Source organism: Strigops habroptila, chromosome 1 (assembly GCF_004027225.2).
Source record: "Strigops habroptila isolate Jane chromosome 1, bStrHab1.2.pri, whole genome shotgun sequence".
In the NCBI taxonomy this organism is placed as follows: domain Eukaryota; kingdom Metazoa; phylum Chordata; class Aves; order Psittaciformes; family Psittacidae; genus Strigops; species Strigops habroptila.
In genome coordinates, this window is record NC_044277.2 from 93472792 (window position 1) to 94049507 (window position 576716).

Genomic DNA, 576716 nt, shown 5'->3' on the forward strand with positions numbered 1-576716 from the left:
TTCAGCTACATATTATCATCTGTGACTATCTTCTGTATGTTTATATTGAATATAATCAGGTCATGGTTATGGGACCTTATGCAAACGATGGCTTCTGGTCCAATGATTAGTTCATCTTTATCACTTATAATTAAGTAATAAGATAGAAGATCCGGCAAAAAAAACCTGTATATGTGTTAGCAGAAGAGTGCATTTTGGTTGGCCATCAATGTGTGTTACTAAAAGAGTGCGTGCAAAAAGCAGAGAAAATAAGGATGCAAGCAAAGAAAGGGCTATGGTGCAGTCAACATTTGTCTTCCCCCTGTGAAACCGGAGGTTTAAGAAGAAAAGTGAGGAAGAGGGAAAAGCAAGATGGATAAAATAACCATGGAAATAGCATAGATGGAGAGAATAAAGATCTAGGATCAGTCAGAAACAGAGGGAAAGGAGAAAGAGTCTGCTACATTGCAGCAGAACATAGGATGGCAACATTTGAGAGCAATGTATAGCACATGCAGTGCTGGAAAAGCTGGGGGCAATTCCTTTGGGGCAGGAGGATTAAAAGATTGGTCCGGGGTAGGGAGTTGCAAAATGTTGCGAGGAACAAGACTTTGAGGCTGACAGCATTGAGTAGCAGGGACTGGTCTGAATGAGCCTCAAAATCACTGAAGGTGGGCAAGTAGGAAAGGAGCTGAAAGGAGGACAAGTGGGGCTGCTAGCGTGAAACTAGCATGAACTGAAGGGAAATAGGAAGGAACACAGGTAAGCAGGGGCTGTAGGAGGTGTCAACAGGACACCAAAGACTAAATGCTGTGCCCTTCGCATCCTGTTTTTCCTTCTTCTAAAAAAGTCACATCTGAAGATGATCCTCTGGTTTCTGACTTTGGAAAACTAGCTAGCTCTATCATATTGGGTATGGGCTGCTATTAATTACCTATTCCTGGTAACTTCTTCAAGGTTTCTTTTTCTTTTTTTCTTTCTCTCTCTCTTTTTTCTTTTTTTTTTCTCTCTTTTTTTTTTTTTTTTTTTTTTTTTGATAAAATACCCCACAAAAACCCAAAACAAAACCAAACCCCCAAAAAGCAAGCTGCAACTGGGGCATCGTTCAGGCCTGGTCAGCCTGCTCCAGCGCTGCCTGATGGCTGGGGCTCAGGGGCGGGGGGACACGCACACGACTCAGAGCTGCCCCGAGCCTGTGCCAGCGCAGCCACCGTGCACACACACACATACGCACGTGCAGACAAAGGGCGGCAGATCCATGCTTCCCCCCTTCCCCCGTCGGCACCCCCCGTCAGTGCTCCCGCCCTGCCGGCAGCCCCAGCTCCGCCGCCCCGACGTGCGGGTCCTGCTCCGGGCGGCCGGCCCCCTTCCCCCTGCCCTTCCCCGCGCGCGGGGCCGGGACGCCGGGGTGCAGGACGGGCACCACAAAGTTAGGCACCGGGGGGCGGAGGGGCCGCTCCCCCGCGCCTTTGTTCTGCGCCGGGAAAGGGACCCTCGGCGGGGCCGAGCCGGGCCGGGCGCCTGATGGCAGCATGAGCCGGTCCCGCGGCCCCGCCGTCGCCACAGGGCCGGGTATGGGGAGGAGGAGGAGGAGGATTGAGGCGGAAGGTGTTTCTCCAGTCTCCCTCCCTTCAAGGTGAGTTGCAGCTCTGCTCCGCTCTTCTTTTGTCTCGGTGCGAGGCCGCCGCGCACCTCCGCCCCGCCCCGCCAAACTTTCGGCGGGGACCTCGGCGCCCCGACGGCCGCCCGCGGGCCGGGGCCGCGCAGGGGTACGGGGGCAGGCGCGGTTTCCGCCCGGGGCCGCGCCGTGGCTGCCGCAGCGCCCGCGGCGGGTGTCCCCGTGGGGGCGGCCGGAGGGCAGGTGAAGGGCCGGGGGGAATCGGGCGGCCCCCTCCTTCCCTTCTGGTTTCTTTGGGACGGATGCTGTCGGCCCCGTCTTCGCGCTGTGCGCAACAGGTAGGGATGCCAGAAGCTGGTGGTGGCACGGAGCCGTGGCCAGGAGCTTTCGGGGGGCTTTTTTGTTACGGTCTCTGGAAAAGTGCGAAGGGAAGGGGGAGGAGAAGCAACAATCTTCCCAAATTCCCCTTCAGTTGTTTATTTATGCACTTCCCGTGTCCATGCAAAAAGAGTTCGTTTCGCAACTCCGGAGGTTTTCCTTTTTTTCTTTTTCTTCTTCAATTTTTTTTTTATTTTTTTACCCCTCTTTTAAACTTATTTTTCTTTATGCCCTGCGTTTGCCCGTCTCGTTCCGGGAGATCAAACTGACCGAAACCAGATACCCAGAGGCTTGTCCTCACTGACAAGTCGGGGGAATCCAAACAAAGAGGTGCATCTACCGGAAATAATGATTTGAGAGATGTTTCTCTCCCTTTCCACCCCCCATTCCCCCCCCCCCCCCCCCGCCTTGAATTAATTTTTTCTTCTTCTTTTTTTTTTTTTGTTTTTCTGGGAGGTTCAGTTCGAGGGAAGTTTTGCGCCGGAGACGGGGTCGGGGCTGAGGAGGAGGGATGGAGAAGGCGGAAAGTTGCGGGAGGGGGGATTTGGGGGGGGTGTGCGGGACCCCGGCTGCGCCCGGGCGCGGAGGGGGGGGGCCGGGCCGCGGGGGACCTGCCGCCGCTGCCGGCTCTTTGTCTGCTCGGGCAACTTGAACAAAAGGAGAAACTCGGATGAACTCTCCATCTCTCCCTCTCCTCCTCTCCCGGGTTATCTCATTTTCGCCAACTTTATCCAGAGAGATTTACTCAACTTTCTCCGAGCTCTCCCGCCGCTTAAAAGAGAGCGGCCCCGCCGCAGGCTCTTGAGGAAATCTCGTTTCAGAGTTTAAAGAAAGGCGAAGGTACGTTCGGACTTCGGGGTTATTGTTCTTTCTCGGCTCCCTCGTCGCCCCCCCTCCTCCCTCCCCGCAAGCTGCTCTCTGGGCTGGGAGGGTGTGTTGGGGGGGGACTACGAGCCAGCGAGCCTTTTCTTTGTACTTCTCGGAGCACATGCAGGTATTTTGGGGACGGTAAGGCAGTCCTTCCTCCCTAGCTGCGGTAATGCAGGCTGGGGGGCACTGCTCAGGGTGGGGTCTTGCCTCCTCCTTGTGCTTGCTTTGTATTTTGTTTTAGTGGTTTAATTTATTTCTTTTTTTGGGGGGATGAGGAAAGTGGGCTCAAAGAGCTTTCTGCATCGGGCGGTGTTTTTGAGAGTTGGGGTGGAGGAAAGCTGAAGGCAGTGAAAACTTCTTGGGATTGTAGGGGGTCCTGGGGGCCAAGGAGTGGGTGCTGCTGGACTGGGCAGGGGAGGACACAGCAAGGGCGAGAGGGAGGCTCTACTGGGTGCCTGCCTGGGCCGGGGGACTGGGGACACCCCACAGAGGATCACACATAGCTGCTGTGGGACCATCCCAGGGGAGCAAGGTGTGCAGAAGTGCGGAGGGACAATTTTAGGAAGGGAGGGGCTAGAGGGAGGACATCGTTCTTCCAAACATATTAATCATAGCAGAGCAAGAGAGTGGGAAGGCTTAGTCCAGGCTTGGCCTCCCCTGCACAGTGCGGTCTGCTTCATCCCTTTGAAGGAGCAGTAGTCGCCTTGGGTTTTGTTCCATTCTTCTTGGTATTCCCGCTTTCTAGAGTGAGCATCACAACTTCAGAAAACTTACTTAAGTGCTCTTTGGTACTTTGCTTAATTATCTTGATTAATTTAGTGTCTTATTATTTCTCCTTCCATTTTTCTATGCTATATAACAACCACCACTTTTCTTCTTTTTTCATCCTAGTCCACTACTTTCCTTTTCCTGTTTAATTTTCTTGTCCTAATTTGCCAACTGTCCCTCTCCCAACTTAGATCTGTTTCAGAATTTCTGAAGTCTCTACTTTTCCACTTTCCATTGTCACTCATTCTCGTCTTTCATGGTCCCTTTCCACCTATTCTTCTACCTGTATGCTTGATTGCATTTCCCATGAAAAACTCTTTTGCCGGCGTCTTTCTTTTCATGCATGTGTAGATACGCTCAGGTTTCTCCTGATGTGAAGCAAACATAAAAGCTTCTTCTCGTTCCGTCTTCTAAAATTTTTCTTCTGTGGTCTACCCCACATGCATGTTACTCAATCATGCAGACAGAGCTTCTAGCAAAAATTCTTGTGCATCCACCAATATTAACCTTTCTTCTTGTCTTCACCTCTGTGCACATGTATCTTCCAGTCCCTAAAAGCTTCTTTTAGTTCCTCTCCCTCATCTTTGGTGTGGAAGTTTGTTCTTTTCCCTTTCCCCCACTCCAGCTTGGTAGACCCGATGCTACTCTTCACATTGCTATCTCCTCCAGTGCAGAATACTTTAACTTTTCTTTCCCTTCCTCATATTCCCCTTCCCAACCTAAGCAAAAATTTACTGTTGGAACTTCTGAAGGAATGGCACAGCAGGAGTACCAAAGTACACAGGCACGGGTTTAGCTGCTTTGGCTTGCTCCTTGCTGGGCCAAGTGTCAACAATGATGCTCATTGCTGAAGTCTTGGCTGTAGTAGCACATCTGCTGGTAGAGATGCCTTGGGGGGATGCTGAGCCAGGGCTAAAGGGGGAAGAAAAGATCACTGTTAAGTTCTCTTCTCTGCCATCCTGATATGTTTCCTTCAAAAGGGTTGAAGAGTTTTATTTTTACTACCTGGGGCTTTTTTATCAGCTTATTCTTTCATGAGTTTTGAAATACCTGCCAGGGCAGTTGAAGAGCCTTTATATTACTTTCCTTTCCTGTCACTTCAGTGCTTTCTGTAATGTAAGACTGTAAAATGTGTAGAGAAATATGAAAACCTTTTTCTTAGAGCATCTTCTGTTACACTCCAGGCTGGTGATGTTTTTAAAGTGAAATGCTGTCACCAGGCTTTGAGTTAAGGATGTGTCTAAATCCGTGAAGAAATATGTGTTTGGAATTATTCAGAAGAATGTAACTTTATATTTGTATGTTAGTCCCTGAGTGGTGCGGCAGAGTTACTGTGCCGAACTAACACTTTTTCCTTTTATTTGAACAGGTCAAAACATGGTCGTCAGGGAAAATGGGATGGTTGCCAAAATATCAGTGTGTGATGGGTGCCATATTGCATTATCCTCAGAGTGGTGGAATACAGCTTGGGATTCTTCAGGGGTGGTTAACACAGTACAAACTGTACCATACAGCTGCTGAATGTCTTAACCATTTGGATTCATACATAACTGAATTGGCTTCTGGAAGAAGCGGAAGAGCCTCTTGCCAAACTTGAAGATATTGTGGAAATGCTGCTGAGACCCATTTGGATTATATTGCCTTGGACATCAAGGTTCTACAGCTAATGAAAGGTATGCAAAAATACTGTGTCTCGTACATCCAAGTACTAAGCACATCATCTTCATTTTAAACAAATTTGCTCTGTAACTTTCTATCTGTTTTGTCTTTGCCTTGCTGCTGAAGCCTACCAACAGTTTTGAGTGGTGTAATTTGGCAGAAATGCTTTACTAATGGTTTGGCAATGTTTATATCTTAAAAAAAGAAGGAAAAAGTGAACATTTTTGTTTTCAGAGTTAAGAGATATTTTCAAGGTAATTACTTCATTTGGTCTAGGAGTGCTTAGCAGCTCTAGAAAATCAGACTAGTTAACTTCAAGAAAAATAAGTTAAAATCAATTTCAGCAAAACATTTTCCACAATTGTGATTTTCCAAATACCTGTCTTTGTTTAAAGATATGTTGCTATTCTGAGTTGAACTCAGGAAAACAGCCTTCTACTATTTAACCTCTCTTTTTCTGAATAGCAACAAAACTCTTCTGGATGGCTACTATGGAGGAGAGAGCGTATAGAAGTATTTAACTTGAAAATTCAAGGAATGCTTTTGTTTCACATGTTTTTAAAAGTTTTGATTTAACGCTTCTTGCAGAGCATGTTTGCCTCCTGAATGTCCTAGTACTGTGAAAGTCTATTGAATGTAGACAGCACCGAGTTTTCTTGTTATTGTATGAAATAACCAATTACAAAAATGAAATGAAAACTACTGGAGAAAACAAGCTGTTAAAGAGTTATTAGTGAATAACAAATTATTCTTGAATCTAGATTAAGTGTTAATCCAATCGTGAGGAAATCATTGGGCCCCTTATTGAACTATGAAGATTTGAAAGCAAAATTTATATTTCAAATCCAATCCTTTTATACCTGTCTTGTGCAGTTCTTATTCATTACTGGAAATGAATGACAACATGAAAATAGTTGGTTTTCTTGTATATTTCAGCTCATCTGATTGGTTCTAGCCTATACCATATGTAGGGCAGACAAGTATTCATAATCTTAAGACAAGTGCTGAGCTGGCTGGCCTACTTTAGAGCAAAATAGAAATCTGAAAAAATAATCACTTGTTATGCTTTCCAGTTGTAAATGGTGATAGAAGAGGCAATACATTCCTAATTTCCTGGTCCTGACCGTGATTTAGTAAATCCATACTCTTAATTTTCTTGATTATTGAGGAAAAGATTTTTGTTACATACTGATTGCAATTAATGTACATTTAGATTTCCATTCTTAATATTCTGCGTTTATACTATTTTTGAACTTTGCATAAATTAAGTTAGCCATATGAAAGTCTTTTTTTTGAAGTCTCTAAAAAGGAAAGTCTTAGGCTGTTTGTAGGAAGGGGGGGGGGGAAGGGAATAATAAATGGATTGTGCTGGATAAAAATATTTAGAGCTGCTATCTAGTGTCTGCTTGGAAAAGAAGCCCAGTCATTATGTTTCTGTATTTAAAGGAAACCAAAACTTCGATCCATTTTACTTTGTGCAGATTTTCTGCTTGTTTAGTTTCTTCTCAGGCACAGGCACTTGCCACTCTTTAGGAAAACTAAACTGGACAGGAAAGGCACACTTCATTTATCTGCATGAAAGTCATTAATTTTCATCAACTCTAAATACTGAAGTTTTACTTACAGTTAATGTAAGTTGAGAAAACATCTTATTTTGGCTTAACATGAGAGTTTATGTAGGTTGAATTTCATCATTGCCATAGGATTCAGGATATATTATGTAAATTATTAGATACATTTTTGTTTGTACCTGAAATATTTCAAAATGGTAATAACTTGGTGACAAAACTGTTATGATTTAAAGAGGGAGAATACAATTTAGCTGTCTTCAAATTTGTTTGGACTATTTCCAATTAAATGAAAAAATGTATTCTCCTATTCAGAGATAAGATCTGCAGTAAGAGGAAAAGTAAGGCCAGTTAGGAAATGGTTAGTGGTTCTCAGATGGAAGGTGTGCTGCATTGGTGGGAGGTGAGACCCTTGTGGGATATGCACAGAGACAGGGAAAATGCATTTTACAGGCTTTAGCTATAACGTCTTGTAACTTTCCTCCGGGAGTAGTGCCAGCAAAAGAGGCAGCAACAGCAGGTGAGATAGGGGACGGATGAAGCCTGAGCGCTGTGGGGAAGGAGCAGCACATAGGCCCTGAGTGGGGTGATGTGAATCACCTGTCTTAACTGGGACAGGAACCTGCCCTGTTAATTTTAGTGGGGGGCTGGCTGTGAGCAGATTGGGAGTTGTTGTTTGAGGGGAATGTTTCAGGTATGTGGCCTTTAATACTTTAGCTCTGAAGGGTTGGTCCTGTGGTTTGTCTCTGGGTACAATTGCTTGTTTTGCTTGTGGCTGTCCTGGAAGGGGATGGAATTCCTTGCAGGTGTCCTGGATAGTATTGGCTTGGCAGCAAGCTCTGAACTGCCCCTCACAAGCCTACCCTGGGATGTGTGGTCATTAAGCTGCTAGCACAACTTATACCTAACCTAAATTAAGCCACATCAAACCAAATTTGGATAGCCTAAGCAGCAGTTCCTCCTTTGAACTGTGCTTTCAGTTGAGAAGGTCTTCTAGTCAATGCATGTTGTTGCATGAGAAAGTGCCTTGTTCTATGTAACTGTGGTGAGAATAACCATGGCCATGGTCTTGGGCTAGCAGAGCATAAATGCAGAAGAAGTTTATCGGGCTGCAAGAAGTACTTTGATAGTGTGTTGTGGATGGGTGAGTGGCAGTGTTGGAGTTGTGTGTTGTGAGGAATGGGCAGAGGAGAAAAGAGCAGATTTTGTAACTACTGGGTTTTTAGGTTGTAGATGAAAGAGGTGGCACATGTAATAACTTCCTATCGATGAAGATATAGGAAGGTAGAAAGGAAAATGTGATAAGGATGTAATTTTTAGCTTCATAGAGTAGAAATCATAATTGCAAATATGATTTTTTCTTTTTTTTTTTTTTTTTTAAATTTCTCTGCTTTCATTTTTTTGTCACCTTATCAGGCAACTTGAGGTACAATGCTCTTGGAGAATCAATAAGCATTGCAGTATGGTTTGTTGTTTTTTGCCTTGTGTGAGCAATTTTGTGTAGTGCCATTTGAAATATGTGGGCTGGGGCACTACACTCCCCCATTCTATTACAGTTATGATTGAGAAATACTTGCATGAGAATTTATAACGAAAAGGAAGCTTCTGATATGTGAATTGCCTTCTGTGAGATGCTATTGGTTATGTTGGGACACAGGCATATGGTGTCTGCAATAGTTTTCTTTCTCTTGATTGGATTTATTTTATGTAGCAAGAGGCTTTCCAACTCACCAATGGATGCAATCTTGATTCTTTTTTTTAACTTGCATTGTCATAATATGAAAATTGTCACAAACTATTTGTGAAGCCTGATGTAGGATGCTATTGTGCCTGATACCTTGACCTTTTCTTAATTAAAAGGCATTGATGTGTTTGGGTTTGGTAGGGGAAAACAGATAAGCTAGGGCGATTTAGAATATTTTAACACAAAATTAATTGTAGTCTTTGTGTGAGGACAGAGACAGTGCTTTTCCTGAAAGGTTATGAAGCTACTGCAAGTGTGGATTCTGTTTTCATATCTATGAATGTTGTAGATTAGTGAAAGCATGTTGTGTTTAATTCTAATTCCCACAAAGAAGAAGAAAAATCAGGTACCTAATCTAACTGTGCAAGCTCCTGATAAAAATAGCAAAATGGTTACATTGTTTATACTTTAAAAAGAACCTATGCTTCTATTTAGCAACAATGTTGCCATCTTACAAACTTCATTTTGATACATCTTGAATGTTCCTGTATCGATTTTCAGGGCCTGTAAGCTTTCCCGTGTGTGGGTACTTCTTTATTTATTTTTAAGCTGTTCCTAAAGCATTTCGTACATGAAATGAGTTGCCTTAAGCCCTGCATGGGGAGATGAGTGTGGTGTTGCTCTGGATGTTGGCATTACTTTCCCTTCGGAGATAAGGAAACACAGTGAATTAGAACCATGAATATTTGCATGGGATTCCTTGCAGGCATGGAGGCAGGTTGGTGTGGAGGGAGGAGGAAGGCACGTGGTTGTCATAAAAATTAATGAGTAGACAATGGGAGGGGGTATTCTGGGCTGATAAGGATGGAGTCTGATGTAGTTGTGAGCTAGTGATGATGAGTGAGGAAAGGAAGTGGTGAGGCATCTTGAAAATGAAGACTGGTGATTAATGTGATGGAGAAAGAGAGGTGGATTTTTGTAGGAATGGGTGAGAAGCTGTTTGTCATAATTTGTCTGGAGGCCTGTGCCATCAGAGCTTTTCTAATAGAAAAATCTAGTGAGATCTTTAAATGGCCATAGCATACGTTAGAAGTATCTTTGGGATCAGTATATTGGCTTCTTTTTTGGTGTATGATAAAATTGTTTCTACATAATGATGTACAAGAAAGCCAAGTTAGCTTTAGCTTTGCATATTTTGAGCTAAATCTTCTCCCCAAATAGCTGCAGTCTTCAGCTGAGGATACAAATTAGCTTCTTCTATTTGGCTTCACAATACTGTGCAAGGCAAAAATGCATTTAGGTAAGTGGTTCAGGAGTCGCATATGTTGTTTTGAGATTATTTCAGAGGTGAGACTTTGTGTGACTGCTCGTTTAGTTATCTTTCAGAATTTGTATATGGGTTTTTGGTTGCTATCAATGTTGCTCTGTGCATGTGCTCTGAAAATAATATAAGTTGTGATGGCTCCAGAATACCTAAGGAGGTATGCTAGATTATGCAGCAAACACTGAGGTGTATCTAAGCAACTTTCTGCTTTTGTGCAGGCTATTGTAGTGCCACACAGGGTATTAATTTAGGCCTGCAAGCTGCTTTAGCTGTTTAATGGTGGTAGACTTGATCTGTTAATTGTTGCTTCTCTGCTGAGATTGCATACGATGTCACTTCAGTTCTGCTGGTGCTGGAGCAGACCTGAGCTGGTTGTAGCTTGGGGGTTCTTCCCTGGGCAACCTTGTGGGGTGTGAACATAGACTCAGTTGTGCTTTGTAGAGAGGCCGTTGTTTAAAGGGTTTGGGTTTCAAGTGTTGGAAGAGACACTCTTTCCCTTACAGAAAATGTGTAGCCCTATGGGTGAAATCCAGAAGACATGATAGATGATGAAAGGTGCGCTATCTGTGGGGCTTATGTTTGCTATTTTCGAAGTTATATGATGCATTATATAGGCAGTAGCTTTATGCATTCAGCCTCCTGGACTGGACCTGTGGAGCACATTTAGGCATGAGTCCTTACTGAAAAACAACCAGTGGAAGGAAGGGTGGCTCTGGTGCACAACTTCATGCTTTCCATATATTTTTTTTTTTCTTTTCTTTCTTTCTTTTCTTTTTTTATTTTTTTTCTTTTCTTTCTTTTATTGAAATTCATTATACTTGCAAAAGAAGAAATGAAAGAAATGTAATTCTAGCCCCAATTCTTGTTCTTTGTCATGTAGGTACCTTTCAGGTTCAGGATTTGTATACATTATTTTTGTAGTCTTAAGTGTATGCAATTATGTGGCTTTATCAGTGTAAAGCTTTCCTTTTTTGTATGGTTAAAATCTGTGTCCTAGATTGTGGCTTGGTTTATCAGATTTGGATTAACTGCCATTTCTTCTTTTCAAATAACTTCTTTTCCATGGTATCAACACCTGGCATGAGTATTATCATCCATCTTCAGGAGACTTTGATGTATGAGCATTTCTAGCCTAGTTTAGTTGACTATTTGAATACATTGTGAAAAACTTTGTTTAACTTGAGAGAAAAGTTGAGTGATTATTGCTTTTAAAGAACAAATGAGAGGACAGCTTGCAAGAACAAATTAGCTGTCCCTGTAAAAATCCATATTGTCAACTTAGTTACTGTCTATACATCAGCTATGGGAGTTAGTTATGGAGGGTTTGATCTGTATCTCCTGCAGGAATTCCAGCACTTGAGGAAGGGGACTGTAACCTGGTATATGTTCATGACAACAGTTCAGCTAATAATAGTACTTTACATTTGCAAATGCAAAGAAATCCATCTACTGCTTTGACATTGGATTGTGTGTTGCGGTTGAAATAGGTTGTGTTGGTTTCTTTTTTTTTGTTTTTCTCCCCTGATTGAAAAGGAAGTTTTAAAGGCAACAGTAAGGGAAAGTTGTTCCGTGTCCCCAGAGAAATGAATGGACAATTTGCTTAATGTCCATTGAGATTGGTTTTGGACCACACAATGCATCTAGACACAAGATCAATTAGATGCTAGTTTATTTAAAATGTCTTATTTAAACTCATAATTAGCACCTTCCTTGTATGTATTTTAGTGTATAGTAGCTTAAAACTAATGCCTGAAGTATTTTCATCAGCCAATTTGAGTTAACCAGTGCACTTTTTTTCTCTTTAGCCACCAGCATTTGAGCTGCTGTGTCTGAATCCAGCCATCTAGGTCGATTTTTCAGCAGAGCCAAATAATAGTAGCTAGTGACTTCTGTGGTGATAAGGACCACTGGGATTTTTGGAAAAGCAAACCAGACACCAGAGCCCCTGTGTGTGTGTATACACATACATTACACGCTTGTATTTTAGACATAAATATATATATATCTACACACAGACATGTACACTTTCACACCATGCAGTCCAAAAACAAAGGTGTGGTGCCTGAGGCAGCCTTATGTGGGAGACAGATAGTTTTTTCCCCTCTGTTGGAAGCAGCATCTAGTGCATTCCCAAACCTTTCTTTTGCTGTCTTTTGTCGGTGGTCTTTTTTGCTGTGTTCCCTTTCTGTTTTGGTTTTTAGGCTACTTGAAATAAAATACATGCCCTGTTCCAATTTAATTCCAATTTATTCACTAGTTTGTATCTTAAAGCACATCCTGTGTGTAAATTCTGGTCAGTCAAAAAACATATAATGGAAAAGTGTCTATAGAATTAATAGTGATCAGGCATATACTGAAAGAATTCACTGTAATCAGTACTAAAACACTTTATCTCAACCTTATGCTCACTGTTTGCTCCTTCTCTTCCCCCCACAAAAGACACCACTGAGAAGCAGCAAGGCATATCTGAAGCGGAGCTGTGACAAGCACTAAATAATTAGTTTTTTCAACTGGTAATCAGTTTGACTTAACTTTATGTATGTATGTGTATGTACACACCTATACATGTTGGTTGGATGTAATTCATTGCTTTAAATTGTGCACAGTGTAGTACTCAGCGTGGCTAGAGGATATTTTTATATTTTCTATCTAGTTTTAACATCTTCAGTAAGAATTGTTGTGTCATCAAAGCTATGTGTGGAACGTTACATGTTGTGGACTTTAAGCAGAATAGATGTATTAGTGGCTCTCTGAAACAAGCAAAAGGATGTTTGCAAAGGAAGATCAGAACCATTCTCAGACTGATTTCTTTACATTTGCAAATGCAAAGAAACCAATCTACTTTTTTGACCTTGGATTGCGTGTTGCAGTTGAAATAGATTTTTGTCCTGAACACTGTTGCAGAAGGCAGTAAGTTAAGACATGGCAGATCTGAGTGAGAGTAGGGCAGAAAACAGGCAAAATAAGAATCCTATTGCAGACTTTTGTGTTTGAGATTATTACGTAGGGTTATGCATCTTGAGCCTTTTCTTATAATGTTGGCACAGTCCTGTGAAGCATAATTGGGCTGTCCAATAACTGTGTAGGAGAGCATATTCTAGATATTGAAAAAAGTCTATAGCAGTATTAAAAATAAGGATTTATCAGAAACAGTGTATCCAAGCAGTGGTTGCTGAATTAAAGCAGTGTATGTTTAAGGCTTCTGTTTGCTTAGGGTGAATACTGATGTGCAAACACTCTAGGAAATGCCAGGAGCCATTATTGCGTACAACATTTTCTCTTGCAGTTTTCTACCATGGTAGTGGTAGCAGTTTGAGAGGAGTAGGTTCAGAATAAAAAAAAATTATTCTTATTTTTTTATTCTGAATGCTTCTAGGCTGAAAAGAACTGAAGTAGACCTTGTTATTTCAGGTCAGTGCCTGGATTAACTTCTTGGCAAAAACTTGTTATGGATCATATACTGCCATCACTGCAAAACACAATAAGTGAAATAGGGTGTCTCTAGTTCTGCTTAGGTAAGATCAATTCCTTCTATGGAAAAACAAATAAGAGAATCTCTGTGGAGAGGCACGGGTTGAATGTAGTATAATAACCACTTGCCAGAAAAATTCCTGATAGTAGTTAGCTTTTGAGGGAGACACAGCCACTTAGGTGTGTCTCTAAAGAGAACCCAGGAAGAATATTGGCATATCTGTTGGGTAACAAATGCTGTTGTATGTATTTTTAGTGAATTTTGACTTAATCTGCCTCTTGGCAGTCAAAGTCAAGAAATACATACTCAAGAATATTGCTGTAAATAGTTGATGTGTGCATTTGGGTGTAGGGCCATCCTTGCTTTATAGCAGAGCTGGCAAAATCTGTAGGCATTACTGGCTGTCTTATTTTTGTTTTCCCGAGTGGGAAGGGGAACTAAAATTAGGCATAATAGAATATTTAATTTGTCTTATACTTTTTGTGTAGTTTTTGTCCTGTATTGGTTCTTCAATTCTTGGATTTAGAATTGTTATGTTAGCTTCACACGCTGTATTTTATGTTGAGATTCAAATAAGTAGACAATGTATTTGAAAAAAATTCTGCATAAGAATTCTTCATTAGTTAACAGTAATTTTAAAATGAAATCTTATACTTCAAGGGTCAAAGTCTTTTGTTTGGGGAAAATTATCCGTATAGAAGCTCTCTAACAGAAATGTTCTCTAATTTATGCTTGATTCTTTTGCTAGGTTAATGTTAATTAGTTTAACATATCACTCATAAAAGATGTCATAGTTGAGTCATTGTGTAGGTAACAAATCTTGCACTGGCTAGCAATGAAAAAATATTACCTCTATTAAAACCCACACTTAAACTGTGGAGTCAGTAAGGACTCATGACATTTTGCAGTCATCCAGCTTAATGCATTTTAATGTGTTCAGTGGTGTGAGGTTTTTTCTTGAAGGGCTGTGTGGGGGATAAGCAAGTGAGGCAGACCTTTCAGATTATGCTGTTCAGCATATTATGTAGCCTGTGCCAAGAGAGAAACGTAGAAATGTTGTCTCAGGCTGAGGTTAGGGCTGCATACTGTAACACTTATTTAGTCTGAAAACGATCTGTCCAGTGTTGCGTTACCCAAAGAAAGCATACATAAACAGTGGAAAAAAGATAAAATTGACTTATATTCAGAAACCAAGTAATTTGATATTAATAACACAGCTAAACAAGTATGCATGCTTGTAATTAGCTAAGTAGTTTCATCCTTCTCTGCCCTGAGAGAAGCATTAGAACCAGGTCTATAGTGGAAGGTAAATTTCAGTTGTAATTGTGGCGTGGTTAGTGTGACTCTATAATTCCTTTTTCCACTTTTTTTTTTTTTTTTTTTTTTGATGATTCTTCTGAATTCTTTCCCCTCTCCTCAATAGTCCCCCAGCCTCTCAGAGGAGGTGGTGGTATGGTGCTGCCAACACAACTGTGAACCTGTGTTGAGTCCTGGCATCCTGCTTGGCTGTTACAGGTATTCCAGAAGATGGGACAGGCAAGACAAGTTAGGCTGATCAGACCTCTAACCAAAAGATGCTGCCTACATTTATTTATTTATTGTAAGCATCAGCATTCGAATGGCAATGAGCAATTGAATAGGTGTTTGAGAGTGCTATTGCTTTCTTTGCCTGAGTGGAAAGTGTGGGGTCTCAAAGGTCAGTGACGTTTCATTTGAGCAGCACAGACAGGCATGGTCAAGAGATAGGGACATTGCATTGGAAATATTAATTTGAAAATGCTTAAACCTTTTCCGTTGCTAAAGGCCATAAGCACTTACATGGCACAGGAGCAAGACAGTCCCTCCAGTATGTGGCAGAGAACGTCTGAAACTTTGGAGGGCACCTACCAGTGCATCTTAGAAATCATAAACTAACCAAACAAATTTGTTTGCTTGCAAATTGTGTGTTTATTTCCCTGTGGAGCAGATTACTGTAGCTTTGTGGCCAGGTAAACCTAAGGAGGTTGATCCGAGAAAAGAAGGGTTACCACCTTGTAATAAAATACAAGTAAACAGCCAACATGTTCTGTCATCTTTCAGTCTGAACATTGGAAGAAACTAGGTTACCTCTTTAACCTTTTTAAGTATCCTGGTAAATTCGATGTTTCAGATCCGAGAAATGTCAGCTTGGCAGCAGGTGGAGCTGGCGGAAGAACGGGAGTGTTCTTTTGACTCCTTCCAAATTGAGTCAGCATTTAAGATCCTTTGGACTATTTGTATTTCTGTACCCCAGTAGCTGGTGATTACTTGTTTTAGTGTGAAGATTTAATGAAATTTTGTTCATAAAAATATACCATTCTTTGACACCCTGCTTTACTGTTCATAGCACTGGTGTATTTTTGAATGTCTCAGCATAGTTAGATGTAACATAAAACAGCTATCGCTGTGTCTCAGCATAGTTAGTTGAAGACATAGGACAACTATCCCTTCTGAAGTGGCTAAAATCTTCAGTATGTCACATTGACCTTCTGATGAGATACTCACTCTGAACATTAGGTTTTCTTTTAACTGAAGGAGACCTCTTTCTATGAACAGGTTGCTCTTAAGGTGCTGTTTTCCTGAGCTGGTTTTACTTTCAGCTTTCTTAGCCACTTGCTTGTTCATTCATTTGTAATTATAAATTCTGGTTACCACAGGAGTTGAAAAATTGTAGCAAACGAGCGACTTCTTTTTGAATTTGCTTCTCACCTTGAATTTGCATCAGGCTTTCAGAATTCCTTTAATTTTAACCACGAAAAATGAATATATTACAGTAATTTTATGAACATCAAAAGGCTTCAAATTGTTCACGTGTAGCTCTTAAAACTTATAAAGCAGCAGTTTAAGACTTTGAAATTCTTAACAGATGCTCAGCTATGTTCTTAGTATTTGAGCTTAAAGCAGAAAGAATTTAACTCAATTATAAAAATGTAAACCTTCTCCTTTTGCTATGCATAATTAAATATTTTCATTTACATAGCACTGAAGTTTAACATTCCTAACAGGGTAGATAAGCAGAAGGAAAAAGCAGACAAAGATGCATCTTTGCATGCAGAGTAGTAATGCACTTGCTGGTAATCGCCCTGTGATTATTAACAACTTTAACTAGAAATTCATATGCAAATTCCTGTGAATATGGATTGTATTTAGAGGGTGATTGTGTGGTTTTTTCGTTTGTTTGGTTTGTTGGTTTTTGGGGTGGGTTTTTTTTTTTTTGGTGTTTTGTTTTTTTTTTCTTTTTTTAATTGGGTGCATCTCCTGTAATAGTCATTACCCAGTAATGTACAGTACATTAAAATCGGGACAGGAGTGCAGTAACCTTGATGCCTTCTTTTACTACATGTTTTAATGTATTAATTAGTGGAATGGGTCTGGGGAAAATTAAAGTTTCCTTTATTTGTCAGGCCGATTTATGTGGATACAGGAGATGGCTTGAATGTGCCTGTGTGGAAGTCTGTGATCCCGTATGTCTCTGATTTAAAACTGGTGTAGGAAAAGCTATGCTAGAGGCAGTTATTACTATTGCTTTGAGTAATGCTATGTATCAGATTCAGCAGCCTGCTGTCAGAGTGCTATAATGGGAAGCATCAGGTGTTTTGAGGGCTACAGAATAGACCTAAGATTTGCAAATAAATAGCTGCACTTCTTTAAACTACTGCTGTTTGTCATGTCCATATCAGCAAAATCTATCGGACTGAAACATTTCTGAAGAAATGTAGTGCAACTTGTGTTGGCTGGTTTAATGTTGCGCTCGAATCTTTTTGGAAGTGGGAGGATGAGTGACATTCCCTGATAGTAAAAATAAAGCACTTCTGCCTTTTTTCTTCTCGGATTCTTAAATTATGTAATATATTACTGATTATGTCAAACATGTGATTAAATATGGGAGTGTAAAATAAGAGAAAATTTAATTTCTTGTAGTGCCTTTTTGTTTGCTTACCTAGTGAATTTTAAGGGTATGCGGCTTGGTTTGGTTGAATGTCATACACCAAAGCAATTTGGAGGTATTTTTAACATTTGATTACATGCTTCAAATTTCAAAATTAAGTGCAATACATTGGATAGATACAAAAATTGCATAAATTAGAATTAAGAGAGGATAGATTTCTGGAGAAAGCTTCGAGTACATTAAAGGCTATTTTCAGCAGGTAGATTTTATGGCACATGTCAAAACACAAAATAAAGTGGAAATACAAGCAAAAGGGAGAGCATCTCTGCATGTATGTGCATGCATGCGTTCCAAGTGGTGGAGGGGAGCAGGGGACCTTAAAGGAACTTGTGTTTATCTTTGACCTTTTATTAGCATTTCATGCAGGGATCCTTAGCTGATGAGCTTTGGGAAACTGTTTTAGTGGTACTTACCTTTCTGGGGTTCTCAGTCAATTGTCTGGGCTTCTTTCATTTGTAAATAGATTTTTTTTGCCTTTCTTTGTGAGGGTGAAGATAAGAGAGAAGGATGTAGGTAAAAAAGAACGAGAATTTAATTTCTATTGTAGCAAAATTCCACGTACTGAAGCTTCTTCTGCTAGCCATCCTTTTAATATAAATCAGAGTGGCTGTTTGCTAAATCCAAATCCAAGGGTGTAGGTTACTTGCTTAAAGAACAAGTGAAGCTACAAGGATCTCATTCACTTTGATTTTTTGTATAATCCCAGAAGTTTGTAACAATACATGTGCTCTTGTTTTCTTTTCTCTTGCCTCTAACATTGATTGGAGAATGCTTACGTGTTCCAAAAAAAGTCTTTGAGACCACTGAGCACTTTAATTTTACTGGTAGAAATGCAGCTAGAGACCGAACATGGTATTCTCTTAAATTTTCATTGTTCTTTTTGCTTTAGCTGTTCGGTATTTTATCAGTTCTCTGTTACCTTCTTGCTTCATTAGACTTGTACTGCATTTCTGAAGGGTCATGAGAAGTTTACATTATGAAGTAGTTGCTTAGCTGAGGAAACTAATATTTTCTAGATTTTTGAGATGTTTTGATGCTTAAGAGAAGAATGGGTTTGTTTCAGTTTATATTAAATGTAATGAATGTATTGGAGAAGTGTCAGTATTGTAGTCAGATTACAAAAACAATGTATCTATATAAGAAGTAAACATGATTCCGTGTTTTTTGGTTTCTAGCTGGATGTTTTAGGTGTGTTGCCCTCCAGCTGGTTTACTGTGTTAACATATTCTGACTCTGTTTCTGTTCATTTACAATTGGATTTTACTATACTGAGGCCTCTGTTTGAGGTGAGATAGGGAATTGTTTCAGTATATGAAATCAGGCATTTATCTAACTGTTTATGTGTATGAGGTAGGATCTGGTTTCTTTAGGTAGTAAAAATCCAGTGCAGAGAGCTGTGTAGAAGATGAGGAAATAACTTTCTTGCTTACTGGATTTAGTTCACAATTAGCTTATGCTATTGTGGCTTAATTTATTACGAAAGTAGTGTGTTGCTGCTTTACTAAGCCTTTCTCTCTCTCTTTTTCTATTTTTGACCTTGTCAAAGACTCTTAAAGTAATTGGGTGCCTGTTTCTCATTTAAAAACTAAACCCCCCCCCCATTACCTGATATTCTGAAAATAGTATTAAAATATTAGGCCTGTGAGTCCCTGGAGTACAACCATTTGTTTGTGTGGTATGTGCACTTTTTCTCAGGTTTGTTTTTGTCCTGAAGTTTAGGGAGTGTCTATGTACTTTCTGCTTCCAAAATCATTAGTGATTTGTGGATGATTGGGTCCCAGTTTAACTATTTACTTGTAATCTCTGGAGATTAGAATTCCCAGATATTTTAATACCAGGGACTGCTGTTTTGAAACTGCAGTGAGTATTCAAGTCCTGATTTATGTGTATTTAATCCCCCTGCCTGGGACTTGTTCCAGTAAACTCACACATCTGGGTTAGTGCCCAAGCTTTTCAGTGAGTTCTTATAATTTGGGTATTGACTTTAGAGGGTTGGAGAGTAGAATCAGGGTATCATCCACATAAAACATAATTCTATCTATTTTGGTATTTGTTAGTATGTCTCAGACCATAGCTCTGGTTATGTTGAAGAGAGGCAGGGTGAGCAGACCAGACACTCGCTCTGATCTTGGTTGTGAGGAGTAAGTTTTGCTTTTGTTTTTTTTTCTTTTGAACGCAGTTTGAAAAAAAGACTGCTCCACAGCAGTTTAATCCAATTGACATTGTGCCAGTGTATCTCATTTTCCTAAGGACTCTGATGGGATAATCCCAGGTAACCCCATCATAAGCTCTTTTCAGCATCTGGCAATACCACTGATAAGTGCTGTGATACTGCAGGTGACTTGATTAGCTGCTTGAGGTTGCTTGGTCCAGGCCTGGGTGCAATAAATATATCTTGATATTGTTTAGTACTTTTGAGTGCAAACTTATTCAACTTTAAAAGGAGGGGTGGGTAGTGAAGCTTTGGCATGGAATCTCTCTGTGGTGAGACTTTGGCTGCATGCTGAAGGAGTGAAGTATTACTGCTGTAGAGGAAGACCATGTTAGTAAACAGTTAAACTGGACATACCAGTCCATAGGGCTGCCATCATCATGATAATTAAAGTTGCAGTTTGAAATGTGCTCAACTGATGGCACCTGTCCCTGGCTGGGCTATAGTAGACATAGTTGTGTTTTTTTTCATGGCTGTATGAAACAGGCATCCTTTCCCTGAGCACATAGTGGTGCTGGTAAGAACTATAGAATCATAGAATAGTTAGGATTGGAAAGGACCTTAAGATCATCTAGCTCCACACCCCTGCCATGGGCAGGGATACCTCACACTAGACCACATTACCCAAGATTCCATCCAACCTGGCCTTGAACACTGCCAGGGATGATGCATTTACCACTTCTTTGGGCAACCTGTTCCAGTGCCTCACCACCCTCACAGTAAAGAACTTCCTTTGCTTTCAGCACTGCCTAGGCTTTCCTCTGTTGCTTCTGTAGTTGAATCCTTTTTTCCTCTGGACTAACAGGCGTTTTTGAAACGTAGGGCAATGAAGTCCCAGGAAGGACCCAGCACCCCTTCCTCTGTACCAGTTTTGTCAGTTGGTATGGGAATGTCATTGGGGGATCTGTCTTATAGAGTATCTGGCCAGAGCGTGTTACATTCCTCTTTGAGGTTTTTCTTTCCTGCCTCTCTGGTGGGAATTTGATTTCCTCCTTCAGTTCTGATTGTTTTGCTCTAAGAAGTAATAGGCAGTCCTTTCCTGTGTATCATTTCTCTGTGGGAGCTGTTTAATCATTATACCAGGATTTTTAGTTTCAGATTGGGTACTTTGACGGGGTCTAGATCTCAACTGTGAGCTCTACAATCAGGATTTCTGGGTGTTATGTGTGGTGGTTTTATTTGTTTGCTTTTTGTTTTGTGGTGTTTGTTGTGTGTGTGTGTGTGTTTTGTAACATCATTGCTGGAACTGAAATCCTTGAAGGTCTCTGGTTTGCTGCTAATGAAATCCACAAAGTCAATGCCTGGGAAAAGCAAGGTATCAGTTCTCCCTACCTTTCCCTATCTGTTGGGAGGGAAACTTTAAGTGAACATCTGTATTAGCTGGGGATTACATTGTTTACTCCATGATAATCTTTATATGGTTATTTGTATCTATGACTGCTCTGATAGTGTGAATATGAAAATTATCTTACCTACCTATAAGAGGAAGTATTTACAGTATTGGTAAGGAGGGGGAAGAGCTCGGGGACAGGAATGGTGGTACTTGGTCAAACTTAGGTTTTGTCTTTCTTGTGGGGAATGAATAAAAAAAAGCATTAGATTTTTTTTTTTTTTTTGGTGGCATATTTGAATGCAACAGTATGCACAAAGTCAATGACAATGTAATCAGTAGCTCAGAATCTTTACTGTAGGGGCTATAAATGGTTTGATTAAAGGTTGATATGCTCAAGATCATCACTGAGCTGTTATGGGTGCTTTAGGAAGAGTGTGATAACAGGGTAGGTTTGTATTATGCTTTCACAGTTTCCGGTGATTTATGACTTACGAGCCTTGGACTTGACTGAGTGAAAGTGTCTGTGTAGTTAATAATCATCTGAGGATTTTTATTCCTAACACTTTTTGAACCTGTGGGAACTGGTAGTATTCACTGCACCCAGCGACACTGAATTCCACAATGAAGAAATCTACTCTTTGATTTGAACCTGCTATGAGCTGGGTTCCTCCAATGTCCCTCTGCTATTGTAGCATGAAAGGTAATTGTTTCTTGCTTGCCTTTCCCTGCCAGCTAGGATCTTGCAGAACTCTGCATTGTCTGCCCTCAGTAGTCTATTTAAAAGAGATTGAGGCTGAAAGAGCCACACTTAGGATCCATCTCTTGCCTTTGATTATTTTGCCCTTTGTTCTGTGTTTTCTAGTTCTGTTGTATTCTGTTGAGAGAAGAAAACAGGTTTATGTAGTGATACAGTTTTTTTGTTTTCTTCTGTATGCATTCCATGATAATAATAATTGACAGTATTCTGTTTCCTTTTTATTTTCAGACTGCTACAGAGAATTAAACTATCTATTAAAATAATCTATTGTTGCCCCCAAAATTTGTTCTTTAATGGTATGACTCATGGCTGCCTATGTAAAGGGAATACTGGGTGTTCTCTGTCATCCTCCCACTCCGCGTATGTGTCTTATTATTTTTTATTCAATTTCACCTAAAGATCAAATGCTATAGCCACCGAAGATGCTGAAAACTCTTTTTAGAGGTTTGAAGGTTAAAGAGATACTCATTGGAATAAAGGCGAAAAGCTGTAGCTCTTCCAGAGCTGTCTCAGTTGACAGTGCAGGCCAAAGAAGAGCTAGAAGGGCTGATTTCACTGGCAGTCAGATAATGAGTACAAGAATTAAGAGAGTACCAATAGTCTGTCTTCATTGTACGCTAAAAATACACAAACTGTTTTTTATTTTTGTATCTAGTAAACTAAATAAAGAATATGACTTACTACTTAATTACAGGTGTTGGTGGAACAGGATTTTTAGCAAATCTTCTGACTATTGAATCGTTAGCATTTTGACAAGTATTTGTAGCAGAAACGCAGCGTGTGGCTTTTTATTTCCTGTTAAATTGTTATTTCAAAAAGTTATTTCTCTGGCAGCCATAGATATACTTTTGGTTCCTGATAGTTTCACAGAAAAAATGCAAAATAGCTCTCATGGTGCAACCAACAGAAATCTTTCATATAGATTATATATCCTGAGGACAAGGAGGAAAGAGAACAACTGGATGCTTAAAGTGCATTTGAAAAAAGCTGTGCTATAACTGTTCCAAAGTCAATGAAAATACTTTATTTCTTCTCTGTTAACTGAGGAATATGTAGAGGTACAGCACAGTAAGATGGAGGCTGCTGTCACCATGCTTGGATACAGACATGAAGGAGTCTGGAGATTAATGGGAAATGCAATGTAATGACTGAGAGGAAAGGCATTTGGAACAGGGAGCATTGCCTTGTGTGTTGCAGGTATTGGAAGTATTTTGATTGTCAGCTTTCAGTGTATGATTTTCCTACAGACTCAGACATTGCAGATGTATGTTCTATAATTCATGTCTGATTGGTTTGGTTTACTTTTTTTGTCAAGTTATATGTTCTACATTGTTTAAAAGAAAAGCTAAAAATACTCCTACAGTTTGGTTAAATGTGGACTTTAATCACTAGAGCTACTTCAGAGAGTTATAGAGAGGACAGCCAGACAATGTATTCCTATCCTGTATTACCAATTTAACTGTTTCTGTTCTAGACAGGATTTTGATTAAAGGCTTTTGAGATGTGATTCTTAAGATATTAAAATTTTTGAAGAAGGGGTATGACAGTCACTTAAGATCAAAAGGTAAGAGGAAGATCAGGGCTCTTCTAAATTGGTCCCAGAAGAATGGGGTGGCTGAAGAAACTATTAATTCTTCTTGTGTATCCCAGAACTAAAATACAAATCATGCCAAAGAGCCCATCCCTAGAAAAACTGAGTCCTTTGAGCAGAGTAGGCATAAATTAATTAAATTGGTTGCTAAAAATGTTTCTCCCCTGTAGAGATGATATTGCTGATAGCATGTACAAACAGTCTTACAAGTTCAGTGAACCTGAGTTTCAGGCTTAGTGGATTTAAATATGCAATGACGATCCTTCGGTAGCCACATCTAATGGGTTGGTGCATCTGTGTCAAAAATAGAAAGTACCTATTAAAAAGGATGTGGAATCAGATTGATCTCTATTAGCCATGCTAAATTATTGAGCAGCATCAACAGTGTATGGTTTGTCACCAGCTGACACTCTTTTCAAGAATAAGTTTGCAGAAGAAACTGTCTGCACTGTTAGAAACTGATGTCAGTCACCAGGGGCTTGCAGATGTGTAAAGAGAAAAGTAAGGTAAACCAAAAATACAGCTCTTGAGTGTTTCCACTGCGGGATGAAAATGATACTTTGCTTGGCTATAAATGGAAACTTTGCTTTTGAAGATGCAAGATGGGGGGGTCTTTCAACACAGTTTTGTTAGACATGTGTATCAATTTAGGAAAATAAGCATCACCTCTCCAAATCCTAAAACAGCAGGAGAGAAAGAGTGCTTACCTGATTGAGCTATTTTGCCAAGAAGGCCTTGGGGAATAATTGTAATAAACTGGGAAGGGAAAAAGAGAGAACTAGTGGACTTCTGTTGTGTAGTACCAGTGATGCTGATCTCCTGTAGGAGATAAAGGGCTCTATTTATTGCACAGGGCACCTCAAAACTAAACACTGGTTACCTAGTCAGAAGTACTGGAAGTTGTCTGTCAGTGGTGATGGTTGAGTATTTGTGTTCAGCTTGAGAAGACTGATGCATGGAACTATACTGACTTTGGCAGAAACTTCTCAGAATTTATGTTTTGCAGTACTAATAGAGTAGTTTTCCCTACCTAGAGTGCTAACATAATTAGTTATGTTTTGCAGTGCTTGCATTTCTTTTCTGTCAAGCACATTCTTGAATGGCAAGTCCTTTGTCCTCTGTAGGACACCCTTTAGTCCGAGCGAGTAAGGTTGCAATGCCCCGCAGGCACCATCCTCTGGCATCGGCTTTGCAAATTCCATATGAACATTTATTTGGCGCGAGCTGCAAAACTGGGCTTATTCGTAAAGAATTGTATTGAGTATCAGGAATCATTCACACAGGTGTTTTAGTTTCTACATTTTCTGGTCACTATTCTGTAGCCAGTACCCTCAAATAAAAGGGTGCAGAACTCAGCAAAGGGAACAAAATCTCTCTGGCTCATGTTACACTGGGGTTTGGGTTATTAGAAAATGCCTCAATTTTCAGTTGATGGCTTTGGAAGCACAGCTTACCTATGCTTGTTGTGCTGTTTTTTCTTCCTGCCTCCCCCCACCCAATGATGTCAAAGTGGAAGAGCAAGTCAAGAGCATGTGGCTCTTTTGCCATAGTGCCTGGCTCTGAGTGTAAACAGCATACTCCAGGCTATCTATCTGTGTTGGGAGTCTGCCTGAAAGAAGTGCCTGCATTCAAAATTCTCATTAAGGAAAGTGATGGATGGCCTTGCTGCAAGCTGCCCTTTCCCCTTCAGAGTCAGCCTGGGAAGGAGAGGGCTTCTGGGAAGTTGTCAGCACTTGGTAGCTGTACAGAAACCTCTGTGTGTTGGATCATTGGAGCAATGCTGAAAAGAGAAAAATTAGAATAATCCGGAGCCCTGCCTGTTCAAACAGTACCTGCTAAACTTGCTGAAATGCAGGTGGTACCAAATATGTCTGATGAATTGAGTCTTGTCCATAGTATCAGATGGGAGTTGAATAGTGCATAAAGATCACATTTAACAAAAGCTCTTGTTCAGTGAATATTAAAGAATGAATATTAAAGAATGATTTCTCTCATGTTGAATAAAGGATAATCCATTGATAATGGTCTTATTGAATTCAAAGGTATCAGGACTGCATTTTGAAAGGTGGTGTTTCCTAAGAAAAAGATACCTTGAGAAAATAATATTTTTTTCCTAATTTCTCTTCAGTGAAGAAATGGAGAGTTATCAGTTGAGGATTTTTAAAAAAGATATTTCTTGAGAGAGTCATAGTTCATTTCTCTATCCAGTTAAAAGTAGCTAGCGGAGATTGATTTAGGTGTTTCTTTTTATGTTTTTATTTTTTAGTACTTTTTAAAGGAGTCCAAATGAGAAATTTATTTTTTGATAGTCAAGACACACTGGCTGGCTGGTGTGTTCTGGTCCAGTACTTTAACACATGCATCACTGTGCTGTAAGTGATCATACTTTCACCACTAGCTCTATCTTTTTTTATCCATACAATGCTTAATTTCTCAATTTTGCAGTTAATGCTTAAATAATTTAGTAGGGTGTTTCTACTTGTCATTCCTTTCCCTTGTCCAAGAAGAACAATACACTTTGCAAGCAAGCCCATTTAAATTGAAATGAAGTCTGCCCTCTGTTTCCAGCACTAGTCTGTACCTAGGTGGAGCCTTTGCATATTGGCAAGTGTCTGAGATTAGAAATTATGACATGATGTTAGGTTTACACCTCTACAGTTAGATTTGACACTTAAAGCTGAGATTTTGCTTCTTTGCTATGTATGAAGAATAAAACAGATTCTCTGGTACATAATAACTCTTGGGAGAAAAAATGCATTTCTGGAGAACTTAGAAATGTATTAATTGAGCTAAAAATAATGTAATTGTAAATAGGGGTCATTTAAGCTATTTAGAAGATGAGTTAGACTGCTTGTTCCAAGTGCTGTCTAATAAAATTACCTTGCTTGAACTGAGAAACTTTCTAAATTTCGAGGGTTTTATTTTGTGGTGTTCTTGCATGTTGGGAAAAAAATCCTCAGAAGGTGAAGAAATGCTTTGGATCAGAGTTTGAAGGAGGAGTTTCTACTTTTCTTAAAAATAGCTGTCCTCTCATGTGGTTTCCACATGGCACAGTAATCCTGCTGTCACCTACTGCTCTGCAATAAAAGGAGAAGGTTTATTTTTTCTAAATAACAGTGTGATGATTTCAGTCTTGGTGCAACTAGATGATCTCCTAACTGTATTTTAACCAGGCTAGGTGTTTAAATCTGAACTGAAAGAGCTGGTGATGGCTGGGCTGGTGGAGGAGAGGAGGTGCTGGGCTGTGTGGTGCAGATAGGGGCTGCCCTTCTGGGGAGCGCAGGAGCCTTTATTGCTGGTGCTACCCCCAGAGTTGGCCCATGCCAGGCTCTCCTCTGCTTCATGGTGGGAGTGGGGCTAGAATGTCAGCATGAGTTATCAGTATTTCCTATGCTATTTAATCTGTCCCGAAAGGCTCTAGTGCTGCTCTGCTCACCTTTTGAGCCCCATTACTGCACTATGTTGTTCTGCAAGGTATGTTACAAGCTTAGTGAGAGGCTGATCTCAGGAGATTAAAGATGGGTGACTGCCTGAGCATGCACTGGCTGGAGAAGAACAGGCCCCAATTCCACATCATCTATTTCCTCACTGAAATATGAGCTGTAGGACCCAGAAAACAAATGCACTTCTCATTCTATTTGGTGATTTTTATTTGTGCAGACCTTGAAATGGAAATCTTGCAGAGCAGCCCGTGTAGCCTTTCCTTGTTCCCTTCCAGGCTTTTGTCTGCAGGCCTTTGTGTTTTGGGATTTTTTTGTGTGCCTTCTTCCTCCTTTTTTTTTTTTTTTTTTTTTTGTGTGTGTGTGTGTTTTATTGGCATTGGTGTTTGTTTGTGTGTTTTTTTTTTTTTAAATCATTACTGATGGAGTAATTGAAAACCTAGTTTTACTCTACCTGCAGACAAACCAGGATACGTACAAGATATACAATGTCTGTAATGGAAATAGTTCCAATGGAGGATTTCAGTATTAGGAGTGAAGTCAAGATATTAAACGTGTTTGTGCTGTTATGGAGGTATGGGTAGGATGGCACTATCTATTCTGGGTTCACCTTTTGTAGTATGTAAATACACCTACTCTGCTTTTTTTGTTGCTTCCACTAGTTTTGTGTTTTGCTGGGGTTTTTTTGCCAGTAGAAAAACCAGTGAAATAGCAGTTTTGTTTCATGTGTTGTTCATTTCAGAAAATATTTTTGCATTAAAAAAAGGCTAAATTGGTGAGGAGTAGGAAGAAATATGCATAGAGAAACAGGACGAGGAATTGTTGGTAATTTGGTTCAAAGGTTTGGGTGTGTTTTGTACAAAATGGTTGGGTAGGATTCATTTCCTGTTTCTTTTCAACATCCAAATGATCTAATAAAATCATAACAGCTGATTGTACGAACAGGGAGAGAAAAACTGTAAAATATATACTTACCATTTTATTTAGAGATAAAAGAGAAATCTATTAATTAGAAAGACCCCTTTCTGAAAGACTCAGTTGATGAAATATGTTTTTGTTTTGAAAACACATGTAATAGTTCAATATTTTATTGATATAATATTGAGTTTAAAGCTGACTGAAGGGTGAGGCATGAGCTTATTTAGGATTGAGGAAATTACAGTAAGTTTAAAAAAAAATAGTAGATTTACTGTTGACCTTATAGAGAAAAATCAGGTTGCTGAATGGTGGGAGGCTGCTGGATTTATGCCTGATATGTGAGCATTTGATAAAAGCAGTCTGCTCATACAGAGGGAATATTTTCTTTCCATTTACTTCAGTATAGTAGCTATTCCATTCAAAATTAAGAGCAAATTGGAAGAGAAGACAGGCAAGCTTGTTTTTCATCTTCTGGCATAAAACAGCAGCGGGTGTAGTAGGTGAAGATCTACTAATTCTAAACTCTGCAGGGCATGGTCACCTGCAGAGTCTATCACATTCACTAAATATAAACAGAATTTCTGGTAATGTGCTGGAGTTATTGTGAGGATAATTAATTTCAAATAAAGATGTTTTGAAGGTCACTAATATGAGATTTATTCTTTTTAAGGATAATAATGCATAAATAGAAAGCAAACTCGATTTTTTTTTTTAAATTTTTTTTTTTTCCCCCTTTTTTTATGTTGGTGCAAATGATGATTAAAACTGTTCAAATCCTTTGAGTTAAATTATCTTAATGTGATCAAGGTAAGAGTTTATGAAGGGCTTTTCCTTTTTGTTTTTTGTTTCCCTTCTTCCCCCCCAATATTTATGAAAATAAAAATACATAAGGCTATAGATAAGCACTATTTCATTGTCTTTAGCTGCCTTTTTGTCATCCTCTCCTTGAAGTTAGGGACCTGTTTAAATGGGTCCAGAGATGAACAAAATGTGTATCTTCAAGTCTGTATTTCGTAATTGCTTGCGGAAGCTTGTGAACTTAGTGACATTAATAATAGGGTAGGAGTTAAGGATCTGTACAAATATTTGAAGCATACTAACATTATTTCTTTCTCTTTGCTTAGAAAGAAATTTTACTGTTGGGCTACAGTAGTGAATCTGGTGTCTAAGTAATTATCTGAGGAATGAATGCTTTCTATGTGTGGAGGTTTATTCCTTCACTTACAGTTAATAAAGAACTTTCTTTTGGTTTAACAGCATTTTATCCATGATTTTCAAATAATGGGATGTTTTCTTTTGAATAGTTGTTTAGTTTTCTATAGTTCAAGAACAGAAACAGTAAAGAGAATTTGTTTTCTTATAAATTTTTCTTTAAAAATGGAGGATTAAAAACTGGATTCTCCCAACAAAACCCCTAGATAGTCTTTTTTTCTGTCCTCTACTTTGCTCTCTTTTCTTTCCCTTAACAACCCAAAAGTTCAAACAAAATTAAACTCCCCTCCAAACAAGAAGAGAAAACCTATACATCTTAATTTCTCAATTTGTTTCTGCGCTGCATGCTGGTAGACCTGTCCATGCAGTGGGGATAAGTGTTAAGACATTAGTTTTAGTACAGTATTTAAATGTGTGGTTACAATCATTCCTACTAGGGCCAATACTGAGGCCTTAATAGGAACTGATTTTGTTCTGAATAAAAAGCACTTCCCTGGATTGGAGTAAGGCATGCGAAGTGTCTGGCATTAGTCATAGCTGGTAGGTGAATGTGTACTCTGTCCACAGATTTTACTTCTGATAGTCTACTGATTGCAAATGTGATTTTTGATGGCTAGATGTACATTTAGGTATTCTGTACACTTCAAAAAAGAGAGCAAGGTAGTCATTTGAAAGAAAAAGTACTGAAAATAATATTTACTTAACAGAGACAGCAGTAAGTTTGAAAGCTGGTAAACTTCATGTTGTTAGTAAATAGGCATATTCTTATGTGTGAGTCTAGATACTGTTAAAATATTTTAATGCTGTTGAAATATTAAAAATAGTTGTTGCTGAAGAGTTAAACTGAAAATATCAAGTTGCTTTTTAGGTGTTAAATTATTTCTGAGTAGGTTTTACTTTATCATCAGAACTAGAATCAGATTAGGTTTAGTGAAGCACATGATAATCAACCATGATCCTGCTTCTTGCATCTCTATTGTATGGGTATGGCGTGTGGTGAGAATGGATTCAAAATGTGGTGCAGTGTCATATCCAGGCATTCCCAGTGTTCTTCCTGTGTGGAAGTGTTTTCTCTCTGTACTAGCAAGGAAGATGACTATATTTCATAGTTACTAGTTGTTGCTTTGGGTTCTTGGCAAAGTATCAGGTTGGGTGATGTTTGGATGTGTTTCTTTTGCAAGAAAATATTTTGGCACCGTGTTGTATGTGGTTTGGTCCAGTGGAAGAGCATGTGGGATGTGTAGTCTTGAAATGGAAATGCTGTAGGAGTATTTATTTTAATCAGTTTTTAAACATGCATCATAGCATGGCTAAAAATACCTGCCTACTTCAGTAAAGTGAAGAAAAGTGCTGTAAATATAAATGTAGGTGGTATGAATGGCTGAGAACTGGGTAGTGTTTGCTGAAGGCTTCCAGGGGCTGGTTTTTGAGAAAGAATAAAAGTTGCATGTGAACAGCAGGCCATAGAACGTATTTTTTTATATGTTTATAAACAGCTGGGTTTAGAATGTAAAAAGATAATGAACCAACATTGTGTTTTATTCATTTACTTGGATAAGGTCACAAGCATTAACCGCACTGTTCAGATCTGACTCATTCTGTTTGGCTGCATTGAATATGATGAAACTACAAAGACAGTTTTAAAACGTGTGCCTACAAATAACTTGTCAGTGTTTGGTGATGCAGAGTCCACATAAATCTCTATGTCTGGAATGTGTGAACCCATGAGCATCTCCTGTTAATTATGCTGTTTGACATTTCCAAAGCTAAATAAGAATGATGGTTAGTTATGGATCCTATCTTGCCATGCTGAAATGCCAAGCTTCATTTTATTGCGACAGAGATTAAGGCCAGCAGAGTGGTAGCTATTCTCAGCATTGAAATTTTTGCTACTGTCAAACTGCTGATGCAGCATTTGTTTAATATAAATGAACCTTTGCACCTTTATAAAGTGCTTTAAATCTAGAAAAATTTATGCCTTATCAAAAGGTTAATCCTGACAAATTATTACAAATTATCTCCTGTCTGTGCAGTGCAGGTGCAGTGAAACGAATTCTCTGCCATACAGTCCAGTGCCTCTTTCAGGAGATTAGAGAGCATTGTTAAAGTTGCTGGTGGCACTGGGGTGGTTGGCAGGAACAGCTGGAGGTTGATCTCTCAGAACTCTTAATGGGTCAAGTCTTTGAGTACCAGTTATGCGTGAGGGTAACAAGCCTCATTTCTGTTCAGCATTTTGGATGGATTGTGTACCAGGTTTGTTTCAGCGAAGTATGAAAAATTTATGCTTAAATAATATCAGACTTCATTTGTGTGGAAATGCTTCAATGAATCAGGGCCTCAGGTTGTGTGTGGTATTGGTTGTTTATTATTGTGTGGTTGTTTTTTTTTTTTTTTTTTGGTGTGTGTGGGGCGTGGTTTTTTTTGGTTTTTTTTTGTTTTTTTTTAAGATTAGGATAGCATCCACTTTTTGTCTAGACTACTGCATTTAGTCTCACTGTTAAAGCAGTGTCAGGAGGACAGACTTACTGAAGCAGTAAGTGATGGGTAACCTTCAACCACCACAAAAAAATTCCAGTTTCAGACATTTGAACACCGTGTGCTTAACCTACCTCACAGCTCAGATTTAAAGAAGTTCCTAAACCCTCCGGGACCTGTCAGTTCCTTTTATTTCTGTTTTGGCTGAGAAATATGAAGAAGTCTAACTGAAAACTAGGTTGTTAATCACAGCATAAAGTTACACAAAGGTGCAGGCTTCTAGCTGTATAATTACTGCACCTGCATTAACATTTTGTAATTTCTATTAGAACACATAGATTAGAGTATTTGTGTAAGTGCATGATGAGGAACATCACATGAAGTAAACTTGTGAAAATTGTTGGGTTTATGGTAGCTTTAATGTAGCTATAGCGGTGTGCAAGCCTTCTGTGCAGGGTGCTGTGCTTCCTCCCTGTCACATAAGCAGCTGCCGAGCTCCTGGGCAATGAAATGGTTTAACAAGCGAAGTACCTTCCACCTGGGCATTGTCCTGCATCTGATGTTGATAAGCATTAAATAACCCTTAAACAAGGATAACCACTCAAGAGCATTGCAACACAGGCTTTTTTGGTGGTGTTTGTTAGTAACACCTTTTAAAAGTGTGTGCCCTGCTTGTTGCATAGCTCAAATGCAGGTATTCACTGTCTGAGAACTACTTTTCTCTTTTTTTTTTTTTGTATTTTTAAGGCAAGAAAGATGCATGTAAGAGGCAAGTATGGTATGTTTTGACAAAAGCTTTGTTTTAACACCTTGCAGTTGATAGGACCCAGAGTGAGTCTGCAATTCTGGATCACGTAAACTGAACCGTAGACTGTTTTCCTCTAAAACTGGCCTTTTTGAAGTGAGTGCTGGGTTCAGTGCTCTCTTTCACTGCAGAAACAGTCAAGCCTCCATTTCCCACCTTCCCAAAGAGGGCCTTACACTCCCATTCACACAGTTTGTATTCAGAGTGGTGGTGTCATTTTGCTGAGGTGGTGTCAGCCCAAAGAAAGAAAAGCAAAAGGGAGCCCCTGCCATGGTGCAGGCCAAGGTTATTGCGAATTCCTCCTCTCCTTAGTCCAGTAACTGTTTATGTATTTTTATCAAACAACTGTTTCAGCTCTTTGCTGCCTGCCGGTCTAGCTGATGATATGTCCCTTCTCTTTTGCAGTACCTTGTGGTTTTTTTCCCTCCCTTCCTCTTGATTGAAGTCCTCTCTTTAACATCCTATTGTATCTACCCAATTCCATAAATTCTTTTTCTCAACTCCTATTCCTTCCCCACAAAAAGCTCCTTATTCTCAGAGGGGAGTGCGTTTTTTGCCTGGCCTCTGGACAGCTGTTCTATTCAAAACCTCTCCCCCAGAGTAAGAGGCACCCCAGAATTCATTGCTTTTTTTTCTTTACCATGGTAAAAGCTAAAAGAATGTTTAACAAAGGCCTACAATTTGTGAGGGGGGTGGGAAATGCAAGTATAACTTAATAGTTTCAGAAATCTGCTGAATAATACAACCCTTTAAAGAACCTTTTTGGAAGCTTTATCCCTGTTCTTAAACATCTGAAAAAGCAATAAACTTGCAGAATTTGATACAAACATCTTGTCTGGACCTCAGCAGTGAGTCATGTATTTTAATTATTTAATATTTCAAAGGATTTTTTTTTTTTTAATTTGCCAGTGCAAGGTGGCAAGAAATTAAAGTGCATATTACATATTGAGGGTTGATAATACGTAGGCAATTAATGGATTGTGTTGTGTTTTGAAGATTTTGGAGTCAGTGTTATGGAAATGCAAATTGAAGGCAACACATTTGTAAAAGGTTGTGCTTTTTTTTTAGTTGAGTTTATCCCTTAGAGCCATTACTTTTCCTTTTAAGAATTTGCACATGTTTGATAAACACTATTTTGAGCATAGGGAGCATTTGTGGTATGGATTTAGATCATAATCTGAACAAGTTTGTTACAGAACAGTGTGCTGAAATTGGTGTTTTAAAGGAATGCAATCAAGTCAAAATTACGGTTTTGCCTCTCTTTACATAACAAAACATTTTAACCTCCTATCACTTGCAGCGTTGCTGTTATCCCAAAGCAAGATGAGGAATAAAATAGTTTAAATTTTTTGCTGGTTTAACCGGCACCTTTGACAGCCTTTTCCACACGTTGGGTCCTGCTGTGTTCTCACACTTGCTTTGTTTTTTGTCTGAGAGGCCACTTTTCAGCATCTGGGAGCCGAGTGAGAAAGCTCCTGGTTTTGCATGTATTTAATTTCAAATATTTATTTTCAAGTGCCAACTTGCCTTATTGCTGCTGTCCTGGTCAAATAGTGCGGGGGATGAGACTGCCATTTTGAAATGTGTTTCTCAGCTCACAGTGGCTGCGTTTCCATCCCTGTGTCATGGCACACGGGTTCACAAATGCACTTTAATTGACGTGAAGATCCTGGAGCTCCCTGCCTTTCACATCTGAAGAGCCTGATCCCTGTTTTATGAAGTATCTTCTTCCCTCGCACATGTATCCAACGTATTGGGGTCCTGTACAGATGCCTGGCCTAAACCCTGTGGATGGGCTTTAATAAGAGCCACTGCGCTGCGTTGCTTCAACCCTCTGCTTGCAGAGGGATGAGCCAGTGGACAAAAGGACCCCCCAGCCAGCTGAGGGCTGGGCTGGCCCCAGCAGCACGACATCCCCCTCCCCCCCCCCCACCGTGTAAGCAGGACCTTATGCATAAGAAAGGGTCCTTACATATGCATTTGCACTAACCATTACTCTATTGTCACAAATTCATGTAATGAAGAGTCCCTAGGTATTCATTAACGTGCACGGTTTCATAAACACTTCTTGTGCAGAATTGTTAACCATTGCTATTTCCGTGGAAAAAGTGGTACACCGAGAATAATAATTTTTTAATTTAACAACCAGTTAATGCATAGAAAATCTTTAAGTCAGAGTGGGCAGAATCATGCAAAATATTCAATGCAAAGTTATGTATAACTAAAACTGTCCTCTGGTATTGTGGCAGTGATTATTTTTTCATTGGTGATAAAGCAAGCATTTAAACGAAAGACTCTTCTGGTCATGAGTCCTGGAGTCCTGTTTGCTTTGCTGATCTCTAGTGTATTTGCAGGCACATGGCTCATACAGCATAATTTCTTTGGGTAAGCTTGTTCAGCAATTTTGCAAATCCAGTCCAAGGTATCTTGTTTTCTTATTGTAAGGTAGTATGAGAAACCATGTTTTAACTGTTGCTAGGGTTTTAAGTGTGTTAGAGCTCCATTCTGCAATGTTTACAAGGAGGCTGGCATTGTGTCGGTTGTAGCTTGAGAAGCCACACCAGTGGCATCTGCCTGAGACTGAGAAGGAGCTTTGAAAGATGACATTTGGCTACCAGATGCATTCAAAACCAGGGCTGCTGAGCATTACCCCATCTGCTTTGAGTAGAGCAGCAGGGGGTTTTAATGCCTGTGTGTTCATTATACAGAGGGAGTGGCTATGTGTTTAATACAGGTCCTCATTAATTTTGTGTAGTCCACTAGAGTTCTCTAGTGTAAGTATGAAGAAATAAAACTCATAATGATCTTTTCTGTTCCCTCAGCTTGCTTCTGTTCCACAGGATCCTCACCAGGATTTTCTGTTGCCTTTTTTTCTTAGGCTGCAATAGGAAGCCGCCTGGAATCACATGAATGTTACTGTACCTATGTAACAAGGACCTGGACGTCAGGCAAGGGACTAGAGGCAGGAGGCAACTCAGTGGAATTGTATTCTTGCTGTGCTTCTTGTGAATGCATGGCCAGCTGGTGCCAGGTGGCCTGCTGCTGGAGTAGCAGGGGATATGAAAAATAAGGCCTTGCTTGCTATGGCAAGTATCTATCCTCCTGGGCTTGCAGTCTGCAGGGCAGCTGTCTCCTCTCCAGTGGGTGCCAGATTTCCATGGTTTGAAGGAGTAGCCAGCAATAAGTTCCTAGTACTCATAGAGGGATTTAGAAAAGTGTGTGAACAGCCCCCAGAGACTCGATAGCAGCCTCTGACATGCAAATGCAATTCTCACCACCTCATTTTCTGAGCAGTGCCAAAGTCTTTCAGGTCCCGGCATGTAGGCACTGGTCATGCTGTAGTGTGGCATTTGCATGCTTATGGTGTTAGTCACATTTAGAGTCCCTGGAATGAAAGAAACAGCCACAGAGCCTGATGTAAGAAGAGATGTGCTGTGAATTTTCTAACATATGGCAAATAGTAGTAAGAGTTTGAAATGTAGCCAGAGATACTTTTCCATCTTTGCCTATCTTTAAAAGTTGGGTCTTTTTCTTTTTTTTTTTTTTTCCATTTTGATTCAGAACTCCATGATGTATATCCCAAATATTGATTTTAAAGTCCTAAATAATTTGTATGATAGCTGAAGATCTTGTAGCCATTTATCACAGCACTTTTTGTTTCTCATTGCTCAGTGTCTGTGGAGATTGCTGTCATTGAAGCAGCAAAATCATTTCTGCTGTGAAAGAGCTGGAGTTTGAAGCCAGATGCCAGAGTCAGGTTGTGAATTCTTGTTTAATCTTCATTCCTGACCTCTAATAGCAGCCAAAGAGGAGGGGTGTGCTGGCTCCCAGAGCTCACAGGACCAAGACCCATTCAATGTTTCCCTATAAGATGCTGACCTACTCCCATTTTGTGCATCTCCTAGCTTGAATGTATGATACCAATGTTGCAAAACCTAGGTGGTGAAAAATTTACGTCTTTTCACCTCCCACTTTGGATAGTACCTGAATAAGAAAGACTGTTTCTCAGTAGCATGCCTACTGGTATGTTCTCATTTATAAGTGCAGATTGGCATGGCAAACAAACCCTGTAGATTGCCAGATTTTAAAGTGAGATACAAAACTCTCCTTGTTTTTCATGTGCTGTTACATTAAAAATGACATTGCCAGTCGTTGTTTTCTATAAGGTGAATCAATATAAAATCCAGGCAATCATTATCCATCTTAGGACTTAACATTTTGGTGTCCTCATTGCTGGTGTAAATTCATGTGCTGAGGATGAACTGTGGCGAGGGTGGCAAGGACACACATTTCTTTTCTGCTCCCTCAGCTACACAGATGGCAGTCCTTGGGCAGGAGTGGGATGGGAGAGGACGGTGTCCTGCCCTCTGGCAGAAAACTGCTGCAGCTTGCTTGTCAGAGGCCTCATTTACTACTATAAACCTCTTCTTCTCCTCTCGTTTATACGGAGAGACAAGCTTTCAGGCTTTGTCTGCTGAATGATTCAACTGATTTTTTTAGTAAGACAACTTATGTGAGTAGTGCTGCTTGTATGCAGATGTCACAAAATATATGATGAAAGAGAGGAAAACCCCTAGGGAAATAGCATAGAGTTGAAGTCATTTTACACACAAGCAGTGTACAAAGGTGTTAAAGAAAACTGCACCAAAGCAACTGTAAAGAGCTAGCAAATGGCGCAGACTGTGATCTTTACCAGCCCTTGTCAGGGGCTAACCTAGAAATCAGGCATAGTATAAGCTCACCTCGAGGTGAGCCTTTTGATTTCTGTGCATACTGTGGAATGGGTATTTATGTTTCATCATTCCCCTGTTATTTCTTTGTTTACATTTACATTCCCTTGTTTTATGAATATAGATCACAATCATAAGCTATTTTGCACTGCTTTTAATTGTGAAAAAATCATGATAAACCTGGAGAAGAATGTCTCCCTGTGTAGTGAGTAAAAAGTAATAAGTAAATGGTAATAAGTAAAAATACTTCTCCCTGCAGAAAAGGCATTGAAATTATCCCTCTATACCGGGAGGAAAATAGAGAATTAGATGAACTTTATACAATCTTTATCATGTCTAATGTCTTTAAATCTATGATGCTGGTTGGCTGGAGTGCAAGTCAGTCCGTTAAAGAAATGTCAAGTGTAATTTTGGAAGAAATATGTTTTACAACAATACATGCATAAAAAAATAACAATAAGGAATTTGCCTCTGGGCTGCTGTGAGGGTAACACATTAATTGTCACAGATGAAGAGGTAGACCCCCCTTGGAGCTCATGATTTCACTGTTCATGATTTATTAGTCTTGCCATTCATTAGAGGGGGACACATGTGCTATTCTCATAACATTTAAAAGATGGTCTGTCTTCTCTAAATATTTTAGCAATGAAATTGTAGATTTGTAAGATGTGCTGGTGCCTTCACATTACTTCCCCCCAAATGTGCTTTCATTTTCAAGTGCAGCTTGGTTTTTTGTTCTATTTTTTTTATTAAAGAACTGTTGCTTTATGATATTGACATTTTTTTTTCTCTTCGTCAGGATGTACTGAAATGCAGACAGTTAAACCAGTGGTTCTTGTGTAGTACATAATAAATCATATCTTGTCTATTTTTTCCTTTATACTTCCTGTTCAGTTTATTCAATTCAGCTCTGTAGTGAGATCAGCTAGATGATGCTGTTGCAGCAGAAGCAAGATGATAATGCTGTGGCAATAATTCCCCTCCCCCACAAGTGTTTATTGCAGCTCAGTTGGTTTCCCTGCCACTGTTCATGTTGGTCTGCACGCTTTTTTCTCTTGCACACAAGCATGCTTTGCTTTTTAGCTGAGAAATTTCGCTCTTGTCCTGTTGATGATGACACTCACCTGTGAGTTTAAATACAAGAACAACAAGTGATGTTGTACAAGGAACAGAAATGAAGGTCTTTCTTATGGCCCTTCTCTCCAAGCCTCGAAAATGACTGCCTGGAGATACTTCCCTGCCTTCTGTAGGCATTTCTGTCCCAGTTCTACCATTATAGTAGAATGCATTGAGTTTTAGACCTGTAGGGCACTGAGAAAGCACAGCAGAAGAACATAAGCATAAGAATCTGTTACCCAGGCATGGCTTTAGTCAGTCTTGCTTTCAAAACAAAGCTAACTCAGTTTTTCTTGTTGTAATAAGATGTTCTTGTTTGGAAATGTGCTGAATAGGGATGTCACATACTTTTTTTTTTTTCCTCCTAAGATCAGCTGGATTGAAATGCTTGTATTAACTCTCTATGTGAATTCTTTTCCCTATATGATCAGACTTGGAGTCCATCAAGATTGTGACAGTTTTTCTGGAATTACTGGTTACTGAAAAACATGTCATACTATTTTCCTTCTGAAGGAACTGAAGTGCATCTGAAATATCCTTCTATATCATATATTGATTTTTATATGTACTGAATGACAATACAATTCATCAGCTTCAAAAGCAGAGCCTACATCATAAAATTTTTATATATATAAAAAAAAGTAATGTTATGGATTGTAAATACCATCATCTGTTTTTTAGTGGTGGTGTCATGCCACTATGAAAGTGTGAGCATCTCTGGGCTTGTATGTTTGCACGTGCGAAATACCTCATGAACATCTTGCCCAGTTGAATTGTAAACAGCAATGCAGAAGATAATTGAGGGTTCTGCCTGCACCACTGTTGCTCTGCCCTGGGCCTGGGTAAAGCTTGTGAACATCTGCAGGGGAGGGGGAAGGCCTGACTAGGGGATGCAGCAAAGCCAAAGTGAAGAAGGCTGAAATGAGATGATCTTCTGCTATTGGGGTAGCGAGAATGGGGAGAATGATTTCCCTGTCCTGGCGAAAGATGTTCCCAGAGAGCGCTTCCTAGAAGTGGCACCTCCTTTTTATGCCTGTAGGTACTTGTGTATGCTGTTTCATGAAAAGTTATCATTCTTGCCTTTGAAGGGGGCTCATGGGCTGTAGTGTGGCCACAACAGGTGGAAGAGCAGGTCTATGCCAGAAGAAACTTGCCCACTCTTATATCTTGACATGGGTACACTCTACATCTGTCAGTCCCCCCAGAAAGGAGAGGGAAAGATGCTACAGGCTGAGTATTCATCTTGGGGCTTGAGCTTGCCCCAGCAAACTCTGTCTTCTCTCTTAGTGAATGATTCCTTTCTTGGGTAGCCTTAATGTTGTGTGGGTGTTTGTAGGGGTGTGTGCATGTTTAATGTCTCACCTTTGTAAACTTCTGACCTCTTTGCCAGAGTCTAAAAAGGAATGGTGCAACTTTTTAATCAGTAATGCATTCAAACAGCCAATATGAAAGCCACCAGGATGAGAACTGAAGAGTATTTCATGTTTTTCAGACAGTACCTGGAGATTGAAACTTACCTTGTGTTAGAAATTTCTTGCAAAACTGCATTTTTGTTTTGCCTGTTAGTCTTCTGAAAGAGGAAGCCCACAACAATGATTTTGTGCCTGGATGGGTGGAGGGTGGCAAACAATGTAATCATGAGTTTTCCTGATGGTGCAGCTTCCCAAGAAGGTGCCAAGTCTGACACAGGCACATTGCTTGTGATTGGCTAAGTGATAAATTTTAATTAATTTTGAATGATTTTTAAGCAAGGGTTTGTGGCTTCATCCTTCTTCTATTTTTTTTTTTCCTTCTCATGGATTATGGTCATTCATATCACATTATTCCAGCCACTTTAATTATTTTAGTGTAGTATTTCTCGGAAATTATGACATTCTGTTTCTTCAGATACATAAACTTAGCTTTATTTACCTCAGATCTGTAATGTGGTTCCACTTTATTTCTGCTTGCGTATGTCTTATATTTTGTCTAATTTTAATTTTAATCAGATAAAACATAAATGAGTTTGGTTTGTAAAACCTTACTGCAAAAGGCTGGTATATTCCAGGAGCTTTCAAAAAATACTGTAAGGTGATACTACTGTTCTCCATTGCTAAAGCTGAAACTTTTTCCTTCTTGCAGTCAATAGAGTGGAGGATGGACTTGGTGGCATGTGAGTTTCGCTATTTGAACTGGTTTCCTTTCTTCTCTCTCTCAAGGATTTTATTTATTTATTTATTTTTCAGACTACTTTGAACAAGATTACTGTTACTTGCTGTAAATGAATCAGAAATGTTTCAGTGTCACAAACGCTGCCATAACCTAAGAATAGGAAGCTAACTGTAGAAAACACCAAAACCCATTTTGAACATAGTAAGTGTAACTGATTAGCATTCACTTAATGACGTAAGAAAACTTGCTTTTTCTAAAGCTGATCTAAAATCCACACTGTTAGTCTGTTAAACCAGTCTGGATCATTTTGGCAGCTTAGAGAAGACTTTTCATCAACTGTCAGAAAAATAAAAACAACCCACAAAGACTTTTGAAGACTGTGAAGGTGCTTCCAGTGTACAGAAAATGGAGAGGTACTTGCAAAATTGCTTAAAAACATGAAACTGAATAAAAACATGAAATAAAATCTAGGCAATTACAGGAAAGATTTAATAGCCAGAAAAGCCAAACTGTCTTCAGAAGTGTATGAAATACATGAGGTAACTAACTCTGTGTCTAGCTAATGCTCTTGTCACAATTGCATACCAGGATGATACTAACCACTTCTGTTTACCTTGATTTCTAAGACAACATCACAAAATACAGCTCTTGATGATATGTGAGTGTTTATGCTTTTATTAAGTCTTGCTTATATTGTCCATTAGGAGTTAAATTGACTAAAACTGATTCTCTGTTACAAAATCTTTTCCAATCTAAATAAAACTCCTCAGTTAATGCCACATTTAGCATAACGTGTTTTCTAAGTTTTTAGAACAAACTAAAGTACTTGTTTATGCATAGAGCATAGCGTATGTATAGAAAGCATGCCTTAGTAGTATTGCAGCCTCCTTTTGACCTTGGATTAACTGCAAGATATAGTTTTCATTGTAAGTGGCAAAAGGTGATGACCCATAACAGTGGCAGAACTCTAGGCTTGTTTCTGTGTTTTATGCCAGGTTAATGTAGTGATAACTGAACTATTCAAGAAATCTGCTCTGGCCAGAATGAGTAGGACCCTGATCTTCACTTATACGCTTAATTTTAACGCTACATGTGTTTGGTTTTACTGCTATGGAGATGTTCCTTTAGTGAACTGAAATCTTTAAATAGGTAAACCGGAACTTGTTTGTAAACTTGGGTATTGCTATTTTTGGGCATTGGGAGTCTTTTCGTGGGCAGTGGTGTGGTTTTGCTAGAACTTTACAAACGTTAAAGGTAACTCTTGCCCCACAAAGTTTACAGTGTAGATATTGTTGCTGTGTTTGCAACTGTTTGGGACCTTGCCAGGAAGGGGTTATTTTGTGTTTATTCAGAGAGGCTTCTTGGAGAGCGTAGCTTTCTGCAAATACCATACTCCACTCACAAGTGCTTCTACGCAAGTCAGCGTTACTGTACCATTGCCCACTTCCCCCCTTCTTCCCTGAGTTTCCCAGTTTGCAGCAGGGCAGCTGTACTGCCCAGGCAGCTTTTCCTGCAGCGCTTATTTCTTAGCCATTCACAGAGCTTTCTCTGGCTTGGAACAGCTGTGGGAATTGTGGTCCCTCATCCTTTTGAGATTCCAGTCCTGCTCTCTTTTTCTGCAGCTTCAGGAAGAGAGCTCTCTTAGGGAGAGTTGGCAGAAGTTTGCAGGGTGGCAGCAGCACAGGTTTTGTCTGTCAAAATTGCTGCCATGAGACAAGCGTGTGGTGGGTATTTGTGACACTGTAAAACTTCTGCATTAAGCTAGAAATAGACCAAAATACTAGTTTTATATCTAAAGGTACATGTAACTCATCTGTTCTGCTTCTGGTCATCCTGGGGTAATGGCTGGACTTGATGATCTTAAAGATCTTTTCCAACCTAGTTGATTCTATGATTCTAAGTGGGGGACTAAGTCTTCAGTTTTATTTCTTTTTCTCTGAGTTCAGTAAGACTCATATAAAAACTATTTTAAAACTTTATTTCTCACTTTGGATCATATGGGGTTTATATGCATTAAGCATGTTTTAAAAGGGCTCTCCCACAGATGTGGAGGTGAGAGCTGAGGAGAGAGTGTAGCTGTGCCTGCCCGAGCACATGATGTTTCCATAGCGGTTTTGCAACACTTGCTGCAGGCTTGAATCTGAACCTTTTTACCTGGAGAGAGGAAATTATATAGTTTGCATTTGGTTTTGCTTTGAGACGTGGCTGTACTTTATTCAGCTTTTTTCCTAGCTCTGCTCTCGACTTCTGGAGCAAGCACAGCACCAGTGTTAATCAGTCTGAATTCTTACATATTCTGTCCCCACTATGATTTCTGCCTTTCAAATCCCTTTGCTTCCTTTGTAAATTCAATCAGTGCAAAGCTATTTGTATTGAAAAATAGAAACCATGCGCAACAGATAATATGGATTCACACTCCTGTGGTAGGCTACCACTCCTGTGGTAGGCCTTCGAGATGACAAATATATATATATATATATAGATATATTTTTTTCTCCTCCAAACATGCTTTTGTTTTCCTATTATTTTACCAGTTGATACTCTAGTTTCAATGTAGTATAACATGTCTTTAATTTTCAAATATTTGACAGTGTTTCCATATCTCAACTGTATGTACTGCAGCCTTTCACATTGACAGCTCACTGTTTTGTATAAATTAATGGGGGGAACCTACATACTTTGGTGCTCAGAAAAAGGTAAATCGTGTTTTGACAGTTGTGAAGACTTTGAAATATACTTCAGAGCATGGCGAATTTTAATGACTGAGATGGCTAAGCATACTTCAGCTGATTGCTTCAGACTCTGTATCTGCAGCCCTAGGAATAAAACTTCATTGGTTTGCAGTTACGTGTTACTTCAAAGTAACTGAGACTCAGAGTACAATGTACAAACTAAGATTTTTCTGCCTGGGAAAGTAGAAATCAGCAGATGTCAAACACCCTAAAATTAAATGAGTAACTTGTTGTGTGATTTTCATGGTCTTTCATGATTGTGAGTCTGTATGCAAGTCGTGTGTGTGTAATTGGAAGTATCAGAGTTGTGGTCTTGTGTCTTTTCAGATATTGAGCTGTGCTGTGGAAATTTTTGTATTGCTAATTTTAAAATCAGTATTTTGAGGTTTTCTTGTATTCAAGAAAAGATGGCTGACATAAGGAAGTAATTCGTCTAGTGAGAACTTAGTGTATGGCCATCCTGCTTTTAACATAGTCTGCTATTTTTATGCCTTCCATATCTTACTGCTTGAAAAAGACACTAATTTATTACTTGCTTGGTTTTATTTTTTTTTTCCCCCATCAGTATGATAAAGGAGCATTTCCATTTTTCATGGTCTAGTTAATGAAGGAAACACATTCTTTCCCACTAAAATAATTGCTAACTATCCCCAGTGTCCTGATATCAGGTCAGGATGCTTAGTTGACTATGAGAGTAGGGGAGAACTTGGCACTTCTATTTGAGCTTCAGCAATCATCTTTGTGGAGGTCTCAAAAGAAGCTGCTAAACTCTGTTTGTTAAACTTTTCTTTAGCTGTATTACACAGTGAGAAGTACTTATGATTTCTTAAAAATAAATATGCAAGACTATAATATATGTGATTTCTAGATAAGGAGAAAAAACCCCCCGCATATTCTAAGCCTGCAAGCATAAAGTATTGCGTAGGCTGATGCTCCTGAATGTGGAAAATAAAGGCAGAGTGAAAATTAGACCAGCTCCCAACAGTTTGCTCATGCTTTTACCAACCTTTTTTAACATCTTTAAGTCTTTAAGTGTGAACATATTTTATTTAACAATGTGTGACAGAAGGCATAGGCTTTTCTTTCCATTTTCTAGCAACCCACACTTTTCATATGCTAGTGGATATTAGTATGAAGAGTGTTTTCCACCATAGAAAAATAATTCGCAGCAGTGCTTTAAGGAGAGGAGGGAAGAAAGGATCCAGGTTTACATATTCCATTTTATTTGGGATACTGAGTATGTAGTTCTCCTTTTTGTGTTTGGCAAAAAATGAGTGTCTTTTCAATTCATCAAAGTATCTTTGATTTATCCCAAAATGATATGTAGTGGATGCAGTGCTTTGTGGTTGAAGTTGCAAGGTACAGTCAGCCATTGCCATGTTAACATTGTAGTTTGGCTCAGGAGCTCAGTTTTGCAGTGCAGTCAGGGCAGTGGGCATCAGGGCTGCTCATACCTGTGTTGGTCCATGTTGTGGGGCAATCCTGAGAGCACAAGTTGGATTAATTTCAGGTGACGGCAAGCCAGCAGATTCACACCCAGAGTGTACTTGCAACACCTCACCTCCCAGTCCCCTCTCCACCATGTGGACATTTCTGAGCCGATCTAAAATAAAAATCCTGAAACATGCATTTTGTTAAATGCCAAGTCCTTAATGCCAACTGTGTTGCTCTACTCATCTGTTTCTAGTGGGCAGCCTGACATGATAATGTAGGTGTAGCCAGAAGGCCACCTGAGTGGCCTAGAAACAGAGTAAGAGGAGCAGAATAGATTGGGATTTCTTCTCTAACTGGGATGAATTTTCTGGGAAAGTTTTTGTTTTGTGGTTTCTCTCCTCACTGTTCATATCATTTGGTGTGTGTGACATTCATTTCCCTGCCCCCAACTTTATGGAGATTTTTGCCAAGTTGTATCAGTGCCTCACCTGGAATACTCCTTTGGTTTTAAGTAACAATATTAAACCACACATTTATTTGAAATCACTAGATTGTGGGGTTTCTGGAGCTCCTTTCAGTGAATTTTGGTAGTTGCCAGCTGGTTTCTATTTTGGGATAGCGGATATAATGTGTCTTACTTCTGACTTGTCTGAAGTTCGTTACTAAATTAGGTAGTTTAAAATTTAACACCATAGCTGCTGCAGTAATGCAGATAAAGCACAAAATATTAATTATTAATAACCACTTAAGCATAGTTAGCATTTCTCTTGCTTTGGTATCAGGTAAGACTGTCATGAAAAGCCTGCCTTGAATACTTTCTTCCATCAGCTCTTTCAAAGCCTTTTGGTTATGAGCTTTGCTTTTTTGTTGGTCTTGTGACTTCAGATACCATTATAAACAAGTGTAGTTCTGTTGGGCTCATGACCCCAGTCATAACTGCTGTGACCCTACTGGGAGGTCATGACCTCTTGTTTGGGACTTGCTGCATTAGAACAATAGGAAAGAATTGCCTTATGCTAATGCATTAGGAGGCAAATGCAAGTAACTGTCAAGGAAGCAGTGAAACAGATTAATCATGCAAAGGGCTCTTGTCTTGCAAAGCAAAACTGGAAAAAAAAATAGCTTCTACATGTTCAGTGTCTTAGGAATAACTTCTGTTCTATTCCTCACTGACTATGTCCTCTCATTTAAAAATAAAATACCAAGAACCCAGCCATCTTTAACATATTTATGAAAATCAACCAGCATTTAATTTCATGCAAATGCTTGTATTTTCTTTGAAAAGTAAAATAAAGGCTTTAAAGTGAACATCACATGACAAAACCATTCCCCTCACTCTTACTCAAGTCCATTAACCTTTCAAAGATAGAGATGCTATCTCACATTGAACTTGTGCCAAAGTTCAGCCTGAAAAGACTTGCTTATATTTCCTAGACCAGTGGTTTGTAATGAAGATAGAGATGACATTGCCTTTTTAATGTCACAAGTGTAATTCTTCTATCTTTTTGAAGGAAGAAACTAGATTATGTTGTTCTAACCTCAAATTTCCTTCATAATTTTCATACCACAGTTGGCATTCACTAAGTCCAGCTCTCATGGTCTGTGGGTGCAGTTTACCCCTTTTCTGGATTAATTTATACCATACATACTCAGCTGTGTTGTTTATTGGTATCGTTTTTGGGTTATGCGGTTTTTTGCTTATTGCTGTTGTGGGTGTGGTTTGTGTGGTGGTTTTTTTTTTTTTTTTTTTTTAAATTCATAAAGCTTTGTTACTTGAGAAAGGTGACTGTCTAGGGGAAAAGTGTTCTTCCATTTCAGGAGAATTGTCACTGATTCAGGTTGGTGATGCTGCCTGTGTTATTTCATCTCTCCAGTCTTAAAAGTGGTTTGAGACTTCTAACTAGTGAAACCTAGAAGTTCAGAATCACAAGCTAACTTTGAAAATACAAAGGGCCTTTTTAGCTCTTCATAACTCTAAGCACCTGACTGTGATAGTAGCAGTCTTAAGAAGTCAAAGAACCCATATCTATCTCCTACTTGACTATAAAGTATTCACAAGCAGCCTAGGGTGGTGTCCTTTGTCTTTACCAATAGCAGCCCTTGTGATCTATGGACGAGCAGAATTCACACCATTCAAACATGACTTGGTTCATAGGAATTGCAGCTGAATCCCAGTCAACAGCAGTGTCCTCTGCAGAGACAGTTTCCAGGCCCTTGGTATGGCAAACAAAATGTGGGCTGGAGGTCTGCAGTTCTATGAACATTTCTGAGCCTCCTGGGTTATGTGCCAGTCTGTGCTAGGGACAGTGCTGGGCAAGCTTTGCCTTAGGTCTTACAGATGTGGACTCATCCTTCCTTTTCCAGAGGTGCAGGCAACTGTGTTCAGTCAGCAATCAGGCACACAGAGAACAGGACCCAAGCCACATGGGAGCTGAATGTACTGTTTCGTAAGTGACCGTCATTTGAGTTCAGAATTGAGAAATTTCATTTTAACAGTTTGAAATACATCAGGTTTATAGGACTCTGGAGTAGTTAAAATGTCTGCTAAGAAAAATATTAACACTTCAGGGCTTGCAGTCTCAAGCACTACGAAGCAGTGTCTGTGGTGCAGTGCATGAGAGGTGTAGGGTGCTATTTACTGAATGTCTTCACGATTATCGAATGCTTGTCTTGGTGCTTGCTTGTTCTGTCACTGTCTGATTTTTAACATGTTCTAATTTAAATTTGAATTTGTTTGTTAGATTGCCTTTGTAAATCTCCAATCATTTTCAGTGTTACTTATAATTAGGGGACAATTGTAGCTGTGTGGGGAAAAAAAGGCACATTATTGTGGCTGCTTATCTCATGATGTAATCCTACTAATATGTTAACTTTAGTGAAAGTAAAATAAGTACTTTAGCTGTTGAATGCAGCTAACCATTGTTAGAAGAGAGGAAACAAGCCTGCTGAGATGCAACATTGGCTTTACTGGTTTGCCTTGGCTTTACTGCAAAATGTTACTCTAAGAAGTGTATTTCTTGTTTTCTGCTTGATAAAAGAAGAGAAATAATTTGTCAAATATACTTTTCTGCCTTGACAAGTGTTTTATCATAGCCTCAGATTTCTGTGCTTGGAGGCAAATAGCCTCCATTCTGATATAGACCTGCTAAAGAGGCAAGAAGCTTCCTTGTGGAAGTCTCATAAGTACTTTGCTATGTAACTGTACTTGCTTCTAGTGGGAGGTGTGCTCAGTAGAAGTTAAAAAGAAACTGTAGTAAATCAGTACATTGTGCTAATAAGAAATTAATGACATTAGTTTCTTCCATGTCTGGAAGACTGCAAACATTACATCTTTGACACGCTGAAATACAATGCCAGTGTGGTGACAGGGAACAATGTAATTAGCATTTTGAATAGCTAATGAATGAACACTTGATTTTTACAGGCTGTGGATAAGTTGACCTTTTGTGTTTGTTTCCTAACTTATTTTCCATGCACTCTCTAAAATTGTAAAAACTAGTATTTTCCCATTTCATTTAATTAAATGTCTTGATTAAATTAAATAAAAGTCTTACTATTCTGAATTTGAGAAGAAATGGCATTTTTTCTATACTACCTACATGACTGGAGGCAGTAATTTTCATTGTGCACTAAGCTTCTGAGTAGACTTTTGGGGATCTAAAGATTGCAACGTTCTGTGAAGATATTTAAGAAACACTTTGCTTAGTCCAAGCTAGTTTGATCTTCTAATAGGTATTCATAGTTGTTAGGCCTACAAAGCAATTTAAACAGGTAGCCCTACTTTTAAAATTTTAAGACTTCTATTGGTCCTCTGGCATTCATATAGGTCTCCTGGAAAGGAGAAATAACAGTTTAATGGCTTTGTAGATTCTGGCAAGTGATCTGTGTAGCCAGTTATCAAGAAAGGTGCTGCTAATAGCCTAATGAAATACTGGTAACATTTATTTTCATTCACAAGGAAGATCAGAGTGTTTATCAAAATGAATTTTATCTGAGGCTGTAATGAGAACTTGGTCCACTAACTGAAATTGTCTAAGGTGATGGTATATATTGTTTACACAGCCTGCACATGGATAGGAGATTGCTTTTCTTTATTAAAAACCAACAGCAGAAACAAAATAATGGTATGCATTATGTTTATAAACACTGTAGAATCATAGAAGGGTTAGGGTTGGAAGGGACCTTAGAGATCATCTAGTTCCAACCCCTCTGCTATGGGCAGGGACACTTTGCACTAGACCACATTGCCCAAAGCCCCATCTAGCCTGGCCTTGAACACTTTGAGGTATGGGACAGTTGCACCTTCTCTGGGCAACCTATGTCAGTGTCTCACCAATCTCATGGTGAAGATTTTTTACTAAATCTAATCTAAATCTACTCTCAAAATATGCCAGTTAAATATAATATTGACTGTAGCATCTGCTGATATTTCTTCCATCAGCCTCTGTAAGCCTTTCCTGGCAGAGTATTAAGAGGATGAAAAAATTGCTCTGTGGACCTAAAGTTCATATTCTATCTTCTGAGAGCAATTAACTTCTTAATAGTGAGAAATGAAGCATATGGCACTTAATTCTGATAAACGCACATTCTTGTTTTAAGTAATTTTATTGGTGGTTATTTGAAGTAGACCTGATATATAACTTGAGATAGAGATAGGCAGAAAACTTCCTTCATTCTGCCATCAGTTGTCTTGACAAAATCAAATCCTGTAAAGGTACTAAAATAATTAAAAATGGAGCTAGACTTTTTTTGCTTGTACTTTCAGAAAAGCTAGAAATGCAAATAATAAACGTTTGTGAGCATTTTTTTCCCTTCACTTTGAGAATATGTTAGGCTGTAAGACATAGGATAGTCTGTGCCCAGTCAAGGCATTTGCATCTGTGTGGTGTTACGCAAAAAAGTAATGCCTTCCCCGAATCTGAAAATTAAATATAACAGATAAGAGGCTCTGAGAACAGTCCATTGCAAAGCTTGTGTTTTCCAGTCCTAGTTTTGTTTCTCTTTTTGTATGTTGCTTCAGGGAGCATGAAGTACTTGTTTGTTGACTATCATTACCTTCGGTGGTGATAGCTGCAATTTGCCAAGAGTACCTATGTGGCCCATGAAGGGAGGGAGATTTTGGTGTATTTAGAGCCAAACCTCTGTAAATCCCTGAAGGCTGAGACTGGATCATAGAGCTAGTCTGGGAGCCAATGGAGCGTATACTGCACCTACTGCTCTTTGTGGGGCTTCCTACTTGGTGTGTATTCACACATAAGCCAGAGCTCCTGCTGCTTTTGCAGCCCCAGTGGCAACTCATTTCCTGGCAAGCTGGAAGCAGGGGAAACCTACCATTGTTCCTAGGACATCATTAGTGTTGCCAGGAACCCTAATTAAACAGGATTCAAGGTTTCATACTCATGTGACAAATCCCGTACATGTGGCTTAGATTGAGGGGGAAGGTTGATTTTTGGGCTTGGTTCTCCAAATGTTTCCTCTGTTCTTATCAGTGTGGCTTCTCTTGTGCCAGCTTATTTCCACGTGAACACAGATCTCTTGCTGTTCTTCTGACATTTTCATGATGGCTTGGGTGTGCTCGCTAACAAGGGGAGATATAGCTGGGTGGTGTGTGTTAATATATTGCTACCAGATGTGACATCCAGTAGCTGCACAACAGCACCCAGAAATGTGAGGGTGGAGCACAGTATCAGAGATTTCACCTTCCCTCTGCTTTTCCTCTGCAAATCAGCAATTGGTGGTGTTTGGGGTTGTGTGCATACAGCATTTTTCTTTTTGTCTTTTTCCTTCCATTCTGCGACGTTAAGTCTCTGTAAACACCTTCTCTTGACTTCCTGATCAGCACCTGGCTAACAGGCATTAATTTAATCCCTCAACTTCAGCTTGCCTTTATTTATGTTTTTATTTTTAATTCTACCTATTTATTCTGGTATGTGCGGTGGTTGGCAGCTATTCTGTGTTCCTTATTATTTCTCAGACTAGCTTGTTGAAGGTTGTGGTGTGTAGGGGGTTTTGGTTTGGTGGTTCCCCCCCCCCCCCTATTTGAGTTAGCTGAGGTGTTGGGGTCAGAATAGGCAGGTGCTCAGGACCATAGGCATGAAAAAATCATGGAACAAAAAGCACAGAACAATTAATGTGCCTCTAGCTCCAAGCTGTCATGTAAATTAAAGCACCAGATACCCTTATTGCTAAGTGATGGAGATCTGAAAGTATAACCCACAGCAATCTGTGCAAGCGACACTTTCTTAGGAACTCTTAAAACTTCACAAAATCTTTGTCATCCTTATAGCAGCAGACATCCTGAGTTTCTTTCACTTTCCTTAGAAGGGCATGGATATTGCCTGGCTGGCCAAATTTAATCACAGTCCTGGAATCAGCTTGTGGGTGTTGATGTTGTTTATGATGTAAACTTACAGCAGATGATTAAGACAGTTTTGTTTGAGGCTTTTAGACTGCAGAAGTCAGTGGTTGGTCCATTTCTGTTAATAGCAAATCAGTTTTCTGTGGATCATCTGGATTTTAATACAAACCATATTGCAGTGTTAGCTAAGGAATAACTATGCTTTTCATACAAAAGTTATGATGTTAGGTAAGGAAAAAAGTTTACTCTTTTGTTATAGTTGATTTGAGTACTGTTGAATAATTAGTGTCATTAATAGAGGGGCACACAGGGCCTTCTATGATAAGATGGAAAAAAACAATGCAAATTTGAAATGCCCTTATTGCACAGCATGTGCAACATGCGGTGTGGTGTCAAATCGAGAGTCTTAACTGTTAGAGTTATGCCATTGCAATGAAAAACAAAGTGATAGTCGTTTTGCTAGCCATAGGAAAGTGTCAGTCTGTTCAGTGATATGTATTCAAAACTAGTTTATCCACCTGGGTTTCTGTGTATTAACTTAATGTAGTGTTTTGTTTTGGAATTTATGCCTAAGATTGTTTTAAGATAAATATCAATTGTTAAAAGCAACCATACAACAATCCCTTCTCCTAGTCAAAATTTTAACTCAGAAAATTGGGTAGCAAGTCTGTACTTCTGAGGAAATGTAGACAAGTTTAGGTTAAAACCCCCCACAAAACTCTGAAAAAGAAAAGCTTCTGTGCTACAGGAACTCACGAGAACTTAACGCTGCCCTTCAGTGACATCAGACAGTGATCAATATGGGATGAATGCATTTCAGGATTTGTGTTACTTGGCTAAGGATTTTTTCCTAACAAGTAGTTATATGTATTTAGTTGCTGTAGGAGAGTGAATGGTGGTTTGGTGCATTCCAGTCTTAAACTGAAATAGTAAAAAGTGATTTTTTTTTTTTTTTTCTATTTTTTTTTTTTTTCCTTTGGTATACTCCAGACTTTGGGAGGTACTGAAAGGACATGTTTTAGATGTGCTTAACAAGGTGGCAGTGTCAAAACACACTCCTTAAATGGGAAATGTATTGTGGAGTTGATTTTTATTTTATTTATCTTTTTTTTCCTTTCTCCCTAATTTACTAAAGGAAGGAACTTCCTAAGTGGTTGTTGATTGTATGCACTAAGAGTTGTGAAAAGAATCAACAGCTAAGCACCACATTTTGCTGTGTTTCTCTTCAATGAATTTGAGTTGAAGAAAATGTTGCCACATTCTTCCTGCACCAACTGAAGGCAGTGTCTTTGATATCACACCTGGAAATGTCAGCCAACTAATACAGATTTAGAAGCTGCTTTACCAGAGTCACTGCAGAGAGACCAGGGCTTGTGAATGCATCTGAACTGCTTCAGTCAAATATCCAGTGTCTTTAGCTTGAACAACAGCTGGTGGTGATGAAGCACACATGCAGCTGCTTCCAGGGCTTGGCTTGCTGGTCTGGCAAATGATAACAAGCAAGAAAGGAAGATGAGGGTGGGAGAGGTATTAAAGCCTTAAACCACCACAGCTGTTTAAGTGGGTGCATGTCAAAAGCTCTTAGAATTAAAAACACAGGCCACTGAAGTGGGTGATGTGACTATGAGTGGGTAGCTCGTCTTCCTTACGTGCTGTGGGCTTTCCCCACGTTGAATAGCCTCTTGCTGTATGGTGATTGGTAACAGCATTCCCTGCATGGAGCCAAAGCTGGAGGCCTTAAGTATATGATGTGCAATGTGGCCACTCTACACTTCTTTGCCACCCAACAAAGACCACGGCCAGATGTGGGCTTAATGTTAAAGGGGATAACCAGAGGGTGCTAAAGCAGGCAGAGCAAAGCTCATTTAGAAAGTGGGATTGTAAATGCGCCTCAGCCCACTCAAAACCACCATGTGTGGTCACAAATTGTTAGACAGTTATGTCACAGGGAGAAAGAACTCTTTTGTATTGGGTTTGTGTGGCAAGGTTTTGGTAGCAGGGGGGCTACAGGGGTGGCTTCTGTGAGAAGCTGCTAGAAGTTTCCCCCATGTCAGACAGAGATAGTGCCAGCTGGCTCTAAGATGGACCCATCGCTGGCCAAGGCTGAGCCCATCAGCGATGGTGATAGTGCCTCTGGGATAGCCTATATAAGAAAGGGAAAAAGTTACTCTGCAGGAACAATTGTAGCTGGAGAGAGCAGTGAGAATATGTGAGATAAATGGTTCTGCAGACACCAAGATCAGTGCAGGAAGAGGGGAGGAGGTGCTCCAGGTGCTGGAGTAGAGACTCCTGTGCAGCCCGTGGTACAGACCTTGGTGAGGCAGGCTGTCCCCCTGCAGTCCATGGAGGTCTATAATGGAGCAGATATCCACCTGCAGCCCATGGAGGACCCCATGCTAGAGCAGGAGGATGCCCAAAGGAGGCTGTGACCCCATGGGAAACCCACCCTGGAGCAGGTTTGCTGGCAGGACTTGTAACCTCACGGGGGACCCATGCTGGAACAGTCTGTTCCTGAAGGGCTACACCCATGGAAGGGACCCACACTGGAGCAATTAGTGAAGAACTGCAGTCCATGGGAAGGACTTGTGTTGGAGAAGTGTCTCCCATGGGAGGGACCTCTTGCTGGAGCAGGGGAAGTGTGATGAGTCCTCCCCCTGAGGGGAAAGGAGCAGCACAGGCAACATGTGACAAATTGACCACAATGCCCATTCCCCATCCCCTTGCAGTACTGCAGGGGAAGGAGGTAGAGAAATTGGGAGTAAAGTCAAGCCTGGGAAGAAGGCAAGGGTTGGGGAAAGATGTTTTAAGATTTGGTTTTAGTTCTTGTCATCCTACTCTGATTTGATTGGTAATATATTAAACTAATTTCCCCAACTTGTGTCTGTTTTGCCCATGACAGTAATTGGTGAGTGATCTCTTCCTGTCCTTATCTTGACTCAAGAGCCTTTCATCATTTTCTCTCTCTGGCTGCCCAGTTAAGGAGTGTTAGAGCAGCTTTGATGGGTGCCTGGTGTCCAGCCAAGGTCAACCCACCACAGGTTAAGGCACTGGTTGGTGTCAGGAGATCTGGTTTCACCACTATAAACTTCCTGTTTGTCTCTATCTCCCCTGCTTCTGTTTTCCGTTACAGAGCAAAGTAATCATGCTTCTTGCCTGTTCTGTCAGCTCTCTGACACAGGGAGTGTTTGTTGCCGTTTTTAGTACAACAGGGTTAGTGTTGTATTCCCACCTGACAACATGAGGCAAGAACATACTGTCCAACAGACTGGTAAGCCTGGTAAGAAGACTGTTCATGTAAGAAAGGGAAGTATCACCACCAGTGCGTGTATGGAAACACATGCAGTCTGCGAAACAGTCAGGAGCTAGCACTGAATGTGCAGTAACAGCTGTAACTGCTGGAGGAACAGCAACGTGGTGGGACAGCATGCATGACTGCCATCTCCACCCTTCGTGGTCTTCAAGACCAGCTGGATAAAGACCTGAACAAACTGATCCCACGGCTAGCTCTGCTTTGAGCAGGAGGCTGAACCTGAACTCTGAAGGTATCTTCCAGCCTGAACAGGTCTGTGGTTCTTTATGTAGTTAGAAGGCTTGTCTTGCAACCATTTGTCTCGCCTCTTAATTTTGCGGTATGTGGTGTAACTCTGTATGTAAGGGATAAATTGCCTTGGCTGTCTGTATAGGAGGAAGATAATTTCATACAGTGTTTGGCCTTCTCTTACAGCGGCTGTGTCATAGTGCATGAAGTGAAGCGTAGTTGGAGTAATCTGTCCTTTAGAGGGGTGTGTACCCTGGTCTCCTGAGTGTTATCTTTGCTCCAGTAGGAGGCTGCTACATGCAGCCACCAGTGACTCTAAAACCCATTATGATGCTGAGGTGGGCTCCATGTGGAGCCTGTCCGCTTGTGTTTATGACCAGTTATCAACAAAAGATTGCTTGAAGCTGCCAGCTGTTAGTCTGGCCAAATCTTCTTGTCTGCTAGAGTCAGTTCCAGCATAAGGAGGTGACTGCTGCCCCCCCCCCCCCGTCTCTCCTTTAAGACTTACCTGTGTGATGCTGTAGTAATCTCACTTCTTTTCCTGAATTTATGAGCTGTTCCCCTGTGTGGCTGAGAAGCTTCTGACGCTTGCTGCAAAGGACTGTTTCAGTGATGAATGGGGTCTGTGCTGACAGTTTGCTTATAAAATGCTTTGGGAGTCTTCCCAGTGAGAGGCTCTGTATCAGGATGTGAGAAGCTGAAGTGTGAATCACCACTCTGCCTCTTCTTGCCAAGCTGAGGCTGCAGGGCTTAAATTCCAAATTGTTCCAGTTTTTATCAATGGGCTTGTGAAGAACTGCGGCTATTTTATGTGTGAGTAGCTGTGAGGCAGTTTTGAGCATCAGGCTCTAGCTAAGACTCTGTCCTGATTTCAGGATAGTTTGAGAAAGCTATTTTTAAACTGCAAGTCCTTTAAAGACCTTTTGTAGGATTGTGTGATAATGAGAAGCTCTCCCTTCCCCCCAAAGGAAGGATGGAAAAGGGAGAATGGGTCTCTCTTGGGATGACAGCATTCCTGCCTGTATGTAATCTGCAACAGAAAACTTAATTGGAAGTACTTTTTCCTGGTGCCCCCATTCTCCATGTTCTGAACTTTACTTTTTTTTTTTTTTTTATGCTGTTCCACTATCTGTGGTGTTACTTCTACCAGTGTTTCCTGATACATTTGAAGTCATTGTAACTGTTAATGTATTTTTAAATGTTTCTTTCCTCATATGTGTGATTATAGTCTTGGGAATTTTCTTCCAGTGTTCTGCCAATGTCTTTAACATTTGTTTTACTCTTAAAAAAGAAAAAAATTAACAACGGATGTATTTCCTGGTTTTAAACCCTGTAATAGGAAAAAGGAACCACAGTTTTCCCATCTCAGTGAAGCAGAATGTGTAGCATACAGGCATACCACACACTTTCACCAGAAGCAGGAAACTAATGGGCTATAGAGTAGGGAAAGTTTACCAGAAGTCATTCCTCTTCATTTATATTTAAGCAAAGCTTTGACTCTCTAGGCAAAAGGACAAATTACATAATAAATTGAGTTTCCCTGCATATTATAGTGTTTAGATACCTGTGTTGACTGCAATTGTGGAGAGATTATGCAGCCTCATATATTAACAGTATTGTCATTGAGCTCTGTCTCTTCTCCTTCCCCCTTTATTTACTTATTTATTTTTTTAAGAAAGGATGTTTTAGTGTTATTAAATGAAGTACTGATATATGTTTCCATGGCCAGATTGCGCTCTTTTCCAAGTGGTGTGTGGTGGGAGTGTACATAATTTATCCCGATATGTCCTGTCAGCTTTTTGGTCCTTATTCCTTCCAGTGCCTGGAAAAGTGAGATAAAGCAGCTTATCTTCTTTCAGACTTGTGCAGCATTCAAAGCTGCTTCATAAAAGAAAAGGAACCTTGAACAATTTTTTTAAAGTTAATATAGACTAATAGGTAAAAAACATGGTCAGAAGTGTTACTGTTAATGAGGCTTGAAATATACTTTATTCTGAAGAATTTGCAGACCAGCAGAGGGAGGGAAAAGGTGTAACCTGTAGAATAGCCTAGTACTTTGGAAAAAACAAGTGTGTGTGGTTTTTTTGTTTGTATTTTTTTTTTTTTTTTTTTAAGTGAAGTTCAGTTGCAACATTTCTTTTCCACAGCTTGCTGATTCTGTGGCACTGAGTGCCTATTGGCAATGCACTGAAATTTGTATGGATGAAAAAAGTCTTGTTCAGCTGCTATTTTCATTAGAGAATGCAGTAGGAGTGAGTCTTCTTCACTGCTCTTCTCCCCCTTGAACCTCCTTGAAGTTTATTGTTGAACTTACAGTAGCTTTTCAGTGTAGTAATGCTTACTATAAGAGTGACATGTTTTGATTTTGCTTTAATGTCTTTTGTTTTATAGTCTGTAGCACAGAATTTGTCCTTGGGATGCTACAGCTAGAGACAATTAGCTTAGCTTCGTGATATCTTTCCCTATTGCACTAAATGCAAGGAAGAGCTCTTCAAAAGTAGGATATTTGTATTCTAAAAATTGTTTTTGACCATTTCCTGCTGCATTTTACCACTGCTGCTTATTCTAATTTCATTTAGTGTATGTTTTATGAGGCCTTCATACCTTTTTTTGCAACTTTTTGTGTCTTCATTTCTTGTTTGTAAAATGGTACTAACATTTCCTATTCCTTCTGTGGTATCTTTCCTCCTTGTTTTTGCCATGCTACCTACTTTTGTACAGAAGACCCAGTGTTGACCCCAGATTAACATTTGCGTTACTTATTAACTAAGAATACAGAAGGTGCTCTCTTGACAGGTTGTATTTAAATGATGGTTGAATATTAATTTCAATATTTTTCTAGAAGTGGCAGAATTCTGACAAAGTTATGTGAAGGAGGGGTTTGCAGTGAGAATAGCTCAGGAAACTATTCTCAGTTCCATTTAGCAAGTCTGTCTATGGTTTTTCTCAGGTCGGCTGTATATCTGGGATTGGGTGACACTTCATGGCAATAGACATTTTTGTATACATCAATATTTTGAAATATTTCAACTGTGGGACTCCAGCTATTCTTTCCAGCAATTCTAAATAACAATAAATTAATGGTGTATAGATCTTGATATGTATATGGTTTACTAAAATTTTGTGATGTCCTGTTAGTAATATTAGGGAAAATTCATATTACTAATGACATATGATCTGTAGAAACATGTGTATGTAGAAAAAATGAAATAATGGAGATCTTATTCAAGATGAGTGAAAATATTTATAGCAGTAGGAATTCCTGTTTGAGAGTCTTGGCTTGTTTGCCCTGCGTTTAGCATATACAAGCAAAAAGGAGGTTGGCTTTTTGAGTTTGTGTTCTTTCTCTGCTGTGTAATATCAAGCATACATGATACACTTCTGCCATCTCCATGGGAAATTCTGGAGAGCAGCTGGGAATGCCCTGAGGAAGCCAGCTGATGCTGCTATTGATTTATTTCCCAATATCTTCCTCCTTTAAAAGTGAAGTGCATCTGATGAACGTGAGAGACAATTCATTCGTGTAGCCATATTGTCAGCTGAAAAGAACTGTTAGAAGAGTAAAATTTCAGCAAATCTCTCATGTACAGATCTTGGCCTGTCAAAGCTTATAAATGAGACGAACTGGGAAAACTGTTGCCAAATTCACATTTGAATGCTTTTGGTCTGGGGAGTTGCAACTGATGTTTACCATTGTCTCAACCAGAGTTGTAGGCGGTTTTGGTCTTGGTTTTGTGACTACTTTTTGTGGTGGTGGTGGTTGTGGTGTATGATTACAGTAAAATTATGCAGTCAAAATGATTGTACTCTTACTAACAGATGCAACAAGAGTTGTTAATGAAAAAATGAATTTTTAATAGAAGTATGTGAACATATATATAAATACATTAAAAAAATTGATATATGTGTTTAAATAAAAGAATCAAGAACAGGATGTTACTTTTCATTGACTTCTAATCTTTGCTGTCTTATGGGCACCTGTGTGGAACAAGTAATACTGAGTAATGTCACACTAATGCACGGCTTCATCTTTAACTCTTCTAACTTCCTGTGGCCTGACATAAGGAGAAGATTTCCTGTGAAACTTGTTTCCTACCGAATATGGGTTGGCTGTCATGGTGGTTGATTTTGAAGTGGATGTAAAGCTGCTAGAGTGCCACTTCTACATTTAGCCCAGACATGCAGTGAAGAAGTGCTTGTCCCAAGGGCTTTGTTACTTCCATCAGGTTAGTTTCTATATTTTTACATTTAACCACCACTGGATTAAAATCCATTAGCAGTTTAATAGTGGAAACCATGTTGTCTTCCTCCTAGGGAGTGTCCTGACCTGATAAACCAGAGTGGTTTTCTCTGATAGAGTTAATCCTGGGTGCTATTTCATAAAATGGACCAATATCAAAAAGTTCTGCTGTTACATATTTTTGTGAGTCTAATGTGCCTTGATGAAGGGAGGACTGTGGGGTTGAGAGGCTTATGGGGCATCTGTGAACCACATTTAGCCCACGGCGAACACCCAGCCTTTTCTCCCTGTTGGTGGGACTGCTTGTGTAGATTTTTTTGTGGGTTTGTTTTGGTTTTGGGGTTGTTTTTAGTGAAAATGATTCAAGGTGCTGCTGTATTTTCCCTGAAGCTCCAGGTATGGCTCAACAGCACATGTTGAACAGTTTTACAGCTTGCTGTTGACAAGGAGTTTCCATTTTCCCCCTTCCTGCTCCCGGCTATAGTCTCCCACAGCTTCCTTTTTTCTAGTTCTCCTCAAGCACTCTTCTATTTGCCTTGCAGTGTGAAATGTGCAGAAGGAAAAATAGCTCAGTGTTTCTTTTGTTGCTTTAGCGAGTTGATGCCTTGAGGAGCAGCTGGGTAGCATGAGGACAAGAGGAGCCTGTGGTGAGAGATGGGGGATGTGAGGGGGCTGGCAGAACAGGGATCACAGTTTGCCAGTTTAGGGGCGAGGAGGGAAAAGAGAAGGGGCCTTTCTCCTCCCAGGAGCAGGCAGCAATGGGTCTGTGGCCATACTGGTTGTCAGTCCTTCTGCCTTCTTGGAGAGTGGAAGTAAATGGTGGAAGCACCTTGTGGGCTTCCAGGCACGGTGGGCTTTGGGTGGGAGGTATGTAGGACACGCATCAGGCCTTTGAATTCTGCCTAACCAGAATTCAAAGTGCACGAGCCCATCATTTGTGGGTTTCCGAAGTGTTTTTCCAGTGCTTTGGCTTAAGAGGCTTGTACAAAGCATTCGAGAAAACCTGTGGGCGGGACAAAATTTAACTGTAGGTTTTCCTGAGTCCTGGAGGTGAATAACCAACAGCTAGACCATCTTGAAATGTTTCTCTTTAGATAAGAGCATGAGCTCAGCTTGGCAGAGATGCCAAACAGATGCAAAGGCAGTTTGTAGTGGGACGGCTGTGAAATGAGGAAGTGTGACTGGAAAGGATGCAAATACGCAAGTGGCAGAGGTCGAACACTGACACATACTGCACTCTCTTTGTTTTATGGTCATAACATGTAGCTGTGACTGGCTGTTTTCAGGCCATGCTTTATTTTTTTTTTTAGTTCCCCTGAGTCATCTCACAATTTCTGGAATAGCAAGAATGGGTGACTTTTGGTATTAGTGCATGCTGCCACCATTTCCCACAAATTTTTGCAGTGGGATGTGGTCAATGGCTGTGCTCTCTGCCATAATGTTCCCCAGAACTCAGTGTTGGGGTCAGTTCTGTTTAATATCTTTATCAATTATCTGGACAAGGGGATCAAAGGCACCCTCAGGAAGTTTGTGGACATTACCAAGTTGGGTGGAAGTGTTGATCTGCTTGAGGCTGAGAAGGCTCTAAAGGGGGATCTGGACAAGGTGGATCACTGAGCCGAGGCCAATGGTATAAGGTTTAACAAGGCTCAGTGCTGGGTCCTGCATTTGGGTCACGACAACCCAATGCAATGCTCCAGGCTTGGGGAAGAGTGGCTGGAAAGCTGCCTGGTGGAAAAGGACCTGGGGGAGTTGGTCAACAGCCAGCCAATATGGGCCAGCTTGTGCCCAGGTGGCCAAGGTGGCCAGTGGCATCCTGGCCTGTATCAGAAATAGTGTGGCCAGCAGGAGTAGCAAAGGCATTGTCCCCCTGTACTTGGCACTGGTGAGGCCACACCTTGAACCCTGAGCTCAGTTTTGGGCCGCTCGCTACAAGAAAGACACTGAAGTGCTGGAGCAGGCCCAGAGAAGGGTCATGAACCTCATGGAGGGTCTAGAGCATAAGTCTTATGAGGTGCAGCTGAGGGAACTGGGATTGTTTAGAGTGGAGAAATGGAGAAAAAGAGGCAAAGCGAAGATCTTATTGCTTTCTACAAGTATCTGAAATGAGGTTGTAATGAAGTGGGTGTTCTTGTTTCCAAGTTTCAAGTGAGGGATAAAGAGGAAAGAGCCTCAAGTTGCACCAGGGGAGGTTTTGGTTGAATGTTAGGAAAAATTTCTTCACTGAAAAGGTCGTCAAGCTTTGGACCAGGCTGCCCGAGGAAGTGGTTGAGTTGCCAACCTTGGAGGGTATTTAAAAGATATGTAGATGTGGCATTAGGGACATAGTTTAGTGGTGGACTTGGCAGTGTTATGTTAATAGCTGGACCCAATGGTCTTTTGCAATCTGAATGATTCTATAGAGTTTTGGAGTTCAGACTAAGGGAAGAAAGCAGTATGTCCGATCCAACCAAGAAAATACTGCATTTTCTTCATGGTGTTAAAGGAAAAGCAGGCAAATCTTGCAACCTTCAGGTTTCTTTGTAACTGTTACATGAAGAGCTGCCTCTTTTTAAGTCTCCTAGAGTCTAGCAGATGTGTTTGCCTCTTTTCATCTCTGTCAACATAGTGGCTTGTGAACACAAATGGTATCAGGCTTTAGAGGTACAGGAGACATGGTAGCATTAATGTAATGTTGTTGTATTCACCAAGAGTGCTTCTCTATGTCTTTTTTTAATGTTGAATATGTCTTGCTCTAGAATAGCTGTTCAGGTCACCTGTGTGAGTTTTGACACAGCTGGGCTCAGCTGAAGAAATACATTTTCTTTTAACAGCATAGGCTTTTTAAAGCCTAAAATACCAGCAGAATAAAGAAGTAAATAATGAAGAAAGCAAACAAACAAACAAAAAAACCCGTGAAAGATGCAAGCCAGGAAGAAAGCATGTTAAAAGGATAGGTAGGAGGGGAAAACTAAAACAGTTCACATGGCTCCTCTGATTTGATACATTTTTTTTTTTTCCCTCTTCCCAGTATGGTGTGCCTTTTGTCCTTCAACATTAACCTTCAGCCTGTGTCATGTATTGCTGCTCCATGAGTCTTGCTCCTGCCCTTGCTCCTCTGCTGTGCCCCTGCCGAGCTCAGGACTAGCAGCTGAGGGCAATTTGGAGTGATTTGGAACTGTGAAGTGCTGTATCAGCTCATGGGGGATTAAGGTTTTTAGTATATTTTTCCCTTACTTGGCAAGGGAATTAGTGAGCTCCCAAATTCACTGGATTTATTGGAAATCTGTGCCCGCTGAATGTGTTTATTCCCTGTGTTGTTAGCTGTACTCTTGGCAGGTGCTGAGAGGAGATTTATAGAAAAAGAAAATATTTGCTTGAGCGGCTGAAATATCTGAGGATTATTTAGATGTGACTGTTTATCATAATCTCTCAGTTCTAGTTCAATAATTTAAATGCATAGGCTTGAGTCTTTGGAAATTTTTAATCTACTTCTCTGTTGGATTTTAAACAGGTTTCAAGACTAAATCCTACTACCAATGGACTAGTACAGGTCTGATACATAGACTTTGAGAGTAAGGTTTTTCTGGTTTTTAATTTTGATTAAGTAAAATTATGGGGAAAGCAGAACACGACTACAGATGTATTCTGCTCATCACAGCAGAAAAACTTCAGTTGTACTCAGCTGACTCAAACTAATCCTGAAAAAATTCCTCAAGAAGAATTTTCTGTGTTAGTTCTTCTGTCATCATTTCTGCATGACATCTTTTTGCAGAACTTTCTTCTTTTTTTTTTAATATGCTTTGGAAGATAAATTCTACATCACTAGCTTTTAGAGGAGGTACAAGAGGATGAGAAAACAAGAAAACACTTAAATAACTCACTCTGGATGTACAGATGAATAATTCTAGAAGGAAACAACAATAAAAGCAAACCATTAACCTTCCCTCAGGTTTCCAGCAAAATACGTAGGAATCATTGTCAGCTTTGCAGTTATTTGAGAGATTAACAAATACATGCTCTGATGCACCAAGCCTGGAAGAGAGGTCTAGAACTGGTGCTCTGTATGGAAAAGTCTGTTCCGATGTCACCTCCATGGTTGTGCTCATCTGTTGGCAAGCTCTTCAGCCTTTATCACTGTTCCTGACCCTATTTTTTGTCGTTTAGGGAAGAAGGTGATTTCTTAGGTAGCAAAGTCCGGAACTGGGAAAACCTTTGTAATTTGCCAGTTGTACTCAGCAGAAAGCCAAGGCTGCTGGGACTCTATGCCACCTGTCCTGTGTTTCTTAGCACAGGAACAGCTGTTTTTGCAGCTGTTTGGTCTTTCTTGCAGCCTGAGCAGAGCTAGAGTTTGTCAGAATCAAGTAGCTGAACTTCATCTGGTTAAGATGATTATGATACTGGCTGATTTATAGAAAATTAGGCAGAAAAATGGCAACTTCCTTCATATTTCTGATTGTTGTGCATCTTCTCTTCCTGCCCCACAGAGTTTTCCATCTACAGTTGCACTGCTTGGAACATTTTACTGTCATATGTTTCAATAATAGGGCCTATTACAGTGTTTTTCTAGTCCTTCCTTTGTGAAGAGGCTGAGCTGATTTTGCTTCTTTAGAGGCCTTGATGCAGTTGTCAGCTCCTGACATTTGATATTGCATTAATGCACTCTGGGGTTACTTGCCATGATTTCCACAGGAGCTGATGCTATGGTGAAATGTGTGTCTATTTACAAGTGTATGTTTATTTACAAGGGTGATGGTATCGTGTGTGGTGTTTTTTTTTTTTTTTTGGTTTTTTTTTTTTTTTTGACTGTTTACTTGTGAAATCTACCTTGAATGGAACTCACAATTGTTGCATGTTTTCTCTACCTCTCTCACTACAAATTGGTTATATTTAGTTTCAGTGTCTGAGAGCCAATTTCAGCTGCTGGTAGCATGATTTTGGTGTGGCTGTCATCTTCTTGAATTTACTTTTTTCTTAGGCTTGGGAAGAGCATAAATTTATTGACCTTTATTGCCAGTTGCAAAGCCCATTTCCTGGAAGGTGTAGAGTGTGCCTGCGACTTTGTCTCTTGGAACACCAGTTGCATTGGTTCAGTTGATGCATGGATGTGTTTTTGCAGTAATTATTATACATATACCTTGGTCATGGCAGGCATACTCTTACACCCCGAAGGAATGAAGTTCTGTAAATGAATGTTTTTCAAAATGTTTTTAATTATCATCGACTTGTTCTAGGAAAATCTGAGAATATCAAATTGGATCTGAAATTAATAAAATGAGATTCTGTTTGACCAGAAAGTCAACTGGAAAGTTGACTTACACCCACAGCAACATTGGACTTTATTTGCAGTTTTGTATTCACATGAAAACATTCAAATGCATTAAAGAAATTACATGCATTTTTTTCTTGAATAAGGATATTGCAATTCTCTTAGGTCTTCAAGTTCACCTACAGCTTCCATTTTAATCCTCGAAGCTTGAGTAGCCATACATAGTGAGTATGCAAATGTATCTCTTTATTTTGGGCCTTGTTGCCCTGCTCAAACTAGCACTGGCAAAAGTACTCTCTTTTTAGGCAAAAAAGGATATTCCATATTAGCTTCTGCCAGCTAGCAGTTGTACTTTTATTGTGCTCTTGTCAGGTATTAGCGGGTAAGGATTACTTGGTTAGTGACAAGGAACTAGTCCTAACTGTAATTCTCAAAAACTGAATCAAAACTGTTTAATTTTAAATTTCAATAATTTTAATTTCTTGTACTTGTGTGTTTTCTTAACATCATTAGAAACTAAAAAAAAAAAATAATCCCTCCTATCTGCAAACTTATCTAACTACTAGCTTTAGTCTCATGTTTTTTTAATACAAAAAAAAAAAACCAAAACCAAACCCCACAAACAAAAAACAAACCAAAACAAAAAACCCCACCAAAACAAACAAAAAAATCCCACCCAAAAAACAACCAATCAACCAAAAAACCCCCAAGCACAAAAAAACCCAAACCTAAAAAAAAATCTGTCTGACCGCTCCACCCCCCAGTATATGTACACATTTAGATAGCCTGGTAAAAGAGAAATTTCTGTGGAATATAGTTCTGTATGTATATGGATAGGTAGAGGATGAAATGACCATGTTTCTATATTTAGATTTGTCTAACAAACTATTGAGTTCTGGTTATGGAATGAAAGTGTAGGGGTAAAATATTATGGGTACTGCAGCTATAATAAAATAGAGAGGATAGCAGAGAAAGCTGTTGCTCCAGAGGTTACTAGTACATTTTTGCTTTCCTTGTTTCATAGTACTCTGTGAAGAAGAGATGCTATAATTTACTTTTATGGAAAAATCTATCTGGAGTAACTTTCCCTGGGCCCTGCGGCCCCATGCTTGGCAGGAAATGCGTGGGAGAAGATGTGGCAGATTGTTTTGTTCAGAGGAGTAGGCAGAGCCCACTGCGAGCATCAGAAATACCCTGGCAGTCGCCATGCTGAGCCTGTGACCTGCTGAGGCTTTCAGCTTGACTGCCTCGGCCTGCATCATTTGTGTGATGATAGAAATGAGTAGGCAGTGGTTGTCTTTCACCTTTCCACTTCTAAAATAGTCTGTGTCATTTACAGCACTTCAGCCTGCTTGTCTGCTTACCAGTGTGTGAAATGCTTCAGTCCAGCTAACTGGACTTCCCTCCCCTTTTTTTACTTAATGGTAAGAAAATACCTCTAGAGTAATTGCTTTGGTTGAATTAGTAGGCTGTGTAGATATAAATCTAAATTATTGTGGGCTGGGAGCTGCTAGGGAGGGGGTGTCTCCCCCTGGTTGTGCTGACCTTGTGCCTGGCTGCCTGCACTCCCAAGCCAAAGTGAAGTTCCAGAAGTCATACTTGTACACGTGGCAAACTCGGTTTTGGTTGCCTGGGCCGTGTTCCCTTTGGCTGAGCTTCTGTCCTCTTTTACAGTTTCAACACTTCTTACCCCTGAGACATGGTCTTCTTTCCTAATTAATCTTTTCATTCTCTGTAGAATCTGGACTTCCTCTCAATATCCTGTTTAAAGTGCTTATTCATTCAAGCAAATCTCCAATCTTTCCTTACCATTTTTTTTTCTCCTCCCGCTTGGAATGGGAGTGTGAATAGCATTTGTATTTTTCAAATGAGATATTTCTGTGTTTAAGATAAAATGTTTGAGCACAAATTTCCTTGGTTTCTCAAAATTTGCCATTCTGAAATCCTGAAGTCCCCATTGCATTTACATTTGTCTATTTGATTCTTCTCATTAATAGGTGACATATGCAGTAACTTTTGACAGTCAGCTCTTCTATCGAGTCTTCACTTCTCACTACAGCAATGGCTAGAATAAATTGATGTCTTTTGTTGTTGTTTATAAGAGTAATCTCCTAAATAATAGGGGGGGGAAAAAGGCTTCCAAACTTTTTTTTTGAGCAACATTTAGCAAAGAAGGTGAAAGAAGCAACATACTGTAATGTCAGAAAGGGAAAAAAGTAGAATTTGTCCCATGCAGATGTAATTGCTCCGTGAATTTCCGACTTGTATGTATCCACCTTACCAGCTGCAGCAGGGCTGAACTCACTCAATATTAAAAGAGACTACAGGTTAGCCTAAACCTCTGTGCAACTTTAGATGCATTATAGGGATCTCCGAAACAGTTTCCATCAGGCTTTTGCATTTGAAGTTGCTAGCCTGCCTGAGAACTAGAGTATACTCTTGCCAATTCCTAGGCTGAAGAGTTGAAGAGAGAAATGGTATCATAGAGGAGATATATGCTATGGAATAATTTTTTTCTTTCTTAGCGAGTACCACCCTTTCTCATGTGGACAAAATCCATACCTTAAATGCATTATTTCTCAGGAAAGCCAATATCCTGAATTTATTTGAACCAAGTAATTTGAGGGCTAAGCTTAATACACTGACAGCTTTGGAAATAGAATGTGTGTGGCTTGCATCTGGGACACAATGGCTTATTAAAAAAACTGTGACCATAAACTTTTTCCCAATGTTCGTTTTCATTATCACTGTGTATACACTGAAACCTGAGCACATATTTCCTTGCTGAAGATGTTTCTTACGTGCCAAGCATGTAGACTCATCAAAGGATAATAAAAGAGAACAATAAAGGCAGTATGTAAAATCAGTAAGAGTAATACTGTTAAGTGTATATAGTTGGTAAAGCTTTTTGCTTTTTGGTTGAAAAATTTAGAAATTTGGCCCATGACATGCATCAGAAGTGTCTTTGTGTGGGTTTTCTCCCCTTTCTTTCCTTGGAGATGTAAATGCTTGTGTGGAAAACCTCCTTTTACTCACATTTCATTTCTTTCCATTACTGAAAGAAATCCAAGTTCTCATAGTTCACATAAAATGGATTCAGTCCAGGGAGATTGTTGCCCTGTTCTCATTATTAATCTAGAAGGCTTCATACTTGCAGCATGTCGCTGTGCTGTGAAGAATATAGAGAGGGCAGGCAGAGGCATCTGCCTGGGGGATGGGGGAAGAGGCGTTATGCCTTCCCCCAGTACTGAGGAGCCTTTTCAGTGGTGATTTCATGCTGATTTGAGCATGAGCTATCGTGAAGCCAGGCCAGCCCAAACTGTTCTCACGGGCTGAGGGAGTGATGTGGGAAGGAGAGGCGCTGGCTGCGGCCCTGGCACTGGGCTGCCTCCGCCATGGGACCCTCTGCCAAGCTCGGCCATTCTTATTGCTGATCCCTGACCTGGCTGCCAGCAGGGAATTCCTGTCAGACCTATCCAAAACTGAGTCACCCTGTATTTAAATTAAAATAAATATTTAGTGTGTGTTTTTCTTTAGGACCCTCTTGTGTGTGAGACTTATTAAATGTCAGAGTTTAACTGGAGTGCAAACATAGCTTTAATTAGAAAGGATGTTTTTGCTTAAAGCTGTATGCTATCACTGGCTGGGGTCTGTAACTCCTTTAGTAATGGCTTTTCCTAATGACCTGGTCTGGAGGTTCCCAAACCACAATCCCATAGATCACTCAGGTCTGTGGGGAGCTGACACACTGTGGCAGCTGCTGTTAGGCTTCTCGCCAGAGATCAAATCATGCAAAAAGCAGCCAGAGACACACTGAATGCTTTTTTCTCTTTTTTTAATTTTTTGCTTTTTTTTCTTCCAAGTAAGCAAGTGCTGTCTCCTACACTCCTACTACTTGTTTGTGAGTGGGAGAGAGAATTCCCAAGGACATCAAGGTTGTGAAGAAGTGGTCCCTGGTAGCTCTTTTAGGAGGAGTCATTGGCAGTTCTTTCCCTGTGCCACTTTTTTTTTTTTTTTTCCTCTCCTCCCCCCCCCCCCCCCCCCCCCCCCCCCGATGATTTATGTGTTTTGGTGTTGGATTAATACCTACCCCTGGCCTCCAGTATTAATAGGTAGGTGATTTCTGCTGTAGAAATGAAAGCTTCTGGTGGTCAGAATACATGAAATGTTCCATATATGGTCTCTTTTTAAATCCTACATGGGGTTACAGAAGATGGATGGTTTTACTTTACAAGGAAGTTTACTGTTTTGTGACTCTCAAGTATGACAGTTTATATATTTATATATATATATTTATTTATTTTTTCCTTTCAATATCATAATGTGAAGTACTCCAGAGGACAAGTTCTGGTCAACTCCTATTTCAATAAGGTTTTTGGAAATACCAGAGACATAGCACTATGTTTTGGTGGGTTTTTTTCTCTTTTTAATTTAATCCATATGAACTTTGTTGGTGTCTTATAAATTTTTCTTATGACTATCTTAGTCTCTAAGAGCAGAGAATGCTTTCTTGCAAATAAAAGGTAAATTCTTTTTCTGTGACTGAGGAAAGGAGTAGACTCTTTCAAATTATGAGAGTATTTATTTTTATCATATCGATGAGTATGTTGGGATGAAACAAATGCTTTTTTTAAAGACAGCAGCTGGTTCCAGCCTCCAGGTTTGAAGTATTTTCAGTCTCATCTGCTTACAAGCAGCTGGAAGCAACCCTATATGGGTTGCTTATTTAAGAAATTGATGTACTTTTCTATGGGGAATGCAGAACTGGATCTCACAGAAAGGAATATATTAATGTTGTCAGTGATGAGTTTTAATACATTGAGCTTGCACCAAGGGCCTTTGAAAGTGCTTTACTCTGAAAGTCCTTTTGATCTTTTGCAAATAAAAATACCAAATGTTTGACCAGGGCCAGATTGCATTTGTAAATGGTAGTTTAGCTGTTTTAGATTTGTTGGTTGATTGATTCATTTTGGATGAATTTGAAACAAATATCCCAATAAAAGAAAATTTTCAGGGGAGGAGGATTACTTTTACATTCCAGTTACTGGTAAGGGAAGGAATGCCTTTGAATAGCCAAAACCTCACATAAGGGCTGCTTTATTCCTGGGGTAGATATGGTAATTTTTCCTATGCCATGCAAGTGGTATCTAGCACCATATACGTCAGTAGCAGAAAAAAGATGCAGTTTGAAAGATGGCCATCAAATATCTTCATTGAAATGCTGTGTGTTGTTCAGCTGATGTATTGCTTTACAGAGAACATGTAGTGAATAAGGAGAGATTATTTTCACTTGAACTGTTTGCATGATGGAGGGAAGACAAGGCAGCAGCAAAATGGGTCAGGCTGAATCTCCCATTCTTTGTGCAGAGTTAAAAAAATGGAGATTTAGCAAGAAACAGACAAGTTTAGCCCCTTCTTTCCATGCTGTGTGCACATTCTGTGTTTTCTGGTTTTAATAAAACTGGTAATTCTGCTGGGCATCATTCTTAAATTCTCAGCAGTTAACATGTATTCAAGATGTTTCCTTCAGGAAAATTTTTCTCTTTCCATATGAGCTGTTAGCAGCACTGCCTGGCGCCATGAGAATGGCAGTCATGCACAGTGTAGGGGGAAAAAAGACGACAGTAGTGTTTTCCTAATACCGTGTCTGCTCACACAGTGAGTTACTTAGTGTATGTTATAATGACTTGTGTTTACAAAAAAATATTAATAAACCCCCCCAAGCATAATGAAATAAATTTAAGATATATTTATGCTTAAAATGTATACAAGTCTTAGTCATTTTTCTAATAATTATTTGAATATTAGTGTTCAAGGCCAGGTTGGACAGAATCTTGGGCAGCATGGTTTAGTGTGAGGCATTCCTGCCCATTGGGACTAGATGATCTTAAGCTCCTTTCCAACCTTAAGCATTCTATGATTCCATGTGTGAATAAGTTCTATCAAGTGATATGATAGTACCACTGATTGATAGTAGCTGATGATATAAAATGTTGTAACAGTTTGCCTTGTACCCTGTTGCAAACCTAGTTGCACCGTGCAGAGATCTGTTCCTCTAGATGGAGTTTTGAGTTTAGCATGTGCAAGTGGTCCCAGATTTATTTTGCATATGCATGCTTTCCTGCTGTCAGTGGACTCTGGATCCTGATGTTGGTATTTGAGTCAGGACATTGCAGTACATGCAAAGTACTTCCTATACGCAATTTCCTACCTTTGGCTTCTTACATGAAATACCATTATTGTTGTTCTTGTTGTTTTGGTTGTGTTTGGTGTTTTTTTTGTTTGTGTTTTTTTTTTTTTTTTTTTTAAGGTAATGTTAGAAACATGCTTTGCAACTTTGATATGAATGTAAAGAAAAGGTATAGCTGCCACTATGGCTGATATATATCCATATGCCTGGATCAGTGTTTCTTACTGTTTATTTTATGAGAGGACTTCAGCTTCAGCATGATTTCAGTATCTGTGTTTGCAGTTACTGACCGTAATTAATATTAAGCTGTTGTTGTTATGATCTATCATAGTAGTATACTTCTGAGGGTTCTTTTAAAGATGATTTTGAAATACAGCCGTAGGGTGATAAATATAAATGTTGATAAATTACTGGAACTGCACATGAGAGTTTGAAATACTGGCAAGTTAGGGGTTGTTTTTAATAAGAAAAACCATGAAAGTATAATTTTTGTGTTTGAAGGATTTCCTAGGGTTGCATGATTTTGTACTAAAGAGAAATTAGGTCGGAATTATGGACAGGTTTTCTCTCAAAATAATCTATACTGCACTTTAGTATCTTTCTGAATGAAATCTTCCTGGCAAACTAGAAATTAAAATGCTCACAGAAATGTCAATGAAGGGGAGATAAAAAGGGTCTGTGAAGTTGTATATCATGATCATGTGAGATAAATAGGAGCCCGTCACCCTACTGGGTCATGATAAGATAATGTCTTTTTAGCTGTACTGCTAAATCCATGCCTGATTTAGAGTGAAGACGTTTCAAGTTGTGGGAAGCATACTCTATTACAGGATGGAAGCATCTTCCTGGCACTGAACTGTGCCACCTGTACAATGGGACTTGCTGTACTGTTCCACTTGCAGCAGAAAAGGTGGCTGGGGTGAGAAGAACTTCCCAAAACATGTTTCTGGGATTCCGGAAACTTCGGACAGCCATTTCTTGGTGCTTGGTCCTACTTCTCTGGGGTTTCAACACCCTGGCACTGTATATAGCATGCTCTTGGTAACAGTACTTGATTGCTCTTAAAAAGAGTGTCGCAGGTTCATATGTCTCCAGGGAATGCCCTTTTAGGAGAGGTGTCAAAATTAGGATAGTACTGCCTGCTTATCTGAAAGATTTTTAGAATCCTTGTCTAAACACTGAAAAAGATTTTCTGCTTATTTTGGTTTCACTCTGCTAAATTAATGAATATTGCCCGTTCTTCAAAGTTGATTAATCAAGATCTTATCATATGGTTTAGATTAAAGCAACTTTATATTTCATTAGGAAAATATTATGTAATGATTATATTTGGACCACATCTATTTCTTTTCCCCTGTTAGTATTATTCTATGTTGGCCTTCAAACAAGGGATCCTGTTAGATTCTCACTGGGTGGCCAAAAGTCAGAAGATTGCAAGTGTTATGAAGATTCATGTTTGTTTTGGGTGGAGGCTTCAAAGGCTCACGGGCTTCCTTACACAAGGATGCAGTCAGGAAATGGGAAGGCAGGCAAAAAAAAATCTGAATCTGTTTTATATAAAAAAGGGATCATGGAGCCACTATCCTTGCTTAACTTCAATGGGAAGGCAGTATAGTCATGGATTTCTTTGCACTACATGTCTTTGATGTTTGCATTAGTTGCTGTCAATAAAACTTTGTTTTTTTTTTTTTTACATGTACACTTTAATAACGTAAAATACAGCTATGGATTCATAAGGCAAATTGTAAATAGTGTGTTCAAGCTTAGCAACTTAATGTGTATAGTTTGAGGTGCTGGATGATGGGGTGTGTTCCAGTCCATATGTTCTGCAGATTCCAATTAGTAAGACCATCCTGCTGCTGCGTGGGATAAAGTGTGAGTTAGGATTTAATGCTGTATGTTTTCTTGGTAAGTTATTGAAGGAATTACCTCATCAGTTCCTTCCAGTATTAAACATAACTCACTCATGTGGCTTGCCCAGGCTGGTCTGTATCTGGAGGGATTGTGATTTTGTTGTATATCACCCATGTTAGTAATTTTATTAGATGATGTTAAGATATGGCTGTAAATCAGATTTCTAACAAAATATTATGGGTTTCTGCAGGAACACAGGTCTTTACATACACTGTGTCAGACTACTGGCACTTAAAGAACTGTGCAATGATATGTACTACAGATGGGTGAAAATAAAAGGAGAAATTATTTCTTGTTGGATTCAATCAATTGAATCCTTGCATGAAGAAAGGAAGGAAATGTTTAATATTAATGTGCATAGCTTACATATGCTGTTAGTGGTGTTATCTCTTACAGTTGAAACATCTGGTGGTTTTGGTCAAGAAAAAATTAGTCTTATCTGTGTGATCTGTATAATTTCTACCTGTAATTTTCTTTCTCTCTCTTTTTCCTCCTTTTTTTTTTTTTTTTTTTTTTAAGATTCCCCTCCATGTTTTTCTTTTAGGAGGCTTCTATTTAACGAAATTGCACACAGGAAGTGATTCAAATTGTAGAATGGACACAGACAGCATACATATACATAAGGCAATGCTGTGGGATAGTAAAAACTTCCTTTTAAAGTCTCCACAGAGTGGAAATCCCTTAGAGGAATGACTCAGGAGGACTCAGTCTAATTGAGTCACTTTGAAATTGTTACCATTTGTCACTATTTGTCTTCACAGGCATTATTACTTGTGTTCCTTATGTTCATTCATAGGTTGAACTTTACATGACTTTTGAGATGAAGGAGCTTTTTAATTGGTGAACTGAAGCTACAGGACATCCAAGCAGTGTCTCATATTGCCATCAGGGGCATGCTGCAGAGCATCCTAGTCTCCTAACCCAGTTAGTGATGTTTTTAAGCTCCATCTGAGTCTGTGGAAACCAGGATGTATGGAAAAGACAAGTGTCTTGTCCTGTCCTGATGTTGGGATGTAGCTAGGGGATCCTCTAGGTGAGGAGATGATGTGAAGCTGAGCTCGGTAATGAGAAGTAGCTTAAAGCTGACTTGCTAAAGATGCCTGGGCAGCCAGGATGCAGACAGCTGAGATCTCGCCCATGCTGCTGCTGGTTGGCCAAATGACTGTGACAGAAGCTGACCAGTCTAGGAAAATTCCTTCAAATAGCAACTTGCAGTCACTCACCCCCTGATTTTATGAAACTGAAACTGAGGAATGGCAACAGAGATTGCAGTGTTACAGATGGGTCAGAGCCCAAGTTGGTTAACTGAACATTAAACAGCACTACATGGGAAAAATCAAGCCAGCTTAGTTTTCTTGGCAATAGTTAACCTTGTTTTCCATTTCAGGAGGACCTATGGCTCTGTGAAATATAACTACAGATAGTCATTGCAAGTCCTACTCAAGTCAGCTTCCCAAGACCTCTTATGCTCAGCACTGACTCTTAAGTCAGCTCCAAAAATGCTGTAGATTACTAAAAATAGTGCAATCTTTGATTGCTGCAAGATTAATGCCATGGACTCTGTGAATGTAAATTACAGTTCCATTTGGGAAGTTTTGCTTATCTAAATGCTACATAAATACCTTCAAGCAAATATTAGAAGACAGAGGGAAATTTTGTTTGGTTTACATTTTTATTAGAGTTCCAAGAATTGACTTCAATTGTACTACAGTGGCAGAAAATGAAACATGCTATAATTTCCACTAAGGGATGAGAAGATCAAACCAGTTTTGGAAACCAAACCTAAGAACTACCGAATTTGCCAGTCTAAAGACCTTTCATTAATTCAGTGAGCATCCTTGCCCACAATACAGTCAACGATGAGAAGTCTTAGAAATAGAACCTGTGATGGCCATTACACTACCAAAAATCAGTTTAGTCTCTGGAGTGACAGGTGTTTAATCAGCCTTTCTGTTCTGCTGCCCTGGCTGAGAGTTGCTGTTGTAAAACCAAGAAAGCCCTGATTATTATTTATGCTTAGACATCCTTATGTTGTTGTGGTGGTACCAAGAGACACTTATCTGATGGTGCTTGCTACAGTATAAACTATGGCAATATGATAATGTTGTTTCTAGTTCTTCACTGAAGTAACTGATTTTATCGGGGATTAGAATACTATCTTTAAAAAAAAAAAGGCAATAATTCTCCTTTCTGAATTTGCTATCAACATAATTTAATTAAGTATATATATTCTTAGCATTAATATGACTGAAAGATTATGTTCTAGAAATACATCTAAACTTTTTAGAGAAGGTGGTTAAAAGTGAGTGACTGTCTAAGGATACATGGACAATAAATAATAATAATTACTGTTTGGCATCTTATTAACCATTTCTTGTGGTGTCCTTTTAGGAACTTGAATATAATGGGTTTTTTTTCCTATATGTTGTGTGCTTTTCGATTTGTTTCTGTATGAAGATAATAGGCTTATTTAAAAAAACCAAAACAAAAAAAACAAAAACCAAAACAAACAAACAAACAAACAAAACCAACAACAAACACCCCCCCCCAAAAAAAAAACCAACCAAAAAATGAAAAAAAGAAACAAAACCAAAAAACCAAAAAAAAAAAAACCCCAGAATAAAAATGAAGTTATAACTCCCGTGTTGCTCATGGTCATAGGAATTTTTTCAAGTCTAAGCTCTTCAATTATTTTGTGGTGAATGTTGCAACATCATTGAATAGTTACAGTTATTCACAGGAATTGTAACCCATAGGAGAAAAAAGACAATGTTTTCATTGCTACAATTTTTTGGAAAAAATATTCTTGGCAGTGTAAAATATGTATATGTATTAAACTCTGGAACTTAAATGTAGTGAGAAGGATAGAAGAGGAAAATGCCTGCATTTTTCATGAGCGTGACTCATAAGGAATATGTTTGCTATGGTTAATATCCAGTGATTTTTGCCTGCCTGAAATATAATGTTCCATGTCTGTGCACAAAACTCCTTCACTGGGCAGATCTCTGGCCTTGACTTGTTTTTGGTTGATTTTGGTTGATCTCCACTGTCTTTAGTCAGAGACAGCTGCATTTTCCTAGTATGCCAGAGGTAAATGCTGCTTCAGTGCACTCGGGCTAGATTCCCTTGCTGTTCTATGTCTGTAGTGCACCATGCCATGTGGAAATGGATACTCACAAGGTTTCTGCTCTGCCTCCCAGCACTAGGTTGACTTCAGCTTCAGAGGAGAAGGTGATGTGAAGATGGTGGACTGTCAGCAAAATGGAAAGTTAGCATGCCTTTGGAGAGTCAAATGAATGTGAAAGATACCTGTCATCTTAAGTGGCTTTGCTATCTTAGTGGAAAAATGCAGTACTTGCATGTCTCTATTCTGCCTGTATCTGAGGTATTGGTGCTGGTACTGGTATAATTTCTGTTCTGTGTCATCGCAGACATTTTCTAATATGCAAATGTCACTACTTACTGAAGACTAAAAGCAAGTTAAGTATAGAACTAAAGCCATCTGGTAGTTCAGACAGAAAAGTTAGATAATTAGCTGTTCTTGTCAAGGGACTATGATTAAAATAGGCCATCTTCATAATAGTGACTAGTTTGCAGGGACTTCCTGAAAGCCACCTGGGATAATGATAATGAAAAGAACAAAATTAAAAAGGAGGGGGAGATGGTGCCATTAGAGCTTATGATGACTTTTGTCAGTGAATTAAGTCACCTTTTAATTTGAGGACTGTTATTTTGGTACTTTGGAAAGAAACATAGGTTGAGTTTTCTGGCTTTGTTTGGCAATGTGATGATAGTAGGTCAGCTGGATTACTGCTGGGGTTCCTTAATACTTCTGTGTAAAGTTCTGGTTTCATTGCTCACATCCTTACTAACTTGTGAGTGCTGCTGGCATAGCTCATCTTCAAAGACCACCCTAATCTGTGTATAACCTGCTAGGTCCTGCTCGGGGAATTATTCCTTTTGTGGAATTATCACAGTTAAGAAAAACCTAGATGAGAAAAAGCATCTGAACATCATTATTGCATCATTCTTGATCAGGTGATAATCGCAATAGGCATAACAATGTTAGTTCAATATGAATTTATATTGACCTACCTTTTAAGTAAAAAGCTGGTTAGCAAGTAGTACTTAAAAGTAATCTAATTGTATAGTGGAAGGAAGGATCTGTGTGACTTTGGCAAGCTCCAGACCCCTCTCCAGCACTACTGTGGAAAGGCTTTGTACTCCCTTTGGTCTTTCCTACTGAAATCTTGTCCGCCTCATCCAAAAAAATAGCAGCAGGGAAATCTCTAAAGACTGAACAGCGCTTGCTCTTTCCTACATATGGATTCCTTGGTGGATGCCCTATGCCAGTGTGATAAAGAAATTTTAATCAGTGAAGTCTGACCTGAATCATCTTCTAAATTGTGTCTCTGGGAACACAGTTTTAAAGGCAGTTATGCTAAATGGACTAGTAGGGTAAAATAAACATTGGTAAGAATTAATTTTTTTTTAATTTTTTTTTTTAAAGTTGCTACTTATTTAACAGTTCTAGCAAAAAGCTGCTTATCATCTGTTTCAGATAGAGGTTTGCAAGAGTTCCAGTGTGGCTGTAATATTTTCTCCCATATAATATGCTGCAAATGTCTTTTGAAAATTTGAAGCAAGTTGAATACTGAAAATGTGGGCAAGAATTAAAAGTACTCTGGCTTTTCTGTGCTAAAACTCTTTGCGAAAAAAACCCCAACCCTGCTTCTAAATTTTTTTCATTAAATGAAGCTTTTATGTCCCTTTATTCCTTGATTAGGAACACAATGATTTGAAAAATTCGAGATATTGAGGTCTCAGAAGTGTCAGGGATGGTCAGCTTTTAAAAAACATAAGTAAACATTTCAGTGCAATACATCCAAAAGAAATTGCAGTGTGAATGATTGTGGATATGCAAATATTTCTAATAAATTTAATGGGCCAAACTTTCATGTAATTAAAAGGTGAAAAATGTACGCATGCATGATCAAGGTAATATAAGTCTCTAAATGCATTCTGTGTAAAACAGCTATGTGATGCATCTAGGGAGCACTTTTCTAAAGCTTGTTGTAAGAAGCATTGAATCGGAATGCTACCTTAGGAGTTTTCTTTTTGAATATTGAGAAAATTGTTACAACCTGCTTCTAAAGTATTTTCTTGAAAACCATCAAAAGTGGAAGGTCCAGATTTTAGCTTCCAAGCGCAGGTTGTCACTCTCGCTTTAAGTTCTGTCTGCTCATGAGTTGTTTCAATATCTGTTCACACTTGGTGACCTGATGGCTTGGTTCTGCTTTGCATTTTTGTTTTTTTTGTTTGTGGCAAGCTTTTACATTATGCCCTCTGCATTATGCAGAGTCATACGGCCTTTGACTTCCCAGCATTCTTCACATTTTTATTGCCATTTACTTACATGGGAGAAAACAGACTGAGAAGCTGATAACCAAGCTGAAGCAAGAACAGGCTTTTCACTTGGTGCTGTTATAACTGGCTTTAGGTAAATCTTGCAAGGGAGCAAGTGACTGTCAAAGCTATTAGGTAACAGGAAAAACTGGGTGGCTAAGGTTGCGCCTAGTTAAGTCTGAGGGCTCTATGTCTCTCTTAGTGTCAGTTCATTGGAGTTGAAGTTAATCTGGTTTTAAAATTCTGGGGTTTTTTTAAAAACTAAAGCTTGGTTTTTGGTACAACAGACCTTTAGATTCCCTCCTCCCAAGTTATATTTTCTGATGTGCCAGCTTTTTTTACATCTGCTTTTTGATGAGGTGTCTGATTACATGTTTTTGTTTCATCCTGCTCTTTGTACAAGTTGGTGAAATTCAGATTTTCTTGTAGATAAGCCTTTGGCCTTTCAGTTGCTTCTGCCTTGCAAAGAAATTAATTCCTTCAAGCCAGCAAGTCTGCAGCTCCAGCTGTGACTGTAGATGAATGTTCTTGCAGGGTCATGTACTGTAGCTCTGAACCTAAATAAAAGGATTAACAAGGGTTCACTTGGAGGAAAAATGCTTAATTTCACCATAATAACTATGAGAACCCATAGGGAAAACCAATAAAGCTTTACTATTAAAATTGTTAAGAAATGATTATTCCACCCTAACCCCCCTTCCTGCTGTTACTGTACTTTGGCTTGTACAAAGGATGGGATTGACCTAGTTCATGGTAGTACTTTAGTCCCTGGCCTACAAATTATCTTTTTCTTTAAAAATAATTCCTAGTCTAGTTCTGTTAGGAGGCAATGATAGTATTTATGAAGGAAGTGATATTTTCTGATGCATTTTACGCAATCTTCTTCCCCAGAACTTTGCTTGGTGTGAAGGAAGAAGGGGTATCATGTTAGGAGGTAGTTAATGCTGGGACTAAGCCTGACAGCCAGTAATATCCAGATGATACATCTCATTGCTCTGGAAGAGCCATGTACATTTTCCACAACCAACACATACTGCTATTAATGATTCCTGGCAGAAAGAGAGGATTTCCAGGATGACTCTCTTTAGCTGCATGCATAAACCTCATTGTCTTGTCTTTATTGGCAAGACTGCCCAGCAATAGGGAAGAGCAGAGGGGCTAGCAGGGGCTTCCTCACTCAGTATTATCTCTGTTGGCTGCTGATGGCTGCGGATACGGCCTCTTTCCACTCAAGCAAGCAGTGGAAGGGTTGAGATGCTATTCAGGGCAATACTCTGATACTTGAGGGCTCTACTGCCTTTAATGGAGAGTGTGAGGAGAGGATAGAAGTTTGATCATAGTAATCTTGACTCTTTCCCCTCATTTTAGGGCTGCCTGCCTTAGGCAGCACTATTATCTGGGTAGTCAATGTGATACTTGTATCAATTCCCTTGGGAAAGAAAACAAGTAATTAAAATTGACTAATGTAGCTGCCCTCCTTGGTTTAAGAAATCAAACAGGGAAAAGAAAAATAATAATCTAATTTTAAGATTAAAGCTCTATATTAGCTTTGTCTTTTGCTTCATTTGGGCTTTGGAGGTGGCCAGTGAGTCCTGGTTGGTAGGTTGGTGACCCTCTTGAACTCCTGGCTGGAAAATGCCAACCTATCTGGATTGTTTGCCAGAAGCTCCTGCTATTGAAACCAAGGCATGAAGGCTGGTACATGAACAAATCTTCTCAATAATGGTCAAAGGTGCTGCTTGAGCATGCACTTAGTGTCAAGAACAGGGAAGCATTTTTGGTTGTCATGTGCTTTTCTGTTCCTTATTTTTACTTCAAAGATTTTACCCATTTGAGAAATGTTTGTATCTAGTATATAACTTATTTATTTAAAAATATTATTTAAAAATATTTATATATTTTTTAATAATTTGTAAAATTATTCCTCAATCTTTCTTTCATCAGAGCACTACCTTTTTTAGACAAAGCAAAACAAAAGTCTATGGACAGCATTGTGCTGTGTTTCAACAATGTTTTTCATTTGTGACCAGATGAGCATCATACTGAACTTTGAATATTGACCCACTTTTTTTAATTCCCTCCTGTTGTTTTCTTGTTTGCATTCTCAGGAATGTGGTTTCAACTTTTCCTCTTCATGATTATTTTATGGACCACCTTCTGAAACTGTAGAGACCACCAGCAGTCCATAGGGGTGGCTGAGGACCCGCAGTCTGCACAAAATTCCACATGAACTTTTTTTATTTACTATACTCCTGCTCCAACACTCTGACTCAAATGTTTCTGGTGGTCTCTTGTGTACCACCTAATGTGGCTTTAATTAGTCACAAGTGGCAAGTATCTTCTAAAGGCAGAAACTAATTGCAGTCAAATAAATTAGGCATGCTCCTTTATCAACTTCATTTTATTGTTGGTTGGTTTGATTTTTGTGGCTGCCTGTTCAGGTAAGCAGCCTGTGCTTTAGAAATATTCTCTGTTTTTCCTACATTTTTCAATGATCTTAAGAAAAAGATCACCTTGCAGAAATCACAGAGACTCTGGTTATTCTATGAGTCTCTAACTCTATTGGAAGAAACTTGAGGTTTAAAAGCATGTTTTGCAGAAACAGTTGGCATGGTATTCCTGAGTGGCCTGGTTTTGGTTTAATCTGACTGGATTTCCAGAAAGTTAGTGTTGTAAGGTGAAAATTTTAGACCAAAGCTACTGCATATAATAGTACAACTATCAGGTCTTCTCAATTTATGTATGTTATATATGAGTAAGGTAATATTATAATGTGTATAGGGGAGAAAATGTGGTATATGTGTAATTCACAACAAATACGACATCCTTTATAAAGGCACAACTGTTGGCATACTCTTAAGAACTTTTCCTGTGTCCTTGAAAGCACATTTTACCCATGAAGTTTATGGTGATATGCTTGCAGACATGGAAGTTAACTGCACTACAAAATCTGAAAGGTTAATTTGCTAGCTTACTAATAGTTACTCTCTTAATCAAGCAGATGCATGCAACATTTGCAGTACACATTTTTGCCATTTTAGTATTTGATTTAGAAAGAGAAGACTTTGCAGAGATACAGTATACCTACTGTAAGTTGAAGGGCCTTTTAATGTACTCATGTTGTGGCTACAAAGTCAAAATGCAGCTCTGAAAAATGTTGTGTCCAGAATTTTTAGAGTATCCTTTGTACTTGGACACCTAAGGAATATAGAGCTTTCCAACTGCAACTGAAAATAAAATGTTAAGAAAAGACACATTTCACATTTAGCATAAGTCATTCTTTCTGTAAAATACAACCATAATTTGGAAATGCGATTTCTTTTCATGTGAGAACTGAAAAACTTCTCTGTATATACAGTGTGAATTAATATCAACAAGTCAATATGTGGATATAGCATAGTTACCAAATCATTAAACCAACTTGGGATGACTGCTTCTTTTTTAATGCTTCTATTTTTAAATATCATGTTGATTTTTCATCTATAATTAGTCTTGTTAATAATTGTGTTTCTTGCAATTCTAGTCATGCCACAGATGAATGTACCACAGCTTCATTTGAATGCACGGAGAAAAAGTCTAAATAAAAAATTAGATTAAAAAAAGAATTGTCGGAACAACAACAAAAATCCTTGCAAGTGCAGCATAAGGCTGAATTCTGAAGTATTGTTGTTGTAGTTGTTGTGAATTTGATGACTTTTATATTGTGTAACATATTTATATTTCTTTTTAAACATTTAGGAATTCACCAGATCTTTTCGTTATGTGATTGCTGAAGCATTATCCTGGGACAGCAGTAATGGTTGACGAACACCCTTTAGGTAAGAAATCAAATGTATGCTGTTTCGTATGGTTGTGCATTAACTTTCCTCACATTGTTCTGGTTAAGCTTCAATAGTAGCATCAAAATTCACTGAATATAAAATACAAATCTCTTGTCTACATGAATGTTTATATATGTCTCTCTGTAAATCATTGTGAGCAGGTTTTTGGTTTTTCTCCCAGATTTGGTAATTCTGACAACAGATGACATTGCATGTTAAATTGTGTTTTAATAATCAAAAGATTATTGCAAAATACTGTCTGTCATTTCTAATTCTTCCATCAACCCACCTGCTCCTGCAGGAATTAGTTCCATCTAGTTTAAGTTATACCAGATTGGCGAATCTATTCCATCAGGCTTTACACCTCTAAGCCGCACTTGGCTTGCTAAAAAATTTTTGAGGTTTACCCCTTAATAAACTTTTTACTAGTTAGTCTGCTAATACTTTGGTAAAGTACCTCCATGAAGAGGAAAACAAAAGGTGTGTGTTTGTGCATTTGTAGTGAATTCCAGCTCTGGCTCTCCAGTGTATTCTGCTCTTCTGCCTCTTGTGATCCATTTTCATTCACTCAAATTTTGCACTTAGATCTGTAGTGGTCATGACTAATCTGATGCAGGTTTTGCTGCATCTCCGTATGTCTTGGTTTGTTAAACAGGGACTTCATAAGATTCATTTTTCTCAATAAATCCACTTTTAGCAAACATATGAATGTGACGGAAGTACAATAAGAAGAAAATGTATACCAGTGCATGGGTGTTTCTTTGCACAAAGCAGCAAACTCCCATCCTCAGTCATCTTGCCTGATGTTGATAAACTGTAAGATTATTAGTATTACGTAGTTGTCCTATGTAATCGATTAGAATGGTGGGAACAAACAAGCTGCTGCTATTGTAGTCTTTACTCTTGGCACTGTATGAAAGCATTTCCTTAACTTATTTTTGAATTTCATTTCACATTAGCTGTTGCAACTGTAGGCCTGAATATATGGACAATTTCATCATTTCTTGAATGGTTTAAGTAACTTGTTCTTTGAGGCTGTGCCAAATCACAATATAGTTGTCAAGTTGTTGATACCTTTGGAAGTTAATTCAAGCTTGTTAAAGCCTACACAAATGCAAGCAAAGGTTGGTCTTGATTCAATTCTTGCTCTGTTACAAGCTTCCTGGGAAACTATGAACAAATTCTTTAGTCCCCATATCAGTGGGATGTAAGTGCCTACATTCCTATGTGCTTGAATTTCTGGTAGGGAAGATAGTGTGTCCAGAGTACTTTTTTTGGACAACTTTGATATGCCCTGGGCTACATCGAGCTTTCGGTGAACATATCACCTTGTGCTGGTAATGTAAAGCTGTTAGACCGCCAGTGCTCAGAAGTGAAATGGTTATTGCTTGTGCGGCTCTCCCACTGCTGATTTCTTTGTAATGTGTAGGTTTAAGGCAGCTGCTCAGACCTGTCTTGCTTTTCTTTTTGAGCTCATTTCCCCTTTTTTAGTAATAATTTGGGGGTTGTGTGGCCTTTATGTTCTGTATCTCCTTGAGTTCTACAAACCAACAGAGAAGATGCTCTGCGTCCTGAGCTGTGAGGCAGTCATCCTGGCCATTTTTTTTTCCTGACAGAATTCGAGATTGTGTGGAAGAAACCATCATAAATTTCAACTATCCTGGGGGCACACACTCAATGGACTGAGCCTCCCAGCAATACATTAAAGTTTAGGACCATTAATCAGAATTGAACTTTATTTTTTCTTGTTGCTTTTCTTTTGTACATTTAAAACATTGTTTTCATGTTCACAGAAATTTTAGATAGGTTAAAGAGAAAAAACAGAATTACCCAATAGTGCCTTTGCAGCTGAAACATTTCACTGAGGACCTGAGTGCACACATCCCAGCTAATGTGTCAAGGCTATGGAAGGAAGTGCAAATATTGCATAAATCTCCCTGTCAGTCTCAGGTGGAGTCACAGAAATACACTATACAGTATATATGATGTTAACTATTGTGGTAGGATTGCCAAACTGGAAAAAGCTGTGGCTTTGCTGAAGGTGAGCCCCTTTGAAAAGATTAAAATCTGATACTGATACTGTGAATATGCTAAGTACAGAATACAGGGTATTACACTTTTTAAGCATAAAGGCTTTTAAAATTCTGTGAAAGCAAGTAGAACCAAAACCAGCTCTCATCTAAACTCTTAGAGTACTAGAAGGAGAATAATTTCATTATACTGGTTCTCTTTCTTGGCAGAGAATGAGAATACTAATAATGGCAGCTAGGTAAGTCTGGTTTATTTTTGCTCTCCACCTTTGTTTTTCTCCAAAAGACAGTGGAGATCTTGGACTTAATATCTGCTCCTGATTACAGAACCAGCTTAATGTTGTACACTTCTTTCCATCCCATCTGCCCTCATTTTCCCTTCTGCATCTGTATTTTGAGCAGAAGGTGATAAAGCAGCTCTTTAGAAAAGATTGCCTTGATATACAAGGCCTTCAGCTGAATACTTATGAGATAAAAGGCAAGTTGCACAACTATAAAAGCATATTATTTAAGACCTTTTCAGTTGAAGATGACTCCACTATGTTTGTTCTGATGGCTCATGATAAAGCATGCAAAAGACTGCCAAGTCAGCTTTCTCACTAGAGGAAACTGTTGAGTACCTTTTTCGTTAAGTTCCCAGGAAATAGGCACAGTCTTTTCCCCAAATCCTTTCTGTGAGGTTGCTGGACACTGAACTTGCCTGTGGTACAAAATGTCCAGCTATTTAATGGAGAAGCAAGATGAGGAACCTCAAATGAAATAGCTTGCAATAGTAGAACTGTGGTCGAATTGTTTGCTCACTGTTTTAAGCCTTCAAAAAGGGGTGGTGGTGGGGAGAAGAGAAAACCTGCTGCTTTGCTTGCTTGTGCAGGAAAGAGCACAAAAAAATACTGCTTCCCTGCTTGTGCAGGAAAGGCTGAGAAAAATGTGTTGTGAGTGTTTGAAAATGAGTTCTCCTGTTTGATTAGACTAAAGAGAATAAGATTTATCCACGGATCATCTGGATGCATGTGACTATATGGAGGTGGATTGCTTCTTGCCGGAAAGTTGTATAAAACTGAAAAAACAGAGAAGGCTTTTTTTTTTTTTTTTTTCTTTTTTTCTTCTGTAGCAGGATATAACTAGATTGTAAACTTTGGCAGGACTCTTAACATCTGAATGCATCTTGAAATTCTGGCAGTGTTTTTGTAAAACTGATTCTGAAACTGGAATAAATGAGAGAGTTTTCTGTATTCTTCCTCATGTTTAATTAGGTGAAACAGTAAGTTTTATATTTGTCCAGAAAGAGGTCAAAACTAACAAGTAATGGAGAATGGGGCAGCCAAACAAGGATAAGTAAAGAGCCAATTTCTCAAACCGGCAACGACATACCAAGAGTTTGGAAAAAGTATGCTTGCAGGCTTCCTTTATTATTATAACCTCTTGAACAGAATAACCCAGTCCAAAGAGCTATAAACGCTTTCCAATAGAGAAGTTTATGACCTAGTTTCTGACTGAAACACAGTATCACAGTGTGTGGAAAGAACTTAAATGAAGATACTGGTGGCAGTGCCTCTGGTGTGTTGTATTAGAAAACTCGGAGTAGTCAGGCATTCTTGCCCTTTGCAAATACTTGCTAATTGGAGTCAAGTGGACCGAACTTGGAACACCGGGGATTTTTTGCAGGAGACGTAGGCATTTAAATGCCTGGGTTGGCATGGAGAATTTTCATAGGATGTTGAGTTTTTTTAACAGAGCACTGTTTGGAAAAATTATTGTTCTATGATTATTTTAACAGGAATTCAGCAATTATAGAATGCCTTTCTAGATCCTGTGCTCCTTTAGAGCAGTGAAAGGAAGAAAAAAAGTGCATTTAGTCTGTTCACAATTATAAATCTCTTTTGGAGAGAGGCAGGGAAAAGTTTGATTGGGCTTCATTTGATCCATGGCCTTCCTGTGAGGGAGCAGCACAAAGAGTTGAGGGAGAATGTGCTGGGAAGGGGCTACCACAAAAATGCTGACCTTGTGATTTAAACAGCAAATTCTCTTAAATTGGACAAAAGTTTCTCTTTGCTTCTGTAAACCCTTGCAGAAGGCATCAGAACAGGCCACGTTTCAATTAGCTGCCCTGGTGAGAGGCTGGCTGGCATGATGCTTCTGTGATGGGGAGGTAGCAACACAGAAGTAAACTAGGTAGCTTTTACAAGTTGGTGGATTTCAGTTTTGCTCCCTTTTCCTGCTTTTGCTGTAATTCACTGATGCTGGTGAAAGCAAGGCAGCTGTGCTGATATCTGTCATCCATGGCTGTGATCAATACCATCTATCCCTTTCTTCTCCATCTTCTAGGAGGTTGGGATTGATTTTTTGAAAGCACAGACCGTTAATGTCTCAGACAAGGAGAGTTTCTGAATACTGTTGAAATACATTAAATAAAACTTGGTTAGCATAGTGAGAGCTATAGTTAAAATTCTTGCAGTGTTTCAGTTATAATTACTTTATTATTCCAGTTGCTTATAACTTCCTGAAACATTCATGTCTCAAGTTGAAATTTTCCAGACTTGATCTTGGCCTGACAGTGACCTTTCTTCCCTTTTTTGTTTCTCTTTTCTCTGTGGTATTAAGTGAATATGGCTTGGGCGTTTCATTTATAATGAGAAGAAAATAGTAGAAAAATACACTTCAGCTATTACTTTAAAACTCTGAGACTGAATAGCTCAAGTGGCACAGCTGTTAGAGAAATGGTGGTGAAAATCATCAGAAGAGCTTCTTGAATCTTACCAGAATATGTGACAGGGGGCACTCAAAGGGCCATCAACTTTAGGTCTTAAATTTTAACGTTCTCTCCATCATGCACATACATTACACTCTTTCATAATTATCACATGCAGTTATTTTGGCCTTATCATTGATCAGCTGAATTGAAACAGTAATCTTTGGTGAAAGAGCAGATCTGTTTTTTGCTGTTTGACATGACCCTGGCATGACACTGCTCATAATTCAGGAACAGAGTAGCACAGCTGGCAAGTACTGTGCTGGGATGTGCAATGGGAGTCCTCTGGGGCACTCTCGTCCCACAGTTCAGGTTGAAAATGCTGAAGTTTTCAGAAACTCTTCTCCCAAGAAAACTTTTAAACAAAATGTAAATTTTAAATAAATTTTCTGACCAGCTCTATTCAAGCTGTACTCTACAGCAGTTTATACCAGAACCCAGTTGTCTTAGGAGATGGGATTTATTCCTGGATGGAAAAGGTAGAAATAAGTTGTCAGGTGCTTTCATTTAGATTAATGTTGTTATCATGTCAACTTATGTAAAGACTATTGATGATGGTGGTGATGTTGCTAAAGAGCAGATTGTGGGGTTTTACTTCTTGACTCATAAGATCTATTTCAAGAAAGTTAGTCGTGCTTGCCTGTTGGCTTGCACACAGGCATGCCTTGCCTTAAAGACTGTGGTTTTTGCCAAGAACAATCAGTGTGAGTGTTTCTATAAAGCATTGTGAGAAATTTAGTTTCTAGAATTGTTTTCTCCTGGGCTCTTCTGTTCCATGGGAAATACCAATTCATGTGCATTCATGAATCATCTTTGTTTCTGTTATTAAATGGATGTGTCTTCTCAGTGATGAAGACAAGTGTCTGACTGAAAGCTGCAGGGCAGCAGCAAACAGAACTGCCAGCAGATCTGACAGAGGTTCCCATTGTGTTTCCATTGTGTTCTACTGCCCTTTAACAAGTTTTAAGTGAATTCCCAAACTTTGAACATCCTGTGTAACATCACAACTCTCCTATCTTCTAGAGGACTGTAGAAACTTTCTTCATTGCCTGTCATAACTTGCTATGGTCATCTGCAAGATCGTCCCTTGCAGGAGCTCCTTAGTGCTGTTCAGATACTGTCTCAGCAGTGCTGATGATGGGTAAAAGGTGCCTGTAGCATAAGCCCAGCTTTTCATATTGCTGGAAAATGCTCATTTCTTGTTGGTGAATAGTACTATATATATAGTTTTCTTAAGATTTAAGAGTCTTAGGATTTCAGATTTATTCAATAAGTACAGAAGTCCCATTGCAACTACTTTCACCTCTAAAAATTAACCAGGTTGTATCTGCTGGTTGCACCACAGAGTGGAACAACTATCTTAAAATTGCATTGATCTGTCATAAAAAGCAGAGTCAAATACTAGGACTTTAAAGAAAATTGTTCTGTATTGCCAGTTTATGCCTTCAGAACAAGAGGGACTGTTTTCTTTAAATCAGCCACCAGATTCCAGTCTGACTTGCTGTTTTCTCAATGGGCATCTTGTCAAGTATGGCATCCTTCTGACCTGTCCCTGAGTGAGTCATAAACTTTATAATAGTGACAAGGACATCTTTTGATGAGATTTTGGGGCCTGTTTTCTAGAGAACCCCTGGATTTTGAATTCTTTCAGGCTTCCTTCTACATGGTAAGTTACTAAAATGGAATTGCTTGGAACAGGTACAGTAAACTTCAGATTCAGAAATTAAAATACAGCCTCATCCTTATAGCTAACCTTGTCCATCCTGTTGGAATGAGCAATGCACACTTTGGTACTGGCAGCAGGAGTAGTAAGTACCACTGGAAATATTGTGGGTACATGACAGTCAAAGTGCAAGAAGTTTTTAGTGAAATGAACTAATCAAAATGTCCTTGAAAACGACAAACTTCTTTTTCTGTGATGCTTTCCTTGTCATTTCAGTCTGTCATTGAAGCTAATGGTTTTGGTTGGCTCTCTTCCATACTGTCTTTTGGCTTATACTTTCAGTTAAATTTTAAAATGTCAAATATTTGAACGATAAGCATCTATTTCCATCACAGATATTTAAATGAAGGCTCAGTTGTTGGAGTATCCAGGAATTTGTTGTTCTGAGACTTGTGGCCCAGCCTGCCTAAACTCTACACTTGGATGAGTGTGTCTTTGCAGGGTTACAGCTAGGTGTTGGTGGTTCTGTCAGACGTTTAGAGTGGATTTCTAATAGGAGCATGGAACTAATTTTATATTATCGATTTTATGCTCAGTGCTTTCTGGATTGGTTTTTCATTGTTTTTCATTGAAAGCGTAATCTACGCTTTCATTACAGACGTAATTATTCTGCTATCCAGAGTGGGCTCTGGTGTTAAAAACTTTAGACACAAAAGTCTTTCTGGGGTATTTAAAAACTGACTGGTCATCCTTTAACCTGTTGAAACAAGTTTAATGTGGAGTGATACTTTTTGTTGGTGGTCGCTTTTCTGTTTTTTGTGTGTGTTTTTTTTTTTTATTTTTGTTTCTTTGTTTTTCCCAGTTATTTTATTATTAGTCTATGGTGATGAGTACTTTGGAAGAATTCAGTTTTACTCCTGAAATGCCAATCAGCTAATCACCCTTGCTTTGTCATTTCCCCAGCCCCCATGTGCTGCCTCTTATATATGTGCTCTGTAAGTTACTAAAATACACCAGACACCTATCCCAGTACAGGCAGAAAAAGCTCCCTGAGATTGCTGAAGGAACCGCCATGCAGTAAATTCACAGCTTGTTGAAGGCTGCGGCTGTTCTGCTGAAGGAGGGATCAGAATAACACTTTCTTGGAGCCTGGATAATTGTGTGAATGCGCCCCGGGTATCTCACCTCCCTCCCCCACCTTCCCAGGGCCCTCCAAAGTAACTATAATCCTCCTGGCTCCTGTTTCCTCTGCCAGAAAAACACATCAGCTCTTAGCCTGGAAAATATCCTGCTTTGCAGATGTGCTCTGTCCCAGGGAGGATAGCCTTCTCCCAGGCTGAGTGCTCCTTGGGTCAGCTAAGAGGTGGTGTCTCTTCTCAGCACTCTTAGAAATGATTAATTATGGTTATGTTGCTGCTCTGTATACTGTTGGGGTGGTCTCTTTTCTTATTTTGGGGTTCAGTGCAGGAGGGCCGTGTAGCATTGGTTTTGGACATTGGGTACGTATAGTTTCATTGGTTCATTCATTGGTTTAGTTTATACGTAAACTGAAAATTCAACTTAAAAGTTTAAACTTGCTTTGGGACACTTACAACTCAAAAAGTTTTTAAATAATTTTTTTTTGGGTGTCACAATTAGCATGAAGACTCTCTTGCAGCAGGAGGCTAAGCTGATGTGGAAATAGTTGTATTTTGCAAGGCAACAAAGAGTATGGTGGCTTATTTCTGCAGTGCAGATAACTGAGAATCTGTTGGAGGAGGAGAACGGGGTATATTCTTATGTACCACTGCCCTGAGTGGGCCGATTAGAAAAGCTGAGCCTCTGCTGTGTGCCCCAGTGCTGACAAGAGTTGTATTTAGCTGATGTGGGAGTGAATTAGAAAATATTCAGTGTCTCTATAAAAAGTAGTAGTCTGTCTGTGACCTGGGAAAAGCAGTACAGGGCTGTCCATTCAGGAAATCTTCAGGCATGGAGCATCAGTTAGATGGCTGACCTGGGGAAACTGGCAGTCTGGAAACTAAGAAGTAGGAGTTTTGCCATGATCAAAGCAGGACTGAGCAGGAAGATTGCTTTGTTAGTAGGTTTGAGTTGCTGTTGTGTGATGTAGATGGTGCCTGCTTGGCTCATGCTGGCACCCAGCCTAGCCAGCCTTGCTGTACTTTTCCCAGGACAGAAGTATTGGTGTGAGAGATTTCTGCATTGCAATTCTATTGCTCGGGCTGGACCACCCTTGAGTAGGCAGATTACAGTCAGTCGAAGCTGTGTTGGTGGCAGCGCTGCATCTCTGTCATCTGTAGGTTCAGATATGCTGGAGATTAGGCCTGTTTCAAGCTGTCTCTTTCATGGTCATACCCTTCGTCTGATCTCAATCATTAAGAGATTAGGTTGCTTCAAATATCAGCATTTGTCGGCCTCCGGGCTGGAGCAAACCACTTAGCCTACAGATGCTGGAAGGCTTGAATAGGTTTTCAGTGTGAAAGAAATGATGAATTCCTAAGATGTATAATTTATACAGAAGAATAGTCTTTCACCTGCAGAGTGTTGGTAAATGCCATTTTTTGAACTGTAGTCAAGGGCGTGTGCTGATAAGCTGGTGGAAAAAGGAATGCAGTGACAGTAGATGTTCCTTCTAGGGAATGAATTCAATAAAAACAGGAATATGCATCGGAGTTGGAGTGCAGACTTCTTAGAGTTTCCTGAATACACATTGGTTTAAAACTTGCTTCTTATTTTTTTGGGGACTGTGTTGCAGGTTTTGAGCCCTCTATTTTTCAAAATAGAGTGTTTGTCAGGAGAAAAAGTTGAGTACTCACTACTCTGAGATCTATTAAAAAATCCCTAAATGGCAGGTGAAGTGGGGAGTTTTTGATTCACATGCTGCATTTTCTGAGGAAGAGTCTGAAAACAAGCAAAAACTTTGGTTTTTGATGCTTTGGCAATCAAGGATTTGGCCACATCTTTGGGGAAGGAGTACAAAGCATAGTGCACATGCTTTCATTTTTTTGGAGGGGACCGCTGCCCAGCTTGACTGCTGTGTATTGGCAAACACTGAATTTCAGTAGATAAACACAGTAATGTTTTGCTACCGTAAAGAAAAAAGGCCAAGCTCTGGGTCCTATACCTGAAGCTAGTTTCCAGACTTGTGAGCGCCAGTCCTTCCTGCAGTGCTGGTCTGATTTTACAGACCAAGCCGAGACCTAGATCTAGATGTGTCTGAATCTGTACAGCAAAGTTGCAAGCATTCATGGTAAAGCTTAGTGTGGGCTGAACATGTGTGTGACATGTTTATTAGGGAAATGTCTGATAATTTCAGACTTGCATTGAATAGCTGACGCAATCTGGTTAACCCTTTGTTTATCCTGTTCTGCCAGTTCTTACTGAAAAATCCCCCCAAAATGGCATAAAATATATATATTTTTTTTAATAGAAACAGTTTGTAAGGAACACTCTAATATGTACTCTGAGCACAATGACGCATTCTTCTGTTTATTCACAGATTCATAGAATGGTTTTGGTTGCAATACACCTTTAAAGATCATCTAGTCCAAGCTCCCTGCCATGGGCAGAGTCATCTTTCACTAGATCAGGTTGCCCAAAGCCCTGTCCGACTTGAACACTTCCATAGGACAAAAAGTAGGCTGGATTAGGTCCTTTGGATATTCTCTGCCTTAAGGTAATAATAAAGTAATTTGTGTTATTGCATACAGTTCTTCTGAGTATTATTGAAATGAAGATAGTATTTCCCATGTAAATGATGGTAGAATGGATGTGAAGATTTTTTTAATGTATAGGTTTCACCAGTTAACATGCAAAAGATCATTTTTCTGTTAGAAGAGTTTTTAGTCACCCTGTACTCTTTCACATCCACAGAGGTGCAACAAACAGTTCTGCTGATTTCTCTGCAATGAGTTCAAATTTCTGCTTATACAACTGAGAGGAGACTGATCTTTATTTTCAATATCTCAAACTTTCAATACTCGAAAATTACTATTTTAAATACATGTCATTTTTTTTATCTGCAAATTTTCCCACATAAATTACCTTTAAGTTTTAAGACAGCTGTGATTGCCTTTTCCTGCTTGCAGCTGTTCCCTTTCTTGAAATTCAGACTGACTGAAGCAGTTAGTCTAGACATTGTTGATTTAATTCAAGGGGATCTTGCTCACTGATCTTTCTATGTTAACCATAGACAATGTGTATATACACACATACCTATAGTGTGTGATACATACGTTTAGAAATGACTTAATTGTGTGGTTTGGTCTACAAAGGCAAGGAGGAGAACCAGGCTGTTTTTTCAGGAAGATCTCACCAAATGCAATTATCTAAAACTCTAGTTTCACTAACAGCTTGCATCTGGCTGCCTTGGGACATAACTCAGCAGTTAAGCCAAGCAAAGCAGGGATGGGATTGCAGCAGTTTACATTTTTTTTTGCACTTGAAATTCCACCTGTTTAACTTTACAAGTGGACTGGAAACTTAAAACTTGCTCTAGAAGGGGTAATCTCCAAACCTTATTGACTGACATGGATTCTTAAACTTAAAGAATAACTGTTACCAAAGTCTCTGAAATTCAACCGGTAAATTAGGGGATGCTGGTATGGGACTATGCTGTATGAATTAGGCTCTTGGAGGGGTTGCTTTTTGTGCATTTGCACAGAAGGGATGGAGATGCAAGGAATTTAACCCCCAACAAATCATTCTTTTTCAGAAGAATATGTTTGTCGAAGTTGGCTTTAACATAGATGGCATAGCAGGAGAAGTGCGGTGATATTTAAGCACAACATTGGCTTGAATGAGATATTGTGTAGCTTGTTTTCAGTTTGTAAGGTTGTTCTGGGTGTGCTTTGTATTGCTGCAGCTAAGATCAGATGCAGGTCATGGGATGTGTGTGTGTATAGACTATCGAGAGCAGTATATAGCAGAAGCAGCCGCGAGGTATAGAGCTTTGCCCCTAACACATTATGATTTGAAACACCACTAGGCTTAAAAAAAGTGCACACTTTCTCATAGCATTGGCTGTTCAAGTGTGTAATGGATATTCTTAACTGCAGCAGGAAAGCATATACAGTAATTAAAACAGAGCAGAAGAATTAGTCAAATTTGGCACAAATCACTGAGAAAGTATCTGCTTCAGCTGTAGATATAAATGAAGCACTAGCCAAAATACTTTCAAAGGCTTTAATTACATCTGTTTTAATTTAGGGTGTAAAATGAAGGATATTATTTTTTAATATGAATTTAATTCATGTTTAATCTGCAGATTGCAATATTGTTCCAGCAGGAATGATGTACTTGGGAGTGGGATAATTGAAAACCTCCCTTTTGAGCTGTTTGTTAGTCTGTTGCAGGGCACGCTGTCCAGAACTGCTTTTTCTCTGTGTGCATGCAACTGGTAGGGATGTACCATTTAACAAAAATACCGCCCACAACATTCTTGATTTTAATGGAAGTGCATTATTTTACAATAAGATGTTCATACTGCAGATATGTAAGCCAGTCATCAAAACATAATATCTTTTCTATAGTACTTTTTTTCTTTTTTCCTAGATGTGCACATCTAGGGACTGGAGAGTAGTACTGCTCAAAGTATTCTAAAGCTGACTGCTTGTAAATGACGAAAAATAACATGCTTGAGCTAGTCAATGTTTTTTTTTCTCTAATTAACCTATCCCAAATAAGAAAGGGACCTTGTGTGTGCATGCATGTGTTAGTTCACATGTTCGATGGCTGTGGGAGTCACGCGCCAATAAAGAGTGAGTTCAAAATGCTCCCAGTGAGAATGCAAGATACGGGTAAAGGAGGGACTGATAGTCTTGCACACCTGGCTGCTCACAGAAAGGATTTTGAGAGCCATTTGAAAGATGAGAGCTGCTGTATAAATCAGCAGTCTCAAATGACCTAGATCTGAAGGATTTGGGAAGATTATCTGAATGAATTTTCAAATGCTAGAGGCCACTGTATTGAATAAACTGTGAAACAAGTAGTGAGTTGGGCAAGAGAAGCAAGAAGAAAAGGTCATCTCCTATCTTCCCACTCAAATGGACAGAGGAAGGGCAACCAGGAACTGCTGCTCAGTGGGCCTCGGTTTTAGTCCTCATGTAAACACATACACCAGTGAATAAAGTAATAGATTTAAAAATAGAAAATGTGTATATAACAGAAATATGAGTTAGAAACTATGATCTGAGTAACAATCACGGGTCTTATATAGCTTAGTTACATAAATGTGGAAATCGGGCCTGACAAACTGGAAAGCCTTTTTTTGTTGAAATTATACTATTGGTAGTAGTAGGAGACTGCAGTTCATATAGTGTGACTTCTTTTTTGTGGGAGTAACATGGAATGTTTTCTTGTGAAAACTTACTTAGTACCATTTTAATTGACTAGTCTGTGAAAGTTGGCACATTGACTAAAACTGAAAACTGGAAAAAAGAAGAAAACCCTTCTCAAATCTAGAAACAGATGGCAGTAACAATATACAAGGTTAGGGAGTGTTATCAAGTGGGCATTGTAATGATTTTTCTATCTTATTTTAATATCTCTTATTGTAGGGATGTGGCATGTGGATGCATGATGACAAACTGTGAACTCTCTTTTGCTTTGTTGTATTTTCTCCTCCACACAGGGAGAATCAGCTGTTCACAAATGGATTATCCTTTTGCTGTGAGCAGGATCTGAGGCTGTATGTTTTTAGCAGAGTGTTGATTTTTGTCAGAGGAGTTGCTATGCCATTGGTTTCAGGAGCATGTCTTTGAGAATCTGGTCCATTTTGTACGTGTGCATGTTAGGAGTATTACTTCTTAAATACTTTCAGTAAAATTTTGATCTCTTGGTAATGTGGTCCAGGAGATCTTTATTGTAAGAACTCTCCTCCACAAATAAGAGCTTTGGGAACACTGTTTCTCATGTAATTACTTCATGTAATTGCTGAGCTAGGATTTATTCTCCAGACTTCGTTAAACTGTGAAACCAAGGAACTACTGGGTGCACGCTTCAATTTTTCTCTTGTATCTTGGGAGCTCTGGGTTCACTTTTATTAGCTGATGGAGATTTAGAAACCTGGAAGCCTCTACTGCTTGGGAAGATGCCATTTGGGAAAGATACAGTGATGGTAAAAAATCAAGTTGGAATAAATCTGGCTGTCAAATGCATCTTTAATTTAAAACTAGTTGCTAAGTCTAATAGCAATGAAAGAGCAAAAGCCACCTCTCTTTCCTTATTCTAATGCCTAAATCCTTAATAGACTGCCTTAGTCCAGTCCCTGGAAACTGAAAGCCATTGTAATACTACTACATCCTCAGGCAGGACACTCAGCAAGGCATAGCTTGGAGAAGAGAATATACTTCAACCATTGTTTTAAAGGCAGTGCTCTCCAAAAGCTGACAAACAAAACCTGTGTTGTATTTGAAAGTAACTAGAAAATAATTGTTGCTATAGAAGACTCAAAGGAATATAGACAAAGAGCATTTTAAAACAAATAAACACTCCTCCCAGATGAACAGATAAATGCAATGCAGTTGGTGTCCCCTCTCCCCCCAGAAGGGAAGTTACCAAGAGATTTAAAGTAATAGGGGATGCAGAAAAAGTAATCTGACTAGAAATTTTGACCTCTGCCAATAAACTTGTAAGTACTCTCTGCTGCCTGGTGTGCAGAGAATATCCCTGCTGAAATGGGAATAAGGGGGCTATGGCCTGTGCCGTGCACGATGTTTATGGCACTGGCATTCTGTTGTGTACGATGGGCTCTTCACAGCAGACCAGGGATGGATTTTGGTTATGGCCCTAGTGCGTTTTCCTGTGGGCACCTAGATGGTGTGCACTGGTGCACGTGGCCTCAGAGTTTCCTGTTCCGGACAGATGTTTGCTTCTCCCTCAATCTCTACCTCTCACTCCATACACCTCCTTCTAGAACAACACAGGAAGTATTTGAATGTACTCCATTGGTGTGCCTCTTGTCTACAAGGAAATCAGTTTTGTGGCAGAGGAAGGGAATGGGATGTCGCAAGACTTGACAGCTTTTGAACAAGCAGCACGCAGTTAAACCCATTTAAATAGGCAAAAAGCTTATTAAAAATATCATGCCTACTCAGACACTGTTTTATTCTTACTGCAGTAGTCTGCATATGTGCAAACTGGAAATCAGGGTCGCTTTTGTTGTATACTGTGTATGAAGTACAACCACAGACCTCAGCCAAAGGAGCCTAAACTTTCAGTTGCCAAATATAGTAAGTCACTGGGTGATCTACTAAACTTTTTGTTTTTCTATATTAGCATGTACTATGAATTTCCTGCATCTTTTTCATTTAAGAAGCCTTACAACTTAAAAAGCCCTCACAAAATAAAACTAAATGTCAAGACCAATCCCCTTCCTTCTTCCTCTTTGCCCTATTGCCTTGAAAGGGTGATCTGTCATTGTTGTAAACTATGATGAGAAATACAGGGTAATCTGTTGCAATATTGAAATACTTAATATTAAATGAAACTCAAAGGTCCTGAAACTGAAAGGTTTCATTGTGGTGATGTTATTGTCTTTACCTTGTTTTATGTATTGTTGCATTATCACCTGCTGTACATCTCTCTCTCCCTCCCTCCTTCCGTCCCCCAAATATGAGGCTTTTTTAGTAAAAGCAAGTAACTTTGCAATGATTATCAGCTGTGTCTTATGTTCATATTTATGTTTATTTTTTATATATATATATATATAAAAAATTACAATCTCTTATTATAGTGAGAATGTTAAGGAAGGATGTATTAGAATACTTCCTGAGCACCCAAGAACTGCTGAAGCAATCTTGGTCTTCTGGATCTGAATGTCCCCAAAATTGTGGGAAGATGTTAATTGTGTGGAGCAATGTTCAGTTGTAGTCATCTCCAACTGCTGCTTTTCTACATTTATCTTGTTGAATAAATAATTAGGTGAGATAACGGTTGGCATAACTCCTATTGCCTATGCGTTGCCTTCCGCATGCTGTTGTCATTACAGTAAGCTCTGCGTTTGCTGTGTCCCTCATGTCTATTCAGGATCACAGCAGAGTTAAACTCAGGTGACTGAAATGGTTAACTCCTGGTGTTGTTAGCCTTCCTTTCCCCCAGGGAAGTCTTCCTTTTCAGCTGAAACCCCCACTGTGAAACTTCTCCTTCATCACAGTAGCTCACAGATCAGCACAACAAACCCAAACCAATGTTTTTATGTTCAGAGAAGCCTTATATTCAGGCTAACCCAGCCTGTTGCTGGGTGGACAGCCGCTGGGAGTGAGGATGAGCTGTGTCAAGGGAATAACCAAGGCAGTCTTCTGCATGGGTATTCACATTCAGCTGTGACTGCCTTCAACACCTCCTCACAGGAATACAGTATTTTGAAACTTCTTAGTTGTCCTGAAAGAAGAAAACACAAACAAACCACAGCTGCACTGACTGTTTTGAAAGTCATGGAAATGCCAGGACTTTAAAAGTACAGTATGGGGTTTTTTTGCGTGCCACTTTAAATGCTTTTTGCAAAGAACCATAGAATATACTGATTTGGGGATAAACAAACAGGTTTGGCTGAAGTAAGAAGCAATCCATGTTTTTTTCACATTTTTTGAACTCTCTGTGAGATTTATGATTTGGGGATTTGTTGTCTTTTGTTGGGAAGAGGCAGGAATTGAAATCTTATTCTTTCTGAAATACTTCAGTATTACCCTTGTGTTACTTATTCTTAATAAAAAGTCTTGAGCTTGGTAGTTGGCCTCAATTTTCTAGCGTAGACAGAACTGAGGAATGGATCATAAACACACAACATCCAGCATTTAATCCTGTTTAATCCTGTGCTGCCTTTTTTTTTTTTTTTAAACTATTTTCTTTCGCATGTCTTATAGAAGAGAGAATGTATGTTATAATAATTTGATAGGTTGCATTAGTAATCTAAAGTAATTTCAAGTGCTGTCATGTCAAAAGTATTGTTTAAGGATCGAAAAGAAGAGAAAAAGAGGATTTCCTCCCCTTATAGTATTCATTAGGTTGGTTTTGTTTTTTCCTTGTAGTTTGGTAATCACTTTCTTTCTCTCTCTCTCAGAAACCTGTTTAATTGGTGGAATGAAGCATAAGTTTTATAGAACTATTCTGCCTGTCTGTAAAGTTCTCGCTTTGTTTCATTTATGTTTTCTCATCTGTTGAGTCTGCTGAGCAGAGACAAATACAGGCAGCCTTTACTTGCAGTAACTCTGCCAGTGCAGGTTGCTTGCTTATTCCATATTTATCTGTTCATTTCTCTTAGAGCTCATTAATCTGTCAGCATGACACAATCCTTCCAATGAGATTGTGCCAAATGTTACAGTAGCACACCAGCAGAAACCTGTGTGACATTTGTTTTTCCAGAGATTAAATAAGATCATTTTCCTGTCATCTAATATTTATGCCCAGTGCAGTCCAAATTCACCAGTGTTTTGTTTAAGAGGAAATAGCATAGCCATTCAACAGTATTGCCTGAAAACTTAGTTCAGGCTTTACATACCCACTGCCTGACCCACTACCCTGCAACACTTTGCTTCAAAGCAGAAGGATCATGGTGGAGAGAGCGTAGAATAAACCTGACTATGAGGGAGACCTCAACCCACAGGACTCCAGTGGTATTTAAGACTGAGCTTTAGAGCTGCTCAAGAATTACTGCTGCTTAGACTGTTAGGCCTGGCAGACTGTCAGAGCTGTTAACTTCAGAATAACATATCCATACAGAGAATGCAGTGGCTGGGGAAGGAAAGAAGGGAAGGAGCTTTTTTCTTTTTCCTGAAATAATGCTTCATTAACCTATGGAAAGAGAAAATGCTTCTGACTGAAGTATGAGGCTTCCACAGTTCTGGGTGGTGTACAAAAATAGCTGGGAGTGTGGAGCATCCAGGAGAACCTCAGGATCCAGTTTTGGCTTCTTGAAGCTTGCAAAGCATCACAATTCAGCACGTGGAGCTTGCTTTGTGCTGGCCTTTGCAGCACAGACACATTTGAATTCCTACAGATCATTTATAGGTGTCCCCCCCACCCCAGTGTATCTGTTGTTTATTTGTTCATATGCTGTTTGTTAAAAACAACAACAAAAAACAAACCTCTTCCTGCACTGCTTAAAATATTATGCTTACCTGGAGCTGGAGCTTCAGTTTCATCTGCTGTTTTTTGAGCATATGTTCAGAAAATGACTCATGCGGAGTATTTTGATTATTTGTGAACCTTTCCATCTTGCTTTGAAAGCACCTTGAAAGCACCTTAGCATTATTTAAATGGTAATTTTGGATGGTGGTAGCATTTATTAGCAGAGTCTGAAATACAAGCAACATTTTCTTGCAATTAAGAAAAGCAGATTAAAAAAGTCCTTTAGTAATTTCACTTACTCCCAAACAAGCAGCTGCTTGACTTCAGCTGAAAGTGTGAAATGTTTTGGTCACCCTTTCCTAGCATTCACAGAATTTTTGGACTTCTGCCAGAGAAACAGAGCAAAATTGAATGTATGAAGAAGGGTACAGTAAAAAAACAACCCAGCAAAACAAACACCACTAATGGGCTTTTATGAGTCTGATTCTTTGCTCTTTATGCTGCCTGTACTCTCCTTTTTGTCTAAGCAATGAGTCTGTGCTAGTTTTGTATTAAAAGTACTTCCTTCTCTTTTCCAGTTTTTTGGTTTTGTCTCTTCTTTCTTCTGTGTTCTCATTCTCTTGTGCACTTTTTCTGTTCTTTCATTAACATAGATTTTTCTCTTCCACCTCCTGCTCACAACTACAATTGCTTTCTCTCATAAAAAATATTTTGCTTTTCCATGTTTCTCTTCTATTTCTTACATTCTTCAAGCTCTATATTCACTCTTTTCTCCTTCTATTTCTTACATTCTTCAGGCTCTATATTCACTCTTTTCTCCTTCCTTGGTTAGGTCCTCCCCTGTACTTTTGCAAAAGAAACAGTGTGTTAAAAAAACCCAAACCAAAATAAAACAACCCCAACAAACCCAAAGCAACACCCAAACCTGTGGCATCCTACTGATCAGGTGCTTCTCACACCCATGACAAAGTAGGAATGGCAGTACGTATGTAAAACCTTTGACTTCCAACCTGAGTGAATACAATTACAGAAAACCTTTTTGTCAGGCTTCTAAATGCACAAAATCTTCAGCTCCTAGGAATAGGTTAACAGGGGAGAATCAATATATTAGTGTCACCTGTGCTGCTAGCTATAGCTGTTACTGTGTCAGCATTTCCATTATAAATTTTTGCTTTCAAGGGTTTATAACTCTGCCATGAAAATTCGCTGCAGACTGAAACTTGGCATACAAGGACTAAGCCTGGAGGAAACTCCCCCCCATCTCTCCCCCTTAACTTTTTAAGCTAAAGGAATGCAATGAAAACTATTAGTCTAATGGTTAGAAAGGTAGCGTTATTGCAATCAAAAACCTAATTAATTTACTTTATATATTAGTCTTCAGTGTGGACATATACTTCAGGTATTTTGGAACAGGAGATTGAGTGGACTAGTAAAAAAATTAAGATAGGAAAACAAAACTTCTCCTTGATAACACTTTCATGATATTTCTTGGAATGTATTTCAGTAGGCCGTTTATTGCACAGCCCTACTGCTTCAAAACAAATGCCTTAAAAAAATTTTTACTCATTAAGCCAAGTGAATGTAGATCATTATACGCCTTAAGAAAAATAAAATTGTATAGAAGTTAGGAGGCTGAATATTCCAGGCTCTTGGGTGCAGGATGCTGACTGCTTCAAGCCTACTCCAGTTAGACCAAGCAGACTAGGCCATCCCTAGGTGAGCTGCAGGCAGAAGGTTCTGCCTGCTGTCCCCGAAGAGGTGCTTTCAGCTAGTGACCTGCACCAGACAGACTGCCTAGCTCATCTGCCATTGCTGGAGAGATGCCTCATTTCTGGGCAGATGAGGTTGAGACAAGCAGGATCCTGTTCTTAATGAGGTAATTTAGGTCACCCAGCAATCACCTGATGTGGGGCAAATTTCTCCTCTCTAATTGCCCGTGGGCGAGTATCTATCCACACAGCCTGCTGCCAAAGCACTTGGTGTTAATTGGCACCTTTTCTCGTCATCCTTGCAGGGAAGTCTTAATGGGAAGATAACCCTTTCTTCCTCCTGAAAGTAGATGGCAGGATTTAGTGTTTGGGAGTTAACTGTGCGACTGTTCTTGAGTAAGCCTGTATCTGTGCAGCTCATCTTGCACATCTCACCAACTCTGATGTCACATGTGAAGTAAAAGATGAAAACAAAAAAGACGCTAAGAAAGAAAGAGATTTTTCTTTTTTTCTTATTTTGCTTTTAAAGAAAGTATTTAGTTACCAAAGCAGGTGTTTTAATCAGTCACAGTAATCTGCTTTTTAAGATGTGCTAGGTAATGTTCAATCTTGGAAGTCAAAGGGTCAAATATTTGACACCCAACATATGTAACTGTTTATAGTAACAAAACATTTATTTGAATGGGAACAGAGAGATAAACTGACCAGCAGAATTGCCGGTGTGTCCTCTTATACGACTGAATTCTAGCAACTAACATATAACAGCAAATTTATATTTTGAGTTTGTTTTGGCTTATAAGCCAAGACATTGACTTATGAGAATGAACTGTGTCAGAGGTGTCTCTGTAAATGGTTTGTCACTTGACTTTTTTGGGAATGGGAGGTGGGTGGTAGAAAGGGGCTTGTAGGATGAAAAGTTAGTCCTTTTTCTATGAGAAGCCAGCTGTGTGGCTGCTGGTCACAGCAAACCAGCCAGGCCAGCCACTGAGTCCCTTATTCCACTGTGTCCAGGCTGAAGGCAAGGCAAGCAAGTGGGCTGGTGGTGGCTCAGCCGGGAGGCAGGGAGTGACGGAAGGTCCTGTCGGTCTGAACCCAGAGAGAACTGTTGGAGGCTTCCTCCTTCCTCTGGAGCATCTGCCAAAGTCACGCTGTTGCTTTTTGAGTGCCTTATCCAGCTGTGGTGCAGTCAGCCTGGTGAGAAACCATGTGAGGAGTGAGTGCGTCACTGTTTTCTGCAGAGTAGTGCCAGTCCATGCATGTGCTACTGAACTTTTGGCATGGTGGTGAGGTTTTGGCTACTGGTGTGCCTCAAGGAGGGCTTGAAAGTGCTTGTCAAGTAGCTGACCTCCTGGGAGCGTTTATGGATAAACAGCTGGATAAATTGCTTTCTTTTTTCCCCCCCTGTATCTGAATGCTGATAACTGTAACACATGCCCTCAAATTGGCCTAGCTAATATTAGAAAATGATTGGGTAAAAGGATGATAAGATTTATTAATGCTTTTAAATTTCCTCAGATGAATTTTTGTAAGAATGGGAATAGCCTTCCTACCCTTCATATTGCTTTCTGTTTTAGAGTGTTGATGATATAACCCAGAACTTCTCTCATCCAGTCTTGCCCTTCTTTCTTGAACACAGCAAGCATTTGAAGCTATGATCACTCCCTTCCTGATGTGTTGGTGTGTCTGGGGGCTGTGTGTGTGAGAGAGGGGGAGAAAACAGGCTTGCCAGCAGAATCTTATTTTGTCCCGTGATTTAAATCCAAGGCGTTTTCAATAAAAGTTTATAGGAGCTGGTTCAAATAATTATAAATAAAGAAACTGAGATTCTGCTCTGGTAGTATAAACTAAAATAATAATGACTGTGATTCTTAATTCTTTCCAGTGTCAGAGAAACTGCCCGGCCTTATGACCAGGCTTCCTGTCTCTTCTGAAGGCTTGTTCAGGAAATGGCAAAATGCACAAAAAGGGTCTTTGTCATTGAAAAAGTTTGTTACTGTGCAGTTGAAGTACAGCTGTTACATATTTCCTTACTTAAATTTGGACCCTTCCTGAGGTTTCAGTCCTCTAATTTTTCTGCCCAGGTCACTGGTCTATAGTGTCTATATTTAGCATATTACAAAAGCTTTTCTGGTCATTCAAAGACTAAAGAGTCTTTCTGTAAACTCTGCCCCACCAATATTAACTAGTGATTTTCTTTTGGAATAAATAATACGAAATGTGGAAACTGGAGGGTTTTACAGAGAAGTTCGAATGCATAAGCTACATCACTATTTCCATGTTTTGAAGGTTTCTGCAGGTTCTGAGAACTGTGGAGCTTTCACGTGAGAGTGTATGCTCTCATAAAGAACCAAAATGCTTGCCTCCGTAAGTCAGGAAAACCATGTCCTCTTTATAGGGGTTGTCTTGTCAAATGGCTGTAGTGACTATATTAGCCCGAAGTTGTGTGTTTCAGCTAATGAATTTTATTTCACCCTTAAATAAAGGTAGTCCAGATGTTCTAGCCTTAATTTACTGGATGTATTTGTGATTTGTGGATGTTTCAACAGTTCTGTAAGAGATGTAAGGGATGAGCGCATGACTGTGTCTTTCTGGCAGAAGTTGTGCTGATCAGTAAGGCAGTGAATAAGTATGTTTGTTTATTTTTCCTTGTTCAAGGGTCTTACCTTTCCGTTCCTTTCTAAGAGCTATAACAACATTCTTTCTAGTCAGCTTTTGGACAATGGTGTTCATAGATCACTTAACCAAAAGAAAATTCTGGACCAGGACATAATGATACATACTATGTGAGGAATATTGTGACATTTTATGTACCAACATTTATAAGGTATTATAAAATACGAGGAATTATAAAACACTGAGTTAAAGGGCATTTACCTTGGGTTTTAAACTGTTTTTAGCCATAAGTGTGTACTGAGCACATTTCTGATCACTGAAAATATCTTTTTCTATTGTGAAAAAACCACAAAAGCTGGATAATTGTTGGCCAGTAGTGGTCAGTGTCAATGAAAACAGTCTTTTTTTGTTGTTGTTCTTTTGTGGGGTGTTTTTTTGTTTGTTTTGGTTTTTTTTTTTTTGGTTTTTTTTTCACTGTTTAGTTTTAGATTTTTACATGCTGAGAACATGAATGGACAGAGTAGCACTCTGAGTATGGTAAAAATAGTATCTCTGGATGATGTGCTCTAATTGATCTTGTGCATCATCTTGATTGTTCGGATTTAGCTCTCCTTGTACAAGTGGACTTTGTTGCTAATGTATCCTCCTGAAGATGAGCTGGTGACTTCTGAGAAAGTAGCTGTATCCTTTGGAAGTAGACCCCATGATAGAAAGCAGGCTTATACTGTATTTCAGTGTGCCTTTAGAAATAAATTCCCTTTTTCCATCAAATTTCCATGCTGCGTCAGACACTTAAGATTCCCTCATGGAATTTAGACTGTAACTGTAAGCCTGCCACCTGACATGCGTTTCAACCCCCACCAGCTTCTTTTGCAAAAGTATTTGTATTTATTCTGCAATACTCTCTATATGGTGCTGAGTGGCTATCTGAGTTACACAGTTAGGTACAGTTTCTGTACCGCTATACCTGAATAGTTCCTACAAAAAGTGTATAGAGAAAGCCTGGCAAGAGGCTGGAATTTTCCTTCCTGCAGCAATAAAGCTATCTTGATGGGCTATAGTGCAGGCTCCTGGACTAGCAGAGAAAACTCCAAGACTAGAATCTTGGAGGAAAGAAGGCAGATACATCTTTGGCACTAATATATAATTATAACGTGATGCTATGCAGTTGTATTTGGTTATGATGTAGTGCTATTTACGTGTAATGAATACATTTATTATCATAGCTGGGGAATAGAAGTAGCTGAACAAAAAGTAGTTAAAAAACAGAGCCAGCTCACCAGGCTTTAGCTCTGAGCAATATAGCACAAGTAAAATGAGCTGGGTTTGATTAAGTGGCACCGGGATACATTACTGGCCAATAAACCTCTGTTTTTGCATTATATGTTCTGCCTTTTAAGTCAGCTCATTAGCTTTATATTTATATTTTGCCCTCTGCTGCTTTGAGACATGTGAATTGTAAGGTGGTGCATAACATAATCAGAATACTTACACATGGATTTTGCATGAGGAGAGTAGTAGTATGTTTCAAAGTACATGGAGGAGATATATTTGAAGGCAGCCTTGGCCATTTAATTTTCTTTTGAAGATTTGCTAAGTCTGTTAGTGAGAATGGGACATCGGTGTAAGAGGTTCTTGTTCACCTCAAAGTCAGTGTGCTGAACTCAGCCTTGTGTTTGCTTCCAGCCAAGGCTGCTGCATCCGAAATACTGTTGTTGCAGTGAAGGTTTGAAAGGTGAAAAAGGAGTCTGTTACTAGGCTTGTGTATATCTGGAAAGTGTGTGGTTGCATGTCGATGCACGTCTTCATACACACACATGCCTTAGGCCAGTCATGGGTTAAACCGTGTTTAGAGGAAAGGATGGTGGCAGGTTAGTTTTGGTTTTGCTTGGCACTATGAGAAGCTTCCCAGATGTTTCTTCTGGAAAGAATACTGCTGCTGATCAGTGAGGAAAAACCTCTGCATCACCCCCCTGCTATGCTGCTGGCTTTGCCAGAGCAGCAAGCCACCAAAGACCCAGTCTTCAGTGGCACCCAGCTTAGTTTCATGTAGGCTCTGGCAATTACAGACATGCAGGTCACTCACCCTTTGCTCTGCCTTCAGGGCCAGCTGTGAAAGACTGGACACTGTTGTGGGGAGCTGTAGTCTTTTGTGATCTGCCTGGACTGTTCGTGCCTCACCTGCCTGTGATTGCATGTTATGTCTATGAGCAATAGACTTCACTTCCTACCTTTAAAAATCTCTTCCGCCCCCAGAAAGAAGTTGTCAGGGGAGACAGTGATGTTGGAGGAAGAGGAACAGTACTTCGCTTGTTCAGAGAACTTAAAATGCCTTAGATGGAAATAACAATTGCATTCGTTTTTCCAGAGACAAAAAGCCTTGACCCAATGTTTGACTCTATGTGCTTTTTTTCCTCCCATTTCTGTACCTTCTAGCCAAGGAAGGGCTGAGCTGAAGCTCTGGGCTGCCTACAGGTTTTCAGGAAGCGGTGATACATAGCCCCAGACTCTCTCCCCCGCTTTCCTCATATTGTTTCTGTATTTGACAGAGAACATGCTGAGATGAGAGGTTGCCTTTTTCCTTCCCCCCCCCACCCCCAGGTCTGATGCTGAATGGAAGCAGCTGCTTTATTTAGAATATGATGGAGAAGAAAAACATGGCTTAGGGTTAACACCCTCATGGTGTTTATCCATAAATATGAAATAGTGCAAGAATACCAGATACATATGGAGCACTGTGATTGGCTGTTACTGAAGTCATACTGATGTCACTCTACCCAGTAAATGAACAGATCAACTTTCCTTATTTGTTTGTATTAATTCCATTTCATAGCAGCATGTTTTTCGGGCATTATTGCACTTGTAAGTTGGTGGAGGGCATCTAGGCCTTTTCATGAGCCTGGCAAGCTCTTTGTCTCACCATACATAAATATGTGTCCTCCCTCTTTGCTTTTTCTTTAATCTTTTAACCATTGTATATGAGGAGCTGTTTTTTTCTCAGACTTAAATGCTAATGAAAAAAGCGGGAGATTCAAGTTAGCTTTTAAGCCTCATGTGCTATGATTGCAAATTTAGGGAACTGGAGTGTGTATCTGGGAGGATGGATAGATGCAGATGAATGGAATTGGGTGTGTGTGTGGAATAAAAGGTAGCTTTGTGGAAATGATCAGGTTTCCATTCACCTAGATTGTTAAATATAGGTCAAGTATGAGTGTTACAGTGGTTTTTTTGCCCTGTACTGGTGTATTGCAAAATTATCAATGCATTTCAAGGTTATTTTGTTACCATACCAATATTCCATGATATGCATGTCAAATCAATCAATGTTTCTAATACTCTTAAGTAGAAATAGAAATAGAAATTCGAAGAAGTCATAGTCTGCTTTTAATAAAGGGTGGGAAGGGCACAAAAAAAGAAAACCTCTTCAAGTTTAGGATTAGTTGGACTTTCACACATTCTAAGGCTCTTGCTGTAATCTGGCAATAACATTGTTTGTTTTGTGGTCCCCCCCCCCCCCCCCCCCCCCGAAAGTTGGGACACACTATTTCCAAACAGAGCCTTTGAGTAGAACGAATTTGCTTTTATAAGTAGAAACATATTAGAAAATGGTCATTGCAATATTTTTCTTCCATTTCATTTTATTAAAAACTCCCTTTAATCCATCTCCCTTAACCAGAAGTGACTCTTAAACTAATGTGGTAGTCCCTTGCATAGTTGTAGGAGCTGTATTACCAAGGGAGTAAAAAAAATCATTGCTATATCAACTGATGTGACTGCTCAGGAATATTTTGAATGGTGCAATGTTACAGATTCTTTTTAGGATTAATAAAATTTGAAGCAAACTTAGAAACTTTCTTAGTGCTAGATCTCCTCTGCCCATATACTTCTGAACTTCAAATGGCCAGTGACCATAAATTTCAAAAGGAGGCAAAAAAGTCATTACAAACTGCAGTGGGCTCTTAGAGGGTATTTCTGAGTTCCAGGCTAGCTACATGTCTCTGACAGGTTGTAATTATGGGTGAGCTGCAAACAACACTGATCTAAACATACGTAAGAATTTCATGCACAGATTTTTGCAGGTGGTGCCTTGGACAAGTCTAGCAACCTAAATCAATATAATTGCTTATTCTGTCCAGGCAGGAAGGCATTGCTCTGCTGTTCCTTCTGCTGCTTTTTCTTCTTCCTCCTCCTGCTGTTTGACCTGGTGAAAGCTGTTTCAGACCAAGCTGGCAAGGCTATCACTCACTATCAGGATACTTAATCCCATGCAGGTGCAGTTACAGAGCAACTAGAGGGCCTCAAGGTCATGCTGGTGGCAAAGCTGGGCAGAGCTGGGCTCTTGCAGATGGCCGGGGTAGGAGGTGTGACAGTCAATAATGTTTCACATCTGGAACTTCCATGCTCCTCTGCCATTTCCTCCTCCTCTCTCACCCTGCCCCTTCAGAGCCTTTCACTGGGCTGTCCTACAGCACTGCAGCAGCTCTGGGGAGCTGCAGAGGTGAATATTGCTTTTCAAACAAGCAGTTAAGTAAGGGTTGTTTATAATTTTTATGTAAAAAACGCAGGCAACTGAAAGGAAGCTGTAGACAAGTAGACATCTTTCATTGATGCTGGTGGTCTAACCTTCAAGCCAGTTCTTTTATTTGCTTCCTCTCTCTACCCTGTGATTTTAAGCCTACTAAAGGAAAAAAAAAAGGCAGGATGTTGCCGCTGGCTGCATCTCTGCTCCAAATCCAGCCCTTCCCCTTCTGAAGGGTTGAGTTTGCCAGACCCCTCTACCTCATTCCATTTCTAGGTATCCATTCTTGCTCTATCCTTGTGTTAAAAGCTACGTAAGTTTTTTTTTTTCTTGAAAGGTCCTTGCTCTTAAGGTGCTGTTACAGTTCTGTAAACTGTTTAAACTGCCATGTCTCCTTTACCCCACTCCCCTGAAAAACACACCGGAGACAGCCTTCATAGGGGTATCTTAGGAGAAAAGACCTGAAAGAGAGAATTTAGGAAGTGTTGGTGAGGAAAGCAAATGACCTGTGATTAAAGTGAATCTGGTACTGAATAAAGGATCCTTGAAGCTCTCTAAGTTTTGACTTAATACAAGTCTCCAAGAAAGTTGGATGGGGTTTTGGGGGAGGACTTCTAACCTCAGAGTCATTGCTGCTAAGAACTGCTGCTTCCCTTGTGGCTTCAGGCTGGAGCATGGATTTCCGCAATTATACTGTGAACAGGAGCATGAGCCTATATTTAGGTTACAACACTTAGTGGTAAAAAGCTACATATGGCATACGAGCACCCACTTATGAGCTAAAAATACACATTGCAGCCCAGTTTGTCTTTGAATGAAGTCATGCTTAGGACTGCAGTGCTTAAGCACAGTTTGATTTCCCACTTCCTCCCCCCCCCCCCCCTTATTTTTATTACTACATTTTAAAGTACTTTATTTGGCGAAAAATTGCCTACTTGGATTTTCAGCATGTGGCTGCCTCCACACTAGGCCATATGCAACCTGTACATCAGTCTGGGAAGGTTTTATGTGAATTTCTTTATGGCATGATTTTTGTTTATTTTTAGGCTAAAGATACCCCCTTTTTTTTTTTTCTCCCCAGTCTTCACAGATTTTGTATGTTTAAAAAAGGAGGAGGTTAAAAAAAACCAAAGGCACTGTACTATAGTGCTGTCCTTAAACAATTGTATGTGTTACTGGTGGTGAAGGAAGGTAATGCTTGCTGCAGTTGCCAGTTTTCATTTATTTGTGAAATGTTCCTCAGCTGGTGACAAAAATTATAAGAAGTACTAATATCTTTCTTTTCAAGAGGAAGGAGTATTGCCAGTGGCTCCGGATATCACGTAAAATTTAATGAAATTTCTTAAATCTGCCCCTCAGCAAGGGGCTTTCTGTGCCTCCATCATCTCTCTGCACGGTGACATTGGCAGTGTTTCCTCAGTCAGGGTCAGGAGATGGTCAGGTATTCCACAAGGGCAGGTAACACATAGGAAAGACTAAGATATAAATTAAAGTCTCTAGTTACTGTGAAGTATTGTGCATTGATGTCTTGAAGGTGCGGTGTAAACATGTATTGCATACACTGAACCTTATTTTTTAATATCTCACTAGATGCTGTTACCTTATTTTGCCAGCTCCTGTCCTTCAGAGACTTTTTTTCCTTCAAGAATGCAGAAAGCAATCTATTATATACAGAACACTTAGGATATTAAATGGACTTATTTCTTTCTTGCTTCAAAGCATCCTTGTTTAGATTCAGAGGGGGAATAATGGAATCTTAATTCCTTCAATTTGAAAATGCTAGGATTAAAAAAGAAGATACGCTGTTTGTTGAAGTTCTTCATTCTTTCTTTCAGAGCTGCAGCCCGCAGCATCTCTCCAACTTGATCACTCTTCAAGAGAAGCTGCAAATGAAATACCTGCAGGCTTTCCAAAATGAAGCTAGATTAAAGGCAGAAGGTGTTTTTCTTCAATCTCTCTCTCTCTCTTTATCCATAAAGCAGAATGTTCTGCCTGTTCTTTGAAACGCTCATTCCAGTGATAAAACATAATTATATAGCCCCTCAGTGCTTATGCAAATGCATTCAGCAACAAATTTTGGAAACTGGACTTGTGCTCTGTCAGTCTTCATTCCTCTCATGCATTTTGTTTAAACTAGAGATGCTCTTTTAATTTTGCTCTTCAGAAAGAGCAGGGAAGGAAAGCTGCTGTTTTTCACAAACACTATCACATGTTCATGATGCTGGTAGATTTAAAAAAATCAGGGGCAGATGGAGAGGGAAATCTACCAAAACATTTTGGCAATATTGGGGCTGGAGGGCACTCTCAGAACTGTATATATGGATTTTTTGAGGTTAGAACAGAAATTTCCAGGCACATTGGGGTGTGGATTAGAGTGACGTAGTCAGGAACATTGGGTTTTTTTCTGCTTCTTGCAAGGATGGGGGCGTAGATCTTATTCCTACACAGGCCTGAAGTTAGTCGCATGCAGCCCCCAGATCTGCATGTTGAGACAGCAGCTCCTGTCTCTCTTCTGGAGAGAACAAAAGTGATGTGAATTTCTTGCTCTGCGTATAAATTTGAAGTAGCTTGTGTACTGTATTTTGGGAATTCCTTGGGTAGAAAAAAACAGAGAGGAAATAGAATTCAATTTTTCAAGAGATATCTGGTGCTTTCCCCCAGCATTTAAATATGTTGCATTTTTAAAAAAACTTTCCATGTATCCCTTCCTGCTTTTGAAACCAGCTGTAAGTATCCTTTCTAAGGCTTCAGGGATCTCTTGGCATGGCTGTTTCCAGCTCGTCATTTGCTGCAGTGCCAGGTTATCCTCAGGTACCCCATCTTGTTTTCTTGAATTGCACTTTGTTAGTTTCTCTTCCAGATTCACATTCAGTGAGATGAAAATTCCTTGTCCCAGTCAACTTTTGGCAGCTGATCATCTTATTTAAAGTGCTTCCATATTTTTGGAAGAGATGTCATTTTGTAGACTATAAATTGCAGATACACAATACCAGAATACCTGTTTTGGAGACCTGTATATTGCCATGTAGAAAAATAAACTTATTCCAGTTATGAACTTGAGGTTGCAAAGTAAGAAGGTTTAGCTAAGAAAAAAACATCCTGACTTTAAGTGCTGTTATAGTCACTGTGAGTCAGCTTGCAGAATTATATGCTCTATGAACACATTCAAACCGTCAAGAGTACCAAGGGGTCTAAAATGTCTTTTGTAGTTGCATTTAGATTTGAATTTTTATAACTTCTTGGAGGTTGACAAAAACAATGGAAAAATCAATGTTCAGCTCATTGGTGAGCTGAGTTGACAAAGGAGTTTGAAATCCAATGCCATCTGTTTTACTAGATCTTGCCTTAAAACAACATCAACAGACTGTGTGACTCTCAAAGCACTGCTTGATATATTTTTTGTTGCCACAGAACCATCCATTCTTGAATCCTTCTATCTGTGTTTCCTGGGAAATACATTCTCATCTGAGACAAAGGACGATGTTATACATGGAATAAAACTATGCTGGGATGTGATAGATCTTTGAATCTTCAAGCATAATATTTTTGAGGATGTGATAGTATACCAAAGAGAAAATTAATTATGTAGTGATTTTTCCTAACACCTGGAGCTCATGCTGTTGCTTCTGCTGCTGGCTAGCTGTTGTTTTTCATAAATCACTCTGTAGAAAAAAAATTAAATCCAGTGAAATGATGGAAACAAGAAGTCATGGCTAGGAAGGAGGAAAGCAACATGTAAATATTTAACTACCACCCAACAAGTTCAGAATCTTCAGGAATTTCCATTTTCCTTGGCTTGTTTCCTTGACTTATAGCTTGGAAAAGAAACCTGTTTAGATATCTGGGGTTGAAAAATAATAATCTCAGCCTGTGTTCTGGATACCTGAAAATATGCGTGTGCCCTTCCCTCCTTCTCCTCCCCCTGGAAAACAACAACTAATGAATGAATTAAACCAGAAATTTCTCCAATCATGTGCTTTATGATTTCATCTTTGACTTTAATAAAGGCCTTTTATCCACTCCAGGGGAACTTCATTGATGCATGTAAACGAGGCCATTCAGCCAGATTTGGGATCAGGATATTTTCTTTCCATTTTATCTTGACCCTGACAACTCTCATTTTGACATTTGGTTTGCACATGTAGGTTCTGGAGAGCTATGGTTTGGGTTTGTAACACCTTTTTTGAACAATGGTGGGGAATTGAAAAGGATAGGAGGGCTTTTAATTCCTAAACACTGCTTCTTTCGGCCAGATTCATGAGATGTGAAGTAAGTGGCAGCATTATTTTCTTCCAAGTCAGAGACCACAGAGTTTTAAGCCGGGGTGCTGTCAGCTTTTATGCCCATAATAACCACTATTTACAAATGATTTTTACATGCTGTGCTATTTGACTTCTGAAATTGCTGAAGAATCAAGGTCTAAGAAAGTAACAAAATAAAACTTCTAATACTACATGTTTGTTTTCTCTGCTTGTTTTGTTCATCAGACATAAATTTATTTACTAGGATAGCAGTGGTGTCTCTTAACACATTTTTGTGTCAGTGGTGACTGGGTGATTAGTTGTTCTTGTTTTCAAACATCTTTCAGAGAAAGTAAATGCAAACATCAGGGACTGTGATAGCTTTTCTAAGAGGTTCCTCTCTCCTCATCTTTTCTGTGATGTTTTCCACAATTAAATGTATTATTTGACTTTTGAACATCACCAAAGAAGGTAAATGACAGTCCTTGATTTTACCATGTGCATTGTAGGTCCCTGGGAGAGTACCGCCATAAATACATTAATTTCAATGAGTTAAGTGTTGTCTTTGTTTGTATGTAGCAAGAAAATGCTCACGAATGCCTTTTGAGTGGAGCATGAGAGGTTTTTAAAATTTGTTATGGTTGAGATTGAGGAGGGAGTATTATGATTGTCACTCCCTACTGCTAGAATAAACACCTGGATTTATCAAAGCATTTGTTCTAATCAGCAGCAGATGTTTATCTATGAAAAAGTTGTCTTGACCTATGTATTGTCAATGAATTGTGTATGTCTACCTTGTGTACAGGAAACACTGCTCTTTTCCACTGCCTGAGACGAATGTCCTATGTTTCACCCCGGATTCCTGTATAGGAATTATTCTGTGGTCATGTGGGAGACAAGTCAGTAAAAACGGTATTAGTTTGGTGGTGTTCTTTCTGGGCTGACTCCTTTCCTTTCTCTCTTTACATTGCATTAAATTTGTAACCTTATGTTAACTGTGAAATTCTTCATGCTGGTATAAAACAGCATCGTTCCTTCATCATTCCAATCCATTTGCTACCAATGGATGCCATCCCATGAAGTTAGTTTTGTAGAAGTGTTGAGATAAGGAAATCGGATTCTTTAGAGCAAGGCCAGTATAAGATGATATGAAACACAGTTAAGCTGTATTAATATAATTGCTGTCTTCAGAAATCATGCATTAGGTGTAATTAGAAAAAACTAAAGTAGTAAAATCTAAAATATTACATTTCTATTTGCAATCATTGCAATCATTGCAATTATATATTAGTTTTACTCATCATAAGCTGATGGCTTTAATTTTTGATGGGAAACCCCTTAATCCTAAATTCTAGGATGCTTTTCTTTCACTTCAAGTAGGAGATCCCCAGTGATCACTTAGAATCATCTTGAAATTCATGTCAGACTTCCTGCCTGCCCTCCTTACTCTTCACACGTTGCCTTCCCTGGTGTGATGTTGCTGCTAAGATGCCCCCTGAGTTGTCTTTGAGGCTGAATGGTCCCAGCTCTCTTGGTCTCTCCTCATATGACAGAGGTGCCTGGAAGTATTCCTGCACAGTGACAGGACTTGACATTTCCCTTTGAACTTCAAGACTTCTGTCACCCCATTCTCCAGCCTGCTGACATCCTTCTGAAATGTTTTCCAGGATCATTTGCTCCATCACCTTCCCAGGGATCGAAGCGTGGGCTATCTGACCTGTAGTTGCCTAGATCACAGAATCATAGAGTGGTTTGGGTTGGAACGGACCTTCAAGTTCATCTAGTTCCAACCCCCTGCCATGGGCAGGGACACCTTCCACCAGATCAGGTTGTTCAAAGCCCCGTCCAGCCTGACCTTGAACGCTGCTAGGAATGGGGCTTCCACAACTTCCCTGGGCAACCTGTTCTAGTGACTTACCACCCTCGCAATAAAGAATTTTTTCCTAATATCTCATCTAAATCTACCCTCTTTCAGTTTAAAGTTATTCCCCACTGTCCTATCATTACATGCCCTTGTAAAAATTACATGCCTTGTAAAAAATCCTTCAGATTTCATGGGGATAAAAGATGCTTTAATACCTACAGGCAGAGGACCTTGCTTACTGTGGAATGAAAACCACAGGCTGTTGTGTAGTGAATTCTGATATGCCACTGTTTCTCCTGGAGCCTGAATTACCTCTTTGAAAATATACCAGCTTTATAAACAGAGGCAGTGTATTGCAGTGTAGAGGTGGAAGTTTTTCCTGGGGAGTCTATGAGGGGAGAAAGGACTTGAAACACCAAACTGCCATTTTTGTAAGGTTCACTGTAAATGCTCTCAACTTCTGAATGCTATCCTCTTACCAAGAAGACCCTACAGCACTTCCTGCATATCAGAACAGTTTAATTAGAAGCCCAATAGTCTCTTGTGAAATGGTTCAGAAGGACAGCTGATTTAAAAGCATATGATGGACTTAACCTGCCAAAAGATGACGTGGAGTACTTCAACCGTGTGCCACAGGTTTTGTTGTGAGAAAGTATACTCCACTGAATCAGTTATTAAAGTACACAGCATCAAGTGCTATCTATTTCTTACATAAGAGATTTTGTACATGTATTAGGCTTCATTACCTGGGTTTTAAGCAGATGTGTAGGACATTGGATCAGTTATCACTGCCTAAGAAAACTCTTAAAATGAAGGCAAGCAATTTGTGCTTAATGTAGTAGAAAAAGGAGGAGCCAGTAGGAGGCCAGGCAGGATGAAACAGGGAGAGTGTGCTTGAGGCAGTAATCCAGAGAGATGATTTTTGCATTTTGAATGGTTTTCAGGGGGCAGGATTGCTTCTGTCATGGCCAGAAGGAAGGAGATTATCTCGCATCTCAGCAACAGTAATGAGGGCCTGGATGGGCGTTTTGGCTATATGAATAGAAAGGGAAGGCAAGGCACTAAAGATGTTAAAGCAGGCAGGATTTTGAGCCAGTCCTGGGTGCATGGAGGTGGGCAGAGGACCAAGCCAAAGGCGACATGCTGGTATTACAAGAAAGAAACAATTGAAAGAGGAGAAGGTGAAGGGCAGCTGCATGTTCCCTTCTGTATCAGGGTGCATTTGGTTGATCTGCAGGCAGTTCCCTTGGGGAATTTAGCATTTAAATGTCTTTAACTTGACATTGTAGTATTGTGTTTATATTGTTGTCTAAATTCTGCAGTATGTTTGCAAACTCAAATTTGTAACTTGCTGCAGCTGTGCCCCATGGGAGAGTAGCTCACTCTTTCTCCGTAGATTAGGAAGCTGATCAGATCACACTTTTGGTGAAGTATCTCATTTCATCCCCTCTGTAAGGGAAATGGCATGTATGAAAATCTAATATACTAGAGCGAAGCCTAGGCTGTGCGAAAGAATGGACTGCTACTTGGTAGGACAAAACCATAAACATATAAATGCAAACATTTTGGTGTCTGGTTAAAATACTGTATTTTTTCAATGTCTAAAAGAAAACCCAAACCAAAAGCCCTCAAAACTTTCATAGAAATCAAATGTATTTTGTGAAAATCAGTGCTTACAACGAAGCTCATTTTTCTGTTACAGTCAAAAGTCTTTTTCTGCCCATCCTATTTTAATCTGAATTTCCTGTTTGTTTTCACCATTTGTAGACTGGGAAGGAAGCTACTGTGTCGTATGGATTTTCCACACTACCGTTTCTATTTTGCTATGAGAAATTAGTCTTTGAAGCAGTGTAACAAAAGACCTTTTTGCAGTGTTTTTGGTGAGCTGCAAATAAGTTGAAACCAATAAAGAAAACAGAACAGTTATTTTTTTCATAAAGTTCATAACAACTAGGAAGCAGAATAGAAATCGTGTGCTATAGAAGGCTTTTCACTGTGTTGCAATTAAGATAAGCCCTAGACAAACACATAGTAAAGATGATGCCCTTGAAGGAATATTTTCACTGAAGCTGGTTCTTGTCTTGGGCAGGATGCTTACACTGATATGGCTTTAAATCTGAAGATATATATTCATTACTAAAATCCTTTGCTGAAAATTTTTTTGGCTTATTAAGAGGAAATATTTTCCAGTAATATACTTAATCATTTTACCTGCTGGGTTACCTTTACCCTGTAAAGGCAGCTTGGATTAAGAAATTCACCTGGTTCTGCTTTATGGCTTTTTTTCCCCCACCCTTGGAGAATAGTGCTTTTTTGTTTATGGTCTTAGCACTTCAGATGAAAGATTTCAAATTCCTGCAAACCTGTCTTTCTACTTATTGAAGCCGTTTGTGAAAATATTGCTTTTTACAGTAAGATTTTATAATTACAATGTATTTGCTTTTTCTGTTCCTACTTTCTCAAAGTATTCATTTATTCTGTAGAGGAACACTTTGTGATAGATGTGCTGGGGTTTTTGTGTGGTAACCTGTCTTTGATCACCTTGACTATCTGAGGAGCAGCTAGAGCAGCATGTAGCCTAGGGCTGAAATCTGTATGTAGCAGGCTTGCTGTATTTTTTCCAATTTAGGTCTTAGTTAGGGCCTGTGAACTAGCAGAAAATCTGGGTGCCATCTGGACTCATTCTCTCTGCTGAGGTGAGGTCTGGGAGGCTGGGAATCCTACATCACTTCTAGAGGGAGTGTTGCCTTTTTTTAATTGCACTGTGGGACAATCCCAAGTTTTTCCCAGGATTGTGAAAGCACACAATCTGCCTTTCCCAAATCTTTTGAGGTTGGTTTTTTTTTTTCTTCTCCTGAGGAAGGCCATGAAAATCACTGCATAATAGGCTTGGTTAAAACATTAATGTTAGATGTGACTTCAATAAACCCTGGAGCTAACCTCACATGAAGCCTACTTATTTACTTAAACTGAACGAAGAATTAAGAAAAAGATAAGTTGATTTCACTGAGGTTTTCTAATTAGGTGAAAATATTTCTTTATTCCTCGAATGATAACGAATAGTTGCAGAGAGCCATTCTGAATATAGTAGTATTTTCTCCTCCCAAAACACAAAGTTACAAATACAAGGGCAGCACATATCGAAAAGAGACGGTGTCCAAGTATGTAATTACCGGGGTGAGGGTGGGGGTAGGGGAGGGGGCATGAAGTATTAAAGAAAGCTAATATTCACCTTTTCCTGAATGTTTGCTTTGCTTCAGGATTGCAGTAGATCCTGTTGTATATGTATGGCAATTGATTCGATCGCAGGCAGGAATATGCTAAATATCCTTGCTTCACCCAATGCAGCTGAGGACTTCACTTCCTTAAGAAAATTGTGATAGAATTGTGTTCCTTGTTTGTTGAAAGAAGTCAGCATTTGTCGTTATATGTCGAGATACTGTTATTCCAAACACTTTCAACCATATCCATTTTCTGCAGAAGACTAAATAGCAGAAGTAGAAAGTGTTGATTGAGAAAACACAAGTGAAAGCTGCCTTGCCTCTCCGTTCTTGTCCTCTCAACCTTTCCCCAACGCATCATGAATTAATGAACCTATATTATTTATTGGCTTAAAGCCCCAGCATTGACACCAAGCACTTACATTTTACTGTAAGATAAATTAAGTGTGGATAGCAGTGGGTAAACTAGACTTCATTGTACTACCTTATTACCAGAAGTGCCTTGTGTAACATGGATTTACAGTGGAGTTTTAACTGATGACCCCCTCATAATAATCTGAATAACAGAAAAGCAAATTACATTTCTATTACTGAGGACAAAACCAGAGAATTCCTGACTCACCCCTGCTTGAATACGTTTTGCTTTGCTTTCCCTGAACCTGGGTCATGCAGATGATCACAGCTTGGAGCAGCTGCTCTCTGATAATGACAGCGCTGTTTCTTCTTACTCAAATTGGGAGCAGTGGTTGCAGGACTAAATTTCATATCTGAAAATTCAGCAAAGCCAATTTTAGATATAACCCTATAGAAATATTTCATGCAGTCAAGGTACTTACACTAGACTTTTGATACTATGTTATAATTTATGGTGATGAAGTTTAAACGTGTTGACTATTAGAACATTCAAGACATGGTAGTTGTGTCTGATGTTGAATTTCAATGACATTAGAAGTCTGGAAGAGAATTGTTCAAGCGTTCACTTCCAGTGTGCTAATGTAGCACACTCGTTCTGGAATGATAATCTTACACTGATGTGTGAAGTGTCACACTGATGGGTGAAGGTTTTCCTGTAATCTGAAGGGTTGTGTTTGTTTTTTAATACATATTTTTAAGAGGTTCCTCTGTCTTTTCAGATGTCTGACACTGTTTTTAGTGGGGCAGCACTGCTGGCGTCCCTTGCAGCACAAAAGTTTTGTACATTGCCACCACTAATGGATTCCACCTAGCAAGGTGGCAAGCTCCAAGATGCGATCTGCTAATATGCTCGGGCAGAAGGCTCTTCCTTACATAGAATACTAATTGTCAGAATGAAAGCCAGTGGTTTTTGCTTCCAATTTCCTAACACTAAGCGGAGTCTTTTGTGGTCCTGACTATGCAATTATACCCAAAGGAGAGATGTCCCAATTTGTCATTGAGGTAGCTTTGGCAATAGGGCTGATGCTGCAATTGTGTAGGAAAAGTGAGCATGCTGTAGCATGTTTGATAAGTTTTAAGTGCTGAGTTTTAGGGATCCATCAGTTTTTTTACTTGGAATGTTTTTCAGCACTGTAGCTTTACATCAGCTTGCTTCTTTACTAAGCCCTGAGGTGGAAGAGTTGTCTGTTTGCCAAAACCTTGTTTTCTTAGGCGACTCTTGCCTAAAATTGTTTAGTGTTTTGTTTTTGGTATTTTTTTTTTTTCAATTCCTCCTCCTTCTCCCCTCCCTCCCCCCTTGCTGCAGGCCAAGGAAGGGCACTGACGATTTCAAGTAGATGATTATTCAGTATTCAAAAGCTATTAATTTAGGGTTGATGAGGTGTTAATAAAGGTAAATATTGATATCATCACCTGATGATAAGCTAGCAATATGATAAAAAGGAATATAGATCAGCCAAGCTTCCTCTGGCTTCTATTTTTAGGACTTGAATTTTCATCTGTTTTAAAAGCATATGTTGCTGCTCTGAATTTTATTGGCTTGCAAGTTTATGCTTCCATGCCCATGAGTTAATTTCTCTTCCTTTACATTCTTCAGGTACTTAAAGATGGAGTGAGTCAGTGTTTTGCAGGTGAAGGTTTAGACAAGTTGTGGATCAAATAACAATAAAGGCTCTGTCTAGGTTTTTATCTCAGTGCAGCAGAGGCAGATGGCTGAGAGACAAAGATGAATCTGGGTGGTCTTGATGTCAGAGTGCCATGAGGATGGATGTTCACAGCTGGGGCACAGGGAGAGGAAAAAGATCCTGAAATTCTGAATGAAGTGTATTTGCCCTCAGTTTTGTTGTGCAAGAAATCTAACTTACTCAAAAACTAATCCAGCTAGCTATTTTAGCATTGCTTATCTTAAAAGCAGCAACAGGTAACAGTGATGCGGTCAGGAGTACCTCACTTACTGTGGGGGCAGAAAAACTGTGATGCAAGAGTAAAGATGCTGGAAGTTGAGCCGCATCACCCCACCCATATATTTATTTGGGTTTTTTTTTTTCAGGGAATCAGGTCTTTAACACATGAGATTTGGTGTATTTCACTGATATGGAGAAATCTAAGCAAAAGTGCATTACTAGAGCTGTAGCTGAAGTGATTTCATAGTTTATTTTTAGGCATTTTGGATTGAAGCTTGCTAATTGAGGGCAGGGGTGAGAAGGGAAGGTTTGCTTGGAGTTGGGTTAAGCCGAGGTTATCTGTATTTGCCTCAAGCCTCCAAGAGTTGGCAGGGGAATTGACTAAACTTTGTGAACTTGCATAGGCCTGGCCTTTAGCATGCTCACATATGCACACATACATGTGCCCTCGAACGCTTTCTCAGCTTTCCACTTCAGCCAACTTCTTTAACAAGCATACTGCAGTCCTTTCCAGCCCACGCTGGGAGGATGTTAAATACCTTTTAGTCTAAAACTCCTGCTCCCTCCTCCTCTTTAACTTTCCCATCCATCCCCTGTACGCTCCTACTGCTGGGAAGGATGGGTGCTGTTTTATCTCCTTGGCTATGAGGGTAGTTTCACAACTGCTCTGTGTTTCAGTTTTTCACCTACCACAGACTTAATGTATTAAAGTGGGCCAAATCTGGCACTCCTTATCCCAGACAAAGGTTTTATTGAAGTCTTTGGGAACTGTGCCTGAGACTTAGTGAGATTGCAGGCAGTGGTATTTAAAAGTGGCTTCCACAGTCATTTGATTTGATTGAAGTAACTTCTTTTTTTCAGTGGAGGTAATTTAATCAAGACAGTGCTTTCAAGTCTGAAATGATCTCTTATGAAGTTACCTGGGAAGAGGTTTGAAATATCTCACTCAATGTTTTCATGTCTCAGTATGCCAGTTCCCAGCCATTTCACTTTGTCTTCTGTTTGAAGGAAAACCCTAACACAGATGCCATTTGTTTTACCTTCCACCTTTAAGGTTAGGTTGGACAGTCTCGAAAGGGGTAGTTACAAGGTGAACCAGTATCCTTCTGAAAGAAGAAGTTATGACAGCTTGTTATCGGATACAAATGATTTTCTGCAAGCGATGTGATCAAAGAAACATCCTGGCTGATATTCTGACTTTACAACAAAAATAAAAGACGTAAGGGTGGGAGGAGGGGATTTAAACCTCCCTTGCATGTACACACATACACGTGCATTTTCTCACTGTGTGATTGAAGAAACATTAGCAGAGTAAAAATTACTTTTGGGGGGGGGGGAGGAGGAAAGGAGGGCAGGGTAGGAGGAGTTTATACAGTTGCTGATCCACTGGAGGCAAAATAATATCAAGGTGAATTGCCAGTAAAGAGAGAATTGGTCTCTGGAGTTAGCACTGATAACCCCGCATGGATTTGGGCAGGAAATATTCTCCTGACCATAGAGCATCAAGTTTGCTAGAAAACCCGTAGCTGGGAGTCAACCTATCACCTGTAGAGCTTTTCTATATTTGTGGTAAGAAGATAATAAATGTATTTCTTTTAAGACTTCAAAGGAAGAAAATGAAACTGAAAAAGTTTAACTTTGTCAAAACCCACCAAAATACCAACATTTCAACTCCTGAATACAGTGTGCAGTGTGTCCTGCGCAGGGATGTTAACCAGGAGAAGTTTGGAGAATTGAAGTATAGCAGATATACTGGTTTCCCACTGAACAGTTAAAAGAGAATATAAAAATAAAGCCTTCTCTGACAGAAAGAAATAGGGAAATGGTGTCTCTGCTGATAAGACATTCATTTCTGTCTGAAGCACTGTTTGTTATAAGGTTATAGGAAAGGCCATCTTAGTGGCATATTCTTTCACCCTCTGCTTTTTCATTGATGCTGAGGTCCCAGCTGTCTTTTGTAAGAGCCTTGCCCTTGGGTCAGAGCTGCAGGTCTGGCCTTCCTGATCTGTTCGAGCTTATGGATTGCAGCAGGAGATTTGCCATCTAGGGTGGGAGTTCCTTTTTTTCTGAAACTTGAAGGCAATCTAAAAATCTGGTATATTACTTGTAGCTGAAGAGGAGCTGGAGAGCAAAGCCCTTCTAGTTGGACTGCGGTAAGGACATGAACTCATCTAGCATTAAGTGAAAGGATTTTGTGGTGGAAAGAGATGGAGGCAGAAGCTGAGGATTCAGCCCCATGAAGAGGCCACAACACTGCAGCTGTGGCAGGTTGGCATAATGGCTTCTGTAATTTACTGGTGCTGTATGCATGTGTCTTTTCCACTGAGCTTAAAAAAGGTTTGCCTCTAACTACTGGGTCTCCAAGAAGAAACCACTTTGATACTTGTTGTTTTTTCCTGTGGAAACCTTGGTGAGCCTCTTTGTCTTGTTTGCTGACTCCACCAGTCCTTTTGGCATTGCTGCCTTGTCTCCAACTACTCCGTGACTTGTTCCTGGTAATGCCTGTCGTCACAACTTGTTCAATGAGCGTATGACTAGAATAGCATTCCTGGCCACTTACATGTGTGTTAAACTCAAGTTCATGAAGGTCCATTGAATGAAGTTACCAGAACTATACTATAAAAATGTACTTTTTCCTTTTTTTTTACATAGAGGCACATTTAAATTATTGAGTCACGTCTGGACATAAATGATGGGTGTTTTTTGTTTGTTTTGTTTTTATTAATGTGTCTTTCCATAGTGTGTGCATGGAAGAAGGAGCTGGAGCAAATGCCTAATAGCACAGTGACGAAAAATAAACCTCTTGTGTTAGGATGGACCATATTTTTTTGAAACAATCATAGATATGTCTTTTGAAGTTTAATCTGTGCCAATATTTCTGTTTGTGGTTTCCTCGTGTGCTTGCATTGTGTCATTTTTTTTTAGTTGTGCTACTTTTTTCCCACCTGAAAACAAAGCTTCTGTTTTGATTTGTCTTTTGTATTTTTCCAGTGATGGAAATGGACCTGAGTGTGTTGGACTAGTGGTTGAGTTTATGTTGCTCAGTTATTTTTTGTGACATAAATTTTTACAGTGTAATTCTACAACAATTAACATTCCTCCAGGCTGAGAGTAGCTCTAATGGAAGCCCGTCTGTGAGCTGAGAGCAGCAGAAGTGGTCTGGGAGTAGAATGCTTGAACAGTGAGGTTAAATGGTCAAATGAGAAGAAACAATCAGTTGAAAGAAGTGAATAATACAGGGGATTAGAAGAAGGGATGAAACTTACTGGCCAGGTTTTGCAGTGAGGTTGTTATTTATGTGTAAGTAAATTCTCTTTGATATCAATATTCAGAAGCTTGGTTTTATCTCCAAAGCTCAAAATGTTATTTTGTAGAAATACAAAAAGTCTGATTTCTTGCATATTATCTTTCCCACGAACCTCTGACTTGATAGGATTCTACCATAGAAGTAGTTCTTTTTAGATTTACATTCACTGAAAAGAAAATACCTTCATTTGGCAAAGACGGGCAATACTTTGCAATCTGTCTGTTGTTCTCTCGCAGGTGCACACAAGCTTGGTTTTGGTAGTAAGACACCACAAAGGTTATCAGCTTGTATTTCCTTTGCCATCTACAAGCAGAGTCAAAGATCAGATAGAGGAAATGTCATGTTGACCTGTGGTTGTCTCTGAAATATTTTTGACTCTTGATTTCATGAGTTAGCTGTCTTTATCTACTGAGGCATATTTCTTGTCTGTGATGGTGAAATCAATGTTTCCATCATGCATTAGTACAAATGAATACTATGGAAGATCCCTACAACTCTGACTAAGAATTGTTCTCCTCTCTGTGGCTTGAAAAAAGGGCAATAAGCTAAATGTTTCTGGTATGCTTTGTGGCTAAAATACATTAGCAGTGGATTCCAGGAAGGAGCCAAGTTGAAATGTGTATTACACAATTTATTTTATTCTTTGCAGCTGGCTTCCCCATATTTAAATGTAACAGGGCAAACTGTGAGAGTGTGAATGTGTAGTGTGTGTGACACAAGACTGAGAACTGGAAGGTGCTGGCTGGATGGGATTCCTTGGTTTCCCTCTGAAAGGAGTTCTGTCAAGACCAATTTTCAGGATTGTTGCTACAGATCACCTTCAGTGGGATGTAACGTTATTTTTTTCCCCCAGCAACCAGAAGCAAGAACTGGTTTCTATTATAAAAATCACTAAACTCTTCCTGATTTGTGATGCTATGCTAATGGTTTTCCATTTTGTGCAGAAACATCTTTCTTTGTCTTGTTATGTGTAATGATAATGAGTAATGAGGAAATGGCTTTATAGGTGATAAAGGACATTATGAAAGTCCTGCTGTGAGTTAAGTGTAAGCTAAATGGTGTTCAAATGGTCAGCTTTGGGCACAAGCTCTCCTGCTGTGTTTCATCCTTCCTTCCTTCATCCTTTGCTTTCTGATAGGCTTCGTAGCCTGGTCTTTGCCAAGAAAGCATAAAGCATTGGAAGACAAGTGGGAGTTAATTATATTTAATGGTGGGTCAAGAAGGGAGAAAGGGAGATGAGGTTTTAATATCACGAGCCAGTGCTGATTCCAAGTATACACATGCTTTTAAATTAGTTTCATTAAAATGATTTCAAAACCTACTCTTTCAGAAAAATTGGTCATCTTGACAAAGTACCATGATGCTTTGTTTTGAAATGTGAACTCTGGAGGAGCTAACACCAGCCCCATTAAAAACTCCCAACTTCCTTACCCCTTCCTTATATCTCTCTCCTCCCTTTTCCGCCCTAAGCAACTGACCTATAACCAAAAACCTCAGAACTAGATGTTCTGGCCTTGGTGGTTGGAATGGCTTTTCCTCCTGTAGCAGATGAGCTCTGCCTGCACTGACCTTTGAGGTAGGACATCTCTTGTGGATCTTTGTCTCTTCTGGTGCTCTGGAGTGGTGGCAGTTCCACATGGATCCCAGTGGGGTGCTCATCTGCTCCCTTGGGCTTCCGGCAAGGCTGGTGTGTTCGTATCTGGCCCCCATGCACTTTTGGGACCATGGTGCAGGGTGCCTACAGATGCATGTATCCACTGGTGCAGCAGGGTTTGAAAGGAAAGGTTTATGGAGAATTTAGGACCCGTCTCCCCAGCATCTTCTTGCTTCAGAGCTTGCTGGGCCACCTCAGACTAAATTGGTGCTTTTATGCAATGTAAGGTAGAAATATCAACTCAGGTCCCAAAAGTGTGACTGTACTACAGCTTGGAGGCACTGCAAGGTTGATGTGGTTGTGAGCCAAGTGGCTGGGGCCAAGTCACTTAATTAATCACTCAAAAATCAAGTCGTTTGATACTAGCTTCTAACCTGCCCCATGAGCTGCAAACACACTGATTCTCCATATCTCAGTTTATGGGCATTGGTTTTGGCATATCCCCAAACAGATGTCTGCTGCTGCTCATGCCACCTTTGCTGAAACCAGCTGCTTGGCGCACAATTCATGTCTGCAGCACTCACTGTGTCTTGCAAACTAGAGGTGTCTGTCTCTAATTCCCCTTGGTTGTATTCTCCCTGGACCATGCACTAGTCTGATTTGGGGAGGTGCCTGCCGTAGAACCAAGAGTTGATGCAGGCCTTCTGGGCAGGGGAAGGTTGGGTCCCTCCTTGGCTTGCCAGGGAAGCTGGTGGGAACCAGAGCATTAGGGTCTATGTTTCCTCACCAGTTATTTGAATATGTTGTGTTTTCGTGAAGCATTTTTGTTCAGCTGATGAGGATTTTTTCTTTTTATTTATTTTTTTTTTTTTTTTTTGGATGAATAAGATTCTTGTCAGAAAATAACAGTCAGCTGGGAAAGGAGTTAAATAGAAATATATTTTTATAATAAAACCAGAGAAAATTTCCAAGTATGATCTGAATGCAAGTCTTGATTTGTTTTGCTATGGGTCAGAGGAGTGTAAACTTCCCCTTTCATCTGTGTAGTACTTGATTCTGAGACAGAAATGCTTGGTATTTAATATTTGGTATTTTATTTAAAATATTTCTCTGCTGAGAAGTAATAAAGATCAAAATAGTGCCCATTCTTGTGATAATATAATGGTTAGTCCAGTCTCAGAAGTTACAAGGCTCTTGGCAGTTAGAGGCTGCAAACTTTTACCTCTGGCAACTTCTACTCTAGCTATGTAACTTATAGCAGAAGGTGAGATTCAGGATAGTATGGGTTAAGTAGAATTTAATATATTAAGTAATGTAAGAGGCATTGTAGAGGATTTGTTTCAATTGTTATTGTTTTCAATCGGAAGAATACAAAATCTACTTAGTTATAAGTCTACAGGGCACAAGGCTGGACTCTGTATCCTGAGACTTTACTGAATATTTTATATCAAATGTTATACATAAATGATCTACTTAGAACATTGGATAAGAAATTATGAGTAGTGCAGGGCAATTTCTTTAAAAGTGTCAAAATGTGGAATGTATTCTTACTTGCATGTTGTTAAATTCTACCTCATCTAATAAGTTAGCTATGGTAAAAGCTTATACCCAAAACTCATTTGCTTTTCTGAAGCTGATGGTGTCTTCCCAAGTTCAATGTCTTAAATATTTTCATATTTTATATTTTAAAAGAATGATAATTGAAGATAAGCCAGATTTATTCTTCTTCCCTAAATGAGTGTAATTAAACTCATCATTCTGGCTTATTTCTGAGTAGCTAGTTCTTTCTTTGAGGGCTATGTGTAAAAATAATCATCATAATAAATATACATATCTCTTGAAGTTTTTTCTTGCATTAAATATATGGACTTACTTGTTGCCAGAATTAACTACACCTATAAGGAAAGTATGTAGCTAAAAGGAAGTGGTGGAAGCATAGGAAGCCATTTCCTTTTTGAAATCTGACCACTTGAAACCACCCACAATGTCTTGAAACCTGGCAGTTGATGATCCTGCCAGGATCATCATTATTTCATATATGATGAAATACAATGATGATCATTATATTTCATGGTGCACACAATTAAGATTTTTCTAAATAATGAAAACTGCAAAAGTACAAAAGATTATTTTAATAATTTTTATTTTGGTTTTCTTTCAGTGTTAAAAATGAATGTAAAATATATTATGTATATTATAAACAAGGCTCCTTCCATGAGCACTTTGGAGCAAGATGTTCTAGTTGCCCTTACTCAGAGTCATGGTTCAGCTACAATTTGATGGAACAAGGCAGATTCAAGTAGCATCAGTTTTGAGGCCAATTTTACACTTGGTGATCACTGGAAGGATTTAAGAGTGTGGATATTCTTGGATGTGTGGTGCTATCATCAGCAAAGATGAAATAATATTTCCTTTATCATGCGCCTTGTTCATTGATAGACATTATTCAGATTATACCTAGAATATCTTGTAAAATATTTAAGAATTGAACAAAAAACAAACCAGAAGTTTAGCTGGCAAGTTGTGGAGGCTGTGCAACTCTTCCCTAGACACAGAAGTTAGCTTTTAGTTTGAAAAGAACAAACTTTCAAGTTCTACTCCTAGATTTCTATTCAGATGGATTTAGTGGCTTGCATTTGATGAACTTTCATGTGAAGGTACATTGAAAATATTTTTCAGTCTTTGTGTAATTTAAACAAAAATTCAGATGGCAGAATTGCTTTACAGTTAATGACTAGCTTTACAGTTAATTTTCAGGAAATGTGTGTGTTTTCATGTGCATTGCGGTTGTGTTAAATAGAAAGAGATTTTCATATCAAGAAGAAAATCAGCAAAAAGAAAATAAATCTCCTTTTTCCATTTTGACTTGGTTCTGACGCAAATCTAATTAATGAAAAGGTTTTGTCTTAAGAGGTCAGACGGGCAATTCAGGGCTATGAGCAGCAATTAAGTGACAGATAACCCAAGTTATGTGCTTATATCTTCATTACAAGCCAACTTTGAAAACAGTGAACTGCTAAGAAATAGTTTCTTCAGCCTGCTGGATATGTATGCCTTTCAGCCTTAAGCTTCCTGTGGAGCAGCCCAGGAGAAGCAAAACACTTCCTGCAGCAGTGGAGTAGAGTAAGTGGGGCTGCAGTGGTTCTTCTGGCCAGGATGTTCAGAGGCCCCTGCATGTGGTGGGGGGAGAGCCCAAGTAGGGGATCATCTCAGGACTGGGTTTCACATACAGCTGTTTGCAAGCTAGGCCCCTGAGTACCTGCCCCAGCTCCTTTAGGAGCTGTAGTCTGTGTGCTTTGGGCTAGGTTAAGGTGCAGCATGTGTGTAGGAATGTGCTTCTGAAATTTATGAAGTGTTGTTGGAATACACACTTCCTTCCACCCCTCCCTGCTTTGAAAGTGAGGAGTGGGGGGAGGGCAGGGCAGGAGGGAGTAATGTTTTGGGATGCTATGCTAAAAACCCGAGGCTAGTCAGGTGTAATGTAGTTTAGGATGTCTGCCTGAAGATATTTGCAACCTACAGTGGCAGCTGTGAGAGGCAAATTACAGCTTTTATCTTGCCTGCACGCAGGAGATGAGTTCAGTGGGTGATAAGTCCTGCAGCCCTGACTTGCTTGCCAAGCAGAGGTGGGCTCCTACGCTTTATCATTCTCTCAGCCCTAACCCTCTCACTAACCTGAACTCTAGACCAGGTTCCCTAGCCATAACCCAGCTGAGGACCCACTTCTCATGGGCCCTGAAGCTTTCTCATTCGTCTTGAACCTTAATTGTATGTTAAGCTTTGAGCTAAGGGCATAAATAACAGACATCTTCTCTTTGATCCTATGGGAGATGGCACCACGAGGTAATCTTGATGCTATTTTTATTCTGTGATGAGGGATGAAGGAATTCCTACTGCTGCTGTTCCTTCTCCTCTTCCACTCCAGTGGGGGATGATAGGGGTCATAGCATGAAATAGGGCAGTGGGGATGACTGTCACAGTGTATATGGGCTTTGGATTGATGTGACCCAGATTTGTATGGTTTGCCTCCTCCTCTATCGTGCTTCTTTTGATGATGAGGTGAGAGGGGAGATTCAGACTGTGTTCTTTCCTGAGATGCCCATGGGTCATGTTACATTTGGTCTTTATTAGAAAGCAAGCCTTGAAACCTCCCTCCCAAAACAAGCCGTGGCTTGTGGATAGGATTGAAATAGGTATAAGCAAATATGAATTACTTTTCTGAGGTCCTGAGGCTCAGTTTGCCAGTTTCGATAATATCTTTGGAAGCAACACAGCCAAACTCTAGGTCATATCAGCAGTGTGTTGACAAAGTGATATGATTTTATTTGTTTAAATAACAGTCAAAAGATTGTCAGTGGTAGTGATGGTTGTGAAAGTAATCTTTCAGGAAACCTTCCACTTGCAGGGACAGCATAACATTTTTTGGAGAAAAGAACCTAAAGAATGATTTTTAGAGGTATATTTTCATTTCCAGGAAAATCGCATAACCAGTTCATCTTTAACCTTATTTCACAGTGGTTCTAGAGTATACATGGTCCTCTGCACCTCCCCTCCCCTTTTGTGTGTGTGCATGCACATGGGTGTTTCTGCAAAAGTGTTGTATCTTAAAGCAATTGTCATTTACTGACTTTCTGCACCTGAAGCTGCTTCTTTTGGGCATTTGAGCTGATTTCATGCATCCTGGCATGTGCAGATCTCTAGCCTGGCCCCAACCAACCCTTCATGTGCGAGCACCTTGGAGCTCTGCATGCCCAGCATGCAAAGGCAGCACCAATGTCAAATGCAGTGCCATGGGAGAGGGGTCAGCATGGAGGTTCCCCCCTTGCTGTCACTCCTGTCTTGCCATGTGCCATGTGAAGCCATTCCACGTAACCCTAACTGCATACAGCCCATCAGTTGCTTACTGCCTTCAGCTGTAGACCTAGGGTGGGCAACATCCTTACTTTCCTTGGTTTGCTTGCACTAACAGCAGGGAAAAAAGAGAATTTCACCATCCTGTCTGGCCAGTGGTGTGATTGGTAGCTAGGTCTGTTTTGGTAGGGCTGGATCCCACCCTTTCACAGGCACACACCTGTGTGTATACACACAGTTTTAGATGCACATTCTGTAGGAAGATCCTATGGATGAAGAAGCATGCATGTATGCATTTAAGTGGTCTGATTTATTCTGTTATGTTTTATTTGGTCAGTTTTTCTCCTCCTCTCTTCCCTCATGTTCTTCCAAATGTTAGGAAGGTCCTGCATTTTTCTTTGCTATGTTTGACAAATGTGTTTCACATGAATTTGGCAGGCTTTTGAGAAAAAGATTGAGCTTCTGTGACTACTTTTTTTTTTTTTTTTCCCTTATACTTAAAACTATTAAAAGATACTGCTGATTGCCTGGATAGAAAAGCTTATACAGAGAAGGGGATGTATAAAAAATAGTCAAGTATTCTATCTGGCCATTTTGAATCTTAAACAAAGATGGTATTGTTTTGAATGTGTTAAAAAACCTCCTGGATTTTTTTGCTATTTGCAGAGATTATGGTAAACCTTAAATTCAGAATTAGATACCTGAAACCAGGCAGATTTTCAGACCCAAATTTTTTAGAGAAGTGGAAGATACGTCGCAACTGTCTAATATATTTTTGTGAACGCTTATGTTCTCCCTGTCTCGTAAAACTATATAAGGAAAGGTAATATTGTTGATTTGTATGTGAAGGTTTGCTTGCACAAAAATGCAGCAAGTACTGTGGCCTGTAGTTTGCTGTTGAAGTTTAGGGTCAATTCAAGAAATCCAGGTACCCTTTGGTTTTGGTGGGTCCAAGCTTGAGAATGAACCTCAAGGTCTGCCCATTAAATAGCTCATCTCTATTTTTGGTGCCCATTCACTTTTATTTTTATCTCTTGAGCAACAAAGCATACATTTCAGGTGATTCTTCCAGAGCTATCTGAGATTCTGGCTTTCCTTATTCACACCAGCTGCCAGCAGATCTTAAGGTGTGTGTCTCTGCGTGCTTGAAGGAGCTATGATAGATATTGGCGACATCTGAGCTTTGAAATGCGCTTTGCATCCAGCACAAAGTGCATGGGGAGAGAGTCATTACAAACACTTACAGACTATACTTGCTTCACATGTTAGTCTCCTAATAATGAGCCCTTCTCTTTGAGCTGGGGAAGCTAGGGGACTTCCGCATGGTCCACAAACAGATCTGAGCAACATTTTCATGCTGCTAGGTTTGGTTAATCAATCAAATTTAGGTTTCTTCTTTTCTGTGGCTACCAGAGGTGTCCAAACTCATGTGATTTCTACTCCCCAGAGCCTTCCATGGGTATCTTTCATTATTTTGCAGTTTTAGTGGCTTAAATTAGAAAACATGAGGCTGTGTGTTTTGAAGATAGGACTTTCCAGTTACGAAGTTCAGTGATTTTTTTTTTTTTTTTTTCTCCATTACTAGTTTAATGTGCAGTACATTCCTCAGCAAGGTAATTAAATGCAGCAGTTTGTTTAGATACATACAACCAGATAAATTTGTAATAGGAAGAGATATCTGTTTGTAGATGCTGTATTGGCTCCAGTTGTAAACTGAACTACCAGAAGTCTGCGAAGCTAAAGCTCTTAAGCCCTGTGCAGTTATTCTAGACACGTTTCCAGCATGTGTGGAGAACATCACTCTGTACATACATCATGATTATACAAAAACTGGTTGCAAGTTCCTGAACCAGCTATTTGCATAAAACTCCAACCAATAGATTGTCAGACTAGTGACCTCAGCTGTAACCCTCACAGCATTGTGTGTGCATGTGTAGCATGGGATCTTTCTGATATACCACAGTAGTATCTTTTGACAGTGTTTCTTAGTATGTGCTACAGAACTTCTCCATATGAACTGGTGACTATTCACTGCCTTGCCTGTAAAGTCTTAACTGAAACTAGGCGTTAATCACCCTTCCCTCTTCCCCCTTTATTTTTACATGAAGGCTCATAATGTCTTTAATTTTAATAAGGTTTTAATCTGAGCAAGGATCTTGCTGTCTGGGTGGTTAGGACTTGAAATTTTCCCAACTTCAGTCAACTTCAATGTGTTTTATTCATACTGCTAAGAAAAGCGAAGATGCACTTAACATTTTTACATATAACAAAAGGTTACCGCTGACAAAATGTCCTTTCTTTTATCCTCCTCAGGATTTTCAGAATGTTTTGCAGAAGTGAGCTTTTATTTGACTTTCAGAGTGCTGGAAGAATCTCTAATGCTGTTCACGGGTTAAATCTCTGGATACCACAAATCTGTTAGGCATCAGTGTCTTTAGTTCACGCTGCATGGTTTAGTGTTACAAATGTGTGCTTTGTGATTTTAGACTGGAATGTCTGCTTATGTTGATTTTCTGTCAAGGTTATAGAAGCAGATGCTACACATGTGCATGCATACACACAAGTGCACACAAATGCACACAGTATAATTGAGAATACTGGTATTTATAATAATACTGTATAAAAATTAAGTATGAACTTGAGGATAGGAAATAAATGGCATGAGAACATATTTTCACAACAGTATACTTGCATGAGTGATGTGCAAATATGGAGTTTTCTTGTAGTTTATCTTAGCTATTGTGTTAGATGTTTTATTACTATTTACTTACTAAGACTTAAGGCTTGGTCTACCTTTTGGCTGTTAAACTGCAATTGCCATCCTGCTGTAGCCGGTGTTTCCAAGATGGGCAGGAGATACTGTGTATGCCTCAGGTAGTTGCAGAAGGCGTGATGTGAAGGGTGTGCTGGAAGGTTGCCCACAGGGACATCATGCACTGCCACTGCCCAGAGCCTTTGTCCTGCGTTTGGGGCTGATTTGGTAAAATAAATACATAAAAGCCACTGAAAACTAGAGGCTGAAAAGAACTAGAAGATACATTTCTGAGGGTGGATTTATCTTGTGTTGACACAATTTGGCTTCCTTTTTGCAGCATGAAAGTTCAATAATTTTATTTCTCAAGGCTGTGTTTTAAGAGCACATTCCAGTTGCACTTCTGTTCAAGAAAGTTTTCAGTAAGGAAGCATTCTGACAGAAATTTTGGACTTCTTCCAGTAACTGAAGAGCTTGTGGTGCCTAACTGGGATTTATTGCAACTGAACAGGAAAAATCCTGAAACATAGGACTGTGTAGTTGTATAAAACCATTGTTTCCTGTCGTTTTACAGTTGTTTGACCTTGAATTAGAGCAATGTCTTTGAGTGTCTGCAAGACATAATATAGTATGAACTAATTGTTTTAAAGCACCTATTATAGCTTTGGTTTTTGGTTTTTGTTTTTTGTTTTTTGTTTTATTTATTTATTTATTTATTTTTATTCAGTGCATTACATAAAGTTACTAAGTGTTCCTGTCTTGTTTTCTCTATTTCAGGCTTGAGTCACAGAGCAATGTGAGGATTAACACTTTTGAAGTAGGAATGTGTATAGGATTGAAGGATTTATGTGGAGAATTCTGCTCCTTCCTGCTCCAGGAAAGACAGGTGAGAGAATTGTAGGATAATTTGTAATTAACTCAGACCTTACTTCTGAAGGTCTTTAGTGAAAACAGGAAGATACAATTCAGATAGGTGTATGTAAAAATAAAAGAATACACTTCTTAGTTACAAACATCAGTCTTCAGAATTTTCCATTCCTGTTTGGTAATAACAAGGTTTCCATAAAAAGTGGTGTGAGTTTTCCGTAAGTTCCCTTACCCTCCCATCTCCCTTTGATGTAGAATTTTTTAGATTTGGAAGCTTTTTGCCCAATGTCAAAGAAATCTGAACTGACAAAATTGATTTAGCCTGTCTTGAAGCAGTTCTGTGGGAGGCTGCTACCAGAGAAGAGCTCAAGGTGGAGCTTTATTAGATCCCTGCATGTAGTTGTTAGTGAAACAGACAGGTCAGCATCAGCACCAGATATGTCTATACTGCATGTGGCCTACTTGCGAAACTTGTTAGAGTGGAGGTGATGTGTGAATTAATTCCAGCAGCTGTAAACCCAGGTTTGGTATCTCCCTGCTGCCCTCCCTCACTACTTCCTTGCCCTCAGATGGGAAGAAAAAAACTAGGGGTTAAGTACAGTAGGAGGATAGATGGGAGTTCACTTCAGGCTGACTTTGGCTCTGGCTGTAAGTAAGTGGGGCCATCATTAAAAAAGGGCACACATTATTATTTCTTTTATTTGTTTTTATGGAAATTAAATCTTGACATTCTTATCTCTTCCAACTTTGGGAGTACCAAGCATATACCATCTTCATGTATACAAGGTGTTGGAACGCTGGCTTTTGACAAGAGGTTCTCACGTCTGCATCTATACAGGCCCATCAGGAGTGTGTATGTGGTCCTGTGTAGTTATCAATGCTGAGCAGTGTATAACAGGATGAGCTTTTGATTTCAGGTATTGCTAACCAGACAGCTCTTGCACGAAGCTGTGACACAGCAAGAAATAGTTAAAAACTAGTAAAAATGAGCTCTAACGCTGGCAGAGTAGCAACAGTGTCTTTGTATTGAGTTAAACCTTCTTGTAGGTTAGACTAATTTTGTCTATTTAAGCTGTGTGTGGTGCCATAAATGGAGGCTGCACCATCCAGGGCAGCTTGGGATGACCTCCTGAGTTTTCCTGTTACGCACATGGGGGCAGGCAATGCCAAAAAAATATTAAAAAAAAAAAAAAAAAAAAAAAAGGTGGATCTGGACAGGACTCTGTCAGCTTCAGGGAGCCAGAACTGAGGTGTTGCCATGCTGCCTACAACTCTGCAGCCCAAGAGCAATGCCTTGGATGGTGTAGGAAGAAAAGACAATGACATAATAGTGTCAAAGTGTCAGGGTCTAAGTCTGAGGCTTTGACTGAAGCAGAAATTTGGAGGAGGTGCAAGTGTGTGCTGGAGGGGAATGGGAGGTATATGGTGAGGTGAAGCAGGCTGCTGTGAGGTACGGGAGTGTCCCAGCGCTTGGAGGGAGAGAAGGGTAGGCAGCAGAGCAAAGTGGGTGTCAGTGGTGTGTCAAAGCATCTGGAGCTCAGTGGGTGAAGGAGGGAAACAAATGGGAGTAGTAACTTGCGTGGCTTCTCCAGAAGAAAGAGCAAGATGAAAAGATGCAGTAAAGTGTGAAGTGGGTGGGAATACTTTTGTTGAACCATGTGCACCAAACATTTTTATTTTTTTTTTTTTTTCTCCAGAGATGTTTCTTGGTGGGCTGTACTTGAGAGCAGGTATGAAAGAGTCTCTCCTGCAGTTGGTGAGAGAGAAAAGGTGAAGACAAAGTCAGGGAACCAGAAATAAGAACTTTCTTAGTAAGAGGTTAAGAACAAAGGGTTGAAAACTGTGCAGGCAATAATGAGAAAAGTGTTTTGAGGGGGAGTTTTGGAAGGTAGTTGGAAAGCAGGGATCTGCATCAGGAAAGACACAGTGGTAAGATTTGATTTCGAGGTTTCTAATTTTTGTTCACTGGTATCATGGGACTGGCAGCTCCTGTTGGAAAGAGGGAAAAATCAACGTTCTTCAGAAAGGACAGGAAAAGGCTCACCAGATTTCCTTGCATGGACAATGAATGCTTTAATGGAAACATTCCATTTGTTGTGGGAAAGCAATAGAAACATTTTGATAGTACTTTCTGTACTTTCTGTTTTTTGAAGAGGGGGCTGCCTATGGTCACACAAGTTAATAACTGTGAGCTTACAAACCCACATCTGACTGTCTTGTAGTGCTTTCTAAAAATGTGCTCTATGTTATCCTATCTTTCATATACTGGCTTGCTTTAAAAAAACAATGTTTTAAAACTTTATTTTGAAGTCAGTCGTGAGGAAGTCTAGTTATATGCTGGTCTTCATGTTCACTGGTGAGGGTAAGATTAAAATGGTTGTGAATACTTTAAAGATTTGAGCTTTGCATGGGTAACATTTGTCCTGTAGTTGGTAAGTGGGCTGTCACTTGGTAAGATGTAGCTCCTGCCTGAAACAAGAGAAGGTCTGAAGCTGCCCTAATAGCTCATAAACTGGCATAGTGTCTCAAAACAGTGCTCAGGCCAGCAAAGTATAGAGTACTCTGTCCTTGTGGTTGTATTCAGTTTTACCTTGTGCCTGCCTTTCCTTTGGCTACAACTGTGCTTGTGAAGTGTTTGTAGTCTTATCAGAATGAGTCTGGAGGTGCCAAATACATGCCAGAAAAGTACTCGTTACCTTGATCTGTCCTCATGCAGTCTCTATGTGGTATCATATAGAGCTGGGTCTCTCCTATTTTAGCAATTGCTTAATATGTTGATAATGTTTGCTTTCAGCAGGGCACTGTATTTTCCTGGACATTTTGCCATTGTCTTCAGCCTTGGTCTAGGTCAGTCTGAAGGATTTGTGAACTTCTCCTGTTTTCCCAGGCAAACAGGACAGTGGTAGTGGTAAGAGGGAGGTGTTGATGACTGTACCTGTAGCATGGGCAGGCCTGGGATCTCCAGTGTCTTGGCACAATGGAGGGTAGAGCTTGTCCAGGTGTAGCGATCCTGACCTTTCAGGGAGCATTGTACTTACCCTGTACGTGCTTGCCTGGTTGCTGTCCCCTCTGTATGGCAGAGCTGGTTCTTGCGAGGCTGACACCAAAGCAAAGTGGCTGTGTGTTTACAGCTTTCCACCACTAGAAGCAAGTATTCAAAACTTTCCGTTATGCCTAGGAGCATTTCCATTCCTGGCTGTGCTAGCTAAGGAGCTTGTCCTCCATAGGAATTGCCTGGCCATGTTTCTCTGTGTCTGTTTCTTACCCTGCACATTGATTAATTATTCCCCCCCCCAACCTTTCAAAATATAGGTATAGCAAGCATTCCATCGTATCTGTAAAGATGCTGACCTAGCATCAAATGGAAGAGTATGATGAAGTGATAAATGTTTCAAGCCCCTGGCCTTTTATCTCTGGTCTTTTTTTCCCTTAATGCTTCTCAAAGTTAAGTGATTGAAAAGCTTTCCAGATCTGATAACTGTAAAGTTTTCAAGTGAAACTTTTGGCTTCTATCCTGGCATGAGATCATACAAAGTGATATTAGCTGAATTTGTACCAGAATTTGAAAAGAAAATGAAAACATGTTACTTTAAGTCTCTCTCAGCTATTTTTCAGCTCTGCTAGGCAAATGCTTTCTCACTGGTTAACGTTTAAAGGTTTTCAAATACATATGTGTGTATATATACATTTTCTCCACTAATAATGTATTTAATTTATACTCTTTTGATCTTTTATCCTTGCTAGCAGGACTCCTTGGTTTTTTATTTATTTATTTATTTTTTAATAGATGTTTTAAAATCTAGTGTTGCTGAGAAAATTCATTATAAGAGAGAGGATGTACTGGAGCCCTATTCCTATTTCAGAATTATCTTAAACCGAAATAGAGTTGGGGTATCTAATTTTTAACCTGTCTTTTTGCCTGGTTGCTGCGATAAGCCTTGGTGAAAGCAATGGTCTTGCACATGTGTGTGTACCTATGAAGGGTAACAATGTGTTTTGTGGGTTTCCTGTACAGAAGCAAAATAAGACAAATAACGCTTTAAGTTAGGCCTTTAGATTACCAAACAGGGCTGAACTTCAAGGTTGCAAAACCAAGCAATCAGAGCCTAGAAAATTCTACAATTAAAGCTACTCATTCATCCTCTTGGTAAATATTCATTTTGATTGCCTTTAATTAGAGGATTGCGTACTTCGCCCTCTCCCCCCACAAGGCCTGCATATCGTTCAGTGCACAGCATGGCTAATGCTTAATGAGTGGGTAGGTTGTTGATGTTTTGTTTCTCACCCTTCCTTGTATGGCCTTATTTACTGCATGGTTGGCAGATGCTGCACTGAATACAGAACTAATCATTTCCTCATGGAGTTTTTCATGGTGTTGACACCATCAAGAGTTACTTTACTGCGTATATTTCAGGGAATCTTAATCAGGAGTACCAAATAAGACATATATATTTTTATATATATATATATATATTTAACCAAACTCTGAGCCTTGATTGTTAATTTTTTGGAGAGGAGATGGTTACAGCACAGTTGCATTGATGTAAATCTTTATTGGAGGAACCAAAAGGTGGTACCGACTCTGTCCCCCAATACTCTTTCTGTAGCAGCAGAAAACAGTGGGTCAAAGCTCATACTGGGGCATGAGATATCCCCAAAACTGAAGGAATTTGGTGGAGATGTTATAAACAGCTATAGCTTCCCTACGCCAATGTCTGTATCTTCCTGTTGTTGATTGTACGTAGGAACATAGACTTGCCATACTGGCAGTCATCTGTAATCAAAGATAACCATGCAGTAGATATTTTGTCCAGCAAGTTTGGAGTACTCATTCAGCAAATTGCTCTCCAGCATTCAGTGCATATTTAAGACCCGATAGAAACGAGCAAAGCTTCAAAACCTACAATAAGCTACAGGAAGAGAATGCATCTGGTTTCTGTCTTTGAGACTGTAAGCTCTTCAGGCCGGAGACCGTGCCTTCCCATATGTCGATAAAGCATTTCAAGCACTACATTAGTATAAACACCAGTGGATGAGGTCATCATATATCAAACAACATAATTAAATTAGTGCTTTATTCACTGTCTGTGTGTCATTATGGCTGCCTCCTAGGTCACACTGCAGCCTTCAAGATCATGTAAGAACTCAAATGTTGTAACAGCCTTCACAGAAAGATTTGCTTTGAAGTTGGTGCTATTTATGTAGAAACCAATCTTCAGAAATATGTATTTTTGTAAAATGTGGTTCTATTTTGAAAAGCCATGTAAAAGGGAAACACTTATTATTGATTTTTGTCATAAATTGCCATGCATGACTGTTAGCCCACAGATGCTGATCACATGATTGTGATGAGATTTCTTGATTGATTAGAGGTCTGAAAGCAATTGAGTGGGTTATTGGAAAAGACCCTGTTTCTCAGAGAGGAGCACAAGCTTGAAGTGATGCCTGCTAAATAACCAGACTTTGGGCATTTGCATGAAAGTCTGTTGGTTTTAAAATTTAAGTGATGCTTATTTTGCCTGCTACTTTAAAGTGCACTCACTTTAAAACAATATAGGAAAATATTTTAAGCAAGATCCTCCTTCCCCCTTTTACAATTCTGGTACCCATGCTTTAAATCTTGTGTTATGTCAGCACCTATACGTGTTTTGTAGCAATAGATCCTTATGTGTGTTTTATAAGGAAGTAGACTACCAATTTTGTCTAAGCAGTAAGGTACTTTGAAGTCTGAAATCATAAACCTAGATATGCACGTAAGCCTCGTGCCTTACCAAGTATGATGCCTTGGGCATGTGTTATTGCTTACCTATGCCACAATTACTGTACACATGTAGCTACAGGAATATACCCATATGGTTTTCCTACTGTAAACTTTCAGGTGACTTGCTAATCTAGGCCAGTACTCAGAAACAAGGGCTGGTCTGAGATCTTAATAATTACAAAGCTGGCATACAAACTTCAATGTTAAGACTCTCCCAGATCCACCTGAAATCAGGTTACATTCATTTTCTGTCTTGTTTTTTGAATGGCAGCCCAACAGCATGCAAAGTTGCGGTGCTGTTGCTTGACCTGGTGTCTCCCAGTCTTGATGGCTAGGGAAAAAGAGGGAAAGATATTTTAGGTTCATAATCTCTTAGCTTTGACATAAATGAAGGAACGTTTTTTTCCTTTTTTTTCTTCTTCCCCCTCCCCCCCCTTTTTTTTTTCCCTCTGGGTGTTTCCTTAATTCATCTTAATAGATAGATTTACTGGAGTAATACGTTTTCCTCCTTCCAAAGATTTATTCATTTGTATTCAGTGCTTTTCCTCATACCCAAAACGATGGCACAGAACAGTGAGTTGATGCCATGTGTTATGGGCTGCTAAATTTGAGCCTGAAAGCAGGAAAGTGAAGAGAGATCAAAGGCAGCTCTTTAGTGTTCTGCAGGATAGGCAGGCTCCAGAAAAGAAACATAAAAGCAAAGTTGTGCAGCTTACCCAAATAGCCACACTGCGGGTGGAGGTCATCTGTCAGCTGGGGCTGCCTCTTGGACTAGTCTGCTCTCCAACACACTTCCATAAACCCACTGCTGCAAAGATGGGAGGTGGCAGATGAGGATGAGGAAGGACTTGCTGGGTCGTACTGGAGTTTGGAGTCAGTAGTTCCTGCTAGGTAGCTCCCCTGCTGGGAAAACCAGCCCTTCTGGCAGGGTAGGAAAGCTGTGGGAGGGCAGGGAAAGCTACTTGCCCCCAGGCTAGAACTGGAAATCACCTGGCTCCTGCTCAGTTAGTGAAATGACAGCAAGAAGAAAAGTCTGTTATCCTGCCTGAAGATGGGTGCCTTCATGTGGTTCTTGGATGCTAGAGAGGAGTCAGTACTCCCTTGCTTAGCCTGCTCTTGAGAACTCTGCTGTTCTGAACCTTTTCTTGTTTTCCTCTTCTATAACAGAATCTGAGCAGGGGTTAAAAAAAGATCACTGGCTGACAACCGAAGTATAGGATGCTCAATACAAACATTTCCAGTGTCTTCAGAAAATTAGTTTAATTTTATTATGTTGTCTTAGTGGCTTGATTGTTGACTGATTAGGTAAACCTCCTGATAAAAAGAATAGATACTTTTGTTGGTTTTACACTGTTTTTTTATGTCTCTGCTCGCATTCCATTACTTTGTTGTGTTTGTTTGTTTTTTTTCTAAAATTGCCAGAGTAAAACAAAAGTGGTAAACCCTAATTTAGAGGTGTTAGCAAGAGCTGGCTCAACCTGATAAGGGTCAGCCAGGCTTCACTGGTTCTTTATTATAATCCACTACCCACTGTGGTTTATCCTCTCTGAATATTACGCTTCTGTTATACTTGCTATCATCTCTGTGCAGATGATAGCTTAATATTTGCAAAGGACCTAAATACAACAAACAGCAAGCCAGCAAAACTCTAAAAACATACCCCTACGAGAAGACAAGGGCAATACCGACAAACTTGTTTCCTTAGGACAAGTGTGAACAAGTATTGGATGTAAAGAGAATTCATGTTTTTTCCCCTCCCTTTGCTACAGGGGTGTAATTCTCATTTCTGTTCACAGTCATCTAGGCAAGTTTAGGTGTGTTGAGCGGCAGGGCCTATTTGCTTGTGCATAGTGTACTGTGCCTACAGTACAAAGTGATATACAACTTTCAACCAGGAGCCAGCTCGGAACACAGGCAGAGCAAGCTCAGCTCTGTCTGTACCTGCCTGCATAGAGAGATCCTTAGAAGAAAGCAGAGACACCCATTTTCTCCTTATTACTGCATTACACCAGAGGCAAATGCTCTAATTAAAACTTGCAGTTAGCAGCAATTTGTTATAACTGCTGCAAATTTTAGTCATGTTAAGACTTCCTGGTGATGGGAGGAGAGGCACACAGAAGCCAGTTAGCACAAACAAGGGTTCTCGTGTAGTTGGCTATAGCAGCCCTGCTCCATCTTTCATAGATTTTATTAAGGCATCATCTATAGCACTTTGTACCAGGAAAATTACTAAATAGCTTAAGAGAAAATGTGAGTAACGCTGTATAGTGGAGGAGCTAACATCTGTCTTGCTTTGTAAGAGGTTCTAGTCATGTCCTGCTTTATGTTGGGCAGGGAAAGGTGCTGGTCAAGGCTCAAAACAGCCTTGCTGTTACCTTTGCCCTGGTGCATTGCTTCCATTGGTCTGACACAGTGGGGAAAAACTGGAAACCCTGATAACAATGATGGTAAGATTAAGAAATATGCATTTTAATAAAGGCATTTGAGAATGGTCTTGCAGATCTTACAAGTAGAGAAGCATAAACTTGGAAAAAGAGAAGTTTTCTGAATGAGTCCCAGGTTTTACCTCCTCAGTCACTGTATTCGTTTACTTTGGCTATCCTGATAGCTGCTCAAGTGCTGTGCCAGATTACTGTCTTCTGCTTGCTTTTATGAGCTGGATGGCTGAAAATGTCTTCCTTCCAAATATTCATTTGCTATCCTACTCTGTGCTTTTTCCACTACAATGTCTAGACCAAGGAAGAATGCCCAATTCATTTCCTTTTTGGGACAGGAGGACTTGATCATATGGGAGCTATCAAAAGAGGTGTAGTCTGGCATGTAACTACCTTTTCGCTTCTACAAGTGTGCTTTTCTCTTGGGCAGCCTTGGCAGAAAGCTGTGAGTCTGGACATGGTCTCCCCATTGAGCATTGTTTAGCAGTCCATGTTTGGGATGGAGGAGCAGAATGGTATTGAGTTGATGGGGTTGTATTCATGTGGAGCCTCTGCTTCCTGTCGCACTGTATTTGACCCGGCATAAGCAGCTGACATAACATCACAGTGGGTGTTGCCAGCATTTTCTTTTAATATTAAATTTTGGGAAAAAAGTAATAAATGTTTTCTTTTTAAAAGGAAAGAGAAAACCTCAAAGGATCTCTGCTGGCTCTATGTGCCCTATAGGTATGTCTGGCTGTTTTTTCATGAGCAAGGTGCTGTCCTCCTGTTTACCTCTCTCAAAGGAAGTGTCTGTTGACATAGTCTGTATTTCAGTCATCTTTATTATACAGCACTCTGGGAAGCCTTTGGGGCAACTTGAGCCAGCCTCTGAAAGCAGCTTCTTGGTCACAAAGAGACATGAGCCTGACCAGACACCCACAGTTTGTGTTTCTTTGTTTGCGGAGATCTGTGCCCCGATAACCTCAGATCCTGCAGCAGCTGAGGTCAGCTTAATTTGGAGTAGTGCAGGAGGGGTGATGGGCAGGTCTTTCAGTGCTTGCTATACCTACCCTTGCACAGCAGCCAGTATGGAGATGGCTGTGCTGTTGGTGCTGTTGGGAGCTGGCCTTGATGCCCAACTAGACAGAGGCTGGGGTTTTCCTTCAGTGGGAGCGCTGTTTGGGAGCTAACGGGCTTGGGAGGCAGCTTGCAGGCATCCTTCTCCCTTCCCCTTCCTCAGTCCCATGTGTTTTCTGTGTATGCTCTCGCCATGGGGTGCTGCTTAGTGTTTGTTATGCTTAGTGTGGCTCAAACATTTGCAAGGCTTCATATGCTATTACCCGTACAAGGCTCATTCACTGGACAGTGTCCAAAGCATTGCGCAGTGCAGGTTTGCGTTCAGGTGGTTGGTCCCTGCATTTGTTAGAGAATTGCTGTTGTTAATGACTGGCCATATCATCAAAGCTGTCTGTTAATGTTTGCAAGAGGAGAGAGTTTTACTTCAGATTGAAGTTTGTGTGTTAGGGCTGAACCATTGTGGGTAAACAAACTGGATAATTTGCATGTTGTTATGGTAGTGTCTTGTATTATTCTGTGCTTTTGTAAGTCTTTCAAATAGGTGAAGTTAGCTTTGGTTTGCATTGATGTGGTATTTTCGTCTATGATGAGTTCTGGGTAGATGGTCATAAAAATGATGCTATAGAAAGAGCATCCATCTTCTTGGTAAAAGGTGGGGCCCTGACCGACCATGATGTGCCCTCAAGGTCTCTTTCTCCAGATCTGCACAGCTGCCTGCCATCTCTGAGGGGCTATACCCATCCATCTTTTGAAAGAAGAATGGTTTTATACTGTGCTAATAGAGAGTGAGTTATAAACCTTCCCCTCTCAAGACGTTTGCAGTCCCAATGTGTAGCTCTATTTTATCATCAATAGTTCATACCTTAAGACAGTTGCAAACTCTATCAAAAATTGTTACCCAGGTAAGCTACAGGTAGTTAAGAAACAGGGTGTGAGTGACCCAGTTGTCAGGTGGAAGGCACTTGTGGGACATAGGGAGCTGCCTAACAGCTACATATTCAAATATCAATTAAAATAATTTGGAGTCATGCACTGATGATGAAAGCAGCTTGTGCCTTCATTGTAGCCAAAGATTTCAAGGGCCAAATTCACTGCAAATGTAAACAGTGTTGCAAATTACATGTTAGAGCTCAATTGTTCCCCCGCAGGCTATAAATAACTCCTATTTTAAGTCACCAGGGTTGCTCGTCCCCTGTGGGAGAGACTGTAGTCTGTGGTGTAGCTGACCAGAAAATGGTTGTTAGTGATAAAGTGGTGTAATTTGCATTGATTTATTATTCATTGGCTGTACAGATCAAGTGCAGCTTACCTAGTGAGAAGGATGGTAACCAAACTCTTTTGTCACTTTAAACAAATGTCCCTGCTGAGTATAACAGAGGCATGTTATTGTAAGTGAGTGGAGTTTATCACACACCTTTTAGCTTGTAATTCTCTCAAATCTGTATCAGACTTCAGTAAGACTTGACTCCAAACTTAATTTTGGTCTGTCTGTGTAAGCCAGGGTTGATAAGTACTAGAAGTAGATGTATACAAAGAAAAATTAAAAAGAGCTCCTTGAATTTGTCTAAATTCCCTGCCTTTGGTAACATGTATGTCTTGCTTTAGAAGCTCTAGTCCTTACACCTAACATCATGCATCCAAAACAATAGGTTTTGATTTGTTTAGTGTGGTCAAAATTAAGTTAAAGATAGCCAATGATAATTTTTGTAAGATTTTCTTCTGAAAGTGTTAACTTCAGAGCTTCTAGGTATTATACTATATTTGATGTGAGTGTGATATTATCAGAGTATGCTTTTTGTTCCTCTGAAAACAGTGGCTCTTGGAAGAAGAAAACTGATCAAGATTGTTTCTGGAGTTTCTCCTCTTGCTCCTCATCTTTTAAGTCAGCTTTCTATGTCTGACAGTTGTGGAAGAAAACCTGAAAATATGAATCAAATGTTGCTTCAAACTCAAAAATGAGAAAGCAAAATAAATAGGAAGAAAATATCTTCGAAGTGGTGTTTTTGTCTTGGGGAAAGGGAGAGCGTTTTATGTTCAGATTTATTATTTGTGTGTGTGTGTACACTGCTGCAGGTGTTGAACTATCTCACTCCTTCCCAGGCTATTAAGACCACTGATTCCAACTGCCGGGCACACGTGCAGTTGGTGCCATACAGATGATGGCACTGTGAAAACACAGGTACCAACCTTGTCTGTTCGACAGTGTAGCCACAGTGCTCACTGTGTGTTTACTTAGTATCAGCCTCCCTCAGTGAGTCCCCAGCTACAATCTGCCTTTGAATAAATACTCTGTGTCATGCCATGGGCAGTTGTTGGAGCAACTCCCATACAAACACAAGTTAGTAAGATTGGGGCTGTTCAGCCTGGAGAAGAGGAGGCTGCATGGAGACCTCATAGCAGCCTTCCAGTAGCTGATGGGGGCTTACAACGATGTTGGAGAGGGACTTCATTAGGGATGGTAGCCAGAGGACAAGCGGGAATGGGTTTAAACTTAAACAGGAGAAGTTCAGGTTAGATGCAATAGAGAAGTTCTTTACTGTGAGGGTGGTGAGGCACTGGAACACATTGCCCAAAGAAGTGGTAAATGCTCCATCCCTGGCAGTGTTCAAGGCCAGGCTGGACAGAGCCTTGGGTGCCATGGTCTAGTGTGAGGCACTAGATGATCTTAAGGTCCTTTCCAACTCTAATGATTCTGTGATTAACTATAAATTGCACTTTTGGGGTCAATTTTTCTGGCAAAATCTGTATAAAATCTTGGAACTTAATTCTTCTCCTAAAAGGAACATGTTCTATCCATTTAGAGCTGAACCATTTTGCAGCATATTTCTTCACATTTTTGTTAAAGGTTAACAAAATTGTTTAGACAGCTCTAGTGGCTGCACATCAATCTGCTATAACCAGCTGATTAATGTGACTGATTTCTGTAGCGAATTTCTCTAATCACTTCTTATTTACAAACTGGGGTGGTTTTGTTTAAAGCAGCTATGCTGTGAGTGTTCATCAATCTTAAAAGTTCATTCCTTGACTGAAGTAAGTTTAGGAAACACAAGTCTAATGAACCTCTGTGACAAATGGTGCCCATAAAAGAAGAGGTCATACTTGAAGTCTCTGGTACTGTTAATCCCTCTTGTCATCTACAGATGCAGCAAAAAAAAATAAATTTTTCTTGAAGCAAAAAGAAAGGAAATCATAGTGAGTGTAGGCAAATAAGAGAGAAACCAGTACTCTGAAGCCTGCAAGGAAGTGTGCAGGAAGCCAGGAAACTGTGGATTTCCATTATCCAGGCTATTGGCTGACAGCTGGTGACTTGAAATAATCTACAGCTTTTTGGAGGCAACTTATTTAGACCACATAGATGTACTCTGCTGGGCAATACAGAGATTCTCTCTTTAGAAATAAGGCAAAATTATGCAGTCTTTCTTCAACTGGATTAGGTACTGAGCTGATGTCTCTGCTGTAACACACTGTGCTTTGTTACAGTGTGCAAGTGCTGAATACTTCTGTGTGTTACTTCTGTCTGTAGATATATTTCTAACTGGTATTGCATGAACTGTTTCCAACATAAGAAATATTTAGCAGCTGTGTCCCTATAGGGAACTCAGTTGGTCAGATGTCCACAGGTATTGGGATGCAAAGTCTATGCGCTTTATAGACAAATCAATATGATTCTGTTGAATTGCAGCATGGCAGAAGTGAGTGCCCAAGGAGGTTTCAAATGGCCCCATCTGTTCTGTAGGATGTCAGAAAAAAGTTGTGGCATGCTAGGTAAGGTGGATTGGGGAAAAAAGAAGTCATATAAATGGATATATGAATAGACCACTGAGGATCTGTAAGTCATCTTCAGCAGTCACCATGCTTTGTATTTTTTAAACAGGCTTATCTTCCCTACACTTGTGACTTTTTTGTTTCCTTCTAACTCTCTGTATGTCTGGGAGGATATTCTACGCATAGCTTTCAGGGTAGGAATAATTCTGCAGGTTTTCCTCTCTCTGTATCTTCTATTCTGATGACTCAGATTTGTTTGTATTTGAGTCCAGTTTGAAGAAAATATGTAATATTTCCTAGTGATGGTGTCACCATTTTTTCCACAAGTTACAGATTGAAATTCTGTCCAGTATTGCATTTGGTTTGACTTAACTTTTTGTGGGAGAAGCTAAAAGAAATTTGACTTTCAGATTCTTGTGGACTTTTCTAAAGAAAAGGCATTTCTCATCTGTAGGTACTGCTAAACTCTTGCCCTATTTCTCATCACACTATGATTCTCTCTCTGTCATGTTACTTTTTCTGGTTTAGACATGTGCTGGTAATATCTCTTTAGATTGCTCCTATGAATGGTCTTCAAACTATATTGCCTTTACGTTTATCCCTTTTCTCTCTAAATTCCCTTACTTTCCACTACCTTAAACAAAATCAACTTTATTTTAAAAGCTTGTAACAGTCTACCTCTATTCTGTCTGTAATAAATAGTTTTTTGTTTGTACATACCAGGTTTGTATGTAAGTACCAGGTTAACAGCATAGAGGAATCTAAAATACCAGTGAAGACAAATGTTGTAGAGGATGATAGATGCAGAGCAGAGTAATAATCTTGGTGGAAAAGTAGTACTTAATTGCTGTATTCAGGAAGAACCAAAGAGGAAGGTATTTGGCAGTCCATCAGTGTAACAATATGAATCTCCCGTTCCCACCTCTCCAAAAAAAAACCAACCCTAAACCTCACACAAACCCCAAAAACCACAACAGGGAAAGGGCATACTGAATAAAATCTATTCTGGTTTAGCAGTTAATGATGAGAGCATAGAAGAGCTAGTCATGGGAAGTAACTTCAGATCAATTGATCAGGAATTGATTTAATTAAAATGAAAGGAAGATTAAAAGTATGTCTTTAATTAAAAATTACCTTTGAAAGATAGCAAACTTGAGTTTGCCAAACTGCTAGCAAGGCAGGTCAGGTGCACTGGAGAGCTCAGGGACCAGAATAGTGCAGAAGTGAATTTTTTGCAGTCTAGATTTTGTCTTCCAGAAAGGAGAAAAAGTTATAGGAAAGGGTGAAAATAAGAGTTGCCAGAATTCAGGCTGAGTAGAACCTAGCGAGTAATGTCTAGACACATAGAAAAGGACTTTGAGCTGTATAAATAACTTTCAAACAGCAGGAGGGCTACTATGTAATGGTGCTGCTTGTACAGGGATTAGGCACAATTTAGATGTGGTCTCAGTGTAAAAAGACCCAAACCCACCACACATCCCCCCAGAGAAATCCTACTAGTGGCCATCAGGAGAGAAAAATTTGAATGTAATGGAAGCAAATCTTGAATATTGCAGTGCTCCCGAGTTGCATAATTGCATAGAAATAGCTAAACTTTACAACTGCTTACTTGGAAATCAAGGGTATGACTGCAAGCATTTTTAGCAAATCCTTCAGTGCTGCTGTCCACCTCTGGAGTCTGTGATTTGTGATTGTGTCAGTTATCTGGAGCAGGAGTAGTTTTGTGTTGTCACGCCACTTGGAGTTGGGATTCTCAAGGATTGTTATGTCAATTTGGGAAGGTTTAAAGTATATATATACCTTAGAATAAAGTTAAACAAGTGACTGTGAAAAGAATATGAAATGTGATGTCGTATTAGGAAACTGCCTAAAGAGTTTAGTTAGCGGGTTCCTACTGAACAGAGAAAAGAAGATGAGTTCAGCAGTTGTACCTTTTATGCCCTGGTAGAAGGCAATGGCATTTTTGGGACACTCTAGGGGAGGACGTTGTCAGACTGGTTAGGATAAAGTACAGAGTGGGAGATTTAAACTGGAGCGACTGGAAGAAAGGGGCTGAAAAGGGAGTGGCTGGACTTGATACTCAGGAGGAGGAAGAGAAATGTCACAAGTGACTTCGAATTTGCTCTTGTAAGCATTGAAATCCTAGTGCTGGCATTGGTTGTAGGGAGAGGAGGAAGTTTTTGTAAGGAGACATTTAGTATTAGGGCAAGTTAGTTTATGTTGGTGACAGAAAGAAAACCTGAAAATTTAGGAGGAAAAATGAGGCATGTGTATAAGCGCAAAGCAGATGGCTTAGGGAAAAGATAGGTTTGACAACATGGTTTCATGAGCTGCTTGATTTGATCTTGGGCCTATACTCCTCTGCTGCCCCTTACGATGGATTCCTGCCATCGCCTTTGTCAGCTCACCTTAGACCGCTTTGGCAATCTTGAAATGGCATCTGGACCATTAAGGCAAACGGGAGTGCTAAAGTCATAAGCTAGAGATCACCTAAGAAGAGCGTGCCAGTGGCAGATCTTTCAGAAGTGCCCATTGGTACGGTGAACTGCCCAGAACAGAGAATAATCATTGACAAGAAAAATAGTGACTTATTTGAAACCTTGCTATTGATGAGATGTCAGAGCAAGGATGACGACTAGCACTACTGAAAGAACCAGAAAAGCCAAGCAGTAGGGCGATAGAGGAAAGTCCTTGAGGTATGCCTGGGAAGAGATCATGAATTATTGTGGTGAGAGCACTTTCATTCAAAGGGAAACAGCGGAAACTGGGCTGGATGTGATCCAGTGCAGAATTGGAAGAGAGGAAGCGAGTGTGTTGGCTTCAGCCTACTCTTGCAACAAGTTTGTAGATAAGGCAAAGGAGGAAAGGACTAAATGCTGAAATAGGTAGGGTTCTTTTCTTGTGGATAGCAGAAAGTGGGGGGACAGGGAGAAGACAGAGGGGTAAGTAGAGACTAAGCTTGGCTGAAACAGAAATGTGCAGTGGAGGACAAATGGAAAAGGATAAAGAATTTCAGATGAAAGGTGAATATCATCTATATGGTGATATATTAGCAAATATTTTTTTAGTATGAATTAGCAAAGACCAATGAGAGAATTCAGTTGGAAAAATGCGAAACTTCTTGCTTAAATGAAAAGGAAACTGGCCAAATGAACTTTTTTTTTTTTTTTTTTTTTTTTCCCCCCCCACTTAGTTGTAACTGATTTGAAGCAGCAGCGTGCTGTTGCCTGCCTTTTCTTCTTTCCTCCCAGACAGCAGGGCATAGTGCCGATGTGTGCCGGTGGTATGGTGGCTGCTATGGAGTTGGCTTGGCTCTGGGAGGAGGGCAACGCATCCAGACTTCAGGGGCCGAACAACCTAATTGTCTGGCTCTGGTCCAGCTGCTGATTGACCCAATAAACTCTAATGAATCTGGATTCCTGCAGTCTGATTTGCTTCCTCTCCCTGTTATGTGCCTTTCTCAGTCCATGAAGAGCTGAAACCTGAGTGCTGGCTTTGACAAAGGGAGTGAGAGGAGGGAGAAGGAGGGGAAGAAAAGGCAGATAACAGCCGAATGTAATCAGTGTTTTATTACCATCCTCAGGAAGTGGGAATGGCTTTAAAAAAAAAAAATAAAATAGTAGTAGGTTGGAGCAAAGTAAGTTAGTTATGGTGAGGTTATTCAACAGGAAATTACAGAATACAAACAGACAGAAGAAACACATTTTAAAACTGGGTAGGAAATCTCAAGTTACTTCACTGTGTATATTCAAAACCCCCAAAGCAAAGGCTGAAAATAGCAGTTTAAACAAAAGCTATCTTATCTGATAAAGGCAGTTCAAGCACAAAAGGAAATTTATATATTGGGTTGACAATCTTAAAGTAAACTGATTGTCTTGATAACACCATAGATTTAATTGTGGGAAAAAATGGGGTGCATTTGTATGACCTGCAGACACAGTAAATTCCCATGTAAATTCATTTCTTTTCTTTCTTTGTGCATTTCTTGTCTCCTAAGCAGTGTTTATCAGTGTTTTCCAGAAATTGTAAAGGTAGATTATGCATGTAGGACGAGACTGATAAATATGTGCATATTTTAAAGCCTTCCATGCAGACCAGATACGATTCATTTCCTATGCTACTGTGTAGAAGCATATTAATGATACTTCAGCAAGTACAGTTTAGATTCAGGATTTTGGCAGAAATATGTTGTTTTGGGATAAAGGTAGAATTTTCAGTACTAGTGATCAGCATTGTTATTTTATTCATTTTATGGTTAGCATATTTGCGATGTATTCTTGGATACTTGGTGCGTCTTTTCGCTCTCTGTGAGGAAACCATTCTGTTAATGCATCATCTTTATTCTGAGTCTGTAAAGCATTTCCAAGAGCAAGGAGAGCAGAACTCGCTTGCTAGTGTAGTTCTCCTGTAGCCCTGCTATATGTACCAAAGCTGCAAAGAACAGCAAGGAGGACCCTTCTGGTACTTGGACTGTCACTGAGTCTTTTGTTACAAACAAGGTTATATTCAAGGAAAGGTACTTATTTTATTTTATTTTATTTTATTTTTTTAATTTTTTTTTTTAAGGAAATGCTGCTCATTTGCCAGTGTTCTCTTTACCATTTTTCTTTGAAGTTTACTGCTGAAAGTTTGAATAAACATTTCATTTATAGAGATATGTGACCTTCTAGTAGGATAGGATAAGTACTATCGGGTGGATACAATTTGATTTGCTGGGAGGGAAGGAGCAAGCAGAAGGGGAGGAAATAACTCAGTTGTGCAAATGATATGTTAGATTATCTCTGTTCAGATCAAAGACTTAGAACATGCGACAAGAGACTTGTCTCTTGTCTGCTTCTTACTGCTTTTGACTGAAGCTGTAAGAAGCAGCATTAAGAGGTTCTTAGGTACACCTGCCTGGTTGCTGTGACTTGGAACTTTGTGTTCCTCCCCTCCTCTTCCTCATCAGCCTGCACATCTAACTGTGTATTACAGTGCAGCAGGCACATCTGCGACTTGGTGCCTTGTCATACTTTCTCAGCCCTGGGAGACATGTAAGTTTTGGGGGGGGGGGGTTTGTCCCAATTAATTTGTCTGCTGTGTCTGTGACTCTATTGGTAACACTGTTGAGCCTTCATAATCTATGAACACAGCAAAATAAAGTCTGGTAGAAGGGCACTTACTGAGGATTATATTGGAAGTTAGTGGTAGGTGATGCAACCTTTGGCTGAGGTGCAACATGGCATCCTAATGGCTAGGTCAGGTAAGTGGTGATTTTCATCTGCATTCAAATCCTTCCCTTTTATAGGTGATCCAGGTATGCCTGGAAATCTCTTGGCAACCAGAGTGCTAAAAATTATCTGATCTCATTGAGGGTCAGAGAGTATCGCTGAAGTGTGGCACAAAGATGCGTTCACATCAATTTGTATTGAGAAACACAAGACCACAAGGCCTGGTAGTGTTCTATCTCTGGAAAATCTTGCTAGGAGTCCTGTAAAACTGTCAAGATCTGATGGGTCTGCAAGGGTTTTTGCTCTATTTAACAAAAAAATATCAGTTGTCAACAGACCATGGCTATTGGGTTGCAATATAAATATCCTGAACTTGGGATCGCTGGGCTTTGCACACAAAATAAATAGAAGTGACACCTGTGCAGGAAAGAAGTTGATCTTTTTTCTATTGATTTATGTCTTATTTAAATGACCTCCTACTTTAGCAGGATTTCATAACTCAACTGGGGAACTTCATGAGGGAAAGTTGTGGGAGGAAAATAGCTTCCTCCTTAAAAGGGGAGAGTATTGATGTCAATATGAATCATTAATCTGCGGGGGGGGGGGGGCAGGGAAAAAAAGAGCAATCAACTGAAAACAAATAAAATAAGAAATGGAGCTAAAATATCTTTCTAAAAAGCACATACCGAGTCTATGGAAAAACTGGGAATAGAGTCAATAGAATTGACTGTCTCAATTTCTCCCTCTTCCCCCCCGCCCCAACCCCTCTACAGTTACTCCCTGATAAAATTCTGAAGTGTAGAGATGGTACTGTTGTAAAAGGAGATCAATAAAATGTAGTCTCCTGTAGCTGCTCTCCAGGATGCTGTTGCAAGTACCAGGAACTTGTTTTTCTCATCTGTTTTTTTAGCAACAATCAAGACAAATTGATATAGCTGATAGAAGTTTTTCTTAGGGTTAAATAGCATGCTTAAAAATTAGCACCTCTGAAGAACCCCAAGATCACTTAAAAAAAAGAAAAAAATAGTTGGCTCTTACTATGAAGTATGTTTTATAATCAACTTCCCTTTTTCTTTTTAAAATTGAGACATATATGAAAGAGATTTTTAAGGAGATGCCTTTACCACAGGTGATCATTATGAGACATCATTTTGATTCTGTCTTGCTGATATTTTATAGCTATTATTTTACATATGCTGAAAATGTAAAACTGAGTTCTGGAGATGTAAAGCTATGGCCTTAGAGCAATCTTTAACATAGGCTAATCCTGTGACTAGGTAGCATGTCCTCAGCTGAGTATGCATTAATGTCAGAATCATAGAATCCCAGGTTGGAAGGGATCTTAAAGATCATCTGTTCCAACTTTTCTTGGTAAAGTGTGACCTAGACTAGATGTCCCAGCACCCTGTCCAGCTGAATCTTAAAAGTCCCCTATGCTGGGGAGTCCACCACTTCCCTGGGGAGATGATTCCAATAGATGATTGTTCTCAGTGTGAAAAATTTTCCTCTTGTGTCCAACTGGAATCACCCCAGGAGTAACTTGTATGCATTACACTTCATTTTTTCCATGTGACTTCTTGCAAAAAGGGAGTATCCATCTTCTTTGTAGCCACCCTTTAAATACCAGAACACGGTGATAAGGTCTCCCTGAGCCGCCTTTTCTTGAGGTTGAACAAACCCAGTTCTCCCAGCCCTTCCTCATGTGGCAGGCTTCCCAGTCCTTTGATCATCTTTGCGGCCCTTCTCTGGACCATCTCCAGCCTGTCCTCATGCTTTTTTTCTTTTCTTTTTTTTTTTCTTTTATAGTTTTCACATCTGAGCTAACATAAAAAGAAGTAGCCAAGGTTTAGGATATAAAACCATTTTGAAAGTTTAATGCAGTGTTATTGTTTTCACCTTCATAATGATAAAATAAGTAAGTTCATTTTTTCTTAAACAAAAAAAAAAACCAAAACCAACCCACTATTTTACATTAAACTGAAAAGCAGGGAGACTAGTTTGGGAAAATTCTGTTTGCTGATTTCGAAAGGTGTGTACGTGAAGCTCATTGTGACTACTGGGAACAAATAAAGGCTAGGTCAAGAAATCCAGTCAGTCTTGTCTTGTGGTTTTGGTTATAGGAGTTACTTAGGCAAGTCTGTGCCATCAAGTGTGTTTTCCTGGTTACAGAACTGGTACTTTTTGTCTAAGTGAGTGACTTGAGATAAGAGCAGGCTGTTGAGAACTTGGGGTAAGGACCCAGCTCTCCTGACAGTGTTGCTAATGCCTAATCCACTTAAAAGTGCTCCAACCAAGAAAGGTGCTTCTGCAAGGGTGAAAGACCTACCAGTTGGATTTAGGGATTTTTAGGTCTGTGCAGCATTCTAAAATACGGCTCGTTTATTTAACTCATGTCTCTGCATCTTCAAAACTCCACTGTGGGTAAAGTTTGAACTAATTAACCAGTAACAGATGTAAACCACATTCATATCCAAACCATATGTTATCCTTGTAGTTTATCTGTACTTGTTTCCTTTGAAAACAATGAAGGCTGAACGTATATTTTGCATGTATATGGTTTTAGTTTTGCAACTTTTTTAATGGTTTCCAAATATAGACAGCAATGCAGTTTGTTTCAAGGTGTTTTGAATAGAGTACCTGGCACATTTCCAGCTTTTTTCTAATCAGCCACTGGCTGGCTTTTAAAAAAATTTAATTTAAAATATGAAGTGAGTATTTTTCAGAAACACTTAATACAGCTTTGGTCTAGGACTGGAGTGTCTAGAGAGTGGGTAATACTCATGATCTTTGCTCCTGGAGAAGCAAAATTCTGAGAAATATTGTTACTCCTTGTTTCAAAAAATCAAAGTTTCTTTTGAACACTTCCAATTGTAGGGAAGGGGAGGGAAGGGGGGAAAGGTTGATAATAAGATTGAATTTTATTTTGTAGCTTCAGAAGACAGAGAATTAAAAAAATCCATAAATGTATTTTTACAAAAGTAAGATTTTTCAAACCAATCTCATTCCTGTTTTCGTGGTGTGGCTTGAATGTTCATGGATTAGCAGTGTTAGTACATATTCACAATAATGAAAAGGGTTTTCCTCCAGGGGCTTACTCGGTAAGGCAACTTCTAATGGGACAGTGAGGTGTTTTTCTCTACTGTGGGACAATGGCAATTAATTTTAGTTATTGTGTAAGGCAGACATACTTCTAAGAGTCTCATTTTTTATTCCCTCTCCTGCTTCATGTGAAAGCTCTGCAGTTTGGTCTGAGGGAAATAGGCTACAAAAGAAGGTACCAAGTTTTCCAGCCCTTCCTATAGTATGTTGATGTTGCTCCTTGAACCCAGCCTAAGGGAGCCATTAGAGTGGTCTTCTAGCAGCTGAAGAGGGGAAGGGGAAGAGTAAAGTTTCCGTAGTGCTCTCAGTCTCTAATAGCCATAGGACCTGTGCTCCATGTTAAAATGCAGTTTTGGGATTAGTGTATTCAAACTTAATAACAATTAAGATATATATTTACATAATACTATGTAAGAATTTTCCAAGTAGCTTATTTAAAATCATGTGATATTACTTATAATATTTTAATTGCCTATGACATTTTTTTCAATTAATAGCCCAGTATAGAAATTGTTTTCTTAGGGATCAGTTTAAAAGAAAAGGTAGAAAAGAAATATTCTGGTTTTTTAATACAGTTTTTTAATTGTAGTAGATACAAAGAAAAGTTTTTTGTTCCTATATTCCCAGTTGTTATCCCACTAAACGCAAACTGATTTCTGTTATATAATGGTATAACATAAACCATAAACTAAACAATGTAAGCAGATAAAACTCATATTGAAGGGAAAATATGTTATTTAGAAAGATACCTGTTTTAAATGGGATGAATGTTATTGTCAGGGTAAGACTACATTAGAAAATTATTCTTTAAATGCTGAACACCAGCACATAGTGGAACAGTGAACTGTCCTCAGTATTTACAGAATTATGAATTATCCCAACATATCAGATATTTGACTACTTTTAAGCAATATTATTTTGTGTACAAATGTTGTGATGCAGATGGTCATAAAATAACAGCAAATGCAGATTTCAGGTAATGAATGTCAATTTTGTTCTGCTTTTGAAAGAGTCAAACATAAAAGCAAATAGTGTTTGAAATATTCCCATGGTCTGCTAAGAAGCCCAAATCTTGTAGAGGGGTCAGACTTGTGCAATATGTTAAAATCAGGATGAGCTGAATTTTTGAGATAAATTTATTTCCACAAGCAAACACTCTCTTTTAGATCTATTAAAGTCAAAGTGCCTTTTAGTTTAGTGTAATATGTAATGAGGAGAAACTGGGTAGAACATTATATGTGAAGGCACAGCTACTATGAGTGATATGAATTATTAAGACTCAGACGTGAGCCAAAGTCCTGAGCAGAAAGGACCATGTGGGTGTTTTCTCTTCCACAAGGTCTCTTCTTCAGCAGGTTTGGCACCAGTGTAATCTGACAGCTGGCTTGTAAGCTTAACAGTCGTTATCATTTTAAACCCAATCTCTTCAAAACCAGTGACTGATGAAAATTGAAGCACCAAAGTCAAGCAAATGGTAACAAATAAACACCAAGAGACTGGCTTCTGTGCCTCCCTGCTCAGTTCCTTACAACTCTTTCTCCCAGTCATTTTTGCCTGCCCACAAGGGAAAACACCTCCTGCCAGACCTTGATTCATGCTTATGTCATATATACATCCACTAGTACTGTCAATATATGACAAAATACTCCAGGTGGTTTTAAGAGTTTTCCTCAGAGAGCCACAAACCAAAGTAGTCTGTTTCTGGTGTGGCAGTACCTTAAGAATGATAAAGGAAGACTGAGCTTTGCTGCACCACTGTTGTTGATGATGAACACCATTTTCCTGACCCTTGTGTATGGGGAGTCCTGCAAAGACTAGATGAGCATCTGGGTTTGCAACCAACACAAGGGAATTATTGAGTTCAGAGGGGCTTTCTCAGACTACTTGGAAAGCCAGGCATCAAAGAATGAAAGGCTGCAAATCTGAATGAAGGAGGGACCCACTTGTCCTTGCTGTGTAATTTAAATTGGGTTCCAGCAACTGAATCGGATTTTTGAAGACATCTTCTAATAATATGTTCACAGTCTGTAAGAGACCTTTCGCAGAACTGGGAGCAGATTCTGGGTCACTTCTGAAAAATAGATCAGTGTTGGAATATAACAAGCAGCCTGTATGGCCACAGCTGCTGAACACAACGTGTGTGCTGCCCTGCATATGGTAAGGTTATATCCAGCTGTATTTCTCATGGAAATACTGTGGATATTGGAATGAAAGCAGAAACCCCTTTATTTTTGCGGTGCAGTAATTCCGAAGGGACTTTTTCCACCACAGCAGCTCTGTCTCCATGTCTGTACCTTAGGAAAGTTTAACACACTTGGGAACTGTTTTCACTTGTAGTCAAGAAAGGCAAGCCCTGTGTAAGGATTGCAATTTATTGGAAGGCTAAGTAAGATGTCAGACAGTTTACATGTATGACTTTTTCAGGTTTAGATACTGGAGGAAGGATCAAACTGTGGAAGAAGATGTTACAATAGAAACTGTATAAATACATACAACTGGCATGTAAGGGTTTTCAATTATTTTTTGGATGAGGTCAGATATATTTGAGTGAATTAGATCCAACAGAAAGATTAAAGGTAGTCCATACTGCTTTAAATGCACATGGTCCCAAGCCTTTTTTGGTCTCTGATGGCATGCTTTCTTGGTGCACACCAAGCTCTGCAGTAAGGAGGGTCCCTGGAACATTCTCCCCTTCAGCCATCTACTGCCGCTTTCTGTTCTGCCCCTTCTGAGCTTCTGGAGTCTTTCCCACTTAGATTAAGGTGTGAACTGAGCATGTGGTGTTATTTCTTCTTCCTTTCACTGTACCAGCTCACTTAGCCAAGGAAGATGAGAGACGTAAACCAAGAGGTTTTAGTGGTGTACTAGTGGTGGAGACAGCAAATCATAGAATCATTTAGGTTGGAAAAGACCTTTAAGATTGAGTCCAACCATTAACTTAATACTACCAAGTCCACCACTAAACCACTCTGTGAAGTGCCACATCTACACATCTTTTAAATACTTCCAAGGATGGTGACTCAAACACCTCCTTGGGCAGCCTGTTCCAGTGCTCGACAACCCTTGCTGTGATGAAATTTTCCCTAATATCAAACCTAAACCTCCCCTGGAATAACTTGAGGCCATTTCTTCTTGTTCTATTGCTTGTTACTTGTGAGAAAAGACCAACACTCACCACACTACAACCTCCTTTGAGGTAGTTGTAGGGAGTGACAAGGTCTTCCCTGAGCCTCCTTTCCTCCAGGCTTAAAAACCCCAGTTGCCTCAGCCGTTCCTCATAAAACTTGTACTCTAGACCCTCCATGGGCTTCGTTGCCCTTCTCTGGACCTGCTCTAGCACCTCAATGTCTTTTTTGTAGCAAGGAGCCCAAAGCTGAACACAGGATTTGAGGTGCAGCCTCACCAGTGCCAAGTACAGGAGGACAATCACTTCCTTACTCTGGCTGGCCACACGATGTCTGATACAAGCCAGGATGCTTTTGGTCTTCTTGGCCACCTGGGCACACTGCTGTCTCATATTGGCTGGCTGTCACTATGCTTAACCCCACATCCAGTAAAGGACAGACATTTTCTGAAAGCAGCATAACCCAAATCCTTATTGTGCTTTGGTGCCTTTGCTGCTGTTTGAGTTTTCGTTTACTTTCTTTTACACCTCTGCAATGTAACTGCTTGTTCTGAGAATTTCTTTCATTCCACTGTCAAGATTTTTGTTTCATCACATCTCATGTACAACATAGCTTAAAACAAAATGTTTTCAGGTGATCAGGGGATCATGATTATACTAATTTTCTAGGGGCTTGCTCTGAGACCTGTGTGCTACTGAAGCTGACTCAAATGGTGTGACAGATGTAAGTATTTTGGAAAAACTTGGCCCTGCCAGCCTCCGTTTGTGTACTTGGAATTAACAGATGCTTTAATATCCCCATGTCATGCCCCCCCATCTGTAATGTGCATACAATGATATCATTCACTTCATCACACAAAGATGATGTGAAAATGAATCACTTCATGTTTGTAATGCATTCAGATGTTGTTGTGATGAGCACTGTAGGAAAACCCACAAGCAAATGAATAATGCATTGTTCAAATCAGGCTCTGAATAGTACACAGTAAACAGGGCATGGGACTTCACACTGAATAGTAAGAGTAAGGCCAAATAATTTATTATCACTTGTTCAATTCTTACTGTCTATTCAAAGTATTGAAAGGGAATGGGATCCTGTGGAAAGAGTGTGATCATATCCTAAGGGATTGTATGTTATTGTATGGTTGGAAAGATGAAAGTTTCTTTTTTCATTTTTTTCTTTCTTCCACTTACTTTCAGTATTAGATATGATGTGTGTTTTGGAACAATGTAGTAGCATGTTAGGCATTCTAAATTGTCTCATTTTAAGTCTGTCGGTCTCCCTGTAAAATTATAATATTTGGGAATCCTAATCTCTCCTTTAATTCTATTTTCCACAGTTCCCTGCCACCCAGTGAATGCTTTTGATCATTGGTGCTTAAGCATCAAATGAAGGGTGTAACACCCTCTCTGATCACTGTGGAACAGTCTCTGGATATAGTTTTTTAATTTGGGTTTTATCTTTTGGTATGAAATGATCGTAAGAGAAGCTAATGGAAGAAGAGAGTTAAACTTTCCCCTGCATATCAGCTTCAAGATAAGAGTTTGGTTTTGGTAAAGTCACGAGTATTGGACTAGCTTGTTCCTGTGCCCAACCTTGTGACCTTCCCTTGGATGATATCTCTGAATGTTTACATTTTGAGAGTGAAAAAGAAAACCAAGGGAGATATTTGAAGCTACAGTACACAAAAATATGTAAATAATTCAGGCTGACTGATAGCTCCTTCAGTAACCAAAGTCACCTGCAATTTTTTGTCATCCTAGAGCATAAGCCATCCATAACATCTAATCAATTTCATTCTGCAGATGGAACTGGTCGTTTTTTTTTTTCCCAGGCATCCCCTCCCCACTTCCCTAAGCTGAATCTTTGAAAATCAATTCTTGTAATTTGATCAACTTAAACTACTGAATGCACTGAGGTAATTATACCAAACTACTTGCATTTCATTGCTTCTAGTGACAGTAAAGCTACTGACAGTGCAGCATTAAAGATAAACCACAATTTCCATGAAAACAATTGTAATTTACATTCGCCATTTTCTAAGCATTTTACCTTTTTGAAGTAGCTTTTGCAGAATGGTGACTTTTAGTTTAAAATTGAGGGCTTCATCTTTTCCTCTTGAAGCAAATAGTCTTCAATTTTTTTTATTGGTCCCTAAAGATGAAATTTGTATTAAAAAAATGCGAAGGTGCTGAGCTGTTGGTTTGATTCAGCAAAAGTGTGTGTGAGAGCTTCCTGCTTTTTTTCCAGTAAAAATCTTGTTCCAGATTTTGAATGTACATGTTTAACAAGATATGGTTATGCATTACAGTGGTGAATGAGTCCAAAATGTGATTTGAGTGGTCACTGACATCCATTGTCATTATGGAAATATTGAGTGCTTCCATAAAGCTGTATATGAGATCATGACCAGTATCAAGGCACTTAGGGAGAACTCTGTAGGTGGGAGAAAGTCTGTTAGGGTCTAGTTCTTCAGAAATACTGAAGTCTAACCATGCCGTAATGTCTTTGGTTCATGCCCCTTTGGGGACAGACTGAGTTTTATAGCTTTTTCTTGAGACTACTGTCCCTTAAGAATTTATTGACATTTGCAATGAAGTTTGTAAATATATTTATCTCTGTTTTAAGATATCCTTTCTATTTAGAGAAGTGAGCTGCCTGATAATTTAAAATAACCTGGAACACCCATGTACTCAGGTGTAGATGTGCTTTAAGAATGCTTTGTAGTTGTGTGAAATACAGGAATCGAGAATCACTGTTGTGACCTCACAAAACTGAAAAGCAGATAATTTTTCTTCTTTTGTGTCTCCTGTCCCCATGCTCTTCTCCTCTTTGGCTTCACAATTTAAGTGCAAAACCACTGAGCACAAAAATGTCCATGAGTCACCCACAGCCTGTGGTGATATGATACCCCTGCTAAGTAAGAGAAACCACAGTTATGGCACACCCGTGTCTAAAAACAAAAACAAATACTGTTTGAGAAGCAATTCTGTACCTGACACTTCTGGAAAAATTTGACAAAATGCTGGTACATCAGAATGAGGGCAAATTTAGATCAAAAGCTCTGCAGAATACCTGGGTGATTGGAAGCAAATACAGGATCCAATATAAAAGGATAAATCTACATTTTAGGATTGTGGAGAAATGTTGACCTTAAATACATTAGATAGCTGAGAAATGTAATAAAAGGAGGAGGCTTTCTTAGACTCCAAAGCTGGCAAAGAACACTAAACACACCTTTTCTGTGTTTTAATTCTATATCAAATAGCAAACTTGCAAATGATGATCTAATCTTTTGTCCAGAGGGGCCAAATTCTTACATGTGCAGGCTGATGTATCTAGGGAATTCCAAGTGTACTTTCACTGACCTTCTACAAGAGCTGAGTTTTGGATGTTAACTGATACTTGCTTTTGCCTCTGCAGCACTTTCCTGGGGCCATGCATAATTTTTAATCTGAGTTCATAGTGAATCCAGTACTTCATCAATCTCGTAGCCAAAAGCTTGGAGGTATTGGACACATCTTATGATGGGATCTGAAACTCAGAGACAGAAGGTAGCGAATTTAGGTGCCTGAAGTGATGCATACACATTTATCTTCTGATGCCAGTCAGGGCCTGAGTTAGAAACCACTGACTTGCATTTTATACCCAGGGATCTCAAAGCACTATATAAATAATGAATTAATCTTAGCTGCAATGTGAAAGCTGCATGTAAGCTACTATGTGCTTATTTTAGGCCTGCATGAATGGAAACATAAATCAACTTGGCTTGCGTTGCATGCAGAAGTGGTATCAGGAAGAGAAACCAAAGGACTCCTCTCTCCTCTTGTTTAGCTGACCCAAGAGTGTGAGAAAGCTCGTTCATACATGCAGAATTCTGACTGCTGTCAAAAGTACTTCTGTGTTCTGTATTTAGCATACTTCCCAAAAAAAAAAGATTTTTCTTTCCCCCTCTTCCCCTCTTCTCCCCTTTTTCTTTTACCCCGTCTCCCCTGCCTCATCTCTTCACCCAATAATCTCTTATTTTTTTAGCTAATTGTAGGAGAGTTAGGCAGGGCTGGAAGTGGAAGCACTAAAAATGTTATAAGGGACTGGCTAGAGGAGGAAGATAAATTAGTCATTTCTGAGAGATGTGAGAGCCTACCAGGTCTTAGCTCTGGCTGGCCTGAGAGCTTGGTTGAATCTTGAACCATGGCTCAGGACTTGCCATAGCAGGGACTGCCTCTGTGCCCAGCCAGGAGGTAGCTGATGGAGGAGGAATATGGGGAACACTTTCAAAATGGTGTCACTGGGTTAAGGGTGGCTGGGGATTATAATTGGCCATAAATTAGAATAAAACATAGGTTTTATTACTGGCACTGTTTACAGAAGAACTTGGAACTATTCTTTCTGTCTGTAATGATACATTTAGCCTACTTGAAAATGCATTGTTATAATATCAACTTCGCAATTAAAAAATAATCTACATTTTATTTCCAACTAAAGTTGATAGAAGCAGAAAGTTATTTAAAATATTGAAGTCTAAGCCCCTTGAAGGGAGTGTTTCTTTAAATAAATACATAACAGCATCTCAAACTCCAAGAAGCTCTTTTTTTTTTTTTTTTTAATCTTCTAAGTAAGTGTTCTTTGCAGTTATGTCTTTCATCTCATGGGAACTGCTTGCGCCTTGTTTTAATCCCCAAACATCATCAAAGTCAGTGGGAAAGAAGAAGAAGAAAAAAAAATCTTCAGCCTCCAAAATAAAAGCTCAGTGTATTGTGATTGAGCAAAATCCTATCCCATACTTTTACATTTTGTATAAAGAAAGATGGAGTGTTAGAAGAAAAGAATTTTCAGGGTTGGACATTTTGACTGCATTGGTATACGGATCTGGAATTCTTGTTCTTTTCACCAAATATCTCATGGAACGTGCACAGTATGTGCAAAGTGATATCTCATTTTGTCCTCCATGGTAATGCAACACTACAGCTCTTTGGTGTTGCAGGAAATCAGAAGCATATATCAGAAACATCTCCCCAGTCTGTTTAGAGAAAAGAAAAATTGAGGCTGTCCTTCCACCTCCTGGGAAAATCCGCTAATCTGATGTTCTTTAGTCTGAGCAAACTCTCAAGTTTATCAAAGTAATTTTCTGAAGCCTGTGGCCTCAGTATTCTCACAGGTAATAGCATCAGGCCCATTATCTCCTACTCCTCAATTTTCTTTCGTCTTCCTGCAATTTACATCCCATTGTCCACTAATTTTTTCTGCATTCTTTTAAAATAAATCAAATCACTCTTTATGTTGGCTCTGGGCTTAATGAAAATCAGACATGCAGCATTTGGGACTCTTGAAATAACACGTTTTAATACAAAGATGTGACATATCTTTTGAAATCTGTGGTGGATGTTTGTTTCCTGCTGGGCTTAATTTGGGAATCTAGTGCTAGCATTAAACCAAGGGGAAAAACGTTTGCTCTTTCATCTGTGTGCCACATCCCATCCAAAATCACAAACAGCTCCTTTAAATTTCTGATCTTTGTCCCCTGCTGAATGTGCATAATACACATGTCTGACATATGAGAAGGTCTTTTAAACAAAACAAAACAAAAAAAAAAAAAAAAAAAAAAGCTAAGCCCTGCTTATGCTTCTTGTCTTTGGCCTCCTAATCATCTGCAGTTTGGGAGAATGACAAGTGTCTGAGTCTGTTTTGATTCACTAAAGACACAGATTTGCCTTTCTCTGAAGAAACCTCTTTCTTACCAAGTCAAAATTCCTGCTTTTATTGGTAAAGCAAAACAGTTAAAAATGCATGGGGAATAATTACCTTTCCCATAGCAGGGGACCATTTCCCTTATTTTCATACTGCCTTTGAATAAAGACATAAATATCTTTGACATGTCGCCTTAAAATTACAAAATTTACAAAGGTCAAACCCAAACGTGAATCTCAGTCTTCAACACCTGGCCATGTAGCTCTAATAAACCATACCCTATAACTATACCCTAACCATATAATCAGAAGGACTTCTGATTCTGTACAAGTTTGTGCAAGCTTGTACAAGCTTCAGATGTTCAACTGCTTGGATCACATCAAGCAGCTGGGATCAGAGTTTGAATAAAGTTTCCAATTTTTGGTTGCTAAAAGTCCATCTTTGCTTAAACAATCATCTTGGGTGAACGAAAAGCATATTTTAAAAGAATGTTATTAAATCGTATAAATGTAACACAGAAAAGTTTGATGCTAGAATCAACATTGGTTTTGTAATCTCAGTTGGCATGTTTTATGTAGGCATTATGGTACAGATTTTAATTATATGCTTGCATCTTTTTTCTCTGTAGTTTCTTTGCCTCATTTACATAAACACCCTTTCTCACCTCTCCCTCCCTTTAAACAGAAAGCACTTCTCAAACTGACAAGCTATTTGATGTTTTGTTTTCGCTTTATGAAGTATATGAGCAAGTTGCACTAACTGTATGCTGTTCCAGCCCTGGTATGAGGGCAAAATAATTAATTTTTTCCTGCAATTCTCTGTGGTACTTCACCAATTGAGGAGCAGAGAGATCCTTTATAACCTGACCTTTTCGGCTGCAATTGCAAGGGAATCCCCGTTAGCATAAATTTAGAGAATTTTTGTATTGAAATGTGTTTTGTAAGGTGCGTGCACGAAGATTTTCTACAGGGTAGAGAGATCCAGGAAAATTCTTTGTTAAAAAAGAAAAAAAAGATAAAGCAAGCATGTTAACAACTGACAGAACTTTCGCTGGCAAATTGCCAGTTCCAGATCCAAAGAAAGCATGTTCTAAAACTTCCCAAAGGAAAAGCCACCAGGATTTTACAGTGTGTATTCTTCAATTCATTTGTTTGTGAAAACTAAAGTTTATGTTTATAAGAAAGGAAAATTTCAGCCCAAACAGTTTAATTTTGCTGGCAACTGGGTCTTTGTAACTGAAAATATCTGGCCCACTTGGTAATCGGGGATGCTGTTTAGATAAAAGTGTTGTTTTTTTATGAGGCTGAGAAAGTGTATTAAGACTTTGATTTTCTTTAAAATGGTGTGTTGTTAGCATGTTCAATGTTTTCTGCACATAGTGGACAATAATCAGCTCTGCTGTCCTAGGAAGAGTATGCTGGCCACAAACATCAGTTGTGGCAGGGTGGGGTAGAAGGAAAGGCTGTGCTGGCTTGGGTTGCACTGGGTCCTGAGCTCTCCATCCTGGTAGACGGATTTACAGATATGCCTTGGGTCTGACCTGCCTTCTGTATTTCAGATTACTGTGTGTGCCTTATGTAATCACATGTTTCTTTTTCATGGTGTTCAGTAACAGAAAGAAACTAGAAATCATTCTGAAGCAGTGGGAGAGTTCATTTTTAAAATGAGATTGTTTACTCAGTGGTCTTCAAAGCTAGCTTTGTCAATAGGCATTTCAAGTTTTTCAGAGCACTTTTCAAAGACCCTAAACTTTGACAAACACTTAAGATCAAAAGAAGAAACGATGGAGCATTTCTTTAGAGAAGATATTTGGCTTTTTTGAGCTTTATCTGCCTTCCAAAGCCCTGATATCAACCTTAAGCAAAGTGGTGAAGCTTGAAAGGAGTAGATATAGCTCAGCCTCTGTTAGAAGGAACTGCTCCCAAGCATCTCCCCACCTGGCACTCGTTAATAATAAGTTGTTTTAATCATAATACACTTAAAAAAAACCCACTTAGCCTCCTTTTTTTTTCCCCTCATACTGGGCACATGTCATTACATGACTGAGAGGTGAGAGTAAGTCCCATCTGCAAGAGGGAGAGTTGTCTTTTTTCTAATCTGTTTGGTAAATTAAAGAAAATAATGCAATAGAAAGGGTTCAGTTGTAAGCACACACAAAGATACAGGAGAAGAAACTCAGTGGTGATTTCAGTGATGTGATATTGTATCCCCCAAACCATTTTGCTGATTTCATTTTGGTGTACTATGTTCATTGCTTCTGTGAAGTTGTGATTTCTCACAATACTAAATTTTATGTAAGCAACATGTCACTCATTTGGCAACTGAGGTGGAAAGGTAAGCAACATGTAAGGGCTATGCAAGAACCAGCTCACTCCTCATAGTAGTAAGTTGTCATAAGATTAAATTATCCTGATGATGAGTTATCGTTAGTATATTCCCTCCAAAGGGTCTGTCTTTGATCAGCTGTATCATCAGTGGTACAATAATGCCTGAAAGTCATGCCAAAGTGGTACACAGTGTGACTTACAGTAAGACAAAAGTTTCTGAACTTGGTTCTTAGAAGGATCTTAAACGCTAACATGTATTCGGAATTTTTAAAATGTTACCTTCAGTCTTTAGTGCTGTAATGGGGCCAAATTTTAGGAAATGAGAACAAGGGAAGGTAGTCTGAGCTGAGTGCATTCCTGCTCTTAGTTTAGTTGGAGGCTTGGAAACATGAATCCGACGTGTGAGGAAAGCACAAAGCTTGTACTACGTACACAAAAGCAATGCAGACATCTTCACATAAAATGATCTTAAGTTGTTTATTTTATCTTGAGAGTTATCACAGTAAGTAATGTGAATTATATATGGAATTATCATATAATTTGACTTCAGTGTCACATATGTAGTTGAAAATATGAGCGTCTGCATGGCTCTAGTAGTTATTTTTCCTGTAATATTTCTTCCACTTAGAATAGGAAATATGAAGGCAAATTTAGCTCCTGCAAAAAAAAACTACCTAGTTTTTAGTAAGTGCTGTCTAGAATTTTGTTCATATGTGTCGTTTTTTGTTTTATTGCATGTTTTCTTAACCTAAAAGAAACCCAAACAAAACCCACCATGAATTCTTAGCTTCAGTTTCTGAAATGTTTGAGTTTTTGTCCTTGGAAGCTATTTTCTTCTCTTGTGCACTAGCAGTTGTTATGACATACCTTCTCTGTTCCAACTTCACTATTTGTTGCTTTGATGCGTCTTATAAAAGTCCAAAGAGACGAGAACATACTTGACTCCGATACAATGATATATACAGAAAAATATGACCAAAATGAAACTGGCAATGGTTATGCTTCTGTATTTTACTGTGGTATTTATGTAACACTTTGGGATATTGTACTCACATTTCAGATATTTCAGTTTCTTCTCATCACCAATGTCTTTAAAATTGTTTGTGAAGATAGTGGCCCAGCAAGCAGGAGACGCAAAAAAGCTTTTTATGTAATCTATGTAGGAGGGGTCTTCTGGATTAGGTCTCTACAGAAAAGGTGTTTGGCTTTCAGCCCTGTATTTCCTTTAAACCTGCAAGTACAACTTATGTAATCTTTGTCTATAATGAAATATTCAATCCCAGTTGTACAGTTCATGTGCACCAACTGACGTGTAGGTCTCTGATACTTCATGGCTGGCTAGGTGTAGGTTTGTGTTTGGTTACTACCCAGATTGATAGCAATAAGGAAAGAGACTCGTAGAGTTAAAGATTGGCGCTTGCGCAGCAGAGCAAAATAAGTAATCCTGAATTGTACTATACTGAAGGTTACAGACTAAGCCCCACAGGAACAATGTATGTTTTATGATAATATATTTTACATTTTACCTATGAATGTGTGTGTGTAACTTTTGATTTGCTTTTCAGTTGGACAAAGTCCCATAGGTTCGAAGAAAATCACTGGTAACTTACATAAAATGGTAACTTCTTTCCCACCCACCCCAAATAAAAATACAATGCATCTTAATAGATTGTTGAAGAAGGATATGCAATTCCTACTCTGGTGCGCTAAAAGAAGAAAAAGGTGGGAATCAGAAACAACTCTGCTTACCTAGGATGACTGAGTGCAATCCTCTCAGCTACCCCTTAACTTCATACAGCTGCTCCTATTCTTTTCTACATTAATGTCCTCTTATATTGGCCTTCAAGCAGTAGGAGAAAAAAAAAGTTTCCCAAAACATTGTTATTAATGAATAACTGTATCCTTTCGCTTTTGGCATCTTTTTGTCTGTAAAAAAAAAAAGCTGTTTTTTTGGGGGTTTTTTGGTGGGTTTTTTTTTTTCCTTAAATTTTTATCTCTAAATATTATTTGTGGGACAATTTTGGAGAAATCCAAATTCATTTGTGATATTCCATGTTAAAAGCTCCTGGTCCTTTGGGTAGAATGTGCTACTAGAAGCACCAGTGCCTATGCTGGTTTTTGCGTGTGCTTTCCAGGTTGTGACATTAAAGAACAAATAGACGGCATCTTGAGGTGTGCAGAATTACTTTTATGAGCAAGGAAATGAAATCTGTAGATTTTGGGACAACTTTTCACTCTGTGCATTGTTTGTCTGGTGCCTCTTAAGCTTTTGCTTTGAAAATACAGAGGTGAAATATTTTACAGATTTCTGTTTAAATATGGGTTAATTTGTGTGTGTTTTTCATTGCTATAAGTTTACCTTGTCTTGCTTTCCAAAGCGTCATTCATTCTTTGTGTTCTTTTTGCCTTTTCAATGGAAAAATAGGTTAAAAAAAAAACCACAAAAAAACAGGCTGCCACAAAAGAACAAACAAAACTTAAGGAAAAAGCTGATTAATGCATTTTTTGACCTACCTGTGTAAATAGTATTTTTAAAAGTACCACATAAATATAAAGTGAGCAAATCTGGCTGCAGTATATTTTTCAATGGGTATGAGAGAGACTTTAGGTTCAGTGCCATTAAACGGTTTCCTTAAATGGGGATGTGGTTTGGAATGGTTGTTTATAAATATGCAGATGTACTTAAGCCCAATAACTGTCAAGCATTTGCATGTTAATGAAGAGTTACTGCAATAAGCAGTGGTGTAACTGTGGAGATAGGATTTATTCGGAGGATCTCGAGGAAATTGCCATGCAGTGTAAACAGAAGTACTGCTCCTCTTGAGTGGCAGGGATGTTTGTTCACTATTGACTCTTATTTTCTTGCATTCTATCAGATTCACAGTAAAACTAAGTTCCTCCTGTCTCTGACACTTCTGTTTTTTCACCAAAATTGATCAATTTTGAGGACAGAAATTAATACCCTTCTTTCTCAGATAGACAACAGAACTCATAAGGGAATAATTACAAGTCTAATTCAGCTCTTTTAATGACATCAGCTGAATGATTCTTGGATTCAAAGTCCCGGATGAGTTCCTAAGCTTTTAAACTCTAAGCTTCTAGGCTGAAATAATATGACTTTTAAATTTTGTTTTCATTGGAAGATCAAAGAAATTACTGCAGTATTAATTAACTGTGTGTACTTCTGTTTGCATAGCCTGCTGAAAGAAATTGGTGTATTTAACAGCATCCATTTGCAGGGTGAGATAAGGAAGGGAAAGAGAGCTGGTGTGTTGGGTCTATAGGAGGAGTTGTCTGCAGGGCTGACAAAAGCTTCTACAAGTTTGTCATCCATGTATGTATTTTCTAGAAGATTTTTCTGTCACATCTAGTCTGGTAATCCTGACATGAGCTTTCCTAATGGGCTGGATTCCAGATGGATTACTTGATGTCACTATTTGTTTTGTGCAGATTTTGAGCACATGAAGTTTTTTTTTATTTTGTACAAAAACTAAAATATATAGTTGTGAATGTGGAGGGAATGGCATGTTTCTACATTGTTTTCTTTTGGGTAATGTAATAGCATCCTTGTCTTCCCTTTGTATAACCATACAATGAAGGAGTGCTGGTGCCCTGTCGTATGATTAAAAGCTGCACTTCTGCGTTCAGGGCAGGCCAGCCATCCTTCTACCTGTTCTTCACTATCAAATAGAAAATATGTAAAGAGTAAATATAGCAGGCATCCAGGGCCACTGTAGTTCTTGCCTTAATCCTTTATCTGTATCAAGGCTCCAAGTTTTGAATGGTTTTCTCTTTATTTGTCCAACAGAAACATTGATTTCATCCTTGAAACCTCCCAGTTAATAAGGACTGCAAGTAACAGTTGTGTTTTAATACTGCATCTGGGAAAAGCAGGGAGAGGAAATGGATGTCGAATGTAAGAAGTAAGTCGATATCATGTGCTCTGAGTGGAACATACCTATCTTTCACTTCAGACCAACGCATGTGAGGAAAGACTGCAGGAGCCTGTAGCACAGAAGTCTTAAATGCACAAGTCTGGCACAGTTTCTCCAGACCAAAATTACAGCAGGCTGGTTCATTGCAACAAAAGGCATAGTTGCAGAACATGTAGATATATTTAATTTAGCAAGCAGGGGTTCTCATAGCAATACAGGTACATCAGTATGGGATTTGGTGGTGCTGGTAACCTGCAGGCTGTAAGGAAGGCTGCTATGCCAGATCTCAACCATGTGCATAGCTGGAGTCAAGCTAGTGTTAACAACACAGCATTATTTGTTTGGTTTTGTTTTTGTTTTTAATTTCTGATCCAGGCAGAGGTGTGAATGTTACAAAGTATTTCTACACCTTAAGGTCCAATCTACACCTGAATGTTTGTAACAGAGGTGCTTTTGAAGGGGTACCCTGACAGAAGGGAACCAAGTGGGTGCTGAATTCTCACGATAAGAAGGGATAATCGGTGCAATGGCAAAGTCTGGGCTTGGTAGCCTGCTGCTGCCATGGAAATTTATGGCAAGGGAGAATGACATGACAAATCATGGGATCACTAGTCCAGCTTTCTGCTCAAGGGATAGCTATGGGATCAAGCATGTTTGCTAAGGGCTTTAATCCAGCTGGGTCTCGAAAACCTGCAAGGCACCATATGTTTGGGCCCATGTTATGCTGCTTGTCTACCCTCAGGGAGAAACAATTTCTCCACTTAGCTGGTCTGAAAACCTCTCCTTTCAACTTCTGCTCATTGTCCCTTATCCTCCTACTGTGCACCACTGTGAAGAGCCTGGCTCATAACCATCTTGTAGACACTGAGGAGCTGCTGTTACAGCCCTGAAGCTGTCTAGGTTAACAAGTCTTGGTTCCTCAACATCTCTTCACAGGGCAGGTGCTTCAGCCCCTGACCATCTTGGTGGCCCTCTGCTGACTTGCTTTTGGTAACTGATGTCTGTTTTCTATTGAGTATGTGACCTAGTAAGTAGAAGGAGGATAATTGCTGCCTTTGAGCTCCTGACTGTCCTCCTGCTCATACACTACAGGAAGCTGTGGCTGTGTCCGCTGGCAAAGTACACTGCTGGCTCGTGGTGAGCTCACTGACCACCAGGATCTCAGGGCCTTTTCCACTTAGCTGCTCCCCAGCCAGACTGTGTCCAGCCTGGGTGACTGTAAAGGCTCCCTCTGAGCCCAAATCATCCACCCAGTGGTTTACTGATCCGGATGTCCACCCATTCAAACCATAATGTTCCAGATTGAATTCAAAGTTATTGTGGGAGACAGTGTGGAAAGCCTTGTTAAAATTGAGGTAAGTGATGTTTGCTACTCTGCCTTGTCCTCAGATCCAGTCATTTCATCACAGAAAGCACTCGGGTTGGTCACAAGTTATTTAGCCTTGGTCGATGCATGCTGACTGTTCTCAACCAGCTTCTCCATGTGCTCAGAGATGTGCTTTAAGAGGACCCCCTTTGTGCAATGTGAGGCTGACCATCTGGCAACTTCCTGTATTTCCCTTTTAACCTTTTCTGGAGATGGGTGTGATGCTTGTCTTTCTCCAGGTGTGAAACATCTCTGTTGGTCTCTATGATTTTTCAAAGAGTGGGTGCACTATGACAGCAACCACTTCTCTTGGCACCCATGGATGTAGCCTATATCCGCACAGCAGCTGAGTTGCTGGTGTGGTAAAATGATGACCGCTTCTGCTACACTGAGGTAGAGCAGAACTGAACTGCTTGTCTCTACTATCAGAAAATGTCCTTGGTTTTTTTTAGTTTCTTTTTCTTTGGTCTGCTGTTGTGGAAGGGAACCTCTCTGACAATCACATACTAAGATGGTACTTCTTGGTCTGGTTTAATCAGAAACAGGACAGAGGACTTGTGTAAAGCAGCTGCTCCACACTGGGGAGAGAGAGCCCTGATATTTCGCTGAGGAGGAGGAATGTTGAGAACAGTGTGCCCCCTTCTACTAGTTCTTTTTTTAATGTGAAGATGATGTTTGTTAATCAAAAAAATTGGTAGATCTCTGCCTGCTTGTTGAAGGCAGTGTGCCTGTGTGCAGGCTCTGGGTGAGAGCCGGGCTCCTGGGGAAGCAGGCCATGCTTGCCTGCTGGCTGCTGGCGGCCTCTCTGATCCTGTTTCTGTGGGAACAAATCTTGGATCAGCAAATGGGATGTATGTGAGAACAGTAACACACAAATATTGATTTGCCGGATAACCGAGCTTGTCTGTGACTGCAAGCTGCACGCGTTACGTTGCACCCAAGGCATAGCTTTCCTGATCTGCCTGCTTACTGTTATCGTTTGCAGAGGACTAAGGAGTGCTTTAATGCGTGGCACGTGAGAGTGTGTGCCACTGGAGTGTTAATGTGGGAGATGCTGGTCAACCAGAGCTTAGCTCAATCCGTTCCTTCTACTACTGATAGTGCCATGACTGTGTTGCATTTGTTAACTCTTTGCAATCACAGGCCAAGGGCTGGCGTTGTGCCTGGCATCTTCCGAAGGAGTGAGGAGGAGAAAGCAGAAGGCTGCTACAGAACTAGGGAGGGGGTTACATTGTAATTTTCTCTCCTCTATCCCTTTCTTTCTCTCTTCCTTAAAAAAAAAAATCCTTCATAATTAGTACTGTGCAGAAGGTTGAATTCAGCCTGTCTCAGTTTGGGCAAAAAGAGGGGAAAAATCCCACTATGACAACAAAATTGTGTTCTGTGTAATTTTATATGTCAGACTGAAAATCTGCTGATCAAGGATCATTTTCTAATGTAAATACAGGCCTACAATTAGAGTGGCAATTGTGCTTAAAAATCCTGACCTTACTGCCCCACAAATGTAGGTTTAACTCTTATTGCTACCTAGATAACACCAGAATTGTTGGTTTTGATCTTGCTATATAATATGCTAAGGAGAAACCAGATTCTATTTCTTTGACCCCTTACTAGATCAAAGACTTTTTCTCTTTTTTTTTTTTTTCCCCCTCAAATCTAGGCAGCTTTTTGTTTTATATATTCCTAGTTACTTTTGCATTTTGTGGTTTGATTTTGTTTTGAATAGAAAGGAATTTAACTTTATAGGGGAAAGGATTAAAACAGAGTTTGCACCTGAGAGAAGAAACTTAATGTTATGCCTATCAAGCAGCAACAGGGTGAAAATCCCTGAGTGCCTGACAATGATGTATTCTGTTGCCCTCACTGTCCCATTAGGAGGTCTTTCCATGGCTCAGCAAGCTCCTGGGAGCTATTTTTGCACAATCGTTCCTTCTGCGTTCCCTTCCCTTTCCTTTTTTTATTTGTATCTTATTAATTTCTTTCTTGATCCTAAGGCTGTTAAATACAGCTTCTTCAAACTATTGAGTATATGCCAGAGAACCTTCTGGGTTCTTCAATTTGGCTAGATTCAAATTGCCCCTATTGTCCAAACCTGCAGCCAGCTATTGATGTGGTGTGGGAAATCCTCCATGATGACCCCTCTTCTTGTGAATGCACAGCAGGAACAGCAAGTGCCATGAAGACCTTTGGGCTGTTTCCACAAGCTGGAAGAGTTGCTTCTGCAACTTCTCTGCAGTGTGAGATCCCTCTACAGTTTGGTACCTTCTTGTGTTGCCCTACAGCTTCTGCAACACTGTTTTATTGCAGTGTGCTACTGAAATTACTCTTGCTGGCAGAGCTTGTTGCCTGTGGGTTTTTTTAAGATTCCTGGGCACTATCAAAACAGTTGTCAGACACTTGCTGTATTGAAAATCTTGCAAATATCAGAGATCACGTCTCTTGGGGAAGTTCTTCAGTTTAAAAAAGTTAATGTGGTCTCCAGTACAATTTTTTGAGAAAGTTAGCATCTGAATTATTTCAGCATTTACCAACTCAAATCGTCTTCAGAGTAGCAGTGATGGCCAGAACATAACTTCTGCAGTCAGAGCATATTGCCATTGTATGCAGAGAAGAATGCCTTAGATTTAGAATGTGTAGTTTGAAAAAAAACTTGCCTCGACTCTTACTTCTTGTTGTCAATTATAATCATGTCCCCATACCAAACAGTGATGGCTTCAGTTGTCTGCTTTACTTAAAAAAACTGCTGCGTGTCAAAACTAATGGAATCCTTTTTCCCCTCAGCACGCTGATACTTCCTGCCAATTGCAAGCAACACATAAACTCATTAAAAGCCCCGAATTAGTTCTTAACCAATGTTTATACAATAGCTCAATACAAATTATGTTTACACAATAGCATAATGCAAAACTGTGCTATTTTCATTTCAACAAATTTGTATATGCTGCGGAAACCACAGGATCTGTGGGAGGAGGAGGATGCCTTGGAGAAGAACCCAGCATTAAATGGCCATTGGTTATTGACATGGTACAGAAACCTTGGGGTCAGATTGGCTTTGTTCGTTGCTCCAGAAGGCATGGGTTGCTGAATGTTTTTATGGAACACTCTCCTCAGGGGTGGCCTCCTCCAGCATAAGCACCTTATTCTTGCTAGCCAGCCCTTCAGGCTCAACATGCTGGTATTAGGCAAAGTGAGCAAACACATCCGCAGGCCATGAGCACAGCATGCTCCACCTGGTTGGCAATGGCCAGCAAACAAGTTTAAGCCAGCCCTAATCTGTAAAAAGCTTACCAAACAAGGACTAGGCTCCTCAGGAGACAAGTTGCCTCTTTCTTACCAAATGAAACAAAGAGATACACCAAGGGATGTTGTCCTGGACCAACTGCATGTGCTGATGCCCTGACATCCTTTGTGGGCTCCAGATGTATTTAGTATGTAGGGCATGTCTCCATATTGCTTTGCTTATCCTGGGCCTCCTGGAAACTGTATGTCTGACTCGCAGGGCATTGAGCCTGGGCTAATCAGCTATGTTGACAGGCAGGGTATATTTTATTGGGCTTAATGCTACCTTAAAGTGGTTGTGCAGTTTCCAGAATACTTTGTGTGGATATGCCCATAATCAGAGGCGCTTAAAGTGACTCCGAATTTGTCTCTGTCCAGTTCAGACTGCATGACCTTTAAAGAGACCATGAAGCAATATCTCTTCCTTTTTCCTGTGTGCCCCAAAGGCCAATCCAGGACAAGGAGGTTTTGAAGGGACACAAGAAAAGTAGAGCCAAAGTAAGCACCAGGAAGGAAAGAGGAGAGGAAGAAACAGAAATAGCAACGGAAATCTGTTAGGTACAGAGAAGGCTCTTTTTGACATACTCTATTTCTAATAACACTTAGCATATGTTTAGGTACAACAATAAAAAGAGCCTTTCTGACCTTGAGAGATACTGTGTTTGCATTTGCACTATGTTCCTGCTGGGAAGATTGTATTCAGCATTTAAGCTATGGCAAACTGGAACTGTTTTGTAGGAAGCGTATTTAACGAAGGTGTTTTTTAAACTCTGAAATGTTTTACTGCTTGTTATCACTTAGATTCATGCATTAAAAAAGAAAAAGGCAGCATGAACATGCTGCAGGTGTGCAACAGGGTTGCCTGGGTGACTAACTCTCCCTATTTTTCTGGCTACTTTCTGAGAGTATATTGAACACATGCTCTGCTGGTGTTTGAAGGCCCCATGAGAGGCAGGAGCTGATTGAAAGCTCTCGGTTGTGCTGAAGTGGGTGGCCAAAGTGCTGGAATTGAACAGCTGCTATAAACCTGCTGAACTTTGTTTATAAATTATTTTTCATGCCATCTGGAACAAGAATGATGCCACAGTTTACAAAAGCTGTAGTTGAGGTTCATGTTGAGCAGTAAGTGTGAAATATTAAGTGATTATCAGATTTTAGAGGCTTCTCTGAGTGGTTTAAAGACAGATTCTTAGGTTACAGAGGTTTTAATTGAAACATGTTGCCAGTTTTTCTTTCCTTGCAAAATACTTATCTAAATTATGTTTGGGTCTCCCATTAAGGTCTTAACAGTACTCAAGAATCATGCTGTGATTGAGCCTAGGGCAAAGAGTCCGTTAGATATGAGGTTCATTTGCTTCAATTTCAGCAGGCGATACCGCTGTCCCTGACAAAGTATTCCTCAGGAAACCTTCCCCATATGCATGAGTGATGTCAGATGTGACTGACCAACAGATTATTTATGTTTCAGGTGGAATAAAACTACTGCATACATGAGTCCGATTCTTGCTGAGGCAACCCAGTGACTCCTGCTGCGACAAGGGTGCAATGTGGTCAGGCTGTAGCCTTCTGGCTGTCTCCTGCCTGCTTGGCTTGCTCTGTCTTTTATGGACTTTTCCCTTGGTAGCAGAATGGTGTCCATAGGTGCCACTGCAGCTAAACACGTATGGGCTGCATGAGGAGAGGAGACCCAGTCACTTCTGGGAAACTTGGAGAAGTGTGTCTCCCACATAAAGCCATAATTTTGCTGACCCCAATGGTTGCCTCACCAGGATCCATGAGACTGGGAAGACTTGAACTTTAAAACTATTTCTGCTATGAGGGGGATATTTTCATCTTTTCTTAACAAATTCCTATTTAAAAGGCATAAAGTGAATGTGCTATGACAGTGGTTCATACCTTTACTCTGTGAACAAGCAGGAATGTCACTGAAATGGTTCAACATGCGGGTGCTGAAAGTACGCTGGTGGAGAGTTTAATGGGAAATGTCACAGGAGAGAGGGAGAGAGACTGTAACTCAAACCTTTGCTGTTTCTGTGTTTTATGCATAGGACCTGTTGGTGTGCTGACATATACCTTTTTAGTTAGGTGCACTGAAGCTTAAGGTCCTTCTGGAAAGTTGGTGGTAAAGGCAATGAGATGAAAGGCTCATAGATATTTGGCAGGTATAAAACATGGATTGACAAATGGAGTAGATATTAATAACAAAAATGATATAATAAACTGTTGCATAGTTGTTGTAGGAGTATTTTTCGGTGAACTATGTGGTGGTGGTGCTTGTTAATGTGAAGCAGGTGGCTATCACTGGAAAGCAGCAATAAAGAAGGCCTTCTGGTCAATTGTTTTATAATGCTGAACAGGCAGTTCTCCGGTACAACTCTAAATCTCATTTGTTGGCATTATGTACAAGGAATTAAATATAACTTGCCTTGCCTTGCACTAGCCGCTTAAAATGCGGTCTCAAAATATGATGCAGTTGCTTGGATTAACGGTATTTGTACTTTGAGTGTGTGACAACTTCAGTATGTTCTTATTACAGCTTCAATGTATTAAGAGCCTATGAAAGTGTTGCCTAAGTAGTATTATGCCTACTTTTCAGACTTGAGTTTATACTTTCCTCTGAAAACTCAAATTTGTGTGCAGGGTTTTCTGTTCTGCATGAGATGCTAAAGAGAAGATGGGAATCTTAAACCTAGAACAGATTAAAACCACTGAAATAAGGGCTAATGACTTTAAGCTGAAAGAGAGTAGATTTATATTAGATTACAAAAAAATTCTTCACTATTTGGGTGGTTCATAACCTCTGTTCACACTCACTGTTCACAATCTGAACAGTTTGCCAAGAGAAGCTGTGGTTGCCCCATCCCTGGAAGCGTTCAAGGTCAGGCTGAATGGGGCTTTGAGCAGCCTGGTCTAGTGGAACATGCCCCTGCCCATGGCAGGGGGGTTGGAACTAGATGAGCTTTAAGGTCTCTTCCAACCCAAACCATCCTGTGATTCTATGAAACCTGGGTTTCTAAGAACAGATGATTCTCACCTGGGGACCTGCAAAACTCTACGTTTGCTTTCTGGGGGGGGGTGTATGTGTGTGTGCCTGCTTTCTAGCCTCCTTGGCTATCTTTTGCTTCCCCCATATGGGTTTAATTTTCAAGTATCTAATACTGTGGAGCTCATTCTGCAGCCTTCTGCTCTATCAGGGCACTAAATAGGTCTCCCTTGCATGTATCCAGCTGCATATTTTCACAAAATTTGTTGGAACTTACTAGCTTTGAGACTTAGTCCTCTGTCAAACTTTAGTTTGTCAAGAGGTTCAAAAGTTTCTGGGAACATGGGTGGACAGACCACCTGTGTACATGTGTGCTCACAGGTCATGAACTCAAAGGCTTTGCATGAGTGCAAACACATGTACCATGTGCTTTTTCGTCTGTATACCTGATGAAATTCCACCAGATCTGAAAATTAAATTCCGCTTTAAGAAACGCTTGATTTGGCTTGTTTTATTCCCAGACATGTTATGGATTTATTTCGCTTTTCTCTCATCCATCCTCATGAGTGGTATAAGAGAAATGCTGACACACTCTTACCTCTGCCATCACCAGTGGGTGCTACTCTAAAAGGACCTAATGATTTTAATGAATTTTGTGGCAGAAAGTTGGACACTGAAGCTGATTTGAAAGCATTCACCAGTGGAAAAAGGATAGGTTTTTATTGATAGCTAGTCAAAAGTGAAAACTTAGCTGTAATTATTTACAAATCAATTAATGGACCTTTTCCCTAACACCCTATCAGTCAAAGACTGGCTAAGAGCAGAGGACCGCATTGATAAGAATACACCATGAAACAAAATCAATTGTCTTTTGTCATTCTGACAGAAGTGAGCTGTACACGTGGATTAACCCAGAATGCAATAGGAAAATGTCCACAGGCTGGAAGATAACTCAATTTTGTAAAATCAAAGTTGTCATAAGAATCTTTCATAACTGATGGTGAGATTAGAACTTATCTAGCATCCTGGTGGTAAGAATCAAAGCAGCTTCTGGTGCAGCATTGCAACTCTTTAAGTCTAGATTAGTTTCCCCAACCTTGGAACCTGTTCTTAATGTCAGCTAATTTAAAGAAACTACATACGTAGCATGTACTTTGAGGTCATACATTTATGGCTGAGGTTGTAAGTTTATGTCTGTTGCTGGAAGTTGCATTGTTAGCCATTATACAGTTCTTGGAAAGTATTGTTGCAAGTGTATTTCTGGTGCTGTAGGAAAGCTGTCAATATTTTTTCTCTTAGCTTTTTAAAAGAAGCCTTATCAATTAAAATGTTCTTGTGTACAAATTCTTTTGTTCAGATTTGTTTGCCTGAATATGATGATGTTCTAATATTCAGATCATAACCCTGGCTATAGTATGACTCTGCAAAAGAACAATAGAAAAAAATCTTAATATTTCCTCAAAATGTCCTTTGTAAAAAGTCTGAAATGCTTTTGTAATTATCAGTAGAGCTCTAAAATGCTATTGGGGTAATTTATTTAAATGTCAAAATTTAAGACTACCAGTTTTAGCAAATACTAGTTCTTCATGTGATTGCACAATATGCAACTCAAGAAATTTTCAGAATCATACCTAGGTTTTTTCTCTTTGCACTCAAATCAGTAACAGCAGTGTCCTCTTATTGCTTCCAGCTGGGTAGTACATATTTCACAGCATTACGATTAGCATAACTTCATTCCACTTGAGCATTCCTCATCAGCGTAAGCCAGCTTCAGTTTCCCAAACTGGGCCTTCTCCAGACTGCTTTTGGGAAATCCTACTGAAAGAGTCCACTATGTACACCCTCCCCCTTCTCTCCATTCCCCTTTTCTCTGCCCCCTGACATGTTTTGTTGATCCTAGCTGTAACATACTTTTCTGCATTTCTGCAGGTTATTCTGTAAATCAGCCAAGGAGTGTGGTAGTTGCTCTGCTTGTCTATTCAATTAATTTTTCAGCCTAAGGTAACTCTAAAGATTGTATCTACTTTGAGATTTAGTGCAATCACCAAACAGTATAAATGGGGACTGGTGAGTATGAGAGCACAAATACCTGAGAATTATTTAAATAAGCAGCAGGCCAAACCTAAAAGCAGACCCAACCAAAAAATATTAATCGAAATGAGGATTATCCGTAATGTTTTGTGACTGAGACCAAAGGTCAGTGCAATAACCTTTCAGTAATGTGTCATGCAGTCATGCAAAAGACCTGGTTTCTGTTCCCAGGCTTGGTCTGAACAAACTCTCATGGTTTGCTTAACCTCCACAGGGAGAAAGCTTTGCCTTGCTCATTGATTTCAAGGGTGATAGTATGGATGGAACCATGTGCCCTTCTGTCAGATGTTTGAGTCCTGAAATGGGATGATTCTTGAGACAGCAAGTTTCTAGGGACTTTCAAATGGCTAGAAGTATGTGATGAATGTTAGAAAAAAAGATATGGAGTTTTAGCTTTTAAAATATTTTAACATTGTAAACCCCATGATAAAGCAAAAGTATATGTAGTGAGTCTGCCAACTCCACACTGTGAACATACAGGATTCCCAAAGAAGCCTTCTGTGCCCCAAGGTGCTCTGTCTGTACCTACAGAGATGCTTAAGTTTTTGAGCTATTAGAAAGAAAAGAATTTTCAGTGCAAAAATAAATATATTAAAAGAGCAAAAGTTAGGGGGGCTATGGTTGCCCTGGTAACCATAACTCTGATATTAGTTAGTATATCAGTGGGTTTTAGCTGCTGACCTCTTCATGTTTCCCTCTACTTACTTGCAGTAATAACTTTAAAATTCTATGTTCTTTGTTTCTACTTTATTCCATATTTATTTATCCCTGGTAGCTTTGCCCCCACCCTCACAGAGTTGTTTAAAGAGACTTTTTAGCTTCTTTTCCCAACATGCTTCTCTCTCCTGCAGTACGGGCAGATGAGGAATTGCAGAACTGACATAAACTTCCAGCATCTTCCGTGGAATAAATTCTTTCTAAGAAAATTGTTGTCTTGCCTGCAAGAAACCGAACCCTTTATTTAAACTTATTATACTTCTCATTTATCAAAATGACACAGTGATGTGACAGTGATGTAGACAAGTAGTAACATGAGAAAAATACAGTAACTTGTTTTCAGTGCACTTCACACAAACTATTTTTTTAAATACCAAAAGAATTTTACATATGTTTTCTGATATATGTCATAACCTTGGCATTGGTTCAGGAGCACATTGACATTAGTTGGGATTGTGGGACCTCTTTATGGTTTTGCTCATAGTCATGGACTGACATACCCTTTTTAAAGCTTTTTAGAACATGTTTTCTAGTCAAGAACCAATTTTCTTCCAGGAAAATTTGACTTTGGGTAAAACCAAGGTGAGTAGAGGAAAAGAAGGTTGAAAGTACATAGTTAACTTCAGATCAGTGCCTACCACTGTCTTGAACTACTTTTTCACTTACTTTTGGGAGAGGAACATTTGGAAATAGCACAGCAGAAGTAATCAGCAGTGACTATCTTGTGTAGCAGAATTTTCCTTGGAGGTGTACATGTTCTAGGTGATTTACTTCTTGCAGCTTAAAAACGTGATATTCTTCAAATATTTAATCATCTTTGCCTGTTGCTCCACAGTAAATGTTGCGGAAAACAACCTCGTGTCTGCGAAATAATTCTTTGAAGTATGTTTTCAAGTCTTTATACTTAGGTACTGTATTGCTTTCTGTTGATTTCTAAAACACAAAACATTGTGAAGGGTGCTCTTACTGGCTGCTTTAGGTATTGAATGTAGCTGTTTCTGAAGTCCAAACTTAAAATCCTAAGTCAGTGAAAAAAGGCTGATATCACAAGTTTTAACTGAGGTTAAAATAACCCTGAAATAAGTGGTATAAATACTTGAGAAAGATTCTCACTAAAAGCAATTTTGAAGTACTAAAAAATAGTCTCGGGGATGCACATATATGGAATACAGTGCTATTTAGGTAAGTACAACAGCCTTCTGAAGCAAATCTTACTTACTGATGATTTTATTTAAATGTTTTGATTTAGATCAGTTTTGTGATTAAGATTTTCTATTTGCACTGACCTTGTACAGAATCGTAGAACCATAGAACAGCCCAGGTTGGAAGAGACCTTGAAAGATCATCTTGCCCAGCGTTTTGTGTGAAAGGGAGCCTAAATGAGATTGTCTAGCACCCTGTTTGCTTGTATCTTGAAAACCTTCAGTGATGGGGACACCATGTTCCCATCAAAGTTGTGCCAGTAATGATTGTTTTTACTGTAAAAAACTTATTTCTTGCATCTAGGAGCAATACACTGTTTGATAGCTAATGTTGAACATGGGAAGAGAGGATTACATGACCTTTGTGAGTATGAGAGAGAGATGAAGGAATTTCAGTGGAAGTTTAGATGCATGCATTTGAGCAAAGTTTTAAGAGACATTTATTGTTTTTTGAGTGGAAGAAACCCTCCCTGAAGATCAGTTCCAAATCTAGTTTTGTTGCTTCAGAAATGGTTGGGCAGAGATAATTTTGCCTTGGCCTCACTCATTGTGAAATGAGTTCTTAAACTTTCAACCCAAAGCATTACATAATTAGTTGGACATCAAAAGTATGTGTGTATGGGGCACATTTAGATTTGCCTCAGACCTGTGTCTCCCTGGTGCATCAAGCTAAGCAGTCTAATAATATCACAGCACATCATGACAACATGAAACACAGTTGACCAGATGGTTCTCTGTGGCTGCAAGAAGTACATTTGGCATCTGCAACAGCACAGTCATTTTCCCCAGTGTTTTCCCAAAATTACTAAGAAAGCATAAAACTTTCAAAAAACTCTAGAAAGTTTCTCTGCCAACAACCATCTTGCTCCATATCTGAGCACCTAATTAAAATATTTTGGTATCCAAATTTGCAGATAAATTGAACGTTTTTACATTTCTGGATAATTCTGATGTGGAGGATACTGGGAATCCAGACACAGTTATTGATCAGTTTAGTTTGCTGTTCATGGAGCAGGCCACCTGTTGAAAGACTTGTAGTTTTGTGGTTTTAGATCTGTACTTGCTCAAACCCCTTGATTTGTCAAAAACCTTGAACATTTTCATAAATAATGGTATTTCACATAGAATGCCCCAGGGTATTTCTCTTTAACAGCCCAAGGAAGAAACATTGCTGGCAGCAGATCAAGAAATGGAAATATAAACCTGCATCTTAAATTGCATACAAGTGCAAACTGGTCTTAGGTGATGCAACACTTTACCTTTTCTAATAACTGAAGGATGAAAAATGTTAACTATTATACAGCTAAAAAAAGTGAAACACATGATTAAGAATAGCTTGTTTTTTATGAAATATCTTTGAAATTTTATTGTTTAACATTTCAATATTCACTTAAAAGTCCAGCCTAAGGACTTCCAACACAAACGAAACCAACTCTTTATTCTCCCCTCCAACAAAATTCCTAATTGTGTGTATATTCTATACAGTGTTGCTACTCGTTACAGAAAAACTGTTTTGCTTTAGCTGAAACCCATTTGGACAATGTTAACTCTAAATCTGAACTCTATTTTGATTGCTTAGCCTTGCTTAGTAAGAGGAACAATGATATAGATGTGAGAGATGGGAACAGAGCACAAGTTTCTGGAGAAAAAAAAAAGTGGGGGAACAAAAATACCATGGGAGGAAAAACAAGAGTAGAAAGTAAAGGCAAAGTAGAAAGTAGACATAGATTATGGAAAAGGTGCATGAAAGAATCAAGGAAAGGGCAAAACTTAAATTTAAAAGTTCTGAAAAGGTATGATATAAGCTGCACTACCTCTGTCATTTGGGGTAAAAATGTTTCTGTCCTGACAATCTTTCAAACTCTGATATTACAAAAAGTTGAATTGAAGAAATGTAGAATAGATACTAATCTTTGAGTTCAGCAAAGTGTTACAAGCTTAAAATAGAGCTTAAGGATTACAGATCCTCAGACTTGCTGAGACGGATATAAATGTCACTTCACAGAGTTTGTATAACAATCACAGTTGTCAATATTATTACAGGTTTGTTTCTTTATTGTTGGTTTAAACTTTAGGAAGCAACCTCATCAAGCAAGGGTGTTGTGCTTTTACTGTCGCTCACTGTAGCCTTGTATGAGTGTTGGTAGATGGATGCTGGTAGACCTCTGTGCAGTTTGTGCAGTGGTGGTATTTGTTGTATAGGATTATTCCATGTTGTTGCACTGTCAAAATATAAGAAGGCAAATGTGACAAAGTCTCCCCACGACTATGCAATATGTTTTCACCCCACAAGACAAATATGAACAGGTGGAAGGACATGAATTTTAAAATAACAGAAGGTAAGAAGCCAGCCCAGCTCTGGTACCAAAACCATGGCTGTGGGTACACAAACAAATTACTGTGGGGTGAGTTTATTGTAAATTCATAACGTTGGTTACTGCCTCAGTACATGCTTTTGACCTACAGTTAATGTGAAGTAGTGTGAGGTAGTTCCCGTGCACCAGAAGTGCGTATCTGGGCAATTCCCAAGAGTACCTGTTGGTCTGTGAATTCACACGCTCCTCTACCTTGTGCATGTGCTGTTATCATGGCAGATTGCATAATGAACCTGGCATGCTAATATGTTGCATGAATTGAATGAGGATATAAGTTTCAAAGTATGTTTAACGTGATAAAGACCTAGGTCTGTCGTGACTGCACTGTTTAATTAAAAAAAAAAAAAAAAAAAAAAAAAAAATTGGGAATAAACAGTAAATTTCAAATGCAAAACAGACAATAAGGTTGGTTGGTGTATGCTCGGCTGTCAAAAACTGGTTAAGCTAGCTTTTGTCTAGCTTTTACTTTGCGCCTAGAAGTAACTTTGTAGACATAAATTAAAGCATGCAAATACCTGCTTGATCTAAGGCTGCAGTAGGCAACTAGGTATCTTCTCTGGAAAAAACAGTCTGTAACTATTTCCTGGAGAAGAGGAATGAAAGAAGGAGAGGGGTTTAGAAAGTAAGCAGTTAGTGGTTTATATTATATTATGACATTGTGCCAGTGCAAGGAGTTTTATGATCAATCCTTGCCTTCAGAAAATTGATTCACTTTGGTAGCTGGACCTGCACAAGGGGCATGATCAGGAGATCTCTTGTTTCATCCCTGGACAAGCAGGTAATGTTGCCCCATGACTTTCAGGGTTTTCTGTCCTTTCGACAGTTTTCCAAGGGATTCCTAGGGAAGAACAAAGATATCACTGGTAGTGTGATTGAATTACCTAAAGCGAACAAAAAAGGTCTTAAATGCAATCATTGTAAGTTTTTGACAAATGTCATTATTTAAATATAAAGGCATGAAGGAATAAATTTTCAAAGCATTGCCTGGAGGATTGGGTGTATTTCTTTCTTTGTACTGAGAGACTTTGTCCTGTATTTGGAGGAGTTCAGTAGATGATATCTGAGGGCTTGTGAATTTTGAAAACTTTGCTTTAGGAGATCCAGAATGAACCTTAAAAGCTGTGTATAGCCCTCAAAGCCTGGCCTGCATATTCACTTTCCTTGTTATTTCAAGGTGAGTAGAATGTTGTTTGCTCGCAGGCTTTTCATTAATGTTGAAGGGAAATAACGAGAACAATCAGCTCTCATGATGGTTTGAATTTCTTTTTGTAGCAATTCATGTAAATAGGTGTGCATATGTAAGCTAGACATAGCTTTAGGGTTGCTGTTAAATTGCCAGTGTATATGCCAGTTGCATGAAAATTGGACAGCTGAGGCCTATGTGCAGAGCATTTAGTTTTTAGTTGTAGGAGTTAACATTTAGAAATGCCACTTGCTCTTTCTGGAAGTAAGAGCTAGATGCCAAGTAGGTGAACTATGTGTTTGGACTGGGGCGGGGGTGCGTTGTGAAAGCCAAAGAAAACCTATCTTCTTTATTTCTTGTGAACTGTTTTCACCTCAGGATTGCTCTTAAATTATTATGCAAACAATTTAGCAGTGTCTTTTAGCCAGCTGTATTTGCCATTCTCTTTGAAGCAGGTGTGCCATGCAAGTCTGTCAGCACTTTTCAGACATCAGCAAGCTCTCTTGGTGTGCCTTTGACTGATTAGGAGTGGTTTGCTCCCTCTTTTCTGCCTCTTTTCATTGTGTTTAGAGCAGAGCTACTATAATGCAGGTCCTCTTTCTTTGCTAAGACAGGAATACAAAATAACCTAAGCCCTGTTCACCTGGATATGGGGGAGCCACCATAAAGCAAGATATTTTTCCACCCAGCATACCAAATGCAAGAGCTGCTTGCAAATCCTTAAAGGGATCAAGGGCTTCCCAGGTGAATGCTGTTGGGTATTAAGGAATCTCTGGTGAGTGGCCATGGCTGATGAGATAAAAGCTTCAGCTTTAGTTGGTCACTGTTAGCTACAAATGACTGACCTCAGACATCCTGTATAGTGTGGTTACCCAGCTATGAGTCTGGCTGAGCTGGCTACATACCTACTCTGCTTGCTGGTGCGCAGTGCAATGAACTGTGCTGATTCTGTTGCATTTTTGGCTGGCAGTGGAAGAAGTGACAAGTTCAGCTAGAAACACAGTTCCTAATGTCAAGAATACTTTGTTTGTGGTGACAACTGGGGGTGCTGGGGCATTGCATCTAAGGAACCAGTAGCCTGGGAGCAACAGATTTCTGCCAAGCAATGAGGCGGGCACTGCTGTTACTTGGACAGCTGAGCTGCTACAAATCAAACTGCCAGGGTTACAAAGTCAGTGGTAGCTGGGGCATGAGGAAATCTTGGCCATATGTCCTTTCCACCAGTAGAGCCACAAGGTGCTGCTGGCATGATGTAAACAAGCCCTTATCTGTAGGTAAATGTCCACAGTGCATGTACTGCATGGAGAAACTGCTATTGAAATGAGGTGGTGAAAAACACCTATTGCTTGCACAAAATGAACATTTTAAGCAGCAGTCAGGGTCATTTGTACCTGTTTACCATGATGATCTTGCTGTGGAAGTGTAAATTTCACTGCATTTTAAGGAAAGAAGAGAAGATTTGTTCCCCACCCCCCCCATCACATTTGTACATTTAAGCTATTTTGAAGGTCGACTGTAAGTGTGGAATTACATAGGCTGGTAATAAGCCTAAAACCTAAGCTAGGGATAGGAAATGGATCTGATGCAGCAGGCTGTGGGGGAAGCGGAAGGGTCAGTGTTGTTCACAAAACTTGAGAGCAGGGCTGCTGCTGGGGAGTTCAGGAAGGTGACAGAGAGCATGAAAAGGAATGAGGAGACAGGGACCTCTCCCTGAGAGTGTTAGGCAGGAGGGGAAGATCAGTGTGGAGACAGGATAGAGCGCTGCAGCAGTTGGGAGGAGGAAGGAATCTTGTGAAAGCTGGAAGATAGGAAAGAAGCAAAACAGGGGATGCAAAGAAGTGGTGGGATAGGGTCCCCTGCCCAAAGGAGGGGCATGAAGGTATGCAGACACTTCCTGGGCAAACATGGGAGCCCTAGTGAAGAGCTGCATCACACTCTAAAACAAGTATACCCACTCGTTCCCAGCAAAGGCTGTAAGGATGTTAGTTCTGGGTAGAAGTGTGGTAGATATTTTTGCTGGGGAGTGATGGTGAAGATGGGTGAAGCTTGGTGTCACTACAGCCAATAAGCTTGGCTTTTGTGCCAGTAAGATGTATCATGCTACAGAGAAGTCTTTTGGCTGTTCTTTCAAGGTGTGGGTAGCAGGATTTTATGAAAATGTGAATTAAAAAAAAAAGGTCCTTTAGCAGTGCTTTCAAACACATAAGGTCTTTGCACTTATCTGCATAAAATCTGTGTTACAGTGAGTCAGGGTCATGGAGGTGTCGAAATCCTTGGGAGTAAACAAATAAAAGACTGTCTAGGCACATGTAGTCCTGTGTGTAAATCAGATTGTTTATTTCGAGGTTGTATTCTCAAAGCAGCTGTTCACAATAGCTTGTTGTACCAGTTCTACAAGATTTTTCTGAAAGAAAATCAAGATACAAACTTGCTGCTTGCTTGCCAACTGTTTGTTTCACACAAGAGTCCTGCATCTTTGCACCCTGTGCTGGGAGGCCTTTTGCTTTGAGAAGGAGCTCTTTTTCTCTCTCTTGATCAAGAATAAATCCAGCTCAAATCCAAAATAAGAGAGGAAAAAAGATTAATATTTCTTTCCATTTTTGTTTTCCTTTCAGAAGCTGGGAGTTAGGAGGAAGGGAAAAATGTGAGATATTGAGAGATGTGGAGAGCGGGCTTTAGAGCACATGTTTAGCTGTAATCATTCTTATACACCCATGTGTGTCTCTCCTTTTATTATCAGCCCTCCATGAAATGTGGAGATTGGCACTAGTCATGCGGAAGTGTTTAAAAATTCAAGCAGTGACAATAGGAAGTGTCAGACAGTAATGGAATAAGCACGGCAAAATTACAAAGACAGCAGCTATTCATTAATAGATTAGAACTTTGTAGGGGTTTTTTAAAACTGAAGGTGTCTAACTTGGAAATGATATTCTTCTGAATGCAGCTTTATAATTTTCCTTTTACCCCATTTGATGGTGGTGGGGGAAATCTCCTTTTAAACACAGACCAAATCATACATTAATACTCCTCACTACGCATTTGGAAATAAGTCTAGTATGAGCAATTAGAGCCACAACTATCTCCATGGGACAGGTGGGGACCCGTGAAGTGTAACCCTGGACATGGAGCTATGAAGATGGGGTGAGAAAGAGAACATAGAGCAAGCCCTAGTGCACAGCACCTTTCTCATGCTCTCTGCTTGCTGAAAACACTAGTGTTGTATGTAAGATAGCCAAAACATGATGTAAGAAAGGTCTCACTAAAGCGTGTGTTACGCTTGGGTAATTTTGGTGGTGTTACTGGGAAGTTCAGGGTGGTGGTTTCCGGATGTGTGGCCCATCTCAGTTCTGCACCTCGCTGTAGGGGCCTCTGCATGGGATTCCCTGGCACAGGGCTGTGACTGTGTTTGGCAGGGGACAATCCGACTTCCCCCTCTTTTCAGGCCACTGCACTCATAACACCACCCAGATCTCTGTGTTCATGTTTTCCATTTAAAAGCATTCAGGGCGGGTGAAGTGAACGGCCACCCAGCGCTTCAAGTGAGCAGCTGCAGTAGTGGCCAGAGCGGAGCATGTTCTCACTTATCCGCATTAAATATGGGTGGCCACGGGTCCCTCAGGAAAGCGCGCTTTCTCAGTATCTGGAGGTGGCAACTATTGTTTGCCTTTCCAGCTTTGCTGCTCAAAATAGTTTTCTTCTGCTTCCTGCATCTGTGGAGTTGTGTGCATCAATGGTCTTGAAAAACATCACATTGAGAAAACCTTTTGAATCTGCTGCTCTGGTATAGAGGGACCGGCTTAATGAGAAATGCTTCTCTTCAAAAAGTTTTTATTAAATGAAATCCCTCATTCCTTTCTTCATCCCTTGTCCCTTTTGCTCCCTCCTCTTTCCGAGCTGAGGACTATAGGTGACTTTTGCATGTAATATATTTTTCTGATCAGCCTTCTCAAGGCTACGTCTCCAGATCTTCTGTACAGAAATGCCAGTTCTTATTAATTTTTATGAACTGAGCTTATTAACCTGCCTTTCATTTTGTGTAAACTGTAATTAAAATGTACGAAGAATTTGCCTTGCAGTGTGCTCTTCTGGGTCTGTTGTTGGGCCTGCGTTAGCAGCATGCAACAAGAGCATGCTGAAACATTGGTTTTTATTTTTTCAAAGGAAGACTCGGGTCATTTCCCAGGGGACAGTTGGAGACTTTAAATGAGGAACCCAGGAATGCCTTTTCCTTTGGGCAAGATTTGTGCAGCCACGGCAGGTACCAGGGCAGACCTCTGGCTGGAAACGCAAAGAATGAGCTCAGATCACAGTCAGATCTAGCAAAGTAAATTTCTGGCCTCCAAATAGCTGTTTTATTAAATGATGTTTTTAAATTTCCATCTCCTTTTTTGGGGGAAAGATGCTAGAGGAGGGTGTTTACATCATTTGTGACCCTACTTGAAACATTACTAGAGCAAAGTGAGAATTGTTGTTGTTCTGTGTAACCCATGAAGATAAATTTGGTGGGAGCCCAGATGGGCTGCTGGACATTTGAAATCTGAGATAGCACAGGGAGAGTCAGGTCACTGGGCACGCAGTGCAGTTTTCTTTCTGCACACTGCAGTTTTAAGAGTTTCCTCCACCTTTTGCACATTTCTTCCTATTATTCTTGGGTCAATATAGTTATTGTAATAGTTGAGTGTGATTGAAGATAAAGCTATGATAAAAGTCTTTTTCTGCCTTTATGTGTGTCCAAATGCCCAACTGATACCAGAGAGTCCCTGCTTGGCTTACTGGGCAATGTTTCCCCTCTAAGCTTATACCAGGATGGCCAACTTGTAAATTATAATTTGCCAGCAGCATTTGCAGGAGGCTTTACTTGTGTGGTGTGTTTGGTTTGGTATTTTATTGTTTGGGTTTGTGGGGTTTTCTTGTGGTGTGTTTTTTTTCTTCTTTTTTTTTTTTTTTTTTTTTTTTTTTTTAAAATGGATGGGCTTTTTGTTTACTTTTAAATTTCAAGCTCCATTTTGGTTATAATATGATCAACCATGACTCTTAGCTTTTATTTTTTTGGTACTAGGTTTCTAGTCATTTTGGGGGAGGAAAATACTGAAGCTAAAATCTGTGTGTATTATATGGCTGAATCCTACTCCAATACAAATAAAGAGTTGAGAGAATTATTTTAAACACTACAATTTTTAAGCAAGCTTGATTGTTGACAGCTTTAACTGAGATACAGACAGATCAGAAGATGATAATTCCCACTATTTTAATTTAGTCATTCAGAAGTGGGGTGGGTTTTTTTTTTTCCTTTTTGTGGTGACCTATCTTATTATCTCTGCTTCTGCCTTTTTACACTGTATTGTCTGCAGTCTGTTTTTTGCAACTCAGAATGCTGAATGGTAAGGCTCAGTGTAGTTGCCCTTGTAATCTGCCCATTGGCCTACTTTAATCTCCTCATTGCCAGGGTTTTAAAAACAAGGCCGATGTTCTGTTGATAAGGGCGTGAAGGACTGTGTGTGTATATATACGTATGTATATATGTATATGTGCATATATATGATTTGTAGGCTTCAGTGTGATCTATTCATATATGCAAAGTGCAAATTCAGTCATTTGGAGGTCAGAGTTAGAGCAGGAGTGGATGGGGGCTGATTTCATTTCGGCATCCTTTTGGTCTTTGCTCCACTCTGTGGCTTCATGGGGCAATGTAGAGTTTAATGGGAGATGATGCCTGCTTTCTTCTGTAGCAGACTCAACACGGCCTTTCACAATATCCTTGTTTTCCCAGATATGACAAAACAGAGTCTGGTCAGGGGCTCTGGATCAGCCTGTTGTTTCAGCCGAGTTGTGTCTTTGCACTCAGACTGTTTCTGGTTATGTGACTTAATCAATTAAAAGGTATAATCTCTCCAAAGAAACCTCCTTCTCTTTCCTCAGATAGTGGTTTGCTCAGATGATTTCTTATTTAAAAACTTCAGTAAGACTGTTTCTTTTGATGCTATTCTCTTTCTTTCCCTTGTGCGAGGATAAGTCAGCTTTATCATGAAGCTGGTGTAGCTGGGCAGTTTCTTAGCTGTGGATAAATAGCGGGACCTTTGAGCTGAGCCATTCCAGATGACCTAGGATGAATCAGGCTGCATTCCTAGCGAGGGCACTCCTCTTTCTAAACAGATGAAAAGTCACTTTTTAAGCACACCTGCCTACAACTTGCTTGGGGGCAGATGTTTTTCAGTGTTGCTTTTTTGCTTTCTTGAGAATATAGCACAAGGTTAACAAAATATTTAAACTGTAACATAGTCACAGGCTGAGTGCACAAAGTTTATTTAAGGGAGGAGAGCACTATTTATGGAAGGCATGTGGTTTACTTCCCTCCCTTCCCCCCCCAAAAGTGGGGAGTGTTTCTTTGGGGTTTGGCATGCTTTTCCATATAGTATGTGAAAGAAAGAGAGGGAGGTTTCTGGAAACTTTCCATACACTCGTGTCCACTTTCTCACCCCAGGTGTGAAAGTTTACTGATTGCTGTATTTTGTGCGTTCATATTTTACCTGCTAGGTTTTGAGCAGTATTTTTAATCTTTCCTTTTACAGTCAAATGATGCAGTTTTCTCCCCTTTATAGTAGCGGTAAGCTGATAATCTGAATTATGTGCAAATTATGGATGTCGATTAGGAGCAAAATGAGAAAAAGACATTACAGCTCTTGCAAGTGCTTCATTATACTAAACTGCCAATTTTAAAGTTCATTTCATTGCGCTTAAAGTGAAATATTTAAAGGAAATGTGGATAGCAGGAAAGGTTGCCACACTGCTTAAAAAAAGATTATATGATGAGATACTTGGTTGTCATTGTGTCAGTTATGGCTCGTCAGGCAACATTAGTCTCTGACGTCTGGCATTTGTGGAAGATAGTTACATGAGGATGCTAAAAAGCCCTGGAAAGTATGTTTGTTAGTTGCAGTCTTGAGTAAGATATTCAGCTCTGGCAGAGGACCTTTAGGATCCAATGTTGGCAAGACAGCAACATTTTTTTAAGACTCAAGAAAAGGCATCAATTCTTTACCTGATCCCGGGGCAGTCTGCAACAGCCAGCCCAAAAATGGGACTTGAAGAACGGCAACTTTCTGTGCAGCGTACAGGATAGCAAGCTTTTGTACAAAATATTGCAGGCCCTAAATTTAGAAGCCTGCGCTTGTCTCCGAGGGATGTCTCAAGCCCATTGAGAACAGCTGTGCCTTCTTGCCTGTTTGAGGAACATGGTTAGCTCTCAGCCAGAGCAAGGCAGGAAGGTGGTGGAACTGAGGGACATCCTGTGCAATGTTGGTTTTCTGCCCTTCCATGAGCTTAGGAAATGAGTAGCTGTCAGATGCTATGCCCATGCTGGAGGTTTGAAAGTCTTAGATTTTTGTTCAAACCATTAAGCGCTTTCTTTTAATGAAAATCACTTTCTTTTAAAAAAGAAAACATTGAAACAAACTATTTTTTTTCCCCTAATGACTTTTTGATCCAAGAGCTTTCAGAGTGCTTAGCCTTGCAAGTTCAGATTTTTTTATTTTTTTTTTCCTTCCCCCCAGATTGCTTTACAAAATCACAGGATGTTTCTGTGGTGAACATACATCTGTTCTGGCTTTCGCTGAGCTTTGGAAATTGGTCAGGAATTAAAGCTCTGGCTTTGTGGTTCTGAGGAAAGCCCTTAAGAAACTCTCTTAGGCATGAGAGGGTAAAGAGGGGTCACTGGAAATACTGTTTGACCATATATAGGTGGTCTGTCTTGTCTGCTTGTATGTACAACTATATAAGTTGTTGAAACTGGTAATCTTCAATGCTTGCTTAGAAAGGATAGATTGCTGCAGGAAAAAAAAGGTAGTCATAGGAAAACATTAAGAGAAATTGTCTGCCTTTACATGGCAGTGGTAACTCCTTCTGTGCTTTAAAGTTAGTTATACGTCCTAAGCTTAGCTCTATTGTTTTGTGTACCTCTGTGAAAAGCCCCTATACCATATGTGCACTTACTGGTGTGGTTGCATTGCCATGGAAACCAGCACCAAACCTCATTCCCACATCGTGCCTGGCTGCGGATGGATGGCAGTCATGCATTGGCATCTGCAGTGTGCTGCCCTCGGGTCTTTTTCAAACTCTCCTATGAGGGAGGTAGTGAGAAGAGGGATGGTGGCTTGCAGAAGTGAAAAGGAAACAAATTGCACAGGGAGTGAAACTGGCCAAGAAAGCGTGAACAATCAACCATTTTGCCTCACTCGAAACATTACTGTTTTGCTGCAGTTCAATAATTTTCCTTTTTTGATCTCAGAACAATAGTGGAAATGAATAATTGCTGCAATATTAGTGGGATGTTCTTGGGACATTTCTTATTCCATCACCCACTAGGGCGATATTCAGGAGCTCTGGGTGAGTGAGGCATACACTGAAGGAACAGGGCCTGAAGCACAGGGGTGGAGAGCTTTGACATAGAGATTAAACCTGGACAAGATTTCCATAGTTTTTCCTGTAACATCTTTTTTTTTAAATAAATGGTAAAAAGTTCAAAGCTTAGGGGGGAAAAAAAAAATCAAGCTAAAGAGACATGAAATAAAACAAAACCAGCCTTTGGGGTAAATGGAATTTCCCTATACTTGTCTTTCCCTTCCTGGTAGAAATGTTATAGAAGGCTTACCAAATGTGAGGCTTTTTCTTTGCAGCAGAATAGGAGGGCAAAAGAAAAATGGGATGGGAGGAGACAGGGTTGGCTTTTTTTTTCTCCAAAACACATTTTTCCTTTCCTTTGGCATAAGCAACTTCTTCCATCTCTCCCTAAGCCCCTTATTTGTTAGACCTGTGGGTGGCCTTTAGACAACCTCATAACAGTGTGGCCTTTTGCTATCCTAAAACATTAATTTCCAGGCATGCTGTGTAGGCAGCCTGCATTCATGGTGTGCCTAATTGTTCATGTCTTGTGTGCCCAGGTTAGGGAGAGTGACTACTGCTTTCTGACCCCCCTCTCCTTCCCCTGCCCCCTCTCTGAGACCTCTGTGTGTGCTGAGATGCAGTGCAGCTGGAAGAGCCCCCTGGCCCCCAAATGCTGCCTTCAGATGAAGGAGGCAAATCACATTTACAGCTTCTATAAAAAGGTCTGGTTTCTTTGTTGGGGATAGTGCTGAGTGCGTTTAACAGGCAAAAGGTTAGCACAGCTAAAGGACTAGAAATCTGAGTATGGTACAAACCGTGGATAATGCACCAGATCAGTGCACTTTTAAAGGTACTTCTCCCTCTCTCTACCTCCTGCTGTCTTTCCTGAGATTGCCGAATAAAAGCAAACTGACTGGTAAGACGGACATATTAGCAATATCTTTGCTATACATTTGTTTCTATTCCTTCTGTCTTCCAAGCAGCCTGTGGGGCTTGTGGGTAGTGTGCCATAGAGTCAAAATATTTTAAGCATTAAGTCATTTCTTTGGAAGTTGGTATTTATCTGTAGCTACACATACTTAATCCTAAAGTGCTGTAAATTTCAAATACATTTTATTATATAAAAATACTTTAAAAGCTGGGACCTGTCTTGCATAAATGTGCTTTAATGCACTTAGACTTGGTCCCTGAGAGGGGCTAGCTGTGGTCAGGTGGTTGTTTAGCAACTTGCTGAGGGAAAATGGAGTGCCAATGCCAGGTGAAGCCCTGAGCTGGCTGGGGAGCTGCTTTGTGGCTGCTGCTGCCTCCTTGCTGTATGTTTCCCTACAGTGACCCTGCTCCAGGCCTCTTCCTATGGGGGACATAGGCCATGGAGGCAGAAATAGGAGAAGTGAAGCTTGTGCTGCTTGTGCTCTTCTTTGGCAAAGAAACTGGTGTTTTCAGGAGGCTTCGTGCTTGGTCTGTTTGAAGTCAGGTGTAAGGTGCTCATGGTCATGCTCACAACTGGGATCCCTGGCAGTGTCATTTCAAATTCTGTACTTCTGAGAAATCAGGTGCATGCAAACCTTTTACCTCATCATCCTTGGATGCTGCTCATATGGATGCAGCATTGACACATGCACCTTGCTATACCCCTTTGTGTCTTCTCTGCTTGCCCTTCATTGTGTCAGTAATGGTAATACCAAGATATGGCAGGGGGGTTGGAACTAGGTGATCTTAAGGTCCTTTCCAACCCTAACTATTCTATGATTCTATGACAGTCCTGCAAGATTCCCGGTTGTATGTGTATGCCAAAGTCACCCATAACTATCCACGCCCCGCCTCCACGATCCCAGGCAGCAGGGTGAGATCATTTCCATGAAATCACTAAGCTGCAATACTGTGTGGGTCAGGCTCCAGCATATTGAAGCTGTGCGTGGCTTATTGTCACGTACGTGTGTAATTGCTAACTGGGTCTTCATGTGGTGGTGCCCTAAAAATTGTTGTTGTCATTTTCTCTTTGATTAGTCTCCTTTATAACTGGCAAGAAGTCTTCCCTTGAGGGAGGCTTTTCCTCATGTATTTTGTTAGTGTATATTTTTTTCTCAATTATAATCTTATTTCCCCGTATAGGTCCTAGGAAAAAAAAAATGGACTGAGAAAGATTAAATATTCTCTCTAAACATGAGGCTGAAAACATTCAAGTTTAAAAAAAAAAAAAATAAAAAAAAATCTGAAAGTCAACCTTGTTTCTGGTCTTTTCTTGCAGCTTTTAAAATGTCACTGCCAAGAGAAATGACCACAGTGGTAAATGAAGCTATGGAAAAAACCGAGCTCGACTCTCTTCTCATGTTGCTGTTGGTAAAATATCTAGTCCCCTCTTTTGAAAATGTAAGTCAGGGAAATGTGTGCACTGAAGTTCAGAAATTAACATCTGGACACCTTTTAGCATTAAGGTACTTGCAATATATGAAGATTACCTTGATAGACATACTTTGTTCATGACACGAATCAGTAAAATTTGGCATGTCTCTTACAGAGGCCTTTTGCCAGTCTTTCCCCATATTCTTAGCTCATGCCTTTGCATATTGATGTGATCCATGGTGGGCAGGAATAATTCAGCCTAACGATGAATAATGGTAGCATTTGTGGTCAACTGGTCATGACATTCTCACTTGAGCATTTCTCTTTGGGAACTGAGTCTTCAAGTCATGAGACTTGCAGTAATGTCAAGAGCAAGAGCAGCACAGGCACAGACTGGGTGAGGGAGAAAAGAGCCACTTGTTTTACAGGGTGCACTGTAGAGGGGGGAAAAAAGGAAACAAAAAAAGTCTTGCTTGAAATACTAGTGTCTTCACAATCATCTCTTTGTGACGCTCCCTCCACCCCCAAGTACTTCTGTGTTTAAATCAACTTATGTGCACAAAATCCACTGGAGTCTCAGTGAGGGGAAAAATAATCTGCCAGGAAGGAGTTGAGATGAGTAGAGAATAACTGGGAAAGCATCAAGGTGGGAAGAATTTATCTGAGGCCTAAAACAAGCAAAGGCAAAAAAGAGCAGATGCTTTTAAATTGTTGGCATCAGACATGCTACCCCAGATTTGGATCCTCCTGGGTAAAGGAAGCAAGGGAACATGTTAAACCTGGGGATCATGTTTAAATAGGGACGTGATGTAAACACTGTCATGCCAGAATGAGCTACTTCTATCATGCCTCATCTATGTCTATTGTTTCTAAGTCTTAGGTATTAGGTATCTTTGAAGGTTAAATTTATAGAGATAAATTATTCATTGCTAAGTAGAAAAGGATGTGTGAAAAATGCAGGCTCCCCCACTGCAACTTAAAAAGGCAGAGAAGCCTCTGTGGGTACATACTTGTGGTAGCTGCATATAGGAATAGTTTGGACGCTACAGTTTTGATTAAAGGCAGTTTTAAGTACTGTGGTCATGCTGATTAGATGCGTAGGATGCAACTGCTTTGTGTTGAAGCAAAAAAATGTGTTTACAGGAAGACAAATAAATGGGAAAAGAGTATCTGTAGTTCAAGGGAGAAGAATTATTAATATTCCAATGACTTTTGCAAACTGAAAGTCTGAGAAGTTGGTTGTCTAAGAAAACCACAAGTACTCAGGCTTGGTTTAAATTCAGTCTCCCAAAATCTGCTTGAATGTATGAGTAGGAATCCAAATATTGTGGTGATAGAAGAGCTGACACTCTTTTCATCCTTTAGATGTCATTTACAGGGCACAGGAAATGGTTGAAGAACCAGAAAGCTACACTGTTGTTCTGCAGTGTAAAATACTACTGAAAATCATTAAGAACAAAAATCCTGATTTACAGTTTTAAATAAAGTGACACCAAAAGAACATGTGCCACCTTGCCACGTGTTGTTTAAGAGATTCTGCCAATGTACCCAAAGTAACTCCCTTCTCAAAAAGGACAAAAGAAAATCATGTCAAATATGATAGTCTTCTGATGAATCCCATTAGTTGTGAATTTGTAGAAGTATTTTTTTGAACACAAGTTATTCTAAACAGCAGCGGCCTTATTCAAGATGTCACAATTAAGGCAGGACAGAGCATGTCAAAATTGCACAGTTTGTATTGAAGTCTGACTAATTTACAGCTTGAAAGGGTTGAAGCTAACCTTGTGCATCAGAGGTATGTTAAAAATTATTCGTAATAGCGACTCCAGAATTTGATCCACGGTTTTCAGAACAGTTTGGAAAAGTATTTTCACACAGTACATGCCCAAATTTTCTTTTTTTTAACTATCCTTTGCATTTTATCTAAATTGTGTAAGAATTTGTAACCAGAGACTATAGACCAATTACCCACCCAAAACAAGCAGGAATGTTAGCTGGGGCATAAGAAATAATAACCAGCTTAAACTGCTAAAATATTTTCTTTCATTTGTATGATAACACTATATAAAAGTTCCAGGTGAAAGTGGGGCCCATGTTGTTTGACACTGAACAAAAGCAGAGTACAGCATATGGAGAGAGAGGACAGAGAGTGCATACAGTAAAAATCTGACCTGAGGAAGTTGTATGAAGAATTTTAGGAAGGAGGAGAAGGAATAACGACAATAAATTGATCTTGCTACCATTAAAATCATATGGAGGTTTGCTTAAATTCCTCTGATTTTGCTTTTTATTCAAGCAGAAGGGTGTGAGAAACGTGATTTTAAGCTGAAGTAACCTAAAGGAGCTGTATTATTTCAATATTCTTTTATTTTAAGGCACTGTAATACAGTAGTCTCTGACAAGAATTTCATTCAATCACAGCCTAGAAATAGCAAATGTTCCCTTGATAGACACCATCAAAGTCTTTATCGACACCATGTCTTTTCTGAAACAGACAGTTTTGCTTCTCAGAATAATATGTGTAATGTTGCACAGTAATATTTACATGCCCAAAATGGGTAACTGAACGCTTGGGACAAATTCAGAGCTGCTGTAGAGGGTTTGGCTTGTCTGAAGTCAAATGGTTTGCACATACCTGCATCCCGGCCAAGTGTGATCTCTTCAACTTTTCAAGGTTAGGTTGCTGAAGATACTAAGGCAACTTGGAGATGCATTTCCTAATTGTAGCATTCCTTTTCCACTAAGGATGTGGCTTTGATCAATTATTTACTTACCCTCAAACAGATCTACACTTTTAAAAACTATTCCTTGTTCAGTTTGTACTCAAACCACACGTCCTTGGTATCAACTTCTGCAGAAACTCTGAGGCAAGCAATGTCTGCAATTCCATGCAGCTCTGAAAGATGAAACAGCATGAAGGAAACAATTATGATGTCTGAATTTTTTTTATCTCCTTTTATTATGTGAATGCTCACTGCATTAGAATATCCTTGCCAGCAACCCCTCTGCAGGTATCAAATGTCTCAGCTTTGTTTCACTGCTTAACCAGTTGTAAAAGACATTTTATGGCCTTGTATATTCTTCCACCATAAAACTTATCATTTAAGTAAATCACTTCAGTATTAGTTTATAGACAACCCTAAAATGGAGAAGTGGTTTTTGTTTTCTTCTTTTTTTTTTTTTTTTTTTTTTTTTTTTTTTAAAAAAAAGTGTCTAGCAGCCAGGTATGCAGAGGAATCAGTACATTTGGAGCAAGAAGCAACCTGTACTGCAGTATTTGTTGGGGTGGCTTATCCCGTGGGTAATGCAGTAGCCCATGTGCCCTACTGCAGCAGACCAGCTGGCTGCTGTGTACTACCAGAGCTGCTTGCCAGGAGGCATGGCTCATTAGGAGCCTAGTTGCAGGGTATAACATCTTCGCAGTCAATTAACAGTGCTGCTCTTTAAAAAGGTCCAGATCCTCGCTGATTCAGCAAAGCACTTCAATACATGTTCAAAGTTAAATGTTTGATCAAAGTTTGGTGTAATAAAGATGTGAGGTCTTGTGCTTGAGGTTAAACAGGCAAGAGCATTCCCAAATCAGGGCCTGACATGTTACTGTTCTTAGAGGTTTCCTGGAATCTTGAATGTCCTGAAATACTGACTTTGCTGATTTCCAAGCGGAATATAACCTACAACTGAAAAACAAAACCAAATCACGATACTGTGAAGCATGCAGGAAAACTTTCTAAAGTCCGTTCCCTGGTCATCACTGATGCTTGTCTAGTCAAAGAAATTCTATCAGACTGTTTATATTTTCATAAGCTTAACATAAAATAAATTACACAACTGTAGTTTTTTTGAAAATGGAGTTAAAAAAACCAACCAACTAAAACCCAACACCCACACCCACCTGCCCCAAAACAAAGCCACACAAAGCAACACAAAACCACACCAGAAATATTAGATAAAATGGATTTATTCTTCGTAGGAAGAAGCAGTAAGAGTAATTGAATTGTTATACACCTCCTGACTGTAATATTTCTCACTGTACAAGGTGGTATTTTGTAGCTTGCTTCCTGTGGTCAAGTAAAGATATGACTATTAGAACCAAAATCCAAGTTTTTTCCTTGGTATTTTATGTAACAATGTGTGCCAGTTTCCCACACTTGTTTTGTGCTTATAACATCAACTTGCTTATTGTAATGCTCTACTGATAAATCATTCCAGTATTTATTAGGAAAATGTCTTTGCTCCAGTTCAGTGGGTTAACAGCAAAATCAGAGCTATTCTCTCACTGATTGCGAGTTATTTATAAGCGTAACCACTGTGGGTCTAAACACCTTGCTATGAGAACTAAACTTGGCATTTTCCATAATAGTATATTGAATTGTGATAGCTCACTGCTTCATCTTCTATAATGTCTGAACTTATATTCCCACTTATATACTGCTAAACTGCAGCTGACTGCAACGAGAGTAGGCTCAAACCCCAAATAATCTTTAAACGCAATCTGTTGTAAGTGATCAGTTGGTGAAGCATGCTATGAACGTAAATTGTTTCAATCTTCCTCTTACTCTGTTCTGTTAGAGAACAAGCTGAAATAAGTTTTGTGGTATCTGGGACACCTTGTTTGTATGTTTTCAAGTTTTGTTTTCAGTCTGAATTAGGCTGGAGTGGTATTTTGGTTTTAATATATTATTTGGACCTGAAACTTAAAACCTAGATAGCCAAACCAAACACGTTCCCTGCACAGAAGACCATCTAGAAGTAGCTGGAATGCAGTCATAGCCTGCAAGGTGGGCACAGCACCTCTCATCAAGGTGCTGGGATGTCACCCATCCCAATGGGGCTGGCACTGGCAGCCCTGAGGGCGTCTGGGCCTGGGGTAGTGGCCTCTGGTAGACCAAATGGTAAGACAGCAGTCAGAGCCCAGGGGTCTGTTTCCAGTTTCCACTCTCAGATGCACTGGATCTGTTCTGGGGTAAGGCTCTGAGGCTTCATAGGTTACCGTGTTTCAGATATGTTAGGGAAATTTTGGATTTAGTTGGTGTAATGCTTGAACACACCAGAAGTGCAGGTTCTGGAAACAATGAAATCTAGAAAGCTGGGGCAAACTCTTTTGGGGCTGATACAAAATCAGCCCCCAAAATCCACTCTCACAGCCCACCAGAAAGCCACATGAAACTTCAGTGAGAGCCTTGCCTTTCTATGCTTTGTCCCAGATTTCCATGTATTTCAGATGAAGCATTTTGGGTTCAATGATGCAAACCTCTTTAGATAAAAGCATTCACAGCAAAATGTCCATGCCCTCCCAGACACAGAGGTAAGCCTGAGGTTGGAGGCAGCATCAGAAAACAGGCGAACTTTGCCATTGATCAAATATAAATAATCCTGCTCAGACCCTAACAGCTGAGTTGAAGCAGAGCTTTTGAAAAGATTGAACTTGGATTACAGTTTTATGGCTATCTCTAAAATATTTTATTGCTGCTTTATGATACCAAAGTGTAAATTATGGGGCTGTAAAGACTAGCAGTGTGAAGGTTTTATCCTTTGCTTACATACAAAACATAAAGAGTGCCCTTCTGTTTTTAGGGAAATACATATATATATTTTAAAATACCGCTTAGGAAGCCATGTGTATTAGTAAGAAGAACACCTTACTCAGGTTTGGTTTTTCCTTTTTAAGTTTAGGTACTTGATTAATTTGTAGTGTGTGTCCATTGATGTAGGTCAAGCAATTAAAAAAAAGGAGGGGAGAATAAGTATGTGTTGTACATATGTAAATAATGCTAGAATGTAAGTAACGTGTGTAACACCTGGGATTGGAGAGGAAATGTCTTTTATCAGATGAACTAATGGAGAAAAATATCTTTTGGAAGCACAAGCCCTTTCTTAGGCCTGAAACAAACCTTATGTAGTTTGTGCATGTATATAATGAATTGGGTTATACTATGTGTGTACATATACATACGTGCCTGCGCAAACGCAGTTCTATAGATGGAACAACAGCTACAATATTGACTCATTTGTATCAAAGTTACCTGGCTGTGTTCTCCATTTTTAGAATAGGAATGGTAACAAATGAAAATGTTTGGTCTCTTACTACGTTTTTAAAGCTAACATAAAATTATGTAATTCAAGAAATGTGTTATATTTGGAGCCCAGGGGATTAAAGATCAATTTCCTTTGGTTGTGACTTCATTGGGATTCATCAGTAGCTTACCCTGGCCTTTATCTCTTGGGTTTTGTATCCATTACTCCTTCAGATTTTGCTTTCAGTCCATGTTTAGATGACTCACCATCATTTCCTTCCACTATCTCATGCTGAGTGACCATGGGCAGAAAAATTGTTTTCATCTGCTCCTTTTAATTAACATTCTTTTTCCAGTAGACTCACTTAGATCAATTTTTTCTCAAGTTATGAAACAGTTATTTTATATCTGTGAATCCCATGTTATTCTCGTGACCCCAACCTTGGCACAAGTGTCCTTCCCAGTCTTCGGGGAAAAATGCTGGTTTATGCTGGGATGAAACTGAGGTGTTAAGTGTCATTCTGATCTCCAGGACTGGAAAGACTGGGGTGGGACATGAGTGGCTGTAGTGCTGTGAAATACATATTTTTAGTGGTCCTATATTATTATTCATATTTCTTATAGGTAATGTCTTTATCCTCCTAGGAGATGCAGGCAGACCAGTCTTTACCAGTTCTCAAGGCAAATATTGCTGTATAGTCCTTGCTGTCAGCAACATCCTCAGTGTCTGGTGATGGGGTGCCTTGGAACGATGGCACAGAACAAGCTTCATAGTACCTCTGCACTTCAAGCTCTCTGTGCTGTAAGTACACTGTATAAGGTTGTGTCTACCACTTGGTTAACTAGGAGTGTTTTGACTTAACATCTAGAAAATTTATTGAGATGTTGATGGTTTTATGCTTTTTAGGTGGTTGAAACCTTGTATCTGGCTCAAATAAGCATGAAAGGTGCTTTTATATTGATATATTAGTCCCTATGATCAGCAGAGGTTTCCATGATTGTTAGAGAAATGGGCATTTTTCCTGTAGCGCAATTACAAGCATGCTGTGAACAGCACGAAGGCTGTAATTGACAGGCAGCGTCTGATGAAATTAATTCTTTTGCTGCTGTGCCTAACAAGAAAGGGAGGAGATGCTTTTGGTTATTTTGAAGATATAATCCCTAGGACCTATAATATATCTAGTGGTATCTCTGAATATATATATAGAGAGGGATGTTGAAACAAAGTTATGTATAGAGGTGTATGTTTTCCAATTATAAGATAGATGTGTCCGCAACCTAAGTGTACTCACTTTAGTCAAAATAAACACTTTTGGGAAGAATTTAGCTGAATGGTTATTTTTGGTCTGGCAAAGGGGAAACCGACTGAGTGACTGTCATTACTCTGATGCTGATTACTGGAATTGACCAGCTTAAGGGCAATTTGCTAACTCTGTTTAAAAACAAAACTGGTCTTTCTGGATCCAACTGTGATTTGGAAAGGGAGGAGCTCCAAACCACTTTTTTTTTTCTTTTCTTTTTTTCTTTCTTTTCTTTTTTTCTTTCTCCAAAATAAATATATACTATTTTGAAAAAGAAAAGTTTCTTAGCAGAAAACATTATCTGAACCCCACATGTTGTGGGATTTAGGGAATTAACAGGATGATTCAGACATACAATCCTCACATTCATTCCTACTGCTGAGAATTTTCCTTAAGGAATAAATAAAACTTCTTTCCCGTGCTTGGTCAGAAACAAAACCAAACCCTCTTCATTTTTTGGGGTTGTTTTTTTTTTCTTTTTTTTTTTTCTTTTTTTTTTGACTGGAAAGTAAGACAAGTAATAAACCTAACATTAAGCTCTGTTATCCACACCGTAGTTCACTATCACAGGATATGAGCAGTGTGACTTCAGCAGGCGTTTGCAACACTCCTCCCTGTGAGCTTTTGGCTGATATGTTGTCTGATCGCTCCTTCCCTTTCCTCTCCCCTGCTACTTATGGTGACATGTGCCAGCAGGGACTAAAGGGTGGTTCAAAGTGTTTCCTTTTAATTTTTTTCTTAGGGTGTGGGGCAGAAGGCACTGAGAGAAGTGCCATGTGTATTGGTTTGCATCTCTGTGAGAAGACAGACCACGGCACTGCCTGAGCTCTGCCCCTGAGTAACAGAAAGTTGTGATCTTGCAGCCCTGCTGCTCTCTTGATGTAATTCTGGTTTCCTTTTCCTTTATGGGGGGAAGGTGATATAATCTGCAGTGGCTCTCTTTCTGCAGCAGGAATTAAAAGTAATCAGAACATGCAAAATTCCCAAGGTGCGCACAAAGAATCGGTTATGACTGATTGGTTTCACACTCTTTCCCCTTTTGTTGCTCCTTATCAAAATGACACAAACTCAAACAAAATATATCTTTTCATTTATGCAGGGAATAAAGCAAGTCAGCAAGACTTGGTACTTGTCCATACTGCTGTTTAGTTTAAATGCACACATGAATGTGTATTTTCTTGCTTTTCTCCCTCTTAGGACTGCTTCCCATGGTCCTCCTACCAATTAGATTTAAAGATTCCTCTGACATAACCTTTAAGTTTTTTAAATTTATAGTCTGACTTTACTCCCCTCTCTCCCCCATGGCAATTTTTGCTCAATACCCAGCAACTTCATCCATTCCCTTGGCACCTCTTTTGCTCCTTGAATTGGGAAACACCTCTTAGCTTAGACTTATATTATCTGGTCCCCAGTTGAATCAACTAGTACCAAGCTACCTGGGGGTTTTTCAATGTCTAACTGTGTAGGTACAGATTTTTTTTTTCCTCCTAATTTTTTCCATTATTTTTATTGCTGGGCTTCCCTGCCAAATTCAGGTCATGCTGGTTGATCTGTCTGACCTGTCTCTCCTCCATCTTAGTTCACAGAATCTCTATGGGCTTCTCTTAAAATTCACCTGTATTCATCTGATTGTTTCAAGCTTCTCCACTGTCCCAATCCTATATCATTTCTTACTTGTTCTTACTGCTTCTTTGGTTTGGGGGTAATCCCAAAACAGAGCAAGTTTTTTAAGTACCTTCCAGGATTTTCCTTATTACCAGTGCAGTTCTAGCCAACTAGATCCACAGCTGTACTACTGCATAATAAAGACAAATCCAAACTGATAAGAGGATCAGAGGGGCTGCCTGCAGTATGTTGCTTTTCATCGCGTTCCTGATTCCATTGCTGCACCAGGTGCTGCCAACATTCTTGTCTCTAAGGTGCTTCGGTACTCCTGTGTCTCTCCTCCCTTTCCTCTAGCTGATGTTTCGGTAGTCTTTTAAATCCACATCCAGATGTGTTTTTATTACACACAGAGATGGAAACTCTGCCCAATCATTCCTTGTCATTCTTCACCTTCCTTTTGTTTTGTCTTAAATATATTCAAGGGGGAAACCGGAGGAGGGATGGAAAAGGAAGGGTTCAGTCTAGACTTCCAAAGCAATTTCCTTTTCCCTGCAGAGCCCAGCTCATTTCCTTCCAGAGCAGTGTGGCTGGGAAGTTACACATTTCTTCTCAGAGCTGACTTTCCTGAAATTTGTTGAGTCAAAGCACAGCTACTAGGAGTGGTTCAGAGGACCGTAAAAATAAGTGTGTGACTGTTCTTACCTCTCTCGCTGCTGAACAGAAGAATAAACAGAGATTAATGTGCAAAGGAGAGGGAGGTCTAGATAAGCAGCCACAGGGTGGAAATGTTGAAAGAAAATAGACAAGTATCCACAGACACACCTGTGCTTGGATGTTTCTGTATTGTGGGGCCTCACAGGGCTTATTTTTGCCATATATGTCTTAAGGGCAGAAAACTGAGCAGTGTGGAGGTTGATGATTTGCCTGAGGGTTAATTACAGGGTTTTGCTTTTAAAAAAAAATAAAATAGTGGTAGTTAATTGTTGTAATTTGAACTCTTCATACATTGTATTAAGCTAAAGACAGAGGCGGGTTTTTTTTCTTGAAAATGTATTTATATTTGCTGTTTTTAAATAGTATCCCATTTAGTACTGTTGCATCCACTCTTACCGGGTTTCTATGTTTGTTTTAAATCAAATTAATAAATTGCTTTAGGTCAAATTAAAACCAGAAAGAGTAGTGTAGTCGTGACTGAGCGACTTTCTTCCTGTGAGTTAAAGATACTTTGCTTAAATTTTTCATGTGAATTAAACTCATTTTGGAGAGGAAATGATCCTACTTTGTCAGCTCCATGGAGTTTCTAACTTAGTTGGTGCCTTTAGATGTTTGTTTACTTAAAAGAAGAGATTTGTTCTGTGTTGGAAGTGTGTGGAGACATGAACAGCAAGATGAGCTGGAAATCTGACTATGTGCTTGATTTAAGATAATTATTTCATCCATTCAGTTTGGCTTTTGCTTAGCAAGACAAATTACATGGTGTTTATTGTCCTGCCACCAGTAATTGCAGATTCGTGTCTGAATAACTGATACTTCTTTCTGAGTCTGAAAAAGCTTGTAACTGATTTCTTGTGTTAATCATCAGAAAATGCATGATGATACTTTAGAGAAGCACTTCCAAACTACTAGTTATTGTAGTTACACAGGAACTTGAGTTGGTTGATCTTTCTTTCAGTAGAGGAATAGGTGAGGAAACTGCCTTTACATTTCATCTCAAAAATGGAAGTTCAGCAAAATTGATAGGCAGAGAAACTTTAAAATACCTCCTGCCTCCCAGACCCTTTGCCTTGAATTTCCAACTACAGAAAACCCTTCTGTTATTAGCCACAAGGTAAAGCGCCACAGTGTTTGCTCCTCTCCTGCTTGATGACAATTTTTTGTGTGAAGAAAAACACCTGCCTCAGGAAGAGGTTGTGTATGGGTAGGCAAGCTGGCAGGGAGTGATTACTACATCCACTCGTTCATCCTACACTGGATAGTGCATTCAAATTTGGGAGTTTGCTGTCTGGCATGAGAGTCTTATCAGGACAAGAAAAAGACACTACAATGTATAATGTAATGTAAAGACCTGTTACTGAGCTTGCACTGCAATGTACAGACCTTTTTTTGTGAGGGTAGGAGATGATGTTTCTTGCTTGCTTCAGCCAGATTACAGCTGGCTATTCTGGTACAGGGAAGTACAGCTTTTCCATTTGAGGAGGTACCTCTGGAGTGAACAGATGTGTAGCTGGTAGCTGAAGGTGCTGGAGTCATTATAATCCTTATTATAAACCATCCAGCTGTGTTTGACTGGTTGGCTCAAGTTTTTGACAGCTGTGGTTGGCAGGGAAACCTCTGCATTGTTAAAGGGAGTTCTGTCAGTGCCAGGTATTTAAGATGAAATGGAGGTGGGAGGAAAAAAGATGGCTATGACATTTCTCTTGATATTATCTGCCCATTAAGTGATGACTGTGGGCTTTTTTCCTTCCTGAAATGTGTACCTCTGTGGTCTGGCTATTCTTTTTCCCTTTTTATTTTTTTTTTGTCTGATGTCTATAGTAGGTGCTAAGGTTGTGTTTAGTAGATTAGGTGAGAGTAAGAGGTAAAGATGCTGCTTTCTAAAGAGGGAGAATGGATACACAACACATAAAGTTATTTAGAAAATGTCACTTTCGTAGCTGTGATCATGGCTGGACCACAGCCATGGATCCCATGGCTGGGAGTTTTCAATACTCAAAGCAATGTCAATGCAATCTGACCAAGAGGAGAAACTGCAAATAATAGGTAATATTTTTACCCTGCCAGGGAAAGACAGGCCAGTACCCCGTGTTTTCAAGTAATTTCCATCTAATGTTCCAAAATATGCACTCTACTGGTACCTGGGGGAGAGAGGGGTGGGCACGAGTTGACTGACCTTTCTGACTAAAATTGAGGTTGTGTTTTTGTACATGTAGTAGCTCAGTCTTGTAGGAAGCAGAGCAGTTCCAGAGAAAAAACAGTTGTGTTCCTGGAAAACCAGGATCTAAAGCAGTGCTATGTTAAATGCTGAGTGAGGCAGATCAAAATAAATGGAGGCATAAGTAGAAACTAAAAGAATGAACTCCCACCCCCGGTATCTAGTTTTGTTGCCTACCACCTGGTAGGAGTGCAGAGCCTGAGCTGTGTCCCGGGGTCTATCAGCAGCATGTTGTATGGTCTTCAGAATATAACCGCATCTCAAAGTCCCTGAGATCCTATATTTGTGAAAAAGGGATGATCATAGAATGGGTTAGGGTTGGAAAGGACCTTAATAGTATCTATTTCCAATCTCCCTGCCATGGACAGGATACCTCATGGTAGACCATGTCGCCCAAGGCTCTGTCCAACCTGGCTTTTGAACACTGCCAGGGATGGAGCATTTACCACTTTGGGCAACCGTTCCAGTGCCTCACCACGCTCACAGTAAAGAACTTCATCCTTATATCTAACTCTAACTTGCCCTGTTTAAGTTTCAACCCATTACCCCCTTGTCCTAGCACTACACTCCCTGATGAAGAGTCCTTCTCCAGCATCCTTGTAGGCCCCCTTCAGATACTGGAAGGCTGCTATGGGGTCTCCATGCAGCCTTCTCTTCTCCAGGCTGAAACAGCTCCAATGGTTCTTAGCGTGTCTCATGTGGGAGATAGTCCAGCCCCCTTAAGCTGGACCTCCTTGTGTCCCTCATCTGGACTTGCTTTAGCAGTTCCATGTCCTTATGTTGAGTACACCAGAACTACACACAGGACAAGCAAGGTGCATTGAGTTCTAGGGATAGAAAGGTGCTATATAAAATTTGAGTTTTATCACTGTTAATAATATTATTACTGATTTATTCTTACCGTAATTTTTACATCAGACATAACTACTAATTTTCTGTGAACAAAGTAAGGTGCATAAAGGTGCAAAATACAATTTCTTTGAAGGTACTTTTGGAGGCAACCTGTAAAGGTTTAGAGTTGTTTGCGTTGTCCTGGTACGCAGCGTAGCCCATGTAGCAGTAAAGTCTTTTCATGTCAGTATATTTCAGCAGAATTTTTTAGTACCTTCCCAATAAATGATCAACAAATAAAACACACTCGAAAAGGAAATCAGCATTTGCTATTTTTGAAATTGTCTTGTATTTGTAAAACAAGATGGAAGAGGCTAGATCTCGTGTATCATCTGCATCTAAAAAAACAGTGTATCTTACGCTTAACTGTCATTGGTAGAAGAAAAAAGGTAAGAGTTACATTTCTTATTCTTACCATTGCATCTTGATTGCTGTTGTTGCAACTGACTCTCATGTGGAAGATGCATAAGAATTCATGGCCATCTCTTCACATCAGGAGTGGCAGCATTCAGGTCTTATCTTTAGACTAGTAATGCCTTTCCTGTCAAGTGTCTCCTTTTCTGTTCTGCTGGCTTAAAATAAAGTGCATTTACATTGAAAAACTTAAGCATGCTCTTAGCAGTCACTACATTTGGAAAAAACTGGTAGCTGTCTTGTTTAGTGAACAACCTTTGACTGCAGTCTCTAATTTCAGAACTGGTTGCTTGGCTCACCTGCCTTCTTTCAACGCTGTTGCTGAGCTCAAAGAGGCTAGACTCAGGCAGATATCTGTGACACTGAGTGGGACTGGAAATGTGTATCTAAACATTATTTTTGACTAGCACTTTTTTATTTCTTCTTTGGTACAAATGTGATAACTAATCACTGTCACTAAACTGGTTGGAAGCAGGTGGAATAACATGTTACTTTGTGAACAGAAAGCATTTTCAATATGAGAGAAGTCTTGAAGTTTCCTAAATGCTTGCAGGGGGAATATTTTCTGTCTGAAATTTCATGAGGTGGATGAAGACTTACTGACTTGACTCTTGCTAACTTTACCTAAACATTTAATAGGTGCTACAGAAAAAGTGTGACCAAAGAACTATAATGCTGCTTAGAAAGTAGCTTTCTGAGGTGTGGCACTGTTCAATTTGTGCCACCCTGGAAGCCCTGCTAAAGCAGCTCAGAGCAAATTGTTTCATCACAAATACATAAAATGGGTTGAGGATGGATTATAAAGACATGTCTCCCACATAATTAAATTCTTTTTCCTCTTTCCTAACCCACTGCCTTTTATATCAGAAACATTACTGGATATACATCTGGGAAATTAGCAGAATGTTTGTTTTACTTCTTTTCAAAGTATTTTCATGGTTTTAGGTGAGTGTTAGACTTATGTTCCTTGGCCCTTGCATAAGAGACTGTGAAAGCTATTTCCTTTTTCCTTAATTAGAGCATGTGGAATATCAGGTTTCTGAGCAGCAAATTTCCTCTCAGGAGATAGGTGAGCATATGTGGTAGGAGTTGTTGTTTTTGTAGACTTGAGAAGTCCTTCTGTATTTTCCAGACGCTTTCTTATGCCAAACTTGTATTTTTCATACAGACAGAAGTACAATCTTCCCTCCTCATGAATGCCCCCCCCCTTTTTTTTTTCTCTTTGGAGTTAAATAGCCAAGTGGATAAAAATCTGAGGGAATTTCTAAGAGGGTCGTAAGAAGAGCATGGTGGCAAACGTGGTGAAGGCAGTAGGCCAACCTAGTTTGTATAATTTGCTTTGAGTCAGCAGAGCTCCAGTAGAGGTACAGCCAGCCATGTGTTTTTATGCTGGTATTTTCCTGCATGACTTATTTGCAGTGCTGGAGAAAGGGAAGAAAAAGGGAGAGATGTTTCCCTCTCTTTGCTCATGTCCTGGTTTTTAAGGTCATGTGTTTTTGTGTCTGCTCATTTGTGTGGGTGGGCAGGTACGAGTCTTGGTCTGACTTCTCCTTGTGCAGTGTCAGGGGGAAGTTCAGATCGGTGCGCTGCCGGAGCCTGCCCACATCCTTCACCCACACAGCCCCATAACGCAGTTGCACACATCAATCAGGGAAAACCCTCAGCTCTTCTCACCGTTGGAGCAGGTGTCTGAGCTCACGATGACATCAGATGAATGTTGCATTGCATGGGACAGCCACCAGCGCCCAGTGCATGTTCTGTGTACAACAGATCTACCTCCCAAAGTAAACTACAGTCTTGGATGCAAACCATACAACTCCAAGACTCAGACAACCAATGCACATCCTTTCCTCTCAGAGATGCTCTGGGGTAGAGTGGAGTGAAAGCAGAGTGAGGAGAATAATTGTGCAAAAAATTACAGATATCTGTACAAAAACCCCTGCCTACTATTATGCTCTAAAAATTGTCAAGCAATTTCAGAGGGAGGAAAGGAAGTCCAAGGCTGTATCCAGACAGAAGCAGAGCTGGCTGGAGCAGTTATGACCCACGGAGTTCTTGAAGCACAGGCAGATGAGGTGCTGTGGGAAAAAGTTCTTGCAAAGATACTGCTTTCATAGCTATTTAGTAGTGGTGTTGGGTTTTTTGGTTTTTTTTGTTTTTTTGTTTTTTTTTTTAAGCATGATTACTGCACCTTGTTTTCTTTCCTGGAAAGATGAACCCAGAATAAACGCACACTTACCCTACCCAAACCTTTTTATTTTGGTGTCTAAGAGTTTGTAGTATGCCAACACCTATTTGTAAATAAACTGTATGAAATGAAAGTACTCTGTGCTTCCCAAGGGGTGCTGTTGGCTTTTTCCAAGTCCTAGCTACTTGGACCACCTCTGTAACTGAGTGTGAGGCAAACTCTGTCTCTCTGTGCCCAGGTAAGTGTGGAAAGGCATCACTGGCTTAATTTGTGCCTGGGAATTCAGCAGAGTGGCTCTGGGTTGTATGAGTACATGTGAGAGAGGAATCTGCTGTCAGCTTATGCCCCTAATATATGTGTACGTAGCCTTTATTTTGCTATATGAATGTAGAATATTGGAACAAGTTATTCTTGGGATATATGCCAGTGGGTATGTGCCTCCACTCCTAGACATGATCTTAGACAGGTGGCAGTGTGATGTCTCCACCATTTGAGGGTGTTTAATATCTCCAGAAATGGGATTATTACACTTCTATATAATAAGTGTATGAAGAAATTCAGATAATTTAACTTTTAAATGAAATGGTTTATCCAATTATTTTTTCTTTACATGTAAGCTAGAAAAAACAATGTTTTAAAAAAGTGGTGTTAATAATTACAGAAATCCTTTCTAAGAAAAAAAAAAAGGCACCTTTTCATCCATTAAAATATTGTAACCTTCCTGATTTAGTGTATTCACAAACATGTAAAAATTACAGGGTTAGGGCCTAGTTGGGAACAGTCCCATTATACTGCCACACCAACAGTGTTCATGCTGCTCTATTTCACCTACAGATAACAATAGGCTTAGGTACCTAGACCCAAGAAAGGAGGTGGCTTCAGTTTTGCTGTGCACAGTTCTTCAATACAGTAGAGCAATTCTGACTCTTACAAGATATTTCCAGCTTTGAAACACTGTTTTGTTTGGTGATGAAAGGTAATGACTTCGCAAGCGTATAATTGAATTAGTTTACATAGATAATGAGACCATCTTTAGCTACGTTGCATAACTTCTTGTAGGTGCAACTCCTGCAAAAGGGATCTGAGTCTTTCTGCTTTAGGATGTGAACTCATCACCACCAAAGAGTTGAGAAGCATATTCCTGAAGGGAGAAGTCTCCACTTCCCCCACCCTCCCCCTTTGTTTTTCTTTTTTTACCAATAACCTCTCTTGAAAACAAACTTGATCAGCTGCTTCAGTGTTATGGTTTTTTGCCTTTCCTATAGAAGTTGTTCCTGGCTTGTTTCACGCTCAGGAGCCACACAGGTAGTGGTGGCCCTGCTTTAAGGTTCAGGAACCACTTTCCATGTACTTGCATAATATTGCATGGGTGCTAATCCACAAGCTGAAGCACAGGAGAATAACTATGAGATGGTCATGGAGAGGTCACAACACTCTTGGCTTTACCAGCTCTGTTTTGCTATTTTGTCATACAAATGAGCTTGCTATCCTAATCAGGTTTTCACATAGTGAGGGTGCAACAGCCTGGTACAGATGGCAGGAGAACTGAAGGGGGGTGGGGAGTGAGGGAGAAGAAAAGAAAAAAAGAAGAAAAATATTTGTCAGACTTGATAGTGTTAATGAAAACATAAAGAAAGAAAGGAGGAAAGCAATGTTTGGAGAGCAAAGAGTGACCTGACAAATGTGACCTCTGTTTTTCCCAAGGGCTTTTGACTTTGAAACCAAAGCTGGCTTTAATGTTCACCAGGTGCCATCAGGGTGTTTTGATTCCCTTTAAGGAAGGGAATTAGCCTTATAGTCTCAGTATCTGCACTTCAGTGAACTTCAGTGACAGGGTGTATTCTTGTTCAGAACATAACCCTTGAGGTTCAAAGGCCATGAGCAGCTCAATAATTAATTCTTTTACTTCCACGGGAGGTGATGAACACAGACCTGTACTTCATACAGGTTTTGCCGCAGGAGCTTTTTCGGTCCTGTCCCTACTCAAACAAGGTCCACCTGAGGTTCTCTAAACAGCTGGCCAGAGCAACCAAAAGCTTTGCAGAAGCAGCACAGAAGCAATGCTGGCAGTAAGATTATGCCTCATGCTAAAATAATACTTTAAAGTTCATATTTTGTCAGCTGAGATTATAGTTCAATTTCTTGGAAGAAGTGAGATGATATTTTGCTCAAGATATATGGCTCTTTGTCCCCTGTTGTTATATAAGCAAACTGTTGGTACTTATCCTTTTTCTGGCTGCTTCCTCTCCATGGGTATCTGTGTGTCTGATATTACCTAGATATCTCAGCCTTGCTTGTGACCTGAGTGCCGCACATAGATTTTAGCTGTTTCAGACTACTGTCTTGTCCTGTAGAAGATGGATTTATAGGAACATTGCATATTGTCAGCCAGAGGAAATGACTGACTGATTGGTGGGGTCTTTGGTCCCCCCACATCTCTACCCTTTCCTTTGAGAGGACCAAGACCCAACCGTTCCTGGATGGTTCCCCCACTTCCTTTTGTGAGGCTCAGGAAATTCAAGCAGCCCATCTAATCCCTTGGTGCACAGGCTGTTGGAGTGAGTCCAAAGGAGGGCCACAAAGATGCTCAGAGGCCTGGAGCACCCTTTCTATGAAAGCAGTTTGAGAGAGTTGGGGTTGTTCAGCCTGGAGAAGAGAAGGCTCCAGGGAGACCTTAGAGAAGCTTCCAGTGCCTAAAGGGGCCAACAAGAAAGCTGGAGAGGGGCTTTTCGTGAGGTCTTATGGTGATAGGACAAGGGGAGAATGGCTTTAAACTGAAAGAGGGGAAATTATTAGATTAGGTATTAGGAAGAAATTCTTTACTGTGAGAGTGATGAGACACTTGTACCCAGAGAAGTTGTGTCCACCCCATCCCTGGAAGTGCTCAAGGCCAGGTTGGACGGTTGGGGTTTGAGAAGCCTGGTCTAGTGGAAGGTGTCCCTGCCCATGGCAGAGGGTTTAGAACTAGATGATCTTTAAGGTCCCTTCCAATCCAAACCATTCCATGATTTGGGATGCTATAGTGCACTAAAGATTCAAGACTGCATGATGATGATGCTGCTAATAATTGCGTTTCATAATGGGGCACAAAATGCAGTTTGTCTTCATCTTTGTGTAGAAGTGTTCAGTTCATACTGTAGTAGCACTTCTTATTTAAAGTGGAAAATGACTGTGTCATGTTTGTATCCAGAGGGAGCATGTTATTAATTAGTAAATAATGACATGATGAAATTGAAGCATAGTGGCTTTTCTTTTTCAGTCTTACTTTGAGGAATGCATGCTTTAAAGGCATGTGCACATATAAATAGTTGTCGCTGTGTCCCTAAATACTTAGGCACACATATTGCAGTATAATTAAATTCTAATGACAATGATAGTTTAGAAAGGAAATGCTGTCCAAAGATAGCAAGGAGTATAGCAATAAGAAAGTACTTTTACAAGTTTAAAATAGACTGTTGGAAGCGTATTTTTATATTATCATGGTCACAATATTAGCATGCAGACACATAGATATGTATTAATATCTTGTTAGCATTAAAACGTATTTGGAAATTGTATGGAATATTTCCAACCCTGGCACAAAATTGAGGTACTTGTTCTTTTTACTTCATGTTAGGATAAAAAGCTTGCAGTTGGTGAGTGGGATTTACTGATACTACAAACATTGCTGTGGGTTTTGGGGCTGCTTATAATCACTAGGAAGGCTTAAGTGTATTGAAAACCAGAAAATCTCAACAAGCCTTGTAAACGAATTGTTGAAGTCCTCTAAGAAGATTGTAGAGTAAAGGTATCTGAGTGCATTCACACATGTAGGGAAACCTGAGTGCACATGTGCATTCCTGGGCCCTGGTCTAATTTCGTGTCCTAGTACATGAGCTAAGCCTGCACTACTGTAAAGTGCATGTTGACTTGGATAGTGCCTTCTGAATCAGTTGAGAGCCCTTATTAGTATAAGGGCACTTCTGCTGGAGAATGTCGACCTTCAGTTGCACTGAGTGATTTTTAAGGATGCTTCAACACTGGGGACTGGATAATAGAGCCTGGAGGAGAATGTTTCAAAGTTGATTTGAATGGATAAGAACACCAAGTCCATCTTGGAAATGTTGATATGATTTTTCTTTTTGTATTTAAGTTTTTTTTCATGTAGTTATTTAAAAATAGTACTTTAGTATTTCTGAAATTTTCTGTAGTTCTGTAGTTCAGTAGCACTTTCTGGAAAGTTCACGAGAAGCTGCAAAAATAACAGAAGACTACTAATGTAGGAGGAAGCTGCCTCAATATTCACAGTTGGAAGGTTCTCCTGCTGCAGTCCCAAATTTAACCTTCAGCTTTACTTTTCATAGCGAAGTTCTGATTATGTTGTGTAATGAACATCTTTTTGCACAAACATTTTGTTGTTATGGTAGAAAGAAAGAAATATTCTGAAGTGTTTCCACTATGGCACAGCTAGAAAAAATGGAAGCTAGAAAACAATTTTCATTATTTGAATTAAAAAAACATCAAATAATTCAAACATACACATAGGGAAACATTTTTTCTGAAACTTCAGCATTGCTTCTACTTTTCAGTTACATCAGTTATTGGTAATTAATCTTTCTATGCTTGTATGAGTGAAGAGAGGAATGTTTACACTGAGATGGCATGAAGTGCTGGATGTATTTTGCCTGGTTGTTTTTATGTTTCTTTTACTGTTCTTGCAAATCTCTTTAGTTGCAAATCAGCCTGCAATGCTATGAAGCCATAAGTGAGCCAATGAGTTCATGAGTTTGGAATATTGCACGCATAGTTTTCTATGTCATTTTTTTCATGTCATAAAGTGGATATGAATTGCCAGCGAGTGCTACAGTAGGTCAAGCTTGCATCATCAATTATGACTTCAAGATATTTTTAATATCATATATTTAATATATATAAATATATTTTAAGAGGTCTTGTGGTGGTTTTCTGTGCACATATCTGATATAAAAAACTTTATTTACAAACAACAGCTCTTTCTCTTGTTGTCCAGCTCTCCACAAATAAAAAGCATAATGGGAGAGACGGCTAGTCGTTATTATTTATTAAATCCAGCATGTTTACTGCATGTGCCTATTTGTCCATGTTAGCTATTCATTGCTAGGGACAACCTGCATAGATGTCAGCAGGGACATCTATTCTATTCAGGGACTCCCTGAATAGAAATTCCACCTACAGTTTTCAGGTGAGAAAGAAGATACTGGACCAGGTGTAACTAAACTTCAAAACTCAGAACAGTTGCTTATTGTAGTGACTGCTTCCTTGGAAAATTCCTTTAATGTGGGATGTTAAGACACAGAGAAGTGTCCCCGGGGACAAGAGAAGACAGGCATGGTACTGCAGTGGTTACAGAAGAGAGAGGTGATGTGGGAGATGACAAAGCTCTTGGGGAGATATCCATGGCACAATTGCCGTGTTCCAGGTGCAGCAGCTTAAAAAAAAAAATAAAAATATGCAACTCCTTTTGATCATTCCTTAAAAAAAAAAAAAAAAAGTTATTATGTTGATGAAGATCAGAGTGAGGTTTTTTTTTTTTTTTTTTTTTTTAACTTGGCTACTGACCTGTAAGTTCTTACAGGAGGGAGACAGAAAAGGTTGGATAGTGAAATGTCAACATACCTTTGTTTAAGAGTGCTAATGGGCTTAGATGGAATAATGTTGTAACATGCCACATGAAGAAGAGGTAGAGTAGATGGGTACATCTGCTGCAATCTTTCTTTTTAATTTGGAGCCACCTGAAGGCAGTAAGTAGCCGAATAATAACCTGATCCCCATATGGCTTCCGTTCTTTCAGAGTAACAGCGTGCTGGAGGGGGAATTAAAAAAGTCTGCTTTAGCTCTGGCTTCTGTTGCCTCTTTGTGAGCCTGAGAATGTTTCCTGTATGCTTGGTGATGGGGAATGTAACCAAAATAGACGTCAGTGAGTGACATTTCTCATGCCTGGCTTTCTGCACTGGGTTTTCTGTACCACCACCTTAGAGATGTTGCAACATGCATGAAGGGGGAAGGAGGTCAGATCTTTAGCATGCTTTGCAGCTAACTCACTGTAATATTTCGCCTTGTTGGCTGCTCAGCATATATTGTACTGTATCTAAAATATATTTCCCAATTATAATTCCTTGCAATACAGTATTGCAAAAAACAGGTGAATATTGTCCTTTAAAATACATGTTTGGGAGCGGCAAATTTTGACATAAGGAGTTCACTTTGGTCTACAATTTATACATAGACTCACTACTTAGTTTTCTCATCCTTGCTTTTGCATCTCCCCATACTTCCTTCCTGTCTGTGTTCTCCTATTTCCTCTCTAAATTATAGATATGAGGCAACAATAATTTTCATTGAAAAGGGCTTCACTTTTGGGGATAATCTAGAGCCATTTCAAGAAAAGTCAGCAAGCTCACAAAGGTGTTGCCAAACATGGGATCATATGAAATGGGGCTTTAGGAAAAATGAAACAAAATCTGCAACCCTCAGCACCCTGCAATCTTGAGATGAATAGTACTAGGAAGAAATGCCCATCCTGCTTGTTCTAGTAAGGTTTTGTGCCAGATTATAGCCCTTGACTTGTCTCTGTCATAACAAGTTTTGAGATGCAAATTCACCCACAATGTGAGGGTAAGGTGAGAAAAAGAGGATGGCTGAGTGCAGAAAGGAACAACAGTGAAAGAATTTGGGTTTTGGCCATGTGCGGTATTGATGCTACACTGAATCACTGTAAACACGGGTTAGGATGGTAGATTGGGAAGCAATTTAATATTGGCATCTTTACTAGTATCTGTTGCCCTATTGTTATTTTTTAGTTGCTGTAATGAGAGAATGTGAAGATATACAATTCTTTGAGAAGGAAGGAGACAGTCAAGTCACCTCTTTTTTTTGGCCTGTGTAAACAGATATCCATGTATTTATTGGAGATGAGAAGTCAAAGTTATGGATTCAAAGGCAAACAGGCATGGAGTATTTAGGGTTGTACTCCTGTGAGAAATTGCACTGATTTTTTTTTTTTTCCCCCCCTACTTGGAAAAATATGAAATTCTGAAACATACTTCACTGCCCGTTTTTCACTCCTTTTGTTTACCTCTAGAAAATAAATTCTAGGCTGTTCTCTGTTGACTTCCTATAGTTTCTGTTTCTGGCTTGCTGTGTTACCTGGTTCAGCAGTGCATGGGAGACGTAGCTGCGCAGTAAAACTCCAGCTTCTCCTCAACTGGGTGTCATCAGGGGAAACGTGCACCGTGGGTGAACAGGTTCCAGAAATCCCAAACACTGCACAAAAGCAACTGGGAACTCCCTCCTCTGGATGCTGCTTTAAGATCTTAAGAATTAATCCTCCCGTCCCCAGTGGGATTCAAGGCCCTGCAGAAGTCTTATTACCTGTCCCTGCATAAGCATGAACAACAAATCAGAAGTTTCTACAATGTTGTGAGTACTAAGTTAAGTTGCGTGTGTGTGTATCCCTAATTACTTTTAACTGAGACGGACATAGGCTTAGTGTTGTGCCTTTGACTTATTTGTATTCCTCTACATGTTGTTTCCATGGGTCAGTTTTGGCTGTTAATAATTCATCTTTTAAGAATGTTGAGCAAGGAATGCACTGAATATAGCAAATTCTTGCTTTTCTACATATTGTCCTGTTGGATGTTCCTCACTGGGGCAGTATGATGGAGCTAAGACGTAGCTTGTTTCACCTGGTAGGAAAACTTGTGAAATTCTAATAAGAAATAATGATACTATGAGGTTATTCCATTTTTGAGAGAGTTCTGGTACACCTATTGAACTGGAGGTCTGCTTTAACAGTGCACAGAAGGCTCTGTCTCTATTAGAGGTTAAATGTGCCTGGCAATAACCTCTAGCACTGAGGATATGAACGGCCCATGACAGTATCATGCAATTCTTATTGCTCCAAAAGAAGGTTGGCTACATCCAAATTCTCTCATGGGCTATGTTTTTCCCCTATGGTGCCAGAGACAGTACTGGCAAGCCTGTGCCAAGGACTTGTCTAAATAACTGAACTGCAGAGACAATTAAAGTCTGCTGTCTGGGACTGCTTCTTGGTATTTTTTAATTTACTGGTGTAAGAAGTGGCCAAAGAAGAATGTTTGGCTGTTTATCTTTGGGTTATCCTGTTTAATGAGGATCAGCACTCCAAAATGGTGTATCTTATGCGTTTGGGAACTCATTTCATCTTATCAGTTGCTGAAGACTTTTGTATTATGGTTTGCACTAAAGTGACACCCATGCTACTTCTGCCTATCTCTTGGGAAATAAAACCCAACATAAAAATGGAAGAAGCAGCAGTAAAGCAAGTGTAACACTGGGCCACTGTACATAAGGTTCTAGGGACGATGGGACTGAAAGAATTTGCTTTCCCCTGAGGGTGTTCTTTTCCCCTTTCTTTAAGATTTCAGGGGATGATAGAGATTTTCTCTCTGCTGTAATATATAGTGCACTTCTGCTGTGTGCTTCGGATTACATGCCTGTGTGTGTGTTATCATGCACAGATGCACATATACATGAGTTGCCCATTTATAGAGGAGATCTATAGTTTCTGTGTATGATCTTTGATGGTTGGTGTTAAGTGGTAGTGACAGGTCACGTGAACACTGAGGCTTGGACCCAGCAGGGAGGCAGTGCATATGCATCTTCTGCATTAACACAATCGACATCCGCTCAACAGAAGGGTGGCTGGCCTTTCCTTAGGAAACATACGCCAAAACTATTATCAGAGACTACGTCATGGCCTGCGCAAAGTGGACAGGATGTTAATGAGAAGGGAATTGTGGAAGGAATCTGAGTGCATTCCATATCCATCAAAACAGAATGCTGAATAAACAGATTATTTCCATTACCATGCCCCTGTCAGCAACCTTGGTATTTTGAATCTTTATCAGGTTTGTGCTGATAAAGGTTGATTTTTTTATTACTTATTTGATACAAGTTTGGGGATGTTTTAAGTGTGTATGCGAGGGGAGATAAATGCGAACATCTGAGAGGCTATAAAAGACACTGTGGACCCAAGACAGCTCATTATTTTCTCTTTGACAAAGAAATCTCTGGTGCACCTTCTGATGTCTGTGACAGTGTGTAATGAGGCACTCTACTATGTCAAGCCCAGAGTCATAATTCTGTCTTATCTGCTGCAATAATGAGACTTTTTTAACTACTGAACTCAGCAGAAGTTATAGGTGTAAAGAAAATGGTTTGTGTTTTGCAACTATTTACAACAGGTGGAGACCAGGGAATTTGAATCAATTATTTTTTCATTTGAGGACATGTACGAGAACCTGAACTTAGAATTTAAGTTGTGTTGATGATTTCCAGCAGTGTCTGGCACAGATTTAATTTTATGTTTGGCAATTTTCTTCTGTACTTCTGGATTGGAAGTTACAATATTTTATTGTGTGCTTTGCTTCTAGGTTTTTTGTTTGTTGTTTTGTTTGTTTGTTTTCTTTTATCCATTTCATCCTGTCCCTCGTACCCCTCTTGGAAGGTTTGCCTGGGGTAGCAAGAGTGAGATAACTAAAATAAATACCTTTGGGGATAACAGCTGTCCATTTAAAGTACTTTTGGTAATGTTTTAGAAAGCAAACAGCAATGCAGGAATCAAACCCTGTATTTTTTTTCCAAGATGCCAGCTGTTAAGAGGTTGCATTTTGATGGCTTGATCAGAAGTCAACACTACATTAGTTTGATGTCCCTTGAAATGATAGGTTAGTTCCTCTGTTTATTCATAAAATTAATTAAATATGGCCAATGTCATAGTGAGTTCATCTTATCATTAATTTTCAACTGCCCTGTCTTCACCAGACAATGAATGTATTTTTTCCTACATCTTAGCTAACGTGCAGTAACTAACATGAGGTAAGCTGTAGCTGTAATATGAGTTATCAGGAAGACATGGCTCTTTGCCTCTTGGCAAAGTATCCACAAACTCCCTCGTTTGGTTACATTTTAACCAAATGTCAGCTAACGTGTGCTAAGAATAGGTCTTGCTGCCTGCTGCCCCCACAGGAATGACCTCAGCTCTGACCTGGAACTTCCCTGTCTCAGGCTGCTCCTGTGCCAGAGGTGTTCCAGCCTCAGCCCCTGAGACCCGAGGTGGAGATCTGTGCCTTGGTCTGCTAGGAGATGAGATGTTTTGGTGCAGCAAAACTCATTGAACAGCCCTTGAATGGCAGTCATTGTAACTCATCATCAACCTGAGCTCGATTTGAGGAACTAGCTACTGGTAAAGGGCCATCTAAAACATATGTTGTTTGTTCTTAAACTTTTCTTTACAGGGAAAATGCCTCTAAATATCAGGTACTTCAGAAAGACTGAAGTTGGATCAGATCTAATTGTTTATGTACCATACTGTCATTCCAGGTGACCTAGTTTAGAATTGTGATGAGATCTGAAGAGCAGAGTATTGAAAATGTTCTTTGTGAAAGCCTGTGTGCCAGAACAATATGGGGTAAAATCATCTTAATGAGATCATTGGCAGAATGTGTATCTCAGTAAATACAGTGGTTTTATTTTCCTTAAGAGGAACACAATGAGCCTCTTGAAGGAATGCATGTTCACAAGGCTGAAAGAAAATAAGTAGAGGTTTGGGTTCTTTTAAAGCTTGAGCAGAAGCAATTTTCTGCAATACCACATGGTTGCAGCCATTGCAATTAAATAGTTGTTATCACCAGCCTGCTCTGGATTCACACATAGTGATGGAACATTGATCAAAAATATTCTGTCATACCCTGGAAATCAAGTAACTGGTTTTAGTTTGTTTGGCAAAATAGCATGGAGATGTTGTTTTATTATTATAAACCAAGATCCAGAACCTAAGAGTCCAAAATAGTACTGTAGCTTCCAGCTAAAAATCAAAGCCTGTCAGGTGGTATCACATCCACTTCCTTTTCAGCTTTATTTGACCCAAGAGGAAATTCATTGAAATGCTTGCTAACCTTTACTGAACAAGAGGAGTGACTTAATAAACATGATTTTCCCCTGGGGAGTTTTACTGCCTGGCCTAGGTTTAGGCAAGGTTTCCCCCTTGACATTTTTCTACCCATGTTCCGAGTCTTCCAAGGAACACAGCAGTAGCTCTCATAGAGACTAATAAACTGTTACTGTTATTCAAAATAGTAATAATTAAAAAAAAAAAAAATCCACGTTTTCTCTCTTTTATGTCCTTGTTCAGAGTGAAATCCACATCACTCAAACTGAATACATGCAAGACTATTGATTTTCCTCGTCTTGGTCTACATCCATCAACCAGAATAAATTCCATATTGAAATAATAAATATGCCTTCCCACCGAGAGAATGGCATTGCATTCCTTTTCACTTCCAGACATGAAGAATTCTTTGTGCTGTTTGTTTGCTGTGTCAGCAATGAAGAACATGATAGCATTTCTTTGCAACTCCTGTGCCCCCAAAAGACTTTTTTCTTAGTAGAAGTCCCCACTTTTTACTTGTCCCACTACTGGATAACTCACTTTAAATGAAAATCTCACTCCAAGGTTATATACTAGAATGCAACTGATAGCTTATTTAATAGACTTGCAGGCTATAAGTGAATAACACAACTGCATCAGTAACAGGTGAAAGTCAACCACAATTTAAAGAAGCATTGTTTTGGCTGGTGGCAACGTTTTTTCTTGGTTTTTTAAAGCCAATGTTTTGAGACACGTGTACATATACATATTCCTATGTATATGTATGTGTGTGTAACAGAAAAGAATTGGTTTTGATTGGTTGGATAACTAATTTTCTACAGAAAACAACAGTAATGCTCATAAAGCTATTTGTCAAATAATTTTAGTTTAGTTTTGTATTATATCCAGATTTAACTCTGTTCTGTGTTCTTATGTGTACACCACATATTTTGGCTTATTAATGCTTAACTGTCATGCAAGTAGTACCCATCTTTGTACCATTATTGGACAGGAAGTTTATCGAGCACAGGTCATTGTTATCCAAATAAGCTCATTGTTGGGATTTTAATACAGGAAAGTGAAATATGATGAATATATGATGTTTTAATATTTTTGAATGGTTCCTTTGGGCTTTTCAAAGAGCATAGTTCACTGTTCTGGGCCTAAGAAGTTCATTCTTAATGCTTTAAACTTGATTTTTAAAAGTTACCAAACTGTGGAAAGTATTTTGTTGGTTTTCTGACTTAGTATACTTCAATATATGATTGAAGGGTGGTTTTTTCCTATTCTTTCTGGTTAGAATTATTTGAGAGATAATGGGAACATTGTAGCTTAAGTTAACATGGCATCAGGTGATGCCTTATTGCTTTAACTTTGATGTAAATAAATGTGGTATTATAGTTGATCATTTGGATTAATAGTACTTAATTTAACTTTCTTCTCCATAGTTCTTTTAAAGTTGATGGCTTGAAGGTGGACACAGAAAAACCTTCCGCTACCAAAGTTCTGACTGATGCATTTTAGAATTAGGGTTTGCATCACCTACTGTACATAATATTACCTTGATTAAGGTTCATTCATGATTTTGATCAGCTCAAGATGCAGTGAAGTGTACGTTGTACAACCATAAAATACTTTTAGCATATATGTTAGCCAAGACATGTTTACAGCTCACTCTTTAATCTTAGTCTAGACAAAGCCTATGGCACTATTCCACATTGACTTGTGTACAAATAAGGGATGATCTGTAACTCCCTCCTTAGATGCTCAACCTGCCATTGGCACATCAGCCTGTCCTTTTTTTTTTTTCTTTTCCTTATGATTCATAGTCTAATGAATAATTTTTCTTCATGTGTCAACCAGAAGAACTGAACCTGGTCTTTTTTAGAGCTGTGTTGGCAAGTGGACAAGTCATAAAAATGAACTTCTGCAGGTGCATTGCCACTGTAAATGTACTGACTGAGGCTTAAACAAAAGAAAAAAGAAAAAAGAATTTGCTTGCTTGCAAAAATACTGTTACAAAATTTTCCTGGAAAACTGTTCTGTGCTTATTGTCTTAACTGTACTGTTCACAATGCACAGTCTGTTTTCATTAATTATACATATCTATCATGTGCATTATATTTCTTGTGGAACAATGTACTACTATACATGCTGCACAGATTCTGTGTTCTTACCATAATTGACATGGTAATACTGTGTTCTGCGGTATTTTGTGGCAATTTTACATCGGTACAAAATTCTGCTACTTCAACCTGGAGTTCATTTCTTACAAAGGACATTTCTCCTGTTCCTTCAAATGATACTTAAAGGCCTCCATTGTTATGCGGGGATACAAAATAGACATTAGAAGAGAAAATGAAGCAGATGACACTGGCTTTTATCAAGGGCTGATTATGCTTCTGAGAGCTGGATCTTGGCAATAAAATACCTTAAGCTCTGAGGGGACTTAGGAAACGGTTGTTGATTTATAATATTTGATAGATTGAAAAGAAGGAACCCTGCCTAGTATAGTGTACATCATGCTGATAGCCCTTTACAAATCAAAATATAATGTATGTTAATATCTGAAAATTTGGCTATTTTGATCAATAGCAGCTCAAACGCATTGTTATTGAATAGTAGTAATAACTAACAAAACAAGATCAAGAACAGCTGAAGAAAAAAAATGTCTTTTCCCCCAAATAACAGCATTACTGCTCATGGGGCATTATTGGCATGACTTTTATTAACAGAGAAATTCACATCCTGCTCTGGTCCTAGAAGACCATATTTTAATAGCTCTCTCCCCTTCCAGATTCCTGAAGAAAGAAAAGATTAATAGGTGATACATGACCCTAGAAAAGTTCTGATTTCTAGAGTGAAAAAGAGCGCTCTCACACACAGATAACCTGTTAAACTGGGTGAGTAAGAGATTTTGGTCAGCTAAATTGCTTTTGGCTTTTCCATCATGCTGAGTGAGTTAGTTAAGATTAGGAGAGAAAAGGAATGAGATGCAAATGTAACAAGCAGCAAGTAAGTGAAAGTCTGACTTAGTCTGCTGTGACTGGAGAAAACTGAAGTGGAAGTGCTTAGGGGTTTTCCACTGAACAAAGTAATTAAAATCTTATAGGAGCAAACCCAAAGAATGTATGGGTCAATGACAAAATATATGGTTATCCATACATTTGAGATGCTGTCCTGTCCCTGGGCGAGATCCAGTAATTTGAGCTGAGCCCTAGTACCTAATAACAATATATCTTCAGTGGCTGGTCAGTGCTCTGAGAAAATGGAGGATACAGGTATGTGTAAATGTCACAGCAAGAGAAAATAAGGCAGGAAACCTATATAATATTCTTAATCCATCAGGTAAGCTTTGCATCAAATATGCCATTCCCTCATGTTCTGTTCTCTGTATGTAGGCTTGTCTTCTTTATTTTCATTTTTGTATTGACAGGATTAAGGAATTAATTTCTACTTGTTTTTACACATATTTTGAAATAAGTGCGATTAAGGCAAGTGCTTAAGTAAAATTACTGAGGAAACCTTTTATATGCACATAAGAAAACACACAAAATAGAATTTATTACAGCACTCCTCTCTCATACAGCTGAATGTGTCTTGACATTAGTTAATCTTCCATTATTGAGACTCATCCTAAAACCGCTGAGCAATGCAACCCATGGAAATCTGAGGATGCTAGAATTAAGGCTGGACCAGTGTGTCTTACTGTGAATAGAAAGAAAAAGTCAAATCAGTGTTCTGATAAATATAGTTGGAGCTGGATGGAGAATGTTGGAGGAACCCTTGCGTTCCTCAGTTTTCTTTCTCTCCAGCCTGTAATGTGTGCTGCATGTTACACCTGGAGCTGTTTGTGAGCAAGACACTGTGTCTGACCAAATAGCATAAACATGTAAATGAAGTAGCAGCCCTCACTTAATTTGGGGTAGAGGGAAGAAAGATAATGTGGCTTCCTACTAAATTTTATTGCCAAAGTATCTTTTATTGGTTGGAAGGAACATCCTTTACTAGCTGATGTTGTGCTGACTGGAGCTTTGCGTCCAAGGTTTATGCTGGTTATCATGGCTCTTTGATTCGTATCTATTCCACCTTTGCTTTAAAAGAAAGTGGGATTGAAACTCCTGGATCATTAGACCTTCTAAAACTAGAATTAAAAAAAAAAAGATTTCACCTCTGTTGGCAGCATTATTTTTCACTTGTTTTAGCCCATGCTGGTATTATTACTAGGAAAGAGAAGATTGTTTTTTGTGGATTTCAAGCACTGTTTCGAATAAGCATGGATTTTAATGCATGCTTAAGTGTGCATCAAGGTGCACAGCTGAATGAAGCCTGTTATTTAAAATTTTATGTATATATGAGTTCATTTAGCAAATAAAATTTGAGCAACCTGTGAAGTTGCTGTTGAAACACAAAATTTATAAATAGTTTAAAATACACTGTAGTAAATGAAGAGTAGAAAAAATATCTTAACTTTCAAGTAATCTTAAACTGAATGTGGTACTGCTATGTAGATACCTAGGAACTGTAAGTTAATTATCTAAGGAATTTCTTCTCAACCTGCAGTTAAAACTAAAACCCTTGCCTCACTCTTCATTATTTTTAAACTGCAGATTAATGAGCTGACACAAGGAGAAAAAAAAAATTGCACTTCTTGACAACCTGCGCACCATATCCATAGAATTCAGTGTTTGACACTTCAGGAAAAGTTTTTGTGCCCCTAAGATACTTTGTTTTGGGTTTTTCACTCTACCATGACTTTGTCTCTGGGTGAAAGATGATGACATTTGATTAGGTGACAGTTAATCTCAGTCACAACAGCACAATAATATCTGTAATCTTTTGATACTCACATGTTGGTAAATGCAGAGCCCTTTTAGCAATGTTATGTATTCTTATTTATTTATACCATAAACCTTATGTTATATAAGGAAAATGTTATGATTTAGGGTTTGGGATTTTTTTTCCTCCCCATTTTGAGTCAGATGTTGGTGTCCTGGGAAGTCAAGACCCTATGACCCGGAGGGAAGACCTCAGGACTGGAGTTCCAGCATGCGTTTATGTTGCATTTCTGCCCCTGACAGTCCCCAGCATGGGATTGGCAGAACTCACCCTCTTTTCCTCCTTTCCTCCTTTCCTAGTGTTTTCCCTATTCATTATAATAATAACGCCCTGATATCTTCACTAGCACCTTCAAGTGAGTTTCCTCGGTTATCTGGAAGATTTCTTTAAATATTGATGGCCAGTATACATTGCACTCTGTTGTCAGTACAGTAGGCTCAATAACAAGTAGTTTAAAATTGAGGGCATTGTACTGTCTTGCACATTTTGCTGTAGGCTTTTTTTCAAGCCACAACTGAAGTGTTTGTTGTTTCTAAAACCAATTTGTAACTGTTCATATTAACAAATTAAAAAAGAAGGTGAGAGACAGGTGCTTACAAGATTCCTTTCATGGTCACACTACCGAGTCATTTGCATTCAGTTTTGCAGTGAGCTTACTGGACAGCTATATGGCCAGAGATTAAATTTTCAGAAGCAAATACATGATGTTGGATGACAGGTATCAAAACTAGTCAATGACATTGAGTAGCTTTAGAAATGTGACTTGAGGTTCTTTTGACACATTTCACTTTTAACTTTTCAACAAGGCTGAAAACTTGGGTACAGATTAGTATGGCTGAGAATTTGGTTTAGATACAGCTATTTAATTTTATCAGGCTACCCTGAGGAACTTTATAGTTCTTGGCTTCACGAATGATGATAATCTGCTGGGGAATGACTGTTTTATAAGTGAAAAGGCGAAAGTGGCTGTAGTTCTGTTTGTCCAGCCTCCAGTGGGTAATACATTATTGGACTGATTCCAGTTTCCTGTTTATATAGGGTCTGGCTTTGATGCGAGTACAAGAGATTAAGAAGCAGAAGCAGAGTTCCTGTTTTAGAAGTTTCTCATTAAGATGTATGTAAGTCCAGTGACACTCTGCTGACAATTATTAAAAACATCAGACCGGAGAGCACATACTTTTATATCAGCACCAAGGATTTAAAGGTGTTTCACCTCAGTAGCAGCCCCACTACTTCATATTTGATCAAAGCTACAGATTAGGAGGAAATTTTGCATGTTGTTTTACACATGCTTAAAGCTAAGGAAGATCATTCTGAAAAGGGTGTTTGTCTACACAAGAGAATTTAAGTAAATTCCTGCATTAAATAAAATCCCACTGTTTCTGTCTGAAGTTCGTCAACCAAAGTGATTTGGAAACTGTTGATAGCAATTTTTTAGTTGCATTTTACATTAAGAAGTCATGCTTTACTTTCAGTTTGAATGTCTTTAGTAAAGTTTCATGCCATTACTATGCCAGTACTATGCCTCTGTCTGATTAATTAGAGTTGTCCTTAGTACAGAGCTCTACCTCCCTGGGATTGAGGTAGAGTAACTTGTTGCCCTGACTCTTTCCATTGCACTAATGGTTTGTTTGGCAGCCCAAACTTTTTTGTTTTGTGTTGATAATGAGTTACAAACCCCTGTTATTTTCTGTTTGTCATCTTTGGGAGTTTCACCAAGAAATGATAAATATCTCTATGCATATAAATTCCGTTATGTGCAATATAATTCTGGTAACAGTATCTATGATAACTGTAGCAGTTATATGCAATATAATTCTAATAACAGTATCTATGATAACTGGAGCATGATAACCAATAACAGAAAGCTTATACTTACAGCTATGTGAAGAATCACTTCACTACCTTTATACATTTGAAGTATAGAACTGACTAGATTTGACTTCTGCTCTGGTGTATGTTTATACTGACTTTTTGTTCTTTTCTGCTACTTATGGTTGTGTAATTACATTTACTTTATAATCCAGAATGTTTAGAAAATAAAAAAAAGATCTTCTGCTATAAAAGTATTCCTGTCAGCAGAGGGTTAGTTGTCAAATGTTAAAACTAAATAAGATCCAATTGGGCATAATTAAACCAGGACTTGCGCTTAATAAGGTGCATACATGTATACTGGAACTGCTGAATTCAGAGGTGGACTGGATTATTCCTGTATTAGTTTTGAAGTTATTAGCTCTTGAAAAAAGAACTTAAAATGAAGATAGTTTATTAAGCTCAGCTCTATCTTCAGTGGGACACCAGGAGACTTCTTTCATGGAATCTTCTTTCTTCTCTCCCATCCCCAATAAAATCAGGTCAATTTAGCTTTCTTTAGAAAGGGCCCACAACAGATTTTTCAAAAATACTATTTACTTCATGTGCATGTAGAACAACAGACCTTGAATAAGGGTTTTTTGTAGCTTAGTGATGTGAAAGCAGAGCTCACAATCTTAAATTCAGTTGAAATCTTATGTCCTTTTAGATAATCTCCCTACCCATGGAGTATTCGGTATGTCTAAGGAATCCCTGTGAACACATCAGATTATTGTGGTGTTTACATGTAATCAGTCAACATGCCTGAGGAAACGATGTATTAGTCAGTATAATTCCTAAATCTATTACAGCTTAAATAGCAGGATTTTATTTTACTCTTCTTTCGATGTCACATCGTTAAACTGACTTGTAGGGAACTTGCAAGGTGACTAAAGAACCGAACATTTCTCAAGACAAATCCTGCATCTTGCCTGCATTGCACAAGTATATTCATGGGGATAAACTCCTTAAAGGGGCTTTAAACTGTATAAGGGAGCCTAATAGGATTTAAAAGCTGTAAAGTTGGTTAGCACAATTTATAGTCTGGGTAGGTCTGGTAGGATGGGTATGGTCTATATCGTTTTTCAGGCCAAGGTCAGTGGTATAAAGGGTGCTGTAAAAACTGCCTGTGTATAACTGCAAAATACACTTGCTGACTGAGGCAAGACGCTTTCAGTACACACTATTATTTTTTTCCTGTCTGTGAACTATAGCCGGTGATGAAAAGAGGACATTTGATTTCCTGGATTGTTTGGGCTAATGTCTCTGGGTGTAAAATGGGACGTATTTTTCTGAAATGGATTATACTAAAATTTCTACTTGCAGCTGCTTACTGCCATAGTCATGAGGCTACTTAACCAACTGCTTTTGAAAGGAATGGAAATGTCAAGAGCCAATTATCGCAGTGTCTAAATGACATATTGAGACAAGACCATATCTGTGTTTCATGACTGTAACGAGGTGGGAGCTTGTGTTTTGAAACCCTCTGGTTACCTTGCTTAATTACCTGTTGTCCATCTTCTGCAAGAGGAGCCGTGAGGCTTGGCTGGTCCTCATGGGATGCCTGCAGGCAGCCGCTGGCAGCAGGCATTGTAAGTAGTGTTTAGAAATTGTTGTACTGCTACCTGGGACTGGGTAAAATGAGTCTTCAGTTACATATCTGAGCACTGCAGCCATCTAACCCTGATTCTTAGGTCCTCTCATCCTCTTAACACAAGTGCATGTTGAATTTCAGTCACCCAAGAAATGTCGACCTGTGAGGCTGAGCCCGTGCCAAGGTGTGTTTGGCATGCTGTAATGTCAGGCTGTTACAGAGGTGCCCTCAAATGATGGGGAGTGGCTGAAATGGTAAGCTTACATGCCTTGGTTAAATATAATCAGCATATCGATATTGTCTATACCTGGTTTGATTTATTTTCATTGGGATAGTGTTTTATTCTGCTTTAGAACCAACATGGAAGAGATCTGACATGTCTTTGCTAACACTAGATACATAAAGTGCTCAAGAAAACATGAAAATTGAAACTTTGCTCATATTTGTATTTCTGTTCTGGGTGTGATGTTGGAAGCAAAGCTGTATCTTACAATTAAACAGAATGACTCTGAAGTCTTCCTTGGAGCTGCACAGACAGGCCACCACAGCAACTGGCCAAACTACCTTTTGCACTGCAGAGTGATGTTAGTGTCCCAACACAGTCTCCACAGAGAATCTCCAATATTGCTATCTTCTCCCTCATATCTGTAAGAGACTTTCTAAAGAAGCCCTCATGATCCCCAGGCTGGTATGTTATCACAGTCGTCACAACAGGAGGTTAGTACAGCTGCCTTTTCCTTACCAGAGATGTACTTCTGCCTCTAACTCATGGCCATGTACCATGTTTACAGTGCTCTCTCTTTTCATGCTGCATTTAATATAATGGCAATGTGCGTGTAATTAAAACTTGAAGATCGCTAAATATTTTGTATGGCATTAAATACATAGAAATAGTGCAGCTAGCAGCTAGGAACCATAACTATGTCAGCAACACCACTACTACCATCACTATCAGTACTTAAACTGGATGCTCCAGGTCTACCTAGCTGCTGTTGCCTGAATGTATTTTAGCAGCATGCAGACACAAGTTGTTCCTACACTAATCAGGCACTATATCTTAAACACAACAATAGAAATATAAATAAAATAACAATTTAGAAAGGCCAACCACAACAACATACCACCTCTGGTTTTAACAGTGAAACAGCAAAACCTTAAAAAGATGCTTTTCTAGTTGGCTGTTGCAGTTACTCAAGAAAAGTTTCAAGAAATTGCAATTTCACTGTTTCAGGCAGGAGGAAAAAAACCCAAGCCAAACAGTCCAAACAAATTGCTCATAGAAGAAGAAAAAAATAATTTGAAGCTTAAAATAGCATTTTAAAAACAGAAAAACAAATCCTCAGGCTTATCATTCCCTTGCAAAATATCTCTAGGCAGAACTAAGGCCCTTTTTCCATACACAGGCCTCTTTCCAAGTAGAGAGGGCCAGAGTGGCAGGCAGAGTTTTAAAAACTATCCCATTACTTTGGAGCAAATTTAGGCTTCAGTTTTGTATGAATCATGAGCAGCTTCAGTTTTAAGCTTCAAGCTAGTGTATATGTAATGGTATTTTAGAAATATATATGACAAATAGGATATATTTTATTGGTGATAGATACTGGAGTTTGTTATTTTGCAAAGGTATAATTGTAGAGATAGGGTTTTGATTACTATTAAATATTCAAAGCCTGAGTTACATGGGATAGTTTAGATATAAAGCAGGGCTTTTGTTTTTGGTGGGTTTTTTTTTTGTCTTTGCTGGCTTTTAGTGTAGGCCAATGAAAGAACTTGGCAGTGGTTTTTTTTTTTATCGTTTCTGGAGTATGTCAAAACTTCCTAACGCACATGTTTTCCAGATGCTGAAATGAAGGCACCTAAATTTTGTGGGGTTTATTTTTATCCATCAGTGGCAGTCTTGGAATGAGTGACATTCAATCAATAAGCTACATTTTCATTTTTCAAGGAAGCTATAAGAGTATGATATAGAGATAAGAACTGCAACTCTGTGAACTGCAGTTCATACAAGTAATTATTGTCACAGCTCCTAATGCCAAGTGCACTGAACTGAAATAAGCAGAGCTGGAATGAAATAGAAAATAAAAAACAAAAGTTGACTCCCTGCCTTTAATCAGTAAGCAGTACTGTGACCCCTGTAAGCATCAAATAACCCATAACAGAGCTCATGGTGAAACAACTGTTCGGAAAACTACATGGAATTAAGGTATCTGCATCCCTCAAGAGGCTCTTCATTTATAAGGTGTATGTTTTGCTCTACTTGAAGGTACATCTGCTGTCTTAAGCTGAGTATTATTGTGCTGCATATTTGTCCTGTTTGTTGGGAAAGTTTAATTTAGCAAGTTTTAACCATGGACAAATATCAAATGTTTTCTGTGATTAAGCCTTGGGTTTGTCTTAGATACCAATATTTTAAGTTCTAGACATAAAACTATGTAAAGCTCTCTAATGGCCCCTAAAGGAAGCCACAAACTGTTTCTTGAGTTGGTTATACAAGGAGTCACTCCAAAGGACTTGGTCCAGCAGCCCTTGAAGTCAATAGCTGTGCTCCCATAGATTTTTGTGGTACAGGCACAGCGCACTCTGCCTTGTGCAGGAGCCAGCTGAAGTCAGCCCTCGTGCTCTGTCAGACAGTTCAAAGCTAGCAAAGCTGTCATCATCGCTGGCAAGCCCAAGGGGTAAAGTGAGGACAGGGCGAGGCTGCCAGAGCAGATCCCGGCGATGAACTTTCTCAGGTCATTCCTCTAGCAGAGCCACAGGCAGCAGCACGGACGAGCACTTAGCAGCCACCCGCACCTCTGGCCAGTAGATTTAGGATAGCGCTGACCTTCTGGGCTCGTGTGCTGCCAGCTGTGGCTTGTGTTTCCAAAGGCCAACTTCTCTTATGTGTGTACTTGATCTGAACTTTGAAAATTTTAAGCCTGTTCATAAGTTGTCGTGTGCAGACACCACTGCAGGCAGTGCAAGCCTGCAGAAATGTTGGTGGCCAAAGAGTGCTTGTGTGTGCAGATGCAGTGACTGAAATTGTAATACCATTTCTGCAAGATCTTGTCCCTGCATTTGAAGTGAAAGCTCATGCATGTGCGTTCTGCGTACAGGCTTAAAACAATCTCTGCTGAAAATTTACCTTTGTTGCCGTCACACAAAGTAACTAAAAACCCAGCACATACATTTTCAGTTAAATATAATTTTTCTAGATCCCCATGTATTATTTAAAGGAAGCTTATCTTACGGACAGTCCCATTATTCAACTGATTGCATTAGGTGTTTATTTAATTGTTTAAGTAAAAAAGTAGTTTCTCCTGCACCATGTCTGTGCTGTCTGATCATATATGTCAAAACAAGTGTGTGTGTGCACATACATGCATGGGTACCTGTGATCTTATGGCCCACATTATATCTTGAGGCATTCACTAGTGGTTCCATTATAGCTAGGCTTATTCAGGATATGCTTTTTCTTTGACAGTGACATGTAGCGTTGCCTTGATTAATATTATTACTCTAAGGAATATAAAAAAAAAAAAAGTGGAGCAAGAAAATTATTGTTACAGTAAAAGCCATTCAAATGAACATGCTTATTAACATGCCTCTCTATTGCACAGAGACTAAAAGGCAGGGAGTGGGTTCTCCTCTCCCACATTGCTCTGCATATTTTGTCATTATGCTGCAGAGCTGTCGCGACTGCTGTCTCCTGGTTATGATTTTCAGATCCCAGTTGATGATTAATACTTTGGCTCAGACAATTGTAAAAGGCCGGTGCTGTTGCTGCATACATTTTCACACTGCTCTGGCAGCGGTGATGTGTATCGCAATGTGGAGGGGCATGGAGGGTGGAAGGGAGCCAAGAGAGAGGAAGAAAGAGTGTGTCACGCAAGAAGTAATTTTTTCCATGTGTTTTCCCCATTTGTCAGGTCAGCACTCAGACAGGTTCAACCAGAAAGCACATTGCATGAATGCCTTGCATTTCTATAGCACCTTTTGTTTACAAATATCCTAAAGCCTCTTATGAGGAGATCAAGAATCTAGGATTCATGCATAAACTCCATTCAGTGTCCTCTGGTAAAGAGGAAGAGTGGGCAAGGTGCAGAATTTCATCCAGATTTTGCTGGAAACTGTACCTTTTCAAGGGAAAGGGTGTCAGTGGGCTTGGTCACAGAAAAGCTTAGAGGGATGGGAGCAGGTATGCTTTGTGACAATCACAAAGTTAAATCCACAAAACTACTGATGAACACTCAAGGTACATAAATGTAATCATGAGGAGAAAATGAATGATAAATTCATGAAAGTATTACGGGATTCCTGATGTTCCTCATTCTGTTTTCCAGGACTGCGCTGGCTGTCTCTTCTTTCATCCATCTTTACCTGCTCTCTTTCATATTCACTTTTCCTTTTGGTGCTTTCTGTCCTACCATATCATACACCCATCTCTTCTCAAGTTCTCTTTCTTCTCAGTCCCAGTGCCTCTCACGTGGCTGTTTGGACCTCTCTCCCAAATGTAGGCAAGGGCATTTGCAAAATTTTAGTGCATTGATAATGGTCCAAAACAAGTCTAATGCATGCAAAAATTAGTTAGGAGAACCTGTATATGCACTGGTGTGCAGCGTGGTGTATACTGGTGAGTGTGCAATACCTGGTGCTTGTACTATTTATTATGTAAATGTATCTCTCTGTGAAAAATAGTGTCAGCCTCTTTCGGACTTGGATGCTGAGTGAGCTGGTTATTTGTGAACAATATCATTGTGAGTCGTACACTTCCCGTTTGTCACTGAGGATGTTTGCTCAGATTTAAGTATTGTTTTTGTTTTGGCAGAGGCCAAAAGCTGGGAGCAGGAAGTGGCTGCACCCTGATGGCTGTCATTTCCCCTGCGCACAACTCCTGTTTACTGCCAGCTGCTTTCTTACAGACATAGCCTGGGCTTTGAAACGACCGAGCCTGTCGCTGACTCAGAGCTAGTAAACTTTGTGTGGCTATCGGCTCATTTGTGCTGCTCTTCACAAACAGCAAGGTCAGCCTGGGGAAATTAAAACAAAATCAAAAATAGTCATAGGATCTTTCACAATCCTCTGCTCGGATTAGGGTACGTGTGTTCCCACTGAGTCAGTAAATGACAGCAGCCGGGAATGTCTCAAGTGGACAGTGGGGAGCTGGGCAGACCTCTGATGCAGAAGCTGCTTTTCCAGCAGGATGTGGAGGAGATCCTGGTAGACTTATGGCTGGCTGCCCAGTTTGCAATGTGTCCTCTCAGGCCTCCGTCTGAATTCCTCCTCCTGTGAAAGCTTTCATAACATTTGTCACTTGATACGTTAGTTTGTTTTAATGCACTGGAACCCCATGTACATTTAACAACCTCTTTCTTCTTGTTTTATGGGGCTCCACTGTGTTTGGAAAGGAGTTAAAGCATCTGAAAGGCTTGGCAGTTTCATTAGAGATGGCCATCCAATCCAAATTAGTGTAACTCACTTAAAATTGAAGTAAAATGTTTCAAGGAGAGTGATCTGATAAATATTGGCTTAAACTAATTGGATTTTCAATAGACAAATTCGTGCATTTTTCTCACTACTTAGTGCTCTGTAAGGCTTTCACTTTGTATGGGAGAATACAGTTCCCTGCTATGGAGCTGAGGAGGAAAGAAATCACTGACTGAAGATGCTTTCTGAGTCATTGGCTGCTGCAGAGACTGGGTGGCTGAGGGGTGCTCAGCCTTCCAGGCTACTTGCTTACTGTTGAAGGGGTGTTGCCATTTTCCAGTGTTCTCCCACAGGTTTCCACATCGTCATGCTCATTGTGTGGATGAGATGATTGTCAGGATGCCACTGACCTCTCCAAAAGAAGGCACTCAACTGGAGAAGCAAAACATATAGCCTTTTGTGTTGCACATAGAGTAATTTTTTTTTTTTTTTTAAATAAGCAAAAGCAGTGCTTATTTCCAGGTAAGGGGGACAGGAAACAATGTGTCTTCCTTCAAAGTCAATTTCTGTATTCTAATAAGCTATTAATTAGAGCTAAATAGGATCTAAATAAATATTCATGTGTTAGGGGTTTTGTTTAAAGTGTTTTTATCCCCAATAGAAAAAGAAAACAAATAGAGATTCCTAAAACCTGACCTAATGTTGGGAGCACCATCATTCGATTCCTTCCAAAACATGTTTTCTGAAAAGAACTGGTGTGCATTTATTTCATTCCCAGTGCTCATCCAAGAATTCCCATTTCTTTGAATATCAAAGTAGATGTCCTATGGAGAAAGGAGCTGCTCCTCAAAAATGTTTTCAGTAAGGTACAAGATCATATGGCCTTGAGAGATGGTGTAGAGAAGTGAAATAGCTTGTTCATAGTACTGAAATGTTTGTATGAGCAGCAATAGTAAAAGCATATTTTAGTGTCCATGCAGTATGAAATTGCATGTGGATGCAATTAGGTAATATTGAGTCGCAATGGTTAGTATGCAAATAATACCATGATATTCTTCCATCTAACTTCCTGTATAGGGAATAGAAGAGATAGAAAATGGAGTGGTGCCATATAGAATTACTGAGCCATTTATTTTTCTAATGCAAAATAACCTAAAGCAAGGTTTGTCTGTGTGATGTTTGTTCTCTCAGTTTAGGAGAGTCAGTAGACTGCACTGCTAAAGCATGCAGTTGTGTATTTTTTCAATCTTGACCATTCCAAGTCCAGTATCCCAGCTAAAAACAGTTTCAGTCAGTGCACTGCATTTTTATGTGATTATGCTGGTGTGGTTATTTTTTTTGTTACCTTTTGAATAGATAATTTAAAATTGTTCTCTGTAGGGATGTTCTCTGTTCCTGTCTGCCTATCAGTCTTTCTTTCTGAATGCAAAAGTATTTGATTAGTGTATTTAAAGTAATAAAGATGTCAACAGTAGTGTCACATTGATTGATGCTAATTATAAGTCTTTAATGGCTCCTCTGGTTTGGCCACTCTCCTTGCAGATTGTGATTTTATGGTTAAAATAATGCCCTGCTGTCCGCAGACTGGGTCATAAATTGTGGTCTATCTTTCTTTAATGACTCTGAATGCAGTGGGATAATCCCAATAACATACATTATCTTTGGTAAAAGGAAGGCAGTGACTTTCATAGAAGTGATGGATGGATTTATAAGGACTAGCTAACAAACTGGCTGGGCCCACACCAGAAGCAAGGCTGATTGCTCTGCTTGTGCATTGCCATAAGCAGAAACATTAGACCAGCAGTCTGAGATAACTGATGATTTTCATTCAGTCATCCTCTTTCCACACCATACCATCAGTAAAAGTTAAAGAAAATGCTGAGGTGTTAATCAAAGTCCCCTATCAAAGGCTATTCGTAAGTTGTAAAAAAAAAAAATCTTATGTGGGCTTCTGTAAGCTATACCGAAAAAAAAAGCAATGCAGACTTCTGCTTTGTGGGCATTCACTTTAAGGCATGTAATGAATGGTCGATGAATGTGTGTTCACCTTACAAAAAGACATTGCTACCATGAGGAAAACGCTACAGCTCTGAGAGGCCTCACCGTTTCTGGTGGAATTTAATCATTTTGCATGTATATGAAAGTGAAATTTCAGGGGACCGCACAGGGATGTGTGTGTGCAGGGATGCCCATATATATATAGACGTGTATTAAGTTACATGCTATGGTGATTCTGAAACACCACCTTGCTACTTCTGTATTCACAACTGGCACTGTGGAGCTCCAGCACAGCACAGAGAATCCCATAATGCCATGTGTGCATACAGGCAGGTGCACATAGAAATGCACTCTGTGTGCTTTCAGAGTGGTCTGTGCCCTGCAGGGCCTGTAATACAACTGGTGAACCTGACTGAGAAGCAGGATGTTTCCTTAATGCTAATAAGTCAGGAATAGACGTTCATTTGGAAAAGATACAGTTACAGAAAGTACTTTCTTGGCTCCCTAATCCTAGCCTTCACTGCTTGGTAGCTCACTGCAGTTCTACTGTGGTGTGTGATTGACAGCAATGAAGTCCAAGGAAATTACTGCTGGGGGAGGGTTGTTCTGGTTTTGTTATTTTTGATGAAGATAGGACTCATAAAATTAATTCAGAGCAGAATTATAGCATAAACAATGGTAAAATATGTTGCAAGTTTGAAGCATTTGAATCCCATTGCAGACTGCCAGTTCTCATACTGCTTTCTGTGAGCCGACATCTTATGCAGCTACTGCTGGACAAGTTACTTTCTAAATAAACCCAATTAGTGTTTGTTTATTGATTTAGAAATCTGTGTCACTTCTTCACAGAACAGCAATGTGGGTATGCCTAAATGTAGCAAGAAAGCCAACAAATGAAAAAATTCTCCCAAACCCAAGACAAAGCAGGATTTGAAGAAAGGGCTTTTAGTCTCTTGCTACCAAAACTTACTAGTAATAATTTTTCTGACTCTATCAAATCATCAGTATTCCTTTGCCATGTTGTGAAGTGTATGCTTCCAGAAGTCACATCAGCTGGACAGCATCTGGCTGGCTGATGAACTCGGCAGGCAGCTGTACTTGCAGATTTGGAGTTACTTCTGGTTCTGTCATCAGAGGCCCTGTTGATGGGGTGTCTGGAGCCCATTGTCCGTGTGAATGTTTTGTGTTAGTTTTGTTTTGGGGTAGTGGTGTGTTCAAGTTAGTCACTGTTAGTTTTGGTTTGGGTTTCGTTTTGTTTGGTTTGGGGGGGTGTTTTTATTTTTTATTTTTATTCTTTTATCTTTAATTGATCAGAGCTTTTTCTTCTGCCGTGTGTGCTGGAGCTGGGCTCTGCATCCACATGAAGCATTCCCCAGGCCCTCAAAGGGCAGAGTTCCCTTTGTCCCAGCCCCTGCCTCTTCATCCCACACCTGTCCTGCACGCAGCTCATTCATAGCACTGGCGATGCTCTGAGAGTCTAGACGCATGTGCCCTGTGCTGGGGAGTTATCAGAGACATATGCTTCGTATAAGCACGTTGTTTGCTCTCCAAGCGGAGGAGCCCCTCAAGTAGCACGTGTGACTGTGCACAAAGGGTATCAGCCTATGCACAGAAATTTGTGCTGATCAGAGGAGGTGGCAGCAGGCTTATTTATTCTCTCTCAACTTGATTATTTCTCTCTTTTGTTTATGACAAATTAGCACTAGTTCATGTGTTGGACATGAAATGGAAAAAGAAAAAGAAAAAAAAGAAAACCAGCCCCAAGGCTTCTGTTTAAAAATGCAGGTTAGTCCTCTGCGGCTTTCAAAAACATTTCTGTAGCATGCTACTAATTAAGATAAGGTTATCATTTTAAGTTATACCAGGAATGCAATTAGAGTTCTTAGTAAGAACTATAGCAATCAATTTTGTACAAATTATTCAGACCTGGTAAGGTAGAATGCAGTTTTAATAGGACAAGAGAACACACTGTAGTTTTATTAAATATAATATAGATTAAAACTACAGCTGAATGCTGTACTGCTTTTCATTCAGCAGAAATCCTGTATACCTTTCTAAAATCTTTTCTTAGGTACGATTAATCCAAGCATATTTTTTTCTCTCCTTTTCCACGTACAGTTTCAATTGATTTTTGATCTTGTAGAAGAGCCCTTTAAATGTATACACTGTTAAAGCAAAAATGAATGTGGAGAAGTATTTGTTATGCTTACCAAATGATATGAATTTCACATGTACAAATGGGTATGAGTTAATGTCAGATGTCTATTTAGGATCTATATAGCTTGTAGATGTATTTATTTTCTGCAAGTACTGTAGACAAGTGACCAAATTCAGCCCCTATTTAAGTGAAGAAAGCAGAGTGGGCTGTCTTCCTATCAGGCCCCCTGTGCACCAAACAGGCAAGCATGTGCCAAACTTTGGCCAAACCTCAAAATAGAGGAGAAAAAACCCAGACCACGGTGTGTGTTAGTGGAAGAACTATACTTGCCCACTTTCACATTTGTTTATTCAGTAAGATATACCCATTTCTGAGAAATAGTGTGCACCATAGACATGCAAACTGTAGAAGTATGTTGTCGTGCAAGGGCTTCACAGTCTCATATGCATACAATGTGGTATTTTTATCTCTGTGTGGTGTCCTTCTGACTGTATTCCAAGCAGAGAATGCTTGGCCTTTAGATTTTTCCCTAACAGTCATCTTTAACATAATCACTTCTTGTTGTCTTGCTCTGGTTGCTTCTTTCCTTTGGAGTTGTGCAAACTTATATTCCTTGAGTTATCCTCATGTTTTGCAGATGACCTTTCATACATGCTTAAAAGTGGATGACATTAAACTACAGTTTATATTGAGTGTGTGTGTGGCCTTAATAATTTAAAAGTTGAAACATGAAAATAATGACTATTTTTCTTGTGATTAAAAACTCAGCAAATTCAAAAGAAAAGCTTTATCTAAAGGAAGCAAAATGTGAAATGTGGTTGAATGCACACTCCACCAACTTTAATTGTCCAATGTAAAAACTTGGTGATCAGTGAATAAAATAGTCTACAAGTATGTATTAAAAGAAAGTTATTTATAAAAATGCATTAGATTTCTAGGTTTACCTTTTTTCAAAGACACATAGAAAACGAAACCGTTTTAATTTCAGATGTCTTTTATAACAGAAAATTTTCCCTAGGATTTGTAACTTTTTCTCTTGAAATGCACACTACAAGTGTTTGGGTGAGAATTATATTCTTTTAGAGGGTGGGAAATGAAAGCCCCTAACTTCTTCCTCCAGTATTTTTACACCAGGCTGTCCATCTTAAAAGAGCAGTGTCTAACTTTTTGCTAAGATGTTCAGTATGTAGGCTAAGAGAAAATGTATTCAAATATCTGTTTTTATCCATGTCACTGTACTATGCTTCCCAGAGCCCTTGTTATCTACATTTTTTCATTATCTGGGCTGTACTTACCAGCCCCGCTGACCTTGAGGTAAGGGATTGCTGTACTGCATTTTATTAAGGGTGGCACAGATGGCACTTTTCTGTTTTGGGGCTGGTTTTCCATAACACTGTAATCCAGGGGAATAAAAATCGTTGTTTAATCAGGAATCTTGTTAAGATTGAAGGAATACTTCATGAAAAGACTGGTCATCATGTTTTTTGCAGTTAATTTGGTTATTAGTATGTGTTGTTGTTTAACCCCAGCCGTCAACTAAGAAGTTTTGTGTTGATTTAAGGATGGCAAAGGCAGTAGCTAACTTGAGTATGCTTTGTTGGAAAAGTACACCCATTAATAAGGTGCCTTTTTTATTTAGGTAATGTGGTGAAGATTGTTGGATTAAGGCGGCAAAGTATAGAAAAAACCCAACCCTGCTTTCATGAAGATCATCCTCTATAGTTAGAAAAACGTAATTTAGGACTTGCAGCAATTAGATAATTGCCATTAGTAATGTATAAAACAAAGGACACTCTACAGGCTTTTTATATTGTTCTCATTTCATTCTTACAGGAAGTTACTTTTATGATTGCTTTCAATCGAAGTTATGAATAGGATTAGGTTTTGGGATGTATGTTGTTCGGGATGTTCACCGCAGAGCAGAAGCCACCATTACACCTGCTCGGTGTAACCAGGCTGTCACAAGGACCCTGTGGCTGTTGGAAACCTTCTCACCTGTGCTACTGTTTATACAGATACTATATTACAGTCTACAAGGCTTGTTCAGGCTTATCAAGGCAAGGTTCATTAACACTGGTCACAGGCCTCATTATTGTGACTGTAAGCTTACAGGTGAAGTTTATTTTGTCATACACAGAATTAAAGAGAGTTTATGTTTACGGAAGGAATTCCTCTGTGCTAAATCTAGATGGTTGGCCTTCATTAGCAATAAAAAAGGTATGTGGACTGATAGCATAGGTGGATATCAGCTTTATTTGTTATTAAACTGACAGTAAAGGTTAGTTTGGTCAAAATGTCTTTTAACAATGTCTTACAAAATTTAACATTGTAAGTATTTAACAATATCAGTGGAGCACAGCCTGTTTGTTGGATCCAAATCTGTGGAATAGCAAGTTTTTCTCGTCTGGTTTAGAGTGGTGGGTTCTGTTTTCATATATCACAGTTTGCTGTAGTAATTTGGAAGGTTTTGTTCTGAGATGTTTTGAAATCCTAAAAAAAACAGGATGGGATGTTAATGATGACTAAAAGAAAATATTCCAAAGCTGAATCTAGTTATAGATATCAGAGCTAGGAAAAAAATCAACTTTGAAATGGCAATTGAGTGAAGAAGACATTTTCAAATGACTTCTTGATGTTGGATGTAAGACCAGGAAACATTCACTCTGTTGTCCATAATTATTTTTAGAGCTCCTCAAAGTTTTTCACAAGTTGTTTACAACTAAACATATCTGCAGTTCAGAAATTAATAATATGCATCTGAGGCTTTTACATTGCTCAGCCAGTATAACGTCTGCATTCTGGATGCTGTAGTCCTTGCTCAGAAAACGGTCTTTACCAGCAAAGACCAGTTAGGTATGTGCTTCTGTCATACTGAAGATTGTAGAATGTAAGCAAGTGTTTAGTACATGAGCTTAAATAGATCTAATTTTAGGGTTTTTGAATAAATTTGAGATGTTGCTTTTCTTCTTCAATTTGTTCTTCTGACTTTGTTTTCATTCCTGATGATACTCCATCTTCTAGCCTTCCTTCCTCTCTCCTGTTAACCTGAGGCTGTAGTGTTGTGGTGAATACTGCTTGGTTAGCACAGTAACAGTGGAGGTGGACTGCGGTTAAGAAGCATTTGTTAAAGTAATTGAAAGGTTAAGGTTTATAGTTCAAAAGAAATATGCACACTGCTACTTCCTATGGCACAAATAATGACCTACAGTACACCATTTATAATATTACATACACAGGTAAGTTAGAAGAACTTTTATAAGATTTCGGACACAAACATGAAGAAACACCAGCAGTAAAACCGTCCCTCAGTAATGTGCACATTTGTATATGACCATTCGCTCTCTGCATGCCTGATCATACATACTTTCTTTTCCTAGAAGTTCCCATCTCTTCCCCTGAGCAGGATGGATATAGCAAATTGTTGTACATTTGCCTTTTTTAGTCTTTCTGTTTACTGTGCTCTGAGATCTCTGTTCCAAAGAGAGGTGTTTTTTGTCATCAGTTAATGTATGCATTATCTTACTGATCCACAAAATTATTAATCTTTGTCATATCCCCATGACATGAAAGGCTGAAATTATCCTTGTTTTACAGACATAAAACTGACGTATAGATGCGGTAGTGCAGAGTCTTACCAGTTTAGGGTATTCGATTTGGGGTGTTCTTTGTTGTACTATCAGAAGAAAACTTCTACTGTCTTCAGCTGTGGTTGTAAATACCTTGGGGGCTGGAGACGAAAATGCATGTACAGAACTTTTTTATAGTTAAGTAATGTTACAAGTCTCATGCAAGGGCAGAAGGGGGTGAATTCTGTTCACTAAAATAATATTCATCCTTCCAAAAGAGGTTTAGGTGTAAAAAAAAAAACAAAAAACCAAGCAAACAAAAAAAGCTATAACATTGGCAAATTTGGGTTCATATCTGAGAAGCAGCAAAAGTAACACCATCATGAACAAGATATATGCTTGCAAAATTCTGGCTCTTGGAATTGCAGATGCTTTACAAAGAACATGTCAAAATAAATATTGTTTGGGAAGAAGGACTGTTAGAAATATCTAATACTATTTTACTGTAAGTTTACAAATTGAGACAAAATAAAACCAAGCACAGGCAGGACTGAGGTTTGACAAAGCACGAATTAAAAAGTGAGCAGGAGGCAATGTTAATAATAAGTGATGCTATTGGCTCTTCTCCCTACTTGTTCACTCAGCATTTCAGCCAGATACGTACACTTATATATGTGTATATATATATTAAAAATATGTGTAAGGCTATATAAAAATATATATGTAAGTATATATAGTTATATGGATACATGTATAATAAAAAAGTATGCAAGGTTGTATTTGCACGTGTTCATTGTGCTGCCCAAACTCCTGTGTGATAAGAACATCAAACAGGGTTTGAATGTGTGATTATTCTCACTTCTGCGTTGTGCCTTTGGCTTCTGGAAGCAGTCCGTAGCTCTTGCAGTTTGGTCCTTGACCTTCTATCACTTTTGGAGACATGCCATGAAATCTTTGTTTACAGTAACAAGCATGGAAAAACCGACTTCCTGACAGTAATGTTGAAGTCTAAGTTGAAACCACTCACAGGTGAAAAAACATAGTTCTTCCACTTTGAACTTGTAATGTGTTTGATGTAAAATACCCGTCTAAAACTGGGCAGCCAACAAAAGGAAACCAGTCCTTTGCCCAAGACCAGCTATTAGCTGCTTTGTCAGCAGTTTCAGTAAGGAGTTGGTCGTAATGTGTTCCTGAATGGTTTTCGTTGCGTACAGTATAATTTAAAAAAACTCAAACTATCAGTTATTTAATTTTTATGTAGGCATGATATTAATTGGCTGAGCAGTTCAGGACCCTTCATAGGCTTCTAGCTATTGCATGTGCAGCTCTCACGTAATTTCTTCATCAGACAGTTTTCTCACAGGCTGGTAGAACACGTTAGGATTTGTTGATTGATTTGTATGAAGAACTGATATATTGCACAATTTCCTTGTTTTCTGGCATTTGCATCACTTTTCCTAGTGTTCTGTGTTCACCAACCCGTACTAATGACTGTAAGACTTTTTAAGGAAATCGGGGTATTTACATAAGGAATTTCTGTGTTCATTCTAGATTGTCTTATTAAAGTGCAGGTTTACTAAACAAAGCAACTTTTGAGTTTGGGAGTCAAAATCAAAGTCATGATGCAAATTGAATGCAAATCTAATGGAAGATTTGTGGCCCAGATCAGTGGTCATGATTTTGGTGATGTAACTTAGGTGATGTGTTTTGTAGCAATCAACTATTCCATAATTATGTTAAAAGAATGTCATCTTACACTTTCAGGAATTTTGAAGACAATGATAAGAAGAGTGGAAGAGTGGGCTAATGAAGCATCGCTATGTTCCTGCAAGTTGTGTGTTCAAGTGGTATGTGTTTTAACGCACTCTTCCAAATCCTCTGCACAAATTTTATTTGCTTTTTACATCATTACAATAATTACAGTACTCTACATTAACTTATGGCCTGACCCCCTTTGCACTGGCATATACGTCATGTCAGTTGTTTTTGAACCATGAGCAGAGTTTGGCCCTGAGGGCTAACTTAACTGGAGGAAACAGTTTTTAGTAAGTGAGAATAATAATGGGAATATTAACCTTAGGAAGCTTGCACAAATGCAGAGAAACTTGTGTATTTTTTCAGTGTTGATTATCATTTAGTTGCATTTACACTGATGTATCATGTTCTGCTCTGTTGAATTCCCATACTTCTGCCTCCCTCCAGGACTGCTTCTGAAGTCTTCTTTCTCACACAAACAGTTTGTAGGAATCCATCAGCACAGGACTTAAGATATGTAGACTCAGACCTCTAAAGTGCATAGGCGTTTTCTAGCATGCAATGATCAAACATGGGTAAATACTGAGAAACTGTCACTCAAATTTTAAACATAGTATTTGTACTCACACTGGAAACAGAATCTCAAATATTATGATTAAAGAGCTGAGAAATACAAATGTATGTGGTCAGTGCTATCATCTGGAATAGCTGAAAATTTGGGAGGCTAATTGCAATAAACTGTCCATCATGCATCCATAGACCCTAGAATTAAAGTGGCAAATTTTTCAAAGACTAGTATTGAATAATCAGTGGATTCAAATAAATTGATCTTGTTCCAGATGACTGCAAGAAAGAAGCACAGAACTGTGCTTCACCAGTTTCTTGTGACAAAGGCCTTTGTGCTGAAGATGCAAAAGCAGCATTTCCCTATTTTTTTTTTACATGCTTTCACTAAGATGGTCTAGACATACTCTATTGAAAACTACCAAAAGGTGGAGTTGTGGCTGTTTTTTAATCAGATGGACAACCAAAGCATACCTTTTGTATGCGACAGAGTTAGATCTTCATTCCAGGTGCCATACAATGTAGCAATATCAGGAGATGGCTTTGAAGAAACCCGTAAGTACCAAGCAGCTTAGCTGTTGTCACACAAAACTCCTTACAGGGTATTTTACCTTGATGAAGAGCTCTGTATGCTGAAGAGAAACTGCTTCTGGGGCTTTAACTCTCAGATAAAGTTGACCTGAGCGTCTCTAAACTATGGCAGTGTGTGTCTAGGCATACCTTGTGGTCACTAAACATCTACTGGTATTTTGTGCGAAGCGTAAGGCACTTCATGCATTGGCCAGTAGCCAGCCTGGCTCAGTACTTAGACCCATGCGCAGCTCTGTGGTTTTTGTTCACTGACATATGTTTGTTTTGGTTTGAGTCCATAAGGTTTGCACGCTTGAGCTTCTCTTTGAGGTTTCAAGTTCAGTGAAACATCGAGTTTTGCCTGGCTTTTGGGTTGAAATCTCAAGCCTAATGATAATGCTTTCTCTATTTGCAGACTACAAAGGGAAAGGTCATTGAAAAACAAACCCCAAAGGCTGATACTGGCTGAAAATCATCAAGCATTCAAATAGAACATTCCCTGCAGAATTTTGCAATTGCATGTTTCTACCAGAATTAGCAACTATGCATTTTTCTGATATGTACAGGTGCATTAGTGGCATTCTGCTTCAGTTGAACTACAGCATTTCTCCAAGTTTCTGCTGGTTTTCTGTTCCTGCTTCCTGGGTGGCACTGTTTAGCACTATGCAAGTGTGTCAGGTTTTGGCTGTCATAAGCAAAAAGCTAAATTCGTGTTAAACCATTGGCCAGAAACTTGTTTGGTTTAAGTTCTGTTACTTCTGACCAGCCCCTGCAGTGCCCATGCTATGCTTAGCCAACTGCTTCTGCTTCCTATGACTTTAGGAAGTAAGACCCAAAAGGGACTTTCCCCAAAAGGAAAAGCTGGCGTGCTAAAGGTTGAGTAGCTTTCCTCTTTTGAGTCCTAATTCTTGTCTGGGGTTGAAAAGATTTAAGTCTTGTTCTCTGTAACAGTGCAACTTTCTCACAGCTGGGATCCAAAGTTTCATTTTCAGTGATGTTTGATGAATTTTAGACTCATAGAGATCCTCTTGCAGTACAGTTGCAATGGAATACTGTACCAAGCAGATAATTAGCCATATGAAGAAGTGTACTGCATCTGGTTAAAAAGCACCTGAAAATCACTCCACAGAAATTCAGTAGCATTTAAGCAGTCATGAATTCTGCTTAGTTTGGGCTCTCTGTATATTGCTCTAATTCTTCCTGTTGATCTAGAGTCTACTCTGCTGCTGAATCTTTTACTCCAAAGCCTGTTCCCTGTGGAGAGTTACATCAAATCCAAGGTAGTTAGTGTGTTCCTAAGGTAGCATGAAGCTGCACTAATACGGAGCAGGATTTATGATCAAATGTTTGAGAACAGATCATCAAATGCCAGCACTAAAACGGTGTTGGGAAAATTTCTATTCATAAGCTGTCAAGGCAACATCCAAAATAAGCCCAGTCCCTTCCACATCTTCCAGTCCAAAAGCTTTCATGTGAACTCAGGCAGAAATTATGCCAACCAGAAACTCATACCTGTACCCTCAGCTGTTCTGTTTGGACAACTTTCTACTTCTCCATTCACTGTAAGGAGAGGGAGAAAATGTGCTATGGAGTTCAGCTGAGAGAGTCATTTTAGACAGGTAATTTTAGAGTGTGCAAATGAATTACTTTGAGAGTTAACAGTATCTAACAGGGCAAAGTACCTATGTTAGAGATTTGGAGAGGGAAGAAAGAGTTAGTTACCCATACTCTTATCAAAGAATTCAGTGGAGAGGTTATTTCTAGGAATCTCAGTGTAAGAATTTGATTTTTAAGCTCTGTGTCCATAGGGCTCTTTCACAAGGAGCTTTTCTTCATCTAAGTATTTTACATTACTGAAGAGATGATGACTGGTCTTTCTCTTTGTAATTCTTGTCTCTTTCCCTCCCTCCCCCATCATTTGCATCTAACATGGCTCTGTTTCTGGGTCATACTTGAAGGTACATACTTTGTGTACCTTCATAGGAGGATTTTAACAAGCTTCTGGAAACATTTATAAATACTGTAGGGTTCCTTTTTCAGGTCTGTTTGAAAAACATGTCCTATATTGCGTACTTTGAATAAACCAGCATCCTCCAGCTCCATGTTGGTTCAGTCCTAATTCTGGCTTCTGAGAGTAACTGAGGTTTCACATGTATTTGCTCTTTGGTTTTTCTCCTGTTTCTCATGGGTAACACATGGTAGAACATTGCAATTGTTATCAGGGTGTTCACTGGGGTTTTAGTGGTTTGGTTAATAGTTGAACTGGAATCATCTAAATATCAAAATGATCATCAGATGGTGGCAATTTGGAGGTGCGTAAATGAGTACAAGAAGTCTCTTCATTCCTTGACTTCTTCACTTCGTTTTTAGTGTTAGATCTAGGAAAGCACATGCAATTCAATATTTTTCATTAGCAGTGCAGTGAAGGCTGTGTATGAAAGAAACACACAGGTTATGGAAACTCTATCTGGGAGTTTTCAGGACGAAGTTGCAGCTGACCTGATACAATGGTGATGATAGCCAGAGGGTTCACCAAGTGACCTCCAGAGGACCCTTCCAACCAACATATAGAATCATAGAATGGTTTGGGTTGGAAGGGACCTTAAAGATCATCTAGTTTCAAGTACCCTACAGAAAAAGGAACCCTACAGTATTTATAAATGTTTCCAGAAGCTTGTTAAAATCCTCCTATGAAGGTACACAAAGTATGTACCTTCAAGTATGACCCAGAAACAGGCAGGGCCATCTTCCACTAGACCAGCCTATTCAAAGCCCCATCCAACCTGTCCTTCAATACTTCCAGTGCTGGTGCGTCCACAGATCTGTGACTCTACATCAGAACAGATAAAAGAGCTATGGGTATCAAGTGGGAAAGATCATCAGCTCACAGAGTCAAGAATTCCTGCAGCTCAGTCTTAGAAACTAATGAGAACGGACAAGAAGCCGCTCTGAGCCATGCTATTGTGGTTGTTATAAGTTAAGAACAATGAGACTGGTGAGCAGGACAGCTCCTCTTACCTTGTAATCCAAAGTCCTGAAGATACTTATTTTGCTGCACTGAGTCCCCGCCTCAGTAATGTTTATCCTTTGGACTGAGAAAAAGTCATCCATAGCCTTGATTCTCCACATTAGCTGACACTGCATCTGAAAACACAGTACTATATGCATTAGCTACAGTCTGAGTTTGGGTGTACCAATATAATTTTCCAGCAAAGACTTGCCAGTGCTGAAATTGTAAATCCCACACGTGAAAATGCCCTCAGATGACTGCAGTAATCTTGTGATTTTTGTACATGCAATCCTGTGGCTCTCCTGAACACTAACTGCATGCTGAGGGTGAATGCTACAACTGGATTTTACATGGAATTTAGGCAACTCCTAGGTGCAGCCCATTGCAAAACCTCTTTCTGATAGGAGCCAATGAGAACAAGCTACAACAGCCTTGTGCAAAATTTTGCAATCTGCTATTGCGTGAACAGTTGGGGAGGTTGAAATCGGCATGAAAGAGCGCTTGGGTTCTGCTCTGATTACGCTTCCCCGTGTGCGTGCTAGACATCTCTCTCCTGGGGAATTCTGTGCTCGATCTCCATCATATAACTTTGGAGCTTGCAATGGGATCCTGTGCAAAGCAGCTGTGTGGATTCACGGCAGCTATCTTCTTACATTTCCCTGACACCGTGTACAGTGCAATGAACCAGGGAGCGCAGCACTGAGAGGTGGTGCCCGGCTTTGCAAACAAAGGGGATGGAGGACTCTGTGCCACCTGCTTTGTCACTTGAACAAATATTAGGCATAAAACAAGCTACAAACCGCTGTTTGTTGGATGATAACTTTATGCAGCAGCAGTTCCATCGATCATCAAGGTCAGCTTTTCTGCTTTTGTCTCTCAAGCGAGCCAGTCCCTCGGTTCCATGCTCCTATAGGCAAGATGGTAAAAGAGCCAAGGATGTTAACTGCTTGGTGCCCTGATTATGAACAGCGTTGCGGAGCTGCACGCCCTTATTCGGGGACTGCCAGGGATGTCCAGATGTTTCTGCGTTAAAAAATGGGGCACAACACCTCTGCAGGAATTGGCAGACAAGAGTTTGCTTCTTGATTTGGATTGAAAGCTTCTGAGTCAGCAATGTCAGGAAAACATTGCCACCATCTGCAAACCAGAGACCCGTGTCATGTCCATATGTGAGGAAAAAAGCCGCCTTCTTGTTTTTTCCTGATTATTTATGGGGCAGTGTGTTTACTAAAATTACCAGTTATGAAGACAGTGAATACCCCTCTGTTTCCTGTTGTAGTCGCTCATGAGTATGGGCCTGAGTAGGAAAAGGAGTGGTCGTGGTAAATAGCTTATTAGGCTCAAATAAATTATTCAGAACACAGATTTAGATACAGGTTGCAGGGAACGATAACAGAGTTGGTTTTCTGAGCCTGTTCATGTTATGAAGACATGGAGTATGCTTTTCAGGAATTCACTTAAGTGGAATCAGCTTTGAATAACGTAGCCTGGAAGTAATATTGCTGCCATCCAGCTAGTGTCTGTGGAACAGCATTCTCCTGCCTCCTGAAGCCTTGGTGTTGAAGATGGATAGATAGGGAGATATTTATTTTTTGGTCTTTTTTTTCTTTCCCAGACCCCCCTCCCCCCTTTTTTTTTTTTTACGGGAAATTCTTTCTAACCACTAGAGAGGGGTATGTTTTTGTCAAGATTTTTTTTTCCCCTGAGTGAAACAGTGGACCACATCAGCATCCGATTTGGGAGCGTCATGTGGTTTCTCATGTGATGCTGGTCTCACTGCGCTTTGGAGAGTGAGCCTTTGTGACTCCGCACTCTTGGACAGTAGCATCCAGCATCACAGGAGACTTTGGGGAGGGAGAGGAAAAGACACCTCCCAGAAACCCCCAAAAGCCCAGAAAAATAAAGTTACAATAATTTATTATAGTTATTGTTTCTTCTTAACTGTTCTGGCTTTTATTTTTAATTCTGGGTCTTCCCTTTTTTTCCGTTCCTGCAGGCATAAAGCTATACTGTTCAGAAGAAGCGAGATTGTCTTTCCCTACAGCTACGATGCTGCACTGATCTCAACACAGCCTGCTTTTCCCTCCATTTACCTGGGCGGCTGCTGCTGTTTCTGCTGCTGCTGGGGCTGCTGCAGCCTCGCTGCCTGCGCTTCACCCTGGCTTGTCTGGCTCAAAACTCACTCGTCTGCACATTGCTAAGAAGAGCGATGGAGCTGCGTTTTTTCTGTTGGTTCTCGAAGCAAAGGGTTGCAATATGTGATGACTTCGGGATTTTCTTTGGGGGGGATATGAAGGGAGGAGAAAGAAGGGGTGTTATTCTAGGTTGGGGTGGGTGAAAGCTTAAAGAAATACTATGTAAGGTAATCCAGTGCTCGACAAGGGCATCAGCAGCAAGAATCAAGCCTCTGCTGCTCCAGAGGATTAACATGGGGAAGCCACAGTGCTGCAGTCGGGTTTCACCTCAGCGTTGTGCTGGAGATGGATAAATAAGGTATCGGTTGTGCCTGCCTGTTAAGGCAAAGCCATGGGAGAAGGAGAGAGCGAGCGAATGCAAATGCAGAGGAAGAAGAAATGCTACATGCCGTTTGTCTGATTCTGTGCATTCTTATTGCAGAGAGGATGGCTCGATTAACAAAGCAATGTATGGATGGAGGGGACTGTATATTGTAGCTCGAACACTCCTGATGCTCTCAGGGGGGGAACTGATGAGCTAGGTGGTTTCAGTGATATCCCCAGAGAAAACAGCAGCCACGCACTCTGTGTGTATATATATGTATGTAAGTGCTTTTGTGTGTTTGCGAGCATGCATAGACATGAAAGAAAGACATTTCTGACCAATTTACAGAGGAAGTTTGTCACTTCGCTAGGTCAGACTTGATTGCAGCTTGTATTTTCAGCTATAGCTCTACACCCATTTCCTGACTGAGGTGGCACTTTGTGAAAACAGATGGTAGGCAGAATTCTTTTAAGAAACGTGAAAGCAGATCCTTTCCGCTTAACACCTAGAAGCACTGAATCTTCTGCACTGTGCTGTGAGAAACTGTGGGGTTTCGTTTCTCCATCTTAAAATCTTTATAAACACAGCTGTATCCAGTATGGTGAAAAATTCTATACTGTAAATAGAAATGTGATCAATCTAATCAAAATAAATGCATCCCAGATGACTTCTAGACCAGCTGGCTGCCACAGTCATCAGATGGCTAAATGCTCAACTGAGCTTTTATATTCAGTGTTATATCTTTTTCTTTTTTTCCTTTTTAGAATTTTAAAATCAGCTTTTAATTAAAAAGAATTCTTCATCTATTGAGAAAAGGCAATACTTGTATTTGACAATAGATTTTTCTGAAATGTTACCTGGGTGTATTTTTTTATTGCCGAATGTGCATGGAGGAGACCATATGTTTAGAGCAGGTAGATTTGTCACAGTACAGGCATGTTTAGGTTGATAGGCAGCTCTTCTTGGCCATGTCTGAACAATGCAGAAATGGGGAAAACAAGTGCTGCACTCAGCTAGTGGGGCTTGGCATGGCTTCTAGCAGCTGCCTATCGAGAAGGAGGTTGTGTGGTTCTTTTTTCCTTTTTTCCTTTTATACAAATCCATAGACCATAATGTCATCCTAAAATGTGTATGAGGGGATTTCCCAATAGTCATGGTGAGCTACCCTGCAAGACGCCTGTCTGGCCCTTCCACTATTTGTTACCCAGTCTACAAAGGCAGCCCTGTGTGTTGGATTATATTTAGCCAGCTGTTGGATAACATTCTTGTGCTGGGGGCAAAGGAGTCTTATTACTTTCAAACTGTAGTTTTCTGTTTGCTTAAAGAAAAATAACCTTGGCAATACAGCAGGCTCTGGAAAGGACTTTATGCCACTCCTATACTTTTCTGAAACTGTCGTGTGCTTCTAACTCAGGCAGTTTAAAGCAAGCAAGGAGGAGGAAGAGAGAGACTTAACTCACAGCTTCAAAGCTGCAGAGACAAGCAAAATGTCAGCAGCTTGTAATTAGGAGTCCACGGTTACGTCAGTGACTGTATCGCTCCAAGAATAGCTATGTGATGTGTGCCACAAAGCAAAGGAAGACAGTCATAACCTGGTTACTGAGCTGGGTTCAAACAAGAAAGAGCAAAATGGATTAATGAATCTGCTGTGTTCCTAAATCAGATGTGAATGGATTTACATGTACAAGGCTTGCTGAATTCTGCAGCAGTGAAGACTGAATTATCGGTTTGTCAGAGGGCATGTGTTCACCGAGTGCAAGTGTGAATCCTTCAGAAAAGAATGCAGATGAACCATCTTTCCTAGAAAATGCCTTTTGCAGCTCCGTCCTGTACGGGCAGCTGCGTGTCACGGCGGCATGCTCTGAAGGGAGACATTAACGAGCCGCATGGAGGTGTTTGTAAGCAAGGGTGTAATTAAACACAAAGCAAGCACACCAAAATTCTGTTCTTGCATTATGGATTCGATACTGAAATACCACCTCAGAGAAGGCTGGCTGGGGTCTGGTGTGGTTTATGTTAAGGCTTCTCTGGTGAAGAGAGGAGGGGGAGGGAAAGGGCATCGCACAGCATCTCACAGCCCAGTCGAAGTCCCCAGGGCTGCAGCTGTGCGCGCTTAAAGGCGCCGGTCCACACCCTGCCAGGAGCTTTCTGACCTTCACAATTATTTTTAGGTCTGTGCAGGCAACTCAGCAGCATTGAAGTAGTGAGATTGCAGGGGGTGCTTAATCTGCTCTGACTGGCCTTTCTACATGTTGTGGCTGGCAGATGTTTATAGGGCTTTCATCAGTACCCCTTTGCAGTATTCTACGTGCACGCCTGCCAGTGTTAGTGCCACCCAGCTGCTAGAAGCCTGGTGTGGTTCCCTGCTCCCAGCAGAAGCCAGTTGCAGTTCAGCTCTGTTTATGTCACTCTTTAATTTAGCAGGATAGGTAGATCGCATTATGCAAACAGTGGGGTGGGGTTTTTGTTGGGTTGGGTTTTTTTTGGACTGTGGACACAGATTTGTAGGAGGAGATGACTGTGTATATTAAACCAATAGCTTTTTGAATTGTGTGTAGTATAATTTAAATATACTTACTTTAATTAATAGAAGGTTACAAAAGCTGGTATTGTCTGGGGCTGTTTAATTTACATCTTAGGTTTAGTCAACGAGCATAACCTGCCTGATCAGAATAGTGTATTCTACACAGCCAACAGGGTGGAAGACATTATTTTGTTTGTGTTGGTTCAAACAGCTGGTCATTAATGCAGGCTCCATCTCCAGAGTGAAGTGCTAGTGGACATGAATGGCTGCCTGATTAATGCTGCCCCTCGACAGGTCCTTCATCCAGCAGCGATGCTCACAGCAGAATAATGCAGTGTGATTTGATTGCGCTCTAACAGGGTAGTATGTCATTGTGTCACTGAGCAATTGAGGTTATTATGGGGCAGGGCAGACAGACGGGACAGTGGGGTTACTAGACCGTGGCATTTTTAGAAATGCAGGCCTGACCTACTTAGAGTTATTCTTGCTGGCTGGCAGCTGCCTGGTGCAGGGCTCCCCCTGATAGGCTGCGGCTGTTGCTAGGGGGAATTAGCATGAATTTTTCCACATACAGACTCAGTGATTGAATGATAAAAGCTGACTGGAATTAAAGAGATTCGGTTCAGTATTATGCAGATTTATCTCCCTCATTATTTTTTTTTTTTCCCTCAAATGTATAAAAAGGAGCAGAAGACTGTTTCTATTTATTTTTGACTTTTTTTTTTTTTTTTTTTTTCCCAGGGGAGGGCAGAAGTATTATGAATTTTTGATCATCGCTTACTATTTAAGCCATTGAAATGATATGACAGTGGGCATGCATCTTTAATGTATGGGAGATTCAAATGCCGTCTCTTTGGAAGGGAATGAAATGAAAATATTTCGTGTTCTGGTCAGACTGCCACCTCTTTCTATTTGAAGCCATGTCAGATTCGCTTGTCTGGAAAGGCGAAACATATACCAGGTTTTATTGCATAACATTACTCTTGGTTATTTTTAGCTATCTGTACTTCACAAAATTAGTCCTATGTTTATGTTGGTGGATGAAATTAATCCCCGGACTATGTCTCCTATATGCCGAGACAGGCGCCTCGGGTATGCTGCAGTGTTGTGTGTCATGTCCATCTGAAACGGTGTTTACATATTACAGATGTATCAGCACTGTATACATAGCAGAGAACCAATGCCTGGCCTGTAATTAGATTGATTGGAGAATCTCTTCTGGATTTTGAAGTCTTTTTCAGACTTTGGTTTGAAGTTGGATTCTGTAGATGGCCCTTTGTTATTTGCCTACATCTGGCTAAAATAGTGTTACCTTTCTAGAGAACTCTGCTCCCTAAGGAAGCAAATAAAAACAATACTCAGTGAAGAATCCTTTGATGTAATTATGAATATTTCCTTTGTTATGATGGGTAATTATAGAAGATCTTTGTTTAAACCATAATTCCCCCCTGTGTGATCCTTTACCATGCAGAGAAGTTACAATTTAGTGCTGATAATTTAAAACTACTTTTTCATGACAAAACATCATGATGACCCATGCAAAGAACTGGGAATTTTCAAAGTAAGAGGCAGTTGGGGATGGGAGGGAGAGGGACCCAAATGTATTCAGAATTGCAGAATAAAAAAAACATGGCTTGGTGTGTCTGAAATGGTTTCATTTGAAATAGTTGGATGAATGAGAGATAACTTTTAGAGGGATGTGAGCAGCCTGCACATCTGTCTGGACAACCAGCAGCCTCCCTGGATGCAGAACTTCCCTGTTTTGGTCCCTGGAGTTTCTTGGGAAGGTATGAAGAGGAAGCAACTGGAAATGGACACATGCTTTCGAATGCATTTTGTGACCGAGACAAAGCAGTCAGTTCCTAGAGATTCGAATTTCTTATGTCTCTTTCCTAGCTTTGATTCCATTACTGAACTCACACCACTTCTTTGTCTGCTCCTTCCTGATGGTCCCATGGGGGGACAGTTTTTTAGAAAAGCAAAAGTGAAGAGAGGCTCTATTTGATGCCCAGTAATTTTGTTCTTCTTTGCTGGCCCTAGAGGTTACTCCAGAAAACGAAACAGCAGCTTTGCTCCTGCTTTCCTCCACAGTATTTTTTAGATCCAAGCCTGATCTCTTGATCAGCTTTCCTATGGGATGCTGCCAGTGGCTGTGGCTTCCCACCTGGACTGTGGCACTATTCAGCTTATACCAGTGCCTTCTCAGTAGCTCCTACACAGGTGGGCAGCCTTTTTGCTAAAAGAAAAGAAGGACTGGCATGGAAGTCAGTTCCTGTTGGAGAAAATGCCAATTTTGCTTTCAGGATGGTAAGCAACAGCTAGTCTTTTTGAGTAATTGTCTGTTGAAGTTCTTGCCCTCGTTGGTTGTAGCCAGTTGTGGTTACATCCAGCTCACCTGGGATATTAGCGAACTTGGACTTCAGCAAATCAAAATGAGTGTGCAATATTATATGAATTTCAGCAGAAACTTATTTTCTAGAAAAATAGTGTCATCTTTTGGTGTGCTGTCTTATTTTGGTATATTCCCTTAAGAAAGATAGAGTTCGAAAAAAGCAACAAACAATATGAAGCATATACTCTGTGGAAAAGAGCAGCATCCTTGATGTTTGTTTGGGACTTCAACAAAGTGAATGTTTGTAACAAACATCAAATCAGACAGTTTAATAAACCATCAAGTGACATATTAAATATGAAAAAAATTCAGTGTACCAGAAATTGTATTCAAAATTAGGTTACTTTTCTCAAAGTCTCTGTAATGGGAATTATTCCAAATAAACTAATGTGGATAATCTGATCATAACGCTTTGGGTAATTAGAAGTAGCAGAAATATGGAGTTAAGGAATCAATCAAAATATGAGTTCTCTGTGTATGTAAAGCGTAAGAAACAGGATGCCAGAGGAGTTCGAAAAATGTGTTGAAAATATTGTCAGTTGTGCACATTCCTTTGAAAAAACATGTTAATCATTTTCTGATGATCTCCTCTGAGGTTTCTATTGTTGCAACAACTTACACCTCCTGCCTTGAAGTTGCTTACCTACAAAAGATTGTGTTGTATTGTTCAACATTCTTGTACCATGACCTGTCCTGTGAGCTATGAAAGATCAATTATGCTGAGTTTCATGCTCTAGGGTAGCTAAGCTACTGCTGATTTACTGGTAGCATATGCAGGCAATAATTTTTTTTTTCCCCAGCAAAAGACCCAGAATTCTGCCTCCATTTGCAGCTGTGATATGGCTGTACCGCTTGGTGTATTCGTGACCTTGAAGTTTTGGCCAGTGAAGGATTTGGTGCGTATTTTGTGATGTCATTGCAACTTTCTGTTTTTCCTGAAAATTCTTTCTCTTTTTCCTGAAAATTATCAGAGGGTACAGTATATAAAGCGACACATCTAGATTCCCATGAAGGGATTACAGCTGAAAGGAGTGAGTTGACTCCCAGCATTCGCCTTCTGCCAAGGCCATAAAGATCAGTTCTTCTGCAGCAAATGTGTTTCAGTTCCAATTTCAAACTGAAAGTATGAGGAATTGTATCATGTTTCTTATAGGACTGGCAGTTGGCACATTCCTTTTATTGCAATACAGTAGGGAATACAAATGTTTTACAAATTAAAATAACCCTTACAAGATTTTTTCCTGTGATCCATTAACACTGAGATAAATTCTGTAACATACTGCTATCAGCCAGGGGCCGCCTTGCTGTGGTTCCACGTTCAGGCTTTTCCAGCATCCATGGATGTGTGTGCCTATGCACTCAGAAATGCTGTATACATGTAGTGTGTGTGAATGTGTATACAAGACACAAGCATAACTTATACAAATACAGCACTGAAGTATATCGCACGTAATCACAGTTGTCTCGGGGTAGGACCAAAACCTGTGCCTCTGGATGTATCATGCTGTTTTGTGTATGATGAAAAGTGGCTTGTCATAAAATTAATGCAATTCTGGTATGTAGCATAACCATTGCATTAATGCTGTCATCCCATTTACCACCAGTAACAAAAAAATCATGATATTATGTAATACAAAGATAACAAAAAGGATAGGGTGGTGAAAGTATAGTGTACTTACATGGATGGTTTTCATAACCACTAGTGCCCTTTTTGTAGTTAATAGCAGTGTAAAATGAAATGTGTGATGGGCTGTTTAAGAGGGAGAGATATATTTTATATTATCATTAATTCTTCCCTCTTGCTTTTAGGCCACACCTACTTCAAAAGTGAATCCAGACTCAGATCTTGACAGAGATCATGACCCTGTTGAAACCAATGGCTGTTTCATCCTGGAATTCAGTGGGGCCAGACTTTCATCTCTGGTATTTTCTCCTGAACGTATCTTTTTTTGTGCTTTTGATCCAAAGTGTGGTGTTTCTATTTCTACTTAAAAAAACCCCAAACCCTCAAACCTCTGTTCCTCTGAAAATGCTCTGAAAGCTCACTTTTTTTGAGCAATATACTATAAATTTGCTCTTAAGTATGAGAAAATGTGGGAAAATATCACTTCACTAACAAACAGATAAGGTAGAGTTGTGGTTAGTCTCCATAGTTATGTTGTTCCAAATATTTCTGCTTTCATCATGAAATGCCTTTCGTTTTGAATGAAATGGGACAAGTGAAAAAAACAAATATGCCAAAGAGAATCCGGTCTCTAACAGGCTGCAGAAACTCAGGTAATGAGATGGCTGGTGTCTCGACCTACAAAGCTAAGGTTCATAGAAATGTAAAGGGAGGCAGAACACAACAATTTCTCAAAAGAAATGCTTTCTAGCTCTTTAGCAACTTACACGGTTATCATCTCTGAAGTTAATGGTGGATTCCTTTTTCTTTTTTTTTTTTTTTTTTGGATATTCAAGTGTTGCATAAGCAGTGCTTACACCAATATTTAATGGAGTTATTCATTTGGAGGTAGATATACCACAGTTGTCTGTCTGCCATGTTTTCTTTGTTACATACAGACACAGTAATTAGTTTTTTCTGAGTTCAAAATTTTTTTGATATTTCAAGGTTGGTGGCATTTGAAATAATGGCAGTTAGTAAACTACCTTGGTGGTAGATTTTGTGCAATATTTGTATAATTCAGAAAACCATGTGGAATGGAGGAGGTGGTGCATTGTGCTGCATACTTGGTTTGGTTAGGCTTAAAAAAAATGGTTGATGAATCTTAGTTTAAATCTCCTGTTGATGACCTCTAACGATGGTAATGTATTATGGATCTCCCCTGCTATTCCTGCACAGGCACATACACTCAACTTTTTAGCTAAGCTAAAATTGCTAGTGAAATCATCTCCAGCAGCTCTTCACATTACTCCTTTGAAACTCAAACCTATGGTTGTTTACAACTTTGGGTTGAGACCACAACTTCTGTCCCCTCGGCTGGAAAGATTCTGTCCTTTCATAAGTTTTATAGACACATACTTTTAATAAAGAAACAGAAATTCCAGTGCATTTCAGTGCCCTATTTGCTCTGTCACAGTCAGTTGATCTCGTTTCCATCAAGTGTTTTCTGTTAACAGCCAGTGAGTAAGTAGCACACTTGTCTTTGCAATGGACTTTGATTTCTTGGCGTTGTACTCACCATTCTCAACATTTTTGTGGTGTGAAGAGATACTGCAAACATGGAAAATAGTCTCCTCTGGTGCCTATATTTGCAATGTCAGTTCACATTTGATATGAATTTAGCTGAAAAATGAGACATGAAGATTAAGCATTGCCCTCTGAAATGTTTTCCTTTGTTTTAGGAGAGTAATCTCATTTCTTTTAGAAGAAACAAGTGAATGGCAAGCCAAGGAGCCCAAGCAGACAGATTATGTTTGATTTCATAAAGTAGGTATTCATGTAATGGTATGTTCCAAAGAAGCAGGACAGGGAACTGATGCTGTGCAGATCAACTTGGTTGTGTGTTTTTGAACAGTAGATCATCTGAAATCAGAGCTATGAGACTGAGTGAAATCCTGGCACTGGTGGAGCAGCTGGGAGAGCAAGACTGACTGGGGCATGGTGCCTGTTTGCACAACTCTCCAGAGAGATTCTCTAAAGTTTCAAGTGCTGCCAGCGGTTGGTAGTCATCTTTGCTCAGCCCAACTTGACACCGTTTTCAGTTCAGTAGTGACTGTAAGGAGAGGTAATACCCTTTAGTTAAACCAGCTCTCTTCCACACACCTTGGCTTCCTGATAGCCTTCAGTAGTCCTGGCTGCCATACTAATGTTGAGTTTGGAGCATGCAAAAAAATCAGAAGGCAGCCAGGTTTTTGGATCAGCAGTGTTCTGTAGTTGAAGATTTCTAGATGGCTTGGTCATTTCTGTTGCAGAGAAAGAAGAAATGCAAGGCAGTGAAGTTTTGGCTGTACTTCAGTGCTGCACAATGATGGAGACCAATAAATTCAGTCAAACCTCTGAAATTATCTTGCTCCGTGGGTCTACAACTAGAACCGCTCACCTTCACCCACTCCTCCCCACTGTTCATCTAGTACATTCAGTTCTGCACAGGCCTCAAACAGTTTACACTGTATGTTGTCACATATATTGTGTGCAAGTATCTTTAAACATTTGGTTCCCCTTGAGCCATAAGGACTTAACATACATGCTGGTTTTTACGAGGTCTGTGATTATTTCTAGATTCTATATGGTACCCATGCTTTCCTGATAGCCACTAAAATATAAGATATTCAAACATGCACATATGAATTTCTTTTTTTTTTTTTTAGAAAGGATAAAATAGCTTTTTGTCACCCCTTAATCCTAAATCAAAGGGTATAAAATGCAGGGGGATTTTTCTCTGTGACCTGGATGGACATCAGAGATTCTTCTCTCTCTTTGGGTCACACAATCCTGCTCTGAAATATCTTTAAGAGAAATAAAAAGCGTATAGTTGTAGATTTAAAACCATGAACTTTGCACATTACCGAAATAAATGGTTCTTCTTTTTATTCTGGGATCCAGGTTGAGATAATATACAGAAGTAAAAAAATATGTATGTCTTCTATTTTATTGTCTCCTGACTCCCTCTACCCCCACTTTAACTCATTTTTGGATCTAGAAAGAAAAGCATGCTGAAAAGGCCCAGGGTATTGATGTGTGAAATTGAAGGAGTTGCTCATTCCCATGATGCAGACACTGTGCCCTTTGACAGAGTTAACATAAAAAGAAACATACTGGAAAATACTCGCCTAAGTATGAAAAATTCCTTAAATTCAGGGTGTGTTCATACAAAGTGAAATTTCTACAGTGTGGAAATCATTAAACCTGATCCAGAAAAAATGTGAGGTGCCCCAGCCATTGAGATGTGAATCTCTTTAATCCACACAAACATTAGAAAAATCTGAAACATGTGAAAGTTCAAAAGCTGCAAAGCCATTACTTGACTTTTTATTCAGATCTCAAATATTGTAACTTTCTATTGAACTGTGAAAAGGCTTTTTCTTGTATTCTTTTTTCCTTTTCATCAGCAATAGATCAGTCACTAGTATGCTATTGCACATTGTGAAGATAAAAGCGAGTTTCACTTGGTTATATCTACTTGGATATAAATTCTTGGTTTGTTTTAGAGCATTTATGTAGCATTTCAACAGTTGTTAACTCGCACCTTTTCATGAGTTGCTGTTAGGGAGGGGGAAAAGGGCAAGGCAGTACAATTTTTAATTATTTTTTTTTTAAGAACCCAACCAATTTCAGAGGTTTAGAGGTAGTTTTAATAACTGGATCTAACATTGCAGGAAGGCTTTTTAACTGTATGTGTGCTAATTAAAAAAAAAAAAAAGGGAAAAAAAAAAACCAAACCAAATCAACATGAAATACCTTTTTTTTAGCTTAACTTTACAGCTCTGAAGTACACCAAGAGGACCTTCAAATTTGTGAAAACTTAGTTCAGAGAAAACAGTAAGTTACTTTTTGTAAAGGGACAGATCTGGTTGGTAACAGAAATGCTTAGCCCAAGGATTTCACACTATCAACAACCCTCTGAAGTGCAATGTGCGTAACTCCAAGGGCCAGGGTCTCCATGCCTGGCCCCAGGCTGTCCTTATGGTGGTGCAGGAGCCAAACCTCCTGCGGAGGCTTGGGAAGCCTGGCAGGTCTGGCTTTCCTCTATGGGAGTATTAATTTGCTTTGCATCTGCAATTGTAGCACTAGGCTTATTTTTGATGCCTTTGCCCTTGCTGTGGTCAGTTATAGCAGCCCTCAAGTTTTCAAATAGTTGTCTCTCACTGGGGTATGAGTCATGCTTTAGGCTGTTTAGGCTTAAATGAAGTACTTATTTTTGAGATATATTTGCTGGGGAGAGAGGGTCCCATGTGTCTAATGGTTTTGTTCTAGAGGCTGCCAGGGATGTAGTGTTACACTGCAATATCTGAAACAATAATAGGTCTTAACATATAGGGTAACAGGCTTTCTTAACGACAGGAAGAACAGAAAGTTTCATATTGATTTGCCAGTTGAAAATGAGCCACAAGCTTCTGTCAGTAAAACTTCTGTGAAAAGATAATATAGTGACCAAAAACATTTGGAGTTGCTTTTTAAAATGATGGGCAACTGCAGAATCTGATAAAGAGTCTTCTAGAGTCCTCTCCCCACAAAAATGTCTTCTACACTTAAAAAGACAGGGAGAAGCCTGTTTACCACATGAAAATATTGGCAGCCTGACTTTCATTGACTTGCCAAAGATGTATCAGAAAAGCTGAGGTAATTCATTAATTTTGAGGTGGTGAAGCAGAAAAGTGCAAGTGGGCTAGACATGGGAGTGACTGCAGGAGCAGAGGGGAATGTCAGCCGAGAACTCTGGGATCTCTGGAGGAGACCATGTTCTCAAGCAATGCTCATCATTTAAAGTTATAAAACCTAAGCAAAACAAATGTCTCAAACCTGTGCCAAGACCCAAAGAGTTTAAAGGTAAACATTAGATAAGGATTAGCTGTATTGATTCTGTCCTCTACTGCCAAGGCCTCCCAGCACAACAAAGGGCTATTGATCAAAAAGGTCATGTAGAAGAGGGCATGGTTTGAAGAAACTCAATTAAAGAGAAAAAAAATAACCAAAACCTAAATGAGACAAATGCAAAAATAGCAACTCAGATGTGAATGGAGTTCTTTACACCAGGCATTTCTCACATGCATTCTTTTATATGCCGCAGATGCAGCAAGTATCTATTATTTTCTTGGTTTGTGACATCCGTCTATAGTCTCAAGAGCTTGAAATGGCAAGTAATTACGTGTGTCCATCTAAACAAAATGGGGAAAAGGTGGTAAAAGAAAATACAGTGTTGTGATTGGGCTTTCCACTTGATGCTGTTTTACTTTACATGTCGTTCAGGGATTCTTAAGGCTGCTCTCATGCATGGTTGTAGCCAGTGGCTACTGACCTATTACTCTAGTATTTAGTTCTTTCTGTGGTAGCAGCTGCTAAGGGATATGATGTGAACAACCTGCTGTTATCTTGATCTTCTTGACTGAAAAGGTTCCCCTCACCCCTGAGTTTGTGGGAAAGGAGAATTCTTTGTAGCTGGGATCCACAAGTTGTCAGCCTCTCGTATCCTGAAGAATACTAATAAAGGGCATTTTTCTCTTGGGACCCTCCCGTAAAAAGATTCTAAAATACAGAGACTCTAGTGTCATCCACAGATGACAATCTGCTAAGTGTGTTTGTGTTTTGGGGGCAAGCGGAAAAAGAGCATTCCCTGTGAATGACAAGTGCCAATCTCATAATGTCATATTACCATTGCGGATGAATGAAGAAAAAGGCCCATTATGTTATATCTAACTAGAAAGAGACTTAACAAAGAAATACACTGTGGTGTTAGTGAGAGGAAGGATAGACTCATGGTTAGGACACAGGAGATGTTGATTCAAATTTCTGCCTCTGCAAGAGACTTCCTCTGTGACCTTGGGTGATTGGGGTACTGCCATGCTTTAAAATGACAGTAGCACCCAGACTGGGGGAGAGATTTCCTAGAGAGATAACTTCCCATTTAGACACTCAAATGGGGGCCTAAGTGGCCAGATCTTCAAGATGGGCAAAAAGATCTTTTGAAAATCTACAAGTAGGAACTGCAAGGCTTGGAACCTTTTTTCTTATTATTCATATTTCCCCCCCACACACACTTTTTTCCCTTCCTCTCCTTCTCCCTTTTTCTTTTTTCTTCTCTTTTTTTCCTATGAAAGTCTGGCTTTGAAGCTGGTTATTGAGCATTTGAGAATCCGATCCTTGACCCTCCCTTGGGATTCTGAGTCTTAGTCATCTTAAGGCATGGTTTCCCAGCTGAAAATGGAGATAATGTGTCCTTTATCTTACTGTCTGTCAGTTTTGTCTGTTTAGACATTGAGGCTTTGGGGAAAAGAACTGCATTGTACACTATACAGGTATTTGACCCTAATCTTTGAGAGGTATTGGTAGAAAAGGGGACCTTAGACGCCAGTGTGATGAAAAGGAACTCATAAATAATGGTTAAAGCAGTGATTCTGAATAAGTGATGAATTCAACTCAGTGGTATTGAGACTGGTTTTGCTTGACACAGAAAGAGAAGACAATTTGGGTCAGAGTCAGGATTTCTTCAAGACTTGGGAATGTGAAGATCCAAACTTGTGGGTTAAACACATCTCTACCCAGAGCTAGATTAGAGTCTGTGTTGAAGTATGTTTTCAATTATATTCCGTTAGAAAACTAATGCTGAAATTTATCTTAAGTTGTCACAGTGCTTCAAAGCATGGACTTTTCCTCTAAGTCCTTGAACAAATGCAGGATGTGTTGAGGCAAAACTGTTTCCAATTAAGTTGATGCATTCTGTTCTTTAATGTTGCAGGACTTCAAGTTTAAGTTAAAGAAAAATCCTGTAGCCAGAGTTCAGAAGGATGATTCAGATAAAATTGCCTGGAAAGCAGTAATTTGCCTGAATTTCTGTGGCTGCACCATGTCGGCTTCTCAGATAGCACATGGTGACACATAGCCATGAACTTCACTGAAATTCTTCTGACTAGCACTGTCTGGGGATCCAGCTCTCTGTGTGTCAGGTCCCTGAATATGTAAGGGGTCTTGAAGTTTATGGGTTAAAGGAATAAAAGCGATTCCAAGAAATTCTCTGTTGCTTATACCTGCTGTAAATTTTTGCTGTAGTAAGTGTGCCTTTTGGAGTTCCAGGGTTTTTTCCCTGCTTGGCTAAGCATTCCTGTTCATTGTCCATCCTTTTTTGGAGCACTATCCTGAAAAATTCTGTCATGCTGCAAATTAAAAAGGGATTAAATGTGCATAATGGGTTTTTCAGATAATTTTATGCACACATGCAGCATGTTAATTGGTAGGTTCAGTTCTCCAGCTGAAGACAAATACTTGCATCTTTACGTCTGATACTCTTATTTGTCAATTCTTGGAACTCTTGCTGTAAGAATCCCTGAATAAGCCACCTTAGCAGTCTTCTATATGTTCCTTCTTATACATGCCACCTCCATTCCTGCTCCCCCTGCACAAAGACTTTCTTACTGAGCCAGCAAGGTGATGCCAGAACTTAATTTGACTCACTGATGTTGATGGTTTTGCAACGCCTGGCCTCTCAATTTTTTTTCCTTCAAGGTCAATTTAAGATTACTCAGAATGCATACTCAAGCTGGCTTTGGCAAAGGTAAAATATATATGGAAATTATGATAAAAATAAATCCTAGCGTCTTCCAGGATACTAAATAAGGAACAAAAATAACGTGATATGAACAAATGGCCAGTTTCTCACTTTGGACAATATTCTGTTGCAAGAGTATGTGTGACTGGTGGTCAGTGCTGAATGAGTTTTGGGGTTTTTCTAAACTTTGAAAGAAAACATATTTTTTGGCTTTTGAAGAGTAAGGCTTATTGTAGATAAAGATGTTACTGAAGTAATTCTAACATTGTCCACTTGGAAGTAGTTTGTGCAGGTATTCAGTAATGCATTAACAACATGTAGGGAGCTATAAGGAAAAAATCTTCATAAATTACTGAGTAGCATTGCTGAATATCAGAATGTTTCTTCAACTTCTCTTCAGAAAGAGAATCTCATCTGCGGGACCCTGGATAGTCTTTTCACTATTAATGCAATCTGTCATGCATTGTGTGTGGGAATGTGCAGTGACAGGGGTTGTAAGAAGAAACTTGGATTTCAGTTTTCTACTTGGTTCTGGTGTATTTAATACACGTTTAAACAACTAGGTCATTTAGAAGTTGAAATATTAAGTTGGGTTATGGATCCAAGTTACCTAGTTGCCTGTCTGTAACTGTGAACCTACTTGCGCTTGGTTCTATTAAAGCTAGGTGCAACTTACTTTGTTACTCTTAAAAGAGTACTTTGAAATCTGGCCCCTAAAAATTATGAGAAAATATTTAACATAACATTAAACTGCACTGGAATTCAGAACAGTGTCTTTTTTTAGGCTTTTTCTTGAAAATTCAGGTCAAACCTCTCTTCCATCTAAACGTTTCAAATTTTTTAATCGCAAGCCATTTTAAATAAACTTCCTGGACTCAGAAGATACTAGAATTTTGATGTATGCACCATGGGGTAATTGTTCTATTTAAGGATTATACTTGCTTGTGTTACCCATGACAAGTATGCCATTTCCCTTGTCTGTGTTTGTAACCTTAGCAAAGTGTTCTTTTCATAGAAAGAGAGCATGCTCTTCTCTTAGTATAAATAAGAAAACCCAAGAAAAATAACCACAGTGTGACATGGGTCCTGTTAGAGCTGGGGCTAATATTCTGAATGCCCTCTTAATGAGGCATAAAAAGAGACATTTATTTTGCCTTAGAAAAATGTGGACTGTTGGATCTCATTCTGGAAGTCTGGGCTTGACTACTTTCTGCCTAATGCAAATTTTGTTCTGTGTAGAACTGCATGCTGGTCACCACTCTGAATTCATTCTCGACTGGCTGAGTGAGTTACCACTCTGAATTCATTCTCGACTGGCTGAGTGAGTTCTGTCCACTTTCTAAGCCATAGCAGAAATATATTTCAGTGAGACATCAACCTGAGGTTATTCAATGTGCAGATTTTAAAAAAAGAAAAAAACCTCCTTAATGACAGTAGCAAAAACATTTGCTATAAATGCACAAGTACTCAACTTAAGAAGAACCAAGAAATCTTCCAAACCAATGAGTCTAAGACAGTTTTATTTAAAGTCTAACATATATTGAAGAGTTTAATTGACATGCTTTATTACTCATTCTCGGAATCTATTCTGAAATTATTGTGTTGTTCCTGTTAATATACAAGCTTCCTCGAAAGGACTAAATGACTTTCACAACAAACTGTATTGCTTTATGGAAGAGTGTGACATGTTTCTATCATCATTTTCTTTCTAAAATCCTTAAAACATACTTAGAAGAGAAATCACAGCTGCTTTTGACCAAAGAACATCAGTGTTTTTATGACTGGCAATGTGACTCAGCTTTAACAACAGTGACCTAGATCTTGCTATAATGGAGATTATCTCAGTGGTCATAGTGGAGACATTTGAATGCTTCAGTTTTGCAGAAGTGAGACTGTATGCAGATGGATTATACCATATCAAGCAGATCTCTAATAGTTGGAACTGCTGTGCTCTATTGACATATGGTTTGAGAGAGACGGTTTAAATATTATTAGTAGCTTTTCAAGCTTTGAGTAAATAGGGCGTATCAGTAAGTGGTATGAATGAGATAGTAAAGTTAGGGATTTTACAATGGTTTAACTTAAGACTCTTTCCAGCAGCAATTCATAGGTGTTTATAAAGGGACAAAAGACAGCTATGAAATTACAGACATTGTCCAGTCTGCCTTTTGACAAAAGGATAGCATTTGGAACTATTCCTAACTGATCAACATCCTACACATTCATCTGCCTGCTGATTGCTGCTCATGGTGCTAATCTGTTCTCAAGATGATTTTAACAGAAAAGCATGTCTGTTGTGACAAAAACACCTTTGCACAAGGTATTTGTAGGCAGCACATAAACAGTTTGAGTGTGAAGATTCCCTGGCTTTAGCCAGCAAGGACTGTACTGCATGTGCTACCTTCAGATTACTAAAGTTATATGTGCGTAAGAAAAGCTTTCATGGGTCAGGGATTAAATTACTTTCCTTCCTTTCTCTCATCCTCCTTTTTGTCCCTTCTCTTCTCCACCCTCTGTCTGGCTTTCCAAAGAATGTATATTGACTTTTGGCCCTAAATTTTTGCTGAAACAATGATGAACAGATTATATTCAGTGTGACGTTGTGCACTAGTCAGTTTTATATATATATATTTTTATTCTAATAAATAACACTGCTGTTGTCAGTTTTTGATCATTTAAGCTAAGGACATTCAGAGATAACCTCAACATTTAAAGGTGCTCAAATAGTTGCATTAATTTACCAATATATAAATTGCCGAGGTGAGTATCTCCAGAGAGGACGCCTTTAACACCGGAGCGGGGGGAAGCACAGCGTCCCGGAGCCTCAGTTCGGAGCGGCAAGAGCGACCGAGGGAGCCTCAAGTCCTCGACAGCAGTTGCCCAGGAGCCGGCAGCTCAGCTGACGCGAGCAGCTGACTCACAGGGGGCGGCGCCAGGAGTGACCGCACCAGCCCTCAGTGGGTAAAACCCATCCCAGGGAGCGCGAGCGACCGGGGCGTGGCACGTCAGTCAGGGTGTGGCGCGGCAGTTTGCGCAGGCAGAGCGAGCGGGATGGTGAGCACTCGCCTCAGGAGCAGGGCCCGCTCTGGGAGCTCTGCCCTGGCGGTGGCCAGCGTAGGCACCCAGACAGAGCCGCTGAGAGGGGAGGCTGCGGCGCAGACCTCGGAGTGTAGAAAGTGCCTCGGCTGGTCTCGTGAGGCGGGGGTGCACGATGGACAGGGCTGCACTCGGTGCGCCCTGGTGGAGGTCCTCCTGCACAGCTGCGGGAGGCTGTTGGAGAGCTAAAAGATGCCAGGGAAGCTGAGAGGAAGCTGGGCTGCTTGCTCCAGGCCCAAACTGCGCAGGGGCTGCAAACGTCTAGCACTGCTCATATAGGAAAGAAGGAGAGCAGCAACCCAGGAAGCTGGGAATTAGTCACGAGAAAAACGAACGAAAAAAGGAGGAAGAGGACAATTAACGACAAGGGGCTTCCTCCTAAATCTGATGTCCCCACCCAGAACTGCTTCGCGGTTCTGCAGGGGGCTAATGAGAAAGCACCCACCACACCTAATGAGCACCCTGCTGATGCACCAGTAAAGAGGATCGCTACTGGTGCCTCCAGGAAAAAGAGGAGGGTCATAGTAGTAGGGGACTCTACTTTGAAAGGTACAGAGGCGCTCATCTGCCGGCCTGATCCAGTCTCGAGGGGGTGTGTTGCCTGCCGGGGGCTCGGATCAGGGATGTTGCTGAGAGGCTGCCTGCTCTAGTAAGTCCTGCTGACTATTACCACCTCCTAGTGGTCCGTGTGGGTGCTAGAGATATAGATAGCAGTAGCCTGGAAAACATTAAGAAGGACTACAGAGCCCTGGGAGAGGTGGTTAGGGGCTCTGGAGCTCAGATAGTTTTTTCATCGATTCTCCAGGGCAAAGGGGAGGACCTTAAAAAAGCTAGGTGTGTCTGGCAGGTTAATAAATGGTTAGAATGGTGGTGCCATAGTCAGGGGTTTGGCTATTTAGAACATGGGGCTCTATTTGGGAGGCCAGATCTACTGGAGGCTGGTGGAGCTGGTCTGACAAAGGGAAGAGCTGTGTTGGTAGGAGGCTTGCCAGGCTGGTCAGGAAAGCTTTAAACTAGATGTGTTGGGGGAGGGGAGCATTGATCCATCCCAACATTCCTGGTCAGTTGCCAGCACCTGTAATAAGTGCTTGGAGCGATGTAGAGATGTTCCAGCTGCCCCAGCCATTGGGTCGGCTTCATTTGGAGCTCGGCTAAGGTGCCTCTATACAAACGCCCGTAGTATGGGGAACAAGCAAGAGGAATTAGAGATGTGTGCAAGGCTACGGGAATATGATGTCATTGGTATCACAGAAACATGGTGGGATGGCTCCTATGACTGGAATGTCGGAATGGAAGGTTACAGGCTGTTTAGAAAAGACAGGCCAGGCAGACGGGGAGGGGGTGTTGCTATCTATGTCAGTGATAGGCTAGAGAGTATGGAACTCTGTCTGGGGACGGGTGATGAGGTAACAGAGTGTTTGTGGGTCAGGATCAAAGGGAAAACAGCAACAGGGGACATTACGGTGGGGATCTGTTACAGGCCGCCTGATCAAGAGGACTCTGTGGATGAAGCGCTCTACAGACAGATAGGAGCAGCCTCACGCTCACAGGCCCTGGTCCTCATGGGGGACTTCAACTATCCTGACATCTGTTGGAGGGGCGGTACGGCCCGGCACAAGCAATCCAGGAGGTTCCTCGATTGTGTGGAAGACAACTTCCTCTTTCAAGCAATAGAGGAGCCGACGAGGAGAGGTGCCATGCTGGACCTTGTGCTCACCAACAGGGAGGGACTGGTTGGAAATGTAACGCTCCAGGGCAGCCTTGGCTCTAGTGATCACGAGATGGTTGAGTTTGAGATCCTCAGGATGGTGAGAAGAGCATGCAGCAAGCCCTGGACTTCAAGAAAGCAGACTCTGGCCTCTTCAGGAACCTCCTTAGTAAGGTTTCATGGGATACAGTCCTAGAGGGCAGGGGGGCCCAAGACTGCTGGTCGGTATTCAAGGATCAGCTGCTACGTGCTCAAGAGTGTTGCATCCTGACTAGAAGAAAGTGCAGCAGGAGGGCCAGGAGACCTCCATGGATGGACAAGGAGCTGCTGAGGAAACTTAGAGGGAAAAAAGAAGCTTATAGAAGGTGGAAGAGAGGACAGGCCACCTGGGAAGAATATAGGAGCATTGCCCGGGAAGCTAGGGACCAGGTTAGGAAAGCTAAGGCCCAGCTAGAATTAAGTTTGGCAAGGGATCTAAAAGAGAAGAGGAAAGGATTCTATAGATACGTAGCAAATAAAAGACAGACTAGGGACAATGTAGGCCCTCTCCGGAAGCTATCAGGAGAACTGGCTACCATGGATTTGGAGAAGGCTGAGGTTCTTAATGACTTCTTTGCCTCAGTCTTCACCAGCAAATGCTCTGACCACACAACCCAAGTCTTGGAAAGCAAATGCAGGGACTGTGAGAACGAAGACCTTAGGCCCACTGTAGGAGAGGATCAGGTTCGAGACCATCTTAAGAACCTGAACGTGCACAAGTCCATGGGACCTGATGAAATCCATCCACGGGTCCTGAAGGAGCTGGCGAATGAAGTTGCTAAGCCACTGTCCATCATATTCGAAAAATCCTGGCAGTCAGGTGAAGTTCCCGATGACTGGAAGAAGGGCAATATAACCCCCATTTTCAAGAAGGGAAATATGGAATACCCGGGGAACTACAGACCAGTCAGTCTCACCTCTGTGCCTGGCAAAATCTTGGAACAGTTTCTCCTGGAAAACATGCTAAGGCACATGAAAAACAACAAGGTGGTTGGTGGCAGCCAACATGGCTTCACTAAGGGGAAATCCTGCCTGACCAATTTGGTGGCCTTCTATGATGGAGCCACGGAACTGATGGACAGCGGCAGAGCAGTTGATGTCATCTACCTGGACTTGTGCAAAGCGTTTGACACTGTCCCGCACGACATCCTTGTCTCTAAATTGGAGAGACATCAATTTGATAGATGGACCACTCGGTGGATAAAAAACTGGCTCGATGGCCGCACGCAAAGAGTTGTGGTAAATGGCTCGATGTCCAGTTGGAAACCTGTAACGAGTGGTGTCCCTCAGGGATTGGTGTTGGGACCAGTCCTGTTCAACATCGTTGTCGGCGACATGGACAGTGGGATTGAGTGCGCCCTCAGCAAGTTTGCCGACGACACCAAGCTGTGTGGTTCGGTTGATACGCTGGAGGGAAGGGATGCCATCCAGAGGGACCTTGACACGCTTGTGAGGTGGGCTGATGCCAACCTTGTGAAGTTTAACCAAGCCAAGTGTAAGGTCCTACACTTGGGTAGGGGCAATCCCAGGCACTGCTACAGGCTGGGCAGAGAAGAGATTCAGAGCAGCCCTGCAGAGAAGGACTTGGGGGTGTTGGTTGACGAGAAGCTTAACATGAGCCGGCAGTGTGCGCTTGCAGCCCAGAAAGCCAACCATATCCTGGGCTGCATCAAAAGAAGCGTGACCAGCAGGTCGAAGGAGGTGATCCTGCCCCTCTACTCTGCTCTCGTGAGACCTCACTTGGAGTACTGCATACAGTTCTGGTGTCCTCAACATAAAAAGGACATGGAGCTGTTGGAGCGAGTCCAGAGGAGGGCCACGAGGATGATAAGAGGGCTGGAGCACCTCCCGTATGAAGACAGGCTGAGAGAGTTGGGGCTGTTCAGCCTGGAGAAGAGAAGGCTGCGTGGTGACCTCATAGCAGCCTTCCAGTATCTGAAGGGGGTCTATAAGGATGCTGGGGAGGGACTCTTCCTTAGGGACTGTAGTGGTAGGACAAGGGGTAATGGGTTCAAACTTAAACAGGGGAAGTTTAGGTTAGATATAAGGAAGAAGTTCTTTACAGTGAGGGTGGTGAAGCACTGGAATGGGTTGCCCAGGGAGGTTGTGGATGCTCCATCCCTGGCGGTGTTCAAGGCCAGGTTGGACAGAGCCTTGAGCCACGTGGTTTAGGGCAAGGTGTCCCTGCCCATGGCAGGGGGGTTGGAACTAGATGATCTTAAGGTCCTTTCCAACCCTTACGATTCTATGATTCTATGATTCTATGATTACTATATTGCATCAAAAATGCCCACCTTTTGGCTGAATTAAGACTGCAACTGAAGCACTGAAAGTAGATCCATCAGTGCCTAAGGGCTTGAAGTCGAGTCTTTACATGAATTCATGGATGAGTTTACTTGGAAAACATTGACTGGCACTGGAAAGCAGAAGCTGGACAAAATTAAGAGCAAGTCCTCTCAACAAAGTAGATCTGTTGACTGTCAGCTGCCCTAGATTTTAAAGAGCAAAACTGTTCAGACGGTTGCTGCCATCAGTGGCTCAGAGAGTTGGGGAAATTAGCCTCTGGTGGTGAGAATAATTGGATTCCATTTGGGGAACTTTTAAACTTTTAATATTTTAAATATTTGAGTGAAGGAAAAGTGGTTTGTTTTCACTACTGTGCTTGAAGGGCTGGAGGGTATTTTCTTTTGCTGGTTTTAATGCTTAATTCTCCTCAGAAGATCTAAGCATACATGCTGCTATGTAAAGGCCACCTTTAAAGGTCCTTGCTGAAACGCCTACCTCCCTCCTCCACTTTCCCCCAGAACACCCTGCAAGTGAGTCTGTAAAATCTGGCACAGTGAGAGCAATGGATCCAAATGGAGAAACAGGTATCACCTCCAAACATCCCCAAAGCACATGTCCCACTTCAACATCCCTCTCTTTTATCATAGGTAAGGTTTCAGTGAGCCTTAAAAGTATCACAAAAACAAAACAATGATTGTTAAAAAAAGATAAAAAGTCATAAAAAACTCTCACTACTTCCTGTTGAGGATTTCTAATGTTTCCTGCATGTCTATAGAGGGGTTGTATTTGCAGCAGTATGCCTATTCATTTTTATCTCAGATATAGTGCTAAACAAAGAGGATTCTCTTTCCCTTTAATCCTTCTAAACTGAGTTTATAGGAGGCGTCTCTATTTTTCTCATCCCCAAACCAATACAGATGATCATTCACACCTTCTTTGATTGTTCTCTCCAGCACTTTATGAATAGCTGTTAATCTTAATGATTCTTCAATGCTATGTTTGAATCGACCACTACTCATTCCCCATACGCGGGAGGTTGTATGAGGTCGTATGTCAGGGTACATGTATTAGTTAGGCAGAATTGTGTAAGCAGTTTTCCAAAACCACCAGGGCCAGTTACTTATCCAGGCATTACATAATACAAGTTCATAAACTGAAAAGAATGTTCTCAATCATTTATGCTCAGTAAAAGAAAGGGTTTAACGGTACAAATGGAAATTAGATTTCCTGAAATTCAGAACTGAAACATTCACCTTAGAAGGAGCACAAATTACTGCAATTAATAGCATATCTGAAAAGGCTCATACATGTGGCTATACATGCATATGTATGCATCTTCATCTATCTCTGCATTTCCTAGAAGTTAGTTTAGGAGCTTGGACTGGAAAAAAATTCTGGCTCCTAGAGAGAGCTCCCCTGCGTTTAGTGAGGCATCATATGGCCACAAATGCTAATCAGCACAGCTGAGACAGCATCAACACTTCATTGACCACAAAAGAATTCAGCTTCAATGTGGGTTGTGAAGGTAGAAGATCTGCATACATTTGGGTGTTACTGAGGCTACAGAATCCAGAGCATAATGCACTGCAAGAGAGAAGGGCTGAAAAATCACTTGCAGATGTAACATTCACAGGGAGAAAGTGAGGGATACAGAAGGAAATATGAAGGAGAGAACTGTGGAAAATGCTTACAGCCCTGAGAAAAGTCTAAATGAATGTTCACAAGAATGCATTTTTCTACTTATCTAATATGAACAGCAGAGGAAATTTTGAAAACTGGGTCCCATGTATCTGGAAACTTGACCAGTTATTCCTGGTTACCTTCATATAACTCATGCCATGTGGCTTAAATGAAGCCATGATAGATATGCAGCTTGTGTCAGAAAGAGAACATTTAATTATGTGAATCTGATTAAAAGCTGCTGCATTTTAACAATGAAAATAAAACATAAGTTAAAAATTATAATGAATAATTTTAAAGTGCTGAAGATGTCAGGGTTCATTACTTGATTTTAAGGTTGAATTCTGAGTGCACTCTACCACTCATCTTCCCCTTTATGAAGAGTTCATTGAAGAAAAATGGGGAGGAGGAATGATGAGGGGGAGAAAATGGTGCTTCCAGCAGATCCCATTAAATTACTCACATTTTTTCTCAGAGATTGAGGTTAATCTTTTCTAGTTATACTTGAACTTAATCTGCCTTGATTTAGAAAAGGTATTCTTTTTTTTTTTTTCCTGAATTTATCCCTGTTTTTTTCTATATAAAATTTTACATTCAGTATTTCTCTCCAGAACTGGGCAATTTAATTTCCCGTAACCCATCTCCATAAATCAAACAAGCAGCAATGATTAGACTGACAGAGCACCACTGTTTGCTCAGCAACAACATCTATTCACCCTAAACCTTCTGTTGCAAAATCTGAAACCATTGCATTATGTACTTCTGCTTTGTATCATCTTCCCTCTTGTACAGGATAATGCCACTTTCTAAAAAAGCAAGTTCTGTGAAGGGTTTTTGCTTCAATGAAGTGTTTAGACTTGCCATTAAAGGGTGATTCTTGAGTCAAAATTCTTTGGAAGAAAAAGTGAAGAGTCCACTCATAAACGTTTGTGAGGCAGATCGCCTTCATGATGAAACTTATAATGCTGTAAATGCTGTAGAAAAAGTGCCTGTTGTCAGAAATGTGCCTAAGCAATTCTTTCAAAAGTCTACAGTCATCTTAGCTTCTGTTGATAAAACCAAGCTTCTACAATGTTACTAGATTTAAGAGAAATTAATGTGGGGGTTTTTTTTGGTTTGTGGTTTTGGGTTTTTTTCCCCTTTTTTTCTTTTTTGTCAAATACATATACTTATTTCTTGAAGCTACATGTCAGTAATAAAATATAAGAATGAAATATGCTCCTACTCATATCTCAGAAAAGGTAAATTGGTGTTTTAGCAAAGATTTTACTGGTATTAATAGAATCCTACAGGAGAATTTGTGTTATTTGTAACCTTGAGACAAATTCCTTTCGGACTGTCCTCTTGAATAACTTTTACTCCTTTTGCACCCCATTCTCCATTCCTGATTGCTATCAGGTAGACTGTTCCTCCTTTCTTCTTCACCATCTTTAACTTTTATGAACACGAATCAAATTTCTCTTTAGCAGAATTTTTTTCTGATCCTTCCAGCCAAGGAAGGGTCTAAAGCAAACAAAAAGAGATCGTTGTCATGCAAATTGTGGAACTGACTACAGGTGACAGTTTGGAAGATAAAAGCTGAAGTGTTTTAGGGTAAGAATATCCATGTTTGTGCAGAACATGCCTACAGTAATGTTTAATCTGATGGTTGCATCCAGTATCCGCTCCAGAAGGTCCATCACCTCCTGCCTGCAGAGAACCTAAAAGTAAGAGAGCTGCCTGTCTTAATGGTCTTTTCCTGAACATTTCCCACTTGACATTGTTAGAAAAATTATGAGGGACCAGGTAGTTCTTTAGAGCAAACCAATACTTTAGTTCCTGTGTATTTTTTCTCCCCTCAAGGCCCCTCTTCTTTTTTTATGATTTACATCTGTGGTTTCTTATAATAAATATTTTTATAGTTATTTCTAATTTTTCTCATGGCAAACTGAAATGGAAGGTTGTTCTGTGATGGTGTGAGATTTTCTTACATAGCTGACTTCTTCAAATCTGATGGTTAATTCTCGAATGGGAAGTAGTTTCTGCAGATTTGATAATACCAAATAGAAGATAGTGTCTCAGGAACAGAGAAGAAAGAAAGGATTTATCATCAACAAACTCAAGGACTGTAGCTCAGAAGATTCTTTGGTTTTTCATGTGTTCCACTGATAAGGGAATGTTACTGGTAGAGAGCAAAATCAGAATAATGTTTAACTGGAATACTTTTTAGTAAACAAATCTAGTGGTAATTTATCCAAACATTAATTATTAAATGTTTGCAGAGATCTTAGACTATATATGCATTTCAATATGACCACTCATGGATGTTGTCTTAGGGGCTGGCAGGTAATATTGCAAAGTGACTGAAACCTTTTGAACTCATCAGCATGACATCAGCAAGTAAAACCTCTGCAGTGCTTAGACTAGAGAAAGTTTTCATTGTAGCTGGTGAAACCAGTTGTACAACACTGGCTTTGGGTCCAGGTGGAGGAGGATAGCAACCTGGTAAACTACACATTAGACAACTGATCTATACAGAGGGAGGGCAACCATGCAGGAAAACACTAAAATCTATTGGTGAAAAACTGTCAAACAGGGGCCCCTTAATGTCAGGGGAAGTTTTGGAGGTGGGTGTTATTGGTATTAATCTAGTATGTTCAACTGCTTCCAGCTTACAAAGACATTATCTGGCTTTTACCTGTGAGACTTGCCAAATATGACTCTGCCATCTATGTGCTTGAGCAATTTCATTGCCAAGTGTAATACTGTGCAACACAGGGCCAGGAATTGCTGACAAAGTGCCAGAGTTTGTCTGTGCTTGTTGTAGCGCCACGACTTGCAGTATGCTGAACTACCGCTCTCTCGTAAGTGAGAAGCATCATCAAATGTGGTGAGCCAATTTTCCTCTATAGATCCCTGGAGTAGCAGCTACAAATCCTGTTCTTGTGCAGCCTGGGTGTGCAAAGGGGAATGATGTTCTTACCAATACCAAAGGTATCTATCTGTGCTTACTGAATGCTATACAGAAGCTTCTTTTTGACTTAGAAGTCTATTGCAGAACTTCAACCTGGGTTACTTGAAATAATAGAGCTGTCACTAATACGATACTTTTTAAAAGAGGGTGCAAATTACATGCTTTTGGAAGAGCTTGCTGAGTAATAGCAGAAACAAGCAATAGAAATGAGGCAGACCAGTGGGAGGAAGCAAACATAAATCTAAGATGCTGACTCCTAGGGAGACAATAGTAGCTTCCAGGATGAATAATTCTGTTTCTCTTAATTTATTTCCTGTCTCCATCCGCCAGCATTTCTATTATTCTATAGGGTATCCTATTACTGATTCAGATCAATACTAGACTTCCAAAGGTACGTTATTTTTCATCCAGTTTTACACATAGAATAGTTTGAAGGTGTGGACACTAAAAGGAAACAAACAGCAATACTAATTTCAGTATTTCTTAACTTGTAAACCAAACTTTACTTTGCACAAGTCTCTTTATATTCAGTCTTTGACAATACAATAACATACTATTTAAATGTGCATTTTAATTGACTATGATTTGACTGCAAATATTGTCCTAATGAGTTCTGGATATAACGTGAAGAATTAAATGATGGAACCTTGTTTTGGAAAGCCTGTTGTGTTTAGTTGTGGCTTAGTAAATGAAGCAAGAGTTCACAAAATATTTACAAGCTTCAGAAAAACTGTATACGGTTCTGTATATAGCTAGAATGATTACTGATAGGTTTTCAGACAATGTTATGGGTCATAATACCGCTGTTTCAAAGTCCAGGTTCGCTTTTTGCTGCTTAGATTACCCTTTCTGAAGAAAGGATGCTGTTAGGAATGCTTGTTGTACAAGAGCCCTTAAGTAATATAATCTCAGCCCTTCTGAATGTCATAGAAAATTGGTTCCTGTCTTTTTTCTTCCCTAAATAACTTATAGTTTCCTGGTAACTCTTAGGCTTGTTCTTTTAATCGCTTCATAGCTTGTAGAGTTGATGGGTAGGGGTCTAGAATATTTCCCCATCCCCACAGGCATTTTCACAGTGCAGCTGTTGATCATGTGAACATATTCATGTTTCCTTCACAGCTGACACTCTGCAAATGTCTGGCATGCCTGAAGATGGTAAACGTGTGTTCAGAGCAAAAGGAGCTTTCTTCTTACAAGGACGACGTGTCAATTTTCTAAGAGATGGGGGAATTTGAAGTGAAAATGAGGGTTTCTTCAATTGCATGAAGACAATACAGACCATCATGGAATGAGAAGTAAGTGTGTCATGCTGGGGTATGGATTGAGTAATCTGGATGAGACACCAGAAAAACAAATAATTTCTTTATTTTTAATAAAGAAATTATTTAATAAAGAATATTATTAATTCTTTATTAAATAAATAGAATAATTTATTTAATTATTTAATTTTAATTATATTATAAATAAAAGAAATTATTTAATAAAGAAATTATTTAATAAAAACAAATAATTTCTTTATTTTTACTTCCTTAGAAGTGAAGGTTTTCACAGATTTTAGATTTTTAGCTTGTCTCACCTCACTTTTTTTCTAAGAGATTTTCCTTTGCTGCCTCTTTAAAACTCGCTTTTCCTGTGAAGTTTATTAAAATTTTGACAGCTGTCAGACTAGGGATGTGCTGAGAATGCTGCCTATCACACTGACCAACTGTGTCACTGCTTCTTTGTTCTTCCATCTGTCTTCTTTTTCCATTTGTCATTTTTTGTCCCACTCATACTCTAAGTGCCTTTGTGACAAGTAACATTTTTGCAAGGTGTTTTGTACAACATGTACGCAATTGCTCCTGATGCATAACATCCACTTGTGTTTTGTTCCATTTATTTGGTTCCCTTTTCTAGCTGAAAAACTCCTACCAGGTGAAAAAAGATCACCCCCTTGTTATACCAAATACAGGAAATCTCATATGAATGCAATTAGAATTTTGACAAGAGTCTAAAATGTTTAAAGAAGACTCTCCAAGGCATTAACTTCTGTCATTGCTTGCTTCTTCACTAAAGCAGAGCTCATGCCTTTAATGCAAGGATTGAATAATCTAGTAAACTAATTAACTATACCTTCTGTCATTTTTTTGAACCGTTTCATTTGAGAGTGCCTGAATGTTTCCCTCTGTAACCTAGTGAACCTAATATAAGACAGCAAATTGTCATTTGAACTAATCTAACCATATTCTTTTCTCTAAGGAAATAATAAGGCTACAAGGACACATTTATTGCATATCAAATTATTCAGGTCTTTTGTGTTCAGTGAAGCCCATTTAAACAAAAATCTGATAAAGGAATAAATATGTAATGATGAGTAAAATAATGCATACTGGGTTTAGATCACATATCTAACACTAATGTTAACGGACTTAGATTATTTATGATTCAGTATTCTACATTGCATAAATCACCTCATTGAGTATGTTAGGCTTATATGCCAGCAAAATGCACAGTTGTGTTTAAAGTTAACCCTTAGAACATGTATCCGTTCCCACAGCAAAGAGCCTTCTTTTCTTCTGGTAGTGCATGCTCCATAACTACCTCTGAACTGCTGATTTTTCTCAGTTTTTTTCAACAGGAAGGATCCAGGCTGCTGCTGACTTTCTGCTTGCCCACCTTTCTGCTTGCCTACCACCTTGCTGAAGTCTGTGCTTCTCAGTACTTCTCACAATGGCCCTCTCCAGCTGCTCCAGGCAGTGAGCCAACTGGTTGCTTTGTAATCACACCATCTACTTGCTTGAATCATGAAGATATGTCATCTTTTGTACTACTGCTCTGTGCGTGAATACTTATCCTGTCCTGATGATGTTATTATAGATGAGGAAAGCCTTAGTATCAGAATATCTTCTAGAGTCATATGAGGCACATAGAGTGCATTGCCGCTCCAGTGGATGTCTTGTCCTCAGAGCTATTTATTGTCTTAAAACTATCCTCGATATTTCAAGCAATATTTTGCCATTTCTTAGATAAATTCTATTTGTCAGACATAGCCCAGCTACAGAATGGCCAGTTACTAGGTACTCAGCTATGCTGTAGGTCTCTCAAGCTGTATGGAAATGGATTTTTATCATTTGCCAAAGTTTGTATTTTGTCAATTTGTTTAAAAAACCCCAACAAAGCAAACCCACAAGCAATTGAAAACCCCTAACACTCCTAGCTCCCATCACCTTTCACTATTAGATACTAAGCAAGCCTCTTCTTTTATACCTTGAGAGATTTTATGTGTCTTTCTTGCAGGTTGCATTTTTAGAGGGAGAGGGAAAGGAATGGAAGAGAGGTGTCAGTCTCTGAATAACACATCCTCTTTTTCCTATGTAAAAGCTCTTCAAGAATGAAACAGATAAATTTTACCAAGTCACTATGAACAGAAGAGAAACTGCAAAGTAGCTTTACTGTAAATGTTAACCTGTTAGGACTTACCTGTCTGTTGCTTGGCAGAGCAGCAAAACCCACTACAGGAACTCCCAGTATAATTTGGTGCCTCACTGTGAAACACATACATACCTTCTTACATATTTTAATAAGAAAAAATATATTTGTTAAGAAAAAATATTTTTTTGCCTTCTTATGTATATTTCAAGGCATGAGACCTGGTCTTACTCACATAAACCCTTGTTTGTGTGTCTAATCCCATCTTTCTTAAGTCATGTCACAGCATTGGGGGAAAAATTACGTGCATACTACTGACAGTTTGAAGGCTTGGACACGTTAGCAAGAATATGATAGTATTAATTTAATATTACGTATTAATGAAATAGAATGAAAATAAATGTCAGCTGAAAGCAAGTCCCACCCACACACCAGTGTAGCAAAATGAATGAAGCAGAGAGGACAGCAGTGACCACAGTGACATCCAGCAAGACGTTATGGCTTCACACTGCATTCTGTCTCTGAGAAGACGTTCGATAACACTGTCTTCATTGTTTCTGTGATCCAGGAACATAATCATTCCTTTCTGTATACTACCACAGCATAATCTGGTAAGCTTTAAAAGCAGCTTTTTTGTAGTGGTTTCTGTCCATTTTATGTTCTATTTTGTATCAATAAGGGTAGAATATTTTATACAGATTGATCCAGGAAAGAACTTTTTTTGGGGGGTGGGGTAGTTCAGGACTTTTTCCATTCACAGTAACAGGTCTTGTAGGCTTACGCCTGCATGAGATGAACTGCATTTTCAATCATTGTCTTCACCTTCACATTTGGGGTTGTTACCTTCACCTCCGTTTCTTATTAGCCTCAGGGCACAAGTTATCTCACATCCACACATGTTCCGTCATGTCTCATTCTTTGACTGAATAAAAACCATGTTTGGAAGATGGGAAATAAAGGGCTGGATTGAATTCTGTAGATTGAATTCTGTAGATGTACATGAAGGAGGCAGTCTTCATGCAGATTTCCCTGTTCCTGCATCCAGGTGGCAGCTGTGGGAAGAAGCTGCCTTGATTGTTTCCATCTTTGCTTTGCAGAAACCATATAGGGCTTTGTGCAAGTCTCTGTTTTATATGTCACCTCGTATATACAATACCACTTTCAGCTCAGACTTTATGGGAGCAGGTTCTATCTACCACAGCAGACATAGCATGGATTTAACAACAGGACACCATGAAGTAACTTGGATGGACTTCAGTTGGGTACTCCAAAATCAACAGTGCTTGAAGGGGTGGGACTTTGGCTCTGAAACTTTTCTGTCTTCCCTCTGGGGGTGCTATGGTGAGAATTTGCTGGTCTGGAAGAATTTGAATGAATCTTTACATGTCCTTTATTTGGTAAAGGCCAAGAAACAATTCTAATGAAATGAGTACATATCAGTATTTTCACACAAAGACATTTTCCAGAAAAGGTGTATTTACCATTTGAACTACTGGTCAGGAAATCTCTTCAATATCTATTAGCAGTGATATGGACAGATCTAGAGTCAAAAACTGAATTTTTACAATTTGGATCTTGAGTATGTTGATTAAAATTTATTTCAATATAAAAGACCTCTGCAGGGACCTACTCTCAACGATTGTGTTTTTTAAAGCTTGATTTGCATATCAACATAAACCTGTCTTTGCTTGCTTTTACTTGAGAGAAGGGTATCATTGCACTATAGTTCTGTACTTCCTGGCAATTTTATAGACTATGGCAAGTTAATATCATTGCCACTAACCCAAAGGAGTTGCACAAGGTGAATGAAGGCAATCTTATGTTGGCATCTTGTCTCAGTATGAAGATGGAGGACAATCTCAGTGCAGAACCTTATATAGCTAATGCATCCAGACCTAGTGAAGCATACACACCAGGTTTCTTTGTGACTTTGCTGTGAACTTTCAGCGGAGCCAGACAATCTTCATGTTTTCCATAGAGTCCACTGAGAGATGGAATATTAGTTATTCTGGGGGAAGAGTTCTGCTCCCCACTTTACTCAGTTCTGTACTGACAAGGACTTTCCTCTCATGAATCATCTACTCTGTATTATGTCAATTTTTACTTAGCACGTGGTGGTCTGGTCTCTCTCTCTCTATTTTATGCTGAAACCTGTGACCCACTAGCTGATACAATGCAACTGGAGACTCAAAGAACAAAACTTTCCTCATTTCTGTTTTTAAGTCAGTCAGGTCAGTGTTACTGCCAATGATATCTTCTTCTGTATTTTTTATATACAGAAATATCATGTACCTATGTTGGTATTCTTTGGGGATTAAACTATAGCATTGATTGTTTATACTATATTACATTAGCCATCCCACTGAAGTCAACCGGAGTATCTACACCAGGGAGGAATGTAGGTCTGAGCCTTTGATTCCTGTAGCAGTCTTCTTTAACCAAACCAAAATATTACTCTGTGTTTGGATTATGCTTAGCTGCAGCTGAGAGATGATTGTTTGTCTTTCAAATTCCATTCACATGACTATCTTTTCATAACTGATATATGGTAATTTATACTACATGTTCTCAGGACTATGTCATGTGAAAAGTAATATTTAGATAGCCAAATATCTGACACAAAAAGTATACGACTATCACACACACACATGCTTAAAAGTCCAAGAAATCACATCTCCCAAGTTGCTCATATCTTTCCCTTTCACTGTTTGTGTTGGTTTCCTTTCAGTAAATACAACTGCAGATCTTTGGCCTGTGCCACATGTCAAATAAGGATAAGAATCCTTTGCATAGAAGTCAGTTTTCAAATGTAAATGGAACAGATATGTAAATCTCAACAGTTTCCCTATATAACGTATACCTTTAAACTGCCAGATTATGCAGGGTACGTGCACGGGGTAACTTGTACATGCAAGAACCCATTTATGTAGATTAAAAAATTTGTGTGTGTAAAATAAAATATGTTTAGAGCATAAACTTTGGCATATGCACACTTTGCTAGAGTAATTGATGGAATGAATATTGAATACCTCATCTAAGGACATAAAAATCAGAACTGCCTGAAGTCGTTAAAAAAGGAGCAGAGGCAAAGGTTTTCTATATTTTTTTCCTCTTACAACATTTTGCTAGATTTTGAGTATCTTATTCTGTGCACTGTCTTGCTTAAACCCAGTACAATGGTAGGGAAGCTGCTTTTTTTTCTTCTTTTTCTTTTTTTTTTGGTTATTATTATTACTTTGCTGAGGAGATTGTGAGTACCTAGAGTTTTGATTTGGAAGTATTTAGCTACTCCATTCCATCTGAATTAAGATATAATACCATCTTTAATTCTGTATTTGTCACACAAAAATTTTTGCTTGAAAGATATGCTTCTGGGAATTTGTTAATTGTCCTGTGCCGTAATATCACTTCTGAAAGGATTAAGTCTTTAAATATTAGAGTTCAGTAGGACTGTTCTTAATCTTTGCTATAATAATAAATACTGAATGTCAGACCTTTTCAAAGATCCAAATTGGAAATGTCTTTTATCTTACTAAAATGAGTGGAAGCTCCACATGTGTAAGTATGAAGGTAGGGAATTGTTGCCACAAATATAGCTTGCAAGGATAATTGGAAAGGATTAATTTGCTTCATGTGGCTTTGAGGGAGATGAGTAGTCTGCTATGTTCTCAGGACATAGTTCAGAATTCTTTACTTTTGCTGGTGCAGAATTGTTTGAAAAGTTTGCATGCTCAAGTAGTTTTAGGTATAACTGTTCTTGAAGAAGTAATCCAAAACAAAAACTCATATTTCCCCTCTTTGAAGCTTATTCATATTGCTAGAGCCTTTTTACATGAAATTTTGAATATTGAAAATATTTTGCTCCTTTAATATTCATGCAATAGAATTTCTTTCAAGTGTTGAAGTAGAAGAAGTTATACATGTGTATACACACCAAGATTTAGAGGACTGTGTCAATAGAATTAACCCATGTAAAGGCAGGTTTAGATGTGTGCTAGCAGTACAGTTTGAGACAGAGAAGCTCAGACTGAGAGGTTTTTCTCAGTCCTGGGTTGGAAGCTGTTTGGTCAAGCTCTTGTACTTTTCATCTGCTCCCATAGTTTTACCTGAGTTGCATTTTCCTTGCTTAGCTCCCCTCTTCCTATGCAAAGTTACTTGCTCAGCAGTCTAACTTTGACCTATTTGACCTTGCCCATTTCCTTTCTGCTGCGTGGTAGTTCAATAAAGGGACTGTGCAAGCAATCCTCTTTCTAACATATTGCCAGCTGGACAGAAGCTGACATGAACCTTCTAGGAAAGCTGAGATGTGGTGTAATATCCAAACTGACCTGCAGTCAGCAATTTTAAGGTGTTATCTCTGAAAAGCAGAGGGGTTTGATTGGATGTGCCATGAAAGAATTTAATGGATTATCCACTTTAATGCTATCCTAAGAACAGAGGCATGTTCTGCAGAAATCCAGTCCAGCACATGCATTAACACAGCAGCGTGTGGGTCAGCTGGACCTCCTATAGGGTGAAACTCTGCAGTCTCCGTGGTCTCTGGTGCCTTTGGGCTAGTCCCTCCTCAACAAAGTGGTTCTATAGAAACAAAATCTTTAGGGGCTGTATTTAGGAATAAGATTTGAGGGGAAAAGAAGTCCCAGAATCCCATTAGGAAACTGTTCAGCTCTAGGGCTGCAAGTGTACCCAATGGTGTGGGAATATCTTACTGCAGTGGTGGGTACTAACGTTCCAACTTTCAACTTTTACAGATGAAGATCAGAAGCCTGCATTTCTCCCTTCATTGTAGCTGCATGGGAATCTGCTTGAATTTAGACAGTAGGTTGCTTATCAGCTGGTATGGTGAGACAGTCAGCCTCAGATGCAGACTCAATAAACCATGAAATAGATGAGTTTTATAAGGTATATAGTTTTGTATTATACAGTGTAAAAAACCAGTGACAGCTACTCAACAGTGGCCATAGAGTAGCTATAGGGCTGTAGAAGAAAGTCTTTCCATCTATGAAACACCTACAAAACATCAGTAGGTGATTTATAATGTTCTTCAGTGAGAAAAGATACTTCGGGTAGGACCTATGATTCTTAATGCTGTCATGTAAAAGGTGTTCACTCCGTTTTAATTGTGCAGATGTCATCTTAGTCACTGGATCTGTGTATTGCAGAGCCCTGTCTTGAACTAAAACCTCAAGAATGAAAAAAATTCTTTTTACTCATTCAAACACACAAGGTTGTTAGCTAATTTTGAGGAAATACAGGTAACTGTGCAGAAATCCTTAAGTGATGCAAAGCCTACACTTATTCACAAAAATGGTTTCATTAGAGGATGAGAAATGCCTCAGATCCTCAGAAATCAAAATAACCAAAGTCAGATGCCAGGCTTTTGTTTTACTGTGCCATCAGCAAGTCAGACTATTTATTTTGTGGAAAACTGACTGCTGTTTCTTGTTCAAAGCAGGGTTTAAACCGTTTATTTTCTCCTGTGGCAGTTCCTCCAAGTGCTGCTTTCCGAGTCTGGACCTCCTACATTTCCGTGTTTGTCGGCAATGCGCATGACTAAAATGGTATTTTCACATTTCAGTGCAATCTAAGCCCCTTAAAGCAGAGGGTTGCAAGTGTGAAAGAGAGATATGTTGTTCCCTAATGGCTTATTACCATCCCATTTGCAATTCAGATCAGTTCTAAATTGACTGAAATTTTTAAACACATAGCAGGCACTTTTAAACTAATGATTGTCTGGAGGTTCACATCTGACATGAACTAAGCTTCTGCTCAAAACAAATTGCAAATAATTCCTCCCTTAGAGTCAAAATGTCACTTTTTACACTGTGCATTGTTGCCAGATTTTGTCAGTTACATTAAAAAGAAAAAAAAACCCACACCGAAACCCACAAAAAATCTGCTACCCGTTGAATGTTCTGAATTAGAAAGCGGAGTGATGACGTTGTGGTTGTTTCTACCTTCCCCCTTATTTACAATAATGTGTGTGTGCCTGGCACTCAGTAGCCTGACAAAAAATCCTTCTTTTGCCCCAGCTCTCTGAACCCCTCCACTGCACGCTTAAGGCCCCAGGGGCAGCCGTGATGGACTGCTGAGAGTTGTGCTCTTGAGCGAATAATGGCCAGTGCTGACACACAGATTCAGAGCTGCCTTTTCTTCTGGTCATGGAGGTGTAACAAAATGGGCTTAACACTTTAATGTTTCTATTTTTCAGCAGCCCACCTTGTAACAGCTGCTTCAAGAAGTTACACAGAATTTGGGTTCATTTCCACCAGGATTTCAAATTCCGTAGGTTTGATGATGATAAAAAGGGAAGCTCTTTAAAAATGTGCAGTGTGGTGAAGAATGTATGTTTAGTATATGATTGAAATTGGGTTTCCATTGAAAGAAATAACACAAGAAAGACATAGACCTATTGGAGTGGGTTCAGGGGAGGGTCACAAAGATACTTGAAGGACTGGAGCACCTCTCCTATGAAGAAAGGCAGAGAGAGTTGGGGTTGTTCAGCCTGGAGAAGAGAAGGCTCCAGGGGGACCTTATTGTAGCCTTTCAGCATACAAAGGAGGGAGTCTTGTCCTGTAGTGACAAGGGGCAACATTTTTAAACTGAAAGAGGATAGGTTTAGATTGGATTAAAAAAAAAAAATTATAGTGAAGTTACAGAGAGAATGTTGCCTGGTGAAGTTGTGGATTCCCCATGATCACAAGCATTCGGGGTCAGGTTGGACAAGGTTTTGAGCAACCTGAAAGATTCATCTAGAGAATGATGTGCCAGCCCACTGCAGGTGGGTTGAACTAGGTGATCTTTAAAGGTCCCTTCCAACGCAAACCTTTCCATGATTCAGTGCATGTTTTGGAGGACAGCATGTGGTGTTTCTTGACCATCCTTACAAAATGTGTTTTGCATGTTCAAGACTGTAGCGCTATCATTCTACGGCTTTGCTCACTGTTTTGTCCCCAGTAAGATTTACACCATGACTCTAGATATATAATTTTACCTTTAATTCAGGCCAAGACAGAATTCATAATCCCTTTGATAAAGAGGCTATATCAGGTATGTCATGCTTTGATATTGAGGTGATGTGCACGATATGAATAATTGAACAGGTACCTTTTCCCTCTCAGAGCAATAGCGTTTTTTTCTTTTTTTCCTTTTTTTTGTGAGTTATGACATGAACAAGGAGGTTTTTCTGGGGACAGAAAACATCTTTTCAGAACAGTGTTATTATCCACCGCTGTATTAAAAGCTTCAAGATTTGTTTTTGAGTGAATCTCTTCATGTCCTATATTCGCCTAAGCCTTACTTTCACTTAGATGGAATCTCAAGTGAAAATAAAAATAAATGGGTATCCTAAACTTCTCTCAAACCATTCCTGATACTTTTGCTTTATATTTTTCATGATACCATCCATCAAAAGCTAATCTCTCAATAAACTCAGGCTGTGCATTGCACTTTCTTCCTTCACATGGCCCTTGAGAGAGCACAAGAGAATTTTCTAATACAATGAAGTATTTTCTAGTACAAGATAATAAAGAACAGAATCTTTTTTATTTTCTCACCTTGATGCAACAGGGAAACAGAAAAACAGGTTCCATGCAAATATCACAAAAGCCATTTTAAAGAATTGCTGAGCTGCTTATTGCATTAGCTTTGATATGAGGACCCATGGTCTCTGTTGCATGTGTCTCATGAAGATACCACGCAAATCAAATTAATTAAGTAGCTTTTGTTATATTAAGTTATAGTACATGTGCTGTAGGTCCAGAATGTTGGAACATCCAAAAGGTTCTGAGGCTTCAGTTAGGCTTGGAAAATCATCAAAAGACTTAGAAACCTTTTTGAGTTATATGAACTATTTTTGTCCATGAAATCAGGCTGGAAATCTCTCAAGAATGGCTCCTGGGAAGATTATTGTTATTTCAATCATCTGGCTAAAGAAAGGACCTATTGTCATGGATGATTATTGACCTAATCCTGCAAACCATGCACAGTGTTTTCTAACATGAAGTCAGTAAAAGTAAGCAAAATAATATCTATATATGTTTCAGGAGTTATTTCTCATTAATGATAGGGTGAAAAGAATGACAGAGGGACAAGCTATGTTACATACCACACTTTGCATAATTCCGATTTCTACTTGTTTGAATTATAAGTAAACAGATCTGGGAAGGGACCCTTTTTTTGTTCTGTGTTAGTGTACAGTAACAGTGCTTTGGTTGATAAATGTGGGTCTAGTTATTCTGATAATACTGTAAAAGCTATAATATTCTTCATTAACTTCTGACTTATTTGACACTGAAAGCTGGAGAGAGGTAGTCAGCTTGATTGGTGAAAAAACACCATCAGTAAATGGGAATATTTTTATAATTAGTCATTTAGTGCACAAACTAGTTCCTATTCATGGAGTGCACTTGTATGTTATCTATTTTGTATTCTGCAAACTCCTTTACAACATGTTTTATATGGTAAAAACTATATGAGTTTTATGACTTCTTTGATATGCTAGAGTGCTTTTAGCATTTTTGATGACTCACACTGTCACTCATGTGAATTAATCAGTGATCTGAACTCTTCAGTGTAATGAACCCTATCATTTAGTAAAAAGGGAAAAGTGTTCCCTTTTAATTAGTGTGGTGATGTTTGACAGGAAAAGTGAATTTTTGAGGGACTGCTACTATTAAATATTGTCGATAAATACTGTTCATTTTTAAACTTGGCAAAGCACTTTCTGATAGCAGACTGGATAAAATGTAAATAAGTGTTTGTTGTAAAGGTGTTCTTTGACAAATTTTTACTTGTGTCTATGCAATATTTTTTTAAAAGGGCTCTTACCAACAGCCCTTAAGACTGACCTTAAGACATTTAGTGGGACCAGTGTCAATAGTAAATAGGAAATGAACTTTCGTCTTCCTATATATTAGTGCTTCTTGAGCCAGAGACCAAGTGTTTCTGTGACCCTGCAAGTCTTTCTATCGCCTCCTTTCATTTAGCTTTTTACCACTTGCAATGTGTACAGAGGAAGAAAAATAAAATATGGTTGGACTTGATGATCTTAAAAGTCTTTTCCAACCTAGGTGATTCTATGATTCTATAATGAGAACTGGCTAATAAAATGTTACCACTCAAAGAACTTCAGATCTCCTTCATAAGGAAGGGAAGAAAAAGTGATTATATCTTGCAATTCTCTTTTGGACACATGAATTAGAAGGCAGTATGCCATGACAACTTATTCTTCCCACAATAAGCAGAATGTTCGCATGAGATTCTAGTGCTTCTTGGATGATTAAAAGAGCATAAACATGATGGCATGAAAGAGAACTACTGACAAAGTAAGCAGTGGGGTTTTCCCTCAAACCACAATAAAATTATAGATTGAAAGATAGTCTCTGCATTTTCCTTTAAAATGACATTGTGTTTTCTTTCTGTTCCACAGAATCTGTACATGGGATCTTAAAAAAAAAAAAAAATCAAAAAACCAAAGAAAATGAAAGATGACTCTGAACCCTTTTTTTCACCAAAGATAAGGACAGTGTGTACTATTTTCACCTGTGTTGGAGAAAGATATAGTTCAGAGGACATTAGGCACCATTACTCATCTGTATTAATTTCCTCCTCATAGTTGAATACATGAAAGGAAACGAGAAATCACTATGACAAAATGTACACTTTTAAAATGTTCAATTATGGGGGAATATATTTAAATATAACCTTTTAAAATCCCGATGATAGTAGATATTGTTGAAATGTTATCTGATAGTCATTGATTTTCTTGGAAAAAAGTACTGGAAAACCACGGCTGACCTTCTTACTGTTTTCCAAGACTGATGCTTATTTGAATGTAGCTTCATTCCTGAAAATGGATACGAGCATAAGGAACTTTTACTTAAAAAAGGTATAATTATGTTCTAAAACTAGTTTAAAACTTCTTTTTTACACTTAGTATAAACCTATGGATAGTTAGTCTTTAATTTCAATTGAATAGAACATTGAGGCTCAGCTTCAGTGTTCAAGATTTACCAAAGTAATTTGCAGGTGGGGGTTGGTCTCTTCTCCCAAGTAACAAGTGATAGGACAAGAGGTAACACAGCCTCAAGCTGCACCAGGGGGGGTTTAGATTGGATATTAGGGAAAATTTCTTCACAGAGAGGGTGATCAGGCATTGGAATAGGCTGCCCAGGGAAGTGGTAGATTCACTGTCTGTGGAAGTGTTCAAAAACCATGTACATGAGGCCCTCAGTGATATGGTTTAGTGGTGGTCTTGGCAGTCCTGGGGTAATGGTTGAACTTGAGGTCCAACCTTAAAGGTCTTTTCCAACCTAGTTGATTCTATGGTCTTAAATTTAGTGCCATCTTGAATATAATAATCAAGCTTAAATATAATTTTCAAAGGGAACAGAACTGAGCCTATATTTCAATCATGTGGTGGACCTTTCCATTCCTATAAGTAAGCAATCTTAAATGAACAGAAGTAAGTAAACCAGCAGAGATTTAAATAAGGCTAACTTGGATATTGAATAAATAATTTGAAAACTAGGCATTTCAAATGATAGAAACCTGAAGTAGCCACAAGTTAATACACTTGGAAAAAAACTTACTGATATCAGTTTCTTTCATTTTGAAAGAATATGCTTGTTCTAAATTCAGTTCTGTATAAGAGATTGGCTATGTAACCATTTTTATTGGATGAAAGACAATACTTTTTATGTCTTACGAACATGCACTAATTAACAAAATATTAGTGAGATAAGAATGTATTGTTCCTATTAGAAACTGAAAAAAGGAGAATTGCCAATTTGCCTATATTGTGGCTTGAACATTCAGAGTCTGAAGGCATTGTCTGTGCCAGGGCACTTGACAATGAAGGTGTAGCTTTGAATGCGCTCGTGGGGTTTGATGTCTTCTGTCTCTGTGACAGCTGTGATGACTCAGAATATTAACCAGATCACTTTTAAATACCCCTTTAACTAAACAGCTGCAAACCAGATAGCTTTTCAGTTGTTTAGAAATCTTTTTAAGCCATTCTTTTCTATCTTTTTTTATGAAATTAAAAACTCGTAATTGTACTAAACCAGGCTATAATAAAGCCAGTGCATGCAAGTTTTAAGCAATTGTTTTAGCACTGTAATTTTTAAGCAGTTAATGAAAGTCATTGTTTTAGATCTAGTCATGTAAGTGTAAAATTATGAATGTCTGCCCTATTAATCAAGTTGCTTTTGAATTCTAAAGAGATTCTGAGGTAGGAGTTTACTCAGTGAGACATAATCGTTTTTCCAGCTCAATAAAGAGTATTCCCATTATTCATGTTTTCTTTTGAATAAGAACTCACACTGTAATTCTAAGCACTTGTGATAATTACAAAGGATATTTTTTTCCTTTTTCTCTTTAAAATGCCTTCCCCCCCTCCCCCTTAACATTATAACAGAAAATAGAATATTATGATCATATTAAATTCTAGTTTGAGCACTTGCATTTTGCCTGGCAAATTTTATCTATTTTCTTCCTTGACTGTGATGTTATACAGCTGTGTGTTGTTAAACTGCTGTTGCATATGCCTGAAGATTTGTGCATTTCAGACCTTATGAAAGATGTCAGTTATGACTGCCCAACAAGGAATTTGTTTGCTGTACAGGTAATTTTATATATATTAAAAATGGGCTTAGTATATACTTATCCAGATAAAGCCTAAGGCAGTCGATAATTGAAAACATGAAGAGATTAAGAGGCTATTATATATATACATACATAATTAGAAATGCAAGCATCATTACATCCTTACAGAGATGGCTAAAATTAGACCTTTCTAGCAGTTGGAGTTATCTAATCTCTTACATAAATACCCATCATGGTTGTGCTTATTTTGTTATGATAATGAGCAGTTTAAGCCCTCAAACCCATCTTCTCTGGTGTTTCTTTCTTCCTATAAGCTGGCTCAGTTCTGGAGCAATGCAGCAGGCTTGTTTAGTGGGAAGCCGGACCCATGAGGATCTACTTTGAATTTAAGCTCCTCTTTGCTGAAGCTGTGTGATTAAGCTAAGGTTGAGTTTGTTTATAGCTTACAAAGACAGAATGTAGATACGGTCAAAGACTCCAGCTGTTCTTTAGCTTCTTATTTGCTGTGTGATTGCAAGCCAGATTTTTTAAAAATTTTTCAATTGTTTTGGTCTTTCCTATTTTGCAGTGTTTAACTGCAATGTTTTGAAATGAGTGCCCTAAAAACTTTGAGTATGACTAAACCCAAAGATGCCTTGGGTTTAGGACAGCAGGCACCTTAGCTCAGCTAGTACCTTTTTGTAGCTTGAAAGTTTTCTGAGCAACTGCAACCATCACAGTTCTGAGGATCGGGATAGGTAGGTGGATATGATATGGATGCCCAGCATTTCCTGTTGGGACTTACTTAAATCTGTTAGTTTCTTTGCCCTCAGATAGTCTTCTCAAACATAATGAACTTTCGTTTGGAAATGCCTCTTCTCCAAATAGTCAGTAGAGATGTAGATATACCTGATCTCTGTTCTTAAAATTCCAGATGTGTCTTCCCTCTCCATGGACCGCATGGGGAACCAATGGCTGTGTTAGCCAGGATAGATTTCTTACATGTCTCTTGCCTACTCAGACAGTTTTTGTACAAAGTAAAAGCATCGATCTAAGTAGATTGGATTTCAGGCCATACTTTTAGTATAAGGTAGTTCAGTGTAATAGGTGACTAATCTGCTTATTTATATTCCTCGGGGTTTTTTTCGCTCTTTTTTGGAGAGGAAGTAAAGAGCAATGGGAGTAAGATGTCCTTTCATCAATAACTGGAGACTGAGATCCAAAAAGAGAAGATACCGCTGAAGGTATAAACCATATCATATGGTTTATAGGTATAAACCATATCAGCCATATCATTCACTGATACCACTCAGTGTTATGCACTTTTGGATTTAATAACGTTTTTATTTTTATCTACATTATCTGATTACCATTGAAATCTACTAGGTGAGGAGTTTAGATTAGACAGAAAAGTGTATTCTTGTCATACAAGTATTTATAACATTTTAAAACACCAAGATAAATGATCCTAATTGTTGCAGCCAGAATTCACACAAACATGCCTGAAAAGTACTGATGATCCCGATACTGTACAGTGTGACTTTTCATAAAGTTTGTAATGAAAAGTGGCAAAGCAACAAGAACACCATGATAAATGATTTCAGTAAGTGATCAGGCCCATGAGTAATTAACAATTGCTATCATGGATTAGGCGGCACTTCAGAACCTTGAGATAATTGTCGATTTTGTGGGAATCTCGGCGGAGGCAATGCAGCAGGTTGTAAAAGGCAAAGAGTCTGGAGTCCTCATCATCAAGTTGCAGGGAAGGAAGGCCTTCCCATGGAGAGTAAATTTCGTTTCCAATCTCGCCAGAATGAACCTAAAGACACAAAATGATACTGTAATAAATGATAGTGAATCTGTCTGGATGTAGAACAGAGCATCTAAAATACTGACATTTAGGAGTGCTAGTTGCTAGTGTATGGCTTGTAAAGTGTTTCCTGTTATGGTTCCCACTATTCTGTATAATGTTATATATTTTCATGAAGACTTTGAATGAATCTGTCAGATTTCCCTGTTTATTTCCCTAAAATATGTATAAAAGCTTAACTGTATCAACAGTGTTTTAAGAGAACTAGTGTGTTAACCAATGTCCAGAGGAATCTGCAAAGAAATCAAACTTCCCTTCATGCATGGACTCCTCAGTGACATCTCTTTTTGGTTCCTTCCACTCGGAAAACTTTGTTAGCACTTGTTCCTAAACCTCTTTCTGTGTATCTCCAGATTTGTCTCGGCCCATCTCTTAGGTGATCTCTCTGTGATACAGGCAGCTACAGGAGCACGTTACCAGACAAACGTCTCAACAGTACATCTCCAGATGTACTGAACTTCAGATTCTATTAAAAAAAAAAAAAAAAACAAAACGAAAAAAAGCTAAGTGATACAGTGACCTTTAATGTCAGAGAGCTATGTGTAGGAACTCGTGGTAAGTCAGTATCTGACGTGAAGATTGGTTTAAGTCTCCTTGTTTGAAAGAAGCAATAATTGATTTTTTTTCATATCAGAAAAATCTACCTTTCATAGCTGGAAGGGTATCTGTGGCTATTGGTGCTTGTGCATCTTCCTTATTTCCCACCAGCTGTACTTCGTAAAAGCACATAGGAGCATATCTGTGGAGCCTCTATCACTCTGTTTAAGCAACAGGCATAAAAAAAAAAAAAAGAGATAGACCTACTATCACTCAAAAATGTGGTTTGACACTAATGAATTTGCCAGCCTCGTCTTCAACCTCCTTCTGTAACTAATGTGAATGAAAAGGTGATGACAGTGTAACTGTATTAGCACCTGACTTCAACTGTTATCTTGGATCCTTGCCTGCACCCTTTTTACTTGTGGATATGGGACAGAGATGTATTTGATTACACTGATAAATGCATTTGTGGCCTGGATGGGCTAAGGTTTCTGAGTAAAGAGACGCCTAACTGAAAGCGAGAGACCATGAGTGATGGAAAGTGGTGGATACAGTGATGGTAGCACTCTTTATGCTGTTCAACTGTTCAGAGCCTAAGCAAAAGCCAGTAAAGTCAAAATCCCTTGTTAACATGTAGCTCACTGACAGAATGATGTATTCAGGGACTAACAGAGGCCCCTTTAAAAAATAAACACACTAGAGCTGATTTTACTCGGTAAAGCTTTCAATCAATTACTGATAACAAGGGGTATTCGAGTATGGGTTTTGTCAGACAACAGCCTTGTTTTCTAACCCTACAAGTGTGGGAGGAACCAAGTCAGAGCCAGAGTTCAGAGGAACCAATATGGTGGGAAAAGAGAAATGAAAGATACCACGATTAACTTTGTTGTATGCCACAACTTTGCAATAGCCCAGATTTCGAGAACAGTTTTAAACACAACATCTGTTTCTAAAAACTCTACACAATACCTGTATTTATACAGATGTGTATACATATGCTAAACCATAAATACGTATATATGAAAAGACACAGATGCATCCTTAAAAATTCCAGATTACAAATTCTAAATAGTCAAAGATGGAATGACGATTACCAGTGTTAATGATTACACCTTCCCTTGAACCAGGACTAGGAGTACACTGCTATGCCAGTCACACCACATTGTCTCTTTAGAAATCGCTAGATAGCAGCAGAAAAGAAAGCTGAAAGAAGCAAGCTGAAAAGTTCTCAGATTCAGCTATGCTGGCTCACTTTTTTCCTTTAACAATGTCCGTTTCCTTTCCAATTCCAGGTAGGGAGGGCCTATCACTACATGAGTCTTCTTTACAGCAACAGACTAGAAGGATCTTAAGGACCTAATACCTACCCGCCCTACTATTTTCTCCATTCCTTCTAGAAGCCGCTTGTTTTGCTCTTCGATCTCTACAGCCTTCCAGAGGATGGTATCTGGAGCTTCTTTGATTCTTTGTACTTCAGAGGCCAGATGGATCAGGGGATCATTCCAGGAGCGCAGCACTCCCAGTATTAAATTTAGCAGGTCTTCATGCTGCTTACCCACATTAAGAAAAGACAGTTAAAATAGGAAGGCTAAATGCTGGCACTAGGAGGCATTTAGAGTAATGTCCTCAGACATAGTGATTTCGGGAATTTATTCCAGGACCTGCCACTGAATGTGCCCTATAGTCCTGTCTTAGATACGTCTATGCAATTGCATTTTTGAAGTTTGTCATTGTCATCCTGTTTTAAAATATTAGCACAAGTAGCTGCAATACTATAATGGAAAACACCATTAAACATCCTCTACATTAAAAACCAGCAAGCACAACTCTGTTTCAACTCTGTGAAAAAAAACCCAAAACAGAACTCCTTATCTGATTTTGACGAACACTTTAAAATCCAATGATTTTTTTTGTTTGGAAAACAAAAAAATTGTTATTGGAAAACTATTTACCTCTGCCTACATACAATATTCACTATATAGCAAATGTATTTTTATGTTTGTTAACATAATAATTGTCTATAAAGTGTTTTAAGATAATGTTCAAAGATTGTAGTGTTCTCAGTACTGTACAAGCATGGTTAACAGGCATTGCTCCATTTGGAGTTTATAAATGGAGTTTATATTGTAATTGGAAATGAGATGCAATGACTGACTGCAACATGCAGGAAACAGAAGGGAAGATGAGTTACCGGTACTTACATATTCTATATAGTTTGTAACTCAGTATCAGCAAATATTAAATCAGCATTTCTTGGCTTTTTAATGCTTTCCTCTTCCTGGCTTTTTTACTCCAGTTGAGCTGATTTCCCCCTCTGTCTGCTGCCCCTCTATTCCTTAGCCCTCCCTATTCTCTCACTGCCCCTGCTCTATCTCATCCTGAATGACATTAGAAATGCGACTTACATGAATCTGCTGAGCTTGCTCCTTATCTTCAGGAGTGGTTAAGGAGGAAGTGTGGCAGCCATTAACAGCTTTTGTAATAAAACCCCGGCCCTGAGCATAGCGTTCATCCTGCAGATCAGCAAGGGCAGGCATTATTGAAACAGATAAGTAAGAGCAGCTTCAATTCAAACACTGTATTAACTAATTGTTGTTCCATTGCTTTTATCGCTGCTTTTATGCTGCAAAGGTCAAAAGTTTCTGGTGAGTCTTTAGTGTGAAACTGGTACCCAGCAAACACTAGCTTGTCTCACAGATAAAGAATGACGGGAAAATGGTATCTTTTAATAGAAGTGTTGGGGATCTTAGCAATGGTGAGCACTATACACAGATTTGGTCACCACTGGGATTATCACTGTCTGTGCAGCAGTCGTATTTGTTTACTTATTGAATTATTTCAGATGTTAACATATGTTTGTGCTTAAAAAGTGTTGAATCTATTTTTTCTATTTTCTTGCTCTCAGGGAAAGGCAGAGTACTTACAAACTCATTGAACATTTCTGAAGAGAGGAAGTGGATGTAGTGTGAAAGTTTAACTGCTCTGTCAAAAAGTTCCCCGAGGGAAACTTGGCAATTGACAGATCCATTGGGGCAGATTGGTAAGGAGGTCACTCCTTCCTTTGTCAGGAGCAGGTTGGATACCAGAAGGGCTGCCAGCAACAAACCTGTTCACGTTTGAAACAAAAAAAACATGGAATCACATTGATTTATATTTGCACTTAGAAGTAGCTGTCAGAGCCAGATGCTGGGTGATTTTGGCTGTGCTGCCACATAGGCCAGAGTACCTCTGTACTGGCTGCTGAAAATTAACAGAGGAGAAAGCACTGTAATTCTATTATCCTTTTTCCCCGTCACCATCCTGACTGTATAGCAGAGCTTTGAGGAGACAGGATAACCTGTTTTGCAGTGTACATGTATTCCAAAGTCTCTTACTATTACGCTTGACTTTATTACATAGTGATAGATGGAAAAAACAAAAAATCAAACTTTTTCACAGTGTAAACATTGATACATAATTATATTTGCACACATATATAAGTTTGGAAAATAGATTGGTTTGGTTGTTTTGTTTGTTTGTTTTTTCCTTTTTGTTTTTTCCCCCTCCTCCCACAGGTCCTTTTGTTCTTTGCAAACGTTTGGAGTTTAAATTAATTTTGTGGGAGAGTGGTTAGGTCACTCTCTTAAGGTTTTGATTGTCCCAGGAGTTCCTTCAGAAGATTTCCAGCAGCTGTGCTGCTTTGCTGTTTAGAGTTTAACCCTAAATTGCTGATTGCTAAGAAATCAGAGAACTTTTGCCTTTTCTCCTGAGCTTCTGAAACTGATACAGAGGACTTTTTATCTAATCCACAAAACCCCATCTGTTTAAAATTTTTAACCTTAACTTAACAGAGACAAATCTTTTATTCAGTGAAACAAAATATGCGCAGAAAAACAATAGAAAAATTAAAAGCAAATATTTGGTAAATGAATGGACTTATTCAAAGAACACTGTTCTGTGTGTGACAGTTTTAGTTCTGGAAATTGGTCTGCTACCTATATCCATTTACTAGACTTGTTTTAAATGCTGCATGAAAGTGTACTCCACAAATCAGACAGCAGAGCTGTCAGTGATGTTATCATCTGATAGGTTTCTTTCTAGCTCTAAATTCAAGAAGAGTGCATTTACACAATATTGAAGGAAGTCTTCCTCCTCCCCCATGAACAAGGTACATGCCCCATGCTGCAGTTAGGAAAGTTCGCTGGGGAATAATTCTATGAATAAGAAAACCTGAGACTTGTTGGCCCAGGAAGTTGAAAGTAGTTAGGAAAACATTCACTTCAAAATTACTACATCACATCTAGAGTTGTGGATAATGACTTCTAGTCATTGCCTTCTGAGTGGTGTGGCAAAGCAGTCTGGACCCAGCCTTTTGTGTGGAGGTGTTACATCCCTCAAGCCAATTATCTGTGATGCTGTCCAATGCAAATGTAATCTTAGGAGAAATAAAATAAGCAAAAAAGAGATCAAGCTGCTTTCTAATTCCAGGCTTTGGACACTAAATATTTGAGGTGGAGACAGGTTTCACTGGAAGACCTCAGTTTCTAGAGCTGTTACACTTCAGTTACTTCCTTATTCAATCTAAATTTAAGAAATATAAAAGTTATCACCAAGTGAATGGCAAAAGTCTTACCTTTCAGTGAAGCGCCCTTATTGCTCATGGTAGAGGTCCTGTATGATGACTTGCTCTACCAGAAAGAAGTCTCAATACTTGCTCTTATTCCCTGCACATGCCACTTTTATATACACCATCCAGGGTCCATTTTGCATACATTCAGCAGGTCATGGAGTTTACCTCGATAATTACAAACATCAAATTGCTTTTCTTCCACATTCATATTCAGTATTTTTTGTTTTTTATTTTTAACTGTGAGAGGGAATTTCATTAATAAGTTTGGCTGTAGGATTCTAAGTATGGTTAGATGAAGAGAGTGCCAAATCTTTGTCCTGAATGAGGTGCAAATGCCATTGATCCTAGAAAGCTTCAGTTGTACCTGAGACAGGTATTCCCAACGTTTCTAGCCTGCTGTTCCCCTCTCCACAACTGTCTTCTCATGCTTACTTTTTTCTTCAGGCATCCAATCTTGCTTATACTAAAATTCTGGCTATTTGTGGGAGGAAAACAATATTTTACAATGTCCACAGTGAGAGAAACAGTATAAATTGTACCGAAATTTATCCAAAGAAAGGGAACAAAGGCTTCTGGGAAGCCAGGTCTCTCTCTGTAAAATTAGAGATACGACATTCTGGGTGTATTGCTCCATACAGTTAAGAAAGATATTATACAACTCAAATCACTATATAACTGATTCTCAGTTTGAGAAATGTTTAGAGAAATGGGGGCACTTCTTATATTAAAAAACAGTAATGTGCAACAATTGAAGAGGAAGAAGTTTTGTTTACTGTTTAATCACAAATGTTTCAAGAATAAGTCAGCATGATTAAACCCTCCTCAACCTCTACAAAACCATGGGATTGTTTTCTATACTTGAAAACTCTGCGTAAAAGATAGGCATTTCCACCATATGCAAAACATATGCTGACGTAATCAGTGGGGTTTGTTTCCAGATCTGATGGGTCTGTGGTAATCTCCAAACTAGCCTCAGCAGGTTGGCCCTGTTTGCTTGTTGTGTAAGGCGCATCTATATGAATATGGATAATCTCTCATCTGCTTCTCAGGTCCATTTACCCATGAAAAGACTTTCCAAATTAGAAGATTAAAATGAATAAGGTATACGGTATTAATGAATTTTCTTGCCTTTAGACAACTTGTTCCATACTTGCAGAACAGGTATGTATGTAAACCTGAACCCTTCATTATTTCATAACTATGGACACAATTCCTGAAGTACAACAATAAACATGGGAGAAGAATGGTAGAATGTTACAGGGTAAACCATGGAAGGTATCTGGGGAAGGAATAAAAGGAGATGCTTCAACAATAAACAAGAACTGGTAGCAGGTGGTCTACATCTGCTAAGTTCTAGGATGATTTCTAGAACAGTTTCTTCTGCTTAGAGGCTGGATCTTGTTTGGAAATTGAAGTCCTGATGAGTAAATGAAGCAGTTGTTGCATGCAGCAGGAAAAAGTGGCAATCTGATGAAGGCAGTAAAATTATGACAGGGCCACAGCCAAAACTCTACAACAGAAGATAAAAAACCCCAGCTGTCTTCTAAACCACATTCGCATGGCTTATGATCTTGATTTAATACAGCTTCATTTGATAATCTTCTGCAATAAGATTACAGGTTAGCTTGAAAAATCCTGGTATCTTATAACATTAAAAAAGCCCTGCAAAGAAAAGGAATGAATTTTTCTCAACCCACTATTTAATCCTTCATTTACTAGTCTGCTTTTCTTGGCATTTTGAGAGGTTAGTAGCAATGCCAAAATAAGCCACACAGTATTAGGGACTAGATAATGAAGGAAGATATTCACAAAGGCAGCAGGTAAAACCCCTAGGCTCTCTTTCTTTATCGTTATTGGAGGGGGAAGTTCCTCTCAGCCCTGAAAACATCAGCTACAGTCAGGATCCTCATATGACTTTGAGAAGAGCCTGTCTCTTGCTGTATGAGAGTTGACAAGCACCTCAAATGTAGATCATGGGAAAGACCAGCTTATTTTGAATCCATTGCATGATGTTTTAATTAAAGCATTCCACCACAAAATAAAATACTTTGCTTTTCTCTTGCATGTTTCATCCTGAAATCCTCAAATAGTTTACAAACACAAATGGATTAAATTTGTCAGCAGTGAAGAATCATAGAAAGGAGAGAAGAAACTCTCTGTGAAATAGATAAATAGAATCATAGAATCATAGATACAATGGTTAGGGTTGGAAAGGACCTTAAGATCATCTAGTTCCAACCCCCCTGCCATGGGCAGGGACACCTCACCCTAGACCATGTCATCCCAGGCTCTGTCCAACCTGGCCTTGAACACTGCCAGGGATGGAGCATTCACCACTTCTTTGGGCAACTTGTTCCAGTGCCTCACCACCCTCACCGTAAAGAACTTCTTCCTTATGTCTAACCTGAACTTCCCCTCTTTAAGTTTCAACCCATTACCCCTTGTCCTGTCACCACAGTCCCTAATGAAGAGTCCTTCTTCAGCATCCTTGTAGGTCCCCTTCAGATACTGGAAGGCTGCTATGAGGTCTCCATGAAGACTTCTCTTCTCCAGGCTGAACAGCCCCAACTTTCTCAGCCTGTCTTCATACGGGAGGTGCTTTAGCCCCCTCATCATCCTCGTGGCCCTCCTCTGGACTAGTTCCAACAGCTCCATGTCCTTCTTATGTTGAGGACACCAGAACTGCACAGAGTACTCCAAGTGGGGTCTCACGAGAGCAGAGTAGAGGGGCAGGATCACCTCCTTCGACCTGCTGGTCACGCTTCTTTTGATGCAGCCCAGGATACGGTTGGCTTTCTGGGCTGCAAGCGCACACTGCCGGCTCATGTTCAGTTTCTCATCAACCAACACCCCCAAGTCCTTCTCCGCAGGGCTGCTCTGAATCTCTTCTCAGCCAAACCTGTAGCTGTGCCTGGGATTACGCTGACCCAAGTGTAGGACCTTGCACTTGGCTTGGTTGAACTTCATGAGGCTGGCATTGGATCACCTCTCAAGCGTGCCCAGTTCCTTCTGGATGGCATCCCTTTCTTCCAGTGTATCAAGTGAACCACACAGCTTGGTGTCGTTGGCAAACTTGCTGAGGGTGCACTCAATCCCACTGTCCATGTCACCACAAAGGTGTTGAACAGGATCGGTCCCAACACCGACCCCTGAGGGACACCACTCATTACTGGTCTTCAAATGGACATTGAGCTGTTGACCACAACTCTTTGCGTGCAGCCATCGAGCCAGTTCTTTATCCACTGAGTGGTCCATCCATCAGCTTGATGTCTCTCCAGTTCAGAGACAAGGATGTCATGCGGGACAGTGTCAAACGCTTTGCATAAGTCCAGGTAGACAACGTCAACTGCTCTGCTGCTGTCCATAAATTCTGTAGCCCCCCCACAGAAGGCCACCAAATTGGTCAGGCAGGATTTCCCCTTAGTGAAGCCATGTTGGCTGCCACCAACCACCTCATTGTTTTTCATGTGCCTTAGCATGCTTTCCAGGAAAATCTGCTCCAAGATTTTGCCAGGCACAGAGGTGAGACTGACTGGTCTGTAGTTCCCTGGGTCTTCCATTTTCCCCTTCTTGAAAATGGGGGTTATACTACCCTTCTTCCAGTCATCAGGAACTTCACCTGACTGCCATGATTTTTCAACTATGATGGACAGTGGCTTAGCAACTTCATTTGCCAGCTCCTTCAGGACCCACGGATGGATTTCATCAGGTCCCAGGGACTTGTGCATGTTCAGGTTCTTAAGGTGGTTTTGAACCTGATTCTCTCCTACAGTGGGCCTAAGGTCTTCATTCTCACAGTCCCTACATAAAGGTAAAGTTCTTTTATCCGGTGTGAAAACTGGTGTAAGGATTAAAATGTTTATTTGTGGCTGTACAGGAAGTCTTTGGAGAAATAGATAAATAAATTTCTGATTCCCAGACTTGCACTTTAAGTGAAGACAATCATTTCTTACTTGTGCCAAAAAGAAAACAAAGGTGAGAGAATAGAAAGGAGGGGAAAAGTTACAATAATCAGAAATACATAGGTCCAAATATTAATTTTCTTTTATAAATAAGGACCATATTTTGTCTTTTCTGGTTACTCCCTACAATCTCCATGAAAATTTTGTGCAAAATTCAAGTGATTTTCTAGGATTCTGTAAAACAAGGGCTGTTCCTCTCCATCTTCTTCATATGGGGAACAGGAGAATTTAAAAAGCATTCTCTCTAAATGTTCGTCGCAGCAAACCCAGCAAAATGGGGATTGAATACTTTATTAGTGTGATCTCTGCATGAAGGCTGGTAAAAAATAGATGAGAACATTAGGGAACATGATTCCATATGGAGAAAAATAAAGATGGAAATCTTTGGGAGATTTTCAGTTTAAGTACCAGTGTGGTTTCATGCAATTTCAGAATCAGATGTAAAAATAAAATGGCAGAACATGTTTCAAAAATCATTTATCAACATTGCCATTATGATGACATATGCCCAAGTGCACTATAGCATATTAAATGTCAATCCCACGTAGAATTCCGGCTACCGATAGCAAAAAAACGCAGGGGAATTTGCAAAAAGAATGAAGTAAAAACTAGCTAGTATATACTTGCCCTGATACTTGAAGTTGCTTGAAGCCTGTGGCTCTGTGTTCACTAATGCTGTATGTGTATTATCAAACAACCTGGCAGTATAATTTTTATCTGGATCACAAATAACTATATTATGGCACTTCAGTTGAATTATCAAGAGGCCTCGTTATAGTACTTGGCTTGATACTTGATAGCAGGTATGTCTGACTGGTGAAGGCTGGATGATAATGATCTGACATCTGCTAGGACAAAGATACCCTACAAAATTTTTTGTATAAATGTGAAGTAGCAGAGTGAGCCTCTTCTGGTTCGTCATTTCCTGTCATATGACTGCAATATTATTTATCCTGTATCTTAAATCCGGTTTTCAGAACTTGAAAACTAATGATTTTAAAAATGAATATAAATGAGGGAGATCTCCACCCTACAAAAAAAAATCTTTAGAATAGATTCGTAGGAGTATTTCTGTACAGTTCAGGATTTGAGCAGTTGTGACAACTTCTTCTATCGATCCAGTAGGAGTCTTACTGTTCTTCTGGGATGGTGGAATTACACACTGGGCCATAGTTGGCCTGATTTCCAAAGCTGTAAGTTACAGTCCAGTCCAAATGGAGTATTACAAGCACAAAAGTATTTGCCCACTTTGACCTATAAGGTACAGTTACTGTTTTAGCTACAGAAAAAAAACATGCTTGATTCTGAGGCATATGAACATCACAACTCCAAAGGCTGAAGACCTAGTGATTTAAACAGTTTGTATGCTTTTTTTGCTTATTTGCCCATACGTTTGCTTTTATCTTTGATTTATTTCCCTTGACCATGTTCTGCTACAATCAGGAAGTTATTCTCCTTAAGATCCTGATTTCAGCTGATCATTATTCAGGATAAAATAGAATGAGGTCCAATAATTTTCTTAGGGCAGGCATGCCACAGTGAAACTTACTAGTGGACGTGGTAATTATTGGTTTTAGTTGAAGTATTATATTTGTGTAACACACTTTTAATAAAAGATAACAAATAGTAAAATTGTCATGAGAAGGCTGCAATTTTCCTGCTAACAAGTGTGGAATAGGAGAAATAAGAACCTGGTTTAAGTATTTGCATATTTTTAATTCTATGGCTAAATGCATCACTGGTAAAACTTTTCCTTAAGTGCTTTGTGGAACTAGAGTCTGTAAAAGTAAGAGGATTTTTTTTTTTTTTTTTAAATTACAAATATATTGAAAAGGGCACTGAAGTGTGCACAGAGATTTTGAGCACATTTCAATAGCTAGGTATTTTCAAGTGTTGTGGTAAATGTTCTTCTGTTTTAGCATGAAGTGTTTGATTTTACTAATGGATAGTATCTCAAAATGGCAAATGGGGATTTTGTCCTGTGCTTTAGAAGAACTGCATTTTCTTGAAGACACATTTTTCCTCCTGATGGGAAATACGCTTTGGTAAGAGAATTTCTGATATGTACGTAAGGATTGAATGGAGAGGAAAAGGTGAATAGAAATTTTTTTTGGGGGGTAGGTATTAGCTGAAACCTAAAGAGCAGGCAGATATTAGTGCTGACATTCTTGATTCTCTGGGAAGATCTCGCTTTCAGTTGTGCACTTATCAGAGGGAAGAATGCATATTGCTGCTCAAAATTCTTAATTTCACAAAGGGATAGAAGTGATGATACTGAAATGATGTGACCTTTAGTTAATTGTCTTTAAGGAAGCATTCCATGTCAGAGGTTTCTCTTGCTGATTCCAAAACCTAACACATTTTCTTCTCTTCATGTGTTTGTTATTGTCTCTAAACCTAATAGGTAAATAAAAGTAAATAATTAAAAATGCTGAAGGGATTAGGTGTATGTGTATTGGGTATCTTCTGACTCATAGAAAATTTGGAACCTCAAATCTTCTTCAGTATCCCATCAGAACTATTTTCCTACTCTTTCACATTTGGAAGATATTTTAATTAAACATGTAATATTTATTGAACCCAGGCTAGAAATTAATATTGACATAGATTTTTTGAAGACACTTGAAATTGCTTTAGTAAAATGCATTCACCTCCTTCCTAAAGCTAAAATGTTTTCTTTTGGGGAAAAAAAATGACTATATATTCTGTGCTGTGAAAAATGTGTGTAAATGCATACAGATATATATGGCAGGCACAGACCATGATATGCAATGTGCAGAGGCTGTCAGCAACCCCAGGGTATCTGGTAGGATTCTCTTATACCTAAAATACTTATAAATGATAGCTATATTGGTCATCCAGTAATATAAATTAGGAAGAAATAAATGATAATAAAAATTTAAACAGCTGAAAAGCTTGAATTAAATATTAAAAAAAAAAAATAGAAAAAACCTATATAGTCAAGAAAACTTTCTGGTAGCAAACATTGCTAACCACTCCTTAAAAGGTCAAATACATTAAATTGCACACCTGCAGCACATTTGTATGCTTAAAAATTCATTAAAAAAATATTGAAGGTGCGTTTCTGTTCAATCTCTTCTCTAATGAATATATTTGCATGTAATCACAGCTTTTCTCCTTTAGTGCTTTCTTACTCATTTCCTAAAAGTCCTCAATCTGTAACCTGATCTTGTGGGATTTACAAAGCTGAGGCCAAAGTCATCATGGAAATGTTATGACATTGCCATTATTGGAAGTGCCTAGTCATTATAAATGGCCAACACAGTATAACTTCGTGACTAAGTAAAAGCAGCAACGTCAGATATACTGTGTGACTCGTTACATTAGCCATAGATTTTGCGTAGACAGGAAGAGGTGAAGGGATGGTTGCCTGTTTTTCTACAGATCCTTCATTAATGCCATCCAGTGCTCATTAAACTTGAAGACATGGGAGACACCACACTGCTCGGCAGCCTATACATGTCCATCTCTGATGTCTTTATGCTTTTTCATTGTCATCTATGTATTTTACTTTAGTTTTTCGAAGTGCGACTATAAAATTATTATTTTCAATTATATTCAAACACAGCTTTTCCAAGGAATGAAGGCTTCGATGTACTTTGGGAAAAAAAACCAAACCCAAACACAATAACAAGTCAATAGTAGGAAGTGGAGTGCAGCACAATCTTTGCAGCACTTTCTCCTGATAGCTTTTCTGTTTTGGATCCAGTTTCAAAGCCCGGGGCTAATATTCCCTGTGGAGCATATTTTAGGAGTGTTTGGCTTTATACCTGTGAAATGTATCAATACCATCCTACCTCATAGACACCAGTGTTCCTAGTAAATAAAATTAACTAGCTTGTATTCTTCATAAAGATGAATACGCTTGAGGCAGATAATTTTTTTAGCATTATAGACTAGTAATTTTTATTACTATATTACTATAATAATTTTTATTAAAGGACTTAAGTTTTACTTAAATTATGACATTCTTTCCTTTAAATTCTTTTCTTTTCCTAAAAAACTCCACAACATGCCACAAATTTTCTACAAGAATTCTGTTTTTCTGAGCATGTATCCTGTCAATCTCCTCAACCTTATGAATCTTTAAATTGGTCTTTAGAAAGTGGAAGAGACATCAGTAGTGAAAAGAAATATATTTTTACATTCACATTTGTTGTAAGGGATGCAATCATAACGTTAAAGATTTCTAATCTGTAATATTACTTTAAATCTTATAATTAAAAAGCATTTCATATGTGTGTGGGAGAAAGAGAGCTAGGTTACAATTAAAGATGATAATAGAACAGAAGCTCTCAGTTTTTTAATGTTTCTGTCTAGTCTTTATAACAGTGGAGCAAAAAGGTATTGCATGTTGGCTTGCAAAATTTTGTGAGAGACAGTGTGGTATCAGATTGCAGCACATTTTGCTGTTGTGGCTCTTGAGCTCATGCGTAAACAGATCCTGTAGCTGGATCTATTATTTGCAGGTGGCTGTGAGATGTGGATTCCAAATGATTGAAATAGGATGACCAGGTAGGAGAAGGGGATTTTTTTGTGTTTACACCAGACTTCTTCTGGAGATAAATCATCTTCAGGTAAATCAGAAAATGTAATCTCCAAAATTCTTCCTGTGGTAGTCAGTTTATCTTCCACAAAATCTTCTTTCCTACATGGTTTGATGCAAGCCAGAAATCTGTGGCTGTTTAAAAACCCAAACAACTTTCATTTTAAACAGCGTCAGTAGAAATCCATTTCCTTACGAGAAATAGTGATGATCACAAAAACTAAAAGGGTAAGTGGCCAGTCATTTTTGCTGTACTCCAGTTTTACTCTCTACTATGTATGGACAAGTGTCAAGGTTTTGTACCTACGTTGGCAATAATAGAAACTGCAGGTTTCATTAATCCCATAAAACCTTAGCGTGAGGTAGAGCTGTTAACCATTCTCGTTGAGCTAGAAGTGAACAACCTTCAAAGCCTGTAAATATGCCAGCAGTAACTGACTATTTTTGCACATTCCCTCCAGCCACCTTTCACTTCACAAGGGTTTTTACAAGGGTTTTTAATTTAGATCCCTTATATCTTTTTTTTTCTTTTCCTGTCTTATTTTTGTCTCTATTTTCTTCTATTCAGAACATGAATCTGGGAGGGGGAAAGAAAGCAACAAAAAGCCTTGACATCTGGAGAGAATTTCAAATTGTCTTTTGCCTTCTGAAATGAAATCTGGAAGTTTTTTACAAAAGAAGAGTAAAGGGATCAAGAGATACACCTAACTTATCTGGCAGGCCCATGACAGCATTCAGTGCTCTTCACTGAAGATTTTGTGGAGGCATATGATTAGTCTGAAGGTTTTTTCTTAAGAACAGCAGGTCATAAAGGCCTGCTAGCCTCTGAATAAAAGCAGAGACAATTGTTCTCACATTGTCCAGGACTTCATTACACACACATGTCTTAAAATGACAGTGGAAGAAAAAAGTCCATGGTTAGTATGAATCCCTTCAGAGAAATATACTGCTAGTGTTTCTATTTGTTGTTTTCTGTAGGGAGTTGGCCCTAATGTTTCTGTTTTGTGATAAATCTAAGTGATTATGAAACTAATTATAGAGTTTTGGGATAAAATCAATGCATATATCACTATTTCTGCAGAAAGAATTTTAGCATTTTATCTTTTAATACTTTTGGAAACGGGACTATTTCTGTAACTTTAATGGGGTATGACTTTCCTATATCCAAAGCCAGAGGTCATGTGCTTAAACTCTGCACATAAATCATATGCTCTATTCTAAATCTCTACTTTAAATCCTGCAGAATCATCCACAGATCATAAAACCTGTTTAATTCATACTGGTTTTGGTTTTCCTTACTCAACTCTATATACCTTCTGTTCCTCCCCTACCATGACACCACATGAGAAGCATACTACTTTCTGCTAAAAGACAAAGATTGTTTACCCTCCCAAAATCCATTAGTCTGCCACCTGTCTTCATGTATGTGGATGTAATAATGCAAGTACTTGAACGCAACTCACATACCTCATTTGCTTCTGGACATACAGTCTAGATCATTCCAGAAATTTGTTGCACAGACGCATCTAGCCATATGCACACCTAGAAACATCCCATTCAAGCATGTGTGCATGCAAACCCAATTCAGAGGCTTACTCCACATAACGGTTGTCAGACTCAGTTAAAGGTACAGGGAAAATTAGTAGGCCACTCCATGCTTATTTTTATTGCTTTTGATAGAGTAAGGTTCTACACAAACAATGAAATGAGTAATCTAGCTGGTCTTTTCACTTGGACTCTTGTTGCTTTCATATGGTATTTTGTATTAGTGGAAGACTAGCTAATCTTAGCACATTGTGAAGTGAACTTGGACCAGTTTTTTCAGTAGATCATGATATATTTAGGCTACATAATTGTATGGCCAGTGTTAGAAAAATGTTATGGTCTTATCTAGGAGAGTCTTGGTATGATACTAAATTAGTGTAATATGCGGGATGCAGCTTGGTACATCTCGCCTTCTAAAGTGTACTCCTGATGATTTAGGAAAGAACACTTTCAGATTCTTACTATGAAATGCTAGTGAAACCTGCTGTTTTGAAGAACACTGATAGGGTTTGGCAAAGAAATGATAAAAAGAATTATAAGGAGATAAGTATTTTTTGCCATGTTTATAATCTTGATGTTAATGAATGTTGCCTGCATGAACATGGCAGATAACAGGGAAATAATTTACCTGTCAGTTTGATCCACTCTTCGAGAACCTGAAATACATTTTTTTCTCTGGCAAAGCCTTCTTGATTAATTTTAATCTTTTGTTTTGGTTCAGAATTTTAACTATTGGAAGTATTGTATAGCCTTATCCTATTGTTTTAATCTTGGCAAAATCAACACAAGGATATAGCAAAACTAGAATAGTAATCTATCTCATTGATAATAACTCTGAAAATGCTATCAGTCAAACAGATCTTTAATATTAATAATGTATATATTTTCTTGGCAGGGTAAGAACTACATGTCACATTGCCTTGAAGCTGTTTCCTACAAGTTACTCTGATATTTTCTGGAACAGGCTCTGTAAAAAAGAAGAGGCATGCATCATTCCCTTGGGCATCAGATCTCTTCATTGCTGGATGACTCTGGAAACAATGAGTTCCATATCCTACCCTAGTCCCACCAAGATCCAGCCTGCATTCTGTCAAGTTTGAGATCCTGCTCAGATGTTTTATCACAGCATATGGTGGAAAGAGGGGGGACTCTCTATACATCTGTGACTAGATGAGTCTATTTAAGGCTGAAAAGATAAGGACTAGATATTTTCATGAACTTAAAAGAAATAGTGGATATAAAATATTGGTGCGATGTTTTGCTCAGAGACTCTAGCTTGGGAGCTGGCTTGCTGCAGCTGGAACCCAAGAATATTTTTCAGATAGTCTTAAGGACAATGTGGGCTAGAGGTATTTAAGATACTAGCACAGCCATGGACTACTGCCAAATCGAGATCTGGCAGTCACTTTGGAATCTGGCCAGTCAAAAAAGAGAAAAAAAAAAAAATTGTATCTGACAATTGCTTTTAACAATGTGGGAGTAATAATGAATCCAGAGGAACCTGATGGTCAGGCACCACTATGAAAGCTGGAGCATGAATTCTATTACTGAGCTTTCAATTTATTCATGGTAATGTTGCCTTTTTCTCATGAGCGCCAAATCACCTCTTTTGTTTAGCCTAGAGCTGTTTCTCAATAAAGTCCATAATTCTCAGAGATACAGGATGAAGAGAGCAATACTCTAACACTTCTGAGTTAAGGGAAGACTGGATCCAGGTTTTGTAGGAGCTATGGTAGAAAAGAACAGCTTTGTTGTCATGCTGACCACTAAGCTGGAACATTTTTAGAGACTGAGTTTGTTCTTGTTAACAGCTTTAAGCCTGTCGTCTGCAAAATATCTACTCTCCTGTTTCTTTTCCTGCAGTTCAACACAAAATCAGAGCTAGCTCTGGAGTGCAAGTGGGGAGAGATTGAATCTCTTTATTACTTTGATGGCTGTAGACAGCAAATAGTTGCAGTGTTTCAATTTTATACCCATCAACTGTCACCTAATTTAGTGGATACTCATTGATCTCCAGCAGAGAGTTTTGAAATTATAATCAATATGAAGATGCCACAGAGGAATAATAACAAACCTCTTAGGAGCTGGAAATACATTTAATGAATCAGAAGGTTGAGTAAATAATACCACATGTATGTGGTGAGTGCTGTCTGGATAACTGTGGTTACAGCTCCAAATGGTTCCTAAATAGCCTACAAAATAAAAGAAAGGGAGATTTAGTAATTATTACTGGAGGGTCTGCTCATGAGACTGTATCAAATACATTTAGAACAGCATAAAACATGAGAAACATGAAAGCTTTTCTTGTTTCCCTTTAAAATACAAAACGATCATTTTATTTGATTTTCTGGCAAAGCATTTATATGTTTGCATATGTGAGGTGGATAAAGACATGGATTGAAAGTGGGCAAAAGAGAGCTCTGACAAAAAGTAAGGAACACTTATTCTGAAGAAAAGAGTATTGCCCAACTGAAGGACTGGCAACAAATGCTTGGGTGACTGACTTTTGCTGTTATCTAAACCACGGTCTCACCCAGCTTCATGTATCTGGGCCAGTGCCATACTTCACTAGCTAGCCTCTGGCTCAGGTCATAGAGGTGGGCAGTTGAATAATTTGCACTACAGAAGGGGCTAGAGCACTTGGACCAAGCCTGTGTTGTGTAATCCCAGCTCTGATACTGATCTAGGCTTCTTCCTGTGTGGTCTTGTCATGTTCCACAACATTTTTGCCTCGTTAGCTTCATCTGCAAAAAGGGATGATATTTATCTGAGGCCTCCGTAAGAATGTTGTTATTAACTAAGTCATGCTTAAGGACATGTAATGCAGTTTCTGTACTGAATCTGACCGGACAACACCTTCACCCCTCAAGCGGCTGGGGATTTAATAACCTACCCTTACCCAGACCTGTGACATAGTTGAGCAGTTGTGTGTGATCAGTCTCTACTGAGCCATGTGTGCATCTCTCTCCGTTGGGTACAGTTTCTAAAGAAGAGAGGTGATAATGGGCAGAAGATTCCTATCTATCTGGCTTAGGTAAAGAAAGTGAGTTAGACGTTCCCCAGCTGCTTTGGCAACCTTCTCTCCATGCTGCCTTTCTGCTGGAGAATGTGTGTACCAGGTAGAGCAGACTGCTGTCAGAGGTATGACTAGGTGACCTCCAAGGTCCTTTCATACCGAATGATTTTGTGATTGTATGATTTGAGGCATGTGTGAAAGTGAGTTATTCCTAGAGGTGTAATTAGGAAATGAAGAAAGAAACCAGAAGTCTGTAACCATTTCTTCCATCCTTGCTGCTTTATTTTCTGATGGTTTCAGAACATTAGAGGACCCTGTCTATGCATGTCTTGAGTAGAAAGCAGCATCTAAGTGAGCAGTATCCAGCCATTTTGGCTGGTTTCTTTTAATGTTGCAGAAGGATTGCATATGGTAGTTCTGCTCTTCTCACATCACAGAAACTCCAGTTTCCTGGGAGTGTATTGCTCACATGCTTCGCTGTATACACGCACAGGTAAACCTCTATATGTTTCTGCAAACAGAAGAGTTACCAGCAGGTTCTGGCTGCAAGAAGAGCTCATGCTATTCCTGACAGCTGCCCTTCTCAGTGGCAACTCACAGCAGAAGCAAAGGCACAGGGCAGGTGACTTGCTCTGGTTAAACCAGTTTATCCCCAGCTGCCATCTTTCCTGTAGACTCCTTGGCCCATGTCAAACAAAACCTACTAGTGATTCATCCCACCTCAATCCCCCTGCCTTCACCTGGCAATCTCCCAAGTTACCCCACAAGGCAGGTAAATTGCCATGGTGGACTGTATGTGGCCCATGGGCTGTAGATTGAGGAGACTGATGACAGTTCTGCATTGGTTATTATTATTATTTTAAAGGCCCAACTAGTGGAGGGAACAGTTTCACTGAGTGCTTGAACTCTTTGCACTCTTTTGAGCTATGTGACAGGCAGTGCTTAAAAATAGAAAAAGCAGCTTCCCCGTGCAGCCCCTTTGCCAGTGATTCCTCCCAGTACATGAAGTCATGCCCGCAGCCCGCTACCCTGTGAATGGGCAGCCTGTCTGCGGCAGCAGGAGCCAACACAGCGAGCTTAAAAGGCTGTCAGGGGTTGGCAGGTCATCTGCCCAAAGGCAGGAAAGAAGGAGGGGGAGGGAGAAAAATTGAAAAATAACCACAAAGAAAACAAGCTCTTTTTTGAAATTGGAAACTTTAAAGAAAAGATTTATGAACCTTTGGTTTTATGAAACCACCTGGTGCTTTGGAGTTTGCTGCTGGTTAAATTTGGCGGTTCAAAGTATGGTAGTTGTTTCCCTCCATTAAAAAAGAAAAAGACATTTAGAATGGTCTAATTCCACATGTGCATTGATCTTTTAAAACTCATGCCGCCTTAACTTTGAGCTCAACTTGTAAAAATCAGAAAGATTTAGGGGAAAAAGCTTGTTACATCTTAAGGGCAGCTTTACCATTTGTGGCACACATTACTAAGTGCAGCCCCTGCACTCCGCCTTTGCTGTCTGCTTAGTTTCCTCACCGGTGCACGGTGTGACTTGTGCTGTGTTTTGACAGTTGGTGACCTCTGACCCCCCACTCCATAAAATGTTTAGGCTGAGGATGCCTGAGAGGAGCTCTCAGACGTGATGGTTGGCGGCTCTCTTGAGACAGTCCCATCATCTTTTCCCCCAGCCCATATATAGCAGCGGCTTTTAGCCTGAAGGTTTCGCTCACGCAGAAGTTCAGGTCAGAGACTACCCCCACAGCTCTGGTTCTAGGTTTATAAAGAGAAAGGGGGAAAAAATGAGAGAAGGGAATACCAAGTGCCTTATGCTGCCTTTAGGGTCAAGAGATAATTGAGCTGTGTGGGTATCAGCCATGATGCACTGGCAGCAAAATGCAGTTGAAACTGCGCTCATGCAGGGGCATCTGCAGCTAGGGAGTGTTTCCAGGGAGTTATGAAGTCTGCCTGTTGGTCATGAAACTGCAGTAAAAGTACTTAATTCTTCCACGGCTTGTTTCTATCTGGTGTTTTATACCAGCTGATTATGCCTTATGACAATATTTGTAGAGACAGATAGTTGTTAGATCTGGATGAATCACTCAGAATGAACAATTTATTCAGCACGTTGCTTATTTTTCCCTTCATAAGTTTGCAGTTAAAAACGGTATTACTCTTAAATGTGTTAATTATTTGAAATTAGTTATCAGTTACATGAGTGAATATTCTTGTTCTAAGTTAATTTGCAGTCTTTTCTGTGAAAAATATTCATAATTTCAACTCCTCTGGCTAGTTTCAGGAGTCAGGTGAGGCCATCTCTGTTCTCTTGTTGGTGATGCAAGTATTTAAACAGCAATAATGGTATTCTAGAACTGTGTTTGACTCTCAAAATCAAACTTAAATTCAGGTTATTAAGGCTTAATTGCATACTTGAAAACATGCTATAGAAATATTTACACATAATCAGGTGTTTGAGCTTAAAGTTACTTCTGTCCCAAGTTTTCACTAAAGAGTTTATAGAAAGTGAAGGATACTGGCCTTTTAAGGATAGCTGACTAATTTAAGAAAATGTATGAATGTGTGAAACCCTCAGTTTTATAGCTGGTAAAACATAGCATCTATTTCTTTTCTCTTTTGTCATTTCTCCTTTGACATGACCAACCTGGCAGCATAAATGAGAGCTTTCTTATCATGGCCTAATGTCAGCCTATGGAAGGAGCTGAAGCAGTCATTATGGCTTTAGTGAAACTGAAGATTGTTTCTGTTTCTGAATGAATAGAGCAGGCAAAGCTCACTCCTCTAGCCCAGCAAGAAGGCTTAAAGAGCCAGTCTGTTTCTAGATTTGCCCTCTGACTTCTCACCCTCCTGTCAAAGGTCACACTTGGCAGTGTTAGCTTGTCCTTTGGTCTTATTAACTCCTACCATCACCTCATATACCTTGCTCTGCACAGTTTGGATTTCACTGGTTTGGAGCTTACTAACTCAGTGCCTAATTGCCAAGATCCTTATGTACGAAACAAAAATGTGCCTGTGAAAAAAAAACTTTAAATGGCATGGGACTAAATTATTTTTTTTTTAGTACAGTATTAATTCACATGCTAATTCTGCATTTTGCTCTTCGCTTGGCAGCTTACAGTTCTTGAAAGAGAGTATTATGTGCTCTGCCCTTCTTTTTTTAGAACAAATGTGAGTTTTGCTGCTTTTTCAGTCTTATGCCAGAAGTCTGTGATAAAGAAGAAAGTTATTTCTCCACAGTAACACACTCCATGGTAAAAGAACTGAACTGATTTCCTGGAGATCTAGATTAAATTCCTGACTCTTCCACAAAGTCCTTTGTGTTCCTGTGCAGGTTACTTAACAAGTTTCTGCTACAGTTCTCTATGTGCAGAGAAGTTGAAATTGTTGCTCTTCTTTGTCACTGTTTATATTGCTAAGTAAAACTGCAAAATATTTAATCTGAGGATCACACCCACTGTATGATGGTGTAGTGCTTATCACATGAAGATTATGACTTTGTTTGGGGTCATGCTTTAAATATTCCAAGGAAATGGACAGATTTATCTCCATTTTCTGGTAGGGAAGTTGAGAAAAAGCAAAGGTAAGAGATCATTAGGAGTAAGAAGGTAGAAAATTAGAAAGAGGTCTGGGTATATCCTCTTCTGTTTCTTTGCATTACTTGTATCTCAGGCCATCTTTAGGCACAGGCAATAAGTGGGCATTCATCCTGGAGATCTGACTACAGGTGGACAGCCCTGTGAGCCTTCTTTCCTCTATTAATAATAGCTGGTTCCTTATTGTGGGACAGCAGAAGTCAATTTTACCTAAGCTGCTAACCCCTTGATCCAGTTCTGCTCATCTTGTTAGCTTAAGAGTAAAGTTACCCTTCTTGGGAAAGTACATATTCCCTATGGGCATGTATTTCCTGCAAGATAAAAGTTAGGTGGTTATACCTTTTCACATTCACTTCCAGGACAGAATATCATATACCAGTGCTTGGAAATATTGGAAGTATTTTATGGATCCTTTTGGTGTAATATTTTCTTGGTACCACGAAAGAAATACTTCTGCTCTATGCACTTCTAAGCAATTTAGTGGAAGAAAACTGAGAAAAGTGAAAGGGGAAAAACTGATTGGTGTTGGACAAACTGCTCACACATTCTGTGCTGTCCTGGAAGCCTAAACTAGAATTTCTGGCTATTTGGAGTCAATGACAGGTTTTTCATTCATTTCCAGAGGCTCAAGATACCATCCTCTTGTTATTCAGTTTCAGTCTCCTTGTGTAAGACAATCGGGAGCCAACTGTGGAAACAAATTTCTTAGCTGCTGGATCTATCAAGTAATCAAGATATTACCCAAGAGGCTAAAGCTCTTTTGACTTTCAACCTGGGGTCTGTGGGAGCAGTATGAAAGGATACTTGCCCACCTGTGGCTAATTAACAAAGCTGAAGTGAAACAGAACCTAAGACCTGTAATAATTTATTTCCATTGCAAAAGAATGCCCTGCCTCACTTCCCCTTACAGAAAGATGGGAGGAAAAGAAGAGATGCACCAGGCAATAGCGTTGTTGGGGAACACAGTGACATTGTGGTGTACAGTACAAATTCCCCACACACTGCAGGAGACTCAGGTCAGAAGTGCAAGCATATGGGTAGAGTGGTGGGAGGAGAGGTCTGGAATGAAAAAACATGTGCATTCTGTCTTAATGTTAAGATCTGTGTGTTCCTGTTATTCCTTCACAGGCTACTCCTGTGTGGTTCCTGGGACAACTATGTGCTGCAGGCCCCTGACGAGATTCTCTTTTTGATCTAGAAGTGGTTTAGATACACTCTACAGGCAGAAAAATACATACCACATAACTGTAACATATTATAGGAGTAATGCAACCATAATATAAAGGAAAATATTTTTATATTACTATTTATTTTAATATCTCTACAGTTTCTGTTACTTTGCCTTATAGAAGCAATTAGTTCTTCAATGTTTACAAGCTAAAATTAGGATATTGAAAAGTACTTGACAATACAATTCAAGTTTAATATGCTATATGTGCATACACAATAGATTTAACAATATGGACAATAAAACTGTGTATGGCTTTACTTTGTGCACACACATACCTACAGATATATGTGAAAACAAGTCAAAGAGATTTGCTTTGTAAGATTCTGGTATATGGACCTAGTAAAGATCTTACAAAATTGTAAATGAGAAGTTAGAAGACATAGATTTCATTGTCTCTTGATATAATATAGAAGGAGAATGATGTGAAACTATACCAAGAACACTGCACTATGGACTAAACAAATTATGATAGGTATCTAGGAGAATTTCCCAAGTGAATCTTATCTCTTGCTCACAGCTATGCTGATTGCTATTAGTTTGTCTGAATTATTTGCCATTTAAAATTATTTTCATTGAGGCTCAGCTAACCTCTTTTGTTTTTGGTCTCTTCACCAAATGCTTAGATCAGCCAGAAGGGGCTGTTTTGTGGAGTCTTTGAACTTGACCTCATGGGGTATGACCTTGCGAAATGTGAGTTCTTTTTTATTGCTAACAGTGATATCTTCTAGAAATTTGCTCTGCCTGTTTTTTAATATAGTGCACAGGGGCTGGGTTTTATGGGTTTTGGTTTTGTTGCTCTTTGTGCATCGTGGTATCTATGGGCACCTGTGGCTGATGCAAATTACTTGTATGTTTACATACAATAAATGAAGCATGGCTTTTAATGTACACTGGTTAATAAAAGGGAATGTTTATGAACATGTACTGTAGTGGGACAACTGAACACAAATCAAACCATCCTTTTTTTTTTTTTTTTTTCTTTTGGGAATAGCTTTAGTTAAACAGATAGAAGAACCGTTTATCTCTGACTTCACAGCCTCTACAATGCCTAGCTTGGCCATGATAACAAAGCAGTACACTTTTGGCCAATCCATTTTCTAGCATGAGCAAGTGCAACTCTTATGCAAGACAGCTGAGCATTTTACAGTATATGGTAAGAATATGACACCTTCATTTCACTTCATTCTCAGGTTTGCCAAATTAAGAAAAATAGTTTCTTTTCTTGCAGCAGATGATACATTTGGAATGTCTTTGCAAAACTATAAAGAGAAAACACTTATAGGTGGTACTTGAGGGATTGTGAAGATTTATGCCTATACATCTTGACTCAACACGGAACTGATTGCATATGCCATTAAGTTCTTGAATAAACGGCAGAGTGTCCATGTGACAAATGGGAACAACTCTTTCAGTTAGAAAAATGCTCTTACATAATTGATTTCTTTTGATCAGTTCAGAAGACCTTTTACCCCACAGATATGTACTAATAAAAAGAGCCAGTAAAATTCAACAGTGACTATTATAAGCAAATAGTTATGTCCTATAAATCCTAATGCAGTCATGGTAAATATGTGATTTGCCATCTGCTTTTGTTTGTATCAGGTAAGCAGAGCTGAAATTTTCAAACTGCGATTTGTGGTTGAAGGAGAAATATTTAGTCACATCATGCTGATTCTTATTCTGTTTCTCACTAAGAGAACCTGTGTGGAAAGGCTACATTAAGTGTAGAGTAAAATTAGGCTGCCTCAAACCTTTTTAAAAAAAAGAACAATATATTTAACTCAAAAACAAAATAAAAAAATCTTCATCAAAACATCAACAAACACACAAATGCTTTCCAAAAACAATTCTTTGTGGAAACAGTTGCTGTAAACTGTTTTATATTGCTGGTTTATGTGTTATTATAAAAGAGAAGAGATGTGTTTGCGACAAGAGTTTGTCATAGTGGTTGCAAACAGTGTTTGCAAACCATTTTTTCCAGAAATGTTCATTCTGTTAAAAGTTTTGAAAGGCCCTGAGCTGATCAATTTGAGCAACATGGAGTCTCTGTTAGAGTGGGTTTTCTTTTAAAGTTTTTTCTGACTACAACACTTTGGGAAATGATGGTACATCACTGCAGTTAAATGAGCTTTAGCCAGTGACCACTAGAGCTGTGAAAGTGTACTGTTTGCTTCTGCATTGGCCATGGCTGGACTGAACTAGGACCTGGTGTTTTCTATGAGCCATGATATGGCAACAGAACATAAGCTTTTGACTTATAACAGCAGCAACAGTAAACTTTGTGGGGTAAATATGATGTGCTCCATCAGCAAATTGTGACTGCTTCCTATTCTACTCATTCCAGGAAGCCAGGGTCTGACATGCATTTGCACAGACAAGTGATAAGTATTTTCTCTTTGAGGTGATGTAATCTAAGACAGAAAGCATCAAGTCTCTTTGTTTTAATGTAGCAACCAAATTTTCTGATTTTCCCAGGGAATAAAGTAGAACACATCTTAGAATAATACAAATCTTTCCTAGTTCTCGCTGAGGAAAAGAACTGATTTTTGTTTTCTTTCACAGCCTGACCTATGACAGAAAACAAAAATTACTTTCCCTGTAATCGTCATCTGTGTAAATTTATCAATGTATTCTGTAAATTGATTACATTTCCTCATGATTTGTTGGGTAATAAGTACTACTAAGGCTGTGTAGTTGGGCTCAGAATAACTTATTCTGATTTCTGGGAAGTTGTCGCTGATTTGCATCATGTCAATTGAGAATATAATGAGTATGTCTGAGTAATGTTGTAATTTAAATATTTCTCAAATTAGCTACTAGTATTTGAAAACTCTGCATAGCTGGAGTTGATGGAAGAGGTTTTAAGCCATTATCAATACAAAAAGACAACTGATCATCTGCTGAACGTGGTCTTTTCTGTTCCCCCTTTCTGTTTTCTTCCATGTTCTTTGAAGAAGTATGCTAAGTAGCCATTGTAGCTGATGATATTGTTTCCTCAAATTTATTAAGAGATAATAATGAACATTGCTTATTCACTTACCTCTGAAGTGCTCATGCAAACCTGTTATTAGGAAGTTTACATTATTATGATGCTACTTGCATTTATTTCTGAATACAAATGATTGACCCACAACTGCTTAAAAGAAACAAAATCCTTCTAATCACTTACAGAAATACAGAAGTCTGCTCTTAAATTAGAGGATTAGCTGGCTGGGATTGACTTTGCATATGGAATGGCAGGAGGAAAAGGGCAGCCTGAGTCATGTAACTGGCCTTGTTTATCTCAGTAAGAGAGAGAGGAAAATTTAATTTAGTGCATGCAATTTAGCATGAAAAGGTCAAACTGGTGCATGCCTGCAGGTAGTTAATCAGAAATCTGCTATAAACCCAACCCAAATAATGTTAAGCAATAGAAATGCAAATATTGCCCCTTGGTCTGTGAAGCTGATTTCAGCTGAAATTCATAAATCTCTCTTGTTTCTGTCCTTTTTACATGATTCAAATGATTTTAATTAAGAAAGAGGGTGTCTTTTCACCATCAGTTCTTTTATTGTCTCCAGATGAGTCAAAACAGAGCATACATCAGAGCAGAAGTGCAGCTGGGGCAGGACGCCCCTTAGGTGGACTCAGGTTTATTTTAATTGAGTCTAAAAAAAAATTAAATTTTACATTCTAACACATGGCACGTGCCATCTGACAAAAAGCCTCAGATCAGTGACAACTGAGATGAAAGAAAGACCATGCCTGGATCAGCTGAAAGCAGCTCTTAGTCTAAGTGAGGGAAGTGTGTGTGTGCAGGAGTTATTGGGAAGTCTTTTGTGACAGAACACTTCTTTCTCCTTTTTCTCTTCTCCCCTGTATTTTGCATTCTCTATCACTTTAAAGTTCCACTCAGCACTTTCAACCCAGTGCAGACCATCATGGAATTGTGTAGCACCTGAGTTCATTATTGTGCCTGTTTTTTTGGTTTATAGGGTGGTAATCTGGGAAACATAATGCTTTGTTTTTTTAAGATACTGAACATCTTTTAGTTCAATTCTACAGATGTATGCTGCAACTAACCAAAAGATATCATTCTCCTGTCTCATTTTTCCTTTTGTAAATATACGCTGAGTACCCTTTTTTTTCCCCATAAGGTCTCATAGGAAAACTAATTTCCTTCCAACCCTAATTTACTTATACATTTCTATTCATTTTTTGTGCCACTTTCTGATACTCAGCTGAGTCCTTTTCAAAATTATAGACCCCAATCCCCAAATCAATTGGACTCAAATGAAATATTGCTGTTAAATTTTAGATCTGATTGGGACCCTATATGTGGCAAGCTTGGAATTCACATTTCGCTCCCAGATGTCAGAAAGTGGTGTTTGCCTACAAACCCTGTCAGTCTTAAAATCGGTTGTACAAATGCGTCTGCTTTCTTGCTTAGTGGAGCTAGTCACAGGCAGCATATTATTCTTATTTTCCAAAGTCTGTCCTGGCTTTCAGAGTTGCTTCAGGGCATAAAGCATTGATTTTGATCTGTAAACTCACATGTGGTTTAGGTGCTGACTGTCTATGGGCATCATCCTTTCACATATTGAGTGCCTTGTGGGAGGTGCAGAGTTCTTTCAGCTCACATTTTATTTAAGGTAAGTGAAAGGTAAATGGAAAGCAACAATAGAGACCTTGAGAAATCCTTCCTTCTGTATGCAGTATCATAAGATACTCGAGCTTTGCTAGGCACTTGTAGTCTCCAAACATTTGGCAACTGAACTAGTCAGACATAATCTAACTTAAACCTCATTTATTTCTGTTCCCAGAAGGGAACAGATGAGGAAGCTGGAGTAGTTTTAATGATCTTGAACTGTGTATGGATGTCGAGGAGACAATACCATTGTTTGCTGTGGCACATGTTTTAATTTTTAAATGATGAAGATGTACCCAGACAGGGCGTATTCAGGGCTGCTTCATGACTGTAGTGTGTGAGGGCTAGTAAAGGGCCGGCACAAGGGCTGTTCCTCTGCTCTTTTCTCTCTCCCTGTGCCAGTGCAGGGCTGAGCAGATGAAGTCTTATATCTTGGCTGAGCTGTGGGACAGAAGCACACCACTCAAGGGAGCTCTGCAGTGACTCAGCTGATAAGTGGGAGCCCTGGCTGCAAAATGCAGCTGGCTATTTCCTGCCTGACTGTTGATTTTGCTTACTGGTATATGAAGCAGAAAGAGCTGTACACCCACCTCTTCCTCTGCCTTTCCTGTATTTTCCTACTGGTAAAGTAACCAGTGGTGGGGGGAGGGAGGAAAAGAAGATATCAGCAGGGAGGGGGAGGCAGGCAAATACAGCTTTCCATTTCCATTTCAGAAATCTAGAGGGAATCCACCAGATTTGACCCAAAATGTCTACCAAGTATTGACTCTATTTTCTGAACCCTGATTAGTAAAAAAAAGGTAAAATTAATTTAATGGAAAATACAAGTGCAGTTTCTTTATGGCATTTCCACTGTTGTTGTTGTCTAGGTATTTACTGTCCCATACACAAATAAAGGCTCTTGTCCAGCATCAAGAAGTTCCATTCCAAATTCCACAGAGGATGACAACAGAGCCCTGGGCTGAGGAAGGGAGAATCTGGAAAGGTAAAGTGGCAGTAGTAGACTTATATTTGTTCCTATACATAGTCAAGTGCTTAAACCTAAGTCCACAAATTGCTGCTTTGGTTTAACTTCAGTGAAGAAACTTCAATGAGAAAGCTGGTATGTGTAAAATTAACCACATAAATACATCTGCAGAACTAGGGCTTAAGCCACACTCAATAGTCTGTCATGATTTTTTAGTTAGTTTTTTTGATGCCACTTTCTGTAGGCTTAATGGCAGACTACGAACTCTGAGTAAGAAAATGGTAACTTTGTCTAGTGTTTCTCAGTTTACTTTTTTTTTTAATGCCATAGGTTTTATAAACAGGAGAGACCTTTTGAAGGCTCTAACAAGTTACATTGGTGAAAGCAGATTTCAGTCCTCACAGCCAAATTTCCTCATGAAGGTACTCATTGTATTCCTAAATCCGTAACTCTTATAAGAGGCTTGAGTCATTCTGCCCAAGAAAGAAAAAGAGAATTGTGAGTCACTTGTGAAGAGGTTATGAAATCTTGATGTGTGAAGCACAGAATTGTCACTTAGGAGTGTCACTTTCCTCTTAACAGAGTTGAAGTTGAGGGTGCATTGTGCTGCTTAGGTTCTAGACAATCAGGCAAAGCTATGACTGCTGGAGGACATCGTATCAGGAACACATGAATAGATCAAAAGATTAATACATTTAGGAAACAGTTTTTGAACAAGCCTCGTTTTCCTAGTATTTTGCATCTTTCCCAGGAATGGTCAGTTGCATAAGGAGCAGCACTAAGGTAGAGTGTAAAGTGTGGTTTTGGTTGTGTTTATGTAAAATTACAGAAGAATAGAATAGTGGATTAATTCACAAAACCTTTCTGTTAATGGGAATACTATGGAGCAAAACTAAAAACAAAAAGAACACAAAACAGCCCGCCTTAAGCAAAGCACCAAGGATGTGGTCTTCTTGCTGGTAGCTTGTCGCTAAGGCGTGACAAAATTCACATACATATATATAAAACCTGCATCTGCGCTGTTCAACTTTGACTCCAACCGTGATTTTGATGACTGAATTACAGAGTTAAGTATGTTGGCAGTGAAGGCTGGAAAACTGGACTGAGTACTGAGAAGCTGTATGGTGGGGAATAAGGAAGATGCTCACAGTAGGCCCAGGGAATGGTTCCAGGTGCCTGGTGGGACTTTAGACTGTTATGTAAGGTGGCAACGCACATATCAAGTTTACACCTTCTCATGGATGTTTGAGTGGGTAGTGTGGTAGGAAGACCCACACAGCTGTGGATTCCTAGCTTTGTATCTTTCAAATGAATCATGACGATGTCTGCTTTGATATAGTCCAGTGCAAAAAGTAATCCCAAACAGGCTCGGGAAATGTGAGACTCATGAGGATTTGCTCGTCGTGGCAAATTCTCTTTTAAAACGTGCACTACTAGGCTCCTAAAGAGCTGTTTTTCTGATATGTGTTTGCCTCAGTACTACCAGAGAAAGAAACGTGCTTCTAGAGAGAAGAGACAGCAAGAGTTGATTAATATTGTGTGGCTATGATAGAGTGTACTTGCCTAATGTGCTTTTGCCAAATTTACAATACCAAGCTTCCCAGATTGAAGGTCTCACTAATTATAACAAGTAGACCACTAGCCTATAACCATGCTTAAGGAAATAGTTCCCTAACTATTACTCAGACCTGTGCTGTGGCTAATGCGCATATAAATGCCACAAGCACTTCATCTTTGTGCTTTGAAATAGAATGCATTTCTCTGTAGTTTGACTTATTGCCCAAAGAGATGTTTATAAAATAGGCAGTCTGCTTACCATCGTTCTGATTATATTGTCAGTCATTTGTCCAAATGCCTGGAAATCTTAGTGACTTGGAAAAATGCCAAGCAAAATGGTCATTTATGAGGACACTTAATTTTCTTATTAGTTTAGTTTTTATTAACATATATGCAGATAGTGCTTTGCACTCTCTGTCTCTTCTATAGGAAGATAAGAATTTTGATTAATTTGACATTATTACTCATTTAGCTGTGACATATATATTAGGATTAAAAATTGCTGAGCAGAGGGGCAGAGAATTTGTGTACTTTTACTGTCCTTTGGCATATTGTCTTTAGAAAATACTTTCTACTACAGTTTTCTGTTATTACTAAAATTGTGGAAAAAAGATGAATAGATTAGGATGTCTGACAGAAAAAAACGGTTTGTCAAAGGAGCTTCAGGAAAGGAAATAAAAAAATTCATTGTGGAACAAACAGGATGCTACTACACAGCATACTTGGGATGAAAAGTCCTGAAACTGCACAGTATACTTGAGACAAACTGTCAACAGAAAGCAGATAGGCGCAGGTGTTGCTTCAGTGGTGCATCCTGCTTCTTTTGAAGTTTTTGTTTTTCCTGGTTGTATAGAGAATGAACTGTGAGCCCTGTGTACTGCAGGTCTAAAGACAGGATTTTAGGAGTTACTCGTAGGAGTTACTCGTAGAAGTTACTGCTCCCACAGCAGTATTGACCCCAGTGTTTGCTGTGTATTTGTTACGTGCTGTACTTGAACAGACTATGCACGTCATCTTATTACAGAATACTTGACTTTATGGAATATCAAGGGAGCTCAGACTGAACTTCATAAGTGGAACTATTTGTAAGCATCATATATAAGGACCAGGTGTGTTTTGCAATTTATTGAAAATGGTGGAAATTGATCTGTTAATCATAGCAGGTTTCTGTGATTTTAAATATGGTAAGAATGCTGGTTACATATGGGTCCTCTAAAGTTTAAACTCCAACTTCATCTTGGTGAGCCTTGAAGCAAAAATCTAAATTCTGTCCTAAGCCTAATGTAGAAGTAGTTCCTGATCTAAACTGTATTTATATAGCTGAGTTAAGGTCAGTCAAAAACAAAGAGGAAAACACAAACATAAACTCTCTCTGAAGACAGAGAGAATGCAGTGGGTGTGCTCATGGACCCATTCTGAGTGAAAATAATGGAAATTGGTGGAGGATTAAGTCCATGATGTTCTCAGTTTTTCTTTTTAAACTCATTGCTAATGCTGAAAGGAGATTTTTCTTCTTAATTCTGGAGGAAGTTGAAAGATTTGGTCTATAAGCAAGGAGAGGGAATCAGAAATAGTGTACAGCCTGAATTTAGGTACTGATAGGGCATTTCTCAAGAATCTGAAGCTGCAATGTGATCATAAGAAATGAAGAAATTATTTTATTACTTTGAGGTAGAAGTAAGCTACACCTAACTGAAAAATAATGTTAATAGTTCCACAGAAGAATAAACATTTGAATCAGAATCCAGACATCAGTTGACTCTTATCCAGTATTAAATGGAAACACATGCTTTGCACTAGGAGCTAGATCAGGGTGGGAGGAGGAGGTGGCAAGAAGCCCCAAGCTCCTTTTCATTTCAAGTGTTATACTCAACCATGGCCACTGCCAAAATAGCCCATAAAGTTAAGCCAATTCAAAACCATTCAATTAAAGGCTGAAACATGTCTTTCTCTCTCTCCCTAACTTTGTTCATAAACATGCTTCAGGCAGGTGTTAATTACAATCCCCAGTAAAGCCTCAGAGCTGCACAGATTCTCCTGGGGAAAATGACTGGACTCAGCACTTTGCAGATCTGTTTATTTTACTTTCCTGCACTTTAGTTACCCCAGCTGGCTTGCTACAGACAGAGAAAAGAGGGGAAAGCCTAGCATACAGAATAATCCAGGGAAAGACTAACACTTTTCCAAACTGAACAGTTTGCATGAGAATTGTTTCCTGCAGTGTGCTGATTGGGTGTTGAAGCGTCCTTTCTCTGGAGACCTGACCTTTAGATATCCTGGAAAATCGTCTTCTTGCCAGGTCATTCCAAGCCATCTTGCCTTGTGCCATGATTCACAGGCAAAAAGCAAGTGTGAGAACATCTTGCCACATCTTGTTTATTATTGTTAATAATAACAATTATTTGCTATTCTCTGATGATGTGATAGGCACTGAACAAGACACAGATAAGCACAGAGCATACCCTGAGGAGTTTATAATTTTGAAGACAAACAGAGATGAGACAACATGCACTTGGAAGACCCTGGAGTGGATGTTGACCTACTAAGAATTTAGAATGGTTTAAGTGGGAGTGGGAGATGATTTCTTTCTGATGCAGTCTGTACTAAAGAACAGATTTTTTTATTTGGGCTTTAGTAAGAAAATGTTTTCATGAAAATAATGCATGCCTTACCCTACTATGCCCTCTGTGAAACAAATAAGGTCGTACTCTTACTTATCTGAATTGGCAGACTGTTGTTGAAGCAAATGCAACTCTATTAAGTTACATCAGGCGATCGGTCAACCCTGACCACAGAGATACACAGGCACCTTCAGGGTTTAAGATATGCCAATGAGCTAATTGTTCTTAGCTCACAGAGGGTTGAATATGAATTTGAGATCTTGTGTGTCAGCTTCCTTGCTAATTCTTAGAATGTGCACTTTCCTTAGATAGAGAAATGCTACTGTACAAGGGAAGAGAAATTCCAGAATTTTTATACTGCCTAGAGTGTGCAAACAGGACAATTGATTCTTAAGTAAAACTTGGCTAGATGGCAAATTAACTTCCCTTCTAACAGTGGCTACTTAGGTACACATATAACAACAAAAATATGATTTCTAATTAAAGAAAACAATAATTCCTTTGGGTAACCTTTATTCCTGTCACTGTTTCACAGAAACTTGACTAGTTTAACTGTTGGCCATTGCTTTCTGGAAATCAGGCAAATTCACAACTCAAAGGCTTGCCTAAACAGGTAAATTACCAGTAGTAAGCTAAAAGATGGAATGACGTTGCATTAGCTGCTCTGCACTAAAACATCCTATGGACATTGAGAGTGCACTCTAAGAGTTCCTTGGTATGAAGTGGCTTCCTCAACTACATGTAAAAGTACACACGCAGGGAGTGGCCAGCATGGTGTAAATTCATACTGTAGCTTGTAAATTCACACCCTGCTTTCCTTGTATAAGCAAACCCATAGTCAAGGCCTTGCATTCATTCCACTGGCATAAACCTGAATGAATAGATGAACCTTACACTTTACCATGAAGGTAAACACATTTGTGTTAATGTGATGTGTAATGGAGGGAATGCGGTCAGGAGCCAGGGCACCGCCATAGACAATCTTGGGAGAGTTAGTAAAAGTACTTCAGAAATTCTCAATTGCCATGAGGGAGAGAGGACATTATCAATATCGGCGGGAGAAGATCACCTAGCAATCCTGAAGAACATAAGCATGACTTGAAATACATCTACAAACATCTTGCCCTGTGTGTCATTCCTTAGTTTTTGAAGGAAGTCTCATTGTTGAATAGTAGATTTCTCCTACCATTTTAGGCAGAATGAATACTATTTATATATTATCTTTGGCAGCAAAAGTTATAGGAGTGCAGCTGAGCTCAGACTTGCCAAGTCTCATGTAGCTGAAAAGGAGACTTTCTCACAGCAATCTCTGGGCCTTTCCTAAAAGCCTCTCTCTCTAATGAGTATTCCTCAAGGTGTTTCAGTAGGACATTAAAAATATTTTTCCAGGACTTTGAACTACCTTTCCCAACTGCCACTACTTGACAGCCCTGCAAGACACAGTCATCCCAGGCTGAGCTGATTCCCATCTGCAGTAGAGTAGCAATAGTGATCTCATCTTCTCAAGTTTCACTGAAGGTCAAAAGCAGCCTAAAGGTCAGGGGGCCCTCCCTGGGAGGAATGAGCATCTCCCTTTCCTCCTGCCACTGTTACTTTTGCAGGAATATACACAGAGCTGCCTTTCACATTTTATTGAATTCTTATGTAAAAAGAGTATCTTTGTCCGAACACGCATGATCCATCAGGCTCTTTTTACAACCTCTGTTATTTGATGGCCTTGGGAACCCATTTGCAGAATGTGATTTTACCTAAACATAAATATTTTACTGCGAAGTATTTATCTTCGATTAACAGCCTAAAAAATCGGACGTGCTCAAAAATCCACTCACTTGTCAATAACTGGGGCTACAACAGTTTTGTTAAAAATCCTTGCTTGTGTTTTGACCATAAAGCTTAAGAAAGCTGTGAAAAAAGCATAGTGACTAAAAACTTCTACCTTGCATTCGTGTACATTTGCCTACAATGTGAAGTGGTGTTGATTGCAGACTGGGGAGGTGACAAGCATGAACTATCTACTATAGTAGTGGAGTCAGAGTGCTACTGTAGGCTTCAAAATGGGTAAAGCACAAGAGCTCCTGAAACCTGTGTATATGGTTATTAGCTACGCCAAAGGCCACAATACTGTCGTTATCCAAGTAAGACAGCATAATTCTTACACAAGTTTATGATTTTCTATTTCGTAATCACAGCTTCATTTTGCTGTCTACACATTCATTTTTTCAACTTTGGAATTGGATATCTCATCTGAGGGAGTTTTAGTTACCTTCTTTAATGCTTATGAGTCACACCAAGGGGACAATGCATCCTTATTGTCTCAGACATCTCTCATGGTGGGTTGAGCTGTGTGGAGATTTCTTTTGCTTCCTCCCTTCCTCTGATAGAGAAGTATCTTAGATAACTAGCTTGAACTGGATGTCTAGCTCTCATCCAGTCAATTTTAGGAGAGATTAAACCATCAAGTGAGCACGGAATGTAAGATAATGCACCTGTGAAAATTGGTGTGCAAGAAATAACCATGGACTGCCATACTTATTCATGATTGGGTTGAATTCTGTTCATTTTATGTACCTGGAAATTTATTGTTACTATTGGGCTCTAACCTGTGTGCTATATAAAGAACAGCCACACCATTTTAGTAGATGCTAAATAAAGCAGTCATATTGATGATGGCTTGCCAGAACAGAAATGCTTCGCTGATCTTCAGGTTAGCCTCTTAAGCCTTTAATGCCACTTGCTCCAGAGGTGTGTTTTGTATCTTTCAAAGGATAGCCTAGGCAATATTATAGTATTTATCAACATATGCTGAGAATGAACTCAGAATAATATAAGTTTAGGGTACTGACCATTCAATTGCCATTCAATTATGACCCCAGCACAGGATCTTAGAATTTACGACTGGCTGCAGAGATGCTTCTCCAGCAAGGATCTGTCAATGAAGCTGCACTACTGTGTGAAGAGTGCAGACAAAAAAATGCTTTGATCTTTGATGGTAAGTCTAGGATCTGTGACAATTCCTGTTTTAACCATTTGTCTCGTATCTCATGCTGTCAAACTCATGAAACTATCCTGAAGAAAAATATAAGGCAATGCTGCAGCCACCTTGTGAAAGTGCTTTGTTTTGCCTAGACATGCACGATACCACAGTTCAAGCTTAGGTTTTCCTCTTGAGACATCTCTTCACATGTCAATTACTTATGCACTGCCTATGTTTCACAGCAACCTGCAGCCCAGCTCTTCTCTTTGTCCTTGTCTTGTGTGCTTGTATTATGGAGTTCTAAGGTTGTTTTAAATCAGAGCACAGGCAGCCTGAAACTGTGTTGTTGGTTCTGTTTTGGCATCTGGCAGAAGTGAGCTCCTGGTGGTGATGCAGAGAGGACTGTGGTCAGCCTGGAAAATAACACAACAGTTCAAGGGAACTCAGGGACCCATGTAATTACTTCTCTTTTTTGACCTTTGTGAGTGAGCAGGTTGTGCCTGATAATTACATTAACAAGGCATTTAAGCTAGGAGTTTGTATTCCAAGTTAATTTTAGGTAATTCCTACTACCTAACCTAATTTTCTTCAGTTCTATTAAATATTGTTGCTTAATTGCTTATTATGTGAATAAGTCAATCAAATAATTTACTACATCAGATCACAATGGATGGAGGCCAGCATGGCATGGTCCAGAACCTGGCCAAAGCCTCCACAGAGCCTGACCACTGGTACATGTACTGAGAAAGAAAGTATTTGGCTGAAATGCCAGCACTATTTCTCACTCTTTCTGCATATACCACAGTATCTGTAACTGGTTGGCTATGGAGTACCTGAGAGGAGATGTCAGTTTTAGCATGTCAGGTGTCCAGGCTCCCAGAACATTGTATTGTTAAACTTTTTGGGCAATAAAATGCAGACATGTTGAACTCATTAGTTACATGCAAATGGTTTGAACAGAAAATAGACCACATTAGTATTATTTTTAAGGAAAGATGAAGTAATGTAATGCAATTATAAGAGCCTGAAATATGACTGATTTATTGAGAGACACCATATTTGGCTTCAGTGGTACAGCTTAAAAAACCGTGGAAATAATAAACACAACCGGCACACTTTTGGTTTAGAAACTACTTAATGTGAAATGCAGGTTTTGGAAATATTGACACAAATTCTGTTTTCATTTAAACATATGTGACTTAGTTAATTATCTATGGGCAGTATCTGACTCTCATTTATTTCTCTTATTTTTTTCAGCTCAGGGCACAGTTCTCAGTTATACTGCTGGAAGTTGGGTAAAGTCAGATTCCTCATATTAAAGCTTAAATTGACCTCAATGGAAAGGGTTGAAAAGACTTGGTTTGTTCTTAATCTTTCTTTCTCTTGAGCACTCTGGATTCTAACTGAAAAAGAAATGGAAAAGGTGTAATGTGACCTGAAAGAAAAGCTGCTCCTGTGACACCTCCAGACCACAAAGGTTTAGACAACAGTTTTGGAGCACTTATGCAAACTCAAACTGCCTTGTGTGCAGTTTGCTGTTCCATAGATTTTTAAAGTCACTGAGAAATCACTACAATGAACTAGTTGGTCCTTGGGCATACCAGCATTCTTCTGGTTTACCTAATTCTTCCTGTGTTAAGCTCGTGCCTTTCAACTAAACTTTTGTATATATTTAAAAATTACTTCTATAAACCCAGCTTTTCATTTTGCTTCTAAGAATTTTTAATAACAGTAAAAGGCTTCCTAACTGAAGAAGAGATGACATTTTAATTTCTTCTCCTCTGATATCCAGGGATTAAGAAAGCAGGTTATCTTGTGAAGGTCTGGGTTCAGGTCCTTTCTGCCACTGGCCTAGAATGCGAGTTTGAAGAAGGAACTCTTGCAAGAGTACCTTGATGGTAAGGATGACACATACGACGGCTGTATTACCATGTAAAAATTCATTTAGAGGATAATATAATGGGGGTGCTCAGCTGAAAGGTGTGATACCCTTGCTAGTTAGTATTTTAATGGCTATTTTAAAAAGCCCTCTCAGAATGGCCCATGACAGAGTATTTAAGATGGTCTTCTGGGGATTGTGGGTTTAGGAATGAGGCATTGAATTTAGATCTTTTATTTCCTGCAGAGTATTTTCGCATTTAGGAAAAAAAAGGTACATGTCATCACACCATCTGTTCACTAGATATTCTTTTCCATCAGCTAAAACCTTTAAGCAAATCAGCTAGACAGCTTCCATCACAATTTCTTTTTTTTCTTCTGCTTAGAACCCTGAAAATATAGTCAGCATGTTTTAGATTTATCTTCTTACTTCACGTTTCTACACTGGGAAAATTTCTGGGTAGAATAAAGGAGGGGTTTTGTGAGTTGATCTTGTATGAATCCTGTGAGTTCCCTGTGCAGTATGATGTCAGATAAATACTGAAGACATGAAGATTTAAGATATGTCTGCAGTGCAATCAGAGAGAAGAGCTGGTATTCTGGGTTCTTTCTGAAATGGCTGCTGAGAACTGAAATTTGTGCCACCAATAGCCAATCCTGTCTGTGATAGCTGATCCAGAAATCACCCTGTCTGCTATGACAGGGTCATACCTTCCAAGGCTAAAAGACATCAGGTTAGTTTTCTTAAGGAGTCTTGCGTTTACTAAACGAATTTATTAAAATTCCCTAGCTGGATCACCCCTATTTCTTTCTATCCCCTAAGTTCAGAAAGACACTGCGTTAAAAGCTCAGGTCGTCTGAGCTCTTTCTATTTCCAGTGGAGAATGATATCTCAAGAGCCCATCTAAGAGTGGTAACAGAGGATGGCTTGTAGCTTAGGTGCCATCGTTCATTGTCTGAATCTAAGTAGGGTGACTCAAGGCTCCTTGTGTTGCTGTAAATAACACAGCACTGATGCACAGTCTCTCAGTAAAGTCCGTTTAGATGCTTTTCACACAGAAATGTGATGACAACTACAACCTGCCCTTCTGTTGAAGAGCGTAAATGGGGCAGAATGGAGAATATGGAGACAGCACAATTTAAAACATTGCAAGACCACACTGCAAAAATCTGCACTTGCCTGTAGAACCTATATTCCCCTTTTATTCTGCCCACTAATCATTTTTCTTCTCTTTACCTACCTCTTTCCTTTTTTGCCACTTCTGTTTTTTTAAAAAAAGGATGTTTAAGCAACACCAATTTCCAATCTGTGAACAGAACTTCTCTGCTGCATTTTCCCCTTTCTAATGGCTTTTTTTGCAGGATTCCATATGAAATCCTGCTACTTGGTGAAGGTAGAAGAAAAGAGAGAAAGAAAGAATGTGTGTGGAGGATATACCCAGAAATCAGAACCATGCCATGTAAAATTGTTACAGCTGTTTCTGTTTTTATTGATTGTTTCTTTTGGATTCATTTCTCTGGCAACTGCTGCCCATGTGAGCAGGAAGGCATGCAGCATGACATTGCTGTGGGCTGCGGGGTCTTAGGGCCAGGAGTAGGTGGAGAGTGGGGGGAAAGGAAGAGGGTGTGGTGGTGAGGACATTTATGTGGGACACATCAAAGCACATCCTTGTAATATGTTGCAGTAACCCAGGAAATACAGTACAGATGCACTGAATAATCTCATTGCAACCCAGGGTCTGCAATCCTGTTACAGCAGCAGCTATCACAGTACTTGGTTTTTTGAATTTCAGCGAGCCGTTTCTCCCCCTGCTCTCTCACACAAATCCACTCTCTATTTCAGTTTTCTCTTCCAAGCAGTCTCACTACACAATAGGTCATACAAACAGAAGTAATTGTGGTATAAATGGGTTAAGCCATGCATTTTATAAGCTGGGAAGGAGTAAAGAGTAATTGCTATAGCTTTTTTGATTTGCTTCGATATGACATTAAAGGGGCTGTTCAAACATGGAAATAGTGAATTATGAAATTCTGTGCATGGAGGGAAATAGCAAGAGAGAAATTTTTCCATGTGAGTAGATATTAATCTTTTTTTGGACAATGTTAAGTATCTTCCTGCTTTGATAGAATCACTAGGTAGAAGCTGAAAAATAGGAAATGCAATTTCAGATGCTCAAATCAGTTCACTGGCCAAAGAGGGAAAAATCTAGAAAGAAGTCTGAAAGGTAGAGTTAGCTATTTTTCTGCTCTCTTTCCCTTGGTATTGCTACAATGGCCAGCCCGAAAGGGGTAGATCTTGGTATTTTTTTTCATATGCAGATTGCACATGTACCTATATGTTCATATAAATGGTTTGGAATATACACACACCCTTCATATATCTTACTCAGTTACTATGATGTTATATCTCATGGATGCACAGATCAGTGACTAAGGTCAACAACAAGGCTGCCTTTTTAAAAAACACCCACAACAACAACATTGTTTTGTTATCCAATGTTGAGAAACAAAACTGTAAATGCAGAGAAAATTATAAAATGCATCTTGTGATGTACATTAATTTGACATGAAAAAAAAGTATTATAGATAAATACATTATATTTTATTAAGCATTACTTCTTGCTCAGCAATTTGTACTGGAACTCCTTCTCCCATCTGTCCCTAGTTTTCCTCCATATGTGGAGCCTCAGTGTGTCCCTGATATTTGTCAATGTGTCAAAACTTTGGCACAAGGAGGAGGAAAATAGACCAAAAACTAGACTCTTTAGTCAGAACACACTGAAATAATGTGGATTGGATTCAAATCCTGGAGCCAGTAATATCTCTTCAGCTTTTGATTAGAAGTTAAATTCAAAACTGAAGGGCACACGGCTCTAAGGTTCACTGCAGCTTCATCTAAAATGAAGGCCAGAACCATAGACTTGCTTTGAAAGGAGCTGTACTTGGTCTAAATGTGAAAAGTTGACATAAGTCACCATTAACAAAAGCAACATCTAAGTGCAAAGATCAGGTATGTTCATTCACACTGTGAGAACACCAGTTCAGAGTGGTACAAAAATTCATGATTTTGACATGCATATCATGCCAATTTTGCTTTAACTAGGCACTGGTTTTTTGAACTGGGGTCCATGCATATAATGCTAGCTTTTCCCAGAACACATCTGTTTGCATGTACAAAGTATGTTTCTGCCTAGGAAAATACCCCATAATATGCAGTTATCTGCTTTTAACTGTGTTTGTTTACCTGTGTTTTTCAGCCATGACTTTTATTCGTGGAGGGTTTGTAACCAATGGGTCAGTCTGAAAAACTGGTTCTTTGTGAGAAATAGAGATGCAGGGTGAGACACCTGTGAGTCCCTATGCTCTATATTAATGCCCAGAGCAAACCGTTAAGGAAACATAGGCATTCTTTAAAAACTGGGAGCAGAACTAAGCTATGAAAACAACTAATGATGTATCTTTTGTAACTATGCCTGTCTAGGCCATTGTCTTATCTGTTGGATGCTCTCCATACAGCTGATTGAAAAAAGCAGGTGGTGCGTAACAGGAGAAAATTACTTTTTTTTTTTTTTTTAATGAGATTTCTAGCAATTCTTGGCTATGGATGAGCCAGAAGTACTAGTATAATAGAGACTTTTGCACAATTTGGGGATGTTAGTTTTAGGTCACAGAGAAATGTTTGAACAAACAAGTGAAAAGTTTGAATAAACAAATCAAATCCCCACCAGACATGAAATAACTGCATCTTCTGAAGTTCAAAACTGCTTGACAGTCATTGAGGCAACTTTCAAGTTGCCTTTATATAAACTGAATTTGATTGTTCATTCCTAGCAATAAATGCCTGCAGCTCTGAAGATCCTCACAATGATTAGACAAAAATATTAGAATTGTGAGGATAAAATATGAATGAGTGTATATGAGAATCTTCTGCCTTTCCTTTATTCATTCATGAACGTATTGGGACAGAATACTTTCCCACACACTGTTGCAGATCCAAAGCCCAGACTGCTGCAAGCATACTGCTACTGGCATACAGGCACTCATGTTGTTTTTTGTTGATCAGCAAAAGTCTTTCTCTGGCTTCTCTTCATGTCTGGCTTTTGAATAAGACAAATGTCCAAAAGTGATAAAGAACTTAAAAGATGTTATTTTGGTTTTTGCTTGAAAAAATTTTCAAAGCAAAAAAGCTTTTGATCACTCAAGTACACTGGGGTTCCTTTTGTTCTTAACAGGGTTATGTCATACTCTCCACTTGCTTTTTCTACATTCTTTGACTTTTATTTCTCCCTGTACAGAATATAACAGGAAAATAATTTCTGCTGTGCTTACGAATTCTGGAATTCTAATAACTCGGCCAAAGATTTTTCTTCTCTGACTTATTTTTCAGCATTTCCTCTCAGATTGTTATGACCTAGCTTTTGGTCTTCAGAATATTCTCATTTCCTCACCTGCTATTTTTTTCTAAGTTCCTTAAGTTTCTAACTTACAATGAATTACATACAATCTCTGCCTAGCCCTGGCTGGGTCACTTGAAATTTTACTATTTGCTGCTGTGACAATTATGTGACAATTTTAATCTATTGGAGTGACTTACAAAATTAATTAAACCAACCTTGTGTTTAGTAAACTGGGATTGAGGCTATTACAAAGTGAGCAAGCATCTCTGAGAGTCTCATTTTAGTAGAAATAAAATTCACATGCCCAAATACCTTGGAAAATTTGAGGTACAAGCTTCAGCTTCCACTTTTGGGTTATTCTTTTCTCAAATCATGTATTGCAGGTCAAAAAAAAAAAAAAGAGACTTCCTGAGAAAGAGAACTTTTATCTTATCCCTGCTTTTTTCTGGGTCAGGTAGAGTTTTAAGGGAAATAGGGCAGCTTAATGGGCATATGAAAACAGTCATTGTGGATAGGAAGCAATGGTAGGGGCCTGGTAGGATTATATCAAAGGCTGTGGGAAGAGCCAAGTGGAAGATGTCAAATAGGCAGGTAGTGTTGGACCTAGCAAACACTGAAGCAGGATTTTTTGGGAACTAAAGCCGGTCACTATATTGACTTTCATTGAAATGATGTGAATGCCTGCTGGTGAAAGAAGTTGGCAATTCCTGTCATGTGGGGGGAAATCAGGAACTAGTAAGGGCAGGGACTGACTGTGCATGGCAGGCTGATTTCCTTGATCATCTAAACTAGTGTCTCTGGTGTGCAAATTTCTAAATCATATCCATTTGATGTTTTCTTTATTAAATAAAACCAAATTACTGAATATGGGGCAAAATATTTCTTGGTGCCTGATATTTAAATGTTCCTGCCTTGCGCTCACACACGAATACTTACATAGCAATGCTGCCGTTTGTTCAAAGTCCGTTCCCAACTGTACATTATTTTCCACAGGGAATGGGGAAAACTGGAGACCAATCCACAAATTGTCACATGCTTTCACAAACCCTGGAAGATGTTACCTTCTTGCTGCTTATTATTTGGAAAAGTCTTGACCATAGGAATCTGCTGTCTCTGATGTAAAGTCAGAATGTCTGTATCTTGGGTTTGCCACAACAGTAACTCTAGCTACCTCTAGCTGCTTTACTAGCACTGTGAAGTCACTGTAATTGTGATGAGACCGGACAAGGTTAACCATAAACCTGACCTTGAGCGGGTTTGTGCTTTACTTTCTGAAAACCTCATTGCCAGGAAAATTGCCTAGCAACTATTGAATGAAAATTGCAAACAGGGAATATGTTAGATCTGGTAACTTCTCCGTTTCAGATAAAAAAAACCTAAACAACAGCACCCCCTCAAAAAAACCCCCAAATCCCCCCAAACCAAAAAACCAACACATATATAAATTAGTTTGTCTGGGGGTTTGTGTTTTGGGGTTTTTTTTTTTGTTTTTTTGGGTTTTGGTTTTTTTTTTACCTTTTAAACAATATAACTAATACTATGGCTGTGGATTAGTCTTGTGGGCAAAATATGTACAAGTTGGCTTCAGATTAGCCAAGGGATAAACATGATTTTTTTGATGGAAAAAAAACTTTGATCAAACTGAAAGACCAGTGCACAGAAGGCATAAACTACAAAGAGAAACAGAGAGAGTTGTGACTGATGTTAATCAATCAATAACACACACATTTGGGGTGAAATAAACTGATCAAAGTTAGGAATAATAAAGTAAAAGCGTAATTTAATTAGAATACAATGTTGATATTCTGGAACTGAAGAAGGTCAGTTTTATTTCAAGGGCTCTATAAGTTTTTGTTTCTACTCTGTAGTGGTTTATTTCGTTTTTACTCCCTTCTCAGTGTTATTCTCCTTTTGAACGGCGTTGCAGCTTTTACTGTTGCCTTTTATAGTGTGTTCCACAACTTAACCCTTTCAAAATGCACTTTTTTTCAGCCAACCTCAGGATACAACAGAACCTAAAAGCTATAGTGGAATAATTCTTCTAACCAGAAAGCCTTAAAACCTCTCTAATGAATTAGGAACAAGAACCTGACATATTAGTTATTAAAGTAGGGGGTAGTGAAAGGGAAAAGAATAATGATTTATGTTCTTTTTTTTTTTTTTTTCAGTTTGCTAATATAATGCAAGTTCTAGAATTGAATTAGTTTCTGGCACTCCCCCACACTCATATATTCAACAATATCACAGCCAGACAATGACAGGATAAAATAATCCAGATGTCTTTAGTTCATGCATAAAAGAGTGAATGTTCTCTTCCACATTTGCAACTAACTGTATATAAATAAGATTAATTTTCTCTAAAAATAATATCTGCATGGTTTTTAGTTAGAGCTGTTTTTAAAATCTGAAGATAAAGAGATGAGCCTTAACAATATCTGTAAGTATGCCAGTAAGTGGCTAGTACAGACATACATTTTTTTTTTATTCATTTTTGTATCACATTCAGGTGTTAAGTAGTATGTCTTACAGAAACACATACACAACTGACATAAAAATCAGCATTTTTCTTCCCTTTTAATCAATACCCATACATTTCTCTAAACTTCTTGCCAATAAAATTATTTCCCTTTATTTATGGATACACCTATTATAAGTTTTATGTGAACCAGCTCATTTCTTCTAGTGTTCCCCATTAACATTAGTATCCAAGAAGACAAAACTGAGTGTAGAACTTAGTTGAAACTTTACTTGGTCTTTTAATCTTCAGTTTGGTTTTTGGTTGGCTGGTTTTGTTATTTTTTTCTTGTTTGGAGGTCTCAGAACTAGTGTTTGTTCTTTGGTTGCCTTTAGAGAGGCAAGAGTAGTGTAATGAGTGGTGTCCCTCAGGGATCAGTGTTGTGACCAGTCCTGTTCAACATCTTTGTCGGCGACATGGACAGTGGAATGGAGTGCGCCCTCAGCAAGTTTGCCGGTGACACCAAGCTGTGTGGTTCGGTTGATACGCTGGAGGGAAGGGATGCCATCCAGAGGGAACTGGACACGCTTGTGAGGTGGGCCAATACCAACCTCGTGAAGTTTAACCAAGCCAAGTGTAAGGTCCTACACTTGGGTTGGGGCAATCCCAGGCACTGCTACAGGTTGGGCGGAGAAGAGATTCAGAGCAGCCCTGCGGAGAAGGACTTGGGGGTGTTGGTTGATGAGAAGCTTAACATGAGCCGGCAGTGTGCGCTTGCAGCCCAGAAAGCCAACCGTATCCTGGGCTGCATCAAAAGATGCGTGACCAGCAGGTTGAAGGAGGTGATCCTGCCCCTCTACTCTGCTCTTGTGAGACCTCACTTGGAGTATTGTGTACAGTTCTGGTGTCCTCAACATAAAAAGGACATGGAGCTGTTGGAGCAAGTCCAGAGGAGGGCCACGAGGATGATAAGAGGGCTGGAGCACCTCCCGTATGAAGACAGGCTGAGAGAGTTGGGGCTGTTCAGCCTGGAGAAGAGAAGGCTTCATGGAGACCTCAGAGCAGGCTTCCAGTATCTGACGGGGGCCTATAAGCATGCTGGGGAGGGACTCTTCCTTAGGGACTGTAGTGGTAGGACAAGGGGTAATGGGTTCAAACTTAAACAGGGGAAGTTTAGATTAGATATAAGGAAGAAGTTCTTTACAGTGAGGGTGGTGAAGCACTGGAATGGGTTGCCCAGGGAGGTTGTGGATGCTCCATCCCTGGCGGTGTTCAAGGCCAGGTTGGACAGAGCCTTGAGCCACGTGGTTTAGGGCAAGGTGTCCCTGCCCATGGCAGGGGGTTTGGAACTAGATGATCTTAAGGTCCTTTCCAACCCTTACTATTCTATGATTCTATGATTCTAAGAGGCTCAAGGCCCCTCTCTCAGCTATGTGGAGGTGCAGAATGCATTGCAGAGGTGCCTCTTTTAGCTACATATAGTAAGCCCATTTTTTGAGTACAGGCTGGAGCTGGGACTGGTGTTGCTGGTGTGTTCCCTTGTGCTCTTCTTGGTAGTCTTTTACTGATGTCTCTTCTCCATTATAAGGCAATTATGAACACTGCTGTGCTGCAGATCAAAAACAATTCTATGGGTCTGCCTTATTTAGCATGTGAGCAACATGAGAATTCGAGTATTTTTACTTATTCAACTTATATGACACAGCATACCAACCAGCCAATATAGAGTTTGCTCTGCATTGTTATTCCTGTGTCGTGGTTTGAGCCCAGCCGGTAACTCAGAACCACACAGCCACTCACTCACTCCCCCCCTTCTTCCTCCCACCGCTCCCGGAGGGATGGGGAGGAGAATCGGAAGAATGTAACTCCCACGGGTTGAGATAAGAGCAGTCCCGCAACTAAGGTACAATACAAAACCACTACTGCTACCACCAATGATAATAATGATTAGTGAAATAACAAGTGGAGAGGATACAATTGCTCACCACCCGCAGACCGATACCCAGCCCGACCCGAGCAGTGATCTGGGCCTTCCGGGTAACTCCCCCCGGTTTATATACTGGGCATGACGTGCTGTGGTATGGAATACCCCTTTGGCCAGTTTGGGTCAGGTGTCCTGTCTCTGTTTCCTCCTGGCTTCCCCTCCTCCCTGGCAAAGCATGAGACTGAGAAAGTCCTTGGTTGGAATAAACATTACTTAGCAACAACTAAAAACATCAGTGTTATCAGCGTTGTTCCCAGGCTGAAAGTTAAAAAACACAGCACTGCACCAGCTACTAAGAAGGAGAAAAATGACTGCTATAGCTGAACCCAGGACAGTAGCCACCCCATATTCCATACCATTCACGTCATGCTCAGATGCCACATCTCTCAACACACCGTTGCCCCTGCCCAGATTGCAGAAGTCTGGTATCATCACCAGACACTACACTTCCTGTTCCTGATACAAGCAATCTTCCAGCAGTGATGCCACAGCAGTAATCATACTAATGGAACTTTCAGATGATAACTGACACCTACAGCACCCGGGATTCCCAGGCAGTCTCCCATCCAAGTACTAACCGAGCCCGACCCTGCTTAGCTTCCGAGATCAGACAAGATTGGGCGTTTTCAGGATGGTGTGGCCGTAGGCCACATGACATTCCTGGATTGGCAGTTACTTATCAGCCTCTGTGGTGCTGGAAGGACTAGTGGGTTTTGCTGATTTGTTATAGTTGTCTGAAAAAAGCTCTCATAAGCATTTTTCCTATGCTTGTGTGCACATGTAAGAGAAGCAGGCATAGTAGGGAGAGGTGACTTCAGTCGTCTTCTGCCCATTTGTGGAGGAATGGGTATTTCCTGGCAACTTCAGTTACCATCTGAATGAGGTTCTGATTCTGATTGTTGCTGCTAGACTTGTGATACACTGTTTTATGCAGAAAACATATTGCTCTGCGTTTCTAAACCAGGTTGTAGGCATGATAAAAAATTCTCTTGGGGAATTTTAAGGTAATAGTCTTTCTTTTTGTTGCAAGACTCACAGTGAAAAAATGGGTAATCATACCACAGGAATAGCTGCATTACAGAATTCCTTCATGGTATTACACTGTACTGAACTCCAAGTCATAATTTATATCACACCTAAAGTCATTAAGAGTAGAGACAAATTGCTTCACAGAAGCAAATCTTTTGTTACTGGATTTTTCGTCTTCATATTAGTGTTCTCTTTGCCATATGTGGAATAATATCTAGGATTACTATTTGAAAATGATTCAGTTGGCTTGGTTTGAGAAACCTCCATTTTCATCTATTGTAACCAAATTTTTGAAGTAAATTATAGCCCTGTGGAGCTACAAGTGGAGAAAACAGCAGCCTTCAGATGACATTTCGAGAGTTAAAGGGCCTATTGCTGTTGTATTACTTGCACCACTGATTATTTCTGTTTCTTTATTTACGACTATAAAATTGTTAGCTTTGCAAAGGAGAACCTGCTTCAGGTGAAAAATGGTTCTTAGTTAAGGCTGGACCCAGAGGGAGTGAGAATTTCTCAGAGGACGCATAACCACATTTCGTGCTGTACTTCAGTGCCCCACAGATCCAATCTAGCACGCAGACAAATGGAGCTAAATACGGTGCTTAGATGTGTATATCAAACCCTTGCCAGAAGCCACAGTTATTAAATAATACCAGGATCTCCCCCAGTCTTCTACTAAAACAGTTGGAGCTGACTGCCAGGCTCATGTTTTCTGGGCAGATTATTTCAATCCTTTGGGGAATGGAGAGCTGCTCTAAGACTCTAAGAAGTTAATACCTCTGGGGCAGTATATTGGAAAGCCTCATTTGATCTTCTCTGACATTTATGACAGTATCTCATTTTCAAGCTAAAAAAGTCCTAACCATGGGTTATGCCACCACCACCATGCATAAGGTGCCAAGTAGAAAAGGGAGAGTGATGGGATACTGGAATGAGTGGCAAATGTGATCTGAAGCTCTTATTTGAAAAATTAAAAAACATGCTGGCAAAGCTGTCTGAGATAACTGCGGTACTCTGTGGCCTCATTTGTGCTGTTTGGCTGAGTGGATGCTAATTGTCAGCACAGGGATGGTGTCATTAATCAGGGAGTACTAGCATCTTAAACCTCTCTGGCCAGATCTGTAAAAGGACAGCTCACTCAGATCATAGTCCTCTCCATCGATTAACCATGTCTCACAATTCATCAGTGTGAAACAGAATTGATTTTGTTGTGGTCCAATCTATGGAAAACAAACTGTTTCCCCCGAGGACCCCTGGGGAAGCTGTTGTATAAGCCTAGTGACAGAGAAATAAAACAATGGAAATGTAGAAAGAAAGAAGCTCCTTCCACAGTCCACATCAGCCATTAAGAGGCTTTATTAAAAATTGCTGCAGTTTTCCTCTGGGCGCCAGAGCTATACTGGAGAATGACTGCTGCACAATAGGTTAGGCAAATTGAGGTACAGAGGCAGATGGGGGCAATGACTTGCAAATCCTTGACAGCCTTGGACATCTGGTCGTCGTGGAGAAGGATATTTCCACACATGTTTTTTATTAGTGAGGCAGAATTGCTGGACTATACTGTTTATTCCAATTACAATACTCTGTTTGAAAAAGCTTTTAAAAGCAGCACCTACTTCTCTCTATTTCTTCAGCTTTCTGAATCTTTCTGATACTGTTGGCTCTGAAATAGGTTGAATTGGGCAGTGGGAAATAGCATTTCAAAATCCTTCATTGTGCAAGGTCTCCTATGTTTTTTGGTTTGGTTGGTGGTTTTTTCTTCTTTTTCTTTTTTTTTTTTTTTTTTTTTTCTTTTTTTCTTCTCTCTTGCAAATAACAGCTATGTGATTCTGCCTTCTTGGCAGTATAATAGCTGATTCAAACTGAAATGGGTAAATTGGGACCATTAGGCCAAAAGTCAACAACCATTTGCAATCCATGATGCAGATTTCTTATCAGTACTGGGGACAAGATATTCCTGGCTTATTCTTCACTGAAACAAATACAATTCCAAGATGGACATTCCTTCTAAGGGCTGGTATTCTTTCCTAATTCGTAATCCACAAAGATCCCTGTTTCTAGGAAGGAGGGCTTTTTCAGAACTGTTTTCTTGCCTTTCCTTGAGCAGTATCAGAAGATAGTTTCTGTGTTTAAAGACTGGAAGTGGGGTTTTTGCCAGCTCTGCTATGATCTCTCGGACTCTGGGGAAACCATTTTTCCTCAGTTATCCATTGTGAAACAGAAACAATAGTGAATCTGCTTTCCATGCCTCTTGGAAGTCTTGGTTGATGACTATAAAGAGCTTGTAGTTTCTCAAATGGAAGGCAAGGAAGGACTGGTGTATTACCATGGTATCAGTTCAGGGGTCAGTGTGTGACCTTCTCTTCTTCCAGAGTGAAAGACAAATCTACTGCTATAACTTAGACATTATCTGACCAGTATGCTAACTGTATGCTTATTTAAACTGGGCAGGCCCACCTTCATTAGAAAGGAGCAGAATTTAGAGCTGTTAGTGACAAAATTCTCTCTTTAGAACAGAGTTTAAAAAGTCACTGGCTTTCAGTTTCTCACTGGGAAGGGGAGGGTCAACAGAGCTACTGATATGAACTGGCAAAGATCTGCTATGAACTGGCAAAGCTCCGCTGCAGCCAATGGTGCAAGGGAAAATTTGGTGAAACTTGGCCCAAAGCTTTCAAGGCTTGTATGTCAAAATAGAGTGAGGAAGATGATATAGAATTCTAAAAACTTATTAAAAACATAATGAAAAGACCTTCAGAAAGCTACATGTCTGTACTGGGTAATATTATTACACAGTTACATTGCTGACATAATAACAAATCAATGAAAGGAACATTAAATGTTTTAAAGAATGAATAATGTAGTAACATGACATGTAGCTTTAAAGTGTATTGACCTGGATATATCAAGCCTAAGCAATCATTGGCTTTTGTGAGATCATTCCTTGACTCTGAAATTAGAATCATTTCATGAGCGTGTGGAAACAAGAATGAGGTCACCTCCATCTTAATTAGCAAAGGATAGATCAAATATCCAAGGCATACTTACTTGTTTGCTGTTGACTGACTTGGATTGGTGTGATATAGTCCTGGGGCAGTATTTTATGATAGCCTATTTTGCTGTCATATGTATTGTACTTATTTTTGCATTTCTTTTTGATGAGAATATAGAGTTAATCGTGCTTAAAAAACTGTTACATTCATTCTATTTCTATCTGAAAAATGGAATAAGGTGAGCAAAACATTCAGATGAATTACACATTTAATGCAGGCTTTTTATAAGCCAGGGCTCTCAGTAAAATTTAGTCAGCTATTCTTCTAATTACTTTTTATTTCTCCTCTGCTAGAAGAGCTTTCATGCTGTGTACAATGAACATGTGGATCTTTATTTCACATTAATGTGTTCAATAAAATAAAATGATACAGTTGAGTAATATGGATCACAAACTAATTTCTATAAACATTGATTGTTTCAGAGTGCTGCGGAACTTCTTTGTCTTGGTCTGTATGACTGCATTTCAGTAAGCCTGAAATATACTCAGGTTTTGTGACCTTTGTTTTTTATTAATTTTTAAAAACCCTGATATGGAAGACATTGACTGAGAATTGGTTCCTCCTTTCTAGAGTAATGAAATAATAGCCTCAAAATGAGATACATAGTTGCCATCTTTCCTATTTTGTTCACCAAGTGCCTGTGTCAGTACTCTGAAATTTGGCTGAGATGTGAAGGGATAACAGGAAAGAGAACAGGATGTGAAAGATCCTGTGAAAGAGAACAGGAAAGGCTTCTATAGGTACGTAGCAAATAAAAGACAGACTAGGGACAACGTGGGCCCTCTCCGGAAGCTATGGAGAGGTCTGGCTACCCTGGATTTGTAGAAGGCTGAGGTTCTTAATGACTTCTTTGCCTCAGTCTTCACTAGCAAATGATCTGACCATGCCACCCAAGTCTTGGAAAGCAGATGCAGAGACTGTGAGAATGAAGACCTTAGGCCCACTGTAGGAGAGAATCAGGTTCAAAACCACCTTAAGAACCTGAACATGCACAAGTCCCTGGGACCTGATGAAATCCATTCGTGGGTCCTGAAGGAGCTGGCAAATGAAGTTGCTAAGCCACTGTCCATCATAATTGAAAAATCATGGCAGTCAGGTGAAGTTCCTGATGACTGGAAGAAGGGTAGTATAACCCCCATTTTCAAGAAGGGAAAAATGGAAGACCCAGGGAACTACAGACCAGTCAGTCTCACCTCTGTGCCTGGCAAAATCTTGGAGCAGATTTTCCTGGAAAGCATGCTAAGGCACATGAAAAACAATGAGGTGGTTGGTGGCAGCCAACATGGCTTCACTAAGGGGAAATCCTGCCTGACCAATTTGGTGGCCTTCTGTGGGGGGGCTATGGAACTTACAGACAGCAGCAGAGCAGTTGACGTCGTCTACCTGGACTTATGCAAAGCGTTTGACACTGTCCCGCATGACATCCTTGTCTCTGAACTGGAGAGACATCAAGCTGATGGATGGACCACTCAGTGGATAAAGAACTGGCTGCATGGCTGTACGCAAAGAGTTATGGTCAACAGCTCAATGTCCATTTGAAGACCAGTAATGAGTGGTGTCCCTCAGGGGTTGGTGTTGGGACCGATCCTGTTCAACACCTTTGTGGTAACACGGACAGTGGGATTGAGTGCACCCTCAGCAAGTTTGCCAACGACACCAAGCTGCGTGGTTCACTTGATACGCTGGAGGGAAGGGATGCCATCCAGAGGGAACTGGACACGCTTGTGAGGTGGGCCAATACCAACCTCGTGAAGTTTAACCAAGCCAAGTGTAAGGTCCTACACTTGGGTTGGGGCAATCCCAGGCACAGCTACAGGTTTGGCTGAGAAGAGATTCAGAGCAGCCCTGCGGAGAAGGACTTGGGGGTGTTGGTTGATGAGAAGCTTAACATGAGCCAGCTTCAGTGTGCTCTTGCAGCCCAGAAAGCCAACCGTATCCTGGGCTACATCAAAAGAAGCGTGACCAGCAGGTTGAAGGAGGTGATCCTGCCCCTCTACTCTGCTCTTGTGAGACCTCACTTGGAGTATTGTGTACAGTTCTGGTGTCCTCAACATAAAAAGGACATGGAGCTGTTGGAGCAAGTCCAGAGGAGGGCCATGAGGATGATGAGGGGGTGAAAGCACCTCCCGTATGAAGACAGGCTGAGAGAGTTGGGGCTGTTCAGCCTGGAGAAGTGAAGGCTGCGTGGAGACCTCAGAGCAGCCTTCCAGTATCTGAAGGGGGCCTATAAGCATGCTGGGGAGGGACTCTTCCTTAGGGACTGTAGTGGTAGGACAAGGGGTGATGGCTTCAAACTTAAACAGGGGAAGTTTAGATTGGATATAAGGAAGAGTTCTTTACAGTTAAGCTGGTGAGGCACTGGAATGGGTTGCCCAAGGAAGTTGTGAATGCTCCATCCCTGAAGTGTTCAAGGCCAGGTTGGACAGAGCCTTGGGTGACATGGTATAGTGCAACATGTCCCTGCCCATGGCAGGGGGGTTGGAACTAGATGATCTTAAGGTCCTTTCCAACCCTATTTTATGATTCTATGATTCTTGGTGGCAGCAGTACCATATGAGTAATTTGGGAGTTAAAAACCATATACAAACACTTCTAAATTAAAAAAAAAAAAAAAAAAAATAGAAGAGCATTCTTTATATTAAGCACAAGGCTGGGTCTTTGCACTTTGATGCCTATTATGAACCTGTAAAACACGCTGAACTGTCATGCCTGTAGATGACCCCAAAACATAAAACAAAGTGAGACCAAAAGATACGGTTTCAGTTTTGCTATTGGTGTCAGTGTGGCCAGGGAGTCTTGACAATTGCTAATAAGTTGTACTTAGACTGGCACTTAGGTCATCTGTCTTCAAAGATGTGCGCACATCTGGGATTTCAGCTTTGTTTAGAGACAGTCATTAGAAACCTTAATCCTAAACCACAAAACCTGGAGCTCAATCAGAATATTCAGCCCCTAAATTTCCAAGTATAGGATATTAGTTTGACAACTGGTCAACATTGAAATTTAGTAGGCTATGCAGAGCTATGATGAGAGCACAATTATTTAGGTCCAGAACCATAGGCAAGCTAATCTCACTAATAACAATAATTCAATGTGGTCATTGTCTCCATTAAGCTAGAGCTCAGTCAAATATTCAGTTAAAAAGATTTCCTGCTGCATGGGAAATATAGTGTATGATAGCCAAGACCCTTATCATCCATAAGCAGCAATTCTATCAGGTGAGGTATTGCGAGAAGAAATCTTGCAGGTGCTAGGGTAAGCTTTTCTTGGCCAGGAGCTGATCCAACCTTTTGTTGCTGAATGCTGTGTCAGCCAACTCACTGAGATTTATCCAAGTACATGTGAAGTTGCTTATACATCCAGTACGTGACACTTCCAGTATGTCCTGGTGTCTGTGATTTTTAACACTCACAGGCACAAGATGAATAGAACAGAAGGCTCAGCTGGAATCTCAGTTACACAGGCAACAGCAAACTGTTTACAAACAGGTGCACCTTAAGAGGAGAAAAAAAAAATTTAATATTATGCATTTATATCAATAGATTTCTTGATTTTAGTGAAAGGCCAAGACCAGCACTCCTGGTAAAATGCACCCTGATTCTCACCAAGCTGAGTACCTGCATCTTGCAGGTAGAAATACAGAAAGGCAGCAGTAACTAAACTCCACAAATGGCCACAGGCTGGATAGCAGATAGATGAGGGTCAGAAAGGAGGAACTGAACCCAGTCTTTGGAAATGTGGCTTTTGCTTCGGAATATGCTACATCAGGTCCATCACTAATTAGTTCCTCTGGGATATATAGAAGTTGACTGGGAAGAGGATACCTGTAACAATAAGGTAGCTGATTTGGTAGGGTTTTGTCACTGGGTTCTTTTTTTTTTCAGAGGGGGTGTTGCCTAGAGTGTGGGTGCACAGATCTTGCATGATTTGCATGAATAGATTCTATTTTGTTTCTCTAATTTAAATGGCATAAAATGGCAAGACTCACAGGGCATAAATAGAAGAGAAAATGAAAGCTTTTATATAGCTTTCTGGGAATGTAAATTGCCCTAAAATGGAGTTTAATATTTGATTCAGACATGCAGTCACTTGGAATAGTAAGCTGGATTGCAGCAATGTATTTAACAATCTTATAGGCTGAAGTGATGTCTTATGAAAGTGTTGAAACATAAATCAGGTAGAGAATGATTCTAAGCAAAGGATAGCTGGGCTGAGCAAATCTAAACTTGCACAAACCTGTCAAAAGTATGTTTTATTGTCCAATGTATTATCCTCGTATGATTAATGTGAATTGGAAATACGTCATGGTGTGTGATATGCATGCATGCTGCAAACCATTAAGAACAAGCCTTATATGATTTAGTTGTATTAATGTCATATTAAATGCTAAAAATAGAGTTGATGTTAAAGTGCAGGTGCAATCCAATAAAAACAAGGACAATTTGAGTTAGGACAGTCTTACATCAATTTTACTCCCTCACAGCAGATCAAAATTGTAGCACCTACACTGTGAACAACCCTAGGCGTAGTAGTAGGCTGTTTTTCAAGTGTGCACCCAGTATAAGAACACTTCGATATGGCAAAGTTTTCAAAGAAGTTAGCTTTCTTCAAACACACATTCAGAAATTAAATCCCATTTCCCCTCGTCTTTCTTTCTTTAGTTTAATCCACATATTTATGCAGCCCACAACACAGACTTCCAACACTGGATTTTTAAAGCTTGATTGAATACCCTCTAAAATGTGTCTTAATAGTTGAGCATGTAAAATCACTTGTTTATGAAACATGTACTGCATTCTCAAGGGATCAAACCTATGCTTTCATACTGAACCTTCTTTTCAGATAACCAGCAAAACAAGGCAAAAGAGAAAGACTGTTCTGAAAACATCATGCATATACTAATGAATTAGTTCTCACAACTCCCCCGAGAAGTGTTACTGTCATTTTAGGCACTATATTAAATTCGTACATGGGCCACACTGTATTTTTAAAGCTTCTTCTGAGTAGGAGCTGACAAAATCAGTGCAGAGACTACTTTTTGTATAATGATCCTTGTTCATTTTAAAAGTCACTTTTTTTTTTTACTGTGAGAGAGGATAATGACTTTTTTTTTTTTTTTCTGTGAATCCCAGAGGCAGAATCAAAACTGTTGTAGGACTGTATGAAAGTCTCAACTAAAAGGGAAGCTAGAAAAGCAGGCTATTAAATTAGCTGATAGCTCCACAAGGAGCAGAGGCTGTAATACAGCAAATTAAAGAGGTTTGTGCTTAAACTAAAATGTAAAATCATTACTAAGCACTTTTTCTAAGCAGTTTAATTTATGAAGGAGCGTAACGTTGCAAAGCCTCTAGCCTGCAAGACTCAAAATATGACAGCAGTTTTAAAATGAACAAAAGAGGTACTAAACCAGTAAATCCTCAGTCTAAAATATTCTGAATCCCACAGCAACATGGTTTTAGTGTGGCATCTCTGTGACTTATAGTGTATGATTATAATCCTTTGGAATAAATTGACACTGACTGCTGTAAAATCTTAAAGCTATTCAGGCAGCACATACAAATTGAGAAACTAAGTTACAGCCTGTGTCAAAGATTTCACACAATATATTTTTTTGTGTGAACTATCTCCTTGGAGATAGCAAATTCAATTGGGGAAGAGTTCTTTTAGGACAAGATCTAGGGGCACATTGAAAAGACGCAACCTTTTCTTTGAAGATAACTCAGATTATCTATCAAACCTATCTGTGGCAGCTCAGTCACTATAAAAGCCCCTAAAGCAGACCTGGATGTCTTTTTATCTTAAGTGGGTTAGAAGTGGGAGTTGTTCACTGAAGTTTTATGTGCAGAGTCTCAGCCTAAATGACAATAATAGCCCAGGAAGTGTATTAGAGAGCAGTGCAGGTGCCTAAAAGTAGGGCTGAGTGCTGTTTTAGATGACCTTAAATGTCTTGTCCAGCCTCTGGCCACCTGGTCATGAAGGTAGGTACTCCCGTGATTTATCTGCTTGATCTACACAAGTGTCTTAGATACCCAGTGACACATGAGTAGCATTAGATGCCTGTGTCTCAGTGGCTGAATACTATCCTTAGATGAGCAAGGTTTCTGTAGGGCTGTTTATTAACAGCACTGAGGCCAGACTGCAAAAAGGCATTTAAGGGATTGAACTCTGGGCAAAAATATCAGTAGAGCCAAAGCTTCAGGTACTACTTGGTGTCAGGCATCAAGTGTCTTTGCTGCAGATGCCGTGAAGTTGCTGTGATTTTACTTTTCAGTATTTGTCCATGTATTCAGCTACTTGTAGTCAGCTCTTAATTATCAATAGTAACTTCATATCAGATATGACGTATTTGTCCCATACATGGAGTGCTTATTCAAATCTGACAGGAGAAGCACTATTAAAATAGGAGTGTTTGCCAGGCTGCTTCAAGTCCAGAAGTAGTTTGCTCTATTTTTGTATGGTCTGAAATACAAACTAATGTACTACACCAGAGGAAAGCAAGGTAGAGCTTGCATTGCACTCCAGGAATTGGAGTACTAGGCAGTGCTGTACAGGGATGTAACACTCCCTAGAATGAAGCGTGGGATGTTTGGACTTAGTGGTTCATTCCTGGCTTTGTCACTGCTAGCCCCAAGTTGGCTGCATGTGGAGCTAGTTAATAGCTGCAGTAGTGGGAGCTGGGGGGAAGCGAGGGAAATGGAGAGTTGGCTGTCATCTGCTTTCCTAACTGTTCAAGTAGCATTTTTGAATGCAGCCAAAATATCCACATAGCTCTGAGTGATAATGTTTGCCATTGCCTGCAGAAAGGTGTTAATTTCTTAGTCCATAAGACATTTTTTACCCGAACTTGTGATGGAAGAGGTCTTGGTACAGTGAATTCCTCATATATGGAAATCATGATCTTCCAATGACACTAAACCAATTAAGATTTGGAATATTTCAAAGGAGAGGACTAATAAGTTATTGTAGTTTACTCAAAGCAAAGAAAAAGATGAGATAAAAAAAAAAATCCCTAAAATAACACACCAAAACACAATAATCTTGTATCAAAAGAGAAAAAGAGCTCAGGAATGAGTTTACATTAGTTTGTTTCATATTGTAATCCTTCACAATGTCCTGAGGCCCTGTGCATGCGTTTTGCCTTAAACCTGATGACTGAGGCTTTCAGAATCTCTCAGGCAGCAGCACACTTGTAACTTCAAATTTAATGAAAGCTTCTGCTGACTGAATTTGTAGAGAATCAGTTAGATGTTTACCACTTCCAGCAAGAAGGCTGTTTACCTCTCAGGAATAACCAAGGCCTTTGGCTCCTAAATGTCACACACTCCTGTTGTGCAAGAGAATGCTATGTGTGTTGCAGTTTGACCAGTGTGCCTTGTATGTAAGATGTGGGCTTTATGCTTTTAAATGCTAGAAAAATTCTGAGTGGTTATTTTGCCAGGCAGCCTTGCTACTACTCTAGTGCAAAAAGTGCTTGTCCTGGATGTAATTAACTGGCGTATTATGGCCTCAGACAGAAGGGAACTCCTTCCCCTATTATAAACACAGCAAAAACAACTCCTTTGCAGTAGAGTGAATTCAAAACAGAGTCACGCTCTGCCAAACCACCACTGTGAAGTCCAGCTTGTCACATAAATGGCAGTAAATCCTGGGCTGCTCCAACTGTCTTTGAGGCTATGCTAGTTCATAATCTTGCTACTAACAACAACCCCGCCCCTTCCCACCCCTTTGGTCACTGAGAAGAGCCAGGCTTGATTTCTGTTTGGGCACTTATACAGTTGAAATCAATGTTTGCTTGGAAATAACAGGCAGTTTTTAACTTGAACATACTGATTAAAGTACAGAAAGCCTACAGTGTGCAGGACAGCCACTGAGGAGAGGGGTCTAGTATTCAGTTTGGAAAGAAACAAGTGAGCTGCCCTGCTCTGATCACATCCTTTAACCACAAAGTGCAGGAATGTGCTTTTCCCTTCTCCTCGCTTTTTCTCCCTCTCCCTCTGTTGTAGTTTTATTATTTATTTTATTTTATTTTATTTTATTTTATTTTATTTTATTTTATTCCAATTCTGACAGGGTGTTAACTGATCTGATTCACCCATACTGCTGGACTCTGCTTCAGGTCACAAGTGGGCCACAGGATTTTTGGGAGCACTTCTCATACAGTTGGGGGCGTTCCAAAATCATCCTGTGCCAAGTGGAAAATGAAGCTGTCATCAGTCCAGGGTCAGCTCAGCATAAGGGCAGAGGAGCTCCTTCCTCTTGTTTTATTTCCTTTTAGTCTGTGGGCCGTTTTTATTGCTGGAGAATGTTTTCAAGGGTAGTGGAACTCTTATGCAGCACCTCTTGGTATTCAATCTCAAATCTATAAAGGAAACTTCTTATATTTGTGTGCTTGGCTTGAATTTATTCCTCCAAGGGAAAGATGGTTATTAACTTCTTGGTGGTGATTTCACCTACACAAATTCTCTTGTGCTCACAGAGCTTTTATAGCAGAATTTTAGTGATATAAGCCTCCAGCTGATGTGGAGCTATGTCGGGAGATGCAACCTTCAACTAAAGAGCTGTTCAAAGCTGCTGCTTTGGTCTTTCTTGCTTTTATTTTATTCAAAGACCACATTGGAGTAGGATGTGGTAGTCACTAGTCAGACATCAATTGTGTTGCCTTTATTTCCTAATTAGTAGTCCAGCTGTGCAAATAATTGACTTTTTTGTTTTGTTTTGATGGTTTAATCAAGGGTGTGTAGGACTGTTCCAGGTTAAACATTTGGTTTCATTTTAAGTTGTTGTTGAATAAAAAGTAAAATGTTTTCAAAACCTTTTAAGACTAGAATCTTAATATTCTGTTTTGAAAAATCTTGAAAAGAAATGGTTTGGTTTTTAGGGAATGTTTCTGGCTATGAGAATCTAATGAGCTTGATGTGCATTTTTGATAAGTTTGGGTAATCCAAATTTATCTTTCAGTCCAGCTGAAATACCTTCTTTAGCTCTAATTGCTATTTTACGTTGTACAATACATTCAAATAAATCCATTGACTGTTGTCTTCTCTAAGAAATTTCATCAAAACTATACCTGCAACAGAATGTTTGTTAAAGCTTTCCTCCCCCCTGCCCTCCTGTTTTTTGTTGAACTACGTGAAAATACATCTGCTAATATTTTTCAGGTTGTTACTAAAACTGAAACAGCTGGCTGGAAACACTCTGATTGTTTTCCTGTTCATCCCTGCACTCTGTTACACAGAGTGTAACAAGAGTGCAGCTTGAGCAGCCAGTAGCTGAAAACCCGACCACTTGCTGAGATCCATCTTTCATTTATTTTATCTCCTTGCCTGCGTTTACGCCTAGTGACGTGGTAGGCTGAAGAAAGAAAGTTGAGAAGGTCAGTCTATTGTGTTGCTTCTGGAGCTTGTGTATTTGCCCTTCCTGAGTCTGTTTATTCTCTGAATCATTTGACATGCTGCACGTTCTGCTCTGACCTTCAGCCTATTGCTAAAACTTCATTGCCTCACCTAAAGACCATGATTCTGCAATACAAGACAGAAACTCTAGGGTGACTCATTCCAGATGAAAATCCCCACGACTCAAAGCTTTGGTCCGGTTTAACCTCATGTTTCTGAACCAAAGTTGCTCAGAAAATTTTTGCAGCTGAACTGCATTTTGGCAAACTTCATGATCCCCTTGCCTTGTGCCCCTACCAGCATCTGATTAAATCTCAGCTGGTGACTGCAATGGAAAATCTGACAGGGCAGGCAGCTGTGGTTGTGGTCAGTTGCACTCAGAGCTGAACCTGGTAAAGACAAGCGCAACTCACTATGCCTCTGGATTGCACATCAAGTCCCAGCTGAACTGTTGCCTCCACTCCCTTTTTACATGGTTCCAAACAGCACATTCTCCTTAGAAAAACTCCAGTGAATGTACAATATGGCTGTGGAGGCTGAGCCCTGTAGCCAAGGTTACACAGCATAGCTCTTTAAAGATTTTTTTTTTTGTCTCTTTCAGATGTTTTATTCTATGTCAAAAATCTGGAGGAGAAATGAATGTTGTTGGCAGATGATAGTGAAAAAAATCACCTCGCCACCATGTATATCTTAACTTAAAATTCTTAGAAATGAAATGACACTGTTTCATGATAGCATAAAATGCAATGCTGACACTATTACAAAAGCTGTTGTTTGGAGCTTTTATTGTAGAATGATTTAAAATATTTGTTTATTTTAAATGGGGAAAATCTGTGAAGCATGCATTTCCACACAACAGGTGGAAAAAAGAAAAACTCTTCATTATCTGGCTCTATTTGCTTGCAGGAAAAGCCTTTACTAAAGTTGCACACCTTAGTCTTTTACATTGGGTAGACGTTTTTCATGCATAGTAATGTGTATTTCAATACATCTACTCTCCTGTAATTACTCTGTGGGAGTTGACTCTGCCAGAGATGTTACACAGAAAAAGCCAAAAGATACTCTTGTGTCTTCTGAAAAGTGGGAAAAGTGGCAAGGATTGAATGATAAACCCAGGCACCTATTTTAAGTTTTCACATAAAAGATTGTATTGAATTAAGCTGTGCCTTGTTACAATAACATGAGTAAAATAAACATATCTGAAAGGGAAAAGAAGTATAAAGATATTGAAACCAAAAATATGTAGAAATGGACAAACATTACTGTCTCACAAATCTTTCCTGTGCTAGCATGGTAGGGTTATTTTTTTCACCTACCAAAGGGCATCTGCAAAAATATAACCCAATATTTAAAAGAAATACTTGGAAGACCATTAGAAGACTGGGAAGAATAAAGAAATCATGTTGTCTTTCAATTCTAAACTATGCTTTAATTTTGCACATATATGTCATAATTTGCTATGTTTTCCTTTTATATTTTCAACTAGAAAGCAACCTAAATGCTGTAGGTTTCCAGTAAATATGTGGTATTTCTGGCTTGCTGGAATCTGGAAGTGCATGAAACTCTCCCTTGCAGGTTTGCTTGTTCCCGTACCATGCTCCATCCATTGCTCCAGAGGTGCCTCTCCTAATGTAGAAAGTGAGTGATGTGGGAATCAGCCTGAACTCATGCCATTTTTATTACAGGGTAGAGAGAGCTATTTCCCAGGCAGCTGGCAGGAGGAGTGCTATGGCAGTGCCATCTGTTTCAGCACTACCTACTAGAATTCTCCGGTCGCTTTGACGTGCCATCACCGTCTAATCAAGGCATGGAAGTGGTTAATGTTAAAGGGGCTGTCATGAAAAACACTCTTTCCAGACTGAAGAGCTGTCAGAAACTGTAGCCATGACTATTCTTCAGCTGATGGTCCTCTTTATATGTTTTCCACACCAGCTTTTTGAAAGACTTTGCTGTCTTGCTGATCTGTGAACCACTGTGTGTAACTGCAGATCCATATGCTCAGAGAAGCTGTTGTGTGACATTTCAGATAGACCCTGAAATCATAAGATAATCTCTTCTTAATTTTTTTAAAGCCTTGCAACAGTTTCCTGAGGTATACACAGGAACCGATTACCTCATGCAAGGCAAATGTGAACTCCATCCCCCATTTCCCATAAATAATTTTCCATGCAACTGTAGACACTGACATATTTATCTGTTGGACACAAAGGCTGAGGTCTTTGGCAGCAGCTAGGAGTGAAAAACTGGAGAACAAAAAAAAAAAGATGCAAATTTCCTTTCCACCTCCTCCCCAGTTTACAGGGACTCATCTGGCTGCAGGCCACTGAATGGTGCTGATAACACCCTCCAGGCAATTAATTCTTTCACGTAAGTGAACTACGGTCACATTTGGGCAAACGATAAATTTTTTATCTTATTGTCTTCTCCAGGTTATGGGACCCTCGGATTGTGTATTTGACAGCTAGTTTAATCAAGAAATGTGCTACAGAAAAGTCAGCTTATGAGGGAGAACAGAAAGGTGTAAGCCAGGAGATTCCCTTGGCCTTTGGGGTAGGCAACAGACTACATGGCAAAGTAAGGATGGTTGTCTAGGCATACTTATAATCAATAGCATGGACGTGAGGTTGAAAGTCAGCCTTTCCAACAAAACAGTTCTTCGGACTTCCTGCCAGGATGTGAGGAGATGATATCACCTGCAAAATCAACGACATGATGACACAGTATCTGTGAATTCTTAATATGTTAATGACTTAAAGATAATATGTCTCCAAATGCACTTATTGCCAAATGACCCAGGCAGGATCTTCTGTGTAATGGTGTAGCATAACATAATATGAGCATGGCAGGGTGGCTACCATTATCTAGTCACTGCTTTTTAATCACTAGTAAACATCAAGTGAAAAATATAAATTAAAAAAAATTTGCTTCCTTTCTAAGGATTAAAACAAAGAACTTGCTATTGATTTTAGTTGCTCTGTTGAAGTTTTGAAAAGAAAGTGGAAACTTTGTAAGAATAAGATTCTAATACCTGTCAGAACCTCATCACATCCTTCTTATAACATGAAGCCTTTTCCCAAGATGCCAAATGGGAGAGCATCTGAGATAAAATTCATTAGTTTGCTGTACCCCATCTGATTTTCAAAATCATTCCAACAACAAACCAAACAAAACCAATCCTTTTTTTCAACTGTATTGGTGACCTGCCTGCAAACGTTGTTTTCAACTTTTTACTGTTGGAAACATAAATGTAGACTTCCTGTATCCATTCATGGATATGGGCAGCAGGTGGACAGGAAATCATCAATGAGGAACTGGAGACAGAGGGATTAGGAAACAGCCAAGGTCTACTCAGGCATGATGTTAAGGGCAGCTACAAGTGCTGTCCGAAGTGAAAGGAACTTGTTTCTCAGTGGGATCACCTGGACGATGTAATGGCAGTTAACATGCTGTGCAATTAGGCTGAGGCACCAGGAAAATGTATTCTACAAATAGGGAAATCTTCAATAATCACCACATTTTACCAGTGGTTATCTACCAGTGAGAAATATACATTTGTCACAAGGCAGATCAAAGTGGAATGAAGGGTACTTTATGGTGGTAGAGAAGTCTGAAAATGCAGGATGAGGATTTAGAGAGCTGCTGCTATAGACTGCAGGAGTTAAACTTGATCTACTCTTGATGTTACAGGGTCTTCATTGTGAAATGCAGCAAACCAATTCTAATAACATTTTTATTTTGTGCTTAACAACAATCCACTTGGTGTAGAAACCTTCGAGAGAAATGGGTCTTGGTCCTTCCATGTTTCTCTCTTTTTTTTTTTTTTTTTTAAACAGAATCACTTTTCTGTTGCTTTTAAGCTACTGTACCAAATGGTTTGAGTATAGTTCAAAGTTGCTTGCATGTATCATACTACTAAATATCAGAGTTAAAAGCATTGTAGCATCATCTAGAGGCCAGACATAAACTACAGTGCATTGTTAGTTTTTCAGTTGAGTAAAGCACACAGACAGATAGATGTTAAAAGATGATTATAAGCAGGATCTCCCAAATAATATAAATACCAGAAAATAGAAAATAGATGTTTCCCAATAAATTCCTTACCAGTAGACTTAGAGTGCATAAACACATACACTATGTATTAGGAACCGTGTTTGGAGAAATTTGTGTTCTTCCCCCACATGTGTAAATGAATAATAAAAGATAGTAGAATAATTTATAATCTAAGTTCCATCTATATACAAATTTGATGGACAGCCGACACTTTAATTGAGACAAGTACATACGCCCTGTTGCGCCTTGCAGCATGTCACAGATTCAATTTGTGTAGCAGCTACGTGACCTAAGATTCTCATTGTATTTAATATATGAAGAATAAACTTCCTTGTTTCTATTTTAGAGTTGTAAACTTTGTCTCTTTCTGGATGCATTTAATAGCCAGAGTACAAATGACCTGTTAGAGAGTTTTATGAGAAATGCCTTGCCAGCAAAGTGCAGAGGTTTGAGAAGTTTATGAGAAGTGTGTGCATATGTGTGGGCAGGAAAAGTGACTTCAACAAAGATGCCTGAAGGACTTGGGTGCTCAGCTTCCCCTGCCATGCAATGGGATTTGGAAGATTTGCACCTGAAATTTGTTTAAAATCAAATTTTAAAGCCAGCTTCTCTTCATTCAAGTAAGTGAGAATGCCTTACAAATGTCAGAAAGTTATGTCATTTTCACTTTGTAGAATTGGAAACTGAGTAGTTTGCTGATTTATTCAAACTGATTTGCTCAAATCAATATGGTGAACAGGCAATGTCGAAAATGAAGCTAGTTCCCTTGTGTCTTATTCCTGTGTACTGAATGAGGCCTGCTGGCCCCTCTAAGAGAAAGCTTGACACGGCCAACTGAATTAATTGTCTACAGATGTATATGAGACTAGAAATACAGATGCAGGAGTACTGGACTGTTGTACAGATTTACTGCCCTTTAAAGTGAATGTTTCTTTCTGGGTCATAATGTCTGGCTCAAATCAGAAAATCTCGTGAGAAGTCAACATTGCAGATCATTACATTGCACTGGCAACCTCCTGAGAAGATGGGCTTTTCCTTTTTCAGTCTGAAAAAACAAAATAGGCCAGTTGAGATAGCAACCAATGAGCAATTACCAGATATGAGGAACTAGGGAGAAAAGTGACAGACTATCTGAAGTACTCTCCTAAGTACTTTTTGCCTTGTGTGCTATTATAGCTTTGGTGAATACTTCTGAAAGGGTCAGTGGCAGGAGCAGTTTTTCTGCCTAAATCTCAGCAGTCAATAGGCATGTCAGCACAGGAACAGGATTTTGGTTCTTTAAGAAGCCAAAGACCCGTCTCTGAAATATTCTTATCTCTAAATGCATAGCTTGCTTCAAAACAAATCTCATTAGCTGACACTATATCTACATCTCCCCAAAATGCAACTTCCTGTGTTCAGATTTCACCTGCAAAAACTTTTGTTTGGGACTTATTTCCCAGCAGGATCTGTGTTTCTGCCTGTATCCGTGTTTTGTCAAGCAACAGAGATTTAGTTTATATCTTGTGTTGGTTCGGCTAAAACCATCCTATTTCAAGTATTAATATAAAATCTCCGAAAGCACTAGAATACAGCACACTGAGATTATTAAACAAATAGCCATAGTTGAACTGAAGAGTTCAGAGGCCTGAGTTTCTGAAAGATAGAGAGAATTTGCACTTTTTACATATAATTACCTCTATTCATAATTAAAATGACACATGGAAGTCTTTAGATATTCATGTTTAATCAGGTGTGTAAATATAATGAATTAAATAAAAGCTCACTTAGGGTTCTTGTTTAACGCATGTTCTATTTTGCTTGTATGTGGACTGGCATTCAGAACATTAAAAGCATATGTTTATTTTAGAGATGTTTCTCCATATGTAGGGTTAATATGAGTACCATATAAAGAAAGAAATAGAAGTAGAAATTAGATTCTAAAATTAGCATTTCACTGATTTTAGCCCATATCTTTTTCTTTCCTTGGGAGATTCCCTTGGAAAAATCCATAATTAACCCTTTGCCATTTCAAATTAGATTTCTACTAAAAAGCACAATATTAAATTAAAACAATTGAAGTGATCAAGCTTATCCAATAACACTTCTTCATCTAAGAATAGTAAAAGATAACACAGAGAAGCTAGGCAATTAAAAATATATGTGCCTTGGAAGTAAAGTAGTAAGAAGTACAAAGGGAACCGAAATAGCTGTTGCCGTTTCATAAACATGTGCATATAAATTATTACTTTCAAACTTCAATGAGGTTTATTGGTTTGTAATCATTAACCCTCCAGTATGAAACCTCTATGTGGAAATAATAAAGTGGTGCAATTTCATATTCCATTTTGTACTTCTTCTATCACTTTTTCATCAGAGATGGTCTGTGATTAGATCTGGGAGTAAAATTCAGACATTTGTCTATGACGGCAGTTTGAGACTGCTTTATGATGGCCTTAATCCCACTGTGAAGCAATCAGCTTGGCCTTTGCAGAAATTAATGCTCTGTACCTTAAATTTCTACTCTGACAGCGTTGAGAAGATGGATGCAGGATTTTGGTCTCAGTGTTCAGATTTCTGTGAAGAAGGATGCTAGAAACCCATTGGCAATTTGTTTTAACCACAAACTTTACAATCACAGCTGTATATTACTCAGATGAATGATAGTTTCAGAAGTGCCTGAAGCACTGCTCAGTCAAGGGTTTCCTCTTGTTGATTCCCTCTTGTTGATTCCCTCTTGCGGGTTTCCTCATTAGCAGCTCCATGAATCAGTCATTAGTGATGTCTAAAAATTTAGTCTCAACACCAGGGCCTGATGAGAATTCTTCTCAATCTACACAGGCATTCTTGAAGTCTCTTAATATTATGGTTTCCTGCCACTCCAAGGTATCTTATATCTATCAAAGTCAATAAAGTCATCTTAGTAGGTATTCAGAGGGCTACTTGCCTATTTGGAGTTAAAAGTTAGACAAAAAATATGGTGATGTGCAAATATTTTCATTGTTTTAAAATTAAACAAGGAAAAATAAAGTAGCACACACGTGCACACACAAGCACATGTACATGTACATATCCATATGTGCCCACACATGTATGAAGTAAATCACAAGGTTATACATTCTGTACTTAATAATGCAGCTTTCTTAGGAGTACAGTACCGGGGTACATTCTTAGAAAAGAACTGGTTTCAAGTTCAGTGAATGTGACGTCACTGAAAAAGTGCTTCTGTCTTTCAGAAACTAAAGTCTAATCAGCTAGTGTCTTTGCTTAGTCTTTTCTGGTTTTATTTTAAAATATCAGCACCAGAAATTGTTATTGGGTATGATGTAACACATTGCTGATCAGATGCAAGCAAGTACTCCCAGGCACAAATTAGCTTTCCAGAATAGAAACACAGTGTAAACTCTCTGTCTCAGTTCGTGCTGGCTTAACTCACTATCACATTTTTATTTACCTACTGTAATATTTTTGGCCATCTCATTTTTGAATTCTATGAAATCTTTCTTCTCTACCATCCCTTAGGGTGTTTCTCTTTGCAGAAATTACATTCCTTAGTTTTACCACTTCAAATCCTACATCAGTTTAGCTAGACTGAGACTTCCTGGAGACTTTAATAATACTGGGAGGTCCCTGAATAGGTATATATTTGTGGTGATTTTTTTTTCTTTTCAATATTAATAAAAGGTAGTGCTGAAAAATTCTTCTTTAGGACCTCATTACCCAACAGGCTGGAACTGTAGAACATGTAAATATATATGATGTTAGTTAAGAACAAACTTTCCAATGTTGTTAAAACAATTAGATTAATATAGAACAACTGTAACATTGATATGTTGAATGGCATTGATTCAAAAATGCTGTGCCAGACCTTAGATGGTTATGAATAACATTCCCTTCTATACACACACATACACAGGAAAAAAAAAATAGAAGTAGTTCCAATCATTGGAGGATTTGGTTAAACAGCACAGACATATGCTACTGTACTTAGGGTGTTCAAAACTCAAAGGACACATAAAACATTTTGCAGCCTTGGGAACATTTTCAGAAAAAAATTGATTGCTTCAAATTGAGAATGTAGCATTTCTCTGTTTTCATCTTATTTTCTAGACATTTTATTTTTAGAAGTCCCTGCTTCCCTTATAACGTAACTCTGCTGTCTCCAGCTAAATATAATACTTATGCAAGAAATTACTATCCTGCGATCTGAAGTCCCTATGCAACAAGTTCAGTATAAATATTTCTCTTGCTGTGCTTTAAGAGCTGTAAAACCAGGCTGATGAGGCCATAAGCCAATCTTTAACGAGAATACATTTTCCCTTTGGGCATAGTTGCTTACTGGTAGCTGCTAACAAATGGCCAAAAAGATACACGCAGCTGAGTCTAAGTGAATCCGAGATAGGAAACATCATAAAATTTTCTTGGTTCTTTCCCTTCTCTTTTTACTCCTGGACTTTTAGTTATTTGAGCACTGTGTGTCCTGTGTATAACAGGCTTGGGCATTGGTAACACTCCTCCCCTAGAAAATAGACAAGCAAATATGAAACAGTGTGTGTAGGTTATTTTAATGAATGTGGTTTTGAATGCAGCTTTGTATCTGATGGAGGAGTTACTTGTGTTAAAATGTACTTGATGGTTGTGGTCAGTATTTGTAGGTGTTGTCTTAAATGAGACCTCTTGTATGTTTAAGCATACCCTGTCTTGGGTCTCTTAAGAAAAAAAAAAAAAATTGTTAGGAATCACAAAGAATGTTTTAGGTATGGGTATTGAAAATGGATGTGTCTTCCATGCCTTGATACCTGTTCTTCTGACACTGAAGTTAACAGCAGTATTGCCCATGACAGCAGAAGTGGAATGGTTTATCACAGTATCATACAGGATGACCAATGCTGTGAAGGACCCATCCCCTCTTACTCCTTAAAAATCCTAAACAGTATCTTTGGTCTAGCTGTTTAAATGATACTTATAATTGAGACAAATTGATGAATTGATACATTCCATTAAATATCAGTAATGTGTGATGAAGTAAACAAAATAAAAATCTCAGCATACGTCCATTACTTTATGACTTATGCTGAGCTAATAGAAAGCATGATAGCACAGGAAAACTAGATTGTGCCTCATGGGAGAATTACATTACCTGAAGTATTATGCTTAAACTCTGATTTTATAAGTTGTTAGACTTGACTATTATTATGGTTTGCAATATCTAGAGAATTAAATTGAGGCCTCTTAACAATTCAGATAAAATATATCTATTAGAAAAATTTTGCAGATGACGATTATAAGAAAAAAATAAAATTGGAAGAGAATGGAACCAAAACTATGTTAAATACATGAGCTGGACCATGCAATGGAAAACTACGTAAAAATGGGGTCCTATTCTTATTGCTACGTATCATTCCAAACATATGCTTTTTCCATTTCTGAGATTCATGTAATAAAACATTAATGGGAGAATGAAGTGACTCCTTGAGGGGAAGGGAGGACGTTCCATATGAGAACTAACTTTACAATGCTGTGAGACCTTGGAGGCTGTTTTGCTCCTGACTTCACGCAAGTAGGTCATGGACGAAGCCTCTCTGAGGGCTTCTGAGCTCAGAAATCCGTTTTGCATGAAGCAAACTAGAAGATCATGAATCTCCACTGGAAAAATGACGAACAAAGTCTGCTAAGTTTTATATGCATCAAGAGAGGCATAGGCTCTTTTGTTTCTCGATCCTGTGACAATGTATACTAACATAATTTGTATTTTAGTGTTATAACCTCTTAACCTTTTATCTACCTGGGTTATTCCGTCCATGGATTTGAAAGTAGCTTCTGTTGTCAGTGTTCTTCATACAGTTGGTAGTGTTTAATGAAGGTACTCACTGCAGAATACTAGCAAGCTTTGAGCTGTGTCAGCATTCTCTGACCGAAGCCTGCAGCTCCACAGTGAGGTAACTGGCCATGAACACTTGCATCTGGGAGCATTCTGCATAAGAAAAAACACTGCATTCCTCTGGAATTCCATGTTTTTACTGGGGGATTAAAGATCTCTCTTTTTATTTTAGAATCATTTAAATATTTTCATTGAGATCTGTTTAATCAGAAGGTGGTACTAGACATTTTCAGGTTTTACTGACTGCATGTTGCTATGCCTTCTTTCTGCTGTAAAAAAAAAAAGTCAAGGCAGTTCCCATGGGAAATAAGAGGTAAATTAGCAAGAGTGAACCGTCGGACCAGATTATACAAATTTGCCATCTTTTGGAATTCCTAAAAGATAAAAAGTCTATGGAGATAACTCTAGTTCTAGTCAGTTGATCGCAATTGTCTTGTTATCATATTACTCCCTACAGGGCCTTACAGTAGTCATAATCTGCACTTTCTGTAATATAAAACTTGCATTCCTTGATGGCTGACTTCTATGCAGAGGTGGCATTATGTTTAATCCAGCATCTCAGTGCATTACTACATTGAAGGATGCTCCCAAATTTGCTGTATAATGTGACAAAACCACAACTTTGAAGTCTGAAAATACTATTATCAAACTTTAAAGTAGGAAAAGACATTCGCTATTCTCAAATACTTAAATTATGTGTTCTCATTACAGAAACTAGGTATATGAGTTGTACTTAACCCAGTGATTATTGTTTTAAAGAGATTATTTCTTCAGTAACAGTGCCCTAAAAGTAATTTCTTAGGCTGGTTTTAACAACAGTAGGTATAAATAGTAATCTAATTATACTTAGGAGAGATTTATAGCTCTGATTACTATCGCTTTAAAATTTCAAAGGGACTGACATGAGCAATCAACATATCCCATACTGTGAATTCATCTTGTTATTGTAAAAACTACTTGCCAATTTCGTGTCTGAGAATGATATGCCATGCTGCACGTATTATTTCAGGAATTATTGATACATGTGCATAATGTATGCATTTTGTTTAATGCTAAGGCATAAAACCTGAATGCTATTTAGTAAGAGAGCTTAGATTTCCAGTCCTATCGTTGTTTCTTTAGTTTTCTTCTTTCAGATTTCTTTTTTTCTTGATTCGCCAGCCAACTCATTATGCAGGGTTTGGTGTTCCTATTGAATTACACAACACACAGACAAACGATACTAAAAGCACATAATTGAAGTTTCAAAGACAAGTACATTTATTTGGAAATGCCAGATCTGAAGATGTTGCCCTATGTATACATGATGATTTTTTTTATTTACATAATCCAAACTTCTTGCATGGAATTCTAGTCCTACACTTATTTTACTAAATGAAACACGGTAAGTATATGGGCTTAAGCATGGGGTTACAGTTCTCCATACTACATAGTTTTTAGCGTGACCACCTTGGTATGGTTTTTTGTTCAAGCTGAAGAACATCCATGCAGTCAATGCCTGAACACAAGGTAGGACCCAAGAGATAATTTAGATGCAGCCAGTCTGTTTTGAAGTGAGGAGAGGGGTTTGTCCATGTAGATCTGGACTGTGCTGTCACTTGCTCTCAGCCACAGAACGGTACCTGGTTTATTTTGTTCAGTAGCATAGAAACAGGTGCACATGTAAGTTTGGGGAATTAATGAGGACGGTTATAGGAAAGGGATTTGTTCTTAGAGTTCTGCCCTTCCTCCGTTGCATTTGCTGCAAGAGTAGACAGCGAACAGGGGAAAAAAAAGAAACCAAACAAACCAAACCACAACAGTCAACTGCAGGTATCGAGAAATCAAGGGAAAACCCAAAATATTAAAGAGTAGTGTGTTTGTTCAGATCTGCTTGATCCTGATTCTTGATTAAGACAAAGGTAGTCTGCAAGCATTATATGCTTGCATCCTAGTGCATCTGCACAAGAGGTTTATATAAGATAGATACAGACTTGATTCCAGCATTTCCCTTTTCCCAAGTGTCTGACTTTGCAAATATAGGAAACATTTTTCATGTACATGTGTAATTTCTCCTTGTTTTGAAATCGAGACCAATGGTCTTCTAGAGTGTTTAATCAAAATGGTTTAGGCAAACTGCTCAGATTTCTGCTGCTTGAGTTAAGGAATAATTTATTGTAAATTGTTGTCCTGTGTGAATGATCACCACTGGATGAACATAAGGTATTTTGATAATATCATTTGTAATGCTCAAACAAAGTGAGATGCTGTGCTTCACTTCAAACTCTGCAGGAGCACATTCTCTGTTGGACACAAGCTTTTTGACTTACTCCCTTTCCAGCTTGAGCCCTTTTTCTTTCTCTTCCAAACTGTTTCTGTCATGTCTCCATTTCCTTGCCAGGCATCTTCTCCAACCTCAAGCTCTCTTAGCTCATGAAAGTAATTTTCTTCATCTTCTGCTCCCCCACACTCTCCTGGTTCATAATATATTTGCCTAGATATATCTTACTGCCTGTTTTTCTTGTGCCCCACTCCCCTGGTTTTACTATTCAGTTTTTCCTCTTATCCTTCCTGCATTAGAATGAGATGGTTTCCTTCCTGCCGTATACTGCTAGCAGGAGGATTACTGGGAGGGGTGGAGAGACAGGTTCTTGGTCACAGTTCCAGCCATTACAGCAAAATTCTGGCTCTGCCAGCCACAGCAGTCTTGGACTGGAGCATATCCATTCAGGTTGCACATGTGCAGCCCAGTGAGCCTGGGGAGCTCTGAGGGAATGGAACATACTCACTCACCCTCAGGGGTAGGCACATGTGCAGACTAGGAAGTGGTCACTACTGGGAACTGTGAGAGCCTTAAGCACATTTACTGTAGAAAAGATCTTCAGGGACTTTTAGCTGAGAGAATGTAAATTTTCTAATGACCCCGTGTAAGCTGTTTTTTTTACTTCTCTCTTCATCCCTGGGCTTGTATCTTTGGTTAAGCAACAACAGAGGGCATACCACGATTCCAGTGAGTGGGGCCTTTTAAAAAAGACAACATATCTCTAGGATTTTTTAATATTGCAAATAATTTTCTTCATTGCTGGAAGCAACTAAGTGCTTTTAGGGTGAATTCCCATTCCCTTCCTCCTGCAAGTAATATGGCTGGCCTTTGCTGCATTCAATTTGGGGAAAACTTTATTTCCTGGCCTCATCAGACCATCTCATAAACTTTTAAAGGGATTTAATTAAGTAACTTTGTTCTCATAATAAAATTACCTAACTTCCTTTGTGTCCTCCCATCTAACTTCACTGTGCTCTCATATTTCTTGTATGCTGCCACTCTGGGCTGTGTGGTTATGAGTAGAGGTGATATATTGGTATGATTAAGTGAAATACACATAGTTGATTAACTTTTCGTTGGGCAGCCACCCAGAGCCCTGAAACTATAGAGTGGGAATGCAATACTGAGGAAAACTTTGCCCAGATATTCCAAAATGGAGAAAAGCAGCTGCCAATTGTAAATGAAAACCATTTGGCCTGAATACTGGGGATAATTGTCTGCTTCATTCACCAGGTTTAGATATAGTCTGCATTGCTTGGATGTTTATTTTGTATCATATTCTGGTTCTACCATTTGGATATTATGTGCAAGTCTCATTGAACATGGTTGTTGAATAGTCTTACTCACCCTGGTGGAACAAATCTTCAGATCAATAGCTCTTCATAGATGACTATAATCTATACAAAGACCTGTTTCTCTCTTTAAGTCAGTTTTACACTGCTGTCAGTTTGCTACGTTCGATGCTATATGCAGACGTAAACGAGACAAGAAATATGTCAAATGCCTTAAAAAAAACCCCAAAACCAAACCCAAAACCCCCAAACCCTCTCCATGTTTACTTTTATACCTCTTCAAACCTACTGTACTTTGGGAGAAAAAGGTGGGCAAAAATACCAGCATTAAAGCATTCCTGGATAGCAGCCACCCTACATGCTCCAACCCTTTCTACTATTGAGGCTTAATGGAGGGAAATCTTTATTAAATGCTTTTAAAACTGAATTTCAGATTTTGAGCACACCACATTCACACAAGAATGTGTATAGACATAGGCTTGTACATACACACACACATGTAGTCATGTGAGTTATGTGAGTGCACACACAGAGGCACACACACACACTCTCAGTCAAAGACTAAGGGAAGCTGCCTATCTGCCAGTTTTTCTAAGATTAGCAGAGGAGCTCTTCTGCAGCTCTTCTGGCAAAAGATACAGAGGAAAATTATATTGGCATAGACTCAAACGCACAACAGCAGAAAGAGACCCTAAGGTCTTACCTTTTTATCCTAAATCCCAAAGACAGATCTTGTAGCGTTCCCACCCTTATTTCCCTAAGCTTTTTTTTTAACACCTTACTATGAGAAACATTTTCGTAATGGTTATTCTGTGTCTTTGCAACTGGAGTTTAAACTTCTTATTTTTGTCCTAGCCCTGGTAGATAAAGAGAACAGCTGATTCTTTTGTGGCACTGTTCACCACATTTTAAGACAATCATGTTTCTTCATAATCCCCCCTCTCTAGACTAAAAAAATCCATTCTTTCTTTACAGTTCTCCTCTGGACACTCAGTGGCTGTCGTCCTGCTCAAAGAGTGCTTCTACAGCTGAGACAATGCCAGCTGTGGGGCTAGGAAGAGTGAGAGGATTCCTTAAGTTGTCTTTCTTATAATACAGCTATTTTTATGTTTCCAACTGACATATGGAATATTTTTGAAATAGCCTGACTTAGCTGACTCATATGCAGTTTGGAATCCCCCAGATCCTTCTCCACAAAGCTTCTAATCAGCTGGATTTTCCCTGTATTATATTTATAGAGTTGTTAATCCTGATTTAAGTGCAGGAGTTTGCACTACTCCTTTCTGACCTCATCTCTATTTCAGAGTATTGCTCCAGTGGACAAAGATCTTTTCCATTCTAGTCTTATTATCAGAAGTGCCTGTTACCCACCCCGTTTGATGTTGTTTTCAAAGGTCACAAAGGTTTTCTTTACTCTATTTGTTAATGAATCTATATAATACCATGAATTTCAGTAGGTCATACTTAATAAATATGTCTTGTTTGACTGTAAATGCTGATAACTGCATTTTAAATACAGCTTTCAGCCAACTGTGAACCCATCTCAGACTAATTCATCTAGCCTATATTCCCTAGTGCACTTGAGGGAGTTTAGTAAGAGATTGACAAAGGTCTTACCAAAGGCAAGATCTGCGGCTTTTCACAGGCATTTGTGTGTACAGTGTGTGTTGCCTGTCACAGTCCACCAAACCTCATTGATCTGTTTGTCACTGAAGGGTGCATGCAGGGCAGATGACTTTTATTATTGGTATGAATACTTTAGTAGCCTCATGACCAAAACTGGAAAAATAGTTTCGGTGATTGTGATATGTGTCTGTTAATAGAACCAACTTTGAGATCTCAGTATATAAATGCATGTGTTGTTTCACGTTAGGAATACTGTTGGACATTGAGAATACTTTTGTTGGCATTCTGTCAGCAGCACTAAATTGACAAACACCTTGCTTTGAAATCATTGCTGGACTTGATCCAGTTGCTTATGGAGTACCAGCACTGTAGAGTGGTGTAATTCTTGCTGTCTCTTCAAGAATTATTTGTAGGGCTAAGGATGTAAATATGTCAGAGTGTCTTATGAGGAACTCCTGCTGGTGTCACTGACAATCCTGTCTATGGAGAACTCTCAGGCAAGGGTCTTTTACTTGGTAAGTCAATTAAGAGGACTTCAGTTAGGCTGTGCTAAAAATAGTCAAAAATTCACATCACTAGATGGGGAAAGAACGAGTGTTCTGTCCATGCTTAGTGTCTCCTTTTTTCTCTTTGAATTAACAAATGAAAACCTGAAGATACTTAGAGGGCCCTATGAAAGTACAAAATGTAAGCACTAGATATTGCAGAGGAGTAATTTTTTTTTTTAACATGATGAGGCTTGGGGTTCACTAGCTTTCTTCACATTGAAGTTCATTGTTAAATTGTGTTCTTGTAATAAACATTCTTGTACGCTGAAATTAATGATTGCAGGTGGCAGTGAAACTTCTTTGGCTTCAAATTCTTATAAAGGCATAAATGAGAAAAGAATGAGACTGATTGCTTTTTTTTTAATTTATTTTAAGCACTCACTTTTGCTGCTGGGCTTATGAAATGTATGCCTTTTGTGCTTAAATATACAAGTAACACCTGACACTTCATGCTACGGATAACAGAAACCTCTTGTTTGTACTTCAGGCTCATTTGCTGCCAATTGGGAAGCCTGGTTCAGCAAAGTGAAACCTTGATTTGGTGAAGTGCTTTAATTTGTGCATCATTTAAAGTCTGCGACTATGTCAATTTTTCCCAGTGGGGTTATTTCCATTTTTAAAGGATATTCAGTATGTGTTCCTTCATGTGCTTTGCTGGGGTGAAGTACTGTTCTTCTCAAATGAGGAAAGATGGGATTGAAATTAGCCATTTTGTTTACAAAACAGACATTTGATTGTAGAAGTATTCTCATATTCTTGATAACTTTGTAGTATATGCGTCTCCAGTGACAAAAGGCCATTTCTTTTTGACAAAATGTGCTCTGGAAGGTAACGATGGGATACTTTTAACTCCTTTGTTTTCTGATCCTCAATTCTTTGCCTTGGTGCATAGCCCTTTCTTGGTTAGTTCTGTGGAGGCGTAATCTCTAGTGGGGAGGCTAAGTTTTCACATGTTTTACTGTATGTACTCACTTTGCAACTTACTGTACACTGAGCCCATCACATGGCTAGTGGAACAGTTTGTTTACATTTGTTGGTTTCTGGGACTGAATTTCAGTGTGACTCACAAATGCTTTGCCTGCGGACTTTGAGTCATGGATACTTTTTCTTTATGTCTGGCACAATGTTAAATTACATTCTTGACTGCTGGCTCGATATTTTTGGAGAGCTGGAGATCAAGCATCGGACACAAATTTTAAATGAACTATTTAAATTAACATTTTAAATGAAGAGATTTGGAATGCAAGGCCAAGATTATACTTCCTGCTGTTCATATGATTAACACGCATATGGATGATGTCATTATTTTAAATCTCTCTGACTGTATTCCCTCATTCTGTGGGAGCGCTACTAAACTGGTGCGATTTTCAGATGCTGAGCTTTCCTTCTTCCTCAGAGTGCCGGATTCATGGAATCATAGCACCATAGAATAGTTTGTGTTGCAAGGAACTTTAAAAGGTCATCTACTCCAATGCTCCCTGCAATAAGCAGGAAGATCTATAACTAGATCAGGCTGCTCAGAGTCCCATCCCACCTGACCTTGAATGTTTCCAGGGTTGGGATTCTACCAGCTCTCCAGGTGACCTGTTTCAGTGTTTTATCCCTGTTGTAAAAAAATGTTTTCCTTATATCTAGTCTAAATCTACTTTCTTTTGATTTAAAACTATTACCTCTTGTCCTATCACAACAGGTCCTACTGAAAAGTTTGTCCCCATCTTTCTTGTAAGCCCCCTCTAAGTACAGAAAGGCTGCAATAAGGTCTCCATGGAACCTTCTCCATGCTGAAGAACCCCAGCGGTCTCAGAGTTTCCCCATAGAAAAGGTGCTCCAGCCCTCTGATCATCTTCGTGGCTCCTCTTTGGACCTGCTCCAACAGGTTGATGCCTTTCGTGTACTGAGGACTCCACAGCTGAATACAATACTACAGGTGGGGTCTCACTAGAGTGGAGTAGAGGGGGAGAATCACCTCCCTCTACCTGCTGGTCATGCTGCTGGTGATGTAGCCCAGGCTATAACTGGGTTTCTGGGCTGTGAGTCACATTGCCACCTCATGTCCAGCTTTTCATACATGAGTATCCCTCAAGTGCGTCTCTGCAGGGCTGCTCTGAATCCTTTCATCCCCCAGCATGTATTGATACCAGCAGTTGGCCTGACCCAGGTTCAGGACCTCACACCTCATGGTTGAACTTCATGAGTTTCACATAGACCTACTTCTCAGGCTTGTAGGATTAATTTCATTGCTTTTCATACCTGAAATAAATCACCTCAGAAAAAACCTCCAATATATTTTTAGGAACAAAACCATTTTCTTATCATAAAGAGAGATAACTACTGTTTTCCTAGTGGTGGCTGAAGATTCTTCATCTGACTGGAAGCACTGGATACAGTGAACACCTGAGACCTCTTATAGGGAATTCACTGGCAGCCTTGGACAAGTTTTCTTTTGAAATTCAGTCAGTCATTTAAGGCTCCTTAGTGTTCTTGTTCTATGCTATTTCTAAATATAAATTCTTGCCTTGTTACAGCCTTTCACCCTCTGTTCCAAAACTGTTTAAAGAATGAAGGTGTTGCCACTCCTCGTGGTGCAATATTGTCTTTTGCCCAGCTATTCTATTCTCCTTAGAATCCCAAGATGCTGTCACTGTCAAAATGCCCTAAAATCTAGCAAGTACATGATGAAGTTTCTGTTTTCTTGATGTTTTCATCTGAAAAATGAAAGGCTTGTCCTCATTTGGCTTTCTGAAATCTTTTAATTTTCATTTTTGGACGTAAAGTTCTTAAGATGACAAACTGAAAGCTCTGCTCCAAATATATATCAGATGCACTACAACCCTAAGTGGTATTAAACCAAGGACTGGTCCTTTTGGCAGTGTTGAACCATGTATACGGAAAGGTTATTTAGTTCACAAGACCAGACAAAATCTGAAATAAATCTGTGCACTGGTATATATAGGTAGAGGTGTCAGCAATGAGTGTTTCGGCTGGTTATCTACTGTGTCATATCACTTGCTAACATAGATACAGCTCATGACCGATGCTGTCTTGTTCTTAGAGGCTATTCTTTTTTTTTAATTAAATCTTGATATTACCCTGATACCTCTGAGAACCAATAAGGGTCTAATAGCCACCATGTTTCCCTAACTAATAGCCAAGTACCACATACTCATATATATCAAAAATACTTCCAACAAGGATCATGCAATCCATAAAGTGTGAGTTAGCTTTGGCCAATGTCAGTTAAACCTATTAAACTTTCAGGTGACCAAATCAACTTTGTCAAGATTATATCAGAGACTCTCCTTTAATCTCATATTCTTGTCATTCTCTTTGGTCTCACTTGATTGATCTCTTTGACGATTCTTCTTGAAGTTCTTAAATAGTTCATTATTCATGGGGGTCAGACAGGCTTCTTCAAAACAGAAAGATTCTGCTTCCAGAACAGGCAATGCACACAAGCATTTTTCACTGGTGCAGTAGTGGTCTTTTATGTGCTGGAAATTAAACACCATTTTATAAGACACTACTATAAATGCTTTGCCCTGTTTTAATCGTGAAAGATGACGATGGCATGCTTTCTACATTTGAGTTATAACTAAGATGACTGTTATGTGTCTGGACTAGGTAGTACACAGGACAGAACTGGAGCTTATAAATTTGTGATAGGACTCACACTGTGCTGGGATTTAAGCAGGAGAATGTGTATCTAAAGTAGTACAGTCATACAGCTTTCAAAGAAGAAGGAACTGGCTGCCCTAGTTATGACCCTTCCCTGTTGGCTGGGTGAGAAGGAAAAGTAACTTATAATGTCTACCTTCCTAACTTCAAAGTAGAAAGGAACTGGGAAAATGACAGAAGAAGGAAAAAGAAACACAGGAATTAAAGGGAGCACCCAAATATATTCAAAGTGCTGATCCCTGCCTCCGGGAACTTGTTTTACTGCTTTGGTTAGCTGAATCATGAGGTTGCTTTTATATGTTCCCCCAAGACATTCAAGCTCTTAAAAATTGTTGGCAGAATTCCAGTTATTCTCCAGAAATCTTTTCCACTCTGCCTTTAGGATTTCAGAATGGGATTTGCTGTCAGAATTTTAGGGCCTGATTCATAACAAATTTTCACATCTTTTACATAGGACACTTTAAGAATTTACCCAGAGAGAGAGTAGATATATGTAGGGTAGCAGGAGGAGACAGACGTTTCTCAACTTTGTTTAGAGAAGAGAGGGAGAGGGGAATTTTCATAAGAAATCATTTCTCTAATGACTTCATGTATTGACTTCTGTACTGCTCAATACCTGTGCAAGTCCTCACTGCACAGTGAATGTGCAGTGCCTTAATTGCCTTGTTAAAGAAGAGAGGAATCTCTCCACAGCTAAAAAGCATGAACTCTTGCAGGCATTTCATACTGTATTAAAGGTATTAAATGCCTTATTACTGTAATTATTTGATTTTCCTTCTTGAAGGCTCACTAATACTTTTTTCTTACATAACTCAATCATTCTGTACCTTAAACATCAAGTTCTGACATGGATGGTCTGAACTTGTAATGAAACATCTGCCTGGAAAGCTATCAGTCTCACTCTCAATCGTCTTAGCTGTAGATTCATCTGTCAGAGTTCAAAGGAGCACTACTTGGTTTTTTCTGCTCTTGCCTCACTTAAAACCTGTTCCCTGTAATTCTGCTTGAACTCTTGACTCTCTGACAGGGGCTTCTGACATTGTCAGCACGGTCTTTCTCTCTGCTGTATTTCCCAAAATAGCTGAGAAAAAGAAACCTGGAGGTATTAATTAAAAAAAAAAAAAAAAAAAAAAGCCAAACTAACTGTCTCTGTGACTCCAGACTACTGAATTTCACAAATGTTGACAGAAATGCATAATAAAGCTTAGCTGAACATTTGCACCTGCAATTCTATGCTAAATGTTTTATTATTTTTTTTTCTTTCCCAGTGACTGCTTTTTGGAGGAATGATATCCTACATGAAACATACAGATAGACACAGTGAACTGAGATTAAAAGGGATGTGATAGCTCATGGAATCCATCTGCCCAAACAAAATCTTTATTCTTTCCTATGTGAAAGTGTGCCTTTTTATGTAAACCCCAAGCAAGAATGAAAAAGTGAAGAAGTGGTGTCTGGGATTTTATATTACAGTGTAAACTCATTCACTGAGGAATTGCCTCAACTTTGGGCAAAACATTCTTGTAACTTCATTGTTTCTTCCCTTTCTAGAGTCTTTTATTGCTACCTGGCGAAGTATTTCTAGAGCTTTCTTTGATGTGTATAGAAAAAAATCTAAGGGCAAATAAAAGTTATGTCACACATTTCAATATCACTGTCCTTAATAGACAGTGATGGTGTGTTGTTTATTTTACAAGCAGGGAAGTTATACAGATCTCTCTCCACACACCGTTCCCATGTCCACACCTACACAAAATCTGCTGTCTTGTTTTGACCGGGAAATGTCAATTATCCAGTGGTTTGGGGCTGGCAGTTCGTTCGAGTTGTCAGTAAATTACAGACCACTAGTATACTACCAGCATAGATCTGTACCAATCCCCATCACAAACCACACACCCCATCACACCAAGCATGCAGAAATTAGGGGATAGGTGAGAGGTCACTGTTAAAGTTAACCAACATGCATCAGATTCCTACAGTTAACCCCCCCTCAGACAGTCAATTGCTCATTCAGAAGTACATACTATGGTTTGAGTTACCCTGAAGTTCCCTACCTGCCTCACAGCCAAATTGTCATAGATTTCTTTCACATTCTGTGTAATACCTGCTATTCCTATCTGGAATAGACAGGTAGATGTCTATTATGACATAGACATAGTGGCATAGACACTCCAGGACATCCTAAATGTCCTATGCATTATACGCCATGTGTAGACAAGTGAAGCAGGTCCTCACTGTTTAGATTTCTGAAAATATGAGAAATAATTTCTTTAATGTATTACATTACAAGCTGTATATTACATATCAGTATATAAGATGTATCACTTTATAAGCTTACAAAGCCTTCTGGGAGTGAGTATATTTTGTAGCCAGCTCCAGATTGAAACATGCAAATGTGTCAAGTGCCATCTGGGGCATCCTAGCATCAGAAATTTTCCCATGGGGCAGACAGATGCCATGTGAGACCTACAAGAGACATGCCCTCCCAGATACACACATGTTTTCTGGTTTGGCAGTGGGTTACCCCTGGGAATCTAAAATGACACTGTATTCAGGTTAGCTGGATCCCACTGCATTAGGGGATCCTAAGCTTAACCTTAGGAGAATTCAGGTCCCTGAACTGGTAGCATTCAGAGGATCCTGGCTGTATAGTTCAAAGGATGGATGGTATAGTGCAAGTATTACCTCACGATCCAGGGATTACCTCCATCTCTGCACCCTCAAGGAAATGCTCTGTCTTCCTGGATTTCTAACAAACTATCCTGATAAAGACGCAGGAATGAACTTGTGGGTCACTGGCTTTGGTCTTCTGCTCACCTCAGGGCACAGTGTCATGCAATCCTTTTCCAAAGCTGTGCGGTGCTTTTCATGGACCAGAGTAGCATTCCCCATCTTTCTCCCCACTGCCTTATTCAGCTGTGGCCCACTCTTTATCTTCCCACTCCACTCAGTTTCCTGGACTCCTGCCCCAAAACATTTCCCCCTGGTCTCTTTAGCAGTTGAAGTCAGAAGGTCAGCTCACAGTGTAAATGTTTACACAATAAACTTTGCTCTTTCTATACTTAAAGATAACTCTTCATGTTTTTAACCTCCCAGTGAACCTCACAATAGTACTAAGAAGTCTGTCTTCTCAGTGAGACCTAGAAAAAAGAACAAGAATATGTAGGTCAGGCTGTTTTAGAGTCTGCGAGCTGAGGCAAACAACTACCTCAGGCATTAGTGTGAGACAGGCCATTTTCCAGTTCTCCTGTCCTAGAAAATATGATTATTTGCATCATGAAGCTGGCGGTATTTGATGCCTTTGTTAAAGTTTTCCCTCCTGGAGTCCTGTGATGTTGCTTTTCATTGAAAAATAAATTAGCTCCTTAGCCCTTATTATAGTATAGGAAAGCTGGAAGACGCAAAACTCAGAGTTTCAAGATTTCAAAAAGGAGATTGAAGATACAGCCTAATTATTAGTATCTTGTGAAGGGCAGAAAAGAGATGGAGAAGACTGAGTCAAGATTTTTGCAAGGTATCTCTTTTCCCCATACTTTTCTAATAAGCCCATCCAACTTCTTTGGTTTGTTTTTTTTTTAATAGAAATAGCCATTACATTATACACTTAAACATTTGTATGTTCCATTTTCTGGTTATTTATTTTACTGTCTCTGAAAATCTCCATGTTTGTTGTTTGGTTTTTTTTCTTTTGTTTTTGATTTGCACATTGTAACAAAGAATATTTTTAAGGTGAGATTTGGAAACAGATAATGTGTAAGTGCTGTTGGTGTTGACAGGAAGTCTCTTATATGTGAAGGGCAGCATGAGATAAAACTGTTGCTTTTTCAGCTTCCAAACAAGTGGCTGATAGAGGTTGGTATCTCATACTGAAGGGAAGTAGAAGTTGACAAAAAGACAAAGAAGGGGAATTTTGGGCTCAAGATTGAAAGCTATGTTTTAAGCACTCTGAGATTTTTATAACTACTTACTGACCAGGTAATGTGAGAGGAAATGATCAAGAAGAGGAAGGGAGAAGATCCAGGATCCCCTGAGAAGACTCAGTTAACAGCAAACAAGACTTGCTACCATCAGAACAGAATGGCCAGTTGGCCTGGTTCTGCATCTGCAGGCAAGCTTGTGAACAGCTACCATTGCAATGGGCTCTGGGTGGCTGGGAGAGGGGTCGAGGGGAAGTAGGGGCACACAGGAGGGACTGCCTGGTCATTCATTGAGCTCATTTTGCAAGGGCATGGTTATGGCAGTCTGTCATCTGTTGACTGTGTAGATAAAACTCGGATATGTGTTTCCAAGTCTGACCTTCCAGCACTTCCCATGAACACTGTTTTCATGCAGAAGCAGGTGAAGAAAAGACAAAGAAGCCCATGCACATATGTATTTGCTCAGGGGCAAAGCTATTTTTAGTTAGTTGTTTTTCATGTGTAAGCAGGATATCCAAGTTGGTTTTCTATGATTTATAGTGGGATTTTTATATAAAAAGCCACACTATTTCTGTAAAGTATTATATGTTTCCTTTAGGGAAGGCTAAATCAGCCATATTAATTCAGCTAAATTCAGGCTTCTGTGATAAATGGGGGAAATATGTTTTAGATAGTCATAGGAAATCTATCCAGCAGTGTTGTAAGTCAAATGGACAAATAAAAAAGAACTGGTTGAAGCTGAATAATAGACAGTCCATCACAGCAGTATAACATTGTGGCAAACAAGGAAAACAAATGCCTTTATTTTGAGAAGTTACAATAACTCCCCAGTAGACCTAGAAATATTTCTCTGAAGAGGACACTGAAAGAAGTAAGTTTGTACAAAAACATATACAGAACAGTTTGAAGAAAATCAAAGGCTTTGAACCAAAAAGGAGGAGCTGTAGCAAAGCCCCAGAAAATGGTTACTTTGCTCTCAGTGGTTTCTTGGACCATATGGTTTTATGCTAAGGCATCACTTCTGCACATGTCAATGCAAAACCTAAAAGAAAATTTGAAGCTCCTAGGTGTGAACACATGACAGCTCAGCCATATGAATATAAAGGCTCAGGACAATAAGAAACACCAGTGTAAAACTTCTACAATATACTCATAAAAATGCCTCATTTTTATTGTTATCAAATTCCAGTTTGTCAGAAAATTGATAGTGTTGATACACTAGCTTGGAAAAAAAATTCCTGAATGTAATCTTCCCTCTCTTCTCACCCCTCTCTTCCAGCTAACCACCTCAATAAGATGAAACTAAGGCTTTTTAAATGGAGCTTTTTTTGCATTGGTCTCCAAATATGATTTTACCACAGATGTTTTTTTAGTATCTTCTGTGTTGCAACTACAGTAAGCAATGACACACTTATGTTACTAATCTACAGTAGCTTGTCATTTCTTCAGCAGCAGACTCTGGTAAAAACCCATTTGTGCTGTTTACAAGAATTATGACAGCACCAGGGATTTGAACATACAGTCCAGAGGCAGATAGGGTTTCTTAGACCAGCTGCAATTTAATTTCAAATAACGAACAAAAACATTTGGTGTTTTTAACGGGTTGAATTTAGCAGAGTTTGTTTTGAAGAAGCTTGCATCAGCTTAAAAGAATAGCCCCTGCAGTCTTCCCGATTTGCTATGGCATGCAAACAATCCAGCACCATACACTGAGTTACACAGAAGTGCAGCTGGCAGTTTAGTATCTGTGGCAGTGCCTCTGGCATCACTACAGGCTTCCCAGGCTCCATTCTCATTGGAATTTCCCTTTGCTACCAGGTGGCTCTGTGTTGCAGTCCTGTGATAGATATTGTAAATTCACTAGTGGAGATACTGGGGAAATAGGGTTGTATAACATAAGGGTGGCGGTTTATACTAATCCTGAGCTGCTAGTGCCTTGTTTTATTCCAGTTCTTTGCAGTTTTTATAACTGAAGTGTGAGGCTTTAGTCCCTGAGTGCATCATAGCCCATCAGAAAAGGAAGCTTGCCTGTCACCTGCAGACACCAGGTACATTTCTAGAAGCACTCTAGAATAAGCTGACCTTATTCTACTTATGTGGAAGCACAAGTTAGATCCTTTTCTACTATTTCTACACCTTCCTTATTATTAATCTCTCTAAGAAAAAATGCATAAAACAGTGTTGATGGATCTCTTTGCCTTTCTTGGAAATACTCAGCTGCAGTATACTAGGACCTATCATGTGGCAGTCCTATTACTGGATACCATATGATGAGCATTGGGCTGTATGATGGGAGTGTTCATACATGTGAAGTTGTGTGTAGGGGCTGCTTGAATTTACTATCATAACAAAAAAATGTTATTTTGTTATGATGTATGAGATTAATGCCTTTTACATTGCGATGTGACATGCTCATATACTCCTGCTACCTATACGTACACACACTAGGTACAAAACAGCAAATGCCTGCCTTTTGGCCACTGTGGTGGCAGAGAGGACGTGGGGCTCTTGGGAGAAAGAATGCCAGGCAATGTGTCAAAGGCTAGTTGCATAATTTTGGCATGTAGGATTTGTCCTGAAGGTTAAGCACTCCTGGTATAAGACTTAGTGAAGAACTGTAAGATTTAGAAATGGGAGGTTTCTAGGTAAAGCCTGAAACTGGAAGTTGAGAGCAAAAGAGCAAATTACAGAAATTGCGGGCTAGAACAACACAAGAGGTAGTTTCTTAATGTTGCTTCTGGAGATAATATTTATTCAAAATTATACCCCAGTCTCTTGGTATTGAATTTTTTGTCAAGCAGAAATGGATGGTATCTATATAAATCCTAAAGCTGGTAAATATCTTAAACTGGTAATCTGCAAGTTAACTGTTTATGGGAGCTGAAAAGGTAAGTTATACTGTTAAGTTTTTTAAACTTCAGGAATTTCCTTGTTTCACTGTGAAATTTTAAATTACTTTGTAGGCTAGATAAAAAACCCAGTGTCTAGGATATTGCCTCACCTGAAAGTCCCCACTCTGAATAAAGCAGAGCTGGCATTTGCAGTGATGCTCAAGATAGCTTCCCTGAGCAAGATGTGAATAGCTGCTCTCACTGTGTGTAATGATCTTTACTTCAAGCAGAGGCTTTGTATATAGCTGAAAAGGTGTGGTCCATTCCCACATAAAGTTTTGGTTCTGATGAAATTGCCCCCACAAAAAGTAATCAAGGAAAAAAAATAAAAAAGAACAACCACCAGAAAGTATTTCCTGAAACTTTTCCCAATGCCTCTGTGGAGTAGTTTTAATTTCAACATCCCTCAAAACTATTTTTAATTTACGCCACCCAAGGAGCACAGGAGGAAGAAAATGGGAATGGCTCTGTGTGATGCATGTTAATAGCTAGAGCATCCCAGGCTTAAACGTGGAGTCTGAACAATGTGAGTATGGAGCAGCGACATATAAAGCTGACTGTTATGTGCTGTATATTGATGTCATGAAAATTAGCCAGAAGAAAAAGAGCTAGGAGCCTACAGGAGTTAGGGAAGGTCTGAGTTAGTTGCATGAGAAGATGTGAACTTTCCGCACAAATTGAACATGACACAATAACATTCAGTTTACCTCTACATATTTAGACTTTGTCCTATTTAATTTCTAGGGGTCAAGTTTGTGTTTTCTTTCTGAATGCTCAAATATTTTGAGAAGAATGAAGAGTAATTGCAGAAAAATGTTTTTGGAAAGAGACATTGTGGCTGAAATTCCACTCCCTTGGCCTAATGCAGTTTTTTTGCATGGCTAACAGTTGCGGGGGAGGTGAGATGTCTCATAAGTGTACCCATCTGTTCATACCATGACTGTGAGTACTTGTTTGGTAGCAGGGTACCCTGGTCACTAGGTTTTCATATATCCTTTGGCTCCCCACTCACTGTTGCTGTTGATGTTCTCAGACCTTTGCTTTAGCTATGATCCAGTATTTACCGAACTGGCCCTCACCACCACTGCAGAATAGGAAGAGAGAGTCCCTCACAGTTGGTGTAGCTACGCATGGTGTTTGAAAAGCGTGATTGTTATGAAGTCTTATGGTTTCTTAGCTCAACTCCACTTGGAAAAAAGTGAGTCTGTAGCCTTGGTGTTTGTGAAGGAAAGCTTCAAAAACATGACCCGAACTCACCCGGCATTAAAAGGCAAACAAACCACACAAATGAATTCGTTTATTTTTTGGTAACTCAGCTAATCTCATGATGTTTTGTGGCTTGACTCATGGTTTTCAAAGGCTTGAGGTTGGCAATAGTGAGTAATACATAGAATGTCACATACAAAGCAAAACCAGCTTGTATTTAAATTTTTTTACTTTTTTTTTTTCTTTTTTTTTAAGTTCAAGGGTTATATAATGCCAAGATCAGATTCTCCTGTGGGCTTTAGTCTGCTGCCATAGGAACTGTGTTTGGCAGTCCAGGCCTCCGGCTTTGCTAAGAGCTTGAATCTCAACAACTACATCCTTTCCCTAAGTAAACAGTTCTGTAAGCAATGAAACCAGTTCCTTATGGATTTTTGTCCATTCTAGAGGAAAATGTCCCTGCCCATAGTAGAAGGTTCGGAACTAGATGGTCTCTAAGGTCCCTTCCAACCCAAACCATTCTGTGATTCTCTGATTCTATGATCTTTGAGGACATTATCTTCAGCATCTCTGAAGCTTCTTTCTTCTATAGGTCTAACTCAAACTGGCTAATACTTTGCAAAAACCTTGGGGGAGATGCTGACTGTATTTCATTCACATCTCATTTCATTTGGAATTTAGACTAAAAATAAAAGCTGTTGCATTCAGTATACTTGAAGTTGTCAAAACCAAGCAAAGGAGAAAAATTGAAGCCATTAATTAATTAATTATGTTGCTAGTCTCTTGAGGTATATTTCAAGTAAAGTTTGTGTTTGTTTTCCCTCTTGTATTTGTTGCTTTTGCACTGAGATTTTATATGGGAAAATGGACTGATTAATATATTCTGAAAGAAATTCTGAAGTATTTAAAAAGTACTCATTTTCTAGATCACCTATTATGATTTCATTAAATCTGTGGCTCACTTTTTATAGCACAGAGAAAGGCTTTCAGCATACAACAATGATGAAAGAGTGAATTAATTGTCTTAGCAGCCATTATGATTCACTTAGTAGTACTAATTTTGATTTTCTGCAAGAGGATGCATTAACACTATGTTATTATCACTACTAGAGGATTCTCAATCTGGATATAGAAGTCTAGAGCTTTACTGTATTGCCACTGGTTATTGCAGTGTGTTGCCACTGACCATTTCCAAATTATTTACCCCATGGGAGCACAGCACCTTTTCTGAATTCCCATCTGTGCAGCCAGAGAAAGGCTGGTTATCTTGCACTGCATGCAGGGAGGATAATTGTCTCTCAGCCTATTTGCAGGGATTAATCCCCAGCCTGTATCCATAACTGGTGAGATAATTAACTCTTTAATTATTGATTCACACTTTGTGCTGTGCACATATACAATAATTACCTTCATGTTTTCTTCTATTCCGTTGTCACAGAGTCACAGATTGGAGGTGCTTTTAGCTAGCCAGTGTCTTTCCCAACCCTTCAAGAGAATGGACTCTGAATACTGAGATGTCTGTCCCCTGTGAGCTGATGTGAAAATCAGCTCCTCTTTTGCTCCTGTCAGTAAACATGGAACATGAGGTTATTGAAAAAGGCTGATATGCAAAATTTCATTACAGTTGCAAAGCAAAGCAAAAAGAAGTATACCACTGGGAAAGTCTTTCCTTCAACCAAAATATGACATTAAACAAAAATATGTTCATGCTTTTGTTATTAAATATTTAGAAATTTCTGCATTTTTGCTGGTAAGAAGAAAATTCTGATACATTTTGTATTTTAAAAATCTAAGCTCTGCTGCTAATTAATGTTATCAAAAGACATAGCTGGATTATTCTGGTTTCTTTTTATCTCTGCATGATAAGTACCTTCAAATATCCTCCCTTCTCCCATTAACAGTTGGGTGTCATTTGAAAACTGAGTAATAATAGTAACTATTGTCAGCAGAACTGTTGAAGCCATCCCTCTGGAGGCTCCTGTTCACTAAAATATGCATTCCACATGTCAACCATAGAGGTATACATGGCTAGAATTTTTTTTCCACGGTAATTGAAAAGCTAGGGCTTTGCAGGCAGAGGTAGCTGCAGGATGTCATCTCAGGATGAAGATGTGGCAGAGGCTGCTTAGAGGTCACGATCTCATGGACCTTTCCATACTGATTTCTTAATATATCAATGAGATTTATCTTGTATAATTTCTACACCCCACCCCGTCCCCCAGCATTAAATCTAAAATTTCTATTTCTTGTTTGGTATCTGGTCACAATCCCTCCTGCTTCCCTGCCTCGTCTTCCTTTTTCTTTTTTTTTTTTTTTACAGGTAGTGATAATTATACACTCTGCGTATTTAATTTTTTGCACTGTAAATATAAGGTAAGAAACCTATGTGTATTTGCAACAGTCTATGTCTGCACTCCTTTTTAGGTTGCTCCTCTATTATTGCTTATATATTCCACATGTCAGTGGTTGACTTGATTGCAGCTTTTCTCACACTCACACAAGAAATGATATGTTGCATATCATTATGCATTTAACCGTAAGTCTTCATGCTTCTAATGGAAGAAATTAATATAAATTTCACGTGTTAGTTTGACTTCTTGAGTATTATTTTAGAGGATAATCAGATGCCACCTGTGGGAATTATGGCTCTGTTCTTCTTTTTGTTAATATTTTGGATAGAATATATTATAAGGAGTCCATGCAGTAAAGTAATTGTTCTGTAAGGCTTGAGTTTTATAATTCATCATGTCTGTGGACACCTATGATAAATAGCTGACTCCCCATCACTGAATTTGCACAAGGTCTCTTGTTGATTTCAACAGAAGGAGTATCAGGTTTTTTTCTATTTTTAGTGATACAGGTGGCTTTTAATAATCTAGCTTGAAAATAATCATAGTAGTTTATACAATTAATGGGAAAACATTCTCAAACAGTTGTTTTGCCTGTTGTCTGCTTTGAGCTAAAATTTTTGTTATTGCTGAATGCACAGCCCTTGTACTTGTTAGATAATTTACAGTAAACACACGTCCTCTTAATTACATCATAGTAGCTTAAACAGATTTGTAGAGCCATTAAAAAATCAATACTTAGCTTTTAGGTGATGAATTAATTAATGGAGTGTGAATACTGAAAGTTTGCTTTATCTGGCATACATTGTGCCTTTTCATAGCTTCAACATCAATTGGGGGAAGTGCAAAATTGCATGAAGTTAATAGATTGAAAATGCTCATGAAAATGTGTTACTTTCTGTCTGGTCTAGTGACCATTCCTGTAAGCCTTTGTGTTAGTCCACGAAAGTGGTGCAAATTATTTGTATAATGTACACACAAATCTATTGGCCTCTCTTTAAAGGCCTATGTTTTTAACTTTCTCTTTGTGCTAAATCCCAGTTGAAGTCAAGGTGAATTTTACATTTCAGAACTCAGTTTGTAAGGGTAACTTGATCAGCTTTGCAGCATGAAAAGACAAATTCAAAGCAAACTTAAAAGGTATATCTAATACAAGTTCAAGTACATAAGAATAAAAAATGACAAAAGAAGTCTTTTCATTCTTTTTTTTTTCCTATCTTCCTGCATTACAGCTAGATGGAGAAGCAGAAAAGCAGGTGTTGGGAAGAACAAGTGTATTCTCAAACTGTTCTTTAAATGCATTTCATAGGATTGTTTGTAAGTTTGTAATTGATTCCTTGTTCTAAGTTGGAATAAGATAGAAAATACTGAGACTGGTAATTACCATTGTTCTGGTTTGTTTGGTTGGTTGGTTGGGTTTTTTTTCCCCTAAAACTGTTCACCATTGGTTTAAACGAATAGGCTACAAAATCATACTAAATAAAAGCTATACAGCTGTCATTACGCTGACTAGATTGTAATTTTTAGGAGCCTAAGTAAGTCTACATATTCAAAGTCCTACATATGTGATAAGATCCCTGCCTATCAAGATGCCCACTTCTGACTTCTGTTACTGTCCTTTATTTATGCAGTGAATTCACTTTAGAATTTTTTTTTTTTTTTTTTTTTTTTTTTTTTGTAAATGCAACTTTAGTTTCATGTCCTTGATTTGGCACAGGAGAAGCAGCAGAAATGAGATCTTTAATTGTAAGGAAGGAGAGTGTTCAGTTAATCCAAGTAATGTGTTAAATGGTTACGCCAGAAAAAAAAAGCTGGAAATCCAGAAGCATGAGGTTTTCTAAATTATGTCACTGAATTAGTTCAAAATTTAGTTTTGATTCTATATCAAGAAAATTCCACACTACCCAAGTACACAGAACTGCTGAAGATGAAATAGCAGCTGACAGTAGTAGCTACTTCATCACATCACTAAGATTCCTTTGATGTTTATTATCTGGGATATATAAACTGCCTGGTTCTTTAAATGCATGGTCTTGATGCCCAGTATATCTGCCTTTCAAAACAGTTTCATTGTTTAATTACTCACTGCAGTCTTCACTCTGTGTGTCGGGGAGGGTGGGGGGGGTTTAACATAAATGTGAAGCTAATTTAAGGGATTATTAAAAAGCATTCTTTTGTATCATTGGGTTGTATTTTCATAATACATTTAGCATATTCATACCTGTGTCAGAATTTCAACATGGAACTTAAAAGAACCCTAACAGGTGTGTTGTTCATGCTGGGCTTCTTACCACTTAAGGTCCCTTGCTCAGAAGTGGGTCAACTGTGCTGTAAAAGGGGATTTTTCGTTTAGCTTTCAGGTGCAGGAACAAAACATACCAGCTTTGAAGTGTCCAGGCTTTCATTTGTCTCTAGGAAGGCAGACCATGCTTTCCTCATTTGGCTATCGTGCTTCTCCTGTATATACAAATAAAATAGAAAATATCTGAACTGATTTTTTTATGAGAAGTGACAGCAGGGCTGATTTTGGTTTTTGATGGCAGGGCATTATTTGATTTTAAATCTGCACTGGTGTTTGGCACACTCCATTGTATTTGAAGTCTCTTTGTGCTACTGGCTGTGGTGTATATGCACTTCCTTTTGTTTTATTCTTAGCCTCACTCTTCTGTTTTTGTTCAGAGATGTTCTTCAGGAATAGGCAAACCTGCTCAGGTAAAATATGAACTGCCACATCCTGAGAACAGCATTTTCTGACATTCAAACATAACATTAAAGAAATATGGGGTTTGGGTTTGTTTGGGGTTTTTTTTCATATTTGGGATCAAATAATAAAGAGCACAAAAGAAAAAATATTTTGAGATATTTAGTTCTACATACAAATGAGGAAACCCTAAAAACACACTTTATTTTTATTTTGTGGATGTTCCTGGAATTTTTCACACTCCAAGATTTAGCTAAGATTTTGTTAGAAACTAGGCTTTAGAGTGCTTGTGGTAACGTAACTGAACTGAACCAGATTAAACATCCAGTGAACAGTGTTTCATGTTCCAAAGGACTGCAACTTATTTTATCTCTTCTTACTTCTCATTGAACAAAGACAGTAGAATAAACTCTCTTGCTCCTTTCAGCAATTTCTTCTGTCTTTGTCTTCTCTTTACACAAATACAGAATGTCTTGTGACATTTAAAGTCTTGTACAATTGGGCAATACCCTTCATCTCCAGGATAATTTTTATACAAGGATCAGGAAGGAAAAGCTAACATGATGAAGGCTTCATATCTGTGTATACAACTAGGTGTCATCTCACAGATAATATTTTGTACAGAGAAACTTTCCATAGTTTTAATTTGCAGTGTTTGCCTGCATCTGTATGTTAATCTTTCTCTTTTTGCTGCATCAATATTAATCTAGCTTGTTTCTTTCCATCTACAAATTCATTTTTACCTGCAGCTCTTCCCTTCCTAGCTTCTTTTATACTGTCATGTGTTTCCAGTTACCCATCAGCCCTCCAGCCTTGCCAATAACTTCTCTGCTTTGGCATCCCTCCTATAGATCTTTATAAACCCCATTTCAATCCCACTTTCACTCCAGTAAATCCCACTTTCGCTGCAGTGTTTATAAGAGGATGATAACAGAATATTTCAATTCTCAGCTCCTCTCACTAATACTTCTGAAACAATAACCAATATATTGTGTCTTTTACATCAAAGTTCATTTGCATCACTCCTTAACAGAAAAGTATTGCTCTCAGCAGATGCAATAATAGCAGTGATCTTTCCAACACATGATTTTAGACCGTGTCCTTCCTCAGTCTGCAAAGCATCTGTCTTCTTAATAATGTAGTAATATTTCTAGGAATATAAAAATCTTAAAAAGTCACTCAAACCTTAAATATAATACAATGCATAGCATTTGTTTCTTCATCTCCCTTGACTCTGCTGTGAATAGGGAAATAGTGAGAGGCCCATTGCCATGTAGGGAATTCCAACATCAGAACTACATTCTCCAAAGCAGAAAAACTGATGCACACACGACCTCATTAGAAGATAAATTTCTTTAGTTGAGAGTCTGTTGTTGTGTGCCCACATTTTTCTAAGACAGGAATTTTTATTTTTGAGAACTGGTTCATTGTTTCTCAGAAATCTGCACCACACATGTTTTTTAAGATATAAATAAATTGATTATAACTAAATTCCTATATTTCTGTGGCATAACTATTCATTTAATTAAGTTAAAAATAATAAAACAGTTAATAATACTAGACCTGTGTTATTCATAAGCAGTTATATTGGTTTCTTGTTGAAATGTTGGTCTTTTTTGCAAGGCAGCTTTCAACATGTGTCATTAGCTTCTGATGGGAAGACTGGGAGGTATTCTGACACAGTTCTGTTCTGATGGTACTGAAAAAATGAATTAAAAGATGAAGCTGTTTCCAGCTTTCCAAATAGAGTTTGGAGTTCACTGGTTGACTAGTAAAGCAATCATTGTGTAATGGTTTTCAAAACTCACATCACTTATAAATTCTTTCAATGTGCAGGAGCAATTTCATGCTCAACATGTAAACTAATGAGAACTGTTATTTCATATTTCACATTCACATACAGGAGGGGAGCCTCATGGTGCAGAGGGAAAGATTTCAGTGCAAGCTTCTTTTAAAAAGCCCTATAATTTTCATTTGATACCTTTTTCACTGCTACCACATGGCTTCCTGTTTCTTCTCCAACTTCAGACTTACTAGCAAATGCTTCCTCAAACCCAATGTGAAACTGGAGCCTTAAAAGAACTGGTAAGTTGGTGATCCATGTCTCTGAATTCAGTGAAGTAAATGTCACGAAATGTCAGGTTCTCAGCAGACTGGCTATGTGCTATAATGGAAGCTTTTTTTCCCACTAAATGTCTGGCAAATTTATCTGTTGAAGAGAAACGCATCTCATGGTTGAAGCTGTAGCCTCACAGCAGGCTAAGCAGGACTTCAGAATAAATTGAGTTGCTGAGCACGCATTTGTTTCTATGCTTTGTGTGATTAAATTGCTCCTAAATAAAGCACACAGCAATTAATCTGACAGAGAGGAAACAATTTACAGTACCTTTTTCTAATAGTTACACATGTACACAGCTACCCACTACAAATTGTCCTCTTGGAAGGATGAGTCGCAGGGAAGAATCAGACCTTGACCCCAACATCCTCTGCTTGAACTTTTCCTGACATGGTACTGCAGACTTCAGCACGCATTTGTTTCTATGCTTTGTGTGATTAAATTGCTCCTAAATAAAGCACACAGCAATTAATCTGACAGAGAGGAAACAATTTACAGTACCTTTTTCTAATAGTTACACATGTACACAGCTACCCACTACAAATTGTCCTCTTGGAAGGATGAGTCGCAGGGAAGAATCAGACCTTGACCCCAACATCCTCTGCTTGAACTTTTCCTGACATGGTACTGCAGACTTCAGCACAAAGCCATTTCCCATCCATCTTGTTTGCTCTTCAGTTGCCACCTCATTGCTTTTTCAGCTGCAGAAATGGTTGATGCTGTTTCTGACGTGTGTTGGGGCAGGTGGGTTACACTGTGTGCCTCTTAATGTTGGTGAAGAGTTGCTAGCAGTTTCTCTAGATCAATAGCAGGAAGTGAGGTATAAGAAGGCTGGAGAATTTATAGCTTGAAGGAAAAAATGAAGAAAGACAAGTAGAATATGCTGCTGCCTTTTTTTTTTTCCTTTTTAGTTTTTTCCTCCCAATTGAGGTAGTAAAGCTTGTGTTTTAGCATTAAAAGAAAGGGCTCTTCTTTCTTTGATGTTTTTTCCATTGACGTGTGACCATGTGCATTGTTTTTATGTTTCACATGGCTAAATAATTTGGTTTAGAAAATGAAAATTGTGATTGTCCTAGCTGGATTAGATCCCAGATTGAAACTTGTTTACTGTTTAGAAAATCCCTTAAAGATTCCCTGCCAAAGAGCCATGGAGATGGCATACCCACAGTGTTTTGTCTAAGCCTGAGTTTGGTGGTCTGGGGAGAGCCCTTTGGCTTACCTGACTTTCCTAATGTAGGGAATATCCACGAGAAGGTTTTTGCTATTACCAGGTCTCTTGGGCTATCTGTAAGACATACAGGGGTGAGTATGACTGTCATACAAATAATGAGGCACATAATTTCCTATATATGGATCTACTAAGATGACAGCAGCCTGGAGCGGGAAAAACAAAACTGGTTAAGGATGCCTGTTTCTAATATTTAACAATCCCTGAAGTTTAATGCAGTAACCTGCGGGAAGCAAAAGAGTATTCCAGTTCCACTTTTGCTTCCCATATGTAATGGCAGGACTGCTTTTTTATTGAGACAAAACCTTTTTATGCTAAATAATTTTTGTGTAGGTGAAAACACAGAAAGTATCTTATCTCCCCTGTTTGTAACTTTCATTGTGCAAGAGGCTCTCAGCGTTACATTTTTATACTTCATTACAAACCTTTCTTTTATGAAACACCTTAACGTTTCCATTTCTTCTGCAGTTCTGAAACAAAACAATGACTTTGATACTGCTGGGTGCCATTGTTTTTCAGCTTTCGTCAATACCAATTTTATGTCCCTGTGGTTAGTGAGCTTGTAGCTCTTTTCACATCTTCTCTTCCTGCTTTCCTGGCTGTTGCTTTCTGATTCCCTCTGTAGCCTGCTTTGATCTAAGTTAGTTGCTGTCAGATGTGTGCATAAGAGTTTTAAGAACAATGGCAAACTCAATTTTTCTACTTGCCTTTCATCACAGGTGGCCCCTCCTCTGGTCTCTGAGTTCTGATAAAGACCAATAGAAAAAATACCCCTAAAACTATTGAATATTGCTAAACTAGTGGACCTCATTACCTACTTCATGATACAATTTCCCCTGGCCACTTAACGTCCTGATGGTTGCATAGCATAACAATCAAATAAAACGTATATATTTTTCAGGTGGCCCACAAAGACACGTTTCCTGGGAAGAGAGTCCGTATTTCTATTTGAAATGGAAATGGAAAACTTATGTTGTTTCTTTGTTGGTGGTGGCTTTTTTGGTTCTTTTTTTGCCTCAGCATCTCTCCCTCTTTTTCTTCCACTGTTCCTCTATTTGGACTTTGTTGATTCCTCTGTCTACCAATTCAGCGAGAGCAAGCATAGCTGGGCTGGAGCATCAGCTGGTGCAGAAAGACTTGTGTCATAAAACAGAGTGGAAAAGTATCCTTTAGTAGGTTTTGATGCTTTGTAGCTACCAATATGGGTATAGTAGCAGAAATAACAACAAAAATCGGTCTGCTCACCCTGCTGTTTCCCCAACTCACTGTGCACTTGGCACTTTCTTCACAGGACATCTGTAAAGTTAGATGTGAGTGGAGTTGTCATTCCCATGCTGCTCTATACCTGCCCATCTAACCTGCTTTTCCCCTTTGAGACTACTTTGCATTTTTAATCAATGTGAATTGATTCCAGATTAACTGTAGCTGTGATGCTCAAGATGAACAAGTGGTTAAGGGTAGACTGTATATGTTTGAGCTTTCTGTATGGATTTCAGTGTCACGATCGCTTGAAACAAGGACCATTGGACTTTTAACTGAAAAATAAGACTCAGGAAATGGACTTGGAAGGAACCGTGGTCAGAAATATATTATCTGATGAATTAGATATCCAGCTGCTTGATGAACTAAAATCAGTTACACCAGGAAATGAATGGAAGTGTCTCTGTTGAAGGGCTAATAAACCAGTTTTACCAATCAACTGGTCATTTGTGAAAGGAAACAAAGAAGTAACTCATATGGTCAGAACCCTCTTTAGTAGTTTTGCATCATTTCATGAATTCTCATTCAGCTGTTGTGTAACAACTTATGTATAAATCCCTTTGCTTTAGTGGCAGACAAATTCATATAATACTTTTTTTTCTTTTATGATATGACTCAGATGCCATGAAATTTTCTTTGAAATTGAACTTCATATTCAACCCTATATTTGGTATGATCTGGGTTTTTATGCCAGCAGTATCTCAAATTCTGTTTTAAAGGAAATTTTATGTTATGTATTTATATAGCCCTTTCTTCTAATTTTGTGGCAGTGCTTGATGTCATTCTCAGAACTCAGAGCCATCTTTACTTCCGTCACGGGAAAAAAATTGCAAGTCTGAAACCCTAATATTTCCATTCATCTTTTCTAATGAGCAGGCAGAGTCAGATATTATTGCACTGATTTTAATAGCATATTTATTCTGTAAAATGCTATTTACATGGAGTAATACTTCTGCAGTGTAGGTCACCAATTCTTCAGCTTGTGTTGTCTGTGGTTCTGGTACAAATAAAACTTCAGTTTATAAGGGCAGCTTTTATGTCTTTTTGTATATTGGCCCAGCAAAACTGTGGGGAAGTCCATAAAATCTCTCTCTGCTACCTTCTGTGTGAATAGTGGAGTATGTCTTTTCCCCTGCTTTTATAGTGCACCCTGATTTTCTACACGTACTGTCGAAGAGCTGTCTTTCATCTCTGCTGTACCTTGGAGTTTATATTTAGCATCTCTGCACATAAACATATCCTGTTCCTTGCCATCCTTGAACACCCACCACAAACTTCCTCTGCCTTTGTCACTGTCAAGTTTCTTCAAACAACCACTAGCTATTTTAGATGCTTTTAAAATGTATTTTTGCGCAACCTGACAATGCTCCTGCTTGCTCTATTTCCCATTAAAATGTTCCCATAGGTTTGGTTTGATTTTTTTTTTTTTCTGATACTTGATGAAGCAAATTCTGCCTGTTCTTTTTGTTCTCCCCCTGCTCCATTGACACAGTGCACAAGTGTGGTACTACCTTGGTGATAGATCTGTCTTCCCAGTAATCTACTAGAGTTACAGACATAGAGTAGAATGGCAATGTGAGGGAAAAGCTGAGATGCCTGATGTTACTACAGGTATGTGAAAGTATTCAGGTATCCAACAGACAAACCACAGAAACACATCCTAGCTTTCTAAGTTGAGGAGATGGTAGCTGTCATATGAAGACTGGCTCAATTGAATGTCCTATCCCCCACTGTCTGGAGGAAAAAATATTGGTAAAAACCAGAAGGCAGAAAACTCATAATCTTAGTCTGGTTTATTGCTTTGCTATTGTGATTACTTCTGTGGGGCATTTAGAACATCTGATGTTGTCCCAGGACTCTATCAGGTGAATACCTGTTTCCTTACCAGGACTGTCCAGTGCACTTCTGTATTAACTTCAGTATAGCTGAGTAGCTATATTCACCTGTGCAGCTTAACTGCTTAACCAAGACCTGAAGATAGGAGGAGTAACAGAGTACTTGCATTTTCAGAAGTTTTCTCTGGGAATGAGGGAGTTGGAATGAGGTAAGATATTTTTTTCTTTAAATTTGCACATGCTTTTTCTTTATGTTACTTTAACAAGATGCGGAGTTCTTGCAGCGTGGCGTCACTAAAAGTTATGAGTGGCCCAAGTACTTCACGTTTTTTTCTTAGAAGCTATCTCATCTTATGTTTCACTGCTCTCCTGAGTTTCCTAAATGCCATGTTATTCAGCCTTTTTCACACCCCTGGCCAATTCATCAGCACAGTCATTATCCAACCTCTTGAGCTGATCTACTTAACACCTCGTTAAAAAAAATATGTTTGGTACATCTCCTCTCATGCTCTTCACTTGTCACCAAGTCCTGGTTTTTCCCTTTTACATGCAGTCCTTTTGGTGTTTAATATTTGTCATTAGTTTTTACCCTCAGGCTCTTACTATCTCATCTACATTACATACCATTGCCCTTTTAGTTAAGTGTATATATCTCTTCATCTACATATGGAATTTTTTGTTCTTGTTTATCCTTGAGTCTGAATGCTAAAACTAAGGCATAATAGCATATTCAAATATATCCTCTGCCATTGTTAGGAAAAAAAAAAAAAAGGCACATTTTTATAAATATATTGCTATTCTTTCTTATAGCTGTCAGAAACTTTTTGGTTGAACTTTACTGTAGAAACAGTTTTCTTATTTGACTAAATGTTTCAATATTTCTTAAAAGAAGCTATAATTGTTTCTGATGGAAACTTTTTAAAAGTAATCTTGAAAATAAAGACTGTTCTAGGGGTTTTTTTTTGGAGGGTGGTTTTGGGTTTTGTTTGTTTTCTGTTTTGTTTTGCTTTTTAACTCTGAAGCAGTTAAAATCAAAAAGTTAGCAGATAATTGTTCTAATTTTTTCCTCAACAGAAAATAATTAGGATTCAATGATATGGAACATGCAATCCCTGTAAACATCTTTTATAGCTGTATTTGTGTCCTTCACTGCATTTCTTTATAACTTTACTATACTCTGCAAAGAGATGTGTAACCTGGACAGTTCTTGAAACTGATAAGTCTATTGGTGGGAGTAGGCAATTAATGATTCTTTTTTGACCTCTGGAGGACAATGAACAAGTGAATAAAAAGTGACTTTAAAGATATTTAACAGTCACATAATTTGTTCTCTACCACAATTGTTTGATTTTTTCCCCTATACATAAACCAAGGACTGTAGTTTTGGGAAACACCAGTGTGTGTTAACTACAGGTAAATGCTGACTTTGTGGAGCTGACCATTGTGTGCTTGAGTAGCCAGAAAAACAGCAGTGATGTCTATGGCTGTCATGTGAACATAAGGCCAATAAGGTTTCTGAGAAATTGGAATTTCTTGCTACCTGACAATGTTCAATGAGTATTGCTAACAATTTATCTCACCATCAGCAGCTGGAAACCTAAAGAAATTACTCCCCATCTCCCATATATCAGTGATAGGTTTCAAAGATTACAGGAGCATAGCAAACAAAACTGAGTATCGCAGGGCTAGATAAGAAAAATCATAAAAACCCCAAAATACTTCAAAGCATTTTCAAAGAGGCCCAAGGCTTTGATAAGCTTAATATTCTGTTGGCTTCTTTGGTTCCTCCAGTACCTGGTATAGTAAAGTATTTTTATGCAGGCCGCTTGTTTTTCAAGGAGATACCTTAAACGTTTCTGAATGTATTGCACTGAAATGTTAAAGCTGTGAGATTCTAGACACAAACTACACCCCTGGATCAAACTGTTGAATTCTTCAGAAAATTTTCCTGCAAAATTAGCTTAGCCAAGCTCAGTTATGAGTACAGTTTCTGTACTCATGCTGGTGTTGCTGTGAAGTTCAATTTGAAGTTCAGGCCACTCACTCCCATTAGCCTGAGCAAGACAGAGCTGCTTTTGAGTATACACAGGAATAAGAAACGAGGAGGAAGAAATACCAAAGTACACTCTATACCTCTGCTACAGCTTTCTCCTTTTTCTGTCTGAATTTTGGCTAGAATTGAAAATCTGGTCTTCATTTTCAATACTTTGGAGAAAGGACAGCATAGACAATCTGACTCCAAGGAATATGCTCTTTCACGATTTTTCATCTCAGACTGTACAGGTCCTGAGAAGGAAAACATCTAGAAAAGGAGAAAGTCACCAAGAAAACGGTGCTTGGAGGAAAAACTTATGTCACCAAGCATAAAGTGCTTGGAACTCACAATGTCTGAAAGCAGAATATGATAATTTGGTTATGATAACATGAATGTGCCTTTAAATAATTTCCTGTCATAGTTAAAAAGTGAAGAATAATGAAAAAGGTGAATGGAAATGATGGAGGATAATATTCTGACCACATCTATCACCTCCTAGCTGTACTTGTGTGTATGCATGCCATCAATGTCAGAACAGCAACTGTGTTCAGAGAACCTGTGCATAATGGATCCTGTAAGTTGACAATCTATTGAAGACAAGTGTTTGTTTCTCTTTCTTGTTTTCTAAAAAAAAAAAGCCCTTAAGATGGCTGATGACTCAACTCATGCTTAGGGGACTGTTAACAGCACCAGCACTAATAGTTCATTACTATAACTATGCTGGGGCAATAAAAAAGAAGAGGAAAACATATTAGCACAGCAAATGTCTTGAGGGCTGAATTACTTTTTCCTTCTCTGCTTTGCTCAAGAGTGGGAGCTACAAAGTGTTATCTGCTACCATTGCCATTATCTCTCTCAACAGCTCCTATTATTCATAGGAGGGCAGCTGAGGTTGTTTCCGTGTGCTTTGTGTGAGGAACCCTACTATTTATCCCTTATAGTCCTCTAGACTGTGAGCTGTAGCAAATGGATTAGGGAAACAGTCTACTCCATCTCCATGAGTTATAGATTTGACTTTGTGTTGTCCTTGTATTTTCTAGTGCAATCTTACGTACAACATAAGCAAGATTTTTGAGCAGCCTTACAAGCATAAACCGAAACAGCTTTTTTTTATTATTATTATTTTTTGTCAGATTGAAAAAAAATAAATAAATAGGAAGACCCAACATCTGCTGGATTGTGGAAAGCTTCAAACACATTTTAGATGACTGAAGCCTAAGGGCTTTCACTGAAATTGCAACATAGTTTATTTTTAGCAATTAGAAGGAAACTGGCCATACTTTAAACATGACATAAAAATTAAATGTCCTCTACATTAAACTGACGTTGTAGTCTCGGAATACCAGGTGTGTTGCATGCAATGTTGTTTTCTTATTTCTGTCTTTTCAGCCTACTGTGATCAATAAATGCACACCTAGGCAGCCATGGTGATGAAGGATAAACTCTTTCCTTGAGATAATTGATGCTGAATAGAATATATGAAACATCATCTAAATTTGTGCATTTTCCATTCAGTTTTGGGTACTTTTGAGCTCTGTCTTCCCTTAGCTTCAGTTTAATAAAGGATTTGGAGGGCAGATGCAGAGACTGCTTTAAAAAACCAAAGGAAATGTCCCTGAACTACAATTAATTTGATTAATTATGAAAAAGTTAGGGAAGATCTTAGGCTCCTTAACTGAAAAGCTGTTATAATTTGATTTTACAATGTATAGAACAAACGGTTTGCTCTGCTCTTTTTTGATGGGGTAGTCTGGAATACTTCATGAATGTAGTGCAACTGTAAACAAGAATTGTTAAGTTTTATTTTGGTTTGTTTGGGTTTTTTTTAATCAGGACTGCAAAACATCTCAGTCACAAAAATGAAACGGCTAATAGAGAACATGCAAGCGTATTTTGATAGTAACAACAAAGAGAGAATTTCATAGTACTTACTAAAGCTTACTGAACTGTTAATTTTCCTGGAGCTGTTTAAGTTCCACAGGGGCACTGCTTCTTCCGCTTTGGCCACATCTGCTTGACTTTTCAGCAGCAATGCGCTATCCTATATCCATTACACCTACCTACATTATGCTCTACCCTGCACTGCATTAAAACCCATATGAAATATTCATGAAAAGAACATGGAAAACAGACACACAGGCACTTCTTAAAGCAAACAGAATTCTACTACCTCATCTGGAATATATGGTCATATTAATCCTTTACTCCTTCACCTATGTCCCTGCATCTCATTGAATCCAAAGGTATAGGAGGACTACCCTTCACTTTTAAAATGTAATAAAAAATTTTTCTTTGAAAGAACTGATTAGGAAACATATTCTTAAAATGCAGTTTTTCCTAGGGAAAAATAAGAAAGAGTCTCAGGCTGGAAATCCAGATCATCCAGAGAGATAAGGTACAAAAGGTGGATTAGCACTCTGTCAATATTTTAGAAAAGTGGAAGTATTACAGAGGAAACCATCAGAAGTTGATATGTCAGGTACGGTTGCTCCTGTGTGATTTTATTCATGTAAGAAGTTGTGATGTATTAGCTTTCAAAATGTAAGTCTTGTTTCTGCTCTTTGCCTTGGTAGTGGAAACTGATTATTTTGAAAGTAAATATCATTTACTCTTCAGCTAAGCCCCCTGCACCTGGTTCCTTCACTGTGGAGATAGTATAAGGGGCCTTACAGCATCTACATTACTTGACTGAGCATGATAAGATCTTTCCTTTAGTGCGGATCCAGACCAGTGTATTCATTTGGTATTCCACAGCAGTTGTACAGGCTTACCACCATGAGTCTGGGAGCACTATTCAGTATTTTCAAGTGTGTCTAGTTTATTCCTGTGTCATGTCTAATCAGCATCGGTGTCCCTGCAGCAACACTTCTAAGAATTCAGGCTCTGGATTCGATGTGGGTTAAAGTGACTTGGTGTTGCCTGTTTCTATGGTGTACATATATTCCTGTATTGTCCTTGGTATATAGGACAATTCAGATCAAACACTTTACCTGACTAGGTGTGCAGTTTTGTATTTAATGGTAGAGCAAATGGCATTTCCCTTCCTGAGCTGTGCAGCAATTACTCTATACCTTTGCCTTTGAGACTGAAAGCTAAGACCTTCCAGTCCAGTGATGGATGTGTTTTAAGTCCCTCAGTAGCTGACTGTGTGTGTGTATGGCTAATTCGCTTTCAGAAGCACAGTGGAAAACCATGTTTGCAATTTTCTCATAAAATCATGGGCAAGTTCATGTAGCATGTTTTTTTTTCTTGTCAGTTATTTACAATATGTAATTTAAATGATCATTTTTGTATTTGAGAAAGAAATGAAGTAAGTGCTGCCCATGCCAGGAGTAGTTGGGCTTATTAGAAATCTTCCAATCATGAGGAAGAAGGATAACATGTATGCTTGCTATTAAGAAGTGTTAGTATGTTAAGATAAGCAAGTGCCAGTATCCATTGAACTGATGGATTGGTTTTTATCATAATCTTACTATTAGATTGCAAATCTGATGTTTAACAACACGATTGTTTATTTGGTTGCACTCATAGACCTGATTTTTGTAAACTGCAACATTCAACATCATAGTGTACCACATTAACCTGTGATCAGTGATGTGAGAACTTGTCCACATGTGGGGACCTACAAAATAGCTTCTGTGAAATAAATGCTACAAAGAGGTATTAGGACTTTATTCATTTCCTCCAGTAGTTAGTGTGGATTATATAAACCCTCTGTGCTGATACTCTTCTTCCAGAAAAAGAGTGTTCACACAGGGACTTGTTCTAAAAAAAGACACTAGTAACTCTAGTTACTTTAACAGGTAGCATGAGTCAGGTTGTTGCTTCCTTCTGATAGCTGAAAAAGACTTCATACGTAGTTTGTAAATCTTCCTTACTGTTTGTGGTCACGTATCAGCTAATTGCTTTGTTACAGAGCCTGGGAATTTATGATGTCATCTGTTAATACAAATCTGATTCAGGAAACCAGAGAGTAGTGTAAATGCTTTCTTCTGGTGGTTCTCAACAACTATGTCGTATAGAGTCACATTCATGAATAGCTTTTGTATGATTAGAAAATTAAAGTACATGCACACACACACAGAGATTGTGTAGCATTCACTTGCACCTCGCTATGAATTATAAAACGTCCTCTCTCAGCAGTGGTGTTACAGGATGGTTTGGGATGTTAAAATAAAATTCTGTGATTTTCCATTGGCTTATAGATAATTCCATAATTCATGCTACTGTTTCTGTTTTATGACTTAATCCCTAGTAATATCTCATTAAAAATATTGTAAAATTACTGACTTGTCTCATGAAAACGGACAGCTTTTGTCTCTTCTGTGTCATAGCTTCTCGGACTTACCATGGCAAATTGTCCTGGATGCTTGGCATTCAACACCTAATTGAAATTGATAAAAAACTATTAGCTTCAGCATGCAATGTTATGTTCATGGCCTGCTTTTCTGTCTGAGTCTTAACTCAGAGAGAACACCTGCTCCCTGAGTGTTTCCCTCTTCCAAATGTGTGAACCACAACAGTGCATTCAAATCACAAATTCATTTTAAGTCTGGGAATTTTACATGAGTGGGGTCATCAGGTTTAACTTTAAAAGAGTAAGTGGTACTTTTATACAGAAGTCCTCTGCCAACAGAATCCCAGAGTAAAGTTAGAAAAAATGAAAGCTTTTATGTCTCAAACTGAAAGAAGTATTTTGCTCAGTCTTTAATTTTGCAGGTGACAGTAATAGTAGCAGTGTACAATGTTTGTTCCTCATTGACATCAGTATCACATTTTAATGATTCAAGTGTTTTCTCCCAGATTTAGCTGGATAAAGCAATTTGGGAAGCAAAGTAGAAGAATAGTAATGTCCTTCCCGTCAGTCAGTGGAAAAGTTTGACTCCTTCAGCTCCTTCTGAAAGCTCTAGGAATAGTTTGTGTGACCTTCCAGTTTATCTGTTTGTGGCACAGAGAGCATGATAAACTTCCCACTGGAACATGAAATCATCTGGTAGAGATATCTACAGTAATGTAATTGCAAGATATTTTTATCAGAGATTTCCTTGGGATCCTGAGCTACAAGTCTTTTACTTTTTCTTCTTTTTTAAAATAGAAATCTCATTTTTCTGATTGAAATAATAAATCTAGCTTTGATACTTCTTTATCTACACTCCTAGTTTTAATGCTCAGGCAAGAGATTTGCTTGGGGTACAGGTCCTAGATAATCTTGAAACTCTTTTGTGTTTGATATCATGAACACTTGTGCATAGGATGTAGACTGATCTGCATATTGAAGGTTAAGTGATACTAAATTATTAAGTGGCCTGTAGAGCTGGGTAGCCTACTGAGTTTAATCCTATAGTTAACAACCTCTCCACTCCAAAAAAACCCTCCCAAACCTCTGGAGAGAAAGCCTGATGAATGCAGCAGATGCCATACATATTCTGACAATGTTTATGTTGGTTTCTGAGTCTGGTGAGAGTCTGTCCCAGGAGGTAGAAACATAGAGGTCTGGGAAATCCAAGTACCTGGGAGAAGCAGCAATGCCTCATGGTAGGGGATGAACCTCTCCTGCTAATAACCTCTTCAGGTAGCTCCTTATACCCTGGTTCTTGATCGCGGTGGAGCTGTGAGCAATGAGATGCTATGGGTCTGAGAATTTCAGCAGCGTAGCTTATACTATCCTCGCAAATGCACTGCCTACCTCACTCCCTACAGCTGGTCCTCAAACCACCCTCCTGCTCTCCTGGAGGCGGGCAGAACAAGTGGCCTTGAATCTTTCTTGTGCTTTCTGCAATTGCCTGATACCAGGGTAATCCCTGCAGGTCTCAGTAGCTTTATGCATAGAATGCTAGTAGTGATAATTCCTATTATTACTACTCTCCTGAGCCTGATATTTTTATTTCATATAGGTAGAAGTAATCATTGTTCAAAATGTTATATTTTTAAAAAGTAAACAACTGATGCTAGCAAGGGCAGGCTTTCCATTAACTACGAAAACTCCAAATTTCAAAGGTACAGCACTGGATATAGAAGGTTATGCTGAAGGACAGCAAATAATTTGTGAGCCAAGGTATACTGCTTGTGTTACCTGTAGGATGTCTGAAAACATAAAAGATTCATGATCTTTTAACAAGGAGCTAAAGCAGCAGCAACATCAAGATCCAGAATCAGCAAGCAATAGTTTACAGGTTAGTGCTTTGAAATATTTATTTTGTCTGATTTTAAAATGTTAGTCTGGAACATTTCAAATTATACTTTCCCACTGTATATATTTGGCTTGTGGAGCCTGTCTCTCTGACTCTGGACAAGTATGGACTACAAGTTACTCTATTTTATTGTTTAGAAAACCAGTCTGTGGTTGAAATCTGATGTAAAAAGCCAAGCGTCCTTTTGAGAATGACAGGGTCAAAGTGCAAGGCCAAAAAAAGGGAAAATGAGATAATAGGAATTTTGTGTGATTTCTCTGTTGGGAATAGAGACCTCTGAAGTCCAAACACAGTGGAAATTTATAAAATAGTGTCTGAATGTCTGTGCTAACAAAATAAAATCTTCCCCTAAGTATCATGATTGAGTTCTAAAAAGAACAAAATAAAATAATGGAATAGTAATCTCTTAATTGCTCAACTGACTTGGCCTTCGTTGTGACCAATGGGAATTTAAAATTCAGTTTTTAACATTTTAGTGAGGATTTGCTGTTTAAAAAATTTGCCCCAACTTGCAAGGAAACTGAGGCAATGGGCGTATATGTTCATCCCAAAACCCCAAGCTGAGTTAAATAGCTGACTGAGGACAGAATTATTAACTCAGTTCGAATTCATATTTGCAGGTTGATAGCTATCAGAATTCTGCTCTCACCTTCTTTTAATACTACACTTTGGCCACACTTTGACTCCCACCTCCCATATTTCCCTCTAACATTGGGAACATAGGTTGTCTCTGGAGAGGAATCGCTGAGAATGAAAGCATGTCTGTTGTTGGCTGGTTTTTGAAAGCTCAGAAAAGAAACTAGATTGCAAACAACAAAAATGTCCAGAACCAAGTTAAAAGGAACATAGAAATGTCACAGTATAATACATGGAAACTGAGCAATTAAAGCTGCCTTCTTTGATTAGAGCTGTATGTATGAATACATACATTAAGTATAAATATATATATCATTGTATATACTTGATGACTGGATAGTGAGGTCATATGAGGTGGATATGAAATGTTTCAGTGTATGGAGACAGGTTCTTAATTCAATCACAGCCAAGTCAGGAGGAATGGGAGAAACTTCCTGATCAGGCATCACCATCTGGAGAAAAAGTGTGACAAGTTTTTCTGTGGCTCACTTTTCCCTTTTGTGCTTTCCTTAGCTGCTTGCTTTTCTCTGAACTTTTTTTCCTTTCCTTTCTTTTCCTGTTAAAGGCTAACTCTGTTTGTACTTGGAAACAAAAGGTACATCTGTTGGAGTGAGATCAGAGATTGGCTCTGCTTTTGGAGGGCAAGTTATAATTATGTCTTTAATGGTATTTTCATTTGCAACAATCACGAGTGATGTGACTAGTCTTCCATGCAGAAGGGGTGTTTTAGCTGGACTTAAAAATATTTTACTGTTTTTCTCCTGAAGATCCTAATTCAAACTCTCCAGGGTACATCACAGTAAAACATACTGATGGCAGACCTGCTTTAGTTCAATACTGTGTTCGACTACAGTCAGTTCTCATGGATATTTGTTTTTCAAAAGTAAGATGGCCTTCACTAGTATTTTTGGTACTCTTGAGACATAGTGACATTTAATCATGAAAAAAGCTTTAGACACAGCATGGGAAAGTACTTTATTTTCTTTCACTATTTCCCTTCAATTATCATATAAGTGAAACCAGACAGAATGCAATATAAAATCCACTCAACTGAAATTTGCAGCCTTCATATATGCATATCCTCCCACATTCTGGTAGAAGTCTTTTTCTATTCTCTCCCAACTTTAACGTGACCTTTAGAGCTAATCACACCTCTGAGGGTTTTTCTTTATTATTTCTTTGCAGGCAAACAGATAAGTAACTGCATTATTTAAAACAACTTAAAATGCTCAGTAGGCTGTCCCTAGTTTAACAAAAAAGGAATGAGTGGACACTGTGTCGGAACTGGAAGAAGAGTTCTTGTTAAAAACATCTCAATGGTTTGGTGATTACCTTCTGACAATCTCTTTGGGCTTGGAGATACAGAAAAAGATTGTGTCATACCCATAATGTAGCCCTTTTGCAGTGTAACAACCTGCCACCTTCCCTGTTGTGCCTGGGTCACACCAACAATGCTTGGCCAGAAGACTTGGATGTCCTTTATGTTCACAGCTGAGACAAAAAAAGAAACAAAGAAGTTGCATGGGAATACTTCAGAGCCATTCTCTAAAGAAAACAAGGCCCTGATTAAAGAAGTAATTCAGGGATGTGTATTTACACAATCCATTAACCATGGAAGTAAACGGAGCTTATTCAGGAGTTTAAAAACGAGTTGTTCTTTCTGAAGAAGACTAGTGTCCCAGATTAGGCTCCCTGAGCTTGCAGTTGGAGTACTGGCTAGCTGTAGTCACATAAATTTACCAGTGCAACTGTGATCGGAGCTTACCGTGTTGTTTAAGTATACAAATAAATATTTAGTTATAAACAAGTTAGGGCATTGTAACAAATGTGGTTGAAAGCTGTACTGTGGAGAAGAATGAAAGTTTCTGATACATGTGTTCTTTTCTCTCAGCTTCCACATCTAAATTACATTAGGAAGTCTTAAAATAGATGGAGAAACATAGGCCCACATTTTATTGCCTACAACGTATATGGATAAGAGTTTGGGTTAGGTTTTTTTTTTAATAGATGGGAAATGCCATTATATATTTATGTATTTTACTAGTGAAAGAACAAGCTGGCAGGAGGTGTATTTGCCACAAGAAGACTGTATTTCTTTTATAATGGGGGTACTTTGGCTTCTCTCATCAAATGTTGTTCAGCATCTTTAGTGTACTCTTCTTTTGTGTTCTTCCTTGCTAGCTACATTGTCTGATGTGCTACTTGTTTTTTTCCTGGTACAAAACACTGCATCAGATCAGTTTAGGGTAGTTTTTAATGCAAACACAGTAGGTAGAATGGGGATATCTGTGGGGATAAATGTTATCATGACAACAGGATTCTTTGTAGCCATAAAAGGGAGGATAAGACCTACCCATAAAGTAGGTGAGAAGTATAGGACCTATGGAGGAAAACTACATATTGGGGGAGAGGTATGGAAGGCACTGAGATGATCAAGAGTCATAGACAGATTAGGGTACATACAACGGTGGGATTAATATGACTAGTTAAGGCCAACCTAAGTTCATTGCACCAACAAGGGTGATGATACAGAATATGACTTCCTTATAGACTGTCTGAAGGAGAAAGCTGAAGTGCTCGCTGGAAAAAGTTGGAGTAGTAGCATCAGAAACAGAACTGTAAGATAGCCTTTAGTTTTCAGCATTTTGGTGAGTCATGCTGGAGAGAAGGTAATTTGTGGTAGCTGTGCTTTATTTAGTTACTTAGATACTGTATGGAAACCACCACTTGTTTCTATTAAGAACATGTTGTTTAAGTGGGATTAAGAATTTAAAAGAAAGCTGCCTGGGCACACAGCCAAACAGGAGATATCCATTTATAGTTTAGCAATGATGAGCCAACATTGAGAATTACTAGGCCAAGTTCCTTCTTGATGTAAACTAATATGAGCAAGCCTGAGGCCCTGGTGCATGAAACAAGGCTATGTTTCCCTAAAATGTAACAGATGATACAAAAAAAGCTCCTTGTTGTCAGCTTGTAGAAGTTCAGTATTAGCATAAGAAATAAATGAATTCTGGCTGGACAGACATTTACCTCCTGAAAATGAGGTTTGTACCAGGAAGGAAAGCTGCCAAAGTGTTTTTTTCTGGTGCTTAGAAAATGAGAACTTGCTAAAAACATGAAGCTCTGTACTGTGAGAAAAGGCAAGGAAATATGCCCCAGTCTCCTAAGTAATCAAGTCTTCACAGGGAAGATTCATTATTTCTTTTTAAAAAGATGAATGAGCTGGATGTCACTGGATGTCACTTTTGCAACATGAAAAATACTTACAACAGGAACAAAGTTTTAACATAGAAAATTTAGATATATCTTTCTCCTCAGTCTCCTCACAGTTGTTTCCCAGACTTGAATACTTAAATAGCTGCACTAGATATTCACTAACTTATTTTCTATGAAGGCATTTGCTTTACAGGTTGCCTCATCCAAAATTAACTTTAGCTTTTTACCCAGTGATTCCACAGTATCCTTTTTCAAGCAAATGAATGTATTAAAAAAGCTATACAATATTGTTTTTCTTACCATATAAATATAATATGAAATCAGAACACAACAAATATGATGGTTCCTTTCTCATTTCTGGGTTTACTATATTATCCCGAATTAATTAATTTTCCAAAAGCTTGGAAGCTGTGCTGTGGATTGCCTAAAATTATATAAATGGTCCCAGACAGTGGCTACTAACTGTCTGGTGTCCCTACCAATGGGAAGATGATTTAAGGCACAAAGTTCTGGATTCCTCTCTGTTTAAAGGAACTTCAAAGACCTCTATGGTCTCTGGGGACAGAGTTGCAACCTTGTGACTTGATACACCAGCTGAAGAAAAATTGATATGGCATGGAAATGTATTGTCAAGGGCTTATCCATTATTTACTGTTGATTGATGCTGAAAGTTGAAGTTGCAAAGTTGAGGTCAGCAGTTCTTTGTCTCAGATATTTAACAGAAAACAATCAGAAGAGTTGGAGCTGGGAGGACAAGGAGTCCATTTGATGAAGCACCAATTGATCACTCGAAGACATCTCCCTTTGGGAGTGGTTGTGTAACAGAAGTTTGATTCATCATCTGTCCTGTACAGATGGGGAGTAGTGAATACTTTGTTGTTGTATTCACCTTTATTTGATTGAGCACTGGGGACTGTCAGGTCATATGGAGGAGCAGACAGGAGTGTAAACAATTGAGAAGATGCATGGGGTTGTGGCAACTCTCTCTCAGATGGGCCTGAATATTTAGCTCTAAATCTGATTACAGAGGATTTAATGCAATATCATGACATAACCTGAAAGAAAGGGTACTCTGTATTGTGGGGAATGTGCTGGCAGGAAAGGCAACAGGTGACTTACTGTCCCTTGAGTGAGTACCAGCCTCCATAATAACCTCATGCACTGGGAATATTGTATTTTGCAGTTTGCTGACCTACTTTCCATAACTTACTTAACTTTTTGAAACGTAAAGTGATTCTGTCAGGACAAGTGAAAGATGAACTGGGCCCAGAATGTCTAATGCCATAAAGAAAAGGACATCTGTGGTTATGGTGTGCCTGTAATGTAAGTCTTTAGAAAATGAAACTTGAGCGAGATCATGGAGAACATACATATAAGTATTTCAAAAACAGGCAGGATTCATGAAACTACTTAGTAATGCTGTTTAAAGAGAGTTAGAGATGTGAACTGCTGGGTAGCTACTAAGTACCTGAGAGCCATGCTGGCTTGCTGGAGGGTTGGCACACAGTTTGCTAGCTGCTGGAGTAGTAGCAAGAGAGAGTCAACGAAATAGAAAAGCAAAAATCTTTCAAAAATGTTAAGAACATTGTAGTTATTTGGTTTCCAGGGTCATGATGTTATCTTAAGTCTAAAGGTTAATTAAATGGCTCAAATAATAGGAATGACAGGAAACCTTTATGGCATTTTTTACAATTGCAATCTGCACAATAAGGACTCTGCACTTTGTAAACTTTTGTATTAGAGATTTGAGCATCTGTAGGACTTTTGCAATATCTCTAGGCATACTTTATATTTAAAAAAGATCCCTTTGAGGTGAGAGAGCTCTCTTTCAGATAACTTGCTTTAGAATATAGGAAATGTGGCTGAAAATTTGGCATTTTAAACCATTTTCACTTCGATTGCTGTCTTCCATCCTACAAGGATATTGGTGTAAAAATGCATGAGATTCTGGGTACTGCTTAGGCTGATCTGGCCCTGCATATGAAATCATACACAAAATGATACTTTTAATGCTATAATAACTTATACTCCTGTGCTTGCTAATTTTTGGAAAATTATGCCCTTGAGAAAGAGTGAAGTTAATCATATTTAGTTTAAGGGACAACAGAAATTCATGGCTGATACTGGAGTTATTAATTATATCTAATTAATATACCCATTAAAAGTTGGCAAGATTAATCTTACAAGTAAATTGTAACCAAGTTTAAATTGGAATTTTCTATAAAATTGGTTTTCCAGACTTCAAGGAAGTATTTTAAATAGAAGTGCTGTAGTTAATAAGAAATCCCAGGCAGTATTATTTAGATGAAGTAGCAGGCTGAAGGATTGGTAACAGGATACTAAATCCTTATTCTTTACTTTACCATTGTGACTGTAATCCTCAGTGGTTTTAATGAATAATTCTTACAATCTGTTGACTATTTGCTCAGATACATTGAATTACTTGGTCTTGGATTGGTTCAGCTGGGCAGCTGGCTATGCTGCAGAAAGAGCTGTTATCTGACACGGATCACTCATAGAAGGAATGCCAGCCTCCCCAGAAGGTCACAAAGGAGAGACCGAGGATTGAAGGGAAGAAGAACAAAGATCACTGGGATTGTGCCCAAGCTGCTCAATAAAAAACAAAGCCAGGTGGCATAGACTGGGTTGTGCACAACATGTTTGGGGATAACTCCCTGCAGAGTTACATAGCATTTAGTTCTGTCTCTCTTTGGGGCACTATAAGATACCCTTCTGGCTTCATGACATCATTATTACTTTTTGTGTGTAATTTTTTTCTGTTCAAAGATTTTGAAAAAACTGGGAAGGTTTTGTTGCTGCCAAAATGTTTCTGTAGTGGTTAAAGAAAGACTTGAGATAGCCTGTTCACAAATACATGTGGTAATCCAGACATTGAGATTCCTTATGTAGTATGAATAGTGACTATATAATGTGTCTAGGCATGACATGAAGGCTTAAGCCAGAAAGAAAAACTGAGGATAGAGGTGTTAATTTCATTTTCAGATTTAGACATTTTCCTGGGGGTCTAAGCCAGGCATGTAGAAGAAGCTGAGATTTTCAGATTGAAACAGTTTTTGGACTGGATTATTCAATTTGTTTCTTTGAGTATGAACCCCTGATTCACTTTTTTTCCCTCTAACAGCGCCTGAGTAGTTAGTTTCACCTGCCTGATGAAAATGAGGATTGCAAATGAAAATGCTGTTTTGTAGATAAAGACAGTCATGGCATGAGACTAATTTGTGAAGTCCCAGGCATGGGGGAGGAGAAGGCTTGCCAGATTTGCAGCTCGGCCAGAATGGCTTGTGGGCATGCACAGTGTTATGTGATTTACTTTGGTGGCTACAATGCAAAAGCCTGCAGCCTCTCAAGTGTTCAGTTGGACTACCAAAGGAATGTTTATTTGTGCTTAAGTACTAAACTGGGTTTATGTTGCATTTTCTGACAGATGTAAATTTTGTAAATGTGACCCCATGTGATGTGGTTATGGTTGCAAAGAGAGTCTGTCACAGAGACCTGAATCTTTTCTAGAGGCATACTTGCTGGGCTGTATCTTATTCATCTCCAAACCCACTGAAATCACATGAATCTCTTTTTGTGTTAGACAATTGAGTTGCCAAGGCAAGCTGCTCTAGTGCCAGCATGATCTGCAGCAAAGCAATCTAGCAGGGTGCACAAGGGGGGTTTCCTGAACTGGGAGAACCTCAGAGGAGCTGAGATAGCTGCCAGGAGCCTGCAGCTCCTGCAACAGCAGCTGACAGGACCTGTGCAGGGCCAGGATCAATGGCAGCCAAGACATCCCATGCATAAAAGAAGCTGTTAGAGAGTACTAGCCACAAGGTCAGGCAAACAGCACACCTGTGGGAGGTGTACCCACATAGAGGAACTCCTTGCTTAAGAACAGAGCACCAGGAGGAGGTAAATAGGTTGAGGAGTATCAGGGAGCATGAAAGAGAGAGAGACTCCTGGAATCATGCCCTACTTTCCCTGAGACATACACAACAGGCAGGCAGGACACGATACGGAGGATTCCCTATTTTCTCTCTGCCTGGCTGAACACAGGGACTTAAAGGATAGAGGCCAATGGTGGGCAAGTTCCTGCCCAGTGTAGAAAGCGTGTCTCCTCTGTGACCTCCCCACTGTCCCATGTGCCCATGTGTGATAGGTTTGAGTCTCTGCAAGATCAACCAAACAATAATGAGTACAATGGTTCATCTAGCATGGAGGTGTCACCAAGGTTAAGTTGGCCTATGCCCTGCATCAAAACTGCTTCCATAAATGAAAAAAGATGGGTCACTGCCATAGGATACTCCCTTCTGAAGCGAACAGAAGGCGCAGTGTGCAGACCAGACCCACTGCTAAGGGAAGTCTGCTGCATCTCTGGGGTCCAGGTGAAAGATGTGAAGAGAAAGCTTCCTACCCTGGTACTGCCCTTGGATTATTATCCATTATCGATTTATCAGATAGACAACAAGAAGTCCAAGGGCAATCAAGAAAGACTTCAGAGCTTTGGGATGAATGGTTAAGGGATCAGGAGCACAAGTAGTGTTCTCTTCTATCTTTCCAGTTGCAGGGAACAATGAGAGAAGAAACAGGAAGAGCCAGCAGATCAATACCTGTCTCCAAGCCTGGTGTCGCCAACAGAATTTTGGGGTTTTGATCATGGGTTGGTTTACACGACAGCAGGCTTGCTGGCAACAGACAGCGTACACTTGTCTCAAAGGGGGAAAAAGGATCTTTGCCCAGAAGTTGACAGGGCTCATTGAAAAAGCTTTAAACTAGATTTGAAGGGGTCCTGTGTTCAGTTCTGGGCCCCTCACTAAAAGAAAGACATTGAGGCACTGGAGCAGGTCCAGAGAACGACAACGAAGCTCATGGAGGTTCTAGAGCACAAGTCTTATGAGGAGTGGGTGAGGGAACTGGGGTTGCTTAGCCTGGAGAAAAGGAGGATCAGGGGAGACCTTATTGCTCTCTGCAGCTACCTCAAAGGAGGTTGTAGCTTGGAGAGTGTTGGTCTCTTCTCCCATGTAACAAGCAATAGGACAAGAGGAAAAAGTCTCAAGTTGTGCCAGGGGAGGTTTAGGCTGGATATCAGGAAAAATTTCTTCACCAGAAGGGTTGTCAAGCATTGGAACAGGCCATGCTGGGAAGTGGTTGAGTCACCATCCCTGGAGATATCTAATAGACATGTAGATGTGCCACTTCAGGACATGGTTTAGTGGTGGACTTGACAGTGCTATGCTAATGATTTGACTTGATGATATTAAAGGTCTTTTTCAACCTAGGTAATTCTACAATCCTATGGATTTTGTGTTAGACAATTACAAGCAACTAAGTCCTGGTGGTTTAAGCAATTATTGCACCTTCTGCTGAATGTTAGCAATTAAGTGAAGAAGCTGGTATAATGGGCACGTTCAGAGCCTAACAAAAGGAGCTGGTGACATGTCATTGCAGTGTTTTCATTTATCTTTGGTTTGGACTGGCAGTGCAGACCCACATCACAGCTGAAAGAGTGGTAACTTGCAGTTGTCAACAGGAACAATTTCTTAACATGCTGCTCAGCTCAGCTGCTTGAAATGGTCATTAAAATACATTAGGGAAAATTTAGAAACGTTTAATTATATCTTGTCAAAATTACTACATCACAAAATTTCAGAAAACTTCTCAATTTGTAGATATACAAGTGGGTGAAATAAAATACAAGGAAATCCTATGAAGATACTTATATTTGCTAAAAGACAATTTTATTAGGTAGGTGCTGGCAAGGCGTAACAGGCTAGAAATGGACCTTTTGTAAATGCAGAATTCCACAGGTATTTTGGGGTAGATTAGCATGATTTTTATCAACCTATATTTTCTCTTACTCAGGTATGTACTAACATGCATTTTGTCTCAAACAGTGCACCCTCCATATCATGTGTTGGTAAAATTGGATTAATTCTGTAGGGCTACATTTATGAAATTCCATTTTTTCAGCTATTATATTACACTGTAACAGTACCTGGGACAAAAAGTGATTCATGCTTATGGAAATAGCTTTTTTTTTTTTTTTTTTTTTAACTACGTGTCTCCAAATTTCCCTGGAAAGAACTTGCTTTGACCATGTGCAGTTATCCTTCAACAGTCTTTTTTTAAATCTCTCTGCACCTAGAGATCTCTGTTACATCATCATTATTAATAATGATACTACTTAATTTTTTTTTTAGAATAATTTAAAAAAACAGGAGGATTTAAAAAGGGAGGAAATATCTACGTAGAGCCATTCTTCGTATGGTATAATTCTGTAATTTAAAAATATCAGGCAAATTTTGCTTTATAGTTATTGGAAACTGGATTATATCCAGTTTGGATTTTGGAAAGAATTTCTTCACAAAATCCTAAGCCACTGGTCTTTAATACCAATCAGAAGACTTCATTGTTAATTATTTGGAGGAAGTGCAAACCTTGATGTATTGCACCTGCCTTTCCATTGATTTTATATATTTAATACTAATTTAAAGGTGGAAGATGGAAGGTAGTGGTTGTTAGGTAATATCTAAGAAGTTGTTATTCTTTTTTTTAAAAAGCAGCTGACTCAGTGAATATAAAACACACTGTGATCTATATTGTACCTGAAAAGTGATTACATCATGTCAAATTGGGTTTATTTTATTAAGGAAGATGACAAAAGTAAGTAACTATGTTCTTCTCATATAAACCTGAATCAAATATTTCCTTGTAATTACAATGTATCTGACACAGGTCTAAGTGGAAGGAAAGATAATAATTTGCATATTTTAATCTGGAGGTTAGGGACCCCTGTCAGAGCTACAGCCTGGTCTGGGTCAGCCAGGAGAAAGAGAGAGGAAAAAAGTAATTGAAAAGGCAGTTCACAACAAAATGAAATTTGTCTCATTGTCACTTAAGGTTGTCTTCATGCCTGTCTTTAGGAGAGAGGTCAGCCCGGAAGCAAAGGAGGGACAGGAACAAATATGTCTCATCAAGGACCAAACGAAAATTTATTTTTTCTTAGTAACAGAGGCAATCGTAATATATGTTTATGAAGAAGACTAGGGAAGAGCCCACATGTCATATCCCCATTACAAAATACCAGGTGTCCTTTTACTGCAGCACTGCAGACAGCAGGTATATCTAAAGGCTGTCCTCAAAGACGAGCTGTGTACAGAGCATGAGGAGTACTTAATGAAATAACTCACTATGACATATTGATTTTGAAGGCAAAAGGGCAGGAAAGGATTTTCAGCAAAATTAAGACTTCTCAGTTGAAACAGCTGCAGTGGTGGGGCTCATATAAGCTCTTTGTCAGGATCAAGGGCAGGCTGTAAGTTTTTTCCTTTCCTGAGCTTACCAGGATGTCAAATGTGAAATGTCAATGTGAACTTTTGTGCCTGGACCAGCTATAAATTCCACTGTTGCACAATATTGCTGAAGGGAGAGTAACCTTGTGGAAGACCTCCACATGAACTGTGGTTACTGTGCATATATGTGTGTCTAAATTCTTCTCAGTACTGTGTGTTTTCAGTTGAGTTTTGCATTAACCAGACCATGGCAACAGCAAGAGATGAGGGCAGGAGAATGTTTGTTTAAACTGGGTAGGTTTTAGTGAAGATTGTCATGGTGGCCCATCATGTCTCACAATAAACAGGAGAACTCCAGTTTTCTGCAGAAATAGGCCATGGAAGAAGCCTCTGAGTTTTGCAGGATCCTTCCAATGAAAAATATTGGAGTGATACCCCTCTCTTCAGAAAGGATTTGCCTCCCCTCTTGGCACCCCTGCTATTCACAGAAGCCAAGAATATTTTCCTGTGCAGCTTTGTGGAAATGCTAGTGAAGCCTCTGACGCTCAAGGGACTGAGATTTTCTCTGCTCTCCTCTCCTCCTATTCCACTAGAAGGTAGCATTTAGGTCTTTTCATGAGCAATGAGGCAAAACAAAAATTGTCAAATATATCAGTGTGTGGTCCCTTAATCACAAAGGCTCCTGAATTACTGTAAAATGCACGATGTTTTCAGTTCTTAGGGTCCTAGCTCATTCTTGTACACAGAGAAAAAGGACCTTCTGATTGTATTTTACCACTGATTGGTTTGAAAAGATAGAGTGGATCCTCAAAAGTTTCGCGTCTAAGCAGTGGTAGTAGCAGGGCAAGCAGTTTCAGCCTTCCTTTCCACAGTAACTAATGAAATTACTTTATATCAGTGCTAAAGATAGAAAGAGTGACTCTTGACTGAATATGCTGAACTGGTAAAATCTTCTTGAAAAAGGCAGGGAGGTCTTTTAATTTCACAGATCTGCAATGTGGAAGTATTGTTATTTAGGAAAATTTTCTGTTGAATTTTTTATTCCACAAAAGTGTCTGGTGAAAGGAGAGCATTGCAGCTGAGCATCCAGTTCTACTGTGAGACATATTTCATTGCATATATGATGATGCTTCTAAAAAGCAGAACTCTACTTGCCTCAAAAAAGTGTGCTGTTATAGTAAAAGTAACAGTAATGCATTCCATGGCAGAATGAGACAAGTGAGATCAGGGTGCCATTGTGTCAACCATGGCAGAAGTACAGAGTATTTGGTCTGGCTCCAAATGTCTATGATTGAAATATGATTGATTACACACTAAGTTGGCAGTATATCTTTAACAGTTTAACCTATCTGTATGCATGAACAAATGACAATTTTTACTCTTCCTTTTCTCCCCTTGGTAAAAGAGAGAAGTCTTATTCTCCATGTGTTCACCCATACCCCCTTAATGACCATCGTGAAATCAGAAGTCAGTGGCAAAGCAAGAACTGGGGCCTTGGTCTCCAAGGGATAGTGCCCTTTCTGTTGGACCACCTGCCCTCTGTGTGTGAGTATGTGCTCATTTACAGCTTAGGATTGAAGCAAAATTGATAATATTCATCCCTGGACAATGTAAACTGATCAAACATGCTGAAAAGCAGGATCCTAGTCAGCTGAAACAGCAGTATCATAAGGGTGTATGCACTGTACTCTGGTTTGCTCTTGCAGTAACAGAAATTAGTATCAAAAAGAGAATTGTATTGCTGATGAAGTTATATTTCCTTATCCCCTTCTCTCAGAGTCCTTGTTCCATTTTTTCATGTTACAAATAAATAGTGGACTAGCTTACAGGATTAGCAGCGGGATGCTCAGCTCTAGGCAGGCTGCTCTGTTTCAGTTGTAGTTGGTAGAGCTGGAAGCTGTTGCTTCCTGCTGTCTTGTTCACCAGCCTGTTGCAAAACGAGCTAGCACCATTTTCAGTGTACAGATTTCCACATTGCAAAGAGGATCCCTGATAAGTGCTGGGGTAGATTATGTGCACCCATGAATCACCTGTATATTATCTAATATTTTTCTGTCTTGCTAAGCTGCACTCCTGCTTAGTTCCATTTCAGGACAAATCTGTACTAGGTCTGAAGAGTTATATCAGTATGTTATGATGGGAAATGCCTTCACGTTTGCAGTGCTTTTACACAGGCAAAGTTACAGCACTGCTAAGACTCATTCAAGCTTCCCCAGCACTCCCCTGAGTATCTGCAGTTGTGCTAGCCAAAGCATGCTTTTAGTAGCATATCTTCATATAAACTTTTTCTTGTACAGTTTTGTTGGTAATAGTATGAAGAGGAGAAACCTTTGACCAACTGATCTTTGTCAGCAAAATATGTACTGTAATTCTGTTGTCATCTACAGGAATCATAAATTAAATGTAACTCTTTGGATGTAGAGTAGATAATGGCTTGTGTAGCTTTTTGAAAGAGTGGCAAGACTCTTATTGCATTTTTAAAAGTGTTACTGTAGTGCGTTAAGCATACCTCTGTTTTTAAATTTCTCCAATTTCAAGATATAGGGCTTTAGTTTTGATTCATTGCTTTCCCTCTCTGCTCCAGCAAACCCAATATCAAACTTCACACTTCCAAATAAGCAAATACAAACCTAGGGGAAAACCCTCAACAAACTACCTTTTCAGACTTTTGTCTTAAGCAAGAACTGCAGGTTTTCAGTGATGGCAACCTTCACTCTAGAAGATGGGCTAAGCAAACAAGTGAATACTGATTTAACCATAATGCCATGAATCCAATGGAAACACAGAGAGCTTAGCTTAAATTTAACCTAAACTGCTATCGCAGGAGGCAGCATTCTAAGACATTTATGTCTTATTTAATTATGAACCAAATGTTTATGTTGCACAACTTTCTTCAACTAAAAATGTGGCTAGTGACACTCAATTTCAGAATATTTATGTGCAATTAATGATGTGGCAATAGAGCATCTCCTGGTATTTTACCACTTCAGATGATGCATTTATAAATGGAGTGATATGGTTCAAAGAAAATTTACTACAATAGCTGAAGATCTAACATATGTTCTAAATGGAAATTTAAAAAGTGCCTGCATGCAGGGAGTTGCAAGAGATTGCATAACTTGTTTATAACAGAATGGTGCTTCAGCGTTAAAATTTCCACATTACACATTGCCTTGACGTCTATACCTCTTCTGGTAGGAATTCCTAGCTCAGCTGCAAATTCTTGCCTACCTCCCCAACTTTCTCTGCCAGTAACAGTGCATTTAATACCATTTGTGTGATTTGGATAAAAATGAGTATCTGACCTGCTTGTTTTCATGCTATACTGTCAGGATACCCCATCTATAAGTCCTCTCTGAGGATGCAGAATCTGCTGTGAGTTCTTGGAATGGAAGACTGGAAGTCAGTACTGTGTTGGTTAGGAGAAGCTCACGCTGCCATGCATGCAGTGATTATCCACCAGGTGAGGAAGGAAACCAGAAACAGCAATTTTTATAAAGATACTAGAACAGACCAGCACATTCAGATGATACCTGGTTCAGTACCTGGCAGACCCAAGGCTATGGAAAAGTAATGTCCTGGGACAAATCATAGAATCATAGAATAGTAAGAGTTGGAAAGGACCTTAAGATCATCTAGTTCCAAACCCCCTGCCATGGGCAGGGACACCTTGCACTAAAAATAAGAAATTCTTTGTAACAGAATGGTTTTCATTAGAAAAGGCCAGCTAGTTGCAAACCAAACTGTACCTCCCCATCCCCCTACAGTAATGCATCAATTTTAATATAAGCCTTCACTGAGAGCAATGCTTGGCTACAGGTTATAATTTTGGCCCAAAATAACATGCCAGGGGTGAAAAACCTTATGGTTGGTAGGTTTTCTGGTTTCATGCCTCATGGACTGAATCTCAAAACTTATTAGCTGTTTATTAGCTGGTTCTGTTTTCCACTCCACAATAAATGAGTGGGAGCTGTTTTTTCTATAAGAAAGGGAGTAAAATGGTTCTTGTATTCACCCTAAGTGGAATGCAACCTTGTGGCAGTATATGGTGTTCAAACATAAAGAAAAGTTAACTCTGTGATTTGAAAAACTAAATCTCTCCCTGTGTAATATACTTTATAGAGGCAGATCCCTAGAAAACCATGTGATCTCACATATCATATTTGCGGTGAAGGCCAGGACCTAAGGTAAGATGGACAAAATGTATATAGGGGCAGATGAAAGCAATAATCTCTCCATATGACTTTTTCATTTAATTTTCTCTGTAACATGCAATACCACTTCCTACATCTTCATAGAAAATGAAAGAACTATAGACTATGAGGTGAGGAAAATGAAGGAAGTGAACTCTGAGATGAGTTGAAAACTGGTTAAACTGATGGGCTGAGGTTTGCAGTCAGTGACACAGTTTAGCTGCAGAGGCCAATCACTAGTACTGTATCCCAGAATTCAACCCTGCAGCTACTATTTCGTACTTCAGAAATGACCTGGATAATGGGACAGAGCATACCTTGAGCAAGATTGCAGATGTCAAAAAACTTGGAGGAGTGGCTGATACAACTGGTGGTTATGCTGCCACCCAGAGTGACGTAAACAAGCTAGAGAAATGGGTAGCAGGAACCTCATGAAGATCAAGAAAGAGAAATGTCAAGTTCTGCTCCTGGGGAGGAATAAACCCAGGCACAAGGCCAGGCTGGGGCCAACCAACTGGAAATTAGCCTGGCAAAAAAGGCCTTCATGGTCTTGGAAGGCATCAAGTTGACCATGTAATGCAACCAAGTTGGCCATGTAATGTAACCAGTAATGTGTTCATGCAGCAAAGAAATCCAACAGTGTCCTGGACTGCACTGGGAAGACTGTTGCAAGCAAACCAAGTGAAGTGATCCTTCCCCTCTATTTAGCCCTAATGAGGTGCATCTGGAATCCTGGGTCCTGATCTGGGCTCCTCTGTGCAAGAGAGACATGGACGTACCTCAGTGAGTCCGGTGAAATGCCACAAACAGTAAGTGCTTGGAGCATCTGACATGAGGAGAGGCTGAAAGCTGGGACTGTTCCACCCAGAGTAGAGAAGGCTTTGGGAGATCTTCTCAATGTGTATAAATGCCTGATTGAAAGGACTAAAGAAATGGAGACAGACTTTTCATAGTGGTGCTAAGTGACTGGAAGAAGGGCCATGAGCACAAACTGAAGTGAAGGAAATTCCATTTAAACATTAAAAACCTCAATTTTTTTAAAAGAGTGAGGATGGTCAAACACTGGAACAGGTTGCCCAGAGAGGTTGTGGGATCTCCATCCACGACAATATTCAAACCCAATGTCCTGAGCAACCTGCTCTTGCTGACAACCATCAGGTGTATCAACCACTCCTTCCAGTTTTGTGTCATCTGCAATCTTGCTCAAAGCAGGGGGATGGACTACACAATCTTCGCAGTTCCCTTCTCACCCCATCCGTTCTGTGACTCTATGAGAAAACTCTCCACTGACATTGCCAGCCATTAATTTCCTAATTGTATTTAGGAGATAAGTGAGGAACTGTGGCAGAGAGTTTTTGAGAAGGCAAGAAATCTTGTCTTTCACAGAAATCATTTGCATTCACTGTTCTTTTATTAAGTATCAGCTCCCTCTCCCACCCTGCATGCGTGCACATATGCACACACACACTCCTTCCTTCTTCCTCTTACACAGAGAAATACACAGTGGAAGAGGTGTGTTCGTGTGTGTTCAGTGTGGTCTATGTATATTTCCAGGTCTTGGGTTTTGGCTTTTTTCACTGTAAGTAAAATAAGCCGAGAGGGTGGTGTTTTTTCTCTCTCATCTCCAATTCAATGGCACTCTACACTGTTGGCAGTTTAATCCGACAGTGGAGCAGGCAATAGTTGTAAGAAGAAAAGGAATTACATTTTGCTTCCCTTTAGTTTAGGCAAATTTTCAAAATTAGGCATTAAAATGCAAAAACACTGTAAAAATGAATTAAAATGCAGAAATTGCCACTCACAAGAAGCCTGCACAATTCTAATTCTAAACATCATTAGAAAAAAAAAAACCATTTTGTGTCTAACGATCTTTTTTTCAGAGAGGGGGGTGGAATGATTAATTTGAATTACAAAAAAGCCTTGATAACCCCCCACACATCAATTTACCTGTGAACAAAAAGATTCACACAGAGAAAATGGGACTTGGGACTATTTGATAAATTACTGCAGACTGCTTGAATATTCCATTAGCAAAATAATAGCTCGTTATGGAACCCAGAAGAATGTGGTATAATTATGATAGTACCATCCCCCACACACGCTATGGGGTAAGAGGAATGCAAATGTTAGAAATGATAGCTACTTAACCACAGCTTGGAGATAGGCCTGAAAACAAATGGAAGGGTTATATGATCTCAGGCATTCATAAGGATTTCTCCAATGTCAATGCCTTAAATTGCTGAATTCATTCCAGCTAGCTGAAGGTCATATTATTAATAGTCATTTTTATTGTGGTAGAGTACAAGAGCCTACAAAGAAGGAGGAGGCCCTTTTGCAGACAAGATGCAAACAAAGAGCAATTGAGAGCCTCTGCCCCAAAGTTCTTACAAACTAGAGCTAAACAAACAAGACAAAACAAAGGGCTGCTGCAGTGACACAAAACAGCATTTTAGTCCTACATCTGGTTTTGTTTGCTCAGGTCTTGGTGGGGGGGTCAGTCACTTTGGAAGTAAATGGAATGGGAAACCAACCAGAGTGAAAGACCACAGAGAGGAGCGGGGTGAGGGGGTGATCCATGACAAATAAAAATAATTTCAGGTTTAAAAACTTCTCTGAATCTTAATTGCTTCTGTACTTGAGCCAATGGCCAGAACTCCTGGCGTATGTATGTAGATACAGTGTACTGCTACTGCCCTGTGCCCAGTGAGCAGGATGCTTGGCATATGGGGCAAAGAATGAAAGGAGGTCTCTATCTAATTTACTCAGAGTTTGACCTTGCTGCTCTCAGCTTTGTAGTTTGAGCTCCTCCAGCTGGCAAGCCCCATGCAGTGCCCTCATCCCTGTGCTCTGTTGTGATGCAGATATAGCCCCTCCTCTGCGGTCATTTGCATGTGTATGTGAATGCAAACTGGAAGAAATAAAATATCTGGTTTTTAAGACCAGGTGCCTGAATTCAAAGATATAATTATAAAAATTGACTGAACTGAGCTCACATTGGTCCCATCTGCACAGGAACACCTTCCAGTGTTTAAGGAGGGCTCTGTCTTGGCATAGGATGAAATCTGTATTCAACCTTTAACTCTTATGTATTCTACTATTAGCAGTAGGAGTCTACATAATCTTTTCTCTTTTTTCAAAGTAGCTGGTCGGTCACCTTTGTGTTTTCTTGGAGGTAGAAAACACATGAAAGGAAATCTTATAACATTTTCTAAAAAGTCCTTACAATATCTGAATCTGAATAGATGTTGAAGAACATGGCTTCAACTGATATAATATGATGTTTTTTTGAAAGCTCTTTCAGCTAGCTAGGTAGCTACCCATATTATTCCTAGATATTAAGGATAGAATGGTGAAGAGACAAAACTGCTTGCAAGCACCTTAACTCACAGCATGTGTGTTAAGGCTAAGGCTGCTTTTTATTTTACAGCAATCCCACACCAGCCTTCTGGATCTAGATACTGCTCCAATGCAAACAGTGGGATGGCCATCATCTGATGGTTGGCTCAAGATTCAATTGAGTGGAGAGCTTTAGCATTTAGGTATTAGGCAATTTTAAAGCACAAATCTTGGCGCTATCTTAACCATTCACTAATGGAGTGGTGTCAAAGATCTCTTATGGTGATTTATTAATTCTGTCTCATGAGCATAGGTCCAGCAGTATAAACTGCACCAGGATGAAGAATTAAGTGCTCTTTATTCACTAAAGAATTGTGGACTTCATTGCATTCTTTTCTATATGCTTCCAAGAAGGTGGAAGAGCTAGAAAAATCATGTGAGAATATTCTGTTGACTCCAAGGTTTCCACAAATCTCTGTAACCATTCCAGTCACAGTTTTTTACAAAAAAAAACCCAGAAGGCATTTCCAAAAGAACTAAGTATCAACATTTATAAATAACATACAGTCTAGGACAGGCTGTGTGTTTGTGAGAGTGTGTTAAAGAATAAATAGAAATGTCCAATGTGATGCGTTCATAAATATGTAAAAAATGCCCTTCTCTTGCTCTCTGGGAAAAAAATAGCCATATTTCTTCAAGGCTGCAAAAATTTAGCTTAATCTGTGAGGTGACAGAATGTTAAATGTGACATTCAATAAACCACCTAGGAAAAGCTAAACAGTGCTAATCAAGCCATTTAATCTTTTAGAGTTAAGAACTGCAGTAGGAAAATAAAAGGTATAATTAATAATTCCAGCTGGGAAAGTAAGGCAGAGTAAAAACAGGAGCTAAGGCAAACATCTGGTCTTTGTTTCATGAAATATTTACCATGAAGTCAAAACTTTTTCCACCCTTGTGAAATGTGCAAAATTTCCTGAGTTGTAAGCCTCAACACTGTAATAAGTTTGCACCTGCAAATAGAAATGAGCTTTTCACATACACCTGAAACTGCACATGCAAATAAATGCATGAATGAATGTGCATGTGCCTGCTTATCTGTCTCCCTGTGTCCTAATGTAAACTCTCAAATTATATCAATTTTTTAAATTCTTACAAACGTATTACCTGTTTATTAATTCATAATGCATCTGCCCTCACAAGCAATCAAAGTTTAATGTACAACAAAACATTTAACAAACTGATTTAGCTGCCTTGTGCATAGCTACTTTTCTTTCCTGGTTTGCCCAGCTGTTAGTATGGTGGCTTCTGAGTGCCTTGCTCTGTGTTTGGTATGTTCACAGAACTCTCCTATAAAATAGGAGTGTGCTGACCCCTTTTCGTAGATAGGGATCTGCAGTGAGGCTAAAATAAAATATCTTGTCAAAGGTCAGAGGGGAAATCTTAGTTGAGAGAAGGCTGAAACACGCTTTAGGATTCTGACACATGATTTATGGGTCATTAAAACCCTAACGAAAAATTGTAAAGTGAGTTACACAGTCTTACAGCTGGAACAAGCTGAGCTGATACCTGTTCAGTTGCCAGTGGTAAATGGTGGAGGCTGGTTGAGCAGTCACAACTTGGCCAATGGTGTGAGCTCAAATTCAAGCACTCCATGCACTGGATTATCCTTCCCTCTCATCCCTGTTATAAAACAAACACTTGGCACCATTGAATAGTTCAGTGGTGCAAAGTTCTATCCCTTGACACAGCATTTCTAACAGTTGTAGCTCATCTTTGAGATTTTTTGCTCATATTATACAGATTTTGCCAGAATTCAGTGCCCGCTTGAGCCTATAACTGCATGCCTTGTCATGAAATTCTGTGGTCAGTGGAGCCCTGCGATTTATGCAAATGTTGAACATGCCTTTCTTACTCTCTCTGTTTGTTGAGAAAGCTGTCTATATGTTTGTCACACTTGCACAGCAGGGAGCGATATTTTGACAGTCCCTGTATGGGCTCTGCATATTCTCATGTAAAGAAGAAATGTAACATTTCCACTGTAGCTTGGGCTTTCCTGTCTGGGAATCTGTGAGATGTGACAGCAAAAAACCCCCCATGCATGACAGTGGCTGTGGAAAGATGAAAGTCCAAAGGCATCTGTGATTTCACAGCCACATGTTGTACATCTGACAGCGCAGGATACGTTTTATAATTGCATTTCTAAGCAGAAGATAGAATCTAGGCTCTGGTCTCATTAATGAAAACAAATGCTTTCATCGTTTAATGGGGGAAACCTGGATATATTTCTCTGACATCTATTAAGAATCCAGTGATTTCTGAACCCTGAAGTTGGCCCCGGTATGTGTTTCTATCCATCCTAGAAGTCAAAATATAAACTGAGATGAGATGCGACAGAAGGAAGGGAAAGAGTATCCAAAGTGCAAAAGTACTGTGGTCATGATTAAGCCCTGTGTGGAGTAATCTCTTGAAAAAGTCTATAAAATTCTTGAAAGGATGCAAAAATCAGAAATGTTTATCTGAAATAACATGGCCAACAGGACTAGGGAAGATCATTAAAAGCTGTGTAGATGTAGCATTTTGGGACATGCTTCAGTGGTGGACTTCTCAGTGGTAGGTTAACTGTTAGACTTGATGGTATTAAAGGTCTTTTCCAACTTAAATGGTTCTATGATTCTATGAAAAGTGTAGTGAATTGATCAGAAGAATCAAGAAAGCTCAGCGGTAGCTGGGTTTTTCAACTTGTTGTGTTTTTCAAGTTTATTTTATACTGTAACACAATAAAAAAAATCAACTTTTTTTATTTTTAAGTTCTTAAAACAATAGATTTGGGGTTTCATGGTACATTAATTTACAAAGAAAACCCCCAAACCTTTCTTAAAAATAAAAATATTACTTTGTTTTTTTGTTTTGTATTGTAGAAACTACCAATACAAAATAATTTCGAGAGAGAAAAATGAATATACCATTGTGAATAGGTTGCGTTGGAACATTCTGACCTCGTGAGAAGCTTTAAAAACACTTTCTTCCTTTGGAAAGAATCTTTCTCAAGGATAGGTAATGGTATGGTCCTATGGTAGAAAGACATTTTGCTGATTGTTTTTTCTAATCAGCTCTATTTTGTGTTTCAGAACAAAACAACCTAGTCAAAATTCTTGTTGCTTTCCAAGAAAGTTTGAAAAGCAATAAAGCTGGATATCTTTGGATTGGCAGAATTTCTTCTGCCCAGGTAGCCTGTGCATCCATTAAGGCAATTCACTCCCTTTGCACACCCACCTCCTCCATGGACTAAAACACATAGATGGTGGGAACTTCAAGACAGAGACAGGGACACAAGTCTTGCCAACAGAGGCTGAGTCAATTCCCTGGTCCTTCTCCCTGCAATTATGCAGACAAGGAGCAGTGCACTCAGCGTCCAGAGGGCGATACCCACTGTCTTCAAAAGGAGGTGATCCCCAAATGTCTCCTAACTTCTGCCTTACCAAGAGGCACAGGCCTGCCACAGAGTTCCTCCACTCTGAGCCCAGACCAGTCTTGGAAATGTCTTGGTGTATCGTTCCCTGACAATAAGGCCAAGAAGGGGACTACTGTCTGTCCCAATGTGCCTGCTGTCATGGGAGCTGTGGAAACAGTCTTGGAAAGGATGAGAGCTGGGGCCTGTGGAAGATGGCAGTTATCTAACTGTGATCCCATATCACTGGCATGTCCAGAGCTAGCTACCATAGGCAAATAGATTGAGTGAAGACCTGTAAGCTTATATATGAGGTGAGTATGAAATCCCCCCCCGGGCAATATAACACAGGCTTCCACATCCCAGTGACCCTTCTAATCCACCTCCTTTCCTAAGGCCCGTGGCATCCAAATCCAGTTGCACAACCATAGTTTTCCCACTATATCTCCAAAGGCCTTCCCTCTTCCACCCAAGAACAAGATCTGATGGTGTCCCAGAACTGAGTTTTGTCCTCTTTTGGAACCACATAGTTCAATTTTCTTTACACTGTTGAAAAGTCTTAAGATGGCTCTGTTATTAGTGCCCTTTTTTGCAATTGTCTTCAGGTTGCTTGATTGTGTTGTTGTATTACACCAGTACTCAGTTTTTATAAAATAGTCCAAGTACTGATGGACATAATTTCTGCACATATTCATGGTCTTGGGGGGGGGGGGGGGGGGGGGAAGTTTATCTTTTCTAATTTTTCTCATAGCAAGTTATCATAGGCAGATATCAACCTCAAAACTGGCATTGCCAGAGAATTCATGAATGACTGTGATGCACAAAGAGTTTAGTTTGCAATAAAAATTATTCAGGAGAGCAAGTCAGACAGAAAGTGATTCATAAGTTCTCCACTAATCATTAATTGTTCATCCTCTGGTGATACAGGAGACTGAAGGCAGGATGTGTCTGGTCCATGAAAGTCTTGACTTAATTTTTGCAAGATTTGGATTGGACCCAAATACTTAACTTCAGCTGGATTTGTCCATGTGATTCTTTACACTAGTTATGCCTACTCTGGATGAAATAGGATGATTTGCTTTGTTTGTCAGGACTCCCAGCAAACAGCCAGAAAACATGGACAGCCTCAGTTGCCATACTTATTTTTGCAGTTATATTTCACAATGAATGGGAGGACTTACACAATTGGTTGTACAGGAAAATAAGCTGTTACTTTTAGCTTTACAGTATTATTTATGGTAAAGTAAGATCAGACTTATTTAAATAAATCAGTGAAGCCTGTCCTTCCCTTGACTCCAGCAGAGATGGAGTTTGCCCAGCTGAGCAGGACTGTGTACCTCTGAGATTTATTTGCATTGGCACGGAAGGGCTGAAATACTGTAGGGAAGGTGAATCTGTCCGTATATCCACACAGCAAGGATACTCTGCTTCTTTTTTCCTCTTTGCCCAGTCAAAATTATTCCTCATTTTCTTTGAGGGATATCTACATGAGCAATTTTGTTTGGTTGAAGTGTATCCCCTAGAAACAAATTTCCAGATCTTACCCTTGTGTTGTTCTTTCCATTGCATGGAAGTCTCAGGCTTCATAACTGTATTCTGCTTAAATTAAACTAAACCAAAAGATGTATTCGATGAGCACATACAACCTTCTTCCATCAGTATTGGGAGTTCAATCCACAAGGGAAGTATTCAAGATAAAACTGCTTGAAATATGTATATTGTGGGTTTTCAGGACTGACTGTTCCTATGATCTCCTATTGGTCCACATTAAATCCTAACATAGACATAGCTTGTAGACATGGCTGAGAACAAGTACCCTGCAAGCACTGCCAATATCAAGAGTGCCATTTTCATTAGCAGATTTGGAGAACTTCTAAATTCCCCTGTGATTGCTGGGAATTTTCATAATTTTTAGTTATAAAACTCATGAGATGTCAGTTTCATTGAAGTTCCAGGGAGTTTTTATTTATGGAAGATCGTATTAATTTTGATGCTTTTCAAAACAAAACTAGATCGTGAAAAAAGAGTTGCCTTTTTTTTCCTGTGTACTTGTGTTTTTGGCAAGCTTAATGTCTTTCAGTTGGGACCTGCAACTTGAGGTAGAGCCATTTTTCTTCTCTCTTCTAAGTAAATTGAGCCCATACTTTGTGAACAGCACAGTATGAAAATGTTACACTTTTTCTTTGGGGTACAAGGGCTTTTATAATTTTCCAATTCGTCTCAGCTTGGGAATCTTTAAAGGGAAGGGACATGGTGTCTTACTTTGAGTCCCGGTAGAACATGGTGGAGCTGAAAGGGTTTTTTGTCACCAACAGAAAAGTCTTTTCATACTTTATGTTTGAAGAAGAGATCAAAAACTTCTATGTTTTTCCATAATAATTCCTGAGTGTGACATATTGAGTAAGTCTTGCATGGGCAAACGCTGTCCATTTTACTCATGCTAGGATATATCAGTTTAATATAGCTGGGGTATAGCCCCTTAGGCTGGGAGGTTGACTCTACTCTGTATCCATTAAATCCTTAGCTGATTTGTTGCCAACGCAAATGCTGATTAGTTTTAATCATGACGATACTTGGCCCCATTTCTTTATATAAACACTTTATTAAGTGTCTCTCTGACCCTTCTTTTAAGATTGCAAAAGATTCAGAGGTCTGAAAGCTTTTATTCTTAGCAACCCAAGGTCATCAAGGGGACCTTTATACTGACAGAGAGAGCATTCAGTTTTTCCATATGTCTTTTACTGTTCTATTCCTTGGATCTTGTCTCAGTAGTGGGGAGGTAGTTAAATACTGGGATGTAAAAATGCTTTTCTGTCTGATACTTACAGTCCTCCGTCTAAAAGCAATTATAAGAGGAATACTCAGAATGCTCCTATCTTGTCTCTAAAGACTTACGAGGAGGGTGCTAAACTTGTTAGTCACCCTTAGCTTCTCAGGGCCCCATTTAATCTCAAGGGAAGAGAAATGCTTCACGTTAATTTTGCTTCCAGGCAAAACATCTACAAATCTACCTGACTGCTAGTTCTTTAAAACTGTGCTTACTTTGTGCTTTCTTCTAGAGCGTGTGCCAACACTCCTGGCTCGGAACAAACTCCACCAGCAGTCACCTTGTGCTTTCACTCCTGGTTATAGCAATCAGGACTGTCTTGAGTTATGGGTCAAAATCCACACAGAAAGAAACTGTGGGTTTGAGGGAGTCCGGGGGAGGCAAGAGAAGGGATTTTTCTGAAGTGCTTAGACCCTGCCAGATCTTTGCAACAAGCACTGGAATGGACTGAACTGCTGCCAGGCTGTAAGAGATCTCTCAAGAGCTGCCTCCCTTCTCATCTGTCTTGGACTCATGATGAGTGAGGTGAACCATCTGCTCCACACACTTGCCTCGTTGTGCCGTAATCTGACACACGCCAAAGTATTGCACTGAAGTCCTGCAGTGGAGATTGGAAGAAACCTAGATTCCTTCAATCTCTTTGTCAGACCAAAGTAGTTATGGTAAAATAACATGTCATGTAGTCCTCTAGCCTGCTTCTGAGGCACTTAGCTCCATTCCTTCTTAGAGAAAAATGTGCTTTGCATCAGGCACAGTTTTGAGAATACCCTGGGTGTTTTACAATGGCAGCATTTTTATGACAGGAACTTTTGCTCACAAGCATATATCTCCCCTAAAAGAGAATGATACAGCATTCATTCAGTGGTAAGCTTCTTGTTCTTCTTGTACTGACTGTTCATTTGTGCAATGTACAAAGTGCCTCTCCCTCCCAGCTTTACAGAACTACGGCATTTTAGATGTCATGGGTGACATATAAATTTTCCTGAGTATTTGTACCACTTACGGTTTTTTATGTTGTCCAGAAAATAATATAAGTTATTATTACATTTGGGGAGGAAAATCCATAGAAGATATTGGGATGGTCATTGCCATCATCACTTAATGCTGGCAGAGGTAAGGAAAGGAATGAGGCTCGGCTCTCTCCTTTAAGCTGAGAGATGATAGCCATGAAGCAAGTCCTTTGTTAACAGAGATAAGGCCCAGCCCAAAATTCACTGCAGCTACAGAAATAGTCTTTGGATACCATTTTGTGTTTGGTGTCCTTTGAGGCAGTACTTCCTCCTCGCTATCACCTCCCTACATGCTCACTCCCTGTGAGAAAAGAATGATGTGGTATTTCTCAGCAAAACTTTCCCCCTGCTCCTGTTTGCTGTGCAGTTATGTAGCTGGACTGGCACATGTGGAGCGGGGGAAGAAGAGAAAGGCCAGCAGCAGCAGGAGGGAGCAGGACAGAGACTGCTTCAGTTGGAAAGAGATCTGTGTAACTATGGCTTCATCAGCTTCAGTGGCCTCTGAGCTTCCCTTTTAGTGGTTTCTCTTGTGTCAGGTGTTACACATAGATGCAATAACTGATGTTATAATTTGCATTATTTTGATAATTGGTAAATAATGTCTCTCCTAATGAGGTTTTAGAACAATATTTAATTCTTAAGCTGTTGATTTGGCTATCATTGGCTATGGCAATTTTTATTTCAGGGTAGTGTTCTAGGCCGTTTGGTTCTGCTTGCACAGTCCATTTGCTCAGTATGTTTTTTAATTATTTAGGTAGCTGTGACTTTCAATGTGAGCCCTTCACTGACATAAATGTGGATATTGTTTCCAGGAGGAACATGGGTAGCTTCAGAATACTTTTTCCTATCTTTGTCTCCTACATTTTCCTTCTTTTATATACTCACATATTGTATATAAGATAATAAACAGCATATTGTATGTAGAATAATAAATATTTAACATCTGTTATATGTTTTCCAGGAATAGATTCTGTATTTGAAACTTTCAACTTGATAAAGACTACCAAGCAGCAGATGTTTCAGAAGAGTTTAATCTCTCACTTTAAAAGTTCACAGAGGTCTTTTGGGTTTTTTTCAGGGTTTCCTTCAATTCTTTCTTATGTATTTTTATTGGATGACAGTTTATTAAAGACCAGAACCAAAACTACAGATTTTAAAAACCTGAAGATAATTATCTTCCCATTTATTGTTAAATTTGAAATTAAGCCAAGTATGAAACCAAGATTAACAACATGCCAAAGCTGAAAGCCCTTAGATGCTAGCTAACCTACTCTGTCATAAAATAAAAACTGAAACTTTGATTTTGTTATGGATATTGTTTACCTGAGGTGTATTGTTGTATTGTTTATATGTTGTATTGTTGTATTGTTTACCTGAGGTGTGCACTGAGGCAGATGTTTGTGAATTTCTTTGGTGGATGAACTAAAGGTAATTAGAGAGTCACCTTTAATCTTACCTCAGTTCCCTTGACTTACAAGTGCTTGTATTATGTCACTGTGGACAGGGGTTTCCTGTCTGCCCATAGCAACATTAAATGACTGTGTTCATAACCAAGAAGCAGAGCTGGACCTGAGACAAAATCCCAAAGTGTCCCTGAAAGTGTAGGAAGCTTAAATCTCAAACCTGGCCTATTTCTATATAATGACTTCAGTCCAACACCTTGATCCAAACACTGCTGAACTTTGGGAATGTTCGGATATGATTCCAAAGTCTGTAGCTTGAATCCAGCTATATCTAGGAGGATAGATTTGTAAAACAGATGTTTTCCCACTGGAAGTGTGTACATGAGCCCTATTAGCAAAACAAAAGGGTTTGTCCTGCAAAACATGTCTGAAACATTCCCTAATGCACTCAGCAAATAGAAGAGGAAAATTTATTCTCCGGGCAGCAAGCTAATGTCTCACCCAGAGTCAATTTGAAAAGATTCCAGTATGGCTGGCATCTGTCACCACACTGAAACAAAAAACAGTGGCTCTGAGGAGTATCATAGAAATGCATTATGTCTTATTTGACTTGAGGGAATGCTTAGGAACTGAAGTATGGAGTGGTTATTCTCTCATCCAGAGGTGAAATCCAAGTCCTACTTAAATTTGTGGAATAAATCCCATTTATTTCGGTAGGGTTAGGGTTTCTGTGCCAAGTCTTCAACACCGCAACAGGACTTACCTATGTCATCATATGGAAAATCTGGAAAATCTGCATGTATATGAACTGGACAGTGTTTCTTGAAGAAGGTAATTTTGTGCACCTGTTATAGCTGAAAGCTCTATGGTTTAAAAGGTATTTACTAAAATCTAAGGGAAAGAGTCAGCACATCACCACAGTTGTGATCTTTATGGATAGAAATGCACTGCTACTTTGAGTTTCTGACAGTTGGTAAAATGTCAAAGAACAATTTAATATTACCAGGCTAGGTCTTTGAGTCTGTGTTTTAGATTCCATTTTTTGTATTTTTAAATGGCCCAGAACCAAGTAATTACGTATCTAAATGTGATCCTTCATTTACTTTTTGGCAATGGATCTTCATCTGTCATCATTTTAATCCATCTACTGAGGGAAGCAATAGAGACTGCCATACCTGAGAAAGAAAGAATGTTATCTCAGATTTCTCTGTGCTTGAAGTATTTCAACAGATGCCACTTTGTGTCCTGCCTCAGAACAGCCTCTTTTCTGAACTCAGAATACTGCTGCTTATCTCATAAATATTTGCTAGTATTTAACCACTCTGTATTTGACTTCTTGAGTAACAGACTGTAATTCCTCTAGAGCCATGGTAGCTTATCAAGTTGACATCTATTTCAATTTTATACTGTGTTTCTTTTATTATTACTTTCAGGATTTGTGGGGTTATAGTCTGATAAATTCCGTGTGTTAAAGAAAACAATTATTTTGCGGTCACATTAAATCATTCAGAAATTCTTCAAATTACAGGGACAAATGATCTGAACAGTGTTACCATTAGTGGACTCCTCTATGCTAGGCATTAGAAGAGAAACAGATGAAAGTGTGCAACAAGGGACAGTCTCTCCATAAACTCTCCAGTAGCCAATACAAGATGAGGAGGGAAAGCAAAGAAATTAAAATTTAAAAAGGAGTTGCCTATTGTTACCTCATGTGTTTACCGTAAAATCAGGGCTAGAACCCAGACCCATTATTTCAAGTGCCTTTCCCCTATCTGTTGAACAGGAATTTCCTTGTGACAGGTAGATATTAAATTCCTTTCCAGTACTATTCAAGTAGACAATCGCTCTTCTTATTCATTCTAAAGGTGGGAAATCTGAGCTACTGGGAGGTGAAGACATGTGGATGAGATTAACATTGAGAAAGGTCAGAGTCTTTTTAATAAGAACTTGAAGTCCAGTCCATATGCTGAGTCCTGCTGGGTGTATTCCCTTTCCAACTATACCGCAGAGCAGGGAGCAGCTGTCAGTCATGGTGCCACCCCGAACATCTTGATATTCAATTTTGCAATCGTATTCTACACCATGCAAAAAAGTTTAACATAGTCTCTGCTGTTTCCATTTGAATGAACATGAAAAAAAAACCAAAACTTGGCAGTCTTAACTTTTACATTAACATGTAATATTGGGTATATCCACAGGCAGCTGCCTGAACACTATTTAATCTGGGTGCTGAACTAGGTGCATGCAATGACAAGCAGTAGTTAAGCTGCTCTTATCTTTTTTTCTTCATGTCATTGATAATGATACTCTAATTCTTTTCAAACTGTGTTCCTTTGGCTATGTTTTGATAGCATGGTTGTTATTCCAGTGGTCTGTGTTATTCTCTGACAGTGCCATTCTGCCAAAGAATTTTCCCATAAATTTCATTCTTGAGCACCTTTAAAAAAAATTGGTTTTCTTCACATTTTCTAATAAGCATTATTGCTCTAAAACATAAGGCTATCCTCAAGCACAGTGGAGTAAATCAGTGTAGCTTTTTTGGAGTTCATAAGAATGTTTGCAGTTTATACCAGCTGAAAATCTGCTTTTCCATTACTTGAAATATGAGATGATAGGTATTTTCTTTCTGTTACAAAATCAGAATTTTTTTATTTTAGCAGAAATGAAGGAACTTTACAGAATGTTCTACAAGATAATATCTAATATGAATTTGAAAGCACTTTTTTTTTTAATCTACAGAAACATTAATCAAATCTGGAAATTCTTATATTATTAAAAAAATTTACTGTATTTCTGTCAAATTCATATAGCAGGCAAATTCTGGATTACAATACAAATTTATTGTAAATTCTGGATAACTTAACTAAAGGTGCCTTGTGTATGCTGATATACCTGAAGAATGGTCTACAGGAATTAAGGATTAGATTTTGATAATGTTTCTTATGCAGTATCTTCCTCTACTACTTTTAGTGGGAGCATTTCTGAAGTAAGAAAATATGAAATGTATGAAAATGAAAATCTATTTCAAAAGCAGTAACTAAGCTTTTTTTAAGAAAAAAAACCAACAAAAAAAAAAAACCCTTTCCCCCCAAAAAAACAACAAAACAAACCCCAAAACAAGTAACAAACTTGCTCTTTGAACTTCATACTTTGCTAAAGAAAATGCCATTGTTAAACCCACACAGGAAATTTACTGAGAAAATTATTACTTTTCCAATCTGTACTTTTCATCTGTATGAAACCACTCAATTATCTTGCTGTCATTAATGGTCCCAACAAAAGTATTCTTGAAATAATATTCTCTATGATGTCATCTATTTGGTGACAAGAATATTGGGTCTGCAGACAACTACTGCTCAAACCTAATTAAAAAAAAATAAAAATCTGCATACAGTGACCAAATAGTAACAAAAGTAGATTGGCTTCATCCAAAAAAAGTCTGATGTGAAGGAAATTAAGCACCTCTATGCTTTCGAGGAATCACTTAAAATATGAAGATTTGTCCAAATTCAGTGAGGTGTTCAGTCTAAAGAATTGCAATTTCAACAAGTTTGTCAGAAATTCAATATTCCTTAGGTGCTTTATTGCCTGCAATTGCCTTTGCATCTTTGAGGCTATAGGAGCAGGGAGGAAAGAATGCAGCTTGATGGGACAGAGGTTTGTTTCAGGTCTCTAAAGGATGACTATGGATAGTATAGATGTTGGGGAGACAGGAACATGGAGTCCCATGAGAGGGAACAGCAGGAAGCTTTCTACACTGTACTTCTCTGGATTTCGAAAAGCAGATGAGATTCCTGAATTGCAACATTACTTTGAGTTGTGAAGCAAGTAGTTGTGAAATATACTGTCAAGCTCTGTTCTCATCCCATTGCTGAGGACAGATTACTGAAGCTGACAGCCTCCTTCTTCCCATTGCTGTTGGTTACTCTGTTGAATCAGAAGACAATGTGATGGAGGCAGAGATTGCAGTGCCATTATGGTTCTACTTGATGACATTTTAACTTAATGTTCTTGTACTTTTGTTTGATTTTAAATGCGGTTGAATGATCATGTGGTCAGAAGCTGTGGGATATCAGCCTTCAAGTTGTCAATGTAATTTGAATTTGAGTCTTTTTACAGATTCATGTCTCTTATGCATGTGATCATGAGTTTTCCTTCGTTGGTTCTGTGTCATTAAATAGGAATGAATAGGCCTGCTCAAGGAACAAGCCAACACTGACTAGTGACTAAAGATTTTACCAGAACATTTGTGCTTCTGTGATAGCAGGATTTGGAAAGTGTGAAGTGGGTGAGGCAAGATGGCAGGAAGAGATTGCAAGACTTTTTCATAAAGGCAGCGTAGTATACCTACAAAATGCAATTCTACCCTTCTTAGTAGCATACAATTTCTGCACAATTCTGGGAAATCCGTGGATATAAGATGCATTTGGGTGGCTGTTCATCTGTGTCCTATTTTTCTGCAGTGTCAGTTTCAGGCACCCAATGGCAGCTTTGCAAGGTGTTAAGTACTTACATTTCAATTTAAATTTTTCTGAAGCCATCAGTGCATAGAATGATATAACAAATGAAGGAACCTGAAAAATTAGATCTTATGTTTTTAAGCTCAGGAAGAAAAACTCCTCTGAACTCTTGTACGTGCCTTAGCTCTTAATTTCTTAAATGGGGAAAGTACTATGCTCTCCTCCCATTGAGAAGTTTGAAAGATCGAACCATTAACACTTGGGAACAACAAAAATATTAAAATGTTGGGCATCAATGACGAAATTGATATCTCTGTATGTAGAACAAGACAAATGTGCTTTCTTCTGCTCTGGGGTTAGTATATGGGGCACTATGGAAAAAATATTGATTCTTACTGTAGAGATGTTTTCTTTCCTGTACTCTGGATGAGGCAGGGAGCACGAAGAAAATAGGATGTGACTGAGTGGTTAAATACATAAAACTGGGCACAGTTAAATATTCATATACCTGACTTTTGTGACCTAAATTTTACAATGAGCTTGATATTTTGGAGCGGAAATGGTCTAGACATTTTCTTCTGAGATGCCTATAACTCTGTGTAACATGTATTACTCATGCTTGTAATATGGTTTTAACAGCTATTAGTCAAATATTAACGTTTAATAAGCCCTCTGTAAGTGGGTCCTTGAGGTGACACATTGTGTGAGAATCTCTCCTTAATTTTGTCCAACCAAAGCTCACATTCCCAGGGATTTCTCAGACCCAGTGACAGTATTTAGCAGCTTCTAGTCTCAAAACACACAGGCAGTGCTGCATACATTACAAGAATTAATGTGCTGAAGGCCTTTGGCATCATTCATCCAAATGGTCAAAAGTCACTTCCAAGCCTCTTTGCTCATTTCCAGGTTCAGAAAAGTTCATCCCATGGGAATGAATTTCCTGACTTTTTTTTTTTTTTTGCTGTGAATAGCTAACACACCCACTCACAACCATATCCAGCCAATCGATGATGAGGCAGAACTGCCTGAAATAATCTGAACAATCTTAAAATAGTAGTCTTTATTTACACAGAAAACAGAAATGACATACTGTTTTCCTTTCCTTTCTTTTCTCAAGATAAACAGTATCTTCTGTGAGTTTCACACTTTGGCTACTTTCAGAACCCCAGGCTGAGTCTCTTGACCTGTGGTATCTGAAACCCACTCTAGCTAGGTTTTCCAGTCCAGCACTTCATTAATTTCTATTTTAGGGAGATGGAGTTTCTCAGCACTGCAAACAACAACTATCCAAATAAAACCAGCAATCAGATTCGATGTTAAGACTTTTTGTAAAAGTATGGAATACTTGTTACCACTGCACTCTGCCTGCCTAAAAATCTTCCTTTAAGTCAGTGCTCTGTAATCTATGTCTCAGCCTCCAAAATGTTAGTGAGATATTAATATATGCATGAAGAGCAGCAGTCAGTGTAATTAAAGTGGCAAAGTGATAAATGCATAGCCATTTTGCCTGGTAATATTGTGTATTTAACAAGTTTATTTGTTCAACAGTTCTTACTTTAATTATATTTTGCCATTTGGCAAATCATATCTCTTCCATGAATATTATTCTTAAAATAAGTGTTCATGCATTATTAAAAATGCACGTGTTTGCTTACTTATTTATTTACAGTGATTTTTTTCCCCTTTTTTAAAAATACTGAACTTTTTATTTTTTCTAACAAACTTGGAAAGAAAAAAACAACTCATCTGTTGTAAGGAAGGATATAAGGCATGTTTCTTACTGTTGATGTTCTTTCTTTAATTAGGATTTATGCTGTATTTTGTGATACAGAAGATAGAGATAGTTGTCACTCTCTGAAGGCATGGCCTCAGAACCTTCCACAAGTCCTGTGAATGTACAAAAATAGTGAAAGAAGATAAGAAAAATATTTGTATGGCAACTAATGGACAGACACAATGGGGCAGGGTTAAAAACACTAGTTATCTTATTGCTATTAGGCTCAATAATCCCTTGGAATATTTGTACATTTCAACAGTGAAGTTTTGGGTTAGTACTATCTGGAATGCAATTCACCAAACATAGAGAGAGCTATAATGCAGACTGTACAAACCTGAATACACTCCTACCTCCTTATTCTGAATACTAAATTATACTTCGATTCTTGAGGAACACAGAAAAATACCCATTTGCACAGTTGTTGGATTATATGCACTGTTGAAATTAGAGACAAAACTAGATTCTCAGCTATTGTAAGTTGATCTAGCTCAACAGAGCAATTAAACTTGTGTTATAAAGTCTTCGTTTGGATTTTGATCTTCATAGAGTGAGCTTTGTTGATTATTGTCACAAGTCTCAGAGTACATTTTCTAAATCTCCATCTCTCTGAGTTACAGGATTTCAAAGGACCTGTTAGCCTTTGCTCAAGAAACTGGAAATCAAGATTTCAGCCTTGATAGTCAAAAAGTTTCAAAACACATATCTCAATGATGTACAGTTGAGAGGATGAAAATAGCAGTAACATTGCACCCCCCAAAAAATGCTATCATTTTCAAGTAAATCTTCTTATTTCTGTAGCCTGACTCATTATTTTTGAATGGTGATGGCTGGAAATACAGCTATCCTTGGCTTCTCAGAGTTCTGGTAGCTTCAGTGCAGGGAACATTTCCTTCAAGCTCAGGAGATTGAGTTTCAGAATGTTTCTTCCCTGAAATCTGGTGGATGGGAAGGCAGTGAATGAGCTTCAGACTGATGGTGATGGGGGCTTGTTTGCTGGAACTCAAATCCTTAGTGAACAGTCCACTCCAGCTCTAATTATAAAAACATTACAGTTCTAACAGTTGCTTGGCCATGAATTATTCTGACAGTGTTTAACCCGCAGATAAGAAACCACTATCAACTTGTCACATTTCCCCCACTAACAAGTTCAGCATCAGTTTAAAAGGAAGTGCTACTCATGAAGCAATGGCTCTGCGTCATAAATTATAAGTATCCGACATGCATTACAAGGACAGAAATAGTAAAATAGCATGGAACTCCTTACCATACACTCTGAAGTGACAGAAAAACAGCACTCCACAGTGTTTAATCTACCATAGCTTGTTTATTCTCTTTCACACCCATGCCAGGTTCAAAACACTTGGTGATGTATTCTGCTGCTATCTGCAATTAGCCCAAGTATTTATTTAAAGCTCAAAGGGAGAGAAGTTGTCTTTATAAAGAGCATTGGAGTCTCTAATCACTCAGACAGTGGAAAACAGTGCTGTCATTTATTTCTTTGTGTGCGTACGTGTGTTTGTGTGTGTAACTTTAGGAGAGTTTCTTGTATTGTCTTTAATGAAATGCACAGCCCCAATTCCTTTTCGAAACAAAATCTTGTAAGGAGACCTGTGCTATTGAAAAAGCCATGGTGTACACACTCAGCAAAAAATACCAAACCAAATTGAAACAAACAAACAAACCGTGATGATACCTTGATGAAATACCTAACAAAATGAAGAAGAGTTTTACACTAAAAAAAAGAGGGATGCTTTCACAAATAGTTGCAGTTGCATAAGGTGGATGAATCATGTTAGCTAGCATGAATGAGCATGATATAGTGGCAGGAACATAGGAGAATAAAATACTCTAAAAGCTTTTCCCAGGTTTGTCATTATTCTTGGGCTTGTCCATCTCGTCATTCTCTCTTTTGGAAACTAGGTAAGCAAAAAAACGTGTATAGCATGCTTATAAACATGTAGTATTTAATACCTAATTGCATATAGATAGATTATGATATTTCTCTTGTAAAGTTGCACAAAAAGATGAGGGGAAGAAGACTTTTCTGCCAACAGGACAGCTGAAATCAGGATGAGAAGCCAGCTGTGCACAGAGAGCAAACCACAGAATAAAGAAAGGACGTGTCAATGGATACAAACAAATGCTAAAATATGAGAAGATCCCTATCTTCTCATGCTTCAGGAAGAAGAGGAAGGAATTGTAACGTGGTATCTCTTTTCTGGATCACAATCTTAGTCACCAAGCAGTAGGGTAAAAAGAAACCCCCTCTCTTTACTAGTTAGGTGATTCTACCCTTTAACTTCTTGAACTAAACATTTCATTTTGCATTCGAACTGGAAAAACAAACAAACAAACAAACTAAAAAAACTTTAAACCTGCTCTTCTTCCTGTGTTTTAATGAGGGAAACCACAGCAACGCATCTTCATTCAGTCAGAATTGGTCTCTTCTTTCCTCAGGCTTTACTTCAGTTTGGCACCTAAATAGAAACACTAGCTATTTATACCCATCTAGTCTGGATCATTGTTAGTAATTACCCTTGCCTGGGTTGCAGGCATTCCCCACAGGGCCATTAGAGCTTGGTCCTTGTGCAAAGACTCAAGGTGTGAGGAATCAGAGAGTCAAGGCTTTGCGGTACTTATCTGATCATCTGTTGCCAGACTTTTGGCAGGTAACCCAGTTTCTCCAGCCCTCATAACCAATGGCATGGGCCAAAATTCCTTTAAACCAAAAAAGCCAGAGGGATTGCTATAGAGATTTGGTCTTGGAAAGTGTTCCTTGTGGCTTGGAGAAATGGGAGGTATATATGATGGAGAGATTTAAACTTTGTCAGCAGAATCAAAAGCTTGAATATTGCTGCAGTAATCCTGCCTAAATTTGCTACGGTTGCAGGAAATGTTTAGATGACTTCATGATGTTCAAAATGCTTCTTGCAGGCAGAGATTGAGATCTTTTAGCAGAAAAAGAAAAACAAACAGATATCTATTATTAGTAAATTATTAAACATATAGAATACTTTGTATCTTGGTGGTTTAGATTATTTGTAAAGGAAAAATATTTTTATTTTTCTGTCTTCAAGAAAAATATAATGAGCAAAGGCAAGAGCAGAATATTTGTTTTGTTATGGCTTTAATGAGTGGTTAAGTAGGTATAAAAGATGCAAGAAGAAGTTTCAGGTATGGCACTCTTTTTACTAAATTAGGAATACTCCTAATTTTTACCTGGACAGTCAGATTAATTTTCCATTTTGTACTTTCAGTCATGAAAGACTGGATACACTATCTTGGAGTGCAAGAGCGGCTGCTTGACACTGTTTTTTTTTTGCTACACTAAGGAATATAATATTATAAATATTTTGAGTCCCTCAGTTCCATAGCACTAGAAATGCAGCTAACTTGTTCCTTGAATATCAGACCTTTTAAACGCTTCCCTAGCCTCATTCCAACTTGTCATATTGCTCTTATTTTTAGCTTTTCTGTTTGACTCCCCTCTGGCACTTTACTGGATAAATTCAGTCTGCCACTAGAAAATTCAGTGGTCTCCGTAGAAAGAAGGTAATCAATATCCCCAAGATATTGTGAAGGCAGAGGAGGATCAGCAGAGGGCTGTTGTCTTTCCCTTGTTAAAAGCAGAATATCTGCTGGCATCACTGAGTATAAATCATCCTACTTTGCATTTTACTGGCCTTGACAGTTAACAGGAGAAAAGGAACAGCTTCTCTTAAGGCTAATATTTCTGCAGCAGCACAATTCTTTCCTACATTCTTAAGTTTCTTTACAATCTTGGTGACAACTTGCCTTCCTTGAGTGAGCTGGCAGACACATCCCACTTCCAGGGCTGATAAAGGACTCTGCCTTCCACCTCCGCTCCAGCTGTGTCTGTACTGTCCACGTTGATGGGTATGTGAAACTGTTGAAATGCTTGTACTGTAGATGCACCCATGTCAGCAAAGCTGTGCTTTGCACTGCACAGTGAAACTGCCTAATGGAGTGAAACAAACTACTCTGGTTAAAGGATCACCTGTAGCTATAAATGCTGCTGCACCAGAGTCTGATCTGACTTTAGGTTTGACTGAACTGTATGGGCTTCCCAACCCTAGCTGTGGGATACTACAGTCTGACTGCATCTGCATGACGTTGTGGTGATATCTGGACGTGTGCCCTCTCCCTAAACTGTCAATATTTCCACAAAGATTAAAGATGTCTGCCTGTCAATCTATTTTCTTAGACTAACACACAACATTGCTTCTGATGGCTCATTCCTCTTTAGCATAAGGCTTTTTGCATAGGGATACATATCCTGCACTTTGACTAAGGGAAGAAAAGGAAGGAGTGGAGTGTGAACATGTGGCAGGTGTAGGCTGGCCAAAGAGGTCTACCAATTGATGAGGCTGAGGCACAAAGTAAGCAAACTACATATGTCAGGGGATGTTGTAGCAGCACATGTCAAATCATCATGTTTTGCATTTTGGCCAGGATATTTCATTTTATATAGATATCTGAGTCTCCCACCCCAAAAGAAAACCAAAGAAAATCACAAATCACCAAATGAACAGAACAACATAACTTAAAACAACATAGAAAACATCCATGTACAGCTTCAACTTGTTGACTGACATATTTGTTGATGGTTTTATAGATCTTTTTGACCATTTGCATTACCAGCAGATGGTGCTCAAGAACCTGTTGCACAGATTCTCAACTTTTTAGAATCGATAACTCTTCTGGTGATTCAAGTTCCCTGTGAGTAGTTCATCTGGTATTGTTTTAGATGCTCATTCCACACACTGATGGAATGGGTATCCTATGAAGAATTTCTCCTGCAAAAGCATGAAACACACTTAAGTGCCTTAATTGCAGTAACTAAGTCTCATAACATTAGCACAATGTAGAGTAAAACTAAGGATAACCTGACTAAGGAACAGATTTTCTCTGACTTGATCAAGGTTACCCTGAAAATCCACAAAAAAGCCAGAGGCAGATATGAATCTATTTGAACCTTTTTTCCTTATCCTGGTCCTCAAAGTTCACAAACATTTATATGCATCTGTTACACCTGTTACAGCAGAAGCACTGTTAATTTCATACCGTGCAATTATTAAAGCATGGAAAGAATATAGATGAGACAGATATTTAGAAATAACAATATTCTCTCCTTCATCCATTAGTGAATCAAGCCACTATCACACATATCAGACATAAATACATATATATGTAAGTTCATATCATTAATTAAGGGCATTTTGAGCTGTCTGCATGCCCTTTAGCCTATATACATTTAACATATATACATATGATAGCATATGTAGATCTAAATGAATGTGAATGTAAGGGAAATGTGTTTTTATGAGGCTGCATTTAGAAAAAGTATTTAGAAAAAGTATGCAAGTGATATAGAAGCAATCACAGGATTTTTTTCCTTTTAAATCTGAAACCATACATTCACTATGGCTTGAAAACTATCCACCTGTATTAAGGATGAAAACTACAGTATTCAGGAATTTCAAGATGAACCGTACCATCTTAATGCATCCCTCAAGCAAGGCCTGCTTTATATAAGTGCTTTTTTTGCTTTTATTCTGTGTATGTTATTGGTTTTCTCTACATCACTTCTGCATATGATGTGAAAAGGATAAAAATTGTCGGTGTAGGTTCAGTTGTGAATTTTATGTATATTTAGTAATTATGGTAGCACTGTTTGAGCAAGGCTGTGATTAATGATCAGTGCAACCCCTCTTGGCATAAAAAAAAAAGGCTTTGTCAGAGACAGAAATGAAGTGTCTGAAATGTTACAAATTTCAGATGATAATAACAGTCAAGGCCCAGTCTGGCTTTTTCACTTTCATGCTACTTGCATCATGCAACAGCACCAGCCATTATCAAAAAATTTCCATTTTATACGTCATGCAGAAAATATTCACTGAAGGTTTTCCTAAGTCATGTTTTAAATCTGACTTTCAAGTCATTGTGGCTCTCTGCTGAAAACCTATGCGTTATTTTCTGGAGTTTGGCACAATATTTTATCCCTAGCCACTTTCCCATTTATAGCTCTGTAATTTTCTTAAAACATGGGCTGTAGCTACTTGGAGACTGGGATGAGATATGGCAAATTATCAACTTTGAATAAAAACAGTAACATTCCGAATGCATAGTTAATTGGGTGCTCATAACTATCATTGCAGTAAATAATGTTACAAATATTGTGCTGTCAGATGTTTAGTCTCTATGATTCAAAGTACATTGAGGTTTCCTTTCTTCTATAGCACTACTTAAGCCTTAAAAAACTTAAAAATATTGAATCAGGTATTATTTTATCATAAAAGACTTAAAGGCCTAATTGATAATTTCAAACCAACAGTACAACAATGAATTAGGAAGTAGCAAATTTACTCTAGGCATAGCTTTGAATATTGGGGTTTTACTTGTTTTTACTGTAATATAGGAGCTTTGTCAAATTTTACCACAAATACTTATCTATTTGGTCTGGAAGCTTTCAATATTTTCCAACCTAAATATATCCAAAACTGCACTAGTAACTGAGAATACCTTCAAAGGAAGTCCTGTCTTTGTAACTGTCTAGGAACCAGTGTAATGCCCATCATCAGAATACTGAAGTTTTAAAAAGAGAAATAATATCTTTTTCTTCTTCGTAGCCGACGTGTTCACTAGCCATGCATGAGTCTTACTGACAAAGACTGAAAAGCAAAAGATTAGCTTTGTCTTTACATCTAAACATGAAGATGGACATGGACAATTTTATGCTCTGCATGCCAGAATCTAGGCCAGTTCATCAAACAATGTCTCACGAAGTTGGCTCCAGTACTGTGGGGATTCTTGCTGTTACAACAGACGTCACAGGTTACTGGAGCTATTTGTACTTGTGCAAAAGGGTAAAAAATAATCCCCCCCATCAACTTAAAATGACATTGTGTTCTTGCTAAAAAATTGCCATCAGCAAATGTAATTTGTGGAGTCTAAAATGTGTTGTCTAAGGCCATCCTAAATGAAAGAACATCTTTATGAGCTGATGTGAGTGTATGCCTGAGATGATTAGGTCCTGCAGATGTGTCCAGGCTCTCCCACTTTGTACAGCAGACCTCCAGGGGCTGTGTTTGGGCTGAAATCCTGGGAATCTAGAAGCAGTAGCTCTAAAGTGAACGCATCTGCACTACTTTGTATGCCTGAACTAATAACCCTGTTTAGTAGTGTGCTGTGACATGGGCTTATCAGCCTCTCGTCCTTTGTAAGGAAACATGCAAGTTCTGGAAATTAAATTTCAACTCAGGTGAAAATCTGTTTATGTTTCAAAAATAAATAAATAAAAAAATCCTTGAAATTTGTGTTTTAATATTGGACAGATTTCAAACTTCTTTAATACTCCTCCACCCCCAATTGCAATTACACTTTTTATACCTTCCATAAATTTGTCTGCAAACAGCAAAACTGTAGATGATCTAGTATCAAAATTAGGCATTTACAGGATCCTGTGTCTCATTCTTGTAGTATTTTGGGCACTTGAATACAAGTCCTCTACCTAATATTAGCATTTGCCACATACTGTCAGTGTTAACCCAAAATAAAAGAAACCTCCCTCTGGCTAAGCCATTCAGTGTTGTGCCAAGCAAATCTCAGCTGAAAGAGGCATTTTCCATATCTTCCCAATCTCATATGAATTATTTTCTCTTCCAAAGGTTGTGAAATATTTGGGTCAGCAGGTATAATAGAAAAGCAAATGAAAAAAAAAATAATCTATTTTTGCAACTCCGGAGCCCTGTTCCCAAAAATTTATTGAAATAAGATGTCATGTATGCACATGTATAATTGATTTCAGATGTATGGTAAATTTGCCAAAGATATACTCAGCAGAAATAACTGATCTGCTCTTCTCCCATCAACTTTGCCTCCAGAACAAGAATTCAGCACAGAGTGAAACATATTTCAAACTCCTGGGCACCTGCTGATGTGTCTCCTGTCTCAGCTTGGAAAGGATGGAAGATTTGATGCAGTCATGGTATCTGCCATGAGCTGGACTTGCTCACCTTACACCTTACTTTTTTGCAATTCTGATTTCTTTTGTAATCATTGTTTAACCCTGTTCCCTATCCGATATTGAACTCTCGTGACACTGATGCAGGAGCAACAAACAACATGTTACAGTGAGAGAAAAGACTGTTTTTCAGTGCTTTTAGCAATGTGACCTTAAGTATTGATTTATAGCCTGCTGCAGTGCTCTAGCGCAAAAGGGAACTGTGGTAATTAAGTTAGTAGCTGCACTTTCTAAAATAGTGCTGAGCTGCAACAAAAAGAGACCTTTTATTTTTCCTCTCTGCCTCTCAGTGAATGCAGATGCAGGCACTGCCCTTTGACCCTGCTCAGCTTTCCCCAGCTGCAGATTATTTTTCTCTCTCTGTGTCTTTAAGTGCCAATAGACAGAGTAGGACCCATTAATTCCTGTGTCTGACCCTTTTTTTTGGTTTAGTGCAGGCAACACAGCAAATTTCTTACACCTGCACCTGACTTTTTAAATATTGTCTGTCCTCATGTGGGTGAAAAAAGAAGAGTGGCCAAGGAAATTTAGGCAGTGTTAGAAAATTCAGTAGGGTGGGTGGCCATGAAGTGGCTCAGACTTGAAAGCAAAACCTTTTGCATGAAAATTCCCACTTCTCAGCATGGCTCATGTATAAGGTAACAGGGTAAACACAATGAGAAATCTCTTTTGTATTCCGTTACAGTCATTAGAAAAATAGGCCACAAAAGGTAATGGCAATAAAACTGAATACCTTGAAGTAAGCATGTAAATTACATGCTAATGTATGCAAATTAACGCACAATGTTCAATGTCCATAAAACTACAAAATATAGCTAATTAATGGTAGGTAAGTTGCTTCATTTTATATTCACAGAGTTACAGGGGAGGTAGTATATTTTTATAATTGTGGAACATTAGCCTTGGGGAATGCATCAAACACTCAGTTTCTCTCCTCTGGCAAGTTCGCCCAGTACACTGGAAGTAATTGCCTTTCCACTTCCTCACCCAAGGTCTTACTCTGAAAGCTGGCTCTGAAATTAGAAGTAAAACAAAACAAAAAGGCTCCCAGTCTCACAATTACTTTCTTGTGAAAGTAGTTCTTATTAATGTTAACGTAGTCTTTGTTCAGCAAAGTACCTAAACACATTCGGTACCCTTGGCATATCTAAATGGATTTTACAACCGAATCCCCAAATGGATGTAGGCTTTGTAAAGCCCAGCTTCCTAGGCACTGTGTTCCCAGCAGAATTCACAACTTGAGCTCCCAATAGTGTGAAAATAGAGCACCTGAGAACAGGTTTAGCAAAAGCAATGAACTGAGCATGGAGCAAAGTAACTCATCCGTGACAAAAGGTGGAAGGAGCAATGTGGGTGAAGCCCCGCTGCTGGCAGAGACTGATAACACAAGCAGATGAAAACTCCTCTGTCCACATTCTTGAATCCTGTGCGGGAAAGAGCTCTGGTTTGAAAGCCATACCTATCCTGTGTCTGAAATTAATACTCCCATCATTTAGACTATCCAGCTGACAAAGTAATGGGGCCTGAGCCAAGATGGAACAAAGCCCTGTCAAAGGCATGTGTGTGTGTGTGCAATCTGAGAGAAAGCTGCCATGTAAGTTGAATGGAAAAATGAGTATTTGAGGGTACACATAAGTTTCAGTGCAAACAATGAGTAAAAATGGATGGGAACCCTGTGAGAGGTCTTCTGAGCTTCCTTCTGCTTGTAAAGTTGCTTTACCTGCAATTTGAATCACAGACTTATAGAATAGTTTGGGTTGCAAGGGACCTTAAAGATCATCTAGTTCCAACCCCCTTGCCATGGGCAGGCACACCTTCCACTAGAGCAGGTTGCCCAAAGCCTCATCCAACCTGGCCTTGAATGCTGCCAGAGATGTGGCATCCACAGCTTTTTTGGGCAAACCGTGTCAGTGGCTTGCCACCCTCACAGTAAAGAACTTTCTTCCTAACATCTGGTCTAAATCTCCCCTCTTTCAGTTTAAAGCCATTTCCCCTTGTTCTGTCACTACATGCCCTTGTAAAAAACCCTTCTCCATTTTTCTTGTTGGCCCCTTTAGGTACTGGAAGCTGCTCTAAGGTCTCCCTGGAGCCTTCTCTTCTCCAGGCTGAACCGCCCTCTGCAGGTTCCTGGCGAGAAGCTCTATCACGCCCACACCAAAGCAGCTCAGCTTAGCTGCTTTGCAGAACTTCAGACATCATCGGAGCTGGTGGATGCCTTCTAGACAGAACACCTGGGGTCCAGTACCCGAGCAATTCCAAAATGTCCTACTTCTCCCCACTGTCCTACTACAGTGGCTACTTCTGTCTGCAGAGGTCCAGTGAAGCAGAGTAATGAGAAGTTTGGAATGAAATCCCACTTGTGTGTCATGGATGGAGTGAGGATGTGTTTTGTTCAGGGTCTTATTTGATAGGTACTGAGATGAGTGATGATGATAAATGTAATGTCTTAGCTACCCGAGACAGAGGTCACAATTTGCCAAATACTTTTCATGAGCCAGCCGTTCTCCTTCTGGAAAGCTGTTCAGTTTCAAACCAAAACATTTATCTTATATGCATGTGTATATATATATATAAAAATATATATAAAATCTACACCTGTTTGGCAGAGCAGTTGAACTTTGATCAACTTCAGATAAATGCTTACCTGGAACTTCACATAAAAATTAACCCCAGCACTAAACATGCTTAAGCATTTTCTGATTTAAGATGGTTTTTAAGATCAAGGCCCTAAAGAGGACTAATGAGCGTAGCCATTTCAGACACAAGAAAATGGAAGCTGGCAGAAAAGAGATACTACAAAGATGAAAAAGAAGTACTTGAAATATTGTTAGAACTTTCACGTAGAAGAAGATGTATGAAAAAAATAGCAGGCTTACAGAGGGAAGCAACATATGAAAATAAACTTCAGAATAATAGAATGAAGAAAATGATATAGAAAGTGGAAATAGGCACTGCTGGAATGTTAATTTAAGACTGAACACCTCCTCTTATGTTAATAATCTAAATTACAACATGCTTGGCTGACACAAATTCAGCTTCTACTCTTATTTGTACCCATACTGCCTCATATTTTGTCATGCTTCCCTATGCTAGGGAGTTTTGAGAAACTGTGCTTGGAAGCCTTGTATTGCAGGGACTCCCAGTTACAGGAGGGATGGAGAAACACCTCAGAGAACAGAGCTTTATTTTCTAAGGAATATGGGGGGGGGGGGAAGGATAATTCTAAGGAATGAAGTATCTGTGGAATAATCTTGCTCAAGACTGAAAGTTTAACTGTACATAAGGCATTTTTCAGGCTATCAAGAAAATAAAACTGCCTTGCTGCCACTGGGCATCAGTGCCTGTCACAGACAGCACTGTTTGGAGGGCTGCTGATTCAGCATGTGATTTGCAGAGGATTTGAGCTGATGTAACCTAGTGACAGCTGTAAAAGATCTTTAGTGATATACACACTGTAGTTTCATAGAAGAACAAGTGACAGAGAGGAGTAGAAGGATCTGACCATAACCTCCCCAATAAAATATTCTAGTACTAAAGCTTTTTTAATGTCTTCGGAGAGCTTCGGGCTAATCAGATACACTGAGTTCTTTACGTCATTTATTTACATCAGAGCCAATCTGGAATTAAAATTTTTTCTCTTCATCTCTTTCACCTTTTCACCCTGAACTAAAACTCTTAGAAGTGTCAAAGGTCCTTAACCAGGTTGTGACCATTAATATGGTTCTTCTCTCCCCTCCTCTTGCTTTCCCCTGCTGCCCCATGCTATATATCTTGGACAGAACACAGCAAATCTAAAACTGATGGTCTTGTTTCTTTTGCTTTCTTGGCCCAGCACAAGCTCAATGCCTGCACAAGAGGGGAGAAGGATTGGCTAGGGAAAGAAAACAAAAAGGCCTCTGCCAAAATAATAATCATAATATTAGCACACAGCTGTAGGGAGGCATTTTTGGCATCCAGAGCACGTTACCCACTCTCTCCCCTCCCTCTGTGACCCCAATTCTGCTTTTCAGCTTTCTACTGGCTACCAAATTCTCTGCTTCCCCCAGTCACCTCTCTATGCCACTACCTCCCTCCACAGTCCTGTGATTGCTCCTTGGTGGTGGCAGTGGCAGAAGCATCTAAAGGTACATGGGCGTGTCTGGGTGTGTGTGTTTGTACTCATGTGAGTGTGATACTTCTTGCAAACTTGAAAAGTGCTTCAAAGACTTGATACAGTTTTCTTGATCTTGATCTCATTCATTTGGAGGGAGGAGGAGGGAAAAAGTGAGGGAGAGGGAGAAAGGGAATGCTGCTCTTGGCAGAAGGTTGAGGCAATTGGCTGCTTTATGGCTTTGCCTTGATGTGTGTTTAAAAAACAGCCCAAAATTTGGCACGGAGAGATTTTCCCCACTTGTTTTATTTCTAAATATTCTTCAAAAGCTTGCACTGGATATACAATATTGCTTTGATCCAGCAAATATACTTTGTGCTGAAGTTTCTAGTTAATACTGACTTCAGTTCATACACTGCCAATTTTTTAATTTCAGGTTTGATTTCAAATTTTCTCTAGCCTGTAGACAATGGAAAAATAGGACAATTTCCCCTGTGGATCATGTTGTTTTACTGATGTAGTTTGAAGTTTCAGAAGATGCAGAAGAGTGGAGAAAATATTATCAAACTTGATGCTTCAGCAGAATGTAAACATGAGCAACAGGCTGAATGTACACAGGCAGTGTACCCCGGACCACAGTGTTTTGGAAGAGGTTCACAGTTTGAATTTCTTTCAGATAAAGCCCACACGTTTCTATTCTTACCTAAGCCTTATCTGAACTATTTGAAATACCCACATTTGCAAAATTTTCTGGAAATGGCTAGGTATGGGCCATCATGTGTAAGTCACCATGCTTCCTGTTCTTGCTCAGTCTTAAAACATCTCCTGACAGCAGCCTTTGTCATACCGCTTAGGACGTTCCTGATCTCATTTGAAGCCTAGAATGTAAACACATTGGTTTTTTCCCCCTTCATTAATGCTGTTTTTTTAATATTTCCATGACCCAACATCCATTAAAGGTCAGTCACAAAAAAAAAAAAAAAGCCCCAACGCTTAAACAAACCTTAATTGTCATCCAGTGAGCCTGAGACATGAATGCAGAGTTCAGGTGTTTGGGACAGTATTTAATGCACATCTCCTTGTTCTCCAGGCTTTGTTTCTGTTGTGTTTCTCACTTTAGCTGCTTTGGGAGTCTGTGAGGAAGATCTGCCCTTGCAGAGTGGTTCTGCTTGCTTATTTGACAATACCAGAGTTACAGTCTGTGTGTCACCTGCTTTTTTCAGTCCATCACAAATTTAATGTAGCAGTCATATACTTTTCATAGGCTGCCACAGTCGACATGATACTGTTCCTGCTGCAGTCCCAGGGGCTGACAGAATAGAGAGACAGAATTTTTAGTGAAGGATTTTGGATTCTGGACCTCATGTCACTAACCCAGAGTTAATAATCCTCAGGGGAAAAAATTAGTTTTATTTATTTATTTTATCTGAAGCAGTTATATATGGAATGGTTTATTTAGCTGTGACATCAGTCAGTAGTTCATGTAAAGTCATAGTCATTGTTATAACCTGAGAACTATAGGTCTGCTCTCTGTTTCTGCAGTGCTAAAGCTTTATAAAGGAAGAACGGAGGTAGGAGAGCACCATTAATAAAAGTGAGTCAGCTTCAGAAGATGATTGCACACTGTCTTCTTAAGGAAGAAAACAAGAGTTTAAATGTGTGAACCTGTGTCTTGAAACCAGTGGAAGGTAAACCATTGACCTCAGCTGAAGGAGGATCAAGAGCAGATGAAAAATCTCTGGCTATATCTGCTCTGCTAGGCTAATCCTAAGGAGCTTCCTCACAGAGCAACATAAGGCATGTGCCATCAACCATGGAAGCTTTTCACAAGTCTCCAAGCAAGCTTGTTCACATTACAAGAGGCTGCTCAGGCATCTATGTCCCACAAGCCCTCTGGCATAGTCCTTCTAGGCAAAACCCCAGACCCAATTCATCTCAATCACACACATCTTATAGACAATCAGCTGCCTCTCATCACTTGTGTCCTACACCGCCATGCTGATCCCCTTGTCCAGAGTGCAACCTACAAAGATGGGAGGGCAAGAGAGGGAACAGTGGGCTGCCAGGTGCTCTTCCTGGTGTAAAAATGAACACATTGCATGACAGCCAGGGATAAGATGGTTCTCAAAAGTCTTATTAATGCAGGGGCTGTAAATCCAGACCGATGCCCTCTGGGAACACCCTTTGGCAGAAACCAGTTTCACCTTACGGTGTATGTGGCAGTCTCCCAAAGGGGGAAGCATTTTGTCTTCCAAACATAGAAAGTGGGAGAGCAAGAAGCTAATTCCAGACATAAAAGGCCACCTCCACAGCCCTTTACAGCAGCTACTACACAGGACAGGAGAGGAAAGTGGCTGCCACCCTGATCGGACCTGTGCCATGGTAGTTCAGCATTGACAAGTACATCATTATTTTTATCTTGGAGGTCTACAATGTTATGTGCTTGCGATCTGTCTTCAGCTGCTGGACTGAGACAATTTGAATTGTCCAGGCAGCACTGTTGCAGTGGAGAATCCCAGCTGCGCCAGGGCCAAAAGCAAGACAGTGTTTTTGGTGCCCACCAGGAAGGAATTCATGTTATTTACTGATACTTCACTGTATGTCGGGACTTCACTGGTCAGTTCATGAGCACCAGCTTGTGCTTTCCAGTATAGATGGGTAGCACGCAGATGATGCATATGCAGAACACGTCTCCTAGAGGAAGCCCGTACTATAAAGAAAAGTGATTTCTGCCTGGGAATAAAAGTGGTGAGGGGCATCCCATGCAGACTGGTGGAGTACCTGTTGGCAGGTAGAGGATGCTCCAGGCAGTTGTGTCCAACAAGGTGGTTCAGCCAGAAGGTATGTGGGGGACACAGGCTGGTGCTGTGCGCGCTGGGTGCTCCCAGTGTTTCCTATGTGTTGTTGCAGTTAGGGGAACACAGGCAACCTAGGAATATAAACCAGGGATCAAAACAGCATGGATGCTTAGACCCCAAGCTTGCTGCCTGAGAGGCTTTAATAGGATGATGTAGGCACAGGCAGCTGTTTGTTCCCAGACGGCATTGCATATTGCTTTTAACTCTACTTGCACTTGGGGTTTCTGCTGTGGGAGCATAATACGTATTTCAAAGCCAAAGATATGTCACAGAAAGGTCCTAGTTCTCCCCCAGAGCCTCACCCCAGTTTTAAGCCTTAGTGACCTCAGAGAGCACGAGACTGTGTTTTGTTTTGGGTTTTTTTAATCTTTGTGAAAGAAGTCTTGTTTGCTTGCTGGCCCTTACACACCAAGGCACTGTTGTGTTACTTAAAATTGTAAATTATGTCTGTTTAAGAAAATGTCAGTGTTTTTTAAAACAGAATAACAGAACTGGAAAAGACTTGGCTGTGCTGTTTGTTACACAAGTTGCAGACAAGCAGAACGATGCATTCACCATTATGAGCAGATTCAAGGAGACTAATGACTGCTATACAATATAGCTTCAGTTCTTTCAAGTAATATGATAGTTGTTTCTTTGCTTGCCAGCGAGATTATCTGAGCAACATTAATGCTCTTGCACTGACGTATAGAGGAACCGTCAATATGGGGCTGTGCCTACCAACAATACCTCTCTGCCCCCACTTGCTAATTAAAATGACCTTTCCACCAAAACAGATGATTGTAAGATAAATACAGTTTTGATAGAGGGATATGATTTCTCTGGTACCTATCATTCTGCATATGGGTATTCCTTGTACATTACCCAGGAGTTCTGTAAAACAGTTATGCAGCTTTAGGATAGGAATAAGTTATAATGAGTATTCTCTGTTGCCAGCTTTTGAGAGGATGCTAGGAGGCTCTCTCATACTAGCTAATACTGGTAAATGCTCGACAACCATGTTACTTCCAGCATGAATATTCACTATAAACTCCAGATCCTTTGAGAAAGAAAGTTAATTGAGAGGGAAAAAAAAAAAAGACAAGAAAAATAAATAAATAAATAAATGAAAAAAAATCTGCTGTATCACTGTCACCTATCCTCAAAGAAATCCCTCTTGTCCCATCCCAAACGGAGACATACCATTCCCCAAAATAGCAACAGCAAAACAAAAAGTGGCTGGATCTTTCTTGTGAGCATCTATTTTATGTGGAACAATATACAAACACTGAGGAGCTTAGAGCAAGAGCTGTCACCCTTTGCAGTTTTTCATCATGAAATGCCACAGAAAAATGGCCTAAACATGCAGACTGTTTCCGTGTAGTTGCATGAGCCTCTGGTTTGGCTTTTATTCACCTTAAATATCCAGAAGAAATGAGAAGAGGTGCTCTGGCTTTGTAGTGGCTGCTGTGTATATTTTTGTTTGTCCACCTGTTTGGAAATATTGCTCACTACTTCTACTCTGTTCCTCAAGAAAGGTGCTGCCTTTCCTGTGTTTTTTCACCAAACATTGAGGTTAAGCTCTGCTCTTCAGTGGTGTCATTTTGGAAGACTGTAAGTGAGGTTTCAACCACAAGAAAATGAAAAAGACTGCATTTATATATAAGTTTTCTTACTAAATAAGGAGAAAAACTAAGAGAGAGTTGCAAAGTGGATTTATCTTTGAGGGCAGACCATGCTCAATGTGTAACATGTTTACCAAATATTTTTCCCATGAGAATCAAAATTTTCCCCATCTGACATCCAGGTTTCTCATCATAGCAACTGTGCAAATATGCTACTTCAGCCACTGTTTTGGTGAATCAGAGCTCTGGCTTTGGAAGGTAATGGGTCTGAACTCTGATTGCTCTTTTGCCTTTCATGCTGGGCCACAGAGACTTGCCTGGTGCATCAAGGGTTAAGTTTCTGGGTTCTCTTTCTGTAGGTATAGGTTGTGAAAACTTCAGGCTTTCAGAAGAGCCATGCGGTCTTGGACATCTAATGCAAGGGGTGTGAAAGTGGAAAGGGGCCTGATTTTTACAGAGTGTCTAGTAATTATTCTTGAAATTCAAACCGCCTTTGAGACCTGAGGTTCAGACTAGGTGTCCCTAAATACAGCTGAAAACTGACCATGTATTTGTCTTAAGCAGGTAGTAATGGGACAATGACTTATTTTCTAAATATTCTTCCAAGTCAGAACATATTCATCTCTGTGAACGAGTTCTCACCTTTTGGTTCACAGGTGAATGTGAAGGTCTACTTTTTTTCTTGAATATTTGACAGATTTATAGAAATCACAGTCAACAGTAGCAAATCTCCCTGAAAAACCTCTTTAACTTGTTTTACTCTGCTAGGCCATATTAGGAAAAAAAAACCAAAACCAAAACCAAACCAAAACAAAACAAAAGAAAAAAAAAACCAAAACAAACAAACAAACAAAAAAAACCCAATCAAACAAACCCCCCCAAAAAAAACCAACAACAACAGCAAAAAAAAAATCACCAAAAAACCCCAAACCCACAATAAAACACACACGAAAAACCCCAATTCAAACAAAAATCAACAAACCAAGTCATTACACCATACTACTTGAGCAGAACTGGGTTGGGTTAGTGACAATGCTGAAGAAATGCCTGTTAAAGTTTCAAGAGAAGATCATACTTCGGGATCCCTATTGAACCAATACCTGAGAATGGAGTTCATGCTGAAACGAAGAAAAATAGGGTGCTATTTGTCTTAATTCACATTCCAAAGTAAATTTCACATTCTGGGGGACCTAGTTTCGGATGTAATTGTATCTAGATCTTCAAGTTCACTTTATTGCACTATTTGGTTATACACTATATATTGCTAAGCGCCTGTGATGTGTAAGGTGCTCATGTTAGTAACATCACATTGCTAAACAGCTGCTACCTTCCCGCCCAGAGAGGATTCTATTGACAAGGGGAAGAAAGTCCTGATACTGTGTCTGAATACCATCTCTGTCTCCACATACACATATGTGTATATATACATACATATATAGCTTTCAATAGGATTCCTGACAGATTAGTTATAAGCATATGTTTTATTAGCATATTTATACTACTTCTTACGTACAATCAAGTTTCCTTAAATGCATGTTTAATTCTCTAAATAAAATCAAAGACTGAGACTGCAGATTTATTATATATTTAGAATTATTTTTAGACATGACTGCATTTTTTCCCATCTTACTTTTTCACCTTGTGGCTGCCCTCTTCAACCTGTGCTGGACAAACCATTCCACAAGAGCTAAACCATCTTTTTCAAAACAGAACTGTCTTCTAAAATGTGCAAAAAACCAAAATAACCAAAACAAACTGAGAAGAGAGTTGTACCTTTCTTTTTTGCATGGCTCTACTTCCCACCATTTTGGTTCTACTTCCATTTCTCACTGAGCTCCAGGAGGACATTCAGGTCTTTCATTTTAAATGCAGGAAGGAAATAGCTCATATTCCAGCAGTTGGCTTTTAGCTTCTCATCTCTGCTCTGGCCTCACTTTCTTGTCTCTGTTATGTGGCACAATAATTTTGTTTAACAGCGTGAGAAAAGTCCACAGTTAATTATTTTGCTGTTCAGTCCCACGCTTTTTAAGTTTGTCCTCTAATAACAAAACCTGTGATCAGACAGCCGTGTGAATGCTAACGTCGTTCCTCAGCTAAAATACCATGCTTTATCTGGCTTGGATTTCCGAGGGAGCCTAAGAGGGTTAGGTGACTGAGTCTCACTGAGATTCAGCAGACAGCTCCCAAAAAACAAGAAATCACATTTTAAACCTCAGATCATGTGGAAATCTTTTGCTCTCAGGAAAACAAAACAACAAAACCAAGGTCCCTGGGAGGCTAAGTCTGATTTATGTTTTTGGCTAAAGTCATGGACTGCTGGGGGCCCTATTCAAAGTGTTATTTTGAATATAGACAGCCCAGGACTGTGAAAAGCCAATAAATGGAATAGATAGGACACAAGGGCTGAAGAAAAGGTTCATACTTCTTTTTCTAACTATTGCATTAAAAGCAATGAGAGCCTGTTTCTTTTTCCTTCCCCCTTCAGAAATTACTCTCCTTCAAATAGCTGATGGAGGCTTTTAGAAAGGTTCCATAGGAAAAAGAGAAGCTACATGGTAACCATTGGAGCAGGAGCAGGTTTTCCACTATCCTTCCCTCTGACTTTCTCACCATCTGACTGGTAGGCATCCCTATAAAGAGATCAGAGGTATCACTTGTGGCAGTCAACACTTTTGAAAAATTGGGTTCAGAGAAATAAATATCAGTTGATTGAAGACAGGTGATCAGATGCTCATAGTGTGCACATGTGTTTGTGGTCTGCTTTTATTTTTTAAGATGCATTGGCTCTGAGGGTGGAAAGTACATAAGGAATTTTAATTGCCACTCCTTCTCAAAAGTCACATTCTTGAGCAAACTTGGCTTACTGGAGGGATTAATTTAATGTATAGACATAAAAACAAAACATGGGTTTCCAAAGTTTGTCTTTGGAATACGCTTGGCAAGCATATTCCACCATTTTCATTCTTTCCAGGTCAACATCCCACTGCTACCCCAGAAATCCCACCACAGCTGGGGAAAACTAAAGCTTAAAAAACAGGCATAGGGCCAAAGAGTGATGTATAGCCACCAGCCTGAATAGGAAGCAGTGCAAAGTCATCCTGTCTGGTGGGAGTCCTGGATAGGGCTTACAGTTCAGGCAGGACACGAACTCTTCTTCACAGACACAGGGGGAACTGCTGGGAATGAGGGGCAGAGGAGCTGATTCCTCCCTGTTTTCCTTGGCACAGCTCCAGCTCCCAGGAGAGTTGGGGACTGGGACTGAGGTGGCTTCTGGAGGCAGGTAGGCAGTTACAAACAGGGCTGGAAAGGGAGGTACTCCACTTCTGATCCTGACGTTTGGGAAGACATCTTGCTGGATGCAGAAGCATTTAAAATAGCTTTCTTCTGCTGCTTATTCTGATACCTACACTTCTTCCAGTGAGGGAAAGTCTCACCTTTATACCTGTATGGTCTATTTTCACAATGGTCTGAATTAATAATGTTCTTGGGTCATGAGCTCGTTCTAAAAAGGAAAAAAAAAAAAAAGGACACTGGCATAGCTCCTAATACTGTACATTTTAAGATTAATGCCAGCCAACAGCAGCAGGAGAAGCCTGTGGACCTTGTGAAAGTGTAAAAAAATCTTGCTCAGCAAGAAATTGCCTTGGTTTTGCTTTTTAGAAATCTCTCAAAAAGATAAGCTGGTAAAAAAGGAGTTTTACCAACCCCAGCATCTGACTGAGCAGCAACAGCTAACTTCTACCTGTCTTTTTCTGAACAGTGACAGCTGTGCGCTAGATAAGGAGTGATCTGTGAAGCCTTCAGTGTGCTTTGGAGAAAAACAATCATCCCCGACTGAGAATATGTAAAAGCATTTGTCAGTACTGAATTTTCACTGGGCCTCAGCTCCATGACTATGTGTGGGGTTAAGAGGCTGGAGAGAAGGAGACAGAGAAAGGCCATCCAGTGACGGGTGGAGGAGAGTCTCACAGAATCTCGTGATTGGCTCCAGGGAGCTGATCTGTCCATCCAGCTTTACCTGCAGTCAAATAGCTGGTATGCACCACGAAGGAGTCAGTGCCCCTGCACATAATGGCAAGCCTGCGTGTGTGTGTGATGTTCAGGTGTTTTGGTTTAAAGCTGCTTTCAATCCACAGTCAAGATTTTTTTGAAGGGATTATGAGCAGTTGTTGCACAGAAAGAGAGAAAACACTGTGCAGAGGCACAGAGACTGCCCTTGATGTTCTCATTACCTTGCTGGCCCACCACATCTTCTGATGTGAATTGCTGAGGCAGATGTGTGGAACACTGACCTCTTTGTCCTGCCACTGGCACCTGACACAGAGGTGCTGGACACGTCTCTCCACACTGTCTAGGCACTGACACTGGCAGGGCCAGACTGCTTGCACATTTAGATTTGTCTAGGGGTTTCTGTAATTTGGTGGAGGACACAACTTCCTCATGCAGACTCTCCCAGTCCGCTAGCCCTCTCACCATAGTGACAGGTCTGCCCTTCCTTTGCATTCTCCACCAGCTGGCAAACCTGAGTCTTATACTTTCTTCTAGGGTTGGAAATGACTCCTAGGACCCTCATAACATCTTCTCCAGCCTGCATTTCCTTGTCTTGCCTCGTTTCCCAGTTGCTGTGTGTCACCTCCACTCCACCCATCTATGTGCACAGCTGAGAAACATCTGCAGAGGTGGAAACACTGCAGGCAGATGCTGCTGACAGAGAGACAAGGAGAGAGATCTGTTGAGTGTCTGCCAAGACAGAAGCAGCACAGAGAAGCTTTATCATAAGGCCACAGTGAGAATTATGTGAAAAAATGTCATTTAAATATATATCTAAATGACATAAAATGTCATTTAGAAATGAATGCTGTTACAATGGTGTGTGGGGTACTTCAAACTCTGCTCTCTATAGTTTCTTCTCTCATCTGAAATTACCTTTTCATTCATACCTATGCAACTGCCTTTTTGGGCAGATTTTCGGTTTCTGAAGAACTCACTGATCTTCAGCCACAGCACAGTTTTGAGACATCGCCCCCAGCTCCTGTTCCCTGAGACAAGAGTCCAAACGTGAAACCATCTTTCCAGACCCAGAGTTTCCATCTGAGCCATGAAATTATCCCATTGGTCTGCTTGACTGCCCATTACCTAGGCAATATGAGCAAATATGAGTCTTGTGTGCACTGTGTCAACTTACACAGCTGCATTTGTCTTAGGAGGGCATTCAGCATTTATTGGAGTCAGGAAAGGAAGCACAGAGATTTGTCATCCTTCCTTCTAGCATGTAATTAAGGTGGGATTTTTACCATCCAGATAGACTGGTGAGCCAGATGAATGCCAGCACAAAACTGGTTTAGGCCACGGGGGCAGGAGCTTGCACAAGTAGGTTTAATACCCAGCTTTGCCACTTACTTGGCCTATAAAACCAATCCTATTTTCCTACTTCTTGAGAGTGCAGTGTCTTCAAAATAAAGACAATTTTTTTATCATAGGAAATATGGCAATATTACCAGTGAGCTCAGCTGAGACACTCTAGGAATTAAATCAGTAGAAATCAGTGTTAATGTGAGGACCAGGAGATGCAATAAAGAAGAGATGGCCTGGCAGCCCTGGTCGCTTTTTGGGGAGAATTCTTAGTGTATCTATTTGTTTTGGAAAAAATATAGGTAACCATGGTCTTTATTCACCTACAGTTGCTGTTGTCACTGTTTCCATAGTCCATTTTATTTCCTGGGGGTTCAAGGACTGAATGTATCAAACAGTATTTGCAACAATGCAGACAGTGATGACAAAGTTGAAAGCATAATGGCAGGCTTTTTTTTTTTTTTTAAAAAATCGTGGTTTTGAATACCTTATTCTTGTAAATTGAAGAAGAGGAAAAAAAAAAAGGAGAGGAAGAATAAACGTAATGTGGACTAAGTATTCTTCATATGATTTTTTTCTCCCTCCAGTGAGATGGGTGTTTGTTGATGTAATAAATGAATTACACTTTAGGAACACAGATCAGAAAATGTTTCCATAAGGTCCTTGTTCTGGAGGTTAATCTGACAGTGATAGGAATCCATAAGATCACTTAAAATGTCTGTTCTGATACTTACAGAATTGGTTTCTTAGCATGCAGATCCTGTAGTGGCAGTGATTTTGGATTGCTACTGTTTCTTCTTTACTGTATGTTGTATAATATGATCTCCTATGTTTTATAGTCTTTGGTGAGTGTATACACACACACATATGCACGGATATATACTTTCATACATGTATATATGTGTATATATACATGCATAGATACACATACATATTTCCTGCATTTTAATAGGGCATTACCATATATTCTCATGTTATGTTTGTTTGGTCAGGCATTCTACAATTCCTAGGACAAAAAAAGTGACAGACATTTATTCCAGACTGGTAAACTCTTGGTGGTGGTTTGTGGAGAGGCACAGATGTAACCATGTTTGGACATCGAGCTAGGTGTCTATGTTGCAGTGTCTGGCTCAGCATCACACAAGGCAGCTGTGGAACTGCTGTCAGGTTCTTGGTTCATGTTGCCACAGGTGACCTATTGTTCCTGTTTGTTTTACTCCTCAGTCTTCCAGCATGCCGTGCACTTCTTCTCTAGAGCTGTAGAAATAGAAGCAGCTATGAGATCCAGCATATCTCATTTGTCTGGCTGAGTATACATTCCATAGCTTTTAAAGAAATGAAGCTAAAATTCTTGTGATTCAGACTTAAATTCCTGTTCAGTACAGAGAGATTAATTGTTGTTGTTGTTATTGTTATTTGCATTTTAGGTGACACTATCCAATAACTCCATTTATCTGGATAGACATTTACAAATATCTTGTGCTAGATATTGTACCAAATATAGAAAAGATAGCTCCTACTCCAAATAGCTTACATTAATTTCACAGACCTAACTTGTTCAACAAATTTTCTGAAGAAAAATGTCAGTGCTGCTGTAAGGTCAATAATTTTCTAGCAGTTGATGCTCAGCATGGAATTTGTGTATTTTTAAAAGGTAGGGAATATACATATTTTCTTCTTCGTATTTTTTCTTGTCTTTCCATTGTTTTCTGAAAAGAGTTTCTGATGGTCTGTTTCTATTGAAACATTAAATCCTGTTCTCCATAACCACCCACCCCTTCAACCTGTACCTACTTTTTCTATTTTATGCTAGTCAGAGTACTTATGATAAGTGTAAAATGAGATGCAAACTGACAATATATGAAGAATTTCACTCAAAGCAGTAAAAAGTAAATCTTTTCCCCACCTGAGATGATACCCCTGACCCTTCTTGCTCAAAAGCTGCTATATGTTTTAGGAAGTAGGATTCATATCTCTGTCTTGTCTCAGTTTTGTCAGGTGGTTTTGAGAAGGATCTAGTCTGTTTCAATTATCTAGTGGGCCTGGAGGAGGGCAACAAGGAATGTGACCTTGCTCCCAGCATTTTCTCCTTGCTTCACTTCAATGCCTTATTTTCTGGGTTTGGCTCCCGGCTTACTGTCTACCATAGAATTTCCTATATCTCCATGTTGCTTCTAGAGGGAAGCCAGGAGAGAACGATATGTGAGAGGCAATCTCTGGGCCCCTTCAGTTAGTAGTTCCCAGGAAAAGGCTATCTAGAGTCAAATTAAAAAATTGGTTCTTAAAAAAAAAAAGGAAGCAAGACTGAGTAATACAATGTTTATATTGCCTCTGCTCATGAGGGGACTACTAGAGTCCTATCCAAGTAAAGAACACCAAACTCTGTTCAGACTAGGTCAAACAGAAGAAAACATTTCACAGAAGTGTGACATTTTAAGTATGCAAGGATTTTCTCTCCATACAAAAGGAAAGTGCCACCATGATAATTAAAGCTAACTGATTTGGGGGGAGGAGGAGAGTCCTCCTTTCACATCCAGCACTGTCCTTCTACCCAAAACCCCAACACTAGGTAAGATCACATCAGGAAAAGTACCTACATTTTGCTATGGTTTTATATTTTTTGTGGTGTTAACGCAGTTCCATATTATCCTTACGCATAATTACAGAAATACTTACATAAGTTACATAATTATCATAGAATCATAGAATCGTAGAATCGTAAGGGTTGGAAAGGACCTTAAGATCATCTAGTTCCAACCCCCCTGTCATGGGCAGGGACACCTTGCCCTAAACCACGTGGCTCAAGGCTCTGTCCAACCTGGCCTTGAACACCGCCAGGGATGGAGCATCCACAACCTCCCTGGGCAACCCATTCCAGTGCTTCACCACCCTCACTGTAAAGAACTTCTTCCTTATATCTAATCTAAACTTCCCCTGTTTAAGTTTGAACCCATTACCCCTTGTCCTACCACTACAGTCCCTAAGGAAGAGTCCCTCCCCAGCATCCTTGTAGACCCCCTTCAGATACTGGAAGGCTGCTATGAGGTCACCACGCAGCCTTCTCTTCTCCAGGCTGAACAGCCCCAACTTTCTCAGCCTGTCTTCATATGGGAGGTGCTCCAGCCCTCTTATCATCCTCGTGGCCCTCCTCTGGACTCGCTCCAACAGCTCCATGTCCTTTTTATGTTGAGGACACCAGAACCGTACGCAGTACTCCAAGTGAGGTCTCACAAGAGCAGAGTAGAGGGGCAGGATCACCTCCTTCGACCTGCTGGTCACGCTTCTTTTGATGCAGCCCAGGATACGGTTGGCTTTCTGGGCTGCAAGCGCACACTGCCAGCTCATGTTAAGCTTCTCGTCAACCAACACCCCCAAGTCCTTTTCTGCAGGGCTGCTCTGAATCTGTTCTCTGCCCAGCCTGTAGCAGTGCCTGGGGTTGCCCCGACCCAGGTGTAGGACCTTGCACTTGGCTTGGTTAAACTTCATAAGGTTGGCATCGGCCCACCTCACAAGCGTGTCAAGGTCCCTCTGGATGGCATCCCTTCCCTCCAGCGTATCAACCGAACCACACAGCTTGGTGTCATCGGCAAACTTGCTGAGGGCGCACTCAATCCCACTGTCCATGTCACCGACAAAGATGTTGAACAGGACCGGTCCCAACACCGATCCCTGAGGGACACCACTCATTACAGGTTTCCAACTGGACATCGAGCCATTTACCACAACTCTTTGCGTGCAGCCATCGAGCCAGTTTTTTATCCACCGAGTGGTCCATCTATCAAATTGATGTCTCTCCAATTTAGAGACAAGGATGTCATGTGGGACAGTGTCGAATGCTTTGCACAAGTCCAGGTAGATAACATCAACTGCTCTGCCGCTGTCCATCAGTTCCGTGGCTCCATCATAGAAGGCCACCAAATTGGTCAGGCAGGATTTCCCCTTAGTGAAGCCATGCTGGCTGTCACCAACCACCTCATTGTTTTTCATGTGCCTTAGCATGTTTTCCAGGAGAAACTGTTCCAAGATTTTGCCAGGCACAGAGGTGAGACTGACTGGTCTGTAGTTCCCTGGGTATTCCATATTTCCCTTCTTGAAAATGGGGGTTATATTGCCCTTCTTCCAGTCATTGGGAACTTCACCTGACTGCCAGGATTTTTCGAATATGATGGACAGTGGCTTAGCAACTTCATTCGCCAGCTCCTTCAGGACCCGTGGATGGATTTCATCAGGTCCCATGGACTTGTGCACGTTCAGGTTCTTAAGATGGTCTCGAACCTGATCCTCTCCTACAGTGGGCCTAAGGTCTTCGTTCTCACAGTCCCTGCATTTGCTTTCCAAGACTTGGGTTGTGTGGTCAGAGCATTTGCTGGTGAAGACTGAGGCAAAGAAGTCATTAAGAACCTCAGCCTTCTCCAAATCCATGGTAGCCAGTTCTCCTGATAGCTTCTGGAGAGGGCCCACATTGTCCCTAGTCTGTCTTTTATTTGCTACGTATCTATAGAATCCTTTCCTGTTATCTTTTACATCCCTTGCCAAACTTAATTCTAGCTGGGCCTTAGCTTTCCTAACCTGGTCCCTAGCTTCTCGGGCAATGCTCCTGTATTCTTCCCGGGCCGCCTGTCCTTGCTTCCACCTTCTATAAGCTTCTTTTTTCCCTCTAAGTTTCCTCAGCAGCTCCTTGTCCATCCATGGAGGTCTCCTGGCCCTCCTGCTGCACTTTCTTCTAGTCGGGATGCAACACTCTTGAGCACGTAGCAGCTGATCCTTGAATACCGACCAGCAGTCTTGGGCCCCCCTGCCCTCTAGGACTGTATCCCATGAAACCTTACTAAGGAGGCTCCTGAAGAGGCCAAAGTCTGCTTTCTTGAAGTCCAGGGCAGTGAGCTTGCTGCACGCTCTTCTCACCGTCCTGAGGATCTCAAACTCAACCATCTCGTGATCACTAGAGCCAAGGCTGCCCTGGAGCGTTACATTTCCAACCAGTCCCCCCCTGTTGGTGAGCACAAGGTCCAGCATGGCACCTCTCCTCGTCGGCTCCTCTATTGCTTGAAAGAGGAAGTTGTCTTCCACACAATCGAGGAACCTCCTGGATTGCTTGTGCTGGGCCGTACCGTCCCTCCAACAGATGTCAGGATGGTTGAAGTCCCCCATGAGGACAAGGGCCTGCGAGCGTGAGGCTGCTCCTATCTGTCTGTACAGCGCTTCATCCACAGAGTCCTCTTGATCAGGCGGCCTGTAACAGATCCCCACCGTAATGTCCCCTGTTGCTGTTTTCCCTTTGATCCTGACCCACAAACACTCTGTCACCTCATCACCCGTCCCCAGACAGAGTTCCATACTCTCTAGCCTATCACTGACTTAGATAGCAACACCCCCTTCCCGTCTGCCTGGCCTGTCTTTTCTAAACAGCCTGTAACCTTCCATTCCAACATTCCAGTCATAGGAGCCATCCCACCATGTTTCTGTGATACCAATGACATCATATTCCCGTAGCCTTGCACACATCTCTAATTCCTCTTGTTTGTTCCCCATACTACGGGCGTTTGTATAGAGGCACCTTAGCCGAGCTCCAAATGAAGCCGACTCAATGGCTGGGGCAGCTGGGACATCTCTACATCGCTCCAAGCACTTATTACAGGTGCTGGCAACTGACCAGGAATGTTGGGATGGATCCATGCTCCCCTCCCCCAACACATCTAGTTTAAAGCTTTCCTGACCAGCCTGGCAAGCCTCCTACCAAAACAGCTCTTCCCCTTCTTTGTCTTGTCCCCTTCTTTTATCCACTCGGTGGATAAAAAACTGGCTCGATGGCCGCATGCAAAGAGTTGTGGTAAATGGTTCGATGTCCAGTTGGAAACCTGTAACGAGTGGTGTCCCTCAGGGATCGGTGTTGGGACCGGTCCTGTTCAACATCTTTGTCGGTGACATGGACAGTGGGATTGAGTGCGCCCTCAGCAAGTTTGCCGATGACACCAAGCTGTGTGGTTCGGTTGATACGCTGGAGGGAAGGGATGCCATCCAGAGGGACCTTGACACGCTTGTGAGGTGGGCCGATGCCAACCTTATGAAGTTTAACCAAGCCAAGTGTAAGGTCCTACACCTGGGTCGGGGCAACCCCAGGCACTGCTACAGGCTGGGCAGAGAACAGATTCAGAGCAGCCCTGCAGAAAAGGACTTGGGGGTGTTGGTTGACGAGAAGCTTAACATGAGCTGGCAGTGTGCGCTTGCAGCCCAGAAAGCCAACCGTATCCTGGGCTGCATCAAAAGAAGCGTGACCAGCAGGTCGAAGGAGGTGATCCTGCCCCTCTACTCTGCTCTTGTGAGACCTCACTTGGAGTACTGGGTACAGTTCTGGTGTCCTCAACATAAAAAGGACATGGAGCTGTTGGAGCGAGTCCAGAGGAGGGCCACGAGGATGATAAGAGGGCTGCAGCACCTCCCATATGAAGACAGGCTGAGAAAGTTGGGGCTGTTCAGCCTGGAGAAGAGAAGGCTGCGTGGTGACCTCATAGCAGCCTTCCAGTATCTGAAGGGGGTCTATAAGGATGCTGGGGAGGGACTCTTCCTTAGGGACTGTAGTGGTAGGACAAGGGGTAATGGGTTCAAACTTAAACAGGGGAAGTTTAGATTAGATATAAGGAAGAAGTTCTTTACAGTGAGGGTGGTGAAGCACTGGAATGGGTTGCCCAGGGAGGTTGTGGATGCTCCATCCCTGGCGGTGTTCAAGGCCAGGTTGGACAGAGCCTTGAGCCACATGGTTTAGGGCAAGGTGTCCCTGCCCATGGCAGGGGGGTTAGAACTAGATGATCTTAAGGTCCTTTCCAACCCTTACGATTCTATGTTTCTATGTTTCTATGTCAGAGCAGCTCCACCAACCTCCAGTAGATCTGGCCTCCCAAATGGAGCCCCATGTTCTAAATAGCCAAACCCCTGACTATGGCACCACCATTCTAATCATTTATTAACCTGCCAGACACGCCTAGCTTTTTAAGGTCCTCCCCTTTGCCCTGGAGAATCGATGAAAAAACTATCTGAGCTCCAGAGCCCCTAACCACCTCTCCCAGGGCTCTGTAGTCCTTCTTAATGTCCTCCAGGCTACTGCTGTCTATATCTCTAGCACCCACATGGACCACTAGAAGGGGGTAATAGTCAGCAGGACTTACTAGAGCAGGCAGCCTCTCAGCAACATCCCTGATCCGAGCCCCCGGCAGGCAACACACCTCCCTCGAGACTGGATCAGGCCGGCAGATGAGCGCCTCTGTACCTTTCAAAGTAGAGTCCCCTACTACTATGACCCTCCTCTTTTTCCTGGAGGTACCAGTAGCGATCCTCTTTACTGGTGCATCAGCAGGGTGCTCATTAGGTGTGGTGGGTGCTTTCTCATTAGCCCCCTGCAGAACCGCGAAGCAGTTCTGGGTGGGGACATCAGATTTAGGAGGAAGCCCCTTGTTGTTAATTGTCCTCTTCCTCCTTTTTTTGTTCGTTTTTCTCGTGACTAATTCCCAGCTTCCTGGGTTGCTGCCCTCCTTCTTTCCTATACGAGCAATGCTGGACGTTTGCAGCCCCTGCGCAGTTTGGGCCTGGAGCAAGCAACCCAGCTTCCTCTCAGCTTCCCTGGCATCTTTTAGCTCTCCAACAGCCTCCCGCAGCTCAGCCACCTGCTGCAGGAGGACCTCCACCAGGGCGCACCGAGTGCAGCCCTGTCCATCGTGCACCCCCGCCTCACGAGACCAGTCGAGGCACTTTCTACACTCCGAGGTCTGCGCCGCAGCCTCCCCTCTCATCGGCTCTGTCTGGGTGCCTACGCTGGCCACCGCCAGGGCAGAGCTCCCAGAGCGGGCCCTGCTCCTGAGGCGAGTGCTCACCATCCCGCTCGCTGCCCGCTCGCCCTGCCTGCGCGAACTGCCGCGCCACGCCCTGTTCGCCGCGCTCCTGGTCGCTCGCGCTCCCTGGGATGGGTTTTCCCCACTGAGGGCTGGTGCGGTCACTCCTGGCACCGCCCCCTGTGAGTCAGCTGCTCGCGTCAGCTGAGCTGCCGGCTCCTGGGCAACTGCTGTCGAGGACTTGAGGCTCCCTCGGTCGCTCTTGCCGCTCCGAACTGAGGCTCCGGGAGATCATAGAGATAATTTATACAGAGTACATGAATAGTACGAACCCAGGTCAAAACCTGCAGATGACTTTGAAGATAACATGAACAAGGCTATGTCTGTGCAAGGCTTCTTGCTTTATAGACACCCAAAAGAAAAGCAAAGGAAAAAGAAAGAGGAGACATGCAAAACCACCTCAAATTAGAATAAAGGAAAATGAATCAGATTTTAAAGTATGTCAGAAATTTAGACAAGAAGCACTCGATGGAAGAGATTTTTATCCTGGACTTTTCTGCAAAATACCCTTTGACATCCCCCATCCCCCTTTCAAAATTACATCAATTAATCACTTAGCTCATCCTATAGCCTAAGGCAAAACATGTTAAGTTGAATACTTCAGTACTTAGGATTTTACACAAAAATAGTGAGTCTTGTGCACATTTGCCTACTGACAGCCAGTTCAGCTGCTGAACTGGTAGATGAATCTGCTCAGGATTCTGGCTGTCAGGTAGAGAGAGAGTTCTCAAGACATTGTTTGCACAAGACACAGTCAGGATATACCTGATGAAAATTACTGTTGGATTTTAAAACATGAGTAAGGACAGCAAGCTGGGAAGCTGAAGAGAAGACATGTTTAAATTAAGGTTTACATCCTTAAATTGAAATGGCTTTGCTTCCAGCAATGCTGGTGATCTACAGCTCCAATAGATTGATTTCTTTCTTCCCTTACTTCGCTTACATCAGGAGGAGCTTTTCCCTCCTCAGTCTTACCATTTGGTATAGCTGAAAGGTAGATATACATCTACAGCCAATCTACTCACTTATGGTTGACACCATCAAGAAGCTTGTAGTGTTTTTTCTTGAGTGTCAGCCAACAGTACTTTAAGAACCTATAGTGAACGCTGACTTTGTAATACCAGACAATATATGTATCCATCACAGTATGAAAGACCTGACCTTCTGAATAAGTCAGTCAGTATAAGCCAGACCCATCTAAATGACATAAAAATCATGAATAACAATGTGTGATTTTTTTATTTTTCTGAATAGAATTGCTAACCATTACATGTTGATGCTATCAATTGACTTAGATTTACCTTGAGACCTGAAACAAAAAAAATAGCAATTACTAAAGTGGGCCAACATTAGTTTTATTGTTGCAAATACAATGCTACGTGATGTCCCCAAAAGCAAATATGAAGTTGTATTCTTTAAAACCAGTTGAAACTAATTGTACTGAAAGTATGCAGGAAATTTGCGAACAATTGCTGCCTCATGAAAGAGAATGTCTAGTGATTTCTGACCCCTAGTGCTCAGCCTTTTCGCTTGAAGAGCCCTGTTGAAGCAGAGAAAATTGCACATTGCTTTTAAGTGCACAAGCAGGGATTTACAATACATTAATGTATCGGGGTTTTATGTATGTACCTGTAAGCTTAAAAAAATGTTCATCCCATCTTGAATGAAGTACTCATTGGCTTTTCTTCTGCTTTGAGGCTTGACTGTTTCAAAGGAGAATTTTATTTAATTATTAATTTCTCTTTGTAAGCTTTAATAGTCTATCATGTCTTATTTCTTCTTTTTTTTTTCACTTGCACAATAGTGTATATGCACAATATACGCTTTTTAAGCAGTCCTGCAGTTAGAAATATTCAAATAGAAACTAATGTGACATATATGATTTTTACTTCAGGAGATTTTTCCAGGAAAAAAAAAAAACAAACGGCTAATTCTGTAACAGTCTTCACGTCTTCACATCTCACATTCATAGACAACAATAATTTTCACATTTTAACAGTGCAGACTTAAACCTCTGGTTTTTCTTTGCATTGGAGACATTGAACAGGAAAAAGGGTAGGGTAAAAGAAAAAAAATGAAAGAAATGGAAAGTGTCTCAGAACGATGAGATTCAATGCAAGAACATTACTGTTGTTAATATTAACTTTATAGAGAAAGTATTTCTCTTGCTTCTTCTGTCAAGCTGCTAAGAAGAATGTATCCTTTATCAGAATCTTTTTGTAAACAACTGGTTTTCTATTGAATATATGACTTTAATGTCACTGGACTAGAACCTTTGGTTTAAGATCAGGACCACCTAGGGATCCAGAAGATGGTACATATAGGTGTCTCAATGCCATCCAACTTGATTTCTCTTTAGCTGTAGTCATTTCCAATCCACCCATTTTAAATCAAAAAATGGTGAGATCAAGCCTGCTTCACCTTTTTTTTTCTTACCACTAACCTTTTCTTTCTCTGCCCTAATTCAAAAGTGCCATTCAGCCTGCAGCCATATGTGAGCAATCACAGCTTGACACAGGGTACTAATAACACCTACTCCAGCCATCTACTTTTAAATTGGAGTGCTGCCATTGATGTGTGCTAGCGATTGCTCTGGCTTATGTAAGTTGCACGTGAGTGGCAGTGGGCACCGCAGGAGAATTGGCGTTGAGCCCCCGTGCTGCGAGGCCAGCGGCAGCGCCTGGCTGCCAGCAAATGGAGCAAGGCCATCTGAAAACGGAGCGAGGTCAGAGATCACCGCTCAGTCTGATTTCGTAAGTGGCCCTAATGTGCTCCATAAGCATAGATCAGCAGAGAGAGTCTGAGTCAGACCCCAGATTAACATTTGTTTTCATTTTCAGTGGCTTCAGAACACACTGGGGTCATTGAACTGTTCGTGCTGATGCTATTTAGCATTCATGGTCTGGAGGAAAATAAAGTCCTAACCTCTGACCTTTCATTAGCGTAGAGCACACAGGGGGTTAGAGGTGAGAGGGAAGAAAAGAGGAAAAAAGAGTGTTATTCTTCCTCAGAAAATAAGTGGCTCCTGTTCATGGTGCAGGTCTGGCTTGTCATTAGCACAGGACTGTATTTGCTCACAGGAGAAGTTAAAACGTGCTGTGGTACAGTGAAGTAACAGAGAAGATTAATTTTCCTTGAGCATAGCTGCAGTAGCCCCTTCCTCTGAGTTTAATACTCATTGGAAGAATAACAGCATGGCCAGTCAGGATGAGGGTCTATGCTGAGGAGGTGCTCAGGTCCAAGACATCTAAGCTGTTAGTTTTGCTGATGACTCCAATGTCCCTCAACATGTCATTCTTAACTGGTTTTCATGTTATTTACGTTTACCCTTTCCTAAGATTTTTTTCTTCCCACCCTCAAAAAAAAAATAGTTTATTTTTATTTTCACTCATATGCATGTGCTCCGTCTGAGAAAACGTTGATTGTTTTCACCCAGCACTATTAAAATAAATACCGTCTATAAATCTTAGTCAATGCTATGTGAAGTTCACTGCCAAGTAGTGGAACCAGGAAGTGGACTTGTACATCCTTCTGCATCCAGCAGACAGAGGCAGTTTCAAAAATCTTCACATGCATTACCCATACCACTATTTCAACAGAAAGCCTGATTTTCCACTGCTTTCGCCAGTCTAGTAATTGATACCGACGTAAACTGTCAGTAAACTACAGCTTCTGGCTGAAGCTTAATGATGTACTTGCTTTTTCCGTGGTTCAAATGGCTGCACACAGTGCAAGGCAATGCAAGGGACGGGAACAGATTGGCAGGCTAGAAGAGCAGCTGCACATCTTATACCTCTCCTGTGAACAAACAGAAAAATTAAACCCACATCCCAAAAATATTTCAGTGCCTGAGGCTGGTGGGGCTAGCCCTGGAAAGGACTGTGCTTCTGAAACTTCCCTCAGGGTTTGCCAGCTCCCTGCTGCTCCCCTCCCTGGTGCAAACCTTCTGGGCCAGAGAAAGCAAATTCACTCTTCTCTGTACCTGGATGTAGTTAGACATGTAGGCACAACTCCAAGAAGACCAGGGCAGATGTCCAGGGGAATTTAAACCTGCAGCATGCTGCTAGAAATCTTTTGACAAAATGAATCTTGCATAAAACCCTTCAGGATGCCATTCCTGATGGCTCCTGTAATATTCCAGAGCTGTTTTGCATAGAGCAGGGTGCACTTGTGAAGTTGGTTTAGTTTAGTGGGAGCTCGAAAGCCTGTGGATTAGGTAGAAATACATTGGTTGTCTTTAACAAAAGGATATTTGGATAAAGTTAGAGCTGTATCTTGCTGTCAGCTCTTACAGATAGAGAGACCTGTGCATGTTTCCCTGGCCTCATTTGTATCTCCTTCTTTCTACCAATGCAGCTATATTGAATAGTCAGAAAGTCTTGCCTATGGTATGTATTTTAAAACTTCCAGCCAGAGCAGTTTAAAGAAACGGTGTGTTTGTTGTATAACTCATCAATTGTTATGTTTAGGATATTCCAATTTTAAAAGTTAAATTTTTCAGCTAAATGTATACCCTGTGTTTGTTAATTATATGGGACTGTTTCCTTTGCTTTCTTGGTGACCAAAGCAATAAGATAACAGGGAAGAAATTTTTAAATCCCTATCTGGGTGTAACATGAAAATTTCACTCTGGTATGGTCACACTGTTATATTGTGCAATCAAGAACAAAAGCAAAACAGTGTGATTTATGTAACTATTTCCCCTGAGAACTGTGAGTTATAAACGCAAAAATGAAATTCTCTGTTTGAATCATTAATGTCCGCAGTTGGGTTACAGCTCAGCTGAAGTTTGTTGAGGGTGAATGAGGTAGAAAGAATTTTATTCTGTGGGTTTTCCTGACAGGAAACTTGAATTTGGAAGAATTCCTATGAAATAATAATGAAAAACTTGTAGAAACCTTCTCCTAGAAATTAACTTTGTATCAGTACAAATAATTGAAACGATTTTTCCTCTCCCAACTGTTTTCTGAGCTGTAACAAAGAGCAGAGGAGACGTGGTGAAGGTTAAGATGTGTTTATGTGAATGTTATGAGTGGGTAACCCACAGTGTGGATGTGGTACCTGCACAAATAATGGTGAAATTTGTGAGTATTGTAAGCTGGGTGTGTACCATGGAGTTATTCTTAGCCTTGACCCTGAGTTACTTGAGTGTGTAACTGAGATACTGCTCAGCTCGATGTCCAGGTATGGCTCCCCAGAGTGAATTTCTGAGGATGCATGTGTGCTAGCAGAATTTAACTTACTGCTGTCAAATCTTTCTAACTACTATGGGGCCACAGACCTGTAGGTGTGAGGAGCTATGAGAAGTCAATATTCATGAAAAATGCATGGTGCAAAGTGAAGAGAGACTTCTGAACACTGTAAGGAGGGATGCTGTATAACCTTGCCTCTGGAGGGAGAAATGTGAGAGAAACTACAGATGAATGCCGCTGCAGTGAGCACCACTACTAATTATTTCCTACACTCCATACATTTACTCTGTGTAAACCTCTCCTACCTGTTTTCAACTGTGGTTATCATCTATACAAAACTAAGAAGCAACACCACTGTTACGCTACATAAAAAATTTAGAGATGGTGTAAAATAGCATGAAGATAGATACATTTTTTTCCAAGGTTGGGCGTCACTATTAAAACAGGTGAGACATGCTCTTAATTGAATTTCCAAAACCACTTTCTTGAAGTCAGCTGGGTCCTTAGAGGGAGTTACATTAGGAAAGGCTTTTATGAATCACACCCGGTTATGAACTGTAATTAGCTTTCTCATTATTTAGGGAAAGGAAGTAGTCTCCCAACAAATTTGGCTCCAAAGAAAGAAGCTGGATATGGGATCTTATCCTGAACTAAAGTACCTTTGTCTGGTGCTTTGAGACTATGGTGAGTGCAAGTTACAGTATGTTTACTGTGAGCACACAGAAAGCTATCCCAGGTCAGTTTGAGCTACGCAAATGTGACTGTGAGAAAAGGCAGAACATCTACAGGTCTTTTAGAGGAAAAGAGAAATGTCAGAGGACACTTTTTTTCTTAGAGGAAAGGAAACCCCAGAAATCTGGGACAAACCTAAAACATTTGTCTTTATTATGTGTTTAGGGAAATGAAGCAAATTTCTTTAAGAACAAAAAAGTCTTCTGATTTACCTAGCTAAACATACTTACTAATTTAGAAAATATTAGTATATTAAATAAGCATATACAGGTACTTTACTTTTGAATAATAATGGCTGTACTAAATGCTGAATATGACACTTCCCTACACACCAGTGTTCCTGAGTGCATTTGCTACCTGTTAACGTATCCCTAAGATAGGAGGTAAAAATTAAATCTTGAAAATAAAAAGCAAGAGTGGGCATGACTTTTACATTAAATAAGAACTCAAGTGTTTGAGGCTTTCAAAAAGAAACCCAGTGAGTGGATTTGTAGCTCTATAACACAGTAGGAAAACTCATTTCCAGAAACAAAGATGAACACGGGCATCCTTCACGTAGATGTGATTGCTGTCTGCCTGAGTCCATGTGCTGCCTCTGCCTGTCCTTGGCCAGGTCCAGCCACCTTCTGACATATTCTGGCTTAACTTAAAACTGTAGCTAATTTTATCTCTTTGCACTGAATGGTAGGAACCATTCGGTCTGAGCTGGTTGTTACAGAAAGATGTTTGTGAGCTTCAGGATTAAAACAAGACAGGTCATCCACACTTGCAAAAACTGTCAGCCCCATGGTGAGTTTCCAGGAATAAACACTGTTCCTCAAACCTGGTCAGGGTCCCATGTCTGCACCAGCCAGAAACCTAACCTTGAGTTTCTGTTTTACAATCCTTATTTTACAATATGTCTGCCTTATTTTATCCTACCTTATTGGGCCAGACCTTTGCCCTAGTCCTATTCCCAGCCCTAACCTTGCTACAGATAGAAAAATTTTGGAAATGTTACTACTCTGGAAAGCATATATTTTCCTTGGAAAGTATGGAGGAGGAAGGGATGGAAGAGATGTTCATAAAAACCATCTATTTAGGTAAAAATTCCAGTATCATTGTAAATATTACTTTAAACATTCTTTCACTGTTCATACTGAGACAGAGTATTTCACGTGAAGGCCTCCTTTTTTTCCCCCCAAATTTTCCTTACCAGAACCATGGGGAAAAAAAAACCTTCTGACACTAACTTCTGTATGTGTTTCCAGGATTTTTTCCTGAAGTTTCTAAACATGTTTTAGCTCCTGAACTTGCAAAAGTGTAGGTTGTATATGTGAAAATCTGAGTCACCTGAGGGAGTGGTTGTACCCACGATTGTGGGTTGTACCACGATGCTAAGCTTGCAGGAAGCAAACCATTCCTTCCTGTGTGATGTGTCATGAGTTCTCTCAGACTATTTCAGACCTGGAAAAAGACCGATGTGGCCAAAAGCCTCCTGGATTTCCCCACCCATTTCTGTCAGTTGTTCTGTTGATAGATATTGTTCCATCTAACCTACTTTTCTGCACTTATCCTTAGACCAACTCAGCTACAAGGTCTGAGCAAGTCTTTACAACAGATGTGATGGAGAGTTGTTTAGCAAGGGGCATTTGGCTTGCCCTTCTGTAACAAGGCACTGCAGTATGGGACTGGCTTGCACTGTCTTGTGTTACTGTTCAACTCCCTTGTCTTACCTATAGTTCGACAAGAAAAACAAACAAACAAAAAATCACCAAACCTGTAGAGATTTGGTAGGACTGATAGGCATCTGGGCAGTGGAGGGGTGCTTATTGGTAGGCATCTATGTATATGTTCATAACTGTAGCCAGGCAGCACAGCTCATGCACCCAACAGAAAATGCTGTTGGGTTTTTCTTCACCCGCCATTTAAGGCTCTGCTATATTTTCCTCAATATCTCTCCAAGTTGCCAGTATAATCCTTTACCTGGTGACTGGTAGCCCTGATTTATGCAGCTGAGATGTGGACTCATGCAGCTCCTCCTGCTGTCTGAACGTTTTGCCATGCTGTCAGGGGTTCATGATAATGAAGAGATACAGGATGGGAACCTGTCAGCCTGCAGGCATGATCTGTGCTGCAAGTCATAATGCGTATGGCATACTGGAAGCTGCCACACTAAGAGGGTGAATGCTGCTCTCCCGCACTCTGACATGCATACACACAAATATACACACAGATATTTAGATGAAGTGGTAGCTAGCCCTATAGATAGGGGAGAAGAAATATAGATAAGAATAAACATTCTGTAAGCAGCAGAATGCAGCTTGAACTGCCACACACTTCAATATTTCAAGCTCTCTAATAACATCTTCTGCCAAAAAAACCCAAAGTGTAGACCCTGAAAATGTTTTCTACATGTTGCTTATTTTAAGTGTTATCCTGCTCTTTTGCTAAGTCAATGTTTCTGCTCTTCCAAAGAAAAACTGATTTATTGATTCAAGATTTTTGAAAGCCCAGTACTTCAACAACTGCATTAGAGAAAAAAACACTTCAAAACATTATATGATGTTTTGAATGATTACAGATCTAGCTTTCCTGCCTGCATTCCTTTTCCTACAGTGTTCATACATTTCCCTGAGACACACATGGGCCAGTAAGTCAGAACAATCAAGCCTTTGATGTGGAGCCCGGTTACCCAGCCAGGCGGCTGGTGAAGTGCACCCACAGCCAGGCAGCAGTCATGCTCAGAGAAGCGATGGGTCAGCTTTGGACTGGCTGCTGGGACTTTGCAAGTGCCTGGTAGCTGGAAGATAGTATAATTGGCTACCGTATTTCATTAAGGTGCACATCAAATCATTTGACCAGCAGCAAAGCTCTTTGTTGCCCTCTGCAGGGACAGGAATCAGGAACCTTATTCATCAGATACTGAAAAGAAAAAGGGAAAATGGAAAGGAAAAAAAAAAAGCAGTTGGAGTAGTCTTGAAAGAATATACATCCATGGCTGTAAATCTTGATTCATTTCTAGTTCTTTAAGAGCCCTTCCATTGTTCAGTGATTTATACAGCAGGCTGTATTTCAAAGAACTGACGTGTTTAATGCCTTAGAAAGGTAACGGTTTTCTGCTCGAAAAAAAAGGTTGTGTGTGTGTCCCTTTTTTCATTAGCTTTTCTGGTTTGCTTTTTTGGTGTTTTTTTTGGGGTTTTTTTGTTTTTTAATGGAGGAGATACTGTGGTGTTTGCTAGAAAGATGTTATGTTAGTTACGCATATGTGTCCAAAATGTGTGTTGCCCATCATTAAGTTATTCATAATTGCCTAATTCCTGCTGCACAAATAAAGATACTTGACTCTGTGAAACCAGAACTGGGGAAAAAACCCACAGAACTTTTTAAAAAAGGCAATACTGTCTAGAGGGAGGCAGCAAGGAAAGTTCTGATCCAGTTTACTCAAAGGATCTTTGGAAAGACAAAGTATTTTATTATGCTGTGTTATAGTTATTTTTAAATTGCAAAGTAGCTGAAATAACTTAGAGGCAGAAGGAAAATCATTAAGTGGAAAGCAAAAATAGAACCAGAGCTCCATTAACAAAGTACCTTTCTCTGCTGTCTCAGCTTTTCAAGGTTGATGGGATGACAGCTTCTTGTTTAAGTTTTCACAGATTTCTTTACAGGCATAAAACCCATGAACTTATGACTGAGATATATGTGTTATACATGCATTCATAAATGAACATTGATCAGTCTTTGGAATACTTGACTATGAATTTGTGCTTCTTAGGTTCCTTGAATACTAACACCTTCTTACGAAATCAAATGTATTCAGACGTAACAAGTTTTACAGGCTATTTCTAGCTTCCGCATTCAAAGACCTCAAAATCATATAATCTATGCTGAATAAGGGGATCAGGTGGCTACCTCCAGGAACTGGAGTAGAGATTTTATGTAGGTTCATCCACCAGATTATGTATTTGCCATGTAATTCTGCCCTGGAACATGAGGAAAAAATTATGATAAATAAGGGGGAAAATCCCCATACCACCAAGCTTGCACTTTTTTACTAACTCTATGCCCCAGTAGTAAAAGCAGAGCATTTACTGCCTTCAGTGGATGTATACTAGGAGAGTAGAAAGGACATGCAGAATATTTCATGTCTAATTTTGGGTTTATGATATGTTTCAATGGACAGGGCTCCAAGGAGCCTGTCTCTGGTGCCAGCCAAGGACAGATGTGTCAGGAAGGCTACAAGAACAGGTAAGGGTATAAGGGTGCTTTCCCAGTATGCTTCCCTTGCTGCCTATGGCTCAGGGTTGTCCTGCAACAGTGACTATGCCTTTGTGCTCAGTAGCCTTTGGTTTACTTCTCTTTCGTTATCTTGCCTAATCACTTCTTGGAGCTACACAAGATTTTGGCATCTACAGCATCCTGTGGTAATAGATTTCCATAGTGTAATGGGTTAAAAAAAGGTACTTCCTTTTGTTTGTTTTAAACCTGCCACCTGTTAACTTCATTTGAGGTCCCCTAGCTCTCTTATAGTGACAGGCTCAATCCCTGTGCACCTTCTCTGTGGTGTTATCGATTACACAGACCACTGTGTAGGTCCCTTCTGATTATTAACTCTTCCTTTTCAGAAAGCTGTCCCTTACCAGATGCTATGGGCCTTGCAATGGTCTTAACCTCACTGATGCAGAAAATGATGGATGCTTTAAAAACCCAGCATGTGTTGCAATATGTCTCCTAAATACTGTTTTGATTTTTTTTTTCTCTTTCTTTAGCAATTTAATGTCATCATATTCCAGGTAGCATCAGTTGCAAATCTTCTCCTGTCCCGAACTTAATGCTGGCTAACTACAGATACATAACAAAAACATGGCATATTTTACAGTACTGAAAATCTGTCACTACTGTGGTTAATTTCTCTTACATTCAGGTCAATCTGTGTCACAATAACTACCAATTAGCATGAAAAAAATCTTGTTTCTTATTTTTAATATGAGGAATACCTTCAAAGATGAACATGAAGAAAGTTGCAACTGCATGTAATATCTGCTGCAAGGGAAAACTCTGAGTTTAGTGTCTTCTGTATTTTAAATCAATACAATACACAGGCCTGCAAGCGACAGGGAGAGGGAACTTGGTCAATTATCTTATACAAGGTGAATAAAAAAACAGAGACCTACAAAACTATAGCTGAGGCTTGCTGGAAGGGGGATATGAGCGGAGAAATTGGCCAGCTCCTTCTCTTCTACTTAAAAATGCTGCTCAGTCTCTGAAGTTGTCAGCTTGCCTATTTGATGGCTTGGCAAGGTTCTGTCTGGAAATTTGCAAATTGCAGCTTGTGGGAACATGGGAAAAGTACAGAAACTACACTAACGTGGAAGAAGAGCATCTAACCTCACAAAATCAGTTTTTAACCTGGAACTGCCAGGCCTGGTTAAGGAGAAGGATTGGTTTCTTGTAACTTTAATCACATTTTAAGTAGTTAGCCTATTAAGCCTCATTTATTCCATGATTCTATTAGCAGCTTTGATCCATGTCTGCAGCTCTTCCCCACATTACGGGATATATAACGTGTGGCTGCACAAAAAGAAGTGGGAAGAAACCCTTCGCACAGTGTTGCAATAAAATAGCCACCTTGTGTATGGTTCAGGGAGGTTGATGAAGTGCTGCTGTGCTCTGGGCATGCTCCTGGGAAGATGACAGCAATCTCTGTGAAAGAGGATGGGCAGAGGAAGTAAACACCACTTGGCTGGGTCTGACAGTCACACCTCTTAAATAACCATCCTGGAGTAACAGACTTCAGTCAGCCAGTGGTCAGGGGAAGAAGTATCTTGGGTTTGGTTGGCCAGAAATACTGCAAGAACAGGAATATATGAGATATTTTGATATTTCTGCTGTCTCTTTCAGTCAAAGCTTGGCAGAGCAGAGGTGTGGGGAATCTGAAAAAGAAACCAGACTGAACTTTTGATCTAAAAAAGAAATCATGTCACTTTCTTAATCCAAACCCACAGGCTTCAGCTTTATAAGGACACTCATGTTTTTCCTTTTTTCTGTGGTTAGACTGCCATGGTAGAATTGAAGGGTACTGCTTTCGCTAGACAAGCTCAAATTTGATACCAATTAGGTATTTTGTATATGGTTGAAAAAGTACTTTGGATTCAGATTGTCTTGTTTCATGGTGAATATACTTATTTTCTTTCTTCATTCAATCACTCAACAATCAAGTCTGTTGTAGCTACGCAAATGACTGTTCTGCTGTTCCCCTCAAAATTTTGTGGGAGCCAGGCAATCTAACTGCTAACCATTCCTTATGTGTAATGTAAGTACAGATTTATTAGCAGATCCAGTTACTTTACCAGATTCTGCTCTAATTTGCAAATCAGATTCTGTCCTGCCAACCTGAACACATCCTGACACTGGAGCTCAAGAATCAGGTTTTTGGGGGCAAAATCTGTGCAGGACCAGGATCCTCTTTCATGTGGGCTTCTGGCTAAGAGCTAATGAAAAAAATCATAGTTAATGAAGAAACCATTTCCTACTGAGCTTCAAAGTGGATAGGAGCTGATTCTGAGTCCCAAGAGCCTACAGTTCTGTTTCTTGGTTATCTATCTCATCTATAACACTGATGAATGATGCTTATCACCGAAAGGTTCAAGAAGTCTTTTCTAATAGAAGCATTCCTCAGCCCAAGGCTGCTACTCTTGCCACTCTGGTGGCAGCTATGCAAGTGTCAAATATTTGGAGAATTTCTGTGTACTTAGTTATCTCTGAGAAAATAATTATTTGTATTACAATTTCACATACTACCAGTTGGATTGGTCTATTTTTGGTAAATGTTTAATCTCTTGAAATGTTGTGTACCCGCATTCTGTTAGAATTGGTCAGTTTTGCTACACCTGTACTACTTTACATGTAACATTCTACCTTCAGAAAATAAGCCTACTGTCATAAAGCTAATATGCTCATACTAAATCTGATTGTAAAAGTTACCATCATATTAGTGCTGAAATATACTTACTGGTATATTTGCCCTCCTCAGCAAGACTCAAGAAAACGGAAACCATGCTCTCAACAGTAGTGTGTGGTTGGAAAACTAAGCAATGGACATAAGTTAAAAGAAGAGATTGTGTGTAAGGAGAAACTGCTTTCCCATGAAGACAGCCAAGCAGTGGAGCAGAAGCCCAGGAAGACTTTGCTGTGTCCATTCTTGGAGGTTTTCAAGACCCACCTGGTTAAAACCCTGAGCAACCTGGTCTGATCCTGCAGCTGACTTCACTTTCAGAAGAAACTTAGGTTAGAGACACCTGAGGTCCCTTCCAGCTTGAAGAGGTCTGTGATCTTGTGATCCTGTGACTCTCAGACATGAAACCAGGACATAGACAAATAAGATAAAGAAGCAAGCAAAAGTTTCTGATGAGTTTAGTAAACCTCTTCTGAGTGATAGCTCTTCACTCCTAGCACTCAGTTTCTTCTAGGGAATTAGTGAGTCAGAAAAGCAATCCATTACAGTTGCTTCCCCAAACACAAATATTAATGGTACTTATGGGGTTTTTTTGGGTTGTTTTTCTTTTTATAAACATTTAATTTGGCTCCAGTCCCTAGAACAAGTCTCTGCATCTAATTGGGTGTTCTTGGTCTTTGGTGGTCTTGTTCTTCCTCAGAAGCAGAACAGATCATTTGTTTTCCTGCCTGAATTTCTGGTACCTCTGAATTTACATTTCCTGCTGTTCTGTTGGTGAAAAGGTATAGGAAGTAAAGTGCAACCATTTGATATACCCTAACAGATGCAACTCTGTGTTTATTGGCATAGAGATGGGGGTCTGGAGGAGCTGAGAGAACCCTTCACTGTGTCCTGTCTCTCATCTTTATAATTTGCTGTACATGTCATTGATTTCAGGGGTGGCATCAGGTTGCAAATTAAGCTGGAGAGTGCATTTGCAGGGCAAATAACAGAGATGGGTGAATAAGGAAATGCTTTCATTTGTTGCAAGTTCTGGATCACGTTTTCCACTAACTACTTGATCTCTCAAAAGGCTGGTTGCTGCTGAACACCTTTTACATCAGCTTGCCAGCTTCCTCACCAGTGACCCATTTACCAGGCGAGTAGCTGGATGCTTTCTTACTCCCAGACGAGTCACACAGACATGCTTGTGTAGACAGCTACGCTGTTTTGTAGAGAACACCAAGAAGAGCCACGTTACCCAAGCCTTTTCTTCAGCTCAATGGTAAAAGCTTCTGGACTGTCTTTTGCTCAAGTTGATTCTACTTCAAAAAGCTGAAGTGTGTGTGTGTGTACATGCAAGCATATAAAGCTTATTCTGTAACTGCTCTGTGCTGGATGCAAACATTTGTAGTTCTGTTTTGTGTGTGCCTGGGCCAGTTGGCAAAGTTTGTCATAGCAATTTAACAATCAAAAGTGGCAATGCCTAAGCATTGCTCTGTTTTCAAATGCATATTTGAAATTAACATGGCTTCCAGGGCCAGCTGCTGACACTCCTAAGGAGCGCTCAGTAGTACTTACTTCTTGCAAATCTGTTCCAGTCGATGATAGAGTTCCTTACAGAGTAAGAGTTCACTCATTGTGAGTAAAGGCATCAGCATCCAGCCTCAAGTCAGCAACAAATAGAAGTAAAAGATAATGTATCAGCTAGTATGCTCCCAACATGCATACAGTTGTTCATACGTTTTTTTGTAAGAAGAAAATTATATGTGTTCTAGTTACAGCTTTTATTTTTGTTAGCTTTTATTTTTCCCCAGTAATAAAAATAAGCTTCGGCTACAAGTACGCAGACAACATACCTCAGATTTGTTAGATTTGAAAGATTGGTTTTCACTCTTGTGGTAAAAAACTGGAACTGGCTTCTGCAACACAGAATTTGAGGCTTGGGGTATGATTTTCCTAAGACTAACCAAAATCTCCCACTACAACTTAAGTTCATTACTTCTGCAACTGCATCCCATCCTCCTCCACAATTCCTTCCTTTCCAGTGTGCAAGGCACGAGTTGTTGTGAGTGATGAAAAAGTGGAATAAAGAGATAGATTAGCAAAATATTAGGCTGAATGTTTCACCTCAGTTCATTGCCTAAGCTCTATGGACAGCAGGAGAACCCTGAAGCCCTGCAGCCCGCTCCTGTGGCTCTAGAAAGTTGTCCCTAGTAGGGCTCAAGATTCTGATGGTAGCTTTCCGTGTTGTTAATAACGCTTAGTGAAACTTATTTTCTTATCCTTCTATAGTCTGAAATGTAATCCTTTAAATGTATGAAGTCCTTTTTTTCCTTCTCTTTCTAGAAGCGTAGCTTTCCTTATGAATCCCATCTACTGTTACAGTTAAGCGGTCTCTGTCTACAGAATATTTGCAATACAAAAGAGTATTTTTTTTAATGGAGCATGGAAAATCTTCTCAGAAAGCATCTCTCTGGTTTACATAGGAATGTAATGTGCAGGACCAAACCTGTCAGCTCTCAGGTTTTCAGCTGAGACTTGTTCACTTTCAAACAGCTTTTTACAGCACACAATCTCGCTCCAGCAAGGAGAAAATTTCATAGTGTGATTCAGTGAGACTTCTCACTCATTTAACTGTCATCACAGGAGAATTTCTGTCTCGTGAACAGTGGTAACGGGAAGGTGCTCTTTGTAAGGCCTCTCAGCTTTGTGAGCTGTTCTACACCCAGTAAGTGATCAGGAAAATACCTGCTCCAAGATAAAGAATCTGTGCTCCAAGCTACCAGGAGCTTCTCCATTTTCAGTACTGGGGAGAAAATCTATATTTCAGCTGTAAAATAAGTACATTTGTAAGAAAACATCCCTACAGTAGAGAAGGTCTGCAGTAGCCTGAGATCAGAGAAAAGATGGATGATTTTACCTTCATTAGTTCTGCATATTCTCTGCTGTCAGCAAATGATATCTTTGAGCAAAATGTGCTCAACCTTTAACCCGGCTCAAAGTATTTAAAGGAAAGGAAACTTTTCTCTATATGGTCCCTATTCTATCTGAAAGATTTGGAGTTGGGTCCAAATCACCACCCAAACTCCCAAATAATGAAATATCTGCACTTGGTCTAGGATAACAGCATACATGACATGATATAAAATACTAAGAAAAGTCTGTTCATTAAAAAAAAAAAAAAGCATAAGAAAGAAGGTGAAAGCAAGCTATTTTTACAGAGCAATGTGTTCAGAGGCCAGGAAGCCTTTTATAGCTCCTAATATCTTTGTCAAACAACCTCAACCTTGCTGGCATCTCAGAAACATGGCCCACGTTATCCAAATGGCAATATATCCTACTGCAGCTGTGACCTGTGTCAGCCAGTTTCACAAAAGAGCTGTTACCCAATAAAGTCAAGCTCAGGAGTGTGTGCAGATTTCAACCTTGTCAGTTGCCATCTCAAGACTGCAGGCAATCTAAGCTATAGGAGTGGGTGCAAAAGATCAAGCAGTTTGGGAAAGTGTGTGTCCTGATTTGCGGGATCATGGCAATGATTCTCTCTACATATTGGATGGAGATCTGTCCCTTGTCTACCCTGTATGAACTTGGCAAAGATCCCCACCTGCTGAAACTGAATTGACAGAGCAGTTTGGGAAAAGAATGTGAGCACATTTTGCTTCAGAAATTGCTAACATTAGTTACCTGCCATTGTTTCTTAAAGGTTTGACCTCACTTTAGCACTCATGACAAGTAGGATTTGAAATAACTCTTGGTTCTGCTCCTGCTCTTTTTCTCCCCCTTCTTCTATATGCAAGGTAATGTAAATGTGTTCCTGACCTCTACGCTGATCTTACAGAGAACTAAGTCTATATGTTTTCTTCTAACATCCTACTGCTTCCATGCTGGACTGGTCAGAACTTAATCTTCAGCAAGACCTGTCAAGCAGTGGCTGGATCCAGCTACCTTCTTTCTTTCACCATTTAACCAATGTGCTTGCCATTTCGGGGGTAATTGTGATTGCATTGGCTGTTTTTAACTGGTAACTGGAAGCTTTCTTTAAAAGAGTGTAGTCTGAAAGCATTTAGAGAAAAGAGGAAGAACTGTGTTTAGTATATGGTCACAAATACAACAGCCATGCACCCATAAGCATGCCCGCATGGGGGGCATGCTGTCTTCTCCCCAGTGAGAAGGACCCTCATACCCTGATATGGCAGCTGAGAATTTATTCCATCATATTGAGAAATTCCCGGGACCAAAATTTCAGCCATCTGTACTACCAGAAACATACTCAATCCTAGCCAGTAAATCATAGCACCCCAGTGTTTTGGGCAACACGAACTCATCAGTATGTTAAACTACTATTGAATATTGACAGTGGGATAGGATTTATGAGGCCTCTCATGATCAATCTCTTTCTATTTAAATAGCTGATAAATTACAGTCTTAGGAATTATGATATGCCTGTTGGTTAAGAGCAGTTATCTTTTTAACAGATTCCTACACTTGTTGCAGTCAAAGCTTTGAAATCTGAGCTATAACCCACACAGGAGCAGGTATATAATCTCTTCTTTCACAGGTCAGGTATGATGGATACCTGTATTTGTACTATTTGCTTTCCTTTATTTCTGATCATATTACAAACCACCAATTTAGGTGGTTTTTCTGAGTTACAGTTAGGTACTTTTTTCCACAGCAGATTGTTCTCACAATTTTTAGTTTTTCATCTGTCAAATAAGAACTTCTTAGATAAATAAACATGGCTGTGTTGTTTTTTTCTAGCTTGCCTGCTATTCTCTGTGAGGTAACAGTAACAAGTGATGGTTATGAAAACCAGACACTGATAGCCATACAGTGTCTCAGACCAGAAAGCATGCATTCTTCTGGCTGGCTGCAAAACATAAGTAAAAAGCCCTTTCCTTTCAATTGCTCTGACTTCTAAATCCCAGCTGAAGGGAAATGTATAGCTCAACCTGTTCCGCAACTGCTCACTCTAGCATCAGCTTTCTGTGGCGCTGCAAAAGCTGAGCATCCACTCTTCCTCCATGCAAGACTGCCAGACAACAAAGAGCATACCCCATAAACCCCTCAGCTATGTATCTTCACCTGCAAATATGGCATCTTGACTCTGTTGGCTTCCAGGACAAGTTAGAGCAATGCTCAGTTTACTGTGCTTCAGAGGAAAATATTCAACTAAACTTTCAATAACACCATTTCAGGAAAGGTGGTGTAAATTCTTCTGTTGGAAGAATTGAACTAAGCTCCTTTGTGCAGAAGCATGCACTTGAACTCATGCTTGGTTTAACAATGGTAATTTACTAGTTTGACTTCTGGTGGTCAAAAGACATTATCCTTGCAGAACCATCTTGCATTGAAAAAGGCTCAGGTGGTTTACAGGCCTGGCTGTGAAATATTTGGGATGGATGCATGCCAAACTGGCACAAAGCACTCTTGATAAGGTCAAAGTCTGGTCAGCAGATTGTGTTGGGTGTGTTGGTGAACTTAATCCAGCCTATTGTGTCAAATGTATATTGCATTTTAGCAGTCTCTATCAAGAAGCAAATTACTGAAGAAGCAGAAAATTAAGTCGTCCTTCAGCCCTACACATAGGGTTTCCTGCTGTGCAGAGACTGAAGTATGCACCAACAAACATGTCTTAGCCAATACATAGGATGCGCCTCCAGAGCAGGATTTTAAATTCCTTCTCCAACACTGTCCAGAATTGCCTTCTACAGTTGAATGCAGAACTCCAGGTGGAGTTTCACAAGAGGGGAAAAGAGGGATGGAATCATCTCCCTTGACCTGCTGGCCACACTGCAGGTGATGCAGCCCAGCATATGGCTGGCTTTCTGGGCTGCCAATGCACCCTGCTGGGTGATGCTGAGCTTTGCATCAACCAACACCCTCAAGTCCTCCTCCTCAGGGCTGCTCTCAACCCAGTCTCCACCCAGCCCGTATTTGTGCTTGGGATTGCCCAACCCATGTGCAGGACCTTGCATTTGGCCTTGTTTGAAATCATGAGGTTTGTATGGGCCCACCTGTCTAGATTGTATAGGCCCCCCTGGATGACATCCCTTTCCTCCAGCATGGCAACTGCACCACACATTGACCACAAATCTTTGAGTGCAACTATCCAGCCAATTCCTTATCCACCAAGTGGTCCATCCATCAAATCCATGTCTCTGCAATTTAGAGACAAGGATGTCAGGTGGGACAGTGTCAAATGCTTTGCACAAGCCCAGGTAGTCTTCCTTCCGTCTTCCATATTGATAGTGTTAGTTAATGGCTAATTTTCATTCACTCATTCACAGTACTAGTTGTGTATCAGTAAATAATAAAAACAAGATCAGTCCTAGACTTGTTCCCTGAGGAACTCCCCTTGATGAACTAGTTCTTCTGAAGGGAAGTTGTACATATAATTTCTCAGCTGTAGTATTCAAAGTAACCAAACTCAGTTTGCAAGATGACAGAAGAGCTGAGGCAAGAGTAGGCAGCAGGGCAAGAACAGTGTGAGTCTGCCAGGGGGGATCACAAGTGAGGAGGTTGTGGTGGGGGCAGTTGTTGAAAGCTGTACTCAGAGCAGCTAGAGAAGGTCACAGATGCAGAACCAGCATTTCAATAGCAAACTCTTCCTGTCAGGTCAAAGCACTCTCATAATCTTTGAAACCACTTGATCATGCGGGTGCTGACCATCTTGTGGGGGACTGCATTCCATGTGCTGGGGACTGCAGGAACACCAGGAGTGCTGCTTGAGGGCATACACCTCACAGTGCAGGAATGTCTGGCAGTTTTAAAAGTTTCCAAGAAGGCAGGTTTTCAGAACAGACACTGCTTTCTGCTGTTTGAGACCCAAACATTGCTGTATTGTGCTCTTACACAAGAACCAGAACGCAACAGGGAGCAGGAGTATGGATGTTTGCCTTATTCTCATTTTTCTGAGAACAGAATTATGCCAAAATAAACAAATGGCAAGCAGCTAGCAAGATTTTTAATTTTTTCTTTTTATAATCTATATATTTTAAAACATCAATGATAAAAGTTTCATGTGCATATAGGCACACTCTCCCTTTCTATTTTGCTCTTTTATGATTTTGGGAACACTTTTCCTTGAAGGAAGCTATTACCATTAAAAATGCATGAAGCTATGCTTAAAGAATTTTGATTTGTGTTAAAAAAGAAAAGAAGATAAACATATCCTATATCAAAATCCTATATCCTATATCCAATAGTAAGCTGATATGTACCTAATACATATCAGATATCTGATATATATCTATCAGATATATATGATAAAATATATATCTGATTCTCTCTGATTCAGATATTATTTAATCCCCCATTTAATTCCTCAGACCTGCTAGAGTTTACTGTTAACCAAAGTTGTCCCATTTGCACTCTAGGAAAAATTTGTTTAAAATACAATGCTGAACTTTATCCCAGACTGCCAGAAAACATCCATCCACATCTGAAGAGGATTAAAGCAAGCTCTCCAAAGCCCTGTCTATCCATCAGCAACCCTAAAAAGCCTATCACTATAATGTCTAGACATGGAGATAACCCTCCTGATGGAAGCAGATGGTAAAGACCTTGCCACATCATGGATTTCCATGAAAGATATGATGACACAAGGTTAAATTAACAGCCCCTTGGCAAAGCTCTCATAAGAAAAAAGCACTACCATATTTAGATACGCACAACAAGAGGAAGTTAATAGTTTTTTTTTAAATTCACCCAGGCTGAAAATTGATGAACCTGAGCCTGGGCTGTAGCAATGAACGATGACTTAAAAAGGGAAAAAGGGAAAAAAGAAAGAAACAAAAAAGCTGTGGCAGAGACTCCAGAGCAGATTTACATCTCAGGAGATTAAATCAAGGAAACTGAGGAAGCAAAAACGGTTGCATTTCCTTGAAATAAATATATATGGGAATATTTCTATTCCAGTGAAAGAACTCTTCCTGAACACTGCATGTAAAAGGCATCAGACCGTCATTTCATACTTAGTAAGAATAAAACTTACGACCGTCATGAGCCAATATGTGTACAGAATGGAATGATTAATAGGCCTAGATCCCAAATACTCTGAAACTCCCTTCTTGCTCAAGCAAAGTCCCCACTGATCCAAGCAGTTTGGCTGAGGGCAGGACCTGGGACTTTGCTCTCCAAGTCCTCAGATGAGGACTGTCCTCCAGTCAGAATCCTCTCCATACAAAAGAAAAGGACCTTGAAAATTTTTTATTTTACTTTTTCATGTTCTCAAATGTCTACTCACCCCACTGATCCAGGGTAATATGTCAGCTTCATCCTCACCAATTTAGATGCACTACTGCCCAATGGGACATTGCTGTGCCATCAACTGTGGTGATTTTAAACATTTTCTTTGGAGTGGAAGACAGGTAGACAGGTTTGTGGGGCTTTGTAACACCTAACACATTCAAACAGCAGATAAAATATCTGAGAGTGAAAAGAATATCAGATAATCTTACCAAGTTTACAGGTGCTCCTAAGTTTATAGCGAGTAAGTGTGGTTAGAAAGCAGTGGGTCCCACCTGTTAAAATGGGAATGTATGGAAAACAGTAACAACTTCTAGACTTGATTCTCATAAAAAATATAATAATAATGTATATATGTTTTTTAGGAAATGATGGCTGGGACTGCTAAAGAAAAAGAAACTTTATTATGGAATAATCAAAAAAGAACTCTTAAGCCAGGTGAGTAGCTTCCTATATGAAGAACATCTGTGCTGCTGCACTGTACACAGGACAGACTGTTGTACCATGAGGAAAACCACACCCAATGCTCTGCAACCTCTCTTAAAACTTCACTTTTAAGCAGGAATATTCCAGGTGGAATGAGTATGGAGAAGGGCTTCTAGAGGATGGACTGTGTTAATGGTGACCAAACGTGAATGAAAAAGCATGAATTTTTTGTCTGGCAAAATGAAGGCAGAGGGTGGGGGAGGAGGGGAGGACGGTGATGTGACTGCTCACTTAAATACATTAAGAAGACAAAGAGCTATGGTCAAGATTAATTTTTAAAGTTAGGGACAATATTAACATCATAACAAGCAGAACATAACTGCTTTTCAGAACTATGTAACTGAAAAATGTTTTTGTTGCAGGTTTGTCATAGTTTACCCTTAAAGGTGGAATGTTTAAGGGTAAAAGAGTCTCTCTAATAGGAGACCATCAGCCTGTTGGCAGAGTAACTTCAGAGGCACAGACCTGTGAAACAATTGATCTCGCTCATTTTTCCTGTCTAGACTGACCTTCCCTACCCTTTCACCCCAAGCCAGAACAATAAAGCTATGTTTTGATTTTCTTCTACGAATGTAAACACATGGTTGTGTCCTCCAAGATTAAAGACAGGGTAAGTCTCATACATTTTACCAGCCAGTCAGGAAGTCTTTGTGCAACAAAACCTGATGGCTCAAATTCTTCCTTTGGGTGGTATTTACTTAGAAATTAGAGGTTTCACCTGAGCTCACAGCTACAGCGCACAAAGCGCTGTATGAACCCACACAACCTCACTCTAGAGATTGAACAAGCTAAAAAAAGAAATCAGATGGACAAAATGGGTACAATAAAACAAAAAGAAGAAATTATTTACTCAAGCAATGCCCTGGATTAATGAAAAAATCCAGTAAAGGAACCAAAGAACTCTGACATCTCAGACTTCTGCTTTATGAAATAAATAATATTGCTTTGAATGTGCAATGGCCTCTGGACTGTAATTAAGCAGAATCTATAGATACATGCATAGATTCCTTATTCATCCATATATACAGAGACCGCAACAGTTTATTTCCTCTTCTATCTAAACAAGTACCAATAATTTACAAATTTATATTGATTTTCACATTTGACTGGTAGAAGGCTCAAGAAGTTCAACATATTGAGTAAGTCAATCAGTATGAAAGAGATCTTTAAAACCCATTCTTAAACGATGCTGTCCCAGCATTCTTATTTTACAAATTGTATCACAAGGACCTTTATAAAAAAAGGCAAACAGGTAACAAAAGGCTTCTTTTACCTTTATAATATAGAGTGTAAAAGGTGAAAAGACAGTCAGTGTTTTGGGAGATTTAAGATAAAATTAGGGAATAAAGCAAAGATACCACATGCTCTGAAAAGAGGATACATCGGTATAAATCATAGAATCATAGAATCATAGAATAGTAAGGGTTGGAAAGGACCTTAAGATCATCTAGTTCCAACCCCCTGCCATGGGCAGGGACACCTTGCCCTAAACCATGTGGTCTAAGGCTCTGTCCAACCTGGCCTTGAACACCGCGAGGGATGGAGCATCCACAACCTTCCTGGGCAACCCATTCCAGTGCTTCACCACCCTCACTGTAAAGAACTTCTTCCTTATATCTAATCTAAACTTCCTCTGTTTAAGTTTGAACCCATTACCCCTTGTCCTACCACTACAGTCCCTAAGGAAGAGTCCCTCCCCAGCATCCTTATAGACCCCCTTCAGATACTGGAAGGATGCTATGAGGTCTCCACGCAGCCTTCTCTTCTCCAGGCTGAACAGCCCCAACTCTCTCAGCCTGTCTTCATACGGGAGGTGCTCCAGCCCTCTTATCATCCTCATGGCCCTCCTCTGGACTCGCTCCAACAGCTCCATGTCCTTTTTATGTTGAGGACACCAGAACTGTACCCAGTACTCCAAGTGAGGTCTCACAAGAGCAGAGTAGAGGGGCAGGATCACCTCCTTCGACCTGCTGGTCACGCTTCTTTTGATGCAGCCCAGGATACACTTGGCTTTCTGGGCTGCAAGCGCACACTGCCGGCTCATGTTAAGCTTCTCGTCAACCAACACCCCCAAGTCCTTTTCTGCAGGGCTGCTCTGACTCTCTTCTCTGCCCAACCTGTAGCAGTGCCTGGGATTGCCCCGACCCAGGTGTAGGACCTTGCACTTGGCTTGGTTAAACTTCATAAGGTTGGCATCAGCCCACCTCACAAGCGTGTCAAGGTCCCTCTGGATGGCATCCCTTCCCTCCAGCGTATCAACCAAACCACACAGCTTGGTGTCATCGGCAAACTTGCTGAGGGCGCACTCCATCCCACTGTCCATGTCGCTGACAAAGATGTTGAACAGGACCGGTCCCAACACCGATCCCTGAGGGACACCACTCGTTACAGGTTTCCAACTGGACATCGAGCCATTTACCACAACTCTTTGCGTGCAGCCATCGAGCCAGTTTTTTATCCACCGAGTGGTCCATCTATCAAATTGATGTCTTTCCAATTTAGAGACAAGGATGTCATGTGGGACAGTGTCGAATGCTTTGCACAAGTCCAGGTAGATGATGTCAACTGCTCTGCCCCTGTCCATCAGTTCCTTTGCCCCATTATAGAAGGCCACCAAATTGGTCAGGCAGGATTTCCCCTTAGTGAAGCCATGTTGGCTGTCACCAACCACCTTGTTGTTTTTCATGTGCCTTAGCATGTTTTCCAGGAGAAACTGTTCCAAGATTTTGCCAGGCACAGAGGTGAGACTGACTGGTCTGTAGTTCCCTGGGTATTCCATATTTCCCTTCTTGAAAATGGGGGTTATATTACCCTTCTTCCAGTCATTGGGAACTTCACCTGACTGCCAGGATTTTTCGAATATGATGGACAGTGGTTTAGCAACTTCATTCGCCAGCTCCTTCAGGACCTGTGGATGGATTTCATCAGGTCCCATGGACTTGTGCACGTTCAGGTTCTTAAGATGGTCTCGAATCTGATCCTCTCCTACAGTGGGCCTAAGGTCTTCATTTTCACAGTCCCTGCATTTGCTTTCCAAGACTTGGGTGGCGTGGTCAGAGCATTTGCTGGTGAAGATGGAGGCAAAGAAGTCATTAAGAACCTCAGCCTTCTCCAAATCCATCATAGCCAGTTCTCCTGATAGCTTTCGGAGAGGGCCCACATTGTCCCTAGTCTGTCTTTTATTTGCTACGTATCTATAGAATCCTTTCCTGTTATCTTTTACATCCCTTGCCAAACTTAATTCTAGCTGGGCCTTAGCTTTCCTAACCTGGTCCCTAGCTTCCCAGGCAATGCTCCTATATTCTTCCCAGGCTGCCTGTCCTCGCTTCCACCTTCTATAAGCTTCTTTTTTCCCTCTAAGTTTCCTCAGCAGCTCCTTGTCCATCCATGGAGGTCTCCTGGCCTCCTGCTGCACTTTCTTCTAGTCGGGATGCAACACTCTTGAGCACGTAGTAGGTGATCTTTGAATATCAACCAGCAGTCTTGGGCCCCCCTGCCCTCTAGGACTGTATCCCATGAAACCTTACTAAGGAGGTTCCTGAAGAGGCCAGAGTCTGCTTTCTTGAAGTCCAGGGCAGTGAGCTTGCTGCACGCTCTTCTCACTGTCCTGAGGATCTCAAACTCAACCATCTCGTGATCACTGGAGCCAAGGCTGCCCTGGAGCGTCACATTTCCAACCAGTCCCCCCCTGTTGGTGAGCGCAAGGTCCAGCATGGCACCTCTCCTCGTCGGCTCCTCTATTGCTTGAAAGAGGAAGTTGTCTTCCACACAATCGAGGAACCTCCTGGATTGCTTGTGCTGGGCCGTACCGTCCCTCCAACAGATGTCAGGATGGTTGAAGTCCCCCATGAGGACAAGGGCCTGCGAGCGTGAGGCTGCTCCTATCTGTCTGTAGAGCGCTTCGTCCACAGAGCCTTCTTGGTCAGGCGGCCTGTAACAGATCCCCACCGTAATGTCCCCCATTGCTGTTTTCCCTTTGATCCTGACCCACAAACACTCTGTCACCTCATCACCCGTCCCCAGACAGAGTTCCATACTCTCTAGCCTATCACTAACATAGATAGCAACACCCCCTCCCCATCTGCCTGGCCTGTCTTTTCTAAACAGCCTGTAGCCTTCCATTCCGACGCTCCAGTCATAGGAGCCATCCCACCATGTTTCTGTGATACCAATGACACCATATTCCCGTAGCCTTGCACACCTCTCTAATTCCTCTTGTTTGTTCCCCATACTACGGGCGTTTGTATAGAGGCACCTTAGCTGAGCTCCAAATGCAGCCAACTCAATGGCTGGGGCAGCTGGGACATCTCTGCATCGCTCCAAGCACTTATTACAGGTGCTGGCAACTGACCAGGAATGTTGGGATGGATCCATGCTCCCCTCCCCCAACACATCTAGTTTAAAGCTTTCTTGACCAGCCTGGCAAGCCTCCTACCAAAAAGGCTCTTCCCCTTCTTTGTCAGACCAGCTCCACCAGCCTCCAGTAGATCTGGCCTCCCAAATAGAGCCCCATGTTCTAAATAGCCAAACCCCTGACTATGGCACCACCATTCTAACCATTTATTAACCTGCCAAACGCGCCTAGCTTTTTCAAGGTCCTCCCCTTTGTCCTGGAGAATCGATGAAAAAGCTATCATCTGAGCTCCAGAGCCCCTAACCGCCTCTCCCAAGGCTCTGTAGTCCTTCTTAATGTTCTCCAGGCTACTGCTATCTATATCTCTAGCACCCACATGGACCACTAGAAGGGAGTAATAGTCAGCAGGACCTACTAGAGCAGGCAGCCTCTCAGCGACATCCCTGATAGGAGCCCCTGGCAGGCAACACACCTCCCTCGAGACTGATCAGGCTGGCAGATGGGTGCCTCTGTGCCTTTCAAAGTAGAGTCCCCTACTACTATGACCCGCAATGTCCCAGTCTCTTAGTTTCTGAAATAACTAAGGTGTCTGTTACTGGCACAAAAGTAGTATGCACGTAAAGTGTGCTTAGGCAAAGTGAGATAATGTTAAGAAATAAAAATTTCACATCTAATCTACTGCCACATTCAGAAAAGTCCAAATCAAAGTAAGACCAAAAAAAAAAAAAAAAAATCCCCATGAGATACTAGAGGAACGACTGAAAGCATTTGCTGGACTCCTGCTTGCCTTGTAGTTCTGGGATGACTCTATTAGTTGTGGCTGTGTAAAACAGGAGTTGCTCTCTGGTGGGAATGTGAGTAGTTTCATTTTCTGCAACCTGTCACATAGATTTACCCCTTTTGGTGCAATAGAAGTAGCAAATTTTTGCCTTTGTATGGTCCTTGAAGGAGATATTTCCTGATCTTGCGTGAAAAATTAAGGTGGGTAGAGAGGAAACAGTATGAAGAACGCGAGCTTGTGTGCACTAACATGTAATAGTTCCCTGAAAAGGAAGAACACAGCACAGTACATTTTTTTCTGTCAGGGATTAAAAAAAGACAGTTAGAAAGCTCTGGGGACAGGAGAAGAAAGAGCAAGATAATCAAGGGAATATCCCTTCAAAGCATGCCAATAGAAACGTGCTATTTCGAAAGAAACGTGTGGAAGGGAGAAGAGGAAGCAGTGCAAGATGGGCAACAAATGAGCAAAGGACAGACTTTTGAAATTACTTCTTTCCTTAGTGGTAGACACTCACCAGTTATGGACTGAAAATGACAGTAACTCACATCAGGAAACCATCTCTCCACCTGCACAGCTAGTACCAGTATGTATGGATGCAGGTAGGTGGCAGGAGCTTAATGGGTGGGAGCATCATCAGCTGGGGCTTGGAACAAAGACATAAGTATTTCTGGGGTACTGAGACCACATTTCTGCAGTTGTTGCAGAAATAGTCAAGTTCTGCATGTTCATCACAGATGACTGTGCCAGACACCCAGGGTGAAAGGATGTGCAAACACATGGTTATGTGTTAGGGCAGGAGTGAGACACCAGTGTTGAGGAATACTATATGCAAGAGGGCATGCTGTGGTGATACTCTATAATTTCCCTTTTCAAGGAGACCTAAAAGACCCTCCAAAAATGGGGCCACAGCTTTTCTTAATTTCTTCCCCCCTAGTTGACCTCCATTTCTTCTTAGTACTATGTACACATGATGCTATCCTTAAGCAAGTTGGCCCTGGTAGGTGCAGAAAAGCTTGCTTGCTCACACTTTCCTTCAGAGGATGTGGCCTTGTAATGTTCCATAGTGGCATTTGGCTTTCGGACACATACTGAAAGCTCAACGTCAGGGACAATATTGGGTGAAAGTAATAGAAAGAAGAGGAAAGTAACGACATCACCAGTGGCTTGATAAGAAGGGGTGAAAAAAGTGTCTATACCCTCAGCATAACAAATTTTACTTTGGGTGTGAAGGAGGAGGGGAGACTGTGGGACCTTGAAAGAGCTATGCTGACTGCCTTAGCACATGGTGTTAGCTTTACTATCATCTTTAGAAACGTTTTCCATGGAAGATATAATGAGATTCACATCACTACTTCACTGCTTGTGGTGTACTAAGAAGATGGCAGTATCAGAGACGGCTGAGACAGAACTGTGTTTTCCTAACATATTGTTGGAAAGAAGGGTGAGGATGAAAAGGGTGGTGGGGGATGGTGGAAAAATGGAAGACAAATCTTGTAAATGCTCTCTCACAACTGTAGAAATTGTATGTAATTTGAGTCTTTCATAAGATATTTCTAATACCTAAAAAGGGGGATAATCTTCAACTCAGCAGAAAATGTTTGAGCAGATTAGCTATCCTTCCTGGTCAGACGGATAGCGGTAATTCGCACTTCACAAGTCTCTCAGTAGCTGGTCTCTAATAACTTCTGTAAGGCTAATAATTATCCTATAAAATTACCTGGCACTTGAACTGGCAACCAGTTTTACTGCCTGGAGGTGACTGTTAAACCATCTGTGTGTATTGGCAAGCAACACCGCACATATACCTTTGCAAACCCCTTCCCCCATGATGGGTACATGAAATTGCATGGCACATTCACCACACTGATTATTTATTTTTTGTATCCTGCCTGTGTTCATCACCTCAGATACCAGAGGATATATGAAGTGTGTCCTCCAAGGCAACATCCACTCCAGTTTGTCACCATAAACAGAAATAGGTCATTGGTACCTGTGACTTTGTCAAAGGCAGTTGGGGTCAAACACTGTAAACATAGGCTTTAAATCTTACCTGTCTATAAGGAAGGTATTTATCAATGCAGCTTTAAGCATCTCTGTGCTATGCCCTGGTTCAAAACTTGCTTTTGATATGTCCAGCTGTAAGCATATGCTGTGCATTGTTCATTCTTTATTGCTCTGACTTAGAAGCCAATGGCAGGAGCATTTGGTGAGGATGTGCATGGGATTTGCAAGAGACAGGTACCATATTATCTAGACAGTTGCTTCATTTGGAAGGTTTGGACATATTCTGAAAGAGCCATTAATTATTAGTGATGGTATGACTGACACTGGTTTGCTTTTATTAGCTAGGAAGACCATGATTTGATACTAAATAAATTGGATAGTGCTGCTTAGCAGCTGGTAAATCCCCCACTCCCCTCCAGTGGCAAACCCATGAATTCAGGCAGTTCATGCATTCAACTTATTTTCCATAGGCTGAAATCTCAGTAAGTTGATTCCTGCTCTCTATTCTGGTGTAGTGATTTCTGCTCATCACAGGTTTTTTCCACATTCGGCTTAACTCTGTAGTATGGAATGTCTCAGAATCAGGGAATGCTTGGAGCTGATCTTTGCAAAACATGAATCAAGTTTATAAGCTATCTCAATTTTGGTGATTGTGTCTTCCTCTCCACATTCAGTTTCCAGATTGAGGGTCATCATTCCAATGGACTCAAAAGAATAGAAAAAAAGCGAGAACAAATACAGTGAGCCTCATCATTTTTGAGCACCCAGTAGGAAAAATCTGCCTTGCAGGAATATTAGCTGATAGCAGCACAGACTTGTATATAGTGAGAAGTGGAAAGGATGAATATTTACTCTAATGTCATTGCTTCACTTTTATGTCAGGCCTATGTACTAATGTGGTTCTCAAACCTGTGGGCAAATATACATTGACATATGGTGATAATGTGGTGGTCATATCCGCGTGCTTATGTAAATCCAGGTCCAGGACCAGGACTGTAGACAAGGGATGAGCTATACCCTTTAAGATATTGGCTGACTGATATTAAGAGATTCCTCTGAGAAGAGTTAGTTACAAACAGGACTGAAACACATTTTAGTTTGGATCTGCATGTCAAAACACAGTGTTAGGAGGAATTTTGAATTTTAGCTTTTTATTCGGATTTAGCATTAATTTTGAAAGCTATGCCATAAAAAGGACCTATTTCTCTTGCCCATTACCAGGATTAAAAAAATTATCAACCCAGTGCTGTTTACCTCTGAAATGTAGCTTGCAAAGGAGACTGCAAAACGAACAAAGGCTAAACTAAACACAATCATTTGCCTCAGGTGGATACTTTCCTGATGTTAGAATGCAATAGAGCTGGGTGACACAAGTCTTTGTAGCATGAATACTTTTAGCATTAGTTAGAGCTAAAGTGTCAGTGGCAATTAAAAAATATTAGTTTACAAAATTAGGGTTAAATGGTTTGAGTGCTCAAGGCTCCTAAAGTTGCACAAGTACAACTAAACCTTTATATATTTGCCTGTATTATGTAATTCTTCAGTTATATGAAGACTGACTTGTAGTGTGAGGTTGTCTGAGCCTGAATCAGCAGAATGTTGTATGTGTGCCTCTGTGTGTAGAGACAGTGGTGTTTTGAAAACTCACATCTGAAATTAGTTTCCTTCCTTTTACTCATTTAAGATGGAAATTTTTTTGTGTCAGTTGAAGATGTCTTTTAGTGCTTCTCCTGACTATTACATTCTTGGTAGAAACTTTTTTCCCTTGCACAAAAGGGTTTTCTTGTGTAAAAGTGCTTGAGGGAGAGTTTCAGTGGTAAATTTGCAGTATGAATGTGTATGGATGTCAGCTGCCAGCGGGGTATCTCCTTCTGTAGTCTATAGGGTGATGGAGACAGGCAGGTTGGCTGCTGATCCTAGCTTTCTAGGTAGTCTATTGTGTGATTGCAGAAAAGCCCACTTAAAATCTCTGTTCCTCAGTTTACTTATAATAGATGAAAGACATCTCCTTTTGTCTGGGGCTGTGCAAGCACACACAAAATTCGTGATAAGATCTCCAGCTTGAAAAATATCTTGGCTAGATTTTGTGGTGTTGTCATCAGAAACCTGAGAATCCAACAGTTTTGAGCCCTCCAAGATTTAAATATTATTGTGGCCTAACAGACTTAAGGACAGGGCAAACTAAGCCCTAACTAAGAGTATTACAGTTTGACCTCATACCATCATAGAATAGGTTAAGGCAGAAGTTGTAAGTACTGATATTTCTTCCCGAGGGAGTGAACCAACAGCGGATTTGGCCGCGAGGCTGAAAACACATCCAAAGCATTCAGCAATCTTTAAAAAATGTATTGCTTGTTGCCCCTCTCTACTTTATTAAAAGGAACGTCAGGCATTTCTGAAAAGACAGTGGGTTAGTTGTCAAATGTAACATAGAGAGAAAATAATTTCAGGAAGAAAGAAAGTCTACATAAACTATAATACTGATCTTCTTCTACACTAAACTAGAGCTATGATCATTTTAAGTGATTTTTGTATGGCATTTTAAAATCAAATGTGATTCTCTTGTTCATTGTCTGGCAATGTGCCTTGAAATATTCCACTAAGTGTTTTCAATTACATGCCAGTCCCAATAGGGTCTCAGTAAGAGGTTTTAAACAGGTATCTTATCTAGCACATTATCTAATGCAGTTTGAATACTATCAATGTTGAAATAAATAAAGATAAATTAAGTAATACAAAAAAAGTGTTGTAGCTTTGGATCAATAGACTGGGTAGCAGCTGAGGAGATCCACATACGTACTCTTATCTTTAAAGAAAGGTTTCAGGACTTGGCACCAGATCAATTTCCACTGCCTTGTATCAAAGTCTATTTCGGGGATAAAAACAAAATGAAACCTAAACTACATTATTATTTCTGAAAGCATTGATGAGTGTATTTTTGAAACATATGGAGGTACATTATCTGTATTATGACACAAATTACTGCTTAAATGCTGAATGGAAGAAGCTGCTGAGGGATGCAACTAGCAGCACAACTGAGTGCTTGGCTTTGCCATGCAGCACCAGAGTAGAAGGGAGTATGCACATGTGTATGCCTCTGTGTATGCATGTGCTAACATGCTGGCCATTTTTACCGCTAGCAGTGGAGCTGACCATATTGTTCTAAATAATTCACTGGACAAATTTATTCCATTCTTTTAAACACTTGAGCACATACACCGTTTTACTGATATGAAGTGTCATATTTCAGGAAAGGAAACCTATTTATCAATGAAAACTGTTCACAAGATAAGGGGTTTGCACCTGTTTTTATTTCTTACTCCAAACTCCTCACAACAATCATGCTGTTTAGCTTGACTCTGTGTTTAGTTCTACTGATGACTGCAACAGAGGTATGGGAGAGCTCGTGTAATATCACATGACATTACTTCTGTTCTCTAACTTTATGGTTTGAACATTAAACATCATTAGAAATTCCCCTTAGAATGGTTATTTTTAAATAATAATAATCTTATATAAGGATGGTGAGAACAAACAAGCCAACTCGTTTTAAGACTGGACTTAACCGTTTGTGAGTATAATTGCACGATATGGTGGTTCCAGTTATGTTGACTCTACAGTTCCTTCCTGGGCCCATAATTTATGTCTCTAACAGGGTCCTAGGATCAAGTTGCTCTCCTCTGCTTTTCTTATGGCCTGGCTATGATCCTTCAAAGTCCATACAACGCTCTGCCCTGGGAGCCCCTTAGCCTTCACAGGGAGTTGTGAAAAACCATCATTTTTGTATTTGATGACATTTGGCTGTTGGGAAATGAAAGTAAAGAAAGGAGAGCTCCATCACTGTCCAATTTGCTTTGTTGCAAGCTTCTTACCTTCGTGTCGTGTTTTAACAAAGATTTATAACACGCTGACTGGCTAAGGCCCCAGGGTTGTTAGAAGTAAAGGGTGGGGGGAGGGAACAAAAGGTGCTAATAGAAATGTAACATTACATTATGGTAATTAGCATGAAATGTGAAGATTTTTATAAATTGCTTATCTGTTTTAATTATTCCTCTTCTGTAATATTAATGCACAGATAAAGAACAGTTAATTGGAAAATAAATGAGAGATCTAAATGTATTCTCCCCCCTCAACGTGTATATCAAGAGAAGCCTGGATATTAAATCTTGAACTTCCAAATTCTTGTTGTTATATTGTAGAAATGTACAAATTAATCAAACATTTATTATAAACCAAGCCTTGTCAAATCCCAATTCTGATGGATTAACTAGTGAAGGAGTCCTAATGCTGTGAAACCAGTGCAGTTTGTTTCATTTTCTTAAACAATTCTTTTGTCACCACTAGTATCAGCAAAATCTATCTGTAAGTTTTCTCTAAATGACATTTCCCTTCTTTACCTCTACCTCTACATGTCTTGCAAATACGAGTCTCCCGTACAGACAACAACATTTTTCAAACATGAACAAAAAGACTATAGGATGACAGTAATTTTTCATTAAGTCTTCTCGGAAGCCACTGCAAAGCAAAACTATATGTATGCCCCCACTGTCTGCATATATTAATGTGTTACGTACGTACATGCATGCTTCATCATTGAAGAATAAATGTAAAAACCAATTAACCGTATGGCTAGCCAAACACATAAAATTGAAAAGAGGAGAATAAAACCTGAGAAATGTAGCAGAGGTAAACATCTTTAAATCAAAAGTAGGACTTAGAGTTTCTGCTCTGCTGCAGTTTCATGTTTATTAAAAGGATTTATCCTGGAATCGTCGAGACTGAAGCCACTAGTTGTTCAGTTCTCCTCCATTTATCTTTTTCCAAGATTTCCAAGTTATGAGGATTACAAAATCCAGTCATGCAAGCCCCCATCCAAAGCATTTTGCAGACTCCATGAAAAATACATTCTGCAGACAACATGGAGTTCACTCTTCCTTCCCTCCTACTTCCAATCCTCCTCTCCATTTTTTCTTGCACCATAATGAGCACAGAGCTAATGCTAACTGGGCAATCTCTCTCCTACATAAACACTATCATTTCTTACACAAATTTCCTTTCTTTTTTTTTTTTTCTGTCAGTGTCGGGAGGGTAACATAGAGAAAATCCTCAGAAAAGCGGAGAGATTAACATACAGACTGATGTATATGCTAACATATGTGGAGCCTATTAACTACAGGATACATAATTGCTAATCTCTAAAGTACAAGTTCTACTTTCTGACCGACATATTCCTGAGCTTTCTTTTAGAAATAGTCTTCCTTTGTGGGTAATTTTAAAGTATCAGCCCAGGCACCATGAAATTAATTGGTCTTAAAAGAAGGGAGTACGTATGATATTTTGGACTAGAGAGGTGATACTGGTTAATGTTGAGATGTGAGCTTCTCCTATATTTCCCTATTTGTCCCAGCTGTAACATGAGGAATTGCCTCAGAGGGATGAATGTAGCTTGCCCACCATATACCTTGGCAGGAACAGAGTGAGCTCAGTGAGGTAGCGATGTGATCATGTCTACCTTTTGCGGAGACAGAGAACCTTGCTTGGCCCTGCACAGCTAAACAGGAACATGCCCAGAAAACTGAGCTTGGGAAAGATTCCTTTACTACAAAACCAGGAGCTGCTGGATGACAAACATGCTCTCTGGTGCTTCAAATTTAATGGCACTGTTGCAGGAGGTATTTCAGATTTTATTGGGCAAGCACCAAATTCTGGGTTTTTTTAATTATTGTTTTCTCTTTTGCTTGATACAGTCATTTATGTTGTAAACTAATACCAGGGATGGCTTGAATAAGGGGTGTTGGCCATACCTTTAATTTCAAAATAATGAAAAGTTTGTTATGGGCAATGAATTAGAATAATAAAGCCATATTTACAGATGTTTTACAGTGGGCATTCCTACCTCTAGCACACCCTAAAGGACGTGTTTTATGTATGTTATTTGTGTAACAATTTTTTTTGCGTAACAAATGGCAAATTCCTTGAAGGGATGATTTCCCCAAACTGAAATCTGGTTTAAAAAAAAGTTACTAAGTCCAGTTCCTTAACAGGAACTTCACTGACCTTCATTTTCTAGTGATATATAAAATGGGCCGCTTCACATTCCAGGTAAAAATAAGAAAGTTCCACATCTTATAGAGGACTTGGAAATTACATGAAAGAGTGAATATATTTTTTCCAGTTTTCTGCTACCTGTCTCTTTGGGTACATCATCAGGGTGAGATGCACCCTGACTGGAGGCCTATGACAGAAATGAAGTCTGACTCATGGTGAGGGGCTACTTCAGACACTTGAGAGGTGCCAGGGAAGCTGTTTGATAGGACCCCTGTCTGTAGGTAAAAAGACATGATATGAGACCTTCTGCTCCCCTGAGCTGGGTTTTGTGTTGAAAGAGACCAGATCAATAAAAGAGTCCCCCAAAAATCCCCTGGGTGCATTATTTTATCGCATGGATGGAGTTAATGCTCAGAGGCAATCTGGCTTCTCCCAACCCACTTGGCACTGGGGCTTGGAAAGTGGGCTGTGATCAAGGCAGCGGGGTGGAAGGAGAACCCCTCATTCGTGGTATTTTTGTATGCTAAATGCATCCATAGGCACCATTTTTCTGACAGAGGAGGGTGGTTTAATAGGCAGTGCAAAACAGATGATGCTGTACATACAGACCTAATGCAGTAGGGAAGACAAAATTTTGAAAATTGTTATTAATTATATCCAAAGCATCTGAGCAAGAATACAAAATTAAGATTGTAATTTAATGGAACAGTGAGAGATGTATTACCTAGCTAGATATTCAAATAAAAAATGCAAATAAGTAGATTTGAGCAGTGGCTTGTGAAAGTGTATTCTTCCTTTTTTCCATGTGGCTAATTTTGGTTTGCTTTCCTGCCTTTTTGCAGGGTCAGCCTAATTGTTTTTATTCCCATGTGTAAGATAGCGTGAATGCACACAGATGATGTAGGACAGATCATATGTGTGTGTTTGCTTGTGCATAGAAATATACATGAATTCACTCACATATACCTACATATGACCTCTTTATATTTGTGTTTATGTGCATGCACATACACATGCACTCAGTATATCCAATATTTTAAGCCACTAGAGATTTGTTTTAAGCACACATATTTCCATAATGATTCCTTTGGCTATCAGCTACAGCAGCAAGCCTTCCTCTCCCTGCTCTGCTCTAATAAAACTGCCCTGCCATCACTGACCTGAAATCTCAGCAAGCTGATGGGTAGGTCTTGTTTCTGATATGCATTTTGATGAGCCTTCAGTACAAATCCAATCTGGGTTGCAAGCTAGCTGATGCATGGCTGTCCTTCTGTTCCTTATTTAGCACAACCATATTTTTCTCATTCCATATACCAAATTCTGTTTAAGGGTCTCTGTTCAGCCTAAATTTGAAAACAAAAGATACTTCAGTTGATAGGAGGAATCTGTACACAAGAGAAAGTGAAAAGAAAGAGCTGCACACATTTCGGCCATAATTTAGTACACAGATGGTAACGATAGGAGGTGTTGGTTGCAAGAAATGAGTTGTTCAGGAAGATTTGCTCAGCCGAATTTTGATTTTGTTTCCAGCAGACCTCCTCACATGGTATTGTTTATGCAAATATACCCTCTTTTCAAAAAGCGTCTGGCTTCAGAAAACCCCTGGCAGTAGAGCACAAAAGCTAAGTTGTACAGCAGCTTGCAGACCTGAAAAGACAGGCTGAATGGAGCAATGGATGCAATATGCAGGCAGTCAGACAAACAGAAGAACCATTCTTTTCTGGGTACCAGTGGTGTGTGGAGAAGGCAGCCTACCCCACAGGGAGGAAGAAAAGGCCCTGAGGTGGGGGTAACTGCCCTGCTCCTACAGAAAAAAAAAAGTCTAAAGAGAGCAAAGCCACGCATTATAGACGCAACTGTGCTGAAGGCATAAAACTGCTTTAACCCACTTTTAGGACCTCTTACAGTGTTGCTAACTTTGCCAAGGGAAAATTAATAGGAAAGCAAATCTAAGTTGCTTGTAGGTAAGAAAGACGAAAATAGGAAAAGTAGAACAATTCAAGTTACAACAGTAAATTTCTAACTCTAGGAAAGAATGAAGAGGTTATCTTTTTGATGTTAACTTTAGCAGATAAGGACACTGGCAAATATTTTTCCAGCAGCAAACATTTAGCCAAGATGCAGTCTCTGTACTCAAATACAATTACATGCAATCACATATAGACAGGGAGAGCAAGAGACCACTAGTACAAAGATGTTACATTGTACAATATACACATAATAGGAAATACTAATGTTTCCTAATGCATTTTAATTTTATATATGCGTACTTTTCACTCAGCAAGTGTTTTATTTCTGTTTGTAATTTAGAAGCTTAGTAGAACCCAACCATTATGTAGTGAAATCTACATATATATACTTATATATATATACACACATCTCACTTTTTTGCAACTTTAACATTACCACCTTGTTTGCCAAAATCACTGGTGTCAGTATCCAATATCTTTGTATGTCTCCTTAAATATTTGAGATAATACTTCACATACACACACAGAGTTTTTAAAGAAAGAGCTGTTAGTGTTAGTTTTCTAATAAAATTCCCATTTTGCATATATTTTCCCAAGTGTTGCATATAAGTACAGCAGGTGTGTTTAGCACACAAAACACATACAACCTCAGACACTTCCAATATCATGTTGTATGCATAACTGTAAATTCAACTGTAGATTCATTTAATCTATTTTGCTTGGTGTTTTCAAAGGGTTTCATGTGTTATGAAGAAACCATCAGCTCTGTGAAGTGAAAGTTTTGTCAGGTCATTCCTATGTTGAATATATGAATAATGTATTTTTAATTTCAGTATTTCTGGATGCTCATCTTTTAAATGAAAGAACAAGTCTAGAATGGTTGTTTTAAAGGGCAGTCAGAGTTAGCATGAACAGCACAGAGAAAGCATCTCAAATTGCAGTTGTGCAAAATCTGGTCATTAATTCAACCTTATATCTTATTCTTTTTATGCCAGAAAATCTGAAAACTGAGTACAAGAGAGGATGGCATCATCTGCATTTCAGTGGCCTGCCTTCAATATAAAAGCTATCTTCTTATCTCTCTTTTTTGTCCTCCTACAAGAACAGTAACAGAGACAAGGCTTTTTTTGGAGGGTTTGGTGTTAGAGTGAGGGGTTATTTGCCATCTGCCATCAGCTTGTAGTTTGCATATCAATAAAAAAAATTAATAAACTAATTTCAGGCATATATGATACAGTTAATGTGGAAGGCCCATTGTTAGGGGAGAAATAGTATATTCTTATCAGTGGCTTTAAACCGCTATTCATCATTTCTAAAGGGCAATTATTTGGAATCTATTAAACTAGAATTCATAATACCCCTGCATACTGAATTTTAAATAGAAATCTGTATTTAGATGAAGGAATACATTAGTATAAGTCATTAGAACACTGAAAATCCATGACTTGTTAATTTTTCACCTTCTTTTTTTTTTTTGCTGAGAATATGAAGTACCAAGGATCTGAGCATTTAAGGAAAACTTCCCAAAGTCTGCCCTTTTGGGGTGAAGTTTGGATAACAGCAAATTCAACCCTTTATTCACTTCGTTTCAAGTGTGGCAAATTTCTGCTGAGAAAATAAACTTCCCAGGATCAATGTTTCAGTAAATAAACAGAAGATACATAGCTAGGTAAGCAGGCAGACAGACAGACAGATAGATGCGTGCATCTGTACATAGCTGTTGGGCAGCCTAGAGATAGAGGACTTGGTTCCAAAATGTTTCCTTAGGATAGTAAGAAAACATGGGCATGGGACAGATATATCTTGTCAAATGTTTTCTAACAGGTGTTTCATTTTACTGTGCTGGTTATTCAAAGTTGTTTTTACAAGGCTTGATAAAAACATAAGTTTTTATAAAAATAATTGATTCAAAACCTGTAATAGAAAATTATAACAGGACTGGAGAATAGAAACTGTATCAACTCAGTAAATGCTACTGAATCTTCTACTAGGAGCCCCACAAGCAAGTAAAACAAGGTATCTAAGACCCAGTAAAGATAAAAACATAAGCTAAAAATCACCATCACATACTGCACATATTTTCATAGTAAATCTGGCTTAAGAGTTAAAAAAGCACAGCATATGGATGGCTTGCATCTGCTTTGGAACTGCATGTACATCATTTACTCCAGCAAGCACACTGTTAAAACATCACTTTTCACAGGCAGCTGCTCAACATACATGTATACATGCATATATCTGTGCACACACATGTGTGTGAGTACTCACAAGCACACACCTTTGTGCCAAAAGATTTTCCAACAAGAGACTTAGTCTACTGAATATATAGTAAAGTTATTCAATAACATAAGAATATGAGCTCCATATCTGCTGCTCTTTAAGATCCTACCTACTCATTAATAGATAGCCACAATAAAATGACTGTATGGAAGTAAAGGTCATGCTTCAGACTGATGCTTTCTTATCTATGCAAAGATGATGTCATTCTGTTTCTGTAGAAACGGAAAGAAATAACACACAAACAGGGAGCTATTAAATAAGCTTTCTGAGCTCCTGGCTTCATCACTGTTGATGGGTAGAGAGGATGGAGGTTGCATATTTCATGCCATGGTTGGGCACCATCCTCATCAGACCTCCCACAGGGAGAGCAGGACACCCCATGGGACCAAGCAACTGCCAGCCATTGGGAGCATTTTGGTGTAGAGGAAGGAATGGGCTGAAACCGAGGAAAATTCTTTATGCTCCCTGGGAAAGCCAAGCAGTTGATTTATTACAAGCTTTTTTATTCCCTTGTTAATCTAGCTCTTCATTACGGCTTTAGAGATGGAGACTTATTTGTCACTTTGCTTCTGTGGTTTTGGGTTGGCAGAGGATGCTAAACACTCTTACGCAAGGATGCTCTTTTGTTGCGAAGAACTTTCCTGAAACTAATTTTCCACACTGTGGCCTACATTTCTCCTCACTGTAGGAAGCAGACGGCCACTGATGTATTTCTAGGTGCAGAACTGTGTTAGCAGTCTTGCAAGAGCATTCATAAACTAGACTTCAGATAAACTAGATTTCACTAGGTCAGGCTCCTACAGCTAGGCTTGTGCTATGTTTGGCCACCTGATACCCTGTTTGTGATGTTATTACCAATGCATGATACACCATGCATTAATCTAAGCAAGACGTGTACACAAGTACACAAGAAACTTAGATGGACTTGGCATGAATGAGTCTCAGAAGTATTTTATGAGCTGCATGACCCAGCAGCTACTGTTTGAAAACCTTTGAGCTTTTTCAGTTTGATCATGGTAATGGGCAGATGTAATAATCATGGCAAACTCAAAATAATCTGACTACCTTAAATTGCAGTGAAATAAATTTAGATTTAAATTTATCATATAATCTGTGTCTCCTACTTAAAAGAAAACAGACACAGTGGGCCTGTGATTCCTTTCTCCTTGTGCTATCCCACATCAGGACAGATACAGTTCAAGTGATATGTGATAATAGGGAAAGTTGAGAAGATTGGATATATGGATCTAACTTAAACCTGATGCAAAACACCTATTTAGTTTTCAGCATGGCTTCTTTAGGTTGCTCCTAACTTGATGAAAAGAAGTCTATTTTCAATAATATCAGGCTAATCCAAACCAGATTGTTTGGCATAGCAGCAGTTGCAACAGTTTAAAAAATGGATCTTTAGTTAAACAGATAGAAAATGAAGAATGATTTAGAGGGGAGTCTTTGGTCTAAATGACTTACCTGAAAGCCAAACAACAAGATACTGGATAATTAAATTTTTGTGGGTGAAGAACTACTGGAAGGGGTGCATGCTCCAGCAAAGCAGCTGAGTACATGTTAAACTTGAGAGCACAAGAATGATCTTTGTGTTAAATGGGACTATTCATGTGGCTTACAGTTAGGCATGTGCATAAGAAGTAGTTGCAGAATTGGGCCCAGAGTGCTCATCCCTTCACAAAATCAATCCTGGCACAAGTGGCTTGAGATCACGTCAATATTATTAGTAGCTCTCAATCTCAATTAGGAAACTTAAATAGACTACAGTTCAGATCGCAAAAGAATTTATGTTCGTATTTTAAAGGCACACTTGAAACACATCCAGAGCACCATGCCCTCCATTAATTGTCATCTTCTTAAGTTTAATACATTAATGACTTCTTCTCTGTCTTGTGCAGTGTTCAGCACATCAGAGAGAATATCACCACAGAACTGTCTACCCTGTCACCAGTACAAGTTGCAGAATAAATTACTACTGAATCTAAATTTAGGTATCAAGAGAGAATATGCTGAGCAAGTGAAAACACAGAAGCAAAATGACATGCCATAGCTTTGTGATACGCAGATACAAGCAATCACAACTTAACAGACACAAGTAAGCTGATGAATAGACAGAGGTCCTGCACTTGATCATGATTTGCCTGAAGATCAAATATCTAAATGTGCCTGATCTAACATAACGAATAATCAAATTGTCAAGTGAGCTTGAACACGAGAACAAATTCAAGAAGTATCTCTCTAGCAAAAAAGAGGCTTCAGAAGATAAATAGCAAGTCCACTTGTACTTAAATGCTAAAGGGTGAAAGGAATAGCTTTCCAGTAGCGGAAGATAATAAAAAAGGAATATGCCTTCTCCCTCTCCATGAATTTTTATTCCAGCTTCAGCTAAATTTATATGTGTGTATATATATATATATATATGCATTTTTTCCCCAGAGAAATAAGTCATCCTAGTTATGGCATAGTTGAGAGGTATTGGTTTCCTCTGCACTTTACCCAGCTTCATACTTGAATCCCTGCTTGCAGTTCACACAACACAGTGGATATCGAGTGACAGAGGCTGTTCTCTACCAACAAGCAGCATCAGGAGCAGCTGCCCTGTGCAGAAAAGACACTCTTCCCCCTCTCCCTGATTTTGGGCCTTGTTTCTAGAGAGTTCATAAAAAGGATTATATTAATGACAGAAATGTAAAACTCTACTTAAATTCAATGGTTTGGTTTTTTTTTTTACTAAGAACCCCTCTCTCCCCTCCTCCTCCAAACCCAAGAAGTGAGGATAAAGCAGCCTGACTGGCAGCATTCTTACTGTGCTATCTTTCAAATCCTTATAAAGAGATGCAGCTGTGGCATAATTAATCCATGGGATACTTGAAGATATTATTGCTTTGTTAAATTAGAGTATAAACTGCAGTTAAAATATTTTTAGTGTCTGGGTCTTTATCATGGTATAGTCATGGTCAGCTGTTTTGGATAAAGTATAGAAAAAAGACTATAAATTTTCCTGAAGTTTACAGTGAAGACTATAATTCAGCATACAGTTTTCCCCTGCTTGTGGAATTGTAATAATCAATACTGTATTATGCTATTGCTGGAGTGCATAGTGGCATTTACTGCTTGTTTGCGCAGTAAAGACATTTCGCAGAATAGTGAAGGTTACCCAGGTAATTTTCTTCTAAACCTTTGGTTTCCCTACGGAAGTACTTTGGGGGGAATGTAGGAAAAATTGCTGCTTCTTGTTGAAAATTTTAATGTATTCTCAGTGTGGGGGGAAAACAAAAAATCAAACCAAAACAAAGAACAACAAAAATAAACCAACAAAAACAAACCGAAAAACCACAACAGAAAGAGTACAAACTTTTGCTAACAAGAATGACCCCTGTACCCAGAGAGATGTATTTGCCTGTGGATCCTTTAAATGAAAGTGGATGACTGATGCATTTTTCAGATGACAGCTGTTTGAAGGTTTGCATTATGCTAAACCTTAGGTGTGAATCATCTGCCCAGTAAGTCTGATATGTTTGACATGCACTGTACTTAATGAGAATGAAGATGTTGTTTCCATAGCACAAGCCTTGGTAGGTTGCATGTGTTGTAAATAAGCAAGAAAAATGTAGAGCTCTTGGGACCTATTTTTTCTGAAGAAATCTCAGATGGAAATTTGGGACCTCTACCTGAAATTAATGGAGAGCAACTCAGAGCAATTTTAAGGCTACTTCTTTCAAATTCACTTTTGTAACACCACTACAAATGAACTTCTTCCCTTGGTGCAGACCAGGTTAGATAGTGTAGTCACTGAAGTGAGAATAAATTTAAGCTGTCCTTCAAGAAACTGAAGCAAAGGTTGTGGTTAGGTCAGTGTTTTTCTAAATACATGCAGATATACAACCCAAATCTCTATTTAGCAGAATGGATCATGCTGTTGTCGACAATAAAACACCATCTTGGTCTGTTTCATTAATACGGACATTGCTTAATTTTTAAGAGATTTTGTAGATTTATGTGCTTTATCAAAAGAAAGTGAACAGAGATTTCAAGTAGTACTTACAGTCATTAAAAAAAAAGGAGAAGGAGAAAGGGCAGGCCATTCTTTATGCCATATATGATAAGAAAATAGAGGCACCTACAAGGAGATATGACTTGTTACCAAGTAGGAGACACTTTAAATTTTCATGAAGAGTCATGTTTAAAAGACAACAAAGACAGACAGATAAAATCCCCTATTATTAACTAATGTAATCATATGAATTTCAGTGTGCAGAATGTGCACTACAGATAGTCATGGTTTATTGTTACAATGAATTAATAAGATTGTCACAATGGATAACATCACATATTCTGGCTATCCTAGTGATAGGAAGACCGTTAGGGTTTCACAGTAACAGAGCAGCTTTAAAATGAAATTAAATAAATAAATAAAAACCAACTAACAAAAAAAAAAAAAAAAAAAAAAGAAAAAAAACAAAAAAAAAACCAAAAAAAACAAAACAAAACAGAAAAACCAAACCCACCACCAAGTTATATACTTTTTTGAGTGGTGAGCAGTGTAACCTGGTCTACTGCAGCAGATGAAAGAGGACTCGGAGCACATTGCTTCATTGTAGGAGACACATGATTTCATGCACATTGCAGTTGATTTTAATCTTGCTGATTGAATTTAGGGTGGATACTAAAAAGCAAACTCATCATGTTCTATGCACTTGATATTTTCAGCACAAAGAACACTAGCTAGTGCAATATTTCTTCCAATAAAATGAAAATTCATGGCAGCACTCCATAGGCTTTAGCTTCTTATCAGTGCCTACAAAACTTATAACCATTTAGTTTGTCTTTCCTCATCACCTCCAAAATAGATCTTCCAGATCTGTGTCTACATTAATGCACATAATTTTTTCATGACACTGATAATCTTTCAAATATCAAAAAATATTCCTTCTCAAAGAATAGCCTAGATTACTCTCCACCACTTAGTTAGTGAGACAAAGTTAGGTAAGTGAGTTTAAGGAATGGTTAGTCAGCTGAGAACTTGGAATCTGTAAGAGACATAGCATTTATTGGTTCTTTACATTTCTGGGAGAAAACCAGGATTTTTCGCTTTCTTTAAGAAAAAAAAAAAGGGGGGGGGGGTTGAAAATGAGCATTTTTTGGTAAATTGTTTATTGAAATTAAACTTTATTTATTACTTCAAGAAGAGGAAAGAACTTAAAATAACATACTTTGTCCATAGAAGGTACTACTCAGTATAGTTCTTATATGAATAACTATAAATTCTTTCAGGCAATAATAAACATATTCGGTATTACAGAACTGAACTTAGCACTACATTTCTGTACACACTGAATGCATCCTAAGTGGATTATATTCTTTGTTTGTTGATGTGTCTTTCACACACACATCATTAAAATGTTGAAAATACTGGAAATACAGTCAACATCCTGACCTAGGAGCAAGAATTTCAGGACTTCTACAGCTATAGGTGGCAGGCAAACAGGATTTAGAGTTGGAATTCAGGCACAAACCCCTTATATTTCTTAAAAAAAGGCAAGTCTTGGAATGCAATGTGACATCATCATGATTTTGCCATAGAGGCTGTGGAATCTCCATCCTTGGAGGATTTCAAATCTCAGCTGAGCAAAGACCTGAGCAACCTGCTCTAACTTTGAAGATAGCCCTGCTTGGAGCAGTGGCGTTGGCTAGATGATCTCCAGAGTTCCCTTCTGGCTTCGTTTATTCTATTATTCATGGGGCAGTTAACCCAATATAATATTAAAAAAACAATAATACATTTAGTAAAATCAGTATATAAACCTACAATATAAAAGAATCAAAATTATAAAATTCTGTAGGTTTTGAAATACAATATCCCCCTTCAAAATATTTTGTAATTATACAACTAATTTAAAGGATTGAAGTGGATAAGTAGTGATACCACTTTACACATTTCTGAACATGAATTCACTGTTCTCATTGACAGAAAATATTTCATATAAAACCTTCTAAACCACATCATCAAGTCTTCTACTTTTTCTATACCAGACCTCAAAAGGGGTTTTTTTCTGTACAGTTTCAGTGGTTTTCTTTCCTGAACCTTATATCTCTAATTCACACCATCTTTTAATAACACTGAATTTGATATAATATTACACAGGCTACTTTGCAACATAAATTCCTTTATACTTTTACAAGTAAATAAAATGAATTATGCATTTCCCATTGTCTTGTTTCTTTGTGGAAAACTTTATGAAAAAAAATTAATTCATATGAATATCTTGACTTCATTGCATTAAAAACCACTATTGGTTTGGGTAATAGAATCTGCAGCACTGAATTAAGAATATTCCCCATAGAAATCATTTGCTTTCATTGCACTGAATAAAATCAAAATCATCAAGCCTCTTTACTGCCAAGGGTGCTTGCAGTCTCCAAAGACATGTTTTTATTAATAATTTTCAAACTCTGACAAAGATTGCAACTTCCTTTTGGTGTTCTTTAGTAAATTATAAATTATATTTCTTTTCAGAAGATTCAGAATATTTTCATAGCTTTTCAAAGTACATTATATGTGTATGAAGATATATGCCATTAAAGATGGTCAAAGTATGTAAACACATTGGGTAAACAAATCCTATGTAATCCCTATTGATGAGGGAAGGTACAACAGATTTTTTAAAAATCTGAATTTACCTTCCGTGCCTTATGCACAACATTTGGGAACTCCTGGCTATAGTGACAAATGAACATTTGTATTAAAGTTGACTTCTTATGCAAAATTGACAAAAACAAGCTGTATATTCCTTTCCATTGATTTACTTGTTTATGTATTTTAAGATTTTTTTACTGAAAGCTTGTCAGTCTGTCCATAAGCCCTGGTGGATACAGAGCAACACTGCAGTGCACTTTTCCAAGATGTGGTAAAACCTTCATAATACTACTACTTATTCTTATTATTGTTATTATTATTATTATTGGGTTTTGGTAGCAAAAATTTGTTCTGCAGTCTGCCTTTTAATTGAAATATTCACAAACAAATAATAACTATTCCCAACGAGACCAAGCAAATCTAACACAAATGAAAGGATGTAAACAGCCACAGTCTTTCTTTTTGCCTTTCAGTGCACCTGCAACTGCCATCAGGCACATAGTGCTTCTATTTAACTGGTTGGTTGAGAAGGCAACTGAACATCTACATTTCACCTGGTGGTATGCCTGTAAATATTTTAGTAACTATCTGTGTAAAGTGTCAAATTTAGGCAACATTTCCATTAGTTTCTGTTGATGTAACTCCATGCACAGCTGTTACAATAGCCGATCCTCAACAGACTTTCAAAATGTGTGTCTCTTCTTAGGGAGTGGAGTTGTAATGGTTAGCAGCTGTGTTCATCTCTTCTTGTTAACTTTTGAGCCCCAAGCTTCTCCTGAGTCTTAGGGCCCTCTCACGTGCTGTTCCAGCCATGGGGTCCCAAGCTTTGAGCAATTCCTCTGCATTGATGTTTCAGATCCATATGGCATCTCTTGGACATCTGGCTGCATCTATATGGCATGCAAAATTGGCTGGCTTTGGAATGTCACCTACCCTTTAAACCTTTATTGACCATCCTACTAAGGTCCATCTAGCAGTCACAGACCCAATATATAACAAAATATTGAATTCATGTTGCTCATACTCCTCTAAACCAAGATGTTACCAGTGAGATCAAGAAAGAAAGTTAAAAGAACAGGAGGAATCCTGATGGACAAGGACAAACAAGCCATCTTCCAGACTATGCACCTTGACTATAGCAGAAAGTGAGGCAGAAATCTGAAAAATTGCTGACAAGTTTCACTATGTCATGGTAGTCATGACTCTGCCTAATGAGCAAACAGCTCATTAGGTGGTTACTAGAGAAGCACTAATTTACAGGTGTAGATTCATGGCATTTCGTAAGAAGCAAGTACCCCCTCAAAGAGAGATGACACATATATTTGGTTGTACAGCTTCTGGGCATAGTGATTTCTGCACTGGAAGGTTCGTTGCTGTGGGAGGTGCGACACCTGCTTTGCTATGGCTGCCTGCTGGTGGTTATAGCCCTCTGCCCATTGCAGCTGCCCAGAAGAACCGAATGCCTAACCGCATTGGGTCTATCCTTGAGACAAATATGTCTGCGGTGCACACGGGGGAACCCTGCCCCTAATGTAGTCATTGGGGCTATCTTTCCATCTTTGCCTGTGACTAAAGGTCATACACAATGACTATGGATTTGCATATGGACATTGGGGATATCATCACTTGATCTTTGTCTATGACTATGATGTCATGGGCTCCTGATACATAATGCATATCAGTCCCACAATCTGAACATCAGTATACGAGAATAACGATCTCCCCTGCCTTCAGTAGGGCTTATTTGCATGTGGCCTGACAAGCATGAATCCAAGATGTTCTTCAACTTCATGGTCAAGTCCTAGTGAGTTTACATAGCTCAGAATTTGTTCATGCTGCCTTCAAGATTGCTTTCACAAGAGATAATGTCTGCAGGCAACCGGTTACCCACCATACAACAAGCAGTGCCTGTCAGGGCAATGGTAAAACATCCATGATGAATACATCTAGGAAAGCAGCCAGTCTGGAACCCTATCCTGCAGATCAGCTCTGAAATTGTGTGTGTGCTGTTAGCTAGCATGTTTCCATGTATGTATGCACTTGCAAATGTGATTTCTTTGCCTTTGCCCTGCATAAAAAAAACCAGAACCAACCCAAACCAAAAACATTGGCTCCCCAAGACTTGTTAGAGCCCAGCTGTCAGATTCACCTGCATAAAACACTAAGCATCTTGCATTCTCTTAAAATTCCTAGCTGGTGGCTAAATTTATTTTATTTTTTTTTTTTAATAGCAACAAAGTGACTGAGAATATATGAGAGAGGAAGGCAGAACTTAATGTGGATCTGCTGTTTCACTGGTTGGCTGTCATAGTGCCTAGACATGAGAACTGAGACCCTGGAGACTCTTTGTGTTTGCTGCAGTGAACGCTACAGGATGAGGAAGAAAGAAAGGAAGCAAAGGTGGAATGATAAAATAGACTAGGAGAAAAAAAAAAAAAAAAGATGGATAAGAAGAGGGAGACAGATGGCAAATGACAATGTGAGGTCAAATTGTTATAATACAAAACAAAATTTTGTCATTTGTTGTTGAGATTTGTGGTGTAAAGCATACACATAAAGGCTCTGAATTAAGTTTTCCAGACCTATTTAATTTTTCTATTGTTTTAAATGTTGGAACTTTGAAAACCATTGCTTGGTGTTTAACCTTACTTTTCCTTTAACGCAATTTCTGTAGCAAGTATACCATATAAACTCAGTGTTAACCAGGTCCTGAACTGAACATTTCTGTAGTTTTAAATGATTCCCTGTTCAGGTAGTTCAAGACATTGATCTACATGACTGATGTTTAAGAAAAGACAAAAGGAGATGTAGCAGTTTGATTATAGAAGTATCTGGGGAGCTGTAATACAGACTAAGTCCCCTCTGACTTCCTCCGTCTTTTGGGTAACAAGAATGTAGGTTTTCAATCAAATACAATGAAGTATATAAGCAAATATCTTCTTTTCACTTGTTATGGATAGAAGAAAATAATTTATCACATCTCAGTCTAACTGTAATACCCATAATGGTATTTTATCATTAAAAAAATATTTTTTTCTCTGAAAATCTCTCTTCTCTTCAGCATTTATCTTTTAGCAGCTGTTTATTATCCAGTCACAACTTTCAATTTCATTGACATTATCTCCCTAATTGAATCATAAATACAGGAGAGATTGTCACAATAATAGGCAAATTGTGCTCTGAATGAAATGGAATTTCAGCTCCTGTCTTCGCTGACCATTTTGTTTGTTAAAATGGAAATGCAGTTCCTGTATAAATTCACTCTTCTTATGAAAAGTTTTGAGCACCAGCTGTTTGCACGGCCATCTAAATACTTTCTGATTAGAGTACCTCATACCCATGTCACAGCATACTGGGGAGTTTATCCTTGGTACATGCTAAGTACAGTGCTTTGACAGAGGAGCACTCTGGAAGTTTAAGCTATCTTTTTGTGACTCCAGCATCATCAGAGAAGATGATAATCATCTCTGTTTTTTGAGGCTTAGATACTCAAACCAAAGAACACTATTACGTGTTCATGAACCCATGAACACGTTACAGAATGATTCACAGCTCTTCATGATTTTCCTAAATGCTGTGTGAATCTCTCCAGTATTAGAACTATCTCCAGACTCAAAGTTTTTCTTTGTAATTGCCAAATCCAGTGAGCAGAGAGATGTGCAATTGGAGACACACAGCATTACACCTCCCTCAGGAGCTTCAGTATGCTGTATTTGATTAGAAGTTTCTAGTGAGTGAATTTTAGCTACAGACTTTTTGGCAGCTTTAAGCTTTTTGTCATCTGAATTTTGTGTATAGCTGATATGTTTCCTTTGTCCCTATTTCTAGCTAAAGGCTATGTACTGCACTCTACTTTGTTCTTCAGCTGGGGAGAGTTTCTTCAGAGCATACAGAAAAGTCAAAACTTAGTTCCTTCCACTCTACCCTCTGCTCGTTGATAGTCTTGTAACATGAAGATATTCACTATGAGAATTAAGTGACAATAAAGGATGCTAGGAATAAAGGAAAAGGAGGTGGTCCACACCACAAAGCCGATGTGCAACTGAGAGCCAAAGATGTTATGAATGCTGAAAGTTTAAAGGGGAGGGAAGAATAGACAAGTTTGTACAGCAGAAATCTATTAAGGCTTATCAAACACAAAGAAACTTCAGACACCTTAGTTCAACTCTGAGTTTAAAATGTTTGGCCGATGAGAGAGTAATCACGGAAAGCATCATATGTGATCACTCTCTTCTTATCTTTTATATGTACCTCTTTGTGCCCAGTGCTGGAGACAGGGAACTGACCTACATGATCATCTGATTGAAGAGGTGGGGCAGAGGACAGGCTGTTTGGAACACTGTTTTTCCTGTTTCTTGGGTGCTGAATTTCAGTCTGGGCTCTTAAGCATAATTTCTATACACATACATACAGAAATCTAAATCCAAGAGATGAAAAATAATATCAAAACTTAGTGGACATAAAGAACTACTCACTACCAAGATGGCTAGTGAGAAACCACACCTATGAAAAAATGGTAACTTTAATTTAGATTAGGAAGCTCTTATGAAGAAATACTGCCTAATTTATGATGTACAGTAGCTTGACTCTTGTGTTTTGCCAAAGAAGGCTGCTTTGTCTAAGGCTTCAGTCTGGCTGGAGAAACCAGGCTGCAGGAACATGGCTGCGACATGGCTCGTCGTCACTGCTAGCTCGCTCACTCTCATGATTGTTGTCCCACTGATCTCTCACAGCAGGATGCATCAGTGTTGGAGTGTAATCTTCCTCAGTGCCTCAGCTGCAGGCATCTATCCTTTGATAAGTGGGTTTTAGAAAACCGTTATTTTAAGTAATGTTTTCACTAATCCTGGGCATTAACTCTCTGGATAGGCTGGTGTCTCTGTGCTTGATGAAGGAATAATTTCAACTCCTACTTCTTTTCCAGGTATAAAATGACATGCTTCTGAATCTTTATCCCCTTAATGTAGAATGCAATGGGGAAGAGAGGTCAGTGGGATGTCCACTGCCTTTTACATGTTACATTAGGTCTTCATAGGGACAAGTAACAAGGCTTAAATATGTTCCAGGGCATCTCTTAACCTCCATTTTAAATTCAGCCTTCTCTGCTGCCTGGGAACTGCTGAGGGAAAGCCAGGAAGGAGAAGCTACTTGAAGTCAAGCACAATTTTCACCTCCCACCCAGTGAAAGGAGGGAGATGCTGTGTGTAGTTGTTATTGTTCCTTTGTGCTAGAGTTACACCTCCTGTTTTCTTACACTCTAGGAGCTGCCTTAACAGTCTTCTGTGAAAGAGTCTATAGAGCTAGCATCATCCCCTCCATCCAAGTGCTGTAAAGGAAATTCACCTTCCAAGGGCTGTGTAAATTTGCTGGCATGGTTAAGCAGGTGACAGGGGTGAAGGACCAGCACTGGGAAAATAGTTTGGCTTTTTGAGGGGTACCAGATCTGGTATGAGAGCTCTCTCTCTGGGGTGAATGTCATTAGCTATTTTCAAAACACCCCTTGTCTTTCTTTAAAATGGAGCATATCCAATTCAGAGTCAGATTGGCATGTGGGAGAAAAAGCAGTGACACTTTTTATTATGTATAAGAATATACCTCCTTCATATTTTCCTCAAGTTCAGTATAGGCCCAGAAGTTTTCTGGCCCTTAACCTTTGCATCTATGAAGGACATAGTAAAACAAGTAAAAACTTGTTTTCTCCAAGGAAAGGAGGCAGAGCTACAGCTTAATGCCACTGTTTAGCAGGGCACACTGTACCAACAGCACAGTTGTGCTGTCCAGGCTCTGATAAACCGCAGCTGACATTTCAGAATTAAAACAGTACCTCAAAATTAAAGAAGCTTTGCTCTTATTTAGCTGCTCTGCACAAAATCTGGCTTAATGCTGACATGTTTTGCAGCTGAGCAAGGTCTCATATATGGAGATGGAATTCCTCCTGCTCAGAGCTCATCACAGACTTGGGGCTTCTTGTTATTGTATTCGTAGACATATTGGGGCTTCTTGTTATTGTATTCGTAGACATATTGGCTCCAGGCCTGCTCACAAGGGTGGTAAAATGCCCAAAGATTTCAGCAGGAGCAGGATCAGACCAGCTGTAAAAGCTAGACAGCTTAAAGCAAAACAACCTTCCCCCACAAAACAGTGTAGGATATACCATGCAAAGTGTCAATAAAAAATACAAAACAATGATTAGTTTTTCACATAAACATTTCATCGCCTCCTTTCTGAACACCAATCATTGTGACAGTCCATGACAATATAAATGATGACATGACTGAGGTGCTCTAATCCATCCAGCTTGTATTGCTGTACTTGTCAAGAAAAAAAACAACCCTCCATAAAATCTCTAACCAAAACAAAACTCCACTATCCCACATATGTTACCAATGTTTTCTAAAAATGGCCATTGAACAAGCTAGGCTCCATACCATGACTTCAAATTAAACCATATGTTCATTTATAAAATGAAAAGCTTCTGGATTGAATGAGCATGGGAGATGGAAGTCATGATTTTCAGCATGATTTTCTCGGGCGGAAACCTTGTGGTAATCTGTAACACTGATCACACCAGTTGCTGGACACCCATGATACTGTATGGTGAATGCTGGATTCCTCATAAAGGTCCTCTGTTTTGCAAAGAAGGGCTTAGTATGTGGACTGATGGTTTGATTTTTTCCATTTTGACATTTGTTAAAAACAAGCTACGACATAATCAGCCTCAGAAACTTTGTGGGCATTGTGCATAAATCTCTGGCATTCCCAGCCTGCAGCTCACACCTTTCACCAAGGTCCACGCTAACCCTGGCTGTGAGAGGAGATGGTGGAAAGTGGTGTTTTGTAGTAAAGGAACCAAACAAAATTTCACTCAGCTTAAAGACAAAACTTTCATTATATTTAGTTCTTTCATAAAAAGCAATAACAAAACTAATGCAGAACTACAAGGAGGGTAAATCAACAAACAGTAGTTTAAACAGCACACTAACTTGGCCCCCACAGCTCTCCTCTAAACCGTATATGCTTCAAGGTCCATAGGAGTCAAGTGAGGAACATTTCTCCTGCCATCTCAATTTCAGTGAAATTCGAACTGAGGCCAGACCCATAAAGCAACCAATGTTCTGGTGTGGAGACCAGCGCAGAATTTGGATAGCTTGGGAGAGGAGGTGGTAAGACAGGTAGGTAAGACAATGTGAGCGGTGGGAGTATGCAGTGCCCAGGGGAGGTTGACCACTTTTCATTATCCTTCTCCCAAGCCCTCTGACCCTGCATAAAACTCATCCTGGGGCCTATTCATACCACACTACCACCACCACTCCCCTCACCCCAACTCAGAACACAGGGCAAGCTTTGAAAAGATAAACAAGGTGTCAGAGAGCAAAGGTAGAAGGACACTGAGGCCAAGTAGTGCTGAGCAGGCCTGGGCTGGACTTCACAGGGTGTCAATACAGCAGCGTCACAGCCACTGAGATAGCACTGATATTTAGGCTTGACCTCACTTGGCATTGCTTACAGTTAGATTCATAACATAGCAGGGTTATGATGATAACATACCCAGGTTGAAGGATAGAGCAAAAGTCTTCAACAGCATAAGCAAAAGAAAAACAAAAAACAACTACTCACACTTTTGGATCTACCTTGTATCTTACAAAGATTACTCTAGGCACTTTGGGACCATCTTTAGCAGTGACACTAAATTCCCTTTTCATGACAACTACTCCCCACTTCATAGCAGGATGTGATACTCTTACAGAATATTATCCATAGTGTTCTAACAAAACCTAATTGCATATCTCATTGCTATTTGCTACAAAAGTGGGAAGGTGGTGCAAAATATCATCACCTTCATATTTTTCACTTCTAACAAGCCGTTTATTGAGATGGCAAATTCTGTGGGACATGAATGTCCTTGTAGCACACCCTCTGCATGTTGGAGTTTTTTCTTGCTTAGCTGAAACTTTCTACTGACTCTGAATTTCCTTAGCCTCAGGGCTGCTCTAATTTCCAACTGGCTGCTCATGACCTTAAAGGCCTCTGCTTGTTGTCGGGTTTTGCTGGAGACAGCACATCCAGGCCCTGTACTTCAGACTGCGAGCTTGGGTGGCTTAGGAATTAAGATGACAGCTCTGTAATGTACATAGATTACTCAGCCTTGATAGAAAATAAGGTAATCATGCTTCTATACCACAATGCCAAAAGCGTTGGTGAAAAGCAGATGCTTTCTGCTGCGCTGCCTCAGGCTGGAAAGGCTGCCTAGGCAGGGAGCAGAAGCACAGCTAGCACTGAATGCCAGCCTCTGCAAGTTGTTTACTTGCTGGCCGAGGCTAGAGCATGGCGGTAGGAAACAGGTTTGTTTATGAGAATCCGGACATCAAGCCCTCCTGACCCCTACATGGGGTGAAGTTTCCTCACCCTCCATCACGTGGCTCCGCAGGTTCACCGGGGACCACGGCTGACTCACCGTCTGGGAATCTGGAGTAGGCATGGCCTTTGTAGAAAAGCGGTGCTAAAAAACTCGCTATGCAAGATAAACAAGGAAAACACTCTCCTTGGCACGCAGGCAGCTCAGATGTTGACCATTGTGTTCTTCTGGAGTTAATCATCGCAGCCCAGGCTCGCCTTTGCAGAGAAAGGTGAGCTGCGGCCACTCGCTCGGTTCTAAGGAAGCAGGTGCAGCAGCTGCTCATTGTTATAACAGTGTTTTGAAAATTGGGAAACTTGATATATTTTCCCCTCCCCTTTGGGGAAACAAGGGAGAAGCTGGGCAATGCCGGTGCAGGTGGCACGGCTGGAGGTGGTGAGGGCAAGGGCAAGGGCAAGGGCAAGCGTGCATGGCTGCCTCTCCTGGAAACCTGATGTTTTACCTTGTGTTTATCCTCACTGCTTTGCAGACTGACCTTGATTCCTGTTGGACCAACAGTCCCTCTGCCCAACCCGGTCACCTATGTCTCTAGCTTAGGGCCTCTACCATGGTGATTAGCCCTTACTCTAATTGCTGTCTCACCAGCTGGGGCATATCCTGAAAGTTACGTTTAGGAGACACTCAAGACAGAAAGCGTCAGTGTCTCCCTAGGCAGTAAACCAGGCGCAGGGCAGGCTTTCTGAGCTGCCTGCCTTCCAGAGGCTGTGTGTGTGCATCTACCACCAGATAGATCCCAGCATGCTGATGGTTGGGCACCTTCATCCAAGAGGCAGACTTCTTGTTTCATTTCTCCTCCTTCTCCTCCTCCATTCCTCAGTCCTTTCACATAATGCAGTTAATTACAGTCAGCTTATTAGACCTCAGCTTCTTTGCTGCTTTTTGCAGCACTGGTTGCGCGAAGGAACTTGTCAACAAGAAACCTTTCACCACTCTTGAGCCTGGTCTGCAGAGGCTGAAGGTGATGATAACCTGATGTCTGTTCTTTGGCCTGCCTGAAACAGACCTGTTTGCTTTCCATCCTCATTTCTAAGGGACAAATGGGTGTGTTATGTTAATTCTTGCTACTTCGGCTAATTTAGCTGGCAGTGGTTTAGGGAAGTCACAGGGTACTGAACCTGTCACACAAGGATGAAAGGGCAGGACTGAGATACGTTCTGATGACACTGCTAACCCATTTTGATCTTGTTCAGCCATTGTAGGAAGGGCTTCATTTCCCAAAGATCCTCTTTTCACACTTCACTCGAATACCAGTGGTTTAGGGAGGAAAAAGGAACACAACAGCAAGTTAACTTTTCAGTCTTGTATGGATTTTTAGTTCTTGTCTAAATCTGTTGCTACAAAGTCTTATTTGTCCTTGCTTCCTTGCCAAGATAACAAAGATGCGGTGTGTGTATACACACATATATTTGTATTAGAGGGATTTCTGGAAAACTTAGCATGTGTAACTAGAGGAAAAAAGTATATATTAATTTGAAAAGATTTTGGGGATGGGATTGTAAAAATATTTTATGTGGAGGATATGCGCTTCAGGCAACTCTCCTCACAGTACATTAGGAAGAGGCAAAGATAGGAAGAAAGCATGAATTTTGACCCAAATCCTTTACATAAGGCTTTAATCTCTGACTATACACAAGTGCGGGGTAGCACACTGCCTTCTTAAATAAGAGAATAAATGGGAAAAATGAAAGTGGTAAAGTAGTAAGATTAATGCATAACTATGAGACGAACATCATTGTTCAAGAGTGGCTGGTAATGTAATATCACCTTCTCAGAAATGACCTGCATGGAGTAGTGCAGTAGGATTTTTCTGTTGTCTTTAATGGAAGAAGATGTGGAACTTTTTCTGCTTAATTGCTTGATGTACTGGCCTATATATCTGTACTCTCAGCTCTTTTCTGAAAGTTCATCTAACTGCAAGTTCTTCAGACACCTTTAGGTCCCTGAAGTAAATGATACAGGTGACCTCCTACATGTCTACTATCATACCTTGAGGTGTCCTATTTGTTGAGTAATTCAGACAGCCTTATAAAGGACTTGGAAATCAAGACAAAAGCTTGTCATGTGAAACACTAAACCCTGTTATGTGTAACAGCCTTGCAGGTTGCAAAGCCTAGGTGTTACCACCTTGTAAGGAGCTCTACAGTAATTCATGTGTTAATGTGAAAAAGGTGGAGGAATGAAGATAATTAGCTCCATTTTTTTCCCCCATTTGTTATTTTTTAAGATGTTTCAGGGATCTAATTTCTGTAGATGTAAAAAATGCTAAGTGTTATGCAAAACCCAAATGGTCTGTAGGTTCTTCTGTCCATTTTGAATATGGAGCCATCAAGAAGACCTAGAGTTGGACTAGAATCCTCATTGTAACAGGGACAGCAAAACTGTAGAGCACAGAAGCAGAGAATATGAAAGTATTTTGTGCGGTTAAATAAATGCAACATGAGAACAGGTAGATTTTCTGTTAGATGCAAATTTTCAGAGCTACCAAATGCAGCATCTTCAGCCAATTTAGTGACACTGTGGATGCTTCAAGTCCCCCAGGATTTGGCCCTTTGCAATCAATTCTTTTTGTACTTATTTTTTTTTATGCAGTACGAAGGTGGTGGATTTTCCTCCTCCCAGACCACGTTGACGGAAGTGTCTACATTTAGACAAACTCAGAAGCTTCAGGTGAAGCTTGTTCATGGAAATAAGTTAAGCTAATCTCTTGTTTTCAATGCCTAGCTATTCAAGCAATTGAAATTTTATTGGGAAGTGCTCCAAAGTCAATTAAAAAGATAATGAAAATTGTTAGCTGGTTAGGATTGCTAGACAGGCTTTTTAAAGTAAAATTTGTTTGAAGTTAGAGAAGGCTGAAGAGTCTAATCCTTGGGATTTGCCTTTTTAGGTGCAACTCAAAGTTTGAGGATGGTAAGATAGAACTTTTTTTTAAAGTTACTTGTTAAAATAGATTTCTTCTGCTTTCGTCTTATTTTTTCATTTGAGGTTCTGCAGCCTAGACTAAGGGAAGCAGACTGCTTGTTTATGTAATGGAATTAAGCAGTTTTTCTTTCCTTCTTCATTGTTAGAATTTACAAAACCTTCTGAAGGAAATTTTATTCTCATCTTGATAAAGAAACATCTGAAGAAACTGAGCTTATAACAGAGAAGGGAGTAGGGTGTAAATGTTGATCTGATGAATATCTAGCAGATTTGGCAGACCTGCAAAACTAGTGAAGGAAACATTTAGCCAAGGATGAAAATCAAGACTTCTTTCTTCAGAAGATTCAAAGAGTTTCAGATGCAATTTTCTAGTTTCAGTCCTTCTCAACTTAAAACTAAGTGAGCTTATCTGATATGTGCTATACACTGGAAAAAGAAAGCATCTAGATATTTTCAACTTTGTATATTGCAGCATTCTGCTACACTTTTACTATGGAAATAAGAAAACACAACTGTAGCAACATAATTAAAACCCCCCAGACCAACACCCAGTGTAACATAGTATTATCCATGTACAGTTAAGGGACAGGACAAGTCCTCAGTGTCATGAGCTCCTCTTTAGCTCTCTCTGTACCCTGAGCAGAAATACTACACCTTTACTGGGATTAGTTACAGACGTGCATCAGCTGGCAGGGCAATTAAACAGAGAAGTTGGTATTGAGATGTCTGATGAGCTACTTTCAGTACATGCTCCAACATTGTCTGTTGAAGCCTCTCCTGGAGTGTTTGCCACCTTAACTGGGAGAGGACCCATGGCTGCCTTTGCTCTCTATTCTTTCTCTGGGAGAGCAAATATGTTCAAAACTCTGTAAATGACAGTTAGTTTAACCCTGTGCACTTGAGAGAGGCTCAGATAAAGTATCTAATTTCACAATAAGCCAATCTCCTTTTTTTCTTGGTAAGTTTACCAGGATATTCCTCTGTATTCCTGACTTTGATGTTCAAATCTTTAAAATCTTGTCAAATAATATCCTTAAAACTAGCTTTTTCTATACCTTGCTTATTGATGACATAATTTCCTTCAATAAAAACCGCAAGCAAAACAACAAACAATCGTCCCCCCCTCCAAAAAAAAAAAAAAAAAGTCCGCCCTATGGATTGTGTTGTTTCTGCTTTTACTGCATCATTATAAAGATTGTAATTTTCTGAATGTCTTCAGCTGCTGTCCTGGTGCTGTTACCTTATAGATTTTCCTTTTTCTATTTTGTGTATTTTGGTTTACAGCATATTAACTGAACACTCAAAAGAACCAGTAGCTCTTTCCAAAGCAGAGAGCTGACAATGAAAAGAAAACAGAACATGGTGCACATTGACAAACCATCCATGGATTCATTTATAAACCCTAGCAGGGAAAACAAATCTGTAAACTCCAGATCAAGTCCCCAGACAAAGACAGGATGTAAATTCCTGCTTGGTACTTTTTTCCGATGAGCTCAATCAGATTGCTGCTAACTGCATTTCCTTCAGAAAAGATATGGGGAGTTGTGCAATTACCTAGGACACTTCAGTTTTAAAGTGGTACTGACCACAACTGTTACTGTGTAAGTCAATAGCTAAATTCTTAGTCCATGCTTGTTCTTCACCAATTTGCTAATAGCTCAGGGAATTTAAGAGTACTCCTTTAACTTTAAAAGCGTATTCGGAGACATATATTTTCTCACATCCTTCCTTAAAAAATCCAAGTTATTTGAACTGGACTATTTCCAGGTAATTCACCTCAAATGCTGCTTAAGGACTAGAAAATCTGTCCCTTGGTGAACTTAGCTGAAAAATCAGAAAGGATAGTTAATTTAAAAAATGTCAGAATGCTTTGTCTTTCTGCTGCTGACATTTGTTTTTCCTGCTTTATTGAATTTGGCTAGACTATTCACCAAAGTCAACTTAGAGCATTCACTTCTTCGATAATTCAACTACTTTTCATACCCTCCACTCCAAAAAAAATTACACGAGATACCACTGGAAAATTATTTATTTTCATTTATAAATTATTCAATTTTAAATTTATAAATTATTTTCATTTATAAATGAAAATAAATGCACACTTCCACTCATGAATAATGCATTTGCAGTGGACTGTGAACTGTCTCAAAATGCATGTGTAAGTCCTGACGTGGACATTGAAGAAGGATACAGGAGAGAGCATCTGTCTGTGCTGCAAAGGGTATAATGCTACATCCATTGTGTCTGTATTACTGACTCCTGAATATAAAAATTTGGGCTGAAGGTTAATCTAGAGCTGTCTTCTGGTCATCTTGGTTTTGGTTGGCAAGTGACTATATTACACTGTAGAACACACATTTATATTTTCAACCGTCTCTGTTACAAAATCTTCTTACCATTATAGAGATATCTTTTTGGCTTTATGATGAAATGTGATAGTTGCATCCTACTGGGGGTTGCTCGTAGAGCTCCAGATGTAGGTTTTTTTCTTTGTGCTTATTGCTACTTCATCTCCACAGTGCATTGCACAGAACACTTAGCTTTTTAAGAAAGAATAATACAACTATGGCTATAGGGAAGGGAAGTGCAAAGAGCGTAGACATAAATTAAATGTTAATCACACAGAAATGATTACAATTTGATAATATACAAAATGAATCCATGTCCCTTGAAATTAAGTCAAAATTATTTAAAATCTCAATATGCAATCACAATCAAAACAACTTTATCAAATGATATTTTAATTTAAGTTGCTTAAATGGAATGCTTTAGTGTATTTGATTGGCAGACAGGCATAGTCCCACTACTTGTATAATAAGCTACTTCAGATAGACAGCAATTAACTTTTAAATTCAGTAAGTATTACAAATTGTCGACTGCTTTCTGAGAAGAAGTGTCTAGAGAGGAGATCAGGTACTTCTGGCTGAGTGTAAAAAAATGTACTAGTATTAACTAATCCTGGAAGATTTTCTATATTCAAAGTCTGATAGAGCTAATGCTTTTAAATGTTAGTGATAAATTATTGCTCTCTACTATTTTTATAATAGTATTTAAATTCCATGCTGAATTGTGGTTAGATTTTGCATATAGTTTAGGCTGAATAAGTTTTCTGCAAGCTGCATGAGTAGAAAATTGGCTTCTTTTGATTTACAGTCCAAAAGAGAACAAAAAGCAAGGACATACAATTAAAAAAAACAAACTCACAGAACTCTTGAACAGGCATTTTTAGAAGTAGCTTGAGACCATTAGGAAAATGCTGTCAACCTTCAGGGATATTTATGTTCCTAAATCTCTTTATATCCTTTAAAGATCTCAGCTTTGGTACTCATTTGGACTAGGATATAATGCAAATGGGAAAACAGTGAGAAACTTGCTGTAAAACTTCTCAAAGGGTTGATATGAAGGGTCTTTAAAGATAATGAAGACATTCCTGCAAACTTCAGTGGGTTTCTTCCTTGACATGTACCGTCTCTTCCATTTCTGCACTTGCAGTGCCTAGGAATGAGTTATATTACATAAAATTAAGCCTCTGAGCTATCCCCATTTTGCAGGACTTTTGGCCTGAGTCCTGGCTGATAGCTGGTAGCATGTGAGATGAGACAATCCATTATCAAAAGTCAATCCCAAAGCAGCCGTTACATGCTTGGTAGAAACAGAGAGAATGTGACTGTGTAAATGTGATTGTTTCTTTAGAAAACCAAGAGAAAACTCAAGTGATGTGAACAGCTCCAAAATATAGGTAGTTTATGTGCTGTGACTTGTGATTCTCTGTCGACAGTGAGATGTGAAGGTCATCAGCTCAAAGAGGTTGGCTTCCTTCCTCGGTACCTGCTTGGATGCTCAAAGTACCTAGTTTTTATCTCCCCCACCTTGCAGTAAGCATTCCTGCACACGCTGAAGCTGGCTGCCTGGAGAAAGTCTTATTTATCTAAATATTCATTAATCTGATAAGCAATGGAGTAAGTGTTCTCACTTGCATAGCACTGTTGAGCTGGCAAACTGAAAGCATTTTAGATATACTGTCCTTTCAATTATAAGGACTAGGAAAGAGTAGTTGGCTGGGGAGTTATAACAAGCAGGCCAATAACAGAAAAGAGTCAGAGAAAGCCTGTAGAGTAAGGGTAGCTGAAGGGCAGAGCACTGCTTAGGTAGGTGGTATGCAATAAGGAAAACCCGTGTATTGAAAGAGGGCAGATGAAAGAAGAAAAGATCCAGCCTCCACTATTCACATGGTTTGCCAACAGTTGTCCATAAAAGTGTGTGAAACAAGCTTGACTAAGGGTTTGTTTCAGTCCTGCCAGGAATCCCAGTAACGTAAAGTAGAATATCAGGCATTTTGCTCACTTCTTTCTCTGTATATCTTGAATATTTATGCAAGCTCCTGAATAGAGTGCAAACAAAATGCTGGATGGTTAACATATTTTTGGAGTAAACATTTCTTTTAGAAGAAGGGGTCAAAGGTCAATGCTGCCCATGGAAAAAAAATAAAAAAAACTAATGGGAAAACTGGTTTGGTTTTTTAAACATCTATTTTTATATATATTATATATAAATATTTATGCATACATATTATGCATAATAGGTAGCAAGTCAGATAAAACCAAGTTAATCTCACCAGTTTCTTTTCTCAACTTCTTCAGAATTTCACATTAAGAACATTAACCTGATGGAATAATGAGGAAGAAGGGATTAAAAAAGGCAAGAAGAAATAATTATGTCTGATGTGTGTCATTTCAAGTACTAATTTATTTTTTTTTTTTATCTTTTGGCACAAGAGAAACATCTACTTTCTGGTTCATTGGGAAAACAATCAGGGGATTTGTCCTATGAAAGCATAATTTTCATATTTTCAGGAAGAAAGGACATGTGTATGCCAAGAGGTTGAAAATGGATTTATTGTCTACTGTAAGTAACTTTCTAAAAGCAGCAGCTTTTCCTTCTATTTTTTAATACCATTTGAAATTACATACAATTTCAATTATATATAAATGGAGTGAGGTAAGAAGTAATGTATATTCATCCATGAGAATGTATAAAAGAAGAAATTATTTCTATTAAAAAAATTGTAAAGGCAGACTTCTCTATGGTGTCATTGACTGAGAATTAGGAATGAACATCAGCTGACTTCACACTTATCTGAGCAATGTGGATGTCTGAGTACTATTTGGGGCACAATTTTAAGGTCTGGTTGAGCCACATTCTTTGGAGAAGCAGATGGCAAAACAAATCATACATATCGATTTTCAGTCATTCCAGGATAAACTATCTTTCTGTTTGGGTCCTGATGTGACCTGCTTTTAATGAAATGGTTTGACATTATACCTGCCTCCTAAATGCCACTCTGCTCAAGTACAGCATTTCTGAAATCTTACCAAGTACTATTCAGAGCAGTGCTTCGGGAATGAAAATAGAGATGTGTTAAGCACACATCTAGGGCTGAGAAACATAAGCATACACAGTCCCTTGAGAAAGGATTTGGCTGCTACTTTTTTTGGAGATATCCACCATAATTCGTACCTTCAATTTACCCTCCAAAAGATGACAAGTGTCTTCAGGATAATTCTTCTGACTTTAAAAATTCCTTTACCTGTTATGTTTGGGGTTTGTTTGTTTGTTTTAAATTAAAAATTCTTTTAATAAGAAAAGTGAGGGGGGAAATATTATCCACACAAGAAAAAGCATCCTTTGATGGCAGATCTTTTCAAATTTTCACTGCATGTGGCATTGTATTATGCCATCAGTAGTCCTGATGACAATAGCATGGCCTTGTTCTTCATGATGACTGTAATTTAACTTCCTGGTGAAAGCACTCCTTGACAACACTTAACTGCCATAGTACAACAAGATAAGAAGCATTACAAAACTCCTTCAACAAATCTTGTGCTCCTCCTCTTTATCTTCACCTGCAGAAAAGCTGCCAGCTGGTACAAAGTGGATGGACATTTCACTTTGTTTCGTGATCACTATTCCTCCTCAATCAAGTCTTCAGTACCCTTTTAGCTTGTAATGGGAATACTGCAGTAATAGCTGGGGAGCTGCAGTAATTTTTGTAAATACACTGCGTAAACAAGTGAGATGATAGGAAATGTATCTGCACTGAAGCACTGCCTAGTGAAAGGAAACCCTCCTGCTCTTTCGCCTTCATTTTTTCAGCATATGGAGATTAAATCAGACAAGCTGTTGAGTTAAAGGTCAAAACAGAACTCTTTCCCACCCTTTTTTCTTTTTCCAAGCCGAATATTTTATTGGCTCCAGTACAAAGTGAGGGAAAAAAGGGACAATATATCCTGACTAAACTAAAGGTTATCCCTCTGTTAAATAACTGTGAAACTTTTCCAGCATTTTTAGTTTTGCTTATATATATATATTTGGCAAAATAATACACGTATTTTAATTGTATCTGAATTTACACTGTTAATGTGACAGAGGCAGCCAGGACTGACTTAACTTTGTAGAAGGGTAAGAGAAGCTGCACTGACTTACACATCTTACAGTTCAAATGAAACCAATATATGTGCATATCTGCAGAACACAGTCCAATCAATCACTACATGCTTTCTTTGAACAAATATATGCATGCATGCACACATATTTAATCTTTTGAAAAATTTTTTTTCAAGGCCTTGCTTAATTTCAAGTTACAGCAAGTCTATCCTATTTCAGTATATTTATCATCATTCCACCCCAGTCTGTGCAAAATGTGCAAGGTCAATAACACCAGCAGATTGAGTCTGTCTAGGTGCTGGAGATGAAAGGTCATGAACAGAATGTTATTCTTGATAAATGAAATCTGCTGCTGCTCCTTCCATTTCTCTGCAAAAAGCTACCAGTCTTTCAGAGCTGTGTGTGCAGGCTGGTGGAGTTAGAGGCCACCTGCTCTGTGAATGATAAGGAGAAATAAATGAATTTAATACTGACAGCTCGTTAATCTATTACCTGGCGACCACTGCACTGAGGCCTGATCACAATTTACTGAAATTCATGTATGGTTGCCTGAAGTCTTATTTAGTAACAGCTGTGCTATCTATGAATGAATCCCATCTAAAGTCATGTATAATAATCCTAATGGGATTAACTGTCAGATATTAACTCTCTCCCTCTGATAACCCAAGGAAAGGTATTTCCCATTATTCTTTCCAACATGGTAACTTCCATAAATTTAATGCATGGCAAAAAAGTAATATTTTCTTGTTCTAACAATTAAAACATGTAGCACAATTGCAATGGACAATTCCTTGGTATTTATAGATTACACTTAATTGTAAACAGTAGAACTAGTGATGAGAACTAAACTATTCTTTCCCCCATTTTTTAATATTGTTTGTATTGTTAACTGTAAGGTGGTTTATAGACAGGAAAACTTTTTATGAACACCTGCAGTTATTTTACATCCACTCGTCATCAAAACTTTTTTTGTCTGAATCCTAAGGCATTTACTTACTGCATGGGGCCTGCACACTTAAGTTATGTGAATGAAGAATACATATTACTCAGTTTGAGGAATGGTGCGAGATTCAGATCCCTGATTTTGACCAAACCACAACATACACTAAATTCCTGAAGATGACAGGTAGAAAGAGCATGATGACTTGCTGGGACCAAGGATGCTTTTTTGGGTGCTCCCAACTGGTGGTCACAGCCCAGCTGGGACCACGAAACCATGCAGTTACTAGGATAGTGCATGGTTAATAAGCCTTTTCCCAGGAGATGCCTGTCTGGGCACAGTACCATGCTGAGGTTAGCCTTAAGGCAGGAATGGTCAGCCTGTGACTCTGGCTGCCTGTGACTCTGGCTGCCTATGGTTCTCGAGTCCTTTCAGTGTATCTCCACTGATAGAGCTGCATCACTTAGGGCTGTGCTATCACAGGGCCTCCTGGCTAAGGCCGTTCTCTGCCTTTCTAGAGATAGATGTGTGCAGGACCTGTCTTCCTTGTTGCACTGACTGGGACCTGATGTTGAAGGAGCAGAGAAGAACCTGAAGGCCAGTGTCACTGCTCACCTTACTGGTGGTGGAAGCATTGCTCATTTCTGCAGGTGCTTGGCTATGCTCACCTCTGGCAGAGTTAGGAAGGATGCCCATTCTTGTTGCCTGCGTGCTTGGTTTTTGAATTTAGAATTGCCTCTCTCTTTCCACCCTTTCCACAGGAGGACCAGGTATGGAGCACATGCTTTTAGATGCTTCGTGAAGAGCCAGCTAACAAAAACTCTGAGAAGCTGAATCTGAGCCATCTGGAGCCACAGCTTTCATTACAGAGGGTCCTGGCTGTCACAATGCTGAAGTACCTGCCCCAGGGTACTGCCAGTATCTTGGAATTTCAAACATTTGGCATGTTTCGTTGCTTTTCTGAATCACATGCTTCCACAGATCTATAATGTGTCTTAAAAGAAAGGCAGAAAGATAGGTAACATATAATGGAACTAACTAAATTTGGGTTGGGAGCTATATGATGAAAAAACATCTTTTGGATAAATAATTTAAAAACATGACAAATTCAATACAAATCATGAAAACCATAGCCCTTTGGGGTCATAAAATGGGTGCAAATAAACATCGCTGTTGTGATCTTTTTCCCTTCATACCTAAATAACCTAAAATGTTCTTCTGATGGAAGGTGTGAGTCCCAAAGACTTCCTACCACTGTGAACACCGTCAAGAACAGGTCAGATTGACCCCATGCAATTCAGTGTTGTGATGAATTTTAAAGGGAATAAAAGGTATAATTACCAGATGCCTGGAGCTCATTTTGCATTGCTAAGTTATGTCTCTGTTTCTGCTGCTCACCGCCTGCTGCGTGAGAATAACAGTTTTGTTTCTTGAGTACTTACATGCCTTTAAAACCCTCTCTGCTCTTCCTCTCAGTGCCAATCTGAGATAAACATTTACCTTTTTACAAACCATAGAAATAAGGAATCAACCCCCCACTTCTATCCCCACCACATGACACTTGATATGAGAGGGTACAGAGCTCCAGCAGCCAAAGATTGCTTAGGAAAACGGCCATATAATAGCCCAGGAAGTCTTGTAACCTTTTTCATTTGGTCATATAGCAGCAGGCACCTGCCTTCTGTGGCCAGCATGGAGTTTTGATACCATGTGGCCAGCAAGCAGCGAAATAAAAGTTTGTAGCGTGTAACTAAGAACTGCTCATGGCACAGTAGGCTGGCACCAGTAAAATGCCCCTTGAAAGTGACTTCTACCATGTGGGCTTTTCTCTGTGTTCTGACTGGCAAAAGATGGAAACCAGGACAAGGGGAAAAAGCAGCACAATCTTCTTTTCCTTCCACCTTATTGCATGGAAAAAGAAGGATTTGGACTGCACATAAGGAGAAGCACAGGGATGACAGGTAGAAGGACATGTTGGACAGCCAAGGGACACCCTCAGCCTGTGAGGCATCTCTCTTTCAAACTTCCATTTGGTAATTAACTGTTGTTGTTTGACTGCAACTTCTTTTTACCTAACGTGGTTTGTCTTTCCTAAGCAGGCAGGAGCAATTCTATCAATAGATGCTGGAACTAGAAATACAATATGCAGTAATTTTATGCAATATACAATTTAACCTCATTGGGCAAGGGCCATGATAAGAAAGCTTCCAGCACCAAAGGACATATGAATTGCCACTGATGGATTTTGTGATGAGGAAAATGACCAAGTAGAAGTGCTCCCAGTAGCTCCCATGTGAAGTGTGCACCAGAGATGGCTTCCTGGTAAGAGGTCTTCTAATTCTCACAATGAACATTTTCAAACCTACTATCTTAGTACTTCACTCAAGCTAGAAAGCATGAGTGTGTGATTTTCATTTGAAAATATTCCTTGAGACGAGCAAGAAGGAATAAAGTAAAACAAATTATTAACTTGCAGGGAGGCCTCACTGAAGTTGTTGTTTTTTCTACTGTAATATTCATGTCAATCAGTGTGTTTTCTTTTCAGCTTCACATAGTCCCATTAGGTAACATGTTGTCAACAAAAAGAATATCATTCCAGCACCAAGGGCTTTTTCTGTGATTATCCAAATCCTCTTAATAATGCCAAAAGAATAGTTTTACTATTGGGTTTTAGTGTGTAATATATGTGCATGCTTGGGGCATACATTTGAAATTCCCCAATCTGTTAATACAGCTCTTGTACTACTCAAGGTACAACTAGATGAAATAGATAAGCTCAGTAGCTATTTAACATTCAACAGTCTATCAATCTACAGCATCTCTCCAGGTAATTTGGCAATACTGTATTGAATAACTGAGTATTAACAGACTTTTCTCCCAATTTTAACCTTTTGAAACTGTCCAAATGCACATGACATAAGATTTCAAGGAGCTGAAGTTATAACCATATAGTCCATTTAAACAGCTAGGGCTTAAAAACAAGATGTCAGCCTAAATTGCATAATGTCTTAATTTCACTTAATAAATTTCTTTTAATAAATGTAAATTTCTTTTAGTAAAATGAAGCTCAAAAATAACTGAGTCTGTCTCTAGCTTATCTGTTTGGTTTTGTTTGGTTTGTTGGTTTGTTTTTTTTCTGAGTTCTGCCCATTCTTGTTTATCCCTGACACTGGTATGTTCCATTGCACTGCTCATCTCAGAGAGTCACTTTGTAAGGATACCTCTGAGGAGCTGGAGCAGCCATCTTCTTGTCAATTACTCTTCTCTTGATTTTTATCTCCTTTTGTTTCACTGCCATTCACAGAAGGTTGAAGCAGAGAGGGTAAAAGGTCAAAAGAAAAGAATCACTGCTGGGGGAGAAGATGGTACAATAGCCCGAGTGTATGGAAAAAAAACCAGAGAGGAGTAGTTCATAACAGGGTCTCTATTCCTGTGAAGTCCATTCAGTGAGATGTTTAGCAGTTCAGTACGCTATATGCACCTGAGCTAATACATACAGCATGTGTATACATATATATGTATATTTTATATAGATATTTTCTAGCCCCATTTATATTCTGGCTTTGGCATTGTTTGATAGCAAAGCACATGGTGAAGACTAGAGGAAGAAGAATTTACATTGCTCTCCAATCTGAGTACTTGACTTGCAGCTGGTTCTGTGGGACCTCTATGGGAGTAGTGGAAGGAAATGTAGATGCAGTAGAAGAGCTGATTTAAGTTTGATTTCTCTAAACTACTGTATATGCACTGCAGAAATGCTGGGTACTCAATCAGAAGTCTTAATCACATGAAAGGTTTTTTTGTTTGTTTGTTTTTCCCAGTTAACTATTTGAAATTATTGTTGCACAGCTCAGTATTAGTAGTATAACTATGCAGGCAAAAAACTGGAGCTCCTTAATGCTGTTCCACATCCTAGCAATAACCCCAGCTATCGAGGATCCCTGTATCAGATCTGTGTGTATAAAAATCAAAGTGTAGTATGTCCTATACTGTGTTGTAAAATCCTGCACCTAGAATCAGTATGAAAGCAAGGAATGTGCTTGGGGTAAAAATGGCATTTTAAAATTTGACAGTCATGAAAATATTTCCACCAATTAGGCTCATGAGCCATGCCAGACATTTCTAAAATCACTGTTAAAATCACAGTCACACGGAGATCAATGCCTGAGTCTGTGCTCAGTGAAGGCAATATTTCGTTCCTTGATGTCAGCATCTTTGGCTATACCAAACTCAGTTGTGTGAGTTATCATGGCAGTCCCAGTGCATTTTCAACTGTTGGATCTGAAGGTTGCTTTGTCCTGAGGTAAATGGGTATTTCTACCATGTCTAGAAAAACAGAAAAAGCCTTTGAAACCTTGGAACATCATTGTGGATATGTCCTATGTTGTCACACTAGTGTTTCTCAGTGCTGTGAGAATGACAGCAGAGAGATGAAGTGACTCAATAAAGGGAAGTGAAAATGAATATACATATTCTTTGCACAACATTTGAAAGGCTGAAAGCATTGTGGATAACAGTTGTATTATTTCACCAAACCTTTAAGCGTATTGTGTACATCTCATGTTTGCGCTTGTATTTTAACCAATGTTTTTTTCCAAATTTTCTAGTTTCCAGGGAGCCAACAGTGCCTAATACAGAGGGACGATCATTTTCTAGCCCTGCTGGCTATTCTATTTCTGACACAGGCCAGGATGCCGTTGGCCTTCTTGGCTGCCTGGGCACAAGTTGGCCCATATTGGCTGGCTGTTGACCAGCACCCCCAGGTCCTTTTCTGCCAAGCAGCTTTCCAGCCACTCTTCCCCAAGACTGGAGCCCTGCATGGGGTTATTGTGACCCAAATGCTGGACCCAGAACAGATCCTTTTTGAACCTCATACAATTCACCTCAGCCCATCGATCCAACCTGCCCAGATGACTCTGCAGAGCCCTCTTACCCTCAAGCAGATCAAGACTCCCACCCAACTTGGTATTGTCCTGCAGACTTGCTGAGGGTGCATTCCATCCCCTTGTCCAGATAATTGATAAAGATATTAAGCAGATCTGGCCCCAGTACTGAGCCCTGGGGAACACCACATGTGACTGGCTGCCAACTGGACTTACCTCCATTCACAACTCTTTAGACCTGGTCATCCAGTGACTTTTTTACCTAGAGAACAGCACACCCATCCAAGACATGAGCAGCCAGTTTCTCCAGGAGAATGTTGTGGGAAATGGTGTCAAAGGCTTTACTAATGTCTAGGTAGACAACATCCTCAGCCTTTCCCTCACTCACTAAGTGGGTCACCTTGTTGTAGAAGGTGATCAGGTTACTTAATCTAAAAACATCCCTTCTGATGGAATGCAAGATGGATAATGGCCACCATAAATATGATAGTTACACTCATAAAATGGGCAATGACATGTATAACTTCTATGTGATGCAGCAATAAGTAAAATACTCAGCACTTCCCTAAAGAAATGTAAGAAACAATTAATGCTCACTATTTTTTTCCTCTGTCCTTTCTTGTAGATACAGTTTTGTACCTCTTTTTTTTTTATCCAGTAAATCCATTTGCAATTATAGCCATCTGTATTGTTGTGCAGTAATAATAGCCTTACTGACTCTTCAACCTCACTTAAGTGAGAGGCAATAAAGGCCCAGCACCTTAGGCTCAGTAAGATAAGGCTATTGAGAAAAGCAAATTTGCTTAGAAAAACAAGCGCTGAATTGAGAGCATTTCCCTGAGTACTGTTATCAATCAGCCCTCTAGACAATATGGGAGGACTCCACATGAGACACCGTGTACGATTTGGATTTCCATGGTGAGGACAGATGTACTGAAATAAGAGAAATAGATACAGAAAAAGATCTGACAGAATGAATAGAACAATGGTTAGAAAGCTGAAACCCCTTGATTTGTTTTGGGCTAGCAAAATGAGAGCTAAGCAAAGACATGTAGTCATGGCATAAGAATAAGTAAATACAGACTGCTTAGGAATGAATTTGGGGTTGAAACTGAAAACGAAAGTCCCATGCAACAAATGAAGTTCTGGAGTAGAATCTTATTACCACAAATATAGACAAAAAACATAACTTCTATTACATTAAATTTTATTAGTTCTGATGGGAATGTCTTGCTTTTCACAGGATGCGTAAATCTTATTAACAGTCTGATACAGTGAAAGGATTCATTTCAGAACGTGGCCACTGTAGACAGAGGATCCATTTTCCTTAGTGGTCAGCTGCATTCAATGCAATGACAAATTGAACTGTCACTTCACCATCTCTAGAAAAAAGCTGTATTCCATAGTGTCATGTTTTACATTTTCACATATTCTCTTAGTTGAAATGCAGACAGTGGTATCATTATGGAGCTCCATTCTGTAAGGAAAATAAGAGTATTAAGCAATCACTTTTGCAGTGAATTGGGAATATTCCATGTCATTTCTCATGTTTAAACTACAATAATTCTGTAACTTTGTCACAATTCATTACTTTTGTAAATAGAAAAAAAGACTATAAATTAATCTTACTCTGTGATGCCCTCGTAATACTCACAAATATAAGTACTGTGAACATTCAATATGATAGATTAAAGAGGCCTCCAAATTGAAAAAACTGGAAGCGCTCACAAAGTAAATACTACTTAGTTCTGCTCTTTCTCTTTTCCAAAGAAGATTCCCCAGTCCAGCTCAGTCCCACTATAATATCGTTGGAAGTCATGTGCGTGTGCTGAAATACGTACAGACATATGCATATTATTAAATATTCTAATACTGCACACACATATATATGATTTGGGTAAGTTTTAACTGGGAGGGACAGAAAATGCAAGCTTACCCAAATAACAAATTTATATGTAGTAAATGGAGTGAGCAAAGTTGCTTTTGCAGGGCATCATTTATTACTGTGGAAAGTATTGCATGGTCCGTTACTGCAGAACAGTCAACCACTTTGATGTCTCATGGTAAGCCCACCTTTTTCTGCATCTGAACTCTTGCTGCACCTCTTCTTCCAGCTGCCAATCTTACCAGATGAAGTTATTTCCTCTTGTAAAAATTAATTTTCAGAGAGCTTGACTCCCTGCCTGTTTGGTTAAGATACCAGTTTAGGAAGAGGAAGGCACAAGTTGCCACTGCAAATCAGTCAACATAGGAGCTTGTATGTGGGTCCATTGTTAGTCTCCAAATCTGTTAGGTTCTCTGAAGTGGTTTGACTTTTTCGTTAAAATATCTCAGCACAGTTGATTTTAGTCTATATTAAAATAAAACTAAAAATTATTTTCAGTAATTATATTTTCAGTAAAAATATTTGAATTTTATGCAGATTTTGTATGGGTGCTTGTACACACATAACTGCAATTGCAAACAAAACCTGTAGTTGGGGCTTACTCCCCTTTTTGTAAATGGAGAAAACAAACCCAGTCAGGTTACGTTTGTGTCAGCTGTCAAATACGAAATCATTCATGACCTTGGTCATATTTAGGTCTCTCTTGCAACTGGGGTCAAGGATATATGTTGAAGAACATTGTTTCCTTGATCTTACTTCCCTTAAATCACTGTAACCATCTTTTCATTTTAAAATGAACCAACCTCCCTCTTCTAGTTATTTATTTTTTTCTTATATTCCTGTCTAACTTTTGTAAGTTGTGACTTTTCCGTGCTTTTCTGACATAACCTGTGGACTCTTTTCAAAGCCTGTTGCCAGTAGCTGCTCTGGTTATGCCTCATTGGGGAATAGAACAGAGTTTGCTTCAGATTGCAAGAACACTTCAGCCAATTCTTAGACATGTTCAGCTGTGTGAATTATCAGGTTAAAGAAGTGCCCGTGTAGAACATGGCACAGTCCTGACAGATATAGACTACTATTTTTGTAAAATCAGCCTAGGGCTATTGTGGCTGGCTTGCTGACAGACATCATGTGTTACTGTTCCAATAAGGAAATATTAACTATAAAATCAAGTAACCCAAGTGTTTGGAATTATACTTAAATTTTTAATAAGTTGTCAAAATCCCAATTTACAGCATTCATTTAAAATTGGACTGAGCAACCCCACTGTCACTTTATATGCACTTACCCACTGGAAATGCCAGCAAGGGGAAGAGTGGCAGGGCTGCAAACCTTCTCTATGATGAAAAGGATTTCTGTTCTCTGTTTTATGCCATGCCATTTTGACTGTTTAGGTGTATCGCCCGAGATGGTCACACGGGATTGTGATATGGATTTCCTATGCATGCCCTGCCCCAAGTATTCAGCTTATTTCAGCGTATTTGCATGATCCAGCCGCTGGTTACCATACTATAACCTCAGTGGTACAGCTGCGTTTCCTTCCCTCTCTTCCCTCTCATTTTTCCATGGATCTTTCCTGCCCCCAAACACCAGTTGCTTTGAACAGCACCATTTCATCCCTCCTGTCAGTGAGGCTTGCAGTGCACCTTGCATGAGCCTGAATGTAGCATCATGGCCCTTGTAGATTTCTCACCCCATGGACAAGGGGATTGTGGTTTGCACCTCGAGCAAGAAGAAAATGAGTGCAATCTGCTTTTTCTATGCAATCTGCTTTTTCTATGCAATCTGCTTTTTCAGTACTTTGTGAAGAGTTAACATGTGTGCCAGGAAAGACTAGTTATGATTACATTGTTACTGTAGGACTACTGCATTTGTTATCCTTGTGTGCTATAAATGGCACATTCTTTCAAACACTTGCAAAGGGCCCTGTCCTAAGCGAGTAGTGTATGGCACTTAATGATATGGCAAGGTGCAGAACAAGTCTCATCTAAGCAGAGTTCTGGCTTCTTAAACCATATTAGCAGCCTTCCACTACCTAAAGGGGTCCTACAAAAAAAGTGGAGAGGGAATTTTATAAGGGCATGTAGTGATAGGACAAGGGGAATGGCTTTAAGCTGAAAGAGGGGAAATTTATACTTTGAAGAAATTCTTTACTGTAAGGGTGGTGAGGCGCTGGCACAGGTTGCCCAGAGAAGCTGTGGATGTCCCATCCCTGGCAGTGTTCAAGGCCAGGTTGGATGGGGCTTTGAGCAACCCGGCCTAGTGGAAGGTGTTCCTGCCTATGGCAAGCGGTTTGGAACTAGATGAGCTTTAAGGTCCTGTCCAACATAAACCATTCTATGATTGTATGATTATCCTCATTTGAGAGGTTTCTGTCCTGCAAACAGTCTGAAGTGGCCATGTGTGTGGCCTTTGTGAAGAAAAACCACACCAGCCCTCTTCTATTTACTGATGCTGAGGGTGCAGGGCAGGGGGATAGGCAGGGAAACAACCAGGGGCAGCTGAAGAAATAAAAGAGGTTACAGTGATAGGGTATATTTCCACTAAAACGTTTATGGGACTTGAGCCATTCTTGTAAGAACAGGTGATGAGGAAGAAGGTAAGCCAGATAATCAATTGGTCTAACCACAATCTGATGTCTATGTAGAAAGTCCAAAAGTGAAAGTTGTGGATTGCGATGAGTTTCTCTTCATGGCTAGCTCACTGCCTCAACATGTGCCTTGGATATGCCCTTGTACTCTAGTTTCCCACAAAGGAGGTAAAGCCACAGGACCTGTTATACTTTTAACAGCATCTTGTTAAAAGCCCCAGTAAAAACAATGATAAGTTCTTCAAAAAAAAAGATGATGGAGTTGTAGGGATGCAAAATGACACACAAGTATTGATACTTCTATCCTCTCTGCAGATTTTTTTTCTGAGAAAACAGAGTTCGTGCAACTGATGCCAGGACTTACCAGTTCTAAACTTCTACTTTAAAGCAGCCATTAATACGTAATTAACTGAAAAGCCTAATAGAGATCTAATGTTGAGATCAGGCTACACTTGCCAGATTTCCTGGAGCCAAAGTTGGGCAGTGACCCCTCCAGCCCTATAGACATTACTAGGGGTGTCACTAAGCCTGCTTGCTGTAAACAAGGGATTTCTAATGGTCAGACTCTGACTCATAACATCAGCAATTTTGTTTGTTTTTTTTTTAATTCAGTTTCTTAATACTGAAAATAGCAACAGTAGCTCCTCTATATGGCATTTTTACCCTCTTTTAAGGAGGCGTCTCCAGAATACAATATTCCCTGAGATTCCCAATGGGTAATATTCACATCTTCAACACTTCAATATTTAAGGCAAGGTACAGGAGCCCAAAACTTTGATTGCTTTTTATCCCTTGCAGGGATAACTGGATATGTTCAAGAAGGGAACAGCAGTGGAAGCACCTTCATTGGGGAGGACTTGGAGGGAAGAGAATGGGTAGGTAGACAGCCAAAGTTCAGCAAGCGAAGAGGCATTGGAAACATGAAAAACAAGAGATACTGCAGTTTTGGGTTTCAAAAGAGGAAGAGGGCTGGCAAGCTTGGGGCAAGAGTGTGTGTACAAGTGAAGAAAAGGAGACGGTGACAGAAAGGTTCTTCGTCTAAACCAGCTGGAAATCATTGCTGTGTGTCAGCTGACAAAGGGTGCACAGAAGCCAGTCCCTGCCTTGCCAGCTCTAAGCCTACAGAGGAATTGGGGGAGCTCTGACTTTACCAATAATACAGTGAAACAATAAAGGTCACCTTTATAGCTCTTCTCTTGTCCATCCCATGTTAAACCTTACCTTTCACAATTATATTAACTGCATAGCCATAATTGTTCACATACTTACCACTATTTCTGGTAAATGCTTTACTCATTGAGACTTTTCAACAGAAGATTTAATAACACCTTTCCCCCTGTATTATTTCCATACTGACTATTTCTATTATCCCCTTAGGATTCTATAATTATTAAAATGTAACCTGGATTTTTTTTCTTTTTCTCAATAGGGAAAGTGCATTTTTCTTAACTACACTTTTTTATGACTTTTTTTTCTTTACAAAATAACAAAAAATAAAAAATTGCCTGTAAGCAGGGGGCAACACTGAAAAAATGCCTCTTGAAAGATGAATGCCTCAGAGAGTGATGAGCTACTGAAGAAAAACGAAGGGAACATCTGGATACCAGGAAGGGTCACAGTAACTTACAGGAGAGAAGAGATGAAAGGCTGTGTGTAGGATCCTAAGGGCAATAGTTAGCATCCACCCCTCAGGATAAGTCATTACCAGATTTTATGAGGGTAGTTTTTGTTCTCTTCTTTTTTTTTTTAATTGCTCATTTCTCTTTTTAAATCTTGACTTGTTAAACCATCAGAAAATATAAAGAGGATCAGACTTAGGAGATTTGCAAACTGCTTGAGTATTTGCTAATATGCAGTCAAGCTGTGTCTTATGACAGTGATGTCTGACTTTCCTTTGGGCACTGAACTATCTTGGTTTATGTCAGCTCTACAATCTCAGACAAAGCAAGAGAGAGTGGAAGAGGAAAAGGCGGGTTGAAGAATCTTATGCCAAGTACTAATAGCTGATAGTAAAATATCCTGGTTTTAGCATGTGGCTGTGAAAAGAAAGAACAAAGGTGCTGAAGCAAATTGCTGCCCATCCTTTTGAAATTTAAAATGAGGAATTTAAATTCTCCCGGACAAATAATCAGACCAAGACTCCCACCTGAAAGACATAAAACCAGTGATGAGCTAACAGGGGATCCTCAGAGCTCCCGGTAATACTCTGCCAGCAAACATGAGTGAAAACTTGGGGTGAATTCCTCATCTCTAGTATCGATCACTTCTCCCATCAGGTATAATGTCAGAAGCTCATCAAAAACACTTTAGAGAACCTACCCCTTTTTTTAATGTAATGAATGTCAATAAATCTTTAGAGGAAGAGGCAGGATGAACTCAGGCTCCTGGAGAGCAAAGAGAGAGGAGGAAGGAGGTTTTTTCCTGTTATACACACCCCTTCACTCATTGCAGAAAGTAAGCACAAGTGTCATTGACTTATGCAACGAGCTGCAGTCCCTCGATGTGTATTGAAAACTACTTGCCTACCCCTGGTGAAACCATTTCTCAAGCACAGGAGTGCCTTGGAAGTACTGGTCAGTGTATGGGGACTGGTGATATTATCAAGGCCAAGGACAGTCAGGGACTATTCAGTGTATGGTATGGAAAAACACCTAGTACTACAGGTAGAGGAGAGGTCCTCTGGCTGTGCAGGCTGATGGAAAGTGCTATCCCTCAGATACAAGGCTATGCATGTTGATGGTAAAAGGGGCCAACCCCATAAAAGGGGAACAAGAAAGGAGATTAAGGTGAGCAGGGCTCTTTTGATCTGAATGTTTTGCTTGGAACTACTAGAGTTTAGTTGGGTAGCTCTGACTAATGCCTGTATGTTAAACTTCCCAGATTTATTTTGGTTTTGGTCAAAAAGGTGTTAGTGAACTATATCTGGTGTGTTCACTCTCTCCTGCAGTCCAGGGCTCCCTAAGCATAGGGTGACATCAGATAGGCAGGACCATATTAATTGGGCCAGGTCCTCTGCAGATGGAAACCTAGTCTCTGCAGTAAAAAGAGAAAAAGAGGACACTTCTAGCATCTGGGAAACTACCACCTATGCAGACCCCTTACATTCTGCAGAGCATGCCTACAGAGAGCACTGTGGAAAGCCATCAACCATCAGCCAGCTGTACTACATGACCTACAGACAGGAGATTTCTGGTAAGTAAGTCAAACACATGAGACTCATAATTTTAAGGGTCACCATGCATTGCCTAAAGGAAAAATAAATCATGTCTTCAAACTGATCCCTTCTATCTCACCAAATGGATTTGCTTATTGATCAGAAAATTGCTTGTCTGGTTTTGGTTACTGCATTGTGTTACATCTGTTATGTTGCTTTCCACCATTATTCCCTGCACAGCATGATGAGCCAGCATGATACAATATGCATGTGAGCTAAAAAATGAATCAATGGGACAACATCAGACATGCAAAAAAGCCATTGATTATAAAACTAAGTGTGTGTACATGAGAGCACAAGAGTGCTTTGAATTATGGCCAAATCCAAGGAATAAGTCTATATCTACGACTTAATTGGGAGTAATGTCTTCATGGAGGATTGGACTGGGGATAACACAAATTACTGAGCCATAACACTCACAGCTGGATTCATATGCTTCTTCATATCAAATATTAAAACTCCTTTCCTACATTATCATCCTTCTGGGTTACTGCAGATAGAGGAAAAAATTGAACACATACTTTCAGGTAGGTTTGTTCTGCAGTTGTGGATTCCGTTTTTACCTCTTTTGGATGTTGACGCTTTTTTTTGTGTTTTGTTGACAATGTTTCTGTTCTTAACTATCCCTATGGACACGTCTCTGAACATGCAATGATGAAAGTGAAGGACTAGGTGTAAGAAGTGGAAATGTTATGGAACTTGTCCTGAAGGTGTGACAATCTACTGTTTGAATCTAAAGTCATTCACACAGATAGCAGACAGCTACATCACCTCTTCATTTTTTTCCAACTGGTAAGGACCACCTTTTCCTGCAGCACTCAGACTTACTTGAGCCAAATTAGAATTGCAGCAAAGCTGGTACTTTAAAAATTCATTCCGGAAGCTTATTATCATCATCTATAATCATCAGTTCCCTGTTGCACTACATATAGTATAAAATGCAAATTGCATATTAGAGAGGATTGAGTCAATTGGATGACTGAGGTGCAAAGACTGGGTAGAAAGCTCTGAAACTCCTCTGTGTTGTTAACCACTGGCTGCTCAATCTGAGGCTAGAATAAAGCAGATCCCTTGCAATTTACTAAGGTACCCTCAGTCACAATGTGTGTCATGAAATTATGTGAATGGTAGTTTGTGAAGCTAGTAGTTTATACTAGAGTAAAAAGGTGCAAAAATAAGAGGGGAAGTGGAGAAAGAGAGGGAAGATCAGGTAATGGAGAAACATACTAGGATTTCAGTGCAGTATGAAGGTAATAATTCAGTACTTCGATATATTTAAAAAGCCCAAAATTCAAACCTGATTCCGAACTTTCTGGTATCTCCTATTAGTTTTGCTCTCGTCAATTATCTCCTTTACTCTGTACTTGTCAGACCCTTTATCCCTCACCACTCCACCTTTCCTCCAAACCATCGCTGAAAGCTAGAAGAGCAGAGAACAAGTTAAGAAGGAACTCAGCAGGGATCTAGATAAACTGGTTTCTGAAAGTGTGTCTTTAATTTTGTCTTTCCTTCTCATTCTGTAACTCTAAAAAAAAAAAAAATTCTTATGAAGTAACAGCAAGAACAGTCTTCTGCAACACCACAGGAAGATCCTAGCTGTTCGGGGAGTCCTCTTGTCTAACAAAACCTGCTTCAACTGGCAGTGTCATTCTTGTTCCAGCCCTAAGTGCCTACCTCGCCCTTCTAAAACCATCCTTCTAAAACTGTGTGAAACATCTGTGCTTTTAGACATCAGATGCATAGCTTTTCCTTACAAATCTGTCAGACTTCAGAAAGTTTTCATGCCAGAAACCCATAGGGTGACTGCTTAGCACAAGTTCGCTGCTTTCCATAGTGAAGACCATACTGTAATGAAGCTAGAGGGGTATTGCAGCAGCATTCAGATGCACACAGAATGTTCACTTTTGCTATCAATTCATCCAGCATTCACTGTGGAGATCACAAGATTGCTGTTACTGGAAAATTTTCATTCCACCATGCAGGCGTTGGAGGGTAAGAGTGAGGGCAATGCCACGATTTTGATAAATATGTCAGCGGACATATGACATGCCAAATGAGAGCAATGCACAGTACAGGTCACTCAGGAGTGAATCCTAGCATTCACTATAAATCTTAGGGGCTCCTGAAATATCCATATGGTTATTCCAAATGGCCCCCAGGACATCTCAGGTGGTTTTCCAAGAGTTACACTATGTGGCTAGGTTTTCTTCGTTCTTTCTAATAATAAAATGGTATTTTGCTTTTGATGGGTTTCAAATGTCTCTATTCTTCTTCTCCCTTTCAGTCTGGAGAAATAAATTTACTAATGGTTTGGTCTTGGAGGGCTGCTATAATTTTAAACTCAGACCCATGATTTTTTTCTCATATGCCTTTTTTTTCTCCTCAATGCTTTTACACAGATTGTTTGTATGTCAGAATTAAGTGAGTCTGATTGCTTCCAATTTGTTTGTGTTAAGGAAGAAAAAAAAGCAAACAATATATTAAACTTTCAGGGTTCTGTCACAAAGCACTGAATTAGTTTCCCAGATCCATAATCCATCAAATGGCTGAGTTGTAGCTATGCCATGAGTGCCATTAACATTCTGTGGAGGACCTTGATATTAATCTGGAAGCAGAATCCAATACCTTGAAAATTTCTAACCTAAGGATATTTGTGCCTTCGAAGTTCATGAGCTGTGCTACTGCTTAATGGAATAAACCTATTCTGTGTACTTTTTTATGGATTTTTTTAAAAAAAGTAAGCTGGGCAATATATACATAGCAAATATATTGCTGAATGTATTATGATTTTACTAACCTGAGATCATAATTGAAAATAAATCTTTGAGCAAACAGGATCTATCATCATATTAACACAGGTAATTATGCCCAATTAAGAAGCCCTGTCTAGGAGAAATAATTGTGCTTTCACATTATACAAGATAAACTGTATAGGGTTTTCTAGTTAACAGAGGTAGTCTAGTTAACAGAGAAGGGAGAGTCTTCAACACTGCAGTCATCGTTACAGTTGATTGATCTCTGATGAAGAGCATTTACATCTATAGGATGGAGATGCTCATAGGATCTAAGTGTCCATTCTCGTCCTAGACTTAGTCAGATTAAATCACTCAAGCAAACAATACCTGTTTTTTTGACTCAGCTGAGAAAAGGTATAGCAATTGCAAGAGCTCATAGAACCTTCCATTTTACTCATTGTATCTTCTGATGTCTTTATTATGTGTTCTTAGTTTATTTTTTTCCTCAATCCTTTCCTGATGAATAATTCAGTCTTCCATTTGGTTTATCAGTGGTTTATCTAGACACTCTTAAACAAAATTAACCCCAAAGTAATTAATCCAGTGAGTAATTAGTGTCTTTCCCTATAGACAGACATACTAGTGTAAATTAAGGAAATTAGAAAAAAAGGTTTTCACAATTAGAACATAAGGATAAAAGATAAGATAACAAAAAGTTTGAGCTTCTGCTTCATTTCTTAGTGTGCTTAAGACATGTAGCTAATTTTCTCAAACCATGTGATGGAAGCTTAGTTAGAGTTTGCAATCCATGTGGTGTCTTGTGTCACACTGCAGAACGGTCAGGCTACTTTTGACATTGCTCTTTCCAAAAGAAGCAGCTGCATGTGGTCCTTCATTATGTTGACAGCATCAGGAGATGGGGGATGCTTTCCCTCAGTGTGGTCCTTGCTTTTGCTGGAAGGCCTTTCTGTTTGCACTGCTTTGGGAGAACCCTTTACAGCCTAAAAGCACAGTGGAGATTTGTGCCACTGAACAGCTTTGATTTTTCCAGATGAGCCAAGACTGGCTCTTTCAAATGGGAAAAAGAGGGGGTCCCTCCATGTAAGGCTGTGTTTTCCATTACCCCGAGAAAATGGACACAGGACCCAAAATAGCACTCACAAAAAATCAGGGAGGAAACTTCTAATGTAATAGCCACATTCATATTAATTTATCTCATGAAAATTGCTTCAGGATCTAGACCTTTTACTGACAAGCATTAGTGAAAAAATACTCAAAAATGCATGGCATGCCCTAAGGGAGTTTTACTGAAAGCATAAGCTGCTCTTACACTTTCTCAGGATTAACTTTCCTTATAAATTATCCATGTCTAAATCAAATGTGGGTCTTTATTCTTCAGAGGCTGTAGAAAATGTTACTGTCTGAAAACTGTGCTTCTGCTCATGCAGGCTACACTCAACATATGAAGTCAATAAGCCAAAGAGCAGTATCCACCCAAGTGCAGATGCTCAAACAGCCAGAGCCATAATCGACTGACATTTGGAATTACACATAAGAAGCCGAGGCAAGGTTTTTACTTTATTAGGTGTTAAAAAGCCAGATACACAGATGTGAAAAAACACAGAAGCGGTGTCAAGAAAGCCATTTTACCCTCAGGATCTGGCAGACAAACACAGAAAAAGCATTTTTTTTAAACAACTAAAAGACAGTTTTAAACAAGCCGGTAGATCATGGGTTCAACATATAGTGCAGGTGTAGACTTAAACATTCTCCAGACAAGTTAATTGATTAAGGAAAGTCATTACTTATATCTCTTGAGTTTACTAATGGGTGACCCAGGGAGTTTAAAAGCATATCAGGTTTCTGAGAGACTGACTCTGGACTGCATTTCAAAGTACATCAAATGCTGCTGTACCTCAACTGGATATTTGATACGCACCACGCGGCAGAGAGGCAGGACATGTTACAAGAGCCAGGGGAGGTCGGGAAGTGCAGAGCTCTATGCACATTGCTGCTTTGGAGGTCCATCCGGTCTTTTCCTCTGTGCTACTTATGCTTAGGGTAATCACACAGAGCACTCAGACATGAACCATCTGTGTTTAGGGACACACTGTTCCTCTTCTTTTCCTTAACCACAGCCTCTCCAGCTCCAAAGACCCATCCTGGGTGGGCTGGATCTGTCCCAAAAGGGGAAGGTGCAGCCTGCACCTGCCAAACTCAGAGTGCTACCACTTCCCCGGCATAAATTTGAAGTCCTCCAACAGAGTTCGCTTTTTTTTTTTTCCCCCCCTTTTTTTTTTTTTAGTTTATTTTTTTATTATTTTCAGGACTTATGCTGGTGAGAGAACCTGTGGAAGAGAAGGCTTTGAACTAAAACTAATGTGGTAATATGAGATGTGTAAGTGCATTAGGAAAGCATCTAGGCTGGGCTTTCAGGAAATGGAAGAGATGACGTGCTAGGTATTTGCCATCTCTAATTTTTGTTATAGACATCAGCACGAGGTTGAAGGCAAAGTTGTATGCTTCTGTTCAAATCACTTAACCTGGAACAGTTAATAGTGATGTTGAAATTGTCATCATTAGGTGTCGGAGCCAATGTTCTTCTGAGACAAATGAAGTTGTTCACAGTTCTCCAGAAAGTATTGCTCCCGACTGCCTGCTGCTGACTTTGTCAAACACCACTGCCTCTCTTCCCTCCCCGAGAGTTGTCTTGGCAATCTGATGGGTTAAAAACCTTCAACTTCAGAAAAATGAAAGCATAGATTTTGCAGAAAGTGAAGACAACACAAGAGAAATATGAAATGCTGTTTGGATTGTCTGTTTCCTAGTTCATCACAAGCCAATCAATCAGCCATGTGTTAGTCACTCCTGAAGTGAATTTTAAAGTTCTGAGTACAGATGTGTACAGATTTTATAAACACTCTCTATTTTCAGATACTCTGTAAGTATTTTGTGCATAGCTGTATTCTTACGCAATCACTTTGCTACCCATAAGTTATTTCTTAAAGAAAGAGGCACTGTCCATCTTTGTAGAACATGACAAATTGGCAAAGCTTCCAGGAACAGAGGGCTGTGTTTTCACCTCATTATATTGCAAGTAAAAAGTGTAAAGCTTCACACATCAAGGTGACATAATAGCTCTTACTAAGTTTAAGGGTAAACTAAATATCTCCTCTGAGGGTATATGACAAAAAATAATATTTATGTTCAGCAGCAACATTTATGCCCTAGGTATGTTTTCAGCAAGGATTAATCTCTTTTGTATAGCTGTTAGTATGAAGGAAAGGGGAATCAAGAAAAAGAATGTCCAAATAAAAGTAAAATAATTCCATGCTTCTGGGTTATCAGGTTTTCTTATGTGAAATGAAAAGCAGGCACTCACTGAAGTGAGATCTTGCCTAAAATTAGAATGATATCATGTAAGACGTCCACAAAGATTGGTAATGCTTTAAGGGACAGAATAAATAACATGTGGGATCCAAACTGCCATTTACATTGTCTAGTAGCCTGTTTGCAGAAATGACTGATGACAGTTGTTGTGGGGAAGAAGCAGGAAATCCCTGGCTCAGCCTTTTCCAGTGGGCAGCTGTGGCCCTATAAATGTCCTCTCCAAATAAATGGCTTCCTAAAAATATCTTCTCCAGCTGCTAGAGAAGGACACTACACCCTGGCTCTTTATATACTTTCTGATGCACCTTTTAAAGCTTTAACTAATGTAGCTATGTATAGTCTTATCATCTATAGGAGCGCATTACTCCTCATTAAAAGACACTATGATGTTGGTTGACCTTGGATGTGGCTGCGCAGATCAGAGTGGTGCTGTGCAGAACACCCTTGGTAACTCCAAATGGGCTGTGGTGAGGACAGAAAAGCACTGTGTCTGACCATTCTGACCTCAGTGCATGGAGGCACTTACATGGACATGCTCCCCAATGACCCTGCAGTGTGCCTTGTATGTGCACACTTGTACTGTGGCAATGAATCCTGCAGCATTGTTTTGGGATTTAAGGTTTCCATCCCTGAAGGTCATCTGGAATTTGGTGTTATGAGAGATGTAGTGGAAGTTCTTAATCTATGTCCTTCACTTGTGCATTTGTATTCAACCTTGCATATCACAGTGGTCATCTCTTATGGTCAAGAGAATTTTCTTGGCAAACTTAGAATCATAGAATCATAGAATCATAGAATCGTAAGGGTTGGAAAGGACCTTAAGATCATCTAGTTCCAACCCCCCTGTCATGGGCAGGGACACCTTGCCCTAAACCACGTGGTTCAAGGCTCTGTCCAACCTGGCCTTGAACACCGCCAGGGATGGAGCATCCACAACCTCCCTGGGCAACCCATTCCAGTGCTTCACCACCCTCACTGTAAAGAACTTCTTCCTTATATCTAATCTAAACTTCCCCTGTTTAAGTTTGAACCCATTACCCCTTGTCCTACCACTACAGTCCCTAAGGAAGAGTCCCTCCCCAGCATCCTTATAGACCCCCTTCGGATACTGGAAGGCTGCTATGAGGTCACCACGCAGCCTTCTCTTCTCCAGGCTGAACAGCCCCAACTCTCTCAGCCTGTCTTCATATGGGAGGTGCTCCAGCCCTCTTATCATCCTCATGGCCCTCCTCTGGACTCGCTCCAACAGCTCCATGTCCTTTTTATGTTGAGGACACCAGAACTGTACCCAGTACTCCAAGTGAGGTCTCACAAGAGCAGAGTAGAGGGGCAGGATCACCTCCTTCAACCTGCTGGTCACGCATCTTTTGATGCAGCCCAGGATACGGTTGGCTTTCTGGGCTGCAAGCTCATGTTAAGCTTCTCGTCAACCAACACCCCCAAGTCCTTTTCTGCAGGGCTGCTCTGTCATCTCTTATGGTCAAGAGAATTTTCTTGGCAAACTTACACTATATGTTACCTGACACCCCTTTATAATTTTCCTTGTGCTTTTCAGAAACCCTTCTGAAGTTTTTGTTCGTATGGAAGTGGCAAGCATTGTACCCATTTTTTTGCACAAGGCCGCAGCACTGACTTAGCTTATGGCATAACTCCCTTTTCAGAGGAGAATCTTGGAAATCTGCCATAATGATACCCACTGGCTATAAATAGGACTGATGTATATCTCTGTGTGTATATATAATTGATTAACAAAGAAACTGCAAAGGAAATTAAAGAACACCAAGTACCAGCCCTTTGTTTTCTATAAGACCAATAAACTTAACACTGTGCTGTGTGTAATTCCTTACTCAACGCTTACCTGTAAATGTCACTGAATTACCAAACCCCTTCCCTGCCTTGAAAAATGTGATCCACAAAAGTATATATATGATTTTCCTTTAGGCATCAAGCACTGGAAGCTAAATAAGACTTGAGATTGCTTTGATAGCACTGTGTATCAGTAGAACAAAGATGGATTCCAAACCACTCTATTAAACCTGTGGCAGAGGGGGTAGTCAATTAGCTAAAGCATTAAAATGAGATTAAAAGAAGTTAAAAAAAAATCCATCTTATGATTGGAGTAAACATGAAATTATATAGGATGGTTGGGTTTTTCTAAATGTCATTCATTTGTGTGTGAATGTAGCAAACCAATTAAATAAAATTAAATTTCAAGCCTGATTGACTTTTAAATATTCAATTTGAGCACTGCATTTTGTGTTTATTGCATTGCTCGGGAAACATCTAGAAATGGCTGTTGAATCAAGGAATTAAATGAAACTTACACTGTCAATAGCCTAGCTGGGGTTTCTGTGAGAGCGTGATGGCAGTTCTGTTTTATTCAGCACCATTAAATGTGGGTAGCCACAGAATACAGAACTATAAGTCTGAAAAAGGACATAGTGGCTGCTGGAGAGCTTTGGCATTTATAGCTGGATAGTACTGGCAGATAATGAGAACTTTGATACCATGGAAATCATAACTATGATATATATAACAATACTAACCCATGAAGATGGAATGTATATCATGAAATATTGGAGGATAATTCAAATCTGCACGGCAATCTGCTTTTCATTTCAAGTGTTGAGCCTATGTAAGCCATAAATTATCCAGGTATTACTCACGTGGGAAATAACTACAAATTTAGTACAACCCATGAAACGAAAAAGAAAATCCACATGGGAAGAACAGGAAGGATGTAATGTCCTCTCTTCCCGCACCCTTTCTGTCTGTGAGAAAGAAAAGGACTTCTCATAGAAAAATGTACTCTACTCGTAGAGGAGGGGAAAGCCTATTGCAGCTACAATGGGGTGTGCCTGCTGGAGTGACACGTGCAAACAGCAAGGCAGCTACCTCTTTACACCTGCCAAAGTAAGAATAAGTAGCATGTGGTTACCTCCAGGACCCCCGTCCTTAGCGCTTTTTGCCCACTCTGAGATGATGCAGAGTGATGTTATGCAAAGTGCTTCGTTATGGCATGTATCAACTGGGGCTTCTTTGCTCTGGGGCAAAGGTGTCATTACTGCCTTTCATGTGCATTTGATGCTCTGGGAAACGGGCTTTGGACCAGAGAGAGAAGGGAGGAGAGGAAACCTGTCTCAGGGCTGAAAAGTTGAGACAATATGTCATATGAATATTGTTTTTTCATGCTTTTTATTACAATGCTGCTCTCAATCAAACGCCAGAGTTTCCCATTATCCTGTTCCGGCATTATAAAAGCCATGGTAAGAAAATAGCTGAATGAAAAGCTACTGATACCTTTTTTCCCCCTACTGATACCTTTTTTCCCCCTACTGATAAAATAGATCAGCTCCAAGCAACAAAAAGAGACAGGAAAACAGCAGATCCCTTTCTTTCTTTCGTTTTCCTTTTTTTCTGCTGTAGTAACTTTTTTACTAGCACTCTTTCTATTCTCCTGAGGCAATCAATTTTCTTATTAAAAGGTGAAAAATACAAACAGTGAATGAAGCCACTGCAATGTAACCTCCCCAAAATCATCTCTTTGTCTCCCTTTAATCACCAAGCACAGAAATATTAACAACTGTAGAATGCTATGGAAAGGGATCTTGTGCGTGTTCCTGTGCCTAGTCAGATGAGCAGGAATCTGTCATTCAACATATCCACAGCAGGTTGGGGTTTTTTTAAATAAAACTTACTCCCAGAGGTTTCAGAAAACTCCTATTTATTTTCTCTTTTTTTTTTTTTTTTTTTTTTTTTAATTTAAAGAAAATCCATGACTTTCTGGCTGACCATTTCTTCTCGTCAGAATCTACAGACTATTTTATGTTCTTTGATCCCACTGGTAAAATCTATGCAGGCTCATTAACAGATCCAAGTACAAAAGAATAATTTTCAATATAACTTTACAGAGAACCAGCTCTCTCAAAAGCACCCTTCAAGGTAGTTCCTGCTAAGAACACAGATGAAAAAGATCACTTTGACACACAAGCCAAAGCCAACCAGGCCTTTGGATCACTCCCAGAGCTCAGAATTAAATGTGTCTGTGAAACAACCCATTCTAGATAATGATATACAAATGAGTGTAGTGTGCATCCAGCTTTGCTTTGGCAAGTGTCCTGGGCCATGATTTCCTGCGTCGAGGATCCCACCCTCAGACAGGAATAGCCAGCTACACAAGTACAGGGTGAGGAGCATCTGGCTGGGTAGCTGTTCTGCAGAAGGCATCTGGAGTTGTCATGTCTCTAACCTGATTGTGCCGAGATGTTGTTGTGAAAAGGAAAAAGTCATGATAAGGCAAGTTGTGAAGTCTTGCCTACAGAACATATGAAGCAATCCTTCTGACTCTGCTCAGCTCTCTTACAGCCTCAGCTGAGATCTCTGCTCCTTCAAGAAAGATGTGGGTCAGTTGAGCAGAGCCCAAACTATTCAGTAGTCCAGAAAACATGACCTGTGAATAAAAATTGAGTTATATAGCCTAAAGAGGAAATTGGAGGAATCACATGAAAACAGACAGGTGAAAGGCTGCAGCGAAGAGGAGTAGGATAAGGAGAGGGAGGAGGACAATAATTTAGTCTTAAATGACAGCAGCAAAAATTCAGCAAAGAGGTAAAAAATATTTTCTAGCAGAAGCGACAGGATGCCACTGGGCTAGATTGCCCTCAGAATTGCAGCATTGGAGAATTTTGAGGACACATTAGACAAACATTGATCAAGAATAAAAACAGATACTATCGAGAATAAAAACAGATACCATCAATCCTTCCTTAGGGCAGGGAGGTACTAGGTGGCCTAGGATGCTACAAAATTCTCTGGCAAGGTGATGCTAATGCAGTTTCTGGTCAGCCACAGCCCCTACACATCACACACACCATTCAAATTACTTCTGTTGAGAACTAGCGCTGCATGGCCTGCATGGATGAGATATGTGCCAGGTGACTGTCGTAGAGGCAAGGCAATGCTGCCTCCACCTCTGGTACCTGGCAGTTGAAAGGTGTTTCTGGGACTTCTTTCACAAAAGTCTCCACCGCTTCAGCAAGAGCCAGTGATGGAGCAGATGACTCCCCCCTGGAGCTGCCCCCATACCAGCCAGGCTTTGAAGCTCTGCTATGCCTCCTTGCTGGATGGCAAGGCAGTTCTGTTAGTGAACAGCAACCTCTCAGTTAACTTGAGTGTTTCAGGGGGTGTAATGGGGAAGTTTAGCACTCTGTATGGGAAGTGACTGATTTATTTCTGGGACAATACAGGGCATTTCATGAGGGATACACCCTGAGGTGAGCCAGTTTATGTATGCCATATTGCATCCACCATCAGGGCTGCTTCTTCCCCTGCTGCCCACACACCAGGCTGTACCTGAAGTCAGAGAAATGTCATGTCACTGTCAGCTAATGCACAGGAGGCTGTAATGTGTCTCAGAAGCAGAAGAAAGGTAGCATACGCTTGACTGACACTGACAGCTTGATATTTGACAAGTGCGTTTTAGATACGAGGGTTTTTCTCTGTGCAATGAAGTGCTTTACAAACATTCACTAAGCGTTATGGTACTTCTCATACCACCTCCTTCTTACAAAAACAAAAGCTAAAGCTCACCAATTTAGCTTTGCTTCTGGCAGAACAAGAGGTGACTTGGTGTTGGCTGGAGACTGGTGGTCACTGGCTGGCATTTTTAACATCTTGTCTTCAGTGCAATGACCTGAGCAGACTTCGATGACTCATCAGGATGCTCAGGGGCTGTCAGCAGTCTTTGCTGGCTAGTGCGCAGATGCTCTGAGGAGCAGCAGGCAGTGCTTGTGCTTACCAGCTGCATAGCTTGCATGCAATTATCACAGAAATGGGCAGGATAAAAATGCTGGCAGAAAGGACAGGCTTCCAGAGTCCCATCTTCAGACAGCCAGGATGTGCATGTGTGCACTCCCACTGTCATCCATCACACTCACACATGTTCTCACAGGCCTTCAGAGCTGAAACAAAAATAATGTTGTGTCTACCAGATTAACCCACATCTCCACCTTAGGTATAATTAAACACAGATGTATCATAAGCTAGGGCAAGCCCCAGACCTGCATGAATAATTGTTGTACAACACCAGCAAAGGACAGGGTGTTCAAAATTAGCAACTTTGCTGTAGTCCCAAATTGGCTGTTTGCTACTAAGGTATTCTTCTTGCCTTTTATCCTTGTTGCTGGGGGTTTTGTTTGGTTGGTAGGTTGGGTTTTTTGTTTGTTTGAGTGTTTTTTTCTCCCTGAGGCCCCACTGAAAATATGACAGGATTTTTTTGTGAGAGCCACTGAATTCCCAGGCACCTAGGGACTTTGCTTTATTTTTACATCTTCAGAGGCTCATGCCTCCTCTCAGTGAATGCTGTGCCTTGGAAAACATTCTCCTTGAGCTCTAAGCTGTGCAGGCCGGAGCAGCTGAGCTTGGTGTCAGCACAGATCAAGTCGTGGCTGCTATTGTCTCTGCTCCCTGACTGAGATGGTGGCACCAGCAAACTTCTGCATGCTGGTTGAAGAGAGCAAACCTCTGTTCTCCCTCCCTTGCAGAAAGCTGCTTTAATAATGATTTTTCTTGCTAGGCTGCAAGTATTTTATCGCAGGTCGGCAGCAGGAATGGTCTTTGAGAAATGATTCTGCTTTTCTGGAGTTGCTGGCAGCTGGAAGAGCAGCACCACAGGGGCCCTGCCAAGTATTCCCCCACGCAACTCCAAGTCTCTGGGCACAGTGCTTCTCCTGGCAGGTGGTAATGGAGCAGCCCACAGGAGCTGGCAGATCACAAGAAGTTTTAATTTCCCTTTCCTCCTTCTGCTTGAGTGGCAGACACCCCTCCTATTTTTAAGCTGGATACCTGATGTGTGCTGCATGCAGGATGAAATCCAGTGTGAAAAGAAAATCAGTCTGGGGAAGCTGATGAGCCATGCATCCTCAGCAGAAGTCTGGTCTCCCCACGTGGCAATGGGACGGGTACAAGCAATGTGAAGCTGCTGAAAAGCTGCAGCCCTTCACTTGAGTGATGCTGTGGGATCAGGAAAAAAGTCAGTAGTGGCTGTTCACACATTATACCGGGCTGTTAGGATAACTTCAACAGCAAATACTTCTCATGCATCATCTTCACATTCAAGGCCATAAAAAAAATCACCAATCAAAAATTCTGCATTCTCAGGGGAAGCATCACACCATGGAAGAAAAGCCTAGGTTTTACACAGCACATAAGTGTTAAGTCTGCTCCATCAGTAGTCTGTAATTAGCTTCAACAGGCTTTCTCTAAAGCTGTAACATTACTTGCTTGTTTACTAGTAGCAAGAAGAGTACTGAGAAATGACCAGTAACTCAGGAAGGAGTTTGAGTTCTTCAGTGATTTCCATGAAAATTGAGAAACGACAAAAGAAAACCACCCCACATCTTGTTTATTACCCCTGGGCAAGTAAAAAGAAACAACATGAAGCAGTCATAGAGCACTTGTGGCAGAGTAACTGGAGAACCAGTTATAGATGGTTGCTACTGAGGCAAAATTTGAAAGTATTTTCACAAGCGGGGTGCTGATGTCATTGTGCTGAGAGCAGACATGGTGATTTTTTGGTAACTAGATATCCCATCCTGCTGGGTGCCTCCATGCTTTAGTTATGTACATTTCTGACATCAGTTTTTAGGGCTACACATTTTAGTCTCTCAACTGATACTGATCCCATGGGCCCAGAACTTTCTAATCTGCTACCAGAAAGCACAATGTGTCTGTGGCTTCTTGGGAGACTGCATTTTGCAGGTGCTGGGCTTTTCTAACTCTGCTGGATGGCTTTTTTTTGCTCTGCCCATATTGCTTCTGGGCAGAATGAGAGGACTTGCCTTGTCTGTGCATATGGTACTGACTTTGAAAATACAAATTACATGATGGTTCTGCAGTGACACCAGTTATGGTTCCTTAACATGAGACTGCAGTATGTGCAAGTTCTGAGAGGTAAAAAACCACTGAGCTTGTAGGAAAATGCAACTTAACATTATCATAAGTGCTTCTTCCTGTTCTTAATAGGAATTGCTAAGGTGATCCCCAGACCTATTGTGCAGAACTGTCATGCATAAATTTATTAATGAATTTGTTCATCAAACAACATTTATTTTTAGAACTGATGGTTTAAATTTAATTTTGGCACTATTTTGTGACTTGAGTTGTACACTGTTGTAAATGGGTTTTGTTGAGTCAGACTTAGCCTGCAGATTGAATTTTTAGAAGTCAAGTCTTTGCAGAATCTAAGAACAACCAAAGTATTTCTCTGCGATTTGTTATTCCAAGAGAAGTGTGCATTTGTTTTTAGATACAGATAATAAGTAAGCAGTGTAAGTGCTTAAAAATAAGGGTGTGCGGTTTTTTTTAATGTTCAAAATAAATGGCAACTGCTTTCCCATTGAAGAAATATTATTCTCCTGAGAAACACCCTGGTCTGAGGAGGAGTGTCTGGCCCATGCCTGGATCAGATACTAGCTGAGCTGGGTGTGGGAGGGAGTGGTCCCGAATATGCTTCACTGACACTATCAGCAAAACTTCTTCTGTTTCAGGAATACGAGATCTCACCTCCAGATTCTCACATCAGCACAGCTGGTCACATATAACCCATACTGTGCACTTCCTCCACCTCTCTTGGCCTCCATTTCCTTTCTTCCATTCTTCCACCCCTGACAAAGATTGCAAAGTACTGTGGGTTTGCTCAGAGCCTGCTACTGTGAAAAAAACTCAGGGTGACACTGAGAATGGCAATCATGCTCCTGCCATTACAAAATGCTAAATAAATAATTAAATATTTCATTTTAATCACAGTTCATGTCTTCGAGATCAAAAGAAATATTCTGAAAGGGAAGGAACTTTTAAAATTAGGAATGAGCTGTGACGAAGTCTGATTTAATTTTGTAGTTTGGGTATTAATCAGAACACAAACATCTGTACAATTATTAAAGAAGAAGAAGAAGAAAAGGAAAAGATAAACCATTTAAGAGAGGTTGTAATTTCATAGGGCACGAAATCAGCATGAGAACAGAATTTGTGGACCAATTTGTGCCCGGCACCCAGCCTTGACTTCCCTTATTTGAAACTTGCAATAATCCACAGTGTTTTAATGGGACGTAGGGGTGGTTGTGACCTTGCAGTGCAAACCTGCCTCTCTGTTTCTATTCTGCATGCCAATGGTGTCACATTAATGTCACTGGTATGTCATCTCGACAGTCATTTCACAGTAGCGGTAAACCCACTGGATAGTAACCCTTGACACATAGAAATTTCCAGGAACATGCGTTTTACACCTTGGGAAGTATGCATTTACTCCTAAATTATTGCAAACTCTTATTTGGAAAAACAATTTACAGAGAAACCAAAGCCTTTGAGGTTTTTTCATTGCCCTTTTTTTTTTTTTTTTTAAGGATGCAAAAGCTCAGCATCCTGTCTTTATCTGTTTCCATAAAGCACTAAAAGCTCAGCAACTTTTCTCAGACCCAGTGTATCTAAACCATTAAATGCATATAAGGCAGCCTCGTTTTTTCCAAACTGCACAAAGCCTGTCTCTCTCGTAGATATCTCAGAGCAGATGTTTGCTTATGGGCTCTGTTCGGTGCTGCCTATAGGACTGGCTTCCTTCCCTCCTCCATTTTCCCTGTTTCCCTCATCTCTCCCTCCCCTTCCTGACTTCCAGCCTCTCTGCTCGCTAGCAAGCAATGTGCAAGGAAAACCAGTCCAGTGCTGATTTCCATTCCAGTTTCACTCCCTCTCTTTCTCCTTCCCTTCCCCTTTTTCTCTGTGAAGCATTTGCAATATTTACTTTGTTGGCAATTTAAGTGTCTGCAGATGCCTCGGAATAACAGTGACACATAGTCTGGCTTGGCACAGAATAGATAGTGTTGCAGGGTGGATGGGAGAGTTAAAATTGCTTTGGAGACAAGCCAGTGATACACAGGATCCTGCCTAGAAACCTACCCCAGAAACAGGTGGGTTACAGGAGACAGGCCCCCATTCTGGTTTTAAAAGCCTGTTAAGAATTTGGTTGTTGCTATAGCCCATGTGGCTGGGAAGCCGCCGGGCTTGTTTTGTGCTGCACTGAATAAAGCTCAGCATCTCCCCTCGGTCTCCACAGGGCAAGGCTACTGCTGGGACGGGGGCTCAGCCAGGCGTGATGGCAGGACAAGGGGACCAACAGCAGCAAAAGACTTTTGGATTGGGAAATATGCTATCAGAGAAAAGGGAGAGGTTGGGAGAGGGCAGAGAGGGGAGAAGGAGGCAGGAGGGGAGGGGGACAAAACAGGCTGGTGGGTATTCACGGCATCCTAAACCTCTCAATAGGGTATTGTCCCCAGGCGGGAGTCCTGCTGGCGGCGGGGGGCCAGGGCTGCTTCCCCTGGAGGTGGCCAGCTGGAAGGTAGCCTGGGGGGTCCAAGGTGCCTCTAGAGGCACAGCCCCCCCACAGCTAGGGAAACATGGAGCGTCTTCCCCAAAATCAAGGCGGCGCTGGCTGTGTTTGTTCAGGCCCCAGCGACCAGCTGTCAGGAGCCTGTGAATGACGAGAGATTTTTTAATGATGGCGCTTTCAACCATAATGATCAGTTTGTGTCACTTTCCATTTTCAAAGCTGTTTTTTTTCTAAGGAAAAAGGCTGAAACCTTTCTTTAATGAAATGCGAAGCCCAGGACCCTCCTTTTCATGTGTGCCTCTCTCCACCCCTGATGGAGGAGCTTATTTGTCATGGGCTTTTCAGGCCCACAAAAACAGTCTCCTCTAATACTCCTCAGCACGTTTCACATGCTCATTCGTGCCTTTTTTTATTTCTTTTATTTTTCGGTCTAGTTTTGGCAAATGATCTAAATTTTTGATTTAGGCTTTAGGAGAGAGGGAAGGAGGAAAAGAGATTGTTTCAGATCAGGGGAAGTGGTAAAGCTTTTACTTAACTATAAACACATAAATATGCTTACTGAAATCACCCAAAATGCAATATACCTGCCAGGGGCCTTGGTTCTTTTCCCAGCTCAGTCATTCTGCAGTGCAAGTACCACAGTTCCCCACCTTTAAAATAGGGCAAGCAAGACTTGCCTCCTTTAGACAGTGTTATGCACCTAAAAAAGAAGCCCATTAAAGCCAGGTAACATTACTATCTTTGTATATGAACTCAGAAGTAAGTTCAAGCACTTTATTGTAATGTGATTCAACATGAGAGATGGGTATGAAAGGGAAAAAAGTAAACAGTATAAATGAAATATTTAAAACATATTTGAAGTTAAAAAAACCAAACAAAACAAACCCAAAACCCACAACCAATCAACCAAATAAAAACCAGCCAAAAAATCCCCCAAAACAAAACACACAAAACCCAGCTGTCCAGACTGCATGCAATACATTGATCCCATAATTTTTAGCATGTTTGTTAACACAGGATTTCATTGGGATACCACTGAAACTGAGGAAAGTGCTCCCATTGATTTCAAACACCATTAGGCAAGACCAGCAGAGCCTGTTCCACCAAAATAACTAAATGTTCATATGTAGAAGACAAATGCCTGCTACAAGATGCACTAAGTCAGAGGCCATTTCCAACCTGGGGGCAACCTGAGCCAAACAGGTCCATGCCCTTACTGTTATTTGAAGAAGATCCCCACAGTTCAGACTGGAGAGCTTAATGATTATTCCTGCAGCACCTCAACACCTTGTTCCTCCTGTGGGATGCAGACTTAGGTGCTGAGAACTTTAGTGTTATATCAGTAAAAGGTGGAAGTGGAATGACTCAGAATAAGACCTGTAACAAGTGAGCAGGAAGAAACCTAAAAGAGACACCAAGAAGGCCATGAAACACTGAGCAGGATAAGAGCCTGGCTTCCAGTTATGTGTGTGTGTGGTGTCTCATCGGAAAAGTCCAGTTGTGTAAAATGGTGGGGCTTAGACGGACAATATGGTTGCATGTGTCTGCTAGTTATTTTCATCTGATGGTCCTGAGTCATAAAAAACCCCAGATTCCTCCAAGTAGCAGACAGCCTTTCTCATTTACAAGAACCAATAGTATTTTTCATAATGGCCACATTATGTTGATCTGCTGGTTTCCATTCTGTAAACGAAGACTAATTAAGGACTTGCTGAGGCAGAATGGTATTGATTGGGATGCTCACATGCTTAAAATTGCTGTCTGCTACTAGTTTGCTGAATCGCCATTACATACAAAATGAACAGAGACAAGAGTTGCATTTGGCTGTCACCCTGCTTCCCTGTCTGTGGCCTCAGTACAAATCCGGTGCAACTTAAGGCTGCTTGAATTTATGCTTATGAACTCAAGATCAATTGCATTTAGCAAAAGATTATATACACAGGTAGTGTCAAAAGTATCTTGTGCTCCAGCCACACTTCTCCTGCATCAAATCCCAAATCACACGCAGAACCTCCCTTACTACATTATAGAAAGCAGTCATGTTATACTGTTTACTGTTTTTACGCTACAAAAACTGTTCCTTGGTTTATAGCTTTATCGGTCTAGGTAATAATATCTTTCTTATTTCCTTTTTTCTTGTCGCTGTTTCTGTTAAGAATAAAATGGAATGCAGAAACTTGAAACATGAGCTGAACCTTTCTCTAGGTGATCAAATGATATAAGAAGTCACGCCAAGTAACAACATGAAGAAAATAAGCTGCTGGGCTCAGACAAAGAGGAAGATCTTCTGATCAATTAGACAGAAAAGTAGGACCTGAAAGTCACGGACGCTTCTGTTTGTTACTTCTCTGTAGCCAATCTCTGGGTACAGAAGAATCCTCTAAATTTAAGAGAGTGAGGCAGAAGTGTCTGTTAGAAAAACAACTTTTCCTGTCCCCAGTTCTTCCAGATGAAAGGCTACAACACACTGAAATAAATTAATCCAGGCCCCACTACTGCTCCTCACTGAGGTATGGGGATGTGGCAGAAGAAGTAAGGGGGGCTTAGTGGGCACTTGGGAGGATGGAGCAGCCAGGGCCAGGCTGGGGAGTTCAGCCCTCTTCCCACCCCACCACGGGCAACAGAAAACTCAATACCCTGAATGGGGGCTGGCTGAGCTTGTATTATTTCCCTTGTGTGGAAAACACATAGGGCATGGTCTGTCCTTCAGAAATTAGAGACTGAGAAGATCAATTAAGTCATTCAGTTCGACTCCCTGAGGCCAATTCAAAGACTGTTCTCTCTACTAGATACTCTATTGTGAGGTTTTTTTCAGCATAATTTTAAAAGTCCCAAGTGACAGTGCTTTCATTATTACCCTGGGAGACTACTCCACAATCTAATATATTTCACTGTCAAGAAGCTTTTTCTTGAAATTCCTCTTTAAATTTCACTCCTGATTTCCTTACATTTACATTACTTCTGTTACTAGTTATATTAAAAAATTCACCTCTGTTACCCAAATGTTGGTAGAATGTCACAATATCTTGTCTTTGTCATTGTTTAGCCAGATGGAATTTTATAGTGATTTTTGGTTTTTAGTTCAGGCCCTTCCTGAATTATATTGATCCCTTCTGGGCACTTTTCCCATATGCATTGTATCATCTGCTATAGTGATGCAATAATCCAGATGATGATTCTCATACAACCTTGATACATAAAATGTTTTCCCTGCCTCTGCAACACACTGACTGTTTGGGGTGGTTTTATTTCTCCCATATCAGGTCATACTTGAAGTGCATGCCTAATTTCACTTCCCATGCTCACCAGTGAGTCTCTCATTAGCACCAGCCCTTAGTCCTTTTACTTCTGTGTTTGGAATTATATTTCCTAGTGTCCATCAGATCATTTATTTCGTAATTCAGTATCATTTTTAATATGTATGTTCATGTTTCTAAAAGATCATAATTTATGCTGGTTTTCTGACTTCATTCTCCAGTATGAAGTTATTCATATTTCTAAATAGCAGTAGCACCACATAATTTTCATGGATAGTGTTTTTCTCTGTGTCCAGTGGTATAATGCAGGATGTTAACTATTCACTACTTCACTATCAAGTGTTATTCTTTACATATTGTCTTTTACAACTTTTGATATACATTGGACTTCTCTGTGTAAGAATATATCGATTAGGTTTTAGAAAAAGATTTCAGGTAATGCATTGGGGAGCATTTAAACAATTGCACGTCTGTACAAATAAAGCAATGAAACTTCTATAGTAAAACTGATTTTTCTTTTTTGACAAATATGAAACACAAGGATTCCTCTTGATTTTTTTTTAAATAATTGTTATATGTACCTTTCTGCTCAATATTTTTGTAGCTTTTCCCATCCCACGTATTTTTCAAAGGTAGTTGACCTTTATGTAGTAGCATTACTATGCTAAGCCATATTTGTCACCTGGACTTGAAGACTTTTGGAGAATGATGTTTTCCTAGACTTTTTCTTTCATCCTTCATAGCAAATGTTATGTTGAAAAACTGCAAGTTTTTCCCTGCAAGTTTTATGAAATCCATTCCTACATTCATTCATGGAGTCAAAGCTGATCCTGTGAGCATCACAGGAAAAAGCATGTGAATAAGAACGGTGGATGCCTGTATGATGCTGATTATTTGCACAAAACAAGGCATCCCTATGTCACAGTTTAAGTCCAAATGAAGAAATCGTCAGGAAAAAAATGAAGTCACTCTGATTTGTCAGCCTGTCTTATTCTAACAAAACCTGCTCTGGCAAAATGTCTTTCTGGACAGTGGGTTTGTAATCCCTTTTGACAGTCGCTGGAAATAGACTGTGTTAATATGAATGACTTTACCTTTTATAAATGCCACCTGCATTATCAACATTGATTTGAAGATGACATAATTTTCTTGCAAAACCCATTAGGTTTTTATGCTCTTGGCAAGCAGCTCTGCTTTGATGATTATAGTAACTCTTCTTTTAAAAAAGGTACTTCAAGTATTTGCCTCAGTTCTTACGTGCAGGCTGCATAACCAGACATAAAGTAGATGGTTTAACTTAAATTTGTGTTAATGATCTGACACTTCTTTCTGCATTTAGTTATTTAAGCACAACACTTTAATTATGGCTTTATAATCATCAATATATGTAATGACACATTGCGAGTGATGCTGTCAAACAGGATAAGCATGCTCCCACTCTTTCACAGCCTTTGTGATCACACAGTCCTTGTTATACAGCATCTTTCATTCACCACTAAATTGCACTAAACCCTCTCATTTTGACATCTCTTCCTATCAGATGAACGGCTTGCTCCTCAAAAAAAAAGTTTACAACTCAACTATATGTTTCCTGGAAGTTGGATATTTCTGACACCTAAACTATAAATGTTATGATGGTCACTACAGTAAGTAAGCCTCCAAGTAATATCCTCCAAGAAATGAAGGCTAAATCTGCAAGGGAATTCAGGTGTCCGAAAGGTTCATATTTTAATGGCTAGGTCAGAAATGATGTTTCCTAGTGTATATATATATAGATTTCAAATGTTTCCAGCTCTAGGCAGAAGCTGCAAGAACATGTTGAGGACCTATATTTTAATTGTCACTTAAATTTCACTTTATGTAGCTAAGTTCTTTTATGGCTTTGGCCCTGGTTGACTAATTAGACAAGACAGAGGAAGGAAGTATTATCCTTATTTTACAAATGAGAAATCCAGTACAGATTAAATGCTTTGCCTGAGGAAATGTAAGAAACTTGAGGCAGAGTAAGGAAGGTCCATTTCAGCTGTACTTCAGATCTAGATCTCCTTAGCCTCTGATTCCAGCACCTTAACAAAAAGGCCTTTCTTCCTTACTTCTTTCAGCTACGTCAACTCACAATTGTTGCTGAACTGGACATGTGGAGACCATAACTGTTTTACTTTTTTGTGTGTGTGTGTGTGCATTTTCTGATGAAACAATTAGTTCTTCATTTTTACATAGGTTTTCGTACCATGACAACCCCACTGGTTCGAAAGTGCCATTAAGTAAAGCCTTCAGCAACATAGCTAACACCTGTCACAAGCTGTTTGTATCTTCATTGTCGCCCCAGGGAAGGAGTGTTGTTTTGGTATGATTTTTGCAAATGCATGTGCTGCCAGGTATTTGTGTTTGAGGAGGCAGGTGGAGGTGAAAGTGCACCTTGAATTGCCAGTAATGGCAGTGAGGTTGTGATGGTCTTTGCTCTCCTGGGTATTTTGTTGAGGGCAGGGCTGACTCAGACCTTCGTGGCAGCACACACGAAATTGCATGTTGCTCTCCTGGGAAGGATTGTCAGAGCTGGGATGCTCCAGGTATGGGAAGGGAAGGCAAGGAGAGTAGAGCTGGGAAGTGGAGCCAAGGGAGCTTACAGGCTCAGTCATAGAAACTGGGGCTCCAGGTAACTCCTCTGGCCTTTAGGCGACACAGTTTAGGAAACATATTTAGGTAGGGCTGGAAATGTGGACTCTTTAGTAGCTACACTTGGTGCAGCCCACCAAGTGTAGCTACTTGCAAGCCTACTGTTCACCTAAATTGCTCCAAACTTAGTATCTTTTCATAGAAATTCTCAGGTTTAGTTATAAGGTGCTTTCTAATGAAATATAACCTTATTCAAAAAATGTCCATCCATCTCAGTCTTGGCCTAACCACTTCGGTGATGGTACCTCCGGCAGCCCTGAAATTGGCTTTTGTTAGTTTCTGAGTAAAATCAGAGCTATGAGTCTGGGTGCCAGTGGTCCAGAAATGAGTTCCACAATGTAGATTTCCTCAGCATTGGACTAGAGGACGGCCAGGAAGAGGAGGGCCCTCTGCCTGAGTGTTGCACTGGCAGTTGCCCTCAGGAGTGGTATGAGCTGTTGAGAATTTTCTTTCCCAAGATGAGGAGGGGCATAGGCCACTTCTCAGGGCTCAGACTGCAGGTCCTTGAGGGTGTCTGTTGCGTCCTGATGAGATGAATGAAAGTACTGAATTCAGGGAATATAGGTGGGCTGTATGTTGGTGGGTAGGAAGAAGCAGGTCTATGCCACTTAAAAGATCCCTGAATATGTATGATCTTGTTGGTAAAGTAGAAGTGACCCCTTGGTGGTTTATCTAGCGTTCAGCTTGGTTACATGGCTTGGCCATCCATGTCTGATGAAGTATGCTGTCTGGGTGTACAGCAATCTGGGGCAGGATTCAATAGTTTCTTTAGAGGCTAACAAGAAGCCTCTCTTGGTTTACTCTTTCACAGTCACAGTAATACTTTCCTTCCCACCCTTCTGGTTCTCTTCCCCATCATCTCTTCAGACCTGTCAGATGTCTCCAATGATGAGATGATACAAGGAAGCCAAAGCTGATCCCAAATTTTCCTTATTGTTTTACTGCTATATAGAAACTGACGTCTTCCAAATGCCTGTAAGCAAGTTGAAAATAGTAATCTGCACAGGTCCAGCTTCTCCGTAATTCAAATAGATTGAATAAATCTGGGCAGACTGTTTTTGAACTGAAGCAGAGCTCTACAGGATTAATGCTGTGATACTACACAATTTTTCTTTCTGCTTCTTAGGAAAACGTTACACTGACGTTTCTATCACAGATAAATCTCTACAGGTGTTCTTCCTAATACAAATTTCATCAAAGCTTGGTACAGAAAACATGCTGTCTCTGTGACATGATTTAAAAAAAAAAAAATTAAAAAAGAAATAAAAAAAGAAATGTTTTTGGAGGGAGAGGGGTTTTTTTAATTAAAGATAGTCCACACAGCAACATTATCCACTGTTCCTCCCCCTGTCATACCCTCAAGCTGACGCTTGAAAGATACAGCAGGTGATAATGAGCCTGAAATTCATCCCACTCTAACCAGTAGTGAGCCTGATGCTGACTTAGGCTGTATGTCGGAAATAATTCTGCAGACTACCATTGCAGAGTAGTGGACTCCTTAGAAGTTTGTGACTCTGGGGAGACTCGGTGGTAAGGGCATTTTTGTGTCAAAAACTAGTTATTATTCTCAGAGAAAGGAATAGTTAATTTTCATATAAGCTCAAATAAAGACATAGTTAATTTTTTACTTCTTTCACCACCATAGTTTGGAAAATATAAGTAAATTCTAAGGTCCCAGTGATTCAGAAACTGGCAGCTCTGTTAACGTGGCAGAAATCTATACTATAGGCACTTGTTTCTCCTTTCCTCTTTATTCTTGTCACTTCTGCCATTGGAATCAGATACTCTCAAAATTAGAAACAGGTATCTGATCCAGAAGAGTGCATTTCCCATTTAAGGCAATGAATCCTGATGCAACCTGATGGGATATAAATGAACTTCAGAGAATGAGAAGAAAAAGGTTAGTTTACAATGTAGGTGCAGCCTCTTAATACGTCTAACTGAAGATCTGGGTGGCTGGGGAAGAAAGGCCAATCAACTACTATTATTGCAAGTGCTCAGTAAACCTGAATACCCCCCAGTCTCCATCACAAAGCATTAGGAATCTGGATCAGAATCAGTTCTTTACTGGAACCATTGTTTTAATAAGGACTGATATATGTTTAGAAGAGAAGGTTTGGGGTTTTTTCCTTTTGAGGAACATTTCTGCCCTGTACTATGGGCTTGACCCAGTTACCACTGATCATGGTAAAAGTCAGCTATAGCTGTGCTGAAGACAAAAGGTGTATTTGTGCTCAAGAGAGATAGATGGAGTTGAATCAGGCCCCATGCATGTGAAAACAGGCCACAGAAAATCTATTGCTTTAATTGCCTCCTAAAAGATTGCCATGGTCTAATTTGCTTATAGTTAAACACCATCATTTATGATGAACAGGATGATTACCTTGAGCATTCAGCACCACTTACTAAGCCCTCCTTCCCACCTACTATTATTTTACTTAATTCTGTTCATAAGAACAGCAACAATCTCCATCCCTCAGAGCATCCCTTTGCTTCAAAAAGAAAAAAAATTATGAGTTATACTAATTTCTGGGCAAACCTCTATATTTCTTCCCACATATACATTCTATATTGAGGTGCAGCTCTAAACCTCTGGCCATCACAGCAATTTACTGTTCTTAGTGGCTGGAATATTTCACCTCCCTGTTAAATATCCCTTTGTCCTTTGTTAAGTTTGTTGCCTATTAAATTTCATGTCTAGCTTTGAAGCTTATGTTGCTGCACCCCTGCTGCTTTAGCTCCTTATCTCCATAGGATTTGCTGTAGCACACACAGTCAGTGGATGAATTTGCACATATTTGCAGTGTGGAGCCTTGACTTTTACTGCTTGCATGTAAATGAGAAAAAAAAAAAAAAAAAAGAAAGTCATTTCCTTTTCGTGATCAGCAATTCATCATCACTAAAGCACTGGGAGGAAAATACTTATCAACTTCCCATTTTAGGTTATAACTTCAAAGCAAACCTTTGATTTGAATGCCAGACTCTGAATGCTGGGGAAAAGGGAATGGGGGGGATGGGAGAGAGGAGAGAAGGGAAGGAAGTAGGAGGGATGGACTGGCACCTTGTGGTGGTGACAGCACCCACCATCACAGAACGGAAAAACGTTTGTTAAGGTACCAGATCAGCCATAAACATTTGCCTTGCTTATGCTTATTCAGGGATTAAGGGCATCACTGCATGAGCCCATTTTCAAATCCATCCTTACAGTCAAAACTTACTCTGATTCTTCTGGAAATGATCCTCTTTTAGGGTATGAAATATCTAATAAGCAAATGAAAAAGCCTACATTTGCATAGAGTTCTGGAAGATTGACTGTGCTGTGTCCTCTAGCTTTCTTTTTTTTCACTTGGAGCACTTAAATTCAGCATCCATTTATGGAGGTATATATTTCTGACAAATTTCAATTAAAATCGTAGATACTCTGTGTCATAAACAGCACAGTTTATTGCTACATGTTTTTACAGTAAGGTAGACAATTTAATTCCATGCAGAGCTTGTTTAAAGGCTCTAAGTACCTGCCTGAACCCAGATCTGTCTTTCAGGAACCTGTTTTTCTGCTTGTAATAGTGCAGCCCCCCTTGAGCTCCTTCTCTTCCTCCTCTGCCTCTCTCATTGTCTCTCCCTGTTTAAAATTTTATTATTCCATAGCCAGTATACTCAAGGCTGTTTACAGAACTGATACCTCAGTACATTAGCACCGCATTGATTATGTTTTTAAATAATCACAGGAAGCCATGTGTAACTCCCACCCCTTGTCCTTTCTGCCATGTAAGCACATTCTTTTGGGCTGAATGAAAGGAGCATGTTCTATATACAAGCTCTTTCCAAGCCCTGAAAATATTCCATATAGGTGCCTTTGAGGACTTTCTTCAGCCTATTTTTATGTCAGTCTCCTGAAACTGTCATATATCAAAAGGCATGCCGTTCTTTCATTGAAGTCCATTGTACTACAGAAAATACTGCTTAATCCATTTCCTCTGATGAGGGGAAGGGGGCTGTTGATTTTTGAAATGTGCACACTATTCTCACATGTTCAGTTATTCAGTAAAAATTCCTATTAAAAGACCATTAATATACATGCACTGGAAACACCTTTGCAAGTCTCCTAGGCTTTTAAAGAGAACATGGAGAGCCTGACTCCAGTGAGCATTTTGTCATTCATTTCCATCAGAGCACAGCTCAGTGCCAGATTACATTTTACCTCAGTGTTTATTTCTGCAGTAAGCAGATATGCCTAATAAGACATTGGCAAGATTTAGGCTTTAAAACACAGCCTGTTCCAAACCCTAGGCTGTCTGTGTAGGACCTTCACTCATTTCCGTACAATCCCATCTTTAGTGGAGCAGCATCTAATCCTTTCCTTTCTCAGCAGAATATTCTTTTTGACAGGAGGGCGTAAGGGGTAATTAAGGGGCCCAGCCCCCGGTTGTATTGTCTGTAGCCCTTTATTTCCAGCTGCCTGCTGCTGCGCTCAGCAGAAGGAGAGAGACTCTGCTGGAGGGATCCTCTGCTCCAGAGATGCTCTGGGACTCCTTCCACCTGCAGCAGAAAGGCAAGAGCTCCCCCTGCACTCTGAGTGCAAACTCTGTCCCTTGAGAGGGTATCTCCTGCTCCTCCCAAACCCCACACTGTAATTTTAATCAGGTAGCTCTGTCCATTTAAGAGTGACAACAAGTCATAGCTGGCATAAACAGGGCCTAGAAGTGTGTATCTGCTGTTCGCAAACAGGAAAAAGGGAAAGAAGAATTGATGTTTTGCTAGAGCCATTTGAAATTAGTGGGGTCATTAAAAGCTTTTATTGAAATAAATAAATTCATAAAATTGCCTAGGACTCAATAGCACAGGATGTCTAATCAATAGTAATTCATTTTCAGAATTGCTGTCTGTTACACAAGCCAGGAATTGCAAGAGGTAAATCATGACAAACACTGCACGCACAGACAGGATCCATTATATCACAGCAGGGGTCACGCTGGAATCACTTCATCTGGTTTTAAGGTTTGAAAGCCCAGGATGCAGCGGATTTTCAAACAGGCCCATCTGTGTGATATTTCTGGCCACAGATCTCTGGTTTCCCCACCGACGGTGGTAACTAAATCTCTGTGATGTACTCCATGCCACGGGCTGGATTATTTGCATTAGGAGTAATCTTCTGGTGACTGTGCAGGTGTCTGTAGCTGGCAGAATGAATTGCAGGGCTGTGCTAAAGCAACTTTGCTTATGAACATTATTTCAGCTTGAAAATTATTAAAACAGGAAGCTGAAATTTGGAGATGCAGCCTCTGCCCTAACTTCATACACAAAAAAGGAGAAGCTTGAGTGAGGCCACTGTTTCTCTGGTTTTTTGCTGAGCTTTCTGAATAACAACAAAAAAAAAAAAAAAAAAAAAAAAATAAAAGCCAAACCCACCCCGCTGTAGGCTTGCTACTGCCTGCTACTCATCTAACTGGAATTTTCTGACAGTAAATTCCAATTCATTTAAAGTTCTGGGTTTAATTCTGTCCACAGATGATTGTGAGAAATTCACTTTTATAGTTTGGAGGCATTCCACCTGGAAAAAACTAGCTCTGGATAATGATGTTTCCATCTGTTAAAAACCAGGAGGGAGTGGAGGGGGCAGGGCAGGGAATAAATGATGGTCTATGTAGATTAAGGCCAACATTTTCAAAACCAGGAACTAAAGTTAGCCTTGTGTATTCATACTCAGGCACAAATAAATATATAGTGCTTTGGGAAATTGTGCTAAGCCTCTGCTAGCTCTGTCTTGTTTTTTTTAACCTGACCTCATCATTTTGGGCCATAGTCAGCCACCCAAATGTGGATGAGAGAGAAGCTCATGCTCATCCTTCTTTGCGACAGTGTTGACCCATGTCCCAGGGAGCAGGGTCTGTGTTTCTCTTCCTGCAGAGGAGTGAAGTGCCAGTCCAGGCTAGAGCCCATGGATCTGTTCATGGATAAAGGTTAAATACTACTGCCTGCCATGATGTCCAGAGGACAGACTTTGACCTGTTAAGGAACCTGTCTGACAGAGTCCCTTGTGAGGCAGTCCTGAAGGGCAAAGGACTGCAGGAAGGCTGGACATTCTTGAAGAAGGAAATCTTCAAGGCACAGGAGCAGGTCATCCCCGTATAGTGAAAGACAAGCTGTCAGGAAAGAAGGCCAGCCTGACTGAACAGACCTTTGGCTGGAACTCAGGAAAAAAAGGACAGTTTATTACCTTTGGAAGAAGGGACAGCAACTCAGGAGAACTATAAGGATATCGTGAGGTTATGCAGGGAGAAAATTAGAAGAGCCAGAACTCGACTAAAACTTAATCTGACTACAGCCCTAAAAGGCAATAAAAAATGTTTCTATAAATACACAAGCAACAAAAGGAGGGCTAAGGAGACTCTCCATCCTTTATTGGATGCAGGAAGAAACCTAGTGCTGAGGAAAAGGATGAGGAAAGGCTGAGGTACTTAATGCCTTATTTGCCTCAATCTTTAATGGTCAGACCAGTTGTTCTTCGGATACCCAGTCCCCTGAGCTGACAGAAAGGGACAGGGAGCAGAATGGAAGCCCCCATAATCCAAAGGGAAATGGTCAGTGACCTGCTACACCACTTAGACACACACAGGTCTATGGGGCTGGGTGGGAACCACCCAAGGGGACTGAGGGAGCTGTCAGAAGTGCTCACTGAGCCACTTTCAGTCATTTATCAGCAGTCCTGGCTAACTTGAGAGGACTCATTTCACTAGAAGTTAGCAAAAATAACTCCCATCTACAACAAGGGTAGGAAGGAGGATCTGGGGAACTACAGATCTGTCAGCCTGACCTCAGTGCTGGGGAAGGTTATGGAGCAGATCAACTTGAGTGCATAGTATGTACAGACCAATTGGGTGATCATGCCCTGTCATCATGGGTTTATGAAAGGTGGATCGTGCTTGACTGACCTGGTCTTCTTCCATGACAAGGTGACCTGCTTACTGGATGAGGTCTGTGGATGTTGTCTACCTAGATGTTAGTAAAGCCTTTGACACCATTTCCCACAGCATTCTCCTGGAGAAACTGGCTGCTCATGGCTTGGATGAGTGTGCTCTTCTCTGAATAAAAAACCTGGTTGGATGGCCAAGCCCAAAAAGTTGTGAATGGGGTTAAATCAATTGGTGGCCAGTCACAAGTGGAGTTCCCCAGAACTCAGTACTGGGGCCGGTTCTGTTTAATATCAGTGATCTGGGATAAGGGGATCGGGTGCACCCTCAGGAAGTTTTCAGACAACACCAAGTTGGGCAGAAGTGCCAGTCTGCTCAGGGGTGGAATGTCTCTACAGAGGGATCCAAACTGGCTGGATCAATGGGCTGAGGCCAATGGTATGTGGGTCAACAAGGCTCAGTGCTGGGTCCTGTGCTTGGGTCACAACACCACCATGCAATGTTCCAGGCTTGGGGAGGAGTGGCTGGAAAGCTGCTTGGCGGAAAAGGACCTTGGGTGTTGGCCAACAGCTGGCTGAACATGAGCCAGCTTGTGCCCAGGCAGCCAAGAAGGACAATGGCGTCCTGGCCTGTGTCAGAAACAGTGTGGCCAGCAGTAGTAAGGAAGTGATCGTTCCCCGTTCTTGGCACTGGTGAGGCTACACCTCAAATACCATGTTCAGTTCCAGGCGCCTCATTACAAGAAAGACATTGAGGTGCTGGAGTGTGTCCAAAGAAGGGCCAGAAAGCTGGTGGAGGGTCTAGAGCACAAGTCTTGTGAGGAGGGGCTGAGGAAACTCGGTTGTTTAACCTCAAGAAAAGGAGGTTGAGGGGAGACTTTATTGGCCTTTACAACTACCTGAAAGGAGGTTGCAGCAAGGTAAGTATTGGTCTCTTTTCCTAAGTAACAAGTGACAGAACAAGAGGAAATGGCTTCAAGTTGCATCAAGGGATGTTTAGATTGGATATTGGGGAAAAAAGTCTGGACCAAAAGGGTTGTCAAGCACTGGAACATGCTGCCCAGGGAAGCATTTGAGTCAGCATCCCTGGAGGTATTTAAAAGATGTGTAGATGTGGCACTTATTGACATGGTTTAGTGGTGGACTTGGGAGTGCTAGGTTAATAGCTGGACTCGATGATCTTAAAGGTCTTTTCCAACCTAAATGATTCTATAATTTTGAATTGAACTTCTATTTGGGTACATTTCCTTTACCAGCAGCTTCCACAGGAAAATTACAAACACACAAATTTCTACTTAGTGTTTTAATTATCTGCAACACATTGCTGGGAGCTACAGTGAGGTTTGTATTCAGCATATGTAGCTGGTACTGAAAGACCAAAGTAACAGCAAGTCCAATTCAAGCAAGACTTCTTAGTGCAAAATTACATTCTGTTAATCCTACTGAAACAACCACATCTAAAATGTCAAGGGACATGGCTGCGCTTTCAAACCCTTGGGAACAGAGCACAGTTTATTTTAAAAAATTACTTGTCCGCAGATTTGTTTCTTTGTTTCTTGTCTAAGAAAGGCATAATGTATCATCAGTGCTAAGTATTTGCTCCCTTTACACATGGGATTTTGAGGGGCTGGTGTGAAGACTCTTGCATTTCTTTCAGTGGCAGATGAGACAAGTTCTTGTACCTGTTTGATATATTTTTCTATCCCTTTAAGGCAGGCCTGCATTTGCCTCTTTTCCGATTTTGGACCAATGTTGAATTATCTTTTGCACAGTTTCTTTTGCTATTATTTTTCTGTGTCTTTTGTTGGTTTTACTGCCTCAAGCTTTTCAGCTCTGAAGTACCACTAAGCAAAATTACCTCCGTCTGCTTAAGCCCATATCTAATTTTCCCAAGGTAGATAGCTTCATGGAGGATAGCAGGGCAGCAAAGATGAGATATATTCTCACTGAAGTGTGCAAAGTGCATGATATTACCTAGGCTGTAACTTTTGAGGAGATGGACTCATGCATTGTAGTATCTTCTCCAGCAAAACTTCTACTAAACTAACTTTTCTGAATGAGGACTGAGCTTAATACCTCTAAACCATAATGAAAATAATTCAACTTTCCACTAATATAGGGGTAAGTGCAACCACACTCCAGAAACATTCATCAGATCAGAGTCACAACATGTAGGTATACAGGCACATTTATGTCCCTGCCTATGCCTGCCTACTCAGGAAAACTGCTTTCATTCAGAAAGGATGCTTAAAACTCCTCTCAAATTTGAACACACTTTCTCATCTCTGGCCCTTGCAGATGTGGAAACTAACACACAAGAGAAAATACTGACCCACAGTTTGTAATAACTTTGTGCTGTTGAATCAAGAGAATTAGTCCTATCCAGGCATCCTCTGGACTTTCATGAAGCATGTATGTTTTGCAATTTGGTGAGTTTGCTGCTGCTTGCTTTTAGCTGTACCAATTTGGCATGATCTAACAGTTTGACATTTTCTCATAACACCAGATTTCACAAAGAACTTGCAAGATCTTCCTGGCTACCTCAGATCTCAAACTCAGGTGCAGCAGTTTTCCACTGCAGGATAGGACTTTACATGGGACTTGCTTCACCAATGCCTTGGCTGAAGCGTGCGTTGGTCTGCAAAACAGATGATCTCCTCTTGTACTCTAATCCTTCTCTCAAGGTTTGGGGCTGCTATAGTGCCCTGGCAAACCAGGTAGTTATGGCTTGCAATGTTCTTCCTCGCTTTGGAACTGTAAGGGATGGAAAAGAAACAGGCTTAACAAGACAGTGGTCACAAATGTACACAGCAATCAGGAGAGGATATCTAGGATCAAGGAGAAAGGAAGAAAGGGTGAAGAAAAAGAAAAAGAGGAGAAAAGAAGGAGAAAGGGAACCAGAGAGACAGGCATAGATATTACTAATACCGAAACACAGCTTGCTTGCACTTGCTTAAGGCCGTATGGATGTAAGGCAGAACTATGTCCCCTCAGCCCAAGTTTCTGAAGAAAGAGTTCTGTGTCGGTCCTCCCTTGAAATTGTATACAATGATGAGGACCTAACAGCACACAGGCTATTATTTTACTCCACTGATTGTGTCTAAAATTCTTACTACGATTTGGACTGGTTTTGCAGATTGTCTCCACAATATAATCTCTAAAGACATGTCACAAAATAGTTGTGGCTTTAAGTTTTTGCATCATCATAACATCATTAGCTGTTCCCCAGAGATTTAGATAGAAATCTTTTGTCATTATTCTGATACTTGCAGCAGATGCTGAACAGGCTGTCCCAAGGACAAGATGTGTGAAATAGTTTCACTAGTCTACCTTCACAATGTATCAAAGAAAGAGGAGGGGATAGAGACAGATAATAAAACACTGTAGACAGGGTAAATAAATCAAACCATTGTCTCTATTTCTACTGTAGATGGACTGATGCCCTGAACATAAATACCTCTACACCTGAACCAAGTATGTGTAGCCATATGAACTTTGCAGACTAAATCTACCTATTATAAGGGCTGCATTTGCTGGATTGCCATGAATACAAAAATAGCCATGTTTAGAACAGGAACAAGCAGTAACCTATGAATACTAAGTGGTCTCAAGATATTTAGTGACTTATGTAGCTGATTGCTAGGGGAAGACAGGGTATTTTCCATTTACAGAGGGGGAATGGATGAAATGGAGAGCTAGTAGTGCACAGAATAGCACTAAACTAGTAATCTCAGATGAAAGGGGACCTTCACATACGAAGTAAACCTCAACCTGGGAAACTTTAAAAGAACCGCCTCTTGTTACTTTGGAAACACCAGGGCATTTTTGGAGATAATAAAGGCTGGACATAGACTGCAGCAGAGCTATTGTCATGTTGCTACAATATCCAGCACTAATGTAGCCACATTTTACTGGATCCTGAAATTATTGTGAAATTTTTCACTGCACTTGTAATTGGGTCATGATGATGAAAACAGTTCTTCGTATGAGAGGTCATTATGGCTGGTATAAAATCAAATATTTAGTTATCATCTGTCTTCCATTATATACTGAAACATATGATATTTATGATGTAATGAAATATTCAGGCTTAATGCTGAGACACTCATATATTAGCCTCAGAATTCAGTAAGCTCCTGAAAATGTACTTTGCATACACAAGATGTATATTTCATATAAAAAGATGCTCACTGAAATATTAATAACATTTCCCTGAACTCTCTACATTGTATGCTGCAGAATATGACATATTTAAATGCACTCATTACCTAGTGAGCTTTACCAGCTTCCCCCAAAATGCGCTGTATCACTCAGCTTACTCACACCATCCACGGTCTGTCATTCTAATTTCAGTCCATTCCAGGTATTCTGAACCTTCCCCACTTGCCCAAACACATATGCTGATCTCCAGGAAAAAGCTGAGAAACAAGGTTTGTCCTGTGCCTGTCTCTGAAAGCTGTTTTTCCCATTGTACATGAACAAATTTGTCAAAAGTCCTTTTTCTTCTGACAATAATGCTTGCTGTTCAACTTACCTGACAATCAATGAAGATTTTCCTTTTCTCTTCCTTTCAGTTCACTAAAAAAACCCATTGTATTAGATAACAATGAAAGCATATCAAACCAAGACAAAATGTTTAAATAGCTTTTAGCCACCACATTATGGCTAAATGACAATAATCCTCTTTCTAAATTATGCAAAAAATGCTTAGTTAACTCACTGAATGAAAAAAGAAGTGGGTCTTTTGTATGTAAAAACACCATAATAAGAAGTGCTTGTTTAAGTGAGAAAAAAGGGAACTCCTGCATATCTAAAAATAATTACAAAATTAAGTAATTTTTAATGGGAGAAAGATATAAAAATGATGCAGGAACCCTAGAATTCTATTGTATAGTATCTCAACATACACATACTGTTTGAATTATTTCTTTGGCAATGTAGATTGAATGACAGATTTTCAATGAGTGTTCATTTTTCAGGGAAGTTCCTTTTATTTTATTTTTCCCCCTGCAATTGCTGTCATTACATTACTAATGCAAAAGTTGTTATTAAATCACTCTGAAAAATAAGTTTACTCTCTTTCCAAAACAATCTGGGACACCGTTTCAACATCAGTAAAATGTACTCACTTCAGTTGTTTCTCATTACATTAGTTGAGTCATGACAATTCCAGTTTTGTCCTGGTGTTTTCTGATTTGCCCACAAGATGTTTGACCAAGATGTTCAGAAATGCTTATTGATCCTAGCTACTCATCAGGAGGCAGTTTAGTAGGATCTAATTTGGACACAATCTAACCACCAGTTCTCTTTGTAACTTAGTTTAGTTGTCTAATTACCCAAACCTGCTGACCTTCCAGTATTAATATTTCTTTCATTCCATTTGCTTGGTTCTGTTTATAGAATGAATCAGAAAGCCTCGTCTTTGTCTTGGGTGCCTTAAAATCTATGAAACTCTTTCAGAGGTGAAGGAGGTATCTTGGTAAGCTGTTTATGCAACAGTAACAAATAAAAACCTCATACTTGGTCTTATTTACAGCAATTTTTTGATTCTCAAAGTACTACCAACAGGCTAAGTTGAAAACCAGCAATACTCTGAAAGGTTGTCGAGTAACCTGCAATGTCTCTCAGCACAAGAGCCAAAGAGGAAGATAGATTTGGAATGACAGTTGACTGCTAAGTGTTACAACTCCACCATATACAAGCTTCATTACACGGTAAGGGAAGCCAGATATATTGCATCGTATCATTTGTATATTGAACTATTTTGACAAAGCCATTTCATAACCAGGTATACAGTGGCTTGCAGAATATAATACACCAAATATGTGGTGCCTATATAAATATTTCAGTATGTTCTGCTGCTTTTTACGTGAAGTGCACATTTTCATTAGGTAACATAATTTTTTTTTCAGTGTACAGTGTATCACTTTTGCCTCATGATTCTTCCACTATGGCAGTTTCCAGATTTTATTATGTCATACATATGTTTCTGCACACAGTGTAAGAGCTTACGAGATATTGATATTCTTATGGAAACCAGATGTATTTTCTGATGGTTCCGTATGGCTGCGTATAGGATCTTGATCTGTGGGCCTGCAATGGTTGCTGAGATGAAGTGTCAAGGTCAGGCATGATACTAATTACAAGCCCTGAAGTTATGCCTTGCTAAAACAAAATGAGCCTTGATCAGCTGAATGCTTTTTATCATTTCCCCAAGACTCCTAACATTTTCATGAATCTACCATCTTCGAAAAGATTAAGTGTGCTGATGACATCCATTAAAACTCAGACTTGGTCACCTGTTAAAGAAATCCCTCCCAGATGGAGCCCATCCAGGGCTGTAAAACAGATCCTACTAGACTTTTTATTTTATTCTTTTTAATAGCTAATACACAATTAATAGATTCTACCCATTGAGAATTTTCAGATTTATATATCTGTATTTACAGGGCCTCCAGCATGACATCAAATTTGCAATTCACCTTTTTAAACAGGACTAT

General features: G+C 39.6%; 1 protein-coding gene, 1 long non-coding RNA gene and 1 pseudogene across 4 annotated transcripts; 1 reads left to right on the top strand and 2 right to left on the bottom strand.

Moving 5' to 3' along the window:
* Nucleotides 1–1856: 1856 nt before the first annotated feature.
* On the top strand, nucleotides 1857–255989 carry LOC115609618. Of its 3 annotated transcripts, XR_003991925.1 has the most exons (8): nucleotides 1857–1935; nucleotides 2711–2815; nucleotides 4983–5286; nucleotides 80826–80905; nucleotides 132181–132289; nucleotides 201252–201408; nucleotides 244038–244120; nucleotides 250169–255989. It is a non-coding gene; the product is annotated as an uncharacterized LOC115609618 (long non-coding RNA). The 3 variants fall into 3 exon arrangements; XR_003991924.1 differs by lacking the exon at nucleotides 1857–1935 and having other exon boundaries at nucleotides 2622–2815; XR_003991927.1 differs by lacking the exons at nucleotides 1857–1935; nucleotides 201252–201408 and having other exon boundaries at nucleotides 2622–2815.
* Nucleotides 255990–292869: 36880 nt separating this feature from the next.
* PRL (prolactin) lies at nucleotides 292870–298911 on the bottom strand. Its single transcript, XM_030483845.1, has 5 exons — nucleotides 298569–298911; nucleotides 296881–297062; nucleotides 296362–296469; nucleotides 295324–295503; nucleotides 292870–293365 (listed from the first exon to the last, which is right to left on the bottom strand). Exons 1-5 carry the CDS (start codon nucleotides 298594–298596, stop codon nucleotides 293174–293176), a joined length of 690 nt encoding a protein of 229 aa, XP_030339705.1. The 5' UTR covers nucleotides 298597–298911; the 3' UTR covers nucleotides 292870–293173.
* Nucleotides 298912–340465: 41554 nt separating this feature from the next.
* LOC115600769 lies at nucleotides 340466–340584 on the bottom strand (annotated as a pseudogene).
* Nucleotides 340585–576716: the final 236132 nt, after the last annotated feature.

Coding starts and splice junctions, on each gene's coding strand:
- PRL (XM_030483845.1), bottom strand. CDS start 298,596: ATGAGCAATAAGGGCGCTTCACTGAAAG. Junction 297,063..298,568: donor TAAGGGCGCTTCACTGAAAG/GTAAGACTTTTG, acceptor AAACGTGAACAG/GTTTGTTGCTGGCAGCCCTT. Junction 295,504..296,361: donor AGCAAGCTCAGCAGATTCAT/GTAAGTCGCATT, acceptor GTGGGTAAGCAG/CATGAAGACCTGCTAAATTT.